The sequence below is a fragment of the Neoarius graeffei genome, chromosome 19, assembly GCF_027579695.1.
Source record: "Neoarius graeffei isolate fNeoGra1 chromosome 19, fNeoGra1.pri, whole genome shotgun sequence".
Classification (NCBI taxonomy): domain Eukaryota; kingdom Metazoa; phylum Chordata; class Actinopteri; order Siluriformes; family Ariidae; genus Neoarius; species Neoarius graeffei.
In genome coordinates, this window is record NC_083587.1 from 25,969,836 (window position 1) to 26,546,551 (window position 576,716).

General features: G+C 42.0%; 1 protein-coding gene across 1 annotated transcript; it reads left to right on the forward strand.

Annotated features, from left to right (window-relative positions):
* The first annotated feature begins 125,575 nt into the window (after positions 1-125,575).
* LOC132867590 (contactin-associated protein-like 2) lies at positions 125,576-356,449 on the forward strand. The gene is made up of 24 exons (XM_060900576.1): positions 125,576-125,585; positions 126,193-126,303; positions 139,875-140,068; positions 144,924-145,071; positions 149,706-149,909; positions 153,236-153,420; positions 159,898-160,041; positions 162,765-163,023; positions 180,393-180,542; positions 191,518-191,680; positions 213,350-213,456; positions 231,683-231,802; positions 235,831-236,031; positions 267,320-267,476; positions 270,556-270,683; positions 305,359-305,529; positions 315,792-316,010; positions 338,064-338,300; positions 338,425-338,658; positions 353,154-353,287; positions 353,850-353,943; positions 355,600-355,830; positions 356,039-356,110; positions 356,250-356,449. Exons 1-24 carry the CDS (start codon positions 125,576-125,578, stop codon positions 356,447-356,449), a joined length of 3,873 nt encoding a protein of 1,290 aa, XP_060756559.1.
* The last annotated feature ends 220,267 nt before the right edge of the window (positions 356,450-576,716 follow it).

Genomic DNA, 576,716 nt, shown 5'->3' on the forward strand with positions numbered 1-576,716 from the left:
GTTACACTTCTTCACCAGAAAAGTTAGCTTAGCACCTAAGTCTTTTGCCAAAAAATCCATCCCTAATAATCTATACTGGGCGTGTGAGGGAGCACACGATAAAAACACCACGCATACATGATCTGGTCGTCTAAGACTGAAAAGTGAGATAAAGAGTTTGAGGCCAGTACCATCTGGATAACTTACCTCTCCGGGTGTTTCCGCTCCGGGTGCCGGGTGAATGTAGATGTTGTCCCGGCTGTCTCTGTCAACGAGACCTTGCAAAACTTGCATTTTGCAGAATGTTTCTTCCTTCCACCTGTGGCGAGGAACTCTTTGTGCTCTGTGTATGCATATTTGATAATGCACAAATTCGCGGACATCACTGTGTAGGCTATGTCTGACTGAAAAACTCTTTTAGTGTGAGAGACTGACAGAGTTCACGTAACATTTCATGCTGGTGGCGGTCTTTTGATTGGGTGAGCGCCAATATCTAAATCGCAACAAAATACACGGATGACATTGATTGGTTAGCCTATATGAAGGGTGAGAAAGGCGGAATAAAATAATAATAATAATAATAATAATAGGCCTAATGATATTAATGTTGCATTATCCAACATTATATTTACTGTGGATATTGTTGGCTGCAAATTTTTCGACCACTATCGATCTGAAACTGCGAGACCAAGACAAGAGTGATGCGAGACCGAGACAAGACCAAGACCACAGACAGTCGCGTCCGTGACAAGACCAAGACCACGAAAAATTGGTCTCGAGACCGGTCTCGAGACATCTAAGTCTACCACGAGGTACTGCTTCAACAGATTGGGAAAACCATGGCACAGCTGACTTCTCTGCCCCCATCTCCTCCGCCTGATTCTACTCCTGCTCCACCATCAGCTCCTGCTCCAGTGCCTCCTGCCATGCTGCCTTCTTCACCGCGCGAACCCAGCCTTCCTGCACCACAGAGGTATGACGGCAAGCAAAGTGAGTGTCTAGAGTTCCTTACCCAGTGCCAACTCACCTTTGAGCTTCAGCCTACCACCTACACTACGGATTGCTGCAAGATTGCCTTTGTGATAACCTTGTTAGCTGGTAAGGAGTGGGCCTGGGCCACTGCTATCTGGCAGAGACAGGGACCTGAGTGCTCTGATTTCCAGCTGTTTACTGAGGAGATGCTTCATGTCTTCGATCAAGCAGACATCAGTAAAGACGCAGCCAGAAAGCTCATGTCCATCCGGCAAGGGGGAAGTGCCGCAGACTACGCCATCTCGTTCCGGACACTCGCAGCAGTAAGTGGATGGAACGAGACTGCCCTGATGTCAGCCTTCCACCATGGTCTGTCTGACCCCATCAAAGACGGTCTGGCTTCTATCGGATGCCCTAGTGACCTCGAAACACTGATCTCACATTCTACTCGTCTGGACAACAGGATGAGAGAACGCCGCCAACTTCTGAGCCTCCCCGGCCTCCCTGCCTCTACCTGGAGCCCGTCTACCTCCTCCAGTGACTGTCCAGAACCCATGTAAATGGGTCGTACTCGCCTCTCCGCATCTGAGAGGGAGCGCAGAAGGAGGGACAAGTGCTGCATCTACTGTGGCAAGCCTGGTCACTTCCGAGCATCATGTCCTGAACTCTCAGGAAAAGGACCGCCCCGTCCAGCCAAGGGAGGGTAGTGACGGGGCCTACCCTCTCTCCTGAACTTCCTGGCCAAGGAGTTTACATCCCGGTCTCCATCTCCTGGGGTGAGTCCGTCCACTCTTGTCAAGCCTTGTTAGACTCCGGGGCGGCTGGAAACTTTATGGATGTTCACTTCGCCCAAAGTATCAATGTCCCGACTGCGCCTCTTGAAGTCCCACTGTCTGTGTCTGCCCTGGATGGCCAAGCTTTAGGTGACTGAAGAGTCACCCAAGTAACTTCTCCAGTCTTCCTCCAGTATCAAGGTCACAAGGAAGAAATATCCCTGCACCTGATTCTTTCACCAGAGTTCCCAGTGATTCTAGGCCTTCCTTGTCTTACCCGCCACAACCCTCGCATGGACTGGGTAACAAGCCAGGTTGTGGAATGGGGCCCTGCGTGCCATGCCTCTTGTCTGCTCTCTAGCTCTCCTGTGTCTCCTGTCGAGCCCCCTGATCTCACCGAGCTATCTCAAGTTCCCACAGAGTACTGGGATTTGAAGGAGGTATTCAGCAAAAGCACGGCCGCTGTTCTTCCTCCGCACCGGGCCTACAACTGTGCCATCGACTTGCTCCCTGGGACTACCCCTCCTCGTGGCAAACTGTTTTCCCTCTCTCAGCCAGAACACAAGGCCATGGAAGAATACCTCAAAGACGCCCTGGTCTCTGGGTTCATTCGACCCTCCACCTCACCTGCTGGTGCCGGCTTCTTCTTTGTCGGCAAGAAGGATGGGGGGCTCCGACCATGTATTGACTACAGGGGCCTGAACAAGATCACTGTGTACAACCGATATCCCCTTCCGCTTATGTCCACAGCATTCAACCTGCTCCAAGGCGCCACCATCTTCACCAAGTTGGACCTACGGAACGCATACCACCTCATCCATATCCGACAGGGAGACGAGTGGAAGACTGCCTTTAACACCCCGTCTGGGCACTACGAATACCAGGTGATGCCCTTCGGACTCACCAACGCACCAGCTGTTTTTCAGGCCCTAATCAACGACGTCTTGAAGGACATGATTAACCTGTACGTTTTTGTCTACCTCGACGACATCCTTATCTTTTCCAAGACCGTGCAGGAGCACCGCCACCATGTCTGCCAGGTTCTCCAGAGGCTGCTACAGAACAATCTGTTCGCCAAGGCCCAGAAATGCGAATTTCATGTTCCTGAGGTCTCCTTTCTGGGTTTTATTGTATGGACAGGCCAACTCCAAATGGACCCAGCCAAGACCCTGGCCGTCCGGGACTGGCCCACTCCCAAGTCCGTCAAAGAGGTTCAGCGGTTCTTAGGATTTGCTAACTTCTACCGCAAATTTATCAGGAACTTTAGTTCTGTAGCAGCATCCATGTCGGACCTCACCAAAGGGACAGGTGGATCTTATGTCTGGTCTCCTCAGGCGGAAAAGGCGTTCAAAGACCTCAAGCACCGCTTCTGCACGGCACCCATTCTAGTCCTCCCGGACACCTCCCAACCATTCATTGTGAAGGTGGACGCCTAGGGCAGTGGTGTCGGCACGGTGCTCTCTCAACGTTCAGAAGGAAAGCTGCACCCCTGCGCTTACTTCTCCCACCGCCTGAGTCCTGCAGAGTCCCGGTACGATGTGGGGGATCGAGAACTGCTAGCGGTCAAACTGGCCCTTGAGGAGTGGAGGCACTGGCTGGAGGGAGCGCAACATCCATTCCTGGTTTGGATGGACCACAAGAACCTGGAGTACCTCCAGCAAGCCAAGAGACTGAACCCACGACAGACTAGGTGGGCCCTGTTTTTCAGTCAGTTTGATTTCACCCTATCGTACCACCCCGGCTCCAAGAACACCAAACCTGACGCACTGTCCAGGCTGTTCTGTGCCACTTACAGGGAAAGTGAAGTCGGGCCTATTATCCCTGCGTCCCGGATTGTGGCCCCTGTCTGCTGGAGTATTGAGGAGGCCGTCCGACGAGCCCAACGCCAGGACCCCGGTCCTGGGACGGGGCCACCGGGCCTCTTGTACGTCCCACATCAAGCCCGGGCCAAGGTTCTCCAGTGGGGTCACTCGTCCCCTCTCACCGCCCACCCAGGAGCTCAAAGGACCCTGGACTTTTTGAGAAGGCGCTTCTGGTGGCTTAGCATGGAGAAGGAAGTGAGGTCACTCATCCTTTCCTGCGAAGTGTGCATCAGAAGCAAGAACCCATGACAGCACCCCCAGGGTCTCCTGCATCCTCTGACCATTCCCTGGCGTCCCTGGTCCCACGTGGCAGTCGACTTCATAATGGGTCTCCATGAGTCACAAGGTAACACTGTCATATTGGTCATAGTTGACAGATTCTCCAAGGCCTGCCGCTTTTTACCACTGTGCAAGCTCCCTTCTGCTCTTGAAACTGCTCAACTATTATTCACTCATGTCTTCCGAGTCTTTGGTCTTCTGCAGGACATCGTCTCAGACCGAGGGCCCCAGTTCTCCTCCCGAGTGTGGCACGGGTTCTGCAAGGTCATCGGAGCCACTGCCAGCCTCTCCTCTGGGTTTCACCCACAGTCCAATGGCCAGACGGAGAGGCTCAACCAGGACCTGGAAACCACCCTGCGAGGCCTGGCTATGGATAATCCGACATCGTGGAGCACCTGGCTGCCATGGGCAGAGTACGCCCACAACACCCTGCAGTCATCGGCCACCAAGCTGTCGCCATTCCAGTGCCAATTCGGGTTCCAGCCACCTCTGTTCCCGGACCAGGAGGAGGACGCGGGGGTGCTCTCGGTCAACCAATATGTGAGACGGTGTCGCAAGACCTGGAGCAAGGTCAGGAAGACCCTCATCCAGACCTCCAGAACCAACCAGACTCAGGCCAACCGCCATAGAAGACCTGCCCATGCTTTCCGCCCTGGGCAGCGGGTTTGGCTGTCCACTAAGGACCTTCCGCTGCGGGTGGAGAACCGCAAGCTTGCTCCTCGCTACATTGGCCCCTTCAAGGTGGTGCACAGGGTGAACCCTGTCGCCTACCGGCTTCAGTTGCCCTGGACTCTGAGGATGAACTCCACATTCCATGTTTCCCTGTTGCGGCCCGTACTGACGTCCATGTATGCCCCTGCCCCTAGTAATCCCCCACCCCCCTGCATCTTCCAGGGTCAGACTGTGTTCACCGTGCATCGCCTGCTTGACTCCCGCCGGGTCCGCGGTGGGCTTCAATATCTAGTAGATTGGGAGGGCTATGGCCCTGAGGAATGCTGTTGGGTCCCCGCCCGGGACATCCTAGATAAAGGACTCTGCCGGGACTTCCATTCGGCCCATCCGGATTGCCCTGGGAACGTCAGGAGATGCTCCTGGGGGGGGTCCTGTTAGGAGTGGGACTGTTTTGGCCTCTAGAGGCCACTGTCATTCCCATCTTGTCATGTTTGTTTTGGCCTCTAGAGGCCACCACTGTGTTTTTGTGTTTGTCTTCATTGCCTGTTTCCTGCCCCACCCTGTTCCTTAATTAGTGTGTGTATAAATACCCCTCTGTTTGTTCCCTTGTCACGGAGTCTTTTTCCTATGCTATGCCTGTTAGTGCTAGTTCCCTCTGTTCCATGTTCCTTACCTGTGTCTTTGTGGTTTTTGTACTTTGCTTTCTTTTTGGACCTTTTTGTATTTTGTTTTTACCATTTTTGAGATCTTCTGAGCGTTTGCATTTTTGCCTTTTCTTTTCTTATTTTTGGACTTTGAACTTTTGGATATTTTTTATTTTCCCTTTATCTTCTGAGCTTTTGGATTACTTTTTTTTTTGCTGTGGATTGTACAGTTTGTAAATAAACTTTTTGATACTTTTCTACTTCCGTCTCACGCCTCTGCACTTGAGTCATTCCCCTGGTGACCTAGTGGGGGTTTGCTGGATTATCACACCAGTGAGCCAGGTTCGAATCCCAGCAAAACCCTAACAAGAACATTCATTTGGTATATAACCATTTGTTTTCATTTTGGAATCCAGGTGACTTTTAACTTGTGAAAATAAAGAGTGATAACAAAGAAAGAAAAATATCTTGCTTCTCAGAAATAAATCTCAAAATATTAGGCTATGTGAAACATTTCATCCTTTCACACACGTAATGTCCCAAACAGCAGTGGCACACAGCTTTGCGCATTCAGCTTGACAGCCATGGGTCAACTTATAAGGGCACTTTCCTACTTTTCTGGAAAGCGAAGTCATTAATTAAATCATTGAACTCAAGCTGGTGTAGCATGTGAAGACATGGTAGACAGTGATCATATTGACAATGACGGGTGATTTATGCGACGGGACAAGGTGGGCTTCCATACGGGTGGCGAAATGCATCAAAAATGTTATCAATATGATCAAAACTTCTGAAAATATCATTTCATATTTTCCGATCTCTCTACCTCCAAGGCCCCCTAGTGGCCGAGGCCCTGGGCAGCTGCCCATGAAGCCCATTAGGATAACGCGTCCTTGACTCCAGGGAGCCCAGATTTTCACCAAGCTAGACCTGCATAATGCTTACCGCCTCGTGAGGATCAGGGAAGAGGACGAATGGAAGATGGCATTCAACACCCCCACAGGCCACTATGAATATCTCGTAGTTCAGTTTGGCCTGACTAACGCTCCCGCAGTTTTCCAGGCCCTCGTTAGTGATGTCCTGAGGGACTACCTTAACCTTTTTGTTTATCTGGATGACGTTTTTTTTTTCCCCCTGCTCCCTTGATGAACACTGCATCTATGTCAGGCAGATCCTTCAATGACTCCTGGAAAATAAACTCTTTGTTAAGGCCAAGAAATGTGAGTTCCATAGGAGTTCTGTCTCCTTTCTGGGTTTCATTATCTCCCCTGCACAGATTCAGATGGACCCCCTGAAACTCAAGGCAGTTGCTGACTGGCCCACCCCGTCCTCTTGGCGAGAACTTCAGCAGTTTCTTGGGCTTGCGAATTTCTATAGGCAATTCATCAGGAACTTTAGTATGGTGGCTGAGCCCTTCACAGTTCTAACTTCCACCAAGGTCCCTTTCAGCTGGGGGGAAGGGGCCAAGAAGGCATTCTCCGAGCTCAAACGAAGGTTCACGTCAGCACCCATACTCACCATTCCAGATCCGTCCTGGCAGTTTGTGGTTGAGGTCGATGCTTTGGAGTCAGGGGTCGGGGCCATATTGTCCCAAAGATCGGCTAGTGACAACAAGCTTCATCCTTACTCCTTCTCTAGTCAGTTTTCCCCCTCTGAGAGAAACTACAATGTTGGCAGTAGGGAACTGTTGGCCATTAAACTGGCCTTGGAAGAATGGAGACATTGGTTGGAGGGGTCAGACCTTCCCTTCATCATATGGACAGATCACAAGAACCTTGAATGCCTCAGGACTGCCAAGTGCCTCAATTCTCATCAAGCCCGATGGTTTCTTCTTTTTGGGCTTCAAGTTCACACTTTCCTTCCACCCAGGCTCTAAGAATGGTAAGCCCGATGCCTTGTCCAGAATGTTTTCTCCCCTCCAGGAGGAATCGACCTCCCCTGAGACCATCCTTCCTCCACGGTGCCTGGTGGGGGCCGCTCTGTTAGAGGTGTTAACCCTGGTCCAGAAGGCCCATGAGCAGGACCCAGGGCCCAGTAATGCACCTCCTAACCATCTTTTTGTTCCTGTTTCTGTGCAGGCACAGGTGTTGCAGTGGGGTCATGGTTCCAGAGTGGCATGCCACCCAGGAGCAGCCCGGACTCTGGCACTCATCCGACAATGCTTTTGGTGGCCATCCATCAAGGAGGATGTCCAGAAGTTTGTGGCAGCTTGCAACATCTGCGCCAGGAACAAGACTGGCAACAGACCCCCTGCCGGCCTGCTGAGACCCCTTCCTGTTCCCCACCAGCCCTGGTCACACATAGCCCTGGATTTCGTCACAGGACTCCCTAATTCAGGTGGCAATACTTGTATCCTCACTGCTGTCAACCAACCATTTTTCTAAAGCTGTTCATTTTATCCCTCTGCCCAAGCTTCCCACCATCAAGGACACTGCCAAATTGCTGATACTTCATGTTTTCCATCTACACAGACTCCCCTCAGACATTGTATCTGACCGCGGACCCCAGTTCTCTGCCCAATTCTGGAAGGCTTTCTGTAAACTCATTGGTGCTTCTCGCAGTCTGTCTTCAGGTTTTCACCCTCTGACCAATGGACAGATGGAACGGGCCAACCAGGAGCCAGAAGTAGCTCTCAGGTGCATGGTGTCCAAGGATGCTGCCTCCTGGAGCAAGACCCTTCCTTGGATAGAGTACACTCACAACTCCTTACTCACCTCTGCTACTGGTCTTTCCCCCTTCCAGTGCTCTCTGGGTTACCAGCCACCACTCTTCCCCATCCAAGAAGAAGAAGTCACCGTGCCCTGTGCGCCATGTCCAGGTGTTTGTGTGTTGCTGCAGGAGAATGTGGGCATTGACCAGGAAGAAGCTCCTATGTTCTGTCATGATGTTTAAAGAGCAAGCCAACAAACACCGCTCAGCAGCTCCCATCTATCAGGTGGGGCAGCGGGTAATGCTCTCCACTTGCCACCTGCCCCTCAAGACGGTCTCCCGCAAATTGGCTCGCTGGTTCATAGGACCTTTCCCCGTTTCCAAGGTAATTAATCCCTGCTCTGTAAGACTGTCTCTGCCCGTAACCATGTGCCATATTCACCCAACTTTCCATGTCTCCCAAGTCAAACACCTTGTCTCCAGTTCCCTATCCCCACCCTCCAAACCCCCTTCTCCTCCCAGGTTCATAGATGGTGGTGAGGTCTTCATGGTCAGAAGGTTGCTGAAGGTATGACACAGAGGCAGAGGACTCCAGTACCTGGTTGATTGGGAGGGGTATGGTCCTGAGGAGAGGAGCTGGGTTCCTGCCAGGTTCATCATGGATCCCACCCTCATCACGGACTTCCACCAACAACACCCTGAGGCACTTCCTAAGGCGCCTGGAGGCGTCCATTGAAGGGGGGGGACTGTCACAGTCCGGTCCATCCATGCCTCAGTTTGTGGGACTCCCACGCCGGCTCCAGGCCGGATCCAGGCCAGGAATTCAGTCCTGCCTTGCTGAAGGCCATTTTCCCTGAAGTGGCACTCCCACACCTGCTACCACTCCTCTCCCATCAGCCAGAGCCTTTTTAAGAACTGTTTGGAGCCACTCAAGTTGCCAGACTGTCTCCTGTAGACTTTCCTCGCCTTGCTACAGCCTTTTGATATTGTGCCTTCTTGATTCCCCCTGCCTGAATTGTTCCTTGTTTTCTTCTTGTCTAGTTTTCTGTCCAGTTTTTTGCCCCGTTGTACCTGCCTGTTCTTTTGGATTGTGTTTTTGCTTCCTCTGCCTGGATTTCCCTTGTCCCTGTGTTCTTTGTTTTTTTGTGAAGATTTTTCTGTCCTGTTTTCGTCCCTGACCGTGCCTGCCTGCTCCACTGTGTTTTTGACCTCTTGGCCCGTTCTTTGACCACTGATTTTTGCCTGAGCCCTATTGTACCTCTGCCCTCTACTTCATTAAAGAAGTTTCTCTCTGAACACTGCCTGTTTTGAGTCTGCTCTTGGGTCCTCACTTCACCTCAGCTCGCCATTTCTGACACCTTCCCCCTACAAACGCTTTGTCAACTGAGCTTTAGGTGACCACCAGCTGAAGTTTTGAATAACTAATGAGGTGGATGTAACGTAACGAGAAACCCAAGAATATAAATGTTTTTATTTGTTTCAAGCGTATATATATATACTTTTTTCCCATTAAGGATGCAACTATTTTTATAGTAACAAGCTTATGATATGTGGAAACTTAGGCTATTATTATTATCACTAAAACGAGAATCCAGTCTTGTCTGAATGAAACAAGTGAAGTGAAGCGGTGTTCCTTGGACTGTACCATCACTGCCCCCCGCTCCTGTTGGCTATTTAAATGCGTGGTGGACTGTACCAATAGAAGTGGAAAAAAAGGGGGGATGCTCTTCTTATAAGGCTGCAGCTGTGATGAGGAGTCGGTGGAAGTTTAAGAGCCAGGCAGAGAGCTGATACATGTAGCGTATATACGTTATGGCACGAGTTCTGGCGTGAAATTCTCGCGTTAAAAAAAAAAAAAAGACAAAGAAATAAATAAACAAACCCGGCGAGTGAGACTTAAAGGAGCGCGAGCCGAAGCGCACATCCGCTTCTTTTTCTTTTTCTGTGGCGCAAAATTTCCGAGTGGAGACTCACTGACTGCTCTGTAGTCCGGATAGAAACATCAGCAGCACTTCAGTAGTGTGTGTGTGTGCATGTGAGAGAGAGAGAGAGAGAGAGAGAGCAGGGCTGTCGGAGTGTGTTGGAGGATGGAGAGGAAGATGAGGATGGTGCCCTCGGGATGCATCCAGCTCCTCTGGATCTTCAGCATCAGCATCAGTGTTCATGCTGCGTCTCCATCCACCCGTAAGTTTCACTTAATGCCTTTAGAGCTTTTATATGACTTCATGTCAAGTGTGTGTGTGTGCTTTTGGGGACAGGACCCAGACTGGCACTTCTTGAAATCCTGGGATATATCTGGCTCTCACTAATTTTATTATTATTATTATTATTATTATTATTATTGTTGTTGTTGTTGTTGTTGCATGTATATATTTGTTTACATTTGTTTTTGCTTAAACAGTCCAGTTTCCATTTCACCCCTTCGTCGGCTCGTCTCTTCATTTTAATCCAAGCTGCATCATTAAAACCACACTCACAAACTACACTGTTCAGAAGCACATCTTTCAAAATGTGCACTTTTGCATACTCCTTCATATGCAGATTTTATAAATCATAGTTTTGCAGGAGAGGACACAGATGGAGCCACTGGCATTGAAAAAAAAAGTGTCGTGCTGACTACACTGCTCTGTCTAATTCACCATCCAACGTGAAACTTGTTCTGATATCATATTAATGATTATTTTGTTCTTTTCTTCATCAGATTTTTTTGTTGATGATTCACTTTGTCAAGAAAGGGATGCGATCAGAGGAATTGCTTGTGTCTCTATCAGTAGGCAGCAAGATCGAAATCTCAATCTTAATCTGTATATGTGGAGTTCTGTGCCACTTATTCCTAGGCTGATGTGACAACAGTTCAGTGAACTGTATGTGTACAGCTTTGGCATTTCATTTAGAGAGCTGTCTGGGGTTCATTTCTTTTCTATTTCTGAAGCGCTCAGATTAATTCATGTACTTATTGGGAGTACATTGGGTAGTCGCTCGTGTTAGCAAAACTAATTGAACACATAGACGGGGTGTAATCACACTATTAGTCTGAGTTCAGGCACACACCAGAGGAGGTACGTGACAACTGATTCTTCATGTTTTAGACAAGCAACTCTGTCAGGAATAAAACACAGTGGGGGAGTGCCGTAATAGGAAAATAATCAGTAGTGGGGTGAAGTTACCGATAAAACCCTGAAGGTTATTTCCCTTTAACAATACAGTTGTGATATACTTTTTATCTGCTAACAGCTACATATAATGTTATGGAACATCCACGGAGACAAGTTAGTTCTTGTTACAACTTATGTTATAGCAGCTACTGTATAAGCAGTCATTTACAGTAGTGTGCAAAAGTCTTAGGCACATGTAAAGAAATGCTGAAGACCAAAGATGGAATGTTTCAATGTTAAAAAAAAAAAATACTATAAACAGCATTAAGCCATAATAAATGAAACAGTCAGTATTTGGTGTGAGACGACCCTTTGCTTTAAAAAAAAAAAAAATAGTAGTCTCAGGTTCAATGTGTGCAGTTTTAGAAGGAAATGAGCTGTAGGTTTTACTGAACATCTTGCAGAACCAGCCACAGTTCTTCTGGACACTTTGACTGTCACACTTGCTTCTTCATTTTGCACCAAAACCCTGTAGCCTTCATTATGTTTTCTTTTTTAATCTGAAAAGTGCTCTCTTATGGAGTATGCTGCTCAAACTTTTTTTTTTCCTGTAACATTTAATTTTGTGCTGGAAAATGAATATTTGGATTCTGAAATGTTTTTGTACTTGGTAATGTAGAAGTCATAAAATAGAAATCTATAACACAGTTTGGATGAAAAAATGGGGGGGGGGGGGGGGGTGCTAATACTTTTGCAAAGTCCTGTATATTTAAGGAGAGAAAAAAGCCATAAACAGGAAAACACAAAGTCTTTCATAGTGAAGACTCCTCCCATAAATGTTAAATAAATATCTCCTTACAGAAACTTCATTATGTTCAATATCGAGTTTTTTTTTTTTTGTTAAACAACACAATGTTTTTCAAAATCCCTTAAAGGAACAGTCCTTCCATAATGAACAGTGCTTCCATAATGAAATATGCTCTTATCTGAATTGAGACGAGCTGCTCCGTACCTGTCCGAGCTTTGCGCGACCTCCCAGTCAGTCAGACGCAGTCAGATGTGCTGTCACTCCTGTTAGCAATGTAGCTAGGCTCAGTATGGCCAATGGTATTTTTTGGGGCTGTAGTTAGATGCAACCAAACTCTTCCACGTTTTTCCTGTTTACATAGGTTTATATGACCAGTGACATGAAACAAGTTCAGTTACACAAATTGAAACGTAGCGATTTTCTATGCTATGGAAAGTCCGCACTATAATGACAGGCGTACTAACACCTTCTGCGCGCTTCGGCAGCGCATTGATATCTGAGCTCCGTATCAGTGCGCTGCCGAAGCGCGCAGAAGGTGTTAGTACGCCTGTCATTATAGTACGGACTTTCCATAGCATAGAAAATCGCTACGTTTCAATTTGTGTAACTGAACTTGTTTCATGTTACTGGTCATATAAACCTATGTAAACAGGAAAAACGCGGAAGAGTTTGGTTGCATCTAACTACAGCCCCAAAAAATACCATTGGCCATACTGAGCCTAGCTACATTGCTAACAGGAGTGACAGCACGTCTGACTGCGTCTGACTGACTGGGAGGTCGCGCAAAGCTCGGAGAGGTACGGAGCAGCTCGTCTCAATTCAGATAAGAGCATATTTCATTATGGAAGTACGGTGGACTGTTCCTTTAAAAGCATTAGATTATGTGAAGCATCTGTAAAAGATGTCACTATAAGCAATATGATAACTTATAAGATTAACAGATTAAAAAGAATGCATGGCAGTAGAGTTCTTCATGTGGTGAAGTTTTCTGTCAGGAGATATTTACTTCTGTCTACTGTGTTGGAGGAAGTTATGTTGTTGCCTCCATTTGTTTGTTTGCTTGTTCCCAATGTAACTCAAAAAGTAGCAAATGGATTTTGATGAAATTTTGAGGAAAGGTGGGCCATGAGCCAAGGAACAATTGATTAGATTTACGCCATTTACGGAATGGTGTATAGACAGGATCAGGAAATAAAACCAAAACATGTCACAATAAGATCACGGAGTGTGCATGCTGTGCTGGGAACAGCGGAATGTTTTGAAGGAAGCAGTTACTGAAGATGAATGGAATGAACATCCTGTATGCTTACACTTATTGCTGGCATTATTCCTTTTTTTATCTCCACCAAGGAGGTTATGTTTTCAGTGTGGTTTGTTTATCTGACTCAAAGCAGGATTGCGTAAAACCTACCAACTCAATTTCCATGAAACTTGGTTGAAGGGTGTAGCTTGGGTGATAGAAGAACCTGTTAAATTTTGGAGCAGATCCGAGTCCTGAGGCAGATCTGCTAAGGTTGCTTTGTTGTGGTATTTAGTCTCAGCAGAAGTCTGCACTCAACAATGCCATGCATCTTCAAATCCAATAGCTGACAGTAATGATAAAACATAACCAATGTAGAAATATGATGACTCCATATCACAATCCACACTAACAGGTACCAGTAATCCTCCTGGACACACATGTAGGACCATAATTCTAATAGTTTTGGAAATATATTCATATATTTAAAGTGGTTGCGGTTGCAGATTTTCATATCATAAGAGTTGACTGTTGTCCTTGGCGGACGTTTGTTATTTTATTTTCAGAGTGCCCTTGTAGTTTAAATATTCATTCAAAATTAATTAAACGTCACTGCAAATCCACATCAGGTAGACACATGAACCTAGGCATCTTAGTGCTGCATCTGCATTCATTTCCAGTGACAACAGTTTTGAGGTTTAAATGGCTTCTACTCTTGGACAAATGAGTCATAAAGTGATTTTAGTCCCTGCATTTTCTTGTCAAAATATGAAGAAAAAAAAGTCCTCTAATTTTCAAGCTGCTTTGAATTTAGGGTGCTATTGATTTTTAAATGGGCCTGTCATCGGATGGTGCTCTTACCAAAGGATCTCCAGCAGGAAACAACCAAATGTCAATATACTCTGTTTAGTTTAGCAAAAGAGGATAATTTAGAGTGTGTGAAGTGATTTGCAAATACCTCTGATCTGGAGATAAAGGAAATGCAAGATATTTGTGGATAGCCAAGAAAAAAAATGAATCAGTGGACACGTAATTGAACCTCTAATTTCAGCTGAAAAACTGAAAGTATGCACAGCTGCTCTGAAGGAGTAGAGATGATAAGAGGACTTTAAATTATACTTGGAAATTTCAGAGCTCAATATAATTACATTGAGGCTGTTGTTTTCTTTATCTCAATCTCTAACAGACTGACTGAATTCTATCCACATTCACTGGATATGAGCAATCGCATGCTCTGATTGGTTACTCTACTACTAGGCTATCAGCTCATACAGTATACCGTGAGTAGAGAAAAATAAAATGGCGGCGCATGTTGCTGAACCACCCGAGGACGAAATAAAAACTCTACTTGAAAACAAAACCTCAAAAAATATAAAAAGGCAAAAAAAAGGAATACAATTATTTCATGCCAAGAACGTATCTTTTTTCCCCAAGACTTATTATTATAGCATTTTTCCCACATTACTGCTGTCATTTCGCCGGTTTGTTTACATTCTAAGCAGAAGTGATTTTGTCAGACGTTTTGTATAAAGTTTTTATTTATCGAATTTGCAAAAAATAAAAATGCTCTGTTTTTCAAAATCCAGTGAATGTGGATTGAATAAAACAATTATTCCACTCAATCTTGTTGTACATGGCTTATAGCCAACTCAGTGCTACGTGACTTGTCAACTGTCAGCTCATGTACCGATACGACTTGATTTCGTGGAATAACTGTTAATTGTTAATCCTGTAATTGCAATATGAGTTACAAACTGAAGAATGTTTATATAGTAACCTAAGGCGGTACTGAGCAACAGGTGAGTGCAATTAATAAACCGAGAAGGGGTGTGGTTTTCAGTGGGGAATTCTGGGATTTGGAAGTTCCAAAGGCTGCGACACAATCTAACTTATGCCGCTTTTCCACTACAAACGCGGCTGAGTCGGGCTGAGCCGTGCCGTGCTGAGTCGAGCTGAGCGGGGCTGTTGGAGTTGCATTTCGACTACAACCGCGCTGAACCGTGCTGGCTGGAAGTGGGTGGACACATTGGGTGGAGTTAGCGAAAGTGGGTGGACGTCACGTGATGTCGTTAAGCAGCGCAAACAGTGACATCAGTGATCTTTTAAGCGGTAGTCTCACGACCCGAATAGTAAACAATAAACATGGAGGACATGGAGTCGTTAGTGTTGCTGGTCTTGGTGCTGTGGCTTGTTGTCACCGACAACGTGGACAGATACTGGCAAGAGCGTATAGTTGAGGCGAGGCGCATAAGGCTTCACAAATTCTCGTAATTCGTAATTATTCTTCTTCCGGGTTTACGGTGTTTACAGATCCCAGCGCGCTCGCGGGGCGTGTGTGGGCATGTGAGGACACTCCTCCTCACCAATCAGTGCACAGGGGAGTGTCTGCTCACGCCCCCAGCCTCACTCGGCACGGCTTGGCTCGCTTCAGCCCCACTCCAAAACGGTGCGAGTTTTAGGGGCTAAGCAGGGCTGAAGCGAGCTGAGTCGTGCTGGTTTTTGGTAGTCGAAACGCGAGCCGTGTCGGGCTGAAGCGAGCTGAAGTGAGCTGAAAAAGGGTAGTGGAAAAGGGCCATTAGCTCGTGAACTCATGAGTTCCAACATTATCTAGTTAAAAGTGCACTGCAAGCAGATACAGTGGGGCAAAAAATATTTAGTCAGTCACCAATTGTGCAAGTTCTCCCACTTAAAAAGATGAGAGAGGCCTGTAATTTTCATCATAGGTATACCTCAACTTTTGGCCCTTTTCCACTACCCTTTTTCAGCTCACTTCAGCCCAACACGGCTCGCGTTTCGACTACCAAAAACCAGCACGACTCAGCTCGCTTCAGCCCTGCTTAGCCCCTAAAACTCGCACCGTTTTGGAGTGGGGCTGAAGCGAGCCAAAGCGAGCCAAGTGAGGCTGGGGGCGTGAGCAGACACTCCCCTGTGCACTGATTGGTGAGGAGGAGTGTCCTCACATGCCCACACACGCCCCGCGAGCACGCTGGGATCTGTAAACACCGCAAACCCGGAAGGAGAAGAATTACGAATTACGAGAATTTCTGAAGCCTTATGCGCCTCGCCTCATCTATACGCTCTTGCCAGTATCTGTCCGCGTTGTCGGTGACAACAAGCCACAGCACCAAGACCAGCAACACTAACGACTCCATGTCCTCCATGTTTATTGTTTACTATTCGGGTCGTGAGACTACCGCTTAAAAGCTCACTGATGTCACTGTTTGCGCTGCTTAACGACATCACCTGACGTCCACCCACTTTCGCTAACTCCACCCAATGTGTCCACCCACTTCCAGCCAGCACGGTTCAGCGCGGTTGTAGTCGAAATGCAACTCCAACAGCCCCGCTCAGCTCGACTCAGCACGGCACGGCTCAGCCCGACTCAGCCGCGTTTGTAGTGGAAAAGCGGCATATGAGAGACAAAATGAGAAAAAAAAATCCAGAAAATCACATTGTCTGATTTTTAAAGAATTTATTTGCAAATTATGGTGGAAAATAAGTATTTGGTCAATAACAAAAGTTCATCTCAATACTTTGTTATATACCCTTTGTTGGCAATGACAGAGGTCAAACATTTTCTGTAAGTCTTCACAAGGTTTTCACACACTGTTGCTGGTATTTTGGCCCATTCCTCCATGCAGATCTCCTCTAGAGCAGTGATGTTTTGGGGCTGTCACTGGGCAACATGGACTTTCAACTCCCTCCAAAGATTTTCTATGGGGTTGAGATCTGGAGACTGGCTAGGCCACTCCAGGACCTTGAAATGCTTCTTACGAAGCCACTCCTTCGTTGCCCAGGCGGTGTGTTTGGGATCATTGTCATGCTGAAAGACCCAGCCACGTTTCATCTTCAATGCCCTTGCTGATGGAAGGAGGTTTTCACTCAAAATCTCACGATACATGGCCCCATTCATTCTTTCCTTTACACGGATCAGTCGTCCTGGTCCCTTTGCAGAAAAACAGCCCCAAAGCATGATGTTTCCACCCCCATGCTTCACAGTAGGTATGGTGTTCTTTGGATGCAACTCGGCATTCTTTCTCCTCCAAACATGACAAGGTGAGTTTTTACCAAAAAGTTCTATTTTGGTTTCATCTGACCATATGACATTCTCCCAATCCTCTTCTGGATCATCCAAATGCTCTCTAGCAAACTTCAGACGGGCCTGGACATGTACTGGCTTAAGCAGGGGGACACGTCTGGCACTGCAGGATTTGAGTCCCTGGCGGCGTAGTGTGTTACTGATGGTAGCCTTTGTTACTTTGGTCCCAGCTCTCTGCAGGTCATTCACTAGGTCCCCCCATGTGGTTCTGGGATTTTTGCTCACCGTTCTTGTGATCATTTTGACCCCACGGGGTGAGATCTTGCATGGAGCCCCAGATCGAGGGAGATTATCAGTGGTCTTGTATGTCTTCCATTTTCTAATAATTGCTCCCACAGTTGATTTCTTCACACCAAGCTGCTTACCTATTGCAGATTCAGTCTTCTCAGCCTGGTGCAGGTCTACAATTTTGTTTCTGGTGTCCTTTGACAGCTCTTTGGTCTTGGCCATAGTGGAGTTTGGAGTGTGACTGTTTGAGGTTGTGGACAGGTGTCTTTTATACTGATAACAAGTTCAAACAGGTGCCATTAATACAGGTAACGAGTGGAGGACAGAGGAGCCTCTTAAAGAAGAAGTTACAGGTCTGTGAGAGCCAGAAATCTTGCTTGTTTGTAGGTGACCAAATACTTATTTTACTGAGGAATTTACCAATTAATTCATTAAAAATCCCACAATGTGATTTCCTGGATTCTTCCCCCCATTCTGTCTCTCATAGTTGAAGTGTACCTATGATGAACATTACAGGCCTCTCTCATCTTTTTAAGTGGGAGATCTTGCACGATTGGTGGCTGACTAAATACTTTTTTGCCCCACTGTAAGGCCGAATCCCATTTCACCCCTTGGACCAACCCCTTGGCCCTTCCCCTCCATTTTGCGCGTTCACGTGAAGGGGTAGGGGTATCCCAATCCCAGTTAACGCGGAGGGGTAGGGGAAGGGGTAGGGCTTCTGTACCCCTCCAAACGGAGATTTTCCTGGAGCTGACTCCGAACGAAGGGGTTTGAGTGATTTCCCACAATGCTATGCGGATTTCAGCGAGATTTCATGCGGATTTCAGAAAGATGGCGGTTCCCGCGGCGACAGATTGTCATAAATGTATTTTCTCCATTATTTACGTGTTTTAAGTTGTTATCCAGAGGAAACACGCCGCTTGATTCGCTTTCGAGCTGAGAATGAGCAGCGATTTCTGAAATCCAAGCTGCTGCTAAAAAGCTTTGGGAGTGAGTATTGTTTTCGGTTGCTTGACTGCGTACGTTTTGTTCTGTTATTCTCGCTTTTATTGTTTACATGAGTGTTCTGACACCTCATTCTGTCGGATGTGGTGCACGAAGCGCCAAAGATATCCCATTCAGTGGTGTTAGTTAACAAATCACACCCTGCCAGCAGAGATTTCTGGTTCTGCCTCTGGCTCTGACTGTAGCGGCTGGTCGCAGCCAATGACGCATTTGGTCGCGTTTTGCTAACGTAAACGCTGACGGAGGTACGCGATGACATATGCGATCGTTGAAGGGCTATCCCAATACGTAGGGGTTGAATTTCAAGCCCTATCCCTTGTAGCTCAGTTTCAAGGGGAAGGGCCAAGGGGAAGGGGGAGGGGAAGGGGTAGGGGTAGAAATTAGAATTGGGATTGGGCCTAAGTCTCATTGACTGAGGTCTTGATGCAGCATGGATTTAAGGTAAGCACCATTAATACAGGAAATGTGTATTATTTGTTTGTTTACTGTTGGCTTTTTCACTAGCCTGACCTGTTTTTATGTCCCTTGTGCTGTTGTTCACTGTTGGGTATTTTTAAAGCCGTGGTTTGAGGAGTTTTGGGACATTCCGAGACTCTTAGGGGAATGCAGCAGTGCCGGATATGGCCTAAAAGGGAAGCTAGCACACCCAGGACATCTCATACTGGCACAGTTTACTCACCCACTTGCCTACATTTAACAAGGACATTCAATAAATCAATCAGAAATACAACATCAGTATCCTGCCTTAATACAAGCTCAGACTGAAGAATACAATAATGATTTATAATTTGTATCTGCGCAACTTGTTTGGGAAGTTTTATTTTTGTGGATTGGTTGAAGCTTACAGGGCTGGACAGGTAGGTAGTGAGAAAAGGACAAAAAGCAAAGACTAAAAAAACACCAATTTATTCAAACTGAATACATTTCAACAGCCTCATGAGCATCATATTGTGCAGTCTGCCTCAGTTCTGTGTCATACTTATTTTGTGAAAGAAAATAAGCACTTCTCTCTCTCTCTGATTAATTCTATTAGAAGTGGCCCAGCATGCTTCTTCTTGTCTGCATGAATAGTGACTGTAACACATGGCCCAGTAAATGAAGAAACCGATCATTTTCCAAAGGGATTTGAAGAACAAAATCATAAACTAAAGTAGGCAATAAAATTGTACCACTGTGGAATTATTGCACAATGATCTTTTTTTTTTTCCTGGGTTGTGAAGATAATCAACCACGCTTCTGTCTTCGCTAAACAAACAGCAGTAAATAAGAACAATGGTATGAGAGTACACGCATCACCTCCTGCATGGATCTGACCCACATCTAACGTAGATCTGTTATGTTCCTGTCAAAATCCCTGTAATTTGAACACAGAGTATAAAAAATGCAATATGATGTACCTGTATACATGTTAAAGCTACAGTCAGTTCATCTCACTTGTTATATAGTTTGTAAATGATCGAAAATTCAGGTCATGCAATGGGAAGTGTGAAAGAGAAAGGTTCAGGATGCAGCTGTTGGTCAAACTTTCATCAATGTCAGCAATATAAATGGACATTAACCATGAAAAGTTTGGCAGGCTTAAATGTAAAAATGAAATGTAATAATATCATTCAGCAGAGGACTTTAATTACAAAGACAGTGAGATAACAAATCAAATCAGTAATTTAACATTTTATGCCTTTTTTGCTTCACTCTTCATCATCATCATTATCATCATCTGAGTGGCCTCAGTCGAGCTATGTGCCAGGCCAGCCAGCCATCGTGATCTTGCTGCTAGCTGCTAGCTCAATGGTGTTGTTGGTCCCAGTGTCCCTTATCAAAGTGTCCAGGAAAGTGACTGAGGTTGAGCTGGCCATGGGATGGCTGCCACAGGATGAGATGACTTGCCAAGTGTCAGGTCAGGCATGATGCCTGCTACTGGTACCATGTAACCCAGTCCAACCTGTCGCATGGATGGGTGCTTGGTGTCTAAACCAGCTCCCCTACTAGTATTACTCCAAGACACCCAGTAGAACAAAAAACAAGACCTATCAAAGGGCAGATGAGCTTGTCTAGAGCCAATGGCCATCATCCCACATAGGAGACGTGAGGAGTTGTGACCCCACCTCTGGTACTTATCACATTGTTATGGCTTCACTCTTAATGATAATGTTACTCTCATCTAATTGTCTCATATTGTATAAAGGTGTACACCGATCAGCCATAACATTATGACTACTGAAAGGTGAAGTGAATAACATTGATTATCTCATTACAATGGCACCTGTCAAGAGGTGGGATATATTAGGCAGCAAGAAAGAGAACAGTCAGTTCTTGAAGTTAATGTGTTGGAAGCAGGAAAAATGGGTAAGTGTAAGAATCTGAGCGACTTTGACAAATTGTGATGGCTAGATGACTGAATCTGAGCATTTCTAAAATGGCACATCTTGTGGGGTATTTCCGGTATGCAGTGGTTAGTACCTACCAATAGTGGTCCAAGGAAGGACAACTGTTGAACTGGCAACAGGGTCATGAATGTCGAAGGCTCACTGATTTGCATGGGGCACAAAGGCTTGCCCATATGGTCCAATCCCATAGAAGAGCTAATGTAAGACAAACTGCTGAAAAAGTTCATGTTGACACCTTTTTGTTTTAGCCAGCATTAACTTTTTCAGCATCTTGTGCAACAAACTACAGTATTTCCTTTAGGTGGGATCAACAGTTGCATGTGTCCCACCCATGCTTATGAAGCACTGCCCCCAGAATCTTAGGTGGACCATTCTATAGTGTTGATAAAATGACTGACAAGAGGTGCATCCAAACACAAACAAGCACCTTTAAATACTTCTCAAATCCCCATTTTCCAGTTATACAGACCACATTTACACATTAACCCTCTGGGGTCTGAGGATATTTTCTGGCACTCTAATGATTTTGGTATGCTCTGATTTTGTTGTCAGTTTCAACAAATCTTAAGCAGTATTTTCAAAGTCATATGACTTTTTTTTGTATTCAGCACAAGTTCAGCTGCAATAATATCCATGTAGTGTGTATGTCATGATTGTACTTAAAAAAACAGATAAATGAAGATGTTGTAAAAAGCAGTTTTAGAACTATGTTGGAATGTTTGAAAAAACATGATCTTACCCATTGTGACAAACCATTTTGGTCACTTGAGGTGATTCTGTTCAGTCTTAGGAATGGATCAAGCATAAAAACTTAAATCTGCTCCATTCATTTGGACAGTTAACTGGTCATAAAAAAAAAATATATGTTCTATTGTTTTGGGATAAAGGGTTGGCAGTGGGAGGGGTATTCAATGAGAAGAGTGAAAACCCCTCCCACTGCCAACTCTTAATCCCATCAGATTACGTAACTCTTAATCCCATCAGGTCAAATCACAATGGGTAAGGTAATGTTTTCTCACACATTCCAACACAGTTCTAAAAAAGCTTTTTACAACAGCTTCATTTATCTGGTATTTTACTTTATTTTGGTATTTGACTCATCAGGGTGTCTTGAAATGAACTCTTGTACTATTTTACACCGTTCAGAGCCACAACCTACTCTGTTACACAATTACTCGATCATTTTGTTCCCACTCCAACTCCAAATTGTACTCTCTAAACTCAAAATCAAGCAAAATTAACTATTTTTGAGGAAAACAGATTGCTGTCATTTTTTCTGTGTATGCACTACAGCGCACACATATCAACCAATCTGCTCATAATAAATAGAAGAAATGTTTACACTTACTCGAGTTGATCTTTGGCTGGATCGAGTCGAAGTAAAAAAAAAAAAAAAGTCACCGCTCATCATTAGTGTCGCAGTTCTCAAGATTGAATTGAATTGCTGTCCTGAATCATGAATTGAATCATGAATTGATTCACTGTCCTGAAATTGAATCACTGTCCTGAATCATGATTGAATCACTGTCCTGAATCTTCCAAAGTGCGTAAAATCTGCGTGCCATCCCGCAACGAGTTTTACCTCCAAATAGCCTAAACTGTGTCTGACAGATTTTATCCTGTTTACAGTGGCCATTCCCACCGTGAAAGAGAAACCAATCGAAACCAAAAGAGTGAAAGTGATTATCATGCCGTTACCATGAGAATAGTCTTTTATGAATGCGTAAGTAGGCGCTCAGTGCTCCGACTCCGGTGTGACTGAGTAAGGTGACAAGTTATGTTTCATCTAATTTAGGTAATTTAAAAACTATAATATTATTTGGCAGTGGCACATAGGAAAGTATAATGTATAAAGTTTCTGTCAATATGTTTATCATGCTTGTATGATGATTAACTCGCAAAGATATTTATCTAAATACATGACCTACTCATTCTAAACCTGCTGAGCTTCGCTGGTGAAGCTCTCGACCCCAGAGGGTTAAAGGCCCACATTTGTTATAATCAGTGACCCATTTTTCCTATAAAAAAAGTTTTTTTCTTTTTTTTTCAGTTTCAGGCATCTTTGAAGATAGCCGCTATTTTGCTATTTATCAAAATGTAAGTGTCTGATTGGCTCAAAATGGTATGTAATAATTTGATTAGACAGTAAAGCGCAGAAAATACTATTTATTTATTATTTTGCAGTTTAAGATAGATCACAGCAGTGTGCTGTTACATGAGTTTGTCTCCCCCCACTGATGAGTGAATTCAGAGATGTTCATGGCAAATCCATTATAAAATCTGAGGTTAATGCATTCCATCAGTAGAGGTTTTGTCGGGCAAATTTAGTCAGTGTGTTTGTGTTTTTGAGCTACAGTGCCTTGGGTAAGTGGCCATTTTTTGTGTTGTAAAAGGAAGCGTGGCGACAAGAAAGCCATTAGCCATTTGGTGACTCAACAAATAGGCCTATGTAAGCGTCTCTGGTTTGATTGAGACCCAAATTGAACTTTGGTCTTGGAACAAAGTGCTTTTTTTTTTTTTTAGATAACTCTAAACCATCCACACAGTGAAGCATTGGGTGGCAATGTTTTCCATGAGCAGCAACTGGAAAACTGGTGAGGGTTGAGGAGGAAGAAGGATGAAGCAAATACAAAGCAAACTTGTGTACAAGAGACTTGGGAGCAAGCTTTATACACAAGATCCTGATGGTCCAGTCAAAACCTAGACCTCAATGTGATTGCAGATCTGTGGCAAGACTATTGGTGCTGCTGTTGACCGTGTTAGGACTTGGACTGTTTTGGCCTCTAGAGGCCGCTGTTATTTCCTTTTCGTGTCATATTTATTTTGGCCTCTAGAGGCCGCCACTGTTCCTGTGTTTTGTGTTTTTGTTAATTGCCTGTTTGTCCTAATTATCTTCACCTGTGTCCTTAATTAGTGTATTTATACCCCTGAGTTCAGTCCTCTTGTCACGGAGTCTTTGTGCTGTTATGTTTATCTCCAGTTTCCTTTGTACTGTGTTTTGTGGATCTTCTGAGCTTTTGCATTTTTGCCTTTTTCTTTTTGAATTATACTCTTTGTTTTTGTTTTTTTTTGTTTTGCCCTGGATTGTATATAGTGTACATAGTATAAATAAACCTTTTGTTACTTTTTCTACTTCTGCCTCACGTCTCTGCATTTGAGTCATTCCCCTGGTGGCCTAGTGGGGGTTTGCTGGATCATCACACCAAAGAACCAGGTTCAAATCCCAGCAAAACCCTAACAGACCGATGGTCTCCATCCAGTCTGACAGAGCCTGAGCAATTTTGCCAAAAAGAATAGGTAAAAACATCAGAATCCAGATGTGAGAAGCTGGTCAAGACATACCCCAGGATAAATGTGGTTGTATTAAGCATTGACCCAGAAGGGTGAATACTTATGCAGCCAACAAATGTCTGCACTTTTGTTTAAATAACATTTAGAGTTATTACTTATGCAAGGTCCTCTAAATGTGTGTGGTCACTTTTCTTTCACAGAACCTCACTTTCTTTTCATTACCCTGGATTTCCAAAAGTATCTTTACCTCCTGACTGAAATTCAGTTTGTTCGAACAAGTGGTCCATTGTGCGTAAATGTTGTATGTCAAATTATTTTCATGGAACAACTACCTTTCAACTTGGGTTTGAATTATTGTACATTTTGTTTTAGATTTTCCATGTCTGCCTTTGTTGTATTTCAGTTTAACTTAGCTTTTAACAAAAAAAAAAACAAAACAAGCCAAGACAAAAAAAAAAAAAACCTTGAAAAAGTAGTCATCTGTTAGCTGAGTCGATAATTGTAACCCATCTCGTGGATTCTGGCTGTGAAATAATTGTACTCAGTAGGGTTACATGTTTCTTGTTGGTTTTCTGGAAACAAATGCAAATTCCTCATTAAAGCATAGAAGGCTTGCAGAAATTTATTGAAAACATCCTGTTTTACACAGCATATGTTTCCAAACTCAAAAGCACATGCTGCTCATTAAAACCAGCCGTTGCTTTACTGCTCTCATTAAGAACTTTTGACAAGTTTGCAGTTTCCTGCCCTGAATCATGCAGCAGATCTTTCTGTTAAGGGTTGGAGTTCTCCAGGCCTAAAAACTCTCTTTAGCATGAACCTGGTCTGCTGCTCTGTCTTGAAGTGATTAGTGAAATGCAGACCTGCTAAGGTGGAGTCATTAGCCACGGCAGTGCTGGATACATGTACCGTTTGTCCTTATTCCAGTGTGAATCATTACAATTGATTTGAATATAATTAAGCCTGAGAAAAAGCAAGCTGTTTGCCAAGAATAGTCCCAGGCTCAAGGGCACTTCAGCCATTCCTGCTGGTCTAGGGAATCAAACCAGCAAACTTTTGGGCCCAAAGCTGCTTCTCTAACCGTTAGGCCATAGCTTTACTATATGCATTCTCAGCTTAGTGGATCGAACATCTGAATTTTGGTCAGTCAAATCTGACTTTCTGTCTTCAGCTTATTGTGAACTTTTGGTGATAAATGCTTGATTACTCTGTGGTAGTTGATGAAAACCCATCTGGTGTCACTGTGCCTGAATTCTGGCAATCAGCCAAAATGACATAATTAAAGCAAATTTAACAAATGTAGTGGTTATAAACAGGCCTTCTGCTGAAAGATTTCTAAAATCTAGCAAAGTGGGCTTTTCAAACAACATAAGTTGTTTGATAGCTGTGTGCCGTAGTGAAACATGTTTCATATTTTAGCTCTTTCAAAGTATCCAGTGTTTCCTTTGATGATGCTTTGTGCACTATTGGCATTATCTTAACCAGCTTCATGAGGTAGTCACCTGGAATGCTTTTCAATTAACAGGTGTGTCTTGTCAAAAGTTAATTAGTGGACGAGTTTCTTGCATTATTAATATGTTTGAAATTAAACAGTAAATAATAATAAAAATCAGGCCCGGATTTAGCTTTACCCACCAGGGTGGGCAGGAAGAAATGATAGGGGGGCGCCCCTCGTCTGAGTCAAATCCCTCAAACTTGCTGCTAAAAAACTGCTATTTGCTACCCTCTGCATTTGCCCGAGCTTGGGACCGGCACAAGTAGGACATTGGCTTGTGTCCCGTTGAGGCTGCATTCATATGTTTATCTATCTATCTATCTATCTATCTATCTATCTATCTATCTATCTATCTATCTATCTATCTATCTATCTATCTATCTATTAATTAGGCTATCATCTATTAATTATCATATCTATCTATTAATTGTCATATCTATGTATCTATCTATTATCATATCTATTTATTAATTAGGCTATCTATCTATCTATCTATCTATCTATCTATCTATCTATCTATCTATCTATTAATTAGGCTATCATCTATTAATTATCATATCTATCTATTAATTGTCATATCTATGTATCTATCTATTATCATATCTATTTATTAATTAGGCTATCTATCTATCTATCTATCTATCTATCTATCTATCTATCTATCTATCTATCTATCTATCTTTGTCTATCACATCAGTTTCACACCAGTATCATGTTTATTTATCTATCTATCTATCTATCTATCTATCTATCTATCTATCTATCTATCTATCTATCTATCTATCTATCTATCTATCTATCTATCTATCTATCTATCAACTGTCTATCTATCTATTTATTAGTTATCTCTATCTATCTATATATCTATCATTTGTATATCTTTGTCTATCACATCAATTTCACACCAGTAGGCCTATCATGTTTATCTATTTATTAGTCTGTTGTCACCTATCTATTAATCTATTTATTAATCTGCTATCATCTATCTATTCACTAATTATCATATCTATCTATCATTTATCTATATTTGTCTATCACATCAGTTTCGCATTTGTATGTCTATCTTTCACATTAGCTTATCTGTCTATCAGTTACATTTGTATCATGTTTATCTGTCTATCACATATGTCTCCACCAACACCAACATCCTTTTTATATATCTTAGCATAACATCAGTCTTCTGTTTGTCTTTGCAAAAATTCTCACAAATTCATCCATGTCCAATGTATTTGTTATCGATTTCTCATGAGCCAAGATGACCAAATTTATTTTTCTGCCATGCAACATGGTGCGACGATAGGGCGTTAGGACACGTGCCAGCGTGGAGAAGGAACTCTCACATGAAGCTGAGGACACACCAATTACCAGGGCTGTCACATACAACTTGTGCAACACAGGAAAAGCTGTCTTATACACCTCCATGCATTTACACACAGTGGACAGGTCTGTTTCCTTTGGACATTCCTTGACCAACATTGGCTTTGCAACAGTAACCTCATTTTTCAAAGCCAAATAGTCTTCTCCAGTTCCAGCAAGTGCATGCAGAGGCTGCAATAAGGTGGAGTCTAGAAATACACTAGATGCAGGTACTAGGCTGGATATGGCTGTCATTAAGTCTAGATTCTCCTTTGAGAATCTGCTTTCCAATTCTGAAATGGCCCCGTCAAGGATGTTGAGTAGGGATCTTTTGAGAGACTGAGTGGGGGTGATAGTGGGGTTATCCGAATCTGTATGACCCACAGTTGAGAACACAACACTTTCACCAAGGTGTTTACTCAATGTTCTCCGTCTTTTTGGGTGATGTGACTCATCCTCATCAGTTAACTGAGAATGCTCAGTCCAGCAATGGTCTTTACGGATGTCTTTCAAAGACTCAAGTGAAGCACTAACAACCCCACTAGCAGCACACATATCCACAGACTGAGACTGAAAAATTCCATTTGCTGGTTTCAAGACACCAAGCATCCGCACTAAAAAGTTGCCAATCTCAAAGAAATGTGTCCTCTTTATTTGAATTAAAAGGCCTGATGCCTCAGTGCACAAATCAACTGAGGCCTCATCATCCTCGGCAATCTCAGACAGGATAGTGCAAAGACGCTCTTCATTCTCCACAATGCACCTTGTCACATCATAATGGCTTGTCCAGTGAATTTCAATTAGTTGTCTGAGACAAGGACCATCATACCTTTGTGACACATAGTGGTGACGAAAGAAGTTATACAGGGAATTACAGAGGTCAAAAAACCTTTGGGCACATGGCTCACCCTGCATAGCATGCACAACCACTAAATGCAACTGATGGTTGTAACAGTGAACATATGGCACATATCTACCAACCTTCTTTTGCAGTAGTGCTTGGACACCACCTCGCACTCCACTCATCACCGAAGCACCATCATAACACTGGCTAACTATATTGTCAGCACTGTAGCCAGCATCAGAGAGATGTTTTAGTATTTCGGTGCAGATGTACTCTGCATCAAGTTGATGCAAGCTAAGTAAGCCAATCAGATGGTCCTCTGGTATGGAATTACTTACAAACCTTATCATTATGGACAAATTCTCAATATTACACCTGTCCCTTGTCCCATCACTTTTCACACAGAATCCTGCAGAGTCAGCTTCTGAATACCTCTTCTTGATCTCTGCCTGAACCATGCTGGCTAATGTTTCAATTATTTCATTTTGTACATCCTTAGATGTGTAGGTAGCATTTTTTGGTATGCCTTTGGCAATAGCAGCTAGCTTCTCATCCTTCTCTAAGGTATAGGTAAACAACTTCAAAAAAAGACCAGAAGCAATATCATCACCTTCACTGCTGTCAGGGTGTATTAAGGTTTCTTTCGTTCCATGGAGTCCCAACTCATTAACACAAAGAAACTTAATAATGTCACCAATACTTCTGATATAGTACCGGTTCCTTTCCAGCGCTGTCTTTCCGACCAGCATGCTGTCAATTGTCCCCCCTGTCACTTCTCTAGATTTGTGTTCAGCCCAGGTAGCTGCATCCTGTACATGACATTAGCTGGACGCATGTTTCTGCAGTCCCCTGCCACTTTCGAGTGCTGCTTTCCAATTAGTAAAACCTCGCACGGTAAAAACAACATCCTTTTCATTACCGGCTTTGCTATATTTCCGACAAGGGAAACAGAAACATGCGTCTTTGTTAACGGAGTACTCGAGCCATGGCCGTGTGCGGTACCAGGCAGGGTTAAACGCACGTAATGTGGCACCAAATGCACGTTTTGGGTATATGGTTAAAACGGGTTGGGATGGTACATCTTCGTTCAAGTCTGTGCTAAGTGGTGGGGCTGAGGCAGCGGAGTCTGGGGTTGAGACATTGGTTGTGGTGGGTACACTAGCCTCTGTATTCTTGCTAGATGTGCCACTGCTACTACTACTGCGAGGGGCACATTGTTCGCCAGAGGCAGAGGTAGAAGCAGCACTAGGCTTGCTTACAGGCTTAAAGAAATTGTACATTTAGCTCTTCAGTCAGCAGCAGTCGGGTGCACTGAGAGAGTGAATGACTGTAACTGTGACTGTGAGTGTGTGTACGCGTAGTAAACTTTAGGAATTCGCTTCGGAAAAATCAACGTCTTCTGTGTCTGACAGAAATCTCTGATTGAATCATGCATCCGTTGCTGGGGGCGTGGTTATGTATAGGGTTGTTTTTTACATGCAGCTCATTGGTCTCAGTGTGTCCTGTGTGTTCTGATCTGACAAATGTGCACCTTTTGCTAGCCGTCGTCCGCCCGTCAGAGCCGCTACCAAGTCATACAGTTATCGTGGTATTTTTTTTAATATTGACAGAATGTACATATACATTCCCCATATCTTGATTGGGTGGGCAGGACTCACGTTTGGGTGGGCACTGCCCCCCCCTGCCCCCCCCCCCCCCCCCCCCCATCCGGCCATGATAAAAATACAGTAAATAGTCCTATTCCACAACTGTAGTCATCCATATTATGTCAAGAACCACTGACCTAAGTAAAGAGAAATGACATCCATCATGACTTTAAAACATGAAGTGACTTTTAATTAATAAAAATAAAGAAAAAACATTGAGTTAGAAGGTGTCCAAACTTGACGGATATTGTACATAAGCTTGATCGATTCAGTTTGCAATCAGATATTGGAAGTCAAAATGTCTGCCTTCACATCGTCAAAACAAAGAAGACTTCCGACATACGTGAAGGTTTTGTTTAAAAATGTTTGAAGAGTTTTGTTCCAAAATAAGCAATGGCGATAAGTGGCATTTAAAAAAAAAAATCAAGTTCCTGCCAAATGAAGTTTGGCATTTGATCACTATTCAATTTTACGCAAAAAGTGATATCCACCATGTTTCTGTGCATTTATATATATAATATATGTATGTGTGTGTGTGTGTGTGTGTGAGTGATTCCACGCTTATGGGTACTGAAATGGGGACATGAACTTATTCACCTAAAACCATTTCTTTTTTTACCATCAGGTCACAAAACATGTAATCTTTAATGAATGATATGTTAAAAGATAACTTTAATTTTCTGAGATGTAATAAAAACATATTTATATGCCAAAGTCAAGCCTATGAGTTCCAAAATGATGTCTGTTACATTACTTGTGTTACGATTGTCCATCTCGCGTCTGTTACAAATTAATTACAATCTAGCTATATACCATGTTAATCTTATTGAAAGAATGTGTATGTTTATTCTACTACACATGTTTATTAATTATATTTGCTAAAACATCACCTTCCTATGTTTCAAAAAGTAATTCTACATTGTTAAAATTGAGAATATATATGTCCACAACACTTCTGTTACGTTCTGACTTTGGCATATAAATATGTTTTTATTACATCTCAGAAAATTAAAGTTATCTTTTAACATATCATTCATTAAAGATTACATGTTTTGTGACCTGATGGTAAAAAAAAGAAATGGTTTTAGGTGAATTTTTAAAAATAAGTTCATGTCCCCATTTCAGTACCCATAAGCGTGGAATCACTCATATCCCCTTTCTTTCCAAATCATCACAAACAGCACTACTGATTTTCAGCAGAACCTGAAATCTCTGCTCAACCAATCACAGCACACCATTCAAATATGTCCAAAGTTAATGGCTCAGACTTTGGCTGAAGCCTATAGAGGCACCTGTCTATATGTGTTTGTTTAACCGAGTTCGAGCATGTTTAAGAATGTAATTGGTGTGCCAGCCTCGGGTAGCTATTCCACAGTCACGGTGTGGCGCCACTGCGTACTGACTATGTAAGTGCCACATTATATAGCCTGAGTTTATGATGTAATCTTCCATGGCCGAGCAGTCTAGAGCAGGGGTTCTCAACCTTTTCTGTTTTACAGCCCACCTATTCATACTTGTAACAAGTCAAGGCCTATTAAAAAAGATCCCCAATTCTTTTGACTCATCTATTCTATTAGTAACTAATAATCTACTGTAAAGTTTATTAATGGGATGCAACATCACTCCCTGTTACAGATAGGAGCCCAGGAATTAAATAAATGCAATAAAAAACATTTTAAAAAAATGTTGGTATTCTATTTAAAACTGTGTGGATGTGCCAGAAGCCAAACCATGCATGCAGGGCATTCTTAGTCAAAAGGGATTAAATATTATATATATATATATATATATATATATATATATATATATATATATATATATATATATATATATATATAAAGTGTATATTTTTAGTCTTTTGTATTTATAATTATTTGTATCTGCACATGCACAACCCCACCAGCTCTGCTGATCAACTTATCGTGTTTAAATAAAGTCATTCATTCATTATCAGTTGGAAAATTATCCATCCGTTGAGTTCCTCGACATCTCAAACTACCTGGTGTTGCAGACATCATTCTACACATACACACAGATGAAAACCTGGAAGAGCATGGAGCCGTACAACTTTTTATATGTGGCTGGGTTAAAGATCTGGGGATCAGGACACTACAAGATAAATCCTGTATTGTTTATGCCCAGGTAAGGAGGAATTTCTGGGCTTTTTGTACACGTCTTTATAATGGTTGCTAGGATGCTACAAGTTTTAATATCGGGTGTAAACAAACCACAGCTGCTCGATTCCCAATCCTCCCTGCTCTTCTCTTCCAGCAGACATCACAGATCCATATAATTTACCCACAAAGGTATTTATTTATTCTGCCCACTGTGCGTGCTGTGTGTGTGTGTGTGCTCTCTCTCTCTCTCTCTGTGTGTGTGTGTGTGTGTGTGTGTGTGTGTGTGTGTGTGTGTGTGTGTGTGTGTGCGGATTAAATGCAGAGGAGGAATGTGACAAAAATAAAGGCTTGTTCTTCTTAATTTACCCACAAATGTATTTATTCCACTTGAAAAGTGTTCGGCAAACCAGCTACCAGACTTAGGACACTATGACATCCTGAACTATTTAGTATTTGGCTTCAAACATGAAAACAATTCACGACCCACTAGATGGCGCTTCACAGCCCACTAATGGGCTGTGGCCCAGTGGTTGAGAAACACTGGTCTAGGGTGCTGTCCAGGCAAGGAAAGATTTTGCAACGTCGGTTCAAATCCTGGCGTCGACGTATTTCTAAGCTGGCTATTTTTTTCTATTTATGTACTGTAGCTTCTGTCTCCCATTCAGATAAAGGCTGAGCTCAGACCTGCACAGGTCTCTATTTTTTCCACTTTGAGTGCGCCTGATTCCTCCTGGGATCAAAATATGACACTCATGAATTTAACTGCACATGCTGCACATGGTGTCCAAACTTCTAAATTATTGTTCAGAATAAAAATTTTGCCCTTTAAAAAAAACAGTTTCAATGCAAATATCTGATTGGGCCTACAGTATTAACATTCCTCAGTCTTCATTGGGAAAAATAGATTGGGGCTTGTAGACGACGATGACTGTAATTTGAGAAAGTCTGTGGTCCAATATAAGAGATGGTTCAAGTTCAGAAGCTGTTCTATGTGTAGATCAACTTTACTTCTTGTTTCTAGTTATATTTCACTCACACACACACACACACAATTTTTTTTTATTGATGTAATGCATTTATAGCATTTTTTTGGGGAAAAACGTTATGGATATATTGCGTTTTGGAAAAAAAACAGGGTTTTTTTCAATAAGAATTTAAAAATCATAACCTGAATTTGCATTTTTAATGTTATTACAACCTCATAGTGTTATATTAAAGTTTCAAACATAAAATAGAAGTTTTAATGCTACCAAATTTTTGGTAAAGAAAATAATTTTATTTATTTATTTAATTTATTTTTTGTTAATTCCAGTGGATTTATCATGTTTTGGAACCAAACTCTTAATTTCAATGACTCAGTTCAACATTTGGGAAATTTACCAATTTGTCTTCTTCGAACAAAACTCACAGAATTAATCAGCAAATACAGTAAGAGTGTCCAGTGAACAGTTTAAATGGCACATGTCACATTTATAGACTATGTCTAGACTAGACTACATCTATAGACTACTAAACTTTTTGTGGGCGTTATAAAGTTATACTACTAATTAATTACTAGTATCAAATTTATGCATTCAATATGGGCCTCAAATGGCATTCCATTTGCTTTTCATGTATTTACAGACGAAACATGCATTTCAGCTTGACTTATTGTGGTTCCAACAAAATATCAGACAGTGGCACTGGATTAATACTGAGCCAATATCACTCATGCTAAGGTCACACACAGCCGGTTGATCCATGAGAACTCAGGGATCCCAGACGTCCGCTATTTAGCGGAATTCCGCTATTTTTCTAGCCAAAGTGGTGGTGTGTGTGTTTTTTTTTTTTAATCTCTTGTATATCCGTTAAAAATATGTTTGTTTAAGTAAAATGACCAGCAGAATATGTTCTGATTTGGTTTGCTTGTTTAGCGATGTTTGTTTTTGTCAGCTTCGTTTGTTCTCGTTGACATTCGGGAACACTCGGAAGTTAAATTGATGTAAATACCACGAGACTGTACGCGATAGAACGAGAAAACAATATGGCTGTGCCCATTTGCTAGAAAATGTGTTTTAACTCCGTTCGTGCTTTTGTTTCTAATGCGTTGAACTTAATTCAATATGCAGGGCTGTGAAATTTCCGCGGATTCTGTCGCGAAAAATATCATCTTCACAAAACGTCTATTTTTGCATTAAAAATCATTGGGGGGGTCTAGTCGGTTTTAATCACCTTGCATGAGACTGGCAGCTCAATACAGCCGGACTCGCGGAGTTTTATGCCAGCTGAGCGTGGAACACGTCTTGACTGCGAATGACAGAGCTAAAAATAGCTATTGCGTGACCTGGCACCGCGTACGTGAATTTTGTACTTACAGGGTGTAAGATCAGACATAGTTAAGATGCCATCAAAAAGGAAAGCTAAGGAGGTGTTTGAGAGATATGCAAAGAGGGCTAGAAAAGAACACACAGACAGACTGAAGGAAAAGATGAAAAAGAACAAGTTTGCAAAACTGAAAGAGATGGTGTTAAAGAAAAGAAAATTAAAAGACTTTCATTAGATGCTGTTTGACAGACTATGAACATTTTGTAAATAGCTTTAATAGAGGAATGCAAATACTATAGAACTAATAACTAATAGACTTACTGAAAGATGACTTGAAAGAAATAGCTGGAAGTGATGCAAAGAGGAATAGAAGGAGCCAGAAGTAAAAGAAAAGATGTAAATAATATATTAGATAAGAAACATTAGTTTTTTTAAACTTTTGCTCAGTAGACAAGAGACATTGTGACAGATTCTTGGAAAAAGCCAGGACATAATACAAGAATTAAGTGTAATTTGGAAGACAACAGGTATCTCTCACTTAAATATTGAGCATGATTTTTCACAAAGTCATTTTGAAAGGCCTATCAAAGTTTTCTTTTATTAACATTTCTTTAAATTATTTACACTTTTTTTTACTTTTATTTTGATTAAGAGATAAAATACATAGGCACTTATTAGATATTTCAAGGTATTTTACGTGGATCTTTCATTTTAAAAGAGAAAACTGTTGATAGGTATTTTATATGGCAAAATGAAGACCAAGACTAGTCAAATATTTACTTGTTGAGATCAATTTTTTACTTGCAGGAAATGCTCAGAATACACCATATAACATCTAAAATGGCTTGGTGTCTGGGGCCCTGTGGGCCCCAGACCCCCGGCTTATGCTGGGGGGCTATGCCCCCCAGACCCCCCCTTTTCCTCGGATTTCTTATTTACAATTTCACAGCCCTGAATATGTCATGGAAAAAAGATATCGTCCATAAAAGATCTAGCGGAACAGTGTCCAGGTTAGAAGAAGTATATTCTTCAAAGCTACATTTTCATCTAATTTTTATAAATAACAATTTTTTTTTGCCACTTATGTCATTGATTACAAAATATGCCATTAAATAGATACACATTATTGTTAAATTCTGTTGCTTTTCTATGTTAAATCTATGTAAAAATTGTGTTCTATAGCATCTTTAAATGTTAAAATCTCAACAGCTTCAGGGGGCTTGCAGCCCCCTTGACCCCTGCTGATAGTTTCTTACATTCCTCTATTTTTTTCAGTTATTGCTGGGATCCCTGAGAACTGTGCTTGGGGCCTACTGTGGCCATTCTGACAAATTTTGGAGGTGTATAGTGACATATGGCCTTACAGCAATGAAGGCAGTGTGTATGGTTTTCACGGCTGCAGTACGGCATAGCCACGGCAAGATGAAATAAGCCACACCCCCTTGGCAAACTTTTCACTTTATGTAGAATGTTGTTCCGTGAACATTTTGAGCTTGATGCTTGCAAGAGAATGCTCCGGTAATACTTGTTAGCCCACATAAGCCTCATGTATGCCTTCGTGGTTGTGACAGATGCATTTATCCACCGCTTGACCCATGGCAATTTTCAACATGACAAAACTTCCCAGGGATGGAAGCCACACCCTTCCAGTTGTCAAGGTACCGGTAGCTCCCTGGCTCTCATATATCCTGACAGAAGGACCTGGAACACATGCCGGTTGACCCCCAGAAGGCTCAAAATCATCTACAGGCATCTACTGTGAAGTGATTCTGGCTGAAAGACCTTAGCATCAGAAAAACAGATTAAAGTCCAAGGTCAGAATTGAGTGTAACCGAGACACACCTCTATTTTAGGCTCCACCCTACATGTAACTCTCATGTAACTCATTAATAGCATTTACATCTGATGTCATTTTGATGTTTGATCTTCACTCTGGATGCTTTACTCAACTCCTGAATTCAGCCCTCACATCACGTTGAAAAATAAAAAAAATTACTGTTCTCACTTTTGATTTGCTTTTGCCCTGCACTCTGTCCTTGAATTCAGAGCAGCATAAATCTCTATTTTTGTTCCACTGGTGCAGTGTGCCAAGCCTTAGCCCAGATTTGCCCTCCACCCTGTTTCACTAATAACAGGACTCAGCAGCTTGACATATTAAATCACCACTCATCCCTGATGGAACCTGGAACCTGGTCTGATCACGGACACTTGCTGGTGTAATGCAGGAAGGGTGATGTAAGGGATGGTGTGAGTGGGCATTATCTGGCAAGGCCACTCCTGTACTCTAGGGAGAATTATTACCTTTGAGCTGTGAAAGCTTCATTCTTGTGAAATGATGCTTTCATGCAACTTTGGGTGTAGTGGTCCATCCCCCTTGTCCAAGGCCTGCCATTACACATAAATCCAGTCCAGTTGGATTCATCAGTGAGACTACCAAAAATGACCCTTTCTGATGGCGTTTTATATCCTCATTTCCTTTTTTTTCCTCTTTCCTTTAGTATCTGTTGCTTCTCCTTTTCCTCTCTTTCTCATGCCTTCAGATGAAGGGTATGCATGTCAGAATAATAGGAGGGACATGATGTTAGGTCCATGTACTGTATGCAGCAGCTATAAACACATCTGTCAGATTTGCTTTATGAAACCCTGGTAAAATATAGCATAAAGTACAGCTTTCATCCATCTGGCATAAACCTTTGCTCCAGCTATAACAAAAAGTAAACAGTTACAACTTTTGCAGTTGATTCACGGTGCTTCATTGCCCAATACTTCAGGGTAAAGAAGTATGTGTGCATATTCACACTGCTTCATGTTGCTCTGCAATTATGGATTAGCAGGTTGAATGTATTTGTCATTCACACTTTGCAACCTGGTATCACAATCACACGAGAAGCAGCGAAGAACAAGCATGCTGGCACTGATGAATCAGTGTACTATTCATGTGCCTTCAAAGGATCATTACAGAGCACTGCTTCATGGGAAAACGTTGCTAATTTGCTTTGTATTAGGAAAGATGTGAGAAGAGCTGCTCAGGTGATTGAGCCTTGGCCTGCGCAGTAATCAGGAAGGCCTTAGTTACTTGGGGTTTGTAATTATTTTTCTGTTTCAGGGACACGTGTTAGATAAGAAGGCATTGCACTGGATGGATGGATGGATGGATGGATGGAAGTGAAGATATAGACTTGTCAGGAAGCGTCATGTAGATTTGACGTCACTCCATAAACTGGGAAGGAACTGATAGTTGAGAAGACTACCTCAAGCTGCAAAGGTGAAATTCCAGATTGAGGGAGTGTTTTCAGTGACCTTTATGGAATGGAGGCGGGGAATTACATGTTCCAACATTATTCTTGATAGTACACAATTTAGGCTACATCCACACGACAATGGCAACGAGATTTTAAAAAAAACAACAACAACAAAAAAAAAAAAACATCGCCTCCACATGGGCAACGGATCAGTAAAATATCAGGTCCATATGGCAACGCAACGCTTGCTGAAAACGATGCAATACACATGCCACACCTCTACGTGCGCTGTAAGACGGTCCCATCGGAGACACCAGAACAATAGAAGAAGTAGACGCATGTGCATAAACCCCTTCTTCTACCCGGCGTCATAGACATAGTATAAACAGACGCCGCATTGAGCCTGGTGGCCCGTTGCTGGGATACGTCAGAGTGTCCGCCATATTGGATGTGGCAAATCTTCCCCGTAAACCAATGCAAGTAAATGGACTGAACTTCATAAAGCCCCTTTCTACAATAATGTTTAACTCGATGCCTTTTATTCACCCATTTAGACACACACGTATATATTTGGGAAACAAACAGGCATCAAAACAACACATATAACTTTTAATGTGATGGTTATAAATAGTGTGCGAAATACCTGTCAATATTCCGTGGGAGGTGTGACCTAAATTTCCTCAACATGCAGCAGGCCTATACCGGAATCAAGCTATCGGAAACTTTTTTTTTTTTATTTCGCTGCTACTATCGTAGGTTACTAATGATATCTACACATCAAGGCATGTTTTGGAGCTCAGTGGGGATCGTGTAGAATAATGTGCTGTGCTTACGCTGCTTAACCCGTGCCGTGCCGTCTCCGCATCACTTTCATTAAATGCCGTGCAGACAGGCTATAAAATGTCTCCAAAAACAATTTTTGCAATATACTGTGCTATTTGGAAAAAAATTCAATTAAACCATATTACAATGGGATTGCTCCATGTGATTGCTTCACAGTCTGACATGCTTCCAATCTCTTCTATTTTTGAGTGTGCCATCACCATCTGACAGCTGGTGGTGAAATTGGTTGGGTGGGCTATGAAATAAATTATAAATGTATTTATAAATTATAAATTGTTTGGAGACAGGTTTCACCGAGTGGCTATTATGCGCGAGACTTCATATTAGCCACAAAGTCAGGAAAATCTGTTCGTAAAATTACGTTATAATGACCAAACACAATGAAAAGTATTTTTCCAGTCTCACCTGTGAAAGGTAATCCCATGTGATCTCGTTTGGACGGTAAACCTGTTGGTACAGTTAAACGCAGCGCATGAATGCGGCATCTTTATTCTCCACTTTGCCACATCCAATATAGCGGCGAGGATGACGTATGATTCTACGCGGAAGGCGGCGTCTATATTTATATGTCTATGCCCGGCATGAAGCACTCACAGTCATGTGGTTGTGACGTCATCGTAAACAAATCCGTTCTACTCATCCAGACGACTTTGCAACGGCGCCGTTGCCAGATCTTTCCACTCTGGAACCCGTTCTCAAAAGATTTCGTTTTGGGGCACCCAAAACACTGGTGCCGTGTGGACGCCAGGCCGAAACGATAAACAATTTTATCAGATTCACCTGAATCCGTTGCCGGGCCTTAGACAGGGCCTTAGACTGCTGTGTTACTGAGGTAAGATAAGGAACATTCTTTTAAGTTCGTTTCTTAAGACACGTATTTTTAAGTATGTTACCTCGCTTGTTGACAGTTTCGGCGAACACTTCCGCCTTCTTCAAAACAGTCACCAGATGTCGAGTGGTGACGTGCCTTATCAGCTGATGTTACTCTATGGAGGCGTGAACGTCCCACCCAATTTGACAGGTAGTCCACGCCTCCTGCTGTCAGGTCGCTGCCCCAGGACGGCGCTCCGTTTTGGAGGCAGTGGAGATACGTAAGCGGGCGCAGAGGACCATGAACCGGGATGAGGGAGCGTACGCGCTGTCACATACCTGGAGCGCCGTCCTGGGGCAGCGACCTGACAGCAGGAGGCGTGGACTACCTGTCAAATTGGGCGGGACGTTCACGCCTCCATAGAGTAACATCAGCTGATAAGGCACGTCACCACTCGACATCTGGTGACTGTTTTGAAGAAGGCGGAAGTGTTCGCCGAAACTGTCAACAAGCGAGGTAACATACTTAAAAATACGTGTCTTAAGAAACAAACTTAAAAGAATAGTTATAATTATCAGACATAATGAATTTTCACTACATAAGATAAGGAACATACTGTCCAGACACTTCAAGCCATCAAGTACCACAATGGGAATGCAAAATCTTGGTCTTCTCTGGAATGTTGGTGCTTGTTCAATCATCATCAGTTTAAATACTTTGGTGCAAGTGGGACATTGTTTGTTGCTTTGAAACTGTCCTGAATGATTGTTTATCAGGGCATGGGTTGGCCTGTTGCTCTGCTTTTGCACTTTGGGACTCACTTTCTGCTGTTGTTGATGGCCCCACATGGATACCTGAAAGATATCCCAGACTTCCCTTGCTTTAGTAGATAATCTTACCTGCAAAAAACTATGCTCTTGCACATCATTCTTTTTACTCATATGGAAAATCCTTTCAACACCCTTCCTACTGTTTGACATTATAGTATACAGTTTTAGAAGATGAATGATTTATAGACATGTCATGATATATTGTGCGACAATAAGTCATGATACAAATTTATGACAATTCAAATCCATGAAATAAAAAATGAGCTGCGATTATTATCAGGCTGCATAATCTCTTAGTTTTTCCTCACTGTAATTGCATTGTTTAGACAGCAGATGGTGCAATGATTAAATAATATTGGCTGGCATTGGGCGGTATATCAGGTATATTACATTCAGCTAGCATGATATTGAACGAGTCGAAGACGAGTAGCTGAATAGAATATATCTGATATACCATGAAAAAAAAATCCATTTTATTATTATTATTATTATTATTATTATTATTATTATAATACATTCCTTTTGGGCGTTCAACACATCTTTCTCTTCCAAAATTCTCTCAAAATCTTCCGTATTTAACAAAGCAAACCTGGTGGCCATATTTGTTTACAAATTGTCAGTCACTCACTAGCACAAAAGTTTTACATCTCCAAAATGTGACATCATGTCTCAACAACTGTACAATATTGTAAACTATATTCAACACTCATTCTCCATTGGGTAGAGTGATGTAATACATGTAGGATGAGTGATATGCTAACAATATTGCATGCTATCAAACCAAATGAATGAAACCTGCTAGAAGGGAATAGAACACACGTTTTTATTCCATCGAAAAAGTGTCCTATATGTATAATAATGCACAATAGTGGGAATGCACGTGACTTCACCTGAGGTGGAAGTAACAGAGCTCTAATGCCATAAACAAACACACACACACGTCTAAAATAAAGGAAAGAGGTGTTCTGCAATTGTCCAAATAAATTTAATAAGAAATCAGAGCTCTCTTTTTATAGACTGCCAAAAGCTAAAGGAAAGAAAAGCAAATGGAGGGAGTACAAATGTTTTGAAAGTTTATTAAGAAAAGGCATATTTGTTATTAACTTTTTTCATTTTTAATAAAAGGAATATTTTAGTTAATATGATATATTTTACTCTAACTTTTACAAATGTGGGTTAATAATTTTTGTTGGCTATTAAGAAACCAAAGGGTTTTTTTATTTTATTATTTATTTATTTATTTATTTATTTATTTTATTTCACAAAAGGAATGTTTAAGCTGATAAAGAAAAAGAATTAAATGTTGCATTTTATTGGAAATAAAATTGTCTTCCTTTATAGATATAGTTTTCAAAAGTATTGTGGGAATATTAAATCGTGAAACCAATATTGTGAATTGAATCGAATTATTAATTGGGGGAATCGTTAATTGTGTAATGATTTATAATTATGGATGGGTTCCTACGTAGTTCTCCGATAGACTAGCGACCTGCCCAGGGTGAACCCTGCCTCTCGCCCAAAGTCAGCTGGGATTGGCTCCAGGTTCCCCTGCGATCCTGACGGATAAGCGGTATAGATAATGGATGGATGGGCTCCTTTTTGATTCCTTTTTAATTCCTCTCAAGGTTTCTTCGTTGTCTCATCTCGTCACAGAGTTTTTGCCTTTCCGCTGTCGCCTGGATTTCTCATCAATGATCTAAATCCATCTGCTATAAAACTGTTTTGTGGCAATGTCTATTGTTTAAACAAATAAATTAATCAAATTAAAACTGTATTGCATTTAAGGAAAATAAAATAGAAGGATGTTTATCCAAATTCTGGTTCCTAATAATATAAGAAGCGGATATATTAAATATTGTACGGTGCACACAGTTCCGGAGCTGTGATGTAATGGAATTGCTCCTGCATAGCTGCTCAAATAAGAGACTTGCAAATAAAGCAGACATCATTCTGTGTAGAAGATATCCCTCTGTACAAGATCACATCCAAGATCCAAGACTCTGCACCTGTAGTTGGGAGAGTTGTGGCACATAGTTCAGATAAATGAGAATTTTGTCTTTGTTACAAAAAAAAACAAACATTTTTCAGTCTGGCTTCTGTACCACATGTTGACACCTGTACAGATTTCGTAACAGCTTGTTAGAATATTTGTCAGAATCCTGAAACAAATGTTCTCCCTTGCTAATGATTCTTTCTATTTTTCTCTGTTGGTGTATGAGACTCATGACCTCTCTTTGCACTCAAATGTAATCCCTAATGAGAGATGCTAAATTGCAAATTCCTCTTTTTTTGCTAAGTTTTTTTTTTCCCATGCAACTTTTGACTTAAAAATATAAATCATTCAGTTTATATTTGCAAATCCTTTTACGTATTTGTCTTTTCACTTTTTAGAGTGGTAGTTAAGGCCACCGATGTGATATTATTGTGATTATTATTGTGATATTATTGATATTATTTATAAAAATAAAACCATCTTTCATAAATGTGTTCTAACAGCCAATCCTAATAACCCTAATAATTATGCTGAAACTAGAGATATCTTGAATCCTTATTTCCTTGTGAGTTGAGGAGCCTGGATAACATATACAGTGGTTAAAAAAAAAGTCTGAATGGAGTTTAGTTTTTGACAATCAAAAGCTGCAAATTTTTCATCTGGAAAGTAAACTGGATTCTTATTTGGTTCAGCTTTACTTTTTCCCCCTCATTCTCTTGATTTAATCTTTGGCAGTCATAAGCGACTTCTTTTGTTCCAGACAGTTTATTAATACATCTATGATCTTGCCAAGCGAGAACTGGAAATGTTGGATATACAGACGTGGAGGCGTCGTTAATGAGGAATCTGTCTCTTCTGCTATTTTTATTATTCATTTTCTTTCCTGATAATGCAGCAATATTGAGAGACGGATGGATCTCGTCCCCCTAGCTTCACCCCATCTTTCTCTAGGATGAAAAGATGTGAATATTAGAAGTGTGATGTCTCTGTGTATCTGTGTTGAAGCGATCATACAAAAGCATCAGTATGACCAACTCACTAAGCCTCGCAGATGCTCAGTCATGAGGTGTGAATCTCTCTCTTTCACATGAGATCATATCTAATCATCTAACGCAGGGGTTCTCAACCTTTTCTACTTTGAGGCCCAGCTATTCATACTTATAACGAGTCGGGGCCCATTAAAAAAGATCCCCAATTAGTTTGGCTCATCTATAAAAAGCTTTTTTTTTCTTTTTTTTTCATTTATTATTATTATTTATTTAGTTAGTTAGTTTGTGTAGTTTAATGTTTGTTTTTGTTTGAGTGTTTTTGTCTGCCAGTGGTGGTGTAGCACCGGACCCAGTTTTGGGCATCGGTTCCCTCCAGACCTTGGTTCACGGTGGGTGATGCCTGTGCTCCTAGCTATGGACTGCAGTGAGCTCGTTGCTCATTTTAACATCATGGTTGGCCAGCGCTCTGTGCTTTAGTGCTTGGCGTGATGTTCCAAGCGATGTTGCTCGGTGGCATCACAGCGGCTGTGCAGGTGGTTTGGGACATACCAGCGCTCTGCATGGTGGTGCTTCTGTGCTCGCTTTGTGGATCTATGGCATGGTGTTCTGAGTGATGTTGTCCAGCGGTGTCGCAGTGGCTGTGCTGGCGGTGTGGGACTTGTTTTCGTGCGCCTTTTGGTGGGACTGTGGCTGCTACACCATTGGAATGACATCCTGACCTCTCTTTGGTGGACTCTTTTTTTTTTTTCCCCCATAATTGTAAAGCAACCTTGGGTTTTGAGAAAGGTGCTATATAAATATAAATTATTATTATTATTATTATTATTATTATTATTATTATCTAATAATCTATTGTAAAGTGTATTAAAGGGATGCAACATCACTCCCTGTTACAGATGGGAGCCCAGGAATTAAATAAATGCAATAAAAGCAAACTGTTTTTAATTGTAGGCATTGGTTTTAAAACTGTGTGGATGTGCCAGAAGCCAAACCATGCGTGCAGGACATTCTCAGTCAAAAGGGATTAATGAACCAAAAGTGAAGTCTGGTCCATTAACACAAGAATTTATTGCCATGTTTGTGTTCAGCAAACAAACAAGTTATTAAAACCAAGAAGTATGCTCAAAAGAAGTGGATACAGAAACCACTCAATGGGATTAGATCCTTACACACTAACAAAGAAGGATTTTTCCAATGAAAGAAAAATTTACTCGTTAAATTTGACATTAGATTAAACTTTGTTCCTGTTGTAGCCATAACTAAATACAAAGACAAGCTCATTATCTCTAGCCGCTTTATCCTGTTCTATAGGGTCGCAGGCAAGCTGGAGCCTATCCCAGCTGACTATGGGCGAAAGGCAGGGTACACCCTGGACAAGTCGCCAGGTCATCACAGGGCTGACACATAGACACAGACAACCATTCACACTCACACCTACGGTCAATTTAGAGTCACCAGTTAACCTAACCTGCATGTCTTTGGACTGTGGGGGAAACCGGTGCACCCAGAGGAAACCCACGCGGACACGGGGAGAACATGCAAACTCTGCACAGAAAGGCCCTCGTCGGCCACGGGGCTCGAACCCGGACCTTCTTGCTGTGAGGCAACAGCGCTAACCACTACACCACTGTGCCGCCCACAAAGACAATAGATATACAGTACATAAAATTAATTAACTTAATGTTAAGATAATTAACAGGTTTTAAGTTTTTAAGACTGTGCACATTTTTAGTCTTTTGCATTTGTAATTATTTGTATCTATACATGCACAACCCCACCAGCTCTGCTGATCAACTTATCGTGTTTAAATAAAGTTACAGTGGTGCTTGAAAGTTTGTGAACCCCTTAGAATTTTCTATTTTTCTGCATAAATATGACCTAAAACATCATCAGATTTTCACACATGTCCTAAAAGTAGATAAAGAGAACCAAGTTAAACAAATGAGACAAAAATATTATACTTTATCATTTATTTATTGAGGAAAATGATCCAATATTACATATCTGTAAGTGGCAAAAGTATGTGACCCTCTAGGATTAGCAGTTAATTTGAAGGTGAAATTAGAGTCAGGTGTTTTCAATCAATGGGATGACAATCAGGTGTGAGTGGGCATCCTGTTTTATTTAAATAACAGGGATCTATCAAAGTCTGATCTTCACAACACATGTTTGTGGTATCATGGCACGAACAAAGGAGATTTCTGAGGACCTCAGAAACAGCATTGTTGATGCTCATCAGGCTGGAAAAGGTTACAAAACCATCTGTAAAGAGTTTGGACTCCACCAATCCACAGTCAGACAGATGGTGTACAAATGGAGGAAATTCAAGACCATTGTTACCCTCCCCAGGAGTGGTTGACCAACAAAGATCACTCCAAGATCAAGGTGTGTAATAGTCGGCAAGGTCACAAAGGACCCCGGGGTAACTTCTAAGCAACTGAAGGCCTCTCTCACGTTGGCTAATGTTAATGAGTCCATTATCAGGAGAACACTGAACAACAATGGTGTGCACAGCACGGTTGCAAGGAGAAAGCCACTGCTCTCCAAAAATAACATTGCTGCTCATATGCAGTTTGCTAAAGATCACGTGGACAAGCCAGAAGGCTATTGGAAAAATGTCTTGTGGACGGATGAGACCAAAATAGAACTTTTTGGTTTAAATGTGAAGCGTTTTGTTTGGAGAAAGGAAACACTGCATTCCAGCATAAGAACCTTATCCCATCTGTGAAACATGGTGGTGGTCGTATCATGGTTTGGGCCTGTTTTGCTGCATCTGGGCCAGGACGGCTTGCCATCATTGATGGAACAATGAATTCTGAATTATACCAGCAAATTCTAAAGGAAAATGTCAGGACATCTGTCCATGAACTGAATCTCAAGAGAAGGTCGGTCATGCAGCAAGACAATGACCCTAAGCACATAAGCTGTTCTACCAAAGAATGGTTAAAGAAGAATAAAGTTAATGTCTTGGAATGGCCAAGTCAAAGTCCTGACCTTAATCCAATCGAAATGTTGTGGAAGGACCTGAAGCGGAAACGTTTAGTTGCAGTTATTGCTGCACAAGGGGGTCATGCCAGATACTGAAAGCAAAGGTTCACATACTTTTGCCAGTCACAGTTATGTAATATTGGATCACTTTCCTCAATAAATAAATGACCAAGTCTAATATTTTTGTCTCATTTGTTTAACTGGGTTCTCTTTATCTACTTTTAGGACTTGTGTGAAAATCTGATGATGTTTTAGGTCATATTTATGCAGAAAAATAGAACATTTTAAAGGGTTCACAAACTTTCAAACACCACTGTATTCATTCATTTATTATGAGTTAGAAAATTATCCATCCGTTGAGTTCCCCGACATCTCAGACTACCTGGTGCTGCAGACATCATTCTACACGAACACACAGATGAAACCTGGAAGACCATGGAGGCAAACAACTTTTTATATGTGGCTGGGTTAAAGATTTGGTGATCAGGACACTACAAGATAAATCCTGTATCATTTTTGCCCAGGTAAATAGGAGTTTCTGGGCTTTGTACACACGGCTGCGTTAACCCTTGCCGAGGCCCTGGGCAGACACCCCCCCGAGGCCCCACCCCCGCCTGTTGTCAACTGCGCTCAGCAAATTCACCCCCTCAGACGTGCCTGTCTAACTAGACACAGAAACTTAAATAATGACAGTGGCACAATTAGAAATACTATTGAACGATAAAACTTTATATTCATCAACACCTATTTAATCGAGAAAAAGCAATGGTGAAATAGGCAATTGCATGGTGAAAAAATCCGTCAGACATCACGGTTAACAAGTCTGGGTAACTAAAGTTTAGCCTCAAGAAGCCTTTGAATGAGTGAGTCAATGAACAACATGTCAAGAACATAACCTAGGCCTACAACAGTTTCTTTAGTATTCAGAACAAGAACATTCATTTGGTATATAACCGTTCGTTTTCATTTTGGAATCCAGGCGACTTTTAACTTGTGAAAACAAAGAGCGATAACAAAGAAAGAAAAATATCTTGCTTCTCAGAAATAAATCTCAAAATGTTAGGCTATGTGAAACATTTCATCCTTTCACACACGTAATGTCCCAAACAGCAGTGGCACACAGCTTTGCGCATTCAGTTTGACAGCCATGGGTCAACTTACAAGGGCACTTTCCTACTTTTCTGGAAAGCGAAGTCATTAATTAAATCATTGAACTCAAGCTGGCGTAGCGTGTGAAGACATGGTGGACAGTGATCATATTGACAATGACGGGTGATTTATGCGACGGGACAAGATGGGCTTCCTTTCGGGTGGCGAAATGCATCAAAAATGTTATCAATATGATCAAAACTTCTGAAAATATTGTTTCATATTTTCCGATCCCGCTACCTCCGAGGCCCCCTAGTGGCTGAGGCCCTGGGCAGCTGCCCATTAAGCCCATTAGGATAACGCGTCCTTGTTTGAACGCATCTTTAAGAAGGTTGCTAGGACGCTAAAAGTTTTAATATCAGGTATAAACAAACCACAGCTGTTCGATTCTCAATCCTCCCTGCTCTTCTCTTCCAGCAGGCATCACAGATCCATATAATTTACCCACAAACATATTTATTCTATGTATACATAGAACAAGTTTAAATTTAAAGTTTAAATCATAAATCCATGGAACAAATTTTAGTCTCGGGTATAAACAAACCACAGCTGCTCGAGTCTCAATCTTCCCTGCTGTTCTCTTCCAGCAGGTATCACAGATCCATATAATTTATCCACAAAGGTATTTATTTATTCTGCCGACTGCACGCACATGCTGTCTATGTGTGTGCGCACACGGGCGCTCTGTGTGTGTGTGTGTGTGTGTGCATGCACGTGCGCAGGGAGGTTAAAGGCAAAGGAGGAACATGATGATTATGAAAGCTTGTTCTTATTAATTTACCCACAAATGTATTTATTCCACTTGAAAATTGTTTGGTAAACCAGCTACCGGATTTGAGACACTACGACATCCTGAACCATTTGTATTTGGTTTCAAACTTGAAAAAAATTCATGGCCCACTAGATGGCACTTCTGTTGCCTTCTGGTGCCTTCTCAGCTAATAAATTACTAACCATTTCTCTGTAAAATACTTGCAAAATATGTGTAAAATTTCCCTCTAGATGTGTGTGTGTGTGTGTGCTTGGCTTTCTCAGTTCCCTTCTGTAGTACGCTGCGTGGCTCTGTAACATAACTACATATGCTATGGTGTGGTCACGTGGTCCAGCTCAGCCAATCAGAGCACAAGAATCAATCAACAAATATGGCGTCGCTTCCGGTCATGCTAGACCCGAATCAAAGACAATTTCATGGTGGAATAATTGGATTTGCAGCAAATTATGGGCAGCGGAGACAATATAAATCACTTGAACATTGAAAGGCAAGTTTTTATTTTTTTCTGGGATCGAGTAGCTGGCGCAGACTGTCTGTGTAGGCAGAGAAAACCACCAGTCACCAGTGTGGACGTCTCTGCGTGTGGAATTCAAGATGAATTTTGGACGGGGGTCTCTCTTTCTCTCTGATGATCCCTTGAATGATGTTTTTGAACCATTTCCCTCTTCAATTTGAATCAGATTGAGTAAACCAGTGCAGTCATATTGTAGACTATTGGACCAATCATCAGATTTTTGATCATTTTTTCCCCCTTCACACTCTTAGTTCTGGCTCTCATCTCCAGGTCTGGGATGATGGACAGGAGGCTGAAATTCATGATTTGTTTTTTTTTAATGATTTAATAAAGTGGTATTTAATTAAATGCCATCGCTACTGCAGCTGATATACAAAGGAAATTCACATGGCAGTGCAGTGGTCATATATTTGGCAGGAGGTGCATTGATGTGTATCGGAATCATACACTGTATTTGGATTGTCCATTTGTCTACTCACTCACTCAGTGTATCGTGTTCACTACATAGAACACTGATGAGAGGATAAGCGCAGACAGCTGTTGATATATTTCGGACACTCGAGGGATGTTACGCTACTACAGAATTATGTGCCAGATATTCGGAATTATTATCTTTGTCGCATAAACAAATGCCAGAACATGGACATCAATGTTGCTATTTTTGGATAAGCATACGTACATGTGGTGAGGTCTCCTTGTGGTCAGGTCATACCAAAGACCATCATAAAAATGGTACCTACTGCCATCTGGCGAGGCATGCCACAATACAGATGCGAATATGGAGTCAAACTCTTGCACTTACCAGAGGGCCAGCCCCCCAGTGTAACCCTAGTTATGTAATAGGCGAGAGGCCGAGGGTGAGAGAAACGGAGATTGGCGCCGCCCAGTGTGCCTCAAGAGCTCATTAGTAATGGAATGGGAAACTGCCTGGGAAGACCAGGTCCTGGCATGGGAGGGACTTTGACTTGACTTGACATGTACATGTCACATGACAGGTCACAATGCATGACGTCCTAAGTGGACCAATTGATGGTACAGCTTGTGTACACTACATTTTGGTGTGTCTCATGACGATTTTGTAGTGCACTATATAGTGAATGAAATTTACAGTCAAGAATTTGAATAGCACTAAAAAATGGTTGATTCATGATATCGTGGACTATATAGTGGGTGAGTGGATGCTCCAAACACAGCAATAAACTCTTCAGCAATGTGAAGACAATGCAGGACCCCGAGCATTAAACAAAAACAAAACAAAAACCCACATACCTTTCTATAAAGGCTGGCCTTTATAGAAAATCTTAATTTCGTATAATTGGCTGTTGTCTGGGGAAAATGTCTTAATGTCTTAGTGATTCACATTCACCCATTGCATTACATATAGGCATGGGGTTAATTAATTTCATTTTCTTAACATGGAATTATTTGTCCTATTAGAGTTTCACTTCTGTGCCTACTCTCTTGATAGAGCCCTCAGATCATAATGTGCCTTCAGGGTGTGTTCCAGTTTGGAACACACCCTGTATGTTTGCTGTACGTTTGAGTTGAGAAACTCTGGAGAATGTGTCTGAACATACAGATCACTGTACCGAGGCCAATTTGAGCTCCTTTCTTTTTATCTTCCTCGCTCCTACCACTGTTTTGCATGCAAAACACCCCATGCCACACACTGACATTATAACCCTGCTTTATAAAGGTCCATATTCATGGTTGGATAACTTAAGTCCAAGAGTTATTCCAGTATTCACATTGAAGTTATGCATATTCATGTTCACATTTATATCCAAGAACATTGGTTCTAAGATGATCTCTGAAATGTAAATAGAACTTCCTTATATGCAATATAGATAATGCTCAGATGATGATGGACAGAAATAGTGACAAATCCTGGATGGATGCTTTTCTTTCTGTGATGCAGCAAGTGCTTGGGGTTTGTAGGTTTCCTTGTCCAGTAACAGTCATAGTAGGCTGTGTCTTTGACGAGTGATGAGTCTAGTATCTCACAGCTCACCATTCATGTGGAGTCTTTGTCTGCTCAGGAGCCTCAATAAGAGAAGAAAATGCTAATTTTATTTTGCAATGCTAAGATACAATCATTGTTTTCTTTCCTGTTGGCTAGCTCCTTTTTTATGCTCCTCATACCGAGCCACCAGTTAGGAATGAATGGAATGGAAGCAGGACGTGGAGAAGCCTCTAGCTCTGTGTGTGTGTGTGTGTGTGTGTTTTTTTTAATGGTTTATTTTGTAGCGCGAATAGCGTGTGGGTGGAGCACAGAGGACGGCAGGACAGAGATCAAGGTTCTTCAGAAGGCTTTATTGCCGAACTTTTCAGTCTAACAATGTTTAAACTACGCAGGCAGAGACACACACACTGTCGGCTCTGCTGGGGAAGAAGCTCCCTTCCGCTCTCCCTTTCCCTCCTTAAGTAGGGCGGTTTACTGGGGAGAACACACACAAAACACAGGTTAATGACACTCAGGTGAAGCGATTCTGCCACTTACCTTCCCCAACTCCGCCCTCCTGTCACAGACCGGCGCTTGACCACGCCCCCGCTGCCACATACCCCCACCGCCCGACTCAGGCCGGGCACCCGTCCGGCCCGCAGCCGACTCCCCCCCCCCCCCCCCTTGACGGGAGAGGAAGTCCGCCACGACCATCTGCGCCCCCGGTCTGTGGACCACCTTGAAGTTGAAAGGTTGGCGCGCCAGATACCAACGGGTGATCCGCGCGTTGGCATCCTTCATGCGGTGGAGCCACTGGAGGGGCGCATGGTCCGAACAGAGGGTGAAAGAGCGCCCCAGCAGGTAGTAACGGAGGGCGAGGACCGCCCACTTGATGGCCAGGCACTCTCTTTCTCGATAGTGCTGTAGCGCCCCTCACGCACTGACAGCTTCCGGCTGATGTATAACACTGGGCGGTCCTCTCCCCCCACCTGCTGGGACAAAACGGCCCCCAGCCCTCTGTCCAACGCATCCGTCTGTAACAAAAAAGGGAGAGAGAAGTCAGGGGAGTGCAAAAGTGGCCCCCCCACACAGTGCAGCCTTTACCTCAGAGAAAGCCCGCTGGCACTGCTCCGTCCACTGGACCGGATCTGGCGCCCCCTTTTTAGTGAGGTCAGTCAGCGGGCTGGTGACGTCCGAATAATTAGGTATAAACCTACGATAATAGCCAGCCAGCCCCAGGAACTGCCTCACCCCCTTTTTGGTCTTGGGTTTCGGGCAGGCCGCAATCGCTGCTGTCTTATTAATTTGGGGACGCACCTGCCCGTTACCCAAGTGGAAGCCCAGATACCGTACTTCCACCCGCCCAATCGCACACTTCTTCGGGTTGGCCGTGAGCCCCGCCCGCCTCAGTGACCTAAGGATGGCCCTCAGGTGTTGCAGGTGCCGCTGCCAGTCATTACTATAAATAATAATGTCGTCTAGGTAAGCGGCCGCGTAGGTGGCGTGGGGCCGGAGGACCCGGTCCATCAGCCGCTGAAACGTAGCGGGCGCCCCAAACAGCCCAAACGGAAGTGTGACGAACTGGTGTAAGCCGAATGGTGTGGAAAAGGCCGTTTTCTCCCGGGATAATGGAGTCAAGGGGATCTGCTAATATCCCTTCGTCAAATCCAGTGTCGAGTAAAAGCGAGCCGTGCCTAGTCGATCGAGCAGCTCATCAATACGAGGCATTGGGTACACGTCGAATTTAGACACCGCGTTGACTTTTCTATAGTCCACACAGAACCGGACCGAGCCGTCGGCCTTAGGAACTAAGACCACCGGGCTGCTCCAGTCACTGTGGGACTCCTCGACGAGGCCCATTTCGAGCATGGCCTGAAGTTCTTCCCGAACTACCTTTTTTTTGTGTTCGGGTAATCTATAAGGACGGCTGCGCACTACCACCCCCGGGGGCGTCTCTATGTGGTGTTCTATGAGGTTAGTGCGACCGGGCAGGGGCGAGAATACATCCGAAAACTCGGCCTGCAACTGGGCGACCTCCGTGAGTTGGGTCGGGGAGAGGTGGTCTCCACAGGGGACCGGAGAGGTACGAGATGCCAATGTCCCTTTTTGGACCTCTGGCCCCAGCTCCGCCTTCTCCGGAACTACTGACACCAATGCCACGGGGACCTCCTCTTTCCAGAGTTTTAACAGATTGAGGTGGTAGATCTGTAGCGCCCCCTCCCTGTCCATTCGCCTAACCTCATAGTCGACGTCCCCGACTCGCCGTGTGACCTCAAAGGGTCCTTGCCACTTGGCGATTAATTTGGAGCTCGACGTGGGCAACAGGACGAGTACCTTATCTCCCGGAGTGAACTCTCTAAGGCGCGTGCCCTTGTTGTACAGGCGGGTTTGCCATTCCTGGGCCTGGCGCAAATTCTCCTGAGTTAGGTGGGTGAGCGTGTGGAGTTTTGCGCGCAGATCCATAACGTACTGAATTTCGTTTTTGCTCTGTGAAGGTCCCTCCTCCCAATTTTCCCGCAGTACATCTAAGATGCCGCGCGGCTTACGCCCGTATAATAATTCAAATGGGGAGAACCCCGTGGAGGCTTGGGGGACCTCTCGCACTGCAAACAACAAGGGTTCGAGCCACTTATCCCAGTTACGTGCGTCCTCACTTATGAATTTTTTGATAATATTCTTGAGGGTGCGATTGAACCGTTCAACTAAACCGTCCGTCTGTGGGTGATAAACGCTGGTGCGGATTGGCTTAATACCCAGTAGCCCATACAGTTCGCTCAGTGTTCGTGACATAAACGAGGTGCCCTGGTCAGTCAGAATCTCTTTCGGGATTCCAACCCGGGAGATGACGTGGAAGACGGCCTCTGCAATACTGCATGCTGAGATATTGCGAAGAGGCACTGCTTCCGGGTATCGCGTTGCATAGTCCACCAGAACCAATATAAAGCGGTACCCACGTGTTGACCGGTCTAATGGCCCGACGAGATCCATCCCAATTCTTTCGAACGGGGTCTCGATTAATGGTAGGGGGCGCAAGGGCGCTCTTGGAATGGCCGCTGGATTTACTAACTGGCATTTGCGGCACGCCGTACACCACTTACGGACGTCGCCGCGAATCCCCGGCCAATAGAATCGGGCCATTATCCGGGCGAGTGTCTTATCCTGCCCGAGGTGTCCAGCCATGGGATTAAAGTGAGCCGCCTGGAATACCAATTCCCAGCGGCTCTTTGGAATTAACAACTGGGTGACCCGCTCTTTCGTCTGAGTGTCCTGCATCACTCGGTATAACCTATCCTTCAAAATAGAAAAATAGGGGAAGGGCAGGGTGGCGTTCGGCGGGAGCATTTGACCATCGATTACTCTCACTTGGTCAAACGCGTGTCGCAGACTCTCGTCTCGCGATTGTTCCAGTGGGAAATCCGCGAGGGATTCCCCAATAGAAAGAGGAGGGGCCGGGGGCTCCTCACTCTGTCGCGGAGATGACGTAGACGGCTCTGTGACCGCCGCTCCAGCCAAAGCGACACCGGGACCCTCCCCTATCAACCGGCAGGACCCACTCTTTACTAGGCGTGCCATCAAACCCCGAAATCCCGGCCAATCAGTCCCCAAGATCAAAGAGTGGGTAAGGCGAGGATTAACCGCCGCCTTCACTATTGATTTTTCCCCTCTGAAATATATGTGGACCGACACCAGTGGGTAGCTGTGAATATCCCCATGCACACACAACACCTTCACCCCTTGTGCTCTCCCCAATGCCTCGTCTTGCACCAGGCTTTGGCGGATTGAGGTCTGATTGCAGCCTGAATCCACCAACGCCTGATATGTAGCCCCTTGTACACTTACCGGTATGCGATACGCTCCGGCCCGATCGAGGGCAGCCTCTGGCGCGTCGGGGATCCGCACCACCGCCCCCATCTCCATTGCTGCACACTGTTGCTGCAGGTGGCCCGGTTCCCCGCAGCGCCAGCAAACCGGCCCAGGCCTTCCCTCTGCAGCTGTGTTCTGAGGCTCACTCACCTGAGGGGGGGGAGAGACAGACACAGAAGGGAGAAATGGGAGGGCACCACGAGTGTGGCGGGCCGGCTGGGGTGGAGCCGGCCCCCGCCTCCGTGGTGGGGGAATGGGGCGAGGACGAGACACGGGAGGAGGGGGGAGAGAAAGAGAGAGAGGAGAGAGAAGACGATGTCGGTGGTTGTCCTGCCGCTGGAACAGCTGCCACATGATCCTCCGCCAGTCCCACGGCCTGATCCAGCGACACCGGGCGGTGGCACTGGACCCACTCCGCGGTTCCGGCTGGTAAGCGGGCGATGAACTGTTCCAGCGCCACGTGGTCGATGATTCCCTCGGCGTCGCGATCTTCAGCCCTCAGCCACCGCCAGCAGGCGTCCCGGAGCTGCTGGCCGAACGCGAACGGGCTGCCGACTTCCTCCATTCGCAGCGCGCGGAAGCGCTGGTGCTGCTGCTCCGGCGTGCTCCCCACGCGCTGGAGGACAGCCCGGCGAAGGTCGGCGTAGGCCAGCCGGCGATCGGCGGGGAGCTGTAGTGCGGCCAGCTGCGCGTCTCTCGTCAGGAGGGGGAGGAGGCGCGCCGCGCGCTGCTCCATCGGCCACCCCGAGGCTTCTGCGACCTGCTCGAACAACGTGATGAAAGCCTCGGGGTCGTTCTGCGGGCCCATCTTAGTTAAGGTGAGGGGAGACGGACCCGCGGCCGGGGCGCTGGTGGACCCCGCCGACGCGAGGAGACGCCGGAACGCCTCTCGATCTTCCTGTTGAGCCAGCACCAGGGCTTTGAAGCGGCGCTCCTGCTCCTTCCGGAGCATGATGAGTGCCTGGTGCTGGCTCTGCTGAGCCGTGGCGAGGGTGTGGACCAAGTCCGCGAACGGGGAGGATTCCATGGGGCTGCAGGACTGATGCTCCACCTTGTCCCGGGTTTCGGCACCACTGTAGCACGAATAGCGTGTGTGTGGAGCACAGAGGACGGCAGGACAGAGATCAAGGTTCTTCAGAAGGCTTTATTGCCGAACTTTTCAGTCTAACAATGTTTAAACTACGCAGGCAGAGACACACACACTGTCGGCTCTGCCGGGGAAGAAGCTCCCTTCTGCTCTCCCTTTCCCTCCTTAAGTAGGGCGGTTTACTGGGGAGAACACACACAAAACACAGGTTAATGACACTCAGGTGAAGCGATTCTGCCACTTACCTTCCCCAACTCCGCCCTCCTGTCACAGACCGGCGCTTGACCACGCCCCCGCTGCCACATATTTATTTATTTATTTAGCCCTGGCACTACACTTCCCTATTTTTACTATTGCGGGTGCTGTCCATTGTACTAATATTCTGGGAGTAGTACAACTTTTCCATGAAGACTGGTGTCACAATATCAACTACTGTTTGCAGCAAAAAAACAGAAGCAAACAAATGCAGTTTCAGGTTGGGAAGTAATAAAATAAATCAAAAATATCATTGGCTTTTTGATTCATGTTTGGTTTTCTGGATTCTTTACATCTGATATCTCTTACTGATCTAATATTTATGCTCTCACTGGGTCATATCCGTATCCTACAGCCTTCTTGAGAGCTTTGAAGCCTGGCTAAACCTCCAGAACATCAAACTCTACCCAACTTTTGTTTTATCAATAGAATTCATACTGCATAATCTATAAGATGACCCTTTTTTAAAAATGTCTCCGATATCCTAAATGTAACCTATGTACAGTATATCAGAGATGTAACACCTTGCTGTTACTGTATTTGCTCTATGAAATTTTTATATTTTACCACCATTTGATCCATGTATCACTGCTTCAACCTTCCCAGCTGCTTCCTGTTTTGGAAAGTTAAGGTTTTGGAGAATGCAGTCCATCTGGAATAATACATAGCCCAAATTAATCCTATTAGCCATTACATAGATAATGGAGGTTTCCATTTTCTTTCATATTCCTCTTATGTCAAGACTCTCTAGGGTTTCTTGCTGCATGGAGTTTTTAACACATTCTTCCCAAGTCTGTGTGGGTTTCTTCTGAGTTCTCTGGATTCCTCCAGCCTCCCAAAAACATGCAGGTAGGTGGATTGTCGATGTCAAATTGCCTTTAACTGTCCCTATTACATGCCTAATATTCATAGGATAGGCTTGGGATCCACTACAGCCATGACCAGGATGAATTTCTCATGTCGTGCTAACTTTTAAAGCTAGACGGCCTTTTGATTTCATAAAATCGGTGAAATGTAGTTCCCTCTGAAATTTGGTCATTGTGATATATGATTATTTCTGCAATATCTTAAAAAAAATCAGGCCATTCTGTGGCTGGGAAGTTATTTACTTTGAGGGGATTCCAGAGTAAATAAAGTGCATGAAACCGCTTGCTTCATGCAGTCAAGCAGAGAGAGGAAGTCTGTGTGCACATGTGCAGGTTTACCTTCTTTTTCTTCTTCATCTTTTGGGTTTTATGGCAGCTGGCATCCAGGGTTGCATTACTGCCATCTACAGATTTACCTTGACTGTGCACTGACAGTTGCATCATTCTGTCACTAAATGAACAGTTGATCACACCAAGGTGTTCGCTGACCACCAATATTTATTAGTTTGGTCCTGCGTTTCCTTTCATTTGCAACATAATGTCTTTTCCTCTCACTTTCTGTTACTGTAGTCAGTCTTTCATGTTTCATTCACGTGTTCCATTTTTTTCTCCTGTTTCAAATTTGCATCCCACAATTCCTTGCACAAACGGGGAAAGCCCACCACATGATGCATGACGCAGTATCTTGAATTGGGTCATGGTGAAGCAGGAAAAAAGAGCAGAGAGTTTAGGGCCACGTGGCCCTAAATTCATTAATTGTTCTATTAAAAAATAATAAAATTGGAAGTCTGTGATTCGAATTCAGTAACTTTCAGTCCACTAAACAAAAATAAAGAGAATTTTCCCTGACACCCAGTTATGACCTACACTTGAAAAACCTGAAAGGCAGTCTACCTTTAACTTTTGCAAAATCAGTGGGGATGGATTGGTATTGGTGTGCAGAAACAAATATAAACTAAAAACTAAAAATCCCTCATGAACCAGCCAGAGGCGACAGTGGGGAAAAAATAAATAAATGAATAAATAAAATAAAAAAACCCTCCAGAAACCAGCACAGGATAGTATTTTTGATTACAGTAGCAGTTCTTTTTGGGCCAAATCTACAGTATCCATGTGAGATTTTCAGTGAAGGAAAAGCGTGGCTTTGTGATCAGATGTTTTTGGGAACAGCAATCTTGAAGATATTCGTACTGAACCTTCCACATCAACACAAATATAACAAATACATAATACTGTAGGTTTTTTTTTTTTTTTAATGCTTCATGCTTTGTAGTGACTGTGATGGGAGGATTATGAACACTCATTCCCTACACCACTGTGGTGGGGAGATACTGTTTGGTCTGCCGGCAGCATTTGCTCAATATATCTGTGATTAATCCTCATAGTGCAGCGATTCTTCAGCAGGGGCTCATATACAAGGCATTGTTTGACCCCTTGGTGCTGAAATTTATGACCTGTGAGCGGTTGCATTGGAAAGATGCTCTGACTTGTATTTTCAAGTCTGTCACGCTTCTTATTAATGGCAGCATCAAAGATCCAAACTGTTTTATGAGCAGTGAAATGGATCTTGTGTGGCCTTTTCAAGACACACACCACAGACTAGGACGCGATTACGCGTCTGTGCCGATATACAGAGCTGCATGTGATGGGGATATATTACTATTGCATATGCAGAATTTAATGAAGTAAGGGAACTAGAGAATAGAATGATAGTATGGAGTATAAAATAAATCAACTGGGGAGAAAAAAATGATGTTCCACCTCATTTTCTTACTTTCATGTCTATAAGTAAGCCAGATATGACTGTGTTTATGTTTAACTCATACTGATTTGTGTGTAGCAGATGCAACCATTAGTCATGCACAGGTCACAGATATTTTCATCTGTGAAAATCTGTGTCATCTGACTCGTAAGGTTTGAAAAATGGCATCTCTGGGCAACATGGTTTAAAAAATATATTTGTCTGCACATAAACACACAGGAAAAAAATTGAAAATGAGCACAGAAGCCAAGGAAGTTGGCGGTGGTGGCTGTCCATTGTTAGTGATGATGACTGCTTCATTAGGATGCACAGAAATGCAGATGGGCCACAAGGCCCACACCAGAGCGACAGAGTTGCCCGCACCAGCGGCACAAACGGCCCGGCTGAGCTGCCACGGAATGTTTGGCCTCGTGAGCTCTCGTATACTATTCTCCTCTCCTAATGAAGCACCTTGCACAGTAAGTTAAGACAAGCAATGTTGTGCCCCCATCGTGTTGTCTCTCTGGACCTCCAGACCTGATGGCAAGTAGTGCACAAAAAGTGCCACAGACCTGATGGGTATGGAAGTTGCCCCACAGTGACAACTGACTTGCAGAGTGATGCCATCCATTGGCCATTTGAGTGGCTCTTCCGCATGCCATCTGGTGGTGTGCCATTGACCCTGTTGGGTTAATCTGCCACATTGCACCGATAAGCTCCCTGCTGCCAGCGCCTTATTGATGATGTACTAACCCATTGCTGGAACCCAGGCAGGTGCTACCACTTTGGGTCAGAGCGGACCTGGGAGCAATGGTGATTAAGGGGTAACTCCATTTTCCCCAATACTCCTCCTGAACCTGAGACTCACCACTGGTTGCAGTTTATACCCAGTCATACCCAGGACTAAACACTAGCCAAGGAAGTGGTGATAATATTTTTTGTCAGGTACATCAAGAGCAAACGTATTGAGCGGTATGGAAAGCATTATGCAGAAAAACACACCAATGCTAAACTGATGCTAAACAAAAGTGAAAAACATGGACACATACAGAGGATTCATGTGTATAGACTGATGATGAGTGGGCCAAAGAATTGTTGCTGTGTCTGAACTAGATATCAAATGCGACACTTTCTTTAATGCATCATTACCAGATTATAAATTATGAGGAATAATGTGTTGGTGCTTTCTCTTCAGTTCATTCATGTTCTCCAACAATACCCACAATGCTGTCTGATTAACTTTGGATAGTGGAAACTGATGCAGCAGCACTTTAGTCTTTTAGTCTGTCTCCCTCACTTACCTCCTCTACCCCTTGTCCACTTCCAAAGCTTCGACTTTCACACTAATGTGGCCATCAGTGCCATCGCGTTCATCATGTCATAGATTTCTAACTAGCTGAGCCAGGTTGAGCCGTTGAGCTGCCTTGGATTCTGGAAGTTTGACTCAAACATTTGCTGTCTCTACTACTTCTACATTGGATTGCTCATTTGTACGGCATTCAGCATCACTAGATAAAGGTGAGTGGCAAAAGAAGCTCTTACGCTTGTTTTTAGGAGCAAACAGCAAAACATGACCCTGATGTTTGAGATTGTTGAACTCCATAGGACAGACAATATCAAACAACCTCTAAAGTCCTACTAGAATAACAGAGATACAGCCCCAATCAACAGATTAGCATCAGAATCAATAAACACATGACAAATGTTTCAAGAGCTTCTTCTTTCAGCTGCTCCCATTAGGAGTCACCACAGCAGATCATCCACATATTTGATTTGGCACAGGTTTTACACCTTCCTGACACAACCCTTGCCAATCTATCTGGGCTTGGGACTGGCACTAAGTATGCATCGGCTTGTACAACCCCAGTGGCTGGGTATTTTTTTTACTTAATCTGCATGTCTTTGGACTGTGGGGGAAACCAGAGCACCCGGAGGAAACCCATGCAGACACAGGGAGAACATGCAAACTCCACACAAAGGCCCCCGTCGGCCATGAGGTTCAAACCTGGAACCTTCTTGCTGTGAGGCAACAGTGCTAACCACTACACCACCATGCTGCCACATGAAAATATTTCATTGTAAACATATTTAATGAGCATTTCAGGGTGGACTTGTACTTTGAATCTGTGAAAGAAGGTCAAATTGTCATAAAGAAATGCACTTTGTGGTCATTGCTGCCTTTCTGCAACATGATTAGTCACTTAGCGAAGGCTCCAACTCTGTGATCACGCACATATCCTTCCTCTGAATTAGCATGTGACCGTGCTTTATGACTTTAATAAAATGACCACCTTTAGCCATTAGAACTGAAATTAGTCAGAGACTTTATTATTTATGTGCCTTGCCACAGAGATGTGAGTTTAATTCCTGTGAGCTAATGAGGTGCAAATCAGAGGTGAGCGGCTGCCAGTGCTTTATCTTCAGCACTCATTTCCTCCAACTTTGTGCACTTAAGCGCTTCTCTCCAGATGATTAGCCTCTCCATATTGACCCACAGCAGGTGCAGGGTCTCTCAGGAGAGGAACTGCAAGAGGAAACTGATTGCATGTTTAAACTGTCAAGTACAAGCTATTTATCATCTCTCCCTCATAGTGCTTGTGGTAGCATTGGTATGTAGAAAAGTAGGTTCACTCCTTGGAGATAATAACCGCATTCGTCACCTCCAACCCAACACACATAACTCATTGACCACAATGCACCTGTCGTGTCGTCTCTTGGTCTTTTTTGAAGTGTTTTCTTGATTGGCGGTGTCAAAAACCTCTTCCTCATTTATCTCACAAGCAGTACTTGATTCATTTTTGGAGGGTCATTTTATAAAATTGAAATAGATGTCAGTTGGACATTTCATTCCTACTGTAGGGGAGATGTAAATGAATATGAATAGTTTTTTCAGAATGAACAAGTAATGTGTTTGAAACACATACAAATAGAGATATGAATATGAGGCACACTATTTACTTTATTTACAGCATTCATTATCATTGATTCATACTTAGTAACTGCCTGGTCTGGGTCATGCTGATTTAAATTAGAACAGATTTTGGACAGGTGGAAATAATAATAATATGCATTAGTATAAATATGGAAGTAATTATAGAAAATTGTGCATGCTGATTGGTTGAGAGACTATTCAGACTATTTCTCAATAATCACCTCGAGCAACTCGGCAAAACGGTGGCCAATCGCTTTGTCACTGTAAATAAAGAAGAATTACAAATTCTGAAAGAAAATGCTGTTCCTAGAAGCACTAAAGGTGCTACAAAGTTTGGTCTAAAACTATTCAAAGGTAAGGTGGGTTTGTGATTTATTTTATCGATTTCAAAACAAAGTATTTTAAGTAATTCGGCATCGATAAATGACACAAATCTCGACTTCATCTCGATTATAATTAACCAATATTCACCTCGCCTTCAGCGAATAATTGTCAAATAATAACATTTAAAAATAAAACAGAATGAACAACAAGCCTCTAGTTTGAGCCCAATTCTGAACTCGAGTGATGTAGCTGAGGTTGAGGAACTGTCACAGCCAACAGTGACAGAACATTTCAGTTTTCCAAAGTGTTTTGTAGGAAAGTCCCACTTCCAGGTTTAATCTGGATACAAATATGGATACAGATATTTAGAGCATTTAAACTTTTACAGATACAGATGGTCACATTGTGTTACAGCTCTACTATGGCTTCAGCAAAGTGCGTAATGGTTTTATTTTTTGTTATTCATTGTCTTTGTGAAATTATACTGTGCAGTTTGTAGGACAAAATTAATATGGCAGTCTTGGACAAAAAAAAAAAAAGAAAAGAAAATTGATGTCACCATGATTAAATTTGAGAAAACAGTGATTGAAAATGATAAACAAAAGCAGGTTTTGATGACATTTTTTTTACTTTAAGGAAACATAAATATAGTTGACTAACATGACACGGAAAGGTATTTTTTGATGTTCGAAATTTGCCTTGGTGTCTACCTGCAAAGATCATATAGTGCAACGAGTCAGTTTAACCAAAATTACTTTGTCATAGTGATCCATGTGGTGATGAAACATACAGTGTATCTGTAATTTTCAGAACTAAATGTAGATTTTTTTTTTTTCATTTTCAACCATGTGAAGGGTTTTGCCAGGCCACCACACATATACACTCACTGGCCACTTTAATAGGAGCTTGTTGTTGATTCTAAGATTCCTGTTCTTGGCTGCAGGAGTGAAACCCAATGTAGTCTTCTGCTGTTGCATGCTGAGATGCTTTTCTGCTCACCATGGTTGTAAAGAGTTGCTATGAGTTGCTATATCCTTCCTGGCAGCTCGAACCAATCTGGCCATTTTCCTCTGACCTCTCTTATCAACAAGGCATTTGTTTCCACCCACAGAACTGTCGCTCATTCAATGGGTTTTTTTTTCACACCATTCTGTGTAAACCATTCTAGAGACTGTTGTGTGTGAAAACCCCAGGAGACCATCAGTTTCTGAAATACTCAAACCAGCCCACCTGGCTCAAACCAACACCCATGCCACAGTGAAAGAAAGTCACACTTTGAGATCACAAATTTTCCTATTGTGATGTTTGAAGTGAATATTAACTGAAGCTCTTGATTTGTATCTGCATGATTTGATGCATTGTGCTGCTGTCAATGGATTGGCTGATTAGAAAACTGCACCAAAGAGCAGGTGGATGGGTGTTCCTAATAAAGTGGCCACTGTACACTCAAAACAGTATATAAACTATAGCATGCTATTTGAATATTTCACACTAGATCACAAGATACTGCTACTGTTTATTTGTCTGACTATGTAACAATGCAACCCTGCAAGGCTGAGACAGTATTCATGAGCAGTGTTTGCCACCAGCATCGTCCTCGATAGCCCTGATGTGAGGAGCGCAGATTTAATTTGATGCTTTAATACCCATCTTAGAAAAACTCGCAGAGGTCCCTTGCAGTGTACCTTCTGAATAAACATGGCCTCGCTGAGGAATTCGGTTCGGCAACATCTCAAAAACTGCTCAACAAACTGGTGAACAATAGAAGTATAAAACAAGACTAATCCTGTTTACGTAAAGCTCCGGCTGAAGGGTTCAAGCGTCTGATAGTTGGATTTTAAGAGCTTCACAAACATACAGGCTTTTATGTTTCCTTTGGATGGGGATGAAAGTATTTCTTTTGTTTTTAATGAGCGTGCAACACAAGAAGACAGTAGCTGTCAAAAAAAAGGGATTTTTATTTTTAATTCCTTGCTGAACAAAAGTCTTCGAGAGCTGCCTTATGCAGGAAGGATGTTGGAATGGCAAGTAATCAGAACAAGAAAATATTTGTAACAGCTGCTAAATTATAAGTTTGCTCAAATGGCTCGATAAAGCAACATACCACACCGTATAAAGTCTTACCACTATCATTCTATTGAGTATGGTACCATGGTGTTTAGTACACAGCCATGGAAATGCCGAAATGTGTTCATGAAACATCATCATCATCATCATTTCTTCTTTATCGCTACACTTTCACTAAGTGTAATAAGAGTGCTCTGAGAGCACAATATCCACCACTGGCAACTACATCTGTCCTATAAGGCCATAACTCTGGTAAAATGCGACTGAATTGAATGGAATTGCAATATGCATATTACCAACATATAACAAAGAATCCTGTCAAGTTTCGTGAAATTCCTCCAAAAATTGTGAGAGGAGTTGATTTCAGAAGGTGAGTATCCTTCCCGGGACGGCCTGACAGACGGACGGACGGACAGATGAACGGACGAACATCGCCACAACATAATCCCCCTTCGGGCCGTTCAGCCAGTGGGGGCTAAAAACTCGACAGTATTTCAGTGTTCATGTCAATTTCTGACATTTTCCTTTAGGGTTATATCTCATGTTTCATCACCTAGTCAGTATTGATTAATTGCTTTTAATATTTCACTTAAACGTTTTATTCAGAATATCATCTTAAGCAGATATGAAGAAGGCCTGATGTGAATATGGCTTCGTCCACGTCCATTAATCGAGTCATGATTTACTGGGCATTGTATGGGGAAATCACGCTTGTTGAAGATTGGGTAAAGGCCAGGCAACATTCTGAACGTTCCAGTCTTCAGCTGTACTCAGTGAGCCTGTACCTATTTGTGGTCTTCTACTGTAGCCTGTCTGCTCCAAGGTCCAACATGTTGTGTGTTCTAAAATGCTTTTCTGCTCACCATGGTTGTAAAGAGTTATTTGAGCTACTGGATGTTATGCTCTGGCCTTTGTCATCAACGAGGCATTTCTACATGGTGAACTGCTAAAGAGAGGATGTATATTGTATTTCACACCATTATGCAGAAGCTTTAAGCTCAAGAGACTGTTAAGCCTCACTCACAACCCGCCATACATGCTGCTACAGGTGGTCTACAGTAAAAAAAAAAATGGCAAAATCATGCTTGAGACTTGTGCAACACTTGCATGTTTTCAGCGCCATAGAAGGTCACAGACTGCCCGTGGAGACTTTTGGTCCTGCACATGCAAATTCTATGGGTCTTGCGACAAATCAAGAACGCCTATGCTACGTATGGGACCCATTACTCCTTTTGTACGCCTGAACCAAGTCAGCAGCATGGCTAGTAGGGGCTTTTTGTGATGACAGTAAGACGTATGAGTGACGCACAGTCATTGTACGAGTGACGTACCTCAGAAGTACGACACAAGTATTCCACGCTTGCTATTTGTGCGGCCCGCAAGACAGAAGTACATCTCACTTTCTATTCCTATGTGTGGTGTGCATGCAGCACATGTGACCTGCACGCAGCACACGTGACCCACACATGACACGAGGGGCAAGACTCTGGGTATATATATTGGGGAAGAACCAAGGAACCGATCATGTAGCATGTACTGTAGCATTGTAGAAGGGAAGAAGACCACCTCATTTGCTGTTTTTATTTAAGTACATGTTCATTTACCATGCAAACATCAAATAATAAAACATGAGTATAAGGGAATAATGCATTTTATTACATTGTAAAATATCCCAACTGAATAGCCCAACAGTTTGAGCACTGAAACACACTTTGACTCTGACTCTGAGCTACTGTCCTGCTCCTACTCCTGCTGAGTGGTGGGACGGGGTGTTGGGATGTACTTGTCCTTATCACTGAGCATGGCACAATGGCCTGACAGTGATGATGGGATTGCAATGTCCTCACTTCTGGGCATCGTTAGCTGAAACATACATGAAAATCAGCATATATGATATTAATTACATAAGCATATAGACACTGAAATGAATGTTTAAAGCATGTGTATTTACCTGTGACAATACCTCTGGCGGAGTGCTGTGCCTTCTGCCGGCTTGAAGGCATACTTCTCCCTGTCTGTGCAGGGCTTGCCGGTGCTGCTACCATCATCAAATTCTTCCTCCTCCTCCCCCTCTGCTGTTTCAGGCTGGGTTACTTCACTTTTGGTCGCTTCTTCTTGGGTCCCATTTTCTCAACTTTAAACTGAAATTTTTTTACATTTTTCCCACAAAATATCCAATGTTCTTCAGTCGAAAGACAGATGCAGAATGCTGCAGACACACTGGTTTTATACCCACTCCTGGTTTGCGTCATATGCAAGTTATGAGTGATTGTAATGTGCTAATCACATGCGTCACACATGCTTCACAAGTGCAGCCCATATTCCCAGCACAGGAAACTGGTCAAATGCAAATCACATGCACCCCACACTCACTGAACACGCACTGATCACGTGCGTCAGGCATGCGCTTTCCACGGGCTAACGGCACAATTTTTCCCATGCTTTGAGGAAGTCAGGCGTGCAACTTGTACTTGACAAGTACTTTGCCTGTGCTCCTCCTCCAAACTTTCCCCTGGGTTCACCACGACCCTGTGGCACGGCTGTGAGCTACCAAACCCTGTGACCCGTGCGTGTCAAAAACATTTACGGCGGGTTGTGAGTGAGGCTTTATGTGTAAAATCCCAGAAGATCAGCAGTTTCTGACATATGCAAACCAGCCTGTTTGGCACCAATAAGCACTGAGATATCCCCATTCTGTTGTTTGATGTGAATATGAGCTAAAGCTCTTGACCTGGAGCTACATTATACAGTGAATATAAAAAGTGTACACACACCATTAAAATGATAGGTTTTTCTGATGTAAAAAAATGAGACCATGATAAATAATTTCAAAACTTTTCCCACCTTTAATGTGACCTATAACATCTCATCTCATTATCTCTAGCCGCTTTATCCTTCTACAGGGTCGCAGGCAAGCTGGAGCCTATCCCAGCTGACTACGGGCGAAAGGCGGGGTACACCCTGGACAAGTCGCCAGGTCATCACAGGGCTGACACATAGACACAGACAACCATTCACACTCACATTCACACCTACGGTCAATTTAGAGTCACCAGTTAACCTAACGTGCATGTCTTTGGACTGTGGGGGAAACCGGAGCACCCGGAGGAAACCCACGCAGACACGGGGAGAACATGCAAACAACACACAGAAAGGCCTTAGCTGGCCACGGGGCTTGAACCCGGACCTTCTTGCTGTGAGGCGACAGCGCTAACCACTACACCACTGTGCCGCCCTGACCTATAACGTACAATTCAATTGAAAAGCAAACAAATCTGTTCAGGGGGAAAGCATAAAAAATAAAAAACGTACAATAAGCTGGTTGCATAAGTGTGCACATCCTTAAACTAATACTTTGTTGAAGCACCTTTTGATTTAATTACAGCATTCAGTCTTTTTGGGTAGGAGTCTATTAGCCTGCCACATCTAGACTTGGCAATATTTGCCAACTTTTTCTTGCAACAGCGCTCCAAATCTGTCAGATTGCGAGGGCATCTCTTGTGCACAGCCCTCTTCAGGTCACCCCACAGATTTTCAATTGGATTTAGGTCTAGGCTCTGGCTGGGCCACTCCAAAACTTTTTTGGGGTCACTGTCATGCTGAAAGATGAAATTCCTCTTCATCTTCAGCTTTCTAGCAGACATCTGAAGGTTTTGGGCCAAAACTGATTAAATAAAACGCCGATGTCAGGTACCGTATTTAGAACTGTTCATAATTCCCTCCACCTTGCCTAAAGCCCCTGTTCCAGTTGAAGAAAAACAACCCCAAAACATGATACTTTCACCACCATGCTTCACCCTGGGTATGGTGTTCTTTTGGTGATGTGCAGTGTTGTTTATGCACCAAACATACCTTTTGGAATTGTGGCCAAAAAGTTCAACCTTGGTTTCATCAGACCATAACACATTTTCCCACATGCTTTTGGGAGAGTTGATTTTTTTTTTTTGCAAAATTTAGCTGGGCCTGGATGTTTTTCTTTGACCCTACCCTATAGTCCAGACATATGGAGAATACGGGAGATTGTTGTCACATGTAGTACACAACCAGTACTTGCCAGAAATTCCTGCAGCTCCTTCAGTGTTGCTGTAGGCCTCTTGGCAGCCTCCCTGACCAGTTTTCATCTTGTCTTTTCATCAATTTTGGAGGTACGTCCAGTTCTTGATAATGGTCACTGTTGTCCCATGTTTTCTCCACTTCTTGATAACTGTCTTCACTGTGCTCCATGGTACTGTATATCTAATGCCATGAAAAATTTTCTGTACCCTTCTCCTGACTGGTACCTTTCAACAATGAGATCCCTTTGATGCTTTGTAAGCTCTCTGCGAACCCTGGCTTTTGCTGGAGGATGCAACTGAGTAAATGTCTGAACTTTATTTGGGGTTAATCAGAGTCGTTTTAATTGATGGCAGGTGTGTACCCAAAAAGACTGAATGCTGTAATTAAATCAAAAAGTGCTTCAACAAAGTATTAGTTTAAGGGTGTGTACATTTATGCAACCAGCTTATTGTACTTTTTTTAACTGTTTTTCTCCCTAGCAGATTTGTTTGTTTTTCAATTGAATTGTACAGATTATAGGTCACTTTAAAAGTGGGAAAAGTTTTGAAATTATTTATCGTGGTCTCATTTTTTTACATCAGAAAAACCTATCATTTTAATGGGGTGTGTACACTTTTTATAGCCACTGTATTTGTCTTGTTTCACGGATCTATTTGCGAATGTCAACCACAAATTACATCCCTGCGACTTAGAACTCTGAGGTCGATACAGGGTCACAATGTTTTCCACGTCGCCATCTTGGTGTGATGCAGTTCCATAGTTATGGTAATTAGTTAAAGTTCCTCACGTTCAGCTGTTTCCGCAGGGCCATACTGTTTACCTCAAGAGGGAGGAAAATAGTCCCAAAATGGAGAAAAGAGACCCTCAGGACATCAAAATGATCACGTCTCATCTGCATGACATTGTTCTTGCGAGACATAGGAAAATGCTATGCACAATAATTTTATTTTATTTTTTGAAAATTTCAGAGGACTTTGCAGTCAGCACCTTTAAATAAGTTAAACCCATTTTTTGGCTGTTTTTCTAAATTTCAGAGTTGTGAGTGGCACCATATTCAGTTCAGAAATGCTTGTGGAAATTGCCACAGGTATGTCACAGGAGGCATTATGACTATTAAAGGGATCCTTTCTGAATTTGGGATAATTTTTCACTCTCTTTTAAATTCAGGTAACTCATGTTTAGCAGTGGCCAAGGCTGGTGTGAAGAGCTGGCATCCTGTTGATTAGATGTCAGTAGAGCTAGAGAGGGTCGTAAAGGAGGCAGAATGATGGTGGGTTGGTTGGATCGAGTCCATTTGTCCTGGAGAGTTTGTCCAACAGGAGGCTCATGATTCTTTGGCAGCCTTTAATTAGGTACAAAGTGGGCAGAACAGGGTGTATTGCCTGGATCAGGTCCATTTGATCTGTTCCCATGTTGTTTATGTTAATGACAAGCAAATATTGTCTTCTCTTTGCTTGCATTTTCCTTCAAACATTATGTGATGGGATTACTTTACATGAATGGCATTTAGCAAATGCTCTTATCCAGAGTGACATACAACATACCCAGAGTAACCTGGGGAGCAGTTGGGGGTTAGGTGCCTTTCTCAAGGGCACTTCAGCAATTCCTGCTGGTCCAAGGAGTCAAACCGGTGACCTTTTGGTCCCAAAGCTGCTTCTCTAACCATCTAACTGATGGAGAACTGCTGATGATGGAATTTAGTTCTTGGTCAATCGGATAAAGAGTTATGTTCATATTCACACACCACATTGGTAAAAGACCTTTGAAAACTGTCTGTCACAGAAGTGAGGCCTTGTACAAGTTCCACCCACTTCTAGAATCTTTCTTTATTCTAAACAAAGCAACAGAGGAAATGGAAAATTTTATGGGAACAACCAAAAACAACAACGGCCCATATTTGCTGCTAATGAACTAGACCCACCAATGGGGATGGGGCATGTGGTTCCAGAGAGCATTTAATTGACCATTATGGAGATGTGCGCAAATATGAATCATCAGAAAATATTTTTTTAGCGTTTTCTTCAAAGTGGCAAACTATAAAATGAAAATGAGAATACCTCCAAGACATTTTTTCAGATAGAGTATCACATCTATCAGACTAAGGGACAGAAAACAATTTTGATTTCAGGGACATTTTAACCTCGTTTGGGGCAGCGGCACATGTTTCCACTGGTATTACATCATTCATATTGCTTAGTGGCTGTGTGGGATTTGCCAAAGTCCAAGGAATGTTCCGGAAATTAAATGTCTTCATTACTCTTCCATGAAACCTCTGTAGAGTACACAATAACAGTTGCCTCTGCCTGTCAGTCACAGACTCTGCAGTCTTATGTCTTAAAAGTAAAAGAGAAAGACTGTGGAAAAATGTGAACTCAGAACTTGTAAGTGAAAAGGGAAAGAGTTTATGAACAAAATGCTGTTGTGTAATTTAGTGGATAAAAAAAGCTTTTGAAATGCTGTAATCTTCTTGTAATTTCAACCATTATCTTAATAGCGGGGATGTGGAATAACTAGCCTTGTCTAGTCTGCATTGAGGAGTCTGCTTTTCTCAAGGTTACAGTGCTCCAGCAACGCTGCTATATTTGGTTGGGAAATCCATCAGGGCTTCCAGCAGTGCTGTATTCCAGATCTACTGTATTCTCTATTTACATTAAACTGAATTTCAACTAAGACTCAATTACAGTCCCACCACAGCGAATGTCTGATAGAAGAGCTTTCTGATATCAATCCATTGTTATAAAATCTATCAATGAGTGCAGGTTGACTCTCTGTGCTTCTGATAGCATTTCAGTGACTTTAACCATAACATAAATGTTACCTGGTTAGATTATTGTTGATTATCGATTATATGAATTTTCCTGCACAACAGTCTGGTTTGATCTGACAAGAAGGCTCCTGTAAGTCAAATAACCACTCTTTACAACTGTGGTGAGCACACAAACATCTCAGAACACACTACATGCCAAACCTTGAGGGGTGAGCTACAACAGCAGAAGACCACATCAGGTTCCTGTCAGCCAAGAACAGGAATCTGAGACTAGAGTAGGCACATCCATCCATCCATTATCTGTAACTGCTAATCCTGTGCAGGGTCACAGGCAAGCTGGAGCCTATCCCAGCTGACTATGGGTGAGAGGTGGGGTACACCCTGGACAAGTTGCCAGATCATCGCAGGGCTGGCACATAGAGACAAACAACGATTCACACTCACATCTATGGTCAATTTAGAGCCACTAATTAGCCTAACCTGCATGTCTTTGGACTGTGGGGGAAACCGGAGCACCCAGAGGAAACCCACGCAGACATGGGGAGAACATGCAAACTCCACACAGAAAGGCCCCCATCAGCCACTGGGCTCGAACCCAGAACCTTCTTGCTGTGAGGCCACAGTGCTAACCACTACACCACCAACAGTAGCCACAGGCTCACCTTAAACTGCCCAGTTCCCAAGCAGTCTTCAAATGGTCCAGTTTCTGGAGCCATTATTTGTCCAGAAAGCAGTTTCATTCATCCATTATCTATACCATTTATCCATCAGGGTTGCAGGGGAAGCTGGAGGCAGTCCAATACATGTCAACACCTACGGTTTATCCGTATTTAGTACAGATTTTGAGTGTTTGAAATTAATACGGGCATATTGGTAAAATACTATGGAAATTATGCTTTTACCCTAAAAAATATTTTCAAAGTTTTATTACACAAACATTGCAGAAGACACCTTCATTTGCATTCAGAATTACTCGATCTGTGTTTCCAGAATAACACGAATCAGTCCGAATGTCCGTACATGCGCAGTTGCACTAGTAGTCACCTTCCAGCTGAGCGTGAATTTTTCAAGTACACGACGCGAGTCATGGTGAAAGTTCCACGAAAGAAATGATTGAAGACAAAATCAGGGGGTCGTTTTCTTCCAGAATGGATGGAAATGTTTGATGGCATTATTCTTCCATCAAAACTAGGAAGTGATTACGCCAATTGTTCACTTTGTAATCGGAACGTTAAGGTAGTTGCATTGGGGTTGTATGACCTAAAAGAACATATGAAATTGAAGCTTCATCAGCGAAATGTGACCGAGAGAAGGAATCAGCAGCCAATATTTTTATTTATTTATTTTTTGCTCAGAAACAACCTAGTAAAGTTGGTAGTGACAGTGTAGTGAAATCCAAAGTTGTCTTTTGCAATTTTATCGCACATCATTTTGGATTAAATGCAGTGTGCAACATATCACAGTTTAACAGTTCTTGCTGAAAGAAATGGAGATAAGATTACCTTATTTTATGCATAGTTATGTTGGTAGTTACTACGGATTTTTTTTTTTTATAGAAAGTAAGGGTTTTGAGACACTGTAGTACAGGTGACACCTATTTGGGGTTGACGTGTGCAATCCCAGCTGACTTTGGGTGGGAGGAGAGGTATACCCTTAACATGTCACCAATCTAGGGCTAACACAGAGATGTTCACTGTAGCCCATCACACTCATGGGCAATTTAGAGGAGCCAGTTGGCCTAATCCGCATGTCTTTGGACTGTGAAAGGAAACTGGAGGAAATGGAAAAACTCCACATGGAGAACATGCAAACTCCACACAGAAAGGCCCCAGGTGGTGGTGAGGTTCAAACCCAGAACCTGTTTGCTGTTAGGGGAGAGTGATAACCGCACTACCATGCTTCAGAATTGTTTTTTAAATACTTACATTTCCCTCGTCTCCAGTTTTGCCATGGACAATTGGTATTGATTTCTCTTGCAGGAATAATTTCATTATCAGTCCTGCTTTGTAATGGCTCAGGTTGGCAAAGCAAAAAGACAGAAAGTGACTAGCACACACAGGTTTTTGCAAAAGAAGAGGAAACCCATGCATGCACAGGAAGAACATGCAAACTATGCACAGCAAGGTTCCAAGGTTCAAACCCAGAACCTTCTTGCTCTGAAGCTACAGTGCTAACCACTACACCACCAAAGCAATTTCATTCCTACTTGAAATGCTACCCTAAAGTGTTTGTAGTGGCATAATGCCTTCAAAATAGACACTCCTGTAGTTTCAATTTTACAGTCAAAGGTTTTCCCAGGCAGCCACACATCCATCCATCCATTATCTATAGTCACTTATCCTGTTCTACAGGGTCGCAGGCAAGCTGGAGCCTATCCCAGCTGACTATGGGCGAGAGGCGGGGTACACCCTGGACAAGTCGCCAGGTCATCGCAGGGCTGATACATAGAGACAAACAACCATTCATACTCACATTCACACCCATGGTCAATTTAGAGCCACCAATTAGCCTAACCTGCATGTCTTTGGACTGTGAGGGAAACCGGATCACCCGGAGGAAACCCACACAGACACGGGGAGAACATGCAAACCCCAGCCACACATATAATAGTCATTCAACATGTTCGTTCTGAACCGTACTATTGTAAACAAAACAAACCAGGTTTCCGAAGGACTTCATTGGACTGGCTTTCTATTTTATTTTTTTCTTCTGAGGGTTCCTTCAGAGGAACAAGTCGAAGAACGATGAGGACAGAGGTCTTTAATTTTATCAATAAAGGAGTCACTCATAATAGTCAATTGAAGACCATGATCAACTGTTTAAACAGGTGGAATGAGTGGCAATGAAAGCCTGCAGCCACACAGACTCTTTACCCATAAGACCTCTAGCTGGAGTTATCTTGAATAAAAGGGTACCGAGAGAGAGAGAAACAGAAGAGAGATACAGAAATTACAAAAAAAAAAATCTGTGCAGTGTCTGGAAAAGACTTCCCCAGCTACTGCTGCAAGATTTCTGATGCATAACATTGGATGAGGATGAGTGAGAGAGATGGATGGAGAGTAAATGAGTGTGGTGGATAGCAGAAGAAAAAGAGCTACTTTGAAATTTGTTTCCTGACTTGGAGGGTTAACAGGGCACTCATACTGCTGTCCAAGCAGAGAGAGTGACTACACAGATCATACGACACTCCATCTGCCACAGAGCGAGAGAGAGAGAGAAGCAGCATGATCTCATAGATCTATTAATCCATGTGTCCTGCACTGATGGAATGTAAATGAGTTCCTCAGTGTGACCATCCATAATCCATCTAATAAAACCGAAAGTGCTCTCCAAACCTCCTACATCTCTTTTATATGCTTCTTCCTCACTCCTTCCGCTCTATCACAGAACAAAGAAGCCTATAAATAAGTCCGCACCTTTAAAATGTCAAATCCGATGATCATGACGAAGGTGCCGTGTGACTTGACCCCACTGTCTCAGACTGAAGGTGTCATTTTCAACACTTGAATATTACATCCAAAATATCTGAGAAATATCAGATGAGTGTGTCAGATTTTTCACAGGAACACTGCTGTCATCTTCTCTCATCCTGACATACAAATACAATACTAAATGAGAGCTAGGAAAGCTAAAAAATTAAAGAAAGGATAGCCTTGCACTAGAAATGAACTTGAATATGCATACTTTATTCAGAACGAACAAATCGTTTTTTCTAAAAGTATACAAATAGCTTAAAGATATGAATAGCAGGTGCACTATTGTTTTTTTTTTTAAAGCTTGGTCCATGGGACAAAAAAAAGTCACATAAGCAGGAAGTTTTTAGTTTCATCTAGGTGTGGGTGTGATGTCAGATATGAAGCTTGTGGGAGAAAGAAAGACCACGTTCATTAATATAATAGCATGAGGCATATGGTGCTTACTGTATGTGGCATTGTATGATGCTTTTACAGCATCCTTAGTAATTGCCTGGTCATTGTCATGGTGTTTAAATTAGCCTGTTTGTTTGGTTATATTTGGGGGAAATATGCCCCCCCCCCAAAAAAAAAAAAGAAAAAAGTGGGAAAAAAAACCAACAACACGATATGGTACATGATCCATAGGGAAATTGTTGAAACCATCCTTGAAACCAGTGCACGCACGCACGCGCACACACACACACACACACACACACACACATAAGTGTTATACTTCATATACAATGTCTTGAAAAAATATTCACCCCCTTCATGTTTGTCCTGTTTTGTTGCATTACAAGCTGGTATTAAAATGGAATTTTGGGGGGTTAGCACCTTTTGATTTACACAACATGCCTACCACTTTCAAGGTAAAAATTGTTGTTTTATTGTAACACAAATAATAATTAAGATGAAAAAACAGAAATATGGAGTGTGGATAGGTATTCACCCCCCAAAGTCAATACTTTGTAGAGCCACCTTTTGCTGCAATTACAGCTTCAAGTCTCTTGGGGTATGTCTTTATTAGCTTAGCACATTTAGCCACTGGGATTTTTGCCCATTCCTCAAGGCAAAACTGCTCCAACTCCTTCAAGTTAGATGGGTTGCTATGGTGTACATCAATCTTCAAGTTATGCCACAGATTCTCAATTGGATTGAGGTCTGGGGTTTGATTAGGCCATTCCAAAACATTTAATTGTTTTCCTTTAAACCACTCCAGTGTAGTTCTAGCAGTATGTTTAGGGTCATTATCCTGCTGGAACGTGAATCTTCCTCCCAGTCTCAAACCTCTGGCTGACTCGAACAGGTTTCCCTGCAGAATTGCCCCACATTTAGTGCCATCCATCTTTGGATGACACTAAATGGCATCCACATCCAAAGATGGATGTGGATGTTCACCTGTCCCTGCAGATGAAAAAAATCCCCACAGCATAATGCTGCCACCACCATGCTTCACTGTAGAAATGGTGTTCTCAGGGTGTTGGATTTGCACCACACATGGCATTTCCCATGATGGCCAAAAAGGTCAATTGTAGTATCATTTGACCAGAGAATCTTCTTGTGTGTTTGGGGAGTCTGCCACGTGCTTTTGGGCAAACTCCAAATGTGATTTTTTTTTTAAGCAATAACTTTTTTTTTTTCTGGCCACTATTCCATAAAGCCCTGTTCTGTGGAGTGTATGGCTTAAAGTAGTCCTATGGACAGATCTTCCCATCTCCACTGTGGATCTTTGCAGCTCCTTCAGTTTTATCTTTGGTGTCTTTGTTGCATCTCTGATTAATGCCCTCCTTGCCCGGTCTGTGAGTTTTGGTGGGCGGCCTTCTCTTGTCAGGTTTGTAGTGGTGACATATTCTTTCCATTTTGCTATAATGGATTTAATGGTGCTCCTTGAGATATTCAAAGTTTGGGATATTTTGTATAACCCAACCCTGATCTATACTTCTCCACAACTTTGTCTCTGACCTGTTTGGAGTGCTCCTTGGTTTTCATGTTGCTTGCTGAGTAGTGTTGCAGAGTCAGGGTCCTTCCAGAACAGGTTGATTTACACAGACATCATGTGACAGATCATGTGACACTTTGATTGCACACAGGTGGATCTTAATCAACTAATTATGTGACTTATAAAGTGAATTGGTTGGACCAGCTCTTATTTAGGGGTTTCATATGAAAGGGGGTGAATACCTATTCACAGTCCAGATTTCTGTTTTGTCATCTTAATTATTGTTTGTGTCACAATAAAACAACAATTTGCACCTTTTAAATTGTAGGCATGCTGTGTAGATCAAATGGTGCTAACCCCTCAAAAATCCATTTTAATTCCATCTTGTAATGCAACAAAACAGGACAAACACCAAGGGGGATGAATACTTCTGCAAGACACTGTACATATGCGAGTGACTTAAATTCATTCATGGTTTCTTTAATAGATCCCTGACCTGCTAATATATATTTTTTTCTATTCCACATGCATGCTGCATAATTTATCATTAACATTACAGAACATGGTATAATTTCCCAGCTGACCCAACACTGTTTCTTCAGAAAGCGTTCTTATTGAAAAATGAATTAATGGTAGAAGGTTTTCCTCCTCCTTTTGTCTCATGGCTGATAACATCAGTTTTAATTTCCCGTTGATTCTCTTTGAAGCAGAAGGAGAATCAGGAGAGAGCCGAGGTGGATTTCAGCATGAAGTGTTAGCCAGAATATTGGTGGCCCACTAGATTAATTAATATAATTTGACTCCATTGGAATGGGAAAGAATGTCAGGTCTTTTGCCAGTTCATGGGTCATAATGTTATCGGTGACTCTATATTGCCATGTGGGTACAGTATGTACAGTATGTTTATTAGACAAAAGTAAAAACTGCAGCAGGGTAATTTGGTATTCCAGAACTTTCAGAACTTCTGATTATTCAGCAATCCCCCCAAAAAAACTCAGTTCCACTTCAAAACCAGCAAGTAGTTAACTTCAGAGATTTCGTTTCTTTGCAAAATAGTGGAACAGACTTTACAATCCCTAGCAGTGATTTAAAGCACAAAATATACCCCTTTCATACCCCAGGCAAGAGGCTGAGGGCTCTTGAAACAGAGATCAGTGCTGCCTAATGTGCCTTAAGGGCCTGGTTAGTACTGGGCCGGGAGACTCCCTGGGAAAACCAGGTTCTGGCATGGAATATCTTAGATATTCCAGCTTGCTGTCTTAATAAAAATGAACCAATAACTAAAGGAGTTATGCTGCTACCTTGAGAAAACTTTAATTGATGCCTCCTCGAATCCTCAATCCTACATCCTTCAGTCTTTGACCTGGATATCGATCATCTTCTGCCATCTTCAAGGGAGTACCAAAAGTGCTGTCAGAGGACTCAATGAACCAGGAGACAGAAGGCTTTGGGATCAAGGATATACACTTGTTTCCTATATGGAAGTTTCCTTATTTTTTTTTTATTTCAGTAAAATTCTGAAATAATTCAGAAATAACTGCTTGAAAGAACAAATTGCAGTGAATGATAGCATACAAGGAACCACAAATCCAAAGTTAGAAGGTTAAATTTCATGAATGAACTTTGATGTTGGCTTGACAAAGCCCCCTAAATATGCTAAAAGAGTTAAATGGTATTTCATTGTGTTTTTAAAATGTTAAATCCTTCAGCAGGTAAGTATGTAAAGGTTAAAAGTTGTCAAAGTTATACTGTGTAGAGATTAAAATGTTAAAACTTTGAAACATTTAATGGTAAAAAATGTGTAAAAGTGGTTGCTGTGATATCCTATCTGGTTGCTAGAGAGTTGCTAGTTGGTTGCTATGATATCCCAGCTGGTTGCTAGGGTGTTGTTAGGTGGTTGCTGTCATATTCTAGTTGATTGTTAAGGTGTTGCTACTACTTAGGTAGTTGCAATACTAACCCATTTGGTTGCTAGGGTGCTAGGCGGTCTCATCTCATTATCTCTAGCCACTTTATCCTGTTCTACAGGGTCGCAGGCAAGCTGGAGCCTATCCCAGCTGACTACGGGCGAAAGGCGGGGTACACCCTGGACAGGTCGCCAGGTCATCACAGGGCTGACACATAGACACAGACAACCACTCACATTCACACCTACGGTCAATTTAGAGTCACCAGTTAACCTAACCTGCATGTCTTTGGACTGTGGGGGGAAACCGGAGCACCCGGAGGAAACCCACGCGGACATAGGGAGAACATGCAAACTCCACACAGAAAGGCCCTCGCCGGCCACGGGGCTCGAACCTGGACCTTCTTGCTGTGAGGCGACAGCGCTAACCACTACACCACCGTGCCGCCCCATTGCTAGGTGGTTGCTATGATAATCCAGGTGGTTGACAATGTTGCTAGATTCCCCATGTAATGAGGAACTTAATGACCGAGTTCCATACCTGTAGCACCTATGATTTATCTCGCATGACCTCCCAACCAAAAATAAACACACCCCTGTGTATCCCTGTAGAAAAAACAAAAAACACTTTGGAGCATTGCTGTGCTGCAACCATAATTCCAATCTTCCTCAAAAGTACAAGCACACTATTCCTGTTCAGGATCTGTCAATTTTGCTAAAGTTTGTGGATCCACGTGAAAAATTGTGACCCATGAAATAGAAACATTTCAAGAGAGAATAAAAGTAAAGTCATTATCATTAAAAATCTTAGCTCAATAAGCAATGGGTAGAAATACAATCCTTTGAGGAAAATACATTAATATGCCTTATTATGCTGATATGTTGGCACGTTGCTGTAGTATAAGACAAATAAAACATTTTGAAATATGCTTTTATTGGAAAACAATGGTGGCATCAGTAACTGTTCACTTTGGACCAATCCACCCTGTCATTGATTATTTTTCTTTAACAGCATGTTCATTCGCCATGAATCGATTAATTTGCAGTCCGCAGTTAGAAAGAAGACACGTGGATATAATTCATCTAATGAACAGGTGTACTGGTCAAATTTCTCTCTGATTTGACATTGTTGTAAATTTGTACTGTAAGAAAAACATCATGCTTTAGTTATCTGGGAAAATTGCCAGCATAAAATGTACGATTGATCACTTTGCCAAGGTGTTACATTTGGATATTTTTTCTTGACCTGTAACAGCATGAAAAGTCCTTATTAATTAGATCCTCTATGTTCTTTATTTATTTTGTGCCTTTTTTTTGAAATAAGCATGCACTTTATATTGCACTCCAAATTACTCCTTTAAGAGCCGAACTTAAGCCAAACGAAAAACTTTAAAAAAAAAAAAAAAAAGGGAAAAAAGAACATACTGTATTTTTTATCCTCAACTAATCCGCTGGAGAATTGGTTTGTAGATTTGATACCTGCTCTTTGAGAAAATGTCAAAATGACAGCAGGTATAATATTGTCGGACATGTCTGCAAGCCAACAGTCTAATGAGAGTAAAGCCTGTGGTGTATCTGGAACGGGTCATATATTATACATCACAGTTCATAGTAGACAGTGAGTTCTGAATAGTAAATGTTCATGTTTGATTTCTGCTTGAAGCTCAGGTTTAAATGTCTGTCAGCAGCTGAGCAAAACTGATCATGATACTCTTATATTCCTGAAGAAGTGTCCCAAGTTTTCAGAGGCAGTTTGCTTAATTTACTGCAAAAATCTCTATATTTTAGTGGTTTGACTACCATTGCAGAGGCGGATTCAGGAAAATGGGAAGGGTGTCAAATCAGTAAGGCCGGGGGCCGCCAGAGGCCCCCGGAAGCTCTGCAGTTTTTAAATCCCCGGAGATGCAGTTTGAGCTGTCAGAGATATGTTGTAAATGAAATCTCTTAAAGAAAGTTACCATATCAAAAATATATTTTAAAAATAGGAACTTTCAAAACCATTTTCTTAGTCACTGAAAATGATACTATCAGAGTTGCAGGTATATGCGTAGAAGAGAATTACAACTGATATATGGTAATATTTATGAAAGTTGCATTGTCATATAATGCATTATCACATGACACACTACAGTGTAGTACACTGACCACAAAACACCTTATATCAATGAATTATTACTATTTTAGCAACTGCAATCTGAGCTCCTGCTTAGGACATTCAATGTACATCTAAGACAGTGAATATATCCAGGTAACCTGAGGGAATGTAAGTGGCCACTTAAGACAGAGCTTAATCCTGAGATAACTATAAACAAAGACTGCAGGAGTTGTATGTCTATAATACAAAGTCAGTAACTGCATTCTGAGCTCCTGAGTCTAATAGACTGAGATAATACAATGATTGTGCAAGTTGCATGTGAACAAGTCTTATAATAAGTCTTAGTTCCCAAGACTCAGGGGATTAATAAAAAAACATCCTTCTTGGGCGCTTTGTAGCATACATGTTAATAACTTTGTCATAATCCAGTTTAACGTCTCTGTGGACAAACAGGAGGATCAGAGCATTTACCGGTAGGTGCTCTTCCAGCATAGTGCTCCTATGCACATTCTTCATGTACCTGAGAGAGGAATTCGCTCTTTCAACCCCTGCACTAGTTACAGGACAAAGCAACAACAGATACAAAATCGTGTATATTTAGGAACATTCTTGCTTTGCACAATCCAGCTGTTCCCTATCTTCTTCATGCCTAGGGGCACATAAGGCTTCCACAGAATGCCTCCACCTCTCTCTGTCGGCTGCAGCAGCCCTTGCCTCTTCCCATGACCGCCAACCTGCCTCTTTCCTCTCTCTTTCTACCGTTCTTTGCCAGGTCATCTTAGGCCTCCATCTCTTCCTTTTTCCTTCAGGCGTCCATGTGAGTGCGGTGTTGGAATCTCTCCTTCTGTCTTGCCGTAGAATATGGCCGATCATCTTCCATCTGTGCCTCTTTACCTCCTTGCTCAAAGGCTTCATGCCTGCTTTCTCAAGTAGTTCTTTGGTAGTGACATGATCCTTCCACTCTATTTTAAGGATTCTCCTTAGACACTTATTGTGGAACACCTCGATCTGCTTGTCGTCTCCCTTGCTCATTTTCCATGTTTCACACCCGTAGAGTAGCACTGGCACCACTAGGGTTTTGAACAATCTAAATTTGGTTCTCTTTGTGATGCTCTTGGAGTTCCATGTTCTTTTGAGTTTGGCAAAGGCACCTCTTGCCTTGGAGAGCCTATTCTTCAGATCCTTCATCCCTCCTCCCTCTTTACAAATGGTAGCTCCCAGATAGTTAAACTCCTCAACTTCACCAATGTCTTGTCCATCGATTGTAACCCTTTCTTGACTCTTCGCGTTGATCTTCATCACCTTTGTCTTGTCTTTGTTGATTTTCAGCCCAACCCATCTTGCCTCTTCGTTCATTTTCGTTGTCTTGCTTTGGATATGTTGTTTAGTTGAAGAGAGCAGCGCCACATCGTCTGCGAAATCCAAATCATCGAGCTTAGATGTAAACCTCCACCTTATTCCATTCTCTCCATTTCCCACAGTCCTTCTCATTACCCAGTCCAATCCTATCAACAAGAATCCCAACATGTTGCACCCTTGTTTGACGCCTGTTTTGATGTTGAACCACTCACATGCTTTTGCCTGATCTTCTACAGCACGCTCGAAATCGTCATAGAACAGATTTTGATTTTTATGACAGCAGCTGCACAATCCAGCTGCTGTCATAAAAATCAAAGTGAGGCTCACCCCCAAACAGCACGTGTACTATGTAAATACACAAGGTATAGTAAGTACAGGGATACCCTATTAATGAATATGAGCAGTAGTCGGACAGCCGACACATGTGTGTACACAGTAAGCCTGCTGCAGCATCTTATCAGTTTGGCTTGTTGCGTGTTAACAGTACCATAAACATAAAAGGATAGCACATACCCTTTACATGTAGTCTACAGTGCAGTCCAGGAATACAGTATGTTATTACATCGATGCACGAAGTTCCCGCACCCTGTTCAAATCCAACAGGATTCGCCCAGCTTGCTTTTCACTGCATTCATTTCAGGAGCCAAAAACCCTAAGCTAGGAACCTACTATTAAATATAAATGTATACTATAAACTCTTCAGCTCAATCCCACATAAGTTATTTTGTTTATTTTTTAAAACCTTATAAATGAAAAAACAGGGGGCATATCTCGGTATCTGCATTGCAATCGAGTCACAATTCCAAGTAGCCATGTATTAAAACTACTTTTTTTTTTTGACAGGGTGCACCCCCCCCAAAAAAAAAAATCCATGCCAGTATTGTGTGTGTGTGTTTTTTTTTAACTTTTCCATAGTGAAAGCAAAACATGATTCGGGATATAGCTATCTTATTAGTTAGTTAGTCTCGGGTATGACTTTAAACTGCAACCAGTGGTGAGTTTCAGGTCCAGGAGGACTTGAGTATTGGGGCAAGTGGAGTTACCCCTTAATCACCATTGCTTCCAGGTCTGCTCTGACCCGGAGTGGTAGCACCTGCCTGGGTTCCAGCTATGGGTTAAATAGTACATCACCAATAAGGTGCTGGCAGCAGGATGCTTTTTGGTGCAATGTGGCAGATGAACCCAACAGGGTCAATGGCACACCACCAGATGGCATGCAGAAGAGCCACTTAAATGGCCAATGGATGGCATCAATCGGCAAGTCAGTTGTCACTGCGGGGCAACTTTCATACCCATCAGGTCTGTGGCACTTTTTGTGCATCACTTGGCATCAGGTCTGGAGGTCCAGAGAGGCAACATGATGGGGGTACGACATCATTTGTCTTGCCTTACTGTGCAAGGCGCTTCATTAGGAAAAGAGAATAAGTCTGGTGCACTCTGGTGCGGGCCTTGCGGCCCACCTGAATTTCTGCACATCCTAATGAAGCAATCATCATCGCTTGCGATGGACAGCCACCACCACCAATCTCATTAGTGTAGTTAAATGCTGATAAACAACAGAAAAGGACATCCACCTGGTCTTTAATTAACAGCCATACACAGGTTACAAATTAACTTTCCAACTTCAATCCTGTTTAAGCTACATCGTTAATGACGAAACTAAATTAGTGTGTATCATATTACATTATTTAAGGATGCACTCATGTTTAAAATGCAGTTGTATAGCAATTGTGGATCATGTAGCTCAGCTTAAATTGTTGATTCTGAAACTGAGAGCATGCAGCATGGAAGCTCATGTCCATCAATAGAACCTTCTTATACTTATAGTTCAATTACCAGCCTTACTTGAATAGTGGGAGCTGTGTATAGCATTGTCTGGAAAGTTTTTCCAAGCTGATAATAATCCAAGGACTCAAACCCACCATGTTCAACTCTGATCTCTGTAACATCCTAAAATTAATCTGTATCAGCATCAGTTAGCTGGGTGGGATTTCAGCTCGCTGAATGGGATTGCGATAGTGATGTGCAATATGTGGCTCCAAAATCACACTTTTACACAGTGCTGTCACAGTGGAACTCATAGTGCAAGGATTTTATTTTTATCTCGAAAGACAGTGTGTTACATGCCATTCTGACTGATATTATAGTAGTAAGTTTCCATTAAAGCAAAATTAATTTGCCCAGCAAAGTCTTACACCATGTGCACTGGATTGAAGAATAAGTTCAGGCTAAAAAGATGTTTATCTGCTTTCTTTACCCCGTGTCTTGACCCCCACCCCGTACCACTCTGCCTTGTCAACACTGCAGCTTTGAATGTATTAATCACCCAGTCTCTGCCAGGCCCTACTCTTGGCAATCTTGTGTTTTTCCTGCAGTTTTTCATGAATTAAGTCAATGGATCTTCTTAGAATACCCCATTCTGTGCAGCATCAGAAGATTATCATTAATCTTTCTTTTCCTGTGGAAGTGATGAGCAGATAATAAAGCCTCGTTCTTGATTTTACTCATGATCTGGCTTGGTAATTGAGACTTGTTGTAATGTAAGGAGACTCCTCTGTTTGATCTCACTGCGTGGAGATGAGCACTATTACACTCTTCCAGTATTTTTTATCAGACATTTTTATTTAAAGTTACTTCAAGGTGAAGCATTACACAATCTAAACACAGTCCATCTTGAGTAGTTGTGGATTAAAAGTTAAAAGAACCCACTAGTTGTTTCATAGTAACACTAGAATTTTATCTCGTATCCTTGGGTCACTTGTACAGAACCATATTTACTATCTACAGAGCTACCGAGGTGAAACGGTGGGCATTTTGGGATAAGATGTGGCCACAAATTTATATATTGAAGCAACAGGTTAAGTTTCTTCAGATCTTGTTTCATTGTCACAGTGTATTTATCTCATGAAAACTATTTGTTATTTATTAATTTATTCATGTATATGTCTTTTTTGTTTGCTTTTTTCACTTATATAGTTGTCGTTGTTATCATTATTTGTCTTTCTTTTCATATTTTGTAGTTGTCATTGTTATGCTCATTTTTGGTCTGTTATTTCCCCCCTATGTTGCAGTTGTTGTTGTTGTTATTGTCCCCCCCCCCTTTTTTTTGTAGTTGTCGTTGTTATTGTCATTTTTGGTCTGTTATTTACCCCCATGCTGCAGTTGTCATTGTTGGCTTTTTTTTTTTGTCTGTTTTTCCCCATTTTTAATTTTTTTTTGTAGTTGTCATTTGTTGTTATTGTAATTTTTGGTCTATTTCTTTTTTTATGTTGTAGTTGTCATTGTTATCATTTTTGTCTTTTTTCATATTTTGTAGTTGTCGTTGTTATTTTCATTTTTGGTCTATTATCTCCCCCCCGTTGCAGTTGTCATTGTTGCTATTTTTTCCCTGCCCCCCCCCCTTTTTTTTGGGAGTTATTGTTGTTATTGCCATTTTTAGTCCATTTCTTCTGTTACGTTATAGTTATCATTGCTGTTCTTCCCATTTTTGTCTGTTTTTCCTTATGATGTAGCTGTCATTGCTGTTATTTTTTCCATTTGTTCTTTTTTTGAGCTGTTCTAATGGTCTTTGCTATAATTATCATTTTTTCTTCTTTTGTAGTTGTCATTGCTGTTATTGTCATTTTTTTTTCTGGTTGGTGTTTGTTTGTTTGTTCTGTTGTAGTTGTCATTTTTTAATTTTTTATTTTATTATTAAGGGGCGGCATGGTGGTGTAGTGGTTAGCGCTGTCACCTCACAGCAAAAAGGTCCGGGTTCGAGCCCCGTGGCCGGTGAGGGCCTTTCTGTGTGGAGTTTGCATGTTCTCCCCGTGTCCGCGTGGGTTTCCTCCGGGTGCTCCGGTTTCCCCCACAGTCCAAAGACATGCAGGTTAGGTTAACTGGTGACTCTAAATTGACCTTAGGTGTGAATGTGAGTGTGAATGGTTGTCTGTGTCTATGTGTCAGCCCTGTGATGACCTGGCGACTTGTCCAGGGTGTACCCCACCTTTCGCCCGTAGTCAGCTGGGATAGGCTCCAGCTTGCCTGCAACCCTGTAGAACAGGATAAAGTGGCTAGAGATAATGAGATGAGATGAGATGAGATGAGATGAGATTTTATTATTACTGTAGTTATCATTATTACTATTATCATACATACATTTATTATCAGACTGTGGCAGCGGGGGCATGGCCAAGCAGCAGTCTGTGAATGGAGGGAGGGGTCGGGGAAGGTAAGTGGCTAAGTCATTCCACCTGCTGTCAATTAGTGTGTGTGTGTGTGTGTGTGTGTGTGTCACTGTTTGTTACAGGGATGGAGCATAAAAGGAGAGAGAGAGCGCAGAGAAAGGGAGCTCTCTCCCCAACCACAATGCATGTGTGAGTGAGTGAGTGATGAAAGGAAGGAAGCAAGCAAGCAAGCAAGCTGAAAAGCTCAATAAAATATTTGTGTAAACATTAACTCTCGCCTGCCGTGCTTCTGTGCTCCACCCACATCAGGAAGTATTACAGTGGTGCCAAAACCCGGAAGCACAGAAGGGAACCACCCCATGGAGTCCCTGCCATTTGAAGAGCTCATCCTTGCCCTCGCTACCGCCCAGCAGAACCAGCATCAAGTGTTGATCGCCCTCCGAAAGGAGCAGGAGCAATGCTTCGAAGCCTTGATGCTGGCCTAGCAGGAAGATTGCCAGGCGATCCGGCACTGGCTCGCGTCAGCAGGGGCGTTGACCACCACTGCCGCCACCCTCACAAAGATGGGACCGCAGGACGATCCGGAAGCGTTCCTTGCTCTTTTCGAGCAAGCAGCCGAGGCGTAGGGGTGGCCGCAGGAGCAGCTTGCGGCGGGCCTTCTCCTGCTCCTGACTAGCGAGGCACAGCTCACAGCACAGCAGCTCCCTGCTGACAGCTGGCTGGTCTACACTGACCTAACGAAAGCCATCCTGCAGCGGCTTGGCCGCTCCCCGGAGCAATATCGCCAGCGCTTCTGGATGCTGGCATTGGAGGAAGTCGGCTGGCCGTTTGCATTCGGCCAGCAACTCTGGGATGCCTGCCGGTGGTGGCTGAGGGCAGAAAACCGCGACGCTGACAAGCTCATCGATCTGGTGGCACTGGAGCAGTTTGTCTTTCGACTTCCGGAAGGAATGGCGGAATGGGTCCAGTGTCATCACCTGGTGTTGCTGGAGCGAGCCATCGAGCTGGCGGAGGACCATCTGGAGGCGGCTCCGATGGCAGGCATCTCCCCTCACTTCTCTTCTCTCTCTCTCTCTTCTCCTCATGTCTCTCGCCCCCCTCCCCACCCCGTTCCCCTGCCACGGAGGTGGCGGCTGGCTCCTCCCCAGCCGGCCCGTTGCACCCGTGGTGTCCTCGCCTCTCCCTCTCCTGTGTCTGTGTTGTCTCCCCCTCAGGTGAGTGACACCCATAACACCAGTGCAGAGGGAAAGCCTGGGCCAATGTGCTGGCGCGGCGGGGAATCGGAGCATCTCCAAGGTCAGAGCTGTGCAAAGGAGGTGGGAACTGTAATCTGGATCCCCGACGCGCCAGAAACTGCCCCCGATTGGGCCGGAACGTATCGCATACCGGTGAGTATTCAAGGGGCTACATATCACACTTTGGTGGATTCCGGTTACAATCAGACCTCAATTCACCAACACCTGGTGCAAGGTGAGGCATTGGGGGTAGCACAAGCGGTGAAAGTGTTGTGTGTGCACGGGGATGTTCACCCTCTAGTGTCTGTCCAAATTCTATTCCAGGGCCAAATGCATAGAATAAAGGCGGCGGTTAGTCCCCGTCTCACCCACTCGTTGATTTTGGGTACGGATTGGCCGGGATTTAAAAACCTAATGGAATATTTAACACGCAGTGGGTCCTGCACTAGTAGGTCACGGGAAGGTCCCAGTGTGGTGTTGACTGGAGAAGCTGTCGCAGAGCCGTCTTCATCAACACCGCGACAGAGTGAGGAGCAGCCCACTCCTCCTCCCTCTCTCGGGGATTCCCTTGGGGATTTCCCATTAGAGCAGTCGCGAGATGAGACTCTGCAGCATGCATTTGACCAAGTGAGAGTAATCGATGGTCAAACTCTTCAGCCAAGCGCAGTACCAACCTTCCCCTATTTTGCCATTATTAAAGATAAATTGTACCGAGTGGCACATGACACTCAAACCAAGGAACAAATAACCCAGTTGTTAATCCCAAAGAGCTGTAGGGAACTCGTGTTCCATGCGGCTCACTTTAATCCCATGGTTGGACACTTGGGGCAAGATAAAACACTAGCCTGAATAATGGCCTGATTCTATTGGCCAGGGATTCGTGGGGATGTCCGTCGGTGGTGTGCGGCATACCGTGAATGCCAATTAGTAAATCCCACGGCCACTCCAAAAGCGCCTTTGCGCCCTCTTCCTCTAATCAAGACCCCGTTTGAGCAAATTGGGATGGATCTCGTTGGGCCATTAGATCGGTCAGCACAGGGATATCGTTTTATTTTAGTTCTAGTGGACTATGCAATGCAATATCCGGAAGCAGTGCCTCTCCGCAATATCTCAGCACGCAGTATTGCGGAAGCACTCTTCTGCTTTATCTCCTGGGTCGGGATTCCAAAAGAAATCCTGACAGACCAAAGCACTTCATTTATGTCACGCACACTGCGCGAGCTGTATGGCTTACTGGGGATTAAGTCTATCCGCACCAGTGTTTATCACCCACAAACGGATGGCTTAGTAGAGCGATTTAACCAGACACTCAAAAACATAATCCGTAAATTCGTAAGTGAAGATGCGTGTAATTGGGATAAGTGGCTCGAGCCCCTGTTGTTCGCAGTACAAAATGTCCCACAAGCCTCCACGGGGTTTTCTCCCTTCGAATTATTGTATGGCCGTAAGCCGCATGGCATTCTGGACGTGCTACGGGAAAATTGGGAGGAGAGACCTTCACTGAGTAAAAACGAAATCCAGTATGTTCTTGACCTGCACGCAAAACTCCACACCCTCACGCACCTAACCCAGGAGAATTTACGGCAGGCACAAGAACGTCAAAGCCGGCTGTATGACAGGGGCACGCGCCTTAGAGAGTTCACGCCGGGAGACAAAGTGCTCGTATTATTGCCCACATTGAGTTCTAAATTAGTCGCCAAGTGGCAAGGGCCCTTTGAGGTCACACGGGGAGTCGGGGACGTCGACTATGAGGTGAAGCGAATGGATGGGGTGGGGCACTGCAAATCTACCACCTCAACCTTTTAAAACGCTGGAATGAGGGGGTCCCCGTGGTGTTGGTGTCGGTAGTCCCAGAGAAGGCAGAGCTGGGGCCGGAGGTAAAAAAGATAACATCTCGGACCACTCTGGTCCCTTGTGGAGACCACCTCTCACCGGCCCAACTCACGAAGGTAGCCAAGTTGCAGAAGGAATTTTCCAACGTGTTCTCGCCCCTTCCTGGTCGTACCCACCTCGTAGAACACCACATCGAAATGACCCCGGGGGTGGTAGTGCCTAGCCGCCGTTCCCGCTTGCCCGAACACAAGAAAAAGGTGGTTCGGGACAAACTCAAGGCCATGCATGAAATGGGCATAGTCGAGGAGTCCCACAGTTTCCCTGGTTCCCAAGACTGACGGGTCGGTCCAGTTCTGTGTGGACTATAGAAAGGTCAACTCCGTGTCTAAACTTGACGCATACCCATTGCCTCACATTGATGAGTTGCTTGATCGGTTAGGCGCTGCTCGCTTTTATTCGACACTGGATCTAACAAAGGGATATTGGCAGATCCCCTTGACTCCTCTATCCTGAGAGAAAACGGCCTTTTCCACACTGTTTGGATTACGCCAATTTGTCACGCTCCCTGTTGGGTTGTTTGGGGTGCCCGCTACGTTCCAGTGGCTTATGAACAGGGTCCTCTGCCCTCACACTGCCTACGCTGCCTCTCTAGACGACATCATAATCTACAGTAATGATTGGCCACGGCACTTGAAACACCTGAGGGCTGTCTTAAAGTCGCTGAGGCGAGCGGGCCTCACAGCTAACACAAAAAAGTGTGCAATTGGGTGGGTGGAAGTACGGTATCTGGGGTTCCACTTGGGCCATGGGCAGGTGCGTCCCCAAATTAACAAGATCGCAGCAATTGCGGCCTGCCTGAGGCCCAAGACCAAAAAGGAGGTGAGATGGTTCTTGGGGCTGGCTGGCTATTATCGTAGGCTTCTACCTAATTATTCGGACGTCACCAGCCCGCTAACCGATCTCATTAAAAAGGGAGCTCCAGATCCGGTCCAGTGGACGGAGCAGTGCCAACAGGCCTTCTCTGAGGTAAAAGCCGCACTGTGTGGGGGGCCACTTTTACACTCCCCTGACTTCTCTCTCCCGTTTATTTTGCAGATTGATGCATTGGACAGAGAGCTGGGGGCTGTTTTGTCCCAGGAGGTGGAGGGCGAGGAACGCCCCGTGCTGTACATCAGCCGGAAACTCTTGATGCGTGAAAGCAGGTACAGTACAATCGAGAAGGAGTCTCTTGCCATCAAGTGGGCGGTCCTTGCCCTCCGATACTACCTGCTGGGGCGCCCTTTCGCTCTGTTCGGACCACGCGCCCCTCCAGTGGCTCCACCGCATGAAGGATGCCAATGCGCAGATCACCCGTTGGTATCGCACCCTCCAGCCATTTAAGTTCGAGGTGACCCACAGGTCGGGGGCGCAGGTGGTGGTGGTGGACTTCCTGTCCCATCGGGGGGGGAGTCAGCTTCAGGCCGGACGGCTCCCCGGCCTGAGTCGGGCGGTGGGGGTATGTGGCAGCGGGGGCGTGGCCAAGCAGCAGTCTGTGAATGGAGGGCGGGGTCAGGGAAGGTAAGTGGCTAAGTCATTCCACCTGCTGTCAATTAGTGTGTGTGTGTGTGTGTGTGTGTGTGTGTGTGTGTGTGTCACTGTTTGTTACAGGGATGGAGCATAAAAGGAGAGAGAGAGAGAGAGCAGAGAAAGGGAGCTCTCTCCCCAACCACAATGCATGTGTGTGTGAGTGAGTGAGTGAGTGAGTGAGTGAGTGAGTGAGTGATGAAAGGAAGCAAGTAAGCAAGCAAGCAAGCTGAAAAGCTCAATAAAGTATTTTTGTAAACATTAACTCTTGCCTGCCGTGCTTCTGTGCTCCACCCACATCAGGAAGTATTACACAGACATACATCATACATACAGTGGTGCTTGAAAGTTTGTGAACCCTTTAGAATTTTCTATATTTCTGCATAAATAGGACCTAAAACATCATCAGATTTTCACACAAGTCCTACAAGTAAATAAAGAGAACCCAGTTAAACAAATGAGACAAAAATATGATACTTGGTCATTTATTTATTGAGGAAAATGATCCAATATTACATATCTGTGAGTGGCAAAAGTATGTGAACCTTTGCTTTCAGTATCTGGTGTGACCCCCTTGTGCAGCAATAACTGCAACTAAACGTTTCCGGTAACTGTTGATCAGTCCTGCACACCGGCTTGGAGGAATTTTAGCCCATTCCTCCGTACAGAACAGTTTCAACTCTGGGATGTTGGTGGGTTTCCTCACATGAACTGCTTGCTTCAGGTTCTTCCACAACATTTCGATTGGGTTAAGGTCAGGACTTTGACTTGGCCATTCCAAAACATTAGCTTTATTCTTCTTTAACCATTCTTTAGTAGAACGACTTGTGTGCTTAGGGTCATTGTCTTGCTGCATGACCCACCTTCTCTTGAGATTCAGTTCATGGACAGATGTCCTGACATTTTCCTTTAGAATGCACTGGTATAATTCAGAATTCATTGTTCCATCAGTGATGGCAAGCCATCCTGGCCCAGATGCAGCAAAACAGGCCCAAACCATGATACTACCACCACCATGTTTCACAGATGGGATAAGGTTCTTATGCTGGAATGCAGTGTTTTCCTTTCTCCAAACATAATGCTTCTCATTTAAACCAAAAAGTTCTATTTTGGTCTCATCCAGCCACAAAACATTTTTCCAATAGCTTTCTGGCTTGTCCACATGATCTTTAGCAAACTGCAGATGAGCAGCAATGTTCTTTTTGGAGAGCAGTGGTTTTCTCCTTGCAACCCTGCCATGCACACCATTGTTGTTCAGTGTTCTCCTGATGGTCAACTCATGAACATTAACATTAGCCAATGTGAGAGAGGCCTTCACTTGCTTAGAAGTTACCCTGGGGTCCTTTGTGACCTCGCTGACTATTACACGCCTTGCTCTTGGAGTGATCTTTGTTGGTCGACCACTCCTGGGGAGGGTAACAATGGTCTTGAATTTCCTCCATTTGTACACAATCTGTCTGACTGTGGATTGCTGGAGTCCAAACTCTTTAGAAATGGTTTTGTAACCTTTTCTAGCCTGATGAGCATCAACAATGCTTTTTCTGAGGTCCTCAGAAATCTCCTTTGTTCGTGCCATGATACACTTCCACAAACATGTGTTGTGAAGATCAGACTTTGATAGATCCCTGTTCTTTAAATAAAACAGGGTGCCCACTCACACCTGATTGTCATCCCATTGACTGAAAACGCCTGACTCTAATTTCACCTTCAAATTAACTGCTAATCCTAAAGGTTCACATACTTTTACCACTCACAGATATGTAATATTGGATCATTTTCCTCAATAAATAAATGACCAAGTATAATATTTTTTTCTCATTTGTTTAACTGGGTTCTCTTTATCTACTTTTAGGACTTGTGTGAAACTCTGATGATGTTTTAGGTCATATTTATGCAGAAATATAGAAAATTCTAAAGGGTTCACAAACTTTCAAGCACCACTGTACTTTTTTTTATTCTGCATGCATATCTGTTTGTTTCTTTTTTCTTTTGTAGCAGTCATTGCAGTTATTGTCATTTTTTTCCCTATGGTTTGTTTTTACCTCCTCCAACTTTGCTGGAGGTGGTTATGTTTTCACCTCTGTTTGATTGTTTGTTCGTTTGTTCCCAATGTAACTCCAAAAAACTAGTGAACAGATTTTGATGGAATTTGGAGGAAAGGTGAGCCATTGGCCAAGGAACAATTGATTAGATTTTGATGCAAATCTGGATTTGCATGTGGATCCAGGATTTTTTGCCTTTACCCAACGTAACTCAAAAAGTAGTGAAAGGATTTGGATAAAATTTGGTGGACAGCTTTAGTATTATCCTAAGTTCAAGTGATTTGATGTTGATATGTAGCTTGGTGGAGGTATGCACTCTACCGACTGCCCTTCTATTTTCTTTCTGTTGTAGTTGTCATCATTGTTAGTGATTTTTTTCCCTTCTGTTTTTTTTTTACATCTGTTGTTGTTATCATTGTCATGTTTCTTCATTTCCCCCTCTGTTTTGGTAACCATAGTTATTATTGCCATCTTTTTTTTTCATTTTTTTTTTTAATTCTGCTGTAGATTTAATTGTTGTTGGCTGAAGTTACATAATCCTTATCCACAGCCTTGGTCAAAGTAATAACCTCTAACCTCAATATATTATCTTGTGGCCTTATTCTAAAATGAACCTCAGCGGCCACACAGCCTCTCTCCTTTGTTTTTTTATTACATACATTTTTTATTCTACATACACATCAAAAGCTAGGAGTCTTGCTGTGGATTATGTTATGGCTTTGATGGGATTGCAGCTGCATGACTTCTTAATGCTTGGAAGCCCTTGTTACTGGGACTAAAAGTTTGTAGGATTAATGATGACATATTCTACTGTGTTGGGTAAGTTCACATTCAGTTTATACCAGCACAGAACAACATGCATGTGCACGTTTCTCATTCAGTTAGTTGTTCTTTTGAGCACTTTATCAAAATGTCAAACAAGCTAGAAAACAAAACAAGCACAGGAGAAGCTGAACACAAGTGTGATTTTTCTGTGTGTGCATTTCTTTTTTCTTTGAATAGTAATTCACTCAAATCTGTTACATTCTACTTACTTCATCTCTGTCATTAAGCATAAATGTTGATTTATAATAGGCATAAAGGATCACCCATGTGACATGGTTAGAAGAAATACAGATGTGTCTCTGTTTATAATTTAGCACACTGGATTTTCAGCATGGGATAAAACAGAATCACAGAAACCCATGAAGAATCCTGCACTTTGTTACACCTGAGTGCCTTTCATCTCATCTCTCACTCTCTTTACCCACACTTTCATCTGCACCCTAGTTTATCATCTGTCCTGTCAGCCATTTAACACAGCTCTCTGGACGACTTAGGCATGCAGCAGTGTTCAAAATGCTAAAAAGGAAGTGACAAAGGTCATATGGAAAGTAAGAAACTTTCCTGACTGTCAAATCATGCTGGACTGCTTACTTTTTGCTGACGAGTCCCTCGATGTCATAAGGGTGCCTACCGTCATGCCCTCACACACCTTGATTTAACCCTGTCAATATCAGTGGACTAATTATCACACACACCTCAATTATGTGCCACTTAGTCATTTGTGTGTATGCACCTTGTGTGCTTAATAGTGTAAAAAGGGTTTCAGCCATCCATTATCTGTAGCCGCTTATCCTGTGCAGGGTCGTGGGCAAGCTGGAACCTATCCCAGCTGACTATGGGTGAGAGGTGGGGTACACCCTGGACAAGTCCCCAGATCTTCACAGGGCTGACACAGAGACAAACAACCATTCACACTCACATTCACACCTACGGTCCATTTAGAGTCACCAGTTAGCCTAACCTGCATGTCTTTGGAATGTGGAGGAAACCGGAGCACCCAGAGGAAACCCATGCAGACACGGGGAGAACATGCAAACTCCACACAGAAAGGCCCCCGTTGGCCACTGGGCTCAAACCCAGAACCTTCTTGCTGTGAGGTGACAGTGCTAACCACTACATCACGGTGCTGCCCCTATAAAAAGGGTTGCAATATTAAATATGTAAATGATGTGATGAAATAAATGTAGCTTAAAACATATTATACCTTGATTTTAGACCAACAGATCAATGCAATGTAAAATTAATAGTCAGACATAACAGGTCATGATCTCATCAAAATGAAAATAATAAAATAATATTTACAAATATTTGATTACATCGAGGGCGGCATGGTGGTGTAGTGGTTAGCGCTGTTGCCTCACAGCAAGAAGGTCCGGGTTCGAGCCCCGTGGCCGGCGAGGGCCTTTCTGTGCGGAGTTTGCATGTTCTCCCCGTGTCTGCGTGGGTTTCCTCCAGGTGCTCCGGTTTCCCCCACAGTCCAAAGACATGCAGGTTAGGTTAACTGGTGACTCTAAATTGACCGTAGGTGTGAATGTGAGTGTGAATGGTTGTCTGTGTCTATGTGTCAGCCCTGTGATGACCTGGCGACTTGTCCAGGGTGTACCCCGCCTTTCGCCCGTAGTCAGCTGGGATAGGCTCCAGCTTACCTGTGACCCTGTAGAAGGATAAAGCGGCTAGAGATAATGAGATGAGATGAGATCAATGCAATGTAAAATTAATAGTCAGACATAACAGGTCATGATCTCATCAAAATGAAAATAATAAAATAATATTTACAAATATTTGATTACATCGAGGGCGGCATGGTGGTGTAGTGGTTAGCGCTGTTGCCTCACAGCAAGAAGGTCCAGGTTCGAGCCCCGTGGCCGGCGAGGGCCTTTCTGTGCGGAGTTTGCATGTTCTCCCCGTGTCTGCGTGGGTTTCCTCCAGGTGCTCCGGTTTCCCCCCAGTCCAAAGACTTGCAGGTTAGGTTAACTGGTGACTCCAAGTTGACCGTAGGTGTGAATGTGAGTGTGAATGGTTGTCTGTGTCTATGTGTCAGCCTGGTGATGACCTGGTGACTTGTCCAGGGTGTACCCTGCCTTTCGCCCGTAGTCAGCTGGGATAAGCTCCAGCTTGCCTGCGACCCTGTAGAACAGGATAAAGCAGCTAGAGATAATGAGATGAGATGATTACATTGAAATTAAAAATAAAATTGAGTGTAAAATAATTTAATTAAAATTAAGACAATTAAATACACAATATATATTTTAGTATAAACATACATCATATATATTCTCTTTCTCTCTCTAGTGCTCAGCATAAATGAGTACACCCCCTTTGAAAAATAACATTTTAAACAATATCTCAATGAACACAAACAATTTCCAAAATGTTGAAAAGACAAAGTTTAATATAACATTTGTTTAACTTATAACGTGAAAGTAAGGTTAATAATATAAATTTAAATTACACATTTTTCAGTTTTACTCAAATTAGGGTGGTGCAAAAGTGAGTACACCCCACAACAAAAACTACTACATCTAGTACTTTATATAGCCTCCATGATTTTTAATGACAGCACCAAGTCTTCTAGGCATGGAACAAACAAGTTGGCGACATTTTGCAACATCAATCTTTTTCCATTCTTCAACAATGACCTCTTTTAGTGACTGGATGATGATGATGATAGTTTATTTCGAAAATGTAAACAAACAATGAATAAATAAGCAGAAAACAAGAAAAGCAAAACAGCATTTGCAACAAGAACACGTAAAAAGCCACTAAATTAGAAAATAAACCTTAAATAATATAGGTAATAATAATATATCAAAATCAAAACAAAAGAAAACAAAACAAAAATACAAACAAGGACACACTAAGCAGTTTTGAGTTTACATGTCCGAAAAGGAGTGGGCTGAAGTAAAAACTTATTTAATCCCACCCCTCTTACACACACACACACATACATACATATACATTGTATATTACTTATTACTTCAATTATTCAGATATCAATTCTCTATGACTGATGGAGAGTGATGCTCAACTTGTCTCTTTAGAATTCCCCATAGGTGTTCGATTGGGTTCAGATCAGGAGACATACTTGGCCACTGAATCACTTTCACCCTGTTTTTCTTCAGAAATCCAACAGTGGCCTTAGATGTGTGTTTAGGATCATTGTCATGTTGGAAAAGTGCACGATGACGAAGGGCATGGAGTGATGGTAGCATCTTCTCTTTCAGTATAGAGCAATACATCTGTGAATTCATGATGCCATCAATGAAATGCAGCTCCCCGACACCAGCAGCACTCATGCAGCCCCACATAAGGACACTGCCACCACCATGTTTCACTGTAGGCACCATGCATTTTTCTTTGTATTCCTCACCTTTGCGACGCCATACAGTTTTGAAGCCATCAGTTCCAAAAACATTTATCTTGGTCTCATCACTCCAGAGTATAGAGTCCCAGTAGTCTTCATCTTTGTCAGCATGGGCCCTGGCAAACTCTAGGTGGGCTTTTTTGTGCCTGGGCTTTAGGAGAGGCTTCTTTCGTGGACGGCATCCATGCATGCCATTCCTCTGCAGTGTACGCCATATTGTGTCATGGGAAATAGTCACCCAGTTTGGCTTTCTATTTCTTTAGATAACAACAGTGAACTTGCATGCCAATTTTCTTCAACCCTTCTCATCAGAAGATGCTCCTGTCGAGGTCTTAACTTCCATGGATGACCTGGACGTCTCTCTGAGATGGATGCAGTTCCATCTTTCTTAAATTTTTGTACCACTTTTGCTACAGTATTCTGACTGATAAGTAAAGCTTTGCTAAGCTTCTTGTAGTCTTCACCTTTGTGGTGGAAAGAAATAATTTTCTTTGGGGAATTCTGAAGAGACAAGTTGAGCATTGCTCTCCATCCAGCATCCAGTCACTAAAAGAGGTCATTGTTGAAGAATGGAAAAAGATTGATGTTGCAAAATGTCACCAACTTGTTCATTCCATGCCTAGAAGACTTGGTGCTGCCATTAAAAATCATGGAGGCCATACAAAGTACTAGATGTAGTAGTTTTTGTTGTGGGGTGTACTCATTTTTGCACCACCCTAATTTGAGTAAAACTGAAAAATGTGTAATCTAAGTTTATATTATTAACCTTACTTTCACGTTATAAGTTAAACAGATGTTATATTAAACTTTGTCTTTTCAACATTTTGGAAATCATTTGTGTTCATTGAGATATTGTTTAAAATGTTACTTTTCAAAGGGGGTGTACTCATTTATGCTGAGCACTGTATATAGTGGCACGGTGGTGTAGTGGTTAGCACTGTTGCCTCACAGCAAGAAGGTTCTGGGTTCGAGCCCAGGGGTCGACGGGGGCCTTTCTGTGTGGAGTTTGTATGTTCTCCCTGTGTCTGCGTGGGTTTCCTCTGGGTGCTTTGGTTTCCCCCACAGTCCAAAGACATGCAGGTTAGGTTAATTGGTGGCTCTAAGTTGACTGTAGGTGTGAATGGTTGTTTGTCTCTTTTTGTCAGCCCTGTGATGACCTGGATACTTGTCCAGGGTGTACCCCGCCTCTCATCCATAGTCAGCTGGGATAGGCTCCAGCTTGCCTGTGGCCCTACACAGGATAAGCGGCTACAAATAATGGATGGATGGATGTACAAATGTAATAATCAGACATGATAGATCATGATCACATTAAAAGTAAATAAATAAATTCATAAAAATATTAAAGGAGCAGAGCTCCATACTTAAGACTATATGGTAATGCATCAGCCTGAATTTTGATGGATTTTGCTACTGTACAATGCCTGCATGTATGTGTACCACCACAGGAAACCCAATCGCAACGCATCTCAAACACTTGATCACCAGAGAATGAAATCTGTATCTTTATTAACATAAGATAAATGTGTTTTTTTTTTTTTTATCCAGCACTTATTTTTAATTTGCTTTTTAAAAAATAAATTGAGATTATTTACTAACACATTTTTTGGAATATATTTATGACAATTTCATATAAAATTAGTTAAAACAGTTATTATTCCACTAGCTTCTTGGACAGTTGACCGTTTCTTTCATGTAAGGGCGATAGACAGCTGTAAGCGAAGGAAGCGTTTTATTGAAAGCACGCTAGCAAACATCCAAAACATAGACAAAGGTGGAGTCGAAAAACAGGCAGTGGTAGAGTGAGGTACAGACAGAATGTCAGAGGTAATACAGTACTCACAATCCAAAAACACAAACAGGGTCAAAACCAGAAAAGCGATACAAAATATGAGGCTTGGTAACATCAGACACAGGGTACAGAGTGTATACTTCACAAAATCTGTTTGTTACTGAGAGTCCTTATATGTATGTGCAGTGATTGTGCTCTAATCAGGAACAGGTGCATAGTAATTAGTCCTAATGGTGCTGCATGCGCCGAGTGCCAACGTGCGTAGACGTGAGAGATGTAACCAGACAACTGGTTGATATATCAAGTTTGATATTCGATTGTAACTATACAGTCATGATATAAAGTGAAAGCACTGGTTCACTGCTGTCCACCAGGCACCCAGCAAAGTCACACCATAATAAATGTCGTGGTGTTGTTTCTGGCACATGGCATGCGGTGTCAAAGAAAGGAATAAATATGTATCATAACTGTGATGTGTATCTCATTATTGGCATCATGGTTACAAGACAATGCAGCAATTTATTGACATGAAATACACTACACAATTCAATGGTTCATATGCGATAATATTATTATTCTGTTCAGGTTGGTTTTATACCTTTGCAAATATTTTGCTCATAGACTCATCAGGAGATTTGCTTTTAGGCAGTGCCTAAATATCTATATTAGAAATGTCAATACACATACCTTAATAAATGCAGCTTCTTGCATAATTTACTTATTATGCCTGGATTTTAAACCAGTAGATCAAGCTGTATACATCTTAAACGACATCATGGATTCAGTTTTTAACTTGGTTATTGATGAAGTTTATGATTGCTAAAGTGTCAGGTTTTTCACCCAAACTGAAACTTGACATGCATTTTTTTTTCCTTGCTTACATCATTTAGCTCTCTAATTATTTCTCAACTTTAAGTCTGTAAACAAGCTATGCTAATTGAGCCATTTACAAACTTGACTTTGTTTCCTGTATTGTCTGTCTTTGCTGACATAAATAGTTCTTTCTGTCACCTTCTTCCTTGTTGTTTTTTGTTTGTTTATTTATTTATTTTTGTTCACTCTGAGTCTGCTGTTTGAACTCTGGATGTGTGAATGTCAAACAGAATTCAAGAGTGTGCTTAAGGCAAGAAAAAGATCAAGAAAAAGATCTGATAAGGGAGAGAATTTGTGCAGTGAGTGTGTCCTCTTGGACTGAAGTTGTAGGGTTTTTTTTTGGGTTGTTTTTTTTTTAAATAAGCCTTCTCATAGAGTAAAAACTGTTGTAAGATTTGCAATATTTCTAAGCTTTTTATTTCCAATTTACCAGCTGTGAATTTCAGCAAAAAGAACAAACCTTGATTCTTTTCCTGCCATTTGATAGCTGGGTTTGTCAAGAAGTGTCCTTGGTGTAAACGGGCTGAAGCTCTGTGTTGAGTTCATGAACTTAAGAGTTAGATAGACACTTTCCCATCTAAGTCATGTGATCAGAAAGCACTGCAAATGTTGTGTCTATTTTTGAAATTTCTCTTTAGTTTCCTTACATTCCTGTTAAAACCCGGATGAACTTGCTGAAAGCTTATGATATTCAGTGATTCCTGAAATTAACAGGACGGCTTCTAATGTTTCTAATTATTCAAATTAATTTCATCACATCACATCACATTATCTCTAGCCGCTTTATCCTTCTACAGGGTCGCAGGCAAGCTGGAGCCTATCCCAGCTGACTACGGGCGAAAGGCGGGGTACACCCTGGACAAGTCGCCAGGTCATCACAGGGCTGACACATAGACACAGACAACCATTCACACTCACATTCACACCTACGGTCAATTTTAGAGTCACCAGTTAACCTAACCTGCATGTCTTTGGACTGTGGGGGAAACCGGAGCACCCGGAGGAAACCCACGCGGACACGGGGAGAACATGCAAACTCCACACAGAAAGGCCCTCGCCGGCCCCGGGGCTCGAACCCAGGACCTTCTTGCTGTGAGGCGACAGCGCTAACCACTCAAATTAATTTCATAATATTTAAAATTTTACTTGTATTCCTAATGAGCAAGTATGATGGTTGTATTTGAGCCATTGTACAGTGGTGCTTGAAAGTTTGTGAACCCTTTAGAATTTTCTATATTTCTGCATAAATTTGACCTAAAACATCATCCTGTTAGAATGCAGGCACTTACGGATGTATGCGCAGAGGAGAGCAGAGTGCAGACTGTCAACAAAGCCAAGACAAGAGACAGGAATCGGAGTCGGTAAACTAGCGAGGGTTGGGCGATTGGCAAACAACTTGGCGAAGGAAAGACAAAGAGCGAAAACTTGGAAGAAATAGCAAAGGGTCAGAAATACAGGAGGGAGGCAGTCAGAAAAGATACAAGGCTCAATATGAACTAAGCAAGCAGGACAATACTTCACAATGGTGTGTCTGTTTGGGGAGCTTAAATAGAGAGAGGTGATTAAGGAAATGAGAGACAGCTGAGATTCAGTAGGTTGGAGACAGAGGGCATTGTGTGTCTTGGGAACTGTAGTCCAGGGTATCAATTTTTGTAGTGTTCCCACTGAGAAAACTACAACATCCCCCCTGAGGTGCTACCTCTGGGAGCTACATTTTTTTCTTGGATGACCCCTACCTCTGGGTGCTGGTTTGTTGGGATATTGGGCATGAAATTCTTGTTTTAGAAGAGGGTCTAGAATGTCCTTGGCCCTGACCCAACTTTGTTCCTTGGGTCCATATCCTTCCCAGTCTACCAGGTACTCAACTTGGCCTCCGCTTCATCTTGATTCGAGGATCTTATTAACCTGGTAGATGGGTTCTCCCTCTAGATCGAGTGTAGTGTGTTCCTGGTGTGTTGCTGGCAAGGGGTTCCGGGATATCAGGTTTTAGCTGTGATACATGGAAGATAGGAGATACTCGGCTGTGAGGGGGAAGTTCAAGGTGGTATGATACATCATTAATGCGGCACACAACTTTGAATGGCCCAATGTAGCATGGCTGAAGTTTTCTACAGGTGTTGGGTTCGCTCAGGTTCTTTGTGGCCACCCATACTCTGTCACCTGGGGAGAAGTTTGGAGTCTCACCTCTGTGCTTGTCCGCATATTTCTTGTACTTGGTGCACACTGATTCAAGACACTGATGGACCTCCTCCCAGATGGTTTGACTGCATGCGAACCAGTCATTGACTGCTTGTGCTTGGCAGGGTGTGTCATCCCAGGGGAACAAGGGCAGTTGGTAGCCAAGTATGCACTGGAAAGGTGTTAACTGGGTAGCTGAGTTTTTGAGCGAGTTTTGTGCATACTCAGTCCAAGGAAGGAAGCATGCCCAGTCCCTCTGGTTGTGCATGCAGTAGATCCTCAGGAAACAACTGATCTCCTGATTTGCTCTTTCTACTTGGCCGTTAGACTGGTGGTGATAGCTTGATGTGAGACTCACAGATACTCCCAACCTTTCCATGAAGCCTGTCCAGAAACATGAACTGAACTGGGAGCCTTGGTCACTGACTATGTCCTCGGGGATGCCAGAGTACCTGAAGATTTGTTGAAACAACAGTTTTGCATTTTGAGAAGCTGTGGGGATGCCTGGCAATGGGATGAGTTTAAGTGCCTTAGAGAATCAGTCAATGGTCACCATTATGGTGGTGTTACCTTGAGAGGGAGATAGATCAGTGATAAAGTCAATAGCTAAGTGTGACCAGGGTCTTTGAGGAATTGGGAGGGGGCATTAATTGTTGGGGGGGGTCTTGGAACTTTTGCTTGGGCACATTCACAACATGAAATGATGAACTGGTTTATTTCTGTGAGCATGTTCTCCCATCAATACTTGTTTCTTAATATTTGGTATGTGCGTTGACTGCCTGGATGTTTTGTGGCAGGAGATGTGTGTGCCCAGGTGATGAGTCTGCTGCGAAGATGCTTGGGTACGTAGAGAAGACCAGGTGGGGAATGAATGGGACAGGCTTTAGGTTGTGACTTCCTTATTTCTTTGTCCAGTTCCCAGGTGATGGCTCGTACGAAGCATTGTGGTGGAAGGATAGGATGAGAAGCTGAGTCTTGGTGTGATGGACTGAAAGTTCTGGATAGGGCATCTGCTTTGGTATTCTTGGAACCAGGGCAGAATGAAATGGTGAAGTTGAATCAATAATGCCCACCTGGTCTGACGTGGATTTAACATTTTGGCTTTACTGAGGTATTCTAGGTTCTTGTAATCCGTGAGGATTATGAAGGGGTGAGTAGCTCCCTCTAGCCAATGCCGCCACTCCTCGAGGGCTAGTTTAATGGTGAGCAGTTTTCTGTTCCACATCATAATTCCTCTCTGCTGAAGATAACTTCTTTGAAAAGAAAGCTATTGGGTGTAGCTTCTGTTTCTCCCCAAAGCATTGGGAAAGAATGGCCCATACTCCAGTGTCCGATGCATCCACTTCTATGATGAATGGCTTAGTAGGGTCGGGATGCTGGAGTATGGGAGCCAAAGTGAAGGCAAGCTTGAGCTTGCTGAAGGCTTCCTCTGCCACCAAGTTCCAATGTAGGCGCTTGGGACCCTTCTTCAGTAATGCTGTCAAGGGGGGCTGCCAGAGAGCTGGAATCTTGAATGAACTGGCGGTAGAAGTTTGCAAAGCCCAAGAACTGTTGAAGGTCCTTAATGGACTTTGGGGTCAGCCAGGACGTGACTACTGATACTTTAGATGAGTCCATGCTTACTCCTTCTACGCTGATGATATAGCCAAGGAAAGAGATTTTGTTTTGATGAAACTCACACTTTTCAGCTTTTATGTAGAGATTGTTTTCCAGTAAATGCTTGAGAATTGCTCTGATGTATTCCTGGTGACGTTTGATATCGGATGAGTACCGGTATATCAGGATATCATCAGTGTAAGCAATGGCATATTTGCCCAGCATGTCCTGTAGCATGTCATTGATCAGGCACTGGAACACGCTGGGAGCCGAAGAAAGGCCATAAGGCATTACCTGGTACTCGAAGTGTCCCACAGTAGTGTTGAAGGCTGTCTTCCACTCATCACCTTTCCTAATCCTGATCTGATTATATGCACTGCGGAGGTCCAGCTTATAAAATATCCTTGCTGATCTTAGTTGCTCCAGAGCCACTGGGACCAGGGGAAGTGGATAAGGGTATTTTACTGTGACCTGGTTTAAACCTCTGCAATCAATGCAAGGCCTTACTCCACCTCCTCGTTTCTCCACAAAAAGAAACCAGCCGATGCAGGAGACTTGGAAGGGTGGATATATCCCTGTTTGAGGGCCTCCTGAATATAATCCTCCATGTCAACATGTTCCTTCTGGGATAGAGGGTAAATACGACTGCGTGGTGGTGACATACCTGGTAGTAGGTCAATCGCACAGTCATATGGCTGGTGTGGAGGTAGCCTGCAGGCCTTCCCCTTACTGAAAACTTCCGATAGATCCTGATAACACTCAGGAATGTTGTTCATGGAGTCTGGTTGAGGACTTTCTACTGAGATGGATGATATTTTGATTTGAGGATGAAAGACAGCTCTGGACGCACATGGATGACCACTGAAAAATTTCCTTATTTTGCCAAGAGATCAAAGGGTCATGCAGCTGGAGCCAGGGATATCTAAGAACAATGTCATGGTCAATGATAGTGGTCACATACAGGGAAATTAACTCTTTGTGTAACGCTCCCACTTGAATCTGGACTGGATGGATGCATGTGGTGACAAGTCCATCACCTATGGGTCCTCCATCGATGGCCCTAATGCTGACTGTGCTGTGCAGAGGGGTGGTAGGCAGGTTGAACTTCTGTATGATGGTGCTGTTAATAAAGTTCCCCTCTGCCCCTGAGTCAATAAAAGTAGAAAGGACGTAGGTGGAGGATGCTACCCTTCGCAATACTGGAATCTTAAAGGATTTAGAGTTAAGTTCTCTCACCGGTAATGTGGATTTCGCTGGTGTCTCTGCTGGAGATTCATGGACTGGACGGACTGGACAGTGCCGGATGTTATGCTTGGCAGTCGAATACGAATACGAATATCTTTTATTTGTCATTGTAACAAGTACAACGAAATTAAGCAGTCCTTGTTCGGTAAAGCAATAAATAATTAAAATAAAGACAAGAGAAAATAAAAAAATATTAAAAGAAGACTCAAAACCTCTCACACAAAAGTACATACTACTCAAACCTCACCCACCCACCCACCCACACATATCACAGCCGTACACTTCCACATTCATGCTGTAGATATAAAACTATACTTTAATAGCATAATTTAGTGCAGTAATAGCTGCTGGATAAAAGCTATTTTTCAGTCTGTTTGTCCTGGTTTTCATGGACCTGTATCTCCTACCGAATGGCAGCAGTTCAAACAGGTTGTGGCCTGGATGTGATATGTCTCTCAGAATGGAATTGGCCTTTTTTAGGCAGCGGGTGCTGTACAGGTCTTCCAGAGAGGGAAGAGGGCAGCCGACGATGTTCTGTGCTACCTTTATGACCCCCTGGAGCTCTTTCCTCTGTGCTACAGTGCAGCCTGGGAACCACACACATAGGCAGTATGTTAGTATACTCTCCACTGAGCAGCGGTAGAAGGACACAAGCAGCCTCTGACAGATGTTATTTTTCCTGAGTACTCTGAGGAAATAAAGTCTCTGCTGTGCCTTCTTTACTAGCCCAGTGGTGTTGACGCCCCAGGTCAGGTCCTCCTTGATGTTGACTCCCAGAAAGCGGAAATCAGACACCCTCTCCACACAGACCCCCTCAATCACCAGTGGCTGGATGGCAGTCCTCCTCCTCCTAAAATCCACGACCAGCTCCTTGGTCTTGGCTATGTTTAGGAGCAGGTTATTGGCTCCATACCACCCCACCAAACGTTCCACTTCATCTCTGTAGGCGGACTTATCCCCCCTTGAGATAAGTCCAACTACTGTGATGTCATCAGCAAATTTCACTATGGTGTTACTGAGATAGGCAGGGGAGCAGTCATGGGTGTAGAGTGTGTACAGCAGAGGACTTAACACACAGCCCTGCGGCGAGCCAGTGCTGAGGCTGAGGGCCCTGGAGGTGTGATGACCTACACGCACTCGCTGTGTGCGCTCTGTTAAAAAGTTCTTAATCCAAAGACAGGTGGAGTATGGTATGCCAATGCCTGTTAGTTTGTCCACCAGTCTATTGGGGAGGATGGTATTAAAAGCAGAGCTAAAGTCTATGAAGAGCAGCCGAGCATAACTCCCCTGCTGCTCCAGATGTGACAACGCAGCATGGAGAGCTGTGGCTACCGCATCCTCAGTGGCCCTGTTCCCCCTATAAGCAAACTGGTGTGGGTCAAAAGTGGGGGGGATGAATGACAAGATGTGCTTCCGGACCAGTTTTTCAAAGCATTTAATAATCACAGTCCTCAGTAAAAGCACAAGCCCTCCTTACGTTGTCTCGCACACTCAGCACGGGTTAGCCTAGTGCGTGACACCTCCATGGGTGAGTTGTCCTCAGAAGGCTGCATAGATCTAGTGCTTTCATGGAGAGAGGGTCGGCATTTTAGCAGTTGGTCTAGACGGATAGCCAGGTCAATGAGGGAGTCCATGGTGAGGTTTTCATCTCTGCAGGCCAGTTCACTGATGATCTCAGGGTCCAGACCTTGGCAAAAAACAGCTTTAAGGGCTGGGTCATTCCATCCACTGGCAGCCGCTAACATCCTGAAGTCCAGGGCATATTCAGCAACACTTCGAGAGCCTTGAGAGCTGGCGAGTAGACTCTCACCATCAAAAATCCCCTCTGGTTCATGGTCAAAAACTCTTGAATAGGGAGAGAAAATGCTCATAGGAAGTAGTAGGCTCACCACCCTTGTTCCAAATAGCAGTTACCCACCGGAGCACTTTGCCAGTGAGAAAGGATAGAAATTTGGCGATTTTATGCTCATCAGATAAGTTTGGTATGGTGGCAAAATACACAGAACATTGAAGTAGAAAGCCTTTACATATGATGGCATCTCCAGCAAACTTCTCCAGATTGGGGAGTTGCAGTGCTGGGCTAGGAGGAAACTCAGAGCATGCCAGGAGGGCCTGTGACATCACAGTTGCGAGCTGTGTCATCCTAGTGTTGAGATTGGTGAGTATCTGTTGATGTTCTCCCAGCAAATGCCCCTGTGCATTCAGAGCAGTCTGTTTTGTATCCTCAGCTACATCCATGTTCCATGTTGGCGAAGTATTCTGTTAGAATGCAGGCACGTACAGATGTATGTGCGGAGGAGAGCGGAGTTCAGACTGTCAATAAAGCCAAGATAAGAGACAGGAATTGGAGTCAGTAAATTAGCGAGGGTTGGGTGATCGGCAAACAACTTAGTGAAGGAAAGACAAAGAGTGAAAACTTGGAAGAAATAGCAAAGGATCAGAAATACGAGAGGCAGTCAGAAAAGATACAAGGCTTGGTATGAACTGAGTTAGCAAGACGATACTTCGCAATGCTGTGTCTGTTTGGGGAGCTTAAAAAGAGGGACAGGTGATTAAGGAAATGAGAGAGAGCAGAGATTCAGTAGGCCGGAGACAGATGGCGCTGTGTGTCTTGGGAACTGTAGTTCAGGGTATCCATGTTTGTAGTTTTCTCAGTGGGTTTACTGGCACATCAGATTTTTACACAAGTCCTAAAAGTAGATAAAGAGAACCCAGTTAAACAAATGAGACAAAAATATTATACTTGGTCATTTATTTATTGAGGAAAATGATCCAATATTACATATCTGTGAGTAGCAAAAGTATGTGAACATATAGGCAGGGTTTTTCAATGAATGGGATGACAATCAGGTGTGAGTGGGCACCCTGTTTTATTTAAAGAACAGGGATCTATCAAAGTCTGATCTTCACAACACATGTTTGTGGAAGTGTATCATGGCACGAACAAAGGAGATTTCTGAGGACCTCAGAAAAAGCATTGTTGAAGCTCATCAGGCTGAAAAAGGTTACAAAACCATCTCTAAAGAGTTTGGACTCCACCAATCCACAGTCAGACAGATTGTGTACAAATGGAGGAAATTCAAGACCATTGTTACCCTCCCCAGGAGTGGTCGACCAGCAAAGATCACTCCAAGACCAAGGCACGTAATAGTCGGCAAGGTCACAAAGGACCCCAGGGTAACTTCTAAGCAACTGAAGGCCTCTCTCACATTGGCTAGTGTTAATGTTCATGAGTCCACCATCAGGAGAACACTGAACAACAATGGTGTGCATGGCAGAGTTGCAAGGAGAAAGCCACTGCTCTTCAAAAAGAACATTGCTGCTCATCTGCAGTTTGCTAAAGATCATGTGGACAAGCCAGAAAGCTATTGAAAAAATGTTTTGTGGACGGATGAGACCAAAATAGAACTTTTTGGTACAAATGAGAAGCATTGTTTGGAGAAAGGAAAACACTGCATTCCAGCATAAGAACCTTATCCCATCTGTGAAACATGGTGGTGGTAGTATCATGGTGTAGGGACAGCTGCCATACCCGTAACCATGGTAACCTTTTCACAATCAGTTTGAACACACCAATCTCTGTACTCGACACCATGTTCTATCTCCGCCCCTTTCTCTGACTCCCTGTAATGGTATTGGACAGAGGCGATGCCAGATACCAGGTACAATGACGTCACGACTGCTTTAAACTCCCGGCGGGACCGAAATTCTGTCTCTCTGGCTGTGGAGCCGCTCTGTGGTGGATTCCACATGTGAAAGAGAGAAGCTGATGCATTGTAATAATAATAATAATAATAATAAATTTTATTTATAATGCACTTTCTATTGTTAAAATCTCAAAGTGCTACAAAAAATAGATAAAAAGGGAAGTTAAAAAAGGAGTTGCAATAAAAAAGTGTTGCACTAAAAAAAGCAGAGGCAATAAAATAAAAATGAAAAGAAGCAGAAGCAATAAAATAAAAATGAAAAGAAGGAACAAGATTAACAGTAGGCCAATTTAAAAAGATGTGTTTTTAAGTGTCTTTTAAAAGTTTCTGTAGGCTGTGGGGCCCTCAAATGGTCAGTGAGGGCGTTCCACAGCCTTGGAGCAGCACAGGAAAAGGCCCTGTCACCCATGCTGTGCAGTTTGGTTCTGGGTACGTGGAGGGTATTTGTGTTTGTGGACCGGAGGGAGCGTGTGTTGACCTGGGGGGTGAGGAGTTCTTGTAGGTAGTGGGGGGCATTTCCATTTATGCACTGGTGGGTGAGAAGTGAGACCTTGTACTGGATTCTGAAATGGACCGGGAGCCAGTGAAGGTTTTTTAGAATGGGGGTAATGTGTTCATGTTTGCGCACCCTCATCAGGATCCTGGCAGCAGAGTTCTGGATGTATTGAAGCCTCTGGATGTTCTTGCCAGGTATCCCGATGAGGAGTGCATTACAGTAGTCTAGTCTGGAGAAGACAAAGGCGTGGACGAGCTTCTCTGCATCTCCCAGGCTGAGTAAAGGATGGAGTTTGGCTATGTTTCTGAGATGATAGAAAGCTGTCTTACAGAGATGTTTGATGTGGGTGTCAAAGGTGAGGTGTGAGTCCATTTTAACACCCAGGTTAGTGACAGCTGTGGATAGGGGGATGTTTTGGCCAGAGAAGGAGATGCTGGTGATAGTGGAAGAGCGAAGCTGATGAGGAGTGCCAACCAGTATTGCTTCTGTTTTGGAGCTGTTTAATTGTAGAAAGTTGTGTCTCATCCACGCCTCAATCTCCTCCAGACAGGTGGCCAGATTGGATGTTGGCTGGGGAACAGATGAGGTGGGGGTTGTCCTGAGGTAGAGCTGGGTGTCGTCGGCGTAGCAATGGAAGGAGATACCATGTCTGGTGATGATATGTCCAAGGGGGAGCATGTAGATGGTGAAGAGTGTGGGGCCCAACACCGAACCCTGGGGGACACCACAAGTGACTGTGTGCGATTGTGATTTTGCCCTGCCCAGTGCTACGTGTTCAGTTCTGTCTGTCAGGTAAGAGGTAAACCAGTTGAGTACAGTGTCCGAGAGTCCAATGATATGTTGCAGGCGGTGAAGGAGAATGTTGTGGTCGACAGTGTCAAAAGCAGCTGTCAGGTCCAGGAGGATGAGTAGGGAGGTGAAGCCAGCGTCTGCCGTCATCAGGAGGTCATTTGTGACCCTGACCAGAGCTGTCTCTGTGCTATGGCCAGGGCAGAAGCCAGACTGAAACTTCTCGAACAGGTTATTGTGTTTGAGGTGATTATGGAGTTGAGCTGCAACTGTTTTTTCCAGCACTTTTGACAGGAATGGAAGATTGGAGATCGGCCGGTAGTGGGAGAGGACATCTGGATCGAGGGTGGGTTTTTCCAACAGGGGTCTGATGACAGCAGTTTTTAGTGCAGAAGGGACATGGCCATCCAGGAGGGAGTGGTTTATGATGTTAGTGATGAGAGGGGACACGGCAAAGATGTTGGCCTTCAGCAGAGCTGAGGGGAAGGGGTCCAGAGCACAGGTGGATGGCTTCATTTTTGTGATGATGCGCTCCACTTCTTCCTGTGTGGCTTCTGAGAATGAGCAGAGGGGCTGGACAGTCGTCGGCGAGGAGTCATCAGTTTGCAGGGGTAGGACAACAGTGGCAGAGAGGTGTAACCGGATGTTGTGAACTTTTTGCCTGAAGAAGTTCATGTGCATGTTGCACCTCTCCTCAGTGGTCTCAGAATGGGAGGATGAGGGGGGCTTGAGAAGGTGATTTATTGTTGAGAAAAGTTGTTTGGAATTACCAGGGCTGTTATTGATGATGGAGGAGTAGAACTTGGACCGCGCATCCCTCAAAGCTTCTGTGTATGCCCTCCTGTGTTCCCTGTACGCCTGTTTATGGACAGTCAGTCCAGAGGCTGAGCTGCCGCTCAAGAGCATGCCCAGCCGTCTTCATTTTTCGCAACTCACCATTGTACCAAGGGGCTGAGCACGTGAAGGAGACTGACCTGGATGTTAGAGGTGAATGGAGGTCCAGGAGGCTGCTCAAGGACTGGTTGTAAAAATCCACAGAGTCAACAACAGAGGGGGAGACAGTGAAGCTAGAAGAGACACGTTGAAGATCCAAGGCCAGGGCATCCTGGTTAATGCCTTTCAGTTTTCTGAACTGCATCTGCCGCTTTGATTTGGTGTGAGAAGAGGGGAAAGGCAGCTCCATTGATATAACCATGTGATCTGATACACCAAGATCATAAACCTGTAGGTTACTGATAGGAGCAGAGTTTGAAATAACCAAATCAAGTGTGTGCCCTCTGGAGTGTGTGGGGACATCAACATGCTGATGTAAGTTCAATGAGTCAAGCAGCTGAAGGAAATCGGCTGCAGGTTGACGAGAAGGAACATCAACATGTATGTTTATATCTCCCAGGATTATCGTATTTGCAGACGTAGTGCAGAATGTTGTAAGGAGATCAGACATTTCTGGAATGAAGGCAGAGTTTGGTTTTGGGGGCCGGTAAATAAGGAGAACAGTCATGGGAAATGGTGGCTTGCATTTAAATGCAAGACACTCACAGGAGGATGTTACAGGCAGTGTGATGGGGGTCAATTCCAAGCCCTGTCGAAAAATGACAACAAGGCCACCACCACGGCCGGTGCTGCGAGCTGCCTCCAGATAACTGTAGCCCGGGGGACAGGCTTCATTGAGGGCAGAGTAGTCCTCTGGCTGGTGCCAGGTTTCTGTTAGGCACATGAAGTCAAGTCCTCTCTCCCTGACATGTTCTTCAATCAATGAGGATTTATTCTTTATGGATTGACTGTTAAAAAGTTCAATTTTGACCAGAGACTGTGGAATGACTCTCTGAACAGGTCGCAGGACACTAAAATCCACTCCACGAGATCTGGGATATCCCAAGCTGGAATGCAGAGATCTCGCGATATTCCCATTGTTATTTGCAGCTGAGGCAACAGTGCTCTGATGACGCGTTAGACGTGTGCCAGAAGACCAGAGAGCTGGAATGTTTGTTGCAGAGCTGCTTGACTGTTTGTGGAAAACAAACTTTCGACTGGAGCCCCTATGGGTGTAGCGAGGGCGGCGAAGGAGTCCAAGCTCGTTGATGATGGGGATGTTAAGTCCAGGCGTGACTTTGGGCCGAAGTTGCCGAAGTTGTGAGCTGGAGTAGCTAAGCGCCATGCTGACCCAGGAGAGGCGCTAGCCTGCCGACGTTAGCGTCGTGTGCTGGATCGGTGGCGGCAGGTAGAAAGTTGTCCGCCAAGGCGTTATGGCGTTTGGTTGTTTGGTTGTTGGATCTACGAACCCAGAAACAGCTTGGCAGCCGCCCACCGTCAGCAAAAGGATAGCTGGATCCTACGCTGGATAGCTGGATAGCAGAAGGATAGCTGGATCCTACGAGTCAAAAGGAGCCCTTTTCCAATCGGAACAAGTTGACAGCTGGAAGTCGTCTGAAACAGGTAGGTGCTTAGCCACCTGGCTTCCCCACTGGTCAAAGAGAGGGTGAAAACGTATGCTTCAGGGTCCCGAAAAATTGGTGCTTTAGGCTCGTAGAAAGCATAAACGTCAAAAATAGCTCAAGCTTAAAAATAGCACAGATAGATCGCTGGATTGTCATCAAAGCGTTTTTTTTTTTTTTAAACTGTGCGAGCAGGCTATTCCAAAAGATCTCAGGCGGAGAAGCGGCGAACAGACAACGCCAGCGTCCTCTCCCCCCAAAACAGCATTGGCACTACAGAAGGGCAGAGACCAAAGAATGAGCTATTGATACCGGACTTTAACCAAAGTTCAATGTATTTGACCTTCGCAGAGTTGAAATAATAACTGAACTGGTTAGTTACTGCAGCCCATGCAGTGTTTCAAAGAGAAAAGGTGACCAGATCCCTTTTCCCACGTCAACAAATTATAAACAAGATTCCTTCTAGATCATCAGACGACCGAGGATCTCCAGCTGATGAGCTTAAGGAACAAAACCATCTTCTTCCTGGATCTGCTTCCCGCGCTATCCCAGATAACAGAAGGCACTTCTAATCACTAATAAGAGCGATCACCCCGAGTAAGGAGCAAAACCGTCTTCTTCCCCGGATCTGCATCCCGTGCAATCCCGGAGAAGGCACACTTCAATTGCTAACGAGTAAGGCTGGCATCTGGGCAAAGTTTGTTAGTTTTACTTGTACTGTAGCTACCGTAGTTAACATGAGCAGTGTTGTTTATTTGAATTCATTTGTGATTTTAAATGTACGCATTTTGAATCACATGAAAGTCAGTCTTAGACCGTGTGTTGTTGATTTACTTTGTTTACTATCTGATTTAGCTAGATTGTGCATGCTTTCTCTCTCTCTCTCTCTCTCTCTCTCTCTCTCTCTCTCTCTCTCTCTCACTTTTTAACCGAGGCTAGTTCAAACTCCAGATTCCTTTGACTTAATTTTCACACGTTCTCCTTGTAGGCACGGCCTGGCACGGCTCATGCATTCCATTCGCATTCCACACACTCTTTTACACACACACACACACACACACACACACACACACACACACACACATGATTTTCCCTATCACATTTTAACATCCACTCGCCCTATTACTTCTGATCACCATTAGTGCTTCAATTATCATACACACTACTGATTCTTTTGTATACATTTTGTATATATTGTATCATTTATATTGAATTATTCCTTGGATGTATCTGTGAAGATACTCAGTCATCCAGGTACATAGTAATCTGTGGTTGGTAGAAGAGAGCAACTGGACTTGCTTGAAAAGTCTTGAAGACGTTTCGCCTCTCATCCGAAAGGCATCCTCAGTTCTGTCTGTCTAATAGGGAGTATCAAGTATTTATCCTCTCATGGATCATCATAGAATCCGAATCAGAATGCTGATGGCTGCATTGTAGGTGGCTGATAGATGCCATAGACACCCACCTCTGTTCAGTGATGGTCGTTCCAAGTTGACAAAAATGAACGATCCTCTCTGGCTAAGATGTCTGCCAGTTTTCTGGAAGTCCTCTCATACTCCCGCACCAGTCGAAGGGAACTCATCCCAAAGTGCGTAGAAACATATCTGTGAACACCCACCTCTGTTCAGTGCACTTTGGGATGAGTTCCCTTCGACTGGTGCAGGAGTATGAGAGGACTTCCAGAAAACTGGCAGACATCTTAGCCAGAGAGGATCGTTCATTTTTGTCAACTTGGAACGACCATCACTGAACAGAGGTGGGTGTCTATGACATCTATCAGCCACCTACAATGCAGCCATCAGCATTCTGATTCGGATTCTATGATGATCCATAAGAGGATAAATACTTGATACTCCCTATTAGACAAACAGAACTGAGGATGCCTTTCGGATGAGAGGCGAAACGTCTTCAAGACTTTTCAAGCAAGTCCAGTTGCTCTCTTCTACCAACCACAGATTACTATGTACCTGGATGACAGTATCTTCACAGATATGTTTCTACGCACTTTGGGATGAGTTCCCTTCGACTGGTGCGGGAGTATGAGAGGACTTCCAGAAAACTGGCAGACATCTTAGCCAGAGAGGATCGTTCATTTTTGTCAACTTGGAACGACCATCACTGAACAGAGGTGGGTGTTCACAGATATGTTTCTACGCACTTTGGGATGAGTTCCCTTCGACTGGTGCGGGAGTATGAGAGGACTTCCAGAAAACTGGCAGACATCTTAGCCAGAGAGGATCATTCATTTTTGTCAACTTGGAATGACCATCACTGAACAGAGGTGGGTGTTCACAGATATGTTTCTACGCACTTTGGGATGAGTTCCCTTCGACTGGTGCGGGAGTATGAGAGGACTTCCAGAAAACTGGCAGACATCTTAGCCAGAGGGGATCGTTCATTTTTGTCAACTTGGAACGACCATCACTGAACAGAGGTGGGTGTCTATGACATCTATCAGCCACCTACAATGCAGCCATCAGCATTCTGATTCGGATTCTATGATGATCTATGAGAGGATAAATACTTGATACTCCCTATTAGACAGACAGAACTGAGGATGCCTTTTGGATGAGAGGCGAAACGTCTTCAAGACTTTTCAAGCAAGTCCAGTTGCTCTCTTCTACCAACCACAGATTATTCCTTGGATGCTATTGTTGCTATATCTGATCAGTATTAGTTTGTTAATTCCTGTTGGCCATTTCAAAAAATGGTGTCTTTGGAATAAACTGTGTCCTGTTTGTTGTTACAAGATTCACTGAAGTGCCAACCTCCATCAAGAAAAGAACTCTAATTGCTTTCACCCATTTTGTTAATGAATTTATGAGACTGATCCCTTTTTACATGAGACTAATTTGATTTACTGATTAATGAATTTATGAGACTGATACCTTTTTACGAGACTGATTTGGTAAGCCCATTGCACCTACAGTGGTTTGGGCCTGTTTTGCTTCATCTGGGCCAGGACGGCTTGCCATCATTGATGGAACAATGAATTCTGAATTATACCAGTGAATTCTGAAGGAATATTTCAGGACATCTATCCATGAACTGAATCTCAAGAGAAGGTGGGTCATGCAGCAAGACAACGACCCTAAGCACGCAAGTCATTCCACCAAAGATTGGTTAAAGAAGAATAAAGTTAATGCTTTGGAATGGCCAAGTCAAAATCCTGACCTTAATCCAATCGAAATGTTGTGGAAGGACTTGAAGCAAGCAGTTCATGTGAGAAAACCCACCAACATCCCATAGTTGAAGCTGTTCTATACGGAGGAATGGGCTAAAATTCCTCCAAGCCAGTGTGCAGGACTGATCAACAGTTACCGGCAGTGTTTCATTGCAGTTATTGCTGCACAAGGGGGGTCGCACCAGATACTGAAAGCAAAGGTTCACATACTTTTGCCACTCACAGATATGTAATATTGGATCGTTTTCCTCAAGAAATAAATGACCAAGTATAATATTTTTGTCTCATTTAACTGGGTTCTCTTTATCTACTTTTAGGACTTGTGTGAAAATCTGATGATGTTTTAGGTCATATTTATGCAGAAGTATGGAAAATTATGAAGGGTTCACAAACTTGTGTATACAACCCCAATTCCAAAAAAGTTGGGATGCTCTGTAAACTAAATAAAGACAGAATGTGATAATTTACAAATCATGGAAATGCTATATTTAATTGAAAATAGTACAAAGACAACATATCATATATTGAAACAGAAATTTTATTGTTTTTTGAGAAATATATGTTCATTTTGAATTCGATGTCAGCAACATCTTTCAGAAAATTTGGGACAGGGGCGTGTTTACTGCTGTGTTGCATCATCTCTACTGTTAACAACACTCTGTAAATGTTTGGGAACTGAGGAGATCAGCTGCTGTAGTTTTGAAAGAGAAACATTGTCCCATTCTTGCCTGATATACAATTTCAGATGCTCAACAGTTCGGGGTCTCCTTTGTCGTATTTTGCGCTTCATAATGCACCAAATGTTTTAATAGGGAGACAGGTCTGGACTGCAGCAGGCCAGTTTAGCACCTGGACTCTTTTACTACGGAGCCATGTAGTTTTAATATATGCAGAAAGCGGTTTGGTGTTGTCTTGCTGAAAGAAGGAAGGCCTTCCCTGAAAAAGATTTAGTCTGGATGGCAGCATATTGCTCTGAAACGTGTTTATATCATTCAGCATTCATGATGCCTTCCCAGATGTACAAGCTCCCCATGTCATGTGCACTAATGCCCCCTCATACCATCACAGATGCTGGCTTTTGAGCTGTGCACTGATAACACGCCAGATGGTCCCTCTCCTCTTTAGCCTGGAGGACGTGGGGTCCATGATTTCTAAAAAGAATTTCTACTTTTGATTCATTAGACAATTTTCCACTTCACCTCAGTCCATCGTAAAAGAGCTCGGGCCCAGAGAAGGGGGTGGGGTTTCTGGATACTGTTTATATCTGGTTTTAACTTGCATTTGTGGATGCAGTAATGAAGTGTTTTCACAGATGATGGTTTTCTGAAGTGTTCCTGAGCCCATAGACTGATTTCCACTACAGACACATGTCTGCTTTTAATGCAGTGTCTCCTGAGGGCCTGAAGATCACAGGCATCCAATGTCAGTTTTCAGCCTTGTCTCTTGCATACAGAGATTTCTCCAGATTCTCTGAATCTTTTAATGATATTATGGACCATAGATGATGTGATCCCCAAATTCTTTGCAGTTTTACATTGAGGAACGTTATTCTTAAATTGTTGCACTCTTTGCCCACGCAGTCTTTTACAGAGTGGTGAACCCTGCCCCATCTTTACTTCTGAGAGACTGCCTCTCTGGGATGCTCTTTTTATACACAATCATCTTACTGACCTGTTGACAATTAACCAGATTATTTTTTTAGCATTACACAACTTTTTCAGTCTTTTGTTGCCCCTGTCCCAACTTTTCTGAAACATGTTGCTGACATCAAATTCAAAATGAGCAGAAATTTTTCGAAAAACAATAAAATTTCTCAGTTACATGTGATATGTTGTCTTTGTACTATTTTCAATGAAATGTAGGGTTTCCATGATTTGCAAATCTTCTCATTCTGTTTTTATTTAGATTTTACACCATGTCCCAACTTTTTTGGAATTGTGTATGTGTGTGTGTGTGTGTGTGTGTGTGTGTGTATTACTGTCATAATCATGGTGGCAAGGAAAAACTCCGTGAGAGATCATGAGGAAGAAATTTTCAAAGGAAAAAGCTCAGAAAAAAGGGAACCCATTCTCTTCTCAGTGACACTTTTCATGCTGAATTTCCCTTTCACAACTGTATAGTATATTATAAAATTAAATAATAGTAATTGTGTTGAAAGGATCGTCAATGTGAGCACTGTGTGAATGAGAGTCCTGGGATGAGCACAGGACAGTCTTGATGATTGCAGCATCAGTTCTTAAGGACAAATCTTTTTTTCTTCTCAGATGACTTTCTTTAAAAGTTTGTTGCCGATCAACAATAAGCACTTTCTGCGGAAGATGCTATATCTCTGGCTGCTGGGAACTGTGAATGTCTCATTCACATGCCTCTGGGAGAGATGCTTATTCCATGCAGGAGATATTTTAATTTACCTGCAATTGTTTTAGGCTGTAATTATAGCTAAATGTCAAAGTAAATGTGAAGAGCTGCTTCCATACAAGGGCCATGCAGCCATATACATAATCAAAGCTTGATCCTTTTTGAATTAGTAAAAATCACTCCATTAATAATGTCGATGATCCAGCTGCCTGTGTGTTTGATTAGCAAAGGACCGAGTTTGAGTATTAAAGCTCACAGTGGTGTCACAGGACTGCTTGTGGCTGTCACAGCTAATCGGATTGAGCTATTGGAGTAGTTCAGACTGCAGTGTAATGCTGACACAGCTCAAGCAGGGTGAAGAATGAAACCAGTGTTCCTCATCCATTTCCTCTGTATCAGCCCAAATATCCATGTCTGAAGATTGCTGCAGGCTGATTTTGGAGAAATTACTCTTTTGGACATATTTAGAAATGATTAGAGCTAATCACATAATATGTGATTATGTTTCAACACTCGGTAGAGTGCATACCTCTGCCAAGCCATATATTAGAATATCCTGGATCAACATACATATCTGGATTTGCATTGATATCTAATCAATTGTTCCTTGGCCCATGGTTCACCTTTTCTCAAAATTTCATAAAAATCCATTCACTACATTTTGAGTAACGTTGGGAACAAACAATGAGCAAGTGTGATGGTGTATCAGGGCCATTATAGGTAAAACAAACAAATAAACAAACAAACAAATGAACAAAAAAACAGGGCTGAAGTGGAGTTACTATTCTGAGAAAAAAGATTCAGAATTTCTGAGCTTAAAGTTATATATTTACAAGAACAAAAAACAAAACACAAAAGTAGATATTCTCCAAGATTATAAAGTCATAAATTTGTGAGAAAAAGCTCAGAAATTCTGAGAATTTTTTACAAAAATTCCGAGATTAAAAAGTTAGAAATTCCAAGATTAAGAAGTCACAAATTCTCATCTCATTCATCTCATCTCATTATCTCTAGCCGCTTTATCCTTCTACAGGGTCGCAGGCAAGCTGGAGCCTATCCCAGCTGACTACGGGCAAAAGGCGGGGTACACCCTGGACAAGTCGCCAGGTCTGGCTGCAGTGCATTCTGTGAAATGCAGTTGAAAATCTCTTAGCACTTCATTTAAATAATATTGGCTAGTGTTGAGTGGTGTATCAGATATATTCAATTCAGCTAGCATGATAGTGAATGAGTCAAAGATGAGTTCAATATCATACTACCTGAATGGAATATATCTGGTATACCACAAAAAAGCCAGCCAATGTTATTATTATTATTATTATTATTATTATTATTATTATTATTATTATACATTCCTTTCGGGTGTTCAACACATCTTTCTCTTTCAAAATTCTCTCAAAATTTTCCGTATTTATTAAAGCAAACCTGGCAGCCAAGTTTGTTTACAAATTGTCGCAGTTGCTTGCTAGCGTGGAAGTTTTACGTCTCTGACGTGTCTCTTTTTCAGTCTTTCGATGTCTGCTAGTATGCTTTTCTCTTGTAAATATGCATGAAGAATATACAATTAAATTTTTGCAGGCTTTCGGGTGTTCAATGCATCTTTCTCTTTCCTGGCGAACACAGAAATGATTGTGCGCATGTGCAGCAGAAAACTTTCTCATTGGATATTCGCATCAGCTCCGACATGTGACATCATATTGTCTTGACAACCATGGAATATTGTTCTCATGCAATATGCAGTCTTTCTTCCTCGATCGTGCTATACAAAATATTATTATACACACAGGACACTTTTTCCACAGAATAAAAACATGTATTTTGTTCCCTTCTAGCAGGTTTCATTCATTTGGCTTAATAGCATGCAATATTGTTAGCATATCATTTATCCAACATGTATTAGATCACTCTACTAAATGGAGAATGAGTCTTAAATATGGTTTACGATATTGCATGGTTGGCAAGACAACATGATGTCACATGTCAGAGCTGATGCTAATATTCAATGAGAAAGCTTTCTGCTGCGCATGCGCACAATCATTTCTTTGTTCACCGGGAAAGAGAAAGACACATTGAACACCCAAAAGGATACCAAAACTTCATTATATATTCTTCATGCATATTTACAAGAGAAAAACATACTGTACCAACGGACATTGAAAAACTGGCAAAGGGACACGTTGGAGAGGTAAAACTTCTGTGCTAGTGAGTGACTGTGACAATTTGTAAACAAACATGGCTGCCAGGTTTGCTTCATTAAAAATGAAAGATTTTGAGAGAATTTTGACAGAGAAAGACATGTTGAACACCTGAAAGGAATGTGTATGTATACTACGACTACTATTACTACTACTACTACTAATAATAATAATAATAACATTGGCTAGCTTTAATCGTGGTCTATCAGATATATTCCATTCAGCTACTCGTCTTCGACTTGTTCAATATCATGCTAGTTGAATGGAATATATCTGATATACCACTCAACACCAGCCAATATTATTTAAATACTGACTTGTTAGCAACATCATTCTTATAACTTCAGTAGATACAACCCCGATTCCAAAAAAGTTGGGACCAAGTACAAATTGTAAATAAAAACGGAATGCAATGATGTGGAAGTTTCAAAATTCCATATTTTATTCAGAATAGAACATAGATGACATATCAAATGTTTAAACTGAGAAAATGTATAATTTAAAGAGAAAAATTAGGTGATTTTAAATTTCATGACAACAACACATCTCAAAAAAGTTGGGACAAGGCCATGTTTACCACTGTGAGACATCCCCTTTTCTCTTTACAACAGTCTGTAAACGTCTGGGGACTGAGGAGACAAGTTGCTCAAGTTTAGGGATAGGAATGTTAACCCATTCTTGTCTAATGTAGGATTCTAGTTGCTCAACTGTCTTAGGTCTTTTTTTGTCGTATCTTCCGTTTTATGATGCGCCAAATGTTTTCTATGGGTGAAAGATCTGGACTGCAGGCTGGCCAGTTCAGTACCCGGACCCTTCTTCTACGCAGCCATGATGCTGTAATTGATGCAGTATGTGGTTTGGCATTGTCATGTTGGAAAATGCAAGGTCTTCCCTGAAAGAGACGTCATCTGGATGGGAGCATATGTTGCTCTAGAACCTGGATATACCTTTCAGCATTGATGGTGTCTTTCCAGATGTGTAAGCTGTTCATGCCACACACACTAATGCAACCCCATACCATCAGAGATGCAGGCTTCTGAACTGAGCGCTGATAACAACTTGGGTCGTCCTTCTCCTCTTTAGTCCGAATGACACGGCGTCCCTGATTTCCATGAAGAACTTCAAATTTTGATTCGTCTGACCACAGAACAGTTTTCCACTTTGCCACAGTCCATTTTAAATGAGCCTTGGCCCAGAGAAGACGACTGTGCTTCGGGATCATGTTTAGATATGGCTTCTTCTTTGAACTATAGAGTTTTAGCTGGCAATGGCGGATGGCACGGTGAATTGTGTTCACAGATAATGTTCTCTGGAAATATTCCTGAGCCCATTTTGTGATTTCCAATACAGAAGCATGCCTGTATGTAATGCAGTGCCGTCTAAGGTCCCGAAGATCACGGGCACCTAGTATGGTTTTCCGGCCTTGACCCTTATGCACAGAGATTCTTCCAGATTCTCTGAATCTTTTGATGATATTATGCACTGTAGATGATGATATGTTCAGACTCTTTGCAATTTTACACTGTCGAACTCCTTTCTGATATTGCTCCACTATTTGTCGGCGCAGAATTAGGGGGATTGGTGATCCTCTTCCCATCTTTACTTCTGAGAGCCACTGCCACTCCAAGATGCTCTTTTTATACCCAGTCATGTTAATGACCTATTGCCAGTTTACCTAATGAGTTGCAATTTGGTCCTCCAGCTGTTCATTTTTTGTACCTTTAACTTTTCCAGCCTCTTATTGCCCCTGTCCCAACTTTTTTGAGATGTGTTGCTGTCATGAAATTTCAAATGAGCCAATATTTGGCATGAAATTTCAAAACGTCTCACTTTTGACATTTGATATGTTGTCTATGTTCTATTGTGAATACAATATCAGTTTTTGAGATTTGTAAATTATTGCATTCCGTTTTTATTTACAATTTGTACTTTGTCCCAACATTTTTGGAATCGGGGTTGTAGATAGATAGATAGATAGATAGATAGATAGATAGATAGATCTATTACTTTATTAATCCTATAGGGAAATTCACATATTACAGCAGTAGCAGCAAAAGAATGTTGTTTGCAATGAGAAATAACCAAGAGTAATAAAATAAATATATTCAGTAAGATTACAAATACTTTAGAAACTAAACCAATAAGGTAAGCAGGAAGTTTCCTCTGAACTACCCCATTTAAAAGTTTAAGATTTAACATTTAACATCTTGTCTGGCAGAAAAAAAAAGTATTGTATATAAGGTTTTGTCAATCTTTCTTTAAATTTTTACTTCTGAAGCTTGCTAGATACAGGAGGCTTTCTGAGAGAATGAATAACCAGTCAGCATGATGTGATTAGAGTTTCAGCACTGAAATCCCTTAAGATTAATTCTAACCACAAGAAGCCATTCAGCATGTTGTCACAGTAAAGAGGCTATGATGGAAAACTCCAGAATGCTTTCATGGTCATGGTGTTTTACAGAAAAAAAAATAGCCATAAGCAAGAGATTGCCATCATGTCAGGCATCAATCCATTTGTGCTAGAGAAGCTCTGAAGCTAATACAGCTTGCATATGGTGGTGGGAAATGTGAGAATTTATTAAGCCCTCCATATGAATGGTCCCTAATTGATCATCTGATGTTCCAGCTCCAGAGACTATTTGGAGAAAGACTGATAGTCAATAGTGTCCTCTCAGTGTTGTGATCTGTCAATTGCACTTGATGGATTGAATTATCTGACTTAATTATAAAACACATCAATGTGTGATAAATGATGCCATTACTTTCTCCCTGCTCTCATTTCAACCAAATTTCCCAAGTGTGTTGATTGGAGAGATGTTTCAGCCATATATATATTACTTCTCTGGCTCATGGGATTCTATGAAGTGTCTTCACAACTCACTTCAATGAATCTGAGCTCATTTTAGATGGATCATGAAACTTTATAAACTATACGGCCAAAAGTAGGTGGACCCCTAACCATCACATTTTTATGTGCTTGTTGAACATCACATTTCCAAACCATGGGCTCCTATAACAGCCACCAGTCTTTAGGGGAGGGAGGCTTTCCATTAGATTTTGGAACCTGACTTTGAGGAGGACACATGTCCATTCAGCTTCAAGAGCTTTAGTGTGGTCCAGCATGGATGTTGGGCAAGAAGTGTTGGTGTGCAGTTGGGTATTCCAATTTATCCAGAAGATGTTCAGTGGAGTTGTGCAGACTACTGTCAAGTCAAGTTTATATGTATAGTGCTTTTAACAGTAGACACTGTCACAAAGCAGCTTTACAGAATTTTAGTGACTTTAAACATGAGTTAATTTTATCCCTAGTCTATCCCTAATGAGCAAGCCTGTGGCGATGGTGGCAAGGAAAAACTCCCTCAGACGACATGAGGAAGAAACCTCAAGAGGAACCAAACTCAAAAAGGAACCCATCCTCATTTGAATGATTACAGATAGCATGATTATAACATTTTTAACAGTTTTAACATGAAGTCTGTTTCGCTGATGTTATAAACTGTTCACTGATAGAAACTTGAGTGCAAAACTATTCATGACAACTGCAGTTCTAAAGTTAGCAAGTCAACTGTAGTCCTCAGCCATAAAAGCATTACTGTTAGTGTCCAGAGCATCTTCCAAGTGTGACTTTCAACTGTCCATATGGGGTCATCCTCCACAGGAGCAATGTGATGAGACTCCAACCAGACGTAGGGCGTCAGGATGGATCAGGCAGGTCCGAGGAGCAGAAGAGGTCAGGATCTCGATCTCAGGATTGACATGTAACTCAGAGGGACAGACAGTGTGTGTGTGTGGGGGGGGGGGGCAGAGAGAGAGAAAACACAGGTTGTTAGGTATGCCCAATGTCACCTGATGAGTAAGAAGAGTATACATTTTGCACTGAGTGAAAGCAGGGACTCTGGCAAAACTAACTATGGCAACATAACTAAAAGGGGAGAGCCAGAAGGTAACACAGGCATGAGGGCGTGCTGGGACATAAAGCAGCCAGCCACTACACCGTCAAGAAACTCGAGTGAGCTAGTGAGTGTTTCCACTCCATGCTGGAACAGGTTTGGACCTCTTAGGCCCTGTCCACATGGCAACGGATTCAGGTGAATCCGATACAATTGTTTATCATTTCGGCCTGGCGTCCACACGGCACCGGCGTTTTGGGTGCCCCAAAACGCAATCTTTTGAGAACGGGTTCCAGAGTGGAAAGATCTGGCAATGTTGCCGTTGCGAAGTCATCTGGATGAGTAGAACGGATTTGTTTACGATGACGTCACAACCACATAACTGTGAGTGCTTCACGCCGGGTAGAAGTGTAACGAACTCGATGCGAGTTGTCAACAAATCCTATAACTTGGTTCATGAAACGCGCTTACAAAATATTTTCACTGTGAATATTTATTGTGTAATGGTTCAAGTTCAAGTTCAAGTGTACTTTATTGTCAAAAATCTATGTAACAGGGTTAGCACAGAAGTTTGAAATTGCGTTTGACCAGTCTCCAATGTGCAAGTTTAACTAAGCATACATATACTATTGATAAAAATCACCCACCCACCCACCCACACACTGCAGTAAAACACACACACACTGCAGTGAAAACACACACACACACACACACACACTGTGCAATAATAAGACATACTGATGGACAATAAATACACACACACACACACACACACTGCAGTAAAACACACACACACTGCAGTGAAAACACACACACACACACACACACACACACTGTGCAATAATAAGACATACTGATGGACAATAAATACACACACAGCAGCAGCAGCAGAGAGTACAATCAGTCGTCGTAAAGGTAGAGTCCTGCAGTATAGATGCAGTATATAAGGTGCGAAGGATAAGGTGCAAGGGCATGGTGAATAAATGTTCATGGAATGTTCTTGGTATCTTTGGAATGTTCATGTAGTTTTCCTCAGTGAGTTAAGGAGTCTGACAGCTTGTGGAAAGAAGCTGTTTCCCAGTCTGCTTGTGCGGCACCGCACGCTGCGGTAGCGCTTCCCTGACTGCAGTAAGGAGAACAGTTTATGTGCTGGGTGAGTGGGGTCTTTGATAATGTTCATCGCTCTCTTGGAACAGTGTGAAGTGTACAGGTCCTGAATGGCTGGTAAGGGTGACCTGATAATCTTTTCTGCTGCAAAGTGAGAGAGAGAGAGAGAGAGAGAGAGAGCGAGAATAACCCTTAGGGCAGAGTCAATCCCGCCAGCAAAAATAGGGAAAAAAAGGAGCGATCTCACCTCTTCAGATGTTGGTTTAAGTCCTACAATACATTCCTCAAAAAGGGCGTAGAAGAACAAATTAATCCATCAACGTGTAGCATTCAATTTATTCCGGACCATTAAAGACGCCGCCTTCCGCGTAGAATCATACGTCATCCTCGCCGCCATATCGGATGGGTCAAAGCGGAGAATAAAGATGCCTCATTCATGTGCTGCGTTTAACTGTGCCAACAGGTTTACCGTCCAAACGAGATCACATGGGATTACCTTTCACAGGTGAGACTGGAAAAATACTTTTCATTGTATTTGGTCATTATAATGTAATTTTACGAACAGATTTTTCTGACTTTGTGGCTAATATGAAGTCTCGCGCATAGTAGTTTATGCGCATGCGTCCTTACTTCTTCTATTGTTCTGGTGTCTCCGAAGGGACCGTCTTACAGCGCCCCTAGAGGTGTGGCATGTGTATTGCATCGTTTTCAGCAAGCGTTGCGTTGCCATATGGACCTGATATTTTATTGATCGTTGCCCATGTGGACGCGATATTTTTTTAAATAACATCTCGTTGCCGTTGTTGTGTGGATGTAGCCTTAGTTCCAGTGAAGGGAAATTGTAATCTGATAGCATGCAAAGGCATCCTAGATACTCCTGTGCTTCCAGCATTGTGGCAACCTACATGTGGGAAGAACCACATGTACCTTCATATACTATAGGTGTGATGGTCAGGTGTCCACAAACCTTTGGGCAAAAAGTGTAAGCATATTTTGTCCAACTGATGAAAAGCACAAGATCTTAATTGTATCAAACCTCAGTCTTCAGTCTAACGGAGAATTACAGTGTGAATTCATGATGTTTTTTCAGGGGCGGGGTTTTGAGGTTTTACTTGAAGAGGCTGCATGAGAAACTGCTGGCTTTCATAAACTCAAAGCACTGAAATGAGATATAATAGATACAATAAAAGATAATTCTTGGTTAGCACAGACATAACAGATTTCAGGACAGAAAATGTTGTTTCAGTCCAGAGACTGATTTAACTTGGGACTGGTGTGAATATAAACCCCAGTCATGCTGGAACATGAGAATAGGCTTGACAGTGTGGTGCTGCCTTGATGAACCTCCTATACATTTGTATGGGAGAACAGCATGTTTTCATTTGGCATTTAAAGACATTTAAGTGTTTAATCTACATAAAACTAATGTCAATTCAAGAATAAATAACACATTTGTGGAATATATTGTTAATTTTGTGCGGTGTTGTGATGAGCTTTTACTTTAAGTTTTTTTTTTTAACATTGCGTAGTACAATACACCAAATTCACGGGCAAAATCTTGTTTTTTTTTAGTGATATTCATCACCGGTCCGTGTGTTTTGTTGTTGTTGTTTCCAGCTCACTCACTGTTGGTTTAATCAGCTTGAAACTCATGATTCCCACCCAGTGGTCGAATCTCTCATGTTGACTTGATTTTCCAATAAAATCGGCTGAACACTTTGCTGTCTAGTGCCTGCGAAAGATCGGATCACTGAGGAAAATTTTGTGTCCTTCCTAAAAATCAATGATCTTCCTAATATTTTTTTCAAGGAGAAAAAAAATGAGGTGTATAAATGTAATACTGTTTTGAAGAGAATTAACACAATTTCGACACTCTTATACACAGCACATTCGAGCACCACCGTCATTAGTCATGCTTGGTGTTCACACTTTAAAGTGAATATACCCACTAAATTCTGGCTTTTATGTTTAAACACAAAGGATGGACCAGTTTCACTGATGTATTACTTTTAAGCCTTCTAGGTGCATAATTGTGATCTACAAGAAGTAGCCTTTATCTGTAATTCTTACCCTGATACTCAAAATTCTACATCTCTTTATTTTTGGCTTTTTGGTCTATTAATTTCTGATTGAGTTTTTTTCTCATGAATGTAAAATTAAACCAAAGGAAAATGATTGCTGGTTTGTGACCGGGGCAACAGACAGAAATGGAAATTTTATAAAACACTGAATTTTTAAATGTTCATAACTTTGTTTTTTTTGTAGACATATTTACAAAATTAAGCAAGTTTTCAGTTCAGATCTTCATACTCTTAAATTTGATACATTACACAACACTATGACAACTACTTTTAAAAAAAATGACCTGTCATAGCTAATGAGAAATACTAACGAAAGCTCTCTGACGTAAGTCTCTCTCTCTCTCTCTCTCTCTCTCTCTCTCTCTCTCTCTCTCTCTCTCTCCATATGTTCCCCTTCTGACCCCATTTCCTTACATCTATTGCAAGTTGATGTCGTGCAGGATGTAGAGACAAAGCTTCAGAACGTTCCTTAATTTTGCTTTGGAGTTCTCATGTTTTTCTCATGAGCTCAGAGCTGTGTTAACACATAACAACTCCTCTGCATTGGTTTGCACCATCTGTTCACTTTCTGTATTTTAAAATGAATAGTGATGAAGTAAAAGTCTGAACATTGATGCATCTTTTGAGTAAAATGTCATTTGTAATAATAATAATAATAATAATGTGTGTGATTGTAATGTCTACATTGTTCTTTGTGTTTTCTTTAGAGAAATGTGATGATGCTCTGGCCACGCCCCTTTCCCATAGTGCCTTCAGCAGTTCGTCGGTGTTCACCACTGGCTACACTCCTGAATACGCCAAGCTGAACAGGAGAGGAGGTGAGAGGCCTTAAACACACACCCATGAAGACACACACCAAACCACAACCATGTGTTTGGTATTTTGGGATTTTTAGACTCTCCAGTGTCAGTGCTTTGTAACAGAGTTAAAGATGAAACATTATAAGACTTCATAGAACGTTTTCAGGATGGAATGGTTTCTTGGTCACGTAAGGCACTTAAGGACTTGCTGTTATTGGAAAATAATCAAGTACAGGGTAACTCTGTTTCATGTCTGGCTGCATCACACTACCTTGTCTGACTATTTTACATTATATTACATTAATGGCATTTAGCAGACGCTTTTATCCAGAGTGACATACAACATACCCAGAGCAGCCTGGGGAGCAGTTGGGGGTTAGGTGCCTTGCTCAAGGGCACTTCAGCCATTCCTGCTAGTCTAAGCAATTGAACTGGTAACCTTTAGGTCCCAAAGCTGCTTCTCTAAGCAGCTTTTTTAGGTTAACCCTTTTCCTAAAAGAGCATGCCTTATCATGTTATATTCCTTACATAATGCATTATAGTCAAATCAAAATCATTTCTATCAAATTTTGTTACCTTTTCATAAGTAATAAACTCAAAACAGTTCTTATTAGAGGGCTCAGATGTTTGGAACTGACAGTATCGCTAACACAGGTGAATGTAAGGCATGCTCTTAATTAAACCACTGTTAGTGTGGGTCAGTGGACTTTGTGTAAATATTTAATGGGACATGGCCTTTTAATGGGGCTGCATGATCTCAGTGACACAATGTGCACCATCACACTGCTACGCCGTTTGACACCTACACACTGGTGGATAGAGAGCAGGATCATTTTTAAAGCTATTTCCCCTTGCCATAGTGCTGTATTCATGGCTCCAGGCCATGAATGCTTTCTTCGTCATTCTGTTTTTATAAGTAAAAAAAAAACCACTCTCATTTATAATTAGCGAGACTGGTTCTTGACTTCCACCAGTTAAAGATTTTAAGTCCTAAATTTTAACAGACTTTTATTATGTTTTGGAATCACTTCTACCGACATCTGTTGTAAAGAATTAGCTTCAGTTGTCATAAGAACACACACTTGCAAGCCATTAATTAGGGATTTGATGTGACTGGAGGGTAGTTTTATACTTTTCATCGCAGATGAGCAAACAACCTGTCACGGAAATATTCATGTCCCAGGCATTTTTTTCAGCCATATTCATTCCTGATGACATCACTGAGACAGGGTCATTTGCTACACTAAAACAAGCATCATCATAAAAGACTAATGAAAGGATCCAGACATTTGTATGCCAAACAGATGTTTATGCCCAAATCATTGACATTACTGAGACTGGAAATGACACTTCTGAACTGGAGAACTGTGTACAGTGTTTATAGTGATTCATGTCAGCCAAAAATCACTGGTGTGGGAAAAGGGTGTGTAAAAATCAATGGCACCCAGTGCTAGCATTTATCAGTTTTAATAGATGGTTTTCTGTTCTGTAATGTCTACCAACAATGATCAGTATGAAGCAATACACAGGTGTATACAATACCGTGTTTCCAAAAAAAAAAAAGGTTGGATGCTGTGTAAAATGTAAATTAAACAGAATGTGATGAGTTACAAATCATGGAAACCCTATATTTCATTGGAAATAGTGCAAAGACAACATCTCATCTCATCTCATCTCATTATCTCTAGCCGCTTTATCCTTCTACAGGGTCGCAGGCAAGCTGGAGCCTATCCCAGCTGACTACGGGTGAAAGGCGGGGTACACCCTGGACAAGTCGCCAGGTCATCACAGGGCTGACACATAGACACAGACAACCATTCACACTCAGATTCACACCTACGGTCAATTTAGAGTCACCAGTTAACCTAACCTGCATGTCTTTGGACTGTGGGGGAAACCGGAGCACCCGGAGGAAACCCACGCGGACACGGGGAGAACATGCAAACTCCGCACAGAAAGGCCCTCGCGGCCACGGGGCTCAAACCCAGACCTTCATGCTGTGAGGCGACAGCACTAACCACTACACCACCGTGCCAACCGCAAAGACAACACATCAAATGTTAAAACTGAGATATTGTATTTTTTTTTTAAATGTATGCTCATTTTGGATTTAATGCCAGCAACACATTAAAAAATGGGATGGGGCAACAAAAGAGCAGAAAAGTTTTGTAATGTTAAAAAAAGTAATTAGGTTAACTGGCAACAGGTCAGTAACATGATTGGGTATAAAAAGAGCATCGCAGAGAGGCTGAGTCTCTCAGAAGTAAAGATGGGGAGGGGTTCACCGCTCTGTGAAAGACTGTGGACAAATAGAAAAAATATATATTCAGCGAATCCAGAGAAATCACCATACGTAAGGGACAAGGACGAAAACCAATATTGGCTGCCTGAAAACCAATATTGGATCTTCAGTCCCTCTGGCGGCACTGCATTAAAAACAGACATGATTCTTTAGTGGAAATCACTGCATGGGCTCAGGAACACTTCTGAAAACCACTGTCTGTGAACACATTCGCTGCATCCACAAATGCAAGTTAAAATTTTACTATACAAAGAAGAACCATATATAAACAATATCCAGAAACACTGCTGCCTTCTCTGGGCCTCATTTATGCTCATTTACAATAGCTTGCACATCTGGGAATGCAGCATTAATGCTGAATGATATATACAGGTCTTGGAGCAATGTACCCTGCCATCCAGATGACGTCTTATTCAGGGAAGGCCTTGCTTATTTCAGCAAGACATTGCCAAGCAGTGTTATACACATTATTATAATTACATGGCTCCATAGTAAAAGAGTCCGGGTGCTAAACTGGCCTGCCTGAAAGTTCAGACCTGTCACACACTGAAAACTTTTGGTGCATTATAAAATGAAAAATACACCATAGAAGACTCTGAACTATTGAGCAGCTGAAATTGTATATCAGGCAAGAATGGGACAACATTTCACTTTCAAAACTATAGCAATTGCTCTCCTCAGTTCCCAAACATTTACAGAGCATTGTTAAAAATAGAGGTGATGCAACAGAGTGGTAAATATGCCCCTGTCCTAACTTTTTTTTTAATGTGTTGCTGACATCAAATTCAAAATGAGCATATATATTTTTTAAAAAATTGTTTTAACATTTGAGATGTTGTCTTTGTACTATTTTCAATAAAATATTTCCATGATTTTTGAAGGATATCCTCTACAGTACATAAGTACTCTGATTCAGCAGAGATTGAGGCATCTGTTTAGCACTAGCTCATCTGTGAAGTAGAGACAGGGAGGAAAAGGTCAAATCCCTGTCAAACGTAAACCTGCTTGTCCTTCCAAGCTGGAAATGGAAAGGTAGTGAGATGGGAAGACTGGGGACAGATGATCAGGCGAACCAATAGGAAACTAATGAAAGGGAGAGCAGGGAATTAGTTGAAGTTGGCAAAGGTGGAAAGATGGCTGTGCTCAGCATTCAGCCCAAGAATGAAATCTCTGCTGAATAGAAATGTGGCCGTGCATGAGATTGGAGTGTTAATAAGATGCACAGACCCACTGATCCCTGCACTTCATTTTTATTTTTCATTCTCTGTAGTGAATTAAATCCCCTCAGCCTGAGGCAAAATGACATTTATAGGCTATGCAACCAATTTGACTTATTTCCTCGTATTCCTCTTTGGTTTAAATACACTCTCGTATTTATTTGCATTAATCAACCCGTCATTTTAGCTTACTTTTCTCAAACATGCATTATTCTTTGTAGTGTTGTTTTGCAAACTTAGGGGGATGTTCAACATTAATGTAGGCAAATTTCCAAAGTTTGTCCGTTGTAGTTGAAAGTAAGACAGTGTGTAGGCCACAGAAGCAAATAGAAGACATCTTTAATGAAATGTTCCATTCTTCTACCAAAGTGTTCATTAATACTTTTGATTTTCTTTCCTGATTTGGTCATTTTCCAATTCCTGTCCATTAACTAGCTCTATTCTGTACAACTACAAACCAGGGAGGGTGAAGACTCCCTCCTGTACTTCCTCGGTTACTTGTGAAGCCAACTGTTGCATCTTTTTGAACTGCTGCTTAACACACTCACGGGAAGGCCATCTATCAGGCCTTGCCCTAATACATGAGCTTGGAAACACCACAATTATTTAGTGTTTCTTTGATTGACAGGGGAAAGAGTAAGTCTTTCAATCCCACATAGACAGCGAAGCTAGTTTTGCTGTTTCAGGCTCCTGGCCATGGATAGGTGTGCTGTCATTGGTATTCGGATTTGCTTTTGGTTGTTCAATGCACTGTATAATTTCTGAGAACCTGATTTGTCCAAATTTGAATGACAGTCTTATCCCAAACCCTAAACCTTTGCACCTTTTCATATGAATTAAATATGGTGATGATGGGACATTGGCAGTGAGGGTACCATTGCATATTGAGTTTTGCATGTCCTTTCAATTTCTGTGTGAGTTTCCTGCAGGTTTTTTTTTTTTTTTTGTTCGCTCTGACCTCTCAAAAAACATGGCCCCATCCAATGTCCATTCCCACCACACACTCATGCCCCTTTTCCACCAAAGCAGTTCCAGGGCTAGTTCGGGGCCAGTGCTTAGTTTGGAACCAGGTTTTCTGTTTCCACTGACAAAGAACTGGCTCTGGGGCCAGAAAAACCGGTTCCAGGCTAGCACCAACTCTCTGCTGGGCCAGAGGAAAGAACCGCTTACGTCAGCGGGGGGCGGAGTTGTTAAGACCAACAACAATAACAAGACCGCGAAAGATCGCCATTTTTAAGCGACGAGAAGCAGCAGCTGTACAAATGCGAAGTCATCCACTATTATTACCGTATTTTCTGGACTATAAGCCGCTACTTTTTTCCTAGGTTTTGAACCATGCGGCTTATACAAAGGTGCGGCTATTCTGTGGATTTTTCTTCCACCGCTAGGGGCGCTCTTCTTCTTGGATTTTTATGGCGGTTGGCAACTTAACGTATGAGGTGCATTACCGCCACCTGCTGGACTGGGGTATGGTTCAAGAGCCTATTCTACAACTAACCTGGGTGACTAAAAAAAAAAAAAGAGAGAGAGCTAGGGGCGCTCTAACCGGAAGTAGAATCAAAAATAAGATAGACGAAAAATCAATGCAAAGAAGAATTAGCAGATCTTTAGCAGATAGAACACGCATGACAAATTACTAACTGGTAATTATTTTCAAATCCAGCGAAGATGATTAAAGTGACTTGTGGTTTCAAACACAGGAGAAATGAAGGTAAATAAATACCGGTTATTTTCTCTTGGTTCTGTTCCGTTTTAATCAGCAAAGTTGCTGCCGTGTTAAAAGGCACTGTTCGGAAAGAATCTGTTCAGGTACATACATGTACATTTACAGTACAAAATCGTTCTGTACATGCAGTAAATATCTAATTTTTCAACATAGATATCTGCGGCTTATAGCCCGGTGCGGCTTGTATATCTTTTTAAAAAAAAAATTTTTTAAATAGAGCGGATGCGGCTTATATACAGGTGCGCTCTATAGTCCAGAAAATACGGTATTATTATTATTATTGTTGTTGCTGCTGCTTCTTCTGTGTTGTTTTTGCTTCGATATTTGCGCCAAGGTTTATGCAAACGTAGTGACGTAACTGACGTATACAGCGACGTAATGACATGGCTTCCCTTAGCACCGTGAGCTATGGAAAAACAAACTGGTTCTCAGCTGGCTCGCAAGTTGAACGAGTTGTGAACCAGCACCAGCACTGGCCCCGAACTAGCCCTGGAACTGATTTGGTGGAAAAGGGGTATCAGTGTTCCTGGGATGTGTGTGCATGGTCCTCTCAAGTGTCCATTCCCACCTCACACTCGGTGTTCCCAGGATGAGTGTGCATGGTCCCCTCCAGTGTCCATTCCCTTCTCAAACTCAATGTTCCCAAGCTAGGCACCAGATCCAATCACTTTTACTTATCATACCTCTGTCTTTTCCAATTATTGTATCAGAAAAGACTGGGGCTGTCAAGAATCTCAACAAACTTCTTTTACTTCACTGAATTGCCTTCTTTTACCTTCCAGATGCTTTCTTTTACTCCCCTTATCTTATCAGAACATCAGTCTCTATGGCAGGTTACAGTAAAATCACCCCACTGGCTGTCCTCTCATCTTGACCTCCTTTCACTCATCCTCTTCTCTTCTCACTATGTTACTGTTAAGCATCTCTTTTTAGGTCTACACTTTAGGTCAACCAGCCCTAATCGTTTGTTAGCTCCATACGTATACACTTATCGACAGGGCCAAGTGTGTTTTTTTTCAGATGGAATTTTGTGCCTTAAAGAGCACCCAAATCCTCTCTATCCAGAGATACACTCTGTTTATCCTGTTGAAGCCAGATTGCAAATAATGATTCTGTAATAGGACCAGATATCAAATCCTACTGAGGATGATGTCACACCTTATTACGCACCTTATCACTGCTCTTTGTGCTTAGAAAAGGAAAATGATATAGCTACTTAAGCAACTACAGATATATACGAGTATTTATATACTTATGAATATTTATACATTCACTGGATATGAGCAGTCGCACACTCTGATGGGCTACTCTACTACTAGGCTATCAGCTCATAGACCGTGAATAGAGAAAAATTAAAAACAAAATGGTGGCGCGTGCTGCTGAACCGAGTATGAAATAAAAACTCTACTTGAAAACAAAACCACAAAAAAAGCAACAAAATATGGAATAAAAGTATTTGATGGTAAGAACGTCTTTTTTTATTTTTCAAGAATTATTATTATAGCATTTTTCACAAATTGCTACTGTCATTTCACTGGCTTGGTTACATTCTGAGCGGAAATGATTTTGTCGGACGTTTTATATAGTTTTTATTTATCAAATTTGATAAAAAATAAAAATGCTCTGTTTCTCAAAATCCAGTGAATGTGGACAGAATAAAACAGATATTCCACTCAATCTCATCGTACATGGCTTATAGCCAACTCGGTGCTCTGCGCCTCGTCGCCTATCAGCTCATGTACGAGTTGATTTCATGGAATAACTGTTTGTGTATATCTCATCTCATCTCATTATCTGTAGCCGCTTTATCCTGTTCTACAGGGAAGCTGGAGCCTATCCCAGCTGACTACGGGCGAAAGGCGGGGTACACCCTGGACAAGTCGCCAGGTCATCACAGGACTGACACAGACACAGACAACCATTCACACTCAGATTCACACCTACGGTCAATTTAGAGTCATCAGTTAACCTAACCTGCATGTCTTTGGACTGTGGGGGGAACCGGAGCACCCGGAGGAAACCCACGCGAACACAGGGAGAACATGCAAACTCCGCACAGAAAGGCCCTCGCCGGCCACGGGGCTCGAACGCGGACCTTCTTGCTGTGAGGCGACAGTGCTAACCACTATACCACCGTGCCACCCCTGTTTGTGTATATACAGTGGTGCTTGAAAGTTTGTGAACCCTTTAGAATTTTCTATATTTCTGCACAAGTATGACCTAAAGCATCATCAGATTTTCACACAAGTCCTAAAAGTAGATAAAGAGAGCCCAGTTAAACAAATGAGACAAAAATATTATACTTGGTCATTTATTTATTGAGGAAAAGGATCCAATATTACATATTTGTGAGTGGCAAAAGTATGTGAACCTCTAGGATTAGCAGTTAATTTGAAGATGAAATTAGAGTCAGGTGATTTCAATCAACGGGATGACAATCAGGTGTGAGTGGGCACCCTGTTTTATTTAAAGAACAGGGATCTATCAAAGTCTGATCTTCACAACAAATGTTTTTGGAAGTGTGTCATGACATGAACATGGTGGTGGTAGTATCATGGTTTGGGCCTGTTTTGCTGCATCTGGGCCAGGATGGCTTGCCATCATTGATGGAATAATGAATTCTGAATTATACCAGCGAATTCTAAAGGAAAATGTCAGGACATCTGTCCATGAACTGAATCTCAAGAGAAGGTGGGTCATGCAGCAAGACAACGACCCTAAGCACACAAGTCGTTCTACCAAAGAAGTGTTAAAGAAGAATAAAGTTAATGTTTTCTAATGGCCAAGTCAAAGTCCTGACCTTAATCCAATCGAAATGTTGTGGAAGGACCTGAAGCAAGCAGTTCATGTGAGGAAACCCACCAACATCCCAGAGTTGAAGCTGTTCTGTATGGAGGAATGGGCTAAAATTCCTCCAAGCCGGTGTACAGGACTGATCAACAGTTACCGGAAATGTTTAGTTGCAGTTATTGCTGCACAAGAGGGTCACACCAGATACTGAAAGCAAAGGTTCACATACTTTTGCCCCTCACAAATATGTAATATTGGATCATTTTCCTCAATAAATAAATTACCAAGTATAATAATTTTGTCTCATTTGTTTAACTGGGCTCTCTTTATCTACTTTTAGGACTTGTGTGAAAATCTGATGATGTTTTAGGTCATATTTATGCAGAAATATAGAAAATTCTAAAGGGTTCACAAACTTTCAAGCACCACTGTATATATATATGAAAATAGACTTTATATGTAATTGATTTTATAACAGTTAATAGAATAAACCCCAACAAACAGACTGTTAAACTACGTCACTTCATGCTTATTCAAGTTGAATGTATCAATCAGTAGTAGAAAACAGCCAATAATGTGTGGGGAGGGGTACAAGTCATTTAGTTAATGTTTTATGAATAAATTGGGTCTAAAATGTACATCAAGCATTACTCTTGGTGAAAGTTTGCAATAATTTGCATTATTGTCTAAAACTGATTCAATAAAGATTTCTTTTGGAAATATAACAAAAGGTTTATCTTGGAGATGCAAAATGTACCCCAAATTCTAGAATGTTTTACACACACACACACACACACACACACACACACACACACACACACACACACACACACAGAGTCAGGTTCATAAGTATTTGGACAGCAGTGCAATATTATTCCTATATTTGCCTCTATTTACCACCACAATTGATTTGAAATCAAGCAATGAAGATGTGATTGAACTGTAGACTTTCAGCTTTAATTCAAGGGTTTTACAAATACTGCATCAACTATTTAGGAATTATAGCCATTTATTTTACATCGCATAATATCATTAGATAATTGTCTATTTTCTAAGGTCAGCATTGTGTAGGTGCAATAGGCTTATCAAATCAGTCTCATATAAAAAGGAATCAGTCTCATAAATTCATTAATCATTCAAGTGTCTAATAGTTTTTAGCTAAACTGTTAAAATCACTGGAATAACTTGGTGATATTGCTATAGTTTAGTGAGTATTGTAGCTCTAATGTAATACATTTACTCTAGATCTATAACATTCATATAACCACCAAATGGGTGAAGGCAATTAGAATACTTTTCTTGGCAGAGGTTGACATTTCAGTGATATTGTAACAATAAACAGGACACAGTTTATTCCAACAATATAATTTATTGAAATAGCTGACATGAATTAGCAAACTAATACTGGTCAGATATGGCAACAATAGCAGCCAAGGAATAATTCAATATAAATTGTGATACAATGTATACAAATAAGAATCAGTAGTGTGTATGATAAATAAGGCACTAATTGTGATCAGAAGTAATAAGCTATAGCCAGTGTTACAGTGTAGGGGCAAGTAGATGTTAAAATGTGATAAGGAAATCACGTGTGTGTGTGTGTGTGTGTGTGTGTGTGTGTGTGTGTGTGTGTGTGTGTGAGTGTGTGTGTGTGTGTGTGTAGAATGCGAATGGAATGCGAACTCTGTGCCAGCCGCACCTAAGGGGGATGGTCAGCACAGGAAAAGTTAAAGAGAGAGAGAGAGAGAACATGCACAATCTAACTACATACAGATAGTAAACAAAATAAATCAAACAACATGCTGTCTAAGACCGACTTTCATGTGAATCAAAATGTGTACATTTAAACCATGAATGAATTCAAATAAACAACACTCTTCACATTAACTAGCCACAACTAAGACTAACAATTGCCCATATGGCAGCCTTACTCATTAGCGATTGAAAGTGAGCCTTCTGAAGATAGCGCAGAGCACAGATCCAGGGAAAAGACAGTTTTGTTCCTTACAGCTCGTCAGCTGAAGATCCTTGGTGTCCCGTCAGTTGTCCGATGATCTGGAAGGAATCTTGTTTATACTTCGTCAATGTTGAAAAAGGGAAAAGGGATCCAGTCATCTTTTCTCTTTGAAACACTGCGTGGGCTGCAGTAACTAACCGATTCAGTTATTATTACAACTCTGCGAAGGTCAAATATATTGCACTTTAGCTAAAGGTCCAGTATCAATAGCTCGTTCATTTGTTCTTTGTCCTTCAGTAGCACCAATGCATCAGCTTCTCTCTTTCACGCGTGGAATCCACCACCAGAGAGAAAGAAATTCGATTCCGCCGCGAGTTTAAAGCAGTCATGACATCACTGTATTTGGTATCCGGTATTGTCTCTGTATCCAATACCATTACAGGGAGTCAGAAGAATGGGCGGAGATAGAACATGGCGTCGAGTACAGAGATTGGTGTGTTCAAAAATGGTTAGTATGGTTACGGGCATGGCAGTCCATCCCTACAATTGTTATAAACACGTATAAACTTCATGGAAATCTTGTACAAAGGAATGCCCTTTTTCAAGCACAAAGTAGGCAACTTGTAACATCTATTATTTTTGCCGTCTGAAGGGGAAAATTAGTGGTTCTCTTTTACCCTTTTTCCACCAACAGGGAACAGGTTCTGTTCTGGTTCACCAAGCAAATTTTGCCATTCAGAGATTTTTGACGAAAAATAAATTGGTTCAGAACGTGAAAAGTTGGTTCCCAGCTGGAACCAAAATATACAGTGGTGCTTGAAAGTTTGTGAACTCTTTAGAATTTTCTATATTTCTGCATAAATATGACCTAAAACATCATCAGATTTTCACACAAGTCCTAAAAGTAGATAAAGAGAACCCTGTTAAACAAATGAGACAAAAATATTATACTTGGTCATTTATTTATTGAGGAAAATGATCCAATATTACAGATCTGTGAGTGACAAAAGTATGTGAACCTTTGCTTTCAGTATCTGGTGTGACCCCCTTGTGCAGCAATAACTGCAACTAAATGTTTGCGGTAACTGTTGATCAGTCCTGCACACCAGCTTTGAGGAATTTTAGCCCATTCCTCCGTACAGAACAGCTTCAACTCTGGGATGTTGGTGGGTTTCCTCACATGAACTGCTCGCTTCAGGTCCTTCCACAACATTTCCATTGGATTAAGGTCAGGACTTTGACTTGGCTATTCCAAAACATTAACTTTATTCTTCTTTAACCATTCTTTGGTAGAACGACTTGTGTGCTTAGGGTCGTTGTCTTGCTGCATGACCCACCTTCTCTTGAGATTCAGTTCATGGACAGATGTCCTGACATTTTCCTTTAGAATTCGCTGGTATAATTCAGAATTCATTGTTCCATCAATGATGGCAAGCCGTCCTGGCCCAGATGCAGCAAAACAGGCCCAAACCATGATACTACCACCAGCATGTTTCACAGATGGGATAAGGTTCTTATGCTGGAATGCAGTGTTTTCCTTTCTCCAAACATAACACTTCTCATTTAAACCAAAAAGTTCTATTTTGGTCTCATCCGTCCACAAAACATTTTTCCAATAGCCTTCTGGCTTGTCCACACGATCTTTAGCAAACTGCAAATGAGCAGCAATGTTCTTTTTGGAGAGCAGTGGCTTTCTCCTTGCAACCCTGCCATGCACACCATTGTTGTTCAGTGTTCTCCTGATGGTGGACTCATGAACATTAACATTAGCCAATGTGAGAGAGGCCTTCAGTTGATTAGAAGTTACCCTGGGGTCCTTTGTGACCTCTCCGACTATTACACGCCTTGCTCTTGGAGTGATCTTTGTTGGTTGACCACTCCTGAGGAGGGTAACAATGGTCTTGAATTTCCTCCATTTGTACACAATCTGTCTGACTGTGGATTGGTGGAGTCCAAACTCTTTAGAGATGGTTTTGTAACCTTTTCCAGCCTGATGAGCATCAACAATGCTTTTTCTGAGGTCCTCAGAAATCTCCTTTGTTTGTGCTATGATACACTTCCACAAACATGTGTTGTGAAGATCAGACTTTGATAGATCCCTGTTCTTTAAATAAAACAGGGTGCCCACTCACACCTGATTGTCATCCCATTGATAGAAAACACCTGACTCTAATTTCACCTTCAAATTAACTGCTAATCCTAGAGGTTCACATACTTTTGCCACTCACCGATCTGTAATATTGGATCATTTTCCTCAATAAATAAATGACCAAGGATAATATTTTTGTCTCATTTGTTTAACTGGGTTCTCTTTATCTCCTTTTAGGACTTGTGTGAAAATCTGATGATGTTTTAGGTCATATTTATGCAAAAATATAGAAAATTCTAAAGGGTTCACAAACTTTCAAGCACCACTGTAGGTGGTTTTCCCAGCAAAAACCATGATAATGGGTGTGTCATTTGGATAGGAAGCAGAGCACAGCAATGGAGAACGCAATGGAAAAGAATACATCTTCAGAAAAAATGGAGTGGAAACAAATATCAGCAATAGCAGAACAAAAGATCGGAGGTAATCAGTGTGCTCTGACATTGCTACTACTGTTTACTTCTGTTGTATGTTGTGCAACACCCTAAGTTCATGACACATCTTTGATTACAATGGTTCGATTCAAAACTTTTGAAAATGCAGGCTGGTTCGCTTGCTTGTGCCAAGGTATACAAAATCCTAAATGGAACTGGTTCAAAAACCTGTTCCCAGTTTATCAAAAAGTAGCTTTTGTGGCCAGCTTCATCCTGCCTCGGCATAGATTCCACAAATTTATATCAGCCATGTCTCAGCCATTGCCAACTTTACTATGTCTTCCAACATTTGTTTGGTACATGAAATAGTGATGGAGGGCATGAACTCCTCAATAATGAACCTGAGGATGTGACAGGCTTTGGAAAATCAAAGAGAAAATTATGAGTGAACAAATGAAGCAGGAAGACTGACGAATTATAAAATGTTGGTATAAAATGTTGGTTGTTTACTGTAACTAAATGTCGTAGCCTAACATTAGTGGTAGAATATATTCAAAAAGTTACACAAGTAAATATAATGTCATAAATGTAGCTGCTTACTACACCTGTGTGTGAGACTATATTTACATTCACACAGTGTTAAAATCCTTTGTACTTTGATGGAGGAAAAATGAAGTGAGGAAAGACAGTTATCAGGTTTGTATTAGCAGTTGCTTACAAGCCTTTGCTTTTGTGAAATGGTAAACATTGCACCTTTTCAACTCAAATCTCTGTACAATCCACATTGCAGAACACACAAATACACGTGACTCAATAATTACTCCCCTTATTGTGTTGTTTGTCCCTGCAGTTTTTGTCAAGCATGCAGTGTGATCCTTATAGTTATTGTGTGTGTGTGTGTGTGTGTGTGTGTGTGTGTGTGTGTGTGTGTGTGTGTGTGTGTGGAAAAAAAAGAAAAGAAATGTGTGTCGATACTCTACCAGGAACATCAAGTCAAAGTTTAATGACTACATTATAGTTGGATTGGATGTTTTCTGTGTTTGCTATGTGAATGGATTGCTCTTTCCGGGTGTGTAGGTGCTGGAGGCTGGTCTCCTCTCGACACTGATCATTACCCGTGGCTGCAGGTGGACCTGGGCAGCAGGAAGCAGGTGACTGCTGTCGCCACTCAGGGTCGATACAGCAGCTCAGACTGGACCACGCGCTACCGGCTGCTCTCCAGCGACACAGGAAGGAACTGGAAACCCTACCATCAGGATGGAAACATCTGGGTAATTACTGCACTCAGTTCTGTGTACTGCTGGTTTTAGAGAACATCCTGAGATTTGCATAGACTCAAAATAAACATGAATATGAAGGAACTTCTACAACATATAGTTGTCTCCACAAAATGAGTCCAGTTGGTCAAAAAAATACAAGTTTTTTTTTTAATTGGATATTTATTATATTTACAATGAGGGGTCATTTATTAAATTTGGTGGAGCCAATCCAGATAAATTAGAGAGAATGTTCAAGGTGTCATCATCTTAATAGAAAATCAAATTTGGAGAAAATCAGCTGTAAACTTTGGGAAGTGTGAATGGAATTTAAAAAAAACAGCAGTGTACACTTTTATTTAGCCTACAAAGTCACGGCTATTTTTTATTTTTTAAAACAGTATAATATTTTGATGACCGATACAGATTAAGGAATATATTTACGGCAAAATTATAAAAATGATATGCAGATAAGTTTTTATGTGCTCTCATTTCAAATTGCTTTTCTTTGTTTTTTTTTTTATTTATTTTTATGTTTATTTTGTATTATCACATGTTTTGTATTAGACCTGCCCAGGGTGTACACTACATCTCACCTGAAGCTAGTTTCCCTCACAACCCTGATGGATAAGCAGTATAGATGATGGATGGATGTTGTGTATTACCAATAGGAATTTTTGTTCAATGTCTCCATGTGTTGTATGAGCTTAAAAGAATTCCATTTATATTCTCATTCATTTGTCACAAGTGACAGACCTGTTGCAGATCAATAGGAGTTTTATCACATGCTTTGCCATGATGCATGGATTTTGATGAAGTCCATGCCATCATATACTCAACACATCACACATTGCTGTAATTCCGTCCTGTCAGCACAGCATGCGGTGGATGATGAATGAAGCTCCTATTTGATCGTTTTGCTTTTGATTTCTGCTTGACATCAGGTATGCATGAGAATTGAGGATTTTTAATATGTAATTTATTAAAAATACGTTGAGTGTGGTTTGACGAGACTGGTTGTTCACTGTAGCATCAGGGGCTAAACTAGGTCTGACCTCCAAGCTCGCTGCTAAGTGCTTTGCGTTGAGGTGATGTTTCAGGCGTGAACTACTCTGATGGTATGAAATTCTTATTGTGGAAGTTGCACAGAATGGTGCTCCTCCTCATGTAAATTTTCCATTCGCTGGGCCAAGCAACATTTTGTCATCTGCTTCCATCATGTTTAGAAAGATACTATGGACCAGTGTATTTATGCTCAAATTGTGCTATGCACAGTGATGTATGGGACTAAGAGGCATCACAGCGTGTGATTAATATGTGTTCATTTTTTGACCAGTTATTATTTTTTATTAATTAATCCAAATTAGCATGTTGTTTTGACAACCCTGTTCCAGTACAAATGTGCAGGGATTTATACAGGTTAAATGCAAATGAAATACCTCTACAGTCCCCATTGGATTTGCACAAGTTAGATTTTAATCCAGCTGATTTCTAACAATTGTACTAGCTTCAGATGAACAAGTGGATGAAACAGTTTTTGGTATGTGAGAGGTCGTCAAGGTTTCCAATGTGATATCTAAAATCCAACTTCTGTTAAACCACAGCCATATCAATGGCTTTAATTGATTAGACAGTTCAAGTGCGGATATGGAAAGCTCACACCTTTGACTGGAAACGTTCACAAGGCTTTGTGTTTAAGTCTAAGGAAACATTCGTCTTAAGTAGGCATGCAACGATTCACGCAATTCGCGATTCAGTTTGATTCACAGTATTGGGTTCATGATTTGATTTCCCCGCAATATTTTTGATTAAAGAAATAAATAAGTAAGCAAACAAACAAACAAATAAATAAACATTTTATGACAAAAAACAGCATTTATTTTCCTATTCTCTATCAACTTACATGTTATATTTGTTGAATTGTAAAAAAAAGTTTAATTTTCTTAAAAATCAACAATAATTATTTACCCACATATATAAAAGTTAGAGTAAAGTATAATGTCCTACTAACTAAAATATTCATTTTATTATAAGTAAAAAAGGTAATAACAAATGCCTTTTCTTAATAAACTTTTATTTGTACTACTTCCATTTGCTTCTCTTCCATTTAGCTTTCAGCAGTCTGCAAAAAGAAAGCTCTGATTTCATGTTAAATTTATTTCTAAACACAACAGCTCTTTCCCATTTTAGATCTGTTTTTTGTGTGTTTTCATGTCATTAGAGAGCTGTGTTACTTCTGCCTCCGGTGAAGTCACGTGCATTCACACTACTTTACATCATTCTACCTTGTGCTGTTGAAACAAAGCAATCACAGCTAACAAAAACAAAGCAATTATGCAGCCTGATAATAATCGCAGTTCATTTTTTTATTTCAACAATTCAAATTGTCATTAATTTGTATCACGATTTATCATCCCGCGATATATCATTACATGCCTGTTCTTAAATCTTAACACACAAGGTTAAAGTGTTACTTCCTCAGCCAATATTTTCTTCAACTATGAATCGATGCTATGCTCTCCATATCAGGACGTAACAATCAGATTTAAAGCTGTAACTTTTTGAGGCAGTCTTCAGGACGGAGGATTTTGTGGTTTCTTTATTAACATGATAAGCATATTTGTTGTATTAATTTCAAACTCAAGAAAACTGAAAAGCTGGTGAAGGAACAACTGTTTATAGCTGTTATAACTTAAGTGATAACAGGAACTAATTTGTTTTGTTGACATTCCACAATATTTAATGTACCTACATATAATCAGATAAAATGTATGGCCTGTGGGGGGAAAAAAAAGTTAAAATGTGTTGTTATTCAGTGCTTTTTGGAGTAGTATTAGGAACTATGCTTCACATCTGGGTGTAAACAGCATGGCTCACTGAGTTTTATTTCTTAAGATAAAACACACACAGAAGAAACAGCTACATAATATCTTAGCATATGTAACATCTGTCTTAGCTTTATCCATTTAACAGCTGGGTGGATACATATTTTATCCTGCATCTGTTGGCTGGACTAAACGCATAATCAAACTGGAAATCAGGTGTGAAAAAGGCTGATTATAGCAAAGAAAACATTCCAAACATATCCATGTTTTTAGTTTGTATACAAACAGTAGCCTATGTATGAGAACAAACTCATATCTTATATGAAAGAAGCTCTTGTGGCAGGTCGGTGGTATTACCTCCACCCACCAGATTTCTGAAATATAGTCAGCCTGTCTATCTGGACAGACAGAACATGATAACTGGCTGGAAATTTTATGTCCAACCTTTTCCTTTAAACAGGTCACTGAGCAGCAGATCCAACTTTGACAGTTCAGAGACCTGGAGAAAGCTCTAGGTGCACACTGGTGAAAAACCTGTTATAATTGTCTACGGATTTTTCTTATTATTCATCCATGGAAGATAAATGGAGAGTTCATAAAAGTTATGAGTTCCTCACAGTTCAAAGAAGTCATGCAGTTTGGTTTTGGGAGCATTTGAAATTCAGGGTTCATCAATTGGGTTTCAGAATTGTGTGCTCAGTTGGCAGGTATGAAATCAGATTCCTCAAATGTCTCATACTAGCTCTAAAGTGTGAAGTAGGGAGTTCTTTACATTCTAAGACTGATCTACAGCACTGTCTAAGCTTTGTACTTTCTACAGATCTTTCTACCAGATAGAGTATCTGTCAAAATTTGGACACAACTTCAAATTCAATGTTTTTTTTTTTCTTTATTTTTATTTTTGTTCGAGGCCAGTGGCCGATGGGGTCCTTTCTGTGTAGAGTTTGCGTGTTCTCCCTGTGTCTGCGTGGGTTTCCTCCGGGTGCTCCGGTTTCCCCCACAATCCAAAGACATGTGGTTAGGTTAACATGGGGCAGCCTTGGACTGAAATGCTCTTGAGCAAGGCACCTAACCCCCAGCTGCTCCCTGGGTGCTGTAGCAATAGCTGCCCACTGCTCTGGGTATGTGTGTGTGTGCCCATTGCTCACGTGTGTGTTCACTGCTTCAGATAGGTTAAATGCAGAGAGAAATTTCACTGTGCTTAAGTGTACATATGATAAAATTGTTCTTCTTGATGATTTTCTAGAATCAGTCAGAAACTTAACCTCCAGAAAAGCACCTCCAAACTTTCAAGGGTAGATTTATGTGATGGGAAAGCATCATACAAACACCACCAGGATACAGATAGTCCTGGGATTAGAACTTCAAACTGTATAAAGGCTTGCTGGTTGGTGGAGAAGTGCAGATTTTTGCATGGGCAAATTGGTCTCAAAATAATCGTGTGAACTGCTGATTTGTTGGTACTCTCTGTTGGACTCTAACTTCTGATCTTATGGATCTTCTAAACAGTCACATCTTCTGGTAAACGTCAAACCTTTTGGTCTGAATGCAGCTTGAACTTGGACTTTTTTTGTTTTTTGGTCCTCTCTTTGGCCTCATGAGAAAATAAGCTATGGCCCCTTAACTGTAACCATGGAGACCAATAAAATATGCTACTTGTGATAGTTACAATCAGCTCACTGCCTAAACCCATGCTCCATTGTCTCTCTTCAGCTGCTTTAAATTAAAAAGGTACTTGATTAAACCAGGCATTAGAGTCTCAGTGTGGCTTGACTTGTAGCCAACTAATTAACATACTCACTGACTGTATAAGGTCCAAGGCCTGAGCTGGAATTAACTGCACCAAAATTAATTCATCCTGTCCTTTTGTGTAAAACTGTTGGAGACAGTTGCAGGAAGGAATACACTTGGGTACTAACAGATACAAACACGTTTTTGGAGATGGATGCAAGGAAAGATGTCCTGAAGCCTTTCCTCAGTGTTTGGAAAAAAAAAAGTTCTTGTGTTGGGATAAAATCAATGACTGTTTGGCTCTTTATTTGCAGGCATTTACAGGAAACACGAACACTGAGAGTGTGGTGCGTTACGACCTTCAGCATGTTATTGTGGCCCGATTTCTACGCTTCATCCCTCTGGATTGGACCGAAGAAGGTCGGATAGGCCTGAGGATAGAGATCTATGGCTGCTTGTACTGTGAGTGCACACACACACCACACACACACATACTCAAAACACTCACAGTATTTCAAATCTGTACTTCTTATATCCACTGAGACACCTAAGGAATGGAAGCGGCACTTATCTTGACGTTTTGCATTATTCATAATTACATTAAGGATTGCTAGCTGTATCAAAAATGTAGTGCCATTCTATAAAGAAGCCTTGAATGTGTAAAGAGATGAACTGATTATACACAATGCAGCATGGGCAAAACTACCTGAGGTCAAAATATATTTTATAACCTTTCAAGTTACAGATAGGCTACAGTTCTTGACAGAGCTAAAGAGGAGACATCACCAAACAAAGAACAAAGAAACATCAGTATAAACCATTTCTCCCTTTAATCCTTCTGGGAAATGTGTTGTTCTTGGCAAATAAAATGGATGAGCTCCAAATATTGTTGGGAAATAAAATGGAATATCAGGAATGTAACATTACGTGCTTCAACAAAACATGGTTACAAGAGTGTATCCCTGATGCTAATGCTACTATCACTGTCATTCAGACAGTATGGGTGCATATGATACAGCATGGGGAAGGAGGGTAGGGACGAGCATTGCCCAAAATCCTATTATTAAGAATACCATAATTACCTAATCCACACTTAACTAAGCATTTATTTTATACTAGACTGAGATCCCCAGTGCAGGGGCAGGGGGAAAGATAGGCTTTGTTGTGCTTGTAAACAACAGATGGTGAAATAGGACATATTACATATTTCTGTAGTCTGGACATTGAGCTGTTGGCTTTTTAAGAGCATTGACTCTGACTTGGCAAGCATCCTGGCTGTAATGAGAGATGCACAAACACTAGGCTTGAGATCAGTGCCTCTGGTGTTGAGAATGGTTATCTCATAAGTAGTAGAGGCTGATGAAGCCTTGCCCATTAATTCATGAAAAGCTTGCATTCTGGCAAGTGTAAGTTGTATCTCTAGTAGAATGGCATATTTGCTCCGGGTGCCTGCTGCAATAGATGTAATGAGTACAGTGGTCCTATAGACAGGACTACAACTATGGGAGTCATTGCAACAGGGTGAGGCACGTACTGGTACCTCTATCACGGAAATGTTGGATGGCTCACATGCCATTGTCAATGTCATTGTATTGGGGAAAATCAACTGTGGATCACCCAAAGCTGTTGGTCAAGGCATCCCCCCCCCAGGTATGCCTTTAAGTTTTCTCCCTGAAAATGAAAGGAAGATAGAAAAAATGAGGTCTAGCTTCAGCATACGAATGTCCTCAGAGTAAAAGCTATATGGCTAGTACTGCAACATCTTCAGAAACCCCTATAACGGTTGCATGTAGTGGTGTACCAGGGGTTGGGAAGGGTTACAGGGCTGGGGTTGGTGTATAAAATTGAAAGCAATGTCATGGTGTTCGTACTACAAGCTCTGGAAGTGGATAGATACAGTCCCCATGTTTTGGAAAGAAACACGCTGTTAAAAAAAAAAAAGATGTGCAATTCCATATGCAGAGGTTGGCAAATCCACAACAAAGTGGTTCAGTTAAATTGGCAGAAAGATCTTTTTGTGGACACTGTCCACTATGGTTCACAAACAAGGCAGAGACAGGACCTTTGAGACAGGACCTTTAAGCCAGGATGTGTTGGTGCGCAATTGGCCAAATCTATCGATATGCAACCAGTATTACTGATATCAACATTCTGGCCAAACAGACCATGATTCATTCTGTTGTTGACATTACTAATGAGCATTCTGTTCCCACAAGCTAGTGATTTGCCAAATGAGGCTTCATGAAGCAATGAGGCTTTCCAGCTCACTGATTCACCAAAAGGTTCATTACTCAAGGCTTCAACCAACACAGTCCTCAGTGGTGACATCTTCAGCTGAAAGTTATTACTAACAGCCAAATCAATTGGTCATGAGCCCATAGTTATGGTGCAAAAATTAATACCAGAGCTAATATAGTTGTTCTTCTGTTACCACTGTAGTTAACAGTAACAGTAATGACAGAAATAAGCCATGTAATCATATTTTTATGTACACACACACACACACACACACACACACACACACACACACACACACACACACACACACACACAGCCAGGGATGTGCACAGGATTATAGAGGGGCAGGGGCTCAAAATCAGAAAAAGGGCAGCAAGTGCATGATTTTTTTTCCCCAGTCCTTTCCAAAATATGGAAATGTAGAATTAAAATTAACTTACTAATAGGAAGGTAAGTACTTAGCTATGTGTCCTGTGTTGGTGAAAGTGATATGCAATTGCCATTTCTTTTGTGTCAGGAAAATTGTCACTCACATTATCATAGGCTTGGAAGACATGCAAAGCAATAAAACACTGGTGCATTATTATTATTGTTAAAGATTTAACATTGAACAGTGAAACCTGAACTTTGAACAAATAAGTAAATAGCCTAATGGACAAAATGATAAAAATCAGTCCTCCCTCTCATAAGGTAGAAGCCTAATATTCCAGGGGCCTTAAAGCAGTAACCTTCTGGGGGCCATGTCCCTGTAGATATTAATGACCTCATTGTGATTTATGGGTATGTCTTTTTCAATCAAGAGGAGAAGGAGATCAGAGAGCCTCTCTTCTTTGCATAAGCTTCTGAGTACATTTTTCACAAGCTTTTGTTTTTGTTTTTTTCTGAAACATAACCCACATTTGATTTGAGAACGTTGTGGAAGAGGTCAACGACTAGTTACGGTGTATATATACAAGAGGAGCTTCCCGACGATATATGATACTTGCATGTGCACCAAAGCACGGCCGAGGCATTCGATTGTAAACAGTAACAGGTCAGGTCACGTCAGTTAACAAGCAGATTATTAAACTACAGAGACTTAAATTACTTGCACAAATGTCAGTAGCCCTACAAACGCCCAAATGTCATGTACATACAGTTTGAAAGGGCTAACTGTTAGACCATAACTCACATGTTCAAGCTGCCTCACTGTCGCGTCTCCTCTGTTATCATTGTGGGAGCGCGCGCAGCGGCTTCTTCCCTCTCACTCAGTCCGCGCGCCCCAGCTTCTTCCCTCTCACTCAGTCCGCGTGCCCCCTCTCTCTGTCTGCGTGCCCCCTCTCTCTGTCCGCGCGCCCCCTCTCTCTGTCCGCGCGCCCCCTCTCTCTGTCCGCGCGCCCCCTCTCTCTGTCCGCGCGCCCCCTCTCTCTGTCCGCGTGCCCCCTCTCTCTGTCCGCGCGCGCCCTCTCTCTGGCTGCACTCAAGCAGAGCAGCAATGGACAGAGAAGCGGCAGCTCAACGCACACAACCACCGCGGATTACAAGAAAATTGGTAGATTGCCGTGGAGTTTTTGTACCGCCGTTGTTTTAAACTTCTAACAGGACTGTATTATTTATTATTAGGATTATTATTATTATTATTATTATTTTAAAAGGGCAACATTTAATTCAAGGCAAAAAGGGCAGGGGCTCAAGCACCCCTAAAGCCCTATGTGTGCACGTGCCTGCATACAGCTGTGTCAATGTATTCATATCTCATCTCATCTCATTATCTCTAGCCGCTTTATCCTTCTACAGGGTCTCAGGCAAGCTGGAGCCTATCCCAGCTGACTACGGGCGAAAGGCGGGGTACACCCTGGACAAGTCGCCAGGTCATCACAGGGCTGACACATAGACACAGACAACCATTCACACTCACATTCACACCTACGGTCAATTTAGAGTCACCAGTTAACCTAACCTGCATGTCTTTGGACTGTGGGGGAAACCGGAGCACCCGGAGGAAACCCATGCGGACACGGGGAGAACATGCAGACTCCACACAGAAAGGCCCTCGTCGGCCACGGGGCTCGAACCCGGACCTTCTTGCTGTGAGGCGACAGCGCTAACCACTACACCACCGTGCCGCCCCAATTCAATATGTTAATATATGTAATTTATGGTTATAATTGCATGTGTAAGCGATGTCTGTGTAAATGAAATTGCCACAAATAAAGAATGCACAAAAGCATAAGGAGGTGAAATTTTTTGTTGCGATTCAGTACTGATGTTTACCACACAAACCAAGGCCTCATTTGTCATTGGTTACGTGGTTTTCTGCAATATGATACATGTCTTGAAACAAGGCTTCATCTGACACACCCCCTCTTGTTTGACACACACCTCACAGCCTTGGTTTCAAATGTCCCATCACCACCACTAGCCATCAGACCAAGCTCATTGAGTAGGTCACTGTGGCACAGCAAACCACATGGCTTAAAATTGTGGGTATACCCCCTGGAATATTTGCAAGGAGCCAGAAAGACTGGTTGTATGCCAACAAAGGTAGACATACTTTATCTTACACCATAAATAACATCCTGGAATTTGTTGACAAGCATCTCTTTTGGGGTCTAGTCTAAAAATGCACAAGGCAGCATTCTCTATGCAATAGGGACTGATTGATGGATTGCTGCTAGGAATACTTAAACTTGACAAGGTACCGAATGTCATGCAAAAGAGTGATCCCCCCAGTTGGGTTCAGAATTATTAGTAAGCAGTTTGCAGCTTGTCGTACAAAAATGCAGATATGAAGTGGCTTTCTTTTTTACTGACCAGACAAGTAAGCAATTCTCTCTCTCTCTCTCTCTCTCTCTCTCTCTCACATTCTGGTTCCTCAGGGGCCGATGTTATTAACTTTGACGGCCAGGGCGTGATCTCTTACCGTTTCAAGATGAAGAAGATGAAGATCCTGAAGGACGTGATATCGCTGAAGTTTAAGACAAGTGAAAGTGATGGAGTGATCCTGCATGGTGAGGGTCAGCAGGGTGATTACATCACACTGGAGCTGAGGAGAGGAAGACTGCTGCTCCAGATAAACCTGGGTAAGAGCCTTTACTCATCAGTACAGAATGATCATCTATAGGTGTGTCATGTATAATGGCGTGAGGGGAAATATTATATGAACACGGAAAGATGTGTACTGTAAGTACTCTGTGTTGGAGTGGAAAGGTGTGAGTAGGCTATATCTTTTCTTCCATCCATTCATTATCTCTTCCATTTATATGTTAGGGTCATGGGAGAAACTAGAGCCAATAAGAACTGTCTTTGGGGAAGAGGTGGAATACACCCTGGGCAGATCACCAGTCTATCACAGGCTAACACAACTGTTCACACTCACATTCACACCTGTGGTCAATTTAGAGTAGCCAGTTTTTGGATGCAAACTCCATACAGAAAGGCCCCAGTTGGCCCCGAGGTTTGAACCCAGAACCTTCTTGCTGTGAAGTGACAGTGCTCACCACTGCATCACTGTACAACCCTGTATCTTTTTCTTATGAAACATATCTAGCATTATATACAGTATATATAGTGGTGCTTGAAAGTTTGTGAACCCTTTAGAAATTTCTATATTTCTGCATAAATATGACCTAAAACATCATCAGATTTTCACACAAGTCCTAAAAGTGGATGAAGAGAACCCAGTTAAACAAATGAGACAAAAATATTATACTTGGTCATTTATTTATTGAGGAAAATGATCCAATATTACATATCTGTGAGTGCCAAAAGTATGTGAACCTCTAGGATTAGCAGTTAATTTGAAGGTGAAATTAGAGTCAGGTGTTTTCTATCAATGGGATGACAATCTGACAATCAGGTATGAGTGGGCACCCTGTTTTATTTAAATAACAGGGATCTATCAAAGTCTGATCTTCGCAACACATGTTTGTGGAAGTGTATCATGGCACGAACAAAGGAGATTTCTGAGGACCTCAGAAAATGCATTGTTGATGCTCATCAGGCTGGAAAAGGTTACAAAACCATCTCTAAAGAGTTTGGACTCCACCAATCCACAGTCAGACAGATTGTGTGCAAATGGAGGAAATTCAAGACCATTATTACCCTTCCCAGGAGTGGTCGACCAACAAAGATCACTCCAAGAGCAAGGCATGTAATAGTTGGTGAGGTCACAAAGGACCCCAGGGTAACTTCTAAGCGACCGAAGGCCTCTCTCACGTTGGCTAATGTTAATTTTCATGAGTCCACCATCAGGAGAACACTGAACAACAATGGTGTGCATGGCAGGGTTGCAAGGAGAAAGTCACTGCTCTTCAAAAAGAACATTGCTGCTCGTCTGCAGTTTGCTAAAGATAACGTGGACAAGCCAGAAGGCTATTGGAAAAATGTTTTGGGGACAGATGAGACCAAAATAGAACTTTTTGGTTTAAATGAGAAGCGTTATGTTTGGAGAAAGTAAAGCACTGCATTCCAGCATAAGAACTTTCTCCCATCTATGAAACATGGTGGTGGTAGTATCGTGGTTTGGGCCTGTTTTTTTGCATCTGGGCCAGGACAGCTTGCCATCATTGATGAAACAATGAATTCTGAATTATACCAGCAAATTCTAAAGTTAAATGTCAGGACATCTGTCCATGAACTGAATCTCAAGAGAAGGTGGGTCATACAGCAAGACAATGATCCTAAGCACACAAGTCATTCTACCAAAGAATGGTTAAAGAAAAATAAAGTTAATGTTTTGGAATGGCCAAGTCAATGTCTTGACCTTAATCCAATCGAAATGTTGTGGAAGGACCTGAAGCGAGCAGTTCATGTGAGGAAACCCACCAACATCCCAGAGTTGAAGCTGTTCTGTATGGAGGAATGGGCTAAAATTCCTCGAAGCTGGTGTGCAGGACTGATCAACAGTTACCAGAAATGTTTAGTTGCAGTTATTGCTGCACAAGGGGGTCACACCAGATACTGAAAGCAAAGGTTCACATACTTTTGCCACTCACAGATACGGTATGTAATATTGGATCATTTTCCTCAATAAATAAATGACGAAGTATCATATTTTTGTCTCATTTGTTTAACTGGGTTCTCTTTATCTACTTTTAGGACTTGTGTGAAGATCTGATGATGTTTTAGGTCATATTTATACAGAAATATAGAACACTGCACACTGGCTTGGAGGAATTTTAGCCCATTCCTCCATATGGAACAGCTTCAACTCTGCGATGTTGGTGGGTTTCTCCTGGGTTCACAAACTTTCAAGCACCACTGTAAATATATATATATATATATATATATATATATATATATATATATATATATATATATGAGTGATTCCACGCTTATGGGTACTGAAATGGGGACATGAACTTATTCACCTAAAACCATTTCTTTTTTTACCATCAGGTCACAAAACATGTAATCTTTAATGAATGAAAATGTTAAAAGATAACTTTAATTTTCTGAGATGTAATAAAAACATTTATATGCCAAAGTCAAGCCTATGAGTTCCAAAATGATGTCTGTTACATTACTTCTGTTACGATTGTCCATCTCGCGTCTGTTACAAATTAATTACAATCTAGCTATATAGCATGTTAATTTTATTGAATGTGTATGTTTATTCTACTACACATGTTTATTAATTATATTTGCTAAAACATCACCTTCCTATGTTTCAAAAAGTAATTCTACATTGTTAAAATTGAGAATATATATGTCCACAACACTTCTGTTACGTTCTGACTTTGGCATATAAATATGTTTTTATTACATCTCAGAAAATTAAAGTTATCTTTTAACATATCATTCATTAAAGATTACATGTTTTGTGACCTGATGGTAAAAAAAAGAAATGGTTTTAGGTGAATTTTTAAAAATAAGTTCATGTCCCCATTTCAGTACCCATAAGCGTGGAATCACTCATATATATATATATATATATATATATATATATATATATATATATATATATATATATACACACACACACACATACATATATATATATATATATATATATATGTGTGTGTATATATATATATATATATATATATATATATATATATATATATATATATAAATGGTGGGTTTATTGTCACCATTTTCCAATGTACTATCCATAATCTCATGTTATACAGAATGTCCTTTCTGTTATACAAAATCTGTGAATTTGAGTGTGTTCAGTATTCATTGTCAAGTGCTCAAATATGTCATATGCCATACTTGCATCCTTTCTGAATATAAATCTAAGCTTGGGTCCAGGCCCTGTTAGGCCCTTTTTCTTGTAGTACAGGTGCATTTATAGACTTACTGTAATAAGGGCTTGTGGACCTTACAGGCTGGAGAAACAGACTCTTAATTGTTATATAGCCTCATATTGTAAATGCTGAATCTTTGTATTTTCATGAAACAGGCAGCAACCAGTATGGCTCCATCCTGGGTCACACGTCGGTGAGCAGTGGCAGCCTGCTGGATGATCACCACTGGCATTCTGTGGTGATCGAGCGCCACAGGAGAAACGTCAACTTCACCCTGGATCAGCACACACAGCACTTTCGCACCAATGGAGAGTTTGACCACCTTGACCTGGACTATGAGGCAAGTGTTCATGGCTTTTCATTAACATGAAATTTAGGCTATAATATAGATAGACATTTAGGCATTGCCTAAAAGCGGCGCGCCTGATGAGTCTATAAGCAAAATATTTGCAAGGGCAAAAAAAATCAACCTGAATATAATAATAATAATAATATTATCGCATATGAACCATCGAATTGTCTCATGTAGTGTATTTCATGTCAATAAATTGCTGCATTGTCTTGTAACAGTGATACTAATAATGAGATACACATCACAGTTATGAATTCATATTTATTCCTGTCTTTGACACCGCATGCCATGTGCCAGAAACAACACGATGACATTTATTATGGTGTGACTCTGTTGGGTGCCTGGTGGACAGCAATGAACCAGCACTTTCACTTTACATCATTAATATATTGTTAAAGTTGAATATTATCAGACATAAGAACTAATCGAGATCACTCTGCGGTAGTTTTAGATGATCTAAAATGAAGGAAAGATGCTCATAATTGCTATTGAACTAGACAATAATTATGTTTATATGAGTGTACAGAGTAAGAAATTGTTCAGGTAAAAAAAAGCATACTATACAAAGATACATCACCTGCTTTGGGAAAAAAAATCACCAATATTTTCCATAATACGTGTTAGTAAATAAACCCAAGTTATTTTTTTAAAAGCAAATAAAAAATAAGCACTGGATAAAAACCCATCTGTCTTATGTAAATAAATATACAAATTTTGTTGCCTGGTGGTCAAGTGTTTATGAGATACATTGTCTTGCACTTACAGTCCGGTTCACTGTCATGGTACATGTTCATTGTTCGCACGACGACAAAAAAAAAGCATCAAAAATCAGATTAATGCATCACTATATTCTCTTAAGTATGAAGCATTGCTCCACTATTAGACTAAGCATTTAATGCCGGAGAGGAGAGCAGAGGAGTGCCTTAATTATTCAGAGGTTTGTCATTTTAAACCATGTAACAAATCGGAAGTTTGTGAGATAGAAATCTTAATGCATTCTCCAACCCTCCTACACTGTCCTTCTCTTTCTGTTCTTAACCTTCCACTGAAGGCCTCTGATGTCAGTTCAGGCCACTCAAACCATTCAGGGGTAGGCTTCCCAATAATGTCGCCATTTAGAACCAAAGAGAGAGTTGAGAAACTCTCTTAAGCAATGAATGTTGTCTCTGTAAGTGGTGTTCTCAATCTCACTCGTAAGAAGGAGTCTAAAGAGCAACAGGATGAACACATTGTCCTGTTGTAACTCCCAAGTCGTGTTCAAGTTTCTGATGGTTTATGCTGAAGAATTCTGAGGTAGTCCTCCTTCATTATTCCATCCACTTTGTGCAATGAACCAGTTCCACTGGCAGTAAAACAGCCCCAGAGCATGATGATCCTACCACCACCACCACCAGCTGGTACATGGTGTCCCTCTGTACATGGTGGTCATTGTGGCCAAACAACTCAATCTTTGTCTCATCTGACCATACAGCTATCCTCCAGAAGGCTTTTTCTTTGTCCGTGTGGTCAGCTTCAAACTTTAGTTAAGCTTAAAGGTGTCAATTTTGGAGCATAGGGTTATTTCTTGGATAGCAGCCTCTTAGTCCATGGTGAGCTGAATGGTAGGCAGTGATCCATCAGCTTCCAGTTCATGGCAGGGCTGTGCCATGGTGGTTCCCAGGTTGTTCCTCACCATCCAAACCAATTTCTTTTCAGCTGAGGGTGACAGTTTGGGTTTTCTTGAAGCAAAGTGGCTTGGGAAAGTGACTACACCTCACAATAACTTGGATACAATTGTTTGAACTGATCTTGGAATTAGCAGTTATTTAGAAATGGCTCCAAGAGACATTCCGGAGTTGTGTATATCTGCGATCCTCTTTCTCAGATCTGCACTGAGCTCCTTGGACTTTCCCATTTTACTGTGTGTTGGTCAATCCACTGAGTGCTGCAAACAAACCCTTTTTATGAAGGCACAGAGAAGCTACCAGCTGTAGTCAATCATGATCACTAACAGGAAGTTAAGAGACCTTGGCCTTGGCAAGATAAGAGACATTTTGGAAGTTTCAGCACCTCTGAATTAATAATCTAAGTGAGCATATGTAAATTTTTGACCCTGTATGTATAATTTTGACCCTATGTTAATTTCAGAAAACCAAAAGAAAATTAAAACTTGTGCAGCAAATTCTAGTGTTTTTTGGTTTGTTTGTTTTTAAATTAAAGATGTGCAGTGGTGCTTGAAAGTTTGTGAACCCTTTAGAATTTTCTATATTTCTGCATAAATATGATCTAAAACAACATCAGATTTTCCCCCATTGACTGTGAGAGTCCCTCAGAGGCGCAGCGCATTCTATGTATTCAGCTGTGAGCGAGTTGCTCTTTGTTTTGAACGAGTGGTCCGGGTCTCTCGTAAATTCAGAGCAAACTAAAGGACTACTTGGTCTACGATGTTGTTCGGGAAAACCCTGTTAACTTGATGATGGATCTTAAGAGGTAATTTAAGCCTCTCTTGGCTTTCAGAGGCTTTCGGGAAACCCACCCTTGATCCTCCTGCTTAAGAGAAATCTGCATGACATTGTGTTGCGCAATACATTAATGTTTATCATTTACAGTGTGTACTGTCTAATGGAATATAGAGAAATTAGACTTTTTAGTTATTAAATATGCGAGAGCTCATACTGTCGACTCTGCGATGCTCTCAGCATTCATGATTAACAAAGATGGATCCAAAATGTCATGATTTATATCTAATTCAGTTCAATTAAAGGCAATTAATGAAGTGGAAAAATTTATCAATCTAAGAAGTGTAACTGGTGGTCTTTGCGTGACAGCGAATGTGTTCTAAGGTTCAGGTTTAGACTTTATGTAACATAACGTATAACCCAGTACTGCTGAATAATCGATTCTGATTGGTTGGAGGGTGTTGATTGATGTTGCATGCCTGTAGCTCTGACAGTGGTTCCAGCTGCAAGATTATATGAATATTAAAGCTCTTGTTCTAATGTTATTGCTTTTATAGTAACAAATTAAACAGGGATTTGTATGGGGCGGGGGTGCAGGGTCTAAATAAATGTAAATGATTTAAATGTAAACAATTTAATTAAATTATTTCTAAGGAGCTGTTCATTTAGCACTTTTGGAAGGAGTCTCCAGTATCAGTGTTTTGAAACAGTCAGAGATTTCCAATATGGGGAAAATCTTCAGGATGGTCGACTTGTGTATTTTGTCTTATTGCTAGGTTTCACGTGATGTCACATCTGTCTTATTAGTTATTCAAAACTTTAGCTGGTGGTCTACCAAAGCTCAGTTGACAAAGTATTTGTACAGAGAAGGTGCATTGCTTGCATGAAAAATGCCTTACGCTTGCATTGTTTTCGGTTGTTCAAATCAATCAAATCATGAAACTGAAAAGCTTCTTCAGAGTTCCCCGTGAACTAATAAAAAAGGGTGAACGAACACAGGATTTCACAAAAAGTCATTGAGAAAGGTGGCTTTTGATCCTCTCACTGAAATCAAAGGGAGTCGAGTCGAAGCATGCTCGAGTTTGCAGTGATCACTCAGTGAAAGGTTTGTATATCCCTCTCAGCTATGTCCTTAGTGTTTTCCAAGTATTTTTCTTGCTATGTGTCATTATTTTATGGTACTATTTTTAGTCATAAATCACTAAAGTCCCCAGCTGTTTCTTTGTTTACTCCTCACAAAGTCCATTTGTATGAAGGTCTCAACAAAATTGTTACCCAGCCATACAGTTAGAATGCACCGTGATCACTTCTCTGTTTTGTTTAACGAAGATCCAGGTCTTTAAAGGGGTTTCTAATGATCCTTGTAAATGATTTACCTGAGAGATAAGATCCCACACAAGTGAGAATCAAGTGAACTGTTGTTTGTTTACACTTCAACTTGCAGCAGTTCGTTGTAAAGCTGCGAACGAAAAGCTTAAAAAAAAATACTTACACGGGCAAAAACAATACAGGATTCATTCGGCAGCGACTCGATATGTCCTTTACCCAGCCACATACAAAAAAGTTGTAAGCCTCCATATTCTTCCATGCTTTCATCTGTTTTACGGTGTAGAAGAATGTCTGCAACACCAGATAGTTCGAGATGTCAGGGAACTCGACTGAAGGGTAGTTTTCGAGATTGTATGACAAATTCTTTTTTCCCAGATTGTAGGGATCGATTCCATTGCACATAGCAATCTTCTGAATATACAGTGGTGCTTGAAAGTTTGTGAACCCTTTAGAATTTTCTATATTTCTGCATAAATATGACCAAAAACATCATCAGATTTTCACACAAGTCCTAAAAGTAGATAAAAGAGAACCCAGTTAAAAAAATGAGACAAAAATATTATACTTGGTCATTTTATTTATTGAGGAAAATGATCCAATATTACATATCTGTGAGTGGCAAAAGTATGTGAACCTCTAGGATTAGCAATTAATTTGAAGGTGAAATTAGAGTCAGGTGTTTTCAATCAATGGGATGACAATCAGGTGTGAGTGGGCACCCTGCTTTATTTAAAGAAAAGGGATCTATCAAAGTCTAATCTTCACAACACATGTTTGTGGAAGTGTATCATGGCACGAACAAAGGAGATTTCTGAGGACCTCAGAAAAAGTGTTGCTGATGCTCATCAGGCTGGAAAAGGTTACAAAACCATCTCTAAAGAGTTTGGACTCCACCAATCCACAGTCAGATAGATTGTGTACAAATGGAGGAAATTCAAGCCCATTGTTACCCTCCCCAGGAGTGGTCGACCAACAAAGATCACTTCAAGAGCAAGGCGTGTAATAGTTGACGAGGTTACAAAGGACCCCAGGGTAACTTCTAAGCAACTGAAGGCCTCTCTCACATTGGCTATTGTTAATGTTCATGAGTCCACCATCAGGGGAACACTGAACAACAATGGTGTGCATGGCAGGGTTGCAAGGAGAAAGCCACTGCTCTCCAAAAAGAACATCACTGCTCATCTGCAGTTTGCTAAAGATCATGTGGACAAGCCAGAAGGCTATTGGAAAAGTGTTTTGTGGATGGATGAGACCAAAATAGATTTTTTTGGTTTAAATGAGAAGCATTATGTTTGGAGAGAGGAAAACACTGCAGTCCAGCATAAGAACTTTCTCCCATCTGTGAAACATGCTGGTGGTAGTATCATGGTTTGGGCCTGTTTTGCTGCATCTGGGCCAGGACGGCTTGCCATCATTGATGGAACAATGAATTCTGAATTATACCAGCGAATTCTAAAGGAAAATGTCAGGACATCTGTCCATGAACTGAATCTCAAGAGAAGGTGGGTCATGCAGCAAGACAACGACCCTAAGCACACAAGTCGTTCTACCAAAGAATGGTTAAAGAAGAATAAAGTTAATGTTTTGGAATGGCCAAGTCAAAGTCCTGACCTGAATCCAATCGAAATGTTGTGGAAGGGGACCTGAAGTGAGCAGTTCATGTGAGGAAACCCACCAACATCCCAGAGTCGAAGCTGTTCTGTACGGAGGAATGGGCTAAAATTCCTCCAAGCCGGTGTGCAGGACTGATCAACAGTTACCGCAAACGTTTAGTTGCAGTCACTGTTGCACAAGGGGGTCACACCAGATACTGAAAGCAAAGGTTCACATACTTTTGCCATTCACAGATATGTAATATTGGATCATTTTCCTCAATAAATAAATGACCAAGTATAATATTTTTGTCTCATTTGTTTAACTGGGTTCTCATTATCTACTTTTAGGACTTGTGTGAAAATCTGATGATGTTTTAGGTCATATTTATGCAGAAATATAGAAAATTCTAAAGGGTTCACACACTTTCAAGCACCACTGTATCTAAAGCGAACAGTGGCTTCTAGATTATGAGCATACTCTGATAAGTTATCGCTAGTTGTTTGCACTGCAGCAGCCATTTAGACCACCAGCTATTTCACTTCCGGTAAAGCCACTAAGAAAAGTCACGTGACTGAAACCCAGCAATTAAGAGAAAAAAAAAAAAAGAGATGCTGGTGACAGAATGATTGTTTTTTGCTGCTTTAACATATGTGATAACTATGGGCAATTTGTCTCATAGATGTTTGACAACATTAAATGTAACTCTAGATGGATAAAAAGTACAACCTGTTGCTTTTTAATTAATGTAATTGTAATTATTGGGAAACTGCTGTCGTATAATAATTCATATAATGAAGATCTACCTAATTGGAGGCATGTTGAATGCTCTTTAATATCTCCATTCACTCGCTGTTGCAGTGTGTCCATTGGGCTATGTAAAGTATATTTATCACTTTAGTGTCAGATGTACAGTTATCAAATTATTAATATAATGAGATTTGAAACAGCATTGATAATGTTTAGCTCTTGGTAACATCATTGCTCCCAGCTGATTAACTGTAAATGTGATGAATTAGGTGATATCTCACACACACACACCATATGGTAAAAAACAACAGTGTTAGTCACAGGTCTTGTGGTAAGTCTTCTTTCCACTTTGCAGTTGAGTTTCGGAGGGATGCCATACTCAGGCAAACTCGTCTCAGGGAGCAGAAGAAATTTCAAAGGCTGCATGGAGAGCATCAACTATAATGGAGAAAACATCACCGACCTGGCCCGAAGAAAGAAAGTGGATATGTCCAGCTTTGTGAGTTCCAGTTATAAATTCTTCCTCAATCATCTTGCACTATTTTTTTTAATTCCATAATATGACAAAATAATATGCTTGTGTCATATCATTGGAATTTTGAATATAATGTATATTCTTAACATGAAGAAACTATTTTACATTCATGCAGGTGAAATTTATTTTTTTAAAATAAATTCATTTCATTAATTGATTTTAAAATGATAGATTTTCAAACTGACAATCTTCTTTTTTTCAAAAAGGAGTTTGATTAATTATTCATGTTTGGAAGGTTACATTATTATTCATCACAAAAACACAGTTGATCTTAAGATTATTTTATGAAATACATAGAAATGGTTAAATATTTATTTAATTTAGTCATAACAGGATCCATTTACTTCTCTATTTTAAATGGTGGTGAAGGTCCTAAATATACAATGGTGTCTTCGGACTTTCATGAAGAGGGGGAACCAAGACAGAGGAGGGGGTAATATTCTGAGACAAAAACCCATAATTTCCAATTTTAAAGTCTTAAATTTACAAGAAAAAACTAAACTCACTGATAATTCATTGAGATTCTAAAGTCATAAACTGACTTGAAATGAAACAAAACTTCAGAAGCACATCGCTTCACTTCGCACCGTTAGATCAACAGCATACCTCAGACCCCAAGGCTGAGCCAAGAGTTATAGGAAATGTAGTCTTTCTTCCTCAGTCATGCAATATAAAAGAATAAAGTGCTAAGAGATTTTCAACTACATTACCCAGAATGCACTGCTGCTAGTAAACCGAGACACTGTTGCACTTCCTGGATGCAATGGGATATGACTAAACTGCACAGCTTTTTTTTTTCTCATCTCATTATCTCATCTCATCTCATTATCTGTAGCCGCTTTATCCTGTTCTACAGGGTCGCAGGCAAGCTGGAGCCTATCCCAGCTGACTATGGGCGAAAGGCGGGGTACACCCTTGACAAGTCACCAGGTCATCACAGGGCTGACACATAGACACAGACAACCATTCACACTCACATTCACACCTACGGTCAATTTAGAGTTACCAGTTAACCTAACCTGCATGTCTTTGGACTGTGGGGAAAACCGGAGCACCCGGAGGAAACCCGAGCACTCGGAGGAAACCCATGCGGACATGGGGAGAACATGCAAACTCCGCACAGAAAGGCCCTCGCCGGCCACGGGGCTCGAACCCGTACCTTCTTGCTGTGAGGTGACAGCGCTAACCACTACACCACCGTGCCACCCAGAGCAGTTTCCTGTTACTTTCAGTGTGTGGATTTTTCTTCATTTGCTCAAATCTCTGTTACTTTGAAACAGCTGAGCCAAGAGTTAAATTTGGAAATTATGGCTTTGTACTCTATGTGCTTCCTTGATTAAAATAATAATAATAATAATAATAATAATAATAATGATTTTTAAAAAAATCTCGTAGTATCTGAGTTTTTTTTTTTTCTTGCAAATTTATAACTTTCCAATTTCAGAGAATATCCAAGAGTTTTCTTGTAAATTTATGACTTTATTCTTGGAAATTCTGCATGTTTTTTTTCTTGGAATACAACACCCTCCTTCATCTCCATAATGCAATAAATAAATAAATAAATAAATAAATAAATAAAATAAAAATGGCCAAGGTGTGGGTTTTGTTTGTTTTTTGTAAATTTATGACTTCATAATCTTGGAATTTCTTAGTTTTTTTTTTTTTTTTCTTGCAAATTTATGCCTTTCTAATTTCAGAGAATTTTCAACTAAGAGATTTTCACTAGGAGATTTTCAACTACATTTCCCAGAATGCAGCCAGTAAACTATTGCACTTCCTGGATGCAACAGGATATGACTAAACCACACAGGTTCTCTTTTTTTTTCAATCCATGTCCTTTAAGAATATGAGGTTTTTTTTTTTTTGCTTGTAAATTTATGACTTTAATCTTGGAAATTCTGTGGGCTTTTTTTTTCTTGGTATATTACCCCCCTCTTTCATCTCTGTAAAGTTTTTTTTCCCCTCACTTTTTTTTTACACTTTATAATCCCAGAGAATATCTGAGGTTTTCTTATTATTTTTATTTCCTTGTAAATCTCTGACTTTAATCTCAGAAATTCTGATTTTTTTTCCCCTCTCAAAATATTACCCCCTCTTCCTCACACCATTTTCTCTGTGCTGATCTTCAGGACTTCCCACCACTACTGTATATATCTGTAAGCACACTGTAGCTGCAATTTCAGAGCATGATCTGTAAACCTAATGTACATTCCACATGAGAGATGCACGATGCACAGCACGACGAACTCATAACAGAACCGCTTTATGAGATATATTTAATATTTGCTCTTTCAAATGATTTAACCTTTGTGCTCAAGTCACTTTTAAATATGTAATACAAAACACTGCATTTACACAATAGAGACATTTTTTTTCTCATGTGACTCTCATTTAAACCTCCCACTCACTGTTTTTGCCCTCAAGCTTGCCTTCCTTGTCGTCTGTACAGTCTACAAAAAAAGAAAAAAAAAAAGCTTAGTGTTATTTTATATTTTAATCTCTGCAGTTTTTTTTTTCCATTGCAGATAATACAGGAAGGAAATTTAGTTTAGTTTGAACATTTGATGATATATTGAATGAGAAATCCACCGCTTAAGGAATTTGTCCAATCCCATCGAGATACCTTGCCAAATGACTTAGTATTTAAGCTGTAATTATTATTTTCTAATTTTCTGCTTCACTTGCAGCGTAATTTGACATTCTCCTGTATGGATTCTCACACCTTCCCGGTTTCCTTCAATACCACAAGTTTCCTGCAGCTGCCAGGTCGACGGGAGCACAACATGGTGTCTGTGAGCTTCCAGTTTCGCACATGGAACTCTAATGGCCTGCTCCTGTTCAGCGCACTGGCTGACGGCATGCTGGAGCTCACGCTGAAGAAGGGCAAAGTCTCAGCACACATCAGCATCACGCAGCAGAAGAACTTGGGTGTAGACATGACCTCAGGTACAGACAACTTCATGTGCAAATCTCTTAAAAATGTACTATTATACTAGGCATAATATAATTTACAAGGTATAGGTATTATACTATATAGGTAATAGTATAATATAAAATAGTATAATAGGTAATATACTAGGTATCAAAAGTCAAAGTCCCTTCCATGCCAGGATCTGGTCTTCCCAGGCAGTCTCCTGTCCCAGTACTAACCAGCTCTTTGAGGTGTATGGCTGTGGCACCCAATCTCCATTTACATAGCCCTTGGCCTCTCGCCTATACAGCTAGGGTTACAGTGGGGGGACTAGTCCTCTGGTAACCACAAGAGTTTGATTTCCCTACTCGCATCTGTATTGCAGCATACCTTGCCAGATGGCAGTAGGTACTGTTTTTATGATGGTCTTTATGGGATGACCCAACCGTGAGTAGAACTCGTGATCTCTTGGTCGAGAGGTGGACAGGCTAACCACTAGGCCAGCTCACAGTCATATACTAGGTATATTTAACAGTTATTCCACGAAATCGAGTCGTACATGAGCTGATAGCCAACGAGGTGCATAGCACCAAGTTGACTATAAGCCATGTATGACGAGATTGAGTGGAATAACTTTTATTCTATCCACATTCACTGGATTTTGAGAGAGCATTTTTAATTTTTGCAAATTTGATAAATAAAAACTTTGTACAAAACATTCGACAAAATCATTTCCACTTAGAATGTAAACAAACCGGAGAAATGACAGGAGCAATTTGTGAAAAATGCTATAATAATAATTCTTGAAAAATAAAAAAAGAGATATGTTCTTACCATCAAATACTTTTATTCCATATTTTGTTGCAAAAGAACTAGAGACCAGAGGTTTAAGCTGTGACACATGGAATGTGGGGTGGATGCGTCGCATGGTGAGCGGTAGTGCCAGTCTGACAGAACATGGGTTGATTAAATTTTTGATGAGGAAGGGTCCTAGGTACCTGGGAGCCAGCTTGCAGGAGATGGTTCTGAGTGGCAGATGGCATGTGGAGAGCATGACTCATTGCCCCACCCAGTAAGTGGGAGCCTTAGAGTGGCGTTTGTCAGCCTGCCTCTTGGATGCTAGGTCGGAGCGAATGAGTTTTCTCCAGGGCAATGCCCATGTCCTCCTGCAGTGGCATATGAAGGTCTGGGCTAAGGGTACGGTGACTTCCTCCTCTTGGTTGGGGAAGAGTGGTGGTTGGTAACCTAGGGAGCACTGGAAGGGTGAGAGACCTGTGGCAGATGAAGGAAGAGTGTTATGAGCGTACTCAATCCAGGGTAGGTACTTATTCCAAGAACTGGCATCCCTGGACGCCATGCACCTGAGTGCAACCTCCAAAGCCTGGTTCGCCCGTTCTGCCTGGCCGTTGGTCTGTGGGTTGAAGCCTGAGGTGAGACTACAGGTGGCCCCGATGAGTTTGCAGAAGGCCCTCCAGAACTGTGCAGTGAACTGAGGGCCCTGGTCAGAAACAATGTCGGTGGGTAGTCCATGTAGGCGGAAGATGTGGGGGACGAGTAATTCTGCGGTTTCTTTGGCTGAGGGGAGCTTGGGCAGAGGAATGAAATGGATGGTCTTGGAGAAACGGTCAAACACAGTGAGGATGCATGTGTTGCCACCTGAATTGGGGAGTCTTGTGACGAAGTCCAGGGTGATGTGAGACCAAGGTCGATGTGGAGTCGGGAGGGGTCTTAGCAAGCCGGCAGGGGGTCAATTGGTTGTTTTGTTCTGGGAGTATGTGTCGCAGGCTGCCACAAACTCCTGGACGTCCTCCTTGATGGATGGCCACCAAAAGCGCTGCTGGATGAGTGCCAGGGTTCGGGCGGCTCCCGGATGACAGGCCAGCTTGGAGCCATGACCCCACTGCAGCACCTGGGTTCACACAGGACAGGGAACAAACAGATGGTTAGGAAGAATGTTGTTTGGGTTACCTTCACCAGGGTCCTGCTCCAGGACCTTCTGCATGAGGGTCTCAACCTCTAGAATGGCAGCTCCCACCAGGCAGCGTGGAGGAAGGATGGTCTCGGGCGGCTTAGACTTCTCTTGGTGGGAAGGAAACATCCTGGACAGGGCCTCAGGTTTGCCGTTCTTGGAGCCTGGGCAGTAGGAGAGCATGAAGTTGAACCGGGAGAAGAAGAGAGACCAACAGGCTTGATGGGAATTAAGGCATTTGGCGGACTTGATACTCCAGATTCTTATGGTCAGTCCAGACTAGGAAGGGGAGCTCCAACCCCTCAAGCCAGTGCCTCCACTCTTCCAAGGCTAGTTTAACAGCCAGTAGTTTTCGGTCACTGATGTCATAATTACATTCAGCTGGGGATAGCCGGCAGGAGAAGATGGAGCATGGGTGGACCTTGTCATCACTGGCCCTCTGGAATAGTATAGCTCTGAACCCTGACTCAGAAGCGTCAACCTCGACAATAAACTTCTTGGTAGGATTGGGTATGGTGAGAATGGGTGCTGTGGTGAACCTGTGCTTGAGCATGGAAAAGGCTTTCTCTGCTTCCTCCCCCCACTTGAATTGGGACTTGGTTGAGGTCAGGGCTGAGAGAGGTCTGGCCACCGTGCTGAAGTTGCGAATGAAGCACCTGTAGAAGTTGGTGAAGCGTTGGAGCTCTCGTCTTGAAGATGGGGTGGGCCAATTGGCAACTGTCTCGAGCTTGAGGGGGTCCATCTGGATCCTTGCCGGGGAGATGACGAATCCCAGAAACGAGACAGAGCTCTGGTGAAATTCGCTCTTTTCCGCCTTGATGAACAACTTGTTCTCTAGCAGGCGCTGGAGGACCTGCCGGACATGACCCTGATGTTCCTCCAGGGAGCGGGAGATCAGGATGTCATCCAGGTACACGAAAAAGAAGATGTTTAGGAAGTCCCTTAAGACGTCATTAACGAGTGCCTGGAATACTGCGGGCACGTTGGTCAGGCCGAAAGGGACCACAAGGCACTCGTAGTGACCAGTGGTGGTATTAAAGGCTGTCTTTCACTCATCCCCCTCCCTGATCCTGAGGAGATGGTATACATTGCGTAGATCTAGCTTGGTGAATACCTTGGCTCCCTGGAGTAGTTCAAAGACTGTGGTCATGAGCGGTAGTGGGTAGCGGTTCTTGACCGTGATGGCGTTGAGACCCCGATAGTCAATGCAGGGGCAGAGCAACTTGTCCTTTTCCATGAAGAAGAATCCCACCCCTGCTGGGTAAGAGAAAGGATGGATGATCCCAGCTGCCAAAGATTCAGAAATGTACTTCTCCATGGCTTGCCTTTCAATGGGAGAGAGAGAGTAGAGTCATCCTTTGGGTGGTGCTGTCCCGGGTAGGAGGTCGATTCCACAGTCATAGGGTCTGTGAGGAGGGAGGGACACTGTTCGGGTCTTTCTGAAAATGAGTTTGAGATCCAGATATTCCAAAGGCACGTGAGAGAGGTCGGGGAACTCGCTGGCTGAAGGCTGAGGTGGTTTGGCGGGAGGCAGAGCAGAATTCAGACAGGAAGCTAGGCAGGACTGGCTCCAGCCTAGGATGGTGTTGTCAGCCCAGTTAACGTGGGGGTTGTGCTGCATTAACCATGGTAATCCTAGGATGATGGGTACGTGGGGGTTGTTCATGACGTGAAGCTGGATGGTTTCTGAGTGGTTACCAGAAATCCTTAGGGTGAGTGCTGCAGCTCCATGAGCTCTCTGGCCGCCTCCCGGCCAGACAGAGTGGGGTCGAAAGTTCACCTCATCTCCTCGGAGAAATCCTTGAAACTGGAACAAGAGAGTGCATTGGCATCCCAGACCGCAGTTCCCCACTCTCTGGCCTTGCCAGTGAGGAGCGTTATTGTATATGCTACCCGGGGGCGTTCTGTGGGGAAGGCCAGAGGTTGCAGTTCTAGGATCAAACATTGAGACAAAAACGATCTGCAAGTACCTGGTTCTCCATTGTAGGGCTGAGGTGCTGGAAGTCTTGGTTCATGGAGAAAAGCGGTGGCAGGAGCTGAAGTAGGAGATGGCTGAGCAAGGGTAGGCACAGCTTGACAGCACTGCATCTGTATGGTGAGAAGGTTGAGTGCGTTGGACAGGGTGGCGAGGTTCTGGGTAATTTGTTGTAGGTCTTGTTGGTGGGTCCCGAGGAGAGTCCCTTGCTGCTGGATGGCCGTTCTCAGATGGGCGAGTTCCGCTGGATCCATGTTGGCCAGAACGTACTGTTAGGGCTGGTGGAGGTATGGTGAAGTTAGGATCCAAAAACAGAACACGGACAGTAATCCAATCAATAAGATGATTTAATACAGAGAAGAAAGGGTGTGGCAAAAGATAAACAAACAGGATGAAAAACAAATAGCAAAAATAATCTGGGCAAAATGAGAACAAACAACTTGACAAAAACATGAGACAGGCAAAGACAAAAATGCTAGCGCAAAAAAACATAAACAAGAAAAGACCCTTTGTGCAAGAAACCATGAACCAGAAATAACCCTTAGTGCAAAAACCATGAACCAGAAATAACCCTTCGTGCAAAAAAACAAGAACCAGAAAAACACTAGTGCAAAAACCATGGACAAGAGAAAATTGCTAGAGAGAAAAACCATGAGGAGCAAGAGAGGCACAGAAACGGCTAGAGAAGCAAACAAGACGTTCTTGCAAACACAAAGTCTGAGAATGGCCTTTAAATAAGCAGCAGTGAAAACCAGGAAGTGAGTTCAGGGGAGAAAGAATTCCTGTTCTGGATCAGCTCTGGCGTGAGAGATCCGTAATCTCCGGAGTGGATGTCTGGGGCGGAGCATGACAGAAGGAGTCTCCGGTATCAGTGCTTTGTAACACTGAGGTAAAGCTGTAACTTTAGGGTTTCTGACATGGGAAAGTCTTCAGGACAAAGGGATTTGTGCTATGTCATTTGTCAGTAACATGACAAACTAATTAATAACTTAACATGAAACAGCTAGAAATGGATAAAAGTATCATGTGTCTTTCAGTGATGCATTTAAATGTTAGAAAATTGCTGTGGTATGTAAGAAATAAAACACTTCAGGATGCACTGATATAGAAAAATAATCAATTTTCGGTAATAACAGTAAATCCAGTTTGTACTGGACTCACTTCATTATTGATTATTTTACTATAACAGCATTACCTGTCACCAGAGGTGGACAAAGTACCCAACTTCATTACTGAAGTCAAAGTACAGATCCCACTACTTAAATGTTACTCCGATACAAGTGAAAGTTGTAGTCAAATTTTTACATAAGTTAAAGTACTGAAGTACTTGCTTTTAAAAATACTTCAGTATTAAAAGTACATTTTCTGTCAATGCATTGTTGTATTATTGCCACAACGCTTATAAAACCTAATGCCTCTGTAACAACCTACTGGATTTACTGACTAGTTTGTAGAGCCTGTAGAGCTGAAGCTCCACCTGACATGCTAGAAAACTATATTAATACTCAATCATATTGGGTAGCTAACGTTACTAAAAAAAAGAAAGCTTTCTACCTTCTGTTTATTTGGCAAGATTATGCTAAAACATTTCTGCAAGGACTTCAGATAAGTTAACATTATTCATGTTAGCATAACTCCATTTTTACATGCTAACAGTGTCCAAGTTAACTAGCTATGTTAGCTGCGGACAAGGTGATGGCAACTTGGCACACAAATCCATATAAAATCATTTGACTAACCAGACTGCATAGCTATTGCAACATTATCGCTAGCTCTAAAAGCACAGACAACTTCGTTGCAAGCTTTCTCTTGGAATAAAACGTTTACATATTTCAATATGCTTCTGCAGGTTGGACAGCGAGTTTTTGTAGGCCGTGATGTGGCTCATTTTAGACAAACAAAGCAAACATTTAAAACCAAACAACTCTTTCATCCTTTCAGAAAACTGAAACATGGGTTCATGGGCCATGGGTGTGTGCATCCCCCAGAAGAACTGCCTCCTTCCATTCTGCCATCAACTGATTGTGTTAAATAATGCTGCGGAGAAATCACTGAACTTGATTTTATACAGTCTATGGACATGACCTGACCCTAGTGATTACTGATAGGCTGTTTCAGTGTCACCTGCAAAAAAAACAATCACATTTTAGAAAAGAAAAGAAAAAAACATCCACTTTCGAAGCTGCTTCGTAGTAACAAGTGACGAGGACCTTGATAGAAATCTAGTGGAGTGAAAAGTACGATATTTGTCTTTCAAATGTAATGAAGTTGAAGTCATAAGTTTAAAAAAAAAAGATATTTAAGTAAAGTACAAAAAGTGTACTTAAGTACAGTACTTAAGTAAATGTACTTCGTTACTATCCATCTCTGCCTGTCACATTTAACTCCTTATTAGTTTTCTCTATGCTTTGTTGTCATTATGTCCTTATGTCTAATTACATGTTTGTAGCAGGGTTCAACAACAACGTGAAATACAGATGTAGTTAATGGGTCTATCTGGCATTGTGATATTGTATATCAAAATAAAATTAGAACCATAGTTCATAGTTTGCTTGTCAAAATTGTATTACAAGTCATATAATTTGTTTACTTGCTTTTACTCACCTTTTAGCGAAGGTCTTGATAGCACTGCTACAGATTCATTTCCAAGCACTGACATTCCACTCAGCTTTTCGACTGAAATTTAGTTCTACAAAATAATAATAATCAAACATTATAGGTTGATGAATCACATGTTGTTGTTTTTTTTGTTTTGCTTTGTTTTTTTTATAAAAAGAAACTGTAAGTTAGTGGGTTTTGTTTTTGCCTTGGATACACTTGGTTGTATATATATTTCCAGTCCAGTTGGGGTACGTTGAAGGTCAGTGAGGTTTCCTGGGATGCAATGAGGCGAAATATATATTAGTTTACCCAGGGCTCCATCACATATTGATTCACTGGTATAACTGAAACCGTTTCCCTCCTTAATAAATGGAGCCCTCCGGCCTTTGCCTAGACTTTGTTCTTTGGTGGTAAATATTTGGTTCTCTGAAAATCTGAAAGGCCTCACAGCCTAGGTAATTTCCTTAACCTATAGAGAATCACTATATAGCACTATTATTAGAAAAAAGTGTAGGTAGTGTAGCCTGGAGCACTCTTCCTTACAGTAATGCTTTTCAAGTTTGAGACACTTTTGTGCAGAAAGTTAAATATGTAGACTAGTGCTCTTGTGCTTTGCTGGTGCACTGACATGAAGTGACATTTTTAATGGACAAAATAGCATAATTGGTTTTGATTATTCTCTGTTTCAGGTTTTTATGTGTACAAGGCTGGTGGCTATATTTAATGCAATGAAAATTGTGACAATTCAAATCAATTAAATAAAAAATGAATTATGATTATTATTATTAGGCTGCATGATCTCTTACTTTTTTTTTTAACCTCCACCAGCTTTGTTGAAGGAGGTTATGTTTTTGCCTCCATTTGTTTGTTCCCAATGTAATGCAAAAAGTAGTGAATGTATTTTGATTAAATTTGGAGGAAAGGTGAGCCATTGGCCAAAGAACAATTGATTAGATTTTGATGCAAATCCAGATATGTATGTGGATCCAGGATTTTTTTTTTTGTCTGTTCCCAACGTAACTCAAAAAGTAGTGAACGGATTTGGATGAAATTTGTTGTATAGCTTTTACTAGAACCCTAAAATTTTTACTAGAACCCTTCTAGCTGTAATTGTGTTGTTTGGATATCAGAGGGCACAATAACATAAAATAGCAGGAATACACATTACTTCATACTAGGTGGAAGGAACACAGCTCTAATACCGTGAAAAAACACACACACACACACACACACACACACACACACACACACACACACACACAGATCTAAAATAGGAAAAAAAAATGTGTGTGACTGACTGTACAAATAAATTTAACATGAAATCAGAGCTCTCTTTCTACAGACTGCAGAAAGCTAAAGGAAAGAGAAACAAATGGAGGCAGTACAAATGTTTATAAAGGTTTATTAAGAAAAGACCAATTTGTTATTAACTTATTTCATTTTTAATGAAATGAATGTTTTAGTTAATAGTCTGTTATACTTTACTCCAACCTTTGGAGTGGGTAAATGTGGGTTAATAATTATTGATTATTAAGACAATTAAACTTTTTTTTTTTGACAAAAGGAATATTTAAGCTGATAAAGAATAGGAAAATAAATGTTGCAGATTTTGGTAATAAAATTTTCATTTATTTTTTTCCCCCCCAAAGTATCATGAATCATGTTGAATTGTCAGTTAGGTGAATTGTTACATGCCTACTGAATGCATTTCCCCTCTTTATTAAGCGAAGCCCTCCAGCTTCTGGCTTTATACTTTGGTCTTTTATATACACTTACCTGTAGGAAGCTGAATATGTGAACTAATCCCCTTGTGCTTTTATTCTGCTGAGGTGACACAAAGTGACATTTTCAGTGCACAGAAATGTCACGTCACGTGTTTGGTCTATTGTTTGGTTTCATCTTGAGTCACCACTTTCCCAGCTTGGTGGAGGTCAAATTTAATACAAATATGAAGAAGAACTGCATGCTAAATTAATAATAAATGCCAGAATTGTTATGTATTGCATCACATGCCTGGGAAACATGACCACAAAGTGAAATGTGTATACATTTCTCTTTTGCATATACAACAAAAACGTATCTTAACCAGAAAGTAGGCCTTCTCACATTTCACAAAACTGCACTCTGGTTTAACTCTGATTTAAATCTAATCAGATCTTGCTACTGAATTAACAAGTGAAATAAAGTTGACCAGACAGATCGTGAAATATCTTGGGTTTATACTGTCTGCAATGAAATACAAGTCAAGGTAAATTTGCAGATCACTGCATTCTTATTTTATTTGCATTTTTGATACCATCCCAGCTTCTTATTTGGGGTTGTAGGCCAAACTATTGCTTTTTTCAGACTGAAGATGCCTGATTACACTTTGTTGGGTCACAGAGAAAAAAATGCATGCATTGAATTAAAAACAGATAAATCAGAAAGCCTTGAATAGAGGCCATTTGATTTGACAAAAGAAATGTGTGTTTATGATGGGCTTTGAAGGCAGGACTGCATTTTTTTTTTCCCTTTCCAGCCTCGGCCTCTGATAAGTCTTTCAATTAAAACAAAAAACATAAAGCTCTATAACCACAAGAAGTCTCAACAAAATTCTTTACTGTTCAATTTTCCATTCTGGAAAAAAAGAAAAGAGAAGAGGAAAAAAACCCTTGTATATTCTCTGAGATTATAAAGTCATACATTTATGAGAAAACATTCTGATATTAAAAAAACAACAATAAATTTAGGCTACTAGGGGAAAAAAAACCACGTGGATATTCTCTGACAGCAATCATATGCTTCCCGGCTGAAGTGCATTCTGGGAAGTGTACTTGAAAATCTTTTAGCACTTTAGTCTTTTATATTGTGTGATAAAGGACGAAAGACTGCACTTCCTATAACTTTCGGCTCAGCCATGGCATCTGTGGTGTGATGATGTTGATCCTCACACCCTGCAAATCCCTGTAAAGTGATGCAATCTGTTTCCATGACAAAAAAAAAGCACTTTTTCTGAGTTTTGTTTCTCTGAAATTTGTGACTTTTTTTTCTCATAAATTTGCAATGTTTTTCTGGTAAATTTACAGTATGCCTTTTACAATCTCAGAGAATGTCTGAGATGGTAAATGTATGCCTTTTAGAATCTCAGAGAATGTCTGAGATTTTTCTTGTAACTGTAAGACTTTAATTTTCAAATTTAATTTGGAAATTCTGAATTATTTTCTCAGAATATTACCCCCTTCCCCCAGCGCCATATATTTTAGCCTACAAAAGCTCATTTAAAATATACAGTGGGGAAAACAAGTATTTGATCCCTTGCTGATTTTGTTGGTTTACCCACTAAGAAAGACTTGATCGTCTGTAATTTTAATGGTAGGTGTATTCTAACATGTGGAGACAGAATATCAAAAAGAAAATTCAGAAAATAACTTTTAAATATCTATATTAATTTATTTGTATTTTATTGAGAAAAAGAAGTATTTGATCCCCTAGTAACCATCAAGAGTTCTTGTTAATACAGACAAGTTAGACTCTCCAAATTACCTTGTCACCTAAATTGAAGACACCTGATATCACTAATGACTTGTATAAAAGCCACCTGGCCACAGAATCAATCAGTTTGTCAGACTCCAAACTCTCCAACATGGGAAAGACTAAAGAGCTTTCTGTGGATTTAAGGGAGAAGATTGTAGACCTGCACAAGACCGGTATGGGCTACAAAACCATACAAGAAGCTGGGCGTTAAGGTGACAACTGTTGGTGCAATTATGCGCAAGTACAAGACTCACAACATGATGATCAATCGACCTAGGTCTGGGGCTCCAAACAAGATCTCCCCTCGTGGGGTTTCCAGGATCATGAGAACGGTGAGAAATAGACCTAATACAACACGGGCAGAGTTAGTGGATGATCTTAAAGCAGCTGGGATCACAGTCACCAAGCAAACAGTTGGTAACACTTTACACCGCAATGGTCTAACATCTTGCAGTGCTCGCAAAGTACCCCTGCTTAAGAAAGCACATGTGCAGGCCCACCTGAACTTTGCCAATGAACATCTGAATGACTTGGAGAGTGACTGGGAGAAGGTGTTATGGTCAGATGAGACCAAAATTGAGCTCTTTGGCATCAATTCAACCCGTCGTGTCTGGAGGGAGAGACATGCTGCTTATGACCCCAAGAACACCATCCCCACTGTCAAGCATGGAGGTGGTAACATTATGCTTTGGGGGTGTTTTTCTGCACAGGGCACAGGGCTACTTCACCGTATCAATGGGAGGATGGACGGAGCCATGTACCGTAAAATCCTAAGTGAAAACCTCCTTCCCTCTGCCAGGAAGCTTAAAATGGGTCGTGGATGGGTCTTCCAGCAGGATAATGACCCAAAGCATACAGCCAAGGCAACCAAGGAATGGCTGAAGAAGAAACATATCAAGGTCATGGAGTGGCCCAGCCAGTCTCCGGACCTGAATCCTATAGAAAATCTATGGAGAGAGCTGAAGCTCAGAGTTGCCAAGCGACAGCCACGGAATCTTGATGATTAATGCCATGTACACACGTAGCCGGGTATTTTTAAAACCGAACATTTTCCCCCTCTCCGTTTATAAAAATGTTTTATCCACACCACCTCGTCTTCGAAAAAAATCCCTTCTACACATAACCGAACATCTGCGTTTTCAATCACATTCATAAGCATTCCAAACCTGTAGATGGTTATTTCCCCAAATCCTCCCCCCTAATCACATCGCCTGTGCTCTTGGAGCAGTAGTTGGGCTTCTAAGATTAAACATGTAAATAGCACCTGCACAATAATTAACGCTTTCGGCACTACTCCGATCCATTACTCTTTAGCTAGCCGCACACTACGCCGATTTTCAGCGTACCGAGCCAACTGAAGTCGCGAGTCAGGCATAAAGACTAGTTTTCGATGGTACCGACTCATCTCACAGCCGATTCGAAAAACTAATCGGGAGCCAGACTGATCGGCGAGAGTCGCTAGCAATAGCCAATCATATCTTTCGCATATAATGCGTGACATCATTAAACACAATTTCTAGCGCGAGAAATACGTGTTGGTAGCACCTAATGCAGGTATATACTGTAATTCCATAGACTGAAGCTTTATCCATAGACACAGTGGGCTGGAAAGCCACTCTGCTCAAGTTGTGTGGCTGAATTCCAAATCGCTTTAACTCCCCTATATAAGTGCACTATTTAAGGTTGGGAATAATAGCTCATGCAGCCTAGATAGTGCGCTACATATTCCATGTTGTGTCATTTGTAATTCAGCCTGTAGCATCTTCAAGTGTTGGATTTAACAGTAACTATATCCAATAGCCAATCACAAAGCTATTAAGTTGTCACGTGTCGCTTCAATCGCGACTGCACTCGTCAACAGTCGGGGGATATGTGCGTGCCCTGTCGGGAGTGGGCTCTGAAATGGGTCGGTTCGGTACCGCGTGGATCGCCGTGGTGTGCGGCTAGCTTAAGTCCATGCTTAATCTGGCTTCTGCAGTAAACAAAGGTCGCACGTTTGACGTCAGGGCAGATTTGTTGTCATTTTTTTGGCGCAGATTGTGACGTTCTAAAACGCAAAACTCCGGTTATCTCTGTCTACACGAAAAGGCATACACGGAGTTTTCAAAAATCTTCACTTTGCCCGGAGTTTTTTTAAATATTCGTTTTTGATGTGTTTTCATGTGGATGACAGGCCAAAACGTAGAAAAATATCTTCGATTTAGCAGATACCCGGCTACGTGTGGACGGGGTCTTAGAGGTCATTTGCAAAGAAGAGTGGACCAAAATTCCTCCTAATATGTGCAGAAACCTGGTCGTCAACTACAAAAAATGTCTGACCTCTGTGCTTGCTAATAAGGGGTTTGCCACAAAGTACTAAGTCCTTTTGGCAAGAGGGTTCAAATACTTATTTTCCTCAATAAAATGCAAATAAATTAATACAAATTATTTAAAGTCGATTTCTTGATTTTCTTTGTGATATTCTGTCTCAGCATGTTAGACTACACCTACCATTAATATTACAGACTGATCGAGTCTTTCTTAGTGGGTAAACCAACAAAATCATCAAGGGATCAAATACTTGTTTTCCCCACTGTAGAGATGCAGAAGAAAAAGTGATCTTAAAAGGGATAAAAAGTGATCTTACTGACCATGGCATGTTTGCCATTTCAAAAACTGCTAATCTCCTGGGATTTTCATCCACAACAGTGTCTGAGAGTTTCCTCAGGATGGAGTGAAAAAAAAAACAAACAAACAAAACATGCAGTAAGCATAAATTCTGCAGGTGCTAAAGTCTTACTGATGTGAGAGATCAGAGGAGAAAGGCCAGGTTACACCACCAAGCTGTGTGGGCGGCACAGTGGTGTAGTGGTTTGCACGGTTGCCTCACAGCAAGAAGGTCCGGGTTCGAACCCAGCAGCTGGCAAGGGCCTTTCTGTGTGGAGTTTGCATGTTCTCCCTGTGTCTGCATAGGTTTTCTCCGGATGCTCCAGTTTCTCCCATAATCCAAAGACATGCAGTTAGGTTGATGTGGGGTTGCCTTGAGCAAGGTACCTAACCCCTGACTGCTCCCTGGGTGCTGTGTGTGGCTGCTCACTGCTCTGGGTGTGTGTACATGTGTTCACTGCTTCAGATGGGTTAAATGCAGAGGATGAATTTCACTGTACTTGAAGTGTGCATGTGACAAATAAAGGTTTCTTCTTAACGGACATTTTTATGCTTTTCGCATGAAGCATTTTTTCACATGATTGGATAATGTGATATTTCACAAAATTCAAATAAAAATATATTATATTACAGGCATTTAGCAGATGCTGTCATCCAGAGTGACATACAACATTTCCAGAGCAGTCTGGGGAGCAGCTGATGGGGGGTTGTTTGCTTTTTAGCCATAACATGACATGAAGAGCAAACAGAAGTGTGACTTTTCTGATAAAACAGTGCTCTGTAAGATGTATCATGAGAAGAGAAACGAATTTAATCACATAACATCACTCAGTGGAAATAAAGACCATTCACAGTTCCATCCATCCATTATCTGTAGCCGCTTATCCTGTGCAGGGTCGTGGGCAAGCTGGAGCCTTTCCTAGCTGACTATGGGTGAGAGACAGGATACACCCTAGACAAGTCGCCAGATCATCGTATGGCTGACACATAGAGACAAACAACCATTCACACTCTAATCTATGATCAGTTTAGAGGCACCAATTAGCCTAACCTGTATGTCTTTGGGGGAAACCGGAGCACCGGGAGGAAACCTACGCAGACATGGGGAGAACATGCAAACTCCACACAGGAAGGCCCCCATCGGTCACTGGGCTCGAACCCAGGACCTTCTTGCTGTGAGGCGACAGTGCTAACCGCTACACCACCATGCCACCCCATTCACAGTTGTGTTTTGTTAATTTAAAAAAAAAAAATTCAATTCTCTTTTGCGCAAAACTGCAATGGAACCCTGGTTAATGAATATTACTTGATCCATTGGAGTTCAGTTTATACGTTTAGTATAAACAAGGCGGGGTTCTTTACTTCTAAATTAACCTGAGACAGTGAGAGATCTCATTGGGAAACGAAAGCGTAACGGTGGTGATGTTTTGGAGGCAGAGTTTATGTATGTGTGTTGTGTAGTGTCCATACTGTCTGCGTTGTATATTTCTCTTGTGTTAAATGTGTGCTGTTTTGTAGTCAGTAGTCTGCATTCTATAATTGGATTGTGTTCTGTGTTGGACTGTAATTCTAAAAGTTTATCTGTTTACACTCCCCCCCCCCCCCCCCCCCCAAAAAAAAAAAAAGGAAAAAAAATCCCAAATCCATGGGTGAATGGGATTACACAACAATGAAAACAACAACAATGAGGTGCAGCTCTGCATTTCCCGCGATTCTTCATTTTACTGAATGCAATTACAGTGTGGAGTGCAATATTGCTGTTTTTTCCCCTCCTTTCTCTTTTATATTTGCACAGTTTCTAAATCTAGCCTGGACACTCAATATCACGAGCAGATCACATTGCAATCTCATAACCTTTGTTCTGTTTGCTGTAAGTTTACGAATCATCATTAATTTCCTGTTAAATGAACTCAGTGTCAACTCACAAGATTTTTTTTCTGTCCTCTTTTCCATCCCAGGGAGTTGACTCCAAAGATTGTATCCAGCTAAATGGGACATAGCATACAGAGTTAGAGTGAGATAGACGGATGCATGGAGAGACTAAAGTGATACTGTGTATCACTGCCAACATCAGACACATTTCTCAACTATAATAGTGTGCCAGGCATTGTGTCGTAGACTGTGTCTTGGAGAGAGAAAGAGAGAGAAAACCCAATACCAATAACTCAGTCTTCTGTTTGTAACGGTGGCAAAATGGTCACCAGGGAGCTTTAGCGAGTTAATGTTCTTTCATCATGTTTTAACATTAATACTAAAAAACAAATCAAAATATCCCACGTTGGTTGTTATTGTGCTCTGGTGGCTCAGGTGTAAATAACACTAATAAATGAGTGCCATTTATCGCTTAGAGACATCAAATGGGCTTCCAATTCTTTCAGCACTCAGTCCTGATTGAGATTCAAAAAGCATCTTGTAATTTGCTGCTCATCAACCCACTGACCTGCCTGATGGAGTTCTGAGTCTGAGCCGAGCATTTTTTCTCTCATAAAGTTCCTCATCAGCATACTTACCACTGTATTTGAATAATACCAAATCAATCTGTATTTATATATTTATAAAGATTACAGTTCTCATAATGTGGAAATTGTTTTATTAAATTGGGTAAAATTACACGTTTCTGAAAAAAATAAAACAAGGATGTATGAACATTGCTATATCGTAACAGCATACAGAATTCGGATTATATTTCAGCATTGTATTATTGCTCTCTTTCATGTGCGTAGCACCAGAGGGGAACCGTCAGGGCATTGTAGGCCTTCAGAGAAGACCCAAACATATCAGTATTTCAAATGTTATATTTAATTTCTTTCATTCCTTCATACGAGTAATTTCTTGATTAATTATTCTCTTCTAATTCTAATTAAGCCTCATTTTCTATCAAATTTGCTTCAGAAATTAAAGGGTTACTGTCCTGAAAACATTAAAATAAAGTTATCCAGTGAGGATTTTTTTTGTTTGTTGTCTCTAGGCTGAGAAGAGTTTCGAGCTGGCTCACTCATTGGTTAGGACTTCATTACTGGGACAGAAGGCCATGACAGTGTATGCTTATGTAGGAAGTGACAGATGAATTAACCAATCAGATTTTGATGTATAGTGGGAGGGACCAAAAATTTATCACTGTAGACCTTCTTGAAGGCCAGCGTGAGCTTAACTGTGAGTCAGCGCCATCAGTGCAGCAGTGAAGTCACCTTCCAGCCAGTGTAGCGTTCATCAGTAGTGTTAGTGAATGCTAACAAAGAGGTCAAGCCAGTGCTATTGAGGGCAAGTAGCACAGGCTAACGACCGAGAAACGAAGATTTCTGTCTCCAAACTCTTCTTCTACCCATGCTTGCTACAGTATTTTTCACTCAGACTTAAGTATTCATTTCCCTGTGTAATTGACTTAGTTACTGTTAAAATCAACATTGACAGCTACACACAGCGGCGCGACCTGGCACCCTGCCGCTAATCCCTTGAAAAATCCTTTGCCCCGTTGCTTTTTTGATGTATCTGGCTAAGTTTTGACTGAGCTCAAGTCCCAGCTCTAATAATAATGGTTCACCACTGTGTAGCACATTATAAGCCTTTTTAGTACTGCATTCATTCCAGATCAATTGGTGGCAATGAAACAGCAGTCTCGTATCTGAGGCATGAAACAGGAAAACTATAGGTAGATTTGATGAGATCACATAAAAAGAAGAGAGATAGAAAAAGAAATTCAAAATGGAAGTGTGATGCAGATTAAACCTTATTTTGATCATGGTGAAGTTAATTATTTTCCGATAAGAGCAATTTTTACTCCACTTTTTTTTTTACAACACAGCAATTTGCTAACACTTCTCAGTGCTATTTAAAAAATAATAATTCAAAGGCATCATACTTGTACCCATTTACGGTTACATTTAATCTTGTGGAACATCTACAAAACAACTAAGCATTTATGTTTTAGCAACTATAACCTGTTGTTCACTTATGAGCCTCTTTCAAGAAAATGCAGCTTGTCACATTACTCAGAAACCAGAAAGCACAAACTCTCTTTTGTCCTGAAGACTTTCCAAGGGAAGAAATCCAGTGCTGACACTGGAGACACCTTCCATAAATGTTAAATAATTATCTCTTCTTTGTTAAAAACACCACATTTTTTAAAATCCAGTTATTATTGGAATCCGATTATGTGGAGCATCTGCCATGTAAATCTCTGCAAATGAAAAAAAAAAAATCAACACCTGACCAATCAAATTTTAAGAACACTATGGCTCTATAAACAATAAACTTGGTACTTAAATGTAGCAGTTCCTGATGTGGGACAGAAGCACAACAGGCGAGAGTTGATGTTCACACACAAACACTTTATTGAGCTTTTCAGCTTTCTTTCTTTCTTTCTTTCTTTCTTTCTTTCTTTCTTTCTTTCTTCTCTCTCTCTCTCTCACTCACTCACTCACTCACTCACTCACTCACTCACTCACTCACTCACGCGTTGTGGTCGGGGAGAGAGACCCTTTTCTCTGCTCTCTCTCCTTTTATACTCCATCCCTGTGACAAACACACACACACATTAATTTACAGCAGGTGGAATGACTTAGCCACTTACCTTCCCCAACCCCGCCCTCCATTCACAGACTGCTGCTTGGCCACGTCCCTGCTGCCACAGTAAACTTTTTTTTTTTTTAAGCCATGAAAACCCTACACTATTATTCTTCTCATCGTTCTTATCGTTACAGGTTCAGGGCTGAATGATGGAGAATGGCACGACGTTCGCTTCATGGCCAAAGAAAACTTCGCCATGGTCACTATTGACGGAGATGAAGCCTCGACTGTGAGGACCAACACACCCCTTCAGATCATCAGTGGAGGAATGTATCACTTTGGAGGTGGGTGATTAAATAAGTGAGACGTGATCTTGTGAAAAATCTGCTAAATGGAAATGTGCTGCTAATTTGCACTGCTTTAACACCTTAAAGAAGCTGAGTGGATGGACTGGAAAGAGTTCAAGAAAAGACTGACATCTTATGATGTTCGGAGCTGAAAAAAAAAGAAAAAAGCTTGCTCTCTAAATTTAGATAACTAGACAGATGTTTTATTTAATGACACAGTTGTTATGCAATAAATAAGAAATAATTTGGAATAAGTAAGAACTTGGGGCATGTATGAAGCCTCTAAAATTCATAAAGAATTATAAAGGAGAAAAAAAAAGATAAATCTTGACCTGAATTGGTTGAGTTGGTTATGAGGTATAAATCTTCTTAGAGCAATTCTTAGCTAAGAGTAAGAGTTAATTCTCGGAGATGGTTTCCATCTTTGTATTGAGGTTCTGATGGATCATGTTTGTTTTGGTTTCTTTTCAAGTCCTCTCTCTGCCCCGTCCTGTCGTTGGTTTGTTGTCTGACTGTGTTCACCTGTTCTATGTTAAGTTATAAATAGTTTGTTTATTTATCGCCTGCGACGAAGTCAGCAGGGCAAGGTATTGTAATCAGTGTGGTTTGTTTGTGTTTCTGTCTGTTAACAGTCTAGCGTCTAAACGGTTGCACTGATTGACTTCAAATGTTCAGGGTAGGTGGGCAATGGTCTGTAGATTACCTCAGTAAATTTTGGGAGTAATCGGGTCAAGATCACCAGAAAGGTCAAAATCATTTTTTTGCGATAACTTTCTTCAAATTCATCATTTTGACTTCAAACCAAAACCAGAATATGCATCTTTCAATTCTGCTTCCAACCATATGCTGCAGGGTTTGGGGTAGCTTGGACAGTCTCCATAGCGGTTGGGGGTTAAAGGTCAGGGGGTCAAGGTCATTGGTCAAAATAACATATTTTCCATTATAATTCAAAAATGGTTGCCGGTAGACAGATATTTACTATTATGTGCATATAGGAACTCCCATATGGCCTTTCATTTGGCACCATGATCTTTGACCTTGAGTGACCTTGAAATGTCAAACTCAAGGTCATGGATTTTTAGAGGGCTGTAACTTGAAAACGGTTGATGGTAGACAGATATTTACCATTATCAACTTATAGGAAAAGCCATATGGACTTTCATCTGGTACCATGATTTTTTACTTTGAGTGACCTTGAAAGGTCAAACTCAAAGTCATGGGCTTTCAAAGAGCTATAACTTTAAAATAGTTAATGATAGCCAGATGTTTACCGTTATCGACATATAAGAAATCCCATATGGGCTTTCAGTTGCCTCCATGACCTTTGACCTTGGATGACTTTGAAATCTCAAACTCAAGGTCATGGATTTTCATAGGACTATAACCTGACAGCTGATGATTGGGAAATATTACCATTATCAACATCTCATCTCATCTCATTATCTCTAGCCGCTTTATCCTGTTCTACAGGGTCGCAGGCAAGCTGGAGCCTATCCCAGCTGACTACGGGCGAAAGGCGGGGTACACCCTGGACAAGTCGCCAGGTCATCACAGGGCTGACACATAGACACAGACAACCATTCACACTCACATTCACACCTACGGTCAATTTAGAGTCACCAGTTAACCTAACCTGCATGTCTTTGGACTGTGGGGGAAACCGGAGCACCCGGAGGAAACCCACGCGGACACGGGGAGAACATGCAAACTCCACACAGAAAGGCCCTCGCCAGCCACGGGGCTCGAACCCGGACCTTCTTGCTGTGAGGCGACAGCGCTAACCACTACACCACCGTGCCGCCCCCCATTATCAACATATAAGTATAAAATAAATGCTGCTGGGCAAGGTTTGTTTTGCCTGGCAACACTGTTTATATCCTGTTTTGTAAGTGTTTATTTGTTTGTTCATTGATTCATTGACTCTGCGATCAATATCATGTGCAATCTTACTTTTCTGCCCTTCGGTTTTTTAGTTTACTTACTTTTAATAAATTTATCACACTTTTAGGTGCTAATGATACATTTATTAGCCTACTCTATTGTTTTTTTATGCTTACATTGTAATTTTTGAGCAAACTGTGCACAGGAATTTCCTTCGGGGTGAATAAAGTTCTGTCTTATGAATGAATGAATATACCATATTTCATAAGCTACAGTCAGTGATAATGGATTTAATGCCATTTCCACTGAGGACATCCACTACTAAGGACTACATCCAAAATTTTGCCTGATTAAGACATTTAGGTTCAACCTGACTAGTCGGAATGAGAGAAGTGATTAATGACTCATATCCTTTTAGCCAGTTCTGAATCAGTGTGGGGGAGCCATATCTGATTTTAAAAATTAAATGATGCCAGAGCCAAGTGAAATGGACTATTATCTCTGCATATAATTGCAGACTGTATTAAAACCCATTAATAATGTTTATTAATATTGGTTTTGCCATGGTTAGACACCTGAGAGTTTTGGAGGTGGATGGTCATTAATCTTTCACTCAAACACTTGGTGTCCACATACAACCATTACATTAATGGCATTTAGCAGATGCTCTTACCCAGAGCGATGTACACCATACCCAGAACAGTTTGGGGTTAGGCACCTTCCTCAAGGGCACTTCAGCCGTTCCTGCTGGTCCAGGGAATCAAACCAATGACCTTTTGGTCTCAAAGCTGCTTCTCTATCCATTAAGCAATGGCTTCCCTACAGGTTTTTTATCAACCTCATTCATTGAAAAACAAGGTCCGTCCAGTCCTGAGAGCACATTTACACACGATGGCCTGTAAAACACCTTGCTACGGCTCGACACAGTCCTGATGCACAGTCGTAATTATCAATCGATAATCCTCCTTCCATTGCTGTTATTTCAACTCAGGGCTGATGTATCTGCACTGTTTAATTTGTTTACAACAGATTTTTTTTCTTTCCTGAAAATGGAAAGAGCTCCATTTGTCCTGTAAGGGAATTTACACATAATCAAATAACTCTACATTTACAGCTTTCAGAGAAATGTAGAAGCAAGGTTGCCTGTTCTGTAAGAAATAAACAGCTAATCGATTTAATCTCTGTGGGAAATCATTGTGAATTCATTGTTCACTGTAGTTAATAATTAGATTTGTTATTTATGGAATAAATTACAGCATACACAGGAAATTGATTCAGCAGAGCAGTCGAAAGTGAGTGTACCAAAGCAGTAAGCAGGATGCTGAAGCTAATTTTGCTGTTGTACACTAGTAAGATAAATATGATTTAGTTACATGCATGAATTCAGGATTTAATACCAAAATTGTGTACATTGGTATGCATAAAAAATGAACTTGGACTTAAGCCTAATTTCCAAGTGCAGTATTTACTCCAGTGAGAAGTGAAATGAAGAACAGAACCACTGATCGAACAAAAATCATAATCTGGGGCATTGTTTATCTCATGGAGAGATTTTTTTTTCATGGATAATGTAATACAGTTTTTTTCAATTGCTAACAAGCGTTTACCCATACTTATGATACTTTTTCTAAACTCTTAACACAGACTGACACCTACGGCACACAATTGGCCAAATGGTTAATTTTCTTCTCAAAAGCACATACTGTTAAATATATACCAAAGATTCTTTTCAAAATAGAGCAAATCTTTTTCTGTACATACTAACTTCCCCAAAACACAAGAATTCTGACTCAAAATTAAATACTTATGTCAAACAATAACATTTGTTTTCACTTCACAAGTTACATGGAGTCTATCAAAGTACACCAGGTTTCAAAATACTGGATATTGTTGACATTACAAAAAGTGCATAGACTTTTCTGTTTCAGTTTTACGTAAATGTACTGTATTTGCATGCAAAAATGCAATCCACTGTTTTACCCCAAATATCTTGTATGTTGACATGTAATAGTCACATTCAAAAGAATTTCAGTAAAAAGCAAATAGATTTTTTTCCTTTACTGTTTACAGTACCTACTTCAGTAGGTACATTTGAAATACTGTGACAGAACAGAAAAAAAAACAAACAAAAAAATAACACAAAAGATCAATACTTCCAAATAAAAATGCCCAGATACGTAAAGCAGAGAAACAATCAAACAATACAGCAAAAAAATCCGTCTCTAATCTCTTCTATCATCTGGGTTTGGCCACATGTTTTCATCTACATCACATCTTATGTCTTCCAAGGCAATACACCTAGGGTAAAAACGCTTTGAGTGCCGGATCCAGCCTTGGCAGTCTTCCGCTGTTATGTCCCTACAGCCAGCATCCATGGCATCCAGGAGGGTCATTTGATCATGTGGCCGATGGTCATACACATTCCACCTCCATGCTGAGAAGAATTCCTCTATCGGATTTAGGAATGGTGAATATGGTGGAAGGAAGAGGCGTACAAATCTTTGGTTGTCCCTGAACCATGCCGTCACTGCCTGTGAGTGGTGGAAAGCAACGTTATCCCACGTGATCACGAAGGTGCTGATGTTGTCACCCTCATCATATTGTTTTGGAACCAGTTGCTGGTGAAGGTCATTCATGAATGCAATGAGGCGCTCTGTGTTGTAAGGCCCGACCTGAGACCTGTGCAGAAGTAAGCCTGTATGTGCTATTGCTGTGCACATAGTGATGTTGGCACCCCTCTGCCCTGGTACATCAACCGTAGCCCTTTTTCCTATTACATTTCTTCCGCGACGACGCCTTTTTGACACATTGAAGCCAGCCTCGTCGATGAAGATAAATTCGTGAGGGACCTGGTTGGCCTCCAATTCCATGACTCTCTGAAACAAAGTTCATTTACGTAAGTCAAATTACAGTATTACTGTATACCATACTGTATTGTAATGATTACAGTAGTGGTCAGCAAACAGAATTGAATATAGAATTGAAAATACAGTATACCTGCACATACAGCCTTCGTAGATCCTTCACTCGATCACTGTTCCGATCGAACGGTACAGTGTAGAGCTGCTTCATTCGCACTCTGTGTTTTGATAGTGTGCGTGCAATGGTAGTGAGACTGATGCTGTTGATGTTCTCAAACACTTCATTTTCGTCAACAATTCTGGCCTGAATTTCGCGCAGTCTGATTTCGTTGTTTGCAACAACCATTGCCACAATGGCCAGCTCTTGGTCATTGTTCAGGAGCCTTCCTCTTCCCCCAGAGCGAGGAAGGCGTTCCATCCTTTACAGTAAAATACAGTAAAGGGAAAATACCATATGTAAAAACACAAAATTACCACAAATACTTACTGTATACAGTAATTTACCAATGAAAATAGACACAATCCATGTAAATACGTACCTGTTGGAAACATATCTGTGAAGATACTCAGTCGTCCAGGTACATAGTAATCTGTGGTTTCAAGCAAGTCCAGTTGCTCTCTTCTACCAACCACAGATTACGTACCTGTTGGTTTGTTGAAATATGCGAACAATACTGGCAACTGTTGACCTTGGCACATTGGGCTGCACCCTTTCACCTGCCTCTCTTAGGGACAGACCATGATTTACCACATGGTCAATGACAGTGGCACGGATTTCATCAGTCACCACCATTCGTGCAGCTCTTCTAATGCCTCCACCATGCATCCTGACCCCTCTACCATGCCCTCTCCTCTGGCCTGCTCCTCTTACTGGGCCCACACCTATTACCGGGGCTGCACCTCTCACTGCACCGGCACCTCTTCTTGCAACATCTGCCCTTCTTCCTGCAGCTACCCCTCTTCCTGCATCCCTTCCTGGGCCTGCACCTCTCCCTTGGCCCCTCACTCTTAGTCTTCCTCGTCCAGACATTCTCTTTCTGCTTACTCCATTACAAGCATTACTCCACAAAGGCCTCCTTTTGTAAGTGTCTACATTTGAGCCATACTATGATCAGCTGTGGTTGGTCCAATTTACCCAATAAATATCTGCTGTCAATTATTCAATTACATATTTGTCAATCAGCTGAGATATATAGTTTTTGAACTGATATCATTGCTGAGGGAAGTGTATTTATGCTGTATGTATAGTTTGGAATATTGTTTTTGCTATTTTGGGAAGTTGTGTGTTAACAATTGTAAATAATACAAAAATAGTCTATCATTTTGTTAAGAGGCATATCTTGTCTGTTATGAAAATGTAAGCAATGAGGAAATGTGTTTACTGACTGCAAATTGTGTGAAAATGTCATGAAACGCCTGAATGGTATGGCCACAAAAGTGTGGTGGTGTGGTGATTGTGTGAAGAGTTTTGAAAATGTGCCAAATGAGTGGACGAACGCTTGTTAGCAACTGAAAAAAACTGTAAATTAAGTGAAAGTATTGTAAGCATAGTATACAGTATGAGTGCACGGTCAGCTTATCCTCCAACCTGTGCGTTTTCATTATAGGTATCTTACTCAGTCATATCAACCAAAACATTAGAATTATTTTATAAATTGGACTAATGAAAATTTCAAAAGTGTCACTGATAATATACAGTATCAGTCAAAAGTTTGTACACCCCTACTCTTTCAGGGTTTTTTTTTTCTGTATTTTGACTACATTGTAGAACAATACTGAAGACATCAAAACTATTAAATAACATATGAAACATATATGGAATTATGTGGTAAACAAAAAAGTGTTAAAAAACAAAATATGTTTCATATTTTAGATTCTGGGCAACACAGTGGTGTAGCGGTTAGCACTGTTGCCTCACAGCAAGAAGGTTCTGGGTTCAAGCCCAGTGGCTGACGGGGACCTTTCTGTGTGGAGTTTGCATGTTCTCCCCATGTCTGTGTGGGTCCCCTCTGAGTGCTCTGGTTTCCCCCACAATCCAAAGACATGCAGGTTAGGCTAATTGGTGGATCTAAACTGACCATAGGTGTGAGTGTGAATGGTTGTGTGACTCTATGTGTCAGCTATGCAATGATCTGGCGACTTGTCCAGGGTGCACCCCGCCTCTTGCCCATAGTCAGCTGGGATAGGCTCCAGCTTGCCCGCGACCCTGCACAGGATAAGTGGCTACAGATAATGGATGGATGGATGGATTTAATTTCACAGTGAAGTAAAAATCTATCTGCTGCTTCAGTCTGCATTTTCTATCCCTGATCATTTTTTTTTCACGTGCTTAAGGATTAGGTCTTTGAAAACTTAGAGTGTCGGGGTGCAGGTACTTACGGATGCTGACGCAGAAGAGAGCGAGTGCATTGCAAACTGGTAGCCAAATCCAAATTATAAGACAAATGACGAGGTCAGGGTCAGGCGAGGGTCGGTCGATGTGCAAAAAGTATATCAGAGATCAGGTGAAAGTTCAAACTTAGAAACAAACAGAAAACTGGGTCAAAGTCATGGGAAATCAAGAACTGGGAACAATAGCTTGGTCTGATCAGGTACTAGACACTGAGCAATACTTTGCAACATGTGTAAGTGTTTGCTGTGCTTATATAGGAGAGCTGATTACTGGAAAAATGGGAGTCAGGTGCACCCTTAATATTCTGGAGAAGAGGTCGCTGTGGCATTTGGGAAATGTAGTCCAGGGCTGCCATGTTTGGATGCTGCTCCGAACTCAGATTCTTGGTGCTGTTACTGACATAGAGACATGGGGGTATACACTAGAGAGAAGGAGAATGAAAGTCAGTAGGAGCAAGACGGAGTACATGTGCATGAATGAGGTTGAGGACAATGGAATGGTACAGCTAGAAGGCATAGAGGTGGTCAAAACAGAGGAGTTCAGATATCTGGGGTCAACTGTACAAAGTAATGGCAAGTGAAGAAGAGAAGTGAAGAAGAGAAGTGAAGAAGAGAGTGCAAGCAGGTTGGAATGGATGGAGGAGAGGAGGATGTCAGGAGGGGTTTGTGACAGAAGGTTGCCAGCAAGAGTGAAAGGGAAAGTGTACAAGACAATCGTAAGAGCAGCGATGTTGTATGGTTTGGAGACAGTGGCACTGAACTGGTGGTAGCAGAGATGAAGATGTTGAGATTCTCACTGGGAGTGACAAAGTTGGACAGTATTAGAAATTAGAATATTAGAGGGACAGGGCATGTAGGACAGCTTGAAGACAAGGTGAGAGAGCCAAGATTGAGATGGTTTGGACACGTACAGAGGAGAGATCCAGGGTATGTTGGGAAAAGAATGCTGGAAAAGAGGAAGACCAAAGATGAGATTTATGGATGTGGTGAAGGAAGGCATGGAGACAGTTGGTGTGACAGAAAAAGATACAGAGGACAGGAGGAGATGCTATCCACTGTGGTGACCCCTAACGGGAACAGCTGAAAGAAGAAGAAGAGTTTAAGGATTAGGTCTCAAAACTGTTGTGAAAAGAAAAATGGCTCAGGATTACATGGAGGTTATTGAATAATCTGAATGCGGAGCTCAGAATGTCAACTTAAGTATTTGTTTAACCCACATCTGAATATGTGCAACTTTTGCCTGTAAATATTGCCATATTTTTTTAAGTCGCTGAGTTACTCCACTGTGGTCATCATACACCCATAGTTAATGCTGAAGGACATGGGTGGCTAGGTGTTTGTCCCAGTGCTGTCTTAGCAAGGCGAAGCCGTAATGTATTTGTATCTGTTGGTTTCAGAGACTAATTCCGAGACATTGATGAGAGTGCATCAGATTTAATTAAATCAATCCATCCATTATCTGTAACCACTTATCCTGTGCAGGGTCATGGGCAAGCTGGAGCCTATCCCAGCTGACTATGGGAGAGAGTCGGGGTACACCCTGGACAAGTCGCCAGGTCATCACAGGGCTGACACATAGAGACAAACAACCATTCACACTCACACCTACAGTCAATTTAGAGCCACCAATTGGCCTAACCTGCATGCTTTTGGAGTGCGGGGGAAACCGGAGCACCCAGAGGAAACCCACACAGACACAGGGAGAACATACAAACTTGACACAGAAAGGCCCTCATCAGCTGCTGGGCTCGAACCTAGGACCTTCTTGCTGTGAGGCGACAGTGCTAACCACTACACCAACGTGCCACCAGAGCTGACTTAATTAAATATATTCATCAAATCTATGACTCTGTCCAATCAAAACTGCAGTGACAGCATGTACATCGCCACTGATGTATCACTGATTTATGATGTGATGTGAACAGCTAATGCAATGTGCTTCATTATATATGCCACACGTGTGTAACTTGTCCTTCTCTGTCATTAAACCCACTGTACCCATTCCAGCACCATTTTCATTTCAACACACCATCCTGCTTACTGCCTGTCTCTTCTCTCTGGTCTGACAGTTTGTTTTTCCAACTAATTTCATCATCCGTTGGTTTGGGTGGGTAAAGAATAAAAATAGCATATTATAACACATTGTAGTTTTCTTGTCTGTGCCCCTGTGGTTTGTACACTATCCTTATCAGTGTACTCATGATTACTTCACTGGGTGAGAATAAAACAGGTGTTTGTGACAGATAAAGCTGCATCAGTGGCTTTTAAATAAAACCTGATTATAATCCTCATCACTTTGTTTGACTTGGTTCAGAATGTACATTTAAATGTTCCTTGATTTTTGTTTTATGTGATATGTGGCTTTCGCTCTCGTTTCCCAAGGTCGCATAGAGCATTATATAGAGGTGCTTGGGACATTTTCATGCTAAATACCTCAATAAATATAAACCTAGGCATTGTTGAGTGTGAAAATGCATTCTGTTATGATTATTATTGTGTGGAGATTATACTCAACATTGCATTGTTCAGAATCAAGGAACCAAGGACAAACCTTGATGCGTTCTCATTTATCAAGCTGGAATTTATTCGTAAATTGTTTAATGGAGCGGTTGCACAAAAGATGAAAATCCAGCTTGGAATAAAAGGTAGGGCAGCATGATGGTGTAGTGGTTAGCACTGTCATCTCACAGCATAAAGGTTCTGGGTTCAAGCCCAGTGGCTGACGGGGGCCTTTCTGTGTGGAGTTTGCATGTTCTCCCCGTGTCTGTGTTTCCTCTAGGTGCTCTGGTTTTCCCCACAGTCCAAAGACATGCAGGTTAGGCTAATTGGTGGCTCTAAATTGACCGTAGGTGTGAATGTGAGTGTGAATGGTTGTTTGTCTCTATGTGTCAGCCCTGCGATGATCTGGCAACTACGCATAATGGATGGAATGGAAAAAAGGTAAATATCAGAAAGATTGAGAGCTGCTGAGTTTGTGTATAAGGACACTCACTAATGTGAACATTGCTTAAAATTCATATAATTGGTGATTAGTTATTGACTTCTGAGCAAAATTCTACACCGTGCTAGATTTAAACTGTGGTTAATATACGGTTTAGGAATGACTTCATACCCTTATTTTTGTTCAAATGGTACAACCAACTACACATCCTCTACGATGCTCTAATTTCACATGAATTTCACATTTTGACTTGTCTCTTAATTACAACACTACAACATCGTGACAGTTCAGGCTGCAGTAATCCATGCTAGTCATCCAAGCGCAGCTAACAAGATCACCTTCTTCCTGTCATTTTTATTGCCTGAATTCCCCAGGCACTTTTTCAGATAGACACATTTATCCTGGCAGTGGTTGAGATGCTATATTGCTGCTCTTCCTCCAATCCTCAACTCATATGGCTTTATTTCTCAAGCATTTCCTGTCTTGTTTCTACCATCAGGATCTTCTTTCCCTCATTCTTGTTGTTCTTTTTGGTCTTCCTCTTCCACTTCTTCTTCTTCTTCTTTGCACCCAGCTAACAGGTTGAGTCTCAGAAAGCCTTACCATGTTGTGAGTTTTATTCCTGATGTTTATTAGCTTGAGAAGCTTGTTGGATTTAGAGGTTCATCCAGGCTTTGCTCCATCATGTTCTCTCTAGTACAGTTTCATCTTCACGTGAAATTTGTAATCAATTAAGGAAAGTTTTATTTTAATCAAATTTCTAATCTAGATAAGCTCAAAAGGGATAAGAAGCCACATGGCGCAAGGTGAAACAGATGTTTCAAAAGCACAGCAAGTCTTGAATTTCATGCAAATGTGACTCTTTCTTGTTTTTGTGTCCTCTCTAATCTGTGCACAGGTTATTTCCTGCAGACTGAGGCATCTCCATCACAGCACTCATTTCAGGGCTGCATGCAACTCATCCAGGTGGATGATCAGTTGGTCGACCTGGCAGCTGTGGAGCAGGGCATGCTGGGAGTGTTTGAGAATGTCAGCTTGGACACGTGTGCCATCATAGACAGGTCTGAACACTGACCAAACCTCAACCCTCAACACTGCAGCTCTAACACTTTATACTCTCTACAGGTCACTTCAATGTTTTTGCTAGGATTAGGATTGAAAGATTAACATATGAAGAGTTCAGGGGTAAAAGCAGACTTTTTCCTGAGCCACTGCTTTTTTTCGCTTGTGAGTGTGCCAAAATTGGCTGGATTAGGTTTCTGTTTATGCCCAACCTGCAATAGATACCTTCTCATGAATATAATCAACATTTTCTATGTTTTAATGCATTATTTGGTGAAATAAGTGCCAAATAGCGAGCAAATCCAAGAAAAGTCAACACATCATGGGTGCAGCCATGATGGATGACATCACTAGCTTCAGAACAAAATGGAGTTGTCGTCATCGTCATTTGTATGAACTGACCAGGAGTCACAGTGGGAGGTCAGGATTCCGTTGGGGGACCCGAAGACAGACAGGACAGGGTTCAAGCAGGTGGCTCACAGTTTGGGGGGCACCACAGGAGCAGTTCTGAGAAGCTGTTACGCCAATGGTGTGGAGGAAGGCTTGAGTTTTCCCCCAACCAGGGTGAAGACGGTTCAGCCTGACCCAGGTGGGGCGTGGGAGGGAGTGCTCAGCAGGTTTAGTGGAGGGCTCAGGGGTGTAACTGCACAAGGTGGAATTAGCACTCTCCCATTCCTTGCGCCACTGATCCATGACCCAATCATGGGTGAGGGCATGGGCGTCGCCACCATTGAATGTGAAGGGGACATGTCCCCTTCACATTTCATAATTCTTTGTTTGGACCCTCCCCCCACATTTAACATAAAATATTAGTTCACCCAGCGCCGTTTCTATTGCTTTGTGAAAGAATCCATTCCACTTGATTGATAAGAGAATACACATACCACTGAAAATCCACTCCGGGTTTTCCGGGCATTCCCTACAACAACTCACCGCGCGCGAGTGAATCTCAGCGCGAGCAGAGAAATGTTGGTGTCGCTGCTCGAAAGTGGAGGAGGTGACGTCAGCCCCATTGCCACCTCACAATGTCTAGCTTTTGCTAAAACCTTATTCTTTTGTTATATGCCCTCAAAATTAACCCTAGGCCACGTTAAATTAATGTTCAACTAAACAATGAAATAAGCTTAGCCTAATGGGGTATTCTTGGTTGATGACGAATTGTTTGCAGTATTTGCTCCCTCCCCAGATACAATGGACATAAGGAAATTCTTTACAAAGAGTTTTTTTGTCCCAATGGAAATGTTAGTGCAGTTAGCTGGCTAGTCAATGTTAGGAGATGTATCAGCTAGCTTAATGTTAGCTATAATTTAATTCAAACCCAGTAGACCTACCTTACTGTAATGTCGAGAATGAGGTTAAGTCAGCTTGTGTAAAGTTATTTTTTATGTGTTACCGTTGCTTGACACAGTGTGATTTTGTGTTATGAAATTTGCATGATGCCATGTCATGCTTGTTGATTGTGTGAAATTATGAATATTCTTATTTTTAAACATACAGTTGAGTGTCACTGTTGCTTGGCCCAGTGGCATGTTGTGTTACATCTAAAACTAAATAAAAAAGGAAACACAAAATAAAAAGTAAAATGCACCCATAAAGTCATTGTTGGTGATAAATTGTGTCACATTCATCTCATTATCTTAGGCAGAGCAGTGGGTTTAAAAACAGGCTGATGAATATATGGACTAGTTGAATGAAGACTTATTGTTGAGTCTCTAAAATAGTCATTGAATTAAGTGACTTTTGTAGGGGCAGCACGGTGGTGTAGTGGTTAGCACTGTCACCTCACAGCAAGAAGGTCCGGGTTCGAGCCCCGTGGCCGGCGAGGGCCTTTCTGTGCGGAGTTTGCATGTTCTCCCCGTGTCCGCGTGGGTTTCCTCCGGGTGCTCCGGTTTCCCCCACAGTCCAAAGACATGCAGGTTAGGTTAACTGGTGACTCTAAATTGACCGTAGGTGTGAATGTGAGTGTGAATGGTTGTCTATGTCTATGTGTCAGCCCTGTGGTGACCTGGCGACTTGTCCAGGGTGTACCCCGCCTTTCGCCCGTAGTCAGCTGGGATAGGCTCCAGCTTGCCTGCGACTCTGTAGAACAGGATAAAGCGGCTAGAGATAATGAGATGAGACTTTTGTAGGTAAAATTAGGTGTTTAACAAACTGTTAAAAATACACCAGAATGCAGGAAATGGCATCTAATTAATTAAAAATTTTCTGGGGGAGGACCCCCAGACCCCCACCAGTGTGTCCCCCTCACATTAAAAATGCTTCTGATGCCCCTGGGTGAGGGGGTGCTGTTCTCAAGCTCTGCAGCACATCCAGCAAAAGTGCTTGTGGTTGAGTATTAACTTCGCTGATGTTTGGCACCAGGCTGACCGGGATACGAGAATTCTCCATGAGTTTGAGAACCAGGTGGTTCCTTTGGATGCTGGCATGCTGTCTACCTGCCCATAGTGACCCTGTTACAATTTCTTGTCCTTGATGAGGAGTTCAACTGAAGACAGCTACCTGAACCCACCAGATAACAGAATGGAGTTGTTGGCATCTGTGAAAAATTGGACATGGTAGATAGATGCCAGTTTTTTGAAACAAGACCACGTAGATAGCAGGATTTTACAGTGGACAAACAAACAAACCTGCTGAACAGAAAGATGGCACCACCATCGATCCACTGATGGTATTGGTTCAATTTTTTCTAGGTTTGCACTTGATGGCTTTTGCACTTGAAATCTTCATACTGTATATATGCAGATTAAAGAAAAAAGTTTCTTGGTAAGACTTTGGATCACAGTGAACCATAAGAACAGCTTCTGTGGATTTTGGCGTGGATTTTGGCATTGATTCTGCAAGTATATGGATGTGTACTAGTGCAACAAGGACCATTTTTTCCCAAAAGATATTGCTTCAGTTGGGGTTTTGATGATGGTGTTGGAGAGCACTGTCTGTCATTTCACTTCAAAATCTCCCATTTGGTATTCCATTGGTTTGAGATCTGATGACTCTGAAGCCCATAACGTATGATTTACATCATTTTCATTCATATTGAACCAATTAGTGAGCCCTGGTGTCCTGTAGATGAATGAAGCCACATCAGTCAGGATAGAAATGTGATCCATCAGAAGACCTTTGTATCGATTCGCAATGAGGCTGCTCTTTGAGGGATAAGTGGACCGAGTCCAGGCCAGCAAAATGGCTTCCACATTATGGCATAATTTGTCACCTGTCTATACAGTTACAGGGAAGAATAAGAGATGCACTCAGAAAGCAGTCCAAAATCCATTATACAATAAAGAGTAATGAAATAAGGGCTTGGTCATTCTACTGACACAATACCTCAAAAGATGACGATGCATGGATACTCAGAAACAGTGCTGTGCAAAAGTCTTAGGCATCCTATTTTTTTTTCAAACAAACTTTGTTATAGACTTCTATTTTATGACTTCTACATTATCGAGTCAGTACAAAAACATTTTAGAGTCCAAACGTTTGTTTTCCAGCACAAAATTAAATGTTACACACAAAAAAGTTTGTATCTGAGCAGCATATTACATAAGAGAACACTTTTCAGATTAAAAAAGAAAACATAATGAATGCTCCTGGGTTTTGGTGAAAAATGAAGAAGCGAGTGTGACAGTCAAAGTGTCCAGAAGAACTGTGGCTGGTTCTGTAAAATGCTCAGTAAAACCTACAGCTCATTTCCTTGTAGAACTAAACTCACTGTCCCAAAGACGACTATTTTTTTTAAAGCAAAGGGCCATCTCACACCAAATATTGACTTTGTTTCATTTATTATGGCTTACTGCTTACAGTTTATAGTATTTTTTTTTAATGTTGAAACATTTCATTTTTATATTTTTAAGCCATTTTTGTTCCACAGCATTTCTTTACATGTGTCCAAGACTTTTGCACAGTACTGTACACTTTGCTAATGAGTCATTGTGAGGTTGTGTGTGTGCACCAAGTGATATAGATTTTAATCCAAGTTTTAAGCAGAAGAGTAAACAGAGTGCAGCTATCTCATATCCAGAAGGTTTATTCAGGTTAGTGAAGCACCAGCTCACTGTCATTATGCTAATATTGGTTGCCTACCCATGCATTTTGTGTCTCTTATGCTTAACATGTGTTTATGGACTGTGAGTCTTTCACGCTCACATGCCGGCAAGGTAACACACCATTTAGCACACCAATAAACAAACATCATTAATGAGATAAATCGACACTCAACACCTGGAAGAAAAAAAAAAAAAACACACACACACACACACCCATGAAGCTCCATTAAGGAGAATCATGACAGGATGTTTTTTGTTTAATGTGTACTGGGACATAATATGAACTTACATGTTACTCTAAATTGTTCATCATGTTTTTTTTTGTATCTTATTTCTTCCTCGTGTCATCTTAGGGAGATGTTCCTTTCCTTTCTCATTAGGAATCAGTGTTATAGTTGAGTTACTAAACCTTAAGTCCAAGCCCAGTCTCGAGTCCCCAGTGTTCAAACCCAAGTCATTAAAGAAAAATTCAAGTCAAGTCTGAGAACAAGACTCCAACCGCACCATTTGATGGTGGTTGTTGCTGCCTTTATGTGAAACCATTTCTGCTACTGTGTTAGACTAACATTACTGCTTGACTGCCCCATTTTAGTTAATAGGCTACAGATAAAAAGCTTGTTCATCAGATCAATCAGATTTTCACACAAGTCCTAAAAGTAGATAAAGAGAACCCAGTTAAACAAATGAGACAAAAATATTATACTTGGTCATTTATTTATTGAGGAAAATTATCCAATATTACATATCTATGAGTGGCAAAAGTATGAGAACATCTAGGATTAGCAGTTAATTTGAAGGTGAAATTAGAGTCAGGTGTTTTCAATCAATGGGATGACAATCAGGTGTGAGTGGGCACCCTGTTTTATGTAAAGAACAGGGATCTATCAAAGTCTGATCTTCACAACACGTGTTTGTGGAAGTGTATCATGGCACAAACAAAGGAGATTTCTGAGGACCTCAGAAAAAGCGTTGTTGATATTCATCAGGCTGGAAAAGGTTACAAAACCATCTGTAAAGAGTTTGGACTCCACCAATCCACAGTCAGACACATTGTGTACAAATGGAGGAAACTCAAGACCATTGTTACCCTCCCCAGGAGTGGTCGACCAACAAGCAAGGTGTGTAATAGATAGTTTTCACTGACGTCACGGCATTCCGGGGAACGCCCCCCCAGCCGCCATCTTGGAGGGCAAACAAAACGGACCATCGCCACTACTGGCTACGTTATCTCGGATGAATTTATGAAGTTATATAGTCAGTTTTCTAAAATAAAGATCAATGTCGGCAAAATCAAGCAAACAGAAGTATATAGATACATTAGATGACATCTCACGACACGGTATGCAGCCAAACTGGCCTTGATTGGGGGAATTGACCCCTACGAAGTTGACAAAGATGCATTTTCAAGTGACTATGCAGGGCTGCCAAAGCCTGAAACTGCCAAAGCCTGCTCCAAAGCCTGAAACTGACTTCATCAAACTTTAAAGGCTGTCTGATATTTACAACTTTATATATTCACAGCGCGCCTTTTGGTGGATGCCGCCTGAATCGCGCAGATCCATTTTTTTGGGGGGGGGGGGGGCGTTGGAGTGTCTGATTATAATTTCAAAGTAAATTCTGTATTAAAATTACTAAATAAGCAAATCCGTTACAGTCCATGAAACAGGAAGTATAAGGATGAGAAAAAAAAAAACAGTTTAAATCGGGAAGCTGTGCACATATGCGCAGTCCTGCACACCGCTCGGGCTGCACAAATGTGCGCAGCTTCCCGATTTAAACTGTTTTTTTTCTCATCCTTATACTTCCTGTTTCGTGGACTGTAACGGATTTGCTTATTTAGTAATTTTAATACAGAATTTACTTTGAAATTATAATCAGACACTCCAATGCCCCCCCTAAAAAAAAAAAAACCCCGGATCTGTGCGATTCAGGCGGCATCCGCCAAAAGGTGCGCTGTTTGCATCCCAAACACAAATCAAATCATACAGAATAGACCTAAAATGTTTTTCAAAAATGACCCTTGCGTGAGTGAAGTGACAAGTGTCAAATAGAAACGTGACAAGTGAGCGATATTAAGTGTACATTACAATGTAAACGTACACTCAGCGGTTCCAGTTAGGCATTCTCCAGAGATTGTTCACATGATGTTTTGGTTTCCAAAAACAAACTTAAACACAATTGATTGTTTATTTAAACAACTTACCACTTATAAAATGATCGGAGCAGACTTTGCTGTGTTTGGAAGGCTAATAATCCTTGCAGTTGATTCTCGCAAGCCATAGGTTTCTCCTTTGTATGCTGAGTTTGTTTGCTCGCCTTCGTGCTCCTGTACAGTGGGAATTCCATAAAAGCTCCGCTTGACTTCATCATCTGACCTATTACGACAGCCGTGAATACAACAGGTGTGCACCATTGCTAGTTTTAAATAGTAGTAATGTAACTATAAATGTAAATAATATATAAATGAATGTAACTCGCGTGCTGCAATATGTGCTCAGTGACCCGTACGGTAAGCTAGCCCTCCAAGATGGCCGCCACCAGGGAATCCCCGACTCTGTGATGTCATGTGAAAACTATCTATAGACGGCAAGGTCACAAAGGACCCCAGGATAACTTCTAAGCAACTGATGGCCTCTCTCACATTGGCTAATGTTAATGTTCATGAGTCCACCATCAGGAGAACACTGAACAACAATGGTGTGCATGGCAGGGTTGCAAGGAGAAAGCTACTGCTTTCCAAAAAGAAAATTGCTGTTCGTCTGCAGTTTGCTACAGATCATGTGGACAAGCCAGAAGGCTATTGGAAAAATGTTTTGTGGACAGATGAGACCAAAATAGAACTTTTTGGTTTAAATGAGAAGCGTTATGTTTGGAGAAAGGAAAACACTGCATTCCAGCATAAGAACCTTATCCCATCTGTGAAACATGGTGGTGGTAGTATCATGGTTTGGGCCTGTTTTGCTGCATCTGGGCCAGGACGGCTAGACATCATTGATGGAACAATGAATTCTGAATTATACCAGCACATTCTAAAGTAAAACGTCAGGATATCTGTCCATGAACTGAATCTCAAGAAAAGGTGGGTCATGCAGCAAGACAACGACCCTAAGCACACAAGTCATTCTACCAAAGAATGGTTAAAGAAGAATAAAGTTAATGTTTTGGAATGGCCAAGTCAAAGTCCTGACCTTAATCCAATCCAAATGTTGTGGAAGGACCTGAAGCGAGCAGTTCATGTGAGGAAACCCACCAACATCCCAGAGTTGAAGCTGTTCTGTATGGAGGAATGGGCTAAAATTCCTCCAAGCCGGTATGCAGGACTGATCAACAGTTACCGGAAACGTTTAGTTGCAGTTATTGCTGCACAAGGGGGTCACACCAGATACTGAAAGCAAAGTTTCACATACTTTTGCCACTCATAGATATGTAATATTGGATAATTTTCCTCAATAAATAAATGATCAAGTATAATATTTTTGTCTCATTTGTTTAACTGGGTTCTCTTTGTCTACTTATAGGACTTGTGTGAAAATCTGATGTTGTTTTCGGTTATATTTATGCAGAAATAGAGAAAATTCTAAAGGGTTCACAAACTTTTAAGCACCACTGTAAATGTGAATTGTGACCATGTCTGTTGCTAAAAGTGCTTCATAAATAAATTGAATCAACATTTTCATTGTGTTTTAAAGTCAAGAAATCACCCTATTAATACTTACACTTGATTTCTGTCAAAAGCATTCCTAGATCCAAGTGTATCGATGAGCTTTCACACTTCGCAGCGTGTACAGTGTGTAGTAATGAAGGTGATGAGATGATGTCAAGCATTCTCTTCTTGTTTATCTGCCACTTGATCAGCTGCAGTGTGAAATCATTATTGGTTCCCAGACAGTCATTATAACACCATTGATTTTGTGTTTTTTCTTCATCAGTTAAGATGTCAATGTTGTTTCGGCACATCGACTAAAGCGCAGGCTCTGGAGGTCATGTTTACTTCCTGTGGCACCCTTTTTTTTTCTTGTCATTACATAATGCTGATCTTGTACATTTCAAGCCGCTATTTAGGATCCAAGACAGTGTCTTCTTGGAGTCATAAATTTGTGAATCATTTGTCCCAAGCTTATTGTCCACCCCGTTTAATGTGTTCATAATATTTTCAAGCAAACATTACCTCCCTGTGATTGTCCATAAGGGCTGTATTTAGAAGTGCCACTTTCCATTACACCGACATGAATACTGGATTCAGCAAATAAAGCAGACAGGACTAGAGCTGTGTTTCCACATCATAATGAATCTTTTATTTTTGCCATCCATGTCAGATTAGTTGCTGTTCAATGTCATAAAGTGGATTATTTTGGACTTATGTGAAACAGTACCATATATCCCACTGAATAGTGTTAAAAAGCAAGGGTGAGGCTGATTTCTTCCTAACTCAGACTGTACATTCATGCAGTGTAAATCACCATTGAAAAGGAGTTCTAAATAAAAATAGAAAGGCAGCAAACCCTTAAAAGGTTTTAACTTTGGTGCTTTAAGTTGTCGGACTTCACAGGGAACAAGCATAAAGGATGCAAGGATGTGAACAGCTTAAAGACAAATGCTTTCCATTCACTTTGTGTACATTAATTAAATAGCGTTGGTTCCTGAAATCTCGTAATATATAGTATTTTTGCAAGTTTTCCCACTAAGAAGATCAGGAAAGAAGAAAAGTCACTGTGAGATGAATGCAAATAAATAAAAATTACTTAGCTCAGTGATTAACCTTCTGCATTAATGATTTCAAAACCTTATATTCTGCCTTATTTTTAATTAGTTTCGTTTAGAGCAAGTGTATGTAATGAGATTTTACTCTGAAATTAATTTCCTTTCCAAGTAATTCCAGAATTAGCCTACAACAAGGACTTCCTTGCTGATCCAAAGCTATATATTACATGTGTAAGAAATAAATAGAGGATATTACATGGTTGTGTGAAAATATGAAGTTTATCTTTGAGTGATGAATGTATATATCACGAGTGAGCAAAGTGAACAAATGAAAATATTTTCAACACGAGAAGATAAACTTCATATGCACCACCATGTAATGTTCTTTATATTATATGGACATATCCACACACACAAAAAAAAAATATGCTAGTTAATCAAAAGAATTTAAATTTTGAACTGGTTTGCCATTTTGACAACCCATGTCTAGTCAGCAGGAAAATATTGGGAGTGACAACATCAGAGTGAAATATCAGGAAATATTATACATACGGGCCACTTTCCACTCCATGGAATAAAAACGTATTCTATTCCCTTCTAGTGGGTTTATTGATGGCATGCAATATTGTTATCATATCACTTATCCTCCATGTATTACACCACTCTACCCAATGGAGAATGAGTGTGCAATATTGTTACAATATTGCATGTTGTCAAGACAACACAACGTCACACATCGGAGCTCATGCAAATATCCAATTACAAAACTTTCCTGCTGCACATGTGCAGAATCATTTCTTTGTCCCCCGGGAGAGAGAGAAGACCAGGCTAATCCAGTGCTACTGCTAGGATTAAGCACTAAATAAATAAACTGAAAACTGAAACTAAATATGCACTGAACACCCAAAAAGGCTACCAGAACTTCATGATATATTCTTCGTGCACATTTACAAGAGAAAAACATACCAATGGACATAAAAAAAACTGGAAAAGAGACACGTCAGAGATGTAAAACTTCCATGCTAGTGAGTGACTGTGAAAATTTATAAACAAACATGGCTTCCAGGTTTGCTTTGTTAAAAGTGGAAGCTTTTGAGAGAATTTTGGCTGCCAGGTCGCTCCATTGTGTGTAGCTGTCAATGTTGATTTTAAAAATAACTAAGTAAATTACACAGGGAAAATAATAATTTTCAGCTTGACTGCACTACCATTGGCCTTCGCTAACGCTATGCTGGCTGGAAGGTAACTGCACTGCCGTGTTAACAGCACCGACTTGCGGGTAAGCTAGTGTTGGCCTTTGAGAATGCTGATATGAAGAGAGTGTGTATGTTTAATAAGAATAATATTGGCTGGCTTTTTCATGGTCTATCAGATACAGTCCATTCAGCTACTTGTCTTTGACTTGTTCAATATCATGCTAACTTCCTCTGGCGGGAAATTTCGGAAAGGCAGTGAGGTGAGGAAAGGACTCTCCAAACATTTTACTGAATTGGATGGCTTTACTGGTGAATTATGCCACCAAAAAATAACTTTACAGCCGAGGAAGGCGAGGACATTAAAAAGTCACTCGACTTTCTGGCAGAAGAAGTTTCTGTTATAAAACATCTCATCTCATCTCATCATCTCTAGCCGCTTTATCCTTCTACAGGGTCGCAGGCAAGCTGGAGCCTATCCCAGCTGACTACGGGCGAAAGGCGGGGTACACCCTGGACAAGTCGCCAGGTCATCACAGGGCTGACACATAGACACAGACAACCATTCACACCTATGGTCAATTTAGAGTCACCAGTTAACCTAACCTGCATGTCTTTGGACTGTGGGGGAAACCGGAGCACCCGGAGGAAACCCACGCGGACACGGAGAGAACATGCAAACTCCACACAGAAAGGCCCTCGCCGGCCCCGGGGCTCGAACCCAGGACCTTCTTGCTGTGAGGCGACAGCGCTAACCACTACACCACCATGCCGCCCTGTTATAAAACAACAACAGAAAACCATCATGGACCTGGTGACGGAAGTAAAGTTGCTCAGGCTGCAGAACGCCGAGAAGGACCGGCGTCTCGCCCACCTGGAAAGCAGAGTTGCTGAATTAGAATAGTACACCAGGATGAACGACGTCATCGTCACTGGGATTCAGATTAAACCCCGGTCATATGCAAAAGCAGTGACAAGGGAGGGAGAATCTGATGAACTGGGCAGCAGCTCCGTGGAGCAACAAGTTTCGGCATTCCTACACTCGAAGGGAATCGATATTGATTGCAACAATGTCGAGGCCTGCCACATTCTACCTAGGAGAGACAAGGAGAACACCGCCATCATCATGAGATTCATCAGCCGGAAACATAAAGCTACATTGCTGAAACAAGGAAGGAAACTGAAAGATACAAACGTCTACATCAACGAGCACCTGACAAAACGCAATTCTGACATCGCCGAAAAGCACGACATCTGAAGAAAGAAAATAAAATTCAATCTACATGGATCACCAACTGCAAAGTATTCATCAAGCTGAACGGTACACCAGAGGAGGCGAGAGTTCTGGTCATGTGGAACATCGAGGACTTGGACAAATATCAGTGATGGCTATCGGGACTATATGGTAATCAATACCGACGTGACACTACATCAAACTCAACCATGATACACACCGAAATAACTCTTTCATCCATTACCCGGAACACTACTCGGCTCACGCAAATGCTTGTTGATTATGAAAACCTGGAACTGAAACCACATGAATTCACTGACCATAGACTATTGGATACAGAAAATGACAGGCCCGGACAATAACTTTTTCTCAACCATTAATGATAATTGCCACTATTACACAGAGGAACAGTACAATCAGTCCACTAAAGCTGTGGGAAAATTATCAATAATACACTTCAACAGCAGAAGCATGTACGCTAACTTCAAATACATCAAGAAATACTTAAGTCAGTTTACTCATCCATTCAGCATAATTGCCATATCAGAGACCTGGATTGACCTGGAGAAAGGAGTGGATTTCGAACTCGCTGGATATGAATTTAATTATATAAATAGGAAAAATAAAGGTGGAGGAGGAGTGGCGGTGTATGTGGACTGTAATTTGGATTATAAGTTAATAGATGGCATGATGATTGATAACTTATTAGAATGTTTAACAGTTGAAATTAATATTGAAAAAAGTAGAAATGTATAGACACCTTCGCATGTTTGTAAACAAACCGACCGTTGCCAGGATGCGCGCGCAGCCTGGACTCAGAAACAATGGCGCCGCCCATAGACCGGCATTATGAGCTGTCAGATTATGCCAAACAATTGTCGTTACAAGATCGAGAATGCTACATAAATAAGTTAACTCTAACAAGTGGACATCGCCTACCGGATCCGCATTTAATTAAAGAGTGGACGGACGATGTTAGTAAGTTCCCTGGTATACAATGGCCAGATATATACTCGTACCTTATTGACAAGACTTCAGTGTACACCCACGAAAAACTTCGTGCCTACAAGTCTTTAGACGTATATGATTATGTTATGTGCGGGCATGTACAACTTGATTAACAATGGGACATTCATATTCATTTTGTTTTAATCAAATTATGCCTTCAAATACCAACACTAAACAGCAATTTGCAGGAGGTAATGGCATGAAAGGAATGATAGTGTAAAGAGTGCAGCTAAGAGAAATCAGAGCTGCGTAAAAAGCAAGAGGCAGAGACCAGAAATGAAACTGAACGGGGCGGGAGCTAGGTTAGAGCAGTCAACGTAAGTTGGAATTTAGAGTGAGGGCACACAATTTTACCTTTCCATCCTTGCTTTAAAACTGTGATTTTCGGCATACACAAATAATGATGGCACAAAATCTGGACTGCTTGAGTCAAGCAAGACCCCTCCTACAAACAAAACTGCATGCAAAGCTAAGTTAACATGCTAACAATATTCATTACATTGTGTAACCATGACCCAGCTAATCAGACAAACATTACCAAAGTATTTTGCTACATCAATAAATGAAGACTAGAAAGAATAAAAAAAAAAAGATTTAATAAATAGCCTGATCTTACCTGTGATGAAGTGGGCGCTGCAAACCCGCGCATTTTTGATGGTGCTTTCATCCCAGTCTACATGTTTGATGGCTTGTAGCCATAGACGTCGGCGATTTTTTTTTTTTTTTGGAATGGGTGAGATCCTGCTGGAATTCTGTACATTTTAACCCCATCACTGCTACGATTCTGACACCCGAAAACACAACAACTAGGCATTTCTGAGTCTTTTTTGGGTCCAGGCTGCGCGCGCAATTTCCGCTTACGTATGAATGACGTTTACTGCGAAGGGGTCTATTAATTAGCTGTATATATAGAGTGCCAGAAACTAGTATAGAGGCGTTTAAGGACTGGGTAGAAAAGACATTTACAGTAGATAATAAAAAAGTTATCTTCATTTGTGGGGATACTAATATTGATCTGTTGAACCCTAATAAGCACAGTATGACTGAGGAATTTATTAATACCATGTACAGTACGAGTCTCCACCCAAAAATTACCAGACCCACCAGAATTACTGACCATAGTGCTACCTTAATAGATAATATATTTACCAATGATATAGATAACATTATAAGTTGAATATTAATCAGTGATAGTAGTGATCATCTACCAGTTTTTACAATTTATGACTGTAATCATAAGAGAAATGTGACAGACCATAAACTTAAGTATAGAAGAGTTAGGACTGAGGAAGCCATGTTTGCATTAAATAATGATTTATTAATACAAGACTTGGAATCAGTTTATATAGAGAATAGCATTGATAGAGCATATGATAACTTTTAAAGTATATTTAAATTATTATATGATAAAAATTGCCCACTGAAGCAATATAGTACAAAACAAAACTATAATGACCAACCTTGGATTACTAAGGGATTACAAAATGCCTGTAAGAAGAAAAACACTCTATATAGAGAATTTATTAAATTAAGAACCAAAGAGGCAGAAAATAAATATAAAAAATATAAAAACAAGTTAACGAGTATCATAAGGAGATGTAGGAAGGATTATTATGGTAAATTAATATATAATAGCAAAAATAATATTAAAGGAATATGGAATATATTAAATAGTATTATTAAAGATGGCTCTGGACAAATACATTACCCTAAATACTTTAATGACAAAGGTATCAAAAATTATAACATGGATGTAGTTGCTAATAGTTTTAATATTTTTTTTGTTCATGTTGGACCGAGATTAGCTCAAAATATCTCTGATCCGGTAGCAAATGATGATTGTATAGATAATATTATAAAGAGGAATTCTTGTTCTATGTTTCTTACACCAGTAGATGAGAAGGAAATTATTGATATAGTTAATAAATGTAGTAATAAAATATCCACAGATTGTACTGATATTGATATGAAACTAGTGAAAACTATTATTGGGGGGATTTCTAAACCATTAACATACATCTGTAACTTGTCATTTCAAACCGGTACATTTCCAAGCAATATGAAAATAGCAAAAGTAATTCCATTGTATAAATCTGGGGACAAACACAACTTCACAAATTACAGACCTGTGTCTTTACTTCCTCAATTCTCCAAAATTTTTGAAAAACTATTCAATAACAGATTAGATAAATTCATTGAAAAATACAAACTACTCAGTGATAGTCAATATGGATTTAGAGCAAATAGATCAACAGAGATGGCACTAATGGAATCAATTGAAGAAATCAGTAACTCTATAGATGATAAGATATATGTCACTGGGATATTTATTGATCTTCAAAAAGCTTTTGATACTATTAATCATGATAATTAATAAGATGGAACAATATGGGATAAGGGGAGTTGTATTAAATTGTATAAGAAGTTATCTGAGCAACAGGACACAATTGGTGAAGTTGGGTGACTCTGTCTCAACTCGTTTGAATATTGATTGTGGTGTCCCTCAGGGTCAGTATTGGGTCCTAAACTGTTTAGTCTTTATATAAATGATATGTGCAATGTATCAAAGATATTTAAGATGGTATTATTTGCAGATGACACAAATATGTTTTGTTCTGGAACAAATTTACATTAGTTAGAAAACATAATCTCTTCAGAATTGTGCAGGTTAAAAAGTTGGTTTGATCGAAATAAATTATCATTAAATCTGTCTAAAACAAAAATCATGTTATTTAATAATTATAAAATAAATAGGGCAATAAATGTACAAGTAGATGGTGTTGATATTGAAAGAGTTTCTAATAATAAATTTCTTGGTGTAATAATAGATGATAGAATTAATTGGAAATCACATATAAAATACATACTAATTAAACTATCAAGAAGCATATCTGTGTTGAGTATAACTAAGCACATCCTGGACTATAATTCACTCCGCATTCTTTACTGTTCCCTGGTTTTACCGTACTTAAATTACTGCTCAGTGGTGTGGGGAAATACATATAAATGTTCACTTCATGCAATAACTATACTTCAAAAAAGAGCTATAAGAATAATTCATAGTGCTGGTTACTGAGATCATACTAATTCACTATTCTTAAATTCAAAATGTTTAAAATTCAGGGATATTATAGAATATAAAACTGCCTTAATAATGTACAAAGTAAGGAATTATAAAGTACCAAGGAATATCCAAACAATGTTCTTGGATAGAGAGGGGGGCTATAATTTTAGGGGGAAATTGAAATTTAAAATTCGTAGTGCTCAGACAACGTTAAAAATGTTCAGTATTTCTATTTGTGGAGTAAAGCTATGGAATAGTTTGAATGTGGAGCTCATGAAATGTACAAGTATAAACCAGTTCAATAAACGGTATAAGGAACAGATCTTTATGAGGTATAGGGAGGAGGAAATACAATAACATTCTATTGATAATATGTGGGTATGGGTACATACGGATATATATATATATATATATATATATATATATATATATATATATATATATATTACAGTGGTGCTTGAAAGTTTGTGAACCCTTTAGAATTTTCTATATTTCTGCATAAATATGACCTAAAACATCATCAGATTTTCACACGAGTCCTAAAAGTAGATAAAGAGAACCCAGTTAAACAAATGAGACAAAAATATTATACTTGGTCATTTATTTATTGAGGAAAATGATCCAAGATTGCATATCTGTGAGTGGCAAAAGTATGTGAACCTATAGGATTAGCAGTTAATTTGAAGGTGAAATTAGAGTCAGGTGTTTTCAATCAATGGGATGACAATCAGGTGTGAGTGGGCACCCTGTTTTATTTAAAGAACAGGGATCTATCAAAGTCTGATCTTCACAACACATGTTTGTGGAAGTGTATCATGGCACGAACAAAGGAGATTTCTGAGGACCTCAGAAAAAGCATTTTTGATGCTCATCAGGCTGGAAAAGGTTACCAAACCATCTGTAAAGAGTTTGGACTCCACCAATCCACAGTCAGACAGATTGTGTACAAATGGAGGAAATTCAAGACCATTGTTACCCTCCCTAGGAGTGGTCGACCAACAAAGATCACTCCAAGAGCAAGGTGTGTAATAGTCAGCGAGGTCACAAAGGACCCCAGGGTAACTTCTAAGCAACTGAAGGCCTCTCTCACATTGGCTAATGTTAATGTTCATGAGTCCATCATCAGGAGAACACTGAACAACAATGGTGTGCATGGCAGGGTTGCAAGGAGAAAGCCACTACTCTCCAAAAAGAACATTGCTGCTCTTCTGCAGTTTGCTAAAGATCACGTGGACAAGCCAGAAGGCTATTGGAAAAATGTTTTGTGCACGGATGAGACCAAAATAGAACTTTTTGGTTTAAATGAGAAGCGTTGTGTTTGGAGAAAGGAAAATACTGCATTCCAGCATAAGACCCTTATCCCATCTGTGAAACATGGTGGTGGTAGTACCATGGTTGGGGCCTGTTTCGCTGTATCTGGGCCAGGATGGCTTGTCATCATTGATGGAACAATGAATTCTGAATTACACCAGTGAATTCTAAAGGAAAATGTCAGGACATCTGTCCATGAACTGAATCTCAAGAGAAGGTGGGTCATGCAGCAAGACAACGACCCTAAGGCTACGTTTACACTAGACCGTATCTGTCTCGTTTTCTTCGCGGATGCACTGTCCGTTTACATTAAACCGCCTGGAAACGCCTGGAAACGGGAATCCGCCAGCGTCCATGTATTCAATCCAGATCGTGTCAGCTCCGGTGCTGTGTAAACATTCAAAATACGCGGATACGCTGTGCTGAGCTATAGCTCGCGTCTCATTGGACAACGTCACTGTGACATCCACCTTCCTGATTCGCTGGCGTTGGTCATGTGACGCGACTGCTGAAAAACGGCGCGGACTTCCGCCTTGTATCACCTTTCATTAAAGAGTATAAAAGTATGAAAATACTGCAAATAATGATGCAAATACTGCCCATTGTGTAGTTATGATTGTCTTTAGGCTTGCCCTCCTTCCACTTGCAAGTAGTAAGTGATATGCGCTGGGATCACACACACAGCGGCTCAGTCCCGAATCGTGGCTTGTGCACTTCACTCGCGCGCTGTGTGAGCTGCGCAGGGCCGGAGTGCGCACCCACCAGAGGGCACTCGCTGTTCAGGGCGGAGTGATTTGGAGCGCAGGATGCCTGTGGAGCCGAGCGTATCCGCGTATTGGCGTTGCTGTGTGCACGGCTAACGGTTTTAGTGTAAACGCGAATCGTTTTAAGAACGTTAATCTGATGATCCGCTGATTCGACGTAATGTAAACGTAGCCTAAGCACACAAGTCGTTGTACCAAAGAATGGTTAAAGAAGAATAAAGTGAATGTTTTGGAATGGCCAAGTCAAAGTCCTCACCTTAATCCAATCCAAATGTTGTGGAAGGACCTGATCTGAGCAGTTCATGTGACGAAACCCACCAACATCCCAGAATTAAAGCTGTTCTGTATGGAAGAATGGGCTAAAATTCCTCCAAGCCGGTGTGCAGGACTGATCAACAGTTACCGGAAACGTTTAGTTGCAGTTATTGCTGCACAAGGGGGTCACACCAGATACTGAAAGCAAAGGTTCACATACTTTTGCCACTCACAGATATGTAATATTGGATCATTTTCCTCAATAAATAAATGACCAAGTATAATATTTTTGTGTTATTTGTTTAACTGGGTTCTCTTTATCTACTTTTAGGACTCGTGTGAAAATCTGATGATGTTTTAGGTCCTATTTATGCAGAAATATAGAAAATTATAAAGGGTTCACAAACTTTCAAGCACCACTGTATATAAAATGTATGTGTGTGTGTGTGTGTGTGTGTGTGTGTGTGTGTGTATGTATATATATATATATATATATATATATATATATATATATATATATATATATATATATGCATAATTGTATATAATATATAAGCATAATATGGATAATTATGATATGGGTGTCTGTGTATGTATGGATGTGTATAGTTATAGGTATGTGTATATGTATTGTATGTGTGTATATATGCATAACATAAGTATCTGTACATATAATTTGATTTGGTTGATATTATACCATGTTGGTATGTCTTGGTATGTTGGTATGTTTTCTTTTTTTGTTGATTTTGTTTTCTTTTGTATATATAGTTTATTATGGTGGAAAGTGACGTTTGATTAGCGGTGGTATAGAGGGTTAGAATTTGATAAGTTATTTACTTCTTCCTAATCCTTTCCAAACATTTTTATGTTACTGCCTTATGGCTATGCTATTCTGTTTGTTTATGACGATGTTTTGATGATTGCATTATTTTTATATCTTCTTTACTGTTCGGAATCAATCAATCAATGGAATATATCTGATAGACCATGAAAAAAAGCCAGCCAATATTATTTAAATATGTCACTCAGAATTGTGATGTCTTTTGGATGAAAAATGTGAGTTTTTCAATATGAGAAGATAAACTTCATATCTTCAAGCCAATGTGTGATTTTCTTTTTATCATACTGACACACAAACAAAAAGGACCCAAATTTATCAAAACAATTCATCAATTTCCTCACAAGTGACATATAGAGATTTATGTCATGGTTTTGGCTCACTATGTCCCGGATGTAGCTTGTATGAAAAATACGAGTGGCGTATTTCCCAGTAAAACACTCATGTCCATATACAGTAACATGATATGGTATAGGGCAGCACGGTGGTGTAGTGGTTAGCACTGTTGCTTCACAGCAAGAAGGTTCTGGGTTTGAGCCCAGTGGCTGATAGGGGCCTTTCTGTGAGGAGTTTGCATGTTCTCCTCATGTCTATGCGGGTTTCCTCTGGGTGCTCTGGTTTCCCCCACAGTCCAAAGACATGCAGGTTAGGTTAATTGGTGGCTCTAAATTGACCATGGGTGTGAATGGTTGTTTGTCTCTATGTGTCAGCCCTGTGATGACCTGGAGACATCCAGGGTGTACCCTGCCTCTCACCCATAGTCAGCTAGGAAAGGCTCCAGCTTGCCCATGACCCTGCACAGGATAAGTGGTTACAGATGATGGATGGATGGATAATACGGTGTGCTGTTATAGGAAATAATTAGTCAGTGATGGAATGGTGTGATGCAGCCCAACGTAAAGCAGCGTAACTGTTATCACCCTGAAGTGACTTATTTTCCAGTAACAGCATGCCTTGAAGTGTTTTATGCATCTTATACCATCCATGGTTTGCCAATGCTTACGTTGTTTATTGATTAAAGAAATACACATCACACATTTTGTCTTTTTATAGTTACATTTAATGTTGTGGAACATCCATGAAACAAGTTCACAGCCAAAACAGTCATTGAAAGAAGTTACAAGTTACAATACAATACTTTATCTCTGATTGTATTGTTGCACTGACACTAGAGACTCCTTACAAAATGGCTCGGTAGCGTGAATACGTCTGCCAAGCCACATATTATCAACATCAAAATGAACTCACTTGAACCTTGGATAATAGTAAAGCTATATACCAAATTTCATCCAAATCTGTTCACTACTTTTTGAATTATTTTGGGAACAGACAAAAAAAATAAAAAATCTAGGCTCCACATACATATCTGGATCCTGGATCTACATACATATCTGGATTTGCATCAAACTCTAATCAAATATTCCGTGCCCCATGGCCCACCTTTCCATAAAATTTCATCAAAATGCGTTCACTATTTTTTTGAGTTACATTAGGAACAGTCAAACAAACAAAGAGACAAAGGTGAAAGCATAACCTCCAACAAATTTGGCGGCGATAATAAATAAAATACATTTTTTTTTCCATTTGTTTCTTTGTTTTATATGTTTCTATGGAATGTCCAACAAGTTCCTGTTGTAACTCGAGAAACAATAACATGTTAAAATGAGTGCAGTAAAATATATAAACCTTGTATTCTGAACTACTGTCAGAGCTTCTGTTATAAAAAAAATTAATCAACATCTTCTGCTCAGGGGGCGGCACGGTGGTGTAGTGGTTAGCGCTGTCGCCTCACAGCAAGAAGGTCCGGGTTCGAGCCCCGTGGCCGGCGAGGGCCTTTCTGTGTGGAGTTTGCATGTTCTCCCCGTGTCCGCGTGGGTTTCCTCCGGGTGCTCAGGTTTCCCCCACAGTCCAAAGACATGCAGGTTAAGTTAACTGGTGACTCTAAATTGACTGTAGATGTGAATGTGAGTGTGAATGGTTGTCTGTGTCTATGGCCAAGTTTACATTAGACCGTATCTGTCTCGTTTTCTTCGCGGATGCACTGTCCGTTTACATTAAACCGCCTGGAAACGCCGGGAAACGGGAATCCGCCAGGGTCCACGTATTCAATCCAGACCGTGTCTGGTCCGGTGCTGTGTAAACATTGAGAATACGCGTATACACTGTGCTGAGCTCTAGCTGGCGTCGTCATTGGACAACGTCACTGTGACATCCACCTTCCTGATTCGCTGGCGTTGGTCATGTGACGCGACTGCTGAAAAACGGCGCGGACTTCCGCCTTGTATCACCTTTCATTAAAGAGTTTAAATGTATGAAAATACTGCAAATACTGATGCAAATACTGCCCATTGTGTAGTTATGATTGTCTTTAGGCTTGCCATCCTTCCACTTGCAAGTGGTAAGTGACACGCATGCCCGATATGCACTGAGATCACACACACAGCGGCTCAGTCCCGAATCACTGCTTGTGCACTTCACTCGCGCGCTCTGTGAGCTGCGCAGGGCCGGAGTGCGCACCCTCCAGAGGGCACTCGCTGTTCAGGGCGGAGTGATTTGGAGCGCAGGATGCCTGCGGAGCCGAGCGTATCCGTGTATTGGCGTTGCTGTGTGCACGCGAATCGTGTATTGGCGTTGCTGTGTGCACGCTAATCGTTTTAAAAACGTTAATCTGATGATCCGCTGATACGGTCTAATGTAAACCCCACCTATGTGTCAGCCCTGTGATGACCTGGCGACTTGTCCAGGGTGTACCCCGCCTTTCGCCCGTAGTCAGCTGGGATAGGCTCCAGCTTGCCTGCGACCCTGTAGAACAGGATAAAGTGGCTACAGATAATGAGATGAGATGAGATCTTCTGCTCAGTGATGTGCAGATGTGGAAATCTCTTCATTGCCTATAGCTAAGGCTAATTTCCTGTCTCTGGCGTCTTTGTCTCGGTTAAAATAAAGCCACTGTAGCTTTTCCATAAAGAAAACTTTCATGAAAGGATTCCACGCTTAAACGAGTGCTCTGGACATACCTTTTTAACAAGAAGAAAGTCTTAATAAGTGTAGGCCAAGCATGAATACTTCTTATTCAACCGAGGCTTTAATGATTTTTTTTTAATATATGATGAAAGCTTATATAGCAGCTGGATGGAGGCTGTTGAAGTGTTGAAGAGATGTGACATTAAATAGAAGGATAAATCCGTGGTTGCGTTTGATGTAAGACTGATTTAATCCGCTTTTCCTGTGCCCTAATGATCCGTCCTGCTTTTCAGATGCTTGCCTAATCACTGTGAGCATGGAGGAAGGTGCACTCAGACCTGGGACAGGTTCAGCTGTTCCTGTGATGGTAATGGATACACTGGAGCCACGTGTCACACGTGTACGTATACACTCCTAGAACTCAAGCCCAAACATTGGCCTTGGATAAATACTTTGATAATCAAAAAGAGCAGAGGAGTTATAATTGCTCTGTTTAAACTGAGCTTAAGAGGATACTTTTATAACTGCTTCTGTTTGATTGGAGTTGACATGGAGCACTGTGTAACACAGGACGCTTCAGATACTGTATATCGCCTCTTTTAGTTTTACTGATGTGGGAGATGGCATGACCTTTGTAGCACAAACTCACACAAACCTCAGAGTTTTTTTTTTTTTTATCGATTTGGCGTCTACATGAAAGACCATGTCTGCATATTGCCATCTACACTAAAGCACAATCATTTCACATTTAACCAAAGCATTTTTATTCTTATTTTTACTTACGTCGTCTCTCAGTTAAAAATTATCCTCAGTGGGGAATCTTTACGTAACACACATGTATGCCTGCTCATTATCCAGTCAGCCAATCAGCTTCAGTTAATGTTCACATCAAACATCAGAATGGGGAAAATTGTCATTGCAGTGACTTTGGAATGGTTGTTGGTGCCAGAAGTACTGGTTTGAGCATTTCTGCAAGTGTTGATCTCCTGGGATTTTCACACGCAGAATGGAGTTTGAGCAGACTGAGTTTGGAGTTTGCGAAATGCAAAAAAAAAATTCAGTGAGCAGAAGTTCTGCTGGTAGAAATGCCTTGTTGATGGGGAGAATGGTCAGACTGGACTTGTTCAAGCTGGCAGGAAAGCCAAAGCTACTCTTTGTAACCATGGTGAGCAGAAAAGCATCTCAGAAAGCACAGCATGCCAAAACTTAAAGGTGACATATTACACCCCTTTCCCACAAGTTGACACAGGTCTTAATGAATTGTCTGTGGCATGCTTTGGTCAAAATACCACAAGGATAAAGCACCACAGCTCCGTCTCACCCTGTCTAAACAGCCCTGTTCAAAACGTCCCGTTCCTTTAAATGATAATGAGACACTGCTCACCCCACCCCCCTTCCACCAGCTAATCAGGTAGCACTTTCCTTCTTCATGAATATTAATTCACAAAGGCAGTTTTCAAGCCAAATCTGAATGGCTTGTTGAAGGACATCTTTTCTGAAATAAGAGCCCAATAGAAACTGACAGGGTGTCTTATTTCAGAGTTTGTGGGTTGGTAGGCTCCAGATACCCAAATGTACTGTATGTGCACTGAAAAAGTGAATTTTTCCTCATATGTCCCCTTTAAGGTAGATGGACTACAACAGTTGAAGTCCACATTAGGTTCCTTTACAGTTAGCCAAGAACAGGGATCTGAGGCTACAGTTGGCACAGGCTCACCAAAACCAGAGAGGTGATTATTGGAAAATCATCTCCTGGTCCAGTTTCAGTGAGACTGTGCACCTGATATGGCTTATTTCAAATTGATCTAGGCTCTTTATCGAGGCTAACATTACCTACAGTTGAAAAATGCTGAACTTAAATAAAATAATCGAAGATATCCTTCTTTTAAATCAAACATTGGGACGACAAAATTAAATGAAAAATGGAAAAATAACCCATATGAGGTTACATACGATTATGAGGTTTGAGGTAAATTTTAGCAGCAATAGACACTTCATATTTATGCCAATTCATTGCTGCTACACTTATTGCTTTACACTACTCTATAGTTTATAGTTATAACCATTGTTCTGTATATACAGTCATGTGAAAAAGAAAGTACACCCTCTTTCAAGTCTAGGTTTTAAGTGTCAGGACATAATAAAAAATCATCTGGCCCTTGCCAGGTCTTAAAATTAGGCAAATACAACCACAGATGACCAATAACACATGACATATTCACCTTTCATTATTTATTTAACACAAAGTAAGCCAAAAAATGCAGTAGCAGTGTGTGAAAAATTAAGTACACCCTTACTGCTTCCATAGAAATTATGAAGGCAATTAGCAGCCAGGTGTTGCTGATCAAATGAATTTGATTAATTAATCATCAGCAAGTGTGGCCACCACGGGCGATTGCTCTAAGACAACGAGGGAGGCTCAGCCTCCTCTAAAAATGACGAACATTGTGTAGGATGAATTGCGCTAGGCTTATGTTATAGCTGACCTTATAACATTGCTATTTCAGATCCAGAATCATAGAAATATATGTGCTCAACCCAACTACAGTGCGAAATCATTCCGTTATAACTTTCCCCAGTTCGCCTAATGTGCGCGTGAGTTTTTCCCCCTCGTGACAGCGCGATGCAGCCCAGCCTCAGTGGACTTCAATGGCATTTGGGAGCTATGCACTTTTCAATATCAAAATGCAAGACGATTATTGGACAAATACTGCGAAAACGCCCGCCCACGGAGTCCCACGGACTCCCAGCCTCAGTGGACTTCAATGGCATTTGGGAGCTCTGCGCTTTTCAATTTCAAAATGCAAGACGGTTATTGGACAAATACTGCAAAAATGCCCGCCCACCGGACTCCCAGCCTCACAGTGGGAGGGACATGGCAAAGCTTTCCACGAGGAGACTGGTGATTGATGAAAGCGGCTGGATATTTTCTTTGATTGACAGCTCGTTTCAAATATAGACAGGCAGCGGTGAATCTCAGTTCAGTCCCATGCGGATTCGCAAGTGCTGTGGTGTATTGTAAGAGATCAGCTTACATTTCGATTTCATTCATTACATACGGTTTCTACCAGCTTTTTTAGTTTGTATATATTTTCATTGTAAATAAAGTGTAAATATAGTGTTGTCAAGTTTGCTATCTTAGTTCCAGAAATTTCGTTTGAGTGACTGAACTTGAACTTGAGGGGGCTAGTCAGCTAGCAAGAAAGCTGCGCATGGATGCCAAGCATTGTTGATTTAATTTTGGCGAAGCCATTTGCCAGTCTTCCTTTCAAGGAAAAAATTAAAATTAAAGAGCAGGGTAGACCAACGCCTCAAACTGACTTGGTGAAAAAGGTAGGGAATAATACTCGTTCCTTTCAGCTCTCCTGGTACGAGAAAGTGAATTGGCTAACAGCAAGTGACCCACATCAACAACAGTAAATAGGCTACTTTAGTAATATGTCATGGATGGACCAAAAATATAGAATCTATTTAAAATGTTTATGCTGAGTATATTATACTGGAATATATATTTTTCTGGATATGAATTAAACACAGCTACAATTTAGAAAACATTTTTAAACAAAAACACAGCCGAGAACATTTCACACTACAGACCTGGATTAAAAGTAAAGAGTTATCAAAATTGTCAATAAAACATTTCTCAGTCAAAATAAGTAAAATATAGGGAAAGTGTCATTGAATGAAATGTGTGGCACCCAGCTCTATGTTTGGCTCCCCAAGGTCAGTGCTTGTGCCTATTCCAGAACACTCTGCTGTTACTGCTGAGGTTCCTGACAAAGAGCTGCTTTCAATAATGATCAATTTATATTTAATGAATAAGCTATCGAACCCCCACTAATGCATAACATGGGTCTAAATAGACCCGGATTCATTTCCAATGTAATTCCAAGCATTAATGTTATATTCACTCTCACAACTTCTAAAACCAATACAATAAATCCCATTATACTTATAAAAGTAATTATTTAGATACTCCTTAATGTAAGGAAAGTGATTTTTTTATTTCTCTACATTTTCAATTTATAAATAAACTTGGATTTGGAATTACTACACTAATTTCTAGACATGGGTCTAAAAAGACCCGCATTTGTTTATAATGGAAATGTAAGTTGTTGTTTTTTTCCCAGTTACAACTTCCACAATTATTATATTTTAAATAGGAAATGGATTAAAATGTCATAAATTAGGTAGTTTTCTATGTACAACACTATTATTTATTTTATATATTATAAACAAGCACAGACAAATATTTGATCTATTATTGCAGACATGGATCTAAAGTGACTCACATTAGGAACTAAAATATATTTGCAAGTGTTTCCAGTCAGGAACACAAATACTGCGGACCACTGTTGACCACTGTTGACCTGTTGATTGTGAAGAATCAGAACTTCAAAACTCCAAAATTACATGTAAGTGTTCATGTACATCATTATTTTTGTGAATAACTGTTGTGGGATATAATTATGCAGTATACTACAGAAGTAGAAAGAGAAGAATCACAATTTTACATACTTTGACCTTCACTTGTGAGAAAGGCTAATATTAGCAAGTTAACTAATCACCAGTTAGCTAGTCATTAGCATTCATCTCATGTAACTAGTTTTAGCACAAAATGTCATCCTAATCATACTGAATAAATGTTAGTACTTTATAATACATCCACATTCACAAGCATTTACTAGCCTACACATTATTTAGTTTTTGTTAACATGTTTGTCTTTTTTTCTTTAATTTTGATCATTGTGAATCACTAGTTAGGCCTATAGTCATACTTGTTCTCAAGGAGGAAAAGTTATTATGAAGTGTGATCAAATGAATAAATGTGAACATGAACTATATATTAGGGCCTTCACGATTAACCGAGTTAACCGCGATTAACTATTTATTTTTAATTGTGATTAATTTTTTAATCGTGATTAATTATATATATATATATATATATATATATATATATATATATATATATATATATATATATATATATAAATTACATTTCCATGCATCTTTCATTTCAAACTATAAATATGCTTTTATCACATTCTTCTTTCAGTGTCATGGCTCATCGTCATCCCAAGTTCACAACTGAAATGGTGGCAGCGATGGTCAGCAATGACAGTGATGAAGAGGGTGCACTAGGGGGTCCTGAATCAGAGTCTGACGTATCAGAAGAAGGGGACCCAGATTATGTGCCAGGAGAAATTACTGCAAATGTGTCTCTGACTTCTTCTTACTCCGATTCAGAAGGCTCATCAGATCCAGAGCCAGAGGAGCAGATCCAGAGAGAGAGAGAGAAAGAGAGAGTAAGACTGGATCGTACTGGAGCGAACATCCTCCCCCTCACAGCAAAACAAAAACGCATAACATCCTGCGCTGCTGCCCCGGACCTGCCCCTGGATCAATGGCTGTGTCACCTAAGGATGCCTGGATGAAGTTCATCAGTGACAACATCATGACTGAGATCATAAAATGCACCAATTACGAGGGAAGAAGAGTTGCAACAGAGAGGGGAAAAGAGTGGAAAGCCATTGATGAAATTGAATTAAACGCTTTCATTGGGTTGTCACTGCTTGCAGGAGGAGAGAAAAGTTGGGATGTGGATTTGAGAGAGCTGTTTCTGGATCCCCTGCAGAATCCAATGTATAAGGCCACTATGGGGATCACAAGGTTTGAAGAGATTCGAAAATTTCTGCGCTTTGATGACAAGAGGACCAGAGCTTTGCGTCTGGAAACTGACCATTTGGCCGCCTTTAGGCATGTCTGGGAGTGTTTCCTGGTGAACTGCAGAGAACAGTTCATCTCCAGTGATTGTGTCACCATTGATGAGCAGCTGGTGCCCTTCCGGGGAAGATGCAGGTTCCTGCAGTACATGCCCGACAAGCCTGCAAAGTCTCATCTCATCTCATCTCATCTCATCTCATTATCTCTAGCCGCTTTATCCTTCTACAGGGTCGCAGGCAAGCTGGAGCCTATCCCAGCTGACTATGGGCGAAAGGCGGGGTACACCCTGGACAAGTCGCCAGGTCATCACAGGGCTGACACATAGACACAAACAACCATTCACACTCACATTCACACCTACGGTCAATTTAGAGTCACCAGTTAACCTAACCTGCATGTCTTTGGACTGTGGGGGAAACCGGAGCCCCCGGAGGAAACCCACACGGACACGGGGAGAACATGCAAACTCCACACAGAAAGGCCCTCGCCGGCCCCAGGGCTCGAACCCAGGACCTTCTTGCTGTGAGGCGACAGCGCTAACCACTACACCACCGTGCCGCCAGCCTGCAAAGTATGGCATTAAAATATTCTGGATGTGTGATGCGCGGGTGCCTTATGCAATAAACAGCACAGTCTACACTGGGAAACAGCCAGGAGAGAAGACACAGAAGAACCTTGGTGAGAAAGTTGTCCAACAGCTGTGCAGTGTCATCAGACAAACAGGTGAATATGCTGTATTACACACACTGTAGTCAATGTTATTTAGCTTCAGCTTATGAACATGAAGCAATGATATTTAGATGAAACATATTGATACATTTTTAAATTAAATTATTAAATTAATTGGATGTTACTTACCAGTAAGTATTTAGGTTATATGGTCAATCAAATAAATAAAACAATATATACGTTTTTTTGTCACTTCTTAGGTCGCAATATCACCATGGACAACTTCTTTACAAGCGTTCCCCTGGCTCAGAGCCTACTTGAGAAGAATCTCACCCTTGTGGGGACACTGAGGCAGAACAAGGCAGACATACCGCCAACTATGAAGCCATCCGACTCCAGGGAGCGCTACAGTTCCACATTTGGTTTCTGTGGGGACATGACCATGGTGAGTTACGTCCCCAAGAAGAAAAAAAGCTGTTGTTCTTCTCAGCACCATGCACGACGACACAGCAGTGGATGGAAGCATGAAAAAAAGCCAGAGGTCATACTGTACTACAATAAAACCAAAGGAGGCGTGGATCTCATGGACCAAATGGTCCAAACATACACATCAAAGCGGCGAACAAGGAGGTGGCCTAGGTGCTCTGGCAAAATGTGGTCGATGTTGCTGCTCTGAATGCATTCGCTGTTTTTACAGCACATCACCCTGATTATATGGGTGGTGTGCCAAATGCCCGGCACCTCTTCATCAAGGAATTGGCTCAAGAGCTAATCATGCCTCACATGAGGAGGCGACTGGAGACCAGTCTCCATCTGCAGAAGCATGTCATTCAGGCAATGGAGATGTGTGGCTTACAGAGGCAGTTCATCCAGCCACAGGAGCCAAACCGTGTCTTGCAGAGTAAGAGAAAGAGGTGCAGCCTGTGTCCCTCTGCGCGAGACAAAAAAGTGTCTCACTCATGCTCCTGATGTGCACGGCCTGTGTGCAAAGAACACAAATTCACTCAGGTGATTTGTGAAATGTGCAAGAACTGAGAAAGCTGTAACAATGTAGGTCAATACTGATCTTTTCCCATGATTATATGCAGTTTTACTTAGTGTATTTACATACCAGGTCCGTTTTATAGTGGTTCACTGACATTATCAATTTACTGTTTAGTATTCATATTTTACTATCTCAGTCACAGTCATTTTACTGTTTTACATGTTTTATGTTTTAAATGTCATTCAGAAAATAAGTTCTTGTTACAGTAAGTCTTTGAATAAACTCTTTTCATGCAATGCTCCGAGTCAATGTATTGTTTTATACTTTTAAATAATTTAAATATCATAAGTCAGATATGAAATAATTGTCATTTTGAATGATTAAATACATTTTTGCCAAAGAAAATACTGCAAAGAACTGATCCTTGAACAGTATTACATAGAAAATGAAAGCGGGTCTTTTTAGACCCATGTGTCTAAATAATACATAATTATGTAAAATGTCTTCTACTTCAAAGAGTAACCATAAAGTATGAAAATTAAGTATTGGTGCTGGGAATAAATACTCCATAAATCATAAAAAGATGCATTATTGCATGAGGAATCAAGATCATTTTACAATATAGCTAAGAAAAACTAAGCCTTTGGTGAAATTGCATAGAAAATGAATACGGGTCTTTTTAGACCCATGTTATGCATTAAAGGGGTATTAACAAAAAAGGTATTTTTACGTAAAATGCAATGATGCCAAAAATGAAATGAAGCTTTCTAAGGGACATAAACAAGTCAATTGAGGAATTTATGGAGTGCTGAGCAAAAAAAATGCATTATGATAAAGATATAGAAAATTTAAACTCTGCCGGGTCTATTTAGACCCATCTTATGCATTTTAAACAACATGCCACAATTTTAAAATATAAAATGTTAAAATATACCCCCCCAACACCACCATCATGTATATTGGACAGTAGGCTAATGGGCCAAAAGAACCTGTTATTTCACAGTTTGTGACCCTGCCAACAATCAGCCAGATCAGAGGCAAGAGTATGGGCAAAATTGATGTGTTTTTTCTTTTAAAATCTGGAAATATCGTAACCGACCAGCCTCCCCTGTTTGAAAGACTACCAGCCGCCACTGGTGGCCACCTATTAAAAAGCAGAAGTTTTGGCAGTTTGCTGGTCTGGAGCACTCAGGTGTATGTTAACACAATGCCAAGGAGGAAGGACATCAGCAGTGATCTTAGAGAAACAATTGCTGCTGCACATCAGTCTGGGAAGGGTTATAAGGCCATTTCCAAACAATTTGAAATCCATCATTCTACTGTGAAAAAGATTACTCTGAAGCGGAAAACATTCAAGACAGTTGCCAATCTTCACAGGAGTGGATGTCCCAGCAAATTTACTCCAAGGTCAGACCGTGCAATGCTCAGAGAAATTGCAAAAAACCCAAGAACTACATCTAGGACTCTACAGGCCACAGTTAGCATGTTAAAGTTCATGAAAGTACAATTTGAAAAAGACTGCGCAAGTATGGCTTGTTTGGAAGGGTTGCCAGAAGAAAGTCTCTTCAATCTAAAAAGAACATGGCAGCATGGCTTCGGTTTGCAAAGATGCATCTGAACAAGCCACAAGCCTTCTGGAACAATATCCTTTGGGCAGATGAGGCCAAAGTGGAAATGCTTGGCCATAATGCAGAGCACCATGTTTAGTGAAAACCAAACACAGCATATCAGCACAAACACCTCATACCAACCATCAAGCACGGTGGTGGAGGGGTGATAATTTGGGCTTGTTTTGCAGCCACAGGGCCTGGGCACCTTGCAGTCATTGAGCCCATGTTTACATTAGACCGTATCAGCGGATCATCAGATTAACGTTTTTAAAACGATTAGTGTGCACACAGCAACACCAATACACGATTTGCGTGCACATAGCAACGCCAATACACGGATACGCTCGGCTCCGCAGGCATCCTGCGCTCCAAATCACTCCGCCCTGAACAGTGAGTGCCCTCTGGAGGGTGCGCACTCCGGCCCTGCGCAGCTCACAGAGCGCGCGAGTGAAGTGCACAAGCCACGATTCGGGACTGAGCCGCTGTGTGTGTGATCCCAGTGCATATCACTTACTACTTGCAAGTGGAAGGATGGCAAGCCTAAAGACAATCATAACTACACAATGGGCAGTATTTGCATCAGTATTTGCAGTATTTTCATACTTTTATACTCTTTAATGAAAGGTGATACAAGGCGGAAGTCCGCGCCGTTTTTCAGCAGTCGCGTCACATGACCAACGCCAGCGAATCAGGAAGGTGGATGTCACAGTGACGTTGTCCAATGAGACGCCAGCTAGAGCTCAGCACAGCGTATCCGCGTATTCTGAATGTTTACACAGCACCGGAGCTGACACAATCTGGATTGAATACGTGGACGCTGGCGGATTCCCGTTTCCCGGCGTTTCCAGGCAGTTTAATGTAAACGGACAGTGCATCCGCGAAGAAAACGAGACAGATACGGTCTAATGTAAACGTAGCCTGAGTCAACCATGAACTCCTCTGTATACCAAAGTATTCTAGAGGCAAATGTAAGACCATCTGTCCAACAGCTAAAGCTTGGCCACAATTGGGTCATGCAACAGGACAATGATCCCAAGCACACAAGGTGTTGAAATGGCCAAGTCAAAGTCCAGACTTCAACCCAATTGAAATGTTGTGGCAGGACCTTAATGGCCCTTTTCCACTACCCTTTTTCAGCTCACTTCAGCTCGCTTCAGCTCACTTCAGCTCGACACGGCTCGCGTTTCAACTACCTCAGAACAGCACGACTCGGCTCGCTTCAGCCCTGCTCAGCACCCAAAACTCGCACGGTTTTGGAGTGGGGCTGAAGCGAGCCAAACCGAGCCGAGTGGGGCTAGGGGCATGAGGAGACACTCCCCTGTGCACTGATTGGTGAGGAGGAGTGTCCTCACATGCCCACACACACCCCACGAGCACGCTGGGATCTGTAAACACCGTAAACCCGGAAGAAGAAGAATTACGAATTACGAGAATTTATGAAGCCTTATGCGCCTCGCCTCATCTATACGCTCTTGCCAGTATCTGTTGGCATTGTCGGTGACAACAAGCCACAGCACCAAGACCAGCAACACTAACGACTCCATGTCCTCCATGTTTATTGTTTACTATCCGGGTTGTGAGACTACCGCTTAAAAGGTCACTGATGTCACTGTTTGCGCCGCCTAACGACATCACGTGACGTCCACCCACTTTCGCTAACTCCACCCAATGTGTCCACCCACTTCCAGCCAGCATGGTTCAGCGCGGTTGTAGTCGAAATGCAACTCCAACAGCCCCACTCAGCTCGACTCAGCCCAACTCAGCCGCGTTGGTAGTGGAAAAGCGGCATAAGAGAGCTGTGCATAAACAAATGCCCTCAAACATGAATGAACTGAAGCAATGTTGTAAAGAAGACTGGGGCAAAATTCCTCCACAATGATATGAGAGACTGATAAAATCATACAGAAAATGATTGCTTCAAGTTATTGCTGCAAAAGGTGGTTCTACAAGTTATTGAATCATGGGGTGTACTTACTTTTTCACACATGGATTCTGCATTTTCACTTAATTTTTGTTAAATAAATAATAGCACGGTGGAATCTGTTGTGCATTGCTTTACACCTGAGGTTAGATTTGCATAATTTTAGGACCTGGTAAGGATCAGATGATTTTTTTGTTATGTCTTGACTGATAAAACCATGTAACTGGAAGAGAGTGTACTTTTTTTTCACATGACTGTACACTCACTAGCCACTTCATTAGGAACACCCATACATCCACGATTCCACGTGCTGTTTGATGAAGTTCTCTTATAAGCCAATCCCTTGACAGCAGCACAATGCATCAAATTCTGCAGATACAAATCAAGAGCTTCAGTTAATGTTCACTTCAAACAGAATGGGAAAAAATTGTGATCTCAAAGTGTGACTTTCACTGCTGATCTCCTGGGGTTTTCACACACAACAGTCTTTAGAGTTTACACAGAATGGTGTGAAAAACAAACAAACACAAAAAAAACACTGAGTGAGTGACAGTTCTGTGGGTGGAAACAAGTGCCTTGTTGATAAGAGAGGTCAGAGGAAAATGGCCAGATTAGTTTGAGCTGCCAGGAAGGACATAGTAACTCACAGTAACTCTTTGCAACCGTGGTGAGCAGAAAAGCATCTTACCATGCAACAGCAGAAGACCACATTGGGTTCCACTCCTGCAGCCAAGAACATGAACCTTAGAATCAAGAACAAGTTATGACTATGAAGATTCTCAGTCATCCAGGTCATGGTAAACTGTGGGTGGTAAAAGAGAGCAACTGGGGCCAAGTTTACATTAGACCGTATCTGTCTCGTTTTCTTCGCGGATGCACTGTCCGTTTACATTAAACCGCCTGGAAACGCCGGGAAACGGGAATCCGCCAGGGTCCACGTATTCAATCCAGATCGTGTCAGCTCCGGTGCTGTGTAAACATTCAGAATACGCGGATACGCTGTGCTGAGCTCTAGCTGGCGTCGTCATTGGACAACGTCACTGTGACATCCACCTTCCTGATTCGCTGGCGTTGGTCATGTGACGCGACTGCTGAAAAACGGCGCGGACTTCCACCTTGTATCACCTTTCATTAAAGAGTATAAAAGTATGAAAATACTGCAAATACTGATGCAAATACTGCCCATTGTGTAGTTATGATTGTCTTTAGGCTTGCCATCCTTCCACTTGCAAGTGGTAAGTGATATGCGCTGAGATCACACACACAGCGGCTCAGTCCCGAATCACTGCTTGTGCACTACACTCGCGCGCTCTGTGAGCTGCGCAGGGCCGGAGTGCGCACCCTCCAGAGGGCACTCGCTGTTCAGGGCGGAGTGATTTGGAGCGCAGGATGCCTGCGGAGCCGAGCTTATCCGTGTATTGGTGTTGCTGTGCGCACGCAAATCGTGTATTGGTGTTGCTGTGTGCACACTAATCGTTTTAAAAACGTTAATCTGATGATCCGCTGATACGGTCTAATGTAAACCCCACCTGGACTTGCTTGAAGATTCTTGAAGATGTTTCACCTCTCATCCGAAAGGCTTCTTCAGTTCTGTCTGACTGGTAGGGCGCATCAGGTATTTATCCTCTCATGGATGAAAAGCTCATCTACGGTGTCATTGAGTCATCCTGTTGGTGTGGGTCAACTGGGGGCTGGTTGTGAATGACCTCGAGAATCGTGAGGATGATCAATGGATTGCCCGTTAGGGTGATCAATGGAATGTTGATTCTCTCTGTCCTCCTGTGAGTCACTGAAAACAGCTGGGTTTTGGTGTGCATTCAGTTGTCTGGGAAGTGCGCCAAGGACTGCATTGTAGGTGGCTGATAAATTATGTCTTAGGCTACGTCCACACGACAACGGCAACGAGATTTTTTTTTTAGCGGGTAAAAAAAAAAATCGTGTCCACATGGGCAACGGATCAGTAAAATATCAGGTCCATATGGCAACGCAACGCTTGCGGAAAATGATGCAATACACATGCCACACCTCTACGTGCGCTGTAAGACGGCCCCATCGGAGACACCAGAACAATAGAAGAAGAAGTAGGACGCATGCGCATGTAACGGGTTTATTTTTTTCCACTTGCCATTGTGTGTAGTGGTGGGGAAATTCTGCGCTGGCCCTTTAAGAGCGCAGGTAGTTATGGGAACGAGGCGCTGGCCTCTTTCAGTTTGTTTTGGAAATGTAAGCGCCAATGCCACTGGACGTTTGCAGCCCGTCCTCAGCAGTGTATTTGTGTCTCATTTCTTCAGAATAAAAAGACTGGTGAACAACACAACGCAACGTCTGTTACACGCATAAACCCCTTCTTCTATCCGGCGTGAAGCACTCACAGGAACAAACACACGACAACAAGAAGAAGATGGCTGCGACTACACGAGGAAATCGTGCCTTCTGTGTGTACAAATTAGTTTTATTAGTGTGCATACCGTAAAATACCAAATAATAGCCGAGTTCCAATTAACCGCCGAGTTCCCTTTAACGGCCGGGTGTACGCGTGTGTTGTGACAAATAAAGGCCGGTTCCGAATACTCGCCGGGGTCTAAAAAAAAAAAAAAAAAAGCGTCCGAACGTTCTATCTAGAATCTTGAGGCCCAGCACTTTTCTGGTTTTCTGGTGTTTAAACGATTTTGCATTGCATAGTTTTCTCCCGAAACAATATGAATGAATGAATGAATGAATGAATGAAATTATTTCTATAATACTGTTTACAACATTTTGTTACGTGATAATAAACATGCCATTTCAATGTTATAATCTTGGTCTACCGTAATATTTCTTGAGGAATGCAACTCCGTAACTTTTGACAGATGTCTTAGCCACCCCTTTGGGTATACCCAACGAAAGCCAGCGTGTGTGGTGACATTGAGGACTGCGGGTTTCCAAGGTTGGACTGCTGCTTCTGTTAAACGACCTAAATTGCCGAATGCATGCGTCAAAGCACACACTGAGTTTTATTAAAGACCTTATACCATTTCACTTGCCCTTACCCATTCGGATCTGGAAGACGCTTTACAAAAAAGGTGAGAGCGTTCTAACATGCATTTCAGTCTGCTCGCGGCCAATCTAATCCAAGGGGCCTTTTCAACAAGTAATCTGTCGTGCAAGTTGGGCAGAAGCACGCGTCAGGCAGGCAACATGTAGGCCTACAAGTCAGTAACCTATTCAACTAACTTTCATCCAAACTTTAAGTTTTCTACGGGGTCGAGCCACCGTACCAACTCACTCGGGGAATAGGCTCATATCGGCCAAATAGGGAGACGTCTTGGAGAGAAACGTGATGCAAGATGACAGTATGTAGCCACTGCAGGTCACTTATTTTTCAGCATAAGAAAAAACCCTTTGGTTTGACACTTCGCACCCTAATTATGTTGCTTCAACGTCGCGCCCTCCATGCAATTTCAGATTGACAGACATCGCGAAGCGCAAAGGGTGGAGGCTGCATGGGTGAGGGTGATAGCAAGTGACCATAACTTTGCAGAGTAATTAAATCACAGTGCTGCGCACAGACAATGGTGTGGTTTCTTGATTATTTTGTAAAGCATGCGCTTAACTAGTCATTAACAGGAAAAGGTGTGTGATTTATCCTTTATCCACCCCGACTGTGCCATGCGAAGATGCATTCTGCGTCTTCAAAATTCCCCGAAGTCGGCACCATGCTATCTGTAATCTAACTCTAAACAAACTGTAAGTTATACTGGTTAAAAGTAGGCCTATCTGAGAATGATTTTTTTCCCCGTTTTGAGGTAGATTTTGGGGAAGGTGTTTATGAAGAAGGAATTAATCGCCTGTTCCAAATAGCCACCTAGTCTCTAATACGCGCCGGGTCTCTTACGTGATTGAGACAAATAATCGCCCGGGCTATTATTTGGTATTTTACGGTAGTTTTATATAACTTAATTTTCTTATTGTGTGAACATTTTGAAAAGCATTTTTATATAATTTATATAACTTTTTATATTGTGTGTGAACATTTTGAAAAACAGTCTTATCCAATAAAAAAAAGAAATTCAAGAAATGGTTCAGTTACTTGTTTATTTAAAAGAAAAGCTGTATACAAAAGTGAATGCAATGCAGTGGTTCATACAAAACAGTCTGTTGAAGGGTCTTCTGACCCTTTTCCCCTCTGCCTCCATTATGGACCCTTTTCACGTGACGTCACGACAAACGCGGCTGCCATTTTGGACGTGTACTACCAGTAGTTTACCACAGCCAACATTGAGGAACGGCAGCAAAGAAAGTGTTTATTTTCAGTAAGACTTCCGTCATGCCACTGTATTGTTGTGCACCTGGATGTAGTAACCATCAACAAACAAGGCAAGGGTTATCATTTTATCGGATCCCGGTAGTTGCTGACTGACGGAGAAGATGGATAGCGGCACACCAACGCTTGTGTAGTGACCACTTTGTTGGAGGTAAGACGAATAAAATTAGCCAGAAAAGGCATTACATTGCTGTTAACATTCTGTGGTGGCGAGTGTGTCACCAAATAGGCTAAAATAACCCATTGTAACCTCTTTGTTCTTCTGTAGTAGCTATTAGCTAACGACATTAGCTAGTGTTGTGTTCCTTTGCTGTTGGTAGACTGTAGGACAGATCAGAAGCAGTGTCCTACAAACAGCGCTTAATTTGAGGGGGAGCAAGCCGGAGCGCGCTCTGGAACCTCGGGCGTTGGCTCCGGCAGCTATTTACACTGGATCCGGTGATCCGACACCTCTTTTGACTATGTAACAAAAAACAAAACAAATAATTAAATAAAAAAATGCGAGTTTATTTAGTGTTAATGTCTGATTTTGATATCTGTCTTGTTGGTGATTTCTCTCATGAAACGACATCCACAAAATATCTGCAGATGAACTTAATTTGCAGTGTTATTACAAAACATGCCCAGAAGCGCAGCGCAGCGCCCCCCCCCCCCCCCCCCCCCTTTTTTCCGCACCAGAGCCGCTCATCCTCTGCGCTCCGGGACCTCCCACTTTACAAATTAAGCACTGCCTACAAATAAGTGTTCAAAATAAGAGGAACATGTATTTGTCTCTTAAATCCAGGCCGTTCCCTGTAATCTGTAACAACGGTTGGAGAAAGTAATGGCAAATAGTGAGTGCACAAACCGTAGAAGGTAAACTGTACACAGCGCCAGGGCAGTGTGATGGTATGTCTACTTTTAGATTGTGTTAGCTTATCAATGAACACACTCGTCACTCGATGAGTTTCACGTCTTTACGACGGATACTTTAAATGTGTGTTAGGTATTATTGTTGCAGTCTAAGCAGTCATTGTAGCAGCTAGATGAGCAAGAATCGAAAGGGTCTGTGCCATAAACCATTATTTCTGTACGGCGTTGCTAATGTGTCGTTACTGTTGTTATTTCTCCCTCTGCTCGCCCTGTAAATGCCCTGCGTCGCTGGATAGTGAAGGTGTTTTCTGCATCTCGCTCCTTTTTCTTGTATGTTCTCCGTTTGTCGCCTTCCTCGCATTCAAACCAATTCGAGCCGAAGTCCGCTACATGTCCAAAATGGTGGTCGCGTTTACGAAGGTCACGTGACTGAAAAGGGTCTATAGTCAGGTAACTGTTGCTTTATGTGGAAGGCTGTACTTTCTGTTCATCAAAGCAGGTGTAAATTGTCTGTCTGGCAGGTCAGTCAGGTTAATGTGTAAACAATTTCAATTTCGCGCATTGAAAAGTGCTGCTTGTTCTAGTCATGTGGTTGTGACGTCATCGTAAACAAATCCGTTCTACTCATCCAGACGACTTCGCAACGGGGCTGTTGCCAGATTTTTCCACTCTGGAACCCGTTCTCAAAAGATTTCGTTTTGGGGCACCCAAAACGCCGGTGCCATGTGGACGCCAGGCCGAAACGATAAAAAATTTTATCAGATTCACCTGAATCCGTTGCCGTGTGGACAGGGCCTTAGACCCCCACCTCTGTTCAGTGATGGCCATTGCAGGTTGACAAAAATGGCTTCTTTAACTCCTCGCTCATACCAACGATCCTCTCTGGCTAAAATGCGTACGTTGCAATCCTGAAATGAGTGTCCTTTGTTGTTAAGATGAAGGTAGACAGCAGAGTCCTGGCCTGAGGAACTGGCTCTCCTGTGTTGAGCCATGCGCCTGTGAAGCGGTTGCGTCGTCTCCCCAATATACGAGTCCGTACATTCCTCACTGCACTGAATGTTTGTGTCTGGGTATTCTGTCCTTAGGGTGAACCAGTTTCTGCTTCAGAGTGTTACTGGGTCTGAAATGTACCGGAATGTTGTGTTTGTAGAAGATCCTCCTGAGTTTCTCAGATAGACCAGAAATGTAGGGAATGACAATGTTCTTGCGTTTGTTCCTGTTATCCTCCTTGTCCATTCTGTTCCTTTTTCTGCTCTTGAGGAAAGACCAGTTGGGATACCCGCAGTTCTGAAGTGCTTTCTTGATGTGATTCTGCTCCTTCTCTTTTCCCTCTATCGTTGTAGGGATATTCTGAGCCCTGTGTTGCAAGGTCCTAATGACCCCCAATATGTGTTCCAGTGGGTGGTGAGAGTCAAAGAGTAGGTACTGGTCTGTGTGTGTGGGTTTCCGGTAGACCTCGATGCTCAGGCTTCTGTCTTGTCTAATGTGTACATCACAATCCAAGAAGGCTAGATTATTCCCACTGACGTCCTCCTGAGTGAAGTTGATGTTAATATCCACTGCATTGATGTGCTTAGAGAAGGCTTCCACCTCGTGGGTTTTGATTTTAACCCAGGTGTCATCCACATATCTGAACCAGTGGCTGGGAGCAACTCCTGAAAAAGTGGTCAAAGCTTTATGTTCCACTTCCTCCAATTAAAGATTGGCCACAATAGGGGACACCAGTGAGCCCATGGTGCATCCATGCTTCTGTCTGTAGAAACTTTCATTAAACTGGAAATAAGTGGTAGTCAGGCAGAGGTCAAGCAGGGTGCAAATCTGGTCCATGGTGAGGTTCGTTCTATCCAATAAGGTGCTGTCTCGAAGGAGTCGTTTTCTAACAGATTCAACTGCTTCTGTGGTGGGAATGCAGGTGAACAGAGAAGTGACGTCGTAGGAAACCATGGTTATGATTAAACAAGTTATGATTAAAGTGGCCAGTGAGTGTATATTGTCCTGTGTAATTATTGATCTACAGCTTGCTTACTGTTGTGTGTTGCACCATGGTCCTGGAGAAATGATATTTTGTTCCAGTATGCACAAGTTATATAGAGGAACGACAATAAAAACCCACTTGACACATAAATTATGTAAAGATAATCATACTGTAATGATGTTTAATTATAAAATACATAATTATACATAGTTATAGCACTGTTAGACTAAATGTAATGTCAATTCCTTTGACACACTATAATATTATGGGATTGTGAATATATTCCATAGTATAAGAATACCATGCAGACTGTTATATTGAACTGTAAAACAGTTTGAATGTAGGGTGCATGTTTCAACCCAGTGTTTTACTTTAGAAATTATAGAAAGTCTTATACTATATTCAGAAAGGTATAGCTCCACCATGAATACTTTTTTATTGTTGTTTAAAAACCCAGCACTGGGATCTTAACTTGCAAATGTATTGCTGGTGCCTAATCACATTCTGTTCTGATTACTGCCAGACAGAGTAGCTCAGGTGCATATTCAGATTTTTGAACCGTCTGCTGAATGTCTTGTTTCTCGTAGCTGTCTATGAGCAGTCGTGTGAGGCTTATAAGCACTTGGGGAAATCGTCAGATGTCTACTGGATCGATCCTGATGGCAGCGGACCATTAGGACCCTTCAGAGTCATTTGCAAAATGACAGGCAAGTAATATGCACAGTCCAAAAGTTACTCACAAAATAATTTCGATACAAATGAATTGTGTGTTAAGATCAAAATTTAGCAAATCATATCAATGTACAGTGTATGAACAATATATTAATCAAAGGTGGACATTAACAAAGTACATTTACTTGAGTACTGTACTTAAGTACACTTTTTGAGTATCTGTACTTTACTTGAGTATTATTTTTATTTTGGGAAACTTATGACTTTAACTTCACTACATTTGAAAGACAAATATCATACTTTTTACTCCACTACCTTTCTATCAAGGTCCTCGTTACTCGTTACTATGAAGGAGCTTTGAAAATGGATGTTTTTTTCCTTTCCTTTTCTAAAACGTGATTGGGGTTTTTTTCGCAGGTGACACTGAGACAGCCTATTAGTAATCACTAGGGTCATGTCACGTCCATAGACTGGATAATATCAAGTTCAATTATTTCTCAACAGCATTATTTGAACATGATCAGTTGATGGCAGAATGGAAGGAGGCGGTTCTTCTGGAGAATGCATGCCCCCATGGCCATACCTAGAACCCATGTTTCAGTTTTCTGAAAGGATTAAAGATTCATTTCGCTTTAAATGTTTGCTTTGTTTGCCTAAAACAAACCACATCACAGCCTACAAAAACTTACCATCCAACCTGTGGAAGCATATTGAGGTATATAAATGTTTTATTCCAAGAGAAAGCTTGCAGTGAAGTTGTCTGTGCTTTTAGAGCTAGTGATAACATTGCGATAGCTGTACAGTCTGGTTAGTCAAATTACTTTCTATGGATTTGCCCACCAAGCTGCCATCAGCTTGTCCACGGCTAACGTTAACACATAGCTAGTTAACTTGGACACTGTTGGTTAGCATGTAAAAATGGAGTTACACTAACATGAATAACGTTAACTTATCTGAAGTCCTTTCAGAAATATGTTTTAGCATATTCTTGCCAAATAAACAGAATGTAGAAATCTTTCTTTTCTAGTAGCATTAGCTACCCACTATGATTTTGAGTTTGAAAAGAGTTTGCTAGCATATCAGGTGGAGTTTCACTGACTAGCTAGCTTAACGTTAAACCACCATGATGGCACAGCATGTGTTCATTTTGTAAATCCAGTAAATCCAGTCAGTTGCTTTAGAGGCATTAGTTTTTGTAAGCGTTGTGGCAATAATACAACAATGCATTGACAGAAAATGTACTTTTAATACTGAAGTATTTTTAAAAGCAAGTACTTCAATACTTTAACTTAAGTAAAAATTTGACTGGACAACTTTCCCTTATATCAGAGTAACATTTGACCAGTGGGATCTGTACTTTGACTTAAGTAATGAAGTTGGGTACTTTGTCCACCTCTGATATTAATATTTTAAATTAACTAGCATGTAACAATATATCATGCGATGATGAACAGTGATACAAATTTATGACAATATGAATCGATGAAATAAAAAATGAATTGTGATTATCAGGCTGCATCATCTCTTTTTCCTCGCTGTAATTGTGTTAGTTAGACAGCAGAGGGCACAAAAACATACAATAGCAGCATGACTTCACCCTAGCCAGAAGGAACACAGCTCTAATCCCATGAAAAAAAACACACAAAAAAAATCTAAAATGGGAAAGAGCTGTTGTGTGACTGACTGTACAAGTAGATTTAACGAGAAATCAGAGCTCTCTTTTTACAGACTGCTGAAAGTTAAAGAAAGTAGAAGCAAATGAAGGGAGTACAAATGTTTATAAGGCCTATTTGTTATTAACTTTTTTCATTTTTAATAAAAGGAATATTTTAGACAATAGACTATTATATTTTACTTCAACCTTTACAAATGTGGATAAATAATTATTATTGGTCATTAAGGAAATTAAACAAAAGGGTTTTTTTAATTTAAGAAAAGGAACATTTAAGTTGATAAAGAATAAGAAAATAAATGCTGCATTTTTTATACCAAAATTTTCTTCATTTAATTTAATTTTTTCCAAAAATATGATGGGAGAATCGAATCGTGAACCCAATCTCGTGACTCAAATTGAATCATGAATTGGGTGAATCATTACATGCATATAAATTAAATATGAAGATCTATTAAACAGCAAATAAAACAATTATTTGCCTCACTGTCAACTTATTTATAGCATGTATTATTATTTTTTAATCATATTGTATATATTCAAGGGAGGAATATGGTGAGAGAACGATGGTTATAACATACGTGATAAGGGAAACTTGTTTTGCAGACATCCCTTACCATTAAGTGTAACTCCATGTAAATGGATAAAAAATGGATAAAAAGTAAGATGTGGGTTTTTTTCTGTAATAAATTGAAATAATATAATCTGTGACAGATTGCTGTGGTGAGGTGGAAACATTAACAGTGTCACACTGAACCACTGTTGACATTATATTCCTATAATATAATGTAAATAAAGTGTTTTATTACTTAATGTACATTATTAAATACTATTTTTTTAAGGCATCAAATGAGAAATCCTGAGTGGATTTCTAATTAAATACTCTGTGCCCGACTCATCAGCTGGAAATTCTAGGAAAAAAGTTCAAACATTTCTTTCTTTCTTTTTTAATGGGTGTTATCCCTTAAATGTAGACTGCCTTTCAGATTTTTCAAGTGTAGTTCATAAAAAGAATTTTCCCCAATACCCAGTTATTTTTGTTTCGTGGACTGAAAGCTATGGAATTCGAATCACAGACTTCCAATTTTACTATTTTTTTTAATAGAACAATTAATGAATTTAAGGCCACGTGGCCCTAAATTCTCTGATATTTTTTCCTGCTTCACCATGACCCAATTCAAGATACTACATCATGCATCACATGGTGGGCTTTCTCCGTTCGTGCAAGGCATTGTGGGATATAAATTTGAAAAAGGAGAGAAAAATGGAGAACACTAGTGTGCGAATGAAACATGAAAGACCGACTACAGTAACAAAAAGTGAGAAGAAAAGATGTTATGTTGTGAAGGAAAGGAAATGCAGGACCAAACTAATAAATATCGGTGGTCAGCAAGCACCTCAGTGTGATCAGCTGTTCGTTTAGCGACAGAATGATGGAACTGTCAGTGCATGGTCAAAGGTAAACCTGTAGATGGCAGTAATGCAACACTGTGGATGCCAGCTGCTGTAAAACCCAAAAGAAGAGGAAAAAGAAAAAGAAGCCAGTAAACCTGCGCATGCACACATGGACTTCCTCTGTCTGCTTGACTGCGTGAAGCGAGCGATTTCATGTACATTATTTGCTTGGGAATCCCCTCAAATTAAATAAGTTCCCATCAACAGATTTTTTTTTTGAACCATAAAATAAATCACTTAGTCAGTACAAAGTTGTGCATATTCAGCCCATGAAATGTTATCAGCTTAAGGCAGATGTTATGTCTTTGAACACTGCATTGAGACACTGATTAAGCTCAGTGGCAAATTCATACAGATAGAGTTGCGGGAACTTATTCCAGGAGTATTATGAAGTGTGCAGGGTACAAATTAGCTCAGAGCTTGACAAAACTCAGCAAAACACATGAAAGATTCTAATATTTCATCGGTACATTAAAAAAATAAAAAATAAAAAAACTTTTCCTCCTACTTCCTGTTTGAAAATATTGCTGCCATGCTGCTCGCCACTCAATCCTAAGCTTGCCTTAGTGCCAGAGTTACCTTCCACTTCCACATACTGTATTTGTCCAGGTTTCCTCCAGGTCTTCCGGTTTCCTTCCATCTCCCCAAAACATCCTAATAAGTGAAACTGTGACACTAAAATGCTCTTTTGTGTGAATCAGTGTGTGCATCATCCTTGCAATGGACTGGTGTTTCATCCAGGTTGTATTCCCGCCTCATGCCTGGTGTTCCAGTTATTGTCTCCAGATCCACCACAACTCAGACCATGATAAACGGTTACTGAAGATGAAGATATCTCATTATTAATATTAATATAATTCAAGCTTTTACTTAGGATTTCTTGAAATGCTTCAGTCTTGTGATGATATTTTGATGGTTGGTTTGCGTTTATTTCAGAGGACAAGGTGTGGACGACGGTGGTGAACAACCTGCCGACTCAGACAGCCATATCAGGTTCAAGCAGGGAGAGACGCACCGTGCTGCAGCTGAACTACAGTGCTACCATGAAGCAGATCAGTGCCATTACAGATGCTGCCGAGCACTGCGAGCAGCATATCACCTACACCTGCCGCTCATCACGCCTACTCAACACTCCAGGTGTGGAGATTCCTAGTTATTACTGGTCTCCAGTCGGAAAATAGCCAGTAGGATTAAGTATATCAAAGTCCCTCCCATGCCAGGACCTGGTCTTCCCTGGCAGTCTCCCATCCCAGTACTAACCAGGCCCTTAAGGCCCATCGGGTGGTGCTGAACTCCATTTCAGTAGCCCTTGGCCTCTCGCCTATTACCGTACATAGCTAGAGTGAGAGTAGGGGGTTGGTCCTCTGGTAACTGTGAGAGTTTGACTCCCTACTCATATCTGTATTGCGGCATGCCTCACCAGTTGGCAGTAGGTACCATTTTTATGATGGAATGACCTGATCATGAGTAGGACTTGTGATCTCCCAGTCAAGAGGTGGGCACGCTAACCACTAGGCCAGCTCGTGGTCAGGATTCAGATATAATTCATGTTAACTGAGTAATTGATTTTGATCCCACACCCCCCATTTGTTGAAACCCAAATTACCTCTTGAGGTCTTGCGGACAATGGAAACTTTTGGTAGTTTTGGGTACTTTTCACAGTAATTAAGTCATATGGATTATTATTAAGCTAAATCTTGAATCTTTATTCTGAGGAGCCAATGAAAGGTGAACTATTATTTTTTACTTATCCTTAGTATCATTTTGAAATAGGCATTATTGGTTAATTCACCTGCCGGCACAGTGGTGTAGTGGTTAGCACTGTTGCCTCACAGTAAGAAAGTCCTGGGTTCAAGCCCAGTGGCCGGCGAGGGCCTTTCTGTGTGGAGTTGCATGTTCTCCCCATGTCTGCGTGGGTTTTCTCCAGGTGCTCCTGTTTCCCCCACAGTCCAAAGACATGCAGGTTAGGTTAACTGGTGGCTCTAAATTGACTGTAGGTGTGAATGGTTGTTTGTCTTTGTGTCAGCCCTGCGATGACCTGGTGACTTGTCCAGAGTGTACTCTGCCTCTCACCCATAGTCAGCTGGGATAGGCTCCAGCTTGCCTGTGACCCTGTAGAACAGGATAAGCAGCTACAGATGATGGATGGATGGTTAATTTGTCCAGTTTTCACACTCGGAAATTCTGTGGTGGTAAAGCAGGAGTTCGGCTTTTGGACAAAGCTGTCTGTTCACCAGTCAGTCTATGTCCCTATCCTCATCTCTGGTCAAGAGCTTGAGCAGAAACTGAAAGAACAAGTTCCCAAATGCAGGTAGCAGAGTTGCTGAGATAGAGCGAAGAGCTCAATCCAGGAGAAGCTCTGGGGATAGCTGCTGTTCCTCTGAATCTTTGAATTGGACACCTGTAAGGATGCCCTGTGGTTAGCTCCCACTGCAGCTGTAGCAAGTACGTCCCACTGTTTGAAGACCCCAGGGCAGACCCAGGACCTGCTCGAGGGGTTGTATCCTGCAATGTGTAGGGATGCCCCAGGAGGATCTTGGAGAGAGAAGTCTGGCCTTCTCAGTTAGAACATGAGCAAATTAAGAACTGAGTCATCCTGTTTTTTTCTTGTGTTAAATTCGCAGCACTGCAGTGTAGGTGGGAGATAAGAGAGAGCCGAGAATGAATTGTGTCAGTGTCGTCATAACACACAATGGAGCAGTATGGCTCTGAGAGAAATGACAGCTGTATTAAAATGCAGATCATCCTTTATGGGTTCAGAAATAATTACTAGCACTCAAAATGGCACATAGCCTCACAGGCAGATAAGCGCACAGTTATTATTTTATTCAGTATGATTTGCATTATCGACCTCTTGACCACCAACAGAAAAACACTCACCTGTAAATACACAAAGGTTAATCTTCAATTTGCACCTGTTTAAAAAAAAAGCATCTCCTGATATTCAGTATACATGATGAAACTATGGTGGTGTATTAGGCCCATTGTCGGTATAGAAAAAATACAGTGCTGAGGGAAGGGGTACTATTTAAAAAAAAAAAAAAAACAGTATTCCTGGGATTAAAGTCATAAATTTGCGAGAGAAAAAAAATTTGGATATTCTCTAAGACAACAAGCACATGCTTCTCAACTGCAGATCATTCTGGGAAATGTCACTGAAAATCACTTAGCACTTTATTATTTTATATTGTAATGAAAATTGCGTTATAATTATACATTTCTAAACAAATAAGACAAATAAGGACATGGATAAACAAAGATGTGCAGTTTATACATTCATCTCCTATCTATATATTTAACAGTTATTCCACAAAACTGAGTCGTACATGAGCTGATAGCTGACAAGGTGCATAGTGCCAAGTGGAATAACTGTTTTATTCTATCCACATTCACTGGATTTTGAGAAACAGAGAATTTTTATTTTTATTTTGTTGCAAATTAAATAAATAAAAACTTTCGACAAAATGTCCAACAAAATCATTTCCGCTTTGGCGGACCTCCTAAAAACCTATCGATGGCTACATGAATTGACTTTAGTGTTTTTTTATTTTTATTTTTTTTGTAGAAAGTGCTGTCTTGTATGGAATCAATTTTGTGCCAAAATGTTCATACAATACTTTTGAAATATCAAACAAAAACAACAAATCAAAATACAAAAAAACAAAAAAAGTCAATTTTTTTAGACTGGCAAACAAATTATTCGTGTAATCGTGCAAAATATAAGTCTATTACTTTTCAGAAACCTTTTATTTTTGTTCCGCAGCTTTCTCAGTTTTGTTTGACGTAATTTATTTTGGTTGCGATTCCAGCTTTCTCGTTTGCGCTCCCTGACTTTTTGCTTGCAGTTTTGGCACAAACTTCACGTGTGGGTGGGCTGTCCAGGAATGCATTCCCATTGGCTAACTTGTGTTTGACTGACAGCTACTCTCAGCGATTCCCCCGGAGGCTGTTGCGGCCATTTCCTACTCGGATTCTGGCGGACTGTTTGACGAGTGACCGATCCATTGACGGTAAACAAGGATCGAGTGGACTTCAGTGGCGACTATAATATTGAATTAATTCAACAAAGTGTAAATTCAATATCATAGTCGCCACTGAAGTCCACTCCATCCTTGTTTACCGTCAATGGATCAGTCACTCGTCAAACAGTCCGCCAGAATCCGAGTAGGGAATGGCTGAGCGTAGCTGTCAGTCAAACACAAGTTAGCCAATGGGAATGCACTCCTGGACAGCCCACCCACACGTGAAGTTTGTGCCAAAACTGCAAGCAAAAAGTCAGGGAGCGCAAACGAGAAAGCTGGAATCGCAACCAAAATAAATTACGGCAAACAAAACCGAGAAAGACGCGGAACAACAATAAAAGGTTTCTGAAGAGTAATAGACTGATATTTTGCACGATTACACGAATAATTTGTTTGCCAGTCTAAAAAAATTGACTTTTTTGGGGGGGTTTTTTGGATTTTGATTTGTCGTTTTTGTTTGATATTTCAAAAGTATTATATGAACATTTTGGCACAAAATTGATTCCATAGTCTTGCTGTTATAGCGAGGTATAGAATAGCTTTAAACATTTATTTAATTCTTCCTTGGACATTTCAGTTCTGGAATTTTCAAACTTCTTTGAGCTTTTCAACCAGTCTAAAAAAATTCAACAAATTTTAATTCTTAAAGATGAAGAATGTAGACAAACCAGCGAAATGACAGGAGCAATTTGTGAAAAATGCTATAATAATAATTCTTGGAAAAAAAAATTCTCACCATCAAATTTTTTCATTCCATATTTTGTTGCTTTTTTTTTGCTTTTTTTGGAGTTTTGTTTTTGAATAGAGTTTTTATTTCATCCTCGGTTGGTTCAGTAACATGCTCCGCCATTTTGTTTTTCTGTACTCACGGAATATGAGCTGATATCCTAGTAGTAGAGTAGCCAATCAGAGCGTGTGATTGCTCATATTCAGTGAATGTTGATAGAATAAATTCTTATGTACATTAATATCCAGGAATTGCAACAATCACATGCTGACCAGCTTCCCAGCTGCAGTGCATTCTGAGAAATATAGTTGAAAATCTCTGTGATTTATTCTTTTATTTTGCACAATTGAGGAAGAAAGACTGAATAATCTTCCTATAACTCTTGGCTCAGCCATGACATCTGTGGTGTGATGACATTGTCCAACTTGCAAAGTGAAGTGCTAAATCACAGGTTATTAGCATTAATGCAAAATTATCTTGCTGTTAGTTTGTCAGACTGTTTCCTTCATCTATATTTAAAGCTCACTGGAATTCCAGTAGTTAGAAGAGACACTTATGAGAGAGGTTTTCCCTCATAAATATGCATTTGAGACTAATTTTGCAATATTTGCAATTATCACAGCAGAAAGCATGTAATTAACCTATCCAGATATTACTCCCTATATCATATTATTCAGGTGAGTTATTGCTCCCAATTTCATATTATCCAGGTATAACCTAGCAAATATTAAACCTGTACTGTTTGTTTTATGGTGAGCTGATCTCTCACTGCATGTTCTTGAGACTCTGAAGGAGATTCTGTTCTGTAAATATGATGTTCTCCAGTGCTGCCTGGTGGTTGTGACTTTAGTTAAATCAGAAGAAAAGGATTTCACAGAAGTACGTACAGCAAATTTATCCTTGACCTCTTAATGTGAATTATGTCCTTTCATTATGGTCTTTTTGTGTCCAAAAAGATGTACTGCAGAGGTTATGTGCAAATGTGTGTCCCAGTTTACTGGTCATGCAAAGAAACTAGTTAAACTGGAGCTAATGTTACATGATTTCAAGTACAATACCAACTGCTTTGGGAAGCCATGGCCTAAAGGTAATAGAAGCTACTTTAGGACCAAAAGGTTGCCAGTTCAATTCCTTGGACCAGCAGGAATGACTGAAGTACTCTTTTGCAAGGCACCTACCACCTGAGTGTCCTTATTCGAGCTACAAGAATGGATTGACTTGATCCCTCAAGATACAGTAGTGCTTGAAAGTTTGTGAACCCTTTAGAATTTTCTATATTTCTGCATAAATAGGACCTAAAACATCATCAGATTTTCACACAAGTCCTAAAAGTAGATAAAGAGAACCCAGTTAAACAAATGAGACAAAAATATTATATGTGGTCATTTATTTATTGAGGAAAGTGATCCAATATTACATATCTGTGAGTGGCAAAAGTATGTGAACCTTTGCTTTCAGTATCTGGTGTGACCCTCTTGGGCAGCAATAACTGCAACTAAATGTTTCTGGTAACTGTTGATCAGTCCTGCACACTGGCTTGGAGGAATTTTAGCCCATTCCTCTGTACAGAACAGCTTCAATTCTGGCATGTTGGTGGATTTCCTCACATGAACTGCTCGCTTCAGGTCCTTCCACAACATTTCGATTGGATTAAGGTCAGGACTTTGACTTGGCCATTCCAAAACATTAACTTTATTATTCTTTAACCATTCTTTGGTAGAACGACTTGTGCGCTTAGGGTCGTTGTCTTGCTGCATGACCCACCTTCTCTTGAGATTCAGTTCATGGACAGATGTCCTGATATTTTCCTTTAGAATTTACTGGTCTAATTCAGAATCCATTGTTCCAACAATGATGGCAAGCTGTCCTGGCCCAGATGCAGCAAAACAGGCCCAAACCATGATACGGTACTACCACCACCATGTTTCACAGATGGAATAAGGTTCTTATGCTGGAATGCAGTGTTTTACTTTCTCCAAACATAACACTTCTCATTTAAACCAAAATGTTCTATTTTGGTCTCATCCATCCATAAAACATTTTTCCAATAGCCTTCTGGCTTCTCCATGTGATCTTTAGCAAACTGCAGATGAGCAGCAATGTTGTTTTCGGAGAGCAGTGGCTGCCTCTTTGCAACCCTACCATGCACACTTGTTGTTCAGTGTTCTCCTGATGGTGGACTCATGAACATTAACATTAGCCAACGTGAGAGAGGCCTTCAGTTGCTTAGAAGTTACCTTGGTGTCCTTTGTGACCTCGCCGACTATTACACGCCTTGCTCTTGGAGTGATCTTTGTTGTTCAACCACTCCTGTGGAGGGTAACAATGGTCTTGAATTTCCTCCATTTGTACACAAACTGTCTGACTGTGGATTGGTGGAGTCCAAACTCTTTAGAGTTGGTTTTGTAACCTTTTCCAGCCTGATGAGCATCAACAACACTTTTTCTGAGGTCCTCAGAAAACTCCTTTGTTTGTGCCATGATACACTTCCACAAACATGTGTTGTGAAGATCAGACTTTGATAGATCCCTGTTCTTTAAATAAAACAGGGTGCCCACTCACACCTGATTGTCATCCCATTGATTGAAAACACCTGACTCTAATTTCACCTTCAAATTAACTGCTAATCCAGAGGTTCTCATACTTTTGCCACTCACAGATATGTAATATTGGATCACTTTCCTCAATAAATAAATGACCAAGTATAATATTTTTGTCTCATTTGTTTAACTGGGTTCTCTTTATCTCCTTTTAGGACTTGTGTGAAAATCTGATGATGTCTTGGGTCATATTTATGCAGAAATATAGAAAATTCTAAAGGGTTCACAAACTTTCAAGCACCACTGTACAAGGAAGGCATGTGTCAAGACTTTTCACTGTACTCACACACAGGTGGTGGAATGAACTTCTCCTTGATGTCTAAACAGCTGAGTCATTCAGTGAGTCACTTTGTACTTTGTATTAATTTGCATAAAAGTCAGACTGACGTTTGATCCATGCAGTTCTGGCTAATTACAGCCCTATTTTTTTTTACGTTCATAATGTTCTTTTACATTCTCCCAGTTTAAGTGCATTCATCAGTGCACTTTACACTTCTTGTAGTATGAGTGCTATATTAGAGGAGAAAAAACTAAGTCTTAAGCTGAAGTATCCTCCTACAATCATTTGATGAGTGACTGAAAGGGCAGGTTGCAAGCCAAAAATAGCTGTTCTTCTGAGTTGCATTTTTACCTCTTAAGTATCTGCATTTAAAATTACTTTTGAAAAACTATTTTTTTTAAACAGTGGACTATTTTTTTCAGCATGGTGCCTTTCTTCCATGCAACCCAAAATGTATTATTATCTCCTTATGCTCTTGTATTGCAAAAATGCAGAGAACATGAGGTTCGGTTTCAGTGGTTGAAAGGGATATTGTGATTTTATGAATTTTAATTTTTTTTTTTTACTGGTTGATTGCTTTTGTTTTGTATTGTATGTTCTGTTCCTTGTTCATCCATTGATTCATTCATTTTTTAAATCTGATATCAAGTGGTTCCAGATTCTGCCCTGGGATAACTGGGTTTGAGATGGGAAAACACAGTCCAACTGATCTGGGACATGAATCCAACATCAGTCCACTGCAAGGCATCATACACATTCACACACTCATTTACACCTCGGGGCAAATTAGAATCAGAACTTCACTTAATGCTATGTTTGTTAGGAGATGAGAAAAAACTGTTGAACCCAGAGGAAACCCACATCGACACAAAATCCCACACAGACCATCACCTTGGAGCTGTGAGGTGGCAATGTTACCTGCTGTACCACATTGCTGCACCACAGTTCCTTGTGTTTTTATACAAAATCCCATCCCAGTTGGATTGGGGGTTTGATGTCAAAATCCCATAATGGGCTAAAATATAGTCTTGACACTTGAATGGACTTTGTGCAGGGTGAAGTTATACTGTCATGCCACTCGTGGCAATGAGACAATATCTGCAACACATGTACCGGTAGCATTCATTGTACTGGGTGATTGTACTGTAGCATGCCTCGTGGTCTTCAGCTGGCTCACTACACAAGCCTGTTCATTATCAACAACAAAAGCTGCTTCATTATCAATATGGTCAGCTCTGTTTGTGTGTGCTAGGAGCTTTGAACTAAGAATATTGTAATTCCCAAACAATGCCATCTTCTTCCCTCTATGGAGCACTTGCATGTGACGTCACAGCCGATCCAGATTGTGACAGACGCCATCTTGTCGGTCAAACGCCATATTCCGCCTTCTACTTCTGGTTCTACTTCTGCTTTTACTTCTACCTTTTCTTCTGGAAAACCCTACTATATTGAGGTATTTCACCTGACGTAACAGGGTCACGTGACGCCCCGGTGTCCGCCATTTTGGACGTCAAGCTAGCTAATGTCAACAACAGTAGCTGGTATGTTACTGTAGCAATGTTTACGTTCAGTCATTTGGATGACTGTTAAAACCCTTCAGTCTCAAGTTTTTCCTTTACTGGATTTACTAGTTTACTGAGCTAGCGCGCTAGCTCGGGCAGGCTGGGAGTTAGCGCGCGCCAGCCGCCGGCAGGCTAGCGCGCGCCAGCCGCCGGCAGGCTAGCGCGCGCCAGCCGCCGGCAGGCTAGCGCGCGCTAGCTCCCAGCTTGCCCGAGCGCGCTAGCTCAGTAAACTAGTAAATACAGTAAAGGAAAAACTTGAGACTGAAGGGTTTTAACAGTCATCCAAATGACTGAACGTAAACATTGCTACAGTAACATACCAGCTACTGTTGTTGACATTAGCTAGTGGTAACAGTGCACTGCTAGTGCACTGCTACAACTACACCGACCCTAATAATACAGTTCTTAGTCATTGCCTGGTAACAGCAAATTTATAACGGGCCATGTCTCAACAGACTAAGAAGTTATTTCAATGACATTTAATAACATTTTGTTTATCCTGAGGACCGAAAGTAAATGAAAATGTGAACAAACCTTAGCTGTAATCAGATGGCGACCACCGGCTCCAGGGACGACCCGCTGAGGTAGGCATGTTACCCAGCCTGACACAAAATATTTGTAGGTATCCAAACTCGTATACGCTTTCAGATCAATACCTGTGTATGGCGATGGGTTTTTAACGACATAGGTATACAGATCATGTGGGCCGAAGTCAGGTAAAGACGAGGGCTTCGTGTACTTCCGTACGTCAGTGAACAATCCTGGTGGAAGCAGGTAAACGTCGTTCTCTAAGCCTGCTAACCTCAATTTTTGCAAATACCTCTCCCTCTGCTCACCCTGTAAGTGCCCTACGTCGCTGAATAGTGAAGGTGTTTTCTGCATCTCGCTCCTTTTTCTTTTATGTTTTTCGTTTGTCGCCTTCCTCGCATTCAAACTGATTCGAGCCGTGACGTCCAAAATGGCAGCATCACATGACTTGGTCACGTGAGTGAAATACCTCAATACAATTCTACTACAACGGCTGCGGCTACAAGCTCTCCCTACCTGTGCACGTTTTTTATGTTTTTTGTGTGTATTTTTGCGTGTTGTTCGTCTGTACCGGACTTCAATATCCACTACAACCGTATGGACTTACTGGACATTGGTTTCCAGCAGAAAATGATGGTTTGTAGCGATTTCCATCGCATGCACAACATTCCGGACGAGATAGCGAGACCAGCGGGGTCTCTGTGGATTGTTATCGGAAGCAAAGCAAAGGAGGCGGCGCCGGGAGCGGAAGCAAAAGCGAGGCTGCAGAGCCGGCCTGTTGACTAAGCTCAGAAAACAGCCACTCAAACCTCCACTGCCAAGCCTCTACCTCTCCAATGCCAGATCCATGTAAACAAGACGGACAATTTGGAATTACAGTTGGAATTACCTTATTCTATTCTATAATCGGCTGGTCAATGCTATACTCAATACTTAAGTGACTTACCCGTCCAATGAGGATTCTTGTTTACAAGATGCCACATCTGAGTCGCTGACAAATCCTGAATTTCTGTAAAGATAACTGTCCAGAGATTTATAGGCACGCAGTGCTTCACCACTGAACAGCAAGGGAAAGTTAATGAGGTAATTATACATGTCCGGGTATTCCGCTGGCAGTTCAAAATCCGGTTGTGAAAACTCCGTCCGGTAAGCCATAAGGGTCACTAATCTGTAGATCGTTTATTTTAGACATATATCTAGTTATCTGTTCATTAGAAAAATGAGCCGTGTAGTCCGTCGGTTGAAATTGATCCATTCTGTACACGAGTGCAGCAGTATTCAGCGGTGTTTTTGACCGACAAGATGGCGGTTGTGTACTTTCCGGTCACGTGACTGCAAGATCTCTATAGGTCTTGTTAGAGTAAGGGCCTGGTCCCACAACACCGATAACTATAACTATACCTATAACTACAACTATGACTATACCTCTGCTTGAATTTAGTTCCAGTCTGGAGCAGTCATACCACAACTATAATCCTGACTATAATATCACTTGGTCCTGCCACTTGGGTAAATAAATGCATGCAACTTAAGAATAGTCATGGAAGTTTTTTTTCCAAGTAGTAGCACATTATTCTGGGTCATACTGTACAGCTTGGACTCCAAAACAACCCATGCAAATACTCCGGTGGTTGATAAAATATGGATAGGTCATGGACTATGGACATATAATAAAAAAGGATACAAAATACTGAGTGGTTACAGATTTTACAACCCCGATTCCAAAAAAGTTGGGACAAAGTATAAATTGTAAATAAAAATGGGATGCAATAATTTACAAATCTCAAAAACTGATATTGTATTCACAATAGAACATAGACATATTCACAATAGAACATAGACAACATATCAAGTGTCGAAAGTGAGACATTTTGAAATTTCATGCCAAATATTGGCTCATTTGAAATTTCATGACAGCAACACATCTCAAAAAAGTTGGGACAGGGGCAATAAGAGGCTGGAAAAGTTAAAAGCTACAAAAAAGGAACAGCTGGAGGACCAAATTGCAACTCATTAGGTCAATTGGCAATAGGTCATTAACATGACCGGGTATAAAAAGAACATCTTGGCATGGCAGCAGCTCTCAGAAGTAAAGATGGGAAGAGGATCACCAAATCCCCCTAATTCTGCGCCAACAAATAGTGGAGCAATATCAGAAAGGAGTTCGACAGTGTAAAATTGCAAAGAGTTTGAATATATCATCATCTACAGTGCATAATATCATCAAAAGATTCAGAGAATCTGGAAGAATCTCTGTGCATAAGGCTCAAGGCCGGAAAACCATACTGGGTGCCTGCAATCTTCGGGCCCTTAGACAGCACTGCATCACATACAGGCATGCTTCTGTATTGGAAATCACAAAATGGGCTCAGGAATATTTCCAGAGAACATTATCTGTGAACACAATTCACCGTGCCATCCGCTGTTGCCAGCTAAAACTCTGTAGTTCAAAGAAGAAGCCGTATCTAAACATGATCCAGAAGCGCAGATGTCTTCTCTGGGCCAAGGCTCATTTAAAATGGACTGTGGCAAAGTGGAAAACTGTTCTGTGGCCAGATGAATCAAAATTTGAAGTTCTTTATGGAAATCAGGGACGCCGTGTCATTCGGACTAAAGAGGAGAAGGACGACCCAAGTTGTTATCAGCGCTCAGTTCAGAAGCCTGCATCTCTGATGGTATGGGGTTGCATTAGTGTGTGTGGCATGGGCAGCTTACACATCTGGAAAGACACCATCAATGCTGAAAGGTATATCCAGGTTCTAGAGCAACATATGCTCCCATCCAGACGACGTCTCTTTCAGGGAAGACCTTGAATTTTCCAACATGACAATGCCAAACCACATACTGCATCAATTGCAGCATCATGGCTGCATAGAAGAAGGGTCCGGGTACTGAATTGGCCAGCCTGCAGTCCAGATCTTTCACCCATAGAAAACATTTGGCGCATCATAAAACGGAAGATACGACAAAAAAGACCTAAGACAGTTGAGCAACCAGAATCCTACATTAGACAAGGATGGGTTAACATTCCTATACCTAAACTTGAGCAACTTGTCTCCTCAGTCTGCAGACATTTACAGACTGCTGTAAAGAGAAAAGGGGATGTCTCACAGTGGTAAACATGGCCTTGTCCCAACTTTTTTGAGATGTGTTGTTGTCATGAAATTTAAAATCACCTAATTTTTCTCTTTAAATGATACATTTTCTCAGTTTAAACATTTGATATGTCATCTATGTTCTATTCTGAATAAAATATGGAATTTTGAAACTTCCACATCATTGCATTCCGTTTTTGTTTACAATTTGTACTTTGTCCCAACTTTTTTGGAATCGGGGTTGTAATACGGATGCATCACGGATGGTCATAATTTACGGATTGGTCATGGACATTTAAGTATATTACAGATTGGTTACCGATTTCATACGGATGATGCATCACAGATAAAAAAATTAAGAAGTCTAAAACAATTAAATGTTTGGACTACCAAAGTTCATAAATAAAATATCTTACCTACATTTATGTTTATTAATTTACTATTGATATTTCACAGAAAATCACATATGCATGAATAAAAGATCTGTGCTTTGTATTATACTTTTTATTTTCTGTGAATCCATATCTCGTGACTTCATGATGCACCAATGATGTGCAAAGATGCCTGGGGAAAATAGCATGTGCTCAGACATCACATGTAAGCAATTACCTGATTGGTCAGATGTTTTATCGGATCAGGTCCAGGCCTGGGCGAAAGGTATCATTATCAGTCTAGTGTGACCACCAACCACAAACTGCAGGGGACCGATTTATTTATAGTTATTGTTATAGTTGTAGTTAGTTATAGTTATTGGTATTGTGGGACCAGGCCTTAACTCTATTTTGCGGTAGATGGACTTTTTAAACTTGCATGATTACAGCATTTGTGGTCTAATTGATTTGTCACGTCCTGTGTGTAGCATGATGAGTACCAGCGCTTGTTTGTTATCAGTTTGCTAGAAACTCAGTCCTGCAACACTTATATCACTGAGACTTAGTGTCTTTGTACTGCCTGTCATTTGGATTGTCTGTTTTCATTTTGATCAGATCTGTTGTTTGTTTTGAGGGTTAAAGTCATCTCATCTCATTATCTCTAGCCGCTTTATCCTGTTCTACAGGGTCGCAGGCAAGCTGAAGCCTATCCCAGCTGACTACGGGCGAAAGGCGGGGTACACCCTGGACAAGTCGCCAGGTCATCACAGGGCTGATACATAGACACAGACAACCATTCACACTCACATTCACACCTACGGTCAATTTAGAGTCACCAGTTAACCTAACGTGCATGTCTTTGGACTGTGGGGGAAACCGGAGCACCCGGAGGAAACCCACGCGGACACGGGGAGAACATGCAAACTCCGCACAGAAAGGCCCTCACCGGCCACGGGGCTCGAACCCGGACCTTCTTGCTGTGAGGCGACAGTGCTAACCACTACACCACCGTGCCGCCCGGTTAAAGTCATATTTAACGTTAATTAATTTTGATTAATGCAGTGTTTAATGGCCTGACATCATTTTTCATCTAATTGAAATAAAAACATTGTGCGACTATCTGAATGATGTAACGATCTATATATATCATGATTATTTTGTTTTGCTATCACCTTTCTATATATCCTTTGTGCTCTTTATAAAGATTTTATAAGGGGTTTCTAGTGGCTGCTGTTCTATTGCACTTTTCTTGCAATCCAAATTCCTTCCATTGCTGGAGCCTTTCATCAGATAATGTTTTATTACACATTGTAAAAGTGGTGTTGCAGCCTGAAATCCTTCCACTGTTGGCACCAGACACATTTTCATCTTGCTGTGAATGCTGGTCTGTGGTGTTTTGGAAATTCTCCCATTCCTCTTTTGTTTCAGGATGAACAGTCACACTAATATTCTGTGATTATTCCAAATTTGACAATATTCAAAATGTGATATGGGTCATGTAAACAGCATACTCGAATCAGATATTCTGAATTTGGCCATATTCCAAATTTAAGAGCATTCTTTGGACATGTATACAGCGCATTCGGAATATGCAGCTCGATCGGGGTTTTTCCGCCAGTTTGCGACATGTGGCCTCTTGCCTGTTTACAGTCAATTCTGTGTTATACACAAATGAACTATACAACAGTTTGCAAGGCTGGGGTAGAGATTTGGCTAGATGAAAACGGGAATATTTTCAGAATAAGGGCAAAAATCTAAATATTTTTGTGCATGTAAATGTAGTGAGAGTCACTGCTTGGATTATTTCATTAACATTTTACACACATAAAAATATAAAATGCAGCAGAAGGAAACACTTTTTGCTGAAAGTACAATATGACAGTGGAGAATGTGTTTATGATACTCGGGGGGGAACTCCTCCTATTGCAGCGGCAGTTTGTTGGCATTTCAGTGCCGAGTCATATTTCTTATCATATAGCTGTGAAACTTATCACTAATGTAGTTTTTCCATAAACACTATAGATTCGGTTACAAATGCCTGCTAACTTAGTATAATATTACAACACACAATTCCAGCTGAAATAATATAAAGATCAAACCAGAGTTATTAAGGACACATCAAATAATTGAGTCAAATCTATCCCTGTCTCCGAAATCACTCACTCGTTCACTACTCCCTACTCACTATATAGGGAATTAATATATACAGTACCGTAGAGGACTATGAGCTCATTGATAAAATGAAAAAAAAAAAGCTTTCGGACACGACTCCGTTGCACCGTTATTTATGTCATTACTGTCACACAATTAAAACGTGTCAGATCAGTTGGCTGGTGGGTTTTCAAAATAATAAATACACGTATTTTTGTGATAAATCCATATTATACTGATCATATTTCCCACATTAATAAATACAAAGTACTTTGTGTCTGTTGTATCTTTCAGTTCTTTTAAATCAAGGCTGAATGCTTTCTTCTTTGCTGGTGCCTTTTATTCAATCAAATTTGAGGCTTTTGATTTGATTTCTTTGAGCGTGACCGCAATGCATGATGGGATATATTGTTTGGTTAGTGACCATCTGTTGTACACTACTTTTCATGATGCATTGTGGGATACTTTATTTGGACAGCACTACAAAATGACGAACTCACTATATAGTCCACTATATAGTGAGTAGAGAATGATTTGAGATACAGGGTATGTCTAATGAGCACTAGTATTTAGAGTACCCGTCAAAAATGTGGACACATGTATTCATTCATAGGTTTTTCTTTATTTTTATTAATTAAAAGTCACTTCATGTTTTAAAGTAATGATGGATGTTGTTTCTCTTTACTTAGTTGAGCAGTTCTTGACATAATATGGATTTCTACAGTTGTGGAACAGGGCTATTTACTGTATTATTATTATTATTATTATTATTATTATTATTATTTACTTACTGTTTGATGATGTCAAACACATTAAGAAGGCAAGAAACTCATCCCCTAATTAACTTTTGATGAGGCACACCTGTAAATTGAAAAGCATTCCAGGTGACTACCTCATGAAGTGGTTAAGATAATGCCAATAGTGTGCAAAGCGTTATCAAGATAAACACTGGATAATTTGAAGAAGCTAAAATATGAAACAATTTTTGTTTTTTTAACACATTTTTGTTTATGACATACAACCCCGATTCCAAAAAAGTTGGGACAAAGTACAAATTGTAAATTAAAACGGAATGCAATAATTTACAAATCTCAAAAACTGATATTGTATTCACAATAGAACATAGACAACATATCAAATGTCGAAAGTGAGACATTTTGAAATTTCATGCCAAATATTGGCTCATTTGTAATTTCATGACAGCAACACATCTCAAAAAAGTTGGGACAGGGGCAATAAGAAGCTGGAAAAGTTAAAGGTACAAAAAAGGAACAGCTGGAGGACCAAATTACAACTCATTAGGTCAATTGACAATAGGTCATTAACATGACTGGGTATAAAAAGAGCATCTTGGAGTGGCAGCGGCTCTCAGAAGTAAAGATGGGAAGAGGATCACCAATCCCCCTAATTCTGCGGTGACAAATAGTGGAGGAATATCAGAAAGGAGTTCGACAGTGTAAAATTGCAAAGAGTTTGAACATATCATCATCTACAGTGCATAATATCATCAAAAGATTCAGAGAATCTGGAAGAATCTCTGTGCGTAAGGCTCAAGGCCGGAAAACCATACTGGGTGCCCGTGATCTTCGGGCCCTTAGATGGCACTGCATCACATACAGGCATGCTTCTGTATTCGAAAATCACAAAATGGGCTCAGCAATATTTCCAGAGAACATTATCTGTGAACACAATTCACCGTGCCATCCACCGTTGCCAGCTAAAACTCTATAGTTCAAAGAAGAAGCCGTATCTAAACATGAACCAGAAGCGGAGACGTCTTCTCTGGGCCAAAGCTCATTTAAAATGGACTGTGGCAAAGTGGAAAACTGTTCTGTGGTCAGACGAATCAAAATTTGAAGTTCTTTATGGAAATCGGGGACGCCGTGTCATTCGGACTAAAGAGGAGAAGGACAACCCAAGTTATCATCAGCGCTCAGTTCAGAAGCCTGCATCTCTGATGGTATGGGGTTGCATTAGTGCGTGTGGCATGGGCAGCTTACACATCTGGAAAGACACCATCAATGCTGAAAGGTATATCCAGGTTCTAGAGCAACATATGCTCCCATCCAGACGACGTCTCTTTCAGGGAAGACCTTGCATTTTCCAACATGATAATGCTAAACCACATACTGCATCAATTACAGCATCATGGCTGCATAGAAGAAGGGTCCGGGTACCGAACTGGCCAGCCTGCAGTCCAGATCTTTCACCCTTAGAAAAAATTTGGCGCATCCTAAAACGGAAGATACAACAAAAAAGACCTGAGACAGTTAAGCAACTAGAATCCTACATTAGACAAGAATGGGTTAACATTCCCATCCCTAAACTTGAGCAACTTGTCTCCTCAGTCCCCAGACGTTTACAGACTGTTGTAAAGAGAAAAGGGGATGTCTCACAGTGGTAAACATGGACTTGTCCCAGCTTTTTTGAGATGTGTTGTTGTCATGAAATTTAAAATCACCTAATTTTTCTCTTTAAATGATACATTTTCTCAGCTTAAACATTTGATATGTCATCTATGTTCTATTCTGAATAAAATATGGAATTTTGAAACTTCCACATAATTGAATTCCATTTTTATTTACAATTTGTACTTTGTCCCAACTTTTTTGGAATCTGGGTTGTAATTCCATATATGTTCCAGATGTTATTTCATCGTTTTGATCCTCAATATTGTTCTACAATGTAGAAAATAGTCAAAATACAGAAAAAACAATGAATGAGTAGGGGTATACAAACTTTTGAATGGCACTGTAGGTTCTGTCATCAGAACTTCTGATTAGCAGATTAGCATATAGGCTATGAATAAAGGCTGGTAAAAAGAGAAAAAAGATAGACATTGTAGAGACACACACACATAGAATCCAGGAAGGCTCAGGAAAACGTATAGTTTTGGAAACTATACAGTACATTGTAGAAAATTTCCCAGGCCGCCTCATATAACATTTTCTTTTAAATGTCTTGATTAAAAAAGCAAATATGTTTGAAGATATCAAAAGTAATTTGAGGAATATGTTTCTTAGGGAAAAGAAGTTTATACAACAGTGGAGTCTAACAGATTTTATAGTTTGAATAAGACAATAAAAAGAAAAGACAGGGAAGCACAAATATTCAGATTTCATGCTGTTATCTTAAGATAAGGAAGGGATTTAAGATCGAAATATCAAAGATTAGCTCGAGTGGGAAATGAAGAACAAAGTAAATGCGATGTAGAGTCGTTAATGACCTGTTAAGAAGTTCATGAGCTCCCTTAGTGGTGAGGATTAGGGCTTCGAAGTTTACAGAAAAAAGTTCAGACGAGATCAGACAATTTTATGTCACTGTGATGAAAGCTGTTGCACATCAGAGCATGCCGGAGTAATGACTAGCAAGCATCAGCAGCCACTCTAGGCTATAGATCCGGTTTCCTCTCATCTCTGCCCTGATAAGCGTTTATCTTTTATCATAAATAAGCCACATTTCAAAAACCTACATTCTATTAAGTCTAGTCAGTGTCACAGAGGCATTTGCACCCTGCACCAGTGATGACCAGAAAAACCGTCCATGTTAATCTCTCTGCCATCTGTGTATTGAGAGGATCAAGCAAAGGGCAAAATGAACATTTATTCAAGCTCATATCTCCTCCTGAAGGACTAAAAGTGCTCCGTCTGTCACCATTGAAAAAACGGATCTCCCACGGAGAACACACTTTACTCTAAACTGTTTAAAACATGCATCACAATATGAAAGCAGCAAGAGTCAGAGATTATTATCGTCTCACATATGCTCAAATCGCACAGGGAGAACGGATCATTTGGTAACAGTTCATTTCATTCGGTGAAGTTTTTTTTTTTTTTTCTATTTGGCGAAATGATATTTTCCAAAGCTGTTCGTCTGGTTTTATCAGAGATTTTATTTCAGTTCAGCTCAGTTCAATTGAATTTTATTTGTGCAGCACATTTAACGTTAAAGCAATCTGGATTTATATCTAGATCTTTTTTTGTTTTTTTGTTTTGATTTTTGTTTTTTTAAATTTACCTTCCTATGTCTCTATCTACAGGTAGTTAAACTCTCTGGGGGAAAAAAGAGAAGCCAAAAAATCATTTGTTAAAGAGCTTTGTAGTGATGTGTTTAATATATCACATTGCTGATTGGTGAGATTTTGATTAATTTTCTATAACTGCACAGCTCTGACATGGTGTGATATTAATCTGCTCATTCGAAAACATTATTATATATAGATTATACGTAATAATTCAACCTCCTTTGGTATACACTACACACAGATCAAAACCTCTCTCTCTCTCTCTCTCTCTCTGAGGTCAATTCAACTTCCTTTGGTACACACTACACACAGATCAAAACCTCTCTCTCTCTCTCTCTCTCTCTCTGAGGTCAATTCAACCTCCTTTGGTACACACTACACACAGATCAAAACCTCTCTCTCTCTCTCTCTCTCTCTGAGGTCAATTCAACCTCCTTTGGTACACACTACACACAGATCAAAACCTCTCTCTCGCGCGCGCGCGCGCACACAAGCACACACACACACTGTTAGAGGTGCAGAAATGTGTCTCATTTATGACACTAAGTTAATCACTCGCCAAATGGAGTTAAATTTGATTAAAATGTGGCAATATCAATGAGACATAATGATATCCATACGTAATTCCATAACATATTGAAATATATGGTGGCAGGATGGTGTAGTGGTTAGCACTGTCACCTCACAGCAAGAAGGTTCTGGGTTTGAGCCCAGTGGCTGACGGGGGCCTTTCTATATAGAGTTTGCATGTTCTCCCCATGTCTGCATGGGTTTCCTCCGGGTGCTCTGTTTTCCCCCACAGTCCAAAGACATGCAGGTTAGGCTAATTGGTGGCTGTAAATTGACCGTAGGTGTGAGTGTGAATGGTTGTTTGTCTCGATGTGTCAGCCCTGCAAAAATCTGGTGACTTGTCCAGGGTGTACCCCACCTCTCACCCATAGTCAGCTGGGATAGGGTCCAGCTTGCCCACGACCCTGCACAGGATAAGCTATTATGGATAATTAACTCGATGTACTTGCAATGTAAAAGAAAAATAATTTAACACCATCAGCAGATTCAACACCAGTTTCCCCCATTGACTGTGATTCCCCTTTTCCACCAAATCAGTTCCAGGGCTGGTTCGGGGCCAGTGCTGGTGCTGGTTCACAACTTGTTCAACTTGCGAGCCAGCTGAGAATCAGTTTGCTTTTCCATAGCTTGCAGTGCTAAGGGAAGCCACGTCATTACATCACTGTATACGTCAGTTACGTTGTTGTATACGTCAGTTACGTCACTACATTTGCATAAACCTTGGCGCGAATATCGAAACAAAAACAACACAGAAGAAGCAGCAGCAACAACAACAGCAATAATAATAATAATGGATGACTTCACGTTTGTACAGCTGCTGCTTCTCGTCACTTAAAAATGGCAATCTTTCGTGGTCTTGTTATTGTTGTTGGTCTTAACAACTCCGCCCCCCCCCCCCCCCCCCCCCCGTGACGTAAGTGGTTCTTTCCTCTGGCCCAGCAAAGAGTTGGTGCTAGCCTGGAACCGGTTTTTCTGGCCCCAGAGCCAGTTCTTTGTCAGTGGAAACAGAAAACCCGGTTCCAAACTAAGCACTGGCCTCAAACCAGCCCTGGAACTGCTTTGGTGGAAAAGGGGCATGAGAGTTCCTCGGAGGTACAGCGCAGTCTGTGTATTTTGGCTCTGAGCAAGTTGCTCTTTGTTTTGAACGAGTGGTCCGGGTCTCTCGTAAATTCAGAGCAAGCTAAAGGACTACTTGGGCTATTATGTTGTTTGGGAAAACCGTGTTAGCTTGACAATGGATTTTAAGAGGTAATTTAAGGCTCTATTGGCCTTAAGAGGCTTTCGGGAAATCCACCCCTGAATGGTTCCAAATTTTGTGTGCTAACCAGAACCGAACCCATTCCCTGTTGGTGGCAAAAGGTTAATAGTGATATTCCATTGCAATGAACATCTAAACCATGATAAATTGCAGCATTGCTTCAACCATGCACAGTACAGTACATCCTATCAGATGTCTATGGTGGTTTTGAGTCATTTAGAAACAAATAGAAGTCTGACATGAGTGCTGAATCTTTCATTTAGTTCTTTGTAAAAAAGGTCAGAGCGCAGGATTATCACAGACAAAGTACAGTGGTGTTTGAAAGTTTGTAAACCCTTTAGAATTTTCTAGATTTTTTCCATAAATATGACCTAAAACATAATCAGATTTTCACACAAGTCCTAAAAGTAGATAAAGAGAACGCAGTTAAACAAATGAGACAAAAATATTATACTTGGTCATTTATTTATTGAGGAAAATGATTCAATATTACATATCTGTGAGTGGCAAAAGTATGTGAACCTCTAGGATTAGCAGTTAATTTGCAGGTGAAATTAGAGTCAGGTGTTTTCAATCAATGGGATGACAATCAGGTGTGAGTGGGTACCCTGTTTTATTTCAAGAACAGGGATCTATCAAAGTCTGATCTTCACAACACATGTTTGTGGAAGTGTGTCATGGCACGAACAGAGGAGATTTCTGAGGACCTCAGAAAAAGCGTTGTTGATGCTCATCAAGCTAGAAAAAGTTACAAAACCATCTCTAAAGAGTTTGGACTCCACCAATCCACAGTCAGACAGATTGTGTACAAATGGAGGAAATTCAAGACCATTGTTACCCTCCCCAGGAGTGGTCGACCAACAAAGATCACTCCAAGAGCAAGACGTGTAATAGTCGGCAAGGTCACAAAGGACACCAGGGTAACTTCTAAGCAACTGAAGGCCTCTCTCACATTGGCTAATGTTAATGTTCATGAGTCCACCATCAGGAGAACACTGAACAACAATGGTGTGCATGGCAGGGTTGCAAGGAGAAAGCCACTGCTCTCCAAAAAGAACATTGCTGCTCATCTGCAGTTTGCTAAAGATCACGTGGACAAGCCAGAAGGCTATTGGAAAAATGTTTTGTGGACAGATGAGACCAAAATAGAACATTTTGGTTTAAATAAGAAGCATTATGTTTGGATAAAGGAAAACACTGCATTCCAGCAGAAGAACCTTCTCCCATCTGTGAAACATGGTGGTGGTAGTATCATGGTTTGGGCCTGTTTTGCTGCATCTGGGCCAGGATGACTTGCCATCGTTGGTGGAACAATGAATTCTGAATTATACCAGCAAATTCTAAAGGAAAATGTCAGGATATCTGTCCATGAACTGAATCTCAAGAGAAGGTGGGTCATGCAGCAAGACAACGACCCTAAGCACACAAGTCGTTCTACCAAAAAATGGTTAAAGAAGAATAAAGTTAATGTTTTGGAATGGCCAAGTCAAAGTCCTGACCTTAATCCAATCGAAATGTTGTGGAAGGACCTGAAGCGAGCAATTCATGTGAGGAAACCCACCAACATGCCAGAGTTGAAGCTGTTCTGTACGGAGGAATGGGCTAAAATTCTTCCAAGCCGGTGTGCAGGACTGATCAACATTTACCAGAAATGTTTAGTTGCAGTTATTGCTGCACAAGGGGGTCTCACCAGGTACTGAAAGCAAAGGTTCACATTCAACCCCGATTCCAAAAAAGTTGGGACAAAGTACAAATTGTAAATAAAAACGGAATGCAATGATGTGGAAGTTTCAAAATTCCATATTTTATTCAGAATAGAACATAGATGACATATCAAACATTTAAACTGAGAAAATATATCATTTAAAGAGAAAAATTAGGTGATTTTAAATTTCATGACAACAACACATCTCAAAAAAGTTGGGACAAGGCCATGTTTACCACTGTGAGACATCCCCTTTTCTCTTTACAACAGTCTGTAAACGTCTGGGGACTGAGGAGACAAGTTGCTCAAGTTTAGGGATAGGAATGTTAACCCATTCTTGTCTAATGTAGGATTCTAGTTGCTCAACTGTCTTAGGTCTTTTTTGTTGTATCTTCCGTTTTATGATGCGCCAAATGTTTTCTATGGGTGAAAGATCTGGACTGCAGGCTGGCCAGTTCAGTACCCGGACCCTTCTTCTACGCAGCCATGATGCTGTAATTAATGCAGTATGTGGTTTGGCATTGTCATGTTGGAAAATGCAAGGTCTTCCCTGAAAGAGACGTCGTCTGGATGGGAGCATATGTTGCTCTAGAACCTGGATATACCTTTCAGCATTGATGGTGTCTTTCCAGATGTGTAAGCTGCCCATGTCACACGCACTAATGCAACCCCATACCATCAGAGATGCAGGCTTCTGAACTGAGCGCTGATAACAACTGGGGTCGTCCTTCTCCTCTTTAGTCCGAATGACACGGCGTCCCTGATTTCCATAAAGAACTTCAAATTTTGATTCGTCTGACCACAGAACAGTTTTCCACTTTGCCACAGTCCATTTTAAATGAGCCCTGGCCCAGAGAAGACGTCTGCGCTTCTGGATCATGTTTAGATACGGCTTCTTCTTTGAACTATAGAGTTTTAGCTGGCAACGGCGGATGGCACGGTGAATTGTGTTCACAGATAATGTTCTCTGGAAATATTCCTGAGCCCATTTTGTGATTTCCAATACAGAAGCATGCCTGTATGTGATGCAGTGTCATCTAAGGGCCCGAAGATCACGGGCACCCAGTATGGTTTTCCGGCCTTGACCCTTACGCACAGAGATTCTTCCAGATTCTCTGAATCTTTTGATGATATTATGCACTGTAGATGATGATATGTTCAAACTCTTTGCAATTTTACACTGTCGAACTCCTTTCTGATATTGCTCCACTATTTGTCTGCGCAGAATTAGGGGGATTGGTGATCCTCTTCCCATCTTTACTTCTGAGAGCTGCTGCCACTCCAAGATGCTCTTTTTATACCCAATCATGTTAATGACCTATTGCCAATTGACCTAATGGGTTGCAATGTGGTCCTCCAGCTGTTCATTTTTTGTACCTTTAACTTTTCCAGCCTCTTATTGCCCCTGTCCCAACTTTTTTGAGATGTGTTGCTGTCATGAAATTTCAAATGAGCCAATATTTGGCATGAAATTTCAAAATGTCTCACTTTCGACATTTGATATGTTGTCTATGTTCTATTGTGAATACAATATCAGTTTTTGAGATTTGTAAATTATTGCATTCCGTTTTTATTAACAATTTGTACTTTGTCCCAACTTTTTTGGAATCGGGGTTGTACTTTTGCCACTCACAGATATGTAATATTGCATCATTTTCCTCAATAAATAAATGACCAAGTATCATATTTTTGTCTCATTTGTTTAATTGGGTTCTCTTTATCTACTTTTAGGACTTGTGTGAAAATCTGATGTTGTTTTAGGTCCTATTTATGCAGAAATATAGAAAATTCTAAAGGGTTCACAAACTTTCAAGCACCCCTGTAGGTTCAGATCACAAATGGTGAACTCCTAAGTGTTTGTGCATGTACTGTGGCTCTCTTGTTCTCATTTAGTTTAGATACACACTCACATGGCCTCTTTCCCACAGCACCAGACAGAACCCATTTGTTATATCAATCTGCCACCTTTAATAGGTGTTTTGAAGTGAAAGCCACAGCTCTCTACCTGCCAAACATCAACCCACTGGCACAAAGAATGACAACAAAAGGAAAAAAAGATGAAAGATGTTAAGAAAAGCAGTGCAACTGCAGAACATCTGTCCAACAGCAACAAAGTGGAAGAAACAAGTTAAGCCTTGCTTCATCCTCAGGATGCCATACAAACTGTAGCCTTGGATTCTTGATAGCACTTTTTTTTTGTGGTATACCAAATAGTGTGCTCTCAATGTGCTAAAATACAAGAAAAATATATTTTCATTCAAACGCTGTTTATTTAGAAGAACATTTTTTTGCTCACACATACACTTGTGAAATTCCTCTCTGCAGTCAACCCATCTGAAGCACTGAACACACACAAGTGAGCAATAAACACACACACACACACACACACAGAGCAGTGGGCAGCTATGCTACAGCACCTGGGGAGCAATAGGGGGTTAGGTGCCTTGCTCAGGGGCACCTCAGCCTATCAGCCTAAGGCCGTCCCATGTTAACCTAACCTGCATGTCTTTAGACTGTGGGGGAAACCGGAGCACCCACACACAGACACAGGGAGAACATGCAAACTCCACACAGAAAGGCCCCCGTTGGCCACTGGCCTCGAACCCAGAACCTTCTTGCTGTGAGGTGACAGTGCTAATCACTACACCACCGTGCCACCTTTATAGTTAGAGCTTTTCCAGCAAATTAGTGTTACCTCTTTGGAGGTGTCAAAACTTTTTTTTTTTTTTTGTGGCACTTTTTGGAGCATTTCATCACTCTGACACATAGAACGTGGATAACATACAGTCACCTTCTTAGAAAGTCACAGAATGCTGCTAATATCGGTATCTATATTCGAACGTGGCCTAAACTGAGCTGACAGTTCCTCGACCTCAGCTACATCATTCAGGTCCATAACGAGTGCTGTGCCCCTCCCTTCAATCCTGCTTGTGCGGATATGTTTTTTTTTTCCTTCCTGTGATATTTTCTATCAAATTTAATTGTTTCTGTTTCCAAAAAATTGTCATTTAAACATCTAGTAATTTAAACTAATTTAAACCACTGGGACCCTCAACAGGCAGTTACGAAGGATGCTGTAAATCCATTGCTTAATGAACACTTTTGTTGTGTCCTGTGGGATCACAGATGGGTCCTAGAGGGATTCTGAACACACACCTCCACTCTTAACAAGATGTCCTGTGAACATTTCTTTCAAGCTATCTGTTCATTCTGAATAATATATTCATATTTTCTTCAATTCCACTGGCTCTGCTAGAATTTTACACTGCTGAGAGACTCATATTCATGTGTTTTGACCCTGTTTGTCATGATGTATAATAGATACTTTGGCTCTACAATATATCAGAGAATGATAAAGACAGCAATCAGGAGTGAAGAAGAAAGAAATGGCAAAAAAAGATAGCTAAATACAGGGAATCAATCAGTGAGTAGCAAAATGCATGTGTTAAGAACATCCTGAGTAATTTCGATGAAATGTATGTCTCATAAGACTAGACTAGAGATGAGTTGCTGTTCTGGTGTGTTAACTCATACACTAGGCAATGCCTTGAATTGAATTGAAGCTCCAGCTACTGGTCAGGGTATCAGGAGAGAATGGTAAGCTGATGACAGCGGAATGAGCCACTGAGCTGAATCATGACAGCGAGTGGGCTGTAAGTAGAGAGGCAGATGGTTTTGCTCATGCAGGGTCACATCAGGGGTTTGTGTGTAACTGACACAATCTTTCTCTCTCTCTGTTGTCTTCTCTTTCTCTCCCTCTCTCTCTGTGCTGTCTTCCCTTCTCCCTCTAGTCACTATCACGACGAGCTGTCAATAGCCGAAAAATAAAAACGTGTCCCTGCTGAACATGCATCAGACTGGACTTGAAATTGAGATCACTGGACTAAAGAGGAGTGTAAATTGTAAACCTCATTCCTTGTTCACTGTTGGCTACTGGCTCTCTGTGTTTGACAGTTAATGAGGGACTTGTTAATGGGTGGAATAGAGCAAAGTGAGGGGCGGCACGGTGGTGTAGTGGTTAGCGATGTCGCCTCACAGCAAGAAGGTCCGGGTTTGAGCCCCGTGGCCGGCGAGAGCCTTTCTGTGCGTAGTTTGCATTTTCTCCCCGTGTCCACGTGGGTTTCCTCGGGGTGCTCCGGTTTCCCCCACAGTCCAAAGACATGCAGCTTAGGTTAACTGGTGACTCTAAATTGGCCATAGGTGTGAATGTGAGTGTGAATGGTTGTCTGTGTCTATGTGTCAGCCCTGTGATGACCTGGCGACTTGTCCAGGGTGTACCCCGCCTTTCGCCCGTAGTCAGCTGGGATAGGCTCCAGCTTGCCTGCGACCCTGTAGAACAGGATAAAGCGGCTAGAGATAATGGGATGAGATGAGAGCAAAGTGAGCAAAGCAGGCTTCCTGGATAATGGATGCTCATCCTCTGGCATAGGAAGCTCATGCTTTTTGGGTGGATGTCAGACAGTAGAAGTGGCTTAGGTATTTTGTCTTATAATTCTCTCTCTCTCTCTCTCTCTCTCTCTCTGTCGCCAATACATTCTCTCACCATGTGGTCAACTTTGCTCAAAAGTGCTGTTATGTTGCGTTTACGGCCAGTGCAATTGTCCCTTTAATTATCAGCAGCTGTTTAAGCTTTAAACTGAGCAAACGAAAGCAGCTTTTTCCTTTTATTCAGCATGAATAAAGATAATTGTATCACTCTGCTGCCACATGAGTGTCTGAGTTCTTTCCATGTGCTTTTGTTTACATTGCCTTGTCCCTTTCTTTTGGTCCTGTCTCTACCCCAGTCTTAGCAATGATCACTTACCTATTGTGTGCACCTGTTTGGAGTTCTTCTCTTGATTAGTTTGGATTTCTCAAAAAGAAGAAAAAAAAGCATGCCAATTTTATGCATTTACACAATGTGCAAGTTTCTGGAAGATTTTTACTCTCTTGCAGGCACAAGTGGTCAAATATAGAGGAAACCCAACCCTTAAGGGATGTATCAGTCAGTCAGTCAATCAGTTGTGGCTTTATTTATCTTTGATATGTACAATTAATCAAAGACTCGTAACAAACATTCGAACTAATATAAGATCTAAATTAAAAATATTCATCCATTATTTGTAACCGCTTACCCTGTTCAGGGTCACAGGCAAATTGGAGCTTATCCCAGCTGACTATGGGCGAGAGGCGGGGTACACCTTGGACAAGTCGCCGGATCATTGCATGGCTGATACATAGAGATAAACAACCATTCACATTCAAACCTACGGTCAACTTAGAGCCACCAATTAGCCTAAGCTGCCTGTCTTTGGACTGTGGGGGAAACTGGAGCACCCAGAGGAAACCCACGCAGACATGGGGAGAACACGCAAACTTCACTAGGACCCCATCGACCACTGGGCTCAAACCCAGAACCTTCTTGCTATGAGGCGACAGCACTAACCACTACCCCATGGTGCCGCGTATATAAGACATCTCATCTCATTATCTCTAGCCGCTTTATCCTGTTCTACAGGGTTGCAGGCAAGCTGGAGCCTATCCCAGCTGACTACGGGCGAAAGGCGGGGTACACCCTGGACAAGTCGCCAGGTCATCACAGGGCCGACACATAGACACAGACAACCATTCACGCTCACATTCACACCTACGGTCAATTTAGAGTCACCAGTTAGCCTAAGCTGCATGTCTTTGGACTGTGGGGGAAACTGGAGCACCCAGAGGAAACCCACGCAGACATGGGGAGAACATGCAAACTTCACTAGTACCCCATCGACCACTGGGCTCAAACCCAGAACCTTCTTGCTGTGAGGCGACAGTGCCAACCACTACACCATGGTGCCACCTATATAAGACATAATATTAAAATTAAAAAATTGAAACATTCTTAAGTCAAGACTATAAATGCAATGTAACTTTGCTGTGAAACAAAAGGACAATATGTGGAGAATCGTTGTTCTAGTTTTGATTGAAAAATTGTAAATTGTCCAGAGTTTACATTAGTTTAAAAAAAAAAGTACACTAATATGGGGTAAAATGTCCCTCGCTGTTATATATTAACAGCAAAATCACAAGATAAGCTGACTTTTTTTTTGCTCTTAGAAGGCCTTTCCCTATATTATAATTATATTAATTATTATTTATTTATAACTTTATGCTACTATATTACTCGGAGTCATTTTTCCTAGCTAGCCTCAATCAACTTTTTTTTCTTTTTTTTAATATATTAAGTTTAGGGGCGGCATGGTGGTGTAGTGGTTAGCGCTGTCGCCTCACAGCAAGAAGGTCCGGGTTTGAGCCCAGCGGCCGGCGAGGGCCTTTCTGTGCGGAGTTTGCATGTTCTCCCTGTGTCTGCGTGGGTTTCCTCCGGGTACTCCAGTTTCCCCCACAGTCCAAAGACATGCAGGTTAGGTTAACTGGTGGCTCTAAATTGACCGTAGATGTGAATGTGAGCGTGAATGGTTGTCTGTGTCTATGTGTCAGCCCTGCAATGACCTGGCGACTTGTCCAGGGTGTACCCCGCCTCTCGCCCATAGTCAGCTGGGATAGGCTCCAGTTTGCCTGCGACCCTGTAGGACAGGATAAGTGGCTACAGATGATGGATGGATATTTTAGCTAGCTACTTTACACTGAAAAACAATGGATTTAATGGTCAGAAAAATGTTAATTACAGTAATTGCCCTGGGGCATTGTTTTCCCCACACTCTATCTTAAAGCACAAAGGACAAAGAAACACCATAGCCATTAATGTGAATGTGAATCATGCATTTATAGTTCATTCATTCATCCTTAGTAACTGCCTGGTCAGAGTCATAGTAGTTTAAATTAAGCTACAAATTTGTTTATATTTTGGGAATAGAACCAGCAAAATTCATTTGAAAATGTTGTTGGAGGGTACAAATAAAATAATAATTGTGCGAGCAGGATTTTAAAAGAAAGTCTCACACACGCATCTCTAGTTGAGGCCTGTTATGAACTTGAGTTATGTACATAGCTGAGTTATGTACATAACATCACTTTAGGCCACACCCACTCAGAGTTAAATGTAAATACAGATAAGGAGATTTGGATAGTAGCATTGTGTTATACCACTACATGACAGATTATAATTTGACATTTATCATATGACATTTGGTTTTCAGACTGCAATCATCATTCTAGTTTAAGAGAACCATGACGCCATGGGATGAGTTTTGATCTACCATCATTTAGTTCTTTCCCCAAAGGAAAACCTTCCCCCTGATTTGAACTCTTGCTTCCTGTAGCAGAAAGACTCTTTGTAGAGCTAACAATGGTCAGAAGGAGGACACAAGTTCCTGAAATGGACTACAACCAGAACAGAGAGAGAGCTGTTGTAGCCTCTGAGGAAGACACTTTTGCTTCTGTGATCTTCTAGATGGAGAAATGAAGCTGAACCCTTTTCCAAAGCCATTTCCTTTTTTTTTTTCTTTACTTCCCTGATCTCCAGGGGGATTCATCTTACACTCACTTCACTTGTTCAAAGCAGTCAGAAGCCTGAGGGAAGGTCATAAGGGAGTGTGGACTGATAAAGAGACACGTGTCCTTTGATATGACAGAAAGCTAAAAATGGGAAAAGCACGAGTGCAGCTGTGTCAGAAACTGATAGACACAGCTGATATGAGTTCAGTATCCTGTAGGATGGATTAAAATATATTGGAGTGGGATTCTCTGAACACAAGTCACACAAGAAACATACAAAAGTGAAAAAAGGAAAGAAAGAGACGAACAAAATCAATGTAGCCGGGGGGGGTTGTTTTATGTTTTAGAAGTTTAGGGCCATGTTCAGAGGTGGTGATGTTTGCAAGTTCAACATGTACATCAATATTTATGAGATGAATCATATTTATTTATAATTTTATACAAGAAATAAGAGATATGTGCATTCATGAGTGCTAGTGTTGTAATACTTAGACCGGTCTTGGTCTCGACACTGGTCTCAAGACCACTTTTTGAAGGTGTCTGTCTTGACTTGGAATTGACCACATTTTTATGTGGTTTTGTCTCAGTTTCAGACATGGAGGACTCTGGATTTTATTTCAAGACTGGTCAAAATCACAACTGTGGGGATATCACTAAATTGCACACGCATTGTTTGATTTATTTCTTAAAACACTGTCATGGGGTACAGTCGGAGTCCATTTCTGTTCTCCAAGATACAATCTACACTAATGTACCCCTTTAGGGCTCATTGTCAGACCTCAGGGTAACTATGTGTACCTTTTTAGGGCCAAAAATGTACATATGTTCCCAAGCAGTATATAAAGGATACAAATAAGTACCTTAGAAGGTACTGCCCCAACCCTGAGAGTGAATAGCTGGCTCTGTAGACTTCTTAAAGTTATTATACAGTCTTTATCCATCTTATAGTGCCAGTGACTCAGATCTAATTTGATAAGTCATTTCAAATCAAATCAAGTAGATCTTGATTGTCACAGTTGTCATATACCGTGTGCAGGGCATCGTAAGATGAAATAACATTTCTCCTGGACCAAATATACCTGACAGGATATAAATATAGTGCAACAGGAAAAAGAAGCATGGAGGGAAGTGGGGGTATGGGAAACAGTAGGGGTGAATACACAGAAGTGTCATCGTCGGCTGTCCATCATTACCGATGATGACTGCTTCATTAAGATGCACAGAAACACAGATGGGCCACAAGGCCCACACCAGAGTGACAGAGTTGCCCACAGCGATGGCACAAATGGCCCGGCCAAGCCGCCATGGAATGTCTGGCCTCGTGAGCTCTCGCATACCATTCTCCTCTCCTAACGAAACACCTTGCACAGTAAGGTAAGATAAACAATGTTGTGCTCCCATCGTGTTGTCTCTCTGGACCTCCAGACCTGATGCCAAGTGGTGCACAAAAAGTGCCACAGACCTGACGGGTATGGAAGTTGCCCCACAGCGACAACTGACTTGCCCAGTGATGCCATCCTTTGGCCATTTGAGTGGCTCTTCTGCATGCCATCTGGTGGTGCGCCATTGACCCTGTTGGGTTCATCTGCCACATTGCACCAAAAAGCATCCTGCTGCCAGCACCTTATTGGTGATGTACTATTTAACCCATAGCTAGAACCCAAGCAGGTGCTACCATTCCGGGTCAGAGCAGACCTGCGAGCAATGGTGATTAAGGGGTAACTCCACTTTCTCCAATACTCAAGTCCTCCTGGACCTGAGACTCACCACTGGTTGCAGTTTAAAGTCATACCCAGGACAGAACAACACAGAGGTTTACTTGGGTATACATACTCCTATAACAAAAAAAACCCCAGACAGTACTATAACCATAAGGTCCATAGCTGTGACTAGAATAGAAACATAGTAAAAAGTATAATGTGTAAGTGCAGTCATGGTGGTGATAGTAACCTGAGAGGAATGGGATGCACAAAGCTGAAGACCTTGCAGATGCTTCCTCGTAAATATAGATATAAAGCTGGGGATATATGATGAAAGCTGAAAGTCAGAAGGAACATAGATTAACTGGGTTACATTTATATTCCTATTATGCTTACTTACTTTATCTCTCCAGATGGGACTCCGTACACATGGTGGGTTGGCAGAGGAAATGAGAAACACTTCTACTGGGGTGGCTCGGCACCCGGGGTCCAGAAATGCTCCTGTGGCATTGAGCACAACTGCGTCGACCCCAAACACCACTGCAACTGTGACGCAGATCAGAAACAATGGTGAGGACAATCACTACTTCATCAAATCACACTGATTCATGACTGTGAGCTTAGGGCCTTGAGCTTAGTGCTATCACCATTATTCTGAACTAATTACTACTACAGTACAGTGCACAAGTCTTAGGCACATGTAAAGAAATGCTGTAGACCAAAAATGGCTGAAAAATAATGTAATGAAATGTTTCAAGATTAAAAAAACACTATAAACAATAAGCAGTAAGCCATAATAAATGAAACAAAGTCAGTATTTGATGTGAGATGACCCTTTGCTTTCAAAAAATATATATAGTAGTCTCAGGTGCAATGAGTGCAGTTTTATAAGGAAATGAGCTGTAGGTTTTACTGAACATCTTACAGAACCAGCCACAGTTCTTCTGGACACGTTGACTGTCACACTTGCTTCTTCATTTTGTACCAAAACCCAGGAGCATTCATTATGTTTTCTTTTTTAATCTGAAAAGTGCTCTCTTATGTAATATGCTGCTCAGATACAAGCTTTTTTTTTTCTGGAATATTTAATTTTGTGCTGGAAAACAAACGTTTGGACTAAAATGTTTTTGTACTGACTCGATAATATAGAAGTCATAAAATAGAAATCTATAACAAAATTTGTAGGAAAAAAATGAGGATGCCTAAGACTTTTGCACAGTACTGTATGTCATGTCCTCATGTCCTTGTTTTTTTCTCCAGTAATGAGCAAGTGCTCACTTTAAATGTGTTAATGCAGTTCATTCAGAAACAGCTTACATATACGGGTATCTGTCTCGGTATTTCGTTCGATAGTAACGCGGGATTTGTACGGTGGACACGCCACGTAGATGGTACAAACAAATGTGTAATTGTTAGTCTGGTGAAGAGATGTTGATTTGGTATATTTGGAAGGAGTCTCCAGTGTCAGCACTTTATAACAGTCAGAGGGAAGATTTTCAGAGCAGGAAAGTCTTGAGGATGTTTGTCATATCATAAGTGGAAATCATAATCGGAAAGAACTTGTTTTGGGAATGTCCCAAGAGCTTAAATGTAACTATAAATGGAGAAAAAGTACAATGAGTTACTCTTTATTTAATTAAATATTGTATTCCTTAGCAAAATTTGTAGTTCAATCAATTACAGGAAGTGATGTATGAATTGTCACACACAAAGGAAAAGCTGTCTTTTACTTGACATAATGCCAGAAGATTTTCATTTTTTTGTTTTGCCCAGGTGAGAATGGTGCCTTGGGCTAAACATGGTCTAATCCAGTATACCAGGACAAATATTAGATGAATCCAAGCATTTAAAATTGATTTCATTAGTTAGAACGAACATCAGAGCAAGCCAAGAATAATGAATACACACAAGGACAAATGAGTACATTCAGTTAGTGGGTCGTCTTCCAAATCATCTGATAATAATTACATGTAGAACATGTTTCATTTAATCACAAATAATACAGTTTCTCTCCTAATGTAACTGGTGTTTAATGAATGTTGGTATTATAATATGGTACTCTTGATGCTTCGTGCATGTCTGTTTATGTTCCTATAAGGTGTGTGTTCATGTTTGTTCAGGACAAATAAAATGAATACTCAAAAGAAATTGGTTCGTTATGTTGTTAAACAAATTCAAATGGAATTCAGTGTTATTTATTTATTTATTTGTTTGCTTGTTTATTATATAGCTACAAGTGTTTTACTGGGAAATATGCCACTCTTATTTTTCATAGGAACTACTTTCATATGAACTCCAGGACATTGAGTAACATATTTAAATAATATGGGCTGGTGTTGAGTGGTTTATCAGATATATTCAATTCAGCTATCATAATATTGAACGAGTTGAAGACGAAAAAAGCCATTATAATAATAATAATAATAATTATTATTATTATTATTATTATTATTATTATTATTATTATACATACACATTCCTTTTAGGTGTTAAATGCGTCTGTCTCTTTCAAAATTCTCTGAATATCTTCTGTATTTAATGAAGCAAACCTGGCGGCCATGTTTGTTTACAAATTGTCACAGTCACTCGCTAGGGCAGAAGTTTTACATCTCTGAAGTGTGACGTCATGCTGTCTTGACAACCATGCAATATCGTAAACCATATTCAATGCTCATTCTCCACTGGGTAGACTGACGTAATACACATAGGATTAGCGATATGCTAACAATATTGCATGCTATCAAACCAAATGAATTAAACGCTCTAGAAGGGAATAGAACACATTTTTATTCCATTGAAAAAGTGTCCTGTGTGTATAATAATTCCCCATATTTCACTCCGATCACATCACTCCCAGTGTTTTCCTGCTGACTAGATGTGCGTTGTCAAAATGGTGAACCGATTCAAAATGAATTGATTGATTAACTTGCATATTTTTTGGGATGTGTCTATATTATATAAAGAACATTACACAGTGGTGCGAAGATACGAAGTTTATCTTCTTGTGTTGAAACATATTTCACGTGTTCGCTTCGCTCAATCATGATCTATGCATTCACAACTCGAAGAGAAACTTCATATCTTCACGCAACCGTGTAATATCCTCTCTCTCTATCATATATATATACATTATCTATAGCTGCTTATCCTGTACAGGGTCGCAGGCAAGCTGGAGCCTATCCCAGCTGACTATGGGTGAGAGGCGAGGTACACCCTGGACAAGTCGCCAGGTCATCACAGGGCTGACACATAGAGCCAACAACCATTCACACTCACATTCACATCTACGGTCAATTTAGAGCCACCAATTAGCCTAACCTGCATGTCTTTGGACTGTGGGGGAAACTGGAGCACCCGGAGGAAACCCACGCGGACACGGGGAGAACATGCAAACTCCGCACAGAAAGGCCCTCGTCGGCTACCGGGCTCGAACCCAGGACCTTCTTGCTGTGAGGTGACAGTGCTAACCACTACACCACCATGCCACCCGTAGATAGATAGATAGATAGATAGATAGATAGATAGATAGATAGATAGATAGATGGAGAGATAAAGCTGTATTCTGAGATTATGATTGTATTGAATCCTGTTTGAAAAGATTCTGTACTTAGATTGGTTGTTATTAATCCAGCATTTTCTTTACTTACAGGAGAGAGGATTCAGGGCTTCTGGTTTATAAGGATCACTTACCTGTGAGCGAGGTAGCTGTGGGTGACACAAATCGACCTGGATCAGAGGCCAAGCTCACAGTGGGACCTCTGCACTGTCACGGAGACCGTGAGTGAAACAGCCTATAGTCTTTATCAAACACAGAAAATAATTTTTCTCAACAAGATTTTCTCAACAGCAGTTTTAATCGCAAACTCTTCATGCTTTAGGCATTTACGTGTCCACTGCTTTCCTGAATCTAGCCCTGAATCAACACTGTTCACTAGTTTTTGGTTTTATACTATAATGTACTATACAAGCACGCAAGAGATTTTTTTTTTAGGTTATCACCAATAAGATCCCAATACTTAGTATATTCAATATTAATGATCCATTTCACAGCTTTTTTCACCCTTTTGCACGCATTTAGTTTAACACAAGATCATATGGAATGTCCACCACACAAGTCACAAGTCCCTTTGTGTGAGCTGGTACTATAGAAACAATACCATATCAGAATGAGCACATTAATATTAAGCGATCATTCATGTTACAGCCGGAGCTACTTTCTGTCATATGAAAATAATACACACCTATCACCTTCTGACCAATCAGGTTCAAGCATTCAACTGAGCTTTATACTATCATTTCCTGAAATAATTAATAAAAATGTGATTTAATACAAATTATGATGCATATCTGGCATTATTTAAGGAATATTTCATTTCTGTCTTGTATTATTGACTCTAAAAGCATGTAGCGATTATAAAGGAGGCACAGTGAAGGGTGTGGTGGCTGTATACACACCTATCACCTTCTGACCAATCAGGTTCAAGCATTCAACTGAGCTTTATACTATCATTTCCTGAAATAATTAATAAAAATGTGATTTAATACAAATTATGATGCATATCTGGCATTATTTAAGGAATATTTCATTTCTGTCTTGTATTATTGACTCTAAAAGCATGTAGCGATTATAAAGGAGGCACAGTGAAGGGTGTGGTGGCTGTATAAGATGTACAATATTTCTCATACATCATATGATTAATATTTTTTATATTTCATATCCGTCTAGTTTCTTGGAGTGACTAAGAGAGAATTTGGTTCTTAGTAAGACGTCATGGCCGGTGAGGTAAATTGCTCATTCTAGTTTTCATCTTCATTGCCGTCTTAGTCAGTGGACTGAGTAATATGGAGAGAACGTTCTGTTTTTGCAGTGTGGATAGACTTGAACAACTCCAGTTAAAATCACTTGTTGTTAATGGTTCTTTTACAAAGACTTTCTTCTGTGTTTACAGTCGAGAGAGACGGCATGAAGCCTCATCACACAGCTCAGAATCACAGCAGCTGATAAGAGTTCAATTAAACGATGCACAAGCTTCTGTCAAAATGGACGATGGCCTCATGATTTATAACATAAAATAAAACCGGACTCGGAGGATATTCGTGGCAGAAAGTGTTCTAATCTCAAAGGGGAAATTGGGTGAATTTGAAGAGACAGAAAATAGAAACAGTTCTTTGCTATATATATATATATATATATATATATATATATATATATATATATATATACACACAGTACACACACACACACACACACACACACACACTCACTGGCCACTTAACCCTTTGATGCAAAACATATGCACACCCCTTCTAATGTACAACATGGGTCATTCATGCTGACTGAGTTTTTCTTTGCTCTATCTTTTGAAATCAATTTATTTTATGATTGAATATTCCAAGTATTCTTGAAATATCTTGCTTTTAATTACCACAAATCATTAATTTAATTTTTTCTTTCCTACTTTATGAACAAAAATACTTTTTATATTACTACACATGGGTCATCCAAGTGTGATTTAAAATTAAATGTCTTAATACTATAATAATAATTTGTTTCAAGTAATTACTTTAGCAGTGAATGGGGCCAGTTATTTATTTATTAACTATGTAGTTAGCTAAGCCAACTACAATAAAATTAGCTAACTAAAGTAGAATATGTCAACAGCTCGGTAGCTAATAGTAATTACTTGTAACTTTCTGACAAGTAATCTACTCACTCTCAAGGTAACCTAAACATAATCAATTTTTTTCTAAGGTAATGTTAGAACAATTGAAAAACATTACTTCCATGTATTAGATGGGCAAAGGGCGCTGTGCTGAGCTGTGAAATGTCTGACACAAGCACAATTCCCACCAAACGCTGTAGTAAATGCATCCGGGTCGGTTCTGACCCATGTGTGTAAACTTGATGTAGAATTACAAAAGCTGTGCTTGTTCATAACTTAAGAAAGGAAAAATAAAAATGATGATTTGTGCTAAACAAAAACAAGATATTCACTGCATATTTGGAAAAGTAAATGACAAAATGAATTTATTTCAAAAGTATATCATAGAAACACTCAGCCATACATGAAATAACCTGGAAAATGAATGCAGGTCGTTTCTGACCTATGTTGTGCATTAGAAGGGTAGTGATACAAAAAGGGTTTTTATTCAAAAAGTAAGAAAGGAGGGGTGGCACGGTGGTGTAGTGGTTAGCGCTGTCGCCTCACAGCAAGAAGGTCCTGGGTTCGAGCCCCGGGGTCGGCGAGGGCCTTTCTGTGTGGAGTTTGCATGTTCTCCCCGTGTCCGCGTGGGTTTCCTCCAGGTGCTCCGGTTTCCCCCACAGTCCAAAGACATGCAGGTTAGGTTAACTGGTGACTCTAAATTGACCGTAGGTGTGAATGTGAGTGTGAATGGTTGTCTGTGTCTATGTGTCGGCCCTGTGATGACCTGGCGACTTGTCCAGGGTGTACCCCGCCTTTCGCCCGTAGTCAGCTGGGATAGGCTCCAGCTTGCCTGCGACCCTGTAGAAGGATAAAGCGGCTAGAGATAATGAGATGAGATGAGATGAGATGAGATGAGAAGTAAGAAAGGAAAAAATAAAAGAAGGATATATGATGATCAAAAACAAGTTAATTGAGGAATACCTTGAATACTGAATGATGGAATTAATTTATTGCAAAGATATAGAAGATAAAAACTCAGCCGGGTCACTTTTGACCCATGTTTTTCATCAAAGGGTTAAAGAGGAACTTGTTGTTGATTCTAAGATTCCTGTTCTTGGCTGCAGGAGTGGAACCCAATGTGCTCTTCTGCTGTTGCATGCTGAGATGCTTTTCTGCTCACCACGGTTGTAAAGAGTTGCTATGAGTTACTATATCCTTCCTGGCAGCTCAAACCAATCTGTCCATTTTCCTCTGACCTCTCTAATCAACAAGGCATTTGTTTCCACCCACAGAACTGTCCCTGACTCAATGGTTTTTTTTGTTTGTTTGTTTGTCTCGTATGCACCATTCTGTGTAAACTCTAGAGACTGTTGTGTGTGAAAACCCCAGGAGATCAGCAGTTTCTAAAATACGTATTCAAACCAGTCCATCTGGTTCAAACCAACACCCATGCCACAGTGAAAGTCACACTTTGAGATCACAGTTTTTCCCATTCTGATGTTTGAAGTGAACATTAACTGAAGCTCTTGATTTGTATCTGCATGATTTGATACATTGTGCTGCTGTCAAAAGAACTGCATAAAACAGCAGTTGGATGGGTGTTCCTAATAAAGTGGCCAGTGAGTGTATATGCAGAACAATGGTTGTAACTATAAACTACTGAGGCATGTAAAGCAATAAGTATAGCAGCAGTGAATTGGCATAAATGTAAAGTGTCTATCACTGCTAAAATTCACCTAAAACCTTGGTTGAGAGTATTTTATATATATATATACACAAGCTATTCTATGAAATCGAGTCATACATGAGCTGATAGCTGACGAGTCACGTAGCACCGAGTTGGCTATAAGCCATGTACAATGAGATTGAGTGGAATAACTGTTTTATTCTATCCACATTCATTGGATTTTGAGAAAAAGAGCATTTTTATTTTTAATTTTTTGCAAATTCGATAAATAAAAATTTTATACAAAACATCTGACAAAATCATTTCCACTTAGAATGTAAACAAACTGGCGAAATGACAGTAGCATTGTGGAAAAATGCTATAATAATAATAATTCTTGAAAAATAGAAAAAGATACGCTCTTACCATCATATACTTTTTTCATATTTTGTTGCTTTTTTTGTATTTTCTGGGGGTTTTGTTTTCGAGTAGAGTTTTTATTTTGTTCTCGGTTCATCAACACTCTCCGCCATTTTGTTTTTCTCTACTCACAGTATATGAGCTGATATCCTCGTAGTAAAGTAGCCAATCAGAGCGCATGACTGGTCATATCCAGTGAATGTGGACAGAATATATATATATATATATATATATATATATATATATATATATATATGATAATATATTACTAAAACTCCAAGTCAAGATCCGCTAATCCTGAAATGTTGTAATTGAATGTTCATCATCAGAGATACCAGAAGATAGTGATTAATTTTCTATAACTCTGAGAGTAGTTTTTGGCTGTAAGGCAAATCATGAGTTAACATTAATGCTCTTGTGATTAGTTTCCTTATTAGCTTGTGCATATATATATATATATATATATATATATATATATATATATATATATATTAGTTTCCATTCAAGACTGAAAGTCAACTGGCTGTAATACTTAAAGCCAAATAAAAAATCCATCCATCCATTATCTGTAACCGCTTATCCGGGTATTTCACCTGACGTCACAGGGTCACGTGACGCCCCGGTGTCCGCCATTTTGAACGTCAAGCTAGCTAATGTCAACAACAGTAGCTGGTATGTTACTGTAGCAATGTTTACGTTCAGTCATTTGGATGACTGTTAAAACCTTTCAGTCTCAAGTTTTTCCTTTACTGGATTTACTAGTTTACTGAGCTAGTGCGCCGGCCGCCGGCAGGCTAGCGCGCGCTAGCTCCCAGCTTGCCCGAGCGCGCTAGCTCAGTAAACTAGTAAATCCAGTAAAGGAAAAACTTGAGACTGAAAGGTTTTAACAGTCATCCAAATGACTGAACGTAAACATTGCTACAGTAACATACCAGCTATGATGTTGTTGACATTAGCTAGTGCTAACAGCTAGTTGCTAATACGCTGCTACAACTACACCGACCCTAATAATACAGTTCTTGGTCATTGCCTGGTAACAGCAAATTTATAACGGGCCATGTCTCAACAGACTAAGAAGTTATTTCAATGACATTTAATAACATTTTGTTTATCCTGAGGACCGAAAGTAAATGAAAATGTGACCAAACCTTAGCTGTAATAAGATGGCGACCACCGGCTCCAGGGACGACCCGCTGATGTAGGCATGTTACCCAGCCTGACACAAAATATTTGTAGGTATCCAAACTCTTATACGCTTTCAGATCAATACCTGTGTATGGCGATGGGTTTTTAACGACATAGGTATACAGATCATGTGGGCCAAAGTCAGGTAAAGACGAGGGCTTCATGTACTTCCGTACGTCAGTGAACAATCCTGGTGGAAGCAGGTAAACGTCGTTCTCTAAGCCTGCGAACCTCAATTTTTGCAAATACCTCTCCCTCTGCTCACCCTGTAAATGCCCTACGTCACTGGATAGTGAAGGTGTTTTCTGCATCTCGCTCCTTTTTCTTTTGTTTTTCGTTTGTCGCCTTCCTCGCACTCAAACTGATTCGAGCCGTGCCGTCCAAAATGGCAGCATCACATGACTTGGTCACGTGGGTGAAATACCTCAATACAGGGTCGCAGGCAAGCTGGAGCCTATCCCAACTGACTATCGGTGAGAGGCGGGGTACACCCTGGACAAGTCGTCAGATCATCGCAGGGCTGACACATAGAGACAAACAACCATTCACACTCACATTCACATCTACGGTCAATTTAGAGCCACCAGTTAACCTAACCTGCATGTCTTTGGACTGTGGGGGAAACCGGAGCACCCGGAGGAAACCCACGCAGACACTGGGAGAACATGCAAACTCCACACAGAAAGGCCACTGGGCTTGAACCCAGAACCTTCTTGCTCTGAGGCGACAGTGCTAACCACTACACCACCATGCCACCCCCCAAATAAAAAATAACCAATTTAATATTTTTGTGTTATCACATCCCTTCATCCCTCCATGCTGTTTTAATGACTTTCTTTCCTGCAGCCATTTGCACAAGTGTCATCTGGTAAACTTCCATCATAGCCCATCTGGGCAAATCATTGAAGAGCAATAAAAATGGGCAGAGATAAACAGGGCTAATATCAGAGTAATTTCCAGAAATTAGACACTTATTACCTCTCATGCTGGCCAATAGATAGCTTCAGAACTCACATTAAGATTTTAAGAGCTTTAAGGCTTATTCGTCAATTAAGGAGGATTTCACAGAGGCTCCTGTTGGTGTTTAACATTGCACATATATGGTTTCCATCGATATTCCAGATGTGTATCAGTTTCTGGAAATTTTTATGTTATTAATCAAATCCCTGTGCGTGATCCAAATGGAAAGCTGTGAGTATGCCATGCCTGTTGAATATCACAGCAGTGTTTTATGAATTTCATTTCATTTGCCTCTACAACTCACATTAATTAATAGCTAAGATAGTTTACAGCTCCAGAGTCAAACAGATTGTGTGTAGTTCTTTCTCATGTTTCAAATATTAACACATGGCAAATGTATGTGTGTAGCATGTGGTTAGTGATGGTAGGATGCAAGTGTGAAATCTCAACATTTGCTTTATTAGAGGGATAAGAAAATGATTATCAGAGTCCATAGCTGAAATCAGGACACAGATGGATGAGGTCACCCAGGAGTGTTCAATGATAAGAAAATGCATCTATACAGAAATGTACAGTAAGAACAGAAACAATAGTGGAGAATTAACCAAACTAATCAAGGTGAGACACAGAACAGGTGAACACATTAGGGTAACTAGCCAATCATGACATGGGCAGAGACAGGACTGGGAAAATACACCACACACTGAAAGGGGAAATTCGTAACAGTGTGGTAGTGTACTTTCCATAACATGTCATGTATTATTATGGTTTATGTTTTTTTGTTGTGGTTAATTATTTATTGTTTTTATGGGCCTCTGGTGCAGAAATTGTGACAGTAAGAACCTCACATGATGTGTTTGACATTTTTGCGAATGAACAAGTAGTGAAGCACTTTGGCGTGTCACTGGCAGGGTCTCCAAGATCCCAAATTCTCCAGAAGGGACGCTTGACCACGCCCCCGCTGCCACATACCCCCACCACCCGACTCAGGCCGGGCAGCTGTCCGGCCTGCAGCCGACTCCCCCACCCCCTTGACGGGAGAGGAAGTCTGCCACGACCATCTGCGCCCCTGGCCTGTGGATCACCTTGAAGTTAAAGGGCTGGAGTGCCAGATACCAATGGGTGATCCACGCGTTGGCATCCTTCATGCGGTGGAGCCACCGGAGGGGCGCATGGTCCGGGTGAAAGGGCATCCCAGCAGGTAGTAGCGGAGGGCGAGGATTGCCCACTTGATGCCTAGGCACTCTTTCTTGATGGTGCTGTAGTGCCCCTCACGCACCGACAGCTTTCTGCTGATATACAGCACTGGACGATCCTCCCCCTCCACCTCCTGGGACAAAACAGCCCCCAGCCCTCTGTCCGATGCATCCGTCTGCAACATAAAGGGGAGAGAAAAGTCAGGGGAGTGTAACAGTGGCCCCCCACACAGTGCAGCCTTCACCTCTGAGAAAGCCCGCTGGCATTGCTCCGTCCACTGGACCAGATCTGGTGCCCCCTTTTTAGTGAGATCAGTCAGCGGGCTGGTGACGTCCGAATAATTAGGTATAAACCTACAATAGTAGCCAGCCAGCCCCAGGAACTGTCTCACCCCTTTTTTGGTCTTGAGCCTCAGGCAGGCCGCAATCACTGCCGTCTTGTTAATTTGGGGACGCACCTGCCTGTTGCCCAAGTGGAAGCCCAGATACCGTACTTCCACCCGCCCAATCGCACACTTCTTCAGGTTGGCCGTGAGACCCGCTCGCCTCAGCGACCTAAGGATGGCCCTTAGGTGTTCTAAATGCCGCGGCCAGTCATTACTATAGATTATGATATCATCTAAGTACACGGCCGCATAGGTGGTGTGGGGGCGGAGGACCCTGTTCATAAGCTGCTGGAACGTAGCGGGTGCCCCAAACAGCCCAAAAGGAAGTGTAACTGTGGCAGTTTGATATGAGTGAGTGGAGCACAGAGGACGGCAAGACAGAGATCAGGTGTATACAGAGGCTTTATTGCCACACTTTTCAGTCTAACAATAGTTTACTCCCAAGAAATAGAGACACACACACACACACACACTAGCGTCTCGTCCGGGGGATGAGCTCCTCTGCTCTCTGCTCTCCCTCCCTAAATAGGGCGCGGTCACTGGGAAGACACACACAAACACAGGTTAATTGCAGTCAGGTGTAGTGATTCTGCCACTTACCTTCCCTGACTCCGCCCTCCTGTCACAGACCGACACTTGACCACGCCCCCGCTGCCACAGTAACAAATTGGTGTAAGCCAAACACTGTGGAAAAGGCCATTTTTTCTCGGGATAGTGGAGTCAAGGGGATCTGCCAATAACCCTTTGTCAAATCCAGTGTAGAGTAAAAGCGAGCCGTGCCTAGTCAATCCAGCAACTCGTCAATACGAGGCATTGGGTATGCATCGAATTTAGACACCGCATTGACTTTTCTGTAGTCCACACAGAACCGGACCGACCCATCGGCCTTGGGAACCAAGACCACCGGGCTGCGCCAGTCACTGTGGGACTCCTCGACGATGTCCATTTCGAGCATGGCCTCGAGTTCTTCCCGAACCACTTTTTTCTTGTGTTCGGGTAGCCTGTAAGGGCGGCTGCGCACTACCACCCCTGGGGGTGTCTCGATGTCTTGTTCTTTGAGGCCGGTGCGGCTGGGCAGGGGCGAGAACACGTCCGAAAATTTGGTCTGCAACTGGGCAACTTCCGTGAGTTGGGTCGGGGAGAGGTGGTCTCCACAGGGGACTGGAGAGGTACACGATGTCAGTATTCCCTTTTGAACCTCCAGCCCCAGCTCCGCCTTCTCTGGAACCACTGACACCAATGCCATGGGGACCTCCTCGTTCCAGAGTTTGAGCAGATTGAGGTGGTAAATCTGTAGTGCCCCACCCTGTCCGTTTGCCTCACCTCATAGTCGACATCGCCGACTTGCCATGTGACCTCAAAGGATCCTTGCCACTTGGTGATCAATTTGGAGCTCGATGTGGGCAACAGTACGAGTACTTTATCTCCCGGTGCAAACTCACTAAGGCGCATGCCCCTGTCGTACAGGCGGGTTTGCCGTTCTTGGTCCTGCCACAAATTCTCGTGGGTTAGGTGTGTGAGTGTGTGGAGTTTTTTACGCAGGTCAATAACGTATTGAATTTCATTTTTGCTCAGGGAAGGTCCCTCCTCCCAATTTTCTTGCAGTACATCTAGGATACCGCTCAGCTTACGCCCATATAATAATTTGAACGGGGAGACCCCCGTGGAGGCTTGTGGGACCTCTCGCACTGCAAATAACAGGGGTTCGAGCCATTTATCCCAATTGCGTGCGTCCTCATGAACAAACTTTTTAATTATATTCTTGAGTGTGCGATTGAACCGTTCGACTAAACCATCCATTTGTGGGTGATAAACGCTGGTGCGGATCGGCTTAATTCCCAATAACCCATACAGTTCGCTCAGTGTGCGTGACAAACGTAGTGCCTTGATCAGTCAGAATCTTTTTGGGGATTCCGACTCAGGAGATGATGCGGGAGAGCGCCTCTGCAATACTGTGCGCTGAGATATTGCGAAGAGGCACTGCTTCCGGGTATCGCGTTGCATAGTCCAGCAGAACTAAAATAAAGCGATACCCTCGTGTTGACCCATCTAATGGCCCGACGAGATCCATCCCAATTCTTTTGAACGGGGTCTTGATTAATGGTAGAGGGCGCAAAGGCGCTTTTGGAATGGCCGCTGGATTTACTAACTGGCATTTGTGGCATGCCGTACACCACCTACGGACATCACCTCAAATCCCTGGCCAATAGAACCGGGCCATTATTCAGGCTAGTGTCTTATCCTGCCCCAAGTGTCCAGCCATGGGATTAAAGTGAGCCACCTGGAATACCAATTCCCGGCGGCTCTTTGGAATCAAAAGCTGTGTAATCGGCTCCTTAGTCTGAGTATCCTGCGTCACTCAGTATAATCTATCTCTCATAATGGAGAAATAGGGGAAGGATGGGGTGGCATTTGGCTGGAGCGTTTGACCATTGATTACTCTCACTTGGTCAAACGCAGGCCGCAGAGTCTCGTCCCGCGACTATTCTAACGGGAAATCCGTGAGGGATTCCCCGAGAGAAAGAGGAGGATCCTGCGGCTCCTCGCTCTGACGCGGAGATGACGTAGATGGCTCTGTGACAGCTGCTCCCACCAATGCTACACCGGGACCTCAACCCTGCTGAACTACGGCAGGCCCCACTCTTCACTAAATGACTCATTAACTCCCGAAATCCCGGCCAATCAGTCCCCAAAATTATTGAGTGGGTAAGGCAAGGATTAACCGCCGCCTTTACACTAAATTTTTCCCCTCGAAAAAGAATGTGGACCGACACTAAAGGGTAGTTGTGAACATCCCCGTGCACACACAACACCTTCACCAATTGTGCTCCCCCCAATGCCTTGTCTTGCACCAGGCTTTGGTAGATTGAAGTCTGATTACAGCCAGAGTCCACCAACGCCTGATATGTATCGCCTTGGACACTCACCGGTATGCGATATGCTCCAGCGTGATCAAGGGCGGCTCCTGGCACGTTGGGGATCCAGACCACCGCACCCACCTCAATTGCTGAGCACTGCTGCTGGAGGTGCCCTGGCTCCCCGCAACGCCAGCAAACCGGCCCAGGCTTTCTCTCTGCACCGGTACTCTGGGGCTCACTCACCTGAGGGGGGGAAGAGACAGATACGGAAGCTGGAAACGGGAGGGCACCGCAAGTGCGGTGGGCCGGCTGGGGTGAAGCCGGCCCCCGCCTCCGCGGTGGGGGAACGGGGCGAGGATGAGACACAAAAGGGGAGGGGGAGAGAGAGAGAGAGAGAGAGAGAGAGGAGAGGGGAGAAGAGGAGATCTGCTGTCCTGCCGTCGGAACAGCCGCCAAATGGTCCTCCGCCAGCTCGATGGCCTGATTCAGCGACGCCGGGCGATGGCACTGGACCCACTCCGCGGTCCCTTCGGGTAGTCGGGCAATGAACTGTTCCAGTACCACCAGATTGATGATTCCCACAGCGTCGCGGTTGTCAGCCCTCAGCCACTGCCAGCAGGTGTCCCGGAGTTGCTGGCCAAATGCGAACTGCTGGCTGACTTCCTCCAGGTGCAGAGCACGGAAGCACCGTCGATGTTGTTCGGGAGTGCGCCCCACACTCTGGAGGATGGCCCGGTGGAGGTCTGTGTAGAGCAGTCGGCAGGGAGCTGTAGCGTGGCCAGCTGTGCCTCGTCCGTTAGCAGGGGGAGGAGGCGTGCCGCGCACTGTTCCACTGGCCAGCCTGAGGCCTCTGCTGCCTGCTCAAAGAGCGTGAGGAAAGCCTCGGGGTTGTCGTGCGGGCCCATCTTCATTAGGGTGAGGTGGGGAGGGCCCGCGGCGGTGGAGGTGGTGGACCCCGCCGACACGAGGAGGTGCCAGAATGCCTGACGATCTTCCTGCTGCGCCAGCACCAGGGCCTCGAACCTTTGCTCCTGCTCCTTCCGGAGGGCGACTAGCGCCTGGTGCTGGCTCTGCTGGGCCGTGGCGAGGGCATGGACCAGGTCTGCAAAGGGGGAGGGCTCCATGGGGCTGTTCTTCTCTGTGCTCTGCTCCTGGGTTTCAGCACCACTGTTGCAATTCGGACAGGTGGGTGGAGCACAGAAGGACGGCAGGCCAGAACTGAGTTCAACAAAATCTCTTTATTTGGACACTTTACAGTGACATTATTCTCCCAGTCATGCATGCACACACACAGGTCGTCTGGTTGGGGAGAGAGCTCTCTTCCTCTGCTCTCTCCTTATATAGGGCGCGGTCACTGGGGAAGACACACAAACACACATTAACTGACATCAGGTGCAGTGATTCTGCCACTTACCTTCCCTGACTCCGCCCTCCGGTCACAGACCAACGCTTGACCACGCCCCCGCTGCCACAATTATTATTAGTTTTGTTGTTGTTATTATTAATTGATCAAACTTGTGGAACAAAAGACTTGACACATGGCACAATTTAACCAAATACAAAGTATTTATTCAAATTTTCTGTGCATCGTCCCACAAAAATAACAGTTAACTCCCATCCAGACGTCGTCTGGATGGGAGCATATGTTGCTCTAGAACCTGGATATATCTTTCAGCATTGATGGTGTCTTTCCAGATGTGTAAGCTGCCCATGCCACACGCACTAATGCAACCCCATACCACCAGAGATGCAGGCTTCTGAACAGAGCGCTGATAACAACTCGGGTCGTCCTTCTCCTCTTTAGTCCGAATGACACGGCGTCCCTGATTTCCATAAAGAAGTTCAAATTTTGATTTGTCTGACCACAGAACAGTTTTCCACTTTGCCACAGTCCATTGTAAATGAGCCTTGGCTCACAGAAGACGTCTGCGCTTCTGGATCATGTTTAGATACAGCTTCTTCTTTGAACTATAGAGTTTTAGCTGGCAACGGAGGATAGCACGGTGAATTGTGTTCACAGATAATGTTCTCTGGAAATATTCCTGAGCCCATTTTGTGATTTCCAATACAGAAGCATGCCTGTATGCGATGCAGTGCCGTCTAAAGGCCCAAAGATCACGGGCACCCAGTATGGTTTCCTGGCCTTGACCCTTACACACAGAGATTCTCTGAATCTTTTGATGATATTATGCACTGTAGATGATGATATGTTCAAACTCTTTGCAATTTTACACTGTCAAACTCCTTTCTGATATTGCTCCACTATTTGTTGGCGCAGAATTAGGGGGATTGGTGACCCTCTTCCCATCTTTACTTCTGAGAGCTGCTGCCACTCCAAAATGCTCTTTTTATACCCAGTCATGTTAATGACCTATTGCCAATTGACCTAATGAGTTGCAATTTGGTCCTCCAGCTGTTCCTTTTTTTACCTTTAACTTTTCCAGCCTCTTATTGCCCCGTCCCAACTTTTTTGAGATGTGTTGCTGTCATGAAATTTCAAATGAGCCAATATTTGGCATGAAATTTCAAAATGTCTCACTTTCGACATTTGATATGTTGTCTATGTTCTATTGTGAATACAATATCAGTTTTTGAGATTTGTAAATTATTGCATTCCGTTTTTATTTACAATTTGTACTTTATCCCAACTTTTTTGGAATCAGGGTTGTAACTTCCAAAAACCTCTGCTCTGCGTGTTTGGCAGTGTTGTGTATTATGTGGCAGGGGCATCCATGGATGTAAATGCTCGGATTTTCCAGAAGCATTTTTGCTCCAATTGAATTTTTGGCACCAACATTAACTGGGGCATTGTCCACTGACAGGCTGACACAATTTCCCCATGGTATCTGATGCTCTTTCAGGACATCGTTGATTTTTTTATAAATTACATCAGCTGTGCCACAGCTTCTACCACTTGTGGTGCACATATCAAGAAATCTGTACACCACTTTTGTGGTGTCAAATACCCTTACACTTAAGGGGTTCATTTTCTCTAGTCCTGTAACAATAAGGTACGTAACTAACTCTGCAAGCATATACTGCATGTGTATTATTTCAGTGTGTGTGATATGAACATGAGGACATAGAAACAGGCAATTTAGCTATGAGAGGTATACCTGTGTCATTTGAGCTATCTGTGAGCAGTGTAAAGGGATTTTCCCTCATCTTCATCACCAGCTCATTCCTGTAATGTGGTGCAACTGCTTCATTAATGATGCACATCATTTCTGTGCTGGCACTCTTGAAATTTTGAGCTGTGGGAGAGTCTTTGAAACATTCCCTGTACAAGGGGCTGAAATGGTCAGCCACAGCAAATGGAACATTGTGTTGAACCATTGCTACATCAACTTTCACCTCGGCTCTCCTTGTCTGCAACAGAATCAAAGAGATAAAGACCTGTTCAGAACAAGTAGTCTAGGCCTAGTCATATTTCATTATCACAGGATGAATGACATATTCTCACATTATAATCATCTCTCTCTCCAAACAGGGGAAATAATTTTATTGACACAAAATAAATTAAAGTGTAGGCCTATTGCATAGTCAATTTAATAGGTCACTTTTAAAATCATGTCATATTTTATATATCCTGCTCATAGATGCATTAATTATTGCTGTCTTTCTAAGATGCCAGGAAAAAAAAAAAAATTAAGCATCCTTTCATTTGCTGTGAGTGCAAAGCTCCCTAAAAAGCCCAGAGAGGATGCTAGCCCAGATGTGTCAAAAAGAGTAAGCCCTTTAGAGGAGGAGACAGTGCAGGTGGAGGAGGAAGAGACAGTGCAGGTGGAGGAGGAAGAGGTGGTCCAGGTGGAAGAAGAAGAGATGGTGGAGAAGATGGTAGAAGAGACAATGGAGGAGATGGCTAGGGTGTCAGAAGAGACCATCAAAACAAAAGCGAAAAAGGTACCAGGAGCGGCTACCTACAAGAGCTCTTTTAATATTGAATGGACATCTAAATGGCCATTTATTACTGTAGGAAGCACCAGCTCCTATTACTGGTGCTCTATCTGCCGCCAAGAGAACTCTTGTGCTCATCAAGGTGTGCGGGATGTGACAAGGCCCATAGAAAGTAAGGGGCTTCAGGCCAAACAGCAGGCACTTAAGTCAACCAGCACAGTCAAAGACTTTTACTTGCCAGTGACTGCAGAGATGAGTGTGCAAGAGGTCAAAACATGCTGAAAACAGATTTGAATATTAACACTGATTTACCCCATGTCTATGTCCATTAAAATCTACGGATTTCAGTAACAACAAAAATACACAACAGAGTAGTATTCTGTCCACGTCATGGGTGAATGTCTCATGCCATAGAATCAGTTGTATTATTTAGGAAAAATGGTATTCATGAACATTGTAATCAACCTTTTGGATGTAATGTGTTAGGTACCTTGACCTCTTGCACACTCATCTCTGCAGTCACTGGCAAGTAAAAGTCTTTGACTGTGCTGGTTGACTTAAGTGCCTGCTGTTTGGCCTGAAGCCCCTTACTTTCTATGGGCCTTGTCACATCCCTCACACCTTGATGAGCACAAGAGTTCTCTTGGCGGCAGATAGAGCACCAGTAATAGGAGCTGGTGCTTCCTACAGTAATAAATGGCCATTTAGATGTCCATTCAATATTAAAAGAGCTCTTGTAGGTAGCCGCTCCTGGTACCTTTTTCGCTTTTGTTTTGATGGTCTCTTCTGACACCCTAGCCATCTCCTCCATTGTCTCTTCTACCATCTTCTCCACCATCTCTTCTTCTTCCACCTGGACCACCTCTTCCTCCTCCACCTGCACTGTCTCTTCCTCCTCCACCTGCACTGTCTCCTCCTCTAAAGGGCTTACTCTTTTTGACACATCTGGGCTAGCATCCTCTCTGGGCTTTTTAGGGAGCTTTGCACTCACAGCAAATGAAAGGATGCTTAATTGTTTTTTTTTTTTTCCTGGCATCTTAGAAAGACAGCAATAATTAATGCATCTATGAGCAGGATATATAAAATATGACATGATTTTAAAAGTGACCTATTAAATTGACTATGCAATAGGCCTACACTTTAATTTATTTTGTGTCAATAAAATTATTTCCCCTGTTTGGAGAGAGAGATGATTATAATGTGAGAATATGTCATTCATCCTGTGATAATGAAATATGACTAGGCCTAGACTACTTGTTCTGAACAGGTCTTGTCAGTGAACAGGCTGTAAAACTGTTGGCTAAGTTAAGGCTACAGACACACTCAGCATTGGAAAAAATGTTGCCAATTATCTGGGCAACATTCCTAAACAGCAGTGAAGTTGTCATTGTTTGTGTCAAACAAGTTGTGAATCTGTTGTAACATTAACACAGGAGATAACTTACTCTGTGCTTGAAGTGATGCTCGGAGCTCCTGGTTTCTGGCTGGGTCCAGGTCGAAACTGTAAGCTGGTTGTAGCAGAATCACGCGAACAAGCTTTTATCATTGGTTGTTGCATTACATCTTACCCAGATACTACAATGCTATTTTCTGATTGGCTATTGTGTAGCCCCTTTCTTTTTTGATTGGCTGGTAAGTTACAGGCTCGATTTAGAACGACAGCGGAGACGCGCTTGTTCCATGGTGAGAGCCTGCGAGAGTTAGAGAAATGTTTGGTGCAGCGGCATATTATAAGTTATTTTTCAGTGTGAGAAACACCATGTGTGGCGGGAGAGCGTGACAAAAGACCGAAAAGAGTGACTGTCACGCTCAGTGAGTGACACTTGAGAGCCCTGCTCACTGGTTTGGACTTCACTGCCGGGACAGAAGGCCATGGCAGTGTATGTTTATGTAGGAAGTGACAGATGAATTAACCAATCAGATTTTGATTTACAGTGGTAGGGACCAAAAATTTATCACCCTCAGCCTTCTCGAAGGCCAGCACTAGCTTACCTGCGAGTCGGCACAGTCAGCGCAGCAGTGCAGTCACCTTCCAGCTGGTGTAGCATTCATCAGTAGTGTTAGCGAATGCTAATAAAGTAGTCAAGCCAGTGCTATTGAGAGCAAGTAGCACAGGCTAACAACCGAAAAACTAAGTTTCCTGTCTCTAGACTCTTCTTCCATGCACATTCGCTACAGCATTTTCAATCACACTTAAGTATTCATTTCCCTGTGTAATTTACTTAGTTAATTTTAAAATCAACATCAACAACTACATACAATGGAGCGACCTGGCACCCTGCTGCTAGTCCCTTGCAAAATCCTTTGCTCCATTGCTTTTTTGCTGTGTCTGGCTAAGTTTTGGCTGAGGTCAAGTCCTAGCTCTAATAGTAATGGTTCACCACTGGAATTCTCCATTAAAGTCCAGATTCCCAAAGGAAACCTCACCTCAACCCTTTCTTTCTTTTTTTTCCCCTTGGGTATTAAAAGAGAGTGCATGCAGCTGAAAATGGCCAATAAGCATAAAAGAGCTTTTACTTACACACAATTATACTGTAACACAGCTAAATTCTCAATTCTGATTGGTCAGAAGATGTTGTTTCATTTTCCGTGACAGTTATTGAACCAAACGAATTAAGGTGAGACATGGAACAGGTGAACACATAAGGGTAAACAACTAACATTATGAGTGGCGGAAACTAGGACTAAAAAATGAAATGCAAGGCATAAAATAAATAAAAACACATGGAGTGAACTTAAAACAAAACTGTTTAAGATCATAGCTTGTTGCGATGGAAAGTGTGCTGTACACCAACAGGGTAAAATTCATAATGATGTAGTAGACACAGTACTTTCCATCTTTAGACTCCTGGCTCCAGACTCTGCTTATTTAATCCGACCTGTGATTTCTCGTGTGAGTGATCTCTCTCTGTCTACTTTTATTTCATTTTGTGATACAGAATTCTCTGCTAGCTTTATTTACATGTATGACTGTAGTCTTGTCTGACTCCCCAGCCTGTTTGTGTTTTTGATCAGACTCACTTCTGTAGTTTTGATTCTGATATGATATAAAATTCCCCAGAAAGCGTCGATGCTTGTAAATCCGCCCACCTCAGGCTCCAGTCTCAGAAGTCAATGTTTCCCATTTAAAATCCCTCACTTTAGGTACTGATAGAACTCACACTTGCTCTGTGAAGATCAATCAGAAGAAATACTTATTCTCTAACTGGGTAGAATGAATGAGAGCAATGATGTATACAGGAGAGATCGTTTTATTGTGAGGTTTTACCACATCCAGAATGTGAGTCCAGAGTCCTTCTAGACGAGTCTTGCCACTCGGCAGCCATCTTGGTCATGCACCCAGGCAGTTATTTCTGGCTAACCAGTCCAAGCATCTATCTAAATGAATGGAGAGAATTGAATTTTTTTTTTTAATTTTCAAAATATCATTTATTAAAAAAGAACTTTAAAAGACATACAAAAATAGCATTGTGATATTTTTAGATTACATTAAAAGTGAATCACTTTTGAGTGAGTTTGCATAAATAAATGAAATTGAATAAATAAATAGCGCACAGAAGTTTGAACAAAACATATGAATTGACATGTAATAAATTTTTAAATTGCACAATATCATCTGAGACTGCACACAAAGCATTGTTCTGACACCATATGTCTTCAAAGGTTTCAACATCTCTCATTTCTTTATAAAAACGAAAATCAATTAAAATTCTTGATTTCACCAAAGTAGCAAAAAACAGTATAAGGTCAAACCCTGAATTGCGTTCTACCTCGTTTCTCCTGCTGACATAAATAGACATTTTAGCCTGCCCAATGATGAAATTCAGCAGTTGACACTTATTCCTTTGCTTCCTTGAGTATTTAAAACCAAAAATGAAAATTTCCATTGAAAATTGTTCATTAAAAAAAACAAACAATCTTCTTAAAATCGAAAATAAAGACTCCAAGCATGTACAATGCATGAAAGCATGAAAAACAGTTTCTCTTTGTGTGCAAAAAGAGCAATCATGACTCACTTCAGAATTTAAAACACAAATAAAATAATTGACAGCAACTGCACCATGTAAAACTCTCCATTGCAAATCCCCAACCCTTTTATTTAATGGAGACTTGTAAAGGGCTCTCCAGTGTGGTTTGACTTGCTGTTCTACTTGTAGAACAGCACGCCATGGTGTATCCACTCTAGCTTCAAGACACTTGCTATTCAAAGATTTCACACAAAGATTATAAAATATTTTTCCGGACGCTCGGTGTGGCCCCAGAAACATGACATCATCATTTTTCAAAAAAGCATTTGAAACTTCAGAAGATACAGTAAAACATGGTATTAGATCACACTCATTAGGACTAAGTAGATCCTTTTTGTACTGATCCAGCAACCTTAAACTCCCTTCTGTCAAATGGGACTGGAGTTCTAAAAGGAATCTTGCAACTACACGAATGGATCTCATTCTCAGGTGCTCAGCCACTACCTCAGGATTCTCAAAACCTGGCCCTGCCAGGTTCAAGAGATCCTTCAAAGTGATGATCTCAGCCTTTAAAAACATCTCAGAAAAAGAAGGAAAATGCTTCTCTTGTGTGAAGTCCAGGAGTAAGCCATATGTAAGTGGCTCCTTCAGTAGCCAAAACAGAGAATCTGTATTAAGAGGTCTATAGACCTTTAAAAAGTTCCAAACCTTAAAAGTATTCCAGTAAAAAACAGGGAACTTATTTAAATCCATCATAGAAGGGTTCATCCAAAAGAGGGTTCTGTCCAATCCCAGGCCCTCAAATGTCCTCAGGATCACACAGGCTACAACTTTCCAGCTAGAGTCTACAGTGCCATCTAGAAGTCTCTGTATGAATTGGAGCCGGAAGGCTGCAGTTCTACTCTGCAGGTGAACCAGCCCTTGTCCACCTTCATCTTTAGGCAAAAACAGTACACTTTGTTGAACCCAATGTAGACCATCCCAAAAAAAATCAACTAATATTGATTGTACCTTGGACAAAAACTGTACTGGAGGGTCTATGCAGGCAAGCCTATGCCAAAGGGATGAAGCCACCAGGTTATTTACTATTAGAACACGCCCTTTATAGGACAATTTCTTAACCAAGAAATTCCACCTACTGAGATGGCCCTTAATCTTTTCAATAGTTCCCTCAAAATTTTTCTGTATGAAATTTTCATCACCCAGGAAAACCCCCAGATATTTAAATCTATCCCTGGACCATGCTAAGCCTCCTGGGAGGCATGGTGCACCATGAGACCACTTACCAGCCAACAAAGCCACACTCTTCCCCCAGTTAACTCTGGCAGAAGATAAAATGTTAAAATCATCGAAAACTTCAACTATAATGTCTACATCCCTTTGGTTACCAACCAGAATGGCCACATCATCAGCATAAGCTGATAACTTAAAAGAACAAACACAATCAGGAAGAGTTACACCCTGCAGTTTGGCTCTCAACTGAATTAACAGAGGCTCAATGGCCAAAGAATACAACATGCCAGAAAGGGGACATCCTTGTCTAATTCCCCTTAAAACCTTAAAAGGAGCACACAAGTCCCCATTAATTTTTAAAATACTTTCACAGTCACAGTACAGAGCTCTAATTTTCTTTATAAAATCAAGGTTGAAACCAAAAGCAGTTAAAACACTCCATAAATAAGTATGCTCAATTCTGTCAAAAGCCTTTTCCTGATCGACTGAGACCAGGCCAAAGTCCAAATTTAGAAGTTTTCCAATTTCTAAAATATCTCTAATAAAAACAATATTATCATAGATGAGCCTGCCTGGCACACAATAGGTCTGATCAGGTTCAAATACTTCTCTCAACACTTCCCTGAGCCTGTTTGCAAGAACTTATGAGAGTAGCCGATATTCTACACAGAGGATAGATGCAGGTCTCCAGGACCTTATGTCCTTCAGATCCCCCTTCTTAGGCAGCAATGTCAGTGTGACAGTTCGTGTAAGTGGGTGGAGCACAGAAGGACGGCAGGACAGAACTGAGTTCACAACACTCGCTTTATTCAGCTTTTCAGCGTATCTCTGTATTCTCTCACACACACACTCAGACACACGCACACACATCAGCCGTCTAGGTGTGGAGAGAGCCCCCTCTGCTCTCGCTCTCTCTCCTTAAATAGGGCGTGGTCACTGGGAAGACACACAAACATTAATTAACGACAGGTGTAGTGATTCTGCCACTTACCTTCCCTGACTCTGCCCTCTTGTCACAGGCCGGCACTTGACCACGCCCCCGCTGCCACATACCCCCACCGCCCGACTCAGGCCGGGCAGCTGTCCGGCCTGCAGCTGACTCCCCCCCCCGACGGGAGAGAAAGTCCGCCACAACCATCTGCGCCCCCGGCCTGTGGATCACCTTGAAATTAAAGGGTTGAAGTGCCAGATACCAACGGGTGATCCGCGTGTTGGCATCCTTCATGCGGTGGAGCCACTGGAGGGGCTCGTGGTCTGAACAGAGGGTGAAAGGGCGCCCCAGCAGGTAGTAGCGGAGGGCGAGGACCGCCCACTTGATCGCGAGGCACTCCTTTTCTATCGTGCTGTAGCGCCCCTCGTATACTGACAGCTTTCTGCTGATGTACAGCACGGGACGATCCTCCCCTTCCACTTCCTGGGACAACACGGACCCCAGCTCTCTGTCCGACGCATCCGTCTGTAACATAAAAGGGAGAGAAAAGTCAGGGGAGTGTAATAGTGGCCCCCCGCACAGTGCAGCCTTTACCTCAGAGAAAGCCCGCTGGCATTGCTCCGTCCACTGGACCGGATCTGGTGCCCCCTTTTTAGTGAGATCAGTCAGCGGGCTGGTGACGTCCCAATAATTAGGTATAAACCTATGATAGTAGCCAGGCAGCCCCAGGAACTGTCTCACCCCCTTTTTGGTCTTGGGCCTCGGGCAGGCCGCAATTGCTGCTGTCTTGTTATTTGGGGACGCACCTGCCCGTTGCCCAAGTGGAAGCCCAGATACCATACTTCCACCCGCCCAATCACACACTTCTTTGGGTTGGCTGTGAGACCTGCTCGCCTCAGCAACTTAAGGACGGCCCTCAGATGTTGTAAGTGCCGCTGCCAGTCATTACGATAAATAATGATATCGTCAAGGTATGCGGCCGCATAGGTGGCGTGGGGGCGGAGGACCCTGTCCATCAGCTGCTGAAACGTAGCGGGCGCCCCAAACAGCCCAAAAGGAAGTGTGACGAATTGGTGTAAGCCGAACGGTGTGGAAAAGGCTGTCTTTTCCTGGGATAATGGAGTCAAGGGGATCTGCCAATAACCCTTTGTTAAATCCAGTGTCGAGTAAAAACGAGCCGTGCCTAGCCGATCGAGCAACTCATCAATACGAGGCATTGGGTACGCATCGAATTTAGACACCGCATTAACTTTCCTATAGTCGACACAGAACCGGATCAACCCGTCGGCCTTGGGTACCAAGACCACCGGGCTGCTCCAGTCACTGTGGGACTCCTCGACGATGCCCATTTCGAGCATGGCCTCGAGTTCTTACCAAACCACTTTTTTCTTGTGCTCGGGTAACCTGTAAGGGTGGCTAGCTATGCACTACCACCCCCGGGGGCGTCTCAATGTGGTGCTCTATGAGGTTGGTGTGGCCGGGCAGGGGCGAGAACACGTCCGAAAACTCGGTCTGCAACTGGGCAACCTCCGCGAGTTGGGTCGGGGAGAGGTGGTCTCCACAGGGAACCGGAGAGGTATGCGATGCCAATGTTCCCTTTTGCACCTCCGGCCCCAGCTCCGCCTTCTCCGGAACCACCGACACCAACGCCACGGGGACCTCCTCGTTCCAGAGTTTGAGCAGGTTGAGGTGGTAAATCTGTAGCGCCCCACCCCTATCCGTTCGCCTCACCTCATAGTCAACGTCCCCGACTCGACGTGTGACCTCAAAGGGTCCTTGCCACTTGGCGACTAATTTGGAGCTCGATGTGGGCAACAGTACGAGTACTTTCTCTCCCGGTGCGAACTCCCTAAGGCGCGTACCCTTGTCATACAGGTGGGTCTGTCGTTCTTGGGCCTGCCGCAAATTCTCCTGAGTTAGGTGCGTGAGTGTGTGGAATTTTGCGTGCAGGTCAATAACGTATTGGATTTCGTTTTTACTTGGTGAAGGTCCCTCCTCCCAATTTCCCCACAGCACATCTAGGATGCCACGCGGCTTACGCCCGTATAACAATTCAAATGGGGAGAACCCCGTGGAGGCTTGGGGGACCTCTCGCACTGCAAAGAGCAAGGGTTCGAGCCATCTATCCCAATTACGTGCGTCCTCACTTACGAATTTTTTAATTATGTTCTTGAGGGTGCGATTGAACCATTCAACTAAACCGTCCATTTGTGGGTGATACACGCTGGTGCGGATTGGCTTAATACCCAACAACCCATACAGTTCGTTCAGTGTACGTGACATAAACGAGGTGCCTTGGTCAGTCAGAATCTCTTTCGGGATTCCAACTCGGGAGATAATGCGGAAGAGTGCCTCTGCAATACTGCGTGCTGAGATATTGCGAAGAGGCACTGCTTCCGGGTATCGCGTTGCATAGTCCACCAGAACTAATATAAAGCGGTACCCTCGTGTTAACCGATCTAATGGCCCGACGAGATCCATCCCAATTCTTTTGAACGGGGTCTCGATTAATGGTAGAGGGCGCAAAGGCGCTTTTGGAATGACCGCTGGATTTACTAACTGGCATTCGCGGCATGCCGTACACCACCTACGGACATCGCCGCGAATCCCCGGCCAATAGAACCGGGCCATTATTCGGGCTAGTGTTTTATCCTGCCCTAAGTGTCCAGCCATGGGATTAAAGTGAGCCGCCTGGAATACCAATTCCCGGCGGCTCTTTGGAATTAAAAGCTGCGTGACTCGCTCTTTAGTTTGAGTGTCCTGCGTCACTCGGTATAATCTATCCTTCATAATCGCGAAGTAGGGGAAGGACGGGGTGGAGATGACTCTGACGCGGAGATGACATAGACGGCTCTGTGACAGCTGCTCCCGCCAATGCGACACCGGGACCTCCCCCTGTTAAATGACAGGACCCACTCTTCACTAAATGTCTCATTAAATCCCGAAATCCCGGCCAATCAGTCCCCAAAATTAGAGAGTGGGTAAGGCGAGGATTAACCGCCGCCTTCACTATAAATTTTTCCCCTCGAAAAAAAATGTGGACTGACACTAAAGGGTAGTTGTGAACATCCCCATGCACACACAACACCTTCACCAATTGTGCTCCCCCAATGCCTCGTCCTGCACCAGGCTTTGGTGGATTGAGGTCTGATTACAGCCAGAATCCACCAACGCCTGATATGTATCCCCTTGGATACTCACTGATATGCGATGCGCTCCGGCCCGATCGAGGGCGGCTCCCGGCGCGTCGGGGATCTGAACCACCGCACCCACCTCCATTACCAAGCACTGCTGTTGGAGGTGGCCCGGCTCCCCGCTGTGCCAGCAAACCGGCCCGGGCTTCCTCTCTGCACTAGTGCTCTGGGGCTCACTCACTTGAGGGGGGAGAGAGACGGACACAGAAGAGAGACAGGGGAGGGCACCACGGGTGTGGTGGGCCGGCTGAGGTGGCGCCGGCTCCCGCCTCCGTGGTGGGGGAATAGGGCGAGGAGGAGACACAGGAGGAGGGGAGAGAGAGAGAGGAGAGAAGAGAAGAGAAGAGGTCGTCTGCTGTCCTGCCATCGGGACAGCCGCCAGATGGTCCTCCGCCCGCTCGATTGCCTGATCCAGCGACGCCGGGCGGTGGCACTGGACCCACTCTGCGGGTCCCGCTGGTAAATGCGCGATGAACTGCTCCAGTACCACCTGGTCGATGAGTCCCTCGGCGTCGCAGCTGTCAGCCCTCAACCACTGCCAGCAGGCGTCCCGGAGTTGCTGGCCAAACGCGAACGGCCGGCCGGCCGACTTCCTCCAAGCGCAGAGCGCGGAAACGCTGATGCTGTTGCTCCAGGGTGCGTCCCACCTGCTGGAGGACGGCCCGGCGAAGGTCCGCGTAGGCCAGCCGGCGGTCGGCGGGGAGCTGTAGCGCAGCCAGCTGCGCCTCTCCCGTTAGCAGGGGGAGGAGGTGCGCCGCGCGCTGTTCCACCGGCCAGCCCGAGGTCTCCGCTACCTGCTCAAAGAGCGTGAGGAATGCCTCGGGGTCATCCTGCGGGCCCATCTTCGTGAGGGTGAGGGGGGAAGGGCCCGCGGCGGTGGAGATGGTGGACCCCGCTGACGCGAGGAGGTGCCGGAACGCCCGACGATCTTCCTGTTGCACCAGCACCAGGGCCTCGAACCATTGTTCTTGCTCCTTTCGGAGGGCGAGCAGTGCCTGGTGCTGGCTCTGTTGGGCCGTGGTGAGGGCGTGGATCAGGTCGGCGAAGGTGGAGGACTCCATGGAGCTGTTCTCTTCTGTGCTCATTCCCGGGTTTCAGCACCACTGTGACAGTTCGTGTAAGTGGGTGGAGCACAGAAGGACGGCAGGACAGAACTGAGTTCACAAAACTCACTTTATTCAGCTTTTCAGCGTATCTCTGTATTCTCTCACACACACATTCAGACACGCACACACATCAGCCGTCTAGGTGTGGAGAGAGCCCCCTCTGCTCTCGCTCTCTCTCCTTAAATAGGGCGCGATCACTGGGAAGACACACAAACATTAATTAACGACAGGTGTAGTGATTCTGCCACTTACCTTCCCTGACTCCGCCCTCCTGTCACAGGCCGGCGCTTGACCACGCCCCCGCTGCCACAGTCAGGATTGCTCTTCGACAACTGAGTGGCAATCGCCCCTTGGCCAAGCTGTCCCTCAACACAGCCAGTAGGTCTGCGCCTATTTCTGGCCAAAAGGACTTGTAAAAATCAACCGGCAAACAATCAATACCCGGTGCTTTGCCACACTCCATGCTCTGGAGGGCTTTGTCTAACTCATCCAGGGTAATCACCCTTCCCAGATCCTGATTTGCCTGCCCAGAAACCTTGGGTAGATTCGTGAGAAAGGGACTGTCCGGAGCCTGCTCATAGGAGATTTCACTCCTATACAAATCCTGAAAGAACTCAACTGCCCTCCTACGAATATCACCATGGTTGGTCAAGAGATTTCCATTTCCAGAAACAAGACCATGTATAAGCCTTTTCTGGCCATTTTTCTTTTCCAGATTAAAAAAGAATTTAGGAGGTGCATCCATTAATTCTGCACTCTGGAATCGAGACCTGACCAGAGCTCCTTGTGCTTTAATGCCCAGCAAGTCCGTTAAAAAATTCTTTTTTATTTTTAAATTTTCCATATATACGGTAAACAATCTCCAGTGACTCCAGCTAACCTTTGGAGTTCCATTATTTCATTCTCCAAGGTTTTCATACGCTGAGCTATGGTATGTCTCTTGTGACATGTGAAGTGTATTGCTGACACAACTGTTTTATTTGAGCCTTGCCAAAATCTCACCATTGTTGCAGAGACTGAAAAGTAGACTTTGTGGTTCTAAAATCCCTCCAAAAAAACTTAAAAACATCCCTAAAATGACTATCATGTAGTAAACTAGTGTTAAAATGCCAATATGCACTTTTGTGTCTGGTTGCACTTACATAAAAAGTGCAAAGCACCATACTGTGATCAGAAAATCCCACAGGTAGGATAAAACATGTTTTAAAAAAAACAAGCTGGTGTTTAAAACTATAAAATCGGTCTAGTCTTGCCAGAGAAAGCATATTATCATAAGCATGAACCCACATATATTGTTTTTGATCCATGTAGAAATTTCTCCATACATCAGACAGATCATAGGAATTAATTAACTCAATGAGCCTCTTATGAGAAGGCATATGAGGCTCCATATGATTCCTATCTATACTAAGTTCTGTACAATTAAAATCCCCACCAAGAAGTAAAAACACTCCAGGATCACAATCCTTTAAAACACCATCTAAGATGCTTAGAAAAATCATTCTCTCACGCCTGTCTGTTGGCGCATAGACACAAACAAAGACGAAAAACTTATTCTCAAATTGTGCTCTGACTCTTAGGAGTCTACCTTTAATAAATTCATCAACCCGATACGAAGAAGGAATACAGGTCTGTGAAAAAATAATAGCAACACCACCACTGACTGAAGTGTTGTGGTTTAGGATTGACAAACCCCCAAATTCCTTTGCCCAATCAGCACTGTTATTAGTGTCTGTGTGTTTCTTGTACAAAAACCGCATCAATGTTTTTTTCTTTAATCATTTCAAAGAGCAAAGCCCTCTTCATACCATCTCTTGCTCCATTCAAATTTAATGAAGCAATCTTAAATTCCCCCATGAGTAGGAAATAAAAAATATATATATATCAACATCTTCATTTTGAGAACAAAACAGCGTCGTAGATTTACTGACTCATATCAGTGTTTAACAAAGCTCTTAGCTTTGTGAGAAACTTACTCAGACGGTAACCCTCCTTATCTGTAAATTTCCCTTCAGCCATATACAACCCCAATTCCAAAAAAGTTGGGACAAAGTACAAATTGTATAACCCCGATTCCAAAAAAGTTGGGACAAAGTACAAATTGTAAATAAAAACGGAATGCAATGATGTGGAAGTTTCAAAATTCCATATTTTATTCAGAATAGAACATAGATGACATATCAAATGTTTAAACTGAGAAAATGTATCATTTAAAGAGAAAAATTAGGTGATTTTAAATTTCATGACAACAACACATCTCAAAAAAGTTGGGACAAGGCCATGTTTACCACTGTGAGACATCCCCTTTTCTCTTTACAACAGTCTGTAAACATCTGGGGACTGAGGAGACAAGTTGCTCAAGTTTAGGGATAGGAATGTTAACCCATTCTTGTCTAATGTAGGATTCTAGTTGCTCAACTGTCTTAGGTCTTTTTTATCGTATCTTCCGTTTTATGATGCGCCAAATGTTTTCTATGGGTGAAAGATCTGGAATGCAGGCTGGCCAGTTCAGTACCCGGACCCTTCTTCTACACAGCCATGATGCTGTAATTGATGCAGTATGTGGTTTGGCATTGTCATGTTGGAAAATGCAAGGTCTTCCTTGAAAGAGACGTCGTCTGGATGGGAGCATATGTTGCTCTAGAACCTGGATATACCTTTCAGCATTGATGGTGTCTTTCCAAATGTGTAAGCTGCCCATGCCACACGCACTAATGCAACCCCATACCATCAGAGATGCAGGCTTCTGAACTGAGCGCTGATAACAACTTGGGTCGTCCTTCTCCTCTTTAGTCCGAATGACACGGCGTCCCTGATTTCCATAAAGAACTTCAAATTTTGATTCGTCTGACCACAGAACAGTTTTCCACTTTGCCACAGTCCATTTTAAATGAGCCCTGGCCCAGAGAAGACGTCTGCGCTTCTGGATCATGTTTAGATACGGCGGCTTCTTTGAACTATAGAGTTTTAGCTGGCAACGGCGGATGGCACGGTGAATTGTGTTCACAGATAATATTCCTGGAAATATTCCTGAGCCCATTTTGTGATTTCCAATACAGAAGCATGCCTGTATGTGATGCAGTGCCGTCTAAGGGCCCGAAGATCACGGGCACCCTGTATGGTTTTCCGGCCTTGACCCTTACGCACAGAGATTCTTCCAGATTCTTTGAATCTTTTTATTATATTATGCACTGTAGATGATGATATGTTAAAACTCTTTGCAATTTTACACTGTCAAACTCCTTTCTGATATTGCTCCACTATTTGTTGGCGCAGAATTAGGGGGATTGGTGACCCTCTTCCCATCTTTACTTCTGAGAGCCGCTGCCACTCCAAAATGCTCTTTTTATACCCAGTCATGTTAATGACCTATTGCCAATTGACCTAATGAGTTGCAATTTGGTCCTCCAGCTGTTCCTTTTTTTACCTTTAACTTTTCCAGCCTCTTATTGCCCCGTCCCAACTTTTTTGAGATGTGTTGCTGTCATGAAATTTCAAATGAGCCAATATTTAGCATGAAATTTCAAATTGTCTCACTTTCGACATTTGATATGTTGTCTATGTTCTATTATGAATACAATATCAGTTTTTGAGATTTGTAAATTATTGCATTCCGTTTTTATTTACAATTTGTACTTTGTCCCAACTTTTTTGGAATCGGGGTTGTATGATCTAGTTTTTACCATAAATTGATCAATGTCGGGAAAATATTCGTCAACTTTCACATTTCTCGCATTTTTGGTCTGTAACAAAAAACTCTTGATGTCTTCTACAGTATACTCGCGACTAGAGAAGCCGCTTTGCCGTAGACTGCAGGTCAAGTTCCATTCGGATTCACTCTCACTCTCTGCATCAGTAGAGTTGAGGTCAATCAACAGCTCTCTCCTTTTGATCTGTGCCCCAGGACTAGATCGGTCCCTTGTCCTCTTTTTACCTTTAGGGACTTTAAACGGATTTACATCTGTTTCCATGTTTTGAACACCATCACCAGTGAAAACATTAAGCATTTCATCCAAGTTAGTGGCTGAAACCACACTACTCTGCGAACTATCAGTGACGTCCACCGAAGGTCCAACTTTGGGTTCATCTTTTTCATTTCTCACATTTCCTAAACAAACATCCTGATCGGACGGTCTAACTTTTTCAACACTGGAAGGCTCTTGTTCAGGAGGCAGAGCCTCATTCGCACCAGCCCCTTCGTTAGCAGGTGCCTTCTTCTTACTCACGGGGTGTTCTTCCCTGACATTCTCATTCTGATCGTTTACCTTATCCCCATTTGCGGAGCTGTTGCGCTTTTCGGGACAAGGTCGCACCAAATGGCCAGTTAGCCCACAACCAAAGCACCTCATCATATGACTAGTGGCATAAATAACATAATTAAAATCATCAACCTGCACACTCAAATTCAAGTCCAAATCAGAGTCATGTACAGTAGTATCATATAAACATAACGCGTAAATGACACCACATGTTTCAGTAAAGGGGATTTACTAGCTATGGCAATCTTCCTGATCGGAGAGACAAGTTTACCATAGCGGGCTAGTGACTGCGTTAAAATGTCATCCGTAATGAAAGGTGGTGCATTTGAAAGGATCACTTTCTTAGAAGGGGTAGACAATGGTAGCACTGATGTGAAAACACCGTTAATCACTACCCCTTGCTCAACCATTAAATTTGCCAATTCTACAGTCTCCAGAAACAAAACAATTGCTTGGTTCATACGAGACGCAGACAAAATTTTGTCATGCCCAACAATTTCACCTACGGCTAAGCTACAAACTTCTACACTGGCGGTGGACGCAATCTTAATAGCGTGCCACCGCGTGAGGGAATCAAACTTCCCTCTACCTGAGGCAGACATGCTCCCGGCTTAAGAGCAGATGCCCAGGTAAACACAAAACAAACAACATACTTCACTAAACCTAAACAAACACAAAACAAACTACACACTTCACTAAACCTAAACAAACACAAAACAAAAGCAAACACAAAACAAATATAAGTAAATATTTATATATAGAGAGAGAAATAAAGAAAAGTTAGAACACAGCACGGCGGCTGCACTCAAACACTCCATTCACTCACAACGCTCCGCCCACCCACTCCCAGCATCCACTCCGACAGAGACAGAGAGACATAACTGCACTTTCAATGGCCACCAGGTCATAAAAAAAACTGCATGTTAGGAATCACCTGTCAAATCTGATATAAAACAAAGAAAGAAAAAAAATGCTTAAAAGTTTTGCCCCAAAATAAGCTTCAAAAAACTTTTTTTTTTCCTGCACATGACATATTTCTACTACACATGTGCAAGGTTGCTATGAATTCGCTATACTTCTACTACATAAACGCAACTGCACGCTTGCATCAGTGCAACAACACAGTTGGCTTAATATGTTTCCCGGTTCAGCAGATGATTGGCTTTTTGGGAAGAGAGGCGGGATATGTGCATACAACCACCATCTCTGGCATTATGAACTTTTCCTATCGATTTCTATTTAAGATACTTAAAGTGGGACTTTTTTTTCCATTTCTAACATCTCGTCTTTGAGCATTTGTAGTTTTCATGTCAATGTTTGGTTAAATATTGTTAGCAAACATGGCAGGGTGGTTTCTTTTATCAGGTCAAGTCAGGTCTGGTTTCATCTTCTCATCTGAGAAGGTTGAAGGCCATAGCACTCTCAGTCCCTTATTCCTTGCCATCCTGATGATGTTACTCTTGCTTCCTTGTCGTATCCAATCACATATCTTATCCAAGTACAGTTGTCTACCCCTTGCCTTTTTTCCACTAATTTTACCCTCCACTACTCAACATAACAACTCATTGTTTCTTATCACATGTCCAAAGTATTCAGTTTTTCTCTTCTTGATGGTATCCATCAGCCTATGCTTTTCTTTTGTCATCTCCAGAACTCTTTCGTTGCTCAACTTCCTTTTCCAACTGATCTTTAACATTCTTCTCCAGCACCACATCTCGAAAGCCTGTAGTCTTTTCATCAAATCCTTGTTTAGCGTCCATGTTTCAACTCTGTATAGCAAAACTGACCATATGTAACAGATGATCATCATTTTCCTTGTTGATATACTGATTTTTGGGTTCATCAGAAATTCTCTTAGTTTCCCGAACCAGTGGAGGGCTGGTCCTCTGTTTCTTTTATATCCTGAAGTAAAGTGACTACTCTGATTAATTACATTTACTTTGTGTTTATGCATTATTAAGTTGACTTTACTTGATTAGAGTTCATTAAGTTCGTGTAATTGAAATATAATATTTGCATTTTAATGACTGTTTAATGACTCTTTCAAAGTCAAAGTTCCTCCCTTGCCAGGACCTGGTCTTCCCAGGGGGTTTCCTATCCCAGTACTAACCAGGCCCTTAAGGTACATTGGGTGATGCTGAGCTCTGTTTCTATAGCCTTTGGCCTCTCGCCTATTACATAGCTAGGGTTACAGTGGATGGCTGGTCCTCTGGTTAATGTGAGAGTTTGACTCCCTACTCACATCTGTATTGTGGTGTGCCTTGCTAGATGGCAGTAGGTACCATTTTTATGAAGGTCTTTGGTATGACCTGAGTAGAACTGTATAATGCAACTACTAATAGTAGAAATAATAATAATAATAATAATAATAATAATAATAATAATAATAATAATAAAGAAGAAGAAACAGCTTCAGGACCAAAAGGTCACTGGTTTGATTCCCTGAACCAGCAGGACTGGCTGAAGTGCCCTTGAGCAAGGCGCCTAACCCCCAACTGCTCCAGCAAGAGTGGTGGCATACCTTGTGTCTGATTAGCCAGAGAAAAAATGATAATGTGATTATCAGTTAGGGCAAGAACCTGGCCATAACTAAAATGAAAATAAAGAAGAAGAAGAAGAAGGTTTAAAGCAGGGGTGGTCAAGACATGGAGGTAGGCGGGAGCTCTTCCTGTTTTGTTTTGTTTTTTGAGCATCTTTGAGAGGAAGAAGCCAGTGAAGGAAACACACTGGGAGTCAAAAACAAGTCATGCATGAATCAGTTGCAAATATCTGACATCATGTAAGTAAAGAACAGCCAGGCCCAAGTACCAATCTTGAGACAGCAAGGGACTTAACAAGCACCAGACTGGCCTTAATGGAGAGAAATGCTCAGATCCACATGATGTTATAAAGGAGAAACCTACATGACTGAGTCACCTTCACAATATGGTGAGAAAAGGATAGTTGGTTCTCCAGAACTATCTCAAGGTTGCATGCATTGTCAGAGATGGCATGTTTTGACATGGGGATGGGATGCATCTCCAGGGATATACCGTACAGTACAGCAGCTTGGTCTTGCCTTGGGAGGGTTAAATTTCAGGTGGTAAGCTGCCATCCATGACGAGATGTCTAGCAGACACATGGAAAACAGTCGTGGCTGAGGAAAGGAGATATGTTGAGATAAAAATAATACAAGGAAATAATACAAGGGTGGCATGGTGACATTGGAACCTGATAGCTCGAGTGTCTCTTGTTTGATTCTGAACTTGGGTTACTGTCTGATAGAGTGTCTGGGCATGTTTTCTCCATGTCTGTTTCTTTTCATTCTTTTTTTTTCTGGATTCTTCCTCAAAACACGCCTGCATGTAGCTAAGATATAGCCTGTAGGATTAAAACAATGTGTTTCCTAAGCATTAGCTGTGTTTCTCTGTATCTGTGGTGACCACAGGAAAAACTCAAGTCATTTCTTACCTGCTGTATGAACAGTGATGCTGAGCAGAAATTCAGATTTTTTTTTCACATGGGAAGCAGACAGATAGGCGGAGTGGAGAGAGATTTGTTGCATGCTGTGTGAAAAGTAGATGTTGGCTGGCGATAGTCCAATTTCATTATGCTAGATGGAATATATTGGCGGTTCCTGATACTATCATCAATTGGCTTGAGCCTCCCGTGCACACGGAGTGTTAATGAGCAGTGTTTGTGAGAGGATTTGCAGAGAGACTATATGATTGAAGCCAGTGTTCCTGAGCAGCTGTGATAAGCTCAGTCTCTCCCTGATGGCTTCCACTTCCTGCCCAACTCAGCGATAGTAACCTAATGCCAGGCTGCACAATTGTGTGTGTGTGTGTGTGTGTGTGTGTGTGTGTGTGTGTGTGTGTGTGTGTGTGTGTGTGTGTGTGCGTGCGTGCGTGCATGCATAAGACAGAGAAAATGGTGAGAGTGGATGATTCTTGTGGGAGATACACTAAATGAGACAAGTGCTTGAATACTGTGAGTCAACTTTCTTTCTTTCTTTTTCTTTTTTCTAAGTTGACTTGATCTTTCTTTCTTTCTTTCTTTCTTTCTTTCTTTCTTTCTTTCTTTCTTTCTTTCTTTCTGTCTGTCTGTCTGTCTGATATGGTAATCTGATATTTATTTATTTATTTATTTATTTATATGTTGACTTGATGTTTCTTTCTTTCTTTTTCTTTTTTCTGATAAGTTGACTTGATCTTTCTTTCTTTCTTTCTTTCTTTCTTTCTTTCTTTCTTTCTTTCTTTCTTTCTTTCTTCTGTCTGATATGGTGATCTGATCTTTATTTATTTATTTATTTATTTATTTATATGTTGACTTGATCTTTCTTTCTTTCTGATATGGTGAGCTTTCTTTCTTTCTTTCTTTCTTTCTTTCTTTCTTTCTTTCTTTCTTTCTTTCTTTCTTATATGGTGACCTGATCTTTCTTTCTTGACTTGATGTTTCTTTCTTGCTTGCTTCTCTTTCTTTCTTTCTTTCTTTCTTTCTTTCTTTCTTTCTTTCTTTCTTTTATGGTGACCTGATCTTTCTTTCTTTCTTTCTTTCTTTCTTTCTTTCTTTCTTTCTTTCTTTCTTTCTTTCTTATATGGTGAGCTTTCTTTCTTTCTTTCTTTCTTTCTTTCTTTCTTTCTTTCTTTCTTTCTTTCTTTCTTTCTTTCTTTCTTTCTTATATGGTGACCTGATCTTTCTTTCTTTCTTTCTTTCTTTCTTTCTTTCTTTCTTTCTTTCTTTCTTTCTTTCTGTCTTTCTTTCTTATATGGTGAGCTTTCTTTCTTTCTTTCTTTCTTTCTTTCTTTCTTTCTTTCTTTCTTTCTTTCTTTCTTTCTTTCTTTCTTATATGGTGACCTGATCTTTCTTTCTTGACTTGATGTTTCTTTCTTGCTTGCTTCTCTTTCTTTCTTTCTTTCTTTCTTTCTTTCTTTCTTTCTTTCTTTCTTTCTTATATGGTGACCTGATCTTTCTTTCTTTCTTTCTTTCTTTCTTTCTTTCTTTCTTTCTTTCTTTCTTTCTTTCTTTCTGTCTTTCTTTCTTATATGGTGAGCTTTCTTTCTTTCTTTCTTTCTTTCTTTCTTTCTTATATGGTGACCTGATCTTTCTTTCTTGACTTGATGTTTCTTTCTTGCTTGCTTCTCTTTCTTTCTTTCTTTCTTTCTTTCTTTCTTTCTTTCTTTCTTTCTTTCTTTCTTTCTTTCTTTCTTTCTTTCTTATATGGTGACCTGATCTTTCTTTCTTTCTTTCTTTCTTTCTTTCTTTCTTTCTTTCTTTCTTTCTTTCTTTCTTATATGGTGAGCTTTCTTTCTTTCTTTCTTTCTTTCTTTCTTTCTTTCTTTCTTTCTTTCTTTCTTTCTTCATATGTATTTCTACACACAGCATTGTATTTAAATCTATAAATGTCTTTAAGTTCCCACAGAGGATGGCAATATAATGTACCAATCCCTTAAAACAAAACCACTGTGCCAAAGTAGCTGAATTCATTATCAATTGTTCTTATTTTATCTCTTGACATTGTTTTCTGGGAACACATTTACCAGCATGATTTTTCATGTGCATTTCGCAGGTAGTTACTGGAATGCCGCTTCCTTCAACACGCCATCCTCCTACCTGCACTTCTCCACTTTCCGAGCTGAAACGAGTGCTGATATCTCCTTTTACTTCAAGACCTCTGCACCTCATGGGGTTTTCCTGGAAAACCTGGGAAACACTGATTTCATCCGTCTGGAGCTGAAATGTGAGTCTCAGTTACAGCTTGCTTGCTTGCTTGCTTGCTTGTTTGTTTGTTTGTTTGCTTGCCAATTAATTAATTAATTAATTAATTAATTAATTAATTAATTGGCAAATATACATTACAAGAAGTTAACATACAGATTCTACATACAAACATGTAGAATGCCTTCCTTCCTTCCATTTTCTTTCTTTCTTTCTTTCTTTCTTTCTTTCTTTCTTTCTTTCTTTCTTTCTTTCTTCACAATGTCAGTGTGTGTTTTAAGAGTATTTCAATTCGTTTTGCACATGCTCAGTGTGGACGGAGAACAAAAAAAGGAAGTCAACATAAATATACAAACAAAACAGTGTGAAATATATTGTTTGATTCATAACTTTATGATTGGAAAAATTGCCTTTGACATCACAAAAAAAAAACCACTCTCAGACATGATTCAGTAGTCCAAAAAGAGAACATAAGAGAAGAAATAACATAAATAATGGAGCTTCAATCTCTTGTTATAAAGTAAAATTAGCAGTTAGGTAGAAATTTTAAACATTATTGAATATCTGAATTGAAAGTTCATCCATAAAGTCAAAATAAATACACTGAACAATTAGGTAAAAGTAAGTACACTGTTTACATTGTTGTTATATAAAACCGAAATTAGGAATTCTTCAAGGCAACGGTTTGTGGAATAACAGGATTCCGAACAATTATTTGTAGTTATAGATAATCCATCCATATCACTACAGTGATGTGGTCACTCTGACAACTTCAGCCATCAGTGTGTCTAGGGAACATTACAGTATTGGTTTCTCGTTGCATTCTACTGGATTATTATAGAGGTTTTCTCCTCTCAACCATTCACACCTACAGTCAATTTAGAGCCACCAATTAGCCTAACCTGCATGTCTTTGGACTGTGGGGGAAACCGGAGCACCCGGAGGAAACCCACACGGACACAGGGAGAACATGCAAACTCCACACAGAAAGGCCCCTGTCAGCCACTGGGCTTGAACCCAGAACCTTCTTGCTGTGAGGCGACAGTGCTAACCACTACACCACCATGCCACCTAGTTATAAGTAGTATTCATGAAAAATAAAAGAATTATATATATATATATATATATATATATATATATATATATATATATATATATATATATATATAATAAAAAAATCTGAAATATGCAAAATAGTAAGATGGACATATTTAAGGGGTATGTGCAGGAGTTGTTGAAGTCCAAGCTGTACAGTATGTCTGGAATGTGCAAAACTGGGTCACATGATGAAGATGAAAAAGAGACATGATAAATGTGTGAAAGGAAGATAATATGTGTAATGGGCTCAGTCAATAACCAAGCTGGAATGTGCAGTAAAGGTTCACAGAATGGAGATGTATGACAAAATTGCAGTTCAGATACAAAGTGCATTAATGCTATAGAATAGAAGTGTGAGGTTAGAGTCAGTGGGGTCTGACCTTATTGAGATTTTATACACACACGAGAGAGAGAGAGAGAGAGAGAGAGAGAGAGAGAGAGATGTAAAATTTAACAAATAGGGAGCAAGAAAAAAATTTTATGAGAAAAAAGTCACAAATTTACAAGATTTTTTTGGATTTTTACTAAATTTGCAACAACACAAAAAAATGCAGCATGTTTGTTGTTTTGTGATTATTGATTTGGATTGTTATTTGTAGATTAACATCAAAAAGAATATTTATTCCATTTTCACACAAAAAAAATGTGTATCTCACAGAATGGCTTGTGGGAGCTCTGGAGAAGGGTTGCTAGTTTTCAGAAAAATTCCCAACTTCAACTCAAAAAACAGAAAAAAAGATTAAACTAGAGCGGCAGCTACAATTATCGACAGTCCATAATTATCGACAACTTTTCAGATTTGCCAATAAACAATTTTAACAAAGGTGAATTTCAATTACAACAGTTATTATTGGTTAATTAATCAACCAGAAGACCGCCCTCGCACTTTGACCTTGTCATCTGATGACACAGCTTTTTACCTGAGATGGATTTTTTTTTCAGCACGATCAGCAATTGGAGGAAAACCTGGGCGTTATCATCGCAGGTAAGCATGGTGGAAAGATCATGGACATGTCTTTACTTATCAAGTTCACTGATCTTTCATGATCTCCTTGTCAAAACCTACTTTGTGTCTCTTTCATTTGACAGTTGCCATTTTGTATCTAAACGTGCGTTTGAGAAGTTACGTGAGGTGTCGATAATAGTGATCACTTTCACTGGTGTCCACCATTATCGACACCCTGTGGAATTAAGTGACATTTACAACTGTTATGGATCGATCTTTGTGTAACATTGTTGAAGTAGATGAAGTACTTTAAAAAAATAAAAGTGCTGTGATTTATAATAATTGTTTTCTGATCCATAACAGAATGGAATGCTTATAGAGTATTTGGAATCCTATTGCAATAAATTGAATTCAACCAGAATTAAATTCCTAACATATAAAATTTACATGTCAACTGCCTGTTGACATTTGTTGGTAAACTACAAAACTAGAAATGAATACAAACAACAACGAATGATTAACAAAATGTGACCTATGAAAATACTTGGAAAGTGGGTAGAAAGTGGAACAAAAAGATTTTCTGACACAGGTTAAACATTCTCAGTTCATTTGTTTACAAACATTAGAATTACTTCCTCATTTACGTAAGCACTGACATCAATATAGTTATATAAAAGATATTTTGTACTAAATATAAGTCTATGTAAAACAAAGTTTAAATAAAAACTATGTTTTGTTAACTTAATACCACATACCGATTATTTTTTTTAAATCATCTGGATGTCGATAATTGTGGAATGGTGTCGATAACTGTGGACAAAGGTGTCAGTACTTGTGGAATGATGTCACATGATCTGATACACTAAGTAATCGGGAATCAACTCTTTTTTTTTTTTCCCAGTGGAAGTTTGAGTAATTATTCATGCACAATTTACATATTGAAAGTCTTTTCTACTTTTGCAACAGCCAAAAGATCGTTAAGGTGTCGAAAATTGTAGCTGCCATTCTATTACAAAATGTTTGTGCATCGAAAAGTAAATGGAGGATTGTCTTTTTTTCTCAGCATGTTTTGGGGAAAGTGAACAATGGGTCTGAGCAAAAAGTTTTGATTTACAGAAGAGATCTGAAATAAAAAAAAAAAACATTAGTTATCACTGATACGATTAATCATATCTATTTAAGTAACATTTTTGGAAGATGTCTACAGCATCAGAGCTTTGTCCCAGTCAGAAGTAAAACTGAAAGTGTTCTGAAATGGGAAAGTCTTCAGGAAAGAGGGCTATTCAGTTCTGCAGCATGACAAACCTTTTTTTGCCCTATTACCTTGAATTGAGTGAAAACCAACCAAGAGGCTATTGAGGAGACGACTGCTTACTTGACAACATGTTTCATGGATGTTCCACAACAACAGTAAACATACAATATGAGTTAAAAGTTTTGGCACCCATTCTTATTCAATGGATTTTCTTGTTCTTGATATAATATGGATTACTACAGTTGTGGAACAGGGCTATTTACTGTATTTTTATTATTTACTATTTACTATTTGATGGCCCCAAAGGCATCAATTGCACTAATTAACTTCTGTTGAGACACATCTGTTAAATAAAAAGCATTCCAGATGACTATCTCATGAAGTTGGTTAAGATAATGCCAGTAGTGCACAAAGTGTCAAAAAGGTAAATGCTGGATACTTTGAAGAATCTAAAACATGACACATATTTTGTTTCTTCACACTTGTCTTGTTTACCACACAATTCCATACATGTCCTTATGTTACTTCATGGTTTTGATGTCTTCAGTATTGTTCTGCAATGTAGAAAACAGTCAAAATGCACAAAAAACTCACTATAAATTGGGAAAAAGTAAATGAATAATAAATTATTAGCATTGTCTGTGGTATAAAAGGAACAAAAAAAAAACCTTGTTGCTGTCATCATATTGGAAAATAATCAACTTCACGGTGGTACTACCTTAGGGGTCATCCGTAATTTTCATTATTATCACGAGCGTACAGACCGTATGCGGGGGGGAAGGGGTTAATGACCAGGCATACACTTTTTAAAAATGAAAAAATGATGATCCGTCAATGTGCGAATCGGCGGCCGTCATGTTAAAAATTTCGCGCCACATCGGTGTTGCCAGTGAGCTCTACACGCTTTCTTTCTTCAATACAACAACAATGGCTGACCCAGATTTTGACCGCGTTTATAAATTTGTGAATCGCAGAAATACCGCTATTCACAAGACTCCTTCAAACGAGTACGAGCAGTTTTTAAACATTTATTGTTTTCTGCATTCATCTGAGAAGTGGCAGGAGGCAGTTAAGGCAGAACAGACTGCTTGGAAAGAATCAAAAATGAACGTTTCAAAGCCAAAAGGCAACGGCTCCCCTTAAAAAGACAGTTCCTAATTTCAATAATCAGACCCTCCCGGATGTTGCGATTTGCAAATTCAACCAATCCCCGCGAATTCAGGGCGGTGTTGCAATTATATCCAATCACCGAAACTTTCCCGCAAATTTGACCAATCGTTGGCCTCGTCTTGAGGTGACGTTGACAAACTACCTTCCGCCTTACTTCCAGTGTTGCCAGATTGGGTGGTTTCCCGCCCAGTTGGGGGGTTTCAAGTGCATTTTGGCGGGTTTTGAACATATTTTGGGCTGGAAAACGTCAGCAGTATCGGGCAACACTGCTACTTCTGTGTATACGTTCAAGAGAAGCAGCATGTGCGAGTCAGTGTTTATATAGGCTTAAATTCTGTTACTGAAAGTGTGTTACGTTTACACTGAAGGTCTGTGTGCACTTTGCATTATTTTTTTTACTTAATACAAGAAATTAATGGATGCCAACATTTTTGCCAAAATGGCATTTTATTTTCCATTGTTTAGGCAGCTTCAGCATCATACTGTGAGATTCTGTTCAATTTTTTTTTTTCTTCTATGAAGCCTGAGCCATTTATTTTATTAGTTTATAATTATTGTTTAATTTAGTCTTCACGAGAGACTGCCTGCACACAGTACTAGTATTAATAGTGTTTTTTTTCTTACATGAAAGCTGAGGCATTTATATTATATTTGAAGGTAACTTCATGTTGTGCTGTGAGGTTCTATGCACTTTAACTTTTGAACCAACAGGTGCATTTGGATAAGTAAAGCCTATTTTTCTGCATTTTTGTAGTCCTGGTAATCTTTTATATTGGTAAAGTTGTTTATAGGACCATTTCTCAGTGTCTTTTTTTTTTTTAATCAATAGTTTTTCAGTAATAACTTAATATTTAACATATCACTCAATTTTAATCACAAAAAGAGAAAATTGCAACAATTTCTCGCAACTTTCACTTTCTCCCACAATGTAATCACAACAAAAACCTAAAAAACACCGCAACTTTCATCGCAATTTTTTGGAAGAACCCCCCGCAACATCAGACATTTTAGCCCGCAACAATCACAAAAAAGGCCCGCGAAATCCTGGGGGGACTGAAAAATGAATTGCCTGCTTTCTAAGAAAACTTCTGGACCCGTCTTGTGTCTTCTTTTCTTCTCTTGTGAATCTTTGTATTGTCCTGTCATCCGATTTTAATAAAAAGTAATACAAGACATGGTTTTATTTTGAATTCCTATTCCACGTAGATCTATCATCATTTTTTTTGTCCGCTAATGTACACTTTTGGGGGGAGGGAGGGGGGTTGCTCAAAAGTCTACTCTTTGTAGACTCATGATAATGATGAAAATTATGGATGACCCCTTATGTAACAGTAACAACTCCCTTATTTAATAGTAACAGTCATTCCTCAAATGTAAAAATGACAAAACAAATGCATTTTAATACAGGAATAAATGTACACTGTATTTGAGAATTAAATCCACAATATTCATATGATTTGAATGTGTTTAATATAATTCAGTGTTGTAGTCGAGTCACTAAACCTCAAGTCTGAGTCCAGTCTCGAGTCCCTAGTGTTCAAGTCTGAGTCAAGTCCAAGTCATTAAAAAAAATTTCAAGTTGAGTCCACTATTGATCTGAGTCGAGTCCAAGATTCCAACTGCAGCATTTGACGGTGGCTGTTTTTGCCCCATTAACATTAGTTTGTTCCTGAACATGATGTATGAACAGGTGAATGTGCTTCTCTTTGTCAGGGAGTCCAAAGTATTCTGTCAGAGATGGTTGGGAGACAGATGTAAGTGCAGAAGGTGTGTTTATTAATACAAATGAAGACAGGTAAACAATCCAGAACAGCAGGCAAAATCATAAAACAGTGAAACAGGCAATAGGTTGAGCGAGGCACAAACAGGCTGTCATAAACTTGGCAGAATCAAAGACGAGAAACAGGAAATCAGGGATCAGGACACCAAACAAGGAAATAAGGCTCAGTAATGTGTCAACAACGCAACTCAATACTTCGCAAAGTAAGTGTGTTTTCACAATTTTTATGTAGGTGCGCTGATTGCGCCTTAATCCTGTGCAGATGCGAGTCGTTTATGGTGTGAGCGCTGTCCAGAGTGCGCCCAAGAGTCTACCTGATGCACACGCCAAACCACGCAGGTGTGACACTCTTGCATGAAATTAGTACACAATAAATGCAGATATAAGTATTTTCTGCCAAATTATTATGGCATGTTACAAAAAATAAGAAAAAATCTGAGTCTTCGTCTCCAATTTCCGAGTCCTAATGCAGTTAATGCACGAGTCCGAGTCCAAGTCCAAGTCATCAGTGCTCAAGTCCAAGTCGAGTCACGAGTCCTTAAAATTAGGGCACTACAAGAGTGCTTGTACTCTTAGAGTACTACAAACCTGATATAATTAAAAATGTATATATTCATCTAATCTCCTGTTTTATTACTGGCAGTGTAGGTCACTTCGGATAAAACATTTACCACAGCGATAAATGTAAATGTGTGTGTTAAACACTCAATCTTGGGCATGCATTCTATCATGAAATAAATTTGTGTTTAAGTGCATAAGTATGTGTTTTTGCCTCTGGATACGATCGGTCAATTTTCAGTACACACACGCACACCATGTTCTCTTCCAAGCTGGATATTTGCAGCTGTTGAAATTGTAAGATATGAGGAAGAAGCTAGACCACCTAAAGGCCTGTGCTTAGGAGTGTATTAAAGACCAGAAGGTTTTCAGGGGTGTGTGTGTGTGTGTGGTAGAAGTATTAGTATTAGTAGTAGTAGTAGTAGTAGAAGTAGGGTGTCCTCTCAAGAGCTCTCCTGCTCTCTATTACAGCTCATCGATTTCAGCTCTCACTCCTAATCCAACGTCCTGATTTGAGTTTTTTTCTAAAGTTACTGCCCTGAACCGTGAGCAAAATCCACTCAGAGCATGAAATAAAGCAGCACTTTTTTCAGAATGGAAAAAAAAAGTGTTACAGCAGTGAAAGTGTGTGAGGCTGATATGAGTCTGAACCAGGTTGTGATCTGAACTGCTGTCATATCAGCCACCTGCTTTGCTCAATGTTGCAGCAACTGATGTGTTTCATTATACTAGTGCATCTCAAAAAATTAGAATACCATGAAATAGTTTTTTTTTTCATAATTTAATTCAAAAAGGTAAACTTTAATATATTCTATATTCATTACATGTAAAGTGAAATATTTAAAGCATTTTTTGTTTTAATTTTGATGATTATGGCTTATAGCTCATGAAAATCAGAAATCCAGTATCTCAAATTATTAGAATATTCCCTAAGATCAATCAAAAAAAAGGATTTACAATACAGAAATGTCCAACTTCTGAAAAGTATATTCATTTATACACTCAATACTTGGTTGGGGCTCCTTTACCATGAATTACTGTATCAATGCAGTGTGGCATGGAGGTGATCAGTCTGTGGCACTGCTGAGGTGTTATTTAAGCCCAGGTTGCTTTGATAGTGGCCTTCAGCATATCAGTATTTTTGGATCGGTTGTTCCTCATCTTCCTCTTGACAATACCCCATAGATTCTCTATGGGGTTCAGGTCAAGCAAGTTGGCTGGCCAATCAAACACAGTAATATCATGGTCAGCAAACCATTTGGTAGTAGTTTTGGCATTGTGGGTAGGTGCTAAGTCCTGCTGGAAAAGGAAATCAGCATCACCAAAAAGCTCGTCAGCAGATGGAAGCATGAAGTGCTCTAAAATATCCTGGTAGATGGCTGTGTTGACTTTGGACTTGATAAAATACAGTGGACCAACACCAGCAGATGACATGGCACCCCAAATCATCACAGACTGTGGAAACTTCACACTGGGCTTCAAACACCTTAGATTCTGTGCCTCTCCACTCTTCCTCCAGACTCTAGAACCATGATTTCCAAATTAAATGCAAAATGTACTTTCATCTGAAAAGAGGACTTTGGACCACTGAGCAACAGTCCATTTCTTTCTCTCCTTAGCCCAGATAAGACACTTCTGACATTGTCTCTGGCTCAGGAGTAGCTTGATATTAGAAATGCGAAAGTTGTATCCCCTTTCTTGAAGATGTCTGTTCGTGATGGGTCTTGATACACTGACACCAGCCTCAGTCCACTCCTTGTGAAGCTCTCCCAAGTTCTTGAATCAACTTTTCTTGACAATCCTCTCAAGACTGCGTCTATCCCTGTTGCTTGTGCACCTTTTCCAGCCACCCTTTTCAGCAATGACCTTTCGTGGCTTACCCTCCTTGTGGAGGGCATCAGTGATCATCTTCTGGACAACAGTTAAGTCAGCAGTCTTCCCCATGATTGTGGTTGTGTGTACTGAACTACACCGAGAGATACACTGTGTTCATACTGTTTTACTCAAACTCGAAATGAAATATTCTAATATTTTGAGATGGTTTTTTTTTATGTTTTTGTACTGCATGCCATACTGATTAAAATTAAAATAGAAAAATGCTTGAAACATTTTAGTTTATGTGTAATGAGTCTATAATATATAACATTTTCACTTTCTTAAATAACTGATGGAAAATATTGAACTTCAAAATATTCTAATTTTTTTGAGATGCACTAGTATATGCATCACAGATCTCCAAAAGCACCCTATAACTTGTTACTGAGTGGCAGAAAAGCATTCAGCCTGTCATCAGAAGTTGATGATCCCGCAGCTATCTGTAACCGGGAGCCAAGGAAACGAAGTTGGCCGTGCTTTCTGGGTGGGAGGGATAGAGTACTTTCTTTCAGCTGTCAGTTGTAGTGACACTAGCCAATCAATTGTGTGTTTGTGAGCTCATGTATGCAGAAGAGGGTAGATAGCACTTTTATCTGAGTGTGTTATGATGCTTTTAAGAGGCCACTGCACTGTGCCAGGATCGAGCCTTCAGGGCAGGAAATGACAATCACCATATTATATTATAATATAAATAATATACAGTACTGTGCAAGTCTTAGGCACCCTATTTTTTTCAAACAATCTTTGTTATAGATTTCTATTTTATGACTTCTACATTGGCAGCAGACTAGTGTAGTAGTTAGCACTGTCGCCTCACAGCAAGAAGGTTCTGGGTTCAAGCCCAGTGGCCAACGAGGGCCTTTCTGTGTGGAGTTTGCATGTTCTCCCCGTGTCCGCGTGGGTTTCCTCCGGGTGCTCCGTTTTCCCCTACAGTCCAAAGACATGCAGGTTAAGCTAATTGGTGGCTCTAAATTGACCGTAGGTGTGAATGGTTGTTTGTCTTTGTGTGTCAGCCCTATGACATGGCAACTTGGCCAGGGTGTACCCCGCCTTTCGCCCATAGTCAGCTGGGATCTCCAGCTTGCCCGCGACCCTGCACAGGCTAAGCGGCTACAGATAATGGATGGATTGATGGACTTCTACATTATCGAGTCAGTACAAAAACATTTTAGAATCCAAACATTCATTTTCCAGCAAAAAATTAAATGTTACAGAAAAAAAGAACTTTGTGTCTGAGCAGCATAAAAGAGCACTTTTCAGATTAATAAAGAAAATATAATGAAGGGGTTTGGTGCAAAATGAAGATGCGAGTGTGACAGTTAAAGTGTCCAGAAGAACTGTGGCTGGTCCTGCAAGATGCTCAGTAAAACCTACAGCTCATTTCCGCATAAAACTGCACTCACTATACCTGAGACTGCTATTTTTTTTTTTTAAAGCAAAGGGTCATCTCACACCAAATATTGACTTTGTTTCATTTATTATGGCTTACTGTTTATAGTATTTATGTTGAAACATTTCATTTAATTATTTTTTAAGCCATTTTTGGTGTACAGCATTTCTTTGCACAGTACTGTATGTATGTGTATTGTTGTTTCTCTCCAGCACCCAATGTCATTACATTCTCCTTCGACGTGGGGAACGGGCCAGTGGAGTTGAACGTTCACTCACCAACACCGCTAAACGATGACCAGTGGCATCGAATCAGTGCCGAGAGAAATGTCAAAGAGGCCGTGCTTCAGCTGGATCAGCAATACAGACAGGTTCGAGCTGCACCTGCCCAGGGACACACACGCCTGGAGCTCTACAGCCAGCTGTATGTGGGTAAGCAGCTCACACACATATACAACTGGAGCTCAGCAAATCAGTATGTAGACTCTGCACTCACATACTTGAGCTATAAACACACAGCTGAACATAATTCATACATGATATTCAGCACTCTGGGATATTTTTTCCTTATTTTGTCACCCACCATATCTTTCCCCAGCCAAGCACATTTTTTTTAAAACTGGTTTTCATGCTGCGTCACAAGGTAGCATAATGCACTCGCAGGAGAGCTATCTACCCTCTTCCACTTACACAAGCTCACAGACTCTCACGATTAGCTATTGTCTTTTAAAAATACAATATCAAGCGGATTTAGAGGTATTTCACTCACGTGACCAAGTCATGTGACGCTGCCATTTTGGACGGCACGGCTTGAATCAGTTTGAATGCGAGGAAGGCGACAAACGAAAAACATAAAAGAAAAAGGAGCGAGATGCAGAAAACACCTTCACTATCCAGCGACGTAGGGCATTTACAGGGCGAGCAGAGGGAGAGGTATTTGCAAAAATTGAGGTTAGCAGGCTTGGAGAACGACGTTTACCTGCTTCCACCAGGATTGTTCACTGACAGCTAAGATTTGTTCACATTTTCATTTACTTTCGGTCCTCAGGATAAACAAAATGTTATTAAATGTCATTGAAATAACTTCTTAGTCTGTTGAGACATGGCCCGTTATAAGTTTTTCCTTTACTGTATTTACTAGTTTACTGAGCGCGCTCCGGGGCGGGCTGCCTGGCTGGCTAGCTAGCGCTCCGGGGCTAGCTAGCGCTCCGGGGCCGGCTGGCTAGCGCTTCGGAGCCGGCTGGCTGGCTAGCGCTCCGGGGCCGGCTGGCTGGCTGGCTAGCGCTCCGGAGCCGGCTGGCTGGCTGGCTAGCGCTCCGGGGCCGGCTGGCTGGCTGGCTAGCGCTCCGGGGCCGGCTGGCTGGCTGGCTAGCGCTCCGGGGCCGGCTGGCTGGCTGGCTAGCGCTCCGGGGCCGGCTGGCTGGCTGGCTAGCGCTCCGGGGCCGGCTGGCTGGCTGGCTAGCGCTCCGGGGCCGGCTGGCTGGCTGGCGGGCTAGCTAGTGCTCCGGGGCGGGCTGGCGGGCTAGCTAGCGCTCCAGGGCCGGCTGGCTAGCTAGCTAGCGCTCCGGGGCTAGCTAGCGCTCCGGGGCCGGCTGGCTAGCGCTCCGGGGCCGGCTGGCTAGCGCTCCGGGGCCGGCTGGCGCTCCGGGGCGGGCTGGCTGGCTGGGGGGCCGGCTGGCTAGCGCTCCGGGGCCGGCTGGCTGGCTAGCGCTCCGGGGCCGGCTGGCTGGCTGGCTGGCGCTCCGGGGCCGGCTGGCTGGCGCTCCGGGGCCGGCTGGCTGGCTAGCGCTCCGGGGCCGGCTGGCTGGCTAGCGCTCCGGGGCCGGCTGGCTCAGTAAACTAGTAAATCCAGTAAAGGAAAAACTTGAGACTGAAAGGTTTTAACAGTCATCCAAATGACTGAACGTAAACATTGCTACAGTAACATACCAGCTACTGTTGTTGACATTAGCTAGCTTGCCGTCCAAAATGGCGGACATCGGGGCGTCACGTGACCCTGTGACGTCAGGTGAAATACCTCAATAGAGCCCTTTGAATCAGTTATCAGCAACTGATATTGTAAAATAAACCTGGGTGATTAATTTAAAAGAAGAAGAAGAAGAAGAAGAAGCAAAAAGATTTCCCAAGATACCAAAAAAAAATTAGGTGAAATTAATAAATCGTAAATTATTCAAAAATTCCCCATGATGACCATGAGGGTATGAACAAATCTGACAGGGTCCTTGAAAATGAAAGGCTTTGGCTTTTCATCTGGCCTGTTTATTTGTTTGGTTTTTTTTTTAACCTTGACAACTTTTCCTGTGAAATTCATCAAACCCAAAATAACTGTTTCAGTTACAAACACAGTAAGAAACCTAACTGATTCAATCCTGTATCACTGTCTCATTTATACACAATTGTGCCTTAACCCTTTCACTCCTGCAGACTGTTATTTTGGTCTCTCTGTAGTCAGGAAACCCCTGTGTATGAAGTTATGCAGTGATGAAATGGTTAAAGCATTTTGTCCTTCAAGCTCCTTCAAATTTTCAATTCAAAATGCAACTTTAGCGAGGGAACTCAAACAAGAAACATGAGTCAGTCATCTAATATACCATGCACTGAGAGGCTGTGGCTGAAGTTATAGATTCTCTGAGGTGACTGGCATCATACTATTTTGTCAGGGGCACAGCTCTGAAGAAAATAGTACTATGCCAGTCACTGAAAAGAATCCATAATTACCGGTGCCTCTCAGTGCATGGTATATTTGATTTTTATTCTCTGCACATTCACTGGATATAAGCAATTGCACACTCTGGTTACTCTACTATGAGGATATCAGCTCACATACCATGAGTAGAGAAAAAAAAATAGTGGCGCATGTTGCTGAACTAACCGAGGATGAAATAAAAACTCTACTTGAAAACAAAACCCAAAAACTGTTATCAAGTATTTAAAAGAAACAGGAATAGCTAAAAGAATATTGTTGTTTTGCTTGTTTGTTTGTTTTCCCCCAATATCTCCTGTTCCACTGTTCCATACTCCAGCCCAGCTGGTGGCGGTAATGCACCTTTAAGTTGGTTAGCCAACCGCCAAAACTTCGAAAGAAGAAGAAGAACCCCCCCGAAAAAAAATATATATATATACCAAGACCAAGAGCAGTTCACCAAAACCCTTATGGATAATAATAGATCAAGGACTGTGACATCGCTCAGTATGGCGCAGCCGGGGGCCCACCCTGGAGCCAGGCCCGGGGTTGGGGCTCGTATGCGAGCACTTGGTGGCCGGGCCTTTACCCACGGGGCCCGGCGGGGCTCAGCCCGAAGCAGTGACGTGGGCCCGACCTCCTGTGGGTTCACCACCCACAGAGGTAGCCGTAGGGGGCTGGTGCAGTGTGGATTGGGCGGCAGTCGAAGGCAGGGGCCTCGACGACCTGATCCCCGAACACAGCGGCTAGCTGTTGAGACATGGAATGTCACTTTGCTGGGGGGGAGAGAGCCTGAGCTTGTGCAGGAGGTTGAGAGGTACCGGCTAGAGATAGTCGGGCTCACCTCCATGCACAGCTTGGGCTCCGGAACCCAGCTCCTCGAGAGGGGCTAGACTCTCCACTTCTCTGGAGTCGCCCACAGTGAGTGGCGGCGGGCTGGTGTGGGCTTGCTTATAGTTCTCCAGCTCAGCCGCCATGTGTTGGAGTTTACCCCAGTGAACAAGAGGGTTGCCTCTCTGCGCCTTCGGATCGGGGAGAGGGCTCTTGCTGTTGTTTGTGCCTACGGGCTGAATAGCAGTATGGAGTATCCGGCCTTCTTGGAGTCCCTGGGAGAGGTACTGAGAGGTGCTCAGACTGGGGACTCCATTGTTCTACTGGGGGACTTCAACGCTCACGTGGGCGATGACAGTGACACCTGGAGGGGTGTGATTGGGAGGAACGGCGTCCCTGATCTGAACCTGAGTGGTGTTTTCTTATTGGACTTCTGTGCTAGTCACGGTTTGTCCATAACGAACACCATGTTCGAGCATAGGGGTGTCCAGAAGTGCACGTGGCACCAGGACACCTTAGGTCGGAGGTCGATGATCGACTTTGTTGTCATTTCATCTGATCTCCGGCCCTATGTCTTGGACACTCGGGTGAAGAGAGGGGCTGAGCTGTCAACTGATCACCACCTGGTGGTGAGTTGGACCTACTGGTGGAGGAGGAAGCCAGAAAGACCTGGCAGGCCCAAACGTATGGTGAGGGTCTGCTGGGAACGTCTGGCCGAGCACTCTGTCGGGGAGGTCTTTAACTCCCACCTCCGGGAGAGCTTCTCCCAGCTTCCGAGGGAGGCGGGGGACATTGAGTCTGAGTGGACCATGTTCTCTACCTCCATTGTAGATGCGGCTGTTCGGAGCTATGGCCGCAAGGTCTCCGGTGCCTGTCGTGGCAGCAATCCCCAAACACTGGAAGTAAGGGATGCCGTCAAGCTGAAGAAGGAGTCCTATTGGGCCATGTTGGCCTCCGGGACTCCAGAGGCAGCTGATGGGTATCGGCAGGCCAGGCATGCCGCAGCTTGGGCACTTGCGAAGGCAAAAACTCGGAACTGGGAGGAGTTCAGTGAGGCCATGGAGGAGGACTATTGGCCGGCCTCGAAGAAATTCTGGCAAACCGTCCGCTGCCTCAGGAGGGGGAAGCAGTACTCTGCCAACACTGTTTACAGTGCGGGTGGGGAGCTGTTGACCTCAACTGGGGACATTGTTGGGTGATGGAAGGAATACTCTGAGGATCTCCTCAATCCCACCGTCACATCTTCCATTGAGGAAGTGGAGGCTGATGACTCAGAGGTGGACTCGTCCATTACCCAAGCCGAAGTCACAGAGGTGGTTTACAAGCTCCTCGGTGGCAAGGCACCAGGGGTGGATGAGATCCGCCCTGAGCATTTCAAGTCTCTGGATGTTGTGGGGCTGTCTTGGCTGACACGCCTCTGCAACATCGCGTGGTGGTCGGGGACAGTGCCTCTGGAGTAGCAGACTGGGGTGGTGGTCCCTCTTTTTAAGAAAGGGGACCGGAGAGTGTGCTCCAATTATAGGGGAATCACACTTCTCAGCCTCCCCGGGAAGGTTTACTCCAGGGTACTGGAGAGGAGAATTCGGCCAATAGTCAAACCTCGGATCCAGGAGGAACAATGCGGTTTTCGTCCTGGTCGTGGAACACTGGACCAGCTCTATACCCTTCATAGGGTGCTCGAGGGTTCATGGGAGTTTGCCCAACCAGTCCACATGTGCTTTGTGGATCTGGAGAAGGCATTCGACTGTGTCTTTCATGGTATTCTGTGGGGGGTGCTTTGGGAGTATGAGGTTTGGGGCTCTTTGCTAAGGGCTGTCCGGTCCCTATACGAATGGAGCAGGAGTCTGGTTCACATTGCTGGCAGTAAGTCAGACCTGTTCCCAGTGCATGTTGGACTCCGGCAGGGCTGCCCTTTGTCACCGGTTCTGTTCATAATTTTTATGGACAGAATTTCTAGGCACAGCCAGGGGCCAGAAGGAATCCTGTTTGGGAACCACAGGATTTCATCTCTGCTTTTTGCAGATGATGTTGTCCTGTTGGCTTCTTCAAACCAGGACTTTCAGCATGCACTGGGGCAGTTTCCAGTCGAGTGTGAAGTGGCTAGGATGAGAATCAGCACCTCCAAGTCCAAAGCCATCGTTCTTCAGATTCAGATTCAGTAAACTTTATTTGTCCCATCAATGGGCAATTTAGTTTGTCAGTCCTAGTCTCCATCAATCAACAAAACAATAAATAGCATAAATAAAAAGTAAAAAAATAAGAATACAATAAATAGGAAGAAAGTAAGACATACATCCAATACACACACATTCAGCCAAACATCACATCCTGTCCTGTCAGTGCTAAACAACCCTTAGTAAAACCAGTCCTCACTGGTGTGCTCTCTGGTGTACTCTACACCTACCATCTTATTTAATAGTCTAATGGTTGCAGGGATAAAGGAGTTTTGGCCCTTTTCCACTACCCTTTTTCAGCTCACTTCAGCTCGCTTCAGCTCACTTCAGCCCGACACGGCTCGCGTTTCGACTACCAAAAACCAGCACGACTCAGCTCGCTTCAGCCCTGCTTAGCCCCTAAAACTCGCACCGTTTTGGAGTGGGGCTGAAGCGAGCCAAAGCGAGCCGAGTGAGGTTGGGGGCGTGAGCAGACACTCCCCTGTGCACTGATTGGTGAGGAGGAGTGTCCTCACATGCCCACACACGCCCCGCGAGCGCGCTGGGATCTGTAAACACCGCAAACCCGGAAGGAGAAGAATTACGAGAATTTCTGAAGCCTTATGCGCCTCACCTCATCTATACGCTCTTGCCAGTATCTGTTGGCGTTGTCGGTGACAACAAGCCACAGCACCAAGACCAGCAACACTAACGACTCCATGTCCTCCATGTTTATTGTTTACTATTCGGGTCGTGAGACTACCACTTAAAAGCTCACTGATGTCACTGTTTGCGCTGCTTAACGACATCACCTGACGTCCACCCACTTTCGCTAACTCCACCCAATGTGTCCACCCACTTCCAGCCAGCACGGTTCAGCGCGGTTGTAGTCGAAATGCAACTCCAACAGCCCCGCTCAGCCCGACTCAGCACGGCACGGCTCAGCCCGACTCAGCCGCGTTTGTAGTGGAAAAGCGGCATTAGAGTACCTCTTTGTTTTTGTCATGACAGAATAATAGCGCCTCCCTGAGGGCATTAAGGAAAACTCTCCACCTAAGACATGATCAGGCTGACTGATAATACTTCTGGCTTTATGGACTGCCTGTTTGCTAAACAGACCACTCAGACTGTTTAGTTGGATTCCAGTAATCTTTGAGCAAGTGTTAACAATGCTACTGAAACTGTTCTTGTCTTTGACTGATATACTGTTGAACCAACATAAAAAAAGAAAAAGTTAAAAGACTTTCAATAAAAGACTGATAAAAGTTACACAAAATAGTTTTAGAAACCCTGAAAGAGTTTAGCATTCTCAGTAGATGAATTATCTGTTGTCCCTTTTTAACAATTGTCTCTGTGTTTATGTGAAATTTCAGCTCACTGTCAAATATTGTACCTACCAGTAGGTATTTGTATGTGTCGACGATTTCCACATCCTCCCCATGTATGACACTTGCCTTTGGCTCTGCCTTAGCCCTCCTAAAATCTATTATGAGCTCTTTTGTTTTATCAACATTTAGATCTAAAAAGTTGTTGTTGCACCACTCCACAAATGATGTCAATGCTAGCCCATGACTGGAATGCGGACCTTGGAACAATGATAGCATGCAACGCAGTGTCATCTGAAAACTTAACCAAGTAGCTTCCTTGTTGGAAAGACCTGCAGCTGTCTGTATACAAAATAAATAACAAAGGAGAGAGTACACATCTTTGCGGCGAGCCAGTATTTGAAGTAATAGCTTGGGACAGTTGACCATTTACTAAGAGACTCTGTGTTCTATCTGTTAAAAAATTTAAAAGCAGCAACAGTAGTTGATTTGGTAATTGAAAAACATGAGCTAGTCTTTCAATCAAGATATGCGGCTGCATTTTATTAAAAGCAGAAGAAAAATCTGCAAATAAAAGTCTAACATGGGAGCCAGGCTTCTCCAGGTGTTTATGTATTGTATCTAAAATAAAAAGTTTCGCGTCATCTACACTTCTACCAGTTTGATAAGCAAACTGTAATGGATCCAGCTTACCAGTGACCAAAGACGTAATTTCAGCCTTAAGGATTTTAAGGGAAGGATAGAGCGTGAGATCGACAGGCGGATTGGTGCAGCCTCCGCAGTGATGCGGTCGCTTTACCGGTCCGTTGTGATGAAGAAGGAGCTGAGCCAAAAGGCGAAGCTCTTGATTTACCGGTCGATCTATGTTCCGACTCTCACTTATGGTCATGAGCTTTGGGTAATGACCGAAAGAACAAGATTGCGGCTACAAGTGGCCGAAATGAGTTTCCTTCGCAGGGTGGCTGGGCGCTCCCTTAGAGATAGGGTGAGAAGCACAGTCACTCAGGAGGAGCTTGGAGTAAAGCCGCTGCTCCTCCACATCGAGAGGAATCAGCTGAGGTGGCTCGGGCATCTCTTTCGGATGCCTCCTGGACGCCTCCCTGGGGAGGTGTTCCAGGCATGTCCCCCCGGGAGGAGGCCCTGGGGAAGACCCAGGACACACTGGAGGGACTATGTCTCTCGGATGGCCTGGGAATGCCTCAGTGTTCTTCCCGAGTTGCTGGCCAAGGTGTCTGGGGAAAGGGAAGTTTGGGCTTCCATGCTCAGACTGCTGCCTCCGCGACCTGGCCCCGGATAAATGGACGAAGACGAGACAATATATATATATATATATATATATATATATATATATATATATATATATATATATATATATAAGAATGTATCTGTTTTATTTTTCAAGAATTATTATTATAATAGCATTTTTCACAAATTGCTACTTTCATTTCACCGTTCTGTTTACATTCTAAGTGGAAATGATTTTGTCGGACGTTTTGTAGAAAGTTTTTATTTACTGAATATGCAAAACATAAAAATAAAAATGCTTTGTTTCTCAAAATCCAGTGAATGTGTATCGAATAAAACAGTTATTTCAGTCAATCTTGTCGTACATGACTCATGCAAGACTCAATATCCCTCATCAAAAAATTCCAAACTAAAAGTGTGAAGATTGAATCTCGGCCTAAACTCACTGGAGGCAGCCATGTTTGTTGTTTGCATCGTTGTGACCTTTGACCTGTGCATGTGCAATGTACCATGCTATCGTCTGCCTCGTTAGGCATGATCATATGTAGATCTACACACACAGAAATGCTCACGGAGCCACAGCTGTGACTCGATTCGACTGTATAGCATTAAATTGTGACATCAGTGACATCATGGTATAGCCAAGATAAACCATGACTGACTTGCACCAGGGCGGCACGGTGGTGTAGTGGTTAGCGCTGTCGCCTCACAGCAAGAAGGTCCTGGGTTCGAGCCCCGGGGTCGGCGAGGGCCTTTCTGTGTGGAGTTTGCATGTTCTCCCCGTGTCCGCGTGGGTTTCCTCCGGGTGCTCCGGTTTCCCCCACAGTCCAAAGACATGCAGGTTAGGTTAACTGGTGACTCTAAATTGACCGTAGGTGTGAATGTGAGTGTGAATGGTTGTCTGTGTCTATGTGTCAGCCCTGTGATGACCTGGCGACTTGTCCAGGGTGTACCCCGCCTTTCGCCCGTAGTCAGCTGGGATAGGCTCCAGCTTGCCTGCGACCCTGTAGAAGGATAAAGCGGCTAGAGATAATGAGATGAGATGAGACTTGCACCATATCCTTTTTTTTTTTTTGACATCACGAGATACATTGCCTAATCAATGGTGGAACTATTTTATGTCACATGAGCCATCTTTGGCCAACCCCTGCATGGGAAATTTTTGGATGAGGGAGATGAAAGATGAATATGAACCACACAAAACATGACATGGAATTAGCATGACGAAGGCATGCACAAAATGAAGGGATTTTAACAAGGAACTAATTACTACATGAACTCAAAGCTGGTGTGTGAAATCAGGGATATATGACAAAGTTCAGAAGTAAACTTGGGGTGTGCACCTCGGAGGTCTCCGACCTGACAAGCTGCATATCAGTGCCATCATTAACCATGCTACTCTCTCTGTCATGAGCTTTAGAAATCATTTTAACCCAGGAGGTCAGTCAGAAATCAGTGCTGGAGTATTTTTGGAATTTTACTGATGTGATTTTATATATATGTATATATTTATTTATTTTTGACTGCTGAGTGCTACATTTTATACTTGTTCTCCATTTATATGTAGCTGACTCCATGATTAGGATCCCAGTTTTGTCCCACATTTCCAAATATGTATGTAAAAAAATGCTAAGCGTCCTTTACAAAAATTTAGGTGCATATTTCAGATTAAAAGAATTAATGAAATCAATTGCACCTTCAGTATGAAAGAGGCTCGTATTACATTGGCGTTCATTTGTGAATCCATTTAACATCTCATGTTCAAGTCATGACAAAACTGTACAGAACATGAATTAATTTCCAATATTCCCAAAGAAACATGTTCATCAACAGCTGCAAGTTTCCTGAAGATCATGAGAAGAAAAGTACATTGTCTTGATAGCATGACTCTGTTCCTAAATTCCACATTGAAAGTAAATTGTGTAAAGAAAAGAAACACATTTTAAGTAAATAATAAAGTGTCCTTAGTGTCCTCATGCCATTAGCATGAATGTTAGTTAACCACATTTTATATACAGTGGTGCTTGAAAGTTTGTGAAGCCTTTAGAATTTTCTATATTTCTGCATAAATATGACCTAAAACATCATCAGATTTTCATACAAGTCCTAAAAGTAGATAAAGAGAACCCAGTTAAACAAATAAGACAAAAACATTATACTTGGTCATTTATTTATTGAGGAAAATGATCCAGTATTACATATTTTTGAGTGGCAAAAGTATGTGAACCTCTAGGATTAGCAGTTAATTTGAAGGTGAAATTGGAGTCAGTTGTTTTCAGTCAATGGGATGACAATCAGGTGTGAGTGGGCACCCTGTTTTATTTAAAGAACAGGGATCTATCAAGGTCTGATCTTCACAACACGTTTGTGGACATGTATCATGGCACAAACAAAAGAGGTTTCTGAGAACCTCAGAAAAAGCGTTGTTGATGCTCATCAGGCTGGAAAAGGTTACCAAACCATCTCTAAAGAGTTTGGGCTCCACCAATCCACATTCAGACAGATTGTGTATAAATGGAGGAAATTCAAGACCATTGTTACCCTCTCCAGGAGTGGTCGACCAACAAAGATCACTCCAAGAGCAAGACGTGTAATAGTCGACGAGGTAACAAAAGGACCCCAGGGTAACTTCTAAGCAACTGAAGACCTCTCTCACATTGGCTATTGTTAATGTTCATGAGCCCACCATCAGGAGAACATTAAACATGTGCATGGCAAGGTTGCAAGGAGAAAGCCACTGCTCTCCAAAAAGAACATTGCTGCTTGTCTGCAGTTTGCTAAAGATCACGTGGACAAGCCAGAAGGCTATTGGAAAAAATGTTTTGTGGACGGATGAGACCAAAATAGAACTTTTTGGTTTAAATGAGAAGTGTTTGGAGAAAGGAAAACACTGCATTCCAGCATAAGAACCTTATCCCATCTCTGAAACATGGTGGTGGTAGTATCATGGTTTGGGCCTGTTTTGGTGCATCTGGGCCAGGACGGCTTGCCATCATTGACAGAACAATGAATTCTGAATTATACCAGCGAATTCTAAAGGAAAGTGTCAGGACATCTGTCCATGAACTGAATCTCAAGAGAAGGTGGGTCATGCAGCAAGACAACGGCCCTAAGAACACAAGTCGTTCTACCAAAGAATGGTTAAAAAAGAATAAAGTTAATGTTTTGGAATGGCCAAGTCAAAGTCCTGACCTTAATCCAATCGAAATGCTGTGGAAGGACATGAAGCGAGCAGTTCATGTGAGGAAACCCACCAACATCCCAGAGTTGAAGCTGTTCTGTATAGAGGAATGAGCTAAAATTCCTTCAAGCCGGTGTGCAGGACTGATCAACAGTTACCGGAAACATTTAGTTGCAGTTATTGCTGCACAAGGGGGTCAGACCAGATACTGAAAGGAAAGGTTCACATACTTTTGCCACTCACAGATATGTAATACTGGATCATTTTCCTCAATAAATAAATGACCAAGTATAATATTTTTGTCTCATTTGTTTAACTGGGTTCTCTTTATCTACTTTTAAGACGTGTGAAAATCTGATGATGTTTCAGATCATATTTATGCAGAACTATAGAAAATCCTAAAGGGTTCACAAACTTTCAAGCACCCCTGTATTTGTTCATTAAATGCAAATCTCAACCCTGCTACTTTCAACCCTGATTTTAATTTAAGAGCAAAATGCAGCCAGGGGCAGCAAGGAAACTTTATAAAGCTGCAATGAATATTTTAAAGGATGTTGTCGTTGCTTTAATGCTGAAAATGTCTCATCTCATTATCTCTAGCTGCTTTATCCTGTTCTACAGGGTCACAGGCAAGCCGGATCCCATCCCAGCTGACTACTGGCGAAAGGCGGGGTATACCCTGGACAAGTCGCCAGGTCATCACAGGGCTGACACATACCGTAGACACAGACAACCATTCACACCTACGGTCAATTTAGAGTCACCAGTTAACCTAACCTGCATGTCTTTGGACTGTGGGGGAAACCGGAGCACCTGGAGGAAACCCACGCGGACACGGGGAGAACATGCAAACTCCGCACAGAAAGGCCCTCGCCGTCCACGGGGCTCGAACCCAGACCTTCTTGCTGTGAGGTGACAGCGCTAACCACTACACCACCGTGCCGCCCTGTTGAAAATGTATTACTATAAAATTATATGCACCTAGAAGCATTCATTAACTCTGTGAATTAAGAACTATCCATCCATCCATTATCCGTAACCGCTTATCCATTATCCGTAACCGCTTATCCTTTATCCGTAGTCGCCAGATCATCACAGGGCTGCCACATCAAGACAAACAACCATTCACACTCGCATTCACACCTACGGTCAATTTAGAGCCACCAATTAGCCTAACCTGCATGCCTTTGGGGGAAACCGGAGCACCCGGAGGAAACCCACACAGACACGGGGAGAATATGCAAACTCCACACAGAAAGGCCCCCATTGACCACTGGGCTCAAACCCAGAACTTTCTTGCTGTGAGGTGACAGTGCTAACCACTACACCACCGTGCTGCCCCAAATTAAGAAGTAACAACTAATTTAATTGTAAAGTTTTATTACTGTATTATTAAAACATTGGCATTAGATCAAGTGGAAAATCATTAAGGAGTATGCATCTTTATTATCCCTAGTGTCTCATTTTAAGCTCAACTTTCAAACCTTACAGTACATTGAAAGCATTCGTGCTGCAAAATAAAGTATTTCAAATAAGTATGAACCCTGAGAGTCTAGAAATATTGTAATTAGAGCCTCCCAATATTCATCACTGTTGGACCCAGAGGTGGTTTTTAGTCAGGTAATACTGCACATCAAAATGCTGCAGATGAAGTCCTTCAGAGGTGAAAATCATCAGCTATAGCAGATATTCCCTTATTAAAGATTTAACTTCATTAATTCGGACTTGAAGTCCAAGCTTCTGACTTTATACTTTTACCGTAGATTTTTTTAAAATGATATTGAATTCAGTGTGGCAACATTTAACAGTTAATCCACGAACTCGAATCGTACATGAGCTGATAGGCAACAAGGCACATAGTGCTAAGTTGGCTATTGTCAGTCCTGCACGTTGTGGCGCGTGCACCTGAAGGTGCGCCTTGGGCTGTGCACGCGCCGATTGAGCTCCACCACGCGCGCTGTGAACAAGGTGCATCTGAACTCAATTAGAGTACTATGTGTTTTGGCTATTTAAAGACTGTACTGATGCTAATGCAGTGCGAAGTAGTATGCTATGTTCAGTGCGCATTACCGAGCCTCTCTTCCCGTGTTTGTGTTTCCTGGTTACTCGATTCTTGTTCCTGATTCTCGTTCTCATTTTGCCTCCGACATACTGTTTGCACCTCGATCGACCCTTTGCCTGTTTTCTTGTTTATGACCTTGCCTGCCAATTTGGACTGTTTGCTTTTGTGTGTGTTTTATGCACGTTGTGTATATACCGTATACACTTTATTAAGATAAATACTTCTGCACATACATCCGCCTCCCTTATGCATTTGACAGCTATAAGCCATATATAAGATAAGATAAGATAGACTTTTACTGTCCCACAAGGGGAAATTTACATTGTTACAGCAGCAAAAAATATAAAGGGAAAAACATAAGGCAGTGAAGGAGTAGTGCAAAAGTACTAAGTATACAAAAAAGTATATATACAACCCCGATTCCAAAAAAGTTGGGACAAAGTACAAATTGTAAATAAAAACGGAATACAATAATTTACAAATCTCAAAAACTGATATTGTATTCACAATAGAACATATCAAATGTCGAAAGTGAGACTGTAGCAGGGGCGGCATGGTGGTGTAGTGGTTAGCGCTGTCACCTCACAGCAAGAAGGTCTGGGTTCGAGCCCCGTGGCCGGCGAGGGCCTTTCTGTGCGGAGTTTGCATGTTCTCCCCGTGTCCGCGTGGGTTTCCTCCGGGTGCTCCGGTTTCCCCCACAGTCCAAAGACATGCAGGTTAGTGGTGACTCTAAATTGACCGTAGGTGTGAATGTGAGTGTGAATGGTTGTCTGTGTGTCAGCCCTGTGATGACCTGGTGACTTGTCCAGGGTGTACCCCCCTTTTCGGCCGTAGTCAGCTGGAATAGGCTCCAGCTTGCCTGCGACCCTGTAGAAGGATAAAGCGGCTAGAGATAATGAGATGAGATGAGATGAGACTGTAGCAACTCAGATGGGTGGGTGGAGCACAGAAGGACGGCAGGTCAGAACTGAGTTCACAAACACGTTTATTACAGCTTTTCAGCCTTCACTATACATATACACACACACCACACACACACGTGTTCGGGTCGGGAGAGAGCCTGCTCTGCTCTCGCTCTCTTCCTTAAATAGGGCGCGGCTCCCGGGAAGACACACAAACACAGGTTAATTCACATCAGGTGTAGTGATTCTGCCACTTACCTTCCCTGACTCCGCCCTCCGGTCACAGACCGACGCTTGACCACGCCCCCACTGCCACATACCCCCACCGCCCGACTCAGGCCGGGCAGTTGTCCGGCCTGCAGCCGACTCCCCCCCGACGGGAGAGGAAATCCGCCACGACCATCTGCGCCCCCGGCCTGTGGACCACCTTGAAGTTAAAGGGTTGGAGTGCCAGATACCAACGGGTGATCCGCGCGTTGGCATCCTTCATGTGGTGGAGCCACTGGAGGGGCGCGTGGTCCAAACAGAGGGTGAAAGGGCGTCCCAGCAGGTAGTAACAGAGGGCGAGGACCACCCACTTGATGGCCAGGCACTCCTTCTCTATGGTGCTGTAGCGCCCCTCACGCACTGACAGCTTTCGACTTATATACAGCACTGGGCGATCCTCCCCCTCCACCTCCTGGGACAAAACAGCCCCCAGCCCTCTGTCTGACACATCTGTCTGCAATATAAAAGGGAGAGAAAAGTCAGGGGAGTGTAACAGTGGCCCCCCACACAGTGCAGCCTTTACCTCAGAAAAAGCCTGCTGGCATTGCTCCGTCCACTGGACCGGATCTGGTGCCCCCTTTTTCGTGAGATCAGTCAGCGGGCTGGTGACGTCTGAATAATTAGGTATAAACCTACGATAATAGCCAGCCAGCCCCAGGAACTGTCTCACCCCCTTTTTGGTCTCGGGCCTCGGGCAGGCCGCAATTGCCGCTGTCTTGTTAATTTGGGGATGCACCTGCCCGTTGCCCAAGTGGAAGCCCAGATACCATACTTCCACCCACCCAATCACACACTTCTTCGGGTTGGCTGTGAGGCCCACCCACCTCAGCGACCTAAGGATGGCCCTCAGATGTTGGAGGTGCCTCGGCCAGTCATTACTATAGATAATAATATCGTCGAGATAGGTGGCCGCATAGGTGGCATGGGGGTGAAGGACCCTATCCATCAGCCGCTGAAACATATCGGGCGCCCCAAACAGCCCAAAAGGAAGTGTGACAAACAGGTGTAAGCCGAACGGTGTGGAAAAGGCCATTTTTTCTCAGGATAATGGAGTCAAGGGGATCTGCCAATAACCCTTTGTTAAATCCAGTGTCGAGTAAAAGCGAGCCGTGCCTAGTCGATCGAGCAACTCATCAATACGAGGCATTGGGTGCGCGTCGAATTTAGACACCGTGTTGACTTTTCTATAGTCTACACAGAACCGGACCGACCCGTCAGCCTTGGGTACCAAGACCACCGGACTGCTCCAGTCACTGTGGGACTCCTCGACAATGCCCATTTCGAGCATGGTCTCAAGTTCTTCCTGAACCACCTTTTTCTTGTGTTCGGGCAGTCTGTAAGGGCAGCTATGCACTACCACCCCCGGGGGCGTCTCAATGTGGTGTTCTATGAGATGGGTGTGGCTGGGCAGGGGCGAGAACACGTCAGAAAATTCTGTTTGCAACCGGGCGACCTCCATGAGCTGGGTCGGTGAGAGGTGGGCTCTACAGGGGACCGGAGTGGTGGGTGATGCCAATTTTCCCTTTTGAACCTCCGGCCCCAGCTCCGCCTTCTCAGGAACCACCGACACCAGCGCCACGAGGACCTCCTCGCTCCAACATTTTAACAGATTGAGGTGGTACACCTGTAACGCCCCACCCCTGTCCGTTTGCCTCACCTCATAGTCGACGTCCCCGACTCGCCGTGTGACCTCAAAGGGTCCTTGCCACTTGGTGATTAATTTAGAGCTCGATGTGGGCAACAGTACGAGTACTTTATCTCCCGGTGCGAACTCCCTGAGGCATGTACCCTCGTTGTACAGGCGGGTTTGTCGTTCTTGGGCCTGCCGCAAATTCTCCTGGGTTAGGTGGGCGAGTGTGTGGAGTTTTGCGCACAGGTCAATAATGTATTGGATTTCATTTTTACTTTGTGAAGGTCCCTCCTCCCAATTTTCCCGCAGCACATCTAGAATGCCACGCGGCTTACGCCCGTATAACAATTCAAACGGGGAGAACCCCATGGAGGCTTGTGGGACCTCTTGCACTGAAAACAACAAGGGTTTGAGCCACTTATCCCAATTACGTGTGTCCTCACGAATTTTTTAATTATATTTTTGAGGGTGCGATTGAACCATTCAACTAAACCGTCCATTTGTGGGTGATAAACGCTGGTGCGGATTGGCTTAATACCCAACAACCCATACAGTTCCTTTTGTGTATGTGACTTGCTCTTTAGTGTGAGTGTCCTGCGTCACTCGGTATAATCTATCCTTCATAATCGCAAAGTAGGGGAAGGACGGGGCGGCATTTGGCTGGAGCGTTTGACCATCGATTACTCTCACTTGGTCAAACGCATGCCGCAGAGTCTCATCTCGCAACTGCTCTAACGGGAAATCTGCCAGGGATTCCCCAATAGAGAGAGGAGGAGCCAGAGGCTCCTCACTCTGATGCGGAGCTGACGTAGACGGCTCTGTGACAGCTGCTCCTGCCAATGCGACACCAGGACCTCCCCCTGTTAAACTATGGCAGGACCCACTCGTTACTAGGTGCCTCATTAATTCCCCAAATCCCGGCCGATCCCCAAAATTATTGAGTGGGTAAGGCGAGGATTAACCGCCGCCTTCACTATAAATTTTTCCCCTCGAAAAAGAATGTGGACTGACACTAAAGGGTAGCTGTGAACATCCCCGTGCACACACAACACCTTCACCAATTGTGCTCCCCCAATGCCTTGTCTTGCACCAGGTTTTGGTGGATTGAGGTCTGATTACAACCCGAATCCACCAATGCCTGATACGTATCCCCTTGGATACTCACCGGTATGTGATATGCTCCGGCCCGATCAAGGGTGGTTCCTGGTATGTCGGGATCCGAACCACCGCGCCCACCTCCATTACCAAGCACTGCTGTTGGAGGTGGCCCGTCTCCCCGCAGCACCAGCAAACCGGCCCGGGCTTCCTCTCTGCACTGGTGCTCTGGGGCTCACTCACCTGAGGGGGGGGGAGAGACAGACACAGACGGGAGAAACGGGAGGGCACTGCGGGTGTGGCGGGCCGGCTGGGGTGGGGCCGGCCCCCGCCTCCGCGGTGGGGGAATGGGGCGAGGATGAGACACAGGAGGAGGGGGAGAGAGAGAGGAGAGGGGAGAAGAGGTTGTTTGCTGTCCTGCCGTCGGGACAGCCGCCAAATGGTCCTCCGCCAGCTCAATTGCCTGATCCAGCGACGCCGGGCGGTGGCACTGGACCCACTCTGCAGCCCTGGCTGGTAGACGCGCGATGAACTGCTCCAGCGCCACCTGGTCGAGGATCCCCTCGGCGTCACGGTTGTCGGCCCTTAACCACTGCCCGCAGGCATCCCGGAGTTGCTGGCCAAACGCGAATGGCCGGCCGACTTCCTCCAAGCGCAAAGCGCGGAAGCACTGCCGTTGTTGCTCGGGGGTGCGTCCCACACGCTGGAGGACGGCCCAGCGAAGGTCCGCGAAGGCCAGCCGGCGGTCAGCGGGGAGCTGTAGCACGGCCAGCTGCGCCTCTCCCGTTAGCAGGGGGAGGAGGCGCGCCGCGCGCTGTTCCTTCGGCCACCCGAGGTCTCTGCAACCTGTTCAAAGAGCGTGAGGAAGGCCTCGGGGTCATCCTGCGGGCCCATCTTCGTCAGGGTTAAGGGGGTCAGTCCTGCAGCGGTGGACCCCGCAGCGGTGGACCCTGCCGACGTGAGGAGGTGCCGGAACGCCTGTCGCTCCTCCTCCTGAGCCAGCATCAGGGCCTCGAACCGCTGTTCCGGTTCCCTCCAGAGGGTGACTAATGCCTGGTGCTGGCTTTGCTGGGCCGTGGCGAAGGCGTGGACCAGCTCGACGAAAGGGGAGGACTCCATGGGTCTGTTTTCTCCTGCGCTCTGTCCTGGGTTTTAGCACCACTGTAGCAACTCGGATGGGTGGGTGGAGCACAGAAGGATGGCAGGCCAGAACTGAGTTCACAAACACGTTTATTACAGCTTTTCAGCCTTCACTATACATATACACACACGCCACACACACACGTGTTCGGGTCGGGAGAGAGCCCGCTCTGCTCTCGCTCTCTTCCTTAAATAGGGCACGGCTCCTGGGAAGACACACAAACACAGGTTAATTCACATCAGGTGTAGTGATTCTGCCACTTACCTTCCCTGACTCCGCCCTCCGGTCACAGACCGACGCTTGACCACGCCCCCACTGCCACAGAGACATTTTGAAATTTCATGCCAGATATTGGCTCATTTGAAATTTCATGACAGCAACACATCTCAAAAAAGTTGGGACAGGGGCAATAAGAGGCTGGGAAAATTAAAGGTACAAAAAAGGAACAGCTGGAGGACCAAATTGCAACTCATTAGGTCAATTGGCAATAGGTCATTAACATGACCGGGTATAAAAAGAGCATCTTGGAGTGGCAGCGGCTCTCAGAAGTAAAGATGGGAAGAGGATCACCAATCCCCCAAATTCTGCGTCAACAAATAGTGGAGCAATATCAGAAAGGAGTTCGACAGTGTAAAACTGCAAAGAGTTTGAACATATCATCATCTACAGTGCATAATATCATCAAAAGATTCAGAGAATCTGGAAGAACCTCTGTGCGTAAGGCTCAAGGCCGGAAAACCATACTGGGTGCCCGTGATCTTCGGGCCCTTAGACAGCACTGCATCACATACAGGCATGCTTCTGTATTGGAAATCACAAAATGGGCTCAGGAATATTTCCAGAGAACATTATCTGTGAACACAATTCACCGTGCCATCCGCCGTTGCCAGCTCTATAGTTCATAGAAGAAGCTGTATCTAAACATGATCCAGAAGCGCAGATGTCTTCTCTGGGCCAAGGCTCATTTAAAATGGACTGTGGCAAAGTGGAAAACTGTTCTGTGGTCAGACGAATCAAAATTTGAACTTCTTTATGGAAATCAGGGACGCCGTGTCATTCGGACTAAAGAGGAGAAGGACGACCCAAGTTGTTATCAGCGCTCAGTTCAGAAGCTTGCATCTCTGATGGTATAGGGTTGCATTAGTGTGTGTGGCATGGGCAGCTTACACATCTGGAAAGACACCATCAATGCTGAAAGGTATATCCAGGTTCTAGAGCAACATATGCTCCCATCCAGACGACGTCTCTTTCAGGGAAGACCTTGCATTTTCCAACATGACAATGCCAAACCACATACTGCATCAATTTCAGCATCATGGCTGCGTAGAAGAAGGGTCCGGGTACTGAACTGGCCAGCCTGCAGTCCAGAGCTTTCACCCATAAAAAACATTTGGTGCATCATAAAACGGAAGATATGACAAAAAAGACCCAAGACAGTTGAGCAACTAGAATCCTACATTAGACAAGAATGGGTTAACATTCCTATCCCTAAACTTGAGCAACTTGTCTCCTCAGTCCCCAGACATTTACAGACTGTTGTAAAGAGAAAAGGGGATGTCTCACAGTGGTAAACATGGCCTTGTCCCAACTTTTTTGAGATGTGTTGTCATGAAATTTAAAATCACCTATTTTTTCTCTTTAAATGATACATTTTCTCAGTTTAAAAATTTGATATGCCATCTATGTTCTATTCTGAATAAAATATGGAATTTTGAAACTTCCACATCATTGCATTCTGTTTTTATTTACAATTTGTACTTTGTCCCAACTTTTTTGGAATCGGGGTTGTATATATGTATGTATAAAAGAAATAAGCTACAAATTTAAAGATGAAAAAAATTAACACATTTGCATAAATTAACTGGTTTGCAGATATATAGTTAACATAAGTGTATTACAAAAGTGGTATTGCACGTGTAAGTATTGCACAGGTATTATTACCAGTATTACCCAGATAGTATTGCCAAGTAAGTCGGTATATTGCACAAGAGCCATTTTAACCATGTGTAGCTAGCAGTTTGCTGTAAAGTACTGATGCTGATAGTCAGTGCATACAGTATATGTTCAGAGGGGTTTCTATGGATGTAGAAGTGATCTGGACAGTATTGTTCATTATTGTGAGGAATGTCTGATGCTGTGCTTGGTGAGGTGCCGGTTGTACAGTCTCACAGCAGTAAGGAGGAAGGAGCTGCTGTATCTCTCCTTAACACACCACGGATGGAGGAGCCGGTCACTGAAGGAGCTGCCCAGTGCTGCTACTGTCTCCTGCAGTGGATGGGAGGTGTTCGCCATTAAGGATGAGATTGATTGGAATAACTGTTTTATTATATCACATTCACTGGATTTTGGGAAACATGGCATTTTTATTTTTATTTTTTGCAAATCCGATAGATAAAAACTTTATACAAAACATCCGACAAAATCATTTCCACTTTGAATGTAAACAAACCGGCGAAATGACAGTAGTAATTTGTGAAAAATGCTGTAATAATAATTCTTCAAAAATAAAAAAAATACATTCTTACCATAAATACTTTTATTCCATATTTTGTTGTTTTCTTTATTTTGGGGGATTTTGTATTCAAGTAGAGTTTTTATTTCGTTCTCAGTGGGTTCAGCAACATGCACCGCCATTTTGTTTTTCTCTACTCACAGTATATGAGCTGATATCCAAGTAGTAGAGTAGCCAATCAGAGTGCGCAATTGCTCATATCCAGTGAATATGGATAGAATAATGATGTTTATTCGGTGATGCCAGGATCAGACTATGTTATATTTCTGTCTTTCACAATGGTCACCATGTTATTACTGTCATAAAGTCTTGCCATGCCTTGATCAGGAGACTGGAAACATTCCAAGTTTGACCCTGACCAAGCCTCGGTCATGTGCTTGCATGTTGTTGGGAAGGAGGGTCAAGAACTTGTCGATCATGGCTATTGAGGAACATGTCATAGATATTGTCAAAGTAGATGAGAAATTACAAGAATTCTGACTTTTTGTCAGGGTGTTGTGGGGCATCTCAGATACCATGTAGCTGTTCTTTGATTATGTCACAGTACAAGGGCTGTTTGTCGTTCCTGATGTTCATATTCTGGCCCAACACTGGAAATTTGTTGGCCACCACAAAATCAGGTAAAAATAGGGTTGCGTTTGTGCAGATTGATCCTGGCATAAGTGTGTGCTTGCATGTGCAAAAGAGAATAGCAGAGCATGAGGCCATTGTGCTATTATTATATCACTGAAGTGGCTTTAAATTGGCAACATGGCAGTGAAGAGGTCATCATTGTCCCCTCACAACAAGAAGGTTCTGGGTTCAAACTGGGGCCTTTCTGTGTGGAGTTTGCATCTTCTCCCTGTGTCTATGTCAGTTTCTTCCAGGTGTATAGGTGTTTTTGGTTTCACAGTCCAAAACCACATACATTAGGTAAACTGACTACTCTAAATTCCCCGACAATAACCTGGTGACCTGTCCAGGGTGGACCCCGCCTCTAGCCCAATGTCACCTTTGATTGGCTCCAACTCACCCATGACCTGAATAGATAGGCATCTTAGAAAATGAACGAATGAAAGGCTGTATTTTAATAGCTGGATATGACCAAGTTTACTTGGAAATTATTTGTACTGATCAATTTACATTTATTTGCAAGACTCAAGACTATAAGGTCAAATTTAAATATTTCAATTGGACACATGAATGCCATCCCAAAAGTCTATAAATTTAAGACCAATAAAAGATCAGCCATTCAATTAGGACAAAAGAAATGGCGCTCTATGAAAGGAGTCTGTGCCTCTGGTAGCAGACTCGTCGCAGTGGCTGAGCTGCATTATTGGAAGTTTTATACAGTAGTCTAATTTGGCATTTGACTCAATTATTTTCAGCAACAGGTGACATCTTAATGTTGTCTGAGTGTCATTTCTCTTGGATCTACAACAATGAAAAAGTTTTTTTTTTGGTCTGTTAATACTACAGGTGCAGCAGGAGGACAGAGAGGCTTCCTCGGATGTATCCGCTCCCTCAGGATGAACGGCATGACCCTCGATTTGGAAGAAAGAGCAAAGGTCACTCCTGGAGTTAAACCCGGATGTTCGGGTCACTGCACCAGTTTCGGGATGTACTGCCGCAATGGAGGGACGTGTGTGGAGAAATACAATGGCTACTCATGTGACTGCAGCAACACGGCTTATGATGGAGCCTTCTGCACTAAAGGTGCTCAAGAGGCTTTTATTTTAAAAACAATGGCGACTTTCCTTAAACAGTGCTTGCCATCATGTTTCCCTTTCAGCTCTTTGCATTGCTGTCTTACAGAGGAAGCTGTGTGTTTGTGTTGCAGATGTGGGAGCTTTCTTCGAGGCTGGAACACTGGTCCATTACAACTTGGTCCCGGAAATGAGTTCTTCAGTGTCCAACATGGATGGAAAGGATTTGAGCCAGGCACTGTCCACAGACTTAAACCTGACCCGAGAGGTTGTGACTTTCAGCTTCAGCACTTCCAGTACTCCCAGCATCCTCCTGTACATCAGCTCGAGGAGCCATGACTACATGGCTGTAGTATTGCGACGAAACGGTATGATCTTGCTGACTGATCAGATATATGCAAGCACAAAAAACTGGACGCATTTACACCATTCTCCATTTAATACGTTTGTTTAAGAACTTTCTCCAAGTGTCTCAGATTGTTTTAATTCATTTATTTATTCAGAAAGACATGTGAAAGTAATGCTCTAATCAGGCTTGTAGTACTCGAGTCCAGAACTCGGAGTCGAGTCGACTTGTGCCCTAATTTTAAAGACTCGTGACTTGACTTGGAGTTGAGGATTGATGACTTGGACTCGAGGATTGATGACTTGGACTCGGACTCGTGCGTTAACTGCATTCGGACTTGTAAATTGGAAATGAGGACTCAGATTTTTTCTTTATTTTTGTAACATGCCATAATAATTTGGCATAAGATATTTATGTTTACATTAATTTTTGTACTAATTCCGTGCAAGAGCGTCACACCTGCACACCTTAGTACATGCATCAGATAGACTCTCAGGCGCGCTCTGGACAATACGCGCACCAAGCGGACTCTTGCGTGTGCACCGTAAATGACTCACACCTTCATAGGATCAAGGTACAAACAGCGCACCAATATAAAAACTGTGAAAACACACTTACTCTGCGAAGTATTGAGTTGCGTTGCTGACACATTGCCAAGCCTTATCTCCTTGTTTGGTTTCCTGATCCCTGATTTCCTGTTTCTCGTCTTTGATTCTGTTGAGTCTATGATGGCCTGTTTGTGCCTCGCTTGACCTATTACCTGTTTCACTGTTTTACGATTTTGCCTACCATTCTGGATTGTTTACCTGTCTTCACTTGTATTAATAAACACGTCTTCTGCACTTATGTACGTCCATCTCCCAACCATATCTGACAGAATAATTTGCTCTCCCTGACAAAGAGAACGCACATTCACCTGTTCATACATCATGTTCAGGAACAAACTAATGTTAATGGCACTAAAATAGCCACCATCAAATGGTGCTGTTGGAGTCTTGTTCTCAGACTCGACTCAGATCAGCATACATGTCAACCTTTGGTCAATCAAACCTGTATAACCAACCTCCAAAATCCGTATTTCCCTTATAAAATCCTTATAAGATGCAAATTAAAATAATTTACCTAAAATTTGAATGATAATTAACAATGATATATCCAAGTTACTTTTTATTCAATATTAATAACAATAAACCTTCAGAATGAATACAAAGCTCCAATGTTTGACAAAAACACAAAGTCTCACTCTAATGTTCTGAATTGTACTCCATGACAGCTTTTTTAGCAGTCTGCACCAATACCTCACTAGGCTGCATGTCACAGCAAGTGTCTGTGTTGATCTTGCCGGAGTGCCCATTCAGAATCTTTTCAGTCGCTAGTGAAAGTCGCTCAGGTGGAAATACGCGTTTCAAACAAAATGCTACTTCCCGGTTGGCGGGATTCTCGCAATGAGGTGTGCGCATGATCAGAAGTGGAACGAAGTCTCGCTACCACAAGCTAACGCGCGATTTCATAAGACTCTTTACTGGCTGTTTGTGCTTTCTGTGGTGTACAGTACATTTGTAAATGTTATGCGCTCTTTTATCATCGTAGGAATTGATTATAGCTCTAAATAAATATTGAAGTTTTTTTTTAAAGAATCCATATAACTTTATTTGTACGCCCGTATACTACGTTTATTGAATCAAATCCGTATAAAATACGGACATTCCGTATAGGTTGACATGTATGGATCAGTAGTGGACTTGACTCGGACTCAACTCGAAAAATTTTTTTAATGAATTGGATTGACTCGGACTTGAACACTGGGGACTCAAGACTGGACTCAGACTCAAGGTTTAGTGACTTGACTACAACACTGGCTCTAATATAAGGAAATAGAGTAAAAACATTTGCGGTCAGTAAAATGTTATGAGATAATCATCTACCATTTTATTGTCATATAAGATAACAATGCTACACACAAACATAACTGCCAAGCCTAAATAAATAAATAGAAATTCACACGCAAACCATTAAATGCTTAAATGACCAAATAAGACATACATTCACCAGCCACTTTATTAGGAACACCCAGTCACCTGCTGCTTTCTTCAGTTATCTAATCAGCCAGTCCCTTGACAGCAGCACCATGCATCAAATCATGCAGAAAGAAATCAAGAGCTTCAATTAATGTTCACTTCAAACATCAAATTGGGAAAAATTGTGATCTCAAAGTGTGACTTTCTTTCACTGTGGTATGGGTGTTGGTTTGAGCCAGATGGACTGGTTTGAGTATTCCAGAAACTGTTGATCTCCTGGGGTTTTCACACACAACAGTCTCTAGAGTTTACACAGAATGGTGCGAAAAACAAAAAAACACTGAGTGAGTGACAGTTCTGTGAGTGGAAACAAACGCCTTGTTGATAAGAGAGGTCAGAGGAAAATGGCCAAATTGGTTCAAGCGGCCAGGAAGGATATAACAACTCATATAATCACTCTTTACAACTGTGGTGAGCAGAAAAGCATCTCAGCATGCAACAGCAGAAGACCACATTGTGTTCCACTCCTGCAGCCAAGAACAGGAATCTTAGAATCAACAAGTTCCTATTAAAGTGGCCAGAGAGTGTAATTAATCAAATAAAATGGTACATGATTGTTATCAAACTTTCCTTTTTAATTCATGTGCTTTTTATTGTATTTCTTTTTATCAGTCAATATTTGTTACATCATGCATGTTTTGCTAATGTTCCAGTATAATTTTTACTCTTTGTAATGTATACTGTACATTGGTTGGAATGTAGTTTATAGTTGGATTATAAATTCAATCTCATCCAGTTTTACCAATTACACTGATAAACAGAAAGTGCCTTAATCCCTTGCTGCCTCAAAAGTCAGTTTTTTTGTGATGCTTTTTGATAATAACCCCTAACAAGTGTTGCCAGGCAAAACAAACCTTGCCCGGCAGCACTTATTTTATACCTATATGTTGATAATGGTAATATTTCTTAATCATCAGCTGTCAGGTTATAGTTCTATGAAAATCCATGACCTTGACTTTGACATTTCAAAGTCATTCAAGGTCAAAGGTCATGGTGGCAACTGAAAGCCCATATGGGATTTCTTATATGTTGATAATGATAGCCAGATGTTTACCATTAACCATTTGTTAGGGCCAATTTATTCTTAGTTGTATTTTATTGAAATTACCTCCCCCTGCTAGCACTTTTACTTTGACTCATGACCCCACCAGGAACTCTTAAGAGGTAGACAGGAAGTGAGGCCTGCGAGGTGAGCGCATTTGAGTAGAAACGCTAGCCACAGTCGGGAGCGATATAGTTTTTTGACCACGATAACACATTAGAACACACCAGAACATACAAATTAACATAGAAGTTTTTCGTTTACATTTACATTGACACACGCATACACCATTGAATGGGATATTTAAGTTGTTGCATATTTAGAAGGATAGAAGATCCTATTTTCTTTGCAATTTAGTTTAAGTTTGTTGAATGTGCGTCCAAAATCCCCCTGGCCTGGCTTGCGCGGCGGCTTGATGGTTGGTAAGACAAGTTGCTGAAATAAAGTAAAAAAACTTCGTCAAGGATTACGAAAGCATTCTGTATTGGATTAACCACACCAGAGGATAAACCATGCGGATTCAACGCTGTTATCAGGACACCTGCTGCCTTGGAGAAAGCGGCAGACGGTGAAAACTTTCATCGGGTCGTGAATAACGCAATAACCCACCCGAACTCAGACTGTTTTATTTGGACAAGCATAACGTTGACTCTTTGATTGAGTGCTTGATAAACTTCGAGAAAGTTTGATACAGTGTAGTGTGCTTTGACTTGAAATGTTTGAACGCTGAGACTGCAACAATATAGCATTGTGCTCTTTTCTTATTTCCTATTTTGTCACGACAGTGAAGTGCTTGGTTGTAGCGCTTAAATATAGCCTTTGAAGCTCGTGCATCCGAGCGTGAATGAAACAAACCTGTTTATTGAGTGAGGAATAGTTGATTTAATAGCCTACGGTTTAAAAGAAATGTTTAGGCTCAGTGGAACTTTTGATTTGTTTATTTGTTTGAATTGTGTGAATCACGCTGCATTTAAAAGGCCTATTAAACAGGGTCATTCAAGCCTTCAGTTATTAATGGCCACTATGGATGGTACTCAACCTGCTGAAATGGATGAGCATATTAAGGAACTAAAGAACGTCAGAAAAGGCAAATTAGCAACATGTACACGCAAAATGAATGAACTTAAAAGGACAATGCAAGAAAAGGATATTGATGCTGTGAAACAACATTTTGTTATTTTCCAATCACTTTGTGAAGAATTTAAGAATGCTCATGATGCTGTGCAAAATGTATTACCTGAAGAGGAAAAGAAAAAAGACAAAGCTGAATGGTATGAACCTAGGATGGAACCATTTCAAGATTTCCTCGTACTGCACTGTTGTCACATAGGGAAGCATTGCACGCTAAGCATGCACTTGAGCAACAGAGATTGCTTTTAGACTCAAAGATTGAAAACACCCAACTCAAAGCAGAAATTGCAGCATCAGATGCCAAGATAAAGTTCATGGAAAGCTTTGATGTGCAGTCAGGAAGGTCTGAAGATGGCATGAACTCCTACTTAGAAAGCCATAGACCATCTTTATAGACATCAAGACTACAGCAGTCACCTGTGGGGTTTGCTAGAATATCTACAGTTCCTAAAACATCACTGCAAACAATTCTGCAACAGCCTAGACTTGCTAGAGTTGTTACAATCACAAAGCAACCGCAGGTAATCCCAAAGTGTCCAGTCTCAACTCCAAAGCAGTCTGTTACAGCCACAAAGACACCAATCTCTTTAAAGTTCAAGCAGGAGAAGATCCCTCCAAGGGAAAGCGGTCCAAAGCCCATTTATACTGAGTCAAGACCAGACTATGACGGTTTGTCTTCTGTCATGCATAGACAGAATGACATTGTTGATTTACTTGTACTACAACATAAGCAAGCACTATTACCTGTTAGAGAAATACCAGCTTTTCATGGTGATCCATTAAGTTTCAAAACATTCATGCGTGCCTTTGAATACAGCATTGAAGACAAAACAGCAAACAATCAAGATCGCCTGTATTATCTCGAGCAGTATACGACAGGCCAACCCAGAGAACTCATCCGAAGCTGCTTCCATATGGATCCTTCAAGAGGATATCATGAGGCTAAATTACTCCTACAGGAGAACTTTGGAGATGACTTAAAAATTACAATAGCATACATGGATAAAGTCCTGAAGTGGATAAGCATCAAGTCCGATGATGGTAAGGCACTACAGAGCTATGCACTGTATCTTAGAGGCTGCTGCAATACAATGTAAGACCTAAAGATCATGGAAGAGTTAGATCTACCATCCAACATGAAACTGATTATTAATAAATTGCCCTACAAGCTGAAAGAGAAGTGGAGATCCACTGCATGTGATATCTTGGAAAGAACAGGTCACAGAGCCTGTTTCCATAACCTTGTAGTCTTTATGGAAAAGCAGGCCAAGATTCTCCTGGACCCTCTGTTTGGTGACATTCAAGACTTCAACAAGACCAAGACCACAGTAATTTCCAAACAGCTAAACTCACTTAGGAGCAAGGGCAGTAGCTTTGCTACAACAGTAGCAGTGTTGACTGATGATTGCAACATTAGAACATGTTCAAAAGATACCATATTTAAATGTCAAAATATATCTGACTCCTGTGTCGTCTGCACATTCTGTGAAGGCAAACATCACCTAAAGGATTGCCAGAAGTTGAAGACACAGCCACATGTCGCCACAGTAGAGTTTCTGAAAAACAAAGGCTTCTGTTTTGGATGTCTTTTGAGAGGACACATGAGCAAAGATTGCAAAAGGAGGATGACTTGTGAGAAATATCAAGGTAGACACCCCACCATCTTGCATTTAGACAAAGTGAAGCCGATTGAACCAGTAAAACAGAAGGAGACCTCCATCAACAGCGGTCATGTTACCCTCAAAGCTGGTGGAGTAACTGGGGCCGGCAAAGACCGTGCTCTGTCAATTGTGCCAGTGCAAGTAAAAGCCACAAAGGAAAGCAAGTCTGTGCTGACCTACACCTTCCTGGATCCAGGCAGCTCAGGGACGTTCTGTATGGAGAGACTGAGAAGACAGTTGAATGCTAGAGGCTGTAAGACTGAGATTCTCCTACAGACAATGGGGCAGATCAAGACTGTCTCAAGTTATGAGCTTTCTGGACTGGAAGTAGGCAACCTGGAAGGGAACACCTTCGTAAAACTCCCTAAGGTCTACACGCAAGATGCCATCCCAGTGACCAAAGAGAACATTGCTACTCAGAAGGACATCTCAAACTGGCCATACTTGAAAGAAGTCAAGCTGAATGAAATTGACACAGACATTGACCTCCTTATAGGATCGAATGCTCCAAGAGCCCTTGAACCATGGCAGATTATCAATGCCAAAGACAGCGGACCTTATGCAGTCAAGACAGTGTTTGGATGGGTGATCAATGGATCACTCAACTCTTGCACTGCTGAAGAGTTCCCAAGATTGCCGACTTTAACCGCAAACCACATCTCTGTGACAGAGCTGAAGGATCTACTGGTACAGCAGTACAATCATGATTTTCCTGAGAGGAAATTCGACGAAAAGAAAGAGATGTCTGCTGAAGATCACAAGTTCATGCAGAGTGCCAAAAGCTCAGTAATGCTCAAGAACAGACATTACTATATGTCACTTCCACTGCGTGACCGAGACGTGATGATGCCAAACAACCGTGACGTTGCCAAGCAATGAGCCCTGAACCTGATCAGAAAGTTCAAATTAGATCCAACTTATGCTTCGGAATACAGGAACTTTATGACTGACGTCATCCATAAAGGCTATGCTGAGACGGTGCCACAGGACAGGCTTCAGAGGCAAGATGGAAAAGTGTGGTACATCCCACATCATGCAGTGTAACACAAAAGGAAGAAAACCCTTAGAATGGTATTTGATTGTTCATCAACATTCCAACAAGCATCCCTCAATGATAAACTACTTCAAGGACCTGACCTGACAAATCCTCTCCTCACCATCCTGCTAAGGTTCCGCCAAGAACCCATTGCTATGATGGCAGACATAGAGGGGATGTTTCACCAAGTCCGTGTCCATGAGGATGACCGAGACCTGTTGAGATTTCTGTGGTGGCCAGATGGCGACACATCAAAGCACCTCGAGGAGTACCGGATGACGGTCCACCTATTTGGAGCAATATCCTCTCCAACATGTGCCAACTTCGCATTGCACAAGACTGCAGATGACCATGGTCATGGGTATGCTGAAGAGGTGAGCAGGACCATCAAATGTAACTTTTATGTCGATGATTGTCTTAAGTCTGTGGCAACAGAAGACCAGGCCATTACCCTTTGCAAAGACCTCAGAGACCTCTGCTTTCAGGGTGGATTCAAGCTCACCAAGTGGATTTTCAACAGCCGCTCTGTGCTTGCTTCCATTCCTGATGAATACAAAGCAAAGCAGATCGAAGAACTGGACCTGGACAGAGAGAAGCTGCCATTAGAGAGAGCTCTCGGAATTCAATGGAACATCGAAAAGGACACCTTCATATTCCATGTCGCTCTCCAGGACAGACCCCTGACACGTCGGGGGATCCTATCAGTCGTCAGCTCTATTTATGATCCTTTAGGATTCTTGGCACCATTCAGCCTAAAAGCAAAGCAGATCCTCCAAGACCTCTGCAAACTGAAGTGTGGATGGGATGATGGCATATCAGAGACTTGCCTCACTCCTTGGAAAAAATGGCTTGCTGAACTGGAACAACTGTCCAAAGTTAAAATTGACAGATGCGTAAAGCCCAAGAACTTTGGCCAAGTTGAAAAGGCACAGATGCATCACTTTTGTGATGCAAGCGAACATGGCTATGGCAGTGTCAGCTACCTTAGACTGACCAACAGAGCGGGTGAAATCCATGTGACACTTGTTCTGGGGAAATCCAGAGTGACACCATTGAAGCAAATAACTATCCCTAGATTAGAGCTATCCTCAGCAACACTTGCAGCCAAGATGGATCGACTGCTGAGGTCAGAATTGGAATTGGAGTTAGAGCCCTCAGCCTTTTGGACAGACAGTGAATCTGTGCTGAAATACATAAAGAATGAGAACAGAAGATTTAAAACCTATGTGGCCAACAGGATTTCAGACATCCGTGAGCTTTCAGACAAAGACCAGTGGCGGCACATCAGCTCGAAGGAAAATCCGGCTGATGACGTTTCACGTGGTCTGAGTATCGAGGCTTTCCTTAAGTCCAAAAAATGGTTCCAAGGACCAGAGTTTCTTGCTAAACCAGACACCGAATGGCCAAATGCACTAAAGGATTTTCCACCCATCGAGTCAAATGATCCCGAGGTGAAAAAAGAAATGATAGTGAACAGTCTGATTGTAGAAGCAAAGAGCCCACTAAGCAAGCTTATTGAGTATTACTCAAACTGGAATAGACTCAAAAGAGCCGTAGCTTGGATGCTGAAGTTTCGGGCACTCCTGCAAAAACGGAGACTATGTAGAGTCGCTAGAAACACTAAGACTGACTTAAAGTTCAAAGCAAAAGTTGGACTTACTGTAGAAGACCTGCAGGAGGTGGAAGGGTGCATTATTTACTATGAACAAAGAAAAGCCTTCCAGCAGGAAATCAACTCACTCAAGCGAGGACAGTCGTGTGCCAAAACCAGCACACTTTGCAAACTGGACCCAATCTTGGACCAGGGTATCTTGAGAGTAGGAGGTAGGCTCAACAAAATGGCCTTACCAAGTGAATTAAAGAACCCAGTAATTCTGCCAAAGAACTCGCACACCTCTAGACTGATCCTACAGCAAATCCATCTGCAAGTCGGTCACTCAGGATGAGGTCACATGCTAGCCAAGCTGAGAGAACAATTCTGGCTGCCTTGTGCTAATGCCATGGCTAGGAAAATCATCAAAAGGTGCGTCTTCTGCTGAAGATATCAAGCCAAGGTGGAACAGCAGAAGATGGCAGATTTGCCACAGGACCGCATAACTCCAGATGAACCTCCATTCACCCATGTGGGGGTAGATTACTTTGGGCCTATCGAGGTAAAACGGGGCCGGTCGCAGATAAAATGCTATGGAGTTATCTTTACTTGTCTTGTTTGCCGAGTAGTGCACCTTGAAGTGGTGAGCTACCTGAACACGGACTCGTGCATCAATGCTTTGCGCAGATTCATTTGCCGCAGAGGACCAGTGTCAAGCATCAGATCAGATTGTGGCACAAACTTCATTGGTGCAAACAGAGAGTTACAAGAGGCCTTGAAGGAAATTGATCACTCCAAAATCCAACATGCACTACTAAAGGAAGGAGTGAAGTGGTCTCTCAATCCACCCTCTGGAGCACATCATGGAGGAGTGTGGGAAAGGTTAATTCGTCTTGTCAAAAAGATTATTTATTCTGTTCTGAAAGAACAACTCTTGGATGACGAGGCTCTCCAAACAGCACTGTGTGAAGTTGAGGCCATCATGAATGACCGATCCATCACCACAGTGACTAGTGACACAAATGAGTGACACAAACTAGTGACACCATCTTCTCCAGTTGAAATCGAAACCAGTCATGCCACCGGGACTCTTCCAGAAAGGAGACTTGTACTCCCAGCAAAGATGGAGACAAGTGCAATACATATCGGACCTTTTCTAGCGGAGATGGATAAAAGAATACTTACTGCTCATGCAGGAAAAAATCAAATGGAATAGACCCAGGAGAAACCTAACCACCGGAGACCTGGTTGTGATTGTTGACGAAACTGCTCCTAGAAGCTCCTGGCAGCTGGGCATAGTGGTCAAACCTCTGCCTGGATCAAAAGGTCTTGTGCGAAGTGTTTTAGTGAAGACCAAAGTGAACATCCTTGAAAGGCCAGTGAGCAAACTATGCCTACTTATGGAGGCAGAAGATGGAAGCAGACCACCACAGATAACATGAGACTTGCACCATAATAATGTATTTAGATTTATACATAGACTAATGTATTTGGACATTAGATTTAGAACTTTAATTGGCCTCGTTTTGATAATTGTTCCCCAAGATGGCTAACAATTAGGGGCTGGTATGTTAGGGCCAATTTATTCTTAGTTGTATTTTATTGAAATTACCTCCCCCTGCTAGCACTTTTACTTTGACTCATGACCCCACCAGGAACTCTTAAAAGGTAGACAGGAAGTGAGGCCTGCGAGGTGAGCACATTTGAGTAGAAATGCTAGCCACAGTCGGGAGCGATATAGTTTTTTGACCACAATAACACATTAGAACACACCAGAACATACAAATTAACATAGAAGTTTTTCGTTTACATTGACACACACATACACCATTGAACGGGATATTTAAGTTGTTGCATATTTAGAAGGATAGAAGATCCTATTTTCTTTGCAATTTAGTTTAAATTTATTGAATGTGCGTCCGAAATCCCCCTGGCCTGGCTTGCGCGGCAGCTTGATGGATGGTAAGACAAATTGCTGAAATACCATTTTAAAGTTATTGCCCTTTGAAAACGCATGACCTTGAGTTTGACCTTTCAGGGTCACGCAAGGTCAAAGATCATGGTGCCAAATGAAAGGCCACATGGGAGGTCCTATATGCTCATGATAGTAAACAGTCTACCGGCAACCATTTTTGAGTTATAATGGAAAATGTTATTTTGACCAATGATCTTGATCCCCCTGACCTTTAACCCCCAATCGCTATGGAGACTGTCCAAGCTACCCCATCATGCAGCATATGGTTGGAAGAATAATTGAAAGATGCACATTTGGGGTTTGGGTTGAAGTCAAAATGATGAACTTGAAGAAAGTTATCATAAAAAAAAAGATTTTGACCTTTCCGGTGACCTTGACCTAGTTACCCCAAAATTTAATCAGGTAATCTACGGACCATTGCCCACCTTCCCTGAAAATTTGAAGTCAATTGGTGCCACCGTCTAGATGCTAGCTTGTTAACAGACACACAAACAAACAACCCAACCAACCACACTGATTACTATACCTCGCCCCGCTGACTCCGTTGAGGGTGAGGTAATAATCACTAGCCCTAACAGAAGAAACATTGAAGACTCTGTGTCTACACCAGCTTCATCTCTCCAGCCATCATTTTTCCAAAACGACTGATGCACTAGAATAGTGACAGATACAATAAATTGCTCAAATGGAGGCACTCTGTTATCTGGTGCCTTCATTTTGGACTCGATACTTTCCTGTCTCCTGACAGTAGGCACATCCTGTCTCCTGCACCTCATTACTAAAGCCACATACAGTACATTAACCCTTAACCCTTCGAACCCAAATTGAGTCCAAATTCACATCATGGATTCTCAGTTGAATTGCTCACAAAGTGTTCACTGCTGCAAGGTGCATCACATCTCACATGAAACGGCATGACTTTCCCTTTCCAAAAATGTTAGTCACTTGCTTATGCAATGAAGCATTTGCGATAAAAATAACTTTCATCAAATTTAATCATAGTTACAATCTGCATACAACTCTGCATCCATCTCCACACCCATTACTCTTGTTTGAATTACTCATGAATTCATTGATGCATAGATATGGAGCATGTATCACAAGAAAGAGCAGATCCAGAGCTTTGTAATGATGCTTGTCACTTTTATAGAGTATTTGCATATACTGTAATCACAATCACATTATGAAGACTGATCAAACATCTGCAAAGTAATACGGTATCTACTAATTTCTTCAATCATTTTGACATTCCTGATTCTTGTTCGAATAAGTCACGAAGGCCGTATCACTTCAGAATGTACTGCATATCAAAATAAACAGCAGAATGTACACTTTTCGATAACTCTTGTAGTTTTTGTGAGTGATAAGGCATTATCGAGTAATCCGGCCTTGAATTCAACAATAATATTTATATCTGTTAAGTACTGAACACATTTTTTTTTTTTTACATTTCTAAGTCATGAAAATTTTCACAGGGCAGTATGGTGGTGTAGTGGTTAGCACTGTCGCCTCACAGCAAGAAGGTCCGGGTTCGAGCCCCGTGGCCGGCGAGGGCCTTTCTGTGCGGAGTTTGCATGTTCTCCCCGTGTCCGCGTGGGTTTCCTTCGGGTGCTCCGGTTTCCCCCACAGTCCAAAGACATGCAGGTTAGGTTAACTGGTGACTCTAAATTGACCGTAGGTGTGAATGGTTGTCTGTGTCTATGTGTCAGCCCTGTGATGACCTGGCGACTTGTCCAGGGTGTACCCCTCCTTTCGCCCGTAGTCAGCTGGGATAGGCTCCAGCTTGCCTGCAACCCTGTAGGACAGGATAAAGCAGCTAGAGATAATGAGATGAGATGAAAAATTTCACCATCATGGTTCTTATATTGCCAGATTCCAGATAATCTCCCCTACACAATTATGAAAATATATCTATACTACCAGCATTTTATGGTGAAATATATGTACAATTAACATAACGATTTCATAAGATGCAATCTTTTTTTTTTCCCTTGATATAAAGTATATTATTCTACCCACATTCACTGGATATGAGCAATCGCACACTCTGATTGGCTGCTCTACTACTAGGATATTAACTCATATACTGTACTGTGAGTAGAGAAAAACAAAATGGCAGAACGCATCAAGCCAGATATATCACTTTGTTTTGAAGTATTTATAAGAAACAAAAATAGCTCAAAGAATATAGTTCCCCCCAATATCTCCTGTTCCATACTCCAGTCCAGTTGGTGGCAGTAATGCACCTTTAATTTGGTTTGCCAACCACCAAAAAAAAACTTCAAGAAGAAGGAGAAGAAAATGGCGGAGCATGTTGCTGAACCAACTGAGGATGAAATAAAAACTCTACTCGAAAACAAAACCCCAGAAAATATATATAAAAAAAGGCAACAAAATATGGAATAAAAGTATTTCATGGTAAGAGCATATCTTTTTTTTTATTTTTCAATAATTATTATTATAGCAGGGCGGCATGGTGGTGTAGTGGTTAGCGCTGTCGCCTCACAGCAAGAAGGTCCTGGGTTCGAGTCCCGTGGCCGGCGAGGGCCTTTCTGTGCGGAGTTTGCATGTTCTCCCCGTGTCCGCGTGGGTTTCCTCCGGGTGCTCCGGTTTCCCCCACAGTCCAAAGACATGCAGGTTAGGTTAACTGGTGACTCTAAATTGACCGTAGGTGTGAATGTGAGTGTGAATGGTTGTCTGTGTGTCTATGTGTCGGCCCTGTGATGACCTGGCGACTTGTCCAGGGTGTACCCCGCCTTTCGCCCGTAGTCAGCTGGGATAGGCTCCAGCTTGCCTGCGACACTGTAGGACAGGATAAAGTGGCTAGAGATAATGAGATGAGATTATTATAGCATTTTTCACAAATTGCTACTGTCATTTTGCCGGTTTGTTTATATTCTAAGCAGAAATTATTTTGTCAGACGTTTTGTATAAAGTTTTTATTTATCGAATTTGCAAAAAATAAAAATGCTCTGTTTCTCAAAATCCAGTGAATGTGGATAGAATAAAACAGTTATTCCACTCAATCTCCTCACACATAGCTTATAGCCAACTCGATGCTATGCGGCTCATCGGCTATCAGCTCATGTACAACTCAATTTCGTGAAATAACTGTTAAATATAAGAAATGTGCAAGTATCATTATCAAATGATGGAACATTTGGATAGTCTAGACCAGGGGTTTTCAAAGTGTGGGAGAGTCAGCCCCCCCTCAGAGAGCAAATAAACAACAGCCCCCCCCCCCCCCCCCCCAATTTTTGTTGTTGCTTTACTTAATGTTCCATTCGTATTTAAAAAAAATGGTTGTTGTACACATTTTTTATTTTTTTCTTTTACACATTTTAAACATCTGTGCTTTTTTAAAACCTCTCTTTTTACACATTTTAAACATCTGTGCTTTTTTAAAACATCTTTTTTTTACACATTTTAAACATCTGTGCTTTAAAAAAAAAAACATCTTGTTTTACACATTTTAAACATCTCATAGCATCGTTAGCTAGCACCTCTTGGCAGACAACACACTGTGGCAGTGGAGCATCTTCAGATCCAGTCCATGAAAATCCAAACTTTAAATAATCGTGGTCATACTTCCTTCTTTTTTTTGCTTGGCCCAGACTCTGTCTCCTCACTCACTGTAGCTTTAGGTACTAAAAATCGATCCATTTTGTCTCTGGCAAAGGCTAGCTGAAGTTCGCTAAATGTCTGCAATAGTAACTTATTCTGGTTTATTTTTCCTCACGTTGCGCCCCCCCTAGGGGAGGCGTACCCCACACTTCGAAAAGCCCTGGTCTAGACTATTCTGGGCAACAAAAAAAAAAAAAAAGATAAATGCATGGCTAGCCTTTATAATGACAAAGATAAGAGCTAGTGAAATTACCTTGAAAATAAATTTGGTTTCATCAGGTTAAATCATGACTCCTGTTTCTCTTAATACAAAGGGATGATGATGCATGTGACAAATCAGAGACAATACTAATAAAAGTGAACTTTCTTTCTCGATCAGGTTCTTTACAGCTACATTATAACCTCGGGAATCTGCTCGAACCCTTCACTGTCAATCTGGACCAGCGCAACTTAGCCAACGGACAGCCACACAGCGTCAACATCACAAGAATAGAACGAGAAATCCACGTCCAGGTGAGATTTCTGTTTTTTCATACCTGTACAGTATTTTTGTATTTGCTCTTGCACACACAGTACAGAGTAGTTGTATAACATCTCTGTTGCTTGCTTAGTTTGTATTTTACATTTTCACAATGGTAATTATAAATGGGTAAATTTCCTTCATGTTCCACAAGACCAAGCTGGATCTTATTTACAACTCATTAGCAAGGATCATTAAAGCTGTGTGGCTTGCAGAGAGTTTGAAGCCTCAGGGAAGCTTTTCATTGTGACTCATCTTTCTGAGTCAGTCATTAGTTCCCTCTAATAAAAATGAATAAGCTCAACACTATTCAGAATTGTCAATTTATCCTATGACACCGCCATATCAAGCTCTTTGTTAGCGAGATCCATCGAGATGATTGATTTGATCATTCATTTGTGGAGTCACCACTTTATCCTGGTTGCCATGAATCCAGAGTCTATCTAAGGAACCGTTGGGCTCAAGGAAAGATTGACCTAATACTAATAATAATACTAATAATAATACTAATAATAATAATGCACATATGTGTATGTTTATGCATGTGTGTTATAGCTGGACCACTATCCTTTGGTCAGCTACACCCTGCCTGAAACCTCCGACACTCAGTTCAACTTGGTCAAAACCCTCTTCCTAGGAAAAGTCTTAGGTAAGTGCATTTTCCAGCATTTAAGAACAACATTCTGTCACAGGATTGTCCTCCAGGAACTCTATTATTTCCCAGAATCCTCTACCAATTACCAAACCTTCATTTCTACCAACTCACTCAAGTTCAAAACATTGACTACAACTAATCACATTGACCTGAAGCTCATTGACTACGTTTACATGCACATCCAAATCGAGCTGCTGTCGGTAATCGAGCTGAAGGTCCCAGCAGGGTGCCAGAGAAATCCAATCCTACATGCACACAATGAAATCGGGCTATTGTGTGAGGTGCATTGTGCACCTGAGCCACAGGTGGCGCAACACGCCCCATCGTGTTGGTACACTTCCGGTTGTCGTCATGAAGAAGAGCTATTCAAGAGTGTAAACAAAGTTATCAGTTCCGTGTTCTCCATTGCGCGTTTTTCTCCCGTCCATGAATTTTAATATATTCAACTCCTTAAGCTGAATGAGCATGAACTCTGTCTCCTCACTGCTCCAGAAGTGCACGTTTCTGCTTGCCTGTGGCAGTGGGGGCGTGGTCAAGCGCCGGTCTGTGACAGGAGGGCGGAGCCAGGGAAGGTGAGTGGCAGAATCACTTCACCTGACGGTAATTAACGTGTTTGTGTGTCTTCCCAGTAACCGCGCCCTATTTAAGGAGGCAGAGGGAGAGCAGAGGGGAGAGCTCATCCCGGGACTAGAACACAGCGTGCGCGCGCGCGTGTGTGTTTCTCTCTCAAGAATAAAAGTAGGCTGTTAAACTGAAAAGTCTGACAATAAAAAGCCTATTAGTACCAGAAGCTTTGTCCTGCCGTCCTCTGTGCTCCACCCACACTTCAGAGAGCTCTACATCCACATTTTCTCTTCTTCGTTTGTTCCTCCTATCCTCTTCTGCTGCTCACTACTACTGTTGTCATGCCGACCGAGGCTGTTGTGTTTCCCGCTTGTGGTCTCGTCACTTCTGGAAGTAGCTCGACAACTAGCTCGATAGGGTATACATGCACAAAGTAGCTCGGCAGAAATCGCATAAACTAGGTCGTGTAGCTCGATTCCGAGAAATCAAGTTCGGTTCAATTTCAGCCGAATTAAGGTGTATGCATGGCATTTTGAACTTCGATTTCAGTCGAGCAACGGCAGAAATTCGATTCTCTCTATGTGCATGTAAACGTAGTGAGTTACTAATCACCTCTTCAGCCCAAATACCTCTTTAATCATTTTAAAGCTTACTTAAAAGGTTCCTGAGTTGTCCAATATGAAGCTTGGCTAATCCTTAGTAACTGCCTGGTCAGGATCATGGTGGTTTAATTTAATTTATGCTAGTAGTTTGTTTATAATTTGGGAAATCGAGCCAACTAAATTTGTTGGAAATTTCAACAAACAGTCCTATGCATATCTTTAGTTGAGACCAGTCATGAGGTGGAGTGATGTAGATGAGGTTGAAGAACTGTCAGTCAAGACTCACACATCATGCAGACAGGCCTGGTATTTCTACCTCTGGATTTTTCCAAGTGTTCATATTCAGGTCTACATAGTAAGATTCTGTTTACTGGAAGCAAGGTCATATCCCTAGATTACCTGGAAGGCTTTTATTCTCAATCTCAAATGAATCCCAAAAGTACACCATGCACTCCATTTGTGACTCTCTTTCTGTTTCCTGCAGAAACCGGTCCCATCGACCCAGTGCTGGTAGAGAAGTATAACACTCCTGGCTTTGTAGGCTGCCTGTCCCGAGTGCAGTTTAACAGCATCGCTCCTCTAAAGGCAGCTATTCATTCACGGCCCGCTGTTTCCGTCTCGCATCAGGGCAAATTGGTTGAGTCTAACTGCGGCTCGTCCCCGCTTACTGTCTCGCCGATGTCCACTAACACTGACTCCTGGCACTTGAATGCAGGTACAAAAACAAACAAAAAAACATTGGCTGTGATTTATAGGCTGAAGTGTGTGCAAGCAAACACTTCATAATCCATACACATTCAGTTGAATTTAAGGGTTTGGAGCCACCCCTGCTTAAGATGTTAAGTGTTCCCAAATTTTGGCTTTACACTCTAGTTGGATTGTGAAGATTGAAGTGTTATTAACACACAGGATGGTTCCTGTAGGTCCTGATTTCCCATTCAATGAGGAGAGAGTTGTACCAGACGGGGTGAACAGGAATTCAGCAGTAATTGGTGGTAAGAAGTTTCCAGACTCTATCGCTTAAGGCTATTTGAGCTTCTCATACTGTATCTGCATAATTTCTCACTCATTTCTCTTCAGCAGTATTATTTAAAATATCTGAGAAGGTCTTCATAGTCTCTCTTCTTGATTCAGGCACCATTGCTGTGGTGATCTTCACCATCTTGTGCATTCTGGTGTTCCTGATTCGCTACATGTTCCGCCACAAGGGAACGTACCACACCAATGAGTCCAAAGGAGAAGAACGGTTTGAATCAGCTGATACAGCCATCATTAGCGCTGAGCCCAATTTCACAGAGACTATCGAAGAAAACAAGAAGGAGTGGTTCATCTAAAACATCTCTGATGAAGGACATACAAACTATTTGAGACTGTCACTGAGGATCGGGAACAAGCGAAACCCCTTCCTTTGCAACTCTTTTTATTTGTTCTCCTTTCTTTTACTTGCACCCTTCCTTTCTCTGTGTGTTCCTTTGTTCCTCTTTCTCTGTCTATCTCTGTCTGCCAGTGGACCATCAAGGCAGCTTCGGTGAGTGTTTTGAGGGTTCATGGTTCTCTTCAATTCTGGAAGCTCCTGAAGCTGCGTGGTCATAAAGGAGCTGATGGATGTGAATGAGAATGAGGACTATGGTGATTTGGTGGACTCAGGCCTGGCTTTCTCTGCTCCTGTGCTCAAGAGGAGAATATGAAGACCAAGTCAAGAAGAGATGACACTGGGAAAGAATCTCCTCTGTGCAGGAAGTGCAGACTCAAAGTCTCCAAAGCTCATTATGGATTACAGTAGCTCTACTGTCAAGGAGACCATGTCATAGGTTAGGAATTTAACATCCAAGACCTTGCATTTGCCTGAGTCATTTGTAGAGCTGGAACCTTCAAGGTCACGATAATCCACTGGACAATCAAGAAACACTGAGAGTATAAAGAAATCAACACGTTTATCAATATTGGCCAGATGATGAACTTCACAGTGAGATCATCATGGCATAACCCTGACTTGTTTGGTTTGAGTGTTTTGTCCCAGCACTTGTCCCAGAGTGCTGTTTCATAAAAATGCTGTGCATTTGTTAAACACGATATCTTTACAATATGGTTCTTTTGTGTTCTTTTGTAATGAGCATGTAAAATGCTATAATGGTACAGGTATGCAACGGTATGATGATGTACTCTATGTCTATAATTATTGTATTGGTCCAGACTGTAATTTGTAGACAAATCTTGCTGTTTATTTCAATAAACTCATAATTAAAATTACTTAATTGGATCAAGACTTACTGCTGAGCAGCGCCTGCGAAACAAAATCAGGAGGAGTCCAGAGAAGGCAAGACGTTCAGTCAAACCACACCTGTCTCCTACATCCAGATCAACTCATGGACCAGAACTAACACTTAGACACTGTGGAAAGATACAGAACACACTCAGGAAAACGGGGATAAATTGTCAGAATGTTTGCCATTCAACAAAAGTTAAAACTTTTTTAGTCCTTATTCACAACTAACTTCCATTGAAATACCAATTACCTTGTTTGAGTGACCAATGACTTAAAGTTACTATTTGACAGATGTTCTATTCATTTCATCTTTTTTAGTGGTTTTGTAACACTGGGGGAGCATGTTCTCTGCCCCTTTTAGCTCCATAGAGCTATTATTGCACCTTATGGTCAAAAATGGGAAATGTATAATACATAAGCCCTAATAGAAGCCCATTGGGGCGGAAATCTCGCTGCCCCGTGTTCACACTTTGAACATTTTAAATTAAACAGAAATAGCAATGCTAAGGCCAGTTAATGACAGGGTTGCCAAATTGAAACAGAACACACTACCAAGTAGACTTCAAGAACTTGTTTTATAGTACATCTAAGTTTTAAAAAAGGCAAAGTGCAGACAGTGCATCTATGTACACTATAAGCATACATTGCTCAGACTGGGTGAGAAAAGGAGATTACCGTACATCTGAAATGTGTGTGTACTATCATGACCTTGTTTCTCATTCAAAGGCTGAGAAAAATGTGTCTATCTTTTCAAGTGCTTGATTTTTTTTTTTCGGAGGCGGCACGGTGGTGTAGTGGTTAGCGCTGTCGCCTCACAGCAAGAAGGTCCGGGTTCGAGCCCCGTGGCTGACGAGGGCCTTTCTGTGCGTAGTTTGCATGTTCTCCCCGTGTCCGTGTGGGTTTCCTCCGGGTGCTCCGGTTTCCCCCACAATCCAAAGACATGCAGGTTAGGTTAACTGGTGACTCTAAATTGACCGTAGGTGTGAATGTGAGTGTGAATGGTTGTCTATGTGTCAGCCCTGTGATGACCTGGCGACTTGTCCAGGGTGTACCCCGCCTTTCACCCGTAGTCAGCTGGGCTAGGCTCCAGCTTGCCTGCGACCCCGTAGAACAGGATAAAGCAGCTAGAGATAATGAGATGAGATGATTGTTTTCGGCCACAGCATTGAATACAGTTGAACATAGGTTTGTCTAAAACTGCCCCAAATTATCTCCTAGAGTGTAGGAATATATATTCTCGACTCTTAAATGCCTATTATAGGGTTACTTAAAAAAGTCCCTTGATTGCATTTTAGCATGACAGATAGTAGCTAGCATAAGTCAAGTTGGATAGTCTCTCATCTTAATGTCATTATATAAAGTTTAAATCTATGGTAATGAGCTGCTGCTATAAACTGTGCTATTTTTTGTCGGTGGTGTGATACACACAAGCATGCACCTTTTGTACCTTTAGTGTGTGTGTATATATATATATATATATATATATATATATATACAGGGTGCGATTTGTCAAAAAACCAGAAGGGGGGATTTTTTTTTTTTAATCATGAAATGTCACAAAATTAAGGTAACAATAGGCTAACAGCTCAATAACATCCGATGATATCAAATGAATAACACTAAATGAAAACGAACACTAAACCAGAGATAGTAAATTCATCTTCCTATCTCTCTGACTAAATACACGAACACTAACACACAACAAAGTTCGCATTGCTTGTCGCGTTGCTGTGATGTTTCTCTCCCTCCGGATTAAATGGACAGTGACTCGAAAATCACTAAAATACATGAATACTAAATGAACAGTTTGCTCTGATGGCGCAGTTCATGTGGCCTTTTCTGCTTTCCCGTCGGTGCGCTATCCGCCGTGTTTCGCCCTTCTTTAATCCACATTTCTGCGAATTTCTCAGCAGGGAAGGAACGCACGTCTGGCCCATTGACAGCGAGGAAAAGAAGGCTGTCAGTGTGGATACATTCATTCTGTTGCGCTCATCAATAAGGATGTGATTCATGGCGCTAAATCCATGTTCACACTCTGGATATTGTTATTATCTACAATGTATCTATTTGCTGGGGACGTTCGTGAACATCAAAGCTGCCACTTCGGGTCATTTTGAAAGTGAGTGCAATGTAGACCATAGAAAACTGTGTCACAACATGCCTGTCATGTCAACTTTTTTTTTTTTTGGTTTGTTTGTTTTATTGACGGGGTTGTCCCTGAGGATTTTTTTTCAGCAGAGATAAAAACCAGAGGGGGGGATGATCCCCACCATCCCCCCCAGCAAATCACACCCAGTATATATATATCTCATCTCATCTCATTATCTCAAGCCGCTTTATCCTTCTACAGGGTTGCAGGCAAGCTGGAGCCCATCCCAGCTGACTACGGGCGAAAGGTGGGGTACACCCTGGACAAGTCGCCAGGTCATCACAGGGCTGACACATAGACACAGACAACCATTCACACTCACATTCACACCTACGGTCAATTTAGAGTCACCAGTTAACCTAACCTGCATGTCTTTGGGCTGTGGGGGAAACCGGAGCACCCGGAGGTAACCCACGCGGACACGGGGAGAACATGCAAACTCCACACAGAAAGGCCCTCGCCGGCCCCGGGGCTCGAACCCAGGACCTTCTTGCTGTGAGGCGACAGTGCTAACCACTACACCACCGTGCCACCTAATTGCAATATGAATTTGACTAAACACTGTATGAAGCAAAACCTCAACTCGCTAATTACAGTGTCCTTGTCTAGGAGCTTTCAGGCCAACATAAAATATTTGCATGAAAAAGGTTTAGCACACACGTAATTACTACACAAGTTATTCCAGAAGATTGCTGTGGCATTGTGGTTTTCTGTGGTTTCATCAGACTTGTTCATATTCCCATCAATAGATATACAACAAACTAATGTGCATTGTATATATAATTTTGATATTATATATATATATATATATATATATATATATATATATATATATATATATATATATACAGTATGCAGGGTATCCCAAAACTGATCAGCCATAACAATACAACTACCCAACTACCTGCCTTATATAGTGTAGATCACCCTTATGCCACAAAAACAGCTCTGACCCTGTATTGTGGTATCTAGCACCAAGAGGTTAGCAGCAGATCCTTTAAATCCTGTAAGGTGGGAACTCCATGGATCAGACTTGTTTGTCCTCACAGATGCCGATCTGGGGAATTTGGAGGCCAAGTCAACAACTGGAACTCTGTCATGTTCATCAAACTATTCCTGAACAATTATTGCAGTGTGACAGGGAGCACTGTCCTGCTGAAAGAGATCACTGCCATTAGGGAATGCCGTTGCCATGAAGGGGTGTACTTTATCTTCAGCAATGTTTAGCTAGGTGGTATGTGTCAAAGTAACATTCTCATGAAGGCTAGGACCCAAAGTTTCTGAGTAGAACATTGCCCAGAGCATCAAACTGCTTCTGCTGGCTTGCCGTCTTCCCATAGTGCATCCTGGTGCCATTTTTTGCCCAAGTAAGTGATGCATACGCACCTAGTCACATGATGTAAAAGAAAATGTGATTCATTAGACCAGGCTACCTTCCATTGCTCCATGGTCCAGTTCTGATGCTGATGTGCCCAGCTTAGGCACATTTGGCAGTAGACAGGGTCAGCATGGGCACTCTGACTGCTGTGGCTGTGCAGCCTCATATGCAGCAAGCTGTGATTCACTGTGTATTCTGACACCTTTCTATCAATGGCAGTATTATTTTTGTGCTACAGTAGCTCTTCTGTGGGATTGGACAAAGCGGGATAGCCTTCACTCCCCATACACCTTGGTTGTCCATGACCCTGTTGCTGGTTCACCAGTTGACCTTCATTGGACCACTTTTGTTAGGTACTAACTACTGCATACCAGGAACACTCCACAAAACCTGCCATTTTGGAGAGTTCTGGCTGAGTTGTCTCATCAATTTGGCCCTTGTCAAAGTCACTCAGATCCTTATGCTTGCCCATTTTTCCTGCTTTCAACACATCAACTTTGAGAACTTCCATCCATCCATCATCCATAACAGCTTATCCTGTACAGGGTCATGGACAAGCTGGAGCCTATCCCAGCTGATTATGGGTGAGAGGCGGGGTACACCCTGAACAAGTTGCCAGGTCATTGCAGGGCTGAAACATAAAGACAAACAACCATTCACACTCTGAATTTAGAGCCAACAATTAACCTAACCTGCATGTGTTTTGGGGAAGACGAGAATATCCAGAGGAAACCCACGCAGACACAGGGAGAACCTGCAAACTCCACACAGAAAGGCTGCCATTGGCTGCTGGGCTTGAACACAGGACCTTCTTGCTATGAGGCAACAGTGCTAACCACTACACCACCATGCTGCCCTTTTGAGAACTTGCTTCTAATATATTTCATTCCTTGACATGTGCCAGTGTAACGAAATAACCAATGCTATTCACTTCACCTGTCAATGAGTTCAGTGTTATGGCTGATGTATGCCTGTATATATGTACAGTATGTATGCAAAGCAGCAATGGTCTGGCCTGACAGGCAGATGAGAGGATAACAGATTGGTCTTGAGGCATCACCCACAGAGGACATGAAAAGACATGCTGACATCTTACAGCTACATCCACAAGCCAAGTCACATTCAAGCAGCAGTCAGTTTCTCAGGGAGTTTATGAAGAGAGAAAAGAGTAGACAGATGTATGCAGGGATCACAGCACTACACAAATTTATGGAGGCAGATGGTCTTAGGATAGCTCAATCTAACCATCTATCTGTGGAACAGTTTCAGCTCGAATTGCGATCAGTTATTCTGGGATAAATAAAGTTCTAATAAATTAGGTAGTTACATTTTATGTCATGGTCATAGAAACTGGTCCTATTATGGCAGCTATAGACAATCTCTCCCTCACCAGATCGGAAACAAACATGCTATATGAAACACAGTTGAACAAAAGTACATCTAAAACTGCTTGAGCTACTAATCAGTATTCTGGATAACCATATTTTATCAACCCTCAACTGACTATTATGGAGTTACTTTAAAAATTTACTAGATACTGTAGTAGCCTATAGCATGATGCATCTAGACTTGTTTGAGGCTATGTCGTTATTAATGTCATCCTGCCCAACCATAATCTTTGGTCACAAGCAGGTGTGGATTCACCCTTGCAGCTGGAATTACTGTCAGAGCTGTTCAGTCAGAGCCATGCAGTTTGCCCTGTGACATAAAAAAAAAAAAAACTGGAACGTGTACAGACATGATGAATGACTCTTATTTGCTTGGTGACAGAGTTGTTTGTAAAATGATGAAGAGGACAGAATATAGAGTGATGCAACAATCTAACCTCATTTAAAACCCAAAAAATGTGTTTTCACATTTTTGTAAGTACAATAATCTGTGTAACTCTGCATCACTGCTTGCACTACATCATAGGTTCTACATTATACTACATGCTGTATACATAATTATTTTCTCTGTTTGAAAAATTACACATTTTTTAATGCCATTTTTTGAATGGGGCGGCACGGTGGTGTAGTGGTTAGCGCTGTCGCCTCACAGCAAGAAGGTCCGGGTTCGAGCCCCGTGGCCGGCGAGGGCCTTTCTGTGTGGAGTTTGCATGTTCTCCCCGTGTCCGCGTGGGTTTCCTCCGGGTGCTCCGGTTTCCCCCACAGTCCAAAGACATGCAGGTTAGGTTAACTGGTGACTCTAAATTGACCGTAGGTGTGAATGTGAGTGTGAATGGTTGTCTGTGTCTATGTGTCAGCCCTGTGATGACCTGGCGACTTGTCCAGGGTGTACCCCGCCTTTCGCCCGTAGTCAGCTGGGATAGGCTCCAGCTTGCCGGCGACCCTGTAGAACAGGATAAAGCGGCTACAGATAATGAGATGAGAGATGAGATTTTTTGAATGGCAATGAGTCAGCTGAAATACTTGACTCTTAGAGGTGAGCTGAACCAAATAATATGACTCACTCTAAAGAATCAGTATTCCCATGATTAGTGTATGTGTCTGTTTTTTTTTCTGAGTACTTCTCATTTCTTAATTTTCTTTCCTTTACTTCTTTCTTACCTTCTCCCTGAGGCAAGGAAAAGGTTCAAAGAAAGGACACCAAGACAGGAGAAATCAAGGACAAACTTTATTCAGACAGCCTTGCTTCATTAAGTGAATTGGTTTTAGCCTAAACAAGATTCAACTCTTCACTTGACATCTCAAGTGAAGAGTTGAAGAGACTCAACTTGACTCAACATGGAATTTCAATCACACACATGGAAGACACATTTTCACAATCCAACTGGTGTGTGTTTATATGAATATTCTAATGGTTAGGGTTTATGGTATGCAGCATCCATAACATTAAAGGGAGGCGGTGGCGGTGGCTGGAGAGATATTGCACTTTATATTGCACATTGTCCGGTATTGCTTATTGTTAGGTTAGGTTACTGCTCCTTCCCATCCTCTGTCCTCCTGTTACCCCTCCTCCCCCCCCAGAGAGGAGTTGTACAGTCTGATGGCGTGAGGGACAAAGGAGTTTTTAAGTCTGTTCTTCCTGCACTTGGGAAGGAGCATTCTGTCACTGAACAGGCTCCTCTGGTTGCTGATGACGGTGTGCAGAGGGTGACTGGCATTGTCCATGATGTTCAATAGTTTGTCCATAGACCTCTTCTCTGCCACCATCACCAGAGAGTCCAGCTTCATGCTGACCACAAAGCCGGCCCACCTGATCAGTTTGTCCAGCCTGGATGTGTCCTTCTTGGATGTGCTGCCCCCCCCAGCACACCACGGTGTAAAATAGGACACTGGCGACCACAGACTGATAGAACATCCACAGGAGTTTCCTGCAGATGTTAAAGGACCGCAGCCTCCTAAGGAAGTATAGCCTGCTCTGTCCCTTCCTGTATAAGTGTTTGGTGTTGCAAGTCCAGTCCAGCTTGCTGTCCAGCCACAGCCCGAGGTACTTGTAGGAATCCACAGCCTCCACCTTGACTCCCTCGATCAGAACTGGTCGTGACCTCCCAAAGTCAGTGACCAGCTCCTTGGTCTTCGAGGTGTTGAACTGCAGATGGTTCCTGTTGCACCACACAGCAAAGTCCCTCACCAGGCTCCTATACTCCTCCTCTCTGTCATCACAGATACACCCAACAATGGCTGTGTCATCGGCAAACTTCTGAATGTGACACAGCTCTGAGTTGTAGCAGAAGTCCGCAGTGTACAGGGTGAAGAGAAGAGGGGCCAGCACTGTGCCCTGGGGTGCTCCGGTGCTGCTAATCACAGTGTCAGACGTGATGTCCTTCAGCCTGATGTACTGCGGCCTGTCAGTGAGGTAGCTGGAGATCCAGGTGACCAGGCAGGGGTCCACTCGCACCCTGTTCAGTTTGTCCTGAAGCAATAGGGGCTGGATGGTGTTGAAGGCACTCGAGAAGTCCAAGAAGAGGATCCTCACTGTGCCATTTCCCTTATCCAGATGCGAGTGGGCTCGGTGTAGCAGGTAGAGGATGGTGTCTTCCACACCGACACCTGCCTGGTACACAAACTGCAGACAGTCCTGGGCATGTTGTACCTGGGGTCTGAGGAGGCTGAGGAAGAGCCGCTCCAACGTCTTCATCAGATGTGAAGTGAGTGCCACCGGTCGGAAGTCGTTCAGCTCGCTGGGCCAATTGTTTTTGGGAACTGGAAAGATACATGATGTCTTCCAGAGGGTGGGCACTCTCTCCAGCTGCAGGCTAAGGTTGAAGATGCATTGGAGTGGTTCACCCAGTTCAGTAGCACAGGTCTTCAGTAGTCGGGGACACACCTTGTCCGGGCCTGCTGCTTTCCTGGGGTGAAGCTTCCTCAGTTGACCTCTGACCTGGTCTGCAGTAATGCATGGAGGGGTCTGTGTTGAGGTGGGGGAGGAGGGGGCTGCTGTGATGACTGGGGGGAGGTGTGTTGAGGGAAGAAGGAGATTGAAAAAGTAATTCAACTCATTCGCCCTCTCCACTGTCCCCTCAACGACTCTGGTCTTTGTACTGTGGCCTGTGATGGTTTTCACACCTTCCCAGATCTCCCTCATGCTGTTCTCCTTCAGCTTCTGCTCCACCTTTCTCCTGTAGCTGTCCTTAGCTTCCCTTACACAGCGTTTTACCTCCTGCTGTACTGCTTTCATTCCCTCCCTATCCCTGCTCCTGAAGGCAGCCTTCTTCCTGTTGAGGACAGCTTTGACTTCCTGTGTTACCCATGGCTTGTTATTAGGGTAACACCGTACAGTCTTAGCGGGGGAGACCACGTCTGCACAGAAGTTAAGGTAATCCGTCAGACAGTGTGTCAGCCCCTCTATGTCCTCACAGTGTGGACTAAGCAGCAAATCCCAGTCTGTGATGTCATAACATGCTATATATACAAAAAACTTAATCATAATTATTTTATCCACATTCACTGGATATGAATAATCACACACTCTGATTGGCTACTCTACCACTAGGCTATCAGCTCATATTGCTAGGTTTCAGTCACATGACTTTTCTTAGCAGTTTTAGTGGAAGTGAAATGGCTGGTGGTCTAAACGGCTGCCATAGTGCAAACAACTAGTGATAACTTATCAGAGTATGCTTGTAATCTAGAAGCCACTGCTCGCTTTAGATATATTCAGAAGATTGCTATGTGCAATGGAATCGACCCCTGCAGTCTGGGAAGGAAGGATTTGTCATACAATCTCGAAAACTACCCTTCAGTCGAGTTCCCGGACATCTCAAACTATCTGGTGTTGCAGACGTCCTTCTACACCGCAAAACAGATGGAAGCGTGGAAGAGTATGGAACCTTACAACTTTTTTGTATGTGGCTGGGTAAAGGACCAAGTTGCTGCTGAATGAATCCTGTATTGTTTTTGACCGTGTAAGTATGTTTTTTTAAGCTTTTTGCTCATGTCTTTACAATGAAGTATTGCAAGTTGAAGTGTAAACAAACAACAGTTGGCTTGATTCTCACTTGTGTTGGCTCTTATCTCTCAGTTAAATCATTTACAAAGATCATCAGAAACCCCTTTAAAGACCTTGATCTTAGTTAAACAAGATGGAGAAGTGATCACGCCGCATTGTAACTGTATGGCTGGGTAAGAATTTTGTCATGACCTTCATGCATATGGACTTTGTGAGGAGTGAGGAATAAACAAAGAAACAGCTGGGGACTTTAGCGCTTCATGACTAAAAAAAGCACCATAAAATAATGACACATGGCAAGAAAAGTAATTGGAAAACACTAAGGCCATAGCTGAGAGGGCAATACAAACCTTTCACCAAGTGATCACTGCAAACTCGAGCATGTTTCGACTCGGCTCCCTTCGATTTCAGTGAGAGGTTCAAAAGCCACTGTAGCGCGGATAATGTGTGGGTGGAGCACAGAGGACGGCAGGACAACGTTTAGATGCAGAGACGGCTTATTTATTTTCCCAAACTTTTCAGTCTCAACAGCGTAAGCCAACACACACACATAAACACACTCTGCATCCGATCCCGGGTTGCGCTCCTTCTGCTCTCTCTCAGCCTCCTTAAATAGTGAGCGGTTACTGGGAAAACACACACACAAACAGGTTAATTATCCTCAGGTGTCGCGATTCTGCCACTCACCTTCCCCGGCTCCACCCTCCTGTCACAGACTGGCGCTTGACCACGCCCCCGCTGCCACATACCCCCACCGCCCGACTCAGGCCGGGCGCTCGTTCGGCCCGCAGCCGACTCCCCCCCCCCCTGACGGGAGAGGAAGTCCGCCACGACCATCTGCGCCCCCGGCCTGTGGACCACCTTGAAGTTGAAGGGTTGGAGTGCCAGATACCAACGGGTGATCCGCGCGTTGGCATCCTTCATGCGGTGGAGCCACTGGAGGGGCGCGTGGTCCGAACAGAGAGTGAAAGAGCGCCCCAGCAGGTAGTAACGGAGGGCGAGGACCGCCCACTTAATCGCCAGGCACTCTTTTTCAATTGTGCTGTAGCGCCCCTCACGCACTGACAGCTTCCGGCTGATGTACAGGACCGGGCGGTCCTCCCCCTCCACCTGCTGGGACAAAATGGCCCCCAGCCCTCTGTCCGACGCATCGGTCTGCAACACAAAAGGGAGAGAGAAGTCAGGGGAGTGTAAAAGTGGCCCCCCACACAGTGCAGCCTTTACCTCAGAGAAAGCCCGCTGGCACTGCTCCATCCACTGGACCGGATCTGGCGCCCCCTTTTTAGTGAGGTCAGTCAGCGGGCTGGTGACGTCCGAATAATTAGGTATAAACCTACGATAGTAGCCCGCCAGCCCCAGGAACTGCCTCACCCCCTTTTTGGTCTTGGGCCTCGGGCAGGCCGCAATCGCTGCTGTCTTATTAATTTGGGGACGCACCTGCCCGTTGCCCAAGTGGAAGCCCAGATACCGTACTTCCACCCGCCCAATCGCACACTTCTTCGGGTTGGCAGTGAGTCCCGCCCGCCTCAGCAACCTAAGGACGGCCCTCAGGTGTTGTAGGTGCCGCTGCCAATCATTACTATAAATGATGATATCATCTAGGTAAGCGGCCGCATAGGTGGCGTGGGGCTGGAGGACCCGGTCCATCAGCCGCTGAAACGTAGCGGGCGCCCCAAACAGCCCAAAAGGAAGTGTGATGAACTGGTGTAAGCCGAACGGTGTGGAAAAGGCCGTTTTTTCCCGGGATAATGGAGTCAAGGGGATCTGCCAATATCCCTTCGTCAAATCCAGTGTCGAGTAAAAGCGAGCCGTGCCTAGTCGATCGAGCAGCTCATCAATACGAGGCATTGGGTACGCGTCAAATTTAGACACCGCGTTGACTTTCCTATAGTCCACACAGAACCGGACCGAGCCGTCAGCCTTGGGAACCAAGACCACCGGGCTGCTCCAGTCACTGTGGGACTCCTCGATGATGCCCATTTCGAGCATGGCCTGAAGTTCTTCCCGAACCACCTTTTTTTTGTGTTCGGGTAATCTATAAGGACGGCTCCGCACTACCACCCCCGGGGGCGTCTCTATGTGGTGTTCTATGAGGTTAGTGCGACCGGGCAGGGGCGAGAACACATCTGAAAACTCGGCCTGCAACTGGGCGACCTCCGTGAGTTGGGTCGGGGAGAGGTGGTCTCCACAGGGGACCGGAGAGGTACGTGATGCCAATGACCCTTTTTGGACCTCCGGCCCCAGCTCCGCCTTCTCCGGAACTACCAACACCAACGCCACGGGGACCTCCTCGTTCCAGCAGATTGAGGTGGTAGATCTGTAGCGCCCCCTCCCTGTCCGTTCGCCTAACCTCATAGTCGACGTCCCCGACTCGCCGTGTGACCTCAAAGGGTCCTTGCCACTTGGCGATTAATTTGGAGCTCGACGTGGGCAACAGGACGAGTACCTTATCTCCCAGAGTGAACTCTCTAAGGCGCGTGCCCTTGTTGTACAGGCGGGCTTGCCGTTCCTGGGCCTGGCGCAAATTCTCCTGAGTTAGGTGGGTGAGCGTGTGGAGTTTTGCGCGCAGATCCATAACGTACTGAATTTCGTTTTTGCTCGGTGAAGGTCCCTCCTCCCAGTTTTCCCGCAGTACATCTAAGATGCCGCGCGGCTTACGCCCATATAATAATTCAAACGGGGAGAACCCCGTGGAGGCTTGGGGGACCTCTCGCACTGCAAACAACAAGGGTTCGAGCCACTTATCCCAGTTACGTGCGTCCTCACTTACAAATTTTTTGATAATATTCTTGAGGGTGCGGTTGAACCGTTCAACTAAACTGTCCGTCTGTGGGTGATAAATGCTGGTGCAGATCGGCTTAATACCCAGTAGCCCATACAGTTCGCTCAGTGTTCGTGACATAAACGAGGTGCCTTGGTCAGTCAGAATCTCTTTCGGGATTCCAACCCGGGAGATGACGTGGAAGAGGGCCTCCGCAATACTGCGTGCTGAGATATTGCGAAGAGGCACCACTTCCGGGTATCGCGTTGCATAGTCCACCAGAACCAATATAAAGCAGTACCCTCGTGTTGACCGATCTAATGGCCCGACGAGATCCATTCCAATTTTTTCGAACAGGGTCTCAATTAAATGGTAGGGGGCGCAAGGGCGCTTTTGGAATGGCCGCTGGATTTACTAACTGGCATTCGCGGCACGCTGTACACCACTTACGGACGTCGCCGCGAATCCCCGGCCAATAGGATCGGGCCATTATCCGGGTGAGTGTCTTATCCTGCCCGAGGTGTCCAGCCATGGGATTAAAGTGAGCCGCCTGAAATACCAACTCCCAGCGGCTCTTTGGAATTAGCAATTGGGTGACTCGCTCTTTCGTCTGAGTGTCCTGCGTCACTCGGTATAACCTATCCTTCAAAATGGAAAAATAGGGGAAGGACGGGGTGGCGCCCGGCTGGAGCGTCTGACCATCGATTACTCTCACTTGGTCAAACGCCTGTCGCAGAGTCTCGTCTCGTGATTGTTCCAGTGGGAAATCCACGAGGGATTCCCCAATAGAAAGAGGAGGGGCCGGTGGCTCCTCACTCTGTCGCGGAGATGACGTAGACGGCTCTGTGACCGCAGCTCCAGCCAAAGCGACACCGGGACCCTCCCCTGTTAACTGGCAGGACCCACTCTTTATTAGGCGTGCCATTAAACCCCGAAATCCCGGCCAATCAGTCCCCAAGATCAAACAGTGGGTAAGGCGAGGATTAACCGCCGCCTTCACTATCGATTTCTCCCCTCTGAAATGTATGTGGACCGACACCAATGGGTAGCTGTGAATATCCCCGTGCACACACAACACCTTCACCCCTTGTGCTCCCCCCAATGCCTCGTCTTGCACCAGGCTTTGGCGGATCGAGGTCTGATTGCAACCTGAATCCACCAACGCCTGATACGTAGCCCCTTGTACACTTACCGGTATGCGATACGCTCCGGCCCGATCGAGGGCAGCCTCTGGCGTGTCGGGGATCCGCACCACCGCCCCCACTTCCATCGCTGCACACTGTTGCTGCAGGTGGCCCGGTTCCCCGCAGCGCCAGCAAACCGGCCTGGGCCTTCCCTCTGCAGCTGTGTTCTGGGGCTCACTCACCTGAGGGGGGGGAGAGACAGACACAGAAGGGAGAAACGGGAGGGCACAACGGGTGCGGCGGGCCGGCTGGGGTGGAGCCGGCCCCCGCCTCCGCGGTGGGGGAATGGGGCGAGGACGGGACACGGGAGGAGAGGGGGGAGAAAGAGAGAGAGAAGAGGAGAGAGAAGATGCTGTCGTCCACTGTCCTGCTGCCGGAACAGCCGCCAGATGATCCTCCGCCAGTCCCACGGCCTGATCCAGCGACGCCGGGCGGTGGCAATGGACCCACTCCGCGGTTCCAGCTGGTAAGCGGGCGATGAACTGTTCCAGCGCCACCTGGTCGATGATTCCCTCGGCGTCGCGATCTTCGGCCCTCAGCCACCGCCAGCAGGCGTCCCGGAGCTGCTGGCCGAACGCGAACGGGCTGCCGACTTCCTCCATCCGCAGCGCGTGGAAGCGCTGGTGCTGTTGCTCCGGCGTGCGCCCCACGCGCTGGAGGACAGCCCGGTGAAGGTCGGCGTAGGCCAGCCTGCGATCGGCGGGGAGCTGTAGTGCGGCCAGCTGCACCTCTCCCATCAGGAGGGGGAGGAGGCGCGCCGCGCGCTGCTCCATCGGCCACCCCGAGGCTTCGCCGACCTGCTCGAACAATGTGATGAAAGCCTCGGGGTTGTCCTGCGGGCCCATCTTGGTCACGGTGAGGGGAGATGGGCCCGCGGCCGGGGCGCTGGTGGACCCCACCGACGCGAGGAGACGCCGGAACGCCTCTCGATCTTCCTGCTGGGCCAGCACCAGGGCTTCGAAGCGGCGCTCCTGCTCCTTTCGGAGCGTGACAAGTGCCTGGTGCTGGCTCTGCTGAGCCGTGGTGAGGGCGTGGACCAAGTCCGCGAACGGGGAGGATTCCATGGGGCTGCTGTGTTGGTGCTCCACCTTTTTCCCGGGTTTCAGCACCACTGTAGCGCGGATATTGTGTGGGTGGAGCACAGAGGACGGCAGGACAACGTTTAGATGCAGAGACGGCTTATTTATTTTCCCAAACTTTTCAGTCTCAACAGCGTAAGCCAACACACACACACACATAAACACACTCTGCATCCGATCCCGGGTTGCGCTCCTTCTGCTCTCTCTCAGCCTCCTTAAATAGGGAGCGGTTACTGGGAAAACACGCACACAAACAGGTTAATTATCCTCAGGTGTCGCGATTCTGCCACTCACCTTCCCCGGCTCCACCCTCCTGTCACAGACCGGCGCTTGACCACGCCCCCGCTGCCACAGCCACCTTTCTCTATGTCTTTTTGTGAAATCCTGTGTTCGTTCACACTTTTTTATTAGTTCACGGGCAATCCTGAAGAAATTTTTATCAGTTTTACAGTTTGATCAATTCAAACAACCTAAAACAACACAAGTGTGAGGCATTTTTCATGCAAGTGATGCACCTTCTCAGTAGAAATGCTTTGTCAGCTGAGCTTTGGTAGACCACCAGCTAAGGTTTTGTATAACTAATGAGGTGGACGTGACATCATGTGAAACCCAGCAATACCGTGAGTAGTGAAGGACAAAATGACAGAGCGTGTTGCTGAATCAACCGAGGATGAAATAAAAACTCTATCTGAAAACAAAATCCCCAAAAATGTTCTCAAGTATTTAAAAGAAGCAGAAATAGCCAAGGGGGCGGCACGGTGGTGTAGTGGTTAGCGCTGTCGCCTCACAGCAAGAAGGTCTGGGTTCGAGCCCCGTGGCTGGCGAGGGCCTTTCTGTGCGGAGTTTGCATGTTCTCCCCGTGTCCGCGTGGGTTTCCTCCGGGTGCTCCAGTTTCCCCCACAGTCCAAAGACATGCAGGTTAGATTAACTGGTGACTCTAAATTGACCGTAAGTGTGAATGTGAGTGTGAATGGTTGTCTGTGTCTATGTGTCAGCCTTGTGATGACCTGGCAACTTGTCCAGGGTGTACCCCGCCTTTCGCCCGTAGTCAGCTGGGATAGGCTCCAGCTTGCCTGCGACCCTGTAGAACAGGATAAAGCGGCTAGAGATAATGAGATGAGATGAGAAATAGCCAAAAGAAGATAGTCTGCCCCCCCCATATCACCTGTTCCACACTCCAGCCCAGTCAGTGGTGGTAATGGACCTTTAAGTTGGTTTGCCAACCGCCAAAAAAACCCTGAAGAAGAAGAAAAAACCCCAAAATGCAAAAAAGCAACAAAATATGGAATAAAAAGTATTTGATGGTAAGAACATATCTTTTTTTATTTTTCAAGAATTATTGTTATAGCATTTTTCACAAATTGCTACTGTCATTTTGCTGGTTTGTTTACATTCTATGCAGAAATTATTTTGTTGGACATTTTGTATAAAGTTTTTATTTATAGAATTTGCAAAAACTAAAAATGCATTGTGTCTCAAAATCAGTGAATGTGGCTAGAATAAAACAATTATTCCACTCAAACTCGTCGTACATGGCTTATAGCCAACTCGGTGCTATGCGCCTCATCAGCTATCAGCTCATGTACAACTCAATTTCGTGAAATAACTGTTAAATGTATGGAGTTGTTATCAGAGACTCTGAGAGAGTGCAAATTGATATATGCTGGGCATTGCTTCAGAGCTAAGCAAGAACTTGGTAATGAATTGCGTCTATGGATCCCCCAGACATGGCCATCTTTGTGTGGGTCATCCATCGACAACATATATTGATGAACTCTGTTCAGACACTGGGTGCGAACCAACCAATCTCCCAGCAATGATGATGGATCGTGCTGGATGGAGTTGGACGGGTCAAGTTTATCCGAGTTCGCTCAACCAATGATGATGATGATGAAGATGATGATGATATGGAATTGTGAACGAGCACTTTATGAAGCTTTACCTTTGTTGAATGGCTTACATGCAGTACATGAACAAGCTGCCTCTTGTAAACTGCCTTAAATATTCTCATTCTCCACTTCACACTTCCAGAATGGATTTTTTTCCCCTCACATCTCTGAAAGGCCTCACTGATGTGAAGCTCAGTACGGTGGAATCAGGATGTTTTAATGTGACAACATTAAACAGCTTTGAGCTTATTTACCTTTATCAGAGAGTTAATGGCTGACTCCGAAAGCTTCCCTGAGGCTCCAAAATCTTTGCAAGCCACACAGCCTTAATTATCCCTGCTAATGAGTCGTAAATAAGCTTCAGCTCTGACCTTTGGGAGCATGATTTTGGCAAACTTCATGGAATTCATTTTGTGGAATTTGAACTCACAGCCTTCTGGTGCTGAATCATGAGTCACCTCACTGAAGGAATTCCTTTGAGAATAAAGGATGAATCTGAGTGCAAAGCATGCAGTGAGAGAAAATACAAAGAAGTGAGAAATCTTAAGTGGAAGAAGTGTTTAATATTCCAAGGTTCACTCGTATCTTTCATAAAGAATCAAAGACAGCAGCAAAGATGTAAAAAAAAAAAAAAATTCACACTCACACACTCTAATCCAGCTTACACCTTTGATTCTGCTTCACACCTTGACCTCGTCACTTCATCGGTTCCTGTAGCACTGCACTGCTTATGTAGGAAGCTGTAGAAGTGTAACATGCTCTCTGATCAATACACACTCTCAGGAGATCAGTGTATTACAGTGAGCTACAGAGACACTACATGTCCATTCTATACTGTTATGGCTGTATGGACATGGACTACACCACAACAGAGAAGATACAGCATGTTCCAGCTTACACCTTTGATTCTGCTTCACACCTTGACCTCGTCACTTCATCGGTTCCTGTAGCACTGCACTGCTTATGTAGGAAGCTGTAGAAGTGTAACATGCTCTCTGATCAATACACACTCTCAGGAGATCAGTGTATTACAGTGAGCTACAGAGACACTACATGTCCATTCTATACTGTTATGGCTGTATGGACATGGACTACACCACAACAGAGAAGATACAGCATGTTTAATACACCTTACACACGTCTCTCACCTGGATGTGGATTTCTCTCCCTATTCTCATAATGTTCTCTCTGTGTGGCTGTCTGTCGGCCACATTGTGCTGATACAGATCGATGGTGAAGGGCTTGAGCAGACCCCTGAGGTTATAACACAGCTGTAGAGAGCCTGCAAAAGATAGTATGTTTTATTTAATACCAGAATTGTCTTTGATTCATCAACATGCAGCATCTTCACTTCTTATATACAGCAAACCTTTTTCACAACACCCCCCCACACACACACACCACATACACACACACCCTTTGCTCTTTTGTTAAAACTCCTCAGAGCATATCACTAATTAGGCCGAAAGCATTCAGACTAAATTGTTTCTCGACTCGTGTGTGTCCAAGAGTGTTTGAGTCAATATTACGAGTGTGTTAGTGAGTGTGACGGAGAGAGAGAGAGAGAGAGAGAGAGACGCCACTGAGCAGCCATTAAACATTACTTAGCTGTATTGGTTGAATTGAGACACACTCTAAGAGCTCTGCTTTGGCCACTAAATAAATGAATAAATGAGCAACACTCGGAGGAAGTCATTAAATGAAGCATTCAGCTGCCTGCTATTTTGTGACAAAGAAACACAGTGTGCAGAAAGTATTAAAAGACAAAAAATAGAAAATAAATGTGTTCAGTTGAGTGTGTGTTCGTGTATCCAATCTGTCAGCAGTGTTGTGTCACAGCACCACAGCCAAGTAGTTATAGCTCCTCGAGCTGATGTACAGGAGCATGCAGGGAGTACTGGACATGCTGAAGGTAACAACCTCTAGGGTCAGGTTCATATCTGTGGGCGGCATTTAGCTTAAAGGGGGCATGTGTAAGAATTTGTAAGAATTTTTGTTGAAAACATTCAAAGAATCTCAATAGAATGTGATGAATCAACAGCTTTGATGTTAGAGCAAAGACATCTATGTATTGCGTTCCTGAAGTTAGCATGGTAACCAGCTAGCCCCGAGACAGTATGCACTGTCAAGCTTGTCATACCACTTTTGGACCTCAAGAAGCAACAGTTAGTCACTGTAGCGTTCAGTCTTCTCTCAGAGCAAAATGAAAGAAGTCACTGCATGTAATTAGTGACTAGATACACATTAGACTGCCACAAACTAAAGAAAAGAGAAGCAAATGGGTCGCAGAAACTACTGGAATCCAGGTGCCAAAATGTGGATTTACAGTTACCATTTTGTGTGTTGGTATGTTGTATTTTTGGAGAAGGGACAGGAGAAAGAAAAAGGACCCTACCAGGAAAAACTGAATTGCAATGCTAAACACTAAATGACAGTGAAAGACTGGATTACAAAGCCTCCACTCACATACCTGGACATGATAATCGAATTTTTTGACTGAGAGCATACAGTCTGCATGAATTCAAAAGTTACAGATCCCTGGAAGCTTGTGAACAATTTTTTTAGTGGCTTTGTGGAAGATCTGCTAATTCACCAGGCGGCAACTGTAAAAGGTAAGGTGGCACTCATCTTTTTTGGCTTGATTACTAAACCAAACATATCTTTCATAAACATTCAGCTATATGGTTATTTCATTGAGTCATAGGTAGTGTGTTTAACCAGTTGCCTTACTAATAAAAAAAGGTTACATATCTGTGTGAGGTGAGCTATTGCACTCTCAGACACTACTGATGTGCGAGTTGCTCTGGATGCTTTCTTGCTAAAAACTGAGCAAAACAAACTTTAATGTAAACTATAGGCTGACAGCACACATGAAGATTATAAGATAGCAGTGTTATTACTGGATCTAGGTTGAATTTTGTGTATTCTTGCCCTGCTCAAAGTTAGTAGTTAGACATTTTTTTAAATAACTAATGACTCTAAAGGAAAAGATTGTATGAACCCTGGAGTGAATTGATTAAAAATAGCTTGATGCTATATTCAGTGAGTGATAATTCAATGAGAGTGGTGGTGATGTGTTTGGAGAGAAGCGGGAGGAGGGACTGTATTTCCATGTTTCTTGCGATAGGGATTGACAGTCCAACTTTCTGGTGATATACTGTCCCCTATTTGTTTGGAGTTTGGAGTATGGATTCACCAGGTGGCCAATTCCTACACATTCGTTAATCAAATGTTCAATGGATGTCACAAATATAAATATCACTTATTTGGGTTTACTCATGGAAGCACCACAGAGTTCATTAAACAGATGAACTGCATCACAACATTGCAGTTATGTTGCTTCCCAGAAGACAAGTCAGAGGATGCAAAGTTGTTTGAGGTGGAATATCCAGCTTAATACTTGCTTGAGATGTTTTTGCAGTCTTTCATACACTGTGCAGTTCAGTAACAATTCCAAACGTTACTAGATCTGACCTCACATCAATTCCATCTTTACAAATAATCCTTCGAAAAAGAAACAGCTTCACACTTTTGATTCTCAGCTCATTCTATTACAGATCAAATTTGTAGAGGAATTTAGGTGGTTTTTTTTTTTTTGTTTCAAAGCATGAAGGAATGGATGCATTCTTGAATTCTGATGGCTTTTTTGAGGCTTTGACTTCTTTTATGCAAAGTATGGTATGCCACCATGTGCACTTCACTACTTTATAAAAATATTGATAAAAAGTCTTTTAAACTCTGTTAGACTCTTAACCTTCTAGTCTGCAAAGCATGTTATTCCTGTTCACTTTGATGATAACTCGGTATTATCATAAATCATCGTTTGATTTTTTTTTCTACCAGTCCTAATGAGTTTTTCCTGGTTAAAATTAAGGTATTTTACCAGCCTTAATTTTCTCTCTCTCTCTCTCTCTCTCTCTGGAGACTCTGTCCACAAATGCTTCACCATAATCAACAATTACATCCATTTTTTTGTTTATGTTGACTTTCTACGATTAGCTCTTACTACAGAAATAATACATTGGAGTGAGTGCATTATTTAAACGTGTGGTTTGCTGAAACAACAGTTAAAGTTGCTGTTTTACAAAATTATTTCACACTGTTGTCACTATTGATGTGATTTTTTTTCTTGATTAGCCATAAATGCAGCGCTGCATCTTACTGATGATTGAAGACAATAACGAAAGAGGGCAAAGGTGCTTATATGGATTGTAAAATGTGTCTTCAACAAGCAATAAAAACACAATTACTGCAAGAACTGTTGTGAGATGTGTGGAATGGACAGAATCATGGGAAATCAAGAGAAATAATAAAGTAAATTTACACAGGGGAGACATGCAAGTAAATGTACATGACTGCAAAAGGATGAGAGAGGGAAACCCTTTTAATGTTTATCTTAATCCATCTACAGTGGTGCTTGAAAGTTTGTGAACCCTTTAGAATTTTCTATATTTCTGCATAAATATGACCTAAAACATCATCAGATTTTCACACAAGTCCTAAAAGTAGATAGAGAACCCAGTTAAACAAATGAGACAAAAATATTATACTCGGTCATTTATTTATTGAGGAAAATGATCCAATATTACATATCTGTGAGTGGCAAAAGTATGTGAACCTCTAGAATTAGCAGTTAATTTGAAGGTGAAATTATTAGAGTCAGGTGATTTCAATCAATGGGATGACAATCAGGTGTGAGTGGGCACCCTGTTTTACAACCCCCATTCCAAAAAAGTTGGGACAAAGTACAAATTGTAAATAAAAACGGAATGCAATGATGTGGAAGTTTCAAAATTCCATATTTTATTCAGAATAGAACATGGATGACATATCAAATGTTTAAACTGAGAAAATGTATCATTTAAAGAGAAAAATTAGGTGATTTTAAATTTCATGACAACAACACATCTCAAAAAAGTTGGGACAAGGCCATGTTTACCACTGTGAGACATCCCCTTTTCTCTTTACAACAGTCTGTAAACGTCTGGGGACTGAGGAGACAAGTTGCTCAAGTTTAGGGATAGGAATGTTAACCCATTCTTGTCTAATGTAGGATTCTAGTTGCTCAACTGTCTTAGGTCTTTTTTTGTCGTATCTTCCGTTTTATGATGCGCCAAATGTTTTCTATAGAGGGCTACCGCATGACATCACCGCGCCACGAGATTTTGTTAGGCCCATATTGGAAGACCAAGTACATGCACTCACAATATAAAACAAAGTACGAGCGAGAGTAAAGTGACACGATGGATGATAATTCGGGTTATGTGAGTACATTACCAGCTGCAGAAAGGGCACGGTATGTGGAGAAACTGGCTGTGCTTGATGGGTTTGACCCATATGATAAGACTCGCGGCAAGGGAGAATGGAAACATAAGGAGGACCTGACACCAATTCTGCCATCTGTTTGCTACCAAGACATTGTAAACTATTTGTTGTTTACACCCAGTGCCTACACTGCTGATGACTTGAAAGCCTACAAAGGGCTACAGGCTTACAATTATGTTGTTAGTGGCTTGGTTCGTGATATTACAGCTGTTATTAAGAATAACCTACACATAGTTATGGCCAAGGTAATCTTGTTGATATCTTTTAATAATATATCTTTTCAGTTGAAAAATTAATACTTTTTGTTACTGTAGCGGGTACAATGTGTGGGTGGAGCACAGAAGACGGCAGGACAGAGATCAGGATGAAAACAACTGGCTTTTAATGCCAAACTTTTCAGTTTAACATATAATTCAATCTCTCAGAGGCTGACTCGCGCGCGCACACACAGACTGTCGTCTCCTCTGGATAATCACCCCCCTCTGCTCTCACTCTCCCTCCTTAAATAGGGTGCGGTTTACTGGGGAGAACACACACAAAACATAGGTTAATCACACTCAGGTGAAGCGATTCTGCCACTTACCTTCCCCAACTCCGCCCTCCTGTCACAGACCGGCGCTTGACCACGCCCCCGCTGCCACAGTTACTATTAAGGTATCCATAATTTAGGTTAATTTATCCATTATACATGAGTATTTATGATATATGCCTACACAACAACTATGCTTTATTTATATAATAGGAGGGAGAGCAAGCCCCAAACCATCCTAAATTATTATTATTATTATTAAATTGTAGGGCGGCACAGTGGTGTAGTGGTTAGCGCTGTCGCCTCACAGCAAGAAGGTCCTGGGTTCGAGCCCCAGGGCCGGCGAGGGCCTTTCTGTGTAGAGTTTGCATGTTCTCCCCGTGTCCGCGTGGGTTTCCTCCGGGTGCTCCGGTTTCCCCCACAGTCCAAAGACATGCAGGGTAGGTTAACTGGTGACTCTAAATTGACCGTAGGTGTGAATGTGAGTGCGAATGGTTGTCTGTGTCTATGTGTCAGCCCTGTGATGACCTGGCGACTTGTCCAGGGTGTACCCCGCCTTTCGCCCGTAGTCAGCTGGGATGGGCTCCAGCTTGCCTGCGACCCTGTAGAAGGATAAAGCAGCAAGAGATAATGAGATGAGATGAGATTAAATTGTAGAAATCTGGGAGGCTTGCTCCTCATACAGTTATCAACTTGGGGCCAATTTAGCATGTTTTAAATCTGAATTTCTTGCGTTTGCTTACCTCAAAGTGTCCACAGATCATGCACAGACTTATCCATTATATCCACAGTTTTTTGCCAAGTCTCACACAGGTTTCTTTCAAGTCTACTGTTGGGCCAATAAATCATAAATAAAACAGCTCAGATTTGTTTAAGTCGTTTGCCACTCCATTTTATTCTCATGGGTTCACATATCGCTGCCATTATTTCCCCCTAATCACGAGTTTGTTGGTCTTCCAAAATGGCGCAGGGTCTGTTTACTTCCAGTTTCGGGTGACGTCAGTGAAATCCCTCTATGGGTGAAAGATCTGGACTGCAGGCTGGCCAGTTCAGTACCCGGACCCTTCTTCTACGCAGCCATGATGCTGTAATTGATGCAGTATGTGGTTTGGCATTGTCATGTTGGAAAATGCAAGGTCTTCCCTGAAAGAGACGTCGTCTGGATGGGAGCATATGTTGCTCTAGAACCTGGATATACCTTTCAGCATTGATGGTGTCTTTCCAGATGTGTAAGCTGCCCATGCCACACGCACTAATGCAACCCCATACCATCAGAGATGCAAGCTTCTGAACTGAGCGCTGATAACAACTTGGGTCATCCTTCTCCTCTTTAGTCCGAATGACATGGCGTCCCTGATTTCCATAAAGAACTTCACATTTTGATTCATCTGACCACAGAACAATTTTCCACTTTGCCACAGTCCATTTTAAATGACCCTTGGCCCAGAGAAGACGTCTGCGTTTCTGGATCTTGTTTAGATACAGCTGTTTCTTTGAACTAGAGAGTTTTAGCTGGCAACGGCGGATGGCACAGTGAATTGTGTTCACAGATAATGTTCTCTGGAAATATTCCTGAGCCCATTTTGTGATTTCCAATACAGAAGCATGCCTGTATGTGATGCAGTGCCGTCTAAGGGCCCGAAGATCACGGGCACTCAGTATGGTTTTCTGGCCTTGACCCTTACGCACAGAGATTCTTCCAGATTCTCTGAATCTTTTGATGAGATTATGCACTGTAGATGATGATATGTTCAAACTCTTTGCAATTTTACACTGTCAAACTCCTTTCTGATATTGCTCCACTATTTGTCAGCGCAGAATAAGGGGGATTGGTGATCCTCTTCCCATCTTTACTTCTGAGAGCCGCTGCCACTCCAAGATGCTCTTTTTGTACCCGGTCATGTTAATGACCTATTGCCAATTGACCTAATGAGTTGCAATTTGGTCCTACAGCGGTTCCTTTTTGTACCTTTAACTTTTCCAGCCTCTTATTGCCCCGTCCCAACTTTTTTGAGATGTGTTGCTGTTATGAAATTTCAAATGAGCCAATATTTGGCATGAAATTTCAAAATGTCTCACTTTGGACATTTGATATGTTGTCTATGTTCTATTGTGAATACAATATCAGTTTTTGAGATTTGTAAATTATTGCATTCTGTTTTTATTTACAATTTGTACTTTGTCCCAACTTTTTTGGAATCGGGGTTGTATTTAAAGAACAGGGATCTATCAAAGTCTGATCTTCACAACACATGTTTGTGGAAGTGTAATTCAAGACCATTGTTACCCTCTCCAGGAGTGGTCGACCAACAAAGATCACTCCAAGAGCAAGGCATGTAACAGTTGGCGAGGTCACAAAGGACCCCATGGTAACTTCTAAGCAACTGAAGGCCTCTCTCACATTGGCTAACGTTAATGTTCATGAGTCCACCATCAGGAGAACACTGAACAACAATGGTGTGCATGGCAGGATTGCAAGGAGAAAGCCACTGCTCTCCAAAAAGAACATTGCTGCTTGTCTGCAATTTGCTAAAGATCACGTGGACAAGCCAGAAGGCTATTGGAAAATGTTTTGTGGATGGATGAGCCCAAAATAGAACTTTCTGGTTTAAATTAGAAGTGTTATGTTTGGAGAAAGGAAAACACTGCATTCCAGCATAAGAACCTTATCCCATCTGTGAAACATGGTGGTGGTAGTATCATGGTTTGGGCCTGTTTTGCTGCATCTAGGCCAGGATGGGTTGCCATCATTGATGGAACAATGAATTCTGAATTATACCATTGAATTCTAAAGGAAAATGTCAGGACATCTGTCCATGAACCGAATCTCAAGAAAAGGTGGGTCATGCAGCAAGACAACAACCCTAAGCACACAAATCATTCTACCAAAGAATGGTTAAAGAAGAATAAAGTTAATGTTTTGGAATAGCCAAGTCAAAGTCCTGACCTTAATCCAATTGCAATGTTGTGGAAGGACCTGAAGTGAGCAGTTCGTGTAAGGAAACCCACCAACATCCCAGAGTTGAAGCTGTTCTATACGGAGGAATGGACTAAAATTCCTCCAAGCCGGTGTGCAGGACTGATCAACAGTTACCGGAAACGTTTAGTTGCAGTTATTGCTGCACAAGGGGGTCACACCAGATACTGAAAGCAAAGGTTCACATACTTTTGCCACTCACATATGTAATATTGGATAATTTTCCTCAATAAATAAATGACCAAGTATAATATTTTTGTTTCATTTCTTTAATTGGGTTCTCTTTATCAACTTTTAGGACTTGTTTGAAAATCTGATGATGTTTTAGGTCATATTTATGCAGAAATATAGACAATTCTAAAGGTTTCACAAACTTTCAAGCACCACTGTATTATCTGTAGTTGCTTATCCTGTGCAGAGTCACGGGCAAGCTGGAGCCTATCCCAGCTGACTATGGGTGAGAGGCAGGATACACCCTAGACAAGACACCAGATCATCACAGGGCTGACACATAGAGACAAACAACCATTCACACTCACACCTATGGTCAATTTAGAGCCACCAGTTAGCCTAACCTGCATGTCTTTGGCCTGTGGGGGAAACCGGAGCACCTGGAGGAAACCAATGCAGACACGTGGAGAACATGCAAACTCCACACAGAAAGGCCCTTGTTGGCTGCTGGGCTCAAACCAGAACCTTCTTGCTGTGAGGCAACAGTGCTAACCACTACACCACCGTGCCACCCAGTTTATCTTCATTTTTTTTTTTAAATCAGCCATAACACTATGACCACTGACAGGTGAAGTGAATAACATTGATTATCTCATTACAGTGGCACCTGTCAAGGGGTGGGATATATTAGGCAACAAGAGAAAAGTCAGTTCTTGAAGTTGACGTGATGGAAGTAGGAAAAATGGGCAAATGTAAGGATCTAAGCAACTTTGACAAGGGTCAAATTATGATGGCTAGATTACTGGGTCTGAGCTTCTCCAAAATGGCACATCTTGTGGGTCCAAGGAAAGTGGTAAAGTGGTCCAAAGAAGGACAACCTGTGAACTGATGACAGGGTCATGGGTGTTGAAGGCTCACTGATTTGCATGGGGCACAAAGGCTAGCCCGTATGCTTCAATCCCACAGAAGAGCTACTGTAGCACAAACTGCTGAAAAAGTTAATGCGGACACTATTCTGCTTTAGCCAGCATTAACTTTTTCAGCAGTTTGTGCTACAGTAGCTCTTTTGAGCTGCCTATTTCAGAAAAGATGTGCTTCAACAAGCCATTCAGATTTGGCTCCACTTTCTATGTCACAATGAGCTCATTAGAATGATCCCGCCCCCTTATCTGAGTTTCTCCACTCATGGCTTGAGAACTGTCTATGCGAATGAATTTTCAAAAGGAAAGTGCTACCTGACTGGTTGGGGGAAGGGGGGTGAGTAGTGTCTCATTATGATTTAAAGGAATAGGCCATTTTGAACAGGGCTGTTTAGACAGGGTGTGAAGGGAGCTGTGGTGCTTTATCCTTGTGGTATCTTGACCAAAGCATGTCACAGAAAATTCATAAAGACCCCATGAAACTGTGTCAGCTTGTGGAAAAGTGGTATTATATGTCACCTTTAAGGTCTATTAAGAGGTGCAAATAAGGAGGTTAAAATGAGTAATGCTGTGTGAAGCAGCTTCGGAATTAGGAGTAACTTATATAACCTTGACACAAGAAAGAGAACACTGAGACAACTATGTATGTACCAGGCCAGCATGCAGCAGGAATTGCATTTAACGGATGATAAACTTTGGTAGTAGTATCTTAAATTTAGTGGAAGCAGTACAGCTTAATAGTTTTATATAGACTGCAGAGTAAATGAAGATGAGCAGCAGGCACTTCATTATCACTAAGGACTAAGACATGGCAGTGCTTAATTCTGCTCTGTGTGTGTGTGTGTGTGTGTGTGTGTGTGTTTTATAATGCTCTGCATTGTTAAATAAAGCCACTGATGCCAGAGCTACAGTAAGCACACACTCGGGCCTTATTTATCTATTTATCATATTGATTACAATCCCATTTTAGCCATTATATTAAAACTACAAAACTGATTAACTAAAAAAAAGAATGTTTAAGACAAAAATTACAAAGTGAGATTTTAATGAAACCTATGTGAAATCATGAACTGTCAGTGAATGAATAATTCATGTGTTGAAATGAAACTATAATTTGAAGGAATAAAGCATGATAGGATGTGCTGTTCTAGGAAAATAATTGACGATGTGCATGATCTGAAGTGTTTTATTCCTTTAACAGTACACCACAGAAATATACTAAAGGTAAATTTTTTTAGTACAACCCCGATTCCAAAAAAGTTGGGACAAAGTACAAATTGTAAATAAAAACGGAATGGAATGATGTGGAAGTTTCAAAATTCCATATTTTATTCAGAATAGAACATAGATGACATATCAAATGTTTAAACTGAGAAAATGTATCATTTAAAGAGAAAAATTAGGTGATTTTAAATTTCATGACAACAACACATCTCAAAAAAGTTGGGACAAGGCCATGTTTACCACTGTGAGACATCCCCTTTTCTCTTTACAACAGTCTGTAAACGTCTGGGGACTGAGGAGACAAGTTGCTCAAGTTTAGGGATAGGAATGTTAACCCATTCTTGTCTAATGTAGGATTCTAGTTGCTCAACTGTCTTAGGTCTTTTTTGTCGTATCTTCCATTTTATGATGCGCCAAATGTTTTCTATGGGTGAAAGATCTGGACTGCAGGCTGGCCAGTTCAGTATCTGGACCCTTCTTCTACGCAGCCATGATGCTGTAATTGATGCAGTATGTGGTTTGGCATTGTCATGTTGGAAAATGCAAGGTCTTCCTTGAAAGAGACGTCGTCTGGATGGGAGCATATGTTGCTCTAGAACCTGGATATACCTTTCAGCATTGGTGGTGTCTTTCCAGATGTGTAAGCTGCCCATGCCACACGCACTAATGCGACCCCATACCATCAGAGATGCAAGCTTCTGAACTGAGCGCTGATAACAACTTGGGTCGTCCTTCTCCTCTTTAGTCCGGATGACACGGCGTCCCTGATTTCCATAAAGAACTTCAAATTTTGATTCGTCTGACCACAGAACAGTTTTCCACTTTGCCACAGTCCATTTTAAATGAGCCTTGGCCCAGAGAAGACGTCTGCGCTTCTGGATCATGTTTAGATACGACTTCTTCTTTGAACTATAGAGATTTAGCTGGCAACAGCGGATGGCACGGTGAATTGTGTTCACAGATAATGTTCTCTGGAAATATTCCTGAGCCCATTTTGTGATTTCCAATACAGAAGCATGCCTGTATGTGATGCAGTGCCGTCTAAGGGCCCGAAGATCACGGGCACCCAGTATGGTTTTCCGGCCTTGACCCTTACGCACAGAGGTTCTTCCAGATTCTCTGAATCTTTTGATGAGATTATGCACTGTAGATGATGATATGTTCAAACTCTTTGCAATTTTACACTGTTGAACTCCTTTCTGATATTGCTCCACTATTTGTCGGTGCAGAATTAGGGGGTTGGTGATCCTCTTCCCATCTTTACTTCTGAGAGCCGCTGCCACTCCAAGATGCTCTTTTTATACCCAGTCATGTTAATGACCTATTGCTAATTGACCTAATGAGTTGCAATTTGGTCCTCCAGCTGTTCCTTTTTTGTACCTTTAACTTTTCCAGCCTCTTATTGCCCCTGTCCCAACTTTTTTGAGATGTGTTGCTGTCATGAAATTTCAAATGAGCCAATATTTGGCATGAAATTTCAAAATGTCTCACTTTCGACATTTGATATGTTGTCTATGTTCTATTGCGAATACAATATCAGTTTTTGAGATTTGTAAATTATTGCATTCCGTTTTTATTTACAATTTGTACTTTGTCCCAACTTTTTGGGAATCGGGGTTGTAATTAAATGAAGAAATTAAGCATCATTTTTCAAAAATCTACTTATAGGTACATTATCACTTACATTGTAACAGCTATAACAGCCATCCTATTACCAGCATCTCTTCTCTCTTTTATATGTACAACCCCAATTCCAAAAAAGCTGTGTAAAATGGAAATAAAAACAGAATGTGATGATTTGCAAATCATGGATATCCTACAGGATATTACATTTAAAGTAACACAAAGACAACATATCAAATATAGAAGCTGAGAAATTTTATTGTTTTTTGAAAAAAAAATGCTCATTTTGAATTTGATGTCAGCAACACATTTCAAAAAAGCTGGGACAGGGTCATGTTTACCACTGTGTTGCATCACCTCTACTTTTAACAACACTCTGTAAACATTTGGGAACTGAGGAGACCAATTGCTATAATTTTGAAAGTGAAATGTTGTCCCATTCTTGCTTGATATACAGTTTCATTTGTTCATAATAAACCAGATGTTTTAGGACAGTGGTTTTCAAAGTGGGGGCCGCGGCCCCCTGGGGGGCCGCCAGGGGGCGCTAGGGTGGCCTCAGAAAGTTGGAGGGACAATAACAAAAAAATTGCGATAAAAAACATACTTTTTTAAATAATTATTATTGAATATATTGTAATTAGTTTTTTAATCATTATTAATAATTATATTTTATAATAGTAATACATCATATCGAAAAGTTGTTTGCCATGCTCATCTCTCCGATTGCCTGTGATGTTGCGGTTTGCGCCATTTATCAAGCTGCTTTGCTCCTCAAGCTAGCGTATTGCTAGCGCAAAATGGACAGGTTTTTGAAGTAGAGACCGAAGGAACAAACCAACAGCCCTGCTGTGGAGGACACTGCTGTGAAAAAAACTAAGTCCTGGCCAACTAAAATCCGAAAATATGAGGCAGCATACATTAAGTATGGCTTTACAGCCATACAGAAAAATGGCCATGATTGCCCGAAATGTGTCCTCTGTCTGGAGACCCTGTCAAATGAGTGCTTAAAACCTTCGAAACTTCAGCGTCACTTGGTACAAAAACATCCGACAGATGCCGAAAAAACAGTAGATTTCTTCAGACGCAAAGAAGAGTATTTGGTCAGGCAATCTGTTGCATTCACCCAGCAAGCTACTGTCCCCGAGAGGGCCCTGAAGGCATCATTTTTAGCCTTGTACCACATTGCTTGTGCTAAAAAACCTCACTCAATTGGAGAAGATTTGATTTTAACAGCCACCAAAGACATTGTCCGAGAATTGCTTGGTGAGGATGCTGCCAAAAAAATCGATGCTGTCCCACTCTCTGATAACACCGTGAGCTGACGGATTGGTGACATGGCTCAAGACGTATCTGCTCAGCTATTGGAGCAGGTGAGAGCCAGCGAATACTTCGCACTTCAGCTGGATGAGAGCACAGATTTATCCAATGAGGCCCAACTGCTTGTGTACATCAGATTTATTTCACAGGAAAGATTTGTGGAGGAAATACTATTTTGTAAAGCACTTGAAAGAAGAACTACTTGAAAAGACATTTTTCAAGTTGTGGATGATTACATCGAGTCTAACGGATTGGACTGGACCCGTTGTGTGGGGGTGTGTTCAGATGGAGCCGCGGCAATGACCGGGAAGATCAGTGGAGTGACCGCTCTCATTAAGCAGAAGGCCCCGCATGTAGTGGCCACACACTGCATGCTCCATTGTGAGGCACTGGTCGCAAAAAGGATGGATAACGAGTTGAATCAGGTACTACAGGAGGTTATACAGTTTATTGTTCAGTGCGAAAATATTTGTGTTGAAAACATGTTAGTTAATAATATTCTTATGCTAAACAAATGTACGGTAACAATTATTGACTACTGAATAAAAGTAAGAGAAAACATTCTAAAAGTTGATGTTTCTTTACATATTTTGTAGCATTGTCTGTGGGTTTGCAAAGGGGGTCCCCGGCCAGAAGCTAATGCTGTTTGGGGGGCCTTGGCATGGAAAAGTTTGGGAACCCCTGTTTTAGGAGACAGCCCTGGACTGCAGGCAGGCCACTTTAGCACCTGGACTCTATCACTGTGGAGCCTTGCAATTGCTATATGAGCAGAATGCAGTTTGGCATCGTTTTGCTGAAATAACCAAGCCCTTCCCTGAAAAAGTCATCATCTGGAAGGTAGCATGTTGCTCCAAAATCTGTATATGACGCGGTACGCGGTGGTCCGGACTACCGTTGTGGTCCGGACCACGCCGTTTTCAGGTGTGGTCCGGACCACCAAGTTCAGAAGACAAATAAATTTTAAATTTTCAGCTACTTCTTCCCCTAATTTAGAATAAATTCTTTCCTTTGCCCTTTCTTCTGTTGCTTTGTAGTCTCTAGCACATTTTTTCTTATTCCTTAGAAGCTGTTCATAACCACCCTGAGACATAATGACGAAAGTTGGTAAAATTATTTTTCACTTCCCTCGTGGCAGCTCCCGCTTTTTTACATGCGTTAGAACTGGTATCTTTTATTGCGCGTGTGTTTTACGCATGCATTTCTCTTCCGGTTTGAGAAAAAATAACAAATGATGTACGACTTTGTAAAAAAACTCGTATTAAATGACAAACACAGTATGATTTTGGTAAGTTTTTATTTATATCGTAATATAATACAGCATACGGTGAACCGGACCACAATCCAGGAAAAATAATTAATTAATGCCCTCGTTTTGTATGGAAAATACGGTGATCCGGACCACCGCGTACCGCGTCATATATCATTCAGCATTAATGGTGCAGTCCCAGATGTACAAGCTACCAATGTCATGTGCGCTAATGCACCCTCATACCATCACAGATGCTGGCTTTTGAACTGTGCACTGATAAGCCAGATGGTCCCTCTCCTCTTTAGCCTGGAGGATGTGGTGTCCATGATTTCTAAAAAGAATTTCTACTTTTGATTCGTCAGACCTTGGGACAATTTTCTTCTTTGCCTTAGGTGGGGTTTACATTAGACCGTATCAGCGGATCATCAGATTAATGTTTTTAAAAACGATTAGCATGCACACACCAACGCCAATACACGATTCGCGTGCACACAGCAACGCCAATACACGGATACGCTAATCACATGACTAATTCGGCACGTAAGTTGAAATGTGTCAGTGCGGCTCATCGCTTCCTCCTCAGCGGCTGCGCTCCAAATCACTCCGCCCTGAACAGCGAGTGCCCTCTGGAGGGTGCGCACTCCAGCCCTGAGCAGCTCACAGAGCGCGCGAGTGAAGCGCACGAACAGTGATTCGGGACTGAGCCGCTGTGTGTGTGATCCCAGTGCATATCGGGCATGCGCAAGTCACCCACCACTTGCAAGTGGAAGGATGGCAAGCCTAAAGACAATCATAACTACACAATGGGCAGTATTTGCATCAGTATTTGCAGTATTTTCATACTTTTATACTCTTTAATGAAAGGTGATACAAGGCGGAAGTCCGCGCCGTTTTTCAGCAGTCGCGTCACATGACCAACGCCAGCGAATCAGGAAGGTGGATGTCACAGTGACGTTGTCCAATGACGACGTCAGCTAGAGCTCAGCACAACGTATCCGCGTATCTCAATGTTTACACAGCACCGGATCAAATACGAACTGGGTTGAATACGTGGGCTCTGGCGGATTCCCGTTTCCCGGCGTTTTAATGTGAACGGACAGTGCATCCGCGAAGAAAACGAGACAGATACGGTCTAATGTAAACTTGGCCTTAGTCCATTGTAAAAGAGCTTGGGCCCAGAGAAGGCGGCAGTGTTTCTGGATATTGTTTATATCCGGTTTTAACTTGCATTTGTGGATGCAGTAATGAAGTATTTTCACAGACGATGGTTTTCTGAAGTGATCCTGAGCCCATACAGTTATTTCCACTACAGATGCATGTCTGCTTTTAATGCAGTGTCTCCTGAGGGACTGAAGATCACAGGCATCCAATGTCAGTTTTCAGCCTTGTCTTTTGCAGACAGAAATATCTCCAGATTCTCTGAATCTTTTAATGATATTATGTACCATAAATTATGTGATCCACAAATTCTGTCCAGTTTTACATTGAGGAACGCTATTCTTAAATTGTTGCACTGTTTGCCTGAGCAGTCTTTCACAGAGCGGTGAACCCCTCCTCATCTTTACTTCTGAGACTCAGCCTCTCTGGGATGCTCTTTTTACACACAATCATGTTACTGACTGGTTACCAATTAACCAAATTAGTATTATTATTTTAACTTTACAGATCTTTTCCAGTCTTTGTTGACCCATCACACCTTTTTTGAAATTTTGCTGTTGCTGGCACTAAATTCAGAAAGAGCATATATTATTTAAAAAAAAAAAGATTTCTTGGTTTCAACATTTGATATGTTGTCTTTGTACTATTCTGGAATTGCGGTTGTCATAAAACAAAGCAAAACAAAAGCAACTTGTCCTGTTACCAAGAAACCGCAAAAAAAGACTTTCTTGTGTCAGAAAATATAAAGTTACAGCTTTACCTCTGACGGTTACAAAGTGTTGACACTGGAGACTCCTTACAAACATAAATAAATGTCTCCTCAGAGAAGTCTTGGCTATATCACCACTTACACGTTGTAATCCATTTATCTGGCGTGTCCCTCATTACAAAAATAAAATAAAATGAACAAATAAATAAATATATACATTGTAGAAATTATCCTGCGATTAATTTATTTACTTGGAGTTATTTTTGTCTACTATCCTGACAGGCCCTCCACTAGTTCTCCTGTAGCCAAAGCAGTAACAAACACAACAGTGAAACAAGCCATTAGTGATAATACAGTGTATTGAAATGGTAAAATATGACTTTTGCTGAAAGCTTAAAGCCAACTAAAACATGAGTTGAACATAAGAACAGCCAGTAAACAGATATACTTGCTGACATTATGTCAATATGCTTGCAGCTCTGCAATATACGCTAAAAAGAACATTTGAGCTTGAAGCCAAGACAAGTGATGATGGTGTATAAGTATAAATAAAATGTATATCTGCTTTAAGTCAGGAGATGAACAGTGAATACAAAATGACTCTGCGGTGGATATAAGAATCATTACATCATGCTTCATTAAAAAGAAGATGCATTTTACATTTCACTGAGGGTCAGAAACAAATGCTACAATCCATCTCACCTACCTGACTCAGGACAAAAATTGCATTTCAGCTACCTTTTTTTAGCGGTATATTAAATGATGGTATTGATATGCAGGTCATACGTTCTTCAGATCTAATCTGGGAAAAATTACATTTTCAGGAGCTTGTAGGCCAAAATTCTTGGAGGCACAGTTGTGTATAAATAAGGCAGTGACACGGGAGCTAAGCAGAGTTTGACGTCGCAATGTGTTGAATGCTATGAGCTATTGAAGGTGACCTCTGAGTGAAGCAGTTATTTGGATTTATGGATTTCCTTCTACTAATTCAAGTGAAATACCTTTAACAGGACTGTAAAAGTTTGTTTCGAGGTGCTGTATAATAATATTTGTCATGGGCTTCAGAGTGCGACGATAAAAGCAATTGTTCTGCAAACTTTCCTAATGTGCTGAACGAGCCGCAGAACAAAACACAGCACAAAGAAAAAGTCTGATAAAAGCCATATATTTTCAAGGATAATTACCCATTGAGAACCAACTTGTTCATTTTTTTCGCAGTCATAATGGGATTCTTGACCAATTTCTAATTTATTATTTTCACCCCATTTTTTTTCTTGGCTGTGCTTGCAGGCTCATGCTCAAGTAAACTAGAGTAACTTACATTAATATTAATGTCTAAACCTTTTTTTTTTAACCAGGCAAGCAAGTTTATTTCAAAAGCAGTTCATAAAACGAGCACACGTTCATTTGTGGCTGGATGAACTGTGGATCAGCATGATAGTGGGTTTATCAATGCAAGTAATATACAAATATACAGGTGTCCTCGTATAACTGCAGGAGTGTGCTGTTTCTTATGTGTAAATCATATCCAGGTATGTGTTTCTAGCTCTGGTGTATGAGCATACTGTATTTACTTTTGGAGTTTGTTGATGAGACTCACTGTGAATGTGTGTGTATGGTGTATCTTACTCACATGCAGCTGGATGTATTGCTCCAGGCATGTGCGATCCTTGAACCTGTCTGTATTGCTGGTACATTTGAAGCACAGCCTCTTTTGTCATTCCTCTCAATGCTACTGGTTGTTGTTCAGTGGAGCCAGGGTGAAAACATCCAGCTCCGCCAGCCTGTTCTGCAGAAATCAAAGGAGAAGGCTTGACAGGAATGAGAAAACACACTCTCGCTGAGTCAACATGGATGGGGTATGAAACGTTTATGTTGTTCTAGCTTAATTATTCACGCTGTTTACATGTATTTATAAGAACTGTGTTTATTTCACCACCAAAGTGAATAATGCATTTAATCCTAGTTCAGTAGTCCTAGTTTAATCCTTTTAGATCGTTGAAATCTATTGGCTAGGGTTGAGTTAAGTCCATGTAGTGAGATTTAATACCAAGATTGTACACACTGTTATCCGGATCTCAGAATTCTAGCCCTGATTTTTATTTTGGGTTTAAATATAGTCATTCAGATGCCATGAAAAAGAAAAAAAAAGCCTTGGATATTTCTGCTCAAGAAAAATCTGGCCAGATTGGAGGGATAAACTTCACAAAGGTGATTTGCATAATCTGTACATGGCACCCAGAAAATCATCTGAAGTAGGTGTGTAACCTGACTCTGAATATGAATAACATTCTCACATAAATATTGACATAACATATGGACATAAGTTCACAACCTTATTCCGTCTACCAACTTCATTGGAGAACATTATGTTTTGGTCTCCATTTGTTTGTCTCATCTCATCTCATTATCTCTAGCTGCTTTATCCTGTTCTACAGGGTCGCAGGCAAGCTGGAGCCTATCCCAGCTGATTATGAGCGAAAGGCGGGGTACACCCTGGACAAGTCGCCAGGTCATCACAAGGCTGATACATAGACACAGACAACCATTCATACTCACACTTACGGTCAATTTAGAGTCACCAGTTAACCTAACCTAACCTGCATGTCTTTGGACTGCGGGGGAAACCGGAGTACCCAGAGGAAACCCACACGGACACAGGGAGAACATGCAAACTCCACACAGAAAGGCCCTCGTCGGCCACAGGGCTTGAACCTGGACCTTCTTGCTGTGAGGCGACAGCGCTAACCACTACGCCACCATGCCGCCCCCATTTGTTTGTTTGTTTGTTTGTTTGTTTATATGTCTTTTCCCCACGTAACTCAAAAAGCAATGAACAGATTTTGATTAAATTTTGGGGAAAGGTGGCACATGGGCCAAGGAACAATTGTTTAGATTTTGATGCAAATCCAAATATGTACACATCCATTTTTTTTTTTTGATTGATCTCAATGGAACTCAAAAAGTAGTGACCAGATTTTGACGAAATGTGGTGTACAGCTTTAGTATTATCCTCGGTTCAACTGCTTTGATTTTGATGTTGATGATATGTGGCTTGGTGGCGGTATGCACTCTACTGAAGGCCCTTCTCATATGGATATGATATGACTTTTTATATTGATATATCTTATGTTTTAACACCATTTCCTTTATATTTCCAAATGATTGTGATAAAACATAAATTTGATTCCTGTAGAAACACATTTATTTACCTAACATTTGTCATTTGCTGTCAGGTAAAAATCCAATATGATATATACAACTGACATATTGCATATATTATACTTTTTCAATGGAATAAAAATGTGTTCTATTCCCTTCTAGCTGGTTTCATTCATTTGGTTTGATAGCATGCAATATTGTTAGCATATCGCTAATCCTATGTGTATTACACCACTCTACCCAATTGAGAATGAGCATTGAATATGGTTTATGATATTGCATGGTTGTCAGGACAACATGATGTCACACGTTGGAGATGTAAAACTTCCATGCTAGCGAGTGACTGTGACAATTTCTAAACAAACATGGCCACCAGGTTTGCTTCATTAAATACAGAAGATTTTGAGAGAATTTTGAAAGAGAAAGATGTGTTCAACACCCGAAAGGAATGTATAATAATAATAATAATAATAATAATAATAATGGCTGTTTTTTTCACGGTATATCAGATATATTCCATTCAGCTACACATCTTCGACTCATTCACTATCATGCTAGCTGAATGGAATATATCTGATATACCACTCAACACCAGCCAATGTTATTTATATAGATAGAATGTTTGAAGAAAGACACCAAGGTTGAATATATACAATACATTAATAACCTTATTTATACATAAAGAAGGAAGAGATGCTTTCAGCAGGAGATGTGACATGTAGTGGCTCCTGATGCAAGATTTGTGTCATTTCTGTAAAAAAAAAAACTGAAAACACAGAGGATTAGAGAAAGACAGCTGGTGACAGGGATCATTTTGAGTTTGTGGTTCTCAGTTTTTGGTCGACGGTGAAATTTTCTCCAATATGACATTAAACTAGACTGAACCAGAGCAACAAGGTGATTAAATTAAGCTTGTGATCATTACAGCTCTGCATGGTTAGAGTTAACAGCCTTGTATCATCAAAGCAGCCATAAATAATCACTTTAAAGAAAAAGAAATATCTCAGTGTAGGATGGAGACTTGATTGTGAGCCCTTGACTCTCACTGAATCAGTAAGAGCTTCTTACCTGACAAAAATCATTAAACACATACACTGTAGGTGGCTGATATGAGAGCTGTTTGGGTCAAACTCAGCCTCGGACTTTCATCCTGTGAATTTTCCCATCACTGTAACCCTTAAAGCATGGCTTTATTTCATGCTCTGAGTGGATTTCACTCTCGGTTCATGGCAGTAACTTTAGAAAAACTGAAATCAGGAGGTTGGATTAGGTGTGAGGGCTAAAATCGATGAGCTGTAATGGAGAGCTAAATACGCTGGAGAGCTTCAATTTCAGAACTGATCTTCTGACTCTGTAAAGGACCTTCCTACGCATGCATGTACACACAACACACACACACACACACACACACACACACACACACACACACACACACACACACAATTTCAAGCATTGTTCAAGAAGGAGTAATGGAGGTTTTAAATATCCAGAGAAGATGGAGTGTGTTTGCTCGTTTGGTTGAGACAAAGGAAAACCTTGATATGCACTCACACTGGTATATTGTACACCACATACAGGCACTGAATGCCAGAAAGTTTTCTGTTTACTGAAAGAATCCATGATGTCATTCATTCCATTGTTTGTTTTCTCTGTATTTTCATGTTGACCCGCTCTTTACACTCCATTCACATTAAGGGTGATGAAGAGATGCAAATGAAGGAAAAGATGAATAGTGACACTCCAAAACAACCTCAAACATTTGCATTTGAATAATATTGCAATGACAATAAGCCACTCTGGAAAATAAACCATTTCTCTCAGCACACAGGATTTCTCAAACATTAAGTATTTTTATGTTCCAGGTTTGGATTATCTTTTGTGCGGTAAACTGTGCAAGACAAAAATCCAGAACACAACAAGAGAAATGTGCATGAGGGAGATTTTTCACTATCCTGCTTTTCTATTCTTATTTCGCCATTGATGCAGGATGGAAGTGAATAGTGAATAAGTCGTCCAATGTTTTAAACGCTCCTTTTTGGATTTCTTACCTATAATCACACCACATACTGGAAAAAGTCAGTAAATAGACTAACATAAAGTGTTATGTATGAGAGATCACATATACAGGGTATTTGACAAAGCAGGATCACATTGGGCTCCATTGATGAATCTTTTAATAGCTGTGTGTTGTGTGTGAATGTTTTTGTAAGTCAAACCAAAGTAAAAATTCCGGCCAAATTTAATTCATGCAAATTTTGTCTGTAATCCCATATGTATGCTAATGAATAGTAATCATTAAAAAAAGCATATTAATTGCACAACTAACTATATTTTGTCAAGATTCAAAACACCAGATAGAAAAGCATTTTATGAATAAAGGAATACACTTATTACAAAATAACTTATATGGAAGGAAAAAACAAAAGCATGCAAATTTGACCTCAAATTTATATTATATTTTAGGGCGGCACGGTGGTGTAGTGGTTAGCATGGTCGCTTCACAGCAAGAAGGTTCCAGGTTCAAACCCAGTGGCCAGCGAGGGCCTTTCTGTGTGGAGTTTGCATGTTCTCCCCGTGTCTGCATGGGTTTCCTCTGGGTGCTCCGGTTTCCCCCACAATCCAAAGACATGCAGTTCGGTTGACGTGGGGCGGCCTTGGGCTGAGGTGCCCTTGAGCAAGGTACCGAACCCCTGACTGCTCCCCGGGTGCTCTGGTGTGGCTGCCGACTGCTCTGAGTGTGTGTGCGCGTGTGTTCACTGCTTCAGATGGGTTAAATGCAGTGGATGAATTTCACTGTGCTTGAAGTGTGCATGTGATCAAATAAAAGGTTTCTTCTTAAAAAAAAATGTTTGGATGGTAAGGAAAATGCAAATAAAAAATTAGTTGCAGTGATTTCTAAATTAACTTTGACTTGTATTTCATTATAGACAGTCTGAACCCAAGATATTTCATGATTTGTCTGGTCAGTTTCAGTCTTCACTTAATTTGTTAATATACAGCCATTCCTGCATTTCAGGCCTGCAAAAAAGTTGGTACAGGGGCAATTTAGAGCTAGTAATGAGGTAAAACAACAAAATAATGATGTGATTTGAAAGAGGTGATGTCAACAGGTGACTGTAATCATGATTTAGTATAAAATCAGTATCCAGGAACAGCCTAGTCTTTGAAGAGCAAAGACGGGCCGAGGGTCTCCAGTTTGTCAACAAATGCATGAGAAAATTATTGAAATGTTTCAAAACAATGTTCCTCAAAGAAAGACAGGAAGGGATTTGGATATTTCACCCTCTATGGTGCACAATATCATTAAACAATTCAAGGAATCGAGGAATTTAAGTGTGTAAAGGGCAAGGGCGCAAGCCTAAGCTGAACACTTGTGATCTCTGATCCTTCAGACGGCATTGCATGAGAACCGTCATTCATCTGTAGCTGATATAACCACATGGGCTTGGGATTACTTTGGCAAACCTGTATCAAGTGCTACAATACAGAGTTACATCCACAAATGCCAGTTAAAACTTTACTGTGCAAAAAGAAAGCCTTATGTTAACTGTCTCCAGAAGCACCATTGACTTCTCTGGGCTCAGAGGCATCTGGGATGAACCATCACACAGTGGAAATGTGCATTGTGGTCAGAAGAATCAGTATTCCAGATACTTTTTATAAGAAATGGACACCGTGTGCTCTGGGCCATTCAGACTGTTACCAGAAACAAGCCCAAAGCCAGGGTCTGTCATGGTGTGGGGTTGTGTCAGTACCCTTGGCAAAGGTAACTTACACTTTTGTGATGGAGCATTAATGCAGAAAAGCACATTGAGATTTTGGAGCAACATATGCTGCCTTCAAGATGACATCTTTTCCAGGGAAATTTCAACAAGACAATGCAAAACCACATTCTGCACACATTACAAAGGCATGGCTGTGGAAGAAGAGGGTGCCTGTCCCCTCTGTCCCTGAGAGAGAATGTGTGGTGAATTTTAAAATGAAAAATAAGACCATGATGGTCCCGTACTGTTCCACACCCTAAGACCCCTTTGCAGGAAGAATGGGACAAAATACCACCTGAAACACTTCATCACTTGGTGTCTTCAGTCCCTAAACATCTTTTAAATATTATAAGAAGGAATGGCAACATTACAAAGTGGTAAATACTTTCCTGTCTCAATTTTTTTTTAATGTTTTGCAAGAATCAAAATTGAAATGGGTTTATTTGGAAAAGAAAAAGGTAAAATATCAAATAATGTGCTGTTGTATTGTTTTGAGTGCAACACAGGTCAAAAATTATTTACAAATCACTGTTTTCTGTTTTAATTTCAATTTCAACATACTGTCCCAACTTTTTTTCTGATTTTGGGTTGTACTTGGATTGCAAATCGGAAATATATACGCTGATAAACTTGAAGTGAGGCATACTTGCCAACCCTCCCGATTTTGGTGGGAGGCTCCCAATTTTAGCCTCCGTCTTCCATTCTCCAGATCGTATTTGTTAAAAACTGGGTAATCTCCCGGTTTTGGGAAATCCCTACCGCCAAGTTAAAAATACTCCCGATTATGTCCAATCAGAATCGTATGAGAAACACTGCTGACGTCAACTGATTTTTAACCAATCAACGAACAGAACGACAGTCACTTCCATAATGTAGGATTCACTCAGGCTGTCTGATTACAAGCAGTCATTCATTATAGCCACTAAACCCAATACCAAACGGCAAAAATATGAATACAAATACCAGGTTGCATGGGAGAATTAATTTCCATGGATAAGCAAATGTTCTACCAGCTAGTTACACATTTTAAGGTAAAGATACCTTAAATCAGAATATAATGGACATTTGAGTGTGAAATTAAACTAGTCTTCCATACCATTTCAGAAACAAACTGTACAACTTCTAAAGTGTTTAGTGAAATTTTGCATGACAGAGAATGTGTTTGATGAGTGTATTTGAATAGTGTGGTAGTGTCTTAGTGCTATTTTGAATTTATGTTTAAAAGTTTTAAGTGAAAGTTTACAAGTGAATTATTTGGAAAGTGATTGATTTTGATAGAGTTTTGAGGTTTTAAGTAAAAGATTACTGGTGAGTGTATTTTGGTAGGACTAAAATTTTGCATTCAAGTGAATTTCTTTGTGGAGTACACTACCGTTCAAAAGTTTGGGGTCACTTTGAAATTTCCTTATTTTTGAAAGAAAAGCACTGTTCTTTTCAATGAAGATCACTTTAAACTAATCAGAAATACACTCTATACATTGCTAATGTGGTAAATGACTATTCTAGCTAAATTCTACTAAATGTCTGGTTTTTGGTGCAATATCTCCATAGGTGTATAGAGGCCCATTTCCAGCAACCATTACTCCAGTGTTCTAATGGTACAATGTGTTTGCTCATTGCCTCAGAAGGCTAATGGATGATTAGAAAACCCTTGTACAATCATTTTAGCACAGCTGAAAACAGTTTAGCTCTTTAGAGAAGCTATAAAACTGACCTTCCTTTGAGCAGATTGAGGCTACATCCACACGACAACGGCAACGAGATGTTATTTAAAAAAATATCGCGTCCACATGGGCAACAATCAGTAAAATATCAGGTCCATATGGCAACGCAACGCTTGCTGAAAACGATGCAATACACATGCCACACCTCTAGGGGTGCTGTAAGACGGTCCCTTCGGAGACACCAGAACAATAGAAGAAGTAAGGACGCATGCGCATAAACTACTATGCGCGAGACTTCATATTAGCCACAAAGTCAGAAAAATCTGTTCGTAAAATTACATTAGAATGGCCAAATACAATGAAAAGTATTTTTCCAGTCTCACCTGTGAAAGGTAATCCCATGTGATCTCATTTGGACGGCAAACCTGTTGGTAAAGTTAAACGTAGCACATGAATGAGGCATCTTTATTCTCCGCTTTGACCCATCCAATATGGCGGCGAGGATGACGTATGATTCTACGCGGAAGGCGGCGTCTTTAATGGTCCGGAATAAACTGAATGCTACACGTTGATGGATTAATTTGTTCTTCTACGCCCTTTTTGAGGAATGTATTGTAGGACTTAAACCAACGTCTGAAGAGGTGAGATCGCTCCTTTTTTTCCCCTATTTTTGCTGGCGGGATTGACTCTGCCCTAACTCTCTCTCTCTCTCTCTCTCTCTCTCTCTCTCTCACTTTGCACCATTACACAATAAATATTCACAGTGAAAATATTTTGTAAGCGCGTTTCATGAACCAAGTTATAGGATTTGTTGACAACTCGCATCGAGTTCGTTACACTTCTACCCGGCGTGAAGCACATGTGGTTGTGACGTCATCGTAAACAAATCCGTTCTACTCATCCAGACGACTTCGCAACGGCGCTGTTGCCAGATCTTTCCACTCTGGAACCCGTTCTCAAAAGATTTCGTTTTGGGGCACCCAAAACGCCGGTGCCATGTGGACACCAGGCCGAAACGATAAACAATTTTATCGGATTCACCTGAATCCGTTGCCGTGTGGACAGGGCCTCAGAGTCACCAGTTAACATAACCTGCATGTCTTTGGACTGTGGGGGAAACCGGAGCACCCGGAGAAAACCCACGCAGACAACATGCAAACTCCACACAGAAAGGCCCTCGCCGGCCACGGGGCTCGAACCCGGACCTTCTTGCTGTGAGGCGATAGCGCTAACCACTACACCACCGTGCCACCTGAGTTGTTACTATTTTGGTTAAATCTTATTAAAATTTAATTTATATATGATATTATAGTTCTCTGTATTTTTACATGAGCTTACAGAAGGAAAACACATTTGATGCAATCCAATAATACTTTCATTCACTGTGACTATTTTAAGAAATTATAAACATTCTTCGAAAGCATCACTTGTGTTATTTTCTGTGGGTCTCTGTATGTATGCAATATTCAGGCATGAGATTTTTCAGCTAAAAATCTGATTTAAGACTTCCCTTTCATTGTTATTATATTAAAATTCAAGAGGAGTATTATTTCAGATTTTTCACTCTGAGTTATCTCATGCCTGATACATGAAAACCATAACCTATAGTAACTGATAGAACAATATCAACAATTCAAAAACTCTTTAATTGTATAAATTTCAAATGGTTTGCAATTAATTGGGATCCACTGTTTTTATCATTTCAACCGTGCATCAGACCCTCGTCCAATTGAAAATGTTGTTCACGCACTTTTCTCCCCCGTGAGAATTTTGAAAAGTTGGCAAGTATGGTGAGGCACAAATAATGCAAAATACCAATGAACAAAAAAGAGAGAAGAAAATAAAGTCTAAATAGTAAAAGCACACAGGTAAAGAACATTATTTTGGACACAGCATGGTGTTTCATATTTAGGGCCAGATTTACTAAGTAGGGCAAATCAGCATGAGGTTGCAAGGAAAGAAAAACTCCAACGGGAGTGACCAATTATATGCGAGTTATTAAGAAAGGGCAAATTCATGAACACCGATGCAGTCAGTTCATTTTAATAATTACCAATGCAATCTACCAAGAATAAGGTAAATTAGTGTAGGGTCACAAATGGGTACAGAACAACATTTTCCACTGGCATTCCAAATAAATTAACATGAATTTCTACCACATGCTTTCTTTTTTGTGCCTCATTCCTGAGCGCACAGTGGGACTTTCACAAGCACATAAATTATATTTTGAGGAGAAAATATTAGTCTGAGCAAACAAAAAGTCTGAATCTGCATGCTGGTAGACAGCTGCACACTTGCTCAGTGTCTCTGTCGATCTCTCAACATCTATGCAAAATTAAGACATGCTTATTTTTGGCACTAAATAATGGCACAATTAGTAGTAAATTGACTACCCCAAGCCTTAGTAAATCACGTTGCATGACACATTTAAGTAGTCTTATCCCCCGAATTTTGTGCCCTGAAAGAAAACCTTCTACAAATACATATGCAGTAATCCATCCATCCATTATCTGTAACCACTTATCCTGTGCAGGGTCGCGGGCAAGCTGGAGCCTATCCCAGCTGACTATGGGTGAGAGGCGGGGTACACCCTGGAAAAGTCGCCAGATCATCGCAGGGCTGACACACAGAGACAAACAACCATTCACGCTCACATTCACACCTACAGTCAATTTAGAGCTACCAATTAGCCTAACCTGCATGTCTTTGGACTGTGGAGGAAACCGGAGCACCCAGAGGAAACCCATGCAGACACAGGGAGAACATGCAAACTCCACACAGAAAGACCCCCATTGGCCACTGGGCTTGAACCCAGAACCTTCTTGCTGTGAGGCAACAGTGCTCACCACTACACCACTGTGCTGCCCCCATTTGCAGTAATGCCAGCTGCAAAAATAGATAGATTGATCCCAAGCTGGGAAATTGTTTTGTTACAGCAGCAAGTTATCAGACGTGCGAAAAGAAAAAGACACACTGTACAACATAAAATAGAACTTTAAAAAAAGGAAAGAAAAATTGTGGAGTGACACATTGTCCATGCCTTTCTCTCGCTATTTTTTTCACTGTATGGCTTTAGTAAATCCTGATCATTTTTGTTTGTTTGTTTGTTTGTTTTTGTTTTTTAAACTGGAAAAGAATGTTAGTAAATCTGGCCCTTAGCTGCACCCACAAATCTCCATAAAAGGCAAAGCTCACAAAGATAAGTGTTTGACTAAACAGTGAAAGAGCACCTCCTAGGTGCAGCATCTAAGACTACGTTCAGACTGCACCCTGAAACGACCCATATCCGATTTTTTTGCCCATATGCGACCTGTATCCGATTTGTTATTGACAATCTGAACAACACAGATCCGATTTTTTCATATGCGACCCAGGCCGCTTGGATATGTGGTCCTAATTCCGATGCATATCCGTTATTTTCACATGCGACTGCAGTCTGACCGGACAGGTCGCATTCATGCGACCTACACGTCATCAACAAGAGACAAACGTCACTATTCTGCGTTGGCTAATCCCGCCTCTTTGGTGGAAAACAACAACATTTGTACAGTTTTCAGAATTTAAATAGACTTTCATAGAATTGATCAAGCTAATGGTGGATTTGGTAGGGACCTGGATGTTAAATCATCCTGTATTACAAGATTATAAGATTGTTCTGGAAATTTCCAGTAATTTGACACCTTCGGTCTCATTAGTCTGCTGCCCACATTAATCAGATTATTGTGTGAGTTCCGCCGCCGCCACAAAAACCACATCGCCAGGTCTCACCTCATCTCCATGCTTTACTTGCAAACTTGAAGAGTGCGCTTTTTTTTGGTTTATGTATTACATAGATGTGCTTATTACGTGTCAATTTGCGCATGCGGGACACTTTTGGGTCGTTTTCCATTCATATTGGAGATCGCATACAAGTCTCATATAATTGGTAATGTGAATGGCCTAACAAAAAAATCGGATTTCACAACAAATCGGATATGGGTCGTTTCAGGTTGCAGTCTGAATGTAGTGTAAGTTTTCTAGTAATGCAGCTCAGCCACTGCAGCGTGCTTTCTACTACAGACACACAGAATAACTATTCCTCCTTTTAGAGGACGGCATTTCTTTTGTCTTAATTGAACAGGAGAAATATTTGAATATTGAATATTTGTCTTACTTGATGGATTTCTTTTAAATGACTTTGAAATAAATTTCACAAAACGCACATTAAACTGATTCTCTTTAAATGTTAACCCAAGCATGATTGTGCGGTAGGATACGAATGCTTTTCAGATCAAACTACATTTTCATGACCATCATATTTCTTGTGGAAATGAAATGAAGTTCTCATCTCATCTCATTATCTCTAGCCGCTTTATCCTTCTACAGGGTCGCAGGCAAGCTGGAGCCTATCCCAGCTGACTATGGGCGAAAGGCGGGGTACACCCTGGACAAGTCGCCAGGTCATCACAGGGCTGACACATATGGCCCTTTTCCACTACCCTTTTTCAGCTCACTTCAGCTCGCTTCAGCTCACTTCAGCCCGACACGGCTCGCGTTTCGACTACCAAAAACCAGCACGACTCAGCTCGTTTCAGCCCTGCTTAGCCCCTAAAACTCGCACCGTTTTGGAGTGGGGCTGAAGCGAGCCAAACCGTGCCGACTGAGGTTGGGGGCGTGAGCAGACACTCCCCTGTGCACTGATTGGTGAGGAGGCGTGTCCTCACATGCCCACACGCCCCGCGAGCACGCTGGGATCTGTAAACACCGCAAACCCGGAAGAAGAAGAATTACGAATTACGAGAATTTCTGAAGCCTTATGCGCCTCGCCTCATCTATACGCTCTTGCCAGTATCTGTTGGCGTTGTCGGTGACAACAAGCCACAGCACCAAGACCAGCAACACTAACGACTCCATGTCCTCCATGTTTATTGTTTACTATCCGGGTCGTGAGACTACCGCTGAAAAGATCACCGAATCAGTGACATACAGAGCATCGTGGACGAGTTCGCGGAGCGCAAGGCTCGTCGTATGCCCTTCAAATAATGCGCGCAGTAGGCTATTGATGTTTTATTATGAGCCATGTACAGTATGTTGCCTAATGTTTTTTTGTTTCTGAGTTACATGTTCGTTTGAAGGACTTAATGTACAAAATAACATAGTTGCACCCCGTAGTGTTGAAATTGGTAAACACAGTGCATTCAGTGAGGTTTGCACCGCCCTCCTTTTATTTCTGACTCTTCCTGTCACCGTTGCAACCTCTGAGCGCTCATTCGTATGCCCTTCAAATAATGTGCGCAGTATAGGCTATTGATGTTTTATTATGAGCCATGTACAGTATCCTAATGTTTTTTGTTTCTGAGTTACATGTTCGTTTGAAGGACTTGATGTACTAAATAACATAGTTGCACCCGGTAGTGTTGAAATTGGTAAACACCGCAGTTGCGGACATTTTGTAGCCTAAAATGATGTTATGATAAGCTTTAATAAAGGGCCCGGTCATTTGCCCCGCCCCCGGCCTGGCTCTGACTTGTTCCGCCACTGTCACTGATGTCACTGTTTGCGCTGCTTAACGACATCACGTGACGTCCACCCACTTTCGCTAACTCCACCCAATGTGTCCACCCACTTCCAGCCAGCACGGTTCAGCGCGGTTGTAGTCGAAATGCAACTCCAACAGCCCCGCTCAGCTCGACTCAGCTCGACTCGGCACGGCTCAGCCGCGTTTGTAGTGGAAAAGCGGCAATAGACACAGACAATCATTCACACTCACATTCACACCTACGGTCAATTTAGAGTCACCAGTTAACCTAACCTGCATGTCTTTGGACTGTGGGGGAAACCGGAGCACCCGGAGGGAAACCCACGCGGACACGGGGAGAACATGCAAACTCCACACAGAAAGGCCCTCGCCGGCCCCGGGGCTCGAACCCAGGACCTTCTTGCTGTGAGGCGACAGCGCTAACCACTACACCACCGTGCCGCCCTGAAATGAAGTTATACTTTACAAATAAATTTGTTCATACACAACTTGATTAAATGCTTGAAACAAAGCTCCATCTTTTACTTGCTTTTTTTTCTCTTATTCCATTTTAGTCTCTAGTGTAGCTTATAGGCTGTACATCAATCTCCCTGAAGTCTCTTCCTGCAAAGGAAAGGGCAGAGCACAGAGCTGGAAGGATCTTCACAGACATCAGTCATCCTGTCAATCACATCTTCAGCAACCCAAGACGGTTCCAGGCCATCTCTGAACCTGAGGTTCTTCTCTGAAGAAGTAGTTTGCCTTCTGAGCAAATGTCCCGAACTTAAACTTTCACCCCCAAGTCCACCACCTGAATTTCAGTTTAACAAAATCTCAACCGTGCATTGCAGTTTCATTGACTACTCATCCCTACTACAACCCTACCCTCCTATAGTACCAGTCAAAAGTTTGTATACCCCTACTCATTCATAAGATTTTCTGTATTTTTTTTACTATTTTCTACATTGCAGACCAATACTGAAGAAATAAAAAATGATGAAATAACAAATGGAATTATGTGGTAAACAAAAAAAGTGTTAAAAAATGTGTTTCATATTTATATTCTTCAAAGTGTCCAGCATTTACTTTGATGACACTTTGTACACTATTGGTATTATCTTAACCAGCTTCATGAGGTAGTCACCTGGAATGCTTTTCAATTAACAGGTGTGTCTCGTCAAAAGTTAATTAGTGGAGGAGTTTCTTGCCTTCTTAATGAGTTTGATATAATCAAACAATAAATAGTAAATAATAAAAATACAGTAAATAGCCCTATTCCACCACTGTAGTAATCCATATTATGTCAAGAACTGCTCAACTAAGTAAAGATAAATGACATCCATCATTACTTTAGGGCATGAAGTGACTTTTAATTAATAAAAAATAAAGAAAAAACATTGAATTAGAAGGTGTGTCCAAATTTTTGACTGGTACTGTATCTGTATTATTTGACTGGATACTGAAATTTCTGATATTTTATCAGATGCATTTTTTTCTTTATCCTCAAACATATGGTGTTAATAATTTGCCTTCTTCACGTCCCACTTCTCAGCACTGCAATCTGTATAATTGTTGGTCAGCAGCAGGTTTAATGACATCCTACTACTACCATTGCTCTTTTCTGGGTTGATTACTGTTAAATGTCACAATACAGCTTTATTTAATATGTCCATAAACTACCTCAGTGAATGCACTTCACATTGGTAATAAAAACTTGCTTATATTTTGTTTAAAATGGATTAAAGCTAGACAGCCTTTCAATTTCATAAAATCAGTGAAATGTAGTTCCCTCTGAAATTTGGTTATTGTCCATCCATTATCTGTAACCACTTATCCTGTGCAGGGTCGCAGGCAAGCTGGAGCCTATCCCAACTGACTATGGGCAAAAGGCGGGGTACACCCTGGACAAGTTGCCAGATCATTGCAGGGCTGACACATAGAGACAAACAACCATTCACACTTACATTCACACCTACAGTCAATTTAGAGCCACCAATTAACCTAACCTGCATGTCTTTGGACTGTGGGGAGAACTGGAGCACCCAGAGGAAACCCACGCGGACACGGGGAGAACATGCAAACTCCACACAGAAAGGCCCCTGTTGGCCACTGGGCTCAAACCCAGAACCTTCTTGCTGTGAGGCGACAGTGCTAACCACTACACCACCATGCCGCCCAATTTGGTCATCGTGATATGTTTATTTTTGCAATATCTCATCTCATCTCATCTCATTATCTCTAGCCGCTTTATCCTGTTCTACAGGGTCGCAGGCAAGCTGGAGCCTATCCCAGCTGACTACGGGCGAAAGGCGGGGCACACCCTGGACAAGTCGCCAGGTCATCACAGGGCTGACACATAGACACAGACAACCATTCACACTCACATTCACACCTACGGTCAATTTAGAGTCACCAGTTAACCTAACCTGCATGTCTTTGGACTGTGGGGGAAACCGGAGCACCTGGAGGAAACCCACGTGGACACGGGGAGAACATGCAAACTCCGCACAGAAAGGCCCTCGCCGGCCACGGGGCTCGAACCCGGACCTTCTTGCTGTGAGGCGACAGCGCTAACCACTACACCACTGTGCCGCCTATTTCTGCAATATCTAAAAAAAAAAAAAAAGGCCATTGTATGGCTGGGAAATAATTTAATTTGAGGGCATTCCCAAGCAAATAATGTGCATGAAATCGCTCGCTTTGCGCAGTTAAGCAGACAGAGGAAGTCCATGTGCGCATGCACAGGTCTTCTTCGTTTGGGTTTAATGGCAGCTGGCATCCACAGTGTTACATTACTGCCATCTACGGGTTTACCTTTGACTGTGCACTGACAGTTACATCATTCTGTCACTAAACGAACAGCTGATCACACCGAGGTGCTTGCTGACCACCGAAATTTATTAGTTTGGTCCTGCGTTTCCTTTCCTTCTCAACATAACATCTTTTCTTCTCGCTTTCCGTTACTATAGTAGGTCTTTCATGTTTCATTCGCACACTCACGTCCTCTATTTTTCTCTCCCGTTTCAAATTTGTATCTCATAATGCCTTGCACGAACAGGGAAAGCCCACCATGTGGTGCATGACGTAGTATCTTGAATTGGGTCATGGTGAAGCAGGAAAACATAGTGGAGAATTTAGGGCCACATGGCCTTAAATTCATTAATTGTTCTATTTAAAAAAAAAAAAAAAAAATTGGAAGTCTGTGATTCGAATTCAGTAGCTTTTGGTCTACTAAACAAAAATAACTGGGTGTCAGGGAAAATTCTTTTTATGACCTTCACTTGAAAACTCTGAAAGGCAGTCTACCTTTAACACTTGCAGTGCGCTCTATTTGTACAAGTGCTTGTATGTGTAATAATCTGTGTATTATGCATGTTTGCTATGTTGTTTTTTTTCACACTTATGAATATCTTACGAGTGTAGAATCACAAGCAGGCCGAGTAGCTGCAGAAATGTTCAAAATATCTCGAGAGATAGCAAAAAAAAGGCAGCAAATATAGCTTGTACAGCATAATCCAGACAGCGTCCCTACATGACGCAGCGTCCCTACATGCACAAATAATTCATATACCATTTTATAATTTTAAGAGTCGTTCATCACCGAGAAAGCCAAATTGCAGTCAGTAAAAGCTATAAATGCTAAAAGACATTCACAGTGCATTGTTGATGAGATCCGAGGCAATTCATTCTCCTCTCCTGTGCATGCCTTTGCTTTCATTTCATTCACTCTGAACCCTTTAGAAAAGAATATCTTTATAAATCTGATCAGTGTTGCATCTTTCACAGAGCCAGTGTGAGATATTTAATGAAGTAAAGCGAGGAACAGTGATTTGAGTGGAGTCTGTGCTGGCTGTGTGGGAGGGTATAAAAGTGCTATTAACCACTTTCAGGAATGAAAAGCTCGAGAAATACAGCTGAGGACACAAACAGACTGGGCAATCTGACAAAGCCACGCTCATGAATGCAAGCAGGTGGGCAAAGAAATCATTTCAAAAGACCAAATAAATTCAAAGGGAAAACACATGCTAATATTCACAGCTTCGCAAAATGAACAGAAGAAATATGAAAGCATCCTGGATATCTTATGTTAATTGCCCTGCCATGTTTGTATGTTATAATTTGAGCACTTTGGCTTTCCTTCATCAGCAGTTACACTGAAATTGCAGTTCTGTACCTGCTCTGAAATATCATGTACAATACACTGCAGAAGGAAGATCTGTTTCTATTAAAGATCTGAAACTGTCATGAAACAACACTTCATTTCACACAAATATAGGTAAACAGCAGGCATAATATCGACAATTGTAAAATATTTAAAAAAAAAAAAGTACTGTTAAAGTGGCAGTCAATGCCTCAGTGGTGGGCAGTTGTAGTTCAGTGGTTCTCACTTGCTTGGTCCTTTCAGTTAAAAGTATATGGGTGGTACGATGGTGCAATGGTTCACACTGTTGCCTCACACTGAGAAGGTTCCAGGTTCAATCCTCATGGCTGACAGGGGCATTTCTGTATGGAGTTTGCATGTTCTCCCTGTGTCTGCATGGGTTTTCCCCACCATCCAAAGACATGCAGTAAGGTTAACTGGCTACTGTAAATTGCCCATACGGTAGGTGTGAATGGTTGGGTGTGAATTGCTCTATGTCCTTGACGTCCACACTGGGTAGCTTTCCTGAGCTAGCTAACAAATCTGCAGTAAACAGTCAACTATGGCTGACTTAAAAGAAGAAGATAAAAGTATTTACCATATGAGTAATACCCTGTCCACACTAGGGATTTTGTACCGATACGAAACTACTTTCGTACCACAACACCTGTCCACACTAGCAACTATACCGGTACTGTAGTGGTATAACTGTATCAGTACGAAACCCACAAATGTATGGGTTTCGTATCGGTACTGTAGCGCTTCGCTGCAGTGTGGACAGATGAAGCGGTTCTGTATCGATACAAATAAAATGCGCATGCGCAAAGTCACACACCTCAATCGATGTCTTTGCTGAATAAAATAGTGAAGAACGGAGATTCGTTTGTTTCTTTCTCAACTGCCTCGCACGTTTTATACGATTCGACTGAATAAATGACCACCAGAAATACAGACTGTACACTGACAACAAAAAGCACACACACGTTGTTTCATCCATACGGAAGCCGAGAGAGGCCCTTCATATAATCCTTTTTTTTTATTCACCTTGTTATCCAGAGATAACGACAGAATTAATTCAGGATCTCGAGAAAACAACAACTAATTCGAGATCTCGAGAAAACAAAACAATTATTCCGTGATCTCGAGTAAACAGCTGAGAAATGGTTCATTCAGGTGCGCCAAGAGACTTGTGATATGCTGACTTTGGGGCTATTTCTCATTCTGTATAGACGCAACTTTGGTCATTAGAATGTCTGGAATAATCGATCACCTAATAAGGCAATATTTTGATCAGGGGTTGACACAGGGAGAGATTGCATTAAGTCTTTTAATAAGGGATAATTTCAAAATTAGTCCGCGGCACCTCCGCAGAAGACTGGCCCGGCTTCGTCTCTACCGACGGAGATACAGTGATCCAGCTGAGATCATGAAATAATTGTTTTGTTTTCTCGAGATCTCGAAATAACGGATGCTATATATTCTTGGAAGGAAGTTACTCGGTAACCACGGAAACATTTCGTGCATGCGCATTTCAACTACCGTGAAAGAAAACCGCAAACATTTCTCGCTAGTGTGGACAGATGCACTAAACTGTACCGGTATACTTTGTATCGATACAGTTATACCACTTTCGTACCGATATAAGTGTGAACACAGCATAAATGTAGCACCATTGTTACAGCTTTCGGTCTGTATTTGGCATTCAGTTCTTTACATATTCCATATTGAGGGTACTGCATGATATTAATTGCCTCTACAGTAGGTGTGAATGAGTGTATGAAGGGGTGTGTGTGTGTGTGTGTGTGTGTGTGTGTGTGTGTGTGTGTGTGTGTGTGTGCACATGGTGTCCTATGGTGGACTGGTATCCCATCCATGAGGTATTCCCACCTCACACCCAATATTCCCAGGAATGGCTCCAGATCCATTGTTACATGAACAAGGATAAAGCAATTACTCAAAGAGTGTGGATAATAAATAATGCTACAAGCAGCATGTAAGAGGACAAGCACTTTCTTCCTTTTTTACATTTCTTAGTGACGAGAAAAAACATTGAAAATCAAACAATTTTTTAAAAAGCTGAGAGACCAAGATCCGATAAGTTAATGGTTCAAATGTCACAAAGATTAGATGAAATTTCTCAGAAAAGTGACGAAAAAAATCTGTTTAATTCAAAATGGCTGAAGTCCTATTTTTGCAAATCACAAATTTGTTACATTAAGTACACTTCGCACATTTCTTCTTGAGTAACTGAAAAGTTAAGAGTAGTTTTATGATTAATTTGCGAATTATAGAACATGTAGAGGTGAATTTAGACTAAACATAATTAAGCCCTTTAGGAAATGGTCCTATGCTCGCATACAAAGTGTGGTCTGAACGTGCCCTCAATTCCTAATTCCTGACTTCGCTATCAAATCCAAAGTCCCATGAGACTGTCCTCTACCACTGTGCAAGATTTCATTAAAGCATTAAAGAAGTAGAAGAACAAGAGCAAGAAAACATCTACAATAAGGTGCTGAAACACCACTGGTGCTTGGGCCCATAATAATAATAATAATAATAATAATAATAATAATAATAATAATAATAATAATTGCACTGTAAGCCCTGCAATAGATTGGCATCCTGCCCGTGGTGTACCCCGCCTCTCACACAAAGTCAGCTGGGATTGGCTCCAACTTCTCCCATGACCTTGACAGATAAGTGGTACAGATAATGGATGGATGGATATTTACACTGCATTTGGGTAATTTGGGAGATTCAAGGCAAGCAATCAAGAAACAAACAAATAAATAAATAGTACTATGAGGCAAAACCTACATCTATTAGATGAACCACCCAGGAAATATTGATTTAAAAAAAATGCAAGTGGGAATGATGAAATTACAGGCCTATTCTATTACAACATCACAAAGGAACATAACCAGAATCTGGAGATGGATGTGCTTTACAACACTACATTCCCTCTATTTGTGCATTTCTAGTTACTGGGGAGAAAAAATCCCCACAAAGTGAATCTATTGATTTGCTTGCCAAACACTTATTTAGCTGATTAGACTTAACACCATGTCCAAACAGAGGATTTCACATACAAAGTGGCAGACATTTGTGCCTCTTCACTGTGTATACTAGTGCATCTCAAAATATTGGAATAACTTGAAAAAGTTCATTTTTTTCATAATTTAATTCAAAAAGGTAACCTTTCATATATATTCTACATTCATTACATGTAAAGTGAAATATTTCAAGCCTCTTTTGTTTTAATTTTGATGATTATGGCTTATAGCTGATGAAAATCAGAATTTAAGTATCTCAAAATATGAGAATATTTCATTTCAAGTTTGAGTAAAACAGTATAAATACCATGTATCTCTCGGTCTAGTTCAGTACACACAACCACAATCATGGGGAAGACTGCTGACTTGACAATTGTCCAGAAGACGATCATTGACACCCTCCACAAGGTGGGTAAGCCACAGAAGGTCATTGCAGTAAAGCCTGGCTGGAAAAGGTGCACAAGCAACAGGGGTGACTGCAGTCTTGAGAGGATTGTCAAGAAAAGTCAATTCAAGAACTTGCAAGAGCTTCACAAGGAGTCGACTGAGGCTGATGTCAGTGCATCAAGAGCCACCACACACAAACATCTTCAGGAAAGTGGCTACAACTGTTGCATTCCTCATATCAAGCCAGTCCTGAACCAGAGGCAACGTCAGAAATGTCTTACCTGGGCTAAGGAGAGAAAGAACTGGACTGTTGCTCAGTGGTCCAAAGTTCTCTTTTCAGATGAAAGTAAATTTTGCATTTCATTTGGAAATCAAGGTCCTAGAGTCTGGATGAAGAGTGGAGAGGCACAGAATCCAGGGTGTTTGAAGTCCGGTGTGAAGTTTCCGCAGTCTGTGATGAATTGGGCTGCCATGCCGTCTGTTGGTGTTGGTCCACTGTGTTTTATTAAGTCCACTGAGTAACAGTCTAGTTCTTTCTCTCCTTAGCCCAGGTAAGACACTTCTGACGTTGTCTCAGATTCAGGGGTGGCTTGATATTAGGAACGTGACAGTTGTAGCCCCTTTCCTGAAGATGTCTGTGTGTGGTGGCTCTTGATGCACTGACACCAGCCTCAGTCTACTTCTTGTGAAGCTCTCCCATGTTCTTGAATCGACTTTGCTTGTCAATCCTCTCAAGACTGCAGCCATCCCTGTTGCTTGTGCACCTTTTCCAGCCAGCTTTTTCTGCAATGACCTTCTGTGGCTTACCTGCCTTGTGGAGAGTGTCGATGATCGTCTTTTGGACAACTGTCAAGTCAGCAGTCTTCCCCATGATTGTGGTTGTGTAGGTGCATTTGGTTAATTATTAAGTGATCTCATTAAATCAGTCTCATTAAATTTGAAGGTTATTAATTAAAAAGAATCAGTCTCATTTGAATCGTTTGAAGTGAATCATTCAGCGAATCGTTCAAATGAATCGACTCAGTGAATCATTCAAAGTAGTGAATCATTGAATCGTACCATCAATCTTAGCACTCAATAATAATTACCAAACAGCTAAATTATGGTATATTACTAAATTATTACAATCACTTACCATTTACATAACTGATATGCACCTTTTTGAATTCTTTGCGATTGGGGACTTTAAGATATATTGAAACACCAACAAGATGAATACACACAGGTTGTTTAATAAATGAATTTACTATAATAAAGATAAAAATAATCAATATATACAAGCAGTGATATATATATATATATATATATATATATATATATATATATATATATATATATATATATATATATGTGTGTGTGTATGTATGTATATGTGTATTTATGTGGTGTGAGTGTGTGTCTGAGAAAGGGAGAGCAAGTGTGTGTGTGTGTGTGTGTGAGCTATAAAGCTTTGGAATCTGATGTTTTGGTATGTTGAGTGTGGAGGAGGGGCTTGACCATGTGTTTAGACAAAAGGCTAGTTCTGTATAGCTAACCAAAATGTGTTGAGCACGAGGTAAACCCAGATTAGCTTCGTGTTGCTAAGCTAAGACAAAAGGGAAGCTCTAAAGTGTATCAGGCCTGGTCAGGCCTGTTGAGCACGTGTTTTCTAAGTAACAAAAGGATTCCACACTCATACCATTACCCAACCCCTGAACTCTTAATAAGATCAAAATGTGTGTTAAGAGAATTATGTTAGTAAGAGATGAAAGAAAAACATGCACAGCCTATCAACTGAAAACAAACGATATTAAACAAAATAAACCAATTCAACACACTGCGTGTTTCAATAGTATAATGAATAAACCTGGGTTTAAATTCACACTTTCAATAAAGCAATTCTTAAGACTAGTTGTAACTGTTATTATTATGATTAAGATTATGATTATGCTGATTATTATGACTAAGCCCCAAAATGCCAGTCTTACTCAAACATTCTTTAGCAAGATGTGGAGAGATATTCGCTGTGGGGAAGTTTCTGTAGAAGGCGGAGAGAACTTTCTGGTCCGACGGAGCACTCGGGTCCGACGTGATGAAAAGAGGATTCTTGGTCCGAACTTCAGCGTTCGTGAGGTCTCTGATCAGAAATAATCTGCACAGTGCTTTTTAGAAGGAATCTGATCGCTTCGATTAAAAACTGCGTTTGAACGGCAGTCGTGACGTCACTTTAATACGAATGCCGGCTGTAACTCAGGTTGAGTTTAAAGATCGCGCTATTCTGGATTTTTACCTTGGCCAGAGGTGAACACAGAATGCGCTGGATGATAGATCTTTGCAAAGTGAGATGTTCCCGGGTTTGCCTGCAAATGCGAGCAGTCTCTTTATTGTCTGTTGGAGTTGAAGTCCACAGAGCCAGAGATGAGGAGTTGAGCGTTTGTTCCATTATTTATCTCTTCATGGCGGATGTGGTGATAATCCTGCCCCCGGTGTGACGTATGTCAACGCGGAAGTTGGCTGGGAGTTGTAGTTCTTAGACACAAAATGGCGGCATGATACCTACAGTTGTATGTGCTGAACTAGACTGAGAGATACACAATATTTATACTGTTTTACTCAAACTTGAAATGAAATAGTCTAATAATTTGAAATACTGGATTTCTGATTTTCATGAGCTGTAAGCCATAATTTTCAAAATTAAAACAAAACCATAAACCTTTTTGAATTAAATTGCAAAAAAATGAACTTTTTCCATGATGTTCCAATATTTTGAGATGCACTAGTAGTTGTCCATATTGGGCTCGAGAAAAAGCTTAGAGTCAAAACCATGGTTCATTATCAGGGAAAGAATAATTATGTCTCAAGCCTGTGCCTCATTTGTATTGACCTTACAGTGTGTGTGTGTGTGTGTGTGTGTGTGTGTGTGTGTGTGTGTGTGTGTGTATAGTTATAGACCATTTTCTTTCTTCTGCTCATTGGTCATTTTAACACCAGGGCTAACCATTAAGACCCAGGTAGAAAAATCAAACTGAAAGAGATGTGAGGGTTCCTTTGGGGATATAAAAGATGTGCACCTGAGAGAAGAATAAGTACTTGAAATCAGAATGCAGCCTCTTAGAGACTCAGTTAACAGCAAGTCAAAGCTCCTGACTTCTTTTACACTCTCTAAAAGGCCAAACACTTCAATTGAGATTGGAACTTTCTCATGGTTGATGTACTTATTAATGATAATCAAGAACATTGTACAGAACCACAAAGGTTCCTGGGAGCTAACAAACTAAAAAAAAAAAAAACAAGGAAAAAACAATTATGTCACAGGACCAAACTTTTAATTTACTTTCTTTTCCGCAGATGTGTCACAAGCAACATAAAAACAACACACAAACAGGAACATCACATGGAAATGAAAGCAGAATCATGATGCATTTGCACTTCTGAATGTATTCTTTAATTATATATTTAAGACAGTGACCCAAATCATATCGTAGAGGGCCTTAGATACAGGACAAGCTTGAATCTGGGCTTCTACATGTTCTCCAATATAATGCATTGCGCTGCACATCAGGCTGAGAAGTTCTCCCCTAATGACTGTCCTGTGACAGATCTAGATATATGACATGGTGCAGCACAATAGTGAAGTTTAATGCATTTCTCTGCACATGCAGAGACTGTGCTGTATCCTGTACCACATCAGTTTCATAAATACATAAGTACATGAATACAAAATAAGTACTTCATTCACTTTCCACACAGAATCATTACTCATGTTTCTATTAAAAAAATTAAATTGTGCCTAAGGGGAACCCAGTGGCTTCAAGTGATCTGGACAAAGTTCCCTACTGGAATGCCCAGGTGTGCATGAAATACCTGTCCTGTGAATGCTTGATTTGATGAATGCTAATTTTGCAAATTCTACAGCATAGCTTTGGCCAAACTGAGTCACAGGTGTATAAGGAAAAAGGAATGTGAAAGTTAGTTGATTGTAAAAATTGGGAGTCCTTGTCAAACAGGTGACCACAGTCCAGTACTAATCTGTATAATTCACCTGGTGCAATTAAAAAGACAAGAAGAGCCAGGCTTTTGTCTACAGATGCCTACATATGTAGGATCCTAAGGATATGGTGGCTATTGAGGTATTTCACTCATGTGACCAAGTCATGTGATGCTGCCATTTTGGACGGCACGGCTCGAATCAGTTTGAATGCGAGGAAGGCGACAAACGAAAAACATAAAAGAAAAAGGAGCGAGATGCAGAAAACACCTTCACTATCCAGCGACGTAGGGCATTTACAGGGCGAGCAGAGGGAGAGGTATTTGCAAAAATTGAGGTTAGCAGGCTTAGAGAATGACATTTACCTGCTTCCACCAGGATTGTTCACTGACAGCTAAGATTTGTTCACATTTTCATTTACGTTTGGTCCTCAGGATAAACAAAATGTTATTAAATGTCATTGAAATAACTTCTTAGTCTGTTGAGACATGGCCCGTTATAAGTTTTTCCTTTACTGTATTTACTAGTTTACTGAGCGCGCTCCGGGGCTGGCTGGCGCTAGCTAGCTAGCACTCCGGGGCTCGCTGGCCGGCTAGCGCTAGCGCTCCGGGGCTGGCTGGCCGGCTAGCTAGCGCTCCAGGGCTGGCTGGCCGGCTAGCTAGCGCTCCGGGGCTCACTGGCTGGCTAGCTAGCGCTCCGGGGCTCGCTGGCCAGCTAGCTAGCGCTCCGGGGCTCGCTGGCCGGCTAGCTAGCGCTCCAGGGCTCGCTGGCCAGCTAGCTAGCGCTCCGGGGCTCGCTGGCTCAGTAAACTAGTAAATCCAGTAAAGGAAAAACTTGAGACTGAAAGGTTTTAACAGTCATCCAAATGACTGAACGTAAACATTGCTACAGTAACATACTAGCTACTGTTGTTGACATTAGCTAGCTTCCCATCCAAAAGGGCGGACACCGGGGCATCACGTGACCCTGTGACGTCAGGTGAAATACCTCAATAAAAGATTACCAATGAAGAGTTGCTGACAAGAACAAAAGAAAGACCCTTGGTAACTCAAATACAGCAAAGAGAATGGAGTGGATTGGTCATACCCTATGGAAACCTACAGTGGTGCTTGAAAGTTTGTGAAACCTTTAGAATTTTCTATATTTCTGCATAAGTATGACCTAAAACATCATCAGATTTTCACACAAGTCCTAAAAGCACATAAAAAACTCAGTTAAATAAATGAGACAAAAATAGTATACTTGGTCATTTATTTACTGAGGAAAATGATCCAATATTACATATATGTGAGTGGCAAAAGTATGAGAACCTCAAGGATTAGCAGTTAATTTGAAGGTGAAATTAGAGTCAGGTGTTTTCAATCAATGGGATGACAATCAGGTGTGAGTGGGCACCCTGTTTTATTTAAAGAACAGGGATCTATCAAAGTTTGATCTTCACAACACGTTTGTGGAAGTGTATCATGGCACAAACAAAGGAGATTTCTGAGGACCTCAGAAAAAGCGTTGTTGGTGCTCATCAGGCTGGAAAAGGTTACAAAACCATCTCTAAAGAGTTTGGACTCCACCAATCCACAGTCAGACAGATTGTGTACAAATGGAGGAAATTCAAGACCCTTGTTACCCTCCCCAGGAGTGGTCGACCAACAAAGATCACTCCAAGAGCAAGGCGTGTAATAGTTGGCGAGGTCACAAAGGACCCCAGCATAACTTCTAAGTAACTGAAGGCCTCTCTCACATTGGCTAATGTTAATGTTCATGAGTCCACCATCAGGAGAACACTGAACAACAATGGTGTGCATGGCAGGGTTGCAAGGAGAAAGCCACTGCTCTCCAAAAAGAACATTGCTGCTCATCTGCAGTTTGCTAAAGATCATGTGGACAAGCCAGAAGGCTATTGGAAAAATATTTTGTGGACAGATGAGACCAAAATAGAACTTTTTGGTTTAAATGAGAAGTGTTATATATGGAGAAAGGAAAACACTGCATTCCAGCATAAGAACCTTATCCCATCTTTGAAAAAGAGAAGGTGGGTCATGCAGCAAGACAACAACCTTAAGCACACAAGTCATTATATGAAAGAATGGTTAAAGAAGAATAAAGTTAATGTTTTGGATTGGCCAAGTCAAAGTCCTGACCTTAATCCAATTGAAATGTTGTGGAAGGACCTGAAGCGAGCAGTTCATATGAGGAAACCCACCAACATCCCAGAGTTGAAGTTGTTCTGTATGGGCGAATGGGCTAAAATTCCTCCAAGCCAGTGTGCAGGACTGATCAACAGTTACCGGAAATGTTTAGTTGCAGTTATTGCTGCGCAAGGGGGTCACACCAGATACTGAAAGCAAAGGTTCACATACTTTTGCCACTCACAGATATGTAATATTTGATCATTTTCCTCAATAAATAAATGAGCAAGTATAATATTTTTGTCTCATTTGTTTTATTGGGTTCTCTTTATGTACGTCTTGGACGTGTGTGAAAATCTGATGATGTTTTAGGTCATATTTATGCAGAAATATAGAAAATTCTAAAGGGTTCACAAACTTTCAAGCACCACTGTAGGAACAACATCACAAGACAGGCCTTACAGTGGAACCCTGAGGGAAAAGAAAGGGAGGTCGCTTCCAGAATACCTGGAGATGGAACACAACAGCAGAGATCCAGACAGCTGGATACAACTGGAAGCAGATGGAGAAAGAAGTACAGAACTAGACAAAGTGGAGGAAGTTTGTCAGTGGCCTATGTTCCTCTCTGGAACCACAGGCTTAAGTAAGGAAGTGAATTAACCAGACAAGGATGGAAAAACTTGCCCCCTGCCCCAAGCAGTAATGAAAGCGGGGGTAGATTGAACACTGAAACTATGTTCTAACTTCTGGTCAGTGGCTCCTTCATAAAAATGGACTGCATAATGCCAAAATTGCATGTCTCAGTTGTATATGATTCTGACATTAGACTTAAACCATAATCTGTCCAGATGGATTTTTTTTCCATCTTAAAACAAAACAAAAAACAACAATACAACACACACACACACACACACACACACACACACACACACGTATGTGTGTGTGTTGTATTGTTGTTTTGTTTTGTTTTAAGGTGGGAAAAAAATCCATCCGGTCAGATTATAGTTTAATTATGGTTTACAGTATGGATTTATATTTTAAAAATTTATCAGTTTCATGGTTTGATCAAGTCGAACAACCTAAAACAACGCAAGCATAAGGCATTTTTCTTGCGAGCAATGCAGCTTCTCCATACAAACACTTTGTCAACTGAGCTTTGGTAGACCACCAGCTAAAGTTTTGAATAACTAATAAGGCGGATGTGATGTCACATGAAACCCAGCAATTGGAAAAAACAACCCTGTCTCAGATGTTTCTACTCAAGAATAATCTGGCAATCTTGAAGGTATGAACTACATGCAAATAATTATAAATATCTGAGCCTGGAGAATCAACTTATGCATCTACATAACTGAATATGAGGAACTTTCCCTGCAGAAATACTGGCATAATTTTGAACTTAAGTCACCAAAGATGAATGCGACCTGATGTCTTGATTAATCCTAAACCACAATGAGACATACTTCACCTCTTCTTCTACATAGTTGGGAATCACTTCACAGCAAGAAGGTTCTGGGTTCAAATGAGGCCTTTCTATGTAGAGTTTGCATGTTGTCCTTGTGGCTGTATGGGCTTCCTCCTGGTTCTTTGGTTTCCTCCCACAGTCCAAAGACATGTAGTCTAAATTGGCCATATGTGTGTGAATGTGAGTGTTAATGGCTGTCGGTCTCTCTGTGATAGATTAATAACCAGTCCAGGTCCAGGGTGTGCCCCAAATCTCACCCAAGATCAGTTGCGTTTGGCTCCAGCTCACCAGTGACATGCAATGGATAAGCGGTATAGAAAACGAATGAAAGAATGAATGTACTGCCATTCTGAGTGACAGGAAAGAAAAAATGATGCTCAAATCAAGCAAGATGTGTAAGAAAGGAAAACATCTGGATTTATAGAGTCCAAATTAGAGCAACCATTAATGCACAGGAATTTTGAACACATTGTATGAGTTGAGCTGCTTGAAACATATCTAATGTATTTTCATGTTATGTGCAGTTATTTGTATGTTCTTCCAATATTTTAAATTTAAAGGTAGAAATGGTGTATATACAGTAACAAAATGATACTTTCTCAACCAATTAAACACTAAAATATTCCTTCGAAAGGAATAAACAAACGCAAGAAATCGACATTCATAAAACATCAAGCATGCATTTTTCATATCATCACCCATTAAAAGCCAGTTGCATGATGAAAGAAACTATTATTCTTGGCTATATGAAACTCATCCATCATAGATAAATACAGTACTAACAGATATAGCAGCATGATTGGAAGAGGATCCACCAGCCTAATGTCCTCATTTGTCCTCATTCATAGCCATTACTCTTGGCTTACGGTGATGTTTTTAGCCAATGGGAATATTTAAAATTCTTTTGTACTAATTTGTGTCCAGATGTACTGGATACAACCTGAAATCCAAAGCCTTCACCTGGGTTTCAGTTACTTTATGAGTAACAAGATAAAAACAATTTGAATAGCAACTGATCTGAAATATATTCAAATTTCACTAATCTTGCTGAAGTAATGAAGAATAAGTGATTATAGTCCTGTGTTAGTGAGTAGAAAGTTGTGTTTAGAGCCTATGACCACCTGAAAGACAGTGATGGGCTTTGAGCAAAACCCTTATCTTTCAAATGCTCAGCTCTGTGCTTGCATAAGTTACCTCATGAGTTTCAGAACATGTACTGCCCAAACAAACACATTTCTGAGGCTATAAAGCATCTGTAATGTAAAGCAGTATGCAACAAGGTGTGTGTGTGTGTGTGTGTGTGTGTTTTCTTTCTCGGTCCAATCTACTAGATTCCCTGCTGAGTCCCAGCTGGAAACATTCACTAGTGTATGAAATCTCAGTCGGCCTCTCTTTCTAGCTGAGCATACATGCCTGCTAGGAGGTAATAAATCACATGGTCAGAAATGCAAAACTGGGAGAAAAAAAAGAACAATGGTTAGGAACACTTATAACTGTTTGAATCAGGTAGCAGTGGGTGTTAATCTGGTAGAGATGAGATAGCAGTAGAAATTTGTAAACCAGTAAATCCTTTAATTTACAAAGCAATATTTGGACATCTTCCGAGGGAGGCAGGGGACATTGAGTCTGAGTGGACCATGTTCTCTGCCTCCATTGTTGACGCGGCTGTTCGGAGCTGTGGACCCAAGGTTTCTGGTGCCTGTTGTGGCGTCAATCCCCAAACCCGGTGGTGACACCGAAAGTAAGGGATGCCGTCAAGCTGAAGAAGGAGTCCTATCGGGCCATGTTGGCCTCCGGGACTCCTGAGGCAGCTGACAGGTATCGGCAGGCCAGGCGTGCCGCAGCTCGAGCAGTTGCAGCGGCAAAAACTCGGAACTGGGAAGAGTTCGGTGAGGCCATGGATGAGGACTATCGGTCGGCCTCAAAGAAATTCTGGCAAACCGTCCGCCGCCTCAGGAGGGGGAAGCAGTACTCTGCCAACACCGTTTACAGTGCGGGTGGGGAGCTGTTGACCTCGACTGGGGATATTGTCGGGTGGTGGAAGGAATACTTCGAGGATCTCCTCAATCCCACTGTCATGTCTTCCATTGAGGAAGTGGAGGCTGAGGACTCAGAGGTGGACTTGTCCATTACACAAGCCGAAGTCACTGAGATGGTTTGCAAGCTCTTCGATGGCAAGGCACCGGGGGTGGATGAGATCTGCCCTGAGTATCTCAAGTCTCTGGATGTTGTGGGGCTGTCTTGGCTGACACGCCTCTGCAACATTGTGTGGCGGTTGGGGACAGTGCCTCTGGAGTGGCAGACCGGGGTGGTGGTCCCTCTTTTTAAGAAAGGGGACCGGAGAGTGTGCTCCAATTATAGGGGAATCACACTTCTCAGCCTCCCCGGGAAGGTTTACTCCAGGGTACTGGAGAGGAGAATTCGGCCAATAGTTGAACCTCAGATCCAGGAGGAACAATGCGGTTTTCGTCCTGGTCGTGGAACACTGGACCAGCTCTATACCCTTCATAGGGTGCTCGAGGGTTCATGGGAGTTTGCCCAACCAGTCCACATGTGCTTTGTGGATCTGGAGAAGGCATTCAACCATGTCCCTCATGGTATCCTGTGGGGGGTGCTTCGGGAGTATGGGGTTCGGGGCTCTTTGCTAAGGGCTGTCCAGTCCCTGTATGAACGGAGCAGGAGTCTGGTTCGCATTGCCGGCAGTAAGTCAGACCTGTTCCCAGTGCATGTTGGACCCCTGCAGGGCTGCCCTTTGTCACCGATTCTGTTCATAATTTTTACGGACAGAATTTCTAGGTGCAGCCAGGGGCCGGAGGGAATCCTGTTTGGGAACCACAGGATTTCATCTCTGCTTTTTGCAGATGATGTTGTCCTGTTGGCTTCTTCAAACCAGGACCTTTAGCATGCAATGGGGTGGTTTGCAGTTGAGTGTGAAGCGGCTGGGATGAGAATCAGCACCTCCAAGTCCGAGGCCATGGTTCTCGACCAGAAAAGGGTGGCTTGTCCTCTCCAGGTTGGTGGAGAAGTCCTGCCTCAAGTGGAGGAGTTTAAGTATCTCAGGATCTTGTTCATGAGTGAGGAAAGGCTGGAGCGTGAGATCGACAGGTGGATCGGTGCAGCCTCCGCAGTGATGCAGTCGCTTTACCAGTCCATCGTGGTGAAGAAGGAGCTGAGCCAAAAGGTGAAGCTCTCGATTTACCAGTCAGTCTACATTCCAATTCTCACCTATGGTCATGAGCTTTGGATAACGACCGAAAGAACAAGATCGCAGATACAAGCGGCCAAAATGAGTTTCCTTTGCAGGGTGGCTGGGCGCTCCATTAGAGATAGGATGAGAAGCACAGTCACTCGGGAGGAGCTCAGAGTAGAGCCGCTGCTCCTCCACATCAAGAGGAATCAGCTGAGGTGGCTCAGGCATCTCTTTTGGATGCCTCCTGGACGCCTCCCTGGGGAGGTGTTCCAGGCGTGTCCCCCTGGGAGGAGGCCCCGGGGAAGATCCAAGACATGCTGGAGGGACTATGTCTCTTGGCTGGCCTGGGAACACCTCAGTGGTCTTCCTGAGGAGCTGGCCAAGGTGTTTGGGGAGAGGGAAGTTTGGGCTTCCATGCTCAGACTGCTGCCTCCTTGACCCAGCCCTGGATAAGTGGATGAAAATGAGTGAGTGAGTATTTGGACATAATTTAAGCATTATATTGTAATAATATGTTCACACCAAATGTGGTGAGAGCATCCAAATGACCAGAAGTTGTTCATTTTCTAAGTGAGCCAGCTTCTCTCAGACATGAACATCATTGTCTTGGCAGGAGGGGCGTCAAAATAAAGTTGAAGTGTGGGTAATTTTATGGTAACAAGCTATGATGTAGTTTGGTGATAACCAATCAGAATTTAGAAATGCTCCGCTCAAAAGAATACTAGAGGACATAACTGTGAAGATTTTGGTTCTGTTCAAACAATTCCCAAATTCAATGGAGGAGAAATTAATAATTATGGTGGTGGGTTTCCCCATTATTTATGAGGTGTCCCTGTTTGCATACAGGGACAGACAGAAATAAATACAGTCGTGCTTGAAAGTTTGTGAACCCTTTAGAATTTTCTATATTTCTGCATAAATATGACCTAAAACATCATCAGATTTTCACACAAGTCCTAAAAGTACATAAAGAGAACCAGTTAAACAAATGAGTCAAAAATATTATACTTGGTAATTTATTTATTGAGGAAAATGATCCAATATTACATATCTGTGAGTGGCAAAAGTATGTGAACCTCTAGAATTAGCAGTTAATTTGAAGGTGAAATTAGAGTTAGGTGATTTCAATTAGTGGGATGACAATCAGGTGTGAGTGGGCACCCTGTTTTATTTAAAGAACAGGGATCTATCAAAGTCTGATCTTCACAACATGTTTGTGGAAGTGTATCATGGAACAAACAAAGGAGATTTCTGAGGACCTCAGAAAAAGCGTTGTTCATGCTCATCAGGCTGGAAAAGGTTACAAAACCATCTCTAAAGACTCTGGAGTCCACCAATCCACAGTCAGACAGATTGTGTACAAATGGAAGAAATTCAAGACCATTGTTACCCTCCCCAGGAGTGGTCGACCAACAAAGATCACTCCAAGAGCAAGGCGTGTATTAGTCGGCGAGGTCACAAAGGACCCCAGGGTAACTTCTAAGCAACTGAAGGCCTCTCTCACATTAGCTAATCTTAATGTTCATGAGTCCACCATCAGAAGAACACTGAACAACAATGGTGTGTATGGTAGGGTTGCAAGGAGAAAGCCACTGCTCTCCAAAAAGAACATTGCTGCTCATCTGCAGTTTGCTAAAGATCATGTGGACAAGCCAGAAGGCTATTGGAAAAATGTTTTGTGGACGGATGAGACCAAAATAGAACATTTTGGTTTTAAATGGGAAGCGTTATGTTTGTAGAAAGGAAAACACTGCATTCCAGCATAAGAACCTTATCCCATGAGTGAATTATGATGGTGGTAGTATCATGGTTTGGGCCTGTTTTGCTGCATCTGGGCCAGGACAGCTTGCCATCGTTGATGGAACAATGAATTCTGAATTATTCCAGTGAATTCTAAAGGAAAATGTCAGGACATCTGTCCATGAACTGACTCTCAAGAGAAGATGGGTCATGCAGCAAGACAACGACCCTAAGCACACAAGTCGTTCTACCAAAGAATGGTAAAAGAAGAATAAAGTTCATGTTTTGGAATGGCCAAGTCAAAGTCCTGACCTTAATCCAATCGAAATGTTGTGGAAGGCCCTGAAGCGAGCAGTTCATGTGAGGAAACCCACCAACATCCCAGAGTTGAAGCTGTTCTGTACGGAGGAATGGGCTAAAATTCCTCCAAGCCAGTGTTCAGCACTGATCAACAGTTACCAGAAACATTTAGTTGCAGTTATTGCTGCACAAGGGGGTCACACCAGATACTAAAAGCAAAGATTCACATACTTTTGCCACTCACAGATATGTAATATTGGATCATTTTCCTCAATAAATAAATGACCAAGTATAATATTTTTGTCTCATTTGTTTAACTGGGTTCTCTTTATGTACTTTTAGGACTTGTGTGAAAATCTGACGATGTTTTAGGTCATATTTATGCAGAACTATAGAAAATTCTAAAGGGTTCACAAACTTTCAAGCACCACTGTAAATAAATAAATAATGGGTGGCACAGTGGCATAGTGGTTAGCACTGTTGCCTCACAGCAAGAAGGTTCTGGGTTCGAGCCCGGTGGCTGACAGGGGCCTTTCTGTGTGGAGTTTGCATGTTCTCCCTGTGTCTGTATGGGTTTCCTCTGGGTGCTCCGGTTTCCCCCACAGTCCAAAGACATACAGGTTAGCTTAATTGGTGGCTTTAAATTGACCATAGGTGTGAATGTAAGACTGTGATTTGGCGTAGTGGTTATCATTTCTGCCTCTCGACCGGGAGATTGCGAGTTTTACTCGCGGTTGGGTCATACCAAAGACCATCATAAAAATGGTACCTACTACCATCTGGCAGGGCACGCTACAATACAGATGTGAGTGTAGCGGTCAAACTCTCACGGTTACCAGAGGACTAGCCCCCCACTGTAACCCTAGCTGTATAGGCGAGAGGCTGAGGGCTATTGAAATGGAGTTCAGTGCCACACTTATATACCTTACCCAATAAACACACAACATATATACGATGTAGTGGTTAGGTAGTGGTTTGGTAATGTCAGGGAAATACGTCGTCGTTACATAGTAGGCACATCCTAATACAACGTCGTACCAATATGTAACGACAGCGTAGTGGTAATACCTAATGACAACATAGTGGTAATACCTAACGACAACATCATGCCAATATGTAATGACAAAGTAGTGGTAATACGTAACGACAACATAGTGTTAATACGTAATGACAACGTAGTGGTAATACCTAACGACAACGTAGTGGTCATACATAATGGACATGTTATCTGGCGACCATCCAGTGATGTATGTCCTACTACATAGTCTACATGTGTGTATTTTCTATTTGATGATCGATGTATTAATAATTTGCTTTCGTACTGTGGCAGTGGGGGCGTGATCAAGCATCAGTCTGTGACAAGAGGGCAGAGTCAGGGAAGGTAAGTGGCAGAATCACTACACCTGATGTTGGTTAACCTGTGTTTGTGTGCCTTCCCCAGTGACCGCGCCCTATATAAGGAGAGAGAGAGAGCAGAGGAGGAGAGCTCTCTCCCCAACCAGATGACTTATGTGTGTGTATGCGTGTGGCTGGGAGAGTGTGTGTTTGCAACTGAAAAGTGCAAATAAAAAGAGTTTTTGGAACTCAGTTCTGGCCTGCTGTACTTCTGTGCTCCACCCACCCGCTCTGATTTCTACAGTGGTGCCAAAACCCGGGACCTGAGCACAGAAGAGAACAGCCCAATGGAGTCCTCCCCCTTCGCAGACCTGATCCACGCCCTCACCACGGCCCAACAGAACCAGCACCAGGCGCTGCTTGCCCTCCGGAAGGAGCAAGAACAATGGTTCGAGGCCCTGGTGCTGGCGCAACAGGAAGATTGTCAGGCGTTCCGGCACCTCCTCGCGTCGGCGGGGTCCACCATCTCCACCGCTGCGGGCCCACTCCACCTCACCTTAATGAAGATGGGCCCGCACGACAACCCTGAGGCCTTCCTCATGCTATTTGAACAAGCAGCAGAGGCCTCGGGGTGGCCGGTGGAACAGCGCGCGGTGCGCCTCCTCCCCCTGCTAACGGGTGAGGCGCAGCTGGCCGCGCTACAGCTCCCCGCCGACAACCGGCTGGTCTACACAGACCTGCGCCAGGCCGTCCTCCAGCACGTGGGGTGCACCCCCGAACAACATCGTCAGCGCTTCCGCGTTCTGCGCCTAGAGGAGTTTGACTGCCCGTTCGCGTTTGGCCAGCAACTCCGGGACGCCTGCAGGCGGTGGCTGAGGGCTGACAACTGAGACGCCAAGGGAGTCGTTGACCTGGTGGCACTGGAGCAGTTCATCGCGCAACTTCCCAAAGGAACGCCAGAGTGGGTCCAGTGCCATCGCCTGGCATCACTGGCTCAGGCCATCAAGTTGGCGGAGGATCATTTGGCAGCTGTTCCCGCGGCAGGATCACAGATCCCCTCTTCGCTTCTCTCTCTCTCTCTCCCCCTCCCCTTCTGTGTCTCGTCCTCACCCCGTTCCCCCACTGCGGAGGCGGGGGCCGGCTCCCTCACAGCCGGTCCGCCGCACCCGCGGTGCCCTCCTGTTTCCCACTTCCGTGTCTGTCTCCCCCCCCCTCAGGTGAGTGAGTCCCAGAGTACCAGTGCAGAGAGAAAGCCCGGGCTAGTTTGCTGGCGCTGCGGGAAGCCGGGGCACCTCCAGCATCAATGCTCGGCAAAGGAGGTGGGCGCGGTGGTCCGGATCCCCGACATGCCAGGAGCCGCCCTTGATCGGGCCGGAGCATATCACATACCGGTGAGTATCCAAGGGGATATGTATCAGGCTTTGGTGGACTCTGGCTGTAATCAGACCTCAATCCACCAAAGCCTGGTGCAAGATGAGGCATTGGGGGGAGCACAATTGGTGAAGGTGTTGTGCGTGCACGGGGATGTTCACAACTACCCTTTAGTGTCGGTCCACATTCTATTTCAAGGGGAGAAATTTAGGGTAAAGGCGGCGGTTAATCCTCGCCTTACCCACATGATAATTTTGGGGACTGATTGGCCAGGTTTTGGGGAGTTAATGAGTCATTTAGTAAAGAGTGGGTCCTGCCGTAGTTTAGCAGGGGGAGGTCCCGGTGTCACATTGGCGGGAGCAGCTGTCACAGAGCCGTCTACGTCATCTCGGCGTCAGAGTGAGGCTCCTCCTCCCTCTCTCGGGGAATCCCTAGAGGATTTCCCATTAGAGCAGGTGTGAGACGAGACTCTGTGGCATGCGTTTGACCAAGTGAGAGTAATCGATGGTCAAACGCTCCAGCCAAATGCCACCCCGTCCTTCCCCTATTTCTCTATTTTGAAAGATAGATTGTACTGAGTAGCGCAGGACACTCAGACTAAAGAGCAGATCACGCAGCTTTTGATTCCAAAGAGCCACCAGGAATTAGTATTCCAGGCGGCTCACTTTAATCCCATGGCTGGACACTTGGAGCAGGATAAGACACTAGCCAGAATAATGGCCTGGTTCTATTGGCCAGGGATTCGCAGCGATGTCCGTAGGTGGTGTACGGCGTGCCACGAATGCCAGTTAGTAAATCCAGTGGCCATTCCAAAAGCACCTTTGCACCCTCTACCATTAATTGAGACCCCGTTTGAAAGAATTGGGATGGATCTCGTCGGGCCATTAGATCGGTGAACATGAGGGTACCACTTTATTTTCATCCTGGTGGACTATGCAACGCGATACCCGGAAGCAGTGCCTCTGTGCAATATCTCAGCACGCAGTATTGCGGAAGCGCTCTTTCACGTCATCTCCCGAGTTGGAATCCCCAAAGAGATTCTGACTGACCAAGGCACCTAGTTTATGTCACGCACACTGAGCGAATTATGGGTTATTGGGAATCAAGCCGATCCTCACCAGCGTTTATCACCCACAAACAGACGGTTTAGTCAAACGGTTTAATCGCACCCTCAAAAACATAATTAAAAAATTTGTAAGCGAGGACGCACATAATTGGGATAAATGGCTCGAACCCCTGCTTTTTGCAGTGCGAGACGTCCCACAAGCCTCCACAGGGTTCTCCCCGTTCGAATTATTATATGGGCGTAAGCCGCGTGTCATCCTAGATGTGCTGCGGGAAAATTGGGAGGAGGGACCTTCAACCAGCAAAAATACAATTCAATACGTTCTCGACCTGCGCGCAAAACTTCACACCCTCATGCACCTAATCCAGGAGAATTTGCAGCAGGCCCAAGAATGGCAAATCCGCCTGTACGACAGGGGCATGTGCCTTAGGGAGTTCGCACAGGGAGATAAAGTGCTCGTGCTGTTGCCCACGTTGAGCTCCAAATTGGTAGCCAAGTCGCAAGGACCCTTTGAGGTAACACGGCGAGTTGGGGACGTCGACTATGAGGTGAGGCAAACGGACAGGGGCAGGGCATTACAGATTTACCACCTCAATCTGTTAAAACTCTGGAACGAGGAGGTCCCCGTGGCATTATTGTTGCTGGTTCCAGAGAAGGCGGAGCTGGGGCCGGAGGTTCAAAAGGGAACATTGACTACCACTCCGGTCCCCTGTGGAGACCACCTCTCCTCGACCCAACTCTCGGAGGTTGCCCAGTTGCAAGCCGAATTTTCGGACGTGTTCTCGCCCCTGCCCAGCCGCACCCACCCCATAGAACACCACATTGAGACACCCCTGGGGGTGGTAGTGCGCAGCCGCCCTTACAGGCTGCCCGAACACAAAAAAAGGTGGTTCAGGAAGAACTCGAGGCCATGCTCGACATGGGCATCGTCGAGGAGTCCCACAGTGACTGGAGCAGCCTAGTGGTCCTGGTTCCCAAGGCCGATGGGTCGGTCCGGTTCTGTGTGGACTATAGAAAAGTCAATGCGGTGTCTAAATTCGATGCATACCCAATACCTCGTATTGACGAGTTGCTTGATCGACTAGGCACAGCTCGTTTTTATTCGAAACTGGATTTGACAAAGGGATATTGGCAGATCCCCTTGACTCCATTATCCCAAGAAAAAACGGCCTTTTCCACACCGTTTGGCTTACACCAATTTGTCACACTTCCTTTTGGGCTGTTTGGGGCGCCCGCTATGTTCCAGAGGCTGATGGATAGGGTCCTCCACCCCCACGCCACCTATGTGGCCGCATACTTAGATGACATAATAATCTATTGTAATGACTGGCCGCGGCACCTGCAACATCTGAGGGCCGTCCTTAGGTTGCTGAGGCGAGCGGGTCTCACAGCCAACCCGAAGAAGTGTGCGATTGGGTGGGTGGAAGTATGGTATCTGGGCTTCCACTTGGGCAACGGGCAGGTGCGTCCTCAAATTAACAAGACGGCAGCGATTGCGGCCTGCCCGAGGCCCAAGCCCAAAAAGGGGGTGAGACAGTTCCTGGGGCTGGCTGGCTACTATCGTAGGTTTATGCCTAATTATTCGGATGTCACCAGCCCGCTGACTGATCTCACTAAAAAGGGGGCACCAGATCCGGTCCAGTGGACAGAGCAATGCTAGCGGGCTTTTTCTGAGGTAAAGGCTGCACTGTGTGGGGGGCCACTGTTACACTCCCCTGACTTTTCTCTCCCTTTTATATGCGTCGGATGGATGCGTCGGACAGAGGGCTTTTGTCCCAGGAGGTGGAGGGGGAGGATCGCTCAGTGCTGTACATAAGCCAGAAGCTGTCAGTGCATGAGGGGCGCTACAGCACCATAGAGAAGGAGTGCCTGGCCATCAAGTGGGCAGTCCTCACCCTCCGCTACTACCTGCTGGGACGCCCTTTCACCCTCTGTTCAGACCACGTGCCCCTCCAGTGGCACGTGGTCCTTCAGTCTTTCTGAGGTAAAGGCTGCACTGTGTGGGGGGCCACTGTTACACTCCCCTGACTTTTCTCTCCCTTTTATATGCGTCGGATGGATGCGTCGGACAGAGGGCTTTTGTCCCAGGAGGTGGAGGGGGAGGATCGCTCAGTGCTGTACATAAGCCAGAAGCTGTCAGTGCATGAGGGGCGCTACAGCACCATAGAGAAGGAGTGCCTGGCCATCAAGTGGGCAGTCCTCACCCTCCGCTACTACCTGCTGGGACGCCCTTTCACCCTCTGTTCGGACCACGTGCCCCTCCAGTGGCTCCACTGCATGAAGGATGCCAATGCGTGATTCACCCGTTGGTATCTGGCACTCCAACCCTTTAAATTCAAGGTGGTCCACAGGCCGGGGGCGCAGATTGTCGTGGCGGACTTCCTCTCCCGTCAAGGGGGGGCAGAGTCAGCTGCGGGCCGGACGGCTGCCCGGCCTGAGTCGGGCAGTGGGGGTATGTGGCAGTGGGGGCATGGTCAAGCGTCGGTCTGTGACAGGAGGGCGGAGTCAGGGAAGGTAAGTGGCAGAATCACTACACCTGATGTTAGTTAACCTGTGTTTGTGTGCCTTCCCCAGTGACTGCGCCCTATATGAGGAGAGAGAGAGAGCAGAGGAGGAGAGCTCTCTCCCCAACCAGATAACTTACGTGTGTGTATGCGTGTGGCTGGGAGAGTGTGTGTTTGCAACTGAAAAGTGCAAATAAAAAGAGTTTTTGGAACTCAGTTCTGGCCTGCTGTACTTCTGTGCTCCACCCACCTGCTCTGATTTCTACACGTACATTTTGCTGTATGTCTCTATGAATAACATTAACATGATCTTGGTCTATTGATGAATTGATCATATTTTAACTTTAAAATAGCGCTGAATGAGGCCATTTCAATGAAATAAAAGTTCATAGATTCATGATTTTGCAGTTTGTCTTATCAGTTTATCTGCATTGTAACCCTCTAATATAACTCATCTCATCTCATTATCTCTAGCCGCTTTATCCTGTTCTACAGGGTCGCAGGCAAGCTGGAGCCTATCCCAGCTGACTACGGGCAAAAGGCGGAGTACACCCTGGACAAGTCGCCAGGTCATCACAGGGCTGATACATAGACACAGACAACCATTCACACTCACATTCACACCTACAGTCAATTTAGAGTCACCAGTTAACCTAACCTGCATGTCTTTGGACTGTGGGGGAAACCGGAGCACCCGGAGGAAACCCACTCGGACACGGGGAGAACATGCAAACTCCGCACAGAAAGGCCCTCGCTGGCCACAGGGCTCGAACCCGGACCTTCTTGCTGTGAGGCGACAGCGCTAACCACTACACCACCGTGCCGCCCTCTAATATAACTATTAGTGGTATTTTTTTTTTATCCAAAATCATGTTCGGTGCACACAAAACTTTAACTGAAGGGGAGGACTTTCACATGATCCGTGATTGCCAACAAATTATTTCCGTGACCGGTGATTTGAGCCTGTTTCTATTCCTGTGATGTGTGACTAAGAATGTTTATGTTTGTGACCCCATGGGCGGATCTGGGGGAGGGGTTTAACCCCTTCAGCGACCAGGAGAGGGGGTGGTATAAAAGAGTAAACACAACAGAAAGCTTGAAGCAAGCAAAATGATTCAAAATACGCTCAAATTCACTGAATGAACATGTACAGTTTCATTTTCCAGGGCGCCTTCGGGCCACTCGCCAATGCTTTTCATAGAAATTATCAATACAATACAATCCGCACCCCATCCCGCGACCCCCTCCACCCTGTTAATTTGGCGGGAAAAGGGCATATGCTGGCTGACCGCTATCCCATCATGCTTTGCGGCTCCGGATCGCGTTGGTCTTTCAAAACCCATTGGAGCGACTTCTGGCCTCCCAGTTTTTTTTTTTTTATTGGTGTGAAGGGAAGGTGTTTGGGTATAATTGGAGAGCTTTGATCGCCAGAATCTTTCAAGGTAAGAATGTTACCCGTGCTATTGTTGTCACTATGTGAATGTAAGGTGATTAAGTCTGATGATATATTATATGCAAATGGTATCGTTAAATGTTTACTTTAATGAATGTTAGTGTCTGAATCTCCACTGCAGGAAAATGCACACGGCGCCATGCTGTTTGTGGGGGATGATGCGTGTGTGGTGGAGATCATTTTATGGACTTACATTTGTGATCTGTCAGTCTGAATATTTGTGTAATGACATCCAGTACTAATAATATTACTTACTGATGTGTGGTATTTTATCATAAAATCCAACCATTTTTTAAATGTATGTCTTTAATTCATAAATGCATAATGCTCACTCATTTTTATGTGGCCCATGACACGAACCATTTCCTTTTTGTGTGTTTTTATAGATTATCAGAGAAAGGTTCTGATGCGCCTAGATGAAATTGTGCAGAATTATCTGTAGGTACTTACCTCTTGGAAATATTTTATGTGTACATACATCACTTAATCTGACCATATAATGGTAAACAAGGATTTCCCAATTTATCATTGATTATAATTACATTTGCAGGCTCGCGCTGCTGTGGCTGCAACAACTAAGGAGACAACTACTGTACCAACCCACCATTCATCTGATTCAGAAACCAGAGACAGCTGTTAGCTCTTTCACTGCTAGAATTTCTATGATTGAATACTGGTTCACCATTAAATATTTTCTAGAGCCAGAACAAAAATAATGGTTGGCATGTGTGTAAATATTGCAGTCAGTCTCTGTAGGTTTTTATGCCATTTTAGTGTAATGTAATATCTGACCAGCGGCCATCATAAAAGTGCAGAATAATACCTTTTAAGTTCCTTTGCATATTCATGATTACATTTGATTCAGGTAATGCATGTATTAATCTTCTGTTTCATCCTGTGAAACTACAACACATGACCTGTTATGATTGTCAAGTGTACTAGTACACACGTTATATATATATATATATATATATATATATATATATATATATATATATATATATATATATATATATATGGTTCACATTTCTAACCTAACCTGGCTGATGCAGCTTTTTTTTTGTTGTTGTTGTTGTTGTTGAAATAAATGCACCGACTATGCAAAATATTGTTGCTTCTTCCATGTTTTCTGCATAATATTACTCAGGTTTTGTAAGGTAGTAGAAAGGATGTGAAAATGTAAGGTGGTGAGAACGTGCCCATATGAGTGTGAAAGTATCCATAGTATAGTGGGAAGGTCCCCATTGGGTAGTGGGAAGGTACCCATAAGGTAGTAGGAAGGTGGTGAATACATAATTTCTCTATGTAACTTTACAATGTCGTAAAAACGTTGCTGGTAGTCCAGAATTTTACATAGTAACTACGTAAAAACACTACGTAACATCTACCAAACCACTACGTTGTAAGTATGTAGTTACTACATAAAATTGTTAGCTGGGTAAAGAGTTGGAGACTGCCTGGGAAGACATCTCATCGTTCATTAACACACTGAACTCAGGGACCGCACATCTCACTTTACCGCACATCTCACTTTACCTCACTCATTTGCACTATTCTGCACTACCTCATCTTAACAGCTGCTAGTTTGTTTATACTGCTTATTTCATGTTTCATGTTTACCTGCTATACCTCAAGTGCCCTCGACTGTTTGGTTATTTGAACCAATTTGTGTGTGTGTGTGTGTGTGTGTGTGTGTGTGTGTGTGTGTGTGTGTGTATGAGTGTTTAGTCTATGTCTAGTTCATATCTAGAGTGTTTATACTGTTTATATTGTCTGTTTGAGTGTTTAGTCTGTGTGTAGTTCTTATCTAGTGTTTATACTGTTTATATTGTGAGTGTTTAGTCTGTCTTGTTCTTATCTAGTGTTTATACTGTTTATTTATACTGTTTATATTGTTTGAGTGTTTAGTCTATGTCTAGTTCCTATCTAGAGTGTTTATACTGTTTATATTGTTTTTTTTTTCAATTATTCTATTTTTATTTATTGCATTGCCTGTTTGCACCGTGGGTCAGAGAGGACTGATATTTCATCTGTGCTGTATATCGAGTATGTATAGCATATTTGACAATAAAGTTGACTTGATTTGACTTGATGTGTTAGCCCTGCGATGACCTGGTGACTTGTCCAGGGTGTACCCCGCCTCTCGCCCATAGTCAGCTGGGATAGGCTCTAGCTTGCCCGCAACCCTGCACAGGTTATGGTTATGGATAATGGATGGGATAGATATATAAATAAATAAACCTGAATGAACTGCAAGTTGAAATATAACTTAGCACTTAGTATCAACCCAAAAGTCACACCACACAAATGGCTTTTAATTACTTTGTCATTAGTTTATTTTCTTACCAAACATGTAATCATCATTGTTCATTATTTTCCTTCATTGATCAATTTCTTCCTGTTACATTTAAAAGATTCCATGTGCTTAACTTCTGCCCTACTTGTGGTCAATTGGCACAAAGATACCAGTTGGCATGTGTTTGCTTTGTAGCTGCTTTAAATAAGGTTTGCTAGATGAAGCATTCTGACCGAACTTGTAACCGAATTTGGTCTAAACAGACCATTATACTTTTCCTAGTTAGTATTCAGCCACATGTGTTACCTGTGTTTTTGGGGGCCATGTCTAGTTGGGAGGTTTAGGGTTTACTACATTTCTTATCATGGCAAAATTATAATAACAATAATATTAATTATTGCCCTTGATGTAAACAGTGCATGGTAGCTTAATCCAGTACAGGTTAAAGAGAAAGTGTTGTTCAATACTGTCAGGAAAATAACTGTCACATCCACCATGAATAATCACCCATGTTTTTGAACTACTCCTTTTGTTGTCTGGCTCACTTCCTGCATTTATGTGGACCTTGGGCATGTCTCATCTCATCTCATTATCTCTAGCCACTTTATCCTGTTCTACAGGGTCGCAGGCAAGCTGGAGCCTATCCCAGCTGACTACGAGCGAAAGGCGGGGTACACCCTGGACAAGTCACCAGGTCATCACAGGGCTGACACATAGACACAGACAACCATTCACACTCACATTCACACCTACGGTCAATTTAGAATCACCAGTTAATCTAACCTGCATGTCTTTGGACTGTGGGGGAAACCGGAGCAGCCGGAGGAAACCCATGCGGACACGGGGAGAACATGCAAACTCCACACAGAAAGGCCCTCGCCGGCCGCTGGGCTCGAACCCAGGACCTTCTTGCTGTGAGGTGACAGCGCTAACCACTACACCACCGTGCCGCCCCCTTGGGCATGTTCAATCTGAAAATGATCTACGCCATTTTGCTGTGTTTTCCAGGTTGAACGATATGTTTCCTCGAAATGGTCTGAAAAGTTGCACAATTGGCTTTGAGGTACGTTTTCTTTTTGTAAGGATTTATTCTTGATCTCAGTTTAACCAAGACTGACATGTGCAAATATTTTGTGTTTAATCTTATGTGGAACATTCCATTGCCCTGTGCTATCTTAAGAACAGGCTGTACATCAGAACATTCTGCTTATTATTGATCAGAAATGTGTCTGAACATTCTGCTTATTATTGATCAGAAATGTGTCTGAACATTCTGCTTATTATTGATGTAGATAACTTGCAAGGTCTCCTCACACACGCACACATACACACCCACACACACAGACATATAAAAGCCTGCTGTAGTCTTTTGTCTTTGGGGAATTGTGAATAAAGACTGTGAAACTATGGGGTTCCTGTCTTGTTTTGCGATTTGCCCCAGAGCTCTGGGTGACACGAGGGGACCGATCTGCGAGAGGGTGATCACTCTGGTTGGAGCAAGAGGAAGAGATGGTGAATCTCTGACCTAACAGTTTTGTTTGGTGGGTGCGTCATATGTCAGAGGTGTTACCCAATCAGGAGCAATGTGTACATAAACCCTGCCTTATTAAAAGGCAGTGCATACATAGATCCTACTAACATCCTCTACAAATGTGTCCACTGCAGCTTGGTGGATGAAACAATTGACATAAGAATACATGTTTTTTCTTTACATATTTGAGTATTATATAGTTAAGTTTTTTTTTTTTTTTAATTACAGAATAGGATCCAGGCTCTGAGCATTCTTCTAAAGGAATGCCAAGAATGGCCTTCTCAGCTGCCATAGTTGCAATGCTTGCATAACACAACAGTGTTCAATGCACCACTGTTTCTGTATGAATAAAAATGTTGCTGTTTTTCAGGGCTGAATGTAGTCCTGTTTTGTATTGCCCCTGATTAGTTCACGTACATAAGTTCTGTCTTTTGTCCTATTAGCTGCTCGGCTTTGTTGAGTTGTTAGCTGTTGCTATATTCCCCAAGTCAGAGTCTTGTTTTGTACCCTTATTTTGTGTGCTTTTCTAGCCTTTTCATTTCCAGCATCTAATTTAATAGCCTTTCCTTTATTGCAGTTTCTAATCCATTATTAATCAGCTCAAACCTCACATTCAGAGACTGCCATCCATCCATTATCTGTAACCGCTTATCCTGTGTAGGGTTGCAGGCAAGGTGGAGCCTATCCCAGCTGACTATGGGCAAGAGGCAGGGTACAGCCTAGACAAGTCACCAGATCATCGCAGGACTGACACATAGAGACAAACAACCATTCACACTCACATTCACACCTACAGTTACAGTCACCCAATTATGTTGCATATTTGAGCTTTGTAAATTAACTAATTATACATTTCTATGTTCTGTTGGGTGGCACAGTGGTGTAGTGGTTAGCACTGTCACCTCACAGCAAGAAGGTTCTGGGTTCAAGGTAGGCAGGGGCCTTTCTGTATGGAATTTACATGTTCTCCCTGTGTCTGTTGCCCCTTTTCCACCAAAGCAGTTCCAGGGCTGGTTCGGGGCCAGTGCTTAGTTTGGAACTGGGTTTTCTGTTTCCACTGACAAAGAACTGGCTCTGGGGCCAGAAAATCCGGTTCCAGGCTAGCACCAACTCTCTGCTGGGCCAGAGGAAAGAACCACTTATGTCAGCGGGGGGGACGGAGTTGTTAAGACCAACAACAATAAGACCACGAAAGATCGCCATTTTTAAGCGACGAGAAGCAGCAGCTGTACAAACGCGAAGTCATCCATTATTATTGTTGCTGTTGTTGTTGGCGCTGCTGCTTTTTCCGTGTTGTTTTTGCTTTGATATTCGCGCCAAGGTTTATGTAAACGTAGCGCCGTAACTGACGCATACAGCGACGTAACTGACATATACAGCGACGTAATGACGTATACAGCGATGTAATGACGTGGCTCCGCTTAGCACTGTGAGCTATGGAAAAGCAAACTGGTTCTCAGTTGGCTCGCAAGTTGAACGAGTTGTGAACCAGCACCAGCACTGGCTCCAAACCAGCCCTGGAACTGATTTGGTGGAAAAGGGGTACAGTACTGTATGTGTGGGTTTCCTCTGGGTGCTCTGGTTTCCCCCACAGTCCAAAGACATGCAAGTTAGGCTAATTAGTGACTCTAAATTGACTGTAGGTGTGAATGGTTGAGAGGAGAAAACCTCTATAATAATCCAGTAGAAGGCAATGGGAAACCACTACTGTAATGTTCCCTAGACACATTGATGGCTGAAGCCATCAGAGTGGCCATGTCACTGTAGTGATATGCCTGGATGGATGGTTGTTCTGTTGATAAGTGAATAACATGGAGTGTCTTTCTCAGGCCCTGTCCACACGGCAACGGATTCAGGTGAATCTGATAAAATTGTTTATCGTTTCGGCCTGGTGTCCACACGGCACCGGCGTTTTGGGTGCCCCAAAACGAAATCTTTTGAGAACGGGTTCCAGAGTGGAAAGATCTGGCAACGGCACCGTTGCGAAGTCGTCTGGATGAGTAGAACGGATTTGTTTACGATGACGTCACAACCACATGTGCTTCACGCTGGGTAGAAGTGTAACGAACTCGATGTGAGTTGTCAACAAATCCTATAACTTGGTTCATGAAACGCACTTACAAAATATTTTCACTGTAAATATTTATTGTGTAATGGTGCAAAGTGAGAGAGAGAGAGTGAGAGAGAGAGAGAATAGCCCTTAGGGCAGAGTCAATCCCGCCAGCAAAAATAGGAAAAAAAAAGGAGCGATCTCACCTCTTCAGATGTTGGTTTAAGTCCTACAATACATTCCTCAAAAAGGGCGTAGAAGAACAAATTAATCCATCAACGTGTAGCATTCAATTTATTCCGGACCATTAAAGACGCCGCCTTCTGCGTAGAATCATACGTCATCCTCGCCGCCATATTGGATGGGGCAAAGCGGAGAATAAAGATGCCTCATTCATGTGCTGCGTTTAACTGTACCAACAGGTTTGCCATCCAAACGAGATCACATGGGATTACCTTTCACAGGTGAGACTGGAAAAATACTTTTCATTGTATTTGGTCATTATAACGTAATTTTACTAACAGATTTTTCTGACTGTGGCTAATATGAAGTCTTGCGCATAATAGTTTATGCGCATGCGTCCTTACTTCTTCTATTATTCTGGTGTCTCCGATGGGACCATCTTACAGTGCACCTAGAGGTGTGGCATGTGTATTGCATCGTTTTCAGCAAGCGTTGCGTTGCCATATGGACCTGATATTTTACTGATCCGTTGCCCATGTGGACGCGATATTTTTTTTTTTTAAATCTCGTTGCCGTTGTCATGTGGATGTAGCCTCAGTGTCTACCGAAGTGATTGTTATCATCAGGTGATGTTTCAGACATGATTTGTTTTTGGTGGAATTCTTTATTTGTGTCAGCTATCAGTATGTGATTAAAATAAATCATATGTAGTAACCCATTTAAGCCAGTAAGTTAGCCAATCAGAGCTGATTTGCTGGAGCTTGAGATGGCTAAAGAGAAAATCAATTTGGAGTCATTTTATAGCCTTGAAAAGCCTTGAATGTTCAAGCTGTTTCTCTGAAGTTGGACTCAAATTGTAAATCGGTGCAGCCGAAATAAACAAACCAAATCGACTTTTAACCTGAGGAGTTGAGTCATCTTCATGACTTTCGATTAGCAGCATTTGCATCTGTTGCTTCAAGATACAGCCCTAAATTAAGAACTGTGATTTTCTAATATAGATTGGCAGCAGAGAGCTCACAGATGACGCGTGGGATGTACATGATCACCTGTCATAAGTGTACAGGCAGCAATCCAACATGGTCTCCTGAGGAAGACGAAGCATTAGCATAACAATAACTTTTAAATGAGTTTCCTAGTGCACCTGCATACAGCGTGCACTTCTTACTAACTCATAAATCTAATCCCTACAACTCTGTCAAAATAAAGCCTTAAGTGTGCAAATGCACACATAGACACAAACAATCCTGACTAAGTGCCTGAGTGGAGGTGTGAACATTACTAAAGAAAAAATTCTAGCAGGCAAATAGTGTTTGGTGGTCGATGAGTCAGTTACAATTTCTTTAGGTGTGCATTAAACGACAATAACAAAGAAAAGGCAGTAAATCCCTGGTGGGATCACAGTCCTGTCAAATTTTTTCTTGTATCTCCAGAGCAAAGTGACAAAAATCATAAATGCCACACTATGTATGATCAAAGGCTTTCTTTTTTGAGAGTGTAGAAGCAACAACAACAATCCTGTATTTTCCTGCCTGCTCACACTGCACCAATCAATCACATCATTTGCACCCAGGTAATAGATCTAATGGACAGAAGATCACACAGTTCATCAGGTCTCATATGGAGAGAATCCACTTTTACTTGCAATTAGCTTGACATTTACCCTAAACACATGTCAAGCTGTGGAAAAAGATTGTTATAGCAGAAGTGCAAGCAAAGTGATCTCCAATTCCAATCCAGTTTTATTGGTATAGGACTAACAACAAAGCAGCTTTACAGGAATCTGGATATGGATTCAGATCTCGAATAAACAGAAAAGTTTTTCTTCAAATTTGTAGGTGTGTAGATGAGGTCTATGTGGATAAATGGTAAAAAAAAAAAAAAGTGATTCTGATTGTACAAGATGGCTGGCATATAGTGTGACAGCATTCAATGGTGCATAGTAAAGTTTTGTTCATTTTTATGTAATACACTACAACTCTGCTATAACGAACTCCTTGGGGGATGTCCATCTAGTTTGCTATACCAAAAAGTTTGTAATACTGAAATGGACCGACTTGTCACACCACTCACTCTTCCGTAAAACACGTCCAACTGTGTTTAATTGATATTTGCACTTAATTCACTAACACATTTCCGAAGTAAAGGAAATAAATCACATTCGCCATCATTTGCTTACCGCATCTTCTTTTTTTTCAGCCCATCATGTTGATTGCAGTTATGGACAAAGTCTCGGAGCTCTTTCTCTTTTGATTTAAAAGTTGAAATAATTTTTTTTAGGATACTATATTAGTTGCTTTTTCACCATGCTTCAAACCAGGGGTTCTCAACCTTTTCTAATTTAAGGCCCACCTAGTCATACTTGTAATGAGTCGGCGCCCATTAAAAAAAGCTCCCCAATTATTTTGGCTCATCTATTCTATTAGATTCTAATAATCTACTGTAAAGTGTTTTAATGGGATGCAACATCACTCCCTGTTACCGATGGGAGCCCAGGAATTAAATAAATACAATCAAAACAAATTGTTTTTAATTGTAGCTATTGTATTTAAAACTGTGTGGATGTGCCAGAAGCCAAACCATGCATGCAGGGTATTCTCAGTCAAAAGGGATTAATGATCCAAAAGTGAAGTCTGGTCCATTAACACAAGAACGTATTGCCATGTTTGTGTGCAGAAAACAAGCAAATTATTAAAACCAAGAATTCCACTCAATAGAAGTGGATATAGAACCCACTCAATGGGATTAGATCCTTACATGCTAACAAAGGATTTTTCCTATGAGTTGGAAAATTATCCATCCGTTGAGTTCCACGACATCTCAAACTACCTGGTTCTGCAGACATCGTTCTACAGTACATGGACACACAGATGAAAACCTGGAAGAGCATGGAGGCATACAACTTTTTATATTTGGCTGGGCTAAAGATCTGGGGATCAAAACACTACAAGATAAATCCTGTATTGTTTATGCCCAGGTAAGGAGGCATTTTTGGGCTTTTTGTATGCGTCTTTGCGATGGTTGGTAGGATGTTACAAGTTTTAGTATCGGGTGTAAACAAATGACAGCCGCTCAATTCCCAATCCTCCCTGCTCTTCTCTTCCAGCAGGCATCATGCAGGCATCACAGATCCATAGAATTTACCCACAAATGAATTTATTTATTCTGACAACTGCGCATGCATACTCTGTGTGTGTGTGTGTGTGTGTGCGTGCATGCACGCATGCGCGCGTGCAGAGGGTTAAATGCAAAGGAGGAACATGAAAATAATAAAGGCTTGTTATTCTTAATTTACGCACAAATATATTTATTCCACTTGAAAGGTGCACGTCAAACCAGCTACCGGATTTGGGACACTACGACATCCTGAACTATTTAGTATTTGGCCTCAAAATGTAAAAAAAATTTGCGGGCCACTAGATGGCACTTTGCGGCCCACTAATGGGCTGCGGCCCAGTGGTTGAAAAACACTGCTTTAGACAGTCCAGGATATGAAGTTTGTCTCTGACAGAGAGTATCTTATGTTTATGATTGTCATGCAATGGAGGCGGATGATGGCTGTAATTGCAAGAAAGAGTGTTTATTTAAAAACAGGCAGGCAAACAGTTCAAAAATGAAAGACAAAGGCAGGGTAGTGAAACGGGCAATGATCGAGTGAGGCACAAATAGAATATCAGTGGTAATTACAAAGTCCAAAATACAAAACTGAGTCCGAACCAGTCAAGCAAAACACAGAACAAAGGCTTGGTAACATGAGACGCTAGGTACAGCGTGTATACTTCACAACGTCTGTGTGTTTAGAGAGTACTTATAAGCGCGCACTGTGATTGTGCTCTACTCTTGAACAGATGCATGGTAATTAGTCCTCATGGTGCTGCATGCACATTGTAGTCAATGGCACGCACTGCATGCTCAGAGCGCAAATGCATGTGGACGTGACAATGAGTAGCTATGACAACAATGCTTATGAAGTAAAGAGACTCAAGTAAAACTCTTTTAGCTCATAAAATAAAGTCATTTTAAGGGATTTTTGAAGTCAATGATTGCCATTCTCGATAATTGTTCGCGATTGACACCTAAGCGAGGCTAGTTAAGCCTTTGTTTTATGGTGTGAACATGTTTACTTGACTGTGGACTTGACTACTTATTGTTTGTGGTGAGAAGAGGAATGCATGGCTCAGTGATGTTTTTTTTTTCCTTTTTTGAGACTCTGACTCATTGTCACTAAAGATGGGGGACATGACCTTAGTTTGTGATATGTGAAAGTTCATAGTAAAAGAGTTCATTATAGTGGGGTTGCAGTGTATTTAAGTTAAGCCATGACCTCATGGCATACCACCTAAACAAACCACCTCCATTTGAAGCCGTGCTGTCCTTTAAGACCTGTTTTACACGCTCATCTTGGACCTGCTATATTAGTTTTATCCATGCTCATTGTTTTTCTTGATGTGTCCTTCTTTGTATTTGTGTTGAACCAAACAGATCAATCTATATGACACTAAACTCATCTCAACCATGTCCATTACTGTTCACTTTTCCCATTTTCTGTGTTCTGTTCCATCAAAGCACATGTATCTCAATTGCTATCCATCGAAATTCCTTCAGGACCTTCCATCAAACTGTTGCCTACTTTGAAGTAGTGAAGGGAGTGTAAACAAGATCTCATTGGAGGTTGGGAAGAAGGAAAGGGCTTTCTGGGGAAATGGAGGCCAGAATCTGAATGACAGCTTGATTTGTCTATCAGGGAGATCACAGACACAAGTTCCTCAGAGGGTACAGCCATTCTCTGATTGTTTTGTTCGTAAGCAGACCCAGTCTTCCACCTCACCATCTACAGCTCTGCAATGGAAATGCTGCTCTGTGACCCAGGGGGTTGAGAAGCAAGGGGTTTCTGCCATGGGAAAGAAAGAAGATGGCAAATCGAAATTGATTCCTATCCCATCAATGAGACCTGTGAGAAAAGATTTGATGGCCATTCTGAAAACAGGATGTGACCTTATAAATCCCAATCACATGACTCAAAGTGTGTTTAATCTACATATGTTTAAGCATCCATGATTGAGCTTGTTTACTGATCTGCACAGGCATCTTTATTAAAAAAAAGTCACATGGGAATTCAGAGATATTTAGACCTATGCTGAAGAACATGCTATGACAAAAAAATACTGTAGTACTTTAAGTCCACTATCACCAAGTTCCCTACCAGTTGGTAGGGACTATTTATCAGACTTCTTCTTTATCACAGCAGTCTGATACATATATGCTACATGACCCCCCCCTGTACAATATCTCTATTGATCCACTGGGTGAAGTGATGTAGTTTGAGTTCAACTTTAATCTGACCACACAGACTGATTTACAGAACAGCAGTTAATACAGACCCACCATGGGTCTTCACTCAAAAAAATAAGAGAGAAATGGATCTTGTTTCTTATATCACCTCCTTTTCCAGTTTTTATTGGATCCCCTCTAATATTGACCAGATGAGCTGATGAGCACAGAAGATAAAACATCAAGATCTTTCAGATAGAACAGATCCAGGAGCAATATTTGATAAATGTTCAAGAAATTATTATTAAATTATATTAATTCTATATTATTCACAAAAATGGTCTTATTAACATTATTGTATAGGAGGAATTGCATTGACTAAGTGTATGGGGAACTATCGACTATTGAATTCAAATTTTCAATTAAATTCTATTTACAGTATTGAGCACTTTTATGAAAGGACACTGTCACTCAGATAATTTATAGAAATCTGGATATGGAGTTAGGCTACTATCACACTGTCTCGTATCTTGCCACGTAAGCGGTGTGTGGGTCAAATGGCAAGAAATGAGGTGTATTTTGTCCAAAATTAAAGTCCTGTGACATACACGGTGTATGTGTGACATTTCTGTGGCGTTCCTGTAGCGTATCTGGAGTTTGTATGGGATTCAATGGACGTAAAGTTATGGCATACTGAGGCGTATGTGTGCCGTATGATGCGTTGCTGCGGTGTAACCGTTTCGTTGCTTTCCTTGGTGTGGCATTTTGTTCTTATGTGTGATGTTGCTGCTGTGTACCTGCAGCGTATCTGTGGCGTTCATAGGTGGGTATAAAAGGGGGCCCCACACTGCATTCACTGTCATTTGTCACAGTCAAAAAAGCATCATGCCAGCAAAGAAGTCAGGACCCAAGAAGGGCAAGGGAAGAAGGTCAGCCACAACCACCCAGCCAGCCCCGGAGCCACCTTAATCAGATACATGTCAACTAAAGCATTCGCACGGCATAATAGGTGTTCGAGCAACATTCCTGCTGTGTCACTGCTGCATAGCTTTCGTTTTTATGGCGTACACGTGACGTATGTGTGACATATCAAAGCTGCTACTTATGTGCTACAGATTTTTAAGTACGTACTTAAAAATACACCACACCCTGGCATACAAGCAGATTGTGTTATGCATCCAAGAGTATTAGCTACGTAAGCTGGTGATGCTGTGATGTTCCTTTCTTACTGCCTGATACGCCATACATATGCGAGGCTGAAACCCCAATGTGTGAACCAAGCTCTAATGAGCAAGCCAGTGTGATGGTGGCAAGGAAAAACTCCCTGAAAAGTCATGGGGGGGGGGTGACTTAACTGTAACCAGACTCAAAAGAGAACCTATCCACTTCTGGGTGCCACCACAGAGAGGGATTTATAAGTCATTACTCTTCCACAAATGTGTATGATAAAGTCAAACAGTACTGAGTGTGTTGAAAGGATCTTCAGTATGAGCATCAGATTCTCTCCAGTGAACCAAGCTCCAAGTGTAGTGCTTGTAGACCTGGACCAGTAAAATAAGCACTAAACATCTACCTAGGTTTGAAAGAGAGATAGGCTTACACAAAAAATTAAAGGAGTTGAACAGTTGACAATTTTATTGTTTATCCCAATAATAGTGGAACTTATACTGCAATAAACTTACAAGAAATTAAATAAATAAAAAGGAACAGCTCTTCAAAATAATAAACAAACATAAAATGGAAAACCCTTTTGGTTCAATCGTTTACCTTATATGTGTGTGTGTGTGTGTGTGTGTGTCCAAAGAGGGATCAGTTCCTTGAATGTTGTGTATATTGACTCCAAAGAGCTCAGTTCCTCGAACGTGCATGTGATGTACTCCTATGACTATTCTATTTGTGTAGAGTCAACAGTGTGGATACTCTTATCTGGTATCGCGATGAATGAATCTGCAAGTCAGGTTCCTTCTCTGGGACAGATCACACGGTTGGCCAAACCGCTTCCATGATCATCCGCAGTCTCACTGGGATGGGCTCGCCATCTTGGATCCAAATTTTATCTGGTCGTTCAAAAAAACAATCTACACAAAGTGCAGAATAATAAGTGTTCCATTCTATTTCCAACATGAGACCTCATTAACTTCTTATCTTCCACTTAAAACAAATATTGTGTAACCAATAACTAAGGATATCCTTATCAAAAAGAAGTATACTTCAAGTTCATTTTATTAAGTATACTTAAGTAAAGTTAAAGTATATTTCCTTAAGTATATTTTTGTGTACCAAGTATACTGATATGAATGTACTTACAGTATACTTGTAAGTAAACTAATCTAATACTTCTTGGGACTAAATTGGCCCACTTTTAGTTTATAAAAAGTATACTTTGTGTCTAAGAGAAGTAAACTGAGTATACAACTAGTATTTTTTTTTAATTTTGTACTGCAAGTATACCACAAGTAAATTTATATACTAATAGTTTACTAGTTCTATACTTGTAGTCCACTCTTTAGTTTACAAAAGCATATTTCATAGTATACTGGAAATATACTATGAGTTTACTTGTTTTATACTTCTAGTCCACTTTTTAGTTTACGAAAGTATACTTTGTAGTATACTGGAAATATACTATTGGTTTACTCGTTACACACTTCTAGTCCACTTTTTAGTTTATAAAAGTATACTTTATAGCATATTGGAAATATACTATTAGTTACTGGTTATATACATCTAGTCAACTTTTTAGTTTTGAAGTATACTGCAATTACCCTTCTAGGTATACTGTTAGTTTTCTAGCCCTAACCCTGACCTCATGCACACTACCAGTAGAAAACTTAAATGTTTTGTGCCTTAAGTTACAATGAAGTTATAAAGGTAAGAATTCACAAAATAACAACAGATAAGAACATATTCATCTCATCTCATCATCTCTAGCCGCTTTATCCTGTTCTACAGCGTCGCAGGCAAGCTGGAGCCTATCCCAGCTGACTACGGGCGAAAGGCGGGGTACACCCTGGACAAGTCACCAGGTCATCGCAGGGCTGACACATAGACACAGACAACCATTCACACTCACATTCACACCTACGGTCAATTTAGAGTCACCAGTTAACCTAACCTGCATGTCTTTGGACTGTGGGGGAAACCGGAGCACCCGGAGGAAACCCACGCGGACACGGGGAGAACATGCAAACTCCGCACAGGCTCGAACCCGGACCTTCTTGCTGTGAGGTGATAGCGTTAACCACTACACCACCATGCCACCCACACACTTAAACATCTCATCTCATCTCATTATCTCTAGCCGCTTTATCCTTTACAGGGTTGCAGGCAAGCTGGAGCCTATCCCAGCTGACTACGGGCGAAAGGTGGGGTACACTCTGGACAAGTCGCCAGGTCATCACAGGGCTGACACATAGACACACAACCATTCACACTCACATTCACACCTATGGTCAATTTAGAGTCACCAGTTAACCTAACCTGCATGTCTTTGGACTGTGGGGGAAACCGGAGCACCCGGAGGAAACCCACGCGGACACGGGGAGAACATGCAAACTCCGCACAGAAAGGCCCTCGCCGGCCACGGGGCTCGAACCCGGACCTTCTTGCTGTGAGGTGATAGCGTTAACCACTACACCACCATGCCACCCACACACTTAAACATAAGGCACAAATATTTTAATACTTTCTTACACTTTTGTGAAGTATATCTGAATCAAAAGTTTAAGCATAAGCTTAATATACTTAAACTTTTCTATATACTTTTCAGTATAAGCCAAGTATACATATGACTTTCTTAAGTATATCTCTGATAAGTCAATAAAAAGTAAACTGAAAGCATACTCTCTTATTTTTAGTTTAAAAGAAGTATACTAGAAGCACACTTGAATAAACCTTTTTTGTAAGGGTTCACTTAGATTACAGTGAGATGAAGTACATTCATCACAATAACCATTAGTATTGAAATATAAGTGTAGTACAGCCATCCAGAGCAGTGAGTCAAGAGAGCAAAACTGGCTGTGCTGTCATGGTGAGAATGATACTCTTTATCATCACCTGTCAATCACAGCACCACTAGCCAATTGCAGGCATCTTGTACATGTTTGCAAAATAGGATAGATAATGTTTTCCTTCGAGTGTGTTATGCTGCCCTGTGACATAACATGAGCAACAAAAGTTCAAAAAGATGTGGAGGTTAGCTTTAACATGTCTCAAAGGAAACTCATGTTTGCCCCGTAATCTCAGTAGTTTTGTGCTCTAATCTGGAACAGGTACAAAGAGGAAGAAGAACAAGAAGCCTTTATTTGTCACATGTACACAAGCACAGCGAAATTCCTCCTCTGCATTTAACCCATAGACATATAAACATAGATGCCACCTTCTGTGTAGAATCATATGTCATCCTCGCCGCCATATTGGATGTGGCAAAGTGGAGATTCTTCAACCGTCTCTGGTATAGCGTCTAGACAGTAGCCGAGAATAAAGATGCCTCATTCATGTGCTGTGTTTAACTGTACCAACAGGTTTACCGTCCAAACGACATCACATGGGATTACCTTTCACAGGTGAGACTGGAAAAATACTTTTCACTGTATTTGGTCATTATAACATAATTTTACGAACAGATTTTTCTGACTTTGTGGCTAATATGAAGTCTCGCGCATAATAGCCGCTCGGTGAAACCTGTCTCCAAACAACAAAGTATTTCCTTTGTAACTACGCTGATTGTTGTTAGTTGCTTAGCTAACTTTTCACATACTATGTAGGTTTCCCAAAAATAAAGACATGAAAAAGCAGTGGGAGACAGCTGTGCAACAGGAAGGGTTTTCTGCTACTCCGTCATCCATGCTCTGCAGTGAACACTTCAGAACGGAGGATTTTGACAGAACAGGTCAGACAGTCAAGATCAGACAGGGAGCTGTTCCTTCAGTCTTCAGTTTCCCAGCTCATCTCCACCGGGTAGGTGTAGAGTTATAAGCAGTGAGAATTAGATAATACAGTGCCACACTATGATGAACGTTTCTGAATGTATGATGAATGTTTTTAACCTTTCTGAATGTGAAGGAATCAGTGATGTATTTTGTTTTGGTATGACGTTAGAACCTGGCCGAACTCAGTTTGGCAGTCATTCAGCTCACTTTATTCAACGAGAGTAGGTCTGTGTGGTGACTCAATAAATAAAACAGTAAATTTTTATTTTCATTCACTATTTCCAGTTTTTCCACTATTTCCATCATTTATCATATTCAGTCTTGTAGGTTGGTTACTGTGGCCTCAGGTTTTGGTAGCTTGCTATGGTATGCTGACTGATTAGCTTACCTGAGCTATCTATCGCGTATCTGTCACTAGTTTGCAGTGTACAGGGTATTTCACACACTATTTATAACCATCACATTAAAAGTTATATATGTTGTTTTGATGCCTGTTTGTTTCCCAAATATATAGATGTGTGTGTCTTAATGGGTGAATAAAAGGCATCGAGTTAAATATTATTGTAGAAAGGGGCTTTATGAAGTTCAGTCCATTTACTTGCATTGGTTTACGGGGAAGATTTGCCACATCCAATATGGCGGACACTCTGACGTATCCCAGCAACGGGCCACCCAGCTCAGTGTGGCGTCTATGTTTATATGTCTATGCATTTAACCCATCTGAAGCAGTGAACACACACGTGCAATGAGCACACATACATACCCAGAGCAGTGGACGACTATGCTACAGCACCTGGGGAGCAGTTGGGGGTTAGGTGCCTTGCTCAAGCACACTTCAGGCATGAGAGGGAGGGAAAGTGCTTTTCCTTCACTCAAGTCCTCTCACGTTTTTTCCTGCCGGTCCTGGGAATTGATCCGGCGACCCTTTGGGCATAAGGCTGCTTCTCTAACCTTCAGGCCATGGCTGATTAATCCTAATTAGTCCAAATGCATGCGCGCGCTCAGTGTATGTGGATATGACAATGAGTGGCCATGACAACAGTGCTTATGAAGTAAAGACTTGAGTAAAACTGCTTTTAGCTCACAAAATAAAGTCCTTTTAGGGATTTTTTGAAGTCAGTGATTGCCATTCTTGATAATTGTTAGTGATCAACACCTAAGCTAGGCTAGTTAAGACTTTGTTTCATGGTGTTAACATGTATTGTTAACTTGACTGCGGACTTGATTCCTTATTGTTTGTCTCTGGTGGGAAGAGGAATGCATGGCTCAGTGATGTTTTTTTTAAAGATACCGACTCATTGCCATTAAAGGCAAGGGACACGAACTTAGTTCATCATATGCAAAAGTTTGTCATAAAAGAGTTCATTGTAGTGGGGTTGCAGTGTATTTCTTGTCAGTGTTAACCATGATTGCTGAAATTATCTTACTATCCACGATTGACATTCCAACATTCCATCCCCAACTCATGGACTTGTCCCTAATGAAGAATAGGCATTTATGCAATATTATTTTGACAGTCAGTAATGTGTGTGTTAAGTCTGCATTAATTCACTGTGCATGTGTGTCAGTAGTTTATAAATGTAGCTGTGATGGCAATTCATAACCATCCATTATCCGTAACCACTTATCCTGAGCAGGGTCGCAGGCAAGCTGGAGCCTATCCCAGCTGACTATGGGTGAGGGGTGGGGTACACCCAGGACAAGTCGCCAGGTCATTGCAGGGCTGACACGTAGAGACAAACAACCATTCACACTCACATTCACACCTACGGCCAATTTAGAGCCACCAATTAGCCTAAACTGCATGTCTTTGGACTGTGGGGGAAACTGGAGCACCCGGAGGAAACCACACAGACACGGGGAGAACATGCAAACCCCACACAGAAAGGCCCTCATCAGCCACTGGGCTCAAACCCAGGACCTTCTTGCTGTGAGGCGACAGTACTAACCACTATACCACCATGCCACCCAATTCATGGTATATTTTTGTAAATTTGGATCCTAGAGTGACCACATGTCTCTTTTGGGTCTCAAACTGAAAGGTTTGGGAACCCTGAAACTAGTGAGATAACCAAGCATTTGGCATGAGGGGGAAATGCATGACAATTAAGACAATTATTTTGCACATTTATTGAACTGATTTATTTAACACAGTAACTCAAGTCAAGTCAAGTCAAAGTCCCTCTCATGCCAGAATCTGGTCTTCCTAGGCAGTCTCCTGTCCCAGTACTAACCAACTCCTTAAAGTGTATGGGTGTGGCGCCAATCTCTGTTTCGATAGCCCTCAGCCTCTTGCCTATACAGCTAGGGTTACAGTGGGGGACTGGTCCTCTGGTAACCATGAGAGTTTGACTTCCCCACTCACATCTGTATTGCAGCATGGTTTGCCAGATGGTAGTAGGTACCATTTTTATGATGGTCTTTGGTATGACCCGACAGAGTAGAACTCGCGATCTCCCTGTCAAGAGGTGGACATGCTAACCACTAGGCCAACTAGCAGTCGAGAGTAACTTGAACTCATCAAGAACTGATGCTCGAGCTTAACCTGTATTCTGTGTATGGATGTGAATTGAACTTTGAGATCCTGAATCAGTTTTTGCTTCAATGAAGTAAAAGATGACTGAAAGAAAACTTTTATATACTCACGTTGATGTAGAATGCCAAGAGAATTAATAACAAAGTAAAAATGACTATAATTATTCTAAAATATACATCAGCAATCTTTTCTTCATTTGTAAAAAAAAAAAAGAAAGACATTTAATGTCCTCTTATATTGACTCCATCTGATGTGCAGTAAGAGATCTCAGGTTTCCATTCATGCCTCTGTCTGTCCCTGTCCTTTTGAGTTTATTCTGCTCCATACTGCTGGAAATTTGTTCTCTCTGAACAGCCACCTGCAGGGAAACATAATGTGCTGGAATGGTGTAGAAAGCCTCGGTCCTAAACATGAGCTCAGATACAAACCTGAAGATCGATCCGATTCCGAGCACTTATGTTCCACCAGCTCAGTGTCTCGACTCGCCTTTTTGTTGTCATGCTTGTTTTGTCAGAGATCACATCTGTGAAATCTTTTTATCCAAGCCCTTGCAGCTGTTTCTTTGGTAATTCGGTAGCATCTTTTTGTCTTTTCTCAAAACACCACTTCCACACTGGTTTCCTTAGCTTTATTAGCATCAGCACAAGTCTGCTCTGTGCTTCGTAATATGCCATGTCTATACAGATTCAACATGCTGATATTTACAGCAGGTACATGTAGCGCCCCCTAGCTGTCCTGCTATTTTAGTGAGTGCGCTCCCCGAATCCATACGTTGAGAGAGCCCTCTCTCTATAGTTAAATAATGCACTAAGTGGAGTAATTTTGTTGAATGGAACTGTTAACTTACTCAAAGATACTAACCAAAGTAATTTAACTAGTATAATAGCATTGTGGGAATAACTATCACTGTAAAAGTGGAACCATGTCTTTTAAGCCTATGTTATATGTGTCTGTGTAGCTTTACCTCTGTACTTGAATTATTACCTAGAATGAGTTTTTAAATGACCCTGCTCTACTTACCCTTTAATATTTATAAACAGTAAAACCCATGTATGAATAAACTAAATAGAATACACATTCACCAAACATGAATTTAAAGTATTTACTTAAAGTAGATTGTAGATATATGTACATTTATACAGGTAAGGAAATAAAATATATTTTAAATCAAAAAGTTATTAAATAAATTCACATCAATTCTGTTCAATACCGTTCAGCTCACTCTCAGGTGTAGTTACACTCAACCACATTCGGTAACAGCATCAGCATAACACATCACCCCTAAACCTTCTGCTAAAGCCGGCAGTTTACCTTAAACTAAATATATTCCAGATTAAAACAAAAAGGGTACCCAGGCCAAACCTAAATGTGAGTCAAAGTAGCGATGCAGGCCTGTAACGTGGCTTGGGAACGGGGAGACCTGTAACAAAATGGCCACTTCACGCCGTGGCGCATGAAACAAAACTCACGACTGTAGATGACTTGTCGTCGTCTGCTCTCGGTAGCCTCGCAGTGCTGGCGAGGGGAATTGGACGTCGGTGTCCCAGTCGAAGGATGTCCTCCCTCTGATCAGGATTAGCTGGTCTGGTCCTTGAATTAGAGCCAAGCAGGCTACTTGCTTTCCAGTCCACCTTAAATTCCACGAGCTCCGTTCAGTCTATAAACTCTCGCGGTACTCACGGTAAACTTTTCTTCAAAGAACTCCGCTTGTAAACCTGCTATGTTCACACACAATACATATGACTCACTGTCTGTTTGTTAAACTAAGACTTGGCACTTTAACACTCAACTGGAGCGTTTTACCAACTTTTTAGGTTACTCATATCACTGCATCACTTTTCTGCTTCTTTTTCATCTCTCCCCTCCTCGCGGATCTCCCCACTTCTTGTTCCTCTCGACCCCCGACCCTGCTCTCCCATTGGCCAACATACCAGGTAAGGATTCTTAACAAACTTAATTATTTTTACATACAAACCTTATTTTCAAAGCATTAACACATTGATATTTACATTTTAAACATGCATCAAGTAAACAAAATAAAAAAAACCCCAGAAATCAATGACCCCAAAATCCCACAGGGCTACATCCAGTACATCAACACATCCCACATTCATAAAGCTGCATTTCTCATCAACTCAAACAAATCAGTGGTTGAATTGTGCAGATTCATTGTTTGGCTTTAACTGACTTATTACCCATAAAAAGGTACGGCAGTAATGTCTGTGTAATCAACGACACAATCATTGTTTGTTAGGCTCTCTACTGAGGTTTACCACAGTCTACACTCACCAGCCAATTTATTAGAAACACCCATCCACCTGCTGTTTTATGTGGTTCTCTAATCAGCCAATCCCTTGACAGCAGCACAATGCATCAAATCATGCAGATACAAATCATGAGCTTCAGTTAATGTTCACTTCAAATATCAGAATAGGAAAAATTGTGATCTCAAAGTGTGACTTTCACTGTACCATGGGTGATGGTTTGAGCCAGGTGGACTGGTTTGAGTATTTCAGAAACTGCTGATCTCCTGGGGTTTTCACACACAACAGTTTCTAGATTTTACACACAGTGGTGCGAAAAACAAAAAACACTGAGTGAGTGAGTGAGTGAGTGAGTGACAGTTCTGTGGGTGGAAATGTCTTGTTGATAAGAGAGGTCAAAGGAAAATGGCCAGAATGGTTTGAGCTGCCAGGAAGGATATAGCAACTTATAGCAACTTCGTGGTAAGCAGAAAAGCATCTCAGCATGCAACAGCAGAAGAGCACATTGGGTTCCACTCCTGCAGCCAAGAACAAGAACCTTAGAATCAACAATAAGTTCTGATTAAATTATCTGGTGAGTGTATATTCCTGTGACAAAAAGGAAAAGGAAGATGTGTTTGTCTGCTTAGTGTGCTACTTCAACAGGGCTTATAGATCTGCATATAATTTGAGAAAGAAGAAGCACTGGAGGAATGTTAAGAAAGAAAATGAGATACAAATATGCCACAGTGACATTTACTCAGATTATATTACCCTACCTACCAACCATTGTTCATTTTGCATAGGAGCTCTGTAATTTAACACCAGAGTGTGCTAGTACATGTATATGCACAGTACATGATATATAATACATTGATCTGAGTAGGTGTTTTTAACTATCCACCACCCAGAAGCCACGCCCTCCTTCATCCAATCTCTCATACTTGTGGCTAGATAGATAGATAGATTTATTGTCATTCACCTGTACATTCAGAAGGCACATTTGAATGAAATTTTGTTCCACTGGCTTATGTTAAAATAAGTGCTACATATAACTATTGCACATAGTCCGGTAAACAAAATATCACATTTTATGATTAAATACTTTAGATTAAAAAAAAAAAAAATTGAATAAAATATACTAACTATGCTACTACATATTAATGTAAGTATATTGCACAATAAAGGATTTATAGCAGCATGTTGGATATTGCACATATTCTGGATAGTGAGGTTCTTGTCCAGATATATGGTCAATAAGAACCTCCCTGTCCGAAATATTAATGGCAAAACAATGCATCCTCGCACTCTATCAAGGTCAATGGAGAACATTTTGAGTTCATGAATGTGAAATAATATATAGCAGTGTATGATCAACTTTAGCTTTCATGAGTTAATAATATTTATTAGGGATGCCACCAAAACATGGTCAAAATGGCATCTTCAGTTTGCAAAAGAGAAGAAAATGGCAAATATTTTCATTTAAGACCAAGTATACAATAATGTCTGCAATAAACTGCCAAATCTAACATTTTAGATGACTGATTTGTAAAAGAATATATATTAAAAATGTTTGTACTGTTTACTGAGCATCACTGAAAAATCACAGAAAAATCCACCATCCAAATGAGTTTTTACAATTACTGTCCACCATTTTGATTCCCTGTGAAAAACTCGGCATCTTTGTGAAGACCACTACACTTTGTTGTAAACATGCCAATTTGTAGTACATATGGAAATTCCAGTCAACCAGTTGGACAAAACAAGCTGTTCTATATTCTATAAAGGTTCTGAAGGTGATTACGAATCAGGTCCCAGAGACCCAAGATATTTTCTGAAAAAAGGCGAAGGTTATGGAAAGGCACCATTAATTGTAAGCACATTACAACCGAGGAGAAGTTGGATCGAATGATTGTCTTTTAAAAACAGACAGGATGTTGCTCTTTGAAGGTTTGTTTTTACTCTCACGGCAAATTAAAATGTCATCAACGTGAATTTGCGTTGAATTCTGAACTACTAATCTTTAATAACATTTCACTCAGCTTATGGTTCATTATGGTGAAATGTAACTTTATGCACGAGGTTTAGGGTCAGTTCATCCTTAGAATGCCATAGATATGGTGGATTAATCACATAGTATTTTGATATGAGATGTACAACACTGAAAAACTATTACAGTAACAATTTCCACACATAAATTTAACTACATTTCAAAGAAAGTTTTACATGACACCAAGGATTACTCTCATAAAAAATACATTTATCTACCAGTTTTTTTTTCTCAGTAAATTTTTCTCCAATTTGAGTTGGATGCTGAACTAAATACATCACATGAATCCTTTGTTTTAAGTAAATTTTGCTTATTTATTTCATGGAAGAAAGCTCAAATCTTAATTTCTGATTGTGCGAATCATTTATCATCATTACTAATTAATGGCTATTAATGTATCCAGTGGAGCTTTCACGAAGCTTGAACTAGCAGAACTCAACATGACTACTTAACTACGTAACTTACACACACACCTGAATGAGAAACCCAAAGACAAAAGCACAAGAAAACTTTACTGAAACACTTATTTTCACTTGAAGCACTTGAACATTTCATACTACAGTATGAAAGTTTTTAGACCTTAAAGCCAATACAAAAGAAGGAATATTGAAATCAACCCATCCATAACATTCAAAATTCAATCAGGTTAAAGGTCCTCAAACTGAGTTAAAAGACCATGCCCCATATTAGTATGCAGTCAGTTCAAGTAAACATCACTTTGAATCTTTTTTCATTGATCTTAAATAGGCAAATGTAAAATAATGGTGATAATCCCAATCATCCATCTTTTACATAGTCATCTTCATTTACCCTGGCAGTATCCTGCCCAAGTACTAACCAGACGAACCTAAAGGCACATTGGGTGGCACTGATCCCCATTTCTATTGCTGGGTTTCACGTGATGTCACATCCGCCTCATTAGTTATTCAAAATTTTAGCTGGTGGTCTACCAAAGCTCAGTTGACAAAGCGTCTGTATGGAGAAGGTGCATTACTCACATGAAAAATGCCTTACGCTTGCGTTGTTTTAGGTTATTTGAATAGTTCAAACCATAAAATTGATAAAAGTTTCTTCAGGGTTCCCCATGAACTAATAAAAAAGGGTGAACAAACACAGGATTTCACAAAAAGACATTGAGAAAGGTGGCTTTTGAACCTCTCACTGAAATCGAAGGGAGTCAAGTCGAAGCATGCTCAAGTTTGCAGTGATCACTCAGTGAAAGGTTTGTATCTCCCTCTCAGCTATGTCCTTAGTGTTTTCCAAGTACCGTACTTTTCTTGCTATGTGTTGTTATTTTACGGTACTTTTTTTTTAGTCACAAAGCGCTAAAGTCCCCAGCTGTTTCTTTGTTTACTCCTCACAAAGTCCATTTGCATGAAGGTCGCGACAAAATTCTTACCCAGCCATACAGTTACAATGCGCCATGATCACTTCTCTGTCTTGTTTAACTAAGATCCAGGTCTTTAAAAGGGTTTCTGATGATCTTTGTGAATGATTTACCTGAGAGATAGGAGCCAACACAAGTGAGAATCAAGCAAACTGTTGTTTGTTTACACTTTAACTTGCAGCACTTCATTGTAAAGACACGAACGAAAAGCTTAAAAAAGCATGCTTATACAGGCAAAAACAATACAGGATTCATTCAGCAGCGACTTGATACTGAGGTCCTTTACCCAACCACATACGTACAAAAAAGTTGTAAGCCTCCATACTCTTCCACGCTTTCATCTGTTTTGCGGTGTAGAAGGATGTCTGCAACACCAGATAGTTCGAGATGTCCAGGAACTCAACTGAAGGGTAGTTTTCAAGATTGTATGATAAATCCTTCTTTCCCAGACTGTAGGGGTCGATTCCATTGCACATAGCAATCATCTGGGGCGGCACGGTGGTATAGTGGTTAGCGCTGTCGCCTCACAGCAAGAAGGTCTGGGTTTGAGCCCCGTGGCTGGTGAGGGCCTTTCTGTGCGGAGTTTGCATGTTCTCCCCGTGTCCACGTGGGTTTCCTCCGGGTGCTCCGGTTTCCCCCACAGTCCAAAGACATGCAGGTTAGGTTAACTGGTGACTCTAAATTGACCATAGGTGTGAATGTGAGTGTGAATGGTTGTCTGTGTCTATGTGTCAGCCCTGTGATGACCTGGCGACTTGTCCAGGGTGTACCCCGCCTTTCACCTGTAGTCAGCTGGGATAGGCTCCAGCTTGCCTGCGACCCTGTGGAACAGGATAAAGTGGCTAGAGATAATGAGATGAGATGAGATAGCAATCATCTGAATATATCTAAAGCAAGCAGTGGCTTCTAGATTACGAGCATACTCTGATAAGTTACCGCTAGTTGTTTGCACTACGGCAGCCATTTAGACCACCAGCTATTTCACTTCTGGTAAAACCACGAAGAAAAGTCACATGACTGAAACCCAGCAATAGTCCTTGGCTTTTCGCCTATTATATCACTAGGGTTACGGGGGGGTTAGTCCTCTGGTAACTGCAAGAGTTTGACTCCGAACTCGCATCTATATTGCAGCATGCCTTGCCAGATGGTAGTAGGTACCATTTTTATGAAGGTCTTTGGTATATCCTGGTCGAGAGGTGGACACGCTAACCATTAGGTCAGCTTGCGGTGATATACACGGTGCATGTAAGTAAATTGTTACCTGGTGTGAATGAGTTGAATGTCAGACATTTTTGTAATTATTTCATGGTGCCTGCTAACAAATTGAACCAATTTATTTTAAAAAATAATAATTAAATATTTTGCATTTCAGATATGAAATGTGATCTTCATGACAGGATCGGTTCATGAGGTATTTAGCTAAGAAATACAAATTGCAGTGTACTTACTGTACACTGTATGTGTTGCATTGTGGGTAATTGCACAGCTCACAGTGATGTCAGTGAAAACAAAGGTTTGGGAAAGTTGCTCATTTTCTAATTAAAGCTAGATGGCCTTTCAGTTTTATAAAACCGGTGAAATTTAGTTCCCTCTGAAATTTGGTCATTGTAATATATGTTTATTTCTGTAATATCTCACAAAATATATATATAATTTACCACCTGGGAGGTCCATATTGTGAAATACTGTGACCGAGGTCTTGAAAATACTGACCAAGGCCTCAGGGCCAAGGTCAGTATTTTCAAGACCGAGGTCACGGTATTTCACGATACGGACCGACCTTAAGCTGGTAAATAATTTTTTCTTTCCCAAATTCTAACAGAAGATGAGAGTGCCTGAAAGGGAAACCATATTTAGAACAAACCTGCTACAAGCTCGTCAAAAACTGTTTGACAAGCTACGTCAGCTTGGAATTTTCCGAAAAGAAAACTTGATCTAGATCACTTCCCAGATCTAGGCGACAAAAATAATGACAAAAAATTGCTATGATGTTTGTTGTTGTTGTGAACAAGCAAATTGCCAAAGGTCTGTAACCGGGGTCTGGATCATAGGATTCTGGACCGCTTGCGAGCCAATCAGAGCGCACGATTTGATGGAAACCGGACCACAAAAAAAATAATAGGCCATTCTGTGGCTGAGAAGTTATTTAATTTGAGGGGATTCCCAAGCAAATAATGTGCATGAAATCATTCGCTTCGCGCAGTCAAGCAGACAGAGGAAGTTCGTGTGCGCATGTGCAGGCGCAGTCTAACCTTGACTGTGCACTGACAGTTATATCATTTTGTCATTAAACAAATAGCTGATCACACCAAGGTGCTCGCTGACCGCTGATATTTATTAGTTTGGTCCTGCGTTTCCTTTCCTTTGCAACATAGCGTCTTTTCTTCTCACTTTCCGTTACTGTAGTCGGTCTTTCATGTTTCATTCGTATCCTCACGTCCTCCATTTTTCTCTCTTGTTTCAAATTTGTATCCCACAATGCCTTGCATGAACAGGGAAAGGCCACCATGTGATGCATGACATAGTATCTTGAATTGGGTCATGGTGAAGCAGGAAAAAATAGCAGAGAATTTAGGGCCACGTGGCACTAAATTAATTAATTGTTCTATTTAAAAAATAATAATAACATTGGAAGTCTGTGATTCAAATTCAGTAGCTTTCAGTCCACTAAACAAAAATAACTGGGTGTTGGGGAGAATTATTTTTATGACCTACACTTGAAAAATCTGAAAGGCAGTTTACCTTTAATACTGTACAGAACACGTCAACACTCCAGCAGTTGAAGAAAGCCCAGAGACTGACTAGAGGATCGTATTAAAACATGATGATATATGGTTGATTTAATATGTATGTAAACAAACTGCAGAGTCAATAAATCAAACAGCTGGCAGATTTACCGCAACAATCTCCATAAATATTCAAGTTCTGTTTCCTAACAGACACTTTCATTAAAACTAGACACTCATTTGTAAGAAGTTTCAGAATAAATGACAGAGTGCTGAAGCAGGTATGTTTTCAGAGGTTGATGCTTTACTGAGAGACTATTGAGCATTTCATGAAACCTGCTGAAATGCGGAAAGGTTGGACATTCTCCATCGTTCTCCATCCATCAACACACGACTGTCCAACTTGAGCTGACGCGAGAGTGAGAAATGTGTCTAAAGATTCATTTATCTCTGCAAAAATTCTGAGTCACTTATAATTGAATCAAAGAGGAATGAGAAGGAGAAACTTCACGTAAAGTTTCACAAACTAAACAGAACTAGCTAATGATTGCAATAAAAAATGAATAAATAAAAAAAGAAAGAATGATTGAGTAACAAGAAACAGCTAAAGACATGTTGACTTCTATGTTATAATATATATATATATATATATATATATATATATATATATATATATATATATATATATATATATAAATTGATTTTTTTTTTAAAAAGGGTGGCATGGTGGTGTAGTGGTTAGCACTGTTGCCTCACACCAAGAAGATTCTGGGTTTGAGCCCAGTGGCTGATGGGGGGCCTTTCTGTGTGGAGTTTGCATGTTCTCCTCGTGTCTGTGTGGGTTTCCTCCGGGTGCTCCAACCCCCCCCACAGTCCAAAGACATGCAGGTTAGGCTAATTGGCAGCTCTAAATTGACCATAAGTGTGAATGTGAGTGTGAATGGTTGTTTGTCTCTACGTGTCAGCCCTGTGATGGCCTGGCAACTTGTCCAGGGTGTTCCCCGCCTCTCGCCCATAGTCAGCTGGGATAGGCTCCAGCTTACCTGCGACCCTGCACAGGATAAGTGGCTACAGATAATGGCTGGATGATTTTAAAGATAAATATTTTGCCATATATAGCACTATTTATCACCTGAGTGAAGCAAATTGCTCATCAGCCTGCAGCCTGCAAACATAATCATCATGCAAATTAATTGTGATAATTAGTACTATAACATAATTTTTTTGGTCAATGTTTTCCTTCTGCTTGTACATGTCGATCGCACCGGGAAAGCAACTGATAACTATTAATGAATGCCTGTTCAGCAATCAGCTCCTTGAAATGAATAAAACATAGCATGTGTTGTTATACACTCTCTGACCACTTTATTAGGAACACCCATCCACCTGCTGTTTTATGCAGTTCTCTAATCAGCCGATCCCTTGACAGCAGCACGATGCATAAAATCATGCAGATACAAATCAAGAGCTTCAGTTAATGCTCATGTTAAACATCAGAATGGGAAAAATTGTGATCTCAAAGTGTGACTTTCACTGTGGCATGGATGTTGGTTTGAGCCAAATGCTTGAGTATTTCAGAAACTGCTGATCTCCTGGGGTTTTCACACACAACAGTCTCTAGAGTTTACACAGAATGGTGCGAAAAACAAAAAACATTAAGTGAGTGACAGTTCTGTGGGTGGAAAGAAATGCCTTGTTGATAAGAGAGGTCAGAGGAAAATGGCCAGATTGTTTCGAGCTTCCAGGAAAGATATAGTAACTCATAGCAACTCTTTACAACCGTGGTGAGCAGAAAAGCATCTCAGCATGCAACAGCAGAAGAGCATATTGGGTTCCGCTCCTGCAGCCAAGAACAGGAATCTTCGAATCAAGAACAAGTTCCTATTAAAGTGGCTGGTGAGTGTAGGAAAACAATCAACAGTGGTAGTGTGTGGTGTGTGATGTTGTCATTTTTTTTTTTTTTTTACCACAGAGTTCATTATGTTCCTATTGTTCTTGGTTTATCACTGATTACATTTTGCTTTTTTTTTTAAAAGATCATATGGTTTTTTTAATCCGCAAAGTCCAATGCCAATCACTGGTGTCCAAGTCCCAGCCACTGAACATACTCACCACAGGAGATGTCTGCATAGAGTGTGCAACCTCATCAGAGGCTCCTCCCATCCCAGTCACAAACTGGTCAACCACATTCAGAAGTTACGCGAGAGTTACACATGTAAGGTGGAGTTTGCCTAAAACAGAGGAGGCAAACTCTGTTCATCATTAAAAACATCATCAAAAACTAACTGACAATTTGTGATTATGAATTCAAACTTAAGTTATTTTTATTGTACAGTATTGGCACCATTGTCTGATAACTTGATGTAACACAAAATATCACACTGAATTTTATGCTTTGGGTTGTTAATGGATTCAAAATATGAGCTATGGAATGCCATTCATGGCCAATATTAAATAGATAAATATATCTCTTTAATGGCCATGAAAGGAGGCAGCATCTAAATCACAGACATTGCTTATCTCTTGGACTGAATTTTTATGGAAAAAATGAGGAACATGATGAATTTAAAGTCAGCTATAAGTAGAGCAGATGAGTGCTTGGTCAGCTTATCCTTCAAACTATGGGCATGTTTTCTTTTTAGGAAAGCACCAAATTAACAAAAAAAAATTGCCATTATTTTATCAATTCTCCAGATCAAAATAGCAAAATGAATTATATCCTGTGTACATGTTTGAATTTTGAATACTGCACAATGTGTTAATACACTGTGTTCATGTTTTCCATTTCTAACACTGAATATGTCTACTTTCTATATAACTATGTTCTTTCAGCACAAAGAATGTAATAATTAGAATGCTCAGTAATGATCTGTAGATTCACCTTGCTAAGATGGATGTTTATTCCTCTTATTTTTTTAATGCATAACCTTGTTACTGTAAAACCCTATGCGCTCTTTGCTATGTGTAACAACTGCTCATGAAGAAGCTGCTTTACTAAAATTTTACAGAACACAGAAGCACATCACTAGTCATAAAGTTAATGGAAATTAGTCAGACATGATGTGAGGAACATCGTCTTTCTTGTTGACTAACACACGACACAATCTTTCCCTACAGTTGGGAGGCATTTCTATTCTCTGGGGCATTATGGGAAAATTATTAAGTCTAAGGCTATGATCAGAAGTGCTTACCTTGTTATGGAAATGTGGAGTGATGTGATGGTTCTTTGTTTTATTTTCATCAAAAGCAAAATGAGCAGATGCATTCAGGAGCCATGAATAAACACTAAGTATTGCAGTGTAATAACAAGAAGGCAGCTGATGGCTTTCTTATCCCTGTGGAATGGATATTTTCTGAAAATATTTCAAACTTCACATCTCATGTCTCAGAGTGGTCTCTGAGAAAGAATCACAAAAAATATGTCACATCAGAATTTTCATCAATCAACTTTTTCACAGACATATGCTTCATGATGATGATAATAATTCCCAGGTCAGATGGCAGGCTGCAACTAGTTTCCAACTACTTGCATTTCCCTGCGATAACAAAATCGCAGGTAGACACAAGACCAGTCGATGCACAATGACGCAGGTAATGGCAGAGTGTTGCAGAGGGTCTTTCGTAGAGGCAGGTTGACGCAAGTGGATCATGATCTGTTCACATTTCAGCTGTGATTCACTGCCAATTGGTGCAAATAGCAGGTTGACACATGTAGAGGCAGGCGATCATGCAACGCTTGATCACAGGTTGAAGCAGGTAGTGGCAGCTAGATGCAGGCTGACGCAGGGGAAGACAAGTCTTTAGAGATGGCTGCGATGCATCACAGGTAGACATAGACTGCACCTGCAAATAGTTTACAACAACCTGTGAGCAGTCTTATGGCCTTATATTTTTTAAAGGTTTTCTGTGCACTGCGTCAACCTGCATATAGCTACATCTGCTTCTGACTGGTTGCGTCCTGTTATAACAGCTTATAAACTCTGCATCTTGCAATATGTCTGACCACAATGAAGGATTTGACGCAAAACGCCTGCATCCACCTGTGATAAGTCACCACCAGACCAATTGCAGATTGCAGCATATGTCTTTCTGCCATTTGATCTGGGCATAAAATTTTGTCCAACCAGAGTTGGACAATCAGTCATTTTACTTTGCCTAGTTATGACCACAAACAAGCTGAACATAAATGGAGATGTAGAAACTTGGAGATAACTTTGACATAAATCACACCAAAAAATCTGAACCCTGGTTCTCAAATAATAAAAGACATTCCATAACATTTTTATGAAGTTCCTATTTGCATAACACCACCGAGATTTCGCATGCATTGCTGCTAACATGTTTAAACCTGCTTTAATTTTTTTTTTGAAAAATATATGCTCATTTTGAATTTCATGCCAGCAACATGTTTAAAAAAAATTGAGACAGAGGCAATAAAAGACTGGAAGCTGTGTAATGCTGAAAAACAAAATCAAAAACCTAATTAGGTTAACTGGCAACAAGTCAGTAACATGATTGGGTATAAAAAGAACATCCCAGAGAGGCAGAGTCTCTCAGAAGTAAAGATGGGGAGGGGTTCACCACTCTGTGAAAGACTGTGTGAGCAAATATTGCAACAATTTAAGAATAATGTTCCTGAATGTAAAATTGCAAAGAATTTGGTAATCACATAATCTACGGTACATAATATAATTAAAAGATTCAGACAATCTGGAGAAATCTCTGTATGCAAGAGACAAGGCTGAAAACTGACATTGGATGTCTGTGATCTTCAGGCCCTCAGGCGGCACTGCATTAAAAGCAGACACACGTCTGTAGTGGAAATCACTGTATGGGCTCAGGAACACTTCAGAAAACCATCATCTGTGAAAACAGCTCATTACTGCATCCACAAATGCAAGTTAAAACCAGATATAAACAATATCCAGAAACACCGCCACCTTTTTGGAGCCCGAGCTCTTTTACGATGGACTGAGGCGAAGTGGAAAATTGTCCCGAGGTCTGACAAATCAAAATTAGAAATTCTTTTTTTAGAAATCATGGACACCACATCATTCAGGCTAAAGAGGAGAGGGACCATCTAGCTAGTTATTGGTGCACAGTTCAAAAGCCAGCATCTGTGATGGTATGAGGGTGCATTAGTGCACATGACATGGGCAGCTTGTACATCTGGGAAGGCACCATTAATGCTGAATGATATATATACACGCAGGGGCACCACCAGAAATTTTGGGTCCCATGAAAGATTAGAATTTTGGGCCCCCCAACTTTGCCCACCCTCGTCACAATTGCACTATTGTCATTATTTGACTTTTGATAGCCCATGGACCTTGAGTTTGTGACTTTATTATTACATTTTATGTATTAGCCAATGGTTGAAACCAATGGTTTAGAACGTGTGAACATTCCACACACGTAACCATGTCAAACACTTGACTGGTGTCCGTTATTAGTAGCCTGGGAAATCCCATGCTGCTTTGCACAATCTTTCCGATCTGAAAAGACAGCATGGAAACTATGATCTAAAGGCTCACCTGAGTTAGGGAGCCAATCAGAGAGTGGGGAGGGGTGGAAAGACGGTGACGCATACTACTCGACAAACGGAAGCTTGTAGTTTATTTGGGACTGTTTACAGATCACATTTAACATGGCGGCGAGCGATACGAACCAAACTTTTGATCAAGCTTTAGACACTGTTCTGAATAGTTTAGAGCGAAAGTTTGTTTTAAAAAAGAACAGCGTTTGGCGTTTCAGTCTTTCTTCGCCTCTTCGTCTTCTTCGTCGCTCTAACTACGTCACCGGGTACAACTGCTATGATTGGCCATGGGCTACGTATACGCCAAATGATAGACATTCCAATAAACGGCCGCTGACAATTGTAAACCACACCTCCCCTACGAGAAATTCAATAGGCGGATTCCAGACCATATTTCACTTGTGATATGGTCTGGTGTTTACCAGACTACGTTATTAGTGTAACGGGTTTATTTTTTTCCACTTGCCATTGTGTGTAGTGGTGGGGAAATTCTGCGCTGGCCCTTTAAGAGCGCAGGTAGTTATGGGAACGAGGCGCTGGCCTCTTTCAGTTCATTTTGGAAATAAAGCGCCAATGCCACTGGACGTTTGCAGCCCGTCCTCAGCAGTGTATTTGTGTCTCATTTCTTCAGAATAAAAAGACTGGTGAATAACGCAACGTCTGTTACATTAGAAACACTTTAATCACACAAGTCAGTTCAGTTATTAAAATGGAAAAAATGTCACTGTACAAACTGTAAAAGTGTTCTCTTGATAGGCTAATCCAACCACGTTCATACTGTTCATTTACCATTCGCTAATATTTTGAACACACGTGAGCGATAGCTACCTTTCTTTGGGAAAAACTGAGTGATCAGTTGCCTGCCTCTCCGGTCCCTCTCAGCTTTCAGCTGCCTTTCTTTACGTTTTTGACAGCCACTCTTCATATTTAGCGAGCATAGACTGTACGCACTCCACTGCTGGCTGGCTGGCTGCTGCACCGCGACACAGCAATCGCGCTTCTACCAGAACTGGACCGTACCATTTCGCAAAAGGGGGAGGGTTAAATGACAATATGTTGAAGAACTCAAGAAATAGACAACCTTGTTCAATTAGCTCATTTTACCAGATGGAATATTGCATTGTTGTTATTTCAAAAGTCTTATTAAAATCATTAAAAGCATATTATCAGCCCCTTAAAGGGCCCCATGGCAGTGCTGGGCCCCTAGAATTGTTCTGACCTTTCCCCCCCGGCGGCGCCCATGTATACACGTTTCAGAGCAATATGCTGCCATCCAGACAAAATCTTTTTCAGGGAAGGCCTTCCTTCTTTCAGCAAGACAATGCCAAACTGCTTTCTGCCCATATTAAAACTGCATGCCTCCATAGTAAAAGAGTCTGGGTGCTAAACTGGCCTGCCCGGAGTCCAGACCTGTCTCCCACCGAAAGCATTTGGCACATTATGAAGCATAAAATATGACAAAGGAGACCCCAAACTGTTGAGCAACTGAAATTCTATATCAGGCAAGAACAGGACAACATTTCTCTTTCAAAACGACATGAGTTAGTCTCCTCAGTTCCCAAACATTGACAGAGTGTTGTTAAAAGTAGAGGTGATGTAACACAGTGCTAAACATGCCCCTGTCCCAACATTTCTGAAATGCATTGTATTCTAATGACTGTGTTCCTACAGTATGTGTATGCCTAATAGTTTAATGTCCACAATGAGAAACCATAGTATTAAGCTCAACCATAAAATTAATATTTACAACCATAGTAGTAACACTGAGTTACGATTCAGCTCAGTGGCTTATACTGTCTTCTTCTTCTTCTGATGCACTAACTGATATCATGTGCATCACCCTCTCTACTGTGGCCTGTCATGCTGGCAAAAACACCATAATTGGACTCGAATGGATGCCTTTGGTTTTGCAGCATGCTTACATTTCTAGGATCATTTTGCTTGTTAGATTATAGACTCCCTGATTCATCTACTGTGTGTTTTTCCCTCTTTCGGCCCTCTTTTTTTTTTTTTGCTTTTCTTCCTAATGCACTAGTGTATCGGAGACTCTACTCACCAACATGCTGTTAAACATGTCAAGCTACTGGCTGTCCAAGATCATTTATAATATCACAACCTTGTCATACTATACTTTCAGAAAAAGCAAGACCCAAATGTTCACTTTGTGTGTTTGTGGAGTCGTGATAAAACAAAATGCTCCAAAACAGCAACCGACAAATACCCTTTGGCTTCTGCAGGCTCAGACAAGGGATAGCAGAGCATCCAACAGAATACTTTTCTGACCAAGGGTATTCATCTAAAATTGAAAAGAGGTCCAGGTCCAGCCTTACAAAAATCCAGATAATATGGTTGAATGGCATGCTACCTTTATTGCTTTATGGCTGTAAATTATGTAATACAGTACTATGTTTTATTCACACTGGCACCTTTATTACCAGTCGGAACTAGACATACAGTGGTGCTTGAAAGTTTGTGAACCCTTGAGAATTTTCTATATTTCTGCATAAATATGGCCTAAAACTTCATCAGATTTTCACACAAGTCCTAAAAGTAGATAAAGAGAACCCAGTTAAGCAAAATGAGACAAAAATATTATACTTGGTCATTTATTTATTGAGGAAAATGATCCAGTATTACATATCTGTGAGTGGCAAAAGTATGTGAACCTTTGCTTTCAGTATCTGGTGTGACCCCCTTGTGCAGCAATAACTGCAACTAAACGTTTCCGGTAACTGTTGATCAGTCCTGCACACCAGCTGGAAGGAATTTTAGTGCATTCCTCTCTACAGAACAGCTTCAACTCTGGGATGTTGGTGGGTTTCTTCACATGAACTGCTCGCTTCAGGTCCTTCCACAACATTTCGATTGGATTAAGGTCAGGACTTTGACTTGGTCATTCCAAAACATTAACTTTATTCTTCTTTAACCATTCTTTGGTAGAACGACTTGTGTGCTTAGGGTCGTTGTCTTGCTGCATGACCCACCTTCTCTTGAGATTCAGTTCATGGACAGATGTCCTGACATTTTCCTTTAGAATTCGCTGGTATAATTCAGAATTCATTGTTCCATCAATGATGGCAAGCTGTCCTGGCCCAGATGCAACAAAACAGGCCAAAACCATGATACTACCACCACCATGTTTCACAGATGGGATAAGGTTCTTATGCTGGAATGCAGTGTTTTCCTTTCTCCAAACATAATGCTTCTCATTTAAACCAAAAAGTTCTATTTTGGTCTCATCTGTACACAAAACATTTTTCCAATAGCTTTCTGGCTTGTCCACGTGATCTTTAGCAAACTGCAGACGAGCAGCAATGTTCTTTTTGGAGAGCAGTGGCTTTCTCCTTGCAACCCTGCCATGCACACCATTGTTGTTCAGTGTTCTCCTGATGGTGGACTCTTGAACATTTACATTAGCCAATGTGAGAGAGGCCTTCAGTTGCTTAGAAGTTACCCTGGGGTCCTTTGTGACCTCGCCAACTATTACACACCTTGCTCTTGGAGTGATCTTTGTTGGTCGACCACTCCTGGGGAGGGTAACAATGGTCTTGAATTTCCTCCATTTGTACACAATCTGTCTGACTGTGGATTGGTGGAGTCCAAACTCTTTAGAGATGGTTTTGTAACCTTTTCCAACAACGCTTTTTCTGAGGTCCTCAGAAATCTCCTTTGTTCATGCCATGATACACTTCCACAAACGTGTTGTGAAGATCAGACTTTGATAGCTCCCTGTTCTTTAAATAAAATAAAACAGGGTGCCCACTCACACCTGATTGTCATCCCATTGATTGAAAACACCTGACTCTATTTTCACCTTCAAATTAACTGCTAATCCTAGAGGTTCACATACTTTTGCCACTCACAGATATGTAATATTGGATCATTTTCCTCAATAAATAAATGACCAAGTATAATATTTTTGTCTCATTTGTTTATCTGGGTTCTCTTTATCTACTTTTAGGACTTGTGTGAAAATCTGATGATGTTTTAGGTCATATTTATGCAGAAATATAGAAAATTCTAAAGGGTTCACAAACTTTCAAGCACCACTGTATGTTTGACCAATCCTGTCCAACTGATTCTATTTCCCAAAATAGTAAAAGAAATCAGTCAATTAAACCACTGTGACACTGACCAGGGTGAAATAGTTACTGGAGATAAGTGAATAAATGCATTAAAGGAAACTGAAACAGTTGTATGTAGCTGTACAGTACCACTGAATAAATTGGACACATTTCTAATTCAATTGTATTTCTTTATTTTTATTAATTAAAAGACATTTCATGCCTGAAAGTAATGATAGATGTTGTTTCTCTTTATGTAGTTGAGCAGTTCTTGACATAATATGGATTACTATAGTTGTGGTGTTGAATAGGGCTATTTATTGTATTTACTATTTGGTTTCAAAACAGTAAATTAAGAAGGCAAGAAACTAGTCCACTAATTAATTTTTGACGAGGTACACGTGTTAATTGAAAAGCATTCCAAGTGACTACCTCATGAAGCTGGTTAAGATAATGCCAATAGTGTGCAAAGCGTCATCAGGGTAAACGCTGGCAAATTTGGAGAAACTAAAATATGAAACATATATTGTTTGTTTTTTTACACTTGTTTTGTTTGGGGCAGCAAAGTGGTGTAGTGGTTAGCACTGTTGCCTCACAGCAAGAAGGTTCTGGGTTCGAGCAAAAACCCAGACATGCAGGTTAGGTTAATTGGTGGCTCTAAATTGACCGTAGGTGTGAATGTGAGTGTGAATGGTTGTCTGTGTCTATGTGTCAGCCCTGTGATGACCTGGCGACTTGTCCAGGGTGTACCCCGCCTTTCGCCCGTAGTCACACTCTAAAAAATAAAGGTGCTTCAGTGGTTCTTCAAATCTCTGGATGGTTCCATGGAGAGTCAAAACTCTGTGATGAACCATGACATTATGCGAAAGGTTCTTCACATTGGAAATGGTTCTTCAGAGCCTGGCATTCTCTTACCATTTGCTGGTCAATGCACATAGGCTATGTTTACACAAATCTGTCTTCACTGCTCAAACAAATGGTTTTAAATGGTTCTTTAAAGAACTGTTGCATGAATGGTTCTTTGAAGCCCTGAAAAAGGTTCTTCTATGGCATCGCCCTGAAGAACCGGTACTGGCCCCATTATTTTTTAGAGTGCAGCTGGGATAGGCTTCAGCTTGCCTGCGACCCTGTAGAACAGGATAAAGCGGCTAGAGATAATGAGATGAGATGAGTGAATGTGAGTGTGAATGATTGTTTGTCGCTATGTGTGAGCCCTGTGATGACCTGGCAATTTGTCCAGGGTGAACCCCACCTCTCGCCCATAGTCAGCTGGGATAGGCTCCAGCTTGCCTGGGACCCTGTAGAATAGGATAAGCGGTTACGGATAATGGATGGATGGATTTTTTTTTTGTTTACCACATAATTCCATATATGTTTTATACGTTCATAGTTTTCATCTTGTTCTAGAATAAATAAAAAAAATACTAAATTGTAAAGGCTGAGAGACTGTTTCCATGACTGTTTGTGTTACTCATTATCAAGTAAGCTGCCACTGAAAGGAGGTCTTATTACAGTACATTTTCAAGCTGTTCAGATCATGTGAAATGGAAAACACATCATGTCACTGCTGTCTATCTTAACCTAGCTAGAGAAAAGACAACTGGAGGAAAGCCATAAAATCCTGCATTTTGCAGGTATTATTATTATTATTATTATTATTATTATTCACTCTGTGTGTGTGTATGTGTGTTTGTGTGTGTGCGCTAATCACACCTGATTCTGCTTTGACAGGTTAATGAGGAAATATTGGCATCTGCACAAAAGTACTGTTAACTTGCTGTAACAACTCTAACTGTAATCACTGCATGAAGGAAATGGATCAAAACATAGCCCTTTCCACATGACATGATTTATATAACAGATGCCACGTTGGGACATAAACACTGAACAGATGCAAGAAGACATTTTTTTTTACAGTAGACAGGATATGTGTATATATAGCGTAGCTGAATTTTGCTGATTTGCATTCTGGACAGATGCTGGGTCAAAGGAGGAAGCACAGACTCTGCATTTGTCCTGCTTTGATTTTTTTTTTTCTGTCCCATTTCTCTTCTGTTGTTGTTTGTGCCAGTGGCCTGATGTTTGGCAGGTGAAGAGCCATGACTTCCACTTCACAGCACACATTACAGGTGGCAGTCAATTTTGCAAATGAGTTCTTTCTGTCATGAATTCGGAGGCTGTGAGAGTGTCTCCATGGTAAATGACAGAGACACAGTAGAGATGAACACTCACCGAACTAAATCCCTTGCAGCACTACATTCATCACTGCTCCATTTCTAATATCTGCAAGAAAGAGAGCATGGAGAGGGGGTGTGTATGTATTGCTTTCAGATGACTGCTAGATTTCAGGCTGCTCATCATCGTCATATAGTGAAGACAGATTATTTTACAGCATGTAGGGTGAAAACAGACTGAGGAAACAGATTGAGGAACTTTACCTGGGCTATGGAAGTTATGGGGAAAAAATTTAAGAGACCATATTTAATGGTCTATAATATTATTATTTTTACCTCTGCCAACTATGTTGGAGCAGGTTATGCTTTGACCTCTGTTTGTTTGCCTGTTCCCAACGTAAATCAAAAAGTAGTGAACAGATTTTGATTAAATTTGGATGAAAGGTGAACCATTGGCCAAGGAACAGTTGATTAGATTTTGATGCAAATCTGGATGTGTATGTGGATTCAGGATTGAGATATGTACATGGATCCAGGATTTTTTTGTCCATTCTTGATGTAACTCAAAAAGTAGTGAATGGATTTTGATGAAATTTTGAGAAAAGGTTAGCCATGGGCCGAGGAACAATTGATTAGATTTTGATACAAATCTGATTGTGGCTTGGCAGAGGTATGCACTCTACCAAGTGCCCTTCTAGTTATTATTATTATTATTATTATTATTATTATTATTATTATTATTATTATTCCCAAGTTTTTTAAACACTGAAAATGTACAATTTTATTTACTTTTATTTTCAATGTAAATTTACAGACTTTTTAAAACAGTGTGGACACTACAAATTAACTGGTATGTATAAAAATATACCATTAGTTTTTTTACCTCTACCAATTTTGTTGGAGGAGGTTATGTTTTCACCTTGTTTGTTTGTTTGCTTGTTTGTTTGTTTGTTTGTTTGTTTGTTTGTTTGTTTGTTACCTTGCCCACGAAAGAGTAAGCAGGGTGAGGTATTGTAATCAGAGCGGTTTATTTTTATGTCTGTCTGTTAACAATCTAGCTTCTACATGGTTGCACCGATTGACTTTAAATTTTCAGAGTAGGCGGGCAATCATCCATAGATTACTTGATTAAATTTTGGGGGTAATTGGCTCAAGGTCACCGGAGACGTCAACCTTTTGGTCAAAATAACATTTTCTATTATAACTCAAAAACAGTTGCTGATAGACAGATATTTGCTATTATGAGCATATGGAGTACTTGCATGTGATGTCACAGCCGATCCAGATTGTGACAGATGCCATCTTGTCGGTCAAACGCCATATTCCGCCTTCTACTTCTACTTCTGGTTCTACTTCTGCTTTTACTTCTACCTTTTCTTCTGGAAAACCCTATGTAGCACGAATAAAGTGTGGGTGGAGCACAGAGGATGGCAGGACAACGTTTAAATGCAGAGAAGGCTGTTTATTAATCAACTTTTCAGTCTGATTCAGCGTAAGCCCACATACACACGCACACACACACTCTGCTTCCGGTCCTGGGTCGCGCTCCCTCTGCTCTCTCTCTGCCTCCTTAAATAGGGAGCGGTTACTGGGAAAACACACACAAAACACAGGTTAACTACCGTCAGGTGTAGCGATTCTGCCACTCACCTTCCCTGGCTCCGCCCTCCTGTCACAGACCGCCGCTTGACCACGCCCCCGCTGCCACACCCTACTATATACAATTCTACTACAACGGCTGCGGCTACAAGCTCTCCCTACTTGTGCACATTTTTTATGTTTTTTGTGTGTATTTTTGCGTGTTGTTCGTCTGTACCGGACTTCAATATCCACTACAACCGTATGGACTTACTGGACATTGGTTTCCAGCAGAAAATGATGGTTTGTAGCGATTTCCATCGCATGCACAACATTCCGGACGAGATAGCGAGACCAGCGGGGTCTCCGTGGATTGTTATCGGAAGCAAAGCGAAGGAGGCGGCGCCGGGAGCGGAAGCAAAAGCGAGGCTGCAGAGCCGGCCTGTTGATTAAGCTCAGAAAACAGCCACTCAAATCTCCACTGCTAAGCCTCTACCTCTCCAATGCCAGATCCATGTAAACAAGACGGACGATTTGGAATTACAGCTGGAATTACCTTATTCTATTCTATAATCAGCTGGTCAGTGCTATACTCAATACTTAAGTGACTTACCCATCCAATGAGGATTCTTGTTTACAAGATGCCACATCTGAGTCGCTGACAAATCCTGAATTTCTGTAAAGATAACTGTCCAGAGATTTATAGGCACGCAGTGCTTCACCACTGAACAGTGAGGGAAAGTTAATGAGGTAATTATACACGTCCGGGTATTCCACCTCTGGCAGTTCAAAATCCGGTCGTGAAAACTCCGTCCGGTAAGCCATAAGGGTCACTAATCTGTAGATCGTTTATTTTAGACATATATCTAGTTATCTGTTCATTAGAAAAATGAGCCGTGTAGTCCGTCGGTTGAAATTGATCCATTCTGTACACGAGTGCAGCAGTATTCAGCGGTGTTTTTGACTGACAAGATGGCGGTTGTGTACTTTCCGGTCACGTGACTGCAAGATCTCTATAGGAACTCCCATATGGCCATTCATTTGGCACCATGATCACTGAATTTGAATGACCTTGAAAGGTCAAACTCAAGGTCACAGATTTTCAGAGGGCTGTAACTTGAAAATGGTTGATGGTAGACAGATATTTACCATTATCAACTTATAGGAAGTGCCATATGGGCTTTCATTTGGCACCATGACCTTTGACCTTGAATGACTTTGAAATGTCAAACTCAAGGTCATGGATTTTCATAGGACTATTACCTGGTAGCTGATGATTGAGAAATATTACCATTATAAGCATATAGGTATGAAATAAGTGCTGCTGGGTGAGGTTGGTTTTGCCTGGCAACACTTTTTTTTGTCTGTTTCCAACATAACTCAAAAGTAGTGAATGAATTTTGATTAAATTTAGAGGAAAGTTAAGCCATGGACCAAGGAACAATTGATTATATTTTGACACAAATCCGTATATGTGGCTTGGCAGAGGTATGCACTCTACCGAGTGCCCTTCTAGTAGTCCATTATTTTTATTCCACTGTTACACCAAAAAGCTCTTCTAACATCCATGGTAATTACTGACATTAGCCAGGAATTTGGACTGTGTAACTCATGTTAAAATTACTGAAAACCATCGTTGGCACTTCATCGAGAATGACCACACCATTACTACATCGTTATGAGGGAGAACATAGCTAATATATAGATTAAACACACCAACAAATACCTTTCAACAAATGGGTTTTTGAGTTTGTGTTTTATTTTATTGCTGCATATCTGATTGAATACTGAGACACATTAAGGAAATGGATTCTGTAAATATTTGTCAAAATAAACAAGATCATAATCTAATGAACTGGTACAAAATGATCCATTCCCTTACGAGGTTTGTGCATTTGTGAGATGGTAATATATCTTGGACTCATGCTGTTCTCAAACTGCAATACATGTTTCAAAGAGTTAAAATAAAGGCTCTTCTCAGCAGGACTTTGCTTCTTGGAGACAGTCAGAGTGGTTTTGTTTGTTCAGGAGGAAACATGGAGACTTGAATAAATGCTCATTTTGCACTCACCCTGCTATCTGATCCTCTAAACACTCGGATGGCATTACAGTCAGAGAGATTAGCATGGACAGTTTTTAATTAGTCAGTGATCCAAGGTTAAAATGCCTCTGTGACATTGGTTTTGCTCAGAAATGTACAGTTTTCCACAAAATAAAATAGCTTTTTGAAATTTGGAAATGTGCCAGAGACAAAATAAAAAAGATCCATGATCTACAATGGTTGCTTATGTGAGTTATTCATTATTTCATTATGCTCTGATGTTTGACAGCTTTTCTTTACACTGACTTTAAAACACTTGTCTGCTCTTTAAACTTAGTCACTAATTACCCTGATCTTCACAAATGAGAGATGGACTCAACAATTTAATAAAGAGTCTGTTTCATTTTTCTTTGATCTGCGTTTCCCAGTTGATTTTGTTTAAGTTTTATGGGTGGCATGGTGGTGTAGTGGTTAGCACTGTCGTCTCACAGCAAGAAGGTTCTGGGTTCGAGCCCAGTAGCTGGCGGGGGCCTTTCTGTGTGGAGTTTGCATGTTCTCCCCGTGTCTGCGTGGGTTTCCTCCAGGTGCTCTGGTTTCCCCCACAGCCCAAAGACATGCAGTTAGGTTAACGTGGGGCAGCCTTGGGCTGAAGTGCCCTTGAGCAAGGTACCTGACCCCTGACTGCTCCCCGGGCACTGTAGTGTGGCTGCCCACTGCTCTGGGTGTGCGTGCGTGTGTTCACTGCTTCAGATGGGTTAAATGCAGAGGATGAATTTCACTGTGCTTGAAGTGTGCATGTGACAAATAAAGGTTTCTTCTTCTAAGTCTTAATCTAAACCTTATCTAAACACTCATGCTGATTAGATTACATTTTTCTACTGAATTGTGTACCAAAGTATCTGTAATATTTATCCATCGTGGTGGAATTCAATATTTTATTGAACCAAATGATCAAATATCTCACTTGAAAGTCACGCTGTTCATTCTGTTTTCCATGAACAATGCAGCCTTTGTGAAAATCTCGTTTGACACAGTACCAACGGACACTGACTGAAACCGCAGCATCTCTTGGTGTTTGTGCACATGGTGTATTAAGGGAATGAAAGTTTAATGCTCATTGGACAAGGCACATCATTTAACACATCACTTTAAATCAGTGTGATCTTTGTTTGTCTGCCTGTATGTGCAATTTCTCCTTGTGATGATTAGTAGACCTATCAAGGGGGCAGAACCTCGTAATCACCCACCGAACAGTAAACGTGGAATGAACATGACTGACATTTCAACTTAAACATATCAGCACCAGTTGGAATCACTTGGAACCTGCAATAGTGGTGTGATTAAAAAAAGAAAATACTGTAAACTGAACGCATAAAGTTCTGTTTGATAACTTGCATCCATTTCTGAAATTTGGTGTTTATAAGTCTAGCTAGATAGATGTCACTTCTTTCTTTGACTATAAGCTTAACTGTATTTTGACATGAAATGCTAATGGTGACCTGATTTTAGAAGTCATTTGATGCAAATACTTATGAAAAGAGAATGAAAATGAAAAAGAGGGAAGACTAATGGCCAAAGTTTTGTTGCAAAAATGAAAAAAAAAAACTCCTGTTAACAGTCTTAGTACAGTAAAAGTGATTGGTTGTGGTTATTATTCATCTTAGATTCCAAATGCTGATGAATGGGGAAAGAAAACGTGTTAGGATGAGCGCATTAATATAAACCTTTCATTTATGTTACATACACTCACTGACCACTTTATTAGGTACACCCATCCATCTGCTGTTTTATGTAGTTCTCTAATCAGCCAATCCCTTGACAGCAGCACAGTGCATCAAATCATGCAGATAGAACTCAAGAGCTTTAGTTAATGTTCACGTCAAACATCAGAATGGGGAAAACTGTGATCTCAAAGTGTGACTTTCTTTCACTGTGGCATGGATTTTGGTTTGAGTCAGATGGACTGGTTTGAGTATTAGGGTTAACATGGGACAGCCTACGGCTGAAGTGCCCAAGAGTGGCGGCTTTACGAGCACACTTGTGGAATTGGAATTTCAAAAGAACAGCAAATATCCAGCTTTAAATATTGATGAAGCAAACAGCTATATAATGAGAAATATTATTAACTAACAGCTATATAATGAGAAATATTATTATTATTATTATTATTATTATTATTATCCATTCCACTTGAAGTTATCCACATTTTGTAGTGTTACAACTTAGAAATGTAATGAAATTTATTTGGATTTCATAAATCTACACAAAATGGAGCACCATTGAATCCATTCTTTAAAAATTGAACAAACACAGTATAGCACAACCATGACTTAGAAGAAGTCATTCATTAAATGTCAGTAAATGAGTACGCAGGGCAAGCAAGAGGCAAAAGGACAACCCTACACTAGGCACTCCACAAAGCTGGGCCTTATGGAAGAGTAACAAGCTATAGGAAATAACATTTGTTATTTGCTGGTTCAGCAGGCGTGTGTGTGTGTGTGTGTGGGGGGGGGGGGGGGGGGGGGGGGGGTACTCTGGTCTGATCAGACCAGAAGTTGAAGTTTGGCCTTGAAACAAAGTGCTACTTTTGAGGAAACCCAACACTGCAGTATCACCTTGAAGACATCTTCTCCAGTGTGAAGCATGGTGGTGGTAGTATCATGTTGTGGGAATAATTTTCATGAGTAGGGACTTGGAAATTGGTCAAGGTTTATTTTTTTTATTTATATACCACATTTAATATAGCACCCTTTTCATACATCGAACACGTTCAAAATTGCTTAGTAAAATGTATGTAGAAACATGGAATTCAGCAAAACCAGAATACTAATTAAAATCATGATGGATAAAATATTTAATTTTAATACAATTAAATAATACAATTGAATGCATAAAATATTTAATTAACATAATTAAACAAAATACTAATTACAATCATAATGTATAAAACATAGTATATAATTAACATTAAAACCTGACTAGATTATATTCAGACACTATCATAATATAATGTAAACAAGTGAGTTTTAAGAGAATGTTTAAAAATGTCAACTGATCCTGAGGTTGAAGACAAGATGAATGGAGCCAAATGCAGACCAATCATAGCACCTGTTCCAGTCTGCATGATACTTGAGAGTGGGGTGGAGGTTCATCTTCAAACAAGACAGCAATCATAAGCATACTGTCACAGCTACAATGGAGTTGTTCATATCCACACATTTCAATATGTTACAACAGTGCAGCCAAAGCCCTTGACTTGAAGGTTGCTCTTCACCAATGGTTCTCATCCAATCACACAGAGTTTGAGCAATTTTGTTAAGAACAATGAAAATAATCAAGATCCAGATGTGCAAAAATGACAGAGACATCAATTTCCAAGATGTATGCTCCAAAGGGGTGAATATTTATTCAATCAAGAAAAGTCTAGTTTTTTCTTTAACTTTCTTTTCTTTTTTTTTTTACAATGAAACTATTTTGCACTTTATTAGTGTAATGTATTTGAGTCAGGAGATTGTTGAGGATCTCGATACATGAGGTTTATTGACAAATCCAAATTGCAAAGTTGTGTCAAAAAAAAATGAGGCAACAGTCAACATGCCTCAAACCCAACAGGCAAAGGTAAAAAAAAATATTAAAGAGACAAACAAACAAACAAACAAACAAACAAACAAACAAACAAATTAATTAACAAATAGCAAGCAAGCAGAAGCAAGCAGTCAGAGAAATTATGATATAGGTGGTTGGCAAGACTTTGCAAAGTGTGCTTGTAGATCTTGTGCATATATGTGATAAAACAATTTAACAGGAAATTGTGAGTCTTTTGTAATTAGGGGACTAGGACCTCTGCTGGTGTGGAGGCATAATGACCTGGGTGGGTATTATGGACACATATACAGCACTATACTAAAAATGCCAATTTCACCAACTTCAATTCAAAGTTGTAACACTACAAAAGTGGAAAAGTTCTAGGGGGTATGAATATTTACACAAATCACTGTATATTACATCATCTAGAACTGATAAGTTAGTCTTCTTGCTTGATGTTTTGGCACATTTTTATGGCCCATTTTATTATTGGGTTAATTATGAGTACCATTGACTAATCAAATCTTCATTTATTTATGTAAGTAAAATAATTACTCGAGAATAAAATAAAAACTGTGAGTTTATTTGCCTGTGAGGTTATGGACCATTTAAATGTTGGTAAAATTTCTGAACCCTAAAACACAATCTGCATTTTAATGTGCCTGTCAATCCTGTCTGAGCCATGCTGCACTGTCACGCTCTGATTGCTATGACGGAGTGTTTTAGCGATGCAATTCATCCTCACTTCTCCCATAAGCCCATAATTCCCACACACACACTGCAGTGCTATAAAGTTAACAGCAAAGAAAATAGGGCAAATGAAAATAATGCTCAATTTAAAGGCATACAAATATAATTAAAGTCTATTACAGACCTGCTTCCAAGTTTCCAGTGTTAATATTGCTTTAAAAGGCTATAGCAACACTTTCAGCAGCTTCTCAGGATAAAAATTTACAATATGACTCACTGATCACAGTTAATTTGGACACTGGTGACCAGATGCTGTTTACATATGTGGTGATTTAATTTGCGCAATTTGGCTCATCCTTTTCAGCCTTGTTTAATATAATATTATGAATTATCCATCCTTACTGCTATTTAAAATGGTTTGGCACAGCATGAAAAAAAAGACTCCAAGATGAACACCAAAATAACATTAAGAAGTAAGAGATTAATATAGGAGTATAACCATCTGTTATTTCCTGATGGATGAAGAATTCATATCTGTGTGTGTGTGTGTGTGTGTGTGTGTGTGTGTCCATCCTTTGCCAGATCTTATCTTCTCACCTGAATGAGCATCTAGATACCACACATGAATGTGCGCACACACACACACACACACACACACACACACACACACACACACACACACACACACACACACACACACACTATTCAGCACAGTCATACAGGAACAGATCAACATCTTTCCTCATTACAAAAAGAAAGTTTGTTAATTTTCTCCTGTTTTTTTTTTCTTTTCTTCACTGCAAAAACCCGGCTTACAAAAACAAGAAAAAAAAAGTAATAAAATTAGGAATATTTTACTTAAAATAAGCATAATTATCTGCTAACAGAACAAGAAAATTTGACTTGGCAAGATTTTTAAAAACAAGTAAATATATCTAGCTTTAGAAACCCCCACAGATGTCTTAAAACTAGTGTATTTATACTAAAAACAAGTAAAGTTGTACTACTCATTTTAACATGCTAGATACTTTGTCCCCCAACCAACAGTTTGACTATTTCATCTGGGCATATTGGTGTGCTCTGTTTAAGTAAGTGTTTATACCAACTGAGACCGCCAAATAAATCAAAATCAAAACAACAAACCAATCCATTTTGTAGCCTATTTTTGTTGCCAGATTGACAATACAACAATTCATTTAATTTAGTTATCTGTTTTGTGCTAAGATATTAAAAGAAAGGATAAGATGCTTGAAATAAGAAATTCTGACTTTGACAAACTTGTCATGGTTAATATAACACCGATGAAATTATGGTAATTCTCATTTTAAGACAGAACTTACTCATAACCAGTAATAAAATCTCAATAACAAGTTATAATAACTTATTAAGATAATTGAGGGAAAAAATGCTTAAAGTAAGTGAAATACTCTTACACAAAACCTGCCTGGAAAGGAGAATTATCTTGGCAGACAAATAACAAGCATATTTTGTCTTGATTTAAGATATTTAATCTTGGTTAGATTTTACTTTTTGCAGTGTTGATTTTTCTTGGGTTTTTTTTGCAAATATACTGTAGTTTAGCTTATTTCAAGTGTTTATCTCCAAAAAGAAGCAAAAGTATCTACCAGTATAACAATATAATCTCATCTCATCTCATTATCTCTAGCCGCTTTATCCTGTTCTACAGGGTCGCAGGCAAGCTGGAGCCTATCCCAGCTGACTACGGGCGAAAGGCGGGGTACACCCTGGACAAGTCGCCAGGTCATCACAGGGCTGACACATAGACACAGACAACCATTCACACCTACGGTCAATTTAGAGCCACCGATTAACCTAACCTGCATGTCTTTGTACTGTGGGGGAAACCGGAGCACCCGGAGGAAACCCACGCGGACACGAGGAGAACATGCAAACTCCGCACAGAAAGGCCCTCGCCAGCCACGGGGCTCGAACCCGGACCTTCTTGCTGTGAGGCGACAGCGCTAACCACTACACCACCGTGCCGCCCCTATAACAATATAATATAATTTTAAACTTGAAATTAGTAAATATACCAAGAAATAGGCATAAATGTCATATATTTATTATATAATCATCCCAAAATGAGAAATATGACAAACTTTTCCATTATTCAAGATCTTCCCTTGCTAAAATATCTTTTAAAGCTGCAGGCTTTCCATAACCGGATTTATTTTGCATGTATCACAACCAGGAGTGAAGTTCTAACATTTTAAAGGCTTGTAACTCCAGGGAGGAGAAAAAAAACTAGAAAAATGAGAAAACTGTATTTAGAGATTCCATTATGTGTGCATCATGGACATTTTAACAGCCAGTATTTCATGACAAACTAAAATGTTTTGGCTTATTCCTGTTGGGCTGCGATGCATACAGTGTCTATCCAGCATCTTGATCAACACGTGCCATTCACTGTGAGAGTAAATGATGCTTAGCTCGCAAGGCTAAAAATTTAAATGCAGCAACATATGACAGATTTGCCCAGACTAACCTTATTATTCTATCCACATTCACTGGATATGGGCAATTGCACGCTCTGATTGGCTACTCTACTACTAGGCTATCAGCTCATATACTGTGATTAGAGAAAAACAAAATGGCGGTGCGTGTTACTGAACCAACCGAGGATGAAATAAAAACTCTACTTGAACCCCCCCCCCAAAAAAAAAATACAAAAAAAGCAACAAAATATGGAATAAAAGTATTTGATGGTAAGATTGCATCGTCTTTATTTTTCAAGAATTATTATTATAGCATTTTTCACAAATTGCTACTGTCATTTTGCCAGTTTGTTTACATTCTAAGCGGAAATGATTTTGTCTGATGTTTTGTATAAAGTTTTTATTTATTGAATTTGCAAAAAAATAAAAATGCTCTGTTTCTCAAAATACAGTGAATGTGGATATGGATATAAAACAGTTATTCCACTCAATCTTGTCCTACATGGCTTATAGCCGGCTATCAGCTCATGTACGATGAGATTGAGTGAGATAACTGTTAATTATATTTTCTAACCGTTGATGATGAAACATCACAGGGTATTGTGGTTATGATGGTTATGGCTTCTTCAAAATTCAAATTGGAAATCCTCTGTTAGTAAGGCAAAGCTTAAACAAAGCTACCCAACTTGGAAGAAAATGAAAAGAATTATAGTCTTTCTTCCAATTAGATATGGTTTTGATAAACACTTCGTTTACAGGCAGAATATCAATTATGTCCTGAATCCTCACATCTAATTTAACAATTTGCTGAGTCCTACTAACATTGCCTCATCGAACTGAGATACTCAGAAATCACAAAATTAAAAGTTACAGTCTAACTTTCCAATTACTGTTCTTATTTGCATAAGATTTGATTTTGATTTATCATTTACTGACATCTAGCGCTCCTTAATGTGACGAAACACAGTGTCAATTAAAACATGTTTCATCTACTTGTGCATTAACCAGGTAGGACATTCCTGAGAGCATGTGACCGTGTAAACAACACATGCCATATAAATAGGTGATAAACCTGCAAACATAAAACATTATATGTCCAAAACATTTGTGGACACCTGACCATCACACTCATATATGCTTTCTGAGCATGCCATTTCACATTTATTCTGCCATTTACTGTTATAATAGCCTCCACCCTTCTAGGAAGGCTTTCAACTACATTTTTTTGAATATACACGTAGCTATACAGATTTGACAAACAAACAGCATTAGTGAGGTCAGGTGAGGAGATCTGGGGTGCATTTGCCATTCCAGTTCATGCCAAAGGTGTTGAGTGGGATTGAGGTCATTGTTCTGTGAAGGCCACTCAAGTTCTTCCACTCCAACCTTGGCAAACCATGTCTTCATGGAGCTTGATTTGTGCACAGATCAAGCTGTGCACAAATCAAGGGGCATTGTCATGCTGGAACAAGTTTGGGCCTCTTACAGTGTCTTGCAAAAGTATTCATCCCACTTGGTGTTTGCCCTGTTTTTTTGCATTACAAGCTGGAATTAAAATGGATTTTTGGGGGGCTAGCACTAGTTGATTTACACAACATGCCTACCACTTTAAAGGTGAAAATTGTTGTTTTATTGTGACACAAACAATAATTAAGATGAAAAAAACAGAAATCTGGAGTATGCATAAGTATTCACCCCACCCCCAAAAGTCAATACTTTGTAGAGTCACCTTTTGCATTGCAGCAAAAGGTGGCTCTACAAAGTATTGACTTGTATACAGTAGTGTCTCTTGGGGTATGTCTCTGTTAGCTTAGCACATCTGTCCACTGGGATTTTTGCCCATTCCTCAAGGCAAAACTGCTCCAATTCCTTCAAGTTAGATGGGTTGCCTTGGTATGCAGCAATCTTCAACTTATGCCACAGATTCTCAATTGGATTGAGGTCTGGGCTTTGACTAAGCCATTCCAAAACATTTAACTGTTTCCCTTTAAACCACTCCAGTGTAGCTTTAGCAGTATGCTTCAGGTCTTCGTCCTGCTGGAACATGAACCTTCATCCCAGTCTCAAACTTCTGGGCGACTCAAACAGTTTTTCCTTCAGAATTGCCCTGTATTTAGTGCCATCCATCTTTCCTTCAGTCCTGACCAGCTTTCCTGTCCCTGCAGATGAAAAATATCCCTGTAGCATGATTCTGCCACCACCATGCTTCACTGTAGGTATGGTGTTCTCAGGGTGTTGGGTTTGTGCCACACATGGCATTTCCCAAGATGGCCAAAAAGATCAATTTTTGTCTCATCTGACCAGAGAATCTTCTTCCATGTGTTTGGGGAGTCTGCCACATGCTGTTGGGCAAACTCCAAATGTGTTTTCTTAAGCAATGGCTTTTTCTGGCCACTCTTCCATAAAGCCCCACTCTGTGGAGTGTACAACTTAAAGTGGTCCTATGGACAGATGCTCCCATCTCCACTGTGGATCTTTGCAGCTCCTTCAGTGTTATCTTTGGTGTCTTTGTTGCATCTCTGATTAATGCCCTCCTTGACTGGTTTGTAAGTTTTGGTGGGTGGCCTTCTCTTGTCAGGTTTGCAGTGGTGACATATTCTTTCCATTTTGCTATAATGGATTTAATGGTGCTCCATGGGATATTCAAAGTATGGGATATTTTTTACAACCCAACCCCTGATCTATACGGTACTTCTCCATAACTTTGTCTCTGGCCTGTTTGGAGTGCTCCTTGGTTTTCATGTTGCTTGCTTAAGCCCCCATCACACTTTTTCCCAAATGTATTTATTGGATTTTTTTTTTTGGGCAACCCAATGCCTTAATATCCCATGCCTCTGTACCAGTGAATGTGCCCCATCACACTTATTCAGAATTAGCAGGAATCAAGCAGAACCAGCTGGAATGAACAATTTTTCAAAATTCATGCCACATTCGGGTGGGAATTTCAAACTGACCAACATTCTTACAGCTTTGTAAGAATGCCTTTTGAATACTTAGAATGTGCTTTGAACCCGCCTCGAATGATTCTTGCACATTCCGGGTGTATTAGCTTTCGAATGCAGTTCAAATGTAGTTGGAACACAGTAGGAATACCTAGAATGCTGTTAGAATGCAGTAAGAATATTAAGAATGCACTTCGAATACCGTACGAGTGCAGTTCGATTGCTCCCCAAATACTACCCAAAGTCTGGTTGGAAGGTGCCTCGAATGCTGTACAAATTCACCTCAAATGCAGTCAGAACACTCCCGGAATAGCCACCAAATATATTTCGAACGTCTAAGAATTCAAAGAGAATGCAGCTCGAATACTTAGAATGTACTTCGAATATCCCAGAATATATGAAGAATTTTCATTCCGATGGCATTCCGGCTCATTCGAGGCACATTGAAGACATTCTGACAGGATTTGAAGTGGCTTGCCATTTCGATTTTTCCCTCAAACGCGATCAGAATGTTTTGAATGCTGTTGGAATGCCATGAGAATATTTAGAATGCAGTTAGAATACACTTCGAATGCCGTTTGATATTTCTCCTCTTCGAATGCACCTCGGATGTTTTGAGCATGAGCAAAACATTCGGGCCAGTGACAAGAATGGGCCCGAATGTTTGGAATGCACTCAGAATGCAGTCAGAATTTTTAGAAATCACTTTGAATATCCCGGAATATACAAAGAATTTTCATTCCAACGGCATTCTGGCTCATTCTGCCTCTAGTGTGACTACCCTATAAGTAGTGTAGCAGAGTCAGGGATCAGGCATTGTCAGAGTGGTTTGGCCATAAGCTTTTGTCCTGGACAAGACACTAAACTGCATCCGGTGGTGAGGCCACAGTCAGGGGTGACTGGGGCTGTGGGGAATGTGGAGCTACCCCTTAGTCACCATTGCTCCCAGGTCCACTCTGACCCGGAGTGGTAGCACCTGCCAGGGTACCAACTATGGTTCAAATAGTCTTGTCAGCATGCAGACCGGTATGTCTCTAAACTGCTTCCAAGGACGCTGTCAGCAGGGTGTCCTTGGTGCTCTGTGGCAGAAGAACATCAAGGTCAATGGCACATCACCAGATGGCATGTGGAGGAACCATAGAGGGTCAACAGATGGCATCACCAGGCAGAACAGCTGTTACTGCAGGGCAACCTTCATGTCAACCAGGTTTGTGGCATATTCGTGCACCATTTGGCACTCGACCTGAAGGTCCAGAGAGGCAGAACGGTGGGGGCACGACACTGCCTGTCTTACTTACTGTGCAAGGCATTATGCGAGGAGAGAAGAGAAGCCCTGTGATGATGGGATGAATGCAATGGCAGCAGGCCCAAGAAGCTGGAAGTTGCTACCAAGATTCCTGCACACTGGCAGCTCACATTTGACGGTCGCAGCTCAACTGAAGATCCAGGTGACAGTAGGCTAAGGCAGCAGTGTGTGAGCGTCCAGGCTGCCTGAACTGTGAACTGCGCAGGTGCCAAAATGGCAGCCATATGTATTTTAGCTCTCTACATTTTTAGTGCTATTTTATCTAATAATTTTTTATATTATGGCCCAAGCAAAAAAAAGGTCAAAACAGCTTTACTGAGTTTGTTACTGCAAATTTTAATATGTTCCTGGAAGTCCCCATCGTCAGGTGCAGATGTTTATTTCGAAGACAGTCCATTACCATTGTTTGGCTACGCCACGAGCTGGTCACTTGGACGAAACATGGATATAGCTGCCTATTGCCACCTGACTTTGAGCCACTAATCGACATTACTGTATATATGGATATTTCTATAAATTCCGGACCTGGACCGGACATCTCCAGTGATGAAAAGAGTTACACGCAGACAGTGAGTGAAACACCGCCATCTTGTTTAAGAACTGACAAGAAATACCATGATACTAGGAGTGAACTATTCAACCTTCAGCCCTATTACAAATCTACTGCTAGATCCTATATCTTCGAGGACTTGAAATGCTCTGGTCTCTTTCGATACCGAGAGAAACATGGGGGAGTTCATAAAGTGGGTCAAGCTATTTCAACAGTGGTATCGCAGAACCTAGTTTGCGAGAAATCTTTGGTGCAATGCGGAACAAACAGTAACAATCTCATAGTTATCAAGCCTACCCGCATTATCCATCCAACCACAGGTCACACTACAGACAAGTTTGCCATCCCAAAGTGTATGTTTTTGAACATTTGCAGCCTTTCTAAAACTTGAAAGCGCATACGAGCAAACGTCGCATTAGAGGTCGACCTGCTTGCAAATGATATTGACATCTGTGTTGTTTCTGAAGCTCACTTAAAAAAGAACATACTGTGCCGGATTCGGTGGTTGCAATTTCAAATTATGCCATCTACAGGAGAGATCGAAATTGGTTTGACAATGACAGGAGAGAAAAGGGTGGTGTGGCTATATATGTGAGGAACAATATCAACGTGAAACGTATGCTAAGATCTGAGCTGTATGAGACTGTTAATCTGGAAATAGAACTGCCTTCGGGACACCGCATGTTAGTTTGCGGAATTTACAACCCTCCTAAGCCAAGGTATCCAGAGGATGATCTCATAGATTACATCATTGACAGTATGGATAACTTCCTCGAACAGCACCCGAGCGGGCTTGTTGTGTGTGGTGGTGATTTGAACCAGCTTGATCTGGAAAAAGTATCGACTCTGTCTGGACTTGAAATCTTGGTTAATTTTCCTACACGAGGTGATTCAATCTTAGACAATTGTCTTACGAATAATGCATCTCTTTTTTCTAAGTACTATCCCATTGTGGCTCAAATGAAAACTGACCTCAAGGGCGTCATTCTACCTGCAGGCATCAAATTAAAACCTTTGTGACTAAAACGTATAATACATGATTACAGGGAGCACAGAAAAATTGCATTACATCAAAAGCTCAATGAGTATGACTGGAATTCTATCACCAACAACACGAATTTGGAAGAGGCGGTTGAATCTGTCCACTCGATAATAAACAAACTAATGGACAAATGTTTTCCAACCAAGACAGTGAAGATGTCTTCAAGAGACCCTCCTTGGATGAGCCCACTGCTAAAATCAATTCTTAAGCGGAAAGCAAGATCACAGAGGACAGGCGGGAAAAATCTAAATGAGCTGTCTGAGAAAATTGGAAAGATCATCGTAGAGAATCGGCAAGCTCTTGCTTCAGGGAAGCTTGGATCGTGTGCATGGTGGAGAAAAGTTGATCAGCTTTCTCTCAGGAACGATAAAGGTAGATTTATTTTAGATCAAGAGTTTGTAAACGGATTGAACGACTTCTTTGGGGTTCTGTGCTGTGATCGAGACTACATCAGACCAACTCAAGTAGAGATCACAGACAGCGAGCCGGCCCCTCAACTGACCACTCGTCAAGTATTTCATGCTTTGTCACGTATCAAACGCACGGCCACAGGACCGGATGGGATTTCTTTTTGGGTCTGGCGTGATCACGCGGCAATATTTACACCTGTTATTGAGTCAATCTGGAATTGATCGTTAAAACAACAGTACTGGCCTAGCCGTTGGAAGGAGGCTAATATCAATCCCCTCCCCAAAGTGGACATTCCTGAAATACACAAGGACTTTAGAGGAATAAATGTCACCCCGGTGATTGCTAGAACTTTTGAAAGAACTGTTTATGGTAGTTTTAGTAAAGGTTGCATGGAAGCAAGTTTAAATAACTCACAATTTGCATATCGATCCAGTGGGAGTTGTGTTAACGTGCTGCTAAAAATGCAACATACGTTTCTTGAGTCTTTGGACAAAAGAGAAACTGCGGCTGTGAGAATGTTCACAATGGATTTTTCCAAAGCATTTGATAATGTGAAGCATAATCTTTTAGTTGAAAAGCTCAAGCATGTTTCACTAAGTCCGTGTATAATTAATTGGTATATTAGTTTTTTATCAGACAGAAGGCAGCGTGTCGTTCACAATAATATCATATGTGAATGGAAGTTAGTAAATAAGGGCACAACGCAGGGCAGCATTAGTGGCCCCTACCTTTTCAACTTATTCCTTAATGATTTAGAATTCAATGAGCACGCTGAAGTATCATTAACTAAATATGCCAATGATTCAACTATTTTAGTTACGGTATTGAAAGACTCCGTGGATAAGTCTGTTGTAGCTTTGGAACAGTTTATGGACTGGACAAGGAAAAATGACATGGTTTGTAATTATAGTAAATGCAAGGAGCTTGTACTGCGGAAGCGAGGCAATGATGATGTACTTCCCACGATCAGTAATATTAAACAACATGATCGTCTAAAAATCCTAGGATTAACTCTGCAAAGTAACTGCAAATTCAGTCAACATATTAAGAGTAAGCTGCATGAAGCGAACAAAGGACTGTATATAATCAGAAGTCTGTGCAATGATGGATACAATCAGACTGAAATTGATCATCTCTTTAAAGCTATTATTATGCCCAAGATTATTTATGGGTTACCCGTTTATGGGGCCAGCCAATCTGACCTAAACGTTGTTCAACGATTTTTAGAACATTGTCATAAAAGACGATATACATTGAACAAGTTAGATATTTTGGCTCTATTAGAAAAATGTGACAGGAGGTTATTTGAGAAAATATGCAATTGTAATCATCCGCTCTATAAATTATTACCAAGATATAAAAAGACTGCAATAAATCTTAGAAATAAATCCTGATATAAAAATTAAATAAATACAGAGTGTTTTAAGAACAGTTTTTTAATAGAGTTAATTATAGATATAACATGGGTGTATAAATTAATACAATTTTAAGTATCATCCATAATTACATAGTTTTCCATTATTCCTAATGTAAATTTGCATTTATATATATATATATATATATATATATATATATATATATATATATATATATATATATATATACACATATATATATATATATATATATATATATATATATATATATATATATATATATATATTTATATTTTTATATATTTTTAAACCTTGTAACACCAGATATGTATTTTATCTTGTGAATAAAGACATATGAATGAATGAATGAATGAATGAATGAATGCCCTATTTAGGGATGGCACAGCCTGCCCTGGAAGGGAAGCCCCTAGACAAGGTGGGGTAAAGAAAGCTCGCCCAGAACAACCTGGCTGGTTCACTGCGACCAGCGGGTCTTCACTGCAGTGGCAAGAAGAGCAAGAAGATGAAACTGGCAGTCGCTACCTGGAATGTCCAAACTATGCTCAACAACGACACATGACCTGAGAGATGCACAGCCCTTATTGCAAAGGAACTGGATCGCTACAGCATTGACATTGTAGCCCTGCAAGAAACCAGGCTACAAGGACAAGGGCAACTTCAAGGGGAAAACTACACCTTCCTCTGGAGTGGCAAAACAGATGAGAGGAGAGAGGTTGGTGTGGCCTTTACTATCTCTAATCAGATTGCCAAGAAGCTGCCATCACTACCAACTGGAATATGAGAGAGGATTATGATCCTACGTGCACCAACAGCCAATGAGCAGTATCTGTCAGTGATATCTGTTTACGCACCAACCATGATGTACTCTGATGAAGACAAGGAAGCAAGCATTCTACCAGAACCTGGCTGAAGTGGTGGACAGAGTACCCAGGGAAGACAAGCTTCTCATCCTAGGAGACTTCAATGCAAGAGTGGGCAATGACCATACCACTTACGAAGGCACAATTGGGAAGTTTGGGAAAGGAAAGCAGAACTCTAATGGTGAACTACTGCTGAACTTCTGCACTCAATGAGCACTGAGTATCACCAACACATTCTTCTATCAACCAGAGAAGAACTACTTCACATGGAAGCACCCAAGATCCCAACACCCCCACCTGCTTGACTATGTTGTTACCCACAATACCAGCATGCCAGAAGTCCTGTCAACAAAGGCCTTGAGGGGTGCAGAATGCTCAACCGACCACTACATGGTGCGCTCACAACTCGGACTCAAGCTGGTTTTTCCAAGGCGAAAGAAACCAGCAAACGCACCAGACAAGAAACTGGACACAAGCAAGCTCAAAAGTCAAGAAGAACAGGAGAGACTGGCCGCAGCCATCTCAGCTGCCCTGGGTGAAAATGAAGTCAACAGTAATAATGTTGAAGAACTCTGGAAGAGCTTGGAAGAAACTGTCTACTCTACAACTGAAGAAATGCTTGGACACACTAGAAGAAAAACACCAGACTGGTTTCAAGATAATGAGGAAGCCATCCAATCTCTGCTCATGGAGAAACAGAAAGTGTACAGTAAACATCTTCAAGTGAACATGGCATTCACAGAAACTCCCTTCAAGAGAATCAAGGCCAAAGTGCAGAGAGAGATTAGATCCATGAAGGATAAATGGTGGAGTAAGAAAGCAGAAGAACTGCAAGAGATGGCTGACAGGAACAACTCGCATGGACTTTTCTGTGGACTGAAGGCCATCTACGGTCCATGGAGCAATGCCATGGCACCAGTGAAGAGTGCAGATGGAAGTCAACTCCTGACCAACATGGAGGCCATTAAAGGAAGGTGGAAGGAGCATTTCTGTACTCTCCTCAATCAACAAGGCTTAGCCGACCCACAAGCTTGTGACCTGATTCAGCCAAGAGAAACCAGAGAAGAGCTCTCAGCACCGTTCACGGAACTAGAACTGGAGAAGGTACTGAAAACCACAAGATGTGGCAAAGCTCCAGGACAAGATGGCATCCCAGCAGACCTGTGGAAGAGAGTAAGCCAAAACCTGAAAAGAGAGCTACTCAGGCTGTACAACGCATGCTGGATGAACTACTGTGTCCCACAAGACTTCAAAGATGCAGTCATAGTAACTATTTATAAGAAGAAGGGCCTGAGAAGCGAATGTGGCAACCATCACAGTATCTCCCTATTAGATACTGGCAAAAATCATCCTGAACCGCATCAAGAGGATCTCAGAGGAAGTGCTACCAGAGAGCCAATGTGGTTTCAGATCATACCGGTCAACCACAGACATAATCTTCATTCTCCGACAGCTTCAAGAAAAGGCTATTGAACAACACCAGCCCCTGTACGTCATATTTGTGGATTTTTCAAAGGCCTTCGATATTATGGTCAGGGAAACACTATGGAAGGTTTTGGAGCTGTATGGCTGTCCAGAGAAAGTAGTGCAGATCATCAAGAACTTTCATGAAGGTATGTCAGGCAAGGTCTCGATTGGTGGAGACATCAGTGACGTTTTTCCATCAACCATGGCATCAAGCAAGGTTGTGTGTTAGCCCCGACTCTTTTCATACTCGACCTGGCAGCAGTATTGGAAACCATGGGAGCCAATCTCAGCAAAGGAGTCTACATGAAGACAAGATCAGATGGCAAGCTCTTCAACCTTGCAAGACTCAGAGCCTCCACCAGGACAAGGGAACTGTGTGTGAATGAACTCATCTCTGCTGATGACTCTGCTCTGGTAGCAACAGATGCCCATGGCATCCAAGAAATCATGGACCACTTCTCTACTGCTTCCACTTTGTTTGGCCTCAAGATCAACATGTCGAAGACAGAACTCCTCTACCAGCCCCCTCCAAATGACTCAACATCTTGCCCAATTGTACTAGTGAATGGATCAGCCCTCTCCAAGACTGAGAACTTTACCTACCTTGGTAGTGCAGTCACAAGTACCAACTCGTCAGACCTGGAAGTAGATCGTTGGATACAAGCTGCCTCCGAAGTGTTTGGCTCCCTTCACGACCGTTTATGGTCAAGACACGACATCAGGAGGTCAACCAAAGTGAAGGTCTACAACGCAGCCGTCCAACCATCACTCCTCTACTCCACAAAGTGCATGATCCTCTATCAAAGACAGATAAAGAAGCTCACCAGGACACAGCTCCGCCATCTGCGACAAATTTTGGGGATCCATTGGCAAGACAGGATAGCTGATGTCGAGGTGCTGAGGAGAGCCAAAACAGCTAGTGTAGAGGCACTCATCACTGCCTCACAGCTACGTTGGGCTGGACATGTTTGACGCATGTCTGACTCCAGACTCCCCAAAGCTGTCTTTTAAGGAGAACTCAGCCAAGGAAGGAGGAAACAAGGTGGACAGAAGCTACGCTTCAAAGATGTGCTGAAGAGACACATGAAGAATACAGGAATTAACCCTGACATCTGGGAGCAAGCTGCCACCGACAGAAGTAACTGGAGAGCATCTGTGAAGAGGTCAATCAGAACCATTGAGGACAAGCACCAGAAAGAATATCAGCAAGCACATGAAAGAAGACATTCCTGCACAACAACCGGACATGCATGCAGCGTTTGTGGACAGCTCTGCTGCTTGCGTGCAGGCCTTGCAGCCCACTTGCGGTCATGCAGGACTTAATCCTCTCTGCATAACAGTCATCATCGACATCGATGGACTGAAGAAGAAGAAGCAGAGTCAGGGTCCTTCCAGAACAGGTTGATTTATACAACCCCGATTCCAAAAAAGTTGGGACAAAGTACAAATTGTAAATAAAAACAGAATGCAATGATGTGGAAGTTTCAAAATTCCATATTTTATTCAGAATAGAACATAGATAACATATCAAATGTTTAAACTGAGAAAATGCATCATTTAAAGAGAAAAATTAGGTGATTTTTAAATTTCATGTCAACAACACATCTCAAAAAAGTTGGGACAAGGCCATGTTTACCACAGTGAGACATCCCCTTTTCTCTTTACAACAGTCTGTAAACGTCTGGGGACTGAGGAGACAAGTTGCTCAAGTTTAGGGATAGGAATGTTAACCCATTCTTGTCTAATGTAGGATTCTAGTTGCTCAACTGTCTTAGGTCTTTTTTGTCGTATCTTCCGTTTTATGATGCGCCAAATGTTTTCTATGGGTGAAAGATCTGGACTGCAGGCTGGCCAGTTCAGTACCCGGACCCTTCTTTTACGCAGCCATGATGCTGTAATTGATGCAGTATGTGGTTTGGCATTGTCATGTTGGAAAATGCAAGGTCTTCCCTGAAAAAGACGTCATCTGGATGGGAGCATATGTTGCTCTAGAACCTGGATATACCTTTCAGCATTGATGGTGTCTTTCCAGATGTGTAAGCTGCCCATGCCACACACACTAATGCAACCCCATACCATCAGAGATGCAGGCTTCTGAACTGAGCGCCGATAACAACTTGGGTCGTCCTTCTCCTCTTTAGTCCGAATGACACGGCGTCCCTGATTTCCATAAAGAACTTCAAATTTTGATTCGTCTGACCACGGAACAGTTTTCCACTTTGCCACAGTCCATTTTAAATGAGCCTTGGCCCAGAGAAGACGTCTGCACTTCTGGATCATGTTTAGATATGGCTTCTTCTTTGAACTATAGAGTTTTAGCTGGCAACGGCAGATGGCACGGTGAATTGTGTTCACAGATAATGTTCTCTGGAAATATTCCTGAGCCCATTTTGTGATTTCCAATACAGAAGCATGCCTGTATGTGATGCAGTGCCGTCTAAGGGCCCGAAGATCACGGGCACCCAGTATGGTTTTCCGGCCTTGACCCTTACGCACAGAGATTCTTCCAGATTCTCTGAATCTTTTGATGATATTATGCACTGTAGATGATGATATGTTCAAACTCTTTGCAATTTTACACTGTCGAACTCCTTTCTGATATTGCTCCACTATTTGTCAGCACAGAATTAGGAGGATTGGTGATCCTCTTCCCATCTTTATTCCTGAGAGCCGCTGCCACTCCAAGATACTCTTTTTATACCCAGTCATGTTAATGACCTATTGCCAATTTACCTAATGAGTTGCAATTTGGTTCTCCAGCTGTTCCTTTTTTGTACCTTTAACTTTTCCAGCCTCTTATTGCCCCTGTCCCAACTTTTTTGAGATGTGTTGCTGTCATGAAGTTTCAAATGAGCCAATATTTGGCATGAAATTTCAAAATGTCTCACTTTCGACATTTGATATGTTGTCTATGTTCTATTGTGAATACAATATCAGTTTTTGAGATTTGTAAATTATTGCATTCTGTTTTTATTTACAATTTGTACTTTGTCCCAACTTTTTTGGAATCGGGGTTGTACAGACATCGTGACAGATCATGTGACATTTTGATTGCACACAGGTGGATCTTAATTAACTAATTGTGTGGCTTATGAAGTGAATTGGTTGGAGCAGCTCTTATTTAGGGGTTTCATACAAAAGGGGGTGAATACCTATGCACACTCCAGGTTTTTGCTTTTTCATCTTAATTATTGTTTGTGTCATAATAAAACAACAATTTTCATCTTTAAAAGTGATAGGCCTGTTGTGGAAATCAAATTGTGCTGACCCCCAAAAATCTATTTTAATTCCAGTTTGTAATGCAATCAATCAAACAAACAAACAAACAAACAAACAAACAGGACAAACACTAAGGGGGATGAATATTTTTGCAAGACAGTGTAGTTCCAGTGAAGGGAAATTGTAATGATACAGGATACAAAAACATTCTAACCTGCTACAGTATGGACACTTAACAGTAGGACACACATGAAATTGTTCGTACCCACACACTCATTACACACTGTTAAATAACTATAATATAACTGTAATAAAATATAATAATCAAACTGGTCATGGTTTGGAGGAAAAGATGATGTTCTCATAAAAGGAGTGTGGATACAAATACATGTGATATGTACAGTATTTATGTATTGACATTAATGCACTGATAGTTTTTTCCCCCAAGAATGTGTTTTTCTCTCTCTTTCATGTTCTGAATTAAATTCTTTATATTTCCTTTTAAACAAGTTGAGTGAACTTTGTATCTGTTCTCATTTTACCACAGTTTGATTTAATCATCTGCCATAAATTTATAACATTTTATGAGCTACATTTCTACATGCTCCTTTTGCATTAATGATTAATAGTGTATTCGACACTTTGTTGGACAACCAGGATGTGTGATGGAAGAGATCACTGCTGGGCTAGAGGGCCTGGTTTCCTTGGAAACCAATGTTAAATCAATCAGTTGGTTTGTTAAAGTCTGTGGTGGTTCTCTTAAGTCTTCCAAGCTTCATTAGAAGTGAACATTTGTGCTTTATAGAGTAAACAGCATAGCTTATTTAATTAGCATGCATGTTCTCAGCATGTTCTGAGGTCCTCGTTTGATGTATTTATGAAAAATGAACCTCTTGGTGTTTAGTGATGTGCGTTAAATAGACATCAAAAGAACATCATCAGTCATTTCTTACAGCATAATGAACAAATGTATAGTTGCAGCCAATAAACCATCAACAAGCCTCTGGCAGCATTCTGGTTGGATCCCTGACCACTCTTCTTGGCAGAATGCAAATAAATGTGTGTGCTTCCTGGCACAGACCTGACTTTCAAGCACAGTCTACATATTTTAGATAGCGTTGAGGTCAGGATGTTGCTGGGATTTGAACCTGGTTCGTTGGAGTGATAATCCAGCAAATCCCCACTAGGCTACCAGGGGGATGACTCAAATGCAGAGGCATGAGGCAGAAGTAGAAAAAGTATCAAAAGGTTTATTTACAATATGTACACAAAAAATCCAAAAAGTTAAAATCCAAAAACGCTCAGAAGATATAAGGGAAAAAATAAAAAAAAATCCAAAAGTACAAAACAAAAGCCAAAAAAACAGAAAAGAAAAGGCAAAAATACCAAAGCTCAGAAGATCCAAAAACACAGTAACTACTAGGTCCAAAAGAAAAGCAAAATGCAAAACAAAGAACACGGTACAGAGGAAACTGGAGATAACCATAACAGCACAAAGACTCCCTGACAAGAGGACTGAACTCAGGGGGTATAAATACACAAACTAAATTGAACACAGGTGAAAATAATCAGGACTAAACAGGCAATTAACACAAACACAAAACACAGGAACAGTGGCGGCCTCTAGAGGCCAAAATAAACATGACACGAAAAGGAAATAACAGCAGCCTCTAGAGGCCAAAACAGTCCCAGTCCTAACAGGACCCCCCCCCAGGAGCGTCTCCTGACGTTCCCAGGGCGATCCGGATGGGCCGAATGGAAGTCCCGACAGTTCTTTATCTAGGACATCCCGAGCAGGAACCCAGCAGCGCTCCTCAGGACCATAGCCCTCCCAGTCCACCAGATATTGCAACCCGCCGCAGACCCGGCGGGAGTCAAGCAGGCGATGCACAGTGAACACAGTCTGACCCTGGAAGATGCGGGGGGGTGGGGGGTTCCTAGGGGCAGGGGCATACGTAGACGTCAGTACGGGCCACAACAGGGAAACATGGAAAGTGGGGTTGATCCTCAGAGTCCGGGGCAACTGGAGCCGGTAGGAGACAGGGTTCACCCTGCGCACCACCTTGAAGGGGCCAATGTAGCGAGGAGCAAGCTTGCGGTTCTCCACCTGCAGCGGAAGGTCCTTAGTGGACAGCCAAACCTGCTGCCCAGGGCAGAAAGCATGTGCAGGTCTTCTATGGCGGTTGGCCTGAGTCTGGTTGGTTCTGGAGGTCTGTATGAGGGTCTTCCTGACCTTGCTCCAGGTCTTGCGACACCGTCTCACATATTGGTTGACTGAGGGCACCCCCGCGTCCTCCTTCTGGTCCGGGAACAGAGGTGGCTGGAACCCGAATTGGCACTGGAATGGCGACAGCTTGGTGGCCGATGACTGCAGGGTGTTGTGGGCGTACTCTGCCCATGGCAGCCAGGTGCTCCACGATGTTGGGTTATCCATAGCCAGGCCTCGCAGGGTGGTTTCCAGGTCCTGGTTGAGCCTCTCCGTCTGACCATTGGACTGTGGGTGAAACCCAGAGGAGAGGCTGGCAGTGGCTCCGATGACCTTGCAGAACCCGTGCCACACTCGGGAGGAGAACTGGGGCCCTCGGTCTGAGACGATGTCCTGTGGGAGACCAAAGACTCGGAAGACATGATTAAACATAAGTTTCGCTGTTTCAAGAGCAGAGGGGAGTTTGCACAGTGGTATGAAGCGGCAGGCCTTGGAGAATCTGTCAACTATGACCAAAATGACCATGTTACCTTGTGACTCAGGGAGACCCGTGATGAAGTCGACTGCCACGTGAGACCAGGGATGCCGGGGAATGGTCAGAGGATGCAGGAGACCCTGGGGACGCTGTCGTGGGTTCTTGGTTCTGGTGCAAACCTCACAGGACAGGACAAATGACCTTACTTCCTTCTCCATGTTAGGCCACCAGAAGCGTCTTTTCAGGAAGTCCAGGGTCCTCCGAGCTCCCGGGTGGGCGGTGAGAGGGGAAGAGTGACCCCACTGGAGAACCTTGGCCCAGGCTTGATGTGGGACGTACAAGAGGCCCGGTGGCCCCGTCCCAGGACCGGGGTCCTGGCGTTGGGCTCGTCAGACAGCCTCCTCAATACCCCAGCGGACAGGGGCCACAATCCGGGACACAGGGATAATAGGCCCGACTTCACTCTCCCTGTTAGTGGCAGAGAACAGCCTGGACAGTGCGTCAGGTTTGGTGTTCTTGGAGCCGGGGCGGTACGAGAGGGTGAAGTCAAACCGACTGAAAAACAGGGCCCACCTAGCCTGTCGAGGGTTCAGTCTCTTGGCTTGCTGGAGGTACTCCAGGTTCTTGTGGTCAGTCCAAACCAGGAATGGATGTTGTGCTCCCTCCAGCCAGTGCCTCCACTCCTCAAGGGCCAGTTTGACCGCTAGCAGTTCTCGATCCCCCACATCGTACCGGGACTCCGCAGGACTCAAGCAGTGGGAGAAGTAAGCGCAGGGGTGCAGCTTTCCTTCCAAACGTTGAGAGAGCACCGCGCCGACACCACTGTCCGAGGCGTCCACCTCCACGATGAATGGTTGGGAGGTGTCCGGGAGGACCAGAATGGGTGCCGTGCAGAAGCAGTCCTTGAGGTCTTTGAACGCCTTTTCCACCTGAGGAGACCAGCCATAAGATCCACCTGTCCCTTTGGTGAGGTCCGACATGGGTGCTGCTACAGAACTGAAGTTCCTGATGAACTTGCGGTAGAAGTTAGCGAATCCTAAGAACCGCTGAACCTCCTTAACGGACTTGGGAGTAGGCCAGTCCCGGACGGCCAGGGTCTTGGCAGGGTCCATTTGGAGTTGGCCTGTCCGTACAATAAATCCCAGAAAGGAGACCTCGGGAACATGAAATTCGCATTTCTGGGCCTTGGCGAACAGATTGTTCTGTAGCAGCCTCTGGAGAACCTGGCGGACATGGTGGCGGTGCTCCTGCACGGTCTTGGAAAAGATAAGGATGTCATCGAGGTAGACAAAAACATACAGGTTAATCATGTCCCTTAAGACGTTGTTGATTAGGGCCTGAAAAACAGCTGGTGTGTTGGTGAGTCCGAAGGGCATCACCTGGTATTCGTAGTGCCCAGACGGGGTGTTAAAGGCAGTCTTCCACTCGTGTCCCTGTCGGATATGGATGAGGTGGTATGCATTCCGTAGGTCCAACTTGGTGAAGACGGTGGCGCCTTGGAGCAGGTTGAAAGCAGTGGACATCAGCGGAAGGGGATATCGGTTGCGCACAGTGATCTTGTTCAGGCCCCTGTAGTCAATACATGGTCGGAGCCCCCCATCCTTCTTGCCGACAAAGAAGAAGCCGGCACCAGCAGGTGAGGTGGAGGGTCGAATGAACCCAGAGACCAGGGCGTCTTTGAGGTATTCCTCCATGGCCTTGCGTTCTGGCTGAGAGAGGGAAAACAGTCTGCCACGAGGAGGGGTAGTCCCAGGGAGCAAGTCGATGGCACAGTCGTAGGCCCGGTGCGGCGGAAGAACGGCGGCCCTGCTCTTGCTGAAGACCTCCTTGAGATCCCAGTACTCTGTGGGAACTTGAGATAACTCTGTGAGATCAGGGGGCTCGGCAGGGGACACAGGAGAGCTAGAGAGCAGACAAGAGGCATGGCATGCAGGGCCCCATTCCACAACCTGGCTAGTTATCCAGTCTATGCGAGGGTTGTGGCGAGTAAGCCAAGGAAGGCCTAGAATAACTGGGAACTCAGGTGAAGGAATCAGGTGCAGGGATATTTCTTCCTTGTGACCTTGAGACTGGAGGAAGACTGGAGAAGTAACTTGGGTGACTCTTCCATCACCTAACGCTTGGCCATCGAGGGCAGACACAGACAGTGGGACTTCAAGAGGTGCAGTCGGAATATTGATGCTTTGGGCGAAGTGAATATCCATAAAGTTCCCAGCCACCCCTGAGTCTAACAAAGCTTGACAAGAGTGGACAGACTCACCCCAGGAGATGGAGACCGGGATATAGATTCCTTGGCCAGGGAGTCCGGGAGAGAGGGTAGGCCCCGTCACAACCCTCCCTCGGCTGGACGGGGCGGTCCTTTTCCCGAGAGTTCGGGACATGATGCTCGGAAGTGACCAGGCTTGCCACAGTAGATGCAGCACTTGTCCCTCCTTCTGCGCTCCCTCTCAGATGCGGAGAGGCGAGTACGACCCACTTGCATGGGTTCTGGACAGTCACTGAAGGAGGTAGACGGTCTCCAGGTAGAGGTAGGGAGGCTGGGGGGGCTCAAGGCTTGGCGGCGTTCTCTAATCCTGTTGTCCAGACGAATAGCATGTGAGATGAGGGTTTCGAGGTCACTTGGGCATCCAATAGAGGCCAGACCGTCCTTGATGGGGTCAGACAGACCATGGTGGAAGGCTGACACCAGGGCAGTCTCGTTTCATCCACTTACTGCTGCGAGCGTCCGGAACGAGATGGCGTAATCTGCAACACTTCCTCCTTGCCGGATGGACATGAGCTTTCGGGCTGCATCGGTACTGATGTCCGCCTGATCGAAGACCCGAAGCATCTCTTCAGAAAACAGCTGGAAATCAAGGCACTCAGGTCCCTGTTTTTGCCAGATAGCAGTAGCCCAGGCTCGCGCCTTACCAGCTAATAAGGTTATCACAAAGGCAATCTTGCGGCGATCCGTAGTGTAGGTGGTAGGCTGAAGCTCAAAGGTGAGTTGACACTGGGTAAGGAACTCTCGGCACTCACTGTGCTTGCCGTCATACCTCTGTGGTGCAGGAAGGCTGGGTTCGCGAGGTGAAGAAGGCAGCATGGCAGGAGGCACTGGAGCAGGAGATGCAGGCAGAGATGTCAGCTGTGCCAGGGTTTTCCCAGTTTGCTGAAGCAGTTCCTCGTGGCGAGCAAGGGCCTCACATTGGCTGGTGAGCGTACGTCCATGAGCATCCATGGTCACTCCGAAGCGTGTCAAAGCTGCCATAATTCCCTGAAGGTTGGCCGGGTAGACAGTTGAAGCAGCCTCTGCTGAGTCGGTCATGACGGAGTCTTTCTGTTCGGGTTTTGCTGGGATTCGAACCTGGTTCGTTGGAGTGATAATCAAGCAAACCCCCACTAGGCCACCAGGGGGATGACTCAAATGCAGAGGCGTGAGGTGGAAGTAGACAAAGTATCAAAAGGTTTATTTACAATATGTACACAAAAAATCCAAAAAGTAAAAATCCAAAAACGCTCAGAAGATATAAGGGAAAAAATAAAAAAAAATCCAAAAGTACAAAACAAAAGCCAAAAAAACAGAAAAGAAAAGGCAAAAATACCAAAGCTCAGAAGATCCAAAAACACAGTAACTACTAGGTCCAAAAGAAAAGCAAAATGCAAAACAAAGGACACGGTACAGAGGAAACTGGAGATAACCATAACAGCACAAAGACTCCCTGACAAGAGGACTGAACTCAGGGGGTATAAATACACAAACTAAATTGAACACAGGTGAAAATAATCAGGACTAAACAGGCAATTAACACAAACACAAAACACAGGAACAGTGGCGGCCTCTAGAGGCCAAAACAAACATGACACGAAAAGGAAATAACAGCGGCCTCTAGAGGCCAAAACAGTCCCAGTCCTAACACAGGACTTGTTTTAAGCTTGATGTTAGCTTGCTTTATCCTCCACAGCCAGCTTTCAAGTATATTTTAGGTCACTATCCTGTTGGGCACCCAGTTGTCTCCAGCTTTCCAATGGTTTGAGGTTATGCTGAAAAATTCTGAGGTAATCCTCCTTCTTCATAATTCCACCCACTTTGTACAATGCACCAATTCAACTGGCAGCAAAACAGCCCCAAAGTATGATGCTACCACCACCATGCTTAACAGTTGATACCATGTTTGTCTGTATCTCTGGTCGTTGTGGCCAAACAACTCAATTTTTGTCTCATCAGACAATAAAATTGCCCTCCAGAAAGCTTTTTCTTTGTCCATGTGGTCAGCTGCAAACTTTAGTCAAGCTTGAAGTTGAGTTTGATGCTAACAGCTGTAGTCCATCATGATCACGAACAGGAAGTTAAGAGGCCTTGGCAAATTAACCGACAATTTGGAACTTCAACCATCCATTATCTGTAACTGCTTATCCTGTGCAGGATTGTGGGCAAGCTGGAGCCTATCCCAGCTGACTATGGGTGAGAGGTGGGGTACACCCTGGACAAGTCACCAGATCATCACAGGGCTGACACATGGAGACAAACAACCATTCACACTCACATTCACACCTACAGTCAATTTAGAGCCACCAATTAGCCTAACCTGCATGTCTTTGGACTGTGGGGGAAACCAGAGCACCCGGAGGAAACCCACACAGACACCACACAGAAAGGCTCCCGTCAGCCACTGGGCTTGAACCCAGAACCTTCTTGCTGTGAGACAACAGTGCTAACCACTACACCACTGTGCCACCCCAAATTGGAACTTTCACCACTGAATTAATAATCTAAGTTGGCATCTGTAAATGTTTGACCCTTCATGTATAAATTTGACCTTGTGTTGATTTCAGGAAAATAAATTAAAACTTAGGCACCAAATTATTTTTTTTCTTTAAAGCATGTATGTTGTACAATATGTAATCAAAATTTCACATATTTTGAATATGTGTCTAACTTTGGCCAATAAGTTGCTGCCAATATTATGTGTGATTTAGTCCATCTTGAAACACAAGGTTTAAATTAGCACCATGTGTTTTGCTTGGAGCTGTGCAACCAGCATTTTTGGGTTGCCAGCTATATAGATTTTCTTTTCTTTTTTTTTTTGGGAAATACTGCAAACAATTTTTAAAATTCATTCTCAGGCATATTTGTTATTTATGAAATAATGTATAATGCATAGCAGGTAGCATTCTGAGCTTAGGTTACTGTCTCTACTGAGTTTCTGTGCATGGTCTTCCTACCGGTAAATCTGTGTGGGTTTCCCCCTTATCTAGTTCTCAAAACAAGCATCTGCCCTTGGAAAACCAGAACACTATATCAACAATTATACTCTCACTGGTCACTTTATTAGGTACACCCGTCCACTTCTTGTTTGATGGAGTTCTCTAATCAGCCAATCGGTTGACAGCAGCACAATGCATCAAATCATGCCGATACAAATCAAGAGCTTCAGTTACGCTACGTTCACACTGCAAGGCTTAATGCTCAATTCCAATTTTTTTGTGAAATCCGATTTTTTTGTGAGGTCGTTCACATTAACAAATATATGCGACTTGTATGTGATCCTCAGTATGAACGAAAAGCGACCTAAAAGTGTTCCGCATGCGCATTGCAGGATACGACGACGTCACACGCAGTGAGCATGGCCAGTGTTTACGGAAGTAAAACCGCCCGGTTGCGGTATGACCCATCCAATCTAGCTTGAATAGCTGTATCCCCCCAAATGGAAATCAGCTCCCTAACCTCTGCGTCCTTCCATTGAGAAGATTCAGAACCTTCACAGCCCGAAGTGTCCCTCGCATTGATGTCATGCGCAGGGGCGCAGATACGTTTTTTGAACTGGGGGGGGGGACAAAAACTGGGAGGGACAAAGCTGCCAGCAAACCAACCCCAACCCCGATATGCCTGTCAAACTTGTTGTTAGTAACCATAGCAACCAAGCTCGAGCTCGCAACCTGTGCAGTCTGCGCAACTCAATCAACCGAATATCAGTCTTTGTTTTGTTTTATGTGAGTTGTTGCAACTATGTATACACTGCCGTGCACCTCAGTAAACCGAATGGTAATTAGTCTTTTGATTTTTCCGTGAGGTTTGCCTTATGCAAAGAAAGACAGCATAGACGTTTTTTCCTCCCTATAAGTGGGGGGGACCGAACGAGGTGAATTTAAATCTGGGTGGGACGAGTCCCACCCTCTATCTGCACCCGTGGTCATGCGCCATGTTGTTGTAACTTTTTTTGAGAGACCCGCCGCCTACTTCAGCGCAGAATAGTGACGTTTGTGGCTTGTTGATGACGTGTAAGTCGGATGAATACGACCTGGCGGTTCAGACTGAAGTCGCATATGAAAAGAGCGGATAGGAATCGGAATTAGGACCACATATCCAAACGGCCTGGGTCGGATTTGAAAAAATCGGATCTGTGTCGTTCATATTGTCAATAAAAGATCAGATACAGGTCACATATGGGCGAAAAGATCGGATTTGAGTCACTTCAGCCTGCAGTGTGAACGTAGCCTTAATGTTCACTTCAAACATCAGAATGGGAAAAATTGTGATCGCAGAGTGTGACTTTCACTGTGGTATGGGTGTTGGTTTGAGCCAGATGGACTGGTTTGAGTATTTCAGAAACTGCTGATCTCCTGGGGTTTTCACACACAACAGTCTCTAGAGCAGAGATTCTCAAACTGTGGTACGCGTACCACTAGTGGTACGCGGGCTCCATTCTAGTGGTACACCAAAGAATCACTTAATTAAATATAAATAAAATTTAAAAAATCAAACGTGAAATACTATCCATAATATCCGAATGGATGAAAATATCTTATCAACCGATGACAAGAAAATGAAAGGAGATACAAATTAAGTTAATAATTTTAAAAAGTTTGCAAGTGCTTCTGGGTAGCCATACGTAGCGTACGTACGCATTCCCGCCGGTTCCGCTGACAGACGGTTATCTGCCATTGGTAGACTAGGCTGTGATGGGAAAAGGTGGAGGTGGCTTTGCTAATTATGACAAGTACGACAAAATTACTGTCGTGGCTTAAATCCGCGAATGGGAGTGTGGATCAGGAGAGAGGGAGAACTGAAGAGGACGTGTGTGAGCCGAGCACAGATGCTAACGACAGTGGCAAAAACAGCCCCAGAACTGATAGCAAACGGCAGAAACCAGTAAGGAGGAAGTATGATGAAAAATACATAAAACTGGGATTCATTTGGAGCGGGACAGAGGAGCTGCCCAGGCCGCAGTGTGTTGTATGCGGGGGCGTTCTGAGCAATGAGTCCATGAAATCATCGCATCTCAAACGGCATCTTACAACCAAACACACAGCACTAAAGGACAAACCAATGGATTTTTTTTTTATGAAAAAATGATGAACTGAAGCAGTCCAAGTCCACCATTCTGTCCTATGGTACACCTGTAGCCAAAGCACAGGAAGCTTCATATCGTGCCAGCCTCCTGATCGCCAGAGCCAGTAAGCCGCACACAATCGGGGAACTGCTGTGTTTGCCATTAGCCAAAGAGATGACCCGTATCATGTGTGGAGAGAAAGCTGCCAGAGAGTTAAACTTGGTGCCGCTTTCAAATGACACCGTGTCAAGGAGGATAAACGACATGGCTGACGATGTTAAAAAGACACTGAGCGTATTAAGAACAGTAGATATTTTGCCATACAGCTTGATGAGACTACAGATGTTGCAGATTTGGCCAATTTATTGGTTTATGTGAGATATGAATATGACGGTGTGGCGCAGGAGGACTTTATGTTCTGTAAATCACTGGAGACCAGAACTACATCAGAGCAAATATTCCAGTTACTGAACAAGTTCATCCAGGAGCATGGCTTGGATTGGACGTTGCAGGACTGTGTCCACAGAGGCATGCACACCTATCACATTAAGCTCAGTAAGTTGTCAATCAATAGTCAATCAGTCAATGATCTGTGTATATTTAACATTATAAGCTGTTATTCTTAATGCTTTTCCTCACTTTTGTTTTATTCTTAATCTTATTGTTCTTTCTCTGTTTGTGGGTGTGTGTTTCTGTTTCAGAAAGCAGTCACTGGAGTTAAGAAACAGCAAGAACTGCAGCTATGCATAGCATGTTTTGATTTTTTTTCAAGTACATCAAGTACAGTACTTTTTTACTTAACATTTAAGTACAGTGCAGTTATTTAACTTTTAAGTACATTTTCATTTAATCTTTAAGAACTGTCTTAATATTTATTTTAGTACAATGTTTTATTTCACTTTTATGTGCAATTAATTTTATTTGATTCATTATTTAAGTACAGTGTTTTATTTTCCTATATTTAAACAGTGTTACTGTTCAAAGTACTATGTGTAATGTTACAGTGGCCAACAATTAAATATACTTGTTAAATAAAACCTCCGCCTTGTTTTTAATGAATACTTAGGCCTACTACGCTACTGTATTTTAATGTTGGTCATTATGGTGGTACTTGGAGAGCCAAGTATTTTCTGAGGTGGTACTTGGTGAAAAAAGTTTGAGAACCACTGCTCTAGAGTTTACACAGAATGGTACGAAAAACAAAAGAACATTGAGTGAGCGACAGATCTGTGAGTGGAAACAAATGCCTTGTTGATAAGAGAGGTCAGATGAAAATGTCCAGATGGGTTCGAGCTGCCAGGAAGGATATAGTAACTCATAGCAACTCTTTACATCCATGGTGAGCAGAAAAGCATCTCAGTATGCAACAGCAGAAGATCACATTGGGTTCCACTCCTGCAACCTGGAACAGAAATCTTAGAATCAAGAACATTAATATTAATCAAGGAAAAAGGCAGTGAAGCATTAATATAAACCTGGGATTTGGCTTGCAGCAAATTAATCAAATCCTCCTGACCAATCACAATCAAGAATTGAAACCACAGTGTGGAACAACTTGTACAAGCAACTTCCTATTTCAGCTCATATCTCTGTGATCTCTGATCTTTCCAGCATGTGAGAATTAACCTCAAAATACTCGACATGAAGGGAGCAATCAAGGTGTGTAATAATAATAACAGTGTAAGTGGACAAGAATGTAAGTGGTGCACATCCTCTACATCTTCTACACCCTTTATCTTTGTCCCCAGTGAAGTCCAAATTAAGGAAACAAAGTTAAAACAATTAATGGCTTCACTGCCTTTCACCTTGATGTAATTCTTCATCTCTGAAGGTGCTTTAAATTAGCAGAGAGTTCAGAGATTAAATGTGACACGTGCCTGTGTGAGTGGAGGACGATTTCTGAGCTTCACCCTGTCTTCTCTATTTCAAACCCATTAGCACAGCTGAATGCAGCGTGAAAGAAAATTAAGCAGCAATCCTTTCCGAGCTAATGCTTGTTGGCTGTACCCCCTAAGCACAGTTATGAATATGAAAGTTTTCTGGTATCTTTTTTTTCCCCCTGACATATTCTCCTATGAGTTTTAGATGTTCTGTTGGGACTTGATCTGTCATGAACACTGGGATTAATTGAGTTAAAGCCCCAACCATCTGCTGCTGAAGTGCTGGAGCTAAGTAAGAATTTTACACACCATCTTATTTTTCTCGAAGCAGATGCATTTTACTAAGTTTGGTTTAAAACACACACACACACACACACACACTGAATCACATTTAAATGTGTATCAGAGGAAATTGGGTGTTAATTTCCCATTCTTTTCACTATTCATACTATTATCATAGCAATTTATAACTGTAACTTTCATTTAAAGTATGATTCAGGCAAACTTACAGCATATTTATGCAACATGTTGTATCTTGATGTCAGCTATCTTGATATTAATGTCCTTTTTATTACAACCCCAAATCAGGAAAAGTTGGGACAGTAGGGTGAAATTGAAAATAAATCTAAAAACAATGGATTTGTAATTAATCTTTGACCTGTATTGCATTCAAAACAATATAACAGCACATTATTTGATGTTTTACTTCATGAATTTTATTATTTTTTCTCTTTCAAAATAAATGCTTATATCAATTTTGATTCTTGCAACACATTTCAAAAAAGTTGGGATGATAAAGCGTTTACCACTTTGTAATGTTGCCATGACTTCTCACAACACTTAAAAGATGTTTAGAGACTGAAGACACCAAGTGATGAAATGTTTCAGATGTTATTTTGTCCCATTCTTCCTGCAAGGTGTGCAACAGTACAGGGCTGTCATGGTCATATTTTTCATCCCAAAATTCACCACACATTCTCTATCGGGGACAGAGGGTACCCTTGCACCCTCTTCTTCCACAACCATGCCTTTGTAATGTGTGCAGAATGTGGTTTTGCAGGATTTTGTTGAAATTTCCCTGGAAAAGATGTGTCTTGAAGACAGCATATGTTGCTCCAAAATCTCACTGTACTTTTCTGCATTAATTCTCCATCACAGAAGTGTAAGTTACCTTTGCCAAGGGCATTGACACAACACCATACGATGACACCCTGGCTTTTTGTTGCTGTTTTCAGTCTGGATGGTCCTTTTCGTCTTTGATATGAAAGCACACAGCATCCATTTCTTACAAAAAATATCTGGAATACTGATTAATCTGATCACAATACACATTTCCACTGTGTGATGGTCCATCCCAGATGCATCCGAGCCCAGAGAAGTCGACGGCGCTTCTGGACACAGTTAACATAAGGCTTCCTTTTTGCACAGTAAAGATTTATTTGGCACAAAGTTTAAAACTTTGCTGAATGTGTAATTCTGATGAGACACAACTGACATGACACAAATTGACATTGTTTATCTCCATACAAACTGACTTAATTAGGTTTATCTCTATTTTGCTATAACAGATAGCTATCCAAAGACTTGGTCAATACTTGACTTTTACTGTGTGAGGTGTCAGACATTTTGTGACCAGTTTTTTTTTTTTTAATCTGGCTCCTTCCACAATATGATAGTTGTAGGCAGAGAACCAAAACATGATTACAAATTATAATGATTGATTGAATATGATTAGTTAAAGTAGAAATTTTATTGATTACTATTGACTAATAATCTAATTTTGTTCAAAACTAGATTTTTCCCCTCAAAATTCTACAAAATTAGTTTTTCATGTTCACTTGAAAAGCTGAGTCAAGCAAATAATTGGATATGTTAAAAAATAATAATAATTCCATCCATTATCCACAGCCACTTATCCTGTGCAGGGTCGCGGGCAAGCTGGAGTCTATCCCAGCTGACTATGGGTGAGAGGTGGGGTACACCCTGGACAAGTCGCCAGATCATCACAGGGCTGAGACATAGGCTACATCCACACGACAATGGCAACGAGATTTTTTTTTTTTTTTAAATATCGCGTCCACATGGGCAATGGATCAGTTAAATTTCAGGTCCATATGGCAACGCAACGCTTGCTGAAAACGATGCAATACACATGCCACACCTCTAGGTGCGCTGTAAGACGGTCCCATCGGAGACACCAGAACAACAGAAGTAGACGCATGCGCATAACTGCGCATGCGCACAGTGACTATCCCTGTCACACACACACACTTTCTCACTTCCTATCCTATGGATATAGTCCCTTTAAATCACGTGCTCGGTTTTTGAATGGAGACGCGGAAAGAGGAATGAACGGGGGTAGATGGAAGCCGGTACGCCAACATTCTGATATCCTCCAGAATTCTTTAATGGTCCGGAATAAATTGAATGCTACACGTTGATGGATTACTTTATTCTTCTACGCCCTTTTTGAGGAATATATTGTCGGACTTAAACCAACATCTGAAGAGGTGAGATCGCTCCATTTCCCTATTTTTGCTGGCGGGATTGACTTTGCCCTAAGGGCTATTCTCTCTCTCTCTCTCTCTCTCTCTCTCTCTCTCTCTCTCTCTCTCTCACTTTGCACCATTACACAATAAATATTCACAGTGAAAATATTTTGTAAGCGTGTTTCATGAACCAAGTTATAGGATTTGTTGACAACTCACATCGAGTTTGTTACACTTCTACCCGGCGTGAAGCACATGTGGTTGTGATGTCATCGTAAACAAATCCGTTCTACTCATCCAGACGACTTCGCAACGGCTCTGTTGCCAGATTTTTCCACTCTGAAACCCATTCTCAAAAGATTTCATTTTGGGGCACCCAAAACGCCAGTGCCGTGTGGATGCCAGGCCGAAACGATAAACAATTTTATCAGATTCACCTGAATCCGTTGCCGTGTGGACAGGGCCATAGAGACACACAACCATTCACACTCGCATTCACACCTACAGTCAATTTAGAGCCACCAATTAACCTAAAGGCTTACTCACAACCTGCCACACATGCGACTATGGGCGGTCTACGGTAAAAAATTTGGCAAAACCGTGCTTGAGACTTGCATGACACATGCGTGTGATCAGCGCTGTGGAAGGTTGCAGACTGGCCGTGGAGACTTTTGGTTCTGCACATGCAAATTCTATGGGTCTTGAGAAAAATCAAGAACGCATACACTACATATGGGACCCGTACTCCTTTTGTACTCCTGAACCAAGTCAGCAGCATGGCTAGTAGGGGCTTTGCAATGACAGTAAGACGCATAAGTGACACACGGTCATTGTACGAATGATGTGCCTCAGAAGTACTACACAAGTACTCCACACTTGCTATTTGTGCAGCCCCCAAGACAGAAGTACATCTCACTTTCTACCCCTATGTGTGACATGCACACAGAGCATGTGACACGAGGGGCAAGACTCTGGGTATATATATTGGGGAGGAACCAAGGAACCAATCATGTAACATGTAGCATTGCAGAAGGGAAGAAGATGGCTGTCGCCATACCACCACAATGACTGAGGAAGTTGGACCCTTATAGGCAGATGATAGAAGCTGAGGAGGAGCACAAAGCAATATTGTTCTTCAGCCGAAAGACAGTTGCAGAATGCTGCAGACACGCTGGTTTTATACCCACTCCTGGCTTGCATCACATGCAAATCATGAGTGATTGTCATGTGTTAATCACGTGTGTCACACATGCTTCACAAGTACGGCCTGTACTCCTAGCGCAGGAAACTGCAAGTCACACACACTCCACATTCACTGAACACGCACTGATCATGTGCATCAGACATATGCTTTCCACAGGCTAACAGCGCAATTTTTCCCACACCTCGAGGAAGTCAGGCATGCAACCTGTACTTGACAAGTACTTTGCCCATACTCCTCCCCCAAACTTTCCCCCGGGTTCACCGCGTCCCTGCGGCACGGCTGCGAGCTACCAAACCCTGCGACCCGTGCGTGTCCAAAACACTTACGGCGGGTTGTCAGTGTGGCATAACCTGCATGTCTTTGGACTGTGGGGGAAACCAGAGCACCTGGAGGAAACCCACACAATCATGGGGAGAACATGCAAACTCCACACTGGGCTCGAACCCAGAACCTTCTTACTGTGAGGTGACAGTGCTAACCACTGCACCACTGTGCTGCCCTATATTATTATTATTATTATTATTATTATTATTATTATTAATGTTATTATTATTCTCATCTCATCTCATTATCTCTAGCCGCTTTATCCTGTTCTACAGGGTCGCAGGCAAGCTGGAGCCTATTCCAGCTGACTACGGGAGAAAGGCGGGGTACACCCTGGACAAGTCGCCAGGTCATCACAGGGCTGACACATAGACACAGACAACCATTCACACTCACATTCACACCTACGGTCAATTTAGAGTCACCAGTTAACCTAACCTGCATGTCTTTGGACTGTGGGGGAAACCGGAGCACCCAGAGGAAACCCACGCGGACACGGGGAGAACATGTAAACTCCGCACAGAAAGGCCCTTGCCAGCCACAGGGCTCGAACCCGGACCTTCTTGCTGTGAGGTGACAGCACTAACCACTACACCACCACCACCGCCCGTGTTTGAATATGTGAGGGCATAAAGAAAAAAAGCCCTCCCTGAGTAAATGAAGGAAGAGCAACACTGATACCTGAACAAAGAGGGAAAAAAAGTAAATCAGCTGAGTGCTTGTGAGCATGTACTCTTATCTGAGAGTAATAATGAGTTTATACCTCCACTGATTGAGTGAGTGCTATTACACTATCAGATAAAAGACCTTTCCACATCCTCTCATTACAGCTCACACTGAACTCAGCAGTCGATGTTTACAGTGAACTGATCACTGCTTGTTGCGATGTTTTCATACGCACGCAGAACAAGCACTAATGATACAAAATCTGTAAATTCATTAACCCCAAACACTGAACTGAATGTAACATCACCAGTATCTCTTTAATCCATGACTACTGGTGAAAAGTGTGAGAAATAAATGAATTATTTTCATGAACATTTCAGTCACTGAGCTAAAGATCGGGGGTATACTCTATAAGGCGTCTCTGTATGGATTACGATCTTGTATAAGTGAGATTTCATTGCTTCTTTGAAAACTAACGCAATGTATTACTTTATTTTTTAATTTCCTTTAACATGTTTAGCATGTTTAGGCAGAAACACAAGCACATATGTAACCCTCCATTACAAAACCTTTTGGAAGTTACAAGCTGTGTTTTTGAGATACATGGGGAAATACACTGCGTTGCCTAAAATGGTTGAATTTTAGATTTTAACATAATATCAGAGTAGAATGTCTACACTTTCATGTTTTGAAAGAATTGTGCAGAAATTCATAGTGTATTACCTTTAAAACATGCTTTTATTGCAGTGAGGTGTTCAAATCCTGGTAGTAATTTGAAAAAAAAAAGAGCAAAATAACACCCTTAAGACTTTGTACCAGTGATTGTGTATCTCATCTCATCTCATTATCTCTAGCCGCTTTATCCTTCTACAGGGTCGCAGGCAAGCTGGAGCCTATCCCAGCTGACTATGGGCGAAAGGCGGGGTACACCCTGGACAAGTCGCCAGGTCATCACAGGGCTGACACATAGACACAGACAACCATTCACACTCACATTCACACCTACGGTTAATTTAGAGTCAGTGATTGTGTATTTCTGAGAAAAACCTTTCATGTCTGGTATCAAAATACAGTACAAATGTCCCACTCAATACATTCAGTATCCATTGTGGCATAATTTCAATAACTAACCAATAAAATGGTATAAAACAAACTCATCTTGGTGTAAACAAATTCATATAACTGGCTCGCCAGTTATTTATATCCATCCTGGCAATCTGGGGTGTCAGCTTTAAGAGCAGGGCATCAAACTGGGTTCTCTCCAGCCTGAAATAATTCTGGAACCTTCCATTATCCAGATGCAACTCCTGAACTAGCGGATGGAATTCACAGGTCTTGTTGCAGGTCTGCAGAATACAGTCAGTTCTTGAAGTCGATGTGTTGAAAGCAGGAAAAATGGGCGAGTGTAAGGATCTGAGTGACTTTGACAAGGGCCAAATTGTGATGGCTAGTTGACTGGGTCTGAGCATCTCCAAAATAGCACATCTTGTGGGGTGTTCCCGATATGCAGTGGTTAGTAACAAACAAAAGTGGTCCAAGGAAGGACAACTGGTGAACTGGCGACAGGGTCGAATGCTCATTGATTCACATTGGGCACGAAGGCTAGCTCATATGGTCCAATCCCACAGAACAGCGACTGTAGCACAAACTGCTGAAAAAGTTAATGCTGACACCTTTCTGTTTGAGCAAGTGTTAACTTTTTCAGCAGTTTGTGCTACAGTAGATCTACGGTACAGTAGATCATCTAGTCATCACAATTTGTCCCTTGTCAAAGTCACTCAGATCCTTACATTTGCCCATTTTTCCTGCTTCCAACACATCAACTTTGAGAACTGACTGTTCTCTTGCTGCCTAATATATCCCACCCCTTGACAGATGGCACTGTAATGAGATAATCAATGTTATTCACTTGACCTTTCAGTGGTCTTAATGTTATAGCTGATCAGTGTATTTGTATAATATTCATTAGTGTGTGTATATATATATATATATATATATACCGTATATGTCTCATCTCATCTCATTATCTCTACCTGCTTAATCCTGTTCAGGGTCGCAGGCAAGCTGGAGCCTATCCCAGCTGACTACGGGCAAAAGGCGGGGTACACCCTGGACAAGTCGTCAGGTCATCACAGGGCTGACACATAGACACAGACAGCCATTCACACTCACATTCACACCTACGGTCAATTTAGAGTCACCGGTTAGCCTAACCTGCATGTCTTTGGACTGTGGGGGAAACCGGAGCACCCGGAGGAAACCCACACAGACATGGGGAGAACATGCAAACTCTGCACAGAAAGGCCCTCGCCGGCCATGGGGCTCGAACCCAGGCCTTCTTGCTGTGAGGTGACAGCGCTAACCACTACACCACCGTGCCGCCTACCGTTACCACTCATTGTATTTTAAGTTGTAACTTTATACACCTAAGGATTGGTCCGCTCACAGAATAATCATCTCATCTCATCTCATTATCTCTAGCCGCTTTATCCTTCTACAGGGTCGCAGGCAAGCTGGAGCCTATCCCAGCTGACTATGGGCGAAAGGCGGGGTACACCCTGGACAAGTCACCAGGTCATCACAGGGCTGACACATAGACACAGACAACCATTCACACTCACACCTACGGTCAATTTAGAGTCACCAGTTAACCTAACCTGCATGTCTTTGGACTGTGGGGGAAACTGGAGCACCCGGAGGAAACCCACGCGGACACGGGGAGAACATGCAAACTCCGCACAGAAAGACCCTCGTCGGCCATGGGGCTCAAACCCGGACCTTCTTGCTGTGAGGCGACAGGGCTAATCACTACACCACCGTGCCACCCCAGAATAATCATAACTGTAATAAAACATCATGCAAAATATTTGATCACCGTTGTAACTCCATTTTCCGCATACCCAAAACCAATACGATCGTGTGTTTTGATCTAAATGGAAAGCCTCAGGGTCAAGGTCAGCACCTCACCAAAAGTAGTAACTTAAAATCACTACGCCATATAAAAATTTAGTTATAAATCTTTGATTTTGTTTAAAACGAAAGCTGAAAGTTAGATATAGAATATGTTTCTCACAGAATGTTACAATGGTAGCTGGTCTTGTATGAGTTTCTGAGCTATAAAATGAGTTGTGGTCTATTTTTTTTTTTTACCATAGCATGTTATTTGGGGCGGCACGGTGGTGTAGTGGTTAGCGCTGTCGCCTCACAGCAAGAAGGTCCTGGGTTCGAGCCCCGGGGCCGGCGAGGGCCCTCCTGTGCGGAGTTTGCATGTTCTCCCCGTGTCCGCGTGGGTTTCCTCCGGGTGCTCCGGTTTCCCCCACAGTCCAAAGACATGCAGGTTAGGTTAACTGGTGACTCTAAATTGACCGTAGGTGTGAATGTGAGTGTGAATGGTTGTCTGTGTCTATGTGTCAGCCCTGTGATGACCTGGCGACTTGTCCAGGGTGTACCCCGCCTTTCGCCCGTAGTCAGCTGGGATAGGCTCCAGCTTGCCTGCGACCCTGTAGAAGGATAAAGCGGCTAGAGATAATGAGATGAGATGAGATGAGCATGTTATTTGTGTGCGGGGAAGGACACACATTAACAATTTGCATGTGTAGAATGGAATTTTCCACTCCAACAGTCAGAAGTTGATCGTGCTTCCATTTGCAGTCTTTCTGTTACGCGAGTGATCTGTTCGGACGTTATCACTGAAAAGGTGAGTTTTGACAGTTTTACTTTGTTTTAGTCTTGCAGTATAAGGCAATAGGCGGCACGGTGGTGTAGTGGTTAGCGCTGTCGCCTCACAGCAAGAAGGTCCTGGGTTCGAGCCCCGGGGCCGGCGAGGGCCTTTCTGTGTGGAGTTTGCATGTTCTCCCCGTGTCCGCGTGGGTTTCTTCCGGGTGCTCCGGTTTCCCCCACAGTCCAAAGACATGCAGGTTAGGTTAACTGGTGATTCTAAATTGACCGTAGGTGTGAATGTGAGTGTGAATGGTTGTCTGTGTCTATGTGTCAGCCCTGTGATGACCTGGCGACTTGTCCAGGGTGTACCCCGCCTTTCGCCCGTAGTCAGCTGGGATAGGCTCCAGCTTGCCTGCGACCCTGTAGAAGGATAAAGCGGCTAGAGATAATGAGATGAGATGAGTATAAGGCAATAGAATCTTACTTTCATATTTCGTAATGTTTGCGTATTTTTGGCCAATATTTTGCAGCCATGGTCAATTTAGATCGGACTTTTGATAGAATCTACGGCCAGTCATTGCCCCGCCCCGCGCTCCATCCGGTGCAGTAATGATGTCCTGTTGCTCACGCGCCACAGCAGAGACCCGCGCAACCTTCAGCCACTACAGTCGCTGTTTTTTTTTACCAGCGCCATTATTCTCATCTTTTAGTGTGTTCTTGATTTTTCCATTGTGCCCTATTTTGCCATATCAAATACCCAAGATGTATCATATTATTCATATTTAAGTGAATAATCAATTCAGTCATCATAACTTGGCATTTTTAACCCAAGCAATCAAAAAGAGGACATTTATTCAATATTTTCTCTCATCTGTGAAGAAGAGGCTTTAATTCTTCATGATGTAGTTATTTTATATGTAAATCAATTTTACAAAAGCATTTGAATTGTAAAAAAAAAATTCCACAGTGGAGGCCAGATAAAGCAAGATGCTATCTTTATTCTTATTAAACATGACAAAAGAAACATTGAGTGTTAGGTAAATGCAAAAAAAAAAAGTAAAATTAGAAAATTTATTTTTTGACCATAATGTCCCAAATGAGAGACCAGTTTCTGAGACGGACTTATATATATAAAAATTTATATATCTCGTCTCGTCTCATCTTCTTCTGCTTATCCAGGGCCGGGTCGTGGAGGCAGCAGTCTGAGCATGGATGCCCAAACTTCCACAAAGCACATGTGGGCTGGTTGGGCAAACTGCCATGAACCCTCGAGCACCCTATGAAGGGTATAGAGCTGGGCCAGTGTTCCGCGACCAGGACGAAAACCGCATTGTTCCTCCTGGATCCGAGGTTTGACTATTGGCCAAATTCTCCTCTCCAGTACCCTGGAGTAAGCCTTCCCTGGGAGGCTGAGAAGTGTGATTCCCCTATAATTGGAGCACACTCTCTGGTCCCCTTTCTTAAAAAGAGGGACCACCACCCCAGTCTGCCACTCCAGAGGCACTGTCCCCAACCGCCATGCAATGTTGCAGAGGCGTGTCAGCCAAGACAGCTCCACAACATCCAGAGACTTGAGATACTCGGGGCAGATCTCATCCACCCCCGGTGCCTTGCCACCGAGGAGCTTGCTAACCACCTCAGTGACTTCGGCTTGGGTAATGGACGAGTCCACCTCTGAGTCATCAGCCTCCACTTCCTCAATGGAAGACATGATGGTGGGATTGAGGAGATCCTCGAAGTATTCCTTCCACCACCCAACAATGTCCCCAGTCGAGGTCAACGGCTCCCCACCTGCACTGTAAACAGTGTTGGCAGAGTACTGCTTCCCCCTCCTGAGGCGCCGGACGGTTTGCCAGAATTTCCTCGAGGCCGAGCGATAGTCCTCCTCCATGGCCTCACCGAACTCCTCCCAGTTCTGACTTTTTGCCTCCGCAACTGCCCGAGCTGCGGCACGCCTAGCCTGCCGATACCTGTCAGCTGCCTCAGGAGTCCCAGAGGCCAACATGGCCCGATAGGACTCCTTCTTCAGCTTGATGGCATCCCTTACTTCCAGTGTCCACCACCGGGTTTGGGGATTGCCACCACGACAGGCACCGGAGACCTTGCGGCCACATCTCCAAACAGCCGCATCGACAATGGAGGCAGAGAAGATGGTCCACTCAGACTCAATGTCTCCCGCCTCCCTCGGAAGCTGGGAGAAGCTCTCCCGAAGGTGAGAGTTAAAGACCTCCCCGATAGAGTGCTCGGCCAGACGTTCCCAGCAGACCCTCACCATATGTTTAGGCCTGCCAGGTCTGTCCGGCTTCCTCATCTGCCAGCGGATCCAACTCACCACCAGGTGGTGATCAGTTGAAAGCTCAGCCCCTCTTTTCACCCGAGTGTCCAAGCCATAGGGCCGGAGAGCCGATGAAACGACAACAAAGTTGATCATCGACCTCCGACCTAAGGTGTCCTGGTGCCACGTGCACTTATGGACACCCCTATGCTCGAACATGGTGTTCGTTATGGACAAACCGTGACTAGCACAGAAGTCCAATAACAAAACACCACTCGGGTTCACTTGGGTATATATAAAATTTATTTATTTTTAAAATTGATGCATCTCCCATCAATACATTTGTAGCCCACTTCCTCAAAGCGTTGTTGGTTGTTAAGCCCACAATCTGGCTGCAAGCAACAGCAAAATGGTTAGGTGTAGAAAACATTATTTAGCAAGTTTCAAGGTGCTCAAACTTCAGGAAACATTGCTTTCAAACCCATAAATGCATCTGGATGGTTTGCAGTTACATGATGTTATGATGAAAAATTACTTCAAACATGATTATGTATATTAAAATTCATAATTCAATAATTATAGAGGTAAACATTTTAGACTGGGGAAAATCATAGATGGGGAAGCCATGGCCTAATGGTTAGAGAAGCAGCTTTGGGACCAAGAGGTTCCTGGTTTGATTCTCTGGACCTGCAGGAACAGCTGAAGTGCCCTTGAGCAAGGCACCTAACCCCCAACTGCTCCCCAGGCTGCTCTGGGTATGTTGCACATCGCTCTGGATAAGAGCGTCTGCTAAATGCCTGCAATGTAAAGTTAAAAAAACAACTCATATTTAGGAAGCTTGTATTCATCAACAAATTCCAACGTGTAAGCACAATAAGTGTGCTTTTGGAGTAACCAATGCTATTTAGCATTTTTCAAGGTGCTAGCAAACGCAAAAACACGACTGGATGGCTTAGGGCTATATGATATTGTTCACATGGTTATGATGAAAAATAGCTTCAAATATGATATATTCAGAATTTGATAATGTGATAAAATGTCAAAAAACAGATTGCAAAACATTACGAACATGTACATACTCAATTATAGCTGATAAAATACCTCCACTAGAAGGCTATTACATCAGAAATACACAAGAAATTCAAGAAAATAAGGACAACAATCATCTGATCTGCAAGTCTTGGATTAAAGACTTGATGATACTAAAATCTCTCCCAAATTTATTAGAGATCAGTGTCCATGAGGAGACTGTATACTGAAGAGAATATGAAGAAGTGATGCTTGCATGAACTTCTCAACAAAATGAGCTGCTCAAGCTTGGATATGAAATAAAAATAAATAAATCTTCCACAATAAAGCCTTCTGAGACTCAACCAACAGCCCCCTAACTAACAGACAAACCACAGCATCTGGAAGAGCCAGAATGATTTTCCACAAGTTTTAAAAGTTATCAGGAACATCTGTTACCTCTCTCTCATACCCTTGCAACTGAGTGTTTGCCTGAGCATGAGAGTAAAAGGAGCATGGACTGTTAAAGAAAGTCCCAGTGAGGGACATACGACAAGATACACAGGAGAAATAGTCACATCTGGTGAAAAACACAAGAGCAGTATAGCAGCTGGTCCACAACCAGGATATGTGTCTATATGACAAAGTGGCAAGGAAATTCAAATACAAAATCAAAACAGGATGACATCAGCTCTCGTTAGCTATGCTTGGACAACTATGTTACTGCAGCCTGATTTTGTCATCGTCTAGTGTTATAATTAGGTGAGGAGAGGGACTTTCCAAACACACTCACTGTAAAGCATTCTGTAGAGGGACCAGTACTCAGGGTGGGTTTTCTTTTTCTACTCGAGGAGATCCATATGCTTTTTTCTAGCCCTTAGCAGAGGAACATTTTGAGACTGCTTTCTTTTAAAGCTCCTCTGTGATTTCAACACACTTCAGATGCCATTAGAATCAGCATTATCTGAACTTTTGCGTGACAGCTGTAGTTCAGTAGGCTGGGGACAGAGGGCGCTGTGTGTCACGGGAATTGTAGTCCTGAGTGTTTGTATTCTGATCCTTCACACCAGGATTACTAACAGAACCCCCCCGAGGAGCTACCTCCGGGAGCTACACTCTTTCCAGGACGACCTCTACCTCTGGGTGCTTGCTTGTTAGGATACTGGGCATGAAACTCTTGCTTCAAGAGTGGGTCGAGAATGTCCTTGAACTTGACCCAACTTTGTTCCTCAGGTCCATTTCCTTCCCAATCTACCAAGTACTCGATTTGGCCTCCTCATTGTCTGGAGTCGAGGATCTTGTTTACCTGGGAGATTGGGTCTCCCTCAAGGTTGAGTGCAGAGTGTTCCTGGTCTGGTGAGTTGTGGGCAAGGGGCCCTGGGATAGCAGGTTTGAGGTGTGAAACATGGAACATAGGGGATATTTGACAGTGAGGTGGGAGTTCAAGACGGTATGCCACGTTGTTGATTTGGCACAAGACCTTGAAGGGCCTGATGTAGTGTGGCTGGAGCTTCTTGCAGGTGTTCACTTCTCTCAAGTTCTTTGTGGCTACTCGCACCTTGTCACCGGGGAGGAAGTCGGGAGTCTCACCTCTATGTTTATCTGCATACTCCTTGTACTTAGCGCTGACTGCTTCCAGATGCTGGTGGACCTCCTCCCAGATGGTTAGACTTTGTCGAAACCAGTGGACAATGGCCTGTACTTGGCTGGGTGTTTCATCCCAGGGAAACAAGGGTGGCTGATAGCCAAGTATGCACTGAAACGGTGTTAGCTGGGTGGCTGAGTGTTTGAGCGAGTTTTGTGCATACTCAGTCCAAGATAGGAAGCGCGCCCAGTCCCCCTGGTTGCACATGCAATATATTCTCAGGAAGCAGCCAATTTCCTGGTTTGCTCTCTCCACTTGACCGTTAGACTGGGGGTGGTAGCTGGACATGAGACTTACTGATACTGCCAACCTTTCAATGAAACTTGCCCAGAATTGTGAGATGAATTGGGGATCCCGGTCACTGACTATATCTTTGGGGATGCTGTAGTATCAGAAGACTTGTTGAAATAACAGCTCAGTGGTCTGAGAAGCTGTGGGGATGCCAGGTAAAGGGATGAGTTTCAGAGCTTTTGAGAATCAATCGATAGTTACCATTATGGTGGTATTCCCTTGAGAGGGTGGGAGATCTGTGATAAAGTCAATTGCCAGATGTGACCAGGGTCTTTGTGGAATTGGTAGAGGGCCGGTGGGGGGGGGTCTCGGAACCTTTGCTTGGGCACATTCGGAGCATGAGGCGATGAACTGATTGATTTCGGACAACATGTTCTCCCACCAGTATCTGTTTCTTAGCATTTGGTGAGTATGTTGGCTGTTGGGATGTCCAGTGGCGGGAGATGAGTGAGCCCAGGTGATGAGTCAACTGCATAGGTGCTTGGGCACATAGAGAAGACCAGGTGGGAGATAAATGGGGCGGGTTCAGGGCTGAGACTTGCTTATTTCTTTGTCCAGGTCCCAGGTGATGGATTGCGCAAAACAGTGCAATGGGATGATGGGATGAGTGCTAGAGTCTTATTGAGAAGTACTGAAAGTTCTGGATAATACATCTGCTTGGTGTTTTTGGAACCTGGACAGAAAGAAATTGAGAAATTGAAGCGGGTGAAGAATAATGCCCACTTGGCCTGCCTGGGGTTTAGCCTCTTGGCCTTTCGGAGATACTCAAGATTCTTGTGAGCCATGAGGATGACGAAGAGGTGCGTGGCTCCCTCTAACCATTGCCGCCATTCTTCGAGGGCTAATTTAATAGTAAGGAGCTCTCTGTTCCCCACATCATAATTTCTTTCTGCTGAAGTTAATTGTTTAGAAAAAAAGGCTACAGGGTGTAGCTTTGGTTTCTCCCCAAAGCATTGTGACAGGATGGCCCCTACCCTGGTGTCGGATGCATCTACTTCCACGATGAACGGCTTAGTGGGGTCAGGGTGTTGAAGTATAGGGGCCAAGGTGAATGCAAGCTTAAGTTGACTGAAGGCTTCCTCAGCTGCAGAGTTCCACTGAAGGCGCTTGGGGCTCTTCTTCAACAGTGTGGTTCGGGGAGCTGCTAGAGAGCTGAAACCTCGAATGAACCAGCGATAAAAGTTTGCGAAGCCTAGGAATCATTGGAGCTCCTTTACAGACTTGGGTGTAGGCCAGGACATGATGGCTGTTAACTTGGAGGAATCCATGTACACTCCTTTGGCACTAATGATATAGCCCAGGAAGGAAATCTTGTTTAGATGAAACTCACACTTCTCGGCCTTTACATAGAGGTTGTTCTCTAATAGCCACTTGAAAATGGTTCTGATGTGTTCCTGGTGACTCTGGACATCTGAAGAGTAAATCGGGATATCATCGATATAGGCGATGACATATTTTCTCAGCATGTCCCGTAGCACGTCATTGATGAAGCACTGAAACACACTGGGTGCAGAAGAAAGGCCATATGGCATGACCTGATACTCAAAGTGCCCTGAGGTCATGCTGAAGGCCATCTTCCATTCATCACCTCTCCTTATTCAGATCAGGTTGTATGCACTTCATAGATCGAGCTTTGAAAATATCTTAGCGGATCGAAGCTGTTCAAGAGCTGCTAGAACCAAGGGAAGAGGATAAGGATACTTTACAGTGACCTGGTTTAAGTCTCTGTAGTCGATGCAAGGCCTCAGTCCACCTCCTCATTTCTCAACAAAAAAGAAACCAGCCAATGCAGGTGACTTGGAAGGCCAGATGTGTCCCTGCTTGAGAGCCTCCTGAGTATATTCCTCCATGGCCGCCTGTTCCTTTTGGGACAAGGGATAAATACGACCACATGGAGGAGACATACCTGGCAGTAAGTCGATTGGGCAATCGCACAGCCTGTGAGGGGGTAACCCGCAGGCCTTCCCCTTACTTAAGACTTCTGCAAGGTCTAAGTAACAATCTGGAATATTGTCTATGGAGTCGGATTGGGGGCTCTCTATGGAGGTAGAAGCTACTCTGATCTGAGGGAGAGAGAGGCAGCTCTGGAAGCATGTGGGTGACCATTCAAGAATTTCCTTGTTTTGCCATGAAATCAATGGATCGTGTAGCTGCAGCCAGGGATAGCCAAGGATGATGTCATGATTGATGGTGGTAGTTACATAGAGTGATATGAATTATTTGTGTAAAGCCCCTGTTTAAATCTGTACTGGTTGTGTGCGAGTGGTGACCAGTCCATTGCCTATGGGTCCTCCATCAATGGTCTTGATACTGAGTGCACTGTGCAGGGGATGGTAGGTAGATCGAGGTTCTGCACGATGGCACTACTGATAAAGCTCCCCTCTGCCCCTGAATCAACAAAAGCAGATAAGACATGAGTGGAGGACCCTACCCTGATTAGGACTGGGATGGTAAAGGATTTAGAACTGAATTTTCTCACTGGACTTGTGGAGCTTACAGGCCTCTCTGTTGGGGTCTCTCAGGCTGGTCGTATGGGACATTGCCAGATACTATGTTCAGGGTTCCCACAGTAGAAACATAACCCCTTCTTGCACCGCCTAGCATGTTTGCTGTGGGTTAGACGGGTGCGTGAGACCTCCATGGATGAGCCATCCTCCATAGACTGGGCAGATTTGGTGTTGAAGTGGATAGATGGTCGGTGCATTAACAAGTGGTCGAGTCAAATAGCTAAGTCAATAAGGGAGTCCAGAGTGAGGTTCTCATCTCTACAAGCCAGCTCACTGACAATCTCTGGACGTAGGCCTTGGTGAAAGACCACTTTCAGCGCCGGATCATTCCACCCACTGGCAGCTGCTAGTGTCCTGAATTCCAAGGCATATTCAGCAACACTTCTGGAGCCTTGGGAACTGGCAAGAAGACTCTCTCCAACCTCTATCCCTTCTGGTTCATTATCACACACCCTTTTAAACATGGTGAGGAATTGTTCATAGGACTTGGTTTGCTCATACCCCTTATTCCAAACTGTGGTGGCCCAGCGAAGTGCTTTGCCCATGAGAAAAGATATAAATTTTGCAATCTTGTGCTCTTCCGATAGATGTGGTATGGTGGAAAAATATTTAGAATATTGCAGTAAAAAACCCTTACATGCGATGATTCCAGCAAACTTCTCTGGAGTGGGGAGTTGAAGCGCTGGGCTAGGAGGAGGCTTAGAGCATGCTAGGAGGGCCTGCAATATCATAGATGTGAGCTGCATCATCCGAGTGTTAAGGTCGGCGAGCATCTGTTGATGTTCTCCTAGCAAACGCCCCTATGCATTTAGAGCAGTCTGTTTAGGACCCTCCACTACATCCATTATGGCTAAGTATCCTGTGAGAGTGCAGGCATTTACTGATGTATGTGCGGAGGAAGCAGATCAGCAGACTGTCAACAAAGTCAAAACATGTGACTGAAATTGGTTTTGGTAAACTAGCAGGGGTCAGGCGATTGGCGAACAACGTGACATGGAGAAGACAAAGAGTGAAAATGGAGAGGAAATAGCAAAAGGTCAGAAAACACGAGAGACAGTCAGAAAAGATACAAGGCTTGGTATGTACTGAAATGGCAGGACGATACTTTGCACTGGAGTGGTGTGAATGAGTGGCTTAAATAGCGGAAGCAGTGATTAAGGAAATGTATGACAACTGTAGTTCAGTAGGCTGGGGACAGAAGGCGCTGTGTGTCATGGGAGTTGTAGTCTTGAGTGTTTGTAGTCTGCTCCTTCACACCAGGATTACTGACATAATCACTGTATTCTTTCATGTAAATGAGAGTTTAGTTTAATCTCCCCTTCTCCCATCAGCGTTTAGTGTCTCAATTGACACAGTAAGTATAAATCTACATTATTGATTTTTGCTACCTTGTTGTATAATATATGCATATGGTGGTGTAGTGGTTAGCACTGTCACTTCACAGCAAGATGGTTCTGAGTTCAAGCCCGGTGGCCGATGGGGGCCTTTCTGTGTGGAGTTTGCATGTTCTCCTCATGCCTGCATGGGTTTCCTCCCACAGTCCAAAGATATGCAGTTAGGTTAAGTGGATACTCTAAATTGCCTGTAAGTGTGAATGTGTGTGTGAATGGTTGGTCCCAAGCCCAGAAATGGAAGGGTTGCGGCAGAAAGGGCATCCGGCAAAAAACTCTGCTCCAATTAATATAACATGTTGAGGACATGCCAGTGGCCCCACACACAAGTAGGACAAGTTGGAAGAAGAAGAAGAAGAAGAAGAGGTTGTATAACATATGCATGTGTAACACTGGGGTGAGTCAGAACCATACCTGTCAACCCTCCCGTTTTTCCCGGGAAATCCCTTATTTTGACTTATTTCCCGCTGTCTTCCCGTTTTTTTATTTTCCCAAAAATATCCCGTATTTTCACATTATATAAAAGTCCCGTATTTTCACAATATAAAAAAGTCAGGTCCAGAATTCATGACGCGCCTCTGACAGGAGTTTACAGCAGGAAATCGGGCCATGAATTCATGTCCCCGCCCTCTCAGGCATCAGTAGTTACATAACTACATCCGGAGGCGAGGCTGAACAAGTGATTAGGTCCAGTGTTGCCAGATTGGGCAGTTTCCCGCCCAAGTTGGGCGCTTTCAAGTGCATTTTGGTGGGTTTTGAACATATTTTGGGCTGGAAAACGTCAGCAGTATCTGGCAACACTGATTAGGTCTGAGGTGAAGATGGCGATGCTAATAGCTAAGAAAAACATTAGCCTCTCTGATGATTTCAACAAGTGCGTGGCTGGAATGTTCCCAGACTCTTCCATCGCAAAGAAATTTTCCATGGGGAAAACGAAAGCCTCCCAAATAATCAAAGGTAAGCTACGCATGTTTACATTAAGTATGTCCTGGCTAAGACCTCATAAATAGCCTAGTGTAAACTAATTGGTGTATTAGCTGTTTTATCCACTCATTGTTAAACAAATGAGACAAAAATATGATACTTGGTCATTTATTTATTGAGGAAAATGATCCAATATTACATCTCATCTCATCTCATTATCTCTAGCCGCTTTATCCTGTTCTACAGGGTCGCAGGCAAGCTGGAGCCTATCCCAGCTGACTACGGGCGAAAGGCGGGGTACACCCTGGACAAGTCGCCAGGTCATCACAGGGCTGACACATAGACACAGACAACCATTCACACTCACATTCACACCTACGGTCAATTTAGAGTCACCAGTTAACCTAACCTGCATGTCTTTGGACTGTGGGGGAAACCGGAGCACCCGGAGGAAACCCACGCGGACACGGGGAGAACATGCAAACTCCGCACAGAAAGGCCCTCACCGGCCACGGGGCTCGAACCCGGACCTTCTTGCTGTGAGGCGACAGCGCTAACCACTACACCACCATGCTGCCCCAATATTACATATATTACATATCTGTGAGTGGTAAAAGTATGTGAACCTTTGCTTTCAGTATCTGGTGTGACCCCCTTGTGCAGCAATAACTGCAACTAAACATTTCTGGTAACCGTTGATCAGTCCTGCACACCGGCTTGGAGGAATTTTAGCCCACTCCTCCGTACAGAACAGCTTCAGTTCAGGGATGTTGGTGGGTTTCCTCACATGAACTGCTCACTTCAGGTCCTTCCACAACATTTCGATTGGATTAAGATCAGGACTTTGACTTGGCCATTCCAAAACATTAACTTTATTCTTCTTTAACCATTCTTTGGTAGAACGACTTGTGTGCTTAGGGTCACTGTCGTGCTGCATGACCAACCTTCTCTTGAGATTCAGTTCAAGTACAGATGTCCTGAAATTCTCCTTTAGAATTCACTGGTATAATTCAGAATTCATTGCTCCATCAATGATGGCAAGCCATCCTGGCCCAGATGCAGCAAAACAGGCCCAAACCATGATACTACCACCACCATGTATCACAGATGGGATAAGGTTCTTATGTTGGAATGCAGTGTTTTCCTTTCTCTTCAGTTGCTTAGATGTTACCCTGGGGTCCTTTGTGACCTCACCGACTATTACACGCCTTGCTCTTGGAGTGATCTTTGTTGGTTGACCACTCCTGAGAAGGGTAACAATGGTCTTGAATTTCCTCCATTTGTACACAATCTGTCTGACTGTGGATTGCTGGAGTCCAAACTCTTTAGAGATGGTTTTATAACCTTTTCCAGCCTGATGAGCATCAACAATGCTTTTTCTGAGGTCCTCAGAAATTTCCTTTGTTCGTGCCATGATACACTTCCACAAACGTGTTGTGAAGATCAGACTTTGATAGATCCCTGTTCTTTAAATAAAACCGGGTGCCCACTCACACCTGATTGTCATTCCATTGATTGAAAACATCTGACTCTAATTTCACCTTCAAATTAACTGCTAATCCTAGAGGTTCACATACTTTTGCCACTCACAGATATGTAATATTGGATCATTTTCCTCAATAAATAAATGTCCAAGTATAATATTTTTGTCTCATTTGTTTAACTGGGTTCTCTTTATGTACTTTTAGGACTTGTGTGAAAATCTGATCATGTTTTAGGTCATATTTATGCAGAAATATAGAAAATTCTAAAGGGTTCACAAACTTTCAAGCACCACTGTAAAAAGGCAAGCTAATCTAAAAATAAACAAAGAACAGGTGAACACAATGGGGCAACAAACTAAATGACAAGGCAGTGCCAGAGATCAACACAAATCAAAACAAACACATAAACAAACTTGTGGGTGGCCTAAATTAAACCATAACAATTCTGACCAGGCAGTTACTAAGGATCGCCACATTCATATTAAAAAATATGAATAGGGTTGCATGGTGGTGTAGTGGTTAGCACTGTTGCTTCATAGCAAGAAGGTTCTGGGTTCGAGTCCAGTGGCTGATGGGGGGGCCTTTTTGTGTGGAGTTTGCATGTTCTCCTTGTGTCTATGTGGGTTTCCTCCGGGTGCTCTGGTTTCTCCTACAGTCCAAAAACATGCCGTTAGGTTAATATGGGGCAGCCATGGCCTGAAGGTTGGGCTTAACTGCCCTTGAGCAAGGCACCTAACCCCCAGCTGTTCCCTACGTTCTGTAGCATATCTGCTCACTGCTCTGTGTGTGTGTTTGTGTGTGTGCGCGCTCATTGCTCACTTGTGTGTGTGTGTGTGTTCACTGCTTCAGATAGGTTAAATGCACACTGCAACAAATGATATCTTAGCAAGTGAAAATATCTTGAAAATAGTTGAAACAATCTAACATTTCCTATTCGAAGAAAACAAGGCACCAATTATGAGATTATTAAACTTAGTTCTAGATTGCAACCAACTTATTCTAAGATGTCTTATCAAGTAAAAATATCTGTCCATGCAGCACTAGTATTAAGTAATTTTCTCCTCAAATTCAGTTTTCATTTTTTTGCAGTACAGAGGAGGAATTTCACTGTGCTTAAGTCTGTACTCAAGTGTACGTGTGACAAATAAAGGCTTTGTTTTCTTGTTCTAATAAATCCTTTACTTGTCTTACAAGCTTCATACTTGAACCGCTTCTCGCTCATACTGCTTATTTCTTTCCTCCAACAGGATACCAGTTCTGATGTGATCCAGTCTCAAATAGATGCCCTTTACAGTGTGCCTCCTATTTATATTTGTGTTAATTAAAACCACATTTTTAAATGAATGGTCAGCCCCTGTAAAGCAACATTGGCACTGTGAAAGGCGCTATAGAAATTTAAATTATTATTATTAGTAGTAGTATTATATTATCTGTCCAATCTGAACAATGTATTCATACCTGACTACATTCCTAAGGTAAGGTAGAAAGAAAGAAAGAAAGAAAGAAAGAAAGAAAGAAAGAAAGAAAGAAAGAAAAGAGCCTTTCAATCAATAATGTACAGTCTGGGTCTTTTTTATGTTTGTTTCCATCATGAGACACATGATTGAACATTTAGATGAATCTAGTTACAGTTAAAAATAGGAAATCAATGAGAAATGAAAGGGGGAATAAAACATCAATTGCTCGGTTTTCAAAGCTTAAAAAAATCATCTAATTTTTCACCACCAGCAACCCTTTAATGAGACAAATAAACTTCAGCTCTGTTTGAAGAGCTTTTACAGAGTGAACTTTTCCATTATGGGTAAATATTAATAATATTAAGTGTAGTTTAACATCTGAATCAAATACTCCAAAACGCTTCACAGGGAACACTTATGAGAAATACACTCACCGGACACTTTAATAGGAACTAGTTCTTGATCCCTGTAAGATTCCTGTTCTTGGCTGCAGGAGTGGAACCCAGTGAGCTCTTCTGCTGTTGCATGCTGAGATATTTTTCTGCTCACCACGACTGTAAAGAGTGATTATATGAGTTACTATATCCTTCCTGGCAGCTCGAACCAATCTGGCCATTTTCCTCTGACCTCTCTTATCAACAAGGCATTTGTTTCCACTCACAGAACTGTCACTCATTCAGTGTTTTTTTTTTTTTTTGCACCATTCTGTGTAAACTCTAGAGACTGTTGTGTGTGAAAACCCCAGGAGATCAGCAGTTTCTGAAATACTCAAACCAGTCCATCTGCCTCAAACCAACACCCATGCCACAGTGAAAGTCACACTTTGAGATCATAAGTTTTCCCATTCTGATGTTTGAAGTGAACATTAACTGAAGCTCTTGATTTGTATGTGCTTATGGGTGTTCCTGGTGGCACAGTGGTGTAGTGCTAAGCATTCACAGAAAGAAGGTTCTGGTTCGAACCCAGTGGCCAACAGGGGCCTTTCTGTGTGGAGTCTGCATGTTCTCCCCATGTCCAAAGACATGCAGGTCCAAAGACATGCAGGTTAGACTAACTGGTGGCTCTAAATTGACTGTAGGTGCGAATGTGAGTGTGAATGGTTGAGAGAAGAAAACCTCTATAATAATCCAGTAGAAGGCAACGGGAAACCATTACTGTAACGTTCCCTAGAGACTTTGATGGCTGAAGCCGTCAGAGTGGCCACATCACTGTAGTGATATGCCAAAATGGATGGATGGATGGATGGGTGTTCCTAATAAAGTGGCTGGTGAGTATAGCCTTTAGATCAGCCTTTCTCAACCGGGGTGCCATCTGGCTTCGTTAGGGGTGCCATCAAAAAATTATATATTCTAACACTGAAATAAATAAAATGAATTAAAATTCCAAAAAACGATAGTTACACTAATACAGATCATCGCCGCCTTATGCATCATCAAAATTTGTCTCATGGCCCCCTTTCCCATGTCACAACGCCACTGCCGGGGTCAGCGAATGGTCAGCGTGACTGCGTATATTTTATGTGGGGGGGGCCTTGAGAATTTGCATACTTCTGAAGGATGCCGTGACTGAAAAAAGGTTGAGAAACGCTGCTTTATACACTGAGGGTGATTTCACAACATGATGTATAGCAAAATAATAGAGACTGTGGACTTTTCCTGAGTGGTGTCACTTTAATTTGGCTTTAATCTAAATTGCTTTCATGCAGAGCTAATTTAACTTTTATGCTCAACTGTCTTTAAGGCTTATAAAAAGGGATGGTATTTAGCATAAAAATGTGCTGAGGAAGACGTTTAAAGATTCTCTTTCCTGTTCCACTTTACTAACCAGTGTGGCCGTGTGAAAGTCGGAGCTAGTATTTAATCCACACATTACTTACAGTGACATGGAACACCTAAATGCAGGAAGGAAATCCACACAAGATCATCATACACGAGCCAAGGATAATATGATGAATGTATTATAGTATGCTGTTGTTATATTATGCTATTTTTATTCATTAATATGTTCAATGGCTCATGAAATCTCAACATGGATGATTAAAAAGTCAAATTTGGAAATATTTCATGTAGAGTGATATTTATTAGAGTAATATTCCTCTCCATATGAAGCAAAGGCCTTCCGTTGACCATCATTTTTGCATCTAGGCAGTCAACACAATGAAATTAGCCAAATAAATCCACTGAATCTGATAAATAGTCCAGAGAAAAAGAAAGGAATCAGATAATAACCAGCATGGTGTGGTGAAATGGTGCTGGACTAGACACCATGGATTCACTGACAGTGGTGAGCAAGCAGTAACAAACCACTTCTCATTAGCTGCTTACAAAAAACTTAACCAGGATTAGTGATTTCTTGAACTGATAATCTCTGATTTTGCTGTCAGTGTGGCTCTGATTGGACAGAGTGCTTGATTTGATGACTATATCCAATTAAGTCTGCTGTGCTTGAGCTCATGCCTCTTAGCATGAACAGGCCCAATTACACTGCCAGTTGGCCTTCGTAGCACAGAGCTAGAACTGACACCACGCCATGACTTTAACCTCTGCTAAAAAGACATGTTGTCAAGATGAAAATGGAACACCAGACATCTGCACTAACTCAATATTTATGCATAATATGAAGGACATATTATATGGCCAGTGATTTATCATAAATAAATGCTCCAAACAGATAAAATATCCAGAAATGATAGCCAAAAATATTGGAAAATGTGCATTTCCACCATTTCAGATTGAAGGTACATACACCAGGCAGTATGGTGGTGTAGTGGTTCGCACTGTCACCTCACAGCAAGAAGATTCTGGGTTCGAGCCCAGTGTCCAACAGGGGCCTTTCTGTGTGGAGTTTGCATGTTCTCTCCGTGTTTGCATGGGTTTTCTCCCGTTGCTCCAGTTTCCTCCACAGTCCAAAGACATGTACAGTGCTCAGCGTAAATGAGTACACCCCCTCTGAAAAGTAACATTTTAAACAATATCTCAATGAACACAAACAATTTCCAAAATGTTGAAAACACAAAGTTTAATATACTATCTGTTTAACTTATCATGTGAAAGTCAGGTTAATAATATAAACTTAGATTACACATTTTTCAGTTTTACTCAAATTAGGGTGGTGCAAAAATGAGTACACCCCACAACAAAAACTACTACATCTAGTACTTTGTATGGCCTCCATGATTTTTAATGACAGCACCAAGTCTTCTAGGCATGGAATGAACAAGTTGGCGACATTTTGCAACTTCAATCTTTTTCCATTCTTCAACAATGACCTCTTTTAGTGACTGGATGCTGGATGGAGAGTGATGCTCAACTTGTCTCTTCAGAATTCCCCATAGGTGTTTGATTGGGTTCAGATCAGGAGACATACTTGGCCACTGAATCACTTTCACCCTGTTCTTCTTCAGAAATCCAACAGTGGCCTTAGATGTGTGTTTAGTCATGTTGGAAAAGTGCACAACGACCAAGGGCACGGAGTGATGGTAGCATCTTCTCTTTCAGTATGGAGCAACACATCTGTGAATTCATGATGCCATCAATGAAATGCAGCTCCCCGACACCAGCAGCACTCATGCAGCCCCACATAAGGACACTGCCACCACCATGTTTCACTGGAGGCACCATGCATTTTTCTTTGTATTCCTCACCTTTGTGATGCCATACAGTTTTGAAGCCATCAGTTCCAAAAACATTTATCTTGGTCTCATCACTCCAGAGTATAGAGTCCCAGTAGTCTTCATCTTTGTCAGCATGGGCCCTGGCAAACTCTAAGCGGGCTTTTTTGTGCCTGGGCTTTAGGAGAGGCTTCTTTCATGGATGGCATCCATGCATGCCATTCCTCTGCAGTGTACGCCGTATTGTGTCACGGGAAATAGTCACCCCAGTTTGGCTTTCTACTTCTTTAGATAACTGCAGTGAACTTGCATGCCGATTTTCTTCAACCCTTCTCATCAGAAGACGCTCCTGTCGAGGTGTTAACTTCCGTGGACGACCTGGACGTCTCTGTGAGATGGTTGCAGTTCCATCTTTCTTACATTTTTGTATCACTTTTGCTACAGTATTCTGACTGATAAGTAAAGCTTTGCTGATCTTCTTGTAGCCTTCACCTTTGTGGTGTAAAGAAATTATTTTCTTTGGGGAATTCTGAAGAGACAAGTTGAGCATCACTCTCCATCCAGCATCCAGTCACTAAAAGAGATCATTGTTGAAGAATGGAAAAAGATTCATGTTGCAAAATGTCGCCAACTTGTTCATTCCATGCCTAGAAGACTTGGTGCAGTCATTAAAAATCATAGAGGCCATACAAAGTACTAGATGTAGTGGTTTTTGTTGTGGGGTGTACTCAATTTTGCACCACCCTCATCTCATCTCATTATCTCTAGCCGCTTTATCCTTCTACAGGGTCGCAGGCAAGCTGGAGCCTATCCCAGCTGACTATGGGCGAAAGGCGGGGTACACCCTGGACAAGTCGCCAGGTCATCACAGGGCTGACACATAGACACAGACAACCATTCACACTCACACCTACGGTCAATTTAGAGTCACCAGTCAACCTAACCTGCATGTCTTTGGACTGTGGGGGAAACCGGAGCACCCGGAGGAAACCCACGCGGACACGGGGAGAACATGCAAACTCCACACAGAAAGGCCCTCGCCGGCCCCGGGGCTCGAACCCAGGACCTTCTTGCTGTGAGGCGACAGCGCTAACCACTACACCACCGTGCCGCCCTTTGCACCACCCTAATTTGAGTAAAACTGAAAAATGTGTAATCTAAGTTTATATTATTAACCTGACTTTCACATGATAAGTTAAACAGATAGTATATTAAACTTTGTGTTTTCAACATTTTGGAAATTGTGTTCATTGAGATATTGTTTAAAATGTTACTTTTCAGAGGGGGTGTACTTATTTACGCTGAGCACTGTAGGTTAGGCTAATTGGTGGCTCTAAATTGACCGTAGGTGTGAATGTGAGTGTGAATGGTTGTTTGTCTCTGTGTGTCAGCCCTGCAATGACCCCGCCTCATGCCCATAGACAGCTGGGATAGGCTCCAGTTTGCCTGTGACCCTGTGCAGGATAAGTGGCTACAGATAATGGATGGATGGTACATACACTCGTGAGCCATCTTGAGCTTCTGCAATCATGATCTCGATCATTAAGCCCATGTTTACATTAGACCGTATCAGCGGATCATCAGATTAACGTTTTTAAAACGATTAGTGTGCACACAGTAACACCAATACACGATTTGCGTGCACACAGCAACACCAATACACGGATACGCTTGGCTCCGCAGGCATCCTGCGCTCCAAATCACTCCGCCCTGAACAGCGAGTGCCCTCTGGAGGGTGCGCACTCCGGCCTTGCGCAGCTCACAGAGCACGCGAGTGAAGTGCACAAGCTGTGATTCGGGACTGAGCCGCTGTGTGTGTGATCCCAGCGCATATCACTTACCACTTGCAAGTGGAAGGATGGCAAGCCTAAAGACAATCATAACTACACAATGGGCAGTATTTGCATCAGTATTTGCAGTATTTTCATACTTTTATACTCTTTAATGAAAGGTGATACAAGGCGGAAGTCCGCGCCGTTTTTCAGCAGTCGCGTCACATGACCAACGCCAGCGAATCAGGAAGGTGGATGTCACAGTGACGTTGTCCAATGACGACGCCAGCTAGAGCTCAGCACAGCGTATCCGCGTATTCTCAATGTTTACACAGCACCGGAGCTGACACGATCTGGATTGAATACGTGGACCCTGGCGGATTCCCGTTTCCCAGCGTTTCCAGGCGGTTTAATGTAAACGGACAGTGCATCCACGAAGAAAACGAGACAGATACGGTCTAATGTAAACTTGGCCAAACTCGATGCAGTCAGGACCCTCATAATGAACACACTCCCTGTACACTGCTGCTACATTTAGTGGGATGTATTTCGCTGTCAAAATTTCCTGCTGGAGAAAAAAAAAAAGGTGGCTCTGTGTCAAAATGTCCATTCTTCAGGAAATTAAAGCTAGTGTTGATTAATGAGCACAGAGCACAAAGGTACGGAGTAAATTGTAATCTGTGGATGATATTGAAGGTACTGTGCAATGAGCTAGCTTTAACAAACATAATCATGGAAAAACTGAAAAAGGAGCAATTTTGCACTCTTCATTCTGAGATAAAGTAACCTTAGCTTCAATATCATGCTATCCATATATCCATATCTGTACAACAGTAGCCCCCAAGCATAACTATGTCATCACTTGTTTACCGAAATACATTGTGGGGGATAGCTGGGGTCAGTAGTTGAGTGATATGACGGATGTCAGATTAATTTTACGTGAGAGCGATGTGAGAAGAGCGATTTTGCCATGCTCTGTCATTGAAGACAATGAAATTGGTGATTTAAAGAGGTGGATAACATGTCGGGTTTACAGAAGGAAAATCAGAATCCAAATCAGCTTGGTGAGAAGGTAAGGGTCTAGACCGAGTCTACCACACTGTACAACAACAACAACAACAAATCTCAGAATGTCTTATTTCTGAGGATGTATATTGCACCAGCTAAACTTTATCAAGAAAACAAATCTATTTAAATATCGGGAATTGGCACAGAGCAGCGCTCTTGCGGGGGATTCATGGGCGAATAATGGTCCGAGTGATAAATGAGTGATTATTTAAATAAAACTTGATATCAGAAAACATTACAAAAAAAAAAAACAACTTTGGAAACCCGTTGATCTGCCATGTCATGTTCAGTATAAATGCATTTTCTTCAGTAAATGTCGTTAGTGAGGTACACTGAACATTATACATACCCGATAGAGAACCCTTCATGGTTTGGGAATTTTATCACTCCAAGAGGCTCGTTTAGCTGCTGAGTGCTTCGGTACGTTGAGAGGCAAAGGCCAAAGAATGTTTGTTTGTTTTACAGGCTTTGGAATATCGCTAGTTTCAGACAATGAACAGTGTTGATTGTTATAATCTTCTATAACCGGAGGCCATTCCGCAGACCATGGAAATATTGCTGAGTCACAGTTTATTGCATCTTTTTCCCATGAGAGAAATGTAAGCTACAAACACTTGTCCATTTCGATTCAGTTTGAAGGTTTTCGTTGCGGATTAAACTTATCCATTTGTTTCTTCTCTTCTTCTCACCTGGCAGCTGATAAAAGCTCAAATTAGGTGTTCTCTTTGTTGTGGAGACACACTAAGGCACACAGCAATTCACTTTAGGCATGATTAAAACCGGTTAGACAGAACAATGAAGTGTTTAACAAAGGTGAAAGTAAACAATAAGGCAGAGCTGACCCCAGGTATCACCCATAATGCATTGCGGTAAACAAGCAATGACGTAGTTATGGGTTAGGTTCATTGGTCATATATTCTGATATGCTTTTCTGCTCACCATGATTGCAAAGAGTGGTTGTTTGAGTTACAATCAGCTCAAAACAGGGTGGCCATTCTCTTCAGACCACTCTCAGCAACAGTGTTTGCCAGCTGCAGAACTGCCACATACCATCCTGTGGAAGAGATTGGTGGTGGTGGGGAATCACAAGAGATCAGCAGTTTCTGAAATACTCAAACCAGCCTATCCGGCATCAACAACCATGCCATGGTTAAAGTCACTAACATCACATTTCCCCCCTTTCTGATGCTTGATGTCAACATTTACTAAAGCTCCTGACCCATATCTGCATGATATATGTATTACACTGCTGTCACATGATTGGCTGATTGGATAACTGTATGTACAGTGGTGCTTGAAAGTTTGTGAACCCTTTTGAATTTTCTTTTTCTGCATAAATATGACCGAAAACAACATCAGATTTTCACACAAGTCCTAAAAGTAGATAAAGAGAACCCAGTTAAACAAATGAGACAAAAATATTATACTTGCTCATTTATTTATTGAGGAAAATGATCCAATATTACAGATCTGTGAGTGGCAAAAGTATGTGAACATTTGCTTTCAGTACCTGGTGAGACCCTCTTGTGCAGCAATAACTGCAACTAAACATTTCCGGTAACTGTTGATTAGTCCTGCACACTGGCTTGGAGGAATTTTAGCCCATTCTTCTGTACAGAACAGCTTCAACTCTGGGATGTTGGTGGGTTTCCTCACATGAACTGCTCGCTTCAGGTCCTTCCACAACATTTTGATTGGATTAAGGTCAGGACTTTGACTTGGCCATTCCAAAACATTAACTTTATTCTTCTTTAACTATTCTTTGGTAGAACGAGTTGTGTGCTTAGGGTCATTGTCTTGCTGCATGACCCACCTTCACTTGAGATTCAGTTCATGAACAGATGTCCTGACATTTTCCTTTAGAATTCGCTTGTATAATTCAGAATTCATTGTTACATCAATGATGGCAAACCATCCTGGCCCAGATGCAGCAAAACAGGCCCAAACCATAATACTACCACCACCACGTTTCACAGATGGGATAAGGTTCTTATGCTGCAATGCAGTGTTTTCCTTTCTCCAAACATAGCGTTTTTCATTTAAACCAAAAAATTCTATTTTGGTCTCATCCGTACACAAAACATTTTTCCAATAGCCTTCTGGCTTATCCACATGATGTGTAGCAAACTGCAGATGAGCAGTAATGTTCTTTTTGGAGATCAGTGGCTTTCTCCTTGCAACCCTGCCATGCACACCACTGTTGTTCAGTGTTCTCCTGATGGTGGACCATTAGTCAATGTGAGAAAGGCCTTCAGTTGCTTAGAAGTTACCCTGGGGTCCTTTGTGGCCTTGCCGACTATTATACGCCTTGCTCTTGGAGTGATCTTTGTTGGTTGACCACTCTTGGGGAGAGTAACAATGGTCTTGAATTTCCTCCATTTGTACACAATCAGTACACACACACACACACAGTACTATGCGAAAGTCTTAGGCACATGTAAAGAAATGCTGTAGTGTAGACCCAGTATGAAATTACAACCCTGATTCCAAAAAAGTTGGGACAAAGTACAAATTGTAAATAAAAATGGAATGCAATGATGTGCAAGTTTCAAAATTCCATATTTTATTCAGAATAGAACATAGATGACATATCAAATGGTTAAACTGAGAAAATTTATCATTTAAAGAGAAAAATTAGGTGATTTTAAATTTCATGACAACAACACATCTCAAAAAAGTTGGGACAAGGCCATGTTTACCACTGTGAGACATCCCTTTTTCTCTTTACAACAGTCTGTAAACGTCTGGGGACTGAGGAGACAAGTTGCTCAAGTTTAGGGATAGGAATGTGAACCCATTCTTGTCTAATGTAGGATTCTAGTTGCTCAACTGTCTTAGGTCTTTTTTTGTCGTACATGATGCGCCAAATGTTTTCTATGGGTGAAAGATCTGGACTGCAGGCTGGCCAGTTCAGTACCCGGACCCTTCTTCTATGCAGCCGTGATGCTGTAATTGATGCAGTATGTGGTTTGGCATTGTCATGTTGGAAAATGCAAGGTCTTCCCTGAAAGAGACGTCGTCTGGATGGGAGCATATGTTGCTCTAGAACCTGGATATACCTTTCAGCATTGATGGTGTCTTTCCTGATGTGTAAGCTGCCCATGCCACACGCACTAATGCAACCCCATACCATCAGAGGTGCAGGCTTCTGAACTGAGCGCTGATAACAACTTGGGTCGTCCTTCTCCTCTTTAGTCCAAATGACACGGTGTCCCTGATTTCCATAAAGAACTTCAAATTTTGATTCGTCTGACCACAGAACGGTTTTCCACTTTGCCACAGTCCATTTTAAATGAGCCTTGGCCCAGAGAAGACGTCTGCGCTTCTGGATCATGTTTAGATACGGCTTCTTCTTTGAACTATAGAGTTTTAGCTGGCAACGGTGGATGGCACGGTGAATTGTGTTCACAGATAATGTTCTCTGGAAATATTCCTGAGCCCATTTTGTGATTTCCAATACAGAAGCATGCCTGTATGTGATGCAGTACTGTCTAAGGGCCTGAAGGTCATGGGCACCCAATATGGTTTTCCGACCTTGACCCTTACACACAGAGATTCTTCCAGATTCTCTGAATCTTTTGATGATAGTATGCACTGTAGATGATGATATGTCAAACTCTTTGCAATTTTACACTGTCGAACTCCTTTCTGATATTGCTCCACTATTTGTCGGCACAGAATTAGGGGGATTGGTGATCCTCTTCCCATCTTTACTTCTGAGAGCCGCTGCCACTCCAAGATGCTCTTTTTATACCCAGTCATGTTAATGACCTATTGCCAATTGACCTAATGAGTTGCAGTTTGTTCCTCCAGCTGTTCCTTTTTTGTACCTTTAACTTTTCCAGCCTCTTATTGCCCCTGTCCCAACGTTTTTGCGATGTGTTGCTGTCATGAAATTTCAAATGAGCCAATATTTGGCATGAAATTTCAAAATGTCTCACTTTTGACATTTGATATGTTGTCTATGTTCTATTGTGAATACAATATCAGTTTTTGAGATTTGTAAATTATTGCATTCCGTTTTTATTTACAATTTGTACTTTGTCCCAACTTTTTTGGAATTGTGGTTGTAAATATTTCAACATTAAAAAAATACTATAAACAGCAGTCAGCCTTAATAAATGAAAAAAGTCAATATTTGGTGTGAGACGACCCTTTGCTGAAAAAAAATAGTAGTCTTAGGTACAATGAGTGCAGTTTTATAAGGAAATGAGCTGTAGGTTTTACTGAGCATCAACCAGCCACAGTTCTTCTGGACACTTTGACTGCCACACTCGCTTCTTAATTTTGCACCAAAACCCAGGAGCATTCATTCTGTTTTCTTTTTTAATCTGAAAAATGCTCTCTTTATGGAATATGCTGCTCAAATACAAATGTGTCATAATTTCACTGCATTGCCTGATATGGCTCAAACTTCACAGGTTATGATATGATATGATGGTTCTGATGATATCCACATGCCCAAAACGACTCTCTGGTATAGCCCCACCATTTGGACCTGGACAGTAATGACTCAATTGCCTAAAAACTCATCACTGCTGGTTCACACATCAGATACCCAAGCTTTTGTCGCGTATCTCAGATGTGTGTGCATTGTACGTTGACCACGTGTGACGGGTTGCAGAACCAGAGGTGCGAGGGCCCTTCATCACTGCTTGCGGCTATATTTATATTTTCTATTTTAATCTGAAAAGTGCTCTCTTACGTCATATGCTGCTCAGATACAAACTTTTTTTTCTGTAACATTTAATTTTGTGGGGCAGCATGGTGGTGTAGTGGTTAGCGCTGTCGCCTCACAGCAAGAAGGTCTGGGTTCGAGCCCCGTGGCCGGCGAGGGCCTTTCTGTGCGGAGTTTGCATGTTCTCCCCGTGTCTGCGTGGGTTTCCTCTGGGTGCTCCGGTTTCCCCCATAGTCCAAAGACATGCAGGTTAGGTTCACTGGTCACTCTAAATTGACCGTAGGTGTGAATGTGAGTGTGAATGGTTGTCTGTGTCTATGTGTCAGCCCTGTGATGACCTGGCGACTTGTCCTTGGTGTACCCCGCCTTTTGCCCGTAGTCAGCTGGGATAGGCTCCAGCTTGCCTGCGACCCTGTAGAACAGGATAAAGCGGCTAGAGATAATGAGATGAGATAATGAGATTTAATTTTGTGCTGGAAAATGAACGTGTGGACTCTAAAATGTGTTTGTACTGACTCGATAACATAGAAGTCATAAAACAGAAATCTATAACAAAGTCTGTATGAAAAAAATTGGGGTGGCTAAGACTTTTGCACAGAACATACCGTAACATATAGATATGTTCTATTTGATATTTATGAATGTAGTGAAGGAGGACATGAGAACGGTTCATGTGACAAAAGAAGATGGAGGGACATTACTCTCTGTGGTGACCCCTCACAGGAACAGCCAGAAGAAGAAGAAGAAGAAGAAGATGACGATGATGATGATATATGTTTGGGTTTTTAGCAAGGTCACAGGATTTCTCAAGCAATTTTCTTTGGCATTACTTGACATTTTCAAAAAATGAATATTTTTACACTTATAATGCTCATCATGCTTCACTATCCACCACAGGATTGGATGATAGTTTAAATTAATCTTTTAAAACTTTACACCAATCCATCACAATTCCTAATAGCAGTATGAACATGCTCTTTGTCTCTTGACCTTGTCCGATTTCTGCTGAATCCATCTATTAAAGCGATAAATGCAGGCTTCAGGGATGAGAGCCAGAACTTTATATCATACAGTATATTTCTGAGCTGGTTATACTGTAGTGGGAGGAAAGGAATTCTGACAGGAAATAAAATGGTCATGATGAGGAAGGTTAATAGCAGCATTTAAACTGTCACACTAGCACATCAACACAAAGACTTAAACAACACCAATAAAAGTAGATCATGCAGGGTATAAAACTTGTACTTCATGCAAACACTGGACTATGAGACATCAGACATGAAGGTTTTGATTGTGGTTTGTTCATATTTAAGGAATAACCAGAACCCGAGGGTTTATGGTTGAGTTTCAAAAAAACGCTAGTGATAAGTTCAAAGCAAGTAATCTGCTGAAATATGAGTTGCTTAAAGGTATGCTTAGAAACTAGGATAAATGGGGTGTTCATATTGGTCAGAGGGTTTTGATTTGTTTTCTATTGCAGCAGCTTTGACAGTAGTTCAGGCTACAAGGCAAGTACAGGTTTATATTAATGCACTCATTGTATTGAATTAAAGGGATCCTCCAGCAGATTTATTATCAAACTTATTTTAAGTAAAATTAGTCACAGATTTCAAAAATCAAACTTTCATTTTCGGAGACCAAATATTCTTCGAGAAAAATTAATTTTCTTTCAAATGTCAGATCAGATGCGCTTCCTGTGGTGGTGATGTGTGTGATGATGTCAGGTAGTGGTCGCTTGGAGCCACTCAGCTGTTTATATTCTCTGTTTACAATCGTAGTTTTGCTAGTTTTACAATAATTATACAGAATGAATCAGTTTTTAAATAAGTATGCCTCATTGTGTAGCATATAAATGCCACAGTGATGCCAAAAAGAAAGCACAAGCTGGAACTAGACTGCATTTCCACAGAGAAAATGCAAAGTGTGCTTGCTCAGGTGTATCAGAGTGTCATCGACAGAAACTGGATCAGACATGAGACCTTGCGGTGCATCATTTTATTTTTATTTATTTATTTATTTTACATGATCTACAGAAAGTATGTGTGGCATTGTGAGTGTGTGGCAAAGTGTCACCGGCACTACACTATACACACTGCACACACTGCGCCACACACACTTTCTGTAGATCATGAGAAAAAAAAAAGATTTTGCAGCGTGAAGTCTCATGTCTGATCCAGTTTCTGTCAGTGATACTTTGCCACACACACACGCACACACACACTTTCTGTCGATCATGTGAAAACAAAAATATTTTGCAGCGTGAAGTCTCATGTCTGATCCAGTTTCTGTCAGTGACACTTTGCCCCCCCCCCCCCACACACACACACACACACTTTGCCATACACACTTTCTGTAGATCATGTGAAAAAAAAAAAAGAATTTGCACTGCCAGGTCTCATGTCTGATCCAGGTTCTGTCTGTGACACTTTGCCACACCTGAGCAAGCAGACTTGGCATTTTCTCTGTGGAAATGCAGTCTAGTTCCAGCTTGTGCTTTCTTTTTAGCATCACTGTGGCATGTATATGCTACACAATGAGGCATACTTAGTTAAAAACTGATACATTCTGTAAAATTCTTGTAAAACTAGCAAAACTACAATGTAAACAGAGAATATAAACAGCTGAGAGGCTCTAAGCAACCACTACCTGACATCATCACATACATCACCACAACAGGAAGCGCATCTGACATTTGAAATAAAATTTTTTTGGTCTCTGAAAATGAAAGTTGATTTTTGAAATCTGTGACTACTTTTATTTTTTTTTAAATAAGTTTGAGAATAAATCTGCTGGAGGATCCCTTTAATGTTTCTCTAGTAACAGAGACATGGTGGTGTAGTGGTTAGCACTGTCGCCTCACAGCAAGAAGGTTCTGGGTTCAAGCCCAGCAGCCGACAGGAGCCTTTCTATGTGGAGTTTGCATGTTCTCCCCGTGTCTGCATGGGTTTCCTCCAGATGTTCTGGTTTCCCCCACAGTCCAAAGACATGCAGGTTAGGCTAATTGGTGGCTCTAAATTGACTGTAGGTGTGAGTGTGAACGGTTGTTTGCCTCTATGTGTCAGCCCTGTGATGACCTGGCGACTTGTCCAGGGTGTACCCCACTTCTCACCCATACTCAGCTGGGATAGGATCCAGCTTGCCCACAGCCCTGCACAGGATAAGTGGTTACAGATAATGGATGGATGGATGGATGGATGGATGGATGGATAGTAACAGCTACGCTATATTTAAAGCCCATGCTAAACACATCTTCCATTGAATCAAATGAATACACTTCCAAAAGATGTTTAACTAGGGTGCAAACCTAGAGAAAAACAGAGAGAACACATAAGTTTAATCTCTTTCCATTTATTCCTCGGTACATCGCCTCTCCTAACTGCCTGTGCAAACTGCTCAAATCTGCTTCAATCAAGCCACTGGTAAGATCTTCTCTGAGAGAATTCCATTTCCTTCTGTAGGGTAAACAGAAACACAGACATGGTATATTTGTTCCTTTGTGTAATTCTGGGTATCAAGGGACTCTGGGTAATGATGCAAACTGATGAGACACAGCATCAGGACAGAAGAAGGTTTTTTTTTTTTTATACAAGCACTAAGAATTGGAGAACGGGGAAGCCATGGCCTAATGGTGAGAGAAGCAGCTTTGGGACCAAAAGGTCACTGGTTCAATTCCCTTGACCAGCAGGAATGGCTGAAGTGCCCTTGAGCAAGGCCCCTAACCCCCAGCTGCTCCCCAGGCTGCTCTGGGTATGCTGTATGTCGCTCTGGATAAGATTGTCTGCTAAATGCTATTAATTGCTATTATCCCACCCCCCCAGTGCAATTATCACCTATGCAACTTTACACTGTTATGCAAACATTGAGTGTGAGTCAGTTTGAGCAAAAAGAGAGAGAAAAAAGTGTCACATAAGAGTGATACACGCATTAGTGCAGAATGTGTAACTTTCAAGAGAAAGAGTATCAGACGCTGCAAAAATAAGTATGCTTTTATTCAAGACTATAACTGAGTGAAAAATTGATTTGAATGTTGCTGTGAATGCATTCATTTTGCGTGTGAATGATATACAGTACTGTGCAAAATTAAATGTTACAGAAAAAAAAGTTTGTATCTGAGCAGCATATTACATAAGAGACCACTTTTCAGATTAAAAAAGAAAATATAAATATAGCCGCAAGTGGCGATGAAGGGTCTGAGCACCTCCGGTTCCGCAACCTGTCGCAAGTGGTCAACATACAATGCACATGCATCCGAGATATGCGACAAAAGCCTGGGTATCTGATATGTGCACCAGCAGTGATGAGTTTTTAGGCAATTGAGTAATTACTGTCCAGGTCCAAATGTTGGTGCTATACCAGAGGGTCACTTTGGGCATGGGGATATCATCAGAACCATCATATCCTATAACCTGTGAAGTTTGAGCCACATCAGACAATGCATGGCAAATTTCTGACACATTTCCTGTTTGCATGGCTTAAACATATTGCTTTGCCTTTTCAACATCTTACATGACATCGCAACTCCCTTTGCAATTCAAAATCGGCAACATCACGTATACCAAATTTGGCATGAATCCAACAAACTGCCTAGGAGGAGAACATCAAAATGTAACACTTGTCAAAATGCACAAAACTGAAAATAACTCATTTCCTGTTGAATATTGCTAATAGAATGTACATTACAATTTTGTTCGTCTTGGGGCACCCCACACACCTACCAAATTTGACATGGATAGGTGAAACTATATACCAGGCAGGAGTCTCAATGACATGTGGGGGTGCTATGGAGTCCCCTGGATACACCCAGGGCCAAGCCTCTATCCCTGAGTAGCACTGGCCAGGACGGGTGTGTGTACCAAAGTTCATGAGTTTTTGCCTATGGGAACCACCTCAAAAATGGGCAAGTGTTGAAGAAGAAGAAGAATCCTTAGGAAAACAATAGGGCCTTGCACCTGGGTGCTCGGGCCCTAATAAAGGCTGCTGGGTTTTGGTGCAAAATGAAGAAGCAAGTGTGACAAAGTGTCCAGAAGAACTGTGGCTGGTTCTTTAAGATGTTCAGTAAAACCTACAGCTCATTTCCTTATAAAACTGCACTCACTGTACCTGAGACTACTATTTTTTTAACACAAAGGGTCGTCTGTCACCAAATATTGACTTTGTTTCATTTATTATGGCTTACTGCTGTTTATAGTATTTTTTTTTTATGTTGAAACATTTCATTTCATTTCATTATTTTTAAGCCATTTTTCATCTACAGCATTCCTTTACATGTGCCTAAGACTTTTGCACAGTACTGTATGTGTGCATGTTTTAATATGTTCAGTGTGGTGTGAATGACAGAAAATATGAATAGGTTAAAAAAATCATTAAATTCAAGTGTAGACTGTGTGTAATCTAAACTGATGGTAATGAGAAATGGTTGTTAATTTACAAAGGTGATGACTGCACTGAAGCGGGAGGGGTGAGCTGGTGTGAGGAGAAAGAGGATGGGCACCCCTTTGGCTTCGGATGAAAATTCTTGCAGCTCTCCAGAATTATATTGTTAAAACACTGACTTGAAGCCATTCATGCACTAATACATGAAAGTGTACAATGGAAAGGCTTCAGGACATTCTCTAGAGAGAGAGAATGATGTTCTTCTACTGAACTACAGTTTGCAATATAATAATTTGTGATACTTTATTATACGTAGAACCAGCATCAGTCTGATATTCTTGAAGCAACAGCTTGGCTTCTGCCTCTCTTTAATATTTCAAGTGTTGCCCTGCAGTGCTTATGCATTGTGCAGTTTGTGGTATTAAAAATGATTGACACTGACAACTCTTTTGCTAAGCTGAATTTAATAGCTTACAAGATGTTCCAAATGTATAAGCTGTGGGGGTGTAAATCCTATAACACTGAATGCAGTACTAAGCTAGGAAGATAATTCTAACGTTCTCATGGAAGATTCTACCATTGAGTAGTGTGTGAAAAGTAGCACTCAATTTTGGATGCACTGATATATGGGGCGCTGAATGTAAAAATTTGGTTAGTTATATAGCTGACATATTTTGGAATTACTGTCAGTTAAGCAGACCATCCAGAATGAGTAAAGAAGTTAAAATTAAACTATTTAATTTACCATAAGTGGTATGGACTATACCGATGGAACTGCACCTTGGAGTGCAGCCTGCATATCGGCAATAACCCCCCGCTCAATCACTCCTATTGGGAGCTAACCAGCTATGTTTGTGTCACTTGCCCTTGTCTCACCTACTGATCCACAGTCAGCAGAGTGGGTGGGGCCGTGTAAGCTGAGGCTATGGCAAGGGGCATGGACTAGAACCCTGATGTAGATTATTTGCCTAGTTTCTAAATATTTAGCTTTACACTTGGCGACCAATTTAGATTTAGATTTAATATTTAGATTTAGAGTTAACATTTAGATTTAATATTTAGATTTTTATTTAATATTTAGATTTAGATGTAATATTTGGATTTTGATTTAACATTTAGATTTAACATTCAGATTTAGCTTTAACATTTAGATTTAATATTTAGATTTAACATTTAGATTTAAAATTTAGATTGATTTTAATATTTAGATTTAACCTTTAGATTTAGACTTAATATTTAACTTTAATATTTAGATTTAGATTTACTAATTAGATTTAAATTAAATATTTAGATATAATATTGCTTTAACATATAGATTGAACATTTATATTTAACATTTAACACTTAGATTTAGCATTTACATTTAGATTTTACATTTAGGTTTAGATTTAATATTTAGATTTAATATTTAGATCTAGATTTAACATTTAGATTTAATATAGATTTAACATATAGACTGAACATTCATATTTAGCATTTACATTTAGATTTATTTTTTATATACACATTTTTAACAATTATATGTAACATTGTTTTATATGAATTTCTGTCTGAAATGAAAGAAAAATGAGCTACAGGTGAAGAAGATGAGCTAAATATCCATGTGCGATGCATTTGTCAGTAGTGGTTTAGACTGTGTGAGGATGTTGAGGATTTTTTTTTTACTGATAAATCCTGCAAGTCAAAACTTTAAACCGTTCTTCTATCAAAGCATTTGGTTCTTATTTCCTGCTATGATTTTCTTCTTAGACACCCTCATATTGAAGTACACTCAATAATCATTTGCACAACAGCAACTTGTTTTAGATTTGTATCATTGTACTTAAAGCTCAAGAGGTAAATTGCTCTGTTTGATTAGAAATAGCTGTTTTGTCTAATCTAATCAATGCTATAATTCTGAGCTTGTCTCAAAAAGACTTACAAGGGACGAGAGTTTTTCTCCACACATGCTGATGATGGTGATGTAACTCTATAACTCCCCATTACAGACAGATTAACTACATTTAATTTGTGCTTGATTAAAATATAAATGGACATTCTGATTAAAGCCCAGTGCTTTAAAGCTGAGAGCTTTTACGTTCAGGCAATAAAAATCTCATGAGTCACACTATGAATGGATTATGCTTAATTAGGTTGTATATGATCATCTACCCATGTAAAAAAAAAAAAGTAAATCTTGAATCTCAGAGATTAGGCCATTTTATATGTGTAATGGACACCATTTGGTCTATGGACCTAAAATAGGCCAACAGTGTGCCACACTCAGGGTTGAGTGTCATTGTCAGTGTTTTATTTCTGAATTTGAACTTGTAGCAAATTTTTCTTTTATCATTCAAGTGCAATATTAAATTCATAAATATGACACAATGAATTAACACTTTAGTACTGTCTATTTAAATCCATTTTTTTCACATTGAGGACATTGAAAGAAGCAGAACTGTCAGTGGAGACATTGGTTATCTCAAGAAGCATTTTTTATGGATAAAATTATAAACAATGCTTACAATGAGCTTTAAGCATATCAGATGAATGTTCAGTCAACTTATCTTTCAAACTATGAGACATTATTTGTTAGGACTAGGACTGTTTTGGCCTCTAGAGGCCGCTGTTATTTCCTTTTCATGTCGTGTTTATTTTGGCCTCTAGAGGCCGCCACTGTTCCTGTGTCTTGTGTTTGTGTTAATTGCCTAATTATCTTCACCTGTGTCCTTAATTAGTTTGTCTATTTATACCCCTGAGTTCAGTCCTCTTGTCACGGAGTCTTTGTGCTGTTATGTTTATCTCCAGTTTCCTTTGTACTGTGTTTTTTGATCTTCTTAGCTTTTGAATTTTTGCACTTTGCTTTTCTTTTGGATTATACTCTTTGTTTTTTTTTTTTGTCTTTTGTTTTGCCCTGTATATAGTGTATATAGTTTAAATAAACCTTTTGATTCTTTTTCTACTTCCGCCTCACGCCTCTGCATTTGAGTCATCCCCCTGGTGGCCTAGTGGGGGTTTGCTGGATTATCACACCAACGAACCAGGTTCGAATCCCAGCAAAACCCTAACAGAAAGACTCCGTCATGACCGACTCAGCAGAGGCTGCTTCAACTGTCTACCCGGCCAACCTTCAGGGAATTATGGCAGCTTTGACACGCTTCGGAGCGACCATGGACGCTCATGGACGTACGCTCACCAGCCAACGTGAGGCCCTCGCTCGCCACGAGGAACTGCTTCAGCAAATTGGGAAAACCCTGGCACAGCTGACATCTCTGCCTGCATCTCCTGCTCCTGATCCAGTTCCTGCTCCTGATCCAGCTCCCACTCCTGCTCCAGTGCCTCCTGCAATGCTGCCTTCTTCACCTCGCGAACCCAGCCTTCCTGCACCACAGAGGTATGACGGCAAGCACAGTGAGTGCCGAGAGTTCCTTACCCAGTGTCAACTCACCTTTGAGCTTCAGCCTACCACCTACACTACGGATCGCCGCAAGATTGCCTTTGTGATCACCTTATTAGCTGGTAAGGCGCGAGCCTGGGCTACTGCTATCTGGCAAAGACAGGGACCTGAGTGCTTTGATTTCCAGCTGTTTTCTGAAGAGATGCTTCGGGTCTTCGATCAGGCAGACATCAGTACCGACGCAGCCCGAAAGCTCATGTCCATCCGGCAAGGAGGAAGCGTCGCAGATTACGCCATCTCGTTCCGAACACTCGCAGCAGTAAGTGGATGGAACGAGACTGCCCTGGTGTCAGCCTTCCACCATGGTCTGTCTGACCCCATCAAGGACGGTCTGGCCTCTATTGGATGCCCAAGTGACCTCGAAACCCTCATCTCACATGCTATTCGTCTGGACAACAGGATGAGAGAACGCCACCAAGCCTTGAGCCCCCCCAGCCTCCCTACCTCTACCTGGAGACCGTCTACCTCCTTCAGTGACTGTCCAGAACCCATGCAAGTGGGTCGTACTCGCCTCTCCGCATCTGAGAGGGAGCGCAGAAGGAGGGACAAGTGCTGCATCTACTGTGGCAAGCCTGGTCACTTCCGAGCATCATGTCCCGAACTCTTGGGAAAAGGACCGCCCCGTCCAGCCGAGGGAGGGTTGTGACGGGGCCTACCCTCTCTCCCGGACTCCCTGGCCAAGGAATCTACATCCCGGTCTCCATCTCCTGGGGTGAGTCTGTCCACTCTTGTCAAGCTTTGATAGACTCAGGGGCGGCTGGGAACTTTATGGATATTCACTTCGCCCAAAGCATCAATATTCCGACTGCACCTCTTGAAGTCCCACTGTCTGTGTCTGCCCTCGATGGCCAAGCGTTAGGTGATGGAAGAGTCACCCAAGTTACTTCTCTAGTTTTCCTCCAGTCTCAAGGTCACAAGGAAGAAATATCCCTGCACCTGATTCCTTCACCTGAGTTCCCAGTTATTCTAGGCCTTCCTTGGCTTACTCGCCACAACCCTCGCATAGACTGGGTAACAAGCCAGGTTGTGGAATGGGGCCCTGCATGCCATGCCTCTTGTCTGCTCTCTAGCTCTCCTGTGTCTCCTGCCGAGCTCCCTGATCTCACCGAGTTATCTCAAGTTCCCACAGAGTACTGGGATCTCAAGGAGGTATTCAGCAAGAGCAGGGCCGCCGTTCTTCCTCCGCACCGGGCCTACGACTGTGCCATCGACTTGCTCCCTGGGACTACCCCTCCTCGTGGCAGACTGTTTTCACTCTCTCAGCCAGAACGCAAGGCCATGGAGGAATACCTCAAAGATGCCCTGGTCTCTGGGTTTATTCGACCCTCCACTTCACCTGCTGGAGCCGGCTTCTTCTTTGTCGGCAAGAAGGATGGGGGGCTCCGACCATGTATTGATTACAGGGGCCTGAATAAGATCACTGTGCACAACCGATATCCCCTTCCGCTGATGTCCACAGCTTTCGACCTGCTCCAAGGCGCCACCGTCTTCACCAAGTTGGACCTACGGAACGCATACCACCTCATCCGTATCCGACAGGGAGACGAGTGGAAGACTGCCTTTAACACCCCGTCTGGGCACTACGAATACCAGGTGATGCCCTTCGGACTCACCAACGCACCAGCTGTTTTTCAGGCCCTAATCAACGACGTCTTAAGGGACATGATTAACCTATACGTTTTTGTCTACCTCGACGACATCCTTATCTTTTCCAAGACCGTGCAGGAGCACCGCCACCATGTCCGCCAGGTTCTCCAGAGGCTGCTACAGAACAATCTGTTCGCCAAGGCCCAGAAATGCGAATTTCATGTTCCCGAGGTCTCCTTTCTGGGATTTATTGTACGGACAGGCCAACTCCAAATGGACCCTGCCAAGACCCTGGCCGTCCGGGATTGGCCTACTCCCAAGTCCGTTAAGGAGGTTCAGCGGTTCCTAGGATTCGCTAACTTCTACCGCAAGTTCATCAGGAACTTCAGTTCTGTGGCAGCACCCATGTCAGACCTCACCAAAGGGACAGGTGGATCTTATGGCTGGTCTCCTCAGGCAGAAAAGGCGTTCAAAGACCTCAAGGACCGCTTCTGCACGGCACCCATTCTGGTTCTCCCGGACACCTCCCAACCATTCATCGTGGAGGTGGACGCCTCGGACAGTGGTGTCGGCGCGGTGCTCTCTCAACGTTCGGAAGGAAAGCTGCACCCCTGCGCTTACTTCTCCCACCGCCTGAGTCCTGCTGAGTCCCGGTACGATGTGGGGGATCGAGAACTGCTAGCGGTCAAACTGGCCCTTGAGGAGTGGAGGCACTGGCTGGAGGGAGCACAACATCCATTCCTGGTTTGGACTGACCACAAGAACCTGGAGTACCTCCAGCAAGCCAAGAGACTGAACCCTCGACAGGCTAGGTGGGCCCTGTTTTTCAGTCGGTTTGACTTCACCCTCTCATACCGCCCCGGCTCCAAGAACACCAAACCTGACGCACTGTCCAGACTGTTCTCTGCCACTAACAGGGAGAGTGAAGTCGGGCCTATTATCCCTGTGTCCCGGATTGTGGCCCCTGTCCGCTGGGGTATTGAGGAGGCTGTCCGACGAGCCCAACGCCAGGACCCCGGTCCTGGGACGGGGCCACCAGGCCTCTTGTACGTCCCACATCAAGCCCGGGCCAAGGTTCTCCAGTGGGGTCACTCTTCCCCTCTCACCGCCCACCCGGGAGCTCGGAGGACCCTGGACTTCCTGAAAAGACGCTTCTGGTGGCCTAACATGGAGAAGGAAGTAAGGTCATTTGTCCTGTCCTGTGAGGTTTGCACCAGAACCAAGAACCCACGACAGCGTCCCCAGGGTCTCCTGCATCCTCTGACCATTCCCCGGCGTCCCTGGTCCCACGTGGCAGTCGACTTTATCACGGGTCTCCCTGAGTCACAAGGTAACACGGTCATTTTGGTCTTAGTTGACAGATTCTCCAAGGCCTGCCGCTTCATACCACTGTGCAAACTCCCCTCTGCTCTTGAAACTGCGAAACTTTTGTTTAATCATGTCTTCCGAGTCTTTGGTCTTCCACAGGACATCGTCTCAGACCGAGGGCCCCAGTTCTCCTCCCGAGTGTGGCACGGGTTCTGCAAGGTCATCGGAGCCACTGCCAGCCTCTCCTCTGGGTTTCACCCACAGTCCAATGGTCAGACGGAGAGGCTCAACCAGGACCTGGAAACCACCCTGCGAGGCCTGGCTATGGATAACCCGACATCGTGGAGCACCTGGCTGCCATGGGCGGAGTACGCCCACAACACCCTGCAGTCATCGGCCACCAAGCTGTCGCCATTCCAGTGCCAATTCGGGTTCCAGCCACCTCTGTTCCCGGACCAGGAGGAGGACGCGGGGGTGCCCTCGGTCAACCAATATGTGAGACGGTGTCGCAAGACCTGGAGCAAGGTCAGGAAGACCCTCATACAGACCTCCAGAACCAACCAGACTCAGGCCAACCGCCATAGAAGACCTGCACACGCTTTCCGCCCTGGGCAGCGTGTTTGGCTGTCCACTAAGGACCTTCCACTGCGGGTGGAGAACCGCAAGCTTGCTCCTCGCTACATTGGCCCCTTCAAGGTGGTGCGCAGGGTGAACCCTGTCTCCTACCGGCTCCAGTTGCCCCGGACTCTGAGGATCAACCCCACTTTCCATGTTTCCCTGTTACGGCCCGTACTGACGTCTACGTATGCCCCTGCCCCTAGGAACCCCCCACCCCCCCGCATCTTCCAGGGGCAGACTGTGTTCACTGTGAATCGCCTGCTTGACTCCCGCCGGGTCCGCGGCGGGTTGCAATATCTGGTGGACTGGGAGGGCTATGGTCCTGAGGAGCGCTGCTGGGTTCCTGCTCGGGATGTCCTTGATAAAGAACTATGTCGGGACTTCCATTCGGCCCATCCGGATCGCCCTGGGAACGTCAGGAGACGCTCCTAGAGGGGGGGGTCCTGTTAGGACTAGGACTGTTTTGGCCTCTAGAGGCCGCTGTTATTTCCTTTTCATGTCGTGTTTATTTTGGCCTCTAGAGGCCGCCACTGTTCCTGTGTCTTGTGTTTGTGTTAATTGCCTAATTATCTTCACCTGTGTCCTTAATTAGTTTGTCTATTTATACCCCTGAGTTCAGTCCTCTTGTCACGGAGTCTTTGTGCTGTTATGTTTATCTCCAGTTTCCTTTGTACTGTGTTTTTTGATCTTCTTAGCTTTTGAATTTTTGCACTTTGCTTTTCTTTTGGATTATACTCTTTGTTTTTTTTTTTTGTCTTTTGTTTTGCCCTGTATATAGTGTATATAGTTTAAATAAACCTTTTGATTCTTTTTCTACTTCCGCCTCACGCCTCTGCATTTGAGTCATCCCCCTGGTGGCCTAGTGGGGGTTTGCTGGATTATCACACCAACGAACCAGGTTCGAATCCCAGCAGAACCCTAACATTATTATTATATTACATACCCTATATTGTGTGCACACATTGTTTTATTACAGTATATGCATGATTAACTATTAAAGAAAAAATTAAATGTGAAATAATAGCATGTGCTGGATCAAGTGCTATTTTATAAGCTGTTGAATAATAAGGTCCAAAGCCATACTGTTAAATTAAACCAATTTTGCAGTATTTAATGTGATTAATTGCTTCAAGGATTATTCTTAAATGTAATGCAAATGTAATATCAAAGTAATTTCTGCAAAAATATACACTGCCTAACCAAAAAAAAAAAAGAAAACATACAATCTAGTATTTTGTTGGACCACATTTAGCTTTGAATACGGTACACATTCACCAGGATATCATTTTGACAATTATGCAATGTCAAAACATTTATTTCTATCCAGAGTTGCATTAATTTTTTTGCTGAAATCTTGTCTTGAGGACGGGAGAGTAGAACTACGATGTAACAATTTCTCCAAAAGAGCACATACCGAAGACTTTTAATGGGGTTAAAGTCAGGACTCTGTGGTGGCCAGTTCAGGTATGAAAATGATTCCTCCTGCTTCCTGAACCACTCTTTCACAGTTTGAGTGCCAATTTAATGCCTGTGCCATCAAGGAAGAACAAATCCATTAATGTGATAACCTGTGCTGAGTTTCCCAAAAGCATCACAGCACAAGTATCATCATTAAATGGTAGAGCGAGCAGCACATTGAATGCTCTCTCTCTCTCTCCTAGTTAAGCTGCTCTTAGTGTTAAGAGGCTTTTGGGAAACCCACCACTGGTCATTCAGTACATTCAGGTCATCAGCTGACTTCATTTTATTGCCCTATAATGTTGCTGAGCCTCGACCTGACCAACTGAAGCAACCCCAGATAATAACACCGCCTCCAGAGGCTTGTACAGTGGCCACGATGCATGATGGATGCATCGCTTCATGCACTTCCCTTCTTACCCTGAAACATGCCCATCACTCAGGAATTGGCTAAATCTGGACTTATCAGACCACATGACCTTTTTCCATTGCTCCAGAGTCCAAACTTTCTGCTCCCTCACAAATTGAAACCTTTTCTCAATTATCCTCACTAACAAGTGATTTTCTTATGGCCACACAGCTGTTTACTCACAAGAGTGAGTTCTCATCGCATTATCAGAACCAGAAAAAGCTTTGCTGCCAAGTAATTGTTGCAACTACAACGAATTTGGCTTAGAGTTAAGGTGCTAAATAAATAAATTCTAAATAAACACAGTCTATTCTAATAAAGGAGCTACATAAAAACAGTCTATTCTAAGATATTAAGAAATAAGAAATAAAATAAACAAGCTAGAAATAAAATAAAATAAATAAGCAATTGTGCAAATCAGATAAAAACAATAAGATAAAATAAACAACTGTGCAGGCGGCACGGTGGTGTAGTGGTTAGCGCTGTCGCCTCACAGCAAGAAGGTCCTGGGTTCGAGCCCCGGGGCCGGCAAGGGCCTTTCTGTGGGGAGTTTGCATGTTCTCCCCGTGTCCGCGTGGGTTTCCTCCGGGTGCTCCGGTTTCCCCCACAGTCCAAAGACATGCAGGTTAGGTTAACTGGTGACTCTAAATTGACCGTAGGTGTGAATGTGAGTGTGAATGGTTGTCTGTGTCTATGTGTCAGCCCTGTGATGACCTGGCGACTTGTCCAGGGTGTACCCCGCCTTTCGCCCGTAGTCAGCTGGGATAGGCTCCAGCTTGCCTGCGACCCTGTAGAAGGATAAAGCGGCTAGAGATAATGAGATTTAATGTGAACCATTTTTTTTAAGTTTAACCAAAATAGTGCATTTTGTACAAAATATGTCCAATACCAGTCAAAAGTTTGAACACACTTCCTCATTACTTATGTATGAGTAAGTATGTCCAAACTTTTGACTTCTTCTGTCTATACAAATGATGCTATTTTTAAAATCACATTTGTAGGAAAAGATTGATAATTTCTTCACAAAATTATGTAATGATGGGAGCCACAATGAAAAAATAAGCAACCAGCACACACCAATTTAAATGTGCTGAAAATTTGCCTATTTTGATTTTTTATGGAAAAATAAAACTTTTTTTCAATATTATGCAAATTTGAAAATAAATATTCATATAAATTAATTATGCAAACTTAATATATAAGCTGTTTCTTTTCACTCAATGCCACAGTGGATATATTTGGCTCTGAGGCTGACAGCTGATGTTTGAATAAGGAATAATGAGTGAAAAAGCAGGGAGTGTGTCTTTGGAGAGAATGTGTGTGAACTCAAAGCTGATCCAACCCTTTTCACTCCAATCCAGAAGGATGAAGTGAAGAAATCGGACCATAGTGCATCATTAAAGGAACAGTCCACCGTACTTCCATAATGAAATATGCTCTTATCTGAATTGAGACGAGTTGCTCCGTACCTCTCCGAGCTTTGCGCGACCTCCCAGTCAGTCAGACGCGCTGGCACTCCTGTTAGCAATGTAGCTAGGCTCAGTATGGCCAATGGTATTTTTTGGGGCTGTAGTTAGATGCGACCAAACTCTTCCGCGTTTTTCCTGTTTACATAGGTTTATATGACCAGTGATATGAAACAAGTTCAGTTACACAAATTGAAACGTAGCGATTTTCTATGCTACGGAAAGTCCGCACTATAATGACAGGCGTACTAACACCTTCTGCGCGCTTCGACAGCGCATTGATACGGAGCTCAGATATCAATGCGCTGTCGAAGCGCGCAGAAGGTGTTAGTACGCCTGTCATTATAGTGCGGACTTTCCATAGCATAGAAAATCGCTACGTTTCAATTTGTGTAACTGAACTTGTTTCATATCACTGGTCATATAAACCTATGTAAACAGGAAAAACGTGGAAGAGTTTGGTCACATCTAACTACAGCCCCCAAAAATACCATTGGCCATGCTGAGCCTAGCTACATTGCTAACAGGAGTGACAGCACGTCTGACTGACTGGGAGGTCGCGCAAAGCTCGGAGAGGTACGGAGCAACTCGTCTCAATTCAGATAAGAGCATATTTCATTATGGAAGTACGGTGGACTGTTCCTTTAAATATCCTGACAAACCTAGAATTTCCTGTAAATGTCTGGAAATAAAGATACAATGCCACAAACTTTGGAAATATTAATTTCCAAACAGCAAACATGAGGTAACTTTTGTTTTTCGTTTTACTGTTATTTAAAAAAAAATCCCAAGTATATTCCTTCCTCTGACAGCTTCCAATCAACAAGTTTTACACTAATTGTTCAACATGAATTCATTTGGATGTAGTTAATTCTAGCCCTGGTCCTGAAGCAGTTAGTGTGTGATTAGTTGGCTAAATTTGAAGCCACACTGAGACTCTGCTGCCCAGCATGTGGTTTAATCAAGTACCTTCTTAATTTAAAGTGCACGAAGAGCAAATGAGGCACTTTCAGTAGGAGAGGAATCAAGAATTAGGCATCGGACTAACTATGACTGTCACGAACTGGACATTTATTGGTTGCCTTATTTATAATGTAAGTTGGTTTATGTCCTAAGGAGGTCCAAGAAAATACCAGTCAAAAGGACAAACCAGTGTGATTTAGCAACTTTTTTTTTTTTTTTGGGGGGGGGGCAGTAAGCAAACAAACTTAGGTTTCAAACAATTTCAAATCCCATTAGATCCCATTTCTCGGAAACTCTTTCAAATGAAAGTTGTTACTTTTTAAATAACTAATGCATGACTATGTTTTGCAGATGCATGTGGAAGAAAGAACAAGCAAGCGATTTAGAATGAGCACCAACCTCAACTATTTTATACAACAGTCCTGTTAAATTCTCAATTCTGATTGGTCAGAGGGTGACAGTCATGCCAGCTGTAATTCAAATCACATATTGATCTAGTATGTGATTGTTTCCATAGTCATGCCTCTTTCCCAGGAAGTTGTATGACATGCTCAAAGTGAATGGATTTTTAAAAAGAGTGTTTAAGTTTTTGTAAGGCTAATGTAACACTCATTTAATTATGAAAGGAGTCTCCAGTGTCAGTGCTTGCCAAATCAATTGACTTGTTCCTCAGTACAAAATTTAAGTGGATAGTTTATTATAAATGTAATGAAAATCCAATAATTGCACCCACATGCAACGGATTAATCTGAAACCTCAGTGGAAATGTCAGAATCTGCAAACCTTTCTGAAAAAGTGTGAACTAATTAAAATCAGAAATTAAAATTCACTGAAAGCAGTGATACAATCACAACTCTAGATGATTTACAGACTTTTTTCTGTCTTAGGTGTTGTCACTGTCACATCTGAGAGTGCTTTTTTCTTATGTGCCATCACCCAAAGACAGAAAAGACATCTTTCTGCCCCGAGAGCGAAAATAAAATGTGATCCAGCATTTAAGAGACTATTATCTTCGTGGCTTGGCGTCTTCCTCTACCTTCACATTCACTTGGGGGCTTTTCTGACAGCTAAGACAAGCTATTTATGTGACATAGAGTTAGAAGGCGAAATTGAGAGATAATGAGAAAGGAGACATTGAGAGAGCGAGAGAGAGAGATGACAATGAATAAATATATAGATATTGAATTTTCCTGATACATAAAGTAGAAATTTAGAGCCTGAGGAGAGGCAAACACTGGTTTACTGTCAGAACATTGTGTCTACTAAGTGAAATACAACCTAAAAGCCTGAAGACATGACTTTGGACAATGTACACAATGTAAATGTCCATCACGAAGACAAACACTGAAATGAAGAAATTGAGAGATAATAAGAGAGGAGACATTGAGAGAGAGAGAGAGAGAGAGAGAGAGAGAGAGATGACAAAGAATAAATATATAGACGTTGAAATTTCCTGATATTTAAAGTAAAAATTTAGACTTTATTTTTTTTTTTTTAAACAAGAACCAACAAGTTCTTTGTGTTAACAGGTAAGAAAATCATTACACAAATGGATTCTATGTGAAATGGATTTGGACAGCATGGAAGTGTTAAATCCTCACAGAATATCCCAAAATCCAAATCGAGTACCAGTCAAAAGTTTGAACACCCCTTTTAATTCAATGGTTTTTCTTTATTTTTATTCATGAAAAGACACTTCATGTCTTAAAGTAATGATGGATGTCATTTCTCTTTACTTAGTTGAGTGCTTCTTGACATAATACTGGATGGATAACTCCAGTTGTTTACTGTATTAGGGCTATTTACTGTATTTTTATTATTTACTATTTGCTGTTTGATTTGACCGCGAGTTGGCCTAGTGGTTAGCGTGTCCGCCTCTCAACCGGGAGATCAGGAGTTCTACTCACAGTTGGGTCATACCAAAGACCATCATAAAAATGGTACCTACTACTGTCTGGCAAGGCACGCTGCAATACAGATGTGAGTGGGGAAGTCAAACTCTCATGGTTACCAGAGGACTAGATCCCCACTGTAACCCTAGCTGTATAGGCGAGAGGCTGAGGGCTATCGAAATAGAGATCGGTGCCATACCCATACACCTTAAAGAGTTGGTTAGTACTGGGACAGGAGACTGCCTGGGAAGACCAGATTCTGGCATGGAAGGGACTTTGACATTTTTAACTGCTTGATTTCAAACGCATTAAAAAGGCAAGAAACTTGTTGATTAATTACCTTTTGATGAGGCACACTCGTTAACTGAAAAGTGTTCCAGGAGATCACCTCATGTAGCTGGTTAAGATAATGCCAATAGTGTACAAAGCATCAAGGTAAACGCTGGCTACTTTGAAGAATCTAAAATATGAAACATTTTGTTTTTTAACATGTTCTTGTTTACCACATAATTCCATATATGCTCCAGATGTTATTTCATAGTTTTGATGTCTTCAGTATTGTTCTACAATGTAGAAAATAGTCAAAATACACAAAAACCTATGAATAAGTAGGGGTGTACAAACTTATGGCCAGTAATGTATGTCAGAGGCAAGAAGCACTCACAAGCAATTAGTCATTTTTTCCATTACCAAAAGCCTCACTCACAACCCGCCGTATGTGCTGCTAGGGGCAGTCTATGGTAAAAAAAAATTGGCAAAACCGTGCTTGAGACTTGCACGACACTTGCTTGTGTTCAGCGCTGTAGAAGGTCGCAGACTGGCCGTGGAGACTTTTGGTCCTGCACATGCAAATTCTACAAGTCTTGCAACAAATCAAGAATGCATATACTATGTATGGGACCCGTACTCCTTTTGTACACCTGAACCAAGTCAGCAGCACGGATAATAGGGGCTTTTTGCGATGACAGTAAGACGCATGAATGATGCACGGTCATTGTATGAGTGATGCACGGTCATTGTATGAGTGATGTGCCTCAGAAGTACTACACAAGCATTCCACACTTGCTATTTGTGTGGCCCCCCAAGACAGAAGTACATCTCACTTTCTATTCCTATGTGTGGAGTGCACGCAGCGCACGCGACCTGCACACAGCGCACATGACCTGCATACAGTGCATGCGACCTGCACGCGACACGAGGGGCAAGACTCTGTGTATATATATTGGGGAGGAACCAAGGAACCGATCGTGTAGCATGTAGCATTGTAGAAAGGAAGAAGACCACCTAATTTGCTGTTTTTATTTGAGTTTAATTTACCATGCAAATGTCAAATAATAAAACATGAGTATAAGGGAATAATGCATTTTATCTCGTCTCGTCTCATCTCATCTTCTTCTGCTTTATCCAGGACCGGGTCGCGGAGGCAGCAGTCTAAGCAGGGAAGCCCAAACTTCCCTTTCCCTAGACACCTCGGCCAGCTCCTCGGGAAGAATACCGAGGCGTTCCCAGGCCAGCCGAGAGACATAGTCCCTCCAGCGTGTCCTGGGTCTTCCCCGGGGCCTCCTCCCGGGGGAACATGCCTGGAACACCTCCCCAGGGAGGCGTCCAGGAGGCATCCGAAAAAGATGCCCGAGCCACCTCAGCTGATTCCTCTCGATGTGGAGGAGCAGCGGCTCTACTCCGAGCTCCTCCCGAGTGACTGTGCTTCTCACCCTATCTCTAAGGGAGCGCCCAGCCACCCTGCAAAGGAAACTCATTTCGGCCGCTTGTATCCACAATCTTGTTCTTTCGGTCATTACCCAAAGCTCATGCATAGGTCATAATGCATTTTATTACACTGTAAAAAAATCCCAACTAAATAGCCCAACAGTTTGAGCACTGAAACACACTTTGACTGCTCCTACTCCTGCTGAATGGTGGTACGGGGTGTCGGGATGTCCTTGCCCTTGTCCTTATCACTGAGCATGGCACAATGGCCTGACAGTGATGATGGGATTGCAATGTCCTCACGTCTGGGCGTTGTTAGCTGAAACATACATGAAAATCAGCATATATAATATTAATTACATAAGCATAGATACTGAAATGAATGTTTAAAGCATGTGTATTTACCTGTGAAAATACCTCTGGCGGGATGCTGTGCCTTCTGCTGGCTTTAAGGCACAGCATACTTCTCCCTGTCTGTGCAGGGCTCGCTGGTGCTGCTACCATCATCATCATCATCATCATCATCATCAAATTCTTCCTCCTCCTCCTCTGCTGTTTCAGGCTGGGTTACTTCACTTTTGCTCGCTTCTTCTTGGGTCCCATTTTCTAAACTTTAAACTGAAAATTTTTCCCACAAAATATCCAATGTTCTTCAGTCGAAAGACAGATGCAGAATGCTGCAGACACACTGGTTTTATACCCACTTCTGGCTTGTGTCATATGCAAGTTATGAGTGATTGTCATGTGCTAATCACATGCTTCACACATGCTTCACAAGTGCGGCCCGAACTCGTAGCGCAGGAAACTGGTCAAATGCAAGTCTCACACACTCCACACTCACTGAACACATACTGATCACATGCGTCAGACAGGCTTTCCACAGGCTAACGGCGCAATTTTTCCCACGCCTCGAGGAAGTCAGGTGTGCAACCTGTACGGGTACTTGACAAGTACTTTGCCCGTACTCTTCCCCCAAACTTTCCCCTGGGTTCACTGCAACCCTGTGGCACGGCTGCGAGCTACCAAACCCTGCGACCTGTGTGTGTCCAAAACACTTACGGCGGGTTGTGAGTGAGGCTAAAGCAATGATGAGATAATATAAAGGCAGGCAATGTTTTCTTGAAAGAAATCAGATTTGTCTGCATGGAATTTGTTGCAGAAATGTGTACTGTTAATAATAGCAGCTTATTTAATAATAATAATAATAAGAGGAAGAAGAAGATTTCAGTGAATTACCACCACAGGGGTATTTCTCTGATGCCAGGGAAAATGAAGTCTCAGATCAAAGTGCGCTTATTACACCATATCTGTTCTCCCCAATTTGATGATGTAAAGTAGTGTATGGTTTAAGGTTTGAGTTGAAGCAGAATGTCAGCTCAGGTTAGAAATTGTGAGCACTGTCTCTAAAACTTGATCTTGATTCACCAGAAGTTAGAGGTCATGGAGAAGATGTGGATCAGTGGCTCAGCAGTGTCTTCCATTCTCTATGGAGACAGTAATCTTCCCCATCAATATTTTCCAAGTTCCAAACCTTCAGTTGTTTTTTGAAGGAACTCGTGCCTTTTTGAACCATCAGTGTTATAACTGCCATTATGTGCAGTGAAATGTAACTGAAACTCAAACATAATCTGCATGAAGTTTCAAAGATTTCTCACAAGTGTCTCTCACAAGTCCGGAATTAATTAAGGTGAAAGTGACAGGCAGACAGCGTTAGTGCACATAGATTTACAGTGGTGCTTGAAAGTTTGTGAACCCTTTAGAATTTTCTATATTTCTGCATAAATATGACCTAAAACATCATCAGATTTTCACACAAGTCCTAAAAGTAGATAAAGATAACTCAGTTAAACAAATGAGACAAAAAATATTATACTTGGTCATTTATTTATTGAGGAAAATGATCCAATATTACATATCTGTGAGTGGCAAAAGTATGTGAACCTCTAGGATTAGCAGTTCATTTGAAGGTGAAATTAGAGTCAGGTGTTTTCAATCAATGGGATGGCAATCAGGTGTGAGTGGGCACCCTGTTTTATTTAAAAAACAGGGATCTATCAAAGTCTGATTTTCACAACACATTTGTGGAAGTGTATCATGGCACAAACAAAGGAGATTTCTGAGAACCTCAGAAAATGCATTGTTGATGCTCATCTGGCTGGAAAAGGTTACAAAACCATCTCTAAAGAGTTTGGACTCCACCAATCCACAGTCAGATAGATTGTGGACAAATGGAGGAAATTCAAGACCATTGTTACCCTCCCCAGGAGTGGTCGACCAACAAAGATCACTCCAAGAGCAAGGTGTGTAATAGTTGGCGAGGTCACAATGGACCCCAGGGTAACTTCTAAGCAACTGAAGGCCTCTCTCACATTAGCCAATGTTAATGTTCATGAGTCCACCATCAGGAGAACACTGAAAAACAATGGTGTGCATGGCAGGGTTGCAAGGAGAAAGCCACTGCTCTGGACGCCTCTGGATCGTCCTGCGGTCCCATCTTCATGAGGGTGGTGGCAGCGGTGGTTGACGCCCCTGCTGACGTGAGCAGGTGCCGGAACGCCTGGTGATCTTCCTGCTGGGCCAGCATCAAGGCTTTGAAGTGTTGCTCCTGCTCCTTTCGGAGGGTGATTAGCGCTTGATGCTAGTTCTGCTGGGTGGTAGCGAGGGCAAGGATGAGCTCTTCAAATGGCGAGGACTCCATGGGGTGGTTCCCTTCCATGCTCCCGGGTTTCAGCACCACTGTAACACTTCCTGATGTGGGTGGAGCACAGAAGCTCGGCAGGCGAGAGTTGATGGTTGCGTAAAACACTTTATTTTCACTTTTCAGCTTCCCTTCTTTCTTTCACTCACTCACTCACTCTCACTTGCATTGTGGTTGGGGAGAGAGTTTCTTTTCTCTGCTCTCTGTCTCCTTTTATGCTCCATCCCTGTATCAAACACACACACACACACACACATTAATTGACAGCAGGTGGGATGACTTAGCCACTTACCTTCCCCGACCCCACCCTCCATTCACAGACTGCTGCTTGGCCACGCCCCTACTGCCACATGCATATACAGCACATTCATAAGTGTTGCAAACATGTTTTATCAAGCACTGATGGAGAAATTATGAAAGGGTTATGACTGAGATACAGTGTTATTGTATACTGTGTGCATATCTTGCAAGTTAGCTTGTTTGTACTAAGAGCACATTCATGACACTTTGGCCTGGTTCACACCTGGCATTAACATGCATCCTGGGTGATCGGATCATAAGTGGACAACACTAAGTCCAGGTGAGAACAGGGTCAAATGGACCGCAAACACTCACTGTGATCTGAAAACTCAAACCACATTTGGAAGTACAGTAATCTGGGATGCATCACATTCATGGTGTGTGAGCACAGATATGTCTCGATACGTGTCAGCACCCTAGCCAGAAAATGTGCCATCATTGCGAGATTGCTTGGAAATCAAGCTGAACAGTAGCGCTCTTAGCCACTAAGTTAATGGATAAAGGAGATGCTATAACAGCAGGGATGAAAGCAGACACTTTTCAAAGCTTCATTTGTCATCTTGTCTGTCATTCATGTGTAAGTTCTGTTCACAGATGACTCAATAAAAACATGTGAAAGAAAGAGCACGTACAGATACATGAGATAAGATTCGCAGGACATTTCTGCCTGAAACTAAATGCAATCAAAGACCAACATTATAAATGTGCATGACAGTCTTTCTCCAGTGGAAGTGGCATATTAAATTTGATCACAAGTGATCACTGGAGATGCATTCATAATAGCATTTGTGAATTGCTATGCGTCTCGCGTATCCATTTGTGATCCGATTACCCAGGATTCATGTTAATACCGGGTGTGAACGAAGCCTTTGAGAAAGCTGTAGAAGGTCCACATAATCTGCTTTTACACAGCTAGCAGGAACGAGCTGCACCCAGAACAAGTTGCAGCCACTGACAATTAACTGTCAAGTGAATTACAGTGGATTTATCATGTTTTGGAACCAAACTCTTCATTTTACTGAGGTAGAGCCAGCCAATGGTTGGTGTTTATCATCAAGTTTGGCACTGCAGTCCAGTGGCTTATCCAGGTTCACACAAAAACATACCGATTGCTATAGCACTAATTACATTGGTTCAACCCTGGTCACACTACAGCTCGCAATGGGTTTGCGAATACTTGGAGATGAAAAATTGGTAGCAGCGCCAACAATCATGCAATACATGATGAATGTTCTCTAAGTTTTGTGAGTTGTTTGTTGTTGCATTTCTGCCTTGTGAGTGGCCAAAAACGTCGCAAAAAATTTCAATGCATGCATTGAAATTTGATGGCAATGCTTTTGTTGGCAAACTAAGCAGCAAATACTCACAGATGGGTTTGGGAATACTTCCAGAAGCTCAGTAAATCTTCTTCAAGCCTCTTGATGTATTCGTCTCAAATCCATGTGTCCCCAATGCTCGCACACTGCAAAAACTGGCTATCTAACCAAGTCTTACAATCTTATATTCAGACAAAAAAATTTTTGATCTTGTTTTGAGAGTGATATGCTAAGCAATAGCAGATTGTGTAAAATTATTAATCTTGTTTTGAGAATATATGCCTTTTATTGTGTCCTAAGTTGCTAAATCATAAAATTAGTTACTTTAAATGCATATTAGGCCAAATTATATCACTGAGACACTGTCATTTGCAAAGCTGCAGTGTAATATCATATGTAATATCGATTCAATATCACAACATAGATGATACAAATCACCGGTATCGTATTATCAACTCACCATTTTCCACTGTTTGAAGTATGATTATTCATTTTAACTTTTAAGTGCAATGACATCATCAAGATTATATTTTGTCAGAACATACACACTTCTTCTGAAACTGACTGGATAATATGATGTATGATCAACTAGCTTTTCAGCATATATGAACTCTATTGCCTGGGCAAGATTAGGCACTGCAACTAAATTTGTAGAGACAGTTAGATTGCTAAAGGAACGGGATCTTGAATTTGCCATTGATCACTCTAATGACTCGCAGTTCACACCCAGCTAACAATAGAGCCATGACTGAAATGATTTACGGCTTGCGTTAGTCTACAACTTTAGTCAGACAGACATGTTACACAGTGACGGTAGGCTTGACTCAATGCTATCCCAGAAATCCTTCCTGTAATATTGCAAATTTGGCTGTCCAATCAGAGGCGGCCAAATTTGCATATTACAGGAAGGATTTCTGGGATAGCATTGAGTCAAGCCTACCGTCACTGTGTAACATGTCTCTCTGACTAAAGTTGTAGACTAACGCAAGCAGTAAATTAAGTTACTTCTCTTACTAGCTCTGCTTTGCAATTAAAAAAAAAAACCATTGGTACAAAACAAGCCCATTCACTTTTTTATGCTGATCACAGAATTACAATGCTTTCTCATATGATAAAAATGTTTGATTCGCGATTAAATATTTTAATCGTTTGATAACACTAATTGTTATTATTAGAGACACTATATGCTGAATTCCGAAACAAGGTAAGTAATTACATGAGCTGTGGATATTTATGCTGAAACCCACTCAAAGTAGGGGGCGGGGCACCATCACGCTGTGTCAAGACAAGAACTTTCCTGAGAAATAACGCGAACGTCTGCATCATGCGGGATTTGGGGGCGGGAGCGGGACAAAATATGGCAGGCGCGGGAGGGAGCGGGACTGAAAATCATAATTTTTTTTTTGCGGGGGCGGGAGCGGGACTGAAAATCATAATTCTTTGCGGGCGCGGGCGGGAGTGGGACTGCACAATGCGGGCGCGGGCGGGACTGAAAAATCCGACCCGCGCAGACCTCTACCGTAAATCACTTCAGTCATGGCTCTCTTGCTAGCTGGGTGTGAACTGCGAGTCATTAGAGTGATCAGTGGCAAATTTAAGATGCCATTCCTCTAGCAATCTAACTCTCTCTACAAATTTAGGCATCTTAAAATGTTTTTATTAATACCAAATAGAATATCCAGCACAAATTATATATGATAGACATAAATTAATAATTTATAAATTTTATTTTAAACACATTTTTAGTTAGCGGGACTGCAGCTTATCACCGCTCCCGCCTGCGCCACATATGTGCACTCCCGATCCCGCCCGCGCGCGCATATGTGCACTTCCGGTCCCGCCCGCGCCTGTAATGAGCTTTCAAAATTTGTCCCGCGCCGCACTGCTTTGCGGCGGGTCCCGCGAGTCCCGCGGGACTCCCGCGGGAGTGCAGGGCTCTAGTTCAAACAAACGCCGTCACATTGAGTTCTTACCAAGTGACCAGGGAGATGATTATGATGCAGACTCAAGTGGTGGATCAACAGTTCTTTTGCCACCAGGGAGCAGTTCTGATGGCGAAGGTTCATGTAAGTGGGAAAGTTGTAATTCTGGCAATAATGATGGACATGGACTTAGTGATTTGTATTATTCCTTTTAGTCAACATGGATAGTCTGGCAACACAAGCCAGACATTACAAGACTCTGCAGGAGATGTATAAGAAGCCAAAACCCAACCAAGATGCTGTCTGCCAAATCCTTGACCTCAAGTTTCAGTCAAGAAGAGCCTTCATTGACAGTAATGTTCTGAAAGAATAGGATAGGCCAACAAAGATTCTGGATGCATATCCATGTTTCAAGGACCTTCAGAATGTAAGTGATTTACTTTTTACTGTGGCTTCCCAATAAAGCAAGCCCTGTTGCAGGTTTTAACACTAGCTTGCACCATAGGTGATGATGAGCTGCAGTGGATCCTGGGTAAGGGCAACAGCAAATTCATAGCTGAAGTAAAGAAGAGATGGGAAGACGTCTGCTCCATTGTGCAGTTTTATGGTGTTTGGAAGAAGGTGTTGAAGCCTCCCATGATCCTGGATGGAGGTTAGTCATTGTGCTGTCTTTAATACACCATGTAGCTGTTTCCATAGGCATGAGTATGAATATGATTGTGTATATTGTCAAAGCTAATGAAATAAAACTGAAATAACAGTACTGTTCATTCTGACACAGAACTTTCTGTTACCTCAAGATGAAGCTGTCAATCAAATTTAGGCAGGGTAACAATGAACTAAAAGTTGATTTATTCTGTTCCAGTGGAATACAACATAGCCCTATACAGGGCACTCCCCACACTTTTCTCCTCATCAGTTCTACCACCCAAGAAGCTGGGACATGCCAGTGAGGCATTGCTTCACGTCCTTCAGGTCAGAGTTTGTTAATACTTTGTTATCAGTTAATGTATCTCTCTAAGTGCTTTAACTTTGTAGTTTTACAATTTAACAGTTTATTTGCCATCTGGTCTTTTTAATGCATCTTGGCTCCTAAAAATATCAGAATATACACTGGGAAATTGATACTGAAATCTTCGCAGCATTATGTTGGTCACATGACATAGGGTAGCCTGCTGAAATACAAATGGCACCCAAACACAGATTGATTAAAAAAAAAAACCCTTGTCATAATGATTTCATTGGTAATCATATTTAACATCTTCTGAAGGGTGTGTTTTGACCTACAGAAACAAAAAATGAAATAAAGATAATCTGTATTACATGTATTCTGTGGTTGTGATCATGGATATATGGTCATAAATAATGGTGTCTCAGTAGTTGGACTACTCTGGTAGTTTTTCATTTTCTTTGTTTTACTCTGAAGATTTTTTTGTCCTTCTTTTCTTTAGCCAGCAGAAGATCCAGCCATCTACCTCCAGAAGAGATCTCTCTTCAGCCCTGTTTTACTCTTCGATGGGTCCCGCTGTCTTGTGGCAATTGGAACCACTCCCATTACCACATTTGCCAAAGAAGACCTTGGTCAAGGTTTGCTGTATCTGATGGCATACTACCAGGGGTTAAATTGGGCCGGGGCTGTCCGGGGCTGAGCCCCGGGACATAAGCTCGGAGCGGATGGCATATGATCACGCACACATCAAAAGCAACAAACCCTTTTCACGATTTTCAGTTCTGAATAATTAAATATCATTTTATTAATCAATAAACCCATGACTTTTATGAGATAGATCATAGTTTTCCTGATAACAAGACGACCTGTCAAAGCTATTTAGAACAGAACTTGCGATCAGAGATTCTGGTTTCTGGAACACTGCGTGGGTTGCCAATTCCACTTTTTATAAGCGACTTTGGGGTTTCTTTTTTTGTGAGCTCACTTTAAAAAAAAATCAGAAGTCGTGGTTTGCGGGTTTTTGGGCTTGTGTTTCAGCGTTGTGACTTGTTTATAATTTTCTCCGTACACCGTCTCCCCTTTTACCTGCATACGATCCTAATCCATCAGAGGTGCTTGAACGAACTGTCTGTGCATTTGGCGAGTTCAATTTCCATAGTCCCCAGTTATCGACAGAAATTAGCCAGGGGGAAGGGGGAGATGTCAGTTAAAGTTAGCTACTGAGATTGACCAAAAGTTGAGCCTAACATTGCCTCAAGTTAGCTACCTTTGGCAAACATAAACAAAACACTCGTCTTGTGCTCTAGTCATTATCATATTTTTTATTATTAAAAACAAAATATCAAATAATACTGAAGAGGGGAAAAATAATACTGATCTAAATATGTTGTGTTTTTATTTTTAGACAGTATGTGTTTAGCAAAATAATACTGATCTAAATATGTTGTGTTTTTATTTTTAGACAGTATGTGTTTAGCAAAACACATACTGTCTAAAAATAAAAACACAACATATTTAGATCAGTATTATTTTTTCCCCTCTTCAGTATTATTTGATATTTTGTTTTTAATAATAAAAAATATGATAATGATTATGTTCACTGTATTGTTAATATTATTAGTGTTTTATTATTTATTGTTAATATTTAATTTAATGTTAATTTATTATTATTTATTGTTAATATTATTAGTGTATTATTAGTGTCATTATTATTGTTATTATTATGTATTCAATTATTTATTTGGCATGTGGTGCTTTTTGTATTGTCTAGAACATACATAAGATGAGCATATTATAGCAGCAAAATAGAAGCACAATCATTTGAATGCAGCAAAACTTTTGCTGCATTCAAATGATTGTGCTTCTATTTTGCTGCTTTAATATACTCATCTTATGTATGTTCTAGACAATACAAAAAGCACCACATGCCAAATAAATAACTGAATACATAATAATAACAATAATAATAAATGCTTCCAATGTTATAGTGTTGTTTGTATTTGGTTGCATTCACTGCATGAATATATTTGATTGACAATTTGACTGACAGTGTTTTGGCATATTTAAAATTTATCCTCCAAAATAAATCAACTGTTTTGGTTTAAGATTGTGCAAGCCTTCAAATTTTCTCACTGAACATTTCTCCTTCACATTTTTCACCTGTAGGCATGTGACAAGATTTAGCATGATATTGCTCAACCTACCTCTGTAAAGTCAGCTAACAACTTATTAAAATGCACCAGAATTCAGCAAATAATATGTATGATAATAAAAAACTTCTGGGGGAGGACCCCCAGACCCCCCACTAATCATTTCCTTAAAACCAATGTACAACAACCTGTACAATCTGTTACATTGGCCAACCAATCTACATTCAAACTGCCATAATGTGTAGGGGGGCACTACAAGACACACATAGGCCTACAACACACAGATAAGGTGTATATCTCTGTGCAATATGATATGGTTATCAAATTAGAGGGTTATTTTCCAAAAAGTATATTGGGGCAGGGCGGCGGGGGCAGGGGCGGGTACGAGGCAGAGCCCCCCCACATAACCAATCCCAATTTAACCCCTGCATACTACTATACCCTGCATCTCACCTATCCAAAGTGTGTGGCAATGCTTCTGTCTGTCATTCAGACTGAAGTGTTACAGGACAATATCCACGAGAGAGACACCACAACTTCATACAAAAAAGCTGTGGCAGAGTGGAAAAGTTTTACTGAAAAGTAGAGCTGTTCAGGCCAGGGACTTTCATGTACATGTTGGAAAGTTTTGACCAAGTGTTGTAATATAGAAATTTACACTTTAATTTGTTTGTTGTTTATCTAATATAAAGTACTTGTATTCCATCAACACATCTGCCTCAAATGTTCTGCTTTAAAAAGTGAGTTTCAGTAGCTTTCAATGTTTACCAGTTGTGAGAGGAACACAAAACAATGCAACTTTATCATGATTATTTCTAGGAAAAGAGTTACTATTAGTTAAATAATGATGACATAGTGTACAATGTATGTCATTAATTGCATTATAACTTTTTGCACATTTGTGTGCGCAATGTTTCAAGCATTTGTTGCTATTTGAAGAAGCAATTCAAAAAATATTTTTGAAGAGGATATACTGTGCTTGATTTCATTTATGCTTTGTCTTATTTTAAGACAGAAAATCTAAAAATAATTCTTGAATTCAGACTATTCATCTTGTTTAGTTGCTCCTGTTTTAAGATCTTTTCTTTCAAAATTAGAAAGAAACAACAATCAAAGAAGCACTTACAGGCTAATTTTGAGTTTATTTAACTTAATGAAGAGCTTGAAATGAGTGTTTAACCACTTGTTTTAAGGTATTTCTCACTTGTCTAATGCATATATATTTTTTCTTATTTCAAGAAATCTTACGAAGTGTAATTATCTTACTGGACTGGCAGATTATTTCACTTGATTATAGTCTAAATGTTCTCAAATTTATTATGTTTTTCCTTATATTAGGATAGCTAGTTTTTGCAGTGCAGGAGCCTCATCAACACAACGGCTTGGCATAGCCTAACCTTCACCGAGACTTAAAAAGTGCATTTACATTCGGGGATCCTTCGGAGTGCATTGTGTGCGTGCTTGGGACCCAGTCGTTATGGGAAACACCTGATGCTGATTTGAGCGCAATCAGCATGTGCATACAAGGATGCTGTTTTCACAGAGACATTCTATCAGGTATGTGGCAGTGGACGGATCTAGCAGGAGCAGTTTTTATTCGCAGGCCTGATATTTACAAAAACAAAACACAAACAAAACCAAAAGCAGAGTCATAAACATGGCTAGAAACAAACGTGACCGTGATAATGATAATACTTCGCAAAGCCTCTGTGTCCTTATACAGTGCTTAGCGTAAATGAGTACACCCCTTTGAAAAGTAACATTTTAAACAATATCTCAATGAACACAAACAATTTCCAAAATGTTGAAAAGACAAAGTTTAATATAACATCTGTTTAACTTATAACGTGAAAGTAAGGTGAATAATATAAACTTAGATTACACATTTTTCAGTTTTACTCAAATTAGGGTGGTGCAAAAATAAGTACACCCCACAACTAAAACTACTACATCTAGTACTTTGTATGGACTCCATGATTTTTAATGACTGCACCAAGTCTTCTAGGCATGGAATGAACAAGTTGGCGACATTTTGCAATATCAATCTTTTTCTATTCTTCAACAATGACCTCTTTTAGTGACTGGATGCTGGATGGAGAGTGATGCTCAACTTGTCTCTTCAGAATTCCCCAAAGAAAATAATTTCTTTACACCACAAAGGTGAAGGCTACAAGAGCATTAGCAAAGCCTTACTTATCAGTCAGAATACTGTAGCAAAAGTGGTACAAAAATTTAAGAAAGATGGAACTGCAACCATCTCACAGAGATGTCCAGGTTATCCACGGAAGTTAACACCTCGACAGGAGCGTCTTCTGATGAGAAGGGTTGAAGAAAATTGGCATGCAAGTTCACTGCAGTTATCTAAAGAAGTAAAAAGCCAAACTGGGGTGATTATTTCCCATGACACAACACGGCATACACTGCAGAGGAATGGCATACATGGATGCCGTCCACGAAAGAAGCCTCTCCTAAAGCCCAGGCACAAAAAAGCCCACCTAGAGTTTGCCAGGGCCCATGCTGACAAAGATGAAGACTACTGGGACTCTATACTCTGGAGTGATGAGACCAAGATAAATGTTTTTGGAACTGATGGCTTCAAAACTGTATGGCGTCGCAAAGGTGAGGAATACAAAGAAAAATGCATGGTGCCTACAGTGAAACATGGTGGTGGCAGTGTCCTTATATGGGGCTGCATGACTGCTGCTGGTGTCGGGGAGCTGCATTTCATTGATGGCATCATGAATTCACAGATGTATTGCTCTATACTGAAAGAGAAGATGCTACCATCACTCCATACCCTTGGTCGTCGTGACCTTTTCCAGCATGACAGTGATCCTAAACACACATCTAAGGCCACTGTTGGATTTCTGAAGAAGAACAGGGTGAAAGTGATTCAGTGGCCAAGTATGTCTCCTGATCTGAGCCCAATCGAACACCTATGGGGAATTCTGAAGAGACAAGTTGAGCATCACTCTCCATCCAGCATCCAGTCACTAAAAGAGGTCATTGTTGAAGAATGGAAAAAGATTGATGTTGCAAAATATCGCCAACTTGTTCATTCCATGCCTAGAAGACTTGGTGCTGTCATTAAAAATCATGGAGGGCATGCAAAGTACTAGATGTACACTGTAAAAAAAAAAGTTACGCAAACTTAAAAATTCAAGGCAACTTACTGCACAGGATTTTTGAGTTTATGTGATAACTAAGATTTTTAAGTTTTGAAGAAAGTTGTGCCAACTTATACTTTTGGTCTCAGATAACTTAGCCTTCATATTCACACAAACTTAATTTTTTCAGTTTTACATGATAAGAATTCAACTTTAAGGCCACTAATCTTTCATCCAAGTAAAATCTAATTTGACAAACGAAATGTGCAAACAATTCAGTATACTGAATTGTTTGCACATTTCGTTTGTCAAATTAGCTTCAGGCTTAAAATAAGTGAATGTGTGACTTAACAAAAAAGCACTGCCACTACAGTTTCATAGCAGTTTTGCTACCATCATGTTAAAATAAACATGCTATTTGAACTGGATTGTTATTTGTTTTATTGTGGGATAAAAAGAAAATTGAACTCAAATTTTGAAGTTTTTACTTGGATGAAAGATTAGTGGCCTTAAAGTTGAATTCTTATCATGTAAAACTGAAAAAATTAAGTTTGTGTGAATATGAAGACCAAAAGTATAAGTTGGCACAATTTTCTTCAAAACTTAAAAATCTTACTTGTCACATAAACTCAAAAATCCTGTGCAGTAAGTTGCCTTGAATTTTTAAGTTGGTGTAACTATTTTTTTTTTTAAAGTGTAGTAGTTTTTGTTGTGGGGTGTACTCATTTTTGCACCACCCTAATTTGAGTAAAACTGAAAAATGTGTAATCTAAGTTTATATTATTAACCTTACTTTCACGTTATAAATTAAACAGATGTTATTTTAAACTTTGTCTTTTCAATATTTTGGAAATTGTTTTTCATTGAGATATTGTTTAAAATGTTACTTTTCAAAGGGGGTGTACTCATTTACGCTGAGCACTGTGTGTGTGTGCTGATTGCACTCAAATCAGCATCAGGTGTTTCCCATAACGACTGGGTCCTGTGAGCGAGCGTGACTGTCCGAGCACACGAAAGCATAACAGTCAAGTGTTTGCCTGCTGTGTGACCACAACTTTTAGCCTGCCTGTATATCACCACACATCGCCGCCAAAATGCCTCATTTTCATTGATAACCCATGGCAAAGCATCGCAAGCTGTAGTAGGACAGTAACTTTAGTTTCAAGGTCTGGATAAAAATGTAAGGACTCCAAAGTAAGTTTCTTTGTTTTCCCTGGAAATGTAATGAAGTAAAGGTGCAGGTGAGTAGTTGAATCGTGAATTTTCAAGTAGACAGGAAACATGATACTGAAGTATTGTAACAAAGTACAGCTCCTCAACTATGATTCACCCCTTTGAAATATGTGCATTTAATGATTTATGTTTTTTTTTTCTTAAAGGCTTTTAGACCTATGGTCATGAGCTTTGGGTAATGACCGAAAGAACAAGTTCGTGGATACAAGCGGCCGAAATGAGTTTCCTTTGCAGGGTGGCTGGGCGCTCCCTTAGAGATAGGGTGAGAAGCACAGTCACTCGGGAGGAGCTCGGAGTAGAGCCGCTGCTCCTCCACATTGAGAGGAATCAGCTGAGGTGGCTCAGGCATCTTTTTTGGATGCCTCCTGGATGCCTCCCTGGGGAGGTGTTCCAGGCATGTCCCCCCGGGAGGAGGCCCCGGGGAAGACCCAGGACACGCTGGAGGGACTATGTCTCTCGGCTGGCCTGGGAACGCCTCGGTTCTCTTCCCGAGGAGCTGGCCGAGGTGTCTGGGGAAAGGGAAGTTTGGGCTTCTATGCTCAGACTGCTGCCTCCACGACCCGGCCCCGGATAAAGCGGAAGGAGACGAGTCTTTTAGACCTGCTGTCTATTCAATATTATTTGGACTATCAAAAAGCTTCAGTATAAATTATTTACCCAGATGTTTCCATCCAGCCTCCAGCACCTACATATTTGGGAAGAGGAGAAGAGCAACTAATTCACATAGCAAGCTCAGAAAATGTCCAGTGAAGCCAGTAATTTTCTTGGCTTTTCTGGTACACTGCAAAAAATGATTTCTTGTTGAGAGAAAATATCTTTAATATGGGTGAATTTATCTATTATTTCTTATTAGAAGTTTACTAGAACTCAAATATAAGATTATTTAGCTTACTTTGAGACACTTTTACTAATTTCAAGCCTTAAATTTTCTTATTCTATTGGCAGGTAATTTTGCTTCTTTCTAGAATTGAATGCTTAAAATGAGCAAAATTATCTGCCAATAGAATAAGAAAATTTAAGGCTTGAAATTAGTAAAAGTGTCTCAAAGTAAGCTAAATAATCTTACATTTGAGTTCTAGTAAACTTCTAACAAGAAATAATAGATAAATTCACCCATATTAAAGATATTTTCTCTCAACAGGAAATCATTTTTTGCAGTGTATGTAATCCATAATACGAAACAAACAAACAAATAAATAAATGATTGAATGTGATGGCATTTATACTCATCGGAAAGGATGATGGAATATACTGTACTTTCCTGAAATGTGAAAATCTGTGGAAGGAAAAGTGCAGCTTAATAAGTCGGCCAAATAATTGAGTGGAGTCAATATATGTGCTGATTTTAAGAAACATTTAACCTTCTTTCCAATCCAGTGCCACATACTCTATGTATTGTTAGAATGTAATTTCTACAAAGTCTTAAAGAAGAACTGAAGGCAAATTTTTTATTATCAAAATTCTATTTATCTCATTTTATTAAATATAGGAATGCATTTTTGACGGCTATTTTGTCACTGCTATAGCAAGTTATGAGTGTTTGAAATATGCTATGTAATATATCAGTCCATATGTCAAAGCAATGGCCATAAACAAGATTCGTTGAGACCTGTGTGAGACATCGTATAGGACGGAAGTAAAACGTACAGCGGAAATCAAAGTGACCAACATCTGCCAACATTGTCAAAAGATGCATGCTCCTTCTTTCGAATGCTGATGTAATCAAACCGGAAGTTTTGTTTGTTTTGATAGCAATCAGGAAAGTTTGAAAAAAGTAGGCAGTAATCGTCATTTAAACTCGTTTTTGTGCACTGCAAAAAAAACTGAAAACTGAATTTGAGGAGAAAATTCCTTAACACTAGTGAAATTATCTTGCTGCATGGACATAATTCTACTTGACAAGACATATTGGAATAAGTTGGTTACAATCTAGAACTAGTTTTAATAATCTCAGAGTTGGTGTCTTGTATTCTTCTAATAGGAATTGCTAGATTGTTTCAACTATATTCAAGATATTCTAACTTGTTATTAAGATATCATTTTTGCAGTGTGCAATATTTCATTTGGAAAATAGTTTTCAAAATGGCGGCACTGACACCTGGCTGACACTTCACATTTCGAAGTCTCGCACAAGTCTCGTGAAGATCGTGCGGATAAGTGACGCCTGCCGTGGACCAAACAAACTAAATTCAACATGGCAAAAAACCGAACTGGCCGATAAGTATAATATTTAATTGCAATTACACTGCAAAAAATGGCCTTTCAAAAATAAGAAATAAAAGATTAAAACAAAGCATATTTGCTTGAATCAGGTGAAAAAAAAATCTGCCAATGGAACTAGTCAAATTTGACTTGGTAAGATTTCTTAAAATAAGATGAAAAATCTAACCTGTTTTTAGATGAAATAATTCCAAAATAAGATTGGGGAACTTTATTATGTGAGATCTGATTAACTCAAAATAATCAAAATAGTTCTTATAACAAGATCGTACTTCTTACATTTAGCCATTCAAGTCATTTTTATTTATTTCATTTTAAGGGTATTTCACTTAAATTCATGACAAAGTCTTAGCAGTAAAAACTGAATTTAAGATAAATATACTAAATTAGGATTGTTAAATTCTACAACTAAGCATTGCTAGCTTAAAAGATTCTCCTTTTGTGACCTGTAATTAGTAAAATACTCTAGATATGAGACCAGAGACTATCTTGAATCAAGCTGACGACACGTGTAGCATTGCAACAAGTTTTTTTTTTTTTTTCCCCATTTCAACATTCAAACATTAAAACATCTCTTAAGATTCCACTTCCCCAGGACCTCAGGCACCAAAAAAATAATAAATAAATAAAAATAAAAGTCTACGCATTTTGACTTAGTGCTTACACAACGCCAAAGCAACAGTGCATTTTGGGGGCACTGTTCATGTGTACGAGGGGTTTACAAGATCAGGCACAAAAACAAACAAACAAACAAACAAAAAAACACTGAACTTAACTCACAGCATTCCAAAAAGACCTCACTAAAACGCCCTCCACTCACTCATAGCCTTTTTGAAGGCACTTGTCTGGTCTAGAGTCTGTACAGCATCTAGAAGGAGCTCAATCTGAATGACTGGGAAAACAGTCACAGTAAACTTAGGATATGTAAGGTGGAGTTGAATTGTAATGAAAGATTCAAAGATTTCAGTAAAGTTAATTTATTCCCAAAACAAGCATACTTTGTTTTTTTTTCTTGAAACAAGATGAACCGCATTTGATAAATGTCCAAAATGTACTTACTTGTTTAAAAAAAAAAAAACTTGTTTTATTTTCAAAGGTGCTCCAAATAAGACTTTTTCAAGACATTTTGTCTATACAAGATTTTCAAGATGGACCA

Excerpts from the sequence above, each read along its gene's own strand:
- LOC132867590 (XM_060900576.1), top strand. Across the intron at positions 163,024-180,392 it reads GGGTGTAGACATGACCTCAG|GTTCAGGGCTGAATGATGGA; the intron begins GTACAGACAACT and ends TTATCGTTACAG. Across the intron at positions 267,477-270,555 it reads GACGCAGATCAGAAACAATG|GAGAGAGGATTCAGGGCTTC; the intron begins GTGAGGACAATC and ends CTTTACTTACAG.